Raw genomic sequence first — 503,083 nt, forward strand, 5'->3', positions numbered from 1 at the left:
GATGCAAGAAGTTCCCTATGTTTTGTTTATTACTATATTCTCTGAGTTGAGGACATTTGGCACAGAGCAGATGCTCAATAAGTAGATGTTGAAAAACTGAATTACACATTACTGAAAACTACACCTAGTATATTGGGAAACTCAAAATACGAATCATGGGATAAGGGAGAGAATAAAATTGGGAAATGGTGGGGCTTGTTTTGAAACAAAAGAAGAGTGGAAGTTTTCAGTGGGACTCTGGTGGGAGGGATCCTCCTGGAGAGGGACACAGCCAGTTCCAAAGAATGGTGACCCCTGCATGATTCCCTCACCTAAATAGTGTCCAAGAAAAGACTTCCAGCAGTTGAAGCCATTGCCTTCCTCTACATCAAGATTTCTCTCAGAACCTTGAGTTTAGACTAATTTTGGAGGCCCTTCTGAGCTTCAAATTTTATTGCCTTCCACTGAATTTTTGACAGGGACAGTATCTTTCAATTCATAATTAAAGATAGAAAGGCCTTAATTAGTATTGGCATAAGAATAGACAGATAGTCCCATGGAAAAAATTGAGAATCCACATATAAACACTTAGATTTATGGTCAGTTGATTTTTGCAAAAGTGCCAAGACAATTCAATAGGGAAAAAATAGTTTTCCAACTAATGGTGCTGAGACAACTGGACATTCACATCCAAAAGAATGAAGTTGGACCCCTACCTTAAACCAGTCTCAAAAATTAACTGAAAATGAATCATAGATCTATGTAAGTGTAAGATCTAACACTATACACTCTTAGAAGAAAATGTAGGAGTAAACCTTTATGACCTTGAGTTAGTCTATGGTTGCTTGGAGATGATACCAAAGCACAAGTGGCAAAAGAAAAAGATGTAGGCATTGGACTTCATCAAAAATAAAAACTTCTGTGCTTCAAAGGACACCATCAAGAAAGTAAAAAGAAAACCCAGAGTGGGAGAAAGTTTTGTAAATCATATATTTGATATGAAACTTATGTCCAGAGTACATAAAGAACACTTACAACTCAACACTAAAAAGACAAATAATGCAATTTGAAAATGGGCAAAGGATTTAAATAGACATTTCTCCAATGAAGATACACAAATGGCCAATAAGCCCATGAAAAGATGCTAAAAATTATTAGTTTTAGGGAAATGCAAATCTAAATCATAATGAGATCTCACCTCACACCTACCAGGATGGCTATAATCAAAAAGGACAATAACAAGGGTTAGTGAGGATGAGGAGGAATTGGAACTTTCATATGTTGCTGGTGAGAAGGTAAAATAGTGCACCCATTCTGGAAAACAGTTTGGCAGAACCTCAGATGGTTAAACACAGAGTTACCATATGACCCAGTACCAAGTATGTATCAAGAAAAATGAAAACACATGTCCACAGAAAAACTTGTACATGAATATTTAAAGTAGCATTTTGCATAATAGCCAAAAAGTAGAAACAACTCAAATGGTTATCAACTGATGAATGAATAAACAAATTGGGGTGTATCCATACAAGGAAATATTATTTGACCATTAAAAAAGGGATGAAATATTGATACATACTACAACATGAATGAGTCTTGAAAACATTATGCCTAGTGGATGAAACCAGTCATAAAAGATCACATATTATATCACTCCATTTATATGAAATGTCCAGGATGGGGAAATCAATATAGAAACAAAGTATAGATTACTGGTTGCCTAGGGCTGAGTGAAGGGTAAAGGGGATTAGGGAACTGCGGCATGGGGTTTTTCTCTAAAGGGGCAGAAGTTTCTAATATTAGATTGTCGTGATGATTGCACAACCTCTGAACTAGTAAACACCATTGAATTGTATGCTTTACAAGAGTGAGTTGTATAGTATGTGAATTATATCTCAGTTAAGCTGTTAAAAAGTGGTTTTAATTAGAAATACCTGGTTTCAGTATCCCATTCTTCCACTTACTGAGCAACCCCGACAGCTGCATGCTGCGATGCCAAGAAGGCTGAAGCATAATGCTGCCCTTGAGCACCGTAAGTCACAGTCAAGTAAAGAATGCAAGCACATTAAACAGATAAACTGAAATTCATACAAATTGCTGTGGGATTCAGGAAGGCAGAACAAGTTACCAAGCCCCAAGGTGTAAAGATATTGCAGAGCTGTGATGCTAACACTGAGATGTGGTGGGCAAATAGGAGTTTGCTAGATCAAGAAAGAGGAATGGGGATGGGAGGCCAGGCTCAGAGCGCAGATTACACAAAGTCACAAAATCACAGGAGAGCCTTGAGTGTTCTGGGGATGGCAGAGTCATTCGGCAAGAGGGTGCAGTGCCTGGGGGAGAGGTGAGAGATCAGTCAGAATGAGAAGCACAGCCAGGCTGAAGAGACCCTGATGCTGGTTTAGGAAATACCTTCTTTGCCATAGAGGAAAAGGGGAACCAGGCAAAAGAGAGATAGTCAGTTCCTCAGAAGGGTGGTAACTCTGCCAATGGAGCAGGATGGAGCTGAGCAAGGACAGCCTGGGCAGGGAGGCCTGGTCAGAGGCTCTTGCTGGAGATGACAAGAGTGGTGACACCAGGGACAGTGGTTGGCTGAGCTCAAGAAATCCTCCTGAGCCAGATGAACAAAATGTGTGGAGTGGATTGATTCAGATGAGAAAGAGGGAGGAGTCGAGATGGCACTGGGATTCCCAACCCTAGAGGCGGTGTGGCTGGAGACACCATTCATGACCAGAACCGTGCAGGTGAGAGAGCACCTTCAACCAGAGAACGTATTCGATTTTGAACACACTATGCTTCTGGTGCCTGCAGGACCTCCAGGTGGAGCGTCCAGGTGGTTGGAAATCTGTGTCTGCAGCTCAGGAGAAAGAGCTGAGCCTGCGACACAGATTTAAGGGACTTCAGTCTATAGGTGGAAACTGAAGCATCCAAGAAAAACGTATAGACTTAAAACAAAGAGGTCTAAGTGTGGGACCCACTAAAGATGTAGGCAGATTAGAAGAGCTGGTAGAGGGTATCAGCAGCGACAGGAGGAGGCCAGGAGACGGCGGTGGGGAAACCGAAAGGAGGGTTTGGAGCCATCCCTAAGGAGAGGACAGAGGAGAGGAGGGAATAAGGAGGCTTCAAACATATGGAAAGGATGGGTATTGAATTGATTCAATAAGAGGGGCTCAGGAGCTGGAGGACACTGGCCATGGTGGCTGAGCGGTTGTCACTGTGGAATGAGAAGGGTGCCTAAGGTGGATTGGGGACGTCAGAGCATCTCTGCTGTGGAATAACCCTGCCTAGTGCTGGTCTTTTTAAAATCGCACTTTGAAATTTGTATTATAAGAATCTTCAATAATAAGCATGCTGCCAAATTAAAGTGTTTTAGAGTGCTATAGGAAAAATGCCTTTGAGGGTTTACTAACCTCCCTCATGAAAAATCCAGTTCATTTTGCTAGAATAAGAATTATAACATAGATGTGAGGGTGTCCTTTTTGTTGTTGTTAACATTCACCTAACTGTCTATTTATTCCTTTTTCTGCTTTTCCTTCCTGCAAATCCCTCTGCACTTGGGGGACTGCCTTTATTGCCTTTAGGTACTCAGATGCTACCCATAGAGGTATTTTGTGTTACACAGCCACTCGTGTGGGAATAAACCACCCCACACGATATGTGCCAACATGCTTCTTGTGCTTCCTGAAGATCAATTTGGCCAACTTGCTTATGAAAATCCTCATTTCCAGGAGACTAATTAATTACAGTATTGAGATAGCATCATTTGGGGATGAAGTGAAAAAAAAAAAAGGTTCCTCATGGCCCAGTGAGGCTTAAACCCAGATTTGCTGTGTGACTGTGGGTAACTCACTGCCACTCTCTGGCCTAAGTCTCATCATCTGTAAAACTCAGTAGTTGGAAGAGAATCGGTGATTCTGGACCTCAGCTCATGACAAGCCCCTCATGGGGTTCTTGTTGCACATGTAAATTCCAGGCCCTCCCTGAGACCCACAGGGTCAGGGTCTCCGTGGAGGAGCCTGGGAAGTTGCAGGTCATCCCTGGGGGGTTTATTGGGGGTAAAAGATGGGTAATGGTGGCCATTTATTTGTATGTAGGGCACCTTAGCCTAAGGAAGAAGTGACAAAGCTGTGGCAACTCCATCTCTACGTCCCCACCTTCAGCTAACCCCACACATGCCCACTTGGGGAAACAGGTATTGGGGCAAAGGCAGAGGCTTCCCAAGTAATGAGGGGTGTTTTCTAAAGGATGCTATTATGCTTGGAAAAAACAGTGATGTCATCCAGCATTCTTCTTCCAAAGATACAGCCTGTTCTTTGGGTTTTTCAGCTCATTTAGAATGGTGTCACTCGTTAGGGTCTCCTAAAAGCTCCATTCAGAACAGCGTCTGTTAAGTGCCTGCTTAAGTGTGGCAAAGCCATTAAAAGATCAGCATAATTTCCCCTCTGTCTAAGCTTTCCTTCTCCATGGACATACGTGTCGAAGTCAGACAGTGCTGCACAACATTGAGAGAAACATAACAGACACCCCATCCAGCAAATAACTGGACTTTGAAATACTGACACTCGGAGCAGGGACTGGCACTTGTTCTGGTGTTCCGGCTTATGATGGCTGGAGCCAGTCCAGGGGCACAGGGTTCACTTCCCTGTGCAGAGATTGGATTATTTCATCCCTATCCATTCACCCTGTCTCCAAATTTGGGATTTTAAATTTGTTCATAAACATTGATGGAATTTCTATATTCCAGTTGTTGCACACTGGGAATAAAAAAAATAATAAGACACCTTACTTCCTTTTGGGAATTTTTCAATGGCACCAATTAGGAAAATGCAAGAACTTTTCACTCAGAAAATATTTGGACCTTTCTCCTGAATTTAAGAGGACCAAACTTCAAATAAGGGTGTAGATGTTTAGATTACTATCTAAAATCACTAGGACTCTAAGCCCTACCCAGGATTAGTTCAAAGCCCAAGCTTGCTTATTCCATGGAAATGGCCTTAATTGTCTTATTGTAAATTAATTGGATTTTTTTTTTTTTGTGGGTCAGATGAGTTGATCTCATTTTGACTAAAAGCCATTTTTTCCTTCTCTTCCTGTTTGTAGGAAGCAGCACAGGCCTAAGTAGATCAGCACTGTGGCTTGTATACATATGTATTGATGATGTTTCTATTTAAGGCATTTTTAAATATGAAAGATTATGGATGCAAATCTGTCAGAGTCAAATGCAAAGCTTCCCTGAGTCCTGATCAACTATTCTGACTTTAGAGATCATCTTTTAGAAACAGCTGAGTGTCCTGCATATTGGTCTCCCTGAAGATCTGCTACAGAAACAGTTAGTGAGCCAGGGGCAGAAAAAAGTGGACCTGGAATCCTCAAAGCATTTCCCAAGGAAGTACAACAAACCAACATTTTATCCCATCTAATTGTGCTCACAGCCAGAAGCTGCCTCCTGAAGACTGGATGTATTTGTTCAACGACATAATAGAAATTTTTTCCATATGTTGGCTGAACCTTTGTGGGCCTATAATTTGATTTTCTGAGATGTAATTTGGTTGTACTCACTGCCTTAATTCTAGATTTGCCTCACAGTGAGCAATAAATTGAGTCTTACCCCAGCCTTGTTCAAGTCTTTCCTAACCTCTCCAAGCTGGGTAGGATACCTCTTCTCAGAGCTACCAAAATACCCTTTGCATTTCATTATTGCTGCATTTCCCTTATCATTTTATAACTATAATTATCTTTCTTTGTCTGACTCCACTACTAGATGGTGAGCTTCTAAAGGGTAGAAGTATTATATTGTTTATCTCCTCATTGCTTGGCACGCGGCAGATGCTTAACAATGCTTTTAAATAAGTGGTTAAAAACATAGATACATGTTTGTGTAAATAAATGAGTCATGAGAGGATAAAGACATCATCAGGCACTGTGGAGTTTAGTCAGTTGTGGTGTAAAAAGTGGTTTAGATCCTATACTGCACATGGGACTCCATTTGAAAAACAGGCATACCAGCTAGATTGGTTAAAAAGAGATTCTGTGTCCCATTTTGGGCAGATGAGTTCTGGAAAAGGTAAAATCGAGGGAGGACAGGTTAGGACATAGAGTCAAATAAAGAGACATCAGGCAGGGTGAGAGATCCTTGGGCCTTTGACCCAGTGGGGTTGAAAGAGTGGGGCTGAGGCCTGTGGCCATGACATGGGGAAAGGAGGAAAAGGGGAGGGGGCCAGAGAGGTGGGGAGTCCCCTGGATTGGAGACTTCCGGTTTGCAGGCATTTGTCAGGTCAGTGGACAAGAAGCAGGTGATTATGAGTTAAGACTTCTGGACCTAGTCCAGAAGCTCCTGCTCTGGTGCCAGCAGGGTTGTCACAGCCATCCTCCCTGTGCAGCTCTTCAGCCAGGAGGAGGGCGAGTGCCTGCCATTGCCTGCCATCCTCAACAGATCTGCAAGCCACTCAATGTAATGAGAAAGCAACTTCTAAATCCTGAAATTGAGAGGCCTCAGGCAATTATTAGGGACTTCAGTCCCTGCTTTCTTTATTTTCTAATGCTGAAATTTGGCCGATTTTTTCCTTTTGCTACAGGATGAGAAATACTTGTATTAAGATGGGAATCTACACACACACATCCACACACAGGGTCCCTGATGCTAAGCTGCTTACAATGGAAACAATGATTTTGACACAGAAAGGAACCCAATCTGCAAACAACAGGCATCTGACCTTGAACAGACTGCATATGTTCTGGTCAAGTCAGAACTGGAGAAGGAAGAATGAGGTTTACTTCTTGAAAAGGAGGTGCTTCAGTGAGTGAAAACAATTCCCCAGGGAGTCCCATGAACATGGCAGGATTTTATCCAAAAACTAAATGATCAGGACCAGTTAAAGCAGAGTAGAAGAATTACTGCATTTCTCTGGGGGCGGCGTGTGCATGGCTAAGGTGTAATTTAACACAAGCCGATGTGTGTTTCCTTATTACAGGGTACGTAGTTGCTTTGCTTGATGATTGTCTGCATGCCTGTTTTAAATAAAAATTGGGAGCTTCCCTTGGCTGCAGTAGCCTGCTCAGAGGCAGTGGACTGCTGAGTGGACTTGTGGAAGGAGGTCAGATTTTAACCCTCTGGATGCCTCTCCTGCTGATCGGTTTGTTCTCAGACCCTGGTGACCTCAGATCTTGAATCATTCCTGCCACTTTTACTAATAAATATCTGACCCTGTGCGTGTTTCCGGGCATCGGGCGGTCCAGCCTATTCTCTGTTCCACTTACTGAAGGCTGCTCAGAAACCACACTGGGTTTGCTGCAGAGAGCCTTGGCTCTGACGCAGAAAAAATGGTCTTATTTCCTTACAGTTTTAATGCCAAGGCATGGGTTGGTAAAAAGAGGATTATGCCAGACCAGTGTTATTTCCTTTTGTGCTAGAGGGACAGGATATATGGTGGCAGGGCGGTGGAAGAAAGGGGGCTAGAGGGAATGGCCTACGTGAGTGTGAGTAAGGCTGTTGATTCTATTCTAAGCTGGAAGCTGAGGTACAGGCCATACTGTTAGCTCACTGAAAATTCCTGAACAGTGATTATCAGTGACTTCTTATCAACTCAAGGACATCCTTTTTATCAGTAATTTAGGTGAAGATATTTTAAGTGTTGACTAAATTTGGAGAGGGCACCCGTTTGCAAAGAGGGGATATTATCAACCCAAATATTAGGAATAGAATGCAACGTGACTTTGAGGAATCAGAAAATTTGTCTATTAAAAACAAAATTTGCTTTTAAGTTCAGTAGAGACAGATGCATGTTAAAATCTTTAGGAGTCAGAAATATAGACTTACAGGGGCATAAGACTAAAGAGTCACAAATGCAGGGCAAAGGGCTTCTACGTCAGAGTGGACCATAAACTGAGTTCACAATTTATTGTGACTCAAGGAAAAATTAAAGGGAGTATAACCATACAAGGCAAGAAATCATTTCTCCATGGTGTATGGCATTATTAGTATACAGAGTTCATTTTTTATGATCTTTAGAAAGAGCCAGTATTCTAGAGAAATATAATGACAGTGGGGATAGGAATGACAAACAGAGAAAGCACTAACTCTTCCCATTTGCACTGCTGCTGAGTCCCTGTTTTCATTTCCTTTACATGAGATTGCACCAATGAATCTTACATGTTATGTTGGAGTCCCTTCTGCAGGGTCAGACTTTACACTTTGGAACTCAGTTTCACTGAATAATGAAAAAATAGGTAAGTTGATGGGTTAAAATTAGCCACTAATTACTTGCAAAGTACTCCTCTATCAGATTCTCTCCAGCTTGTCCTACTTTTCCTCCTCCCTAGTTATTGAGATCATTTATCTTTTTTAAACAACTGCAGGATCACATCAGCCCTTTTCTTGGCCTGAAATTCAGGCTTCTTTTATATTGATTCTAGCCCATGATTTTTCTTCACGAAAATGCTAAACCATAAATAAGAGACGTAGCAAACCCAAGGTTCTCAGCCAATATTTCTGCAGTTGGATACTCCCAGAATTACCAAACTTGAGCTCAAACGAGTGGGGCAATGGAGCTGGGCTGGGTGCAGAGTGCCTCTTCTGGCCTCTGAAGGGCCCTGGACTCCTCCATCATACCTTTTATTACACTTTCATACTGTGCTTTTCCATCTCTAAGTTTATAATTCAGTGCTTCTCAAACTTCAGTGAGTATTCAGATCACCTGGGGATCTTGCTAGAATCCGGATTCTGGTTCACTTGGTTTGGGGTGGGGCCAAAGCCTCTATATTCTTGGCAGGCCCTGAGGGGAGGTCAGTCAGAGCTGCTAGTCCTTTGAGAAGCACGACAACTCCTTGATAGCTGGGAAAAGGCCTTTTGCTCTTTTTTAAGCAAAACTTTCTATTGAAGTACAACATATACACAGACATGTACACAAATCACCACAGACATATGCACAAACACTACAGATGTATTTCCAAAAAGTGAACACACTTGTGGTATCAGCCCCAGTGCAAAAATCAGAACATTGCCAAGCCCTCCAGGGGTTCCTCATGCCCCATTCAGTTACTGCTTTTCCCCAAAGTGAAATGGAATCTGACCTCTTTCTTTTGCTGTTATGTGCAATACTCTACTGAACACCTTTTCCTTTGTTCACGTGTGCATGTATTTCTCTAGGGCGGATACCAAAACCAGTCTGATTTCAATGGTAGTATGGTACGCCACAGAAACACGCGTGCTTTGTATCTATATTAGGACAGTACAATCTTTGGATGGCCTTTGTCTAAGGAATCAAAGACTGATGAATGATTGATAAATGCTGCTAAAAGTCTTACGTTGTTCTGCATTGTTTTCTGGCCAAGCTAATAAAGAATAACTTTGATCAGTGCTCCACCGATGTCTGAAGTATCTTTGTTCTTTTCATAAAGACTAAACCTAAAAACTCTGACCCTGTAATTGTTGAAGAGAAATAGGCCTGGAGTTTTGAGGAAAGATCCAGTATACTAGTATATACCAGGAGGAGTATTTTCTGAAAATGGGATAGAAAAACCTCTGTCTACATTCTGAGGGAAAATACCCCTACTGTTAATTAGGGATAAGAACTTGGCAAGGAGAGGGGCTCATAAATCAGTATTGAGTCTAAATAATTCTGATGGCAGAACTCTTCTGGGGCTTTTTCAATTGGGTAGCTGATCAGCTATTAGGATGGAGTTCTGATGCAGGTCTCTGTAATCTACAAAGGATGTGCCCGTAGTTATAGGATTGCACAGCTGGAGAAAGCAAGTTGTTTTTCTTTTTAAAACAAGATTTATGCTTTGATAATTCCATTTACAAAAGATTTACAATGGGCTCAGTGTCCCAGAATCTAATTTCACCAATATCTATAATTGTAGATATCAAAATCTTCATTGAAACCTGCTACCTAATTCTTTATGGATATGCATTTAATAAATGTCTACAGTTGGTTTTTGTATATAATTTTACTTATGACTTTGCCAGACTGCTTTTGAGGGATTCGTTTTTTTGTATGATTGGTAGTGTGTTTTTATCTCTCCTTGTTGTGATTGAAAAAGAGATGGAAGATACTTTCCTTTTTAATTCAAGCAATTTCCTGGAGATAGGACCGAATCTAAATTCCCTAAATCAGCAGCGTTGGCAGAACCACTGCAAAGTTTGATAAACCCCGTGCTCCTAAGTTAAGATGTTAGTTGGTGGGTATTTAAAAATGCATAATATTCAGAAGATCAGCAGTTGGTTCCAGACTTCTCAGGGATTAGCATGCAGATTAGTAAAAAGATACGTGTGTACATTAAAGCTTACTAATTTAGTGTTGTCAGGAAGTTGGATTAGATTATGAAAATAGTTTCTTTCATGCGCACTTGATCACAGAGAGAAGGTGCTTCTGTTACTACGTGCGACCAGAGCTCATTTACATATTAAAAAATGTCCACTGAGTGCATATTACATGTCAGGTGCCACTGCAGGCACCAAAGATGCAGAGATTCATGTAATTCCTGTTCCGACATGATTCACAGTCTACCTGGGAAGACAGACATATAAACAAACATTGGCACCTAGAGTGAGAACTTTTAAGCTGTTGTATCCTATCTGTATTATCAGCAATTAACCCAGAACCCAACATAGTGAATACTCAAATGAAGAGGTATCTCCTCTAATGCAGGAATGTTTTTAGATGATGCAATGGTGACTCAAAGGATTATTTATCAACTCAGTCTGAGGTAGAGAAGGGAGGTCAGAATCTGGAAAGTCTTTCCATAGAAGAAAAAGTGTACTGCAGGTGTGCGAGGTTGAATGATGGCCCCTCAGTGATGTCCATGTCCTAATTGCCAATATAGGGGAATATGTAAGTGGTCAAAGACCTTGAGACTGGGGGATTATCCATGTGGGCCCTATGTGATCACAAGGTCCTTATCAAAGAGGCAGGATCCGAGTCCAGAGATATGAGACAAGCACAGGTTGGAATAATGCCATGGCAAGAAAGGAGCCATAGCCTCGGGGCACAGGCAGCACGAAGAGGCTGGAAAAGGTAAGGGCGGGTTCTGCCCTTATGCCTCCAGAAGGAACCAGCCCTGTGGACTCCTTGATGGATTTCAGACCTCTTACCTCTATAACTGTAGATAATGCTTGTACTAAGTTTGTGGTGACTTGTTACAGTGGCAATAGGAAATTGATAACTGGTTCTGTCTACAGCACGCACGTTTTGGTGATTTTGATGTATGTGTAGAGGACTCTCCCAGGTCTCAGGCCTCTCAGCTTCTTGACCTTCCTTCTTTCATGATCTCTGTCCTGCTCCGTCACTCATGCCATCAGTCATGGCCCAGACTTCATTTACTAACAGTTGCGGCCACTCTTAACTTTCACTTCCCAGGCTCTCACTCTAAGCCTACTTCTGATTTTCCCAGTTCTCTCTAGTACTCTGATTCCAGTTCTCCTTCAATCCCAAGGAGCCTCCTGTCCACTGACCCTACCACCCATTCATTGTCCTTTACCCCCTGAAGCCCCCATTTCCCTCCTAACCCGATTTAGCTTTGTGGGTGATCACTGTCAATATTCCCTTGCCCACACTCTAGACTCTCTTGCCTCTCTCTCACTTGGACATATTTATTTGCCAAAATTGCATCCTGCTTGTATCCAATTTTCTGCCTCCTACTTGCCAGCATTTGGATAGCTGAATGTGATTGAAGGAATACATACAACCATGCTCTCAACCCCAAATTCCAGGTAGCCTCGTGCTGCCAGGCCTTCCTGCTGCTCAACCTCTCCCTAGGCTAATGGAACATGCTCTGTCTCCCTTCCGGCCATTTCCCTAAGCAGGAGCAATCATGAGAGAATTCGCCATGGCCCTCTCACCACCCCTACCCACTTCCCTGCATTCCCAACCATGCAAGTCTTCCACTCCTTCCGTGATGCTGGGTGAAGTGCCTGTGCTCCTGTCTCAAGCCAACTTCTCCTTTGTGGATCAGCTTCCATTCTCTCCTCTGCTCACGATTCCATGTTATCTACTTCTGGTGCACTGGTTCCTCCTATGGACCATGGAGGGTCTTTTATGAGCAGTTGACAGAGACAAAAAAGGCCATGCTAAGGTCATGGGGTCAGCTTGATTTGTGGGTGTAAGATGGAATAGACTGCTAGCCCTAGGGCTCCCCTGCAGCCCACAATGAGAGGCCCTAAAAGACAGCAAAGGAAATCCTGCCAGTAAGCAGACTGCTGGGCAGTGCCCCCAGTAAACTATTCTTGGTGATTTGCTTCACTGATTAGTCAGGAGTCTAAGTGCAGAAATATTAGAGGATTGGGGGCAAAACCATTTTGGGCATCACCCAAAGAGTGAAGATTTTGAAAGCCATTGTTAATGACCATCAGAGAACATCCACCATGGAAGAGAGACTATAACCATGCAGATAGAATGACTTAACTGGTGGTCATCAGCCAGCCCAGTGTTGGCACAATGGGCACATGAGCAGGGCAGCCATGGGGCAGGGATGAAGGCTGTGCATGAGCTAGGAGCCTGGGCTTCCACTCACTGAGGAGGGTCCACCTACTGTTTAACCTGCCAGCAACATAAACTGACCTGAGTCCCCAGTATGGTACCATCTCTCAAGGAGACCCTCTAACCATTTGGTGACAAGTTAATTACACTGGACCCTTCCTACAGAGGATTCCTACAGAGGAAGGGGCACTGATTAATCTTGACAGGAATCAATACATATTGATGGGGGTTTGTCTTTCGTGCCCACAGGGTCAGCCAGTACCACCTTCTGGGGGATTACAGTGTTTTATACACAAACACGGAATCCATAGGACACTGTATTAGTCCAAGGGACCCACTTTACAGCAAAGGACTGCAAAAGTGGACACACGACCATGGGATCAACTGGACTCTGCCACCCTAAGGGGATAGTATGGCCTTCGAAGTGGTCACTGAGGATCAGGTTTGGAGATGGTACCCTGTGAGGATGGGGCACCACCCTTCAGGTTGTAGAACATACCCAAATCAGCTACCACACATGGTGCTATGTCCCCAGAAGGAAGAATACATGGGTCTGGGAAACAATGTGGCAGTAGGAGTGGCTGTGCTTACCAACACTGTCAGTGACTATTGGGAATCTGTCCTTCCAAATCTGGATTCTTTGGGGTTAGAGATTTTGTGCCCTAGAGGGAAACCACTTCCACCAGGAGACAGAGCAATTTTTCCATTAAACATTAAGCTAGTGCAGCTGTCTGATGTCTTTATTAGACATTGGTTAGACTCTGGTTAATACTGTGTTAGGCTCCTTGTTGTAAGAAACAAGACAGGGACTCATAATCCTGGGGATATATTACACTGGGCACATAGCAGAGGTACTTGACTCTGATCATCAGGAGGAGGTGGGGCTGCTGACATACAATGGTGCCAGGGAAAAGCATGCTGGCCATCTCCAGGTCATCTCCAGAGGGATTCCCTCTGACTTCCTTGCCCAGTTTTGATTGTGAATGGACAAGTTGCCACAGTCCCCGCCTAAGCAGGGCCAGGCAGCCAGGGTCTCAGACGCGTCAGGGATGAGGGTCTATGTCTCCTGCCAAGCGAGCCAACAAGACCACAGAGATGCTAGCCAAGGGCGTGGGAATGCCCATCAGCTAGGAGAAGAGGACGATGATCTGTTGGAGCCTCAGAATCTACTGCTGCTGTGACAGAAGTTGCAGTTTTCCTGCCAATTCTCCTCTTTTAAATTTTCCAGAAAAAGTACCAGCCAGAATCCTGGAGGAACTCTTTGCGAACTTAATTGACAAAGAAAATAATCCAAGCAGCAGAAAGGGTAGACTCTGGTTAATACTGTGATATGCTGCCCAGATCTTCCCTTCAGAACGGAGATACCATTTCCCCAGTTAGATGGGAATGTTGGCAGCTGAAGGCTCTCAGCTGAGTCAGTCTTCAGGAAATGCTCTCAGTCCCTCGTCCAAGAACATACCCTCCCCAGGGCCAGGCCCCAACCAAACATTGATGGATGCAGACACAGACGTCTACTCCCTTTTGTGACAAGGTGGGACAAGACAGGTTGTGCATAGCTCCGCTCTGGCTATGGCCTGGCTCTGTGGCATCCCAGCCCAGCTTCTCCTGCTGCCCCATCCCACTTCCTTCTCTCTCTATGAGGGCTGAGTCCAATAAACTTCCTGCACACAAATCTCTTTCAAAATCTGTGTCCCAGGGGACCTGAGCTAAGAAAACTCTGTCACAAATTTACTATGATTTATGACCAGGGAGAGTTAAATAACATGAGAAACAACCTGAGCAGAGCCACCATCTGATCACTCAGGAAGGAAGTTACTCAGAGGAGCTGGATGAGTGGTGCCAGTGGACACCTAGGGTGTCGTCAGATCAGCATGACAGGTGGGAAAGACTCCCCACTGAGACCATTTCCAGGAGAGAATCAGATGGCGACAAATGAAATGAAAGGTCTGGGCAAAGAGAATAATATCAGGCAGTGTTCCAGGAGAGGAGGTATATCTGAGACATCTCGTATCATGTCTTATACCTCTTGGCTCATCTTTTTTTCTAGCCGTTGGTGTGACTGCTGGTACATGGTTAAGTGGGGCTGTCCTGCATCCTCATCAGTAAGAAGGCCACTTGCAATGTGCAGGTGCAGCCTGACAGCTCCTCCCCACAGCTGTGTCATATTTCTCTCGATTTATCTCAGTCTCTGCCTTGTGGGCTGCCCGTAGGAACCCATTCAGCCATTCTGACACCATGAGTGTGAAAACCCAGCAGGGAAGTTCATTTCTTGGGGCAGCCCTTGCCCAAGGGGGTACTCGCAGGTGGGCAACTCTGAGGCACACTTCCATGGCTCCTTCAAGGGCCAGCAGGACTGAGCCCAATGACCAGCTTAACAACACACCTTAGGATGGGTAGGTTTCTCCTCCTTCCCCATTTTACTCTTCCCAGTCTTATTCCTGTTCCTTGGCATCATTTCCCAAAAGAAATTACCTTCATGCAGACCTTTATCTTGGGCTCTGCTTTTTAGGGAAGCCCAGGTTAAAACAGCTGGAACCAGAAGCACCCCGGTTAAGAAACCTTCAGAGAGCCAGGACCTCCGACCAGTGCTAAGTGAGGTAGTGACTACTGCTGGCCTATACCAGCATCCTAACTTGACAAACTTCACCAGGGATGGACCATGGGGGATGCAAGGAACACTGGAACATTGTCTTATGCCATAGTAATGATACATGAAGGGTATGGGAACAGTGTGTATATATGGATGTGAAGTTGGCTGGGTCTTGCTAGTAGTCAGGAAAAGGAAATGACAGGCTCAGATTAATCAAACGTCAACTTAAGTCATGCTGAGAAAGTCCAAAAGCCTCCATGGTGGCATTTGCAAAGGCTCTTTTCTATACCACAGGCCCAGGATTGAATTATAAGGATGCAGAGCTACGCAGATAGTGAATGCCCAGCCTTGACAAGCCTCTTATGCCGAAGTCAGAGCCCTGAGAGAGAATGAGTGGGACCCTGTGACATGGAAAGGGGACTTTGGGGTGGATGAACTAGAGAATCTTGAGCCCCAGGGCCCCCTGAACTCTCGAGGTGGACAGGAGTTGCTCACTATCCCAGGCCAGAGGGAAGGAGCCTCTTCTCTCCTGGAGACCCTCCAAAGACCTCACTGGAGGCAGGGGCCTCATGGAGGGCATCCTCCTCCAGATCTGCCCCTGCTGTGCTTCATCGCCCCAAGATCTGGCCAGTATGTCCTGGCCGGCAAAGGGAAGGCATATCCAGGTGGATCTCGAGGGAGCTGGGTTAGGGAGGGCAGGACCTGAAGCTGAGCGGATGAGATATCATGGGTGGAGAATGTTCCATGATGAGGAGGAGTGTTCTGGCTGCCAGTCCTCATGTGAGCCAGGACCACTCCCTAGAAAGCAGACACCTTGAAGACCTGCAGAAAATGAAGTAGAGACACTGGAACTGTCTTGCAGAGAGTCGAGGAGGGGGATGGAAGGCTCAGGAGCTGGAAATGTAAGAAAGGATTAATTGTGTGACACAGAGAACCTACCTGTGTGCAGCCCAGGGACCGTGTCCTCCCTGAAGCAATAACGACAGCCAATGGGGGGCACCAGCACCTTTGAGAAGGCCAGTGATGGTTATCCTCCCCAGGGCAGAGGTAACGATAGGAGCCCCTGCCATGGATCTGGGCTCCCAGTGTCAGGGAGGGAGGGAGAACTCTGGAACAGCAGAACCCAGGTGGTAGCCCTTAGTGGACAAGGGCAAGGTGGATATAGCAGAAATAGGCATCAAGGTCAAACTCTCAAACAGGGTGCCTTCTCTCACAAATGGCTAGTGAACTCATGGCAATGGCTAATAAACAGACTGTTGTGATCCCACGGAGGCAGGACAGATGGGCAGCTAACTAGGATGTCACTTTACTTGCATAACCACAAAAAGTCAAGCTCTTGGTATGCAGACTAACATCAGTGGCAGAAGTGGAAAGTCATGACCCCTCCCCGAGCTTCCAGACCTATGGCAGGTCTCACTCCCAGGGACCACTGACTGGGGGAGAGGCTAGGTCCACCAGGGAAAGGACCCTGCAAGGCCACTAGAGGGATATAGTTATTATTTCCCTCATTCCTTCCCTAAAGGCACCTGTGGTCATATACTGGAATAAGTATATAGAGGGAAAAGGGGAATTAGCAGGCCTTCTGAGGGCCATTGGATATAAGGACTCAAAACACCATCACAATCCCCCCATTACAGCAGAAACGTATGGGGGCCAAGGGATAAGTGGGATCCTGCCCAATTCCATGTGGCAGTGGTCCAGTGAGTTTGCAGAGTCGTCTGTGCTATTGTCCCTGTCCCCCTGCATAATCTGGGTGCATATACTTATCAGCAAGCAGAATCCTTACATTGGAATTCTGATCTAGGAATAAGAAGCAAGGGCTAAGTGGAGGTTCTGACGACTGCCCTCCAGCCAAGATAGTGAATCAGAGCCAGTGATGTATCCTAATAACTGTGGAGACAGACGAAGGGATGTAGCATAGTGGCCCCTTCATTCTACCTGTATGGCCCTTGTAAAAGCAGGATGGGTCAAAGCAGGCAGTGACCAGGGCTACCCTGCCATAGCTGTTGTGCCAGGCAGTGCATCTTTTCTAGAACATATTAACACGGTCTCTCACACTTAAGGTGCAACTGTCGACATGGTGGACGTGATCTAACTGCCATCAGTAAAGGAGATAAAAAACCAATTCACTTTTAGGAGGCAGCAGGATACAGTCTTGCCACAAGGGTGTGTTAACTCTTTTTTTCTATGACATCATAGGGACTTGACCATTTTGATCGCCTGTGGAAGCAAACTGTCATGCTGACCTATTGCATTAATGATGTCATGCTCAGTTTGACTTGGAGAACAGGAATGGATGTGAACATTGGATGCCCTAATGACATGCCTGTGTCACAGGGTGGGGAATAAACACCATGAAGATTCTTGAAGGGAAGTAGACGTAGTTGCAGACAAGCTCTAATGATTTACAGCAATATTCCATGGGGTTATGAAGCTACTAGTGAGTTAAGCCCTGTTATTATTGTAATTCACCCATAATAGACAATAAAAGGAAAAGGGAAAGGTTCTGAGAACAGCTACAATAGCCTTTCATGTGTTTCCTGACGTGCCTCCTGGTTTTTAGGTACAGCCATGTATTACTGCTGCAGCTGAGAAACAAATGAATATGAGGAAACAAAACCTTAGAAATACAAATTTGTTGTTGTTGATGTTGTGCATAATTTTCTACTTGTTGACACTGCCAGGAAACCCAAATGATGTGGGTTTCTTAGAAGAAGGCAAATAGCCAACGCCATTGTCAGGAGAAACACGCAAAAAAAAAAAAGATGCATAGAACAACAGGAGTGTGTAATCAGGTGTGAATGCTAGAGTCAGCACTGGGGTGGTAGGGATCCCAGGGAAACGGCGAGCCCGAGGAAGGTGGGGAGAAGCCACAGAGCACCGAGGAAGGCAGTGCAGAATGGACCGGGCAGGTGTGCTGCGGGAGATAAAGGCCGGCAAGGGGGGAGCAGCAGGGTTGAGAAGCTGAAATGAAAGAATGGGGGAAAATCAACAAGTCCGTGACATTTATAGGACAGATGGCAAAGCCGAGTGATAACAAAAGTCCGATCTACCTCAAAAAAATTACAAATGCCTTTCCCAAACACCAAGTCAATTGTTTCTGGAAAGAAAATCACAAAATTCTCCTAAAAATTTATTTTCAAAAGTAACTTTGATCACTTCTTTTTAGAAAAATGACGCATGTTCATTTCAGATGTTCTGAAAGATACAAATTGAAAAAGAAAAAACTCCACCCATAGTTCTACCCCTTCAGAGATTAATACCATTAAAATTTTGGTGTTTACCATCCAAAGGTTTTGTGTGCATGTATTCTATTTTAATAAAAATGGGATCATGCTGTGTAAGACAGTTTCTTTTAAAAATGCATTGTTTTCATCTGTGAGAAGAACAATGACTGGCACTTCCCTTAGATCACATTCAATTTCTAAAAGGAATTCAATGGACGATAGAAAATCTCTTCTGGGATTATTATTTTATTTGAATCTTCCACATCCCCCTTTCTTCTTCTGGAGTGTGGTATTTCACTGCACCATGAAGCCAGGGCCAGGTTAGGCACAGCTTGGCTTCTTTTCCCTCTGCAGAATTCCATAGCCTCCCCCGTGTGACTTTATCAGTAGCTTGCCACCACTGACCCACATATTTACTTTATTTTTATGGAACCTTTTTTTGGAACAACAACAACAACAAAAACTGTTCTGTGATATCTTCCACCAGGTATGAAAAGTAAGTGCTGTTGTCTCAGGGGATGGCAGGACACACCCTTGGGGCCCCTCACCAGGGCTCTGCTGCAGGGGGTCTGTGGCTTCCTGCCAGTGCCTTCCCTGTGATCCTCTTCAAGACTAGAGAGAGCAGCTGAATGGAAGTTTACGAGGCCAGGTGACTAATGGGGTGTATATAATCCCTCAAAGGCAGCTTGCCTTCTCATTACCATGACAGTCTGGACAAGTTATTTAAATTCTCTGAGCCTTGGTTTCCTTTCATCAGCTAATGGGAATAATACCTATGCCATGAAATAGTGGCAAGAATTGAGTAAGACTAAAGGGGTAAAGAACAAGTGTTTCTGTAATATATGCAGAAAAGACCCTGTTATTCTGCAAACATATGCAGTCACTGAAAGAATGAGGATTTATGGGGAAAACGGGTAAGGCAGGTTGCTCAAAACTCTGCAATTTTGTAACCAAAGCACTGACAATAATAACCATCCTAATAAAAATAATATCTCACTTACAATTCTTCTAAAAAAGGAAATACTAAGTCAGTATAAGACTTGCTTTGAAGAAAAGGTGATGGCTGCTTGATGGAAGAAGGTCTGAGTAAGGGTTAGAAGCTGCCAAGGTACGGAGGTGAGGCTGAGATACACCCGGATTCAGGAAAACTTCCCAGTGAGCACTTCCAAGAAAGAGCCAAGAGGAAGAATGTGGGCACTGTGTCTAGTACTGGATTACTTCATGACTTACTGTGGTTTAAAAAAACTTTATCAGATAGTGTGCATTAAACTGTGAAGTATCAGTGTGCGTTCATTAAGCGGCAAAATGTTGATTAGCTGGGGAAAGTCACATATGAATCAAAGCAATCTCAATTATGTTGCTACCCCCCATGTACCATTCATGTATGAACTAATTTGCATTACATACATGCATACATGCTGGAGCAGAAAAGGCAATGCTTAGTGTGGCAGCTGGCTCACAGTGAATGTTCCTTAAATGACCGTGAAACCATCTTCATCATCATAGTCATCACACTCATCATCAAAATGATCATCATATACATTAATCTTCACTGATCAGGAATTCAGAATAGAGGAGGAAGTTAATACACAGGAAGGGAAAAATCCTCCTAAAGCAAGATTCTGACCCCAACCAGAGGTTTGGTGTGTATTCCTGCAAAAATAAGAACTGGTTCTAGAATGTTGGCAGTTTTGAGTTCCAGCTGAAAGGGACAAGCGAGAGTAGAACCAGATGGCTTTAGGATATCCAATTTAGCTATTTACGGTAGGGATGGGCTTATTTACTGTCCAAAATGGAGAAAATAATGAGGTGCTATGATTTTATTTTTATCAGTTGTCTCCTAAATTGGAATTATGAGTAAGGGTAAACGGAGTCTAATCCTTCTGTTTTACACAATTTTAGATTTAATATCTATTGCAAAAAGTCATGGAAGACTAGAGAGCTCGCATTTTACCAAGATTTGACCTTTACCAAAGAACCACTAATAGTGTCTCTGCTCTTGCAACAACTTTCTGTCTTGCTTCATTATTTGACTGAAATTTGTGGGAAAAGGCAATAATGATTTTAAGAATTAAAAAACAAGGACTTCACCCAAGATTGTCCTCAAATATTAATAACAGCTTCTATCTCTGAACCCACTTAGTGCCCTATTAGCTCCACTCTGCTTTAGCTGACATAAACCCTGGTCCCAGGCTGTCCTAGAGAGCCACAATAGCCCAGTTGGTGGAAGGAAAGAAAGTTGAAAGGACAAAATGTAGAATGGTGCTTGTTTTTATGAAACTGTCCCTAAATAGTGTTATACAACAGCATTATGAATTTAGACATTCAAGAACCAGGAAATTCCAGAGTTAAGGTTTTTATGTTGATCTGGCTACATAGTACGTTTAATATGGTTTATAGTATGACCTAAAAATATAAACCATAATGTGTTATGCTATTGATGCCATTCAAAGGGAAGATGGGAAGACTAAGTTATGGCTGAGAGATCAAATGAACATTGCTATGAAAGTCTTTAGAATTCCTTATGCTTCGATCATGTGTATTCCTAACGCAAATGCTTCATTACTGTATTTTTTTCTGGGTTTAGGTAGAAAGTATATCAAAAGAGAAAGTAATTATTTTGCTGTAGTTGAGTCTCTAAATTATAATTTTTTGAATCAGGAAGCCTTAAGTCAAAGTTCTTGCAAAAATCCATAAAATGTTCTATTTTGTGCTTGTTCTTCAATACATTATTTAAATCTTCATGACTTTAGATTGGCTTGATTTTTTCCCTTCCTCTATTGGGAGTACCTTCCTGCCAAGTTGGAAGTTTGTAACAATAATTTTTGAATGACATAAATGCAAAAAAATCTCAACCGCCTGGCTGCAATAGGAAAAATTATATTTCTTTCGCCATTGTATTACTGCAGGCTCGTGAAGCTATTTTTGTAAAATTATTATTTTTTTTCTGCGGGGGAAGAAAGTTTGGTACAAACATGTTGACTTAAAACACAAACTAAATTTCTCTAGGAAGGGCTTCAGTAAATGAGTGAAAGGTGGGGACTATATTATAGTCTTCAAAATGACTATTTAAAACATTTTTTGGTTTCGATTTTCACTGGCTTGAATGATTTGAGCAAGGTGACTGGTCTTTCTAAACTTCCTTTCCCAAAGTAAAATTGACTATAGTTTGTGTTATAAGCTACAGTAACTACTGTGATTTGTCTGCTCTGTAATATTTCTCAATGCCTTTTTTGGTTAGCATTTCCTGCCATTAGGAGTTCCTCTGTGGGATTTTGTTTTTCTTTTCTTTTTTTAATGCTTATTCCAAAATTGAGGAGTTTCTAATAAATGTATAATTTACTCATATTTTGTACCAAGTTTTATTTTTAATTATTAATAAGGTTTCCATCATACCTACAAAAATAGATAAAAGTAAGTTCAACATCTGGTTGTACACGGATATAATAAAGCGTTTGGTTTCATAATTCTCATATGCACAATTTTGTGACTATGATTAAAATTTTTTCTACTGAGAAATTATTTTTAACATTTTTAACCAGAATCCCATTCTAGTTTCCCAAGGTGTCAACATTTGCTTATAAACCATTTACTTTTTAAAAATTGAAGTGAAATGGGCATATCACATTATATAAGTTTCAGGTGTACATTATAATCCAACATCTGTATGCACTACAAAATGATCACAACCAAAAGTCTTGTTACCATCCAACCATCACCATACAATTGACCCCTTCATCAATTTTGACCACCCCCCAACCCCACCTCTGGTAATCTTAATCTGTTCTCTGTATCTGTGAGTTTGTTTTTGTTTTGTTGGTTCATCTGTTTTGTTTTTTTACATCCCACATATGAGTGAAATCATATGGCATTTATCTCTCTCCATCTGACTTATTTCACTTAATATAATCTGTATATATATAAAATGTGTGTATGTATATATATATATATATATATAATGTGTGTATGTGTATATATGCTTTATCCATTCATCCATTGATGGATGCTTAGGTTGTTTGCATATACTGGCTGTTGTAAATAATGCTGCAATGAATATAGGGGCGCAGATATCATTTTGAACTGGTGTTTTTTATCTTGGAGACTGAGAGGAAGCCTTATCCCTGAGGTTGGGAGCTAGAGGAATATGAAGGTGTGTGGGTGGATGGTAGGGGAGGGGAAGTGGCCATCTTCTCCATCATGAGTGGAAGCTTGTCTGCAGTAGAAAAGGACAGAATGAAGCAGGGACAGAAAGAAATGAGCAACACATAAGCTTAGGGTGGGGGATGGAGCCAGTGTGAACATGAAGAAGAGTGAAGCATTCCTTGTCCTCTTTCCAGTCCCAGAAGCCCAGGTCCTATCGGTCCAGATCAACCCCCTTGAACCTATAAACGACACGATTATCCCGAGCCTCATGAATTAGGTTATCCCCTTTTATGTGCAGCCAGTAGAACCGGGACAGATGCATTGGTTGTGGAACAATGGTGATGGTGTGCTATTGTCAGATACATTGAATGTCACCTCTGAGTAACCATTTCTTAGAAGCACAAGCCTCGGTAGTAATTCTTTTATAAAGAAATGAGAGAGAAAAAGTTTGTTGGTTTTTAGACTTCAGAAATTTAACCAGGCTATGTTAGTATTAAGATACTTTTTAAAAAGAAGCTAATGAAAATGAAATAAATATCAGAATTTCATGCTTTTGAAATTATGCATATATGGATCTGCCATGTACTAGTTTTGTTACTTTGGACAAATCTCAAGATTCCTCAAACTCCCCAAAGCTCAGTTCTCTTATCTGTAAAATGCAGAGAGTGGACTGGATGTTCTTTATATATTATTTTCAGAGCTAACATTTTAACAGCCTTATGGGGGTGGGGTAGCATAATGACTCTTTGATGGTTTTCCTTAAATGTATCAGTTTATTTAAGTTCCTAGAATTCAGGAGTTGAATCCATTCCATATCTTTATTTTAGGAAGTAGAGATGCTGAGAAAATTAGCAGTATATGACTAAACTTCATGGGGAATGGTTACTTCATAAAAGGAGAAAAATTGAAACTCTGGAACTAGGCAGAAATCTGTGAATCAAATTGTGGGCTTGTGGAGAGGGATTAGGAGGAAGACAGTACAGCCCATTATTCACGGATGTTCTCTTTTCTTCCAAAACAACATATCACTGTGGTTTCTCAATGGAGTTTCACTATGCACTCTGTGGTAACTACATTATTAATTCTTTTATATCTGGGGAAGTGGAAATAAAAGAAGAAAGCATTTTTTCCAGATTTACACAATGAGCAAGAATAAAAATCAGATTTAAAACCTTGAAGTTTAGGAGAGACTTACAGCCATGTGAAGACACTGGAGAATTAAGTGTAGAAAGTCAATGTTAGCTGAGCTTCCTTTTCTATCAACATGAGACTAAATAACTTAAAATAATTGGGGAAGAACATTACATCATCACTATTTACAAAAGAAACCATTCAAAGTACTATCTCGACTCACTTGCAACTGCTGTTGAAAATTTTAAAAAATCAAACCAGAATCACAAATGAAACTTGGTATGGTTAAGTATAAATCAGTATAATTTGTGTGAACACAATTAAAATGACAGATAAACAGTATGTCACTAAATGCATAATATAGAAGATTTTGGACAAAGGAGAGTTTATATATATTAAGTCTGAGTTTTCTGGTTTGAAAGGGATTAAGCAAACTCAGTAAAGTAAAGCCAAAGAAAACATACAGTTCATTTGTGGAGAAAATAAAAAATGTTTAAATTTCTCTTAATGATAGCATAAGGCTATAGGACAGTCAAGTCCTTGCAAGGATCAGTTCTCACATATTCAGTTAATAATATAAAACACAGTTTTTACCACTCTGCTGAGCCTGCTGGTATAATTCATAGCAGACAAAAGAAATTCATCCTTTGGCAACTTTTGGCTCACCATTCAGAGAGTCTGCTGTTTCATACATTTAATAAAACAGTGAAGCTTGATATTGCATTTCTACTGAGAAGAAAAATGCCAAGAATACACAGAGAGAAAATAAATAAGAATATGATTCTACTAGAGGGATTGAAACAAATGTGAAGACAGAGGAACATTAAAGAAGAAAAAAAGAGTTAGACTAGTTTCACATACTAAATATTTTAAATCACTGGGAATTTATTATATGTTGGCATCAATTTGGAAGATTGTATATCCATAAATCTATACACAAACAAGAGTTTTTTATATCTTAAAATAGATTACTAAAATATGCTTGGATATACCATATTGTTATGTTTAAAAACAGATTTGTACAATAATTGTGGTTACAGCAACTGTTTTGATAAACCCTAGAGTTTGGACCTGAAAACAAGGCTAGAGAGAAGGAAGAGGAAGTGGGCTGGAGGAAGGAGACTCAACAGACTGTGGCTGCAGCATATTGGGTGTTCAGTAAAATGGAATTTAGAAGGGAGCTCTGTGGGCTTCACTCCACCCTTTATATCACTCATCTATCATCTTCATATGTCTTCTCATGTCTGCCCAAAGAAAACAGTTTCATTAACTATGCTAACTGTCAGGTGCACACTCACCATCTTCTCTCAAGCTGCCTTTTTTCCTCTCACCCTTCTGCAACTAACCTGAGAAGTCCTGTGCTTCTAAGAATGCTAAATAGACAAGTTTAGTCTTTGAAACAAACCATTTCTTTTGCTGTTTGTCCCTTTGGACCTTTTGCTTCACATCTGGATATGATGACCTGTCCATGCAGAGAAGTAAAAAGATTTAAAACTCAAGTTCAGGATTCCAGTGGAAAAACACACAGTAGGCCTTTGGGCCTACTTAGGTTTGAAGCTATTCAGATTAAACTTGAGTTCTTCGCTGGAAGTTGGAACCGAAGCTCCAGCCAGTGCTATGGTACCTTGTTGTATCTCTTGACCCTATGTTTATCTAGGAAATCTTCTGAACAAGGATGGGATTTGGGTATTCCTGGCTTTCTAGCCAAATATCATCCTTAATATCACATCCTTAAGATTAGTCAGTACCCACTAGTGTGGCCTTATCTGTTGTTTACAGCTGCCATCCATTCTGGATGTTTAGTGTCCATGCCCTACTGTTTGCCATTTAGGCATTTTGATTATCATTTCTCCGATGCTCAAGAGTACATCCAACACCCCCTAAATGTGAGTTTTATATGGTAGGTGGCTAAAATGGTCACAATTGTTCATACTTCCCTGTATCCATGCCTTTAAACATGTCTTCATTCATTCAGAGGCAGTCCATTTTCCACTCTCTGACTCTTGGCTGGTCTTACAATTTTGTTTTGACCAGTGTAATGTGGCAGAAGTGATGGTGTACCAATTCTGACCCTAGGCTTTTAGAGGTTTTTTCTGTTTCTACTTGTTTGTTCTATTGGGACTCCTGCCTTGGCCATGTGAGCAAGTCCAGACTAGGCTGCTAGAGAATGTGAGACTGTGTGGACCAGAGCTGAGTCAGCTCAGTTGTCCCAGCTGAGGCTCTAGATATGTGTGACAGCCTGCCGAAGACCGACAAAACTGATCTGCATGTGGCCACAGCCACATGACTGAACACAGCAGAAAAACTGCCAAGCAGAGCCTAATCTGCTGGCTCTAGTATCATGAACTAAATAATGGTCGTATTAAGCCACTAAAATTTGAAGTGGTTTGTTATGCAACAACAGTAATTGCTAACTGGTACAATAGACTATGTATTATTCATAATAAAAAGTAGACATTTTAGTAATAAAGACAACCTTGAAAAGCAATAGAATCCTCACGGCTGGAATCTATATGAGAAGCTTTGTGGTTCCTCTACAGGGCCTATAAAATGATCCTGAAGAAAACTTTCAATTCCCACATTCTGAAATTCTGTGTTTTAATACTTTTATTCCTCTTTCATTGTAAAGGCAGATAAACATTAAAAAACATCTTGTTCTCTTCTTCCCATAACTAAAAACTCCTATACATTTGCATTAAAATATCCCAAGTTAATAAAGAAATTGGTGAGCATGGACTCAAAACAGCCAACTGGTTATATAAAGAGAGTTTAATAGAAGTGATAGATTTTGAAACACAGCATTGACCTCTGAAACACAAGGAAGTGATGGTCACATCCCTAATATCTTCCCACCACTGCTGCTGGACCTTAGACAAATTCTTTAAGTTTTTGAGTTTTAGTTTCATGATCAGTAGGTGTGATAGGCACAATAAGCCTTCTTCACTGTGAGACTTGGTATAAGCTAATCATATATTCCTTTTAAAGAGCTGGGAATTCAAATTAGATAAGATATACATACAAAGTACTAACCCAGGAGGAGATAAGTCTCTTAAGAGGAATATCAAAGTAAACCGATCACTTAAGGCACAGATATCCCCAAATAAGGTATCATTGATTAATCAGGTTAGAGCACAAATGATCAAACTAAATTAACTGTAAGATTTTACCTACTATAGAAAATTTAAACTTGTGTTTACACAGAAGCCAGAAGAGAAATATAAGTTATTAAGACTTCTGAAATAGATGTAAGAGAGTGGCACTCACAGGCTATCCAGCTAAGAGTCAGGTTTCAGACACATAGGGTTGGTTAGTCATCCATTAAATTTCAATTTTTTTGACATAAAATGAATAATTTACTTGTCCAACTACCCAATTTCATAATGTATGTTTCATGATTGTGAAATGTATATGATTTTGTATGTTTTGTAGACATAAATATTTATGCTCTGATGATTTTTAAGACCTTTGTGTATAACACACAAAATAAAATTTACCATTCTAACCATTTTAAGTGTACATTTCAGTAGGGTAAAGTATTTTCACATTATATTCTGGTGATTTTTTTAAAGAACTGATGACAGGTGAAATTTCACCAAAATGGGGATATCAGAAAAATATTTCAGAGCCTCTGCATACATGGGAGCTTCAGGCCTTGAGTTGTTTTGTCAAGAATGTGGCCGAATTGTGACTCTTTAGCAGGTGGATTATCCCTGGGAATGTTTATGCAGAGGCTGCAGGACTCTGAACTGGGGAAGATAATGATTTTTCCAGTTCAGAAATGTCAGTGCTTGCTACTTTGAATCCTGTTCATGCATTCCATAATTACTTATTCAGCTCCAAGTCTGTGCTGGCAAACTGTTAGGGACCACAGGTGCAAAGCGGGATGAGGGTAGTCTAGTGGGACCATGAGCCCACCGAGTATCTCACTATGGTTCCCTCTTATGACTTGGCTTTGTACTAGCAGACAGAACCAGTAAGCTGGTGAAGTTCCTCTTTGTTCTGCCACTATAGATGTTGGCTGGGTTGCAATTACTTACTTTCTACACCTGTTTCCTCATCTGTAGATGAAAATGGTTCCCAGTCCATAGTGTGTGTGAGGATCAAAGAAATGATGAGAGATAAGTGTTCAGGACAGACTCACCACTAAATGTTTGCTCTGACCTTTCCACTCCTTGCTGTCCCTATGGAGTGTCCCTGCGTGTACTTTTTCTTCATCCCTCTACACACCACCAGTTGTCAGAAAAAGATACATCCCTAGCATTCTCATCCTTCAGTCTGTCTCTTCTGTGTAGGGTGGTTCCTCTGTACCCACAAAAATGTGTTAGTAAGTGCTAACTACGTGCTATTTGCCCCAAGTAATAAACTTAAGAGGGGTTTTCTTGAAAGAATACTCCCACCCCCAGCTGAGACTGGTTATATCTAATAAGTATTTTAAAATATTTTTTCATTTATTATTGTGAGAAGATAAGGGAAAACAAGGTGGTGGGAAGGTAAGGGAGAACAAAAAGAGAAAGAGATGAGAGAAAGCAAGGAAAGAGCAAAGAAGGGAAGATAGACAAAGGGAAGGGGAAAGACGTAGATAAACAGAAATTGCTAGAGCTATCATGAGCTGAGATTGAAGTGAGGGTAAGGTGGAAACAGGGAGCAAGTGAGAGAAAGCTGGAGAATCATTTATATTCCCGAAAGCCACAGAGGCTGGAAGGCATCTAGCATGCTGTCTGGCATACAGTCAGTGCTCAGTATATTCATGCTGAATGAGAGAGAGTGTGAAGGAGAGCTAGTAGCCTCAGTCTGAAGTGTCATCCAGGTGCACTGTCATCATCTGATTGTTCTCTGCTGCGAATGTCATACCTTGGCCTCCTCTTCTATGACTTTCCTGTAAATGGCTAATTTGCATGTAAATCATGGTTCATAGCACCACAGCAGTTTATTATTTCACCTTCATAGGTAACCTCTAAATAGGATGGCTGCAGCAGACAGTTAAGGAAGAAATCAGTATTTGAATTTTAGTTCCAGCGCTCTATGTAATAAGAATCTATACACTAGTAGTCAGGCCAGTCTCAGCTCAGACTATATCCAGCTTGTGAAAGAAGCTCCCAACTTGACCTTAAGTCAAAACGGTGGTCCAGTTGGTGAGGCTGTTGGGCATGATGGTAAGGCAGTCAGGGAGATGGTTTAGGCAGGTGGCATTTGTGGAGAAAGTGAAGGTTCCTGCGACCAGGATTCTTAACTGGCCCTGGTCAGCTGGCTCACTACACACGTATGGGTAATACGTCGTTATTGACTCTATATAAAGAGTTTCACCCAGTGCTCTGGGCAACATGGTGGCAAAGCTGCAAGGCTGCAGGAGAGCAGAGATGAGACTGGAGTGGTGGCAGCGCCAAGGACAGAGACTGAGACAGCTGTGGGGGTAGAGAGGCTCAGAGGCAGAGACCGGCTTGCTGCATGCAGACTCATTCTGAGCAGACAGGATTCTGAGTGGACGGGATTCTAGTGATTGACCTGCCAATGTGGGAATAAAGTTGGGTATAACCTTTTCACCTGAAGAACATTCTACTGTCATTTCTTTGGTCACATTGAATACATAGTGAACTTGTCTGGACCTGAAACGCATTGGCAAGACAATTCGAAGTAGTCAGCAGGATTCATTCTTGACCAAGGAAAAGAAAAGGCTGCCCTCATTGGAGGAGTGTTTCAGTAGGCTGCACCTATGGGTTGGGACATTCGAGTGTCCCCCAGTGGGCATGTGGTACTGGGAAGAGGTGGAGGACTGGGGTCCACCCCAAGAGAAAGAAAATTTGTTGCTAACTGAAATGGTGTCACTACAAAGTGCTGTGGAAATAGTAAAGGATGTCATGATAGCCTGAGAGGGAGCAGCATGAGAAGGAGCAGGGTGAGAGGAAGCAGCATGATATTACAGCCTGCAAGGTGCCATGGGGCATGTGAAAAATGTAGTGGAGCTGTCAGCCCCAGAAATGGAGAAGCAGAGGTTTGAAGAACAGGGGGGATTGAGGCCTTGCCAAAAGGACTCAGCAGCTGTGGGTTCTTGCAGGATAGGTGCAGCCCCCTTCTCAGGTTGTGGAGCACTCCATGCTCTGCTTCTATCCTCAGGCTCAAGTACAAAAGGAAATACAGTCTGCTTCTTGAAGGAAGAATTTAAAGGGCCCTGTGAAGGTCACAAGGACACAGATGTGGGTTGGTTTGAAAAGGCAGGAGCAGAGAGAAAAAAATTTGATGACTGGAGCTGTGGCGACAACTGAGACTGGAGTAGTGGTTCTGGCCACTGAGGACAAAGCAGAAGGCAGAGATAAAGCAACAAGATCAGCCTGTGTGTCTGCAAGACTTTCTGCTGGAGAGGCTGGTTCTGCTGGAGAAATGGTTGTAAGGACCACCCATGGTTCTTTTACAATGTTCCAGCTTCGTTACACAGGGACCACTGCAGAGTATTGAGGGCACATAGATTGAGAGGCAAGAATCCTGGAGGGGTGGAATGTGAACAAAGTGAAGGTTCCTGTGGCCAGGATTCTTACCTGGCCCTGGTTGGCTAGCTCACTACACACATGTGAGCAATATGCTGCTATTGACTCTATATAAAGAGCTCTGCCCAGTGCTCTGGGTGCAACACAGTGGCAGGGCTGCGAGGCTGTGGGAGAGCAGAGCAAAGGAGATCCTGGAGAGGTGGCAGCATCAAGGACAGAGGCCCAGAGGATGGCTGTGCAGGCAGAGAGGCCCAGAGGCAGAGACTGGCTTGCTGCATACAGACTCGCTCTGAGTGAATGGGATTCTAGTGACTGACCCGCCACCTGGAAATAAAGTTGGGTATAACCCTTTCACCCCCAAAGAGCATTCTGCTGTCAATTTTCTTTGGTGACATTGAACCCATAGTGAACTTGCCCAGGGTTGAAACCCATTGGCAAGACAATTGGCAAAAGTCAGCAGGGTTCATTGTTGACCAAGGAAAAAGACAGGCTGCCCTTATGGGAGGGGTGCTTCAGAGGGCTGCCCCTGTGAATGGGGAGACAGTGCATCGTCCCCCAATGCAATGGGTATGTGGTCTGAGGTGGCTTGCCTCCTAGAGGACTGGGCCTCACCCCAGGACTGGAGGCAAGTGGAGGTGACATCTGAGGCAGTAGGGGTGGCTCTTGGTATAGTAAGCAGATCCTTTGAGAAGCAGAGTGCCCGTGAGGCAGCGGGGACTGTGGGTTGGCTGCTTCTCACAATCTTAAAAAGGTCTACAGAGGAGACCCAAGAAATGGTGGCACGAGAATGCGAGCTGCAAACTTCTGTGGATTCCCTGAGGAAGGAGATGGCATTGATACAAGAGGAGGCAGCACAAGAGCGCCAGCAGCAAGGTGCCGTTGGAGATGAGACGGCAGTGCTGCCAGGTGTTCTGAAGGAGCAAGAGGCCATCAAGGAAAAAGACAAACTCCTGAGGAAAGCACAGACAGAGGAGGCACGAGAATGTCAGCTGTGAAGCATTGAGCTGGCATTGTTGCAAGGCACTGTAGCAGAGGAGGCACTAGGGGGAGTGGAAAGGTGCCATCAACCCCAGAAATGGAGGAGCTGGGGAAGGATGAAGGGGTGGTGCCAGAGGCACAGGCCCCTCCTGTACTGTAAGCATGCCCAGTGGTTGTAAAGAAAATAAAGACCCAGCAGCTGAAAGTTCCCCAAGGAGAGGAACAGCCTCCTCCCCAGGTCGTGGAGCACTCTATGGTCTGCCCCTATACTCAGGCTGAGCCAGTGGCTGTGGAATTTAGGGGTGGATGGAATTGTTCTGTCAGGATCAAAGATGGGAGAGCTGTCTTCCCTGACAGTGCAGCCTGCCTTGAGGCAGTGATTACAAAATGCGAGGTGACATGTACAGTAGCTGCAGCAATGCGAACCCGGAAAGAAATAAGACCTGTTACTCACAGGAGGAATTTGAGGGGCCTCGTGAGGGTTATGAGGACCCAGATGTGGGTTGATTTGATACGGGCAGGAGTAGATGGAAGGAAATTAGATGGGAAGCCAAATAGGATCTTACTGGAGCTATGGCAACAGCTGAAACCAGAGCAGCAGTTCCAGCCAATAAGACCAAAGAGGCAGAGGTCAGAGACAGAGCCATGAGTCCGGCCTGTGTGTCTGCAAGCCTTTTTGCTGGAGAGGCTGGAGAACAATGTTCGAGCTTTCTTGCACAGGGACCATTGCAGAGGACTAAGGGCACATAGATTGGGAGAAGAGAATCCTGGAGCTTTCTTGCACAGGGACCATTGCAGAGGACTAAGGGCACATAGATTGGGAGAAGAGAATCCTGGAGGGGTGGAGTATGGATAAAATGAGAGTTCCTGTGCTAGGATTCTCACCTGGCTCTGGTTGACTAGGTCACTGCATACCTGTGGGCATTACATGGCTGTTACCTCTATATAAAGAGCTCCACCCAGTGCTATGGGCGCCACACAGTGGCAGGGCTGCAAGGCCGCAGGAGAGCAGAGCAGAGGCTAGAGGCCCAGAAAACGGCTGTGCGGGACAGCTGTGTGGACAGAGGGTCCTAAGGCAGAGACTGGCTTGCTGCATGCAGACTTGCTCTGAACGGACAGGATTCTAGTGATTGACCTGCCACTGTGGGAATAAAGTTGTGTATAACCATTTCACTTCAAAAACATTCTACTGTCATTTCTTTGGTCACATTGAATCCATAGTGAATTTGTCTGGGGCTGAAACCCATTGGCAAGACAGCATCAATCCCTGGTTGTTCTAATTCTAACCAGATGCCAGCAGCGATTACCCCCAGCTCCACTCCACATAGGCCTGAATGAGGCAAGCCTGGCCTTACAGTGCACAACAACCCTGACCATCAGGTAACAAGATCTGGAAACCAGACCTTTGTACACCTTGGGTCTAATAAGGCTCACAGATGCCTTGGGGAGCTCCCACCTGACCCCCATTATACCAGTCAACTTGTACATCTTTGCATCCTGGCTTTGGTTTCTGTTCTGATTCTCTGCTGAAACTGGAGTCCATTCCTTTTTGATTGAGACCTAGAAACTTTCCTGGGTTCCTGCCTATATATACTCCTCCCACCTCTTTTAGTAACATGCCTCTCTAACTGAGAAGACCAACGTCATCTGTTATCTTAGCACCCACCTGACAGTCATCACTGTCTATTCTCAGAAGTGGCTTCACCCAACACTGTTGTCTTGCCTGAAGGTTTCAGCACCAGGCAAGTTCACTATGGATTCAGTGAGACCTAGAAATGACAGTGGAATGTTCTTGGGGTAAAAGAGCTTATGCCCAGCTTTACTCTCCTAGCAGTAGGTCGGGCACTAGAATCACATCTGCATCCAGTAGTCTGCAGGTTTGTAATCCACCTCTGTCTCTGCCTCCAACCAGAGCACTGGCAGAACTCTTTATATAGTGACTCAGTCAATAATAACTCATTGTTAGCAGGTGTAGAAGCAGTAGCCTAGCAGCAGACCAATTACATCATAAGTAGTTTAGGGAAGGTAAGGATCCTGGCCATAGGAACTTCCATTTTCCCCACGCCTGTCCTGCATATTAAATCACCCACATAAGGTTTCATTTAGCTGTGCTTGGACTTGGTTATCTGTGTCTCTGTGCATTCGTTTTGGAGGGGTCTGGTTCTTTCATCCTAGCTTGCTTCCCACAGCACTGACATTGGCCTTTTCTTTTCTCCGTATTTGGAGAAACTCCCCTCCATGTGCTCTGTTCTATGAATAATCCAAAGCTTACCAGAAGGTATGATCTAATTCAACTTCTCAGGGAAATTGCTCTGCTTCATCACCTCGACTAACCAACCAGCCTCTGCCAATTAAAAGGAAATTAACAGTATTTTGAAACCTGCACTTACAATTTATATCTTTGGGGATTTGTATAGTATTGGTTGAAATCATCCACTTGTACCTTTTACTCTGATTCTGATGCAGACGAGGGGTGTGGGAAATGACTAGTGATGATTAATGAATGAGCTAATACAGTTTAATAATGGTTTTTAAAAATTGGGAATGGTTGCTCTATTACTTGTTAATGATTAGCTAATACTTTTGTAAGACAGTTAATTGCATCTTTAGTATGAAATCCAAATGAGGTCAAAGTAATAGTTTTATGACTGCCTAGATGAATTATTTTTGTGTAGAGAAAGTATTTGCTCTGCAGTTATATATAGTACCTTGCACTGTGGCTAGTTATTAAATAAATCATGAGGCAGGATGAACAAAAGGGTATGAAGATTCAGAGATGTCTTGTCAATGGGTGTCAGCCCCGGGCAAGTTCACTGTGGATTTAGTGAGACTGAAAAATGACAATGGAATGTTCTTGGGGTGGAAGGGTTTATACCTAACTTTATTCCCACAGTGGCAGGTCAATCACTAGAATCCCATCCGCTCATAGTGAGTCTGCATGCAGCAAGCCGGTGTCTGCCTCTGGGCCTCTCTGCCCCTGCAGCCATCTCAGTTTCTGTCCTCAGCGCTGCCGCCACGCCAGTCTCTGCTTTCCTGCAGACTTGCAGCCCTGCAGCCATGCCACCGTATCACCCAGAGCCCTGGACGGAGTTCTTTATATAGAGTCAATAATAATATATTGCCCACATGTGTGTAGTGAGCTAGCCAACCAGGGCCAGGTGAGAATCCTGGCCATAAAAACTTTCACTTTATCCACAAGAGAAAACTCAGCTCTGTTGCTGAAAAAAATAATCCACTAATGATCAATTGTTTATATAGGATAACAATTAGAGAAATAAGTTTCAAAGAATAGGAAAATCTTATGTTACAGTAAACAAATGCACTTAATTTCTCTCTTCTAACACCACTCCCTAACATTATTCTCTAGCTTTTATCTTGATCTGTGCCTTACTAGTTAGTATCTGAAGGAGAGTTTGAAAACAAGTTCCAAGTTTCAATACTTAGAAAGTTTTTTATATAGTTTCCTACCTTCTGCATGGATTCTTGCTTATATTTTATAATGTTGGATCCTTTCTTATTTGAGGAAAGCCCCTCTTGATATCTCAGATTTAATTTTCTTGAATTTTCATTTCCTTTATTCTCCTGAATGCCTGGAGCACTCGAGATACCATCCTATTTGTAGGTTTATGTCTTGATACTTTTTATTATTATTGTTATTAGTTTTTCATCATAAGGAGCATTGCTGACAGGGCCTTATTTCATTCTGCTTGTAAGTGCTGATGCTGTCATCCTCTGTGTCAGAGAGAGGTCACAGCATGTTCAAAAACATAATCACTGGCTCCACCACATGACTGTGGGTTTAATTAGTTCGCCATACTGGTGTGGAGGCACTGAATCTTATCACTGAATGGAGCCTGGAGAGAGCATCTGTTCTGGTCTCTTTACCTTCTGGCAGGTGGATTCCAAACTATTCATGAGAGATGGCTATTGAAATCAAATTGAAATGATCATTTTTAAGATTGTTAGACATTACAACTTCCTAATCTCTCTTTGTGTCTGATTTTGAGGTTTACCATCCTGATAATTAAGAGTTTCTCTTTTTGTCTACATGAAATACATCCTATTTTAATAAAACTGTTCTGTTTTCTGCTCTTCTTTATATGGAAAACAACTGAAAAAACTCCTGCAAGAGAATGTCTTTGTCTTGCCAATGGGTTTCAGCTCCAGGCAAGTTCACTATGGATTCAGTGAGACTGAAGAATGACAATGGAATGTTCTTGGGGTGAAAGGGTTTATTACCCAGCTTGTTCTCCCAGCGATAGGTCAAGCACTAGAATTACTTCTGCACCCAACACTCTGCAGGTCTGTAATCCTCTTTAGTCTCAGCCTCTGCACAGATCACTGGGCAGAGCTCTTTAAATAGTGACTCAGTCAATAATAGCTTATCGCTATGGCTGTAGAAGCAGTAGCCTAGCAGCAGGCCAGTTACATCATCAGGTAGTTTAGGGTCAGGTGAGGGTCCTGGCCATAGGAACCTTCACTTTATCCACAGTCTTCTATGTTTTGAGGTTACAATGAAGTCACTTTAGTTTTCCCTTTTTTTGATTAGATGATAAGCTTAGTCTAACTATTAATCAGTTAATTGATTCTAATTTCTCTTTGCTTGCAGTGAGATAGGTTAGCAGACCATTTCAGTACATAGGCTTTAGAATGAATCTCACCTAGGTGGAAATCCTGACCTTACTACCTATCGGCTTTATAACCTTGGGAATGTCACCCTCTTTCGTCCTTAGTTTTGCCATATGTAAATGTTATGGACTGAATGCCTGTCCCTCCATCCCCCACCACCAATTTGTACATTCAAATCCTAACCCTCAATGTGATGGTATTTAGAAGCAGGGAACTGGGGAGGTGATTAGGTCATGAGGGTGGGGCCCTCAAGAATGGATTAGTGCCCTTCTAGGAAGACATAAGAGCTTGCTTCCTCTCTCTGCTCTCTGCCATGTGAAGATATGATGAGAAATTGCCATCTTCAGACCAGGACATGTACCTTACAGAACTTGAACTTGGATTGCCAAGCCTCCAGAATGTGAGAAACAAATGTGTGTTGTTTAAGCCCCCCAGTCTGTGGTAATTTGCTACAGGGAATGAGCTGAGGGAAATAATAATAGTTTATGTCCTACAGAGTTGTGAAGAGGATTCAATGAATGCAAAGTCTTTAATATGGTGCTTGACAAAGAAGGAGCTCAATAAACATTAGCTGTTTCTCCCACAGCCTGAGAGCCACTGTACAAGGGCCCTACAAGTGCACTTTGTTTCCCAACCTTGATGACTTACCTGAAGTTTTTCTATTTCTAATGTCTATTTCTATTTTAATGTTTTGCTGACAAACCACCCACCTTTCTCAAAGAAAAACGTCTTTGCTACTTTATGCTTTAGGAATTTGTGGGGTATAATGTTGGGATGATAGGATGCTAGTGATACTTCCTTGGGGCCAGCTGACTGATGTACTTGTCCCCAACAAGTTCCTATAGAATGGCTGCACTATTCTCTTCTCAGGTAAAAATCCTAGCAGGCAGCTCAGCAGGGGGCCTCTTTCCTTAGGAAAGGGCCTCCTTGTTTCCCTCTTGGTTAGGAAGAGATGCTGCCTGTTGAGCCAAGTTCTCTGAGGGAGCTTTTCTGATACAGACAATGATTGAGGAGGAAGAGCCTCATCACTAAGTGCTGGTAAGTGACACAGCATTTGTACCTTCATGGAGCTCACATTTTAGTGGAGAGATTCAGGCAATAAAAAACATTCAAAGAAACAACACCCACAAGCCCCATACTTCCATGTAAACACAGCTTCTGGGAAAGCAGGATAAGTGGAAAGAGAATGGCAGGGTGCAGGGTTGCCATTTGTGGTAGCTTGTCCAGGAAAGGTATCTCTGATGAAGTGATGCCTGAGCAGAGACAAATGGAGTGGGGACAATGTGTGTGCTATGTGGATGTATGGTGGAAGAATGTTCCAGGCAGAGGGAACGGCAAATTGCAAAGACTCTGAGGCAGGAGTGTGTGTTTAACACACAGCATGAGGGATAGTGTGGTTGGGACACAGCGAGTTTGAGGGTGGGGAATGGCAGGGAGACAGTTAGGGACCCAATTGTGGAAGGCCTTGTAGGCTATGGTGTGATTTTATTTGAGGTATAATGGGAAGCAATTGGAGGGTTCTGAGCTGGGGTGTGAAGGCAGCAGTAAGCAGCGGTGAGAAGTGGGTCTAGCTATTTTGATATTCAGGCCAGCTTCTGTTCTGATTGGTTGGAGCCCATGCCATTCTGGTTATCAAATATTTTGAATTTTACCCCTGCCTTCCAGATAGACAGAATTCACTGATAGATTGGTCACAGAGAGTGAGAGAAAGTAAAGAGTTTGGTTTAATGGCAAGGAGCTGGGTAAATAAAGGTGCTATTTACTGATGGAAACCTCTAAAGAAGGATCGTGGATTATTTTGTTTTGGAGGGGGCAGGTTAAAGACTTCTGTTTTCAATGTTCTGCCTTTAAACAGGGGGCAAACAGACAGACAGATAAGTCTGTAACTCAGGGGAAAGGTTCAGATCAAAAGCATAAATTTGGGAGTTATTAGCACTTATGTATTATTCTGATTACTACTGCTGCATAACAAATGACCTCAATACTTAGCAGCTTAACTCAATCATTATATTAGGTTCATGGATGTAGTGCACCAGAAATTTGGAAAAGGCACGGTGATGAGAGCTTCTCTCCGCTCCACAATGACCTGGGCCTCAGCCAGGAAGACTTGGAGTGCTGATTGGGGCGCCCTGAGAGCTGGGAAATGGGATCCTCCAGAGGCACATTCAGTCATGGGTCTGGCCACTGATACTGCCTAGAGCTGCTGACCTGGGTTCTGCATAGGGCTCCCTTCTATGGCCTGGGCTCCCTCCCAGCATGGCAGCCTAGGGACAGGTGAACATAAAAAGTTGCAGTTCAGGGTTCTACTGGTAGCATCCCAGTGGGCAAGATGAGGCTGCATGCCCTCTTACTTTCAGCCTGGGCATTCAACAGTCACGTCTGCTGCATTCTATTTGTTACCAGTGAATCACTAAAATTGGCCTAGTTTCAAGGTGAGGAGATATAGACCCAACCTCTCAATGAGAGGAGTGTGAAAGTATTTGTGACATGTTTTTCAAACCATCATATGTAGTATTTAAATCCTTGAGACTAACTGAGATCCCCTAGAGAATGGGTGTAGATTGAACAGAGAAAAGGTTCCAAGATTTCAGCCCAGAGCACTCCAATTTTTAAAGATCAGAAAGAGGAGGAGAACCTGGCAAAGAATCTGAGATGGAGTGGCCAATGAGGCAGGAGAAAGTCAGGAGAGCGCAGAAGCAGAGTGAAGAAAAGTGTTCAGTGAAGAGGTGTGGTCAGTGCTGTTAAATACTGCTGACAGGTCAAGTGAAAGGTGGACAGAGGGTTGACCATCGACTTTGGTAACACAGAAGTCACCGGTAACCTTGGCCAGAGCAATTTCTAGAGTATGGGGACTGGATTCTTCAACTCTTGCTTCCTTGGCCGCCAGCTCCTAGGCCTTGGCTGTGATTCCTCCAATTCCACCTCAGGACTTAACTAGGCTGGGTTTGTCAACACACATGGCCATAGAGGTTTTTGCTACACGTTTCCTGCTGATGGAATCTATGAGAATGCTACCTATGTCTTCTTAATGTTCAAATTTACCAAACAGCTCTTATAGTAGACAATGTTTGATCCTAAACATACTTTTGAAAAATCCATTTATAAGAGAGCTTGTTTATGTAGCACTTCAATGAAAAATTTAAATGCAAGACTGAAAGATAGGGCAAGATGGGCAAGATTCATTGATAAGCAAGGGGAAAATACTAGTTTGTGAACCTAAGTAAGCACATTCTAGGTGAGGATGGTTTGATTGGTTGCTTTTAAATGTTTTGAGGAATTAAAAAGAACTAAATATGAAAAGGGAAGAGTAGGAACTGCTCCTATGTTAAAACCATGTCACTTCAAAATCTACCTAGTGGTTGTTCAGAGATCAAACATTTGTTTTATCAACTTTTTTATAGGTTGGGTAAAACTGCAATTGTGTTGATTACGCATATGTGAATCCTTAGCCCATTTGGGTTTACAGCTCTTCCTCACCTACTGCCCACTCTGCTCTGTATCTTGGGGAATTCTACATGCAGTCTCTCTTTCACCTGCTCGGTGTTAGGGGCAAATGGCCAGAGATTTGAGGAAAAGGGATTCTCCTCCCCTCAGTCTTGCTAGGGCAGCCTCCCCAGGAGCCCTGCATCTCCTTTGTGGTTCCCGCTCCCAGTAGGCCTGGTTTTAGCTTCCACCAGCCTGGGGTGGTAGAAGTAGCCACCGCCAAACTGTGGGTCACCTGATTGGAAAGTGTGATTCCAGTTTGTTTCCTCAGCGTTTCCATCATCTGCGTAACCATTTCCCAGAATTAAGGTTCCTCTGGTTTAAATACACAGGTGATCTCCTTTTTTCTGGTTGGACTTTGCATGTTGACTATGTATGTTTCCCTCTTTTGCCTGGATACCAATTTCTATTGCCCAATATGTGAATTAACAGTTCTATCCCACTGCTTCCTGGTTATACAACAGGAAGGAGGAAGATGGGTTTACAGAATTCTGTGGATATTTCAGACTTTGCTTGGATAATGGTTAGGACCATGGGCCCTGGCATGAGGCAGGCCTGGTGTTCAATCCCAGCTCCTGGGTCACTTGCCAGCTATGGATCATTCACAGGTTATCTGAGCTCTCCAAGCCTCAGTTTCCTCATCAATGGTATGGGGATGATTATTTTTCTACTTCACATGGTTATGGTGATTGAATAGGATAAAGCTGTCAAAGTACTCAGGACAGTACTCACACAGCGTGTCTGTAAAGGAAGCAATTGTTAGTTATATTGTCTGTTTTTTCATAACATGAGCCTTTGCATTTGGTATGACTCATGTCAGGAGCCAGACTGAAGTGAGGACAAGCATTTGCAGCTATTTTATCCTCAGAGGGCACTAAACCAAATCATTCACCTGCAGGGTCAGGGTGGGTTTGCTGTGCTGAAAGAGGATGTTCCTATACGTGAAGCCCTGCTGGCACTCACCTTGCTTTCAGCCCTGTTCTCCATTGCTGAACCTAAAGCTATTCTGGAATAAGATATAGCAAAGTAAGAGTGAGGTTGGTTGTCATTAACTGATGGATTGATTTTCCTGCTTTTCAGCCAGAATAGGGGATTGGTTGAAGAGAGCTTGCATGGAGTCAAGGCTTAATGACTCTTGTTCTGATTCTTTTCACTCTATTTTCTTGTCCTCCCCTGTCCTTTCTTTTCTGAAAGGTCAGAATAATTCCCAGCACCTCCATAAAACTTCTTCTGACAATTTCAAATAAATTGTGTTCGCGCTGGTATACATCTAATCTCCAGGCCCCCCAGCAGAATTTCATAAAGACCTCCTCCAGGTTCTTTTGCCAAAGAACACCCTGCCACGCAGCCCATGCCACTCTAGTTTTGAGAAGCACTTCTCTCACTGTGTGGCTGCTGACATTGTGCCATTCTTTGGCTTAGGACCGGTTTTATTAACAAGCATGTTCACACTTCAGCCGGAACATTTAAAATAACATCTGCACAATGTGTTTAGTGTCTAGTTAATTATTAAGTCTCTGAGTTGAATTATTGAAACAAAAATGATTGAGTTCAACCTTCTTCTCTTTGTGCCTTAAAAAAAAAAGTTCTCTCCTGTACTTTCTAAATAATATTGAAAAGATTATTAGGCAACCATCAATCCCCTGTACTGTGGGTGGTACCCAAGTGCTAACAGAATAGGCAGAAAGAGGACTGGCAGCTGGACTCCTTTTAAAAAATATCTCTGTATTTTATACTTCCATTGTTACTTAGCATTTACTGAGCCCTAACATGTTTTAAGTTCTCTTTTAAACTCTTCTTTGTATTATTTACTAGTTGGACAAGTAGATAACTTGGAGCCAGTTTCACAGCGTCAAAGCAGAAATTGCTTCTTTGCTACCCCACCTCATGGTCAAATGAAAGTGTTAGAATGTCTTGGCTTCACTATTAAAAATCGTTATTGAAGAGTATGTGTTAACCTGAAAAGATGTTCATAATATATTGCTTAGTGAAAATGGGAGGCTATAAAAGTGTCCTCTTTATGTATCATTTTTGTTAAAATGCATAGGAAAAAAGGCTTGAATAATAAACATCAAAATGTTGATTTGTATCTGTTTGGATCAAGCTTTTCTATTACTTTTATAATTAGACAACACACATGTAAAGATGTCATGGGTTGAAGTGATTGATCTTTTGTCTGAGGAAGCATCACTCATGTGTCAAGAGTACATTGGAAATAATGCTGTCCTTATTTAACCAGACAAGGGTAGACTTGGCTAGTATAGATTTCACAAAAACAATTCAATATTTTGTGAATCACAGGAGCTTGAACAATTTGTCAGTCTTCATTTTTAGACTTTATTTCTAGACCTAGTTTCTAGTTTTTCCTCAGCTTCCTATATTTATTAAGATGTAAAAATGTGCAAGTGTGGGCACTAACATAGAAAACATAACTGCCCCACTGGTGTAGGAAAGGAATATAAAGAAATTGTACTTTGGAGAAATATTATGGAGATGGCAGTTTTGAGAGGAAATGACAGAAATGCAGTGACCCAATTTAGTGATACATTTGAATGTGGGACCTTCCATGAGAAATGTATAGAAGGCCCCAAGTGCATCAGGGACCCATGTTAAATGACTTCCTTTGATGCCCATTTTCTGCACTGTGCCAGTAGACTGCGTGTGTGTGCGTGCGTCTGTGTGCGTGTATGTGCTGAGGAGAAGCACGATTGCTGACTGGTGAACCGTCCTGACTCCCGGCAGGATGAAACCCCGGTCGGTGGGAACCTTGCCTGTGTAACAGGCAGCAGCTTGACTATTCATGAGGAGAAAACGTTGTGCTCTGCGTAAGGAAACTTAGGAACGGACATGGGGAAGTGCTGTCCGCGCACACACACTCATGACTTGGATGGCAGCAAACACAAGTCTATCATTGTATTTATCATGGGAAGTGACACAAAAAGTGGTGTAATTCGACACCCGGGAAATTACTGCTGAATTTCAGGGGGCGGGTGGTGAGAGGTAAGGGGCGGTGAGCCCCGCACGCTTTCACGGACCTGTGGGAAGCTTAAAGCCGCCTGCTTCACGGGCCCCGCCATACCTGGGCCAAGCAGGTGGTGCCTGCGAGGACGAGAGGAAAGCCCGAGCCGCGACCGGCCGGAGCAGCGTCGGGTCACCGGGACCGGCGGCCTCGGCTCCGCCCCCGCGCCGCGGCCTCCCGGCCCCAGGTTCCCCGCGCTCCCCGCCGCCGCTACCCCCTCGCGCGCGCCCCGCCTGCGCTTCTCGGGCCCGGCTCGGCTCGCGAGGCCGCAGGACCCGGGGGCTCGGCCGGGCTGCGCGGCGGGCCCGTAGGGGCAGGCACGGCGGGCTCGGCGCCATATTGGATCGTCCTGGGCAGCGAGCCCGCGCCCGCGCGGAGGGCCGCGAGCCGCGCGGAGCCCAGGGCGCGAGCGCAGAGCGGGGGGCGGGGCGGCGAGGGAGGAAGGGAGGGGCCGCCCGCGGCTGCCGCAGCCTCTGGTCTCCTCACCGGCGCGCCGACCCCTCCTCCCGCGCCGCGGTCGCCTCCCTCCTCGCCGGGGAAAGATGCCCTTAGCGCAGGGCTGGGGAGACGGGGGTGAAGGAACCGCCCGCGCCGCCGCTCGTGTCCTCTGAGTCCCGGAGAGCAGCCCGCGCCAGGGCGTCGGGAGCGCGGGCGGGCGGCCGCGGCGCGGGTGAGGGGAGACCGGGCCTCGGCGCGGCCCAGCGGCGCACGGCGACCACCGACATGCAGCGGGCTCGGTTGGCCGAGTAGCCGCCGCTGCCGATCCCGGGCCGGGGCCGCCGCCGTCGTCTCTCGTTTGGCCGGCTGCCGCCAGGCCCCTGGAGACGAGGGGAGAAGATGAGTCTCCACCGGAATCCGCTGGAAACGGGACCGACTGCAGAGCCTTAGATACGAGGACCGCGGGCGGAGAAGGAGCCGCCTCGGGCCGCATTCGGGGCCGTTGGGGCCTCGCGCCTCCCGCCGCCGGAGGCCTCCGCTGGTGCGGAATCCGAGGGGCGGTGGGCAGGGTTTGCGGCAGGATTCCTGCTTTTCCCTCCCCCGATAAAGGTCCTGGTTTTTTCCTCCCTTTTTCATTTTCCTTCTTCCTGGGAAGAGAATTGCTGATGCAGATCGGACTTAAATCATTAATGGTGCAACCGGATTCGTTTCAGGATTATGTTGCACGAGTTGAATTTTGAATTAAGGCGAGGAGTTTGTTTTTCTTTTAAATAAGTGCTGACCCTTTGGCTCGCTGTCTTTTTAATTATTATTTTATTTAAATATACGACTTAATTGTATTATTCTTTTTAAGATGTATTAAAAATATTTTATGGTAACTTTCCCTCAAAATACATGTATATGTGCGAAATTGAAGACGCTTCAGTTAAGTGAGGTAACCGGTGTGCTGGATGTTTAATTCGGCGCCGGCATCGCATGACAGCTGTTTGAATAACAAGTGGTTTATTTTTAAAACCACACCTCTTAAAATTTAGGTTCAAATAATCAAAGTAAAAAACGTAATAATAATTTAAAGGAAAGTCGGCAGAAATTGAAGCAAACATGTCAGGGGAAGTGCGTTTGAGGCAGTTGGAGCAGTTCATTCTGGACGGGCCGGCTCAGACCAATGGGCAGTGCTTCAGCGTGGAAACCTTACTGGACATACTTATCTGCCTTTATGATGAATGCAGTAATTCTCCATTGAGAAGAGAGAAGAACATTCTTGAATACCTGGAATGGGGTAAGTTTGTGTTTAAGAACAAACAAACTGGGCTTTGCGGTTTAATTGCTATAGTTACTAGTAAACGCTCTTCAATTAACGAGTAAATAAATATATAAATACATACAAAATTTACTTTATGTATTTAAATACATACTGTGTGGCGAATATATTTAAAAATATATTCAATAAAAGAATAGACACCAATCGTATCTAAGCTTTTTTCCTAGTTTTTGGTAAATACTTTCCCCAAGAGTACAACCATGGTGCTCAGTTGTTGCCTTGATTTAATGTGGAATCTGTAAGGAAAAAACTATGTGTATAAGTCAGCAGTAAGAGATTGTGAATAGTTCTCTGATGGGCAAAAGTGAATTATTGCTCCCAGTTGCCTAATGCCTGGTGGTATAACACATTCAATTGAAAGGTATTTCTTAGTGGAAATGTTCCCTTCCCGGCTTTGGAAATCACTCTTGAAGTGGGAGGAGATTAAGTATCTTCAGTCAACAGGAACTTGAGTGTAATGATCCGTGGGTTTTATTTCATCTCGATATAGAACAAGCAAAGGAAACTGCTCAATACGAACTTTCCAAAAATCGCATGTTTGTAAGATAGCGAGCGTGACATTAGTAGTTAGAAAATTTTGTGATAGTTGGTGGAGCCTGGGAGCAGCTCCAGCTCTAGAGTTAGATTTACTCTGAATTTAATTCAGATTAAATTTTTGTCTTCCTTCTCCTAAATGTATATGTGATTTAGATTTTTGTCAGATTTTTGTCTTCATTCTCCTAAATGTATATGTGATTTAGAAGACCTGCTGTAGTGGAATAGGTCAGTGGTGAGAACAAGCACTCCATGTGCCCTTCAAGCTTGAAGGCTTGGCTAAGTCGTGCTTCCCATACGTTTGTACATCTAGCAGTTATGTGTTGGAAGAGGGCACATCATCACCCCGACCTATTGGTCCCTTGGCTTTGGAGGGATAGAAGCCAGAGAAGTGTTTTGTACCTTGGGAATACTAATAATTTTGGTTTGCTGGGAAGTTCTGATACAAAAATGCCCTTGTTTCCAAGCAAAGCTTTATCTTCCCGAAGTAGAAATCAGTTGGTGATTATTTTGGTTTTTTTGGACTTGAAATTTATTAAAATTCAGTTTTCCAGGTAAATCACTCATTCGAGATTGCCTACACACAATTTTATCCAATTTGCCAGTATTAGAAGTGTTGTATTAACTTGATGTTGCAAGGTTTTTAATACACATACATGTGTGTATAAATGTGAGTAGGATGATTTTTACAGACTTCAGACTCACCCTGGGAATGTAAATTCTAAACTATCTTTTAACTGACTTCTCTCTCAAGATTGAGACAGTTTTGACTTTGGTACTGGTTGTGTGAGTATATGTCTTTTATTATGTGTAGAAATAAAGCGCATGTCTTACATCCTGTGTTTCAAAAATTTAGAAATTGTTCAGTGTTTTTTTTTTGGACGATTTAGTTTGGAAGAGGTTTGGTGCTTTTAGAATTAGCGTTACAGTTCTGAATTATGGTTCTATAGTGACACTTCATGATTGTGATTGTCATTTAATATCCTTTTTCATTTGCAAATGATGGGGGAACTATTTGTATATACCAGTAGTAGATACCATTTAAAAATCATTGTAAAGGAAAAAAACATATCCTCAACTGCCTTTTGGTTAAAAAGAGTCTGCATAGTAGTTTTATGTTATGAGATATTTTGCTGTATTATCATAATAATTTATGCATATTTTCCACTAGATATGTTTCCTTGGACTTTGTTTTTTGTATTTATTTAAAAAAATCTTTGCTTTTACATATTTAATTTAAACTAAATAAACCAAAAGTCAAATAAGTATTTGGCCAGATATGTATTTTCTTTTTGTTTATATAAAATAATTTCAAACCGAGGACTTTTCATAATACAAAATAAACTTTTAGTACTATCTTCCATATATCGTCTTTTTAGAAGTCTGACATGATGTAACAAAAACATACAGTCTCTTTACTAAATTCCTGTTGTGTTTCTCAGTGCTAGAGAAAAAGAGACCAGAATTTTGGGGGGATTATTTTGTGTACTTACTTTTATGCTCATAGACTACATTTAAAAATGAAGTCAGTCAAAATTCTGTAGGCAGTTAAGGTCCATTTCACTTTATAGTGGTACAGTTAGTGTTTTGTTCATTGTAGAACCATGACAATAAGAAAACTGACAGTTCAAAGTCAGATATGTTTTTTTTTTTTTTGACAGCATTCTTTACTCTTGGTGCTGATGGTTTAAGGGAGGAAATAAGTAGAGCTCTAGAGGAAGAGGAGGGGATTAAGCCAAAGGGCAATGGAGCAAGGGGATAAGAGTGCCTTAAGGGCATAGGTCACTTTCAAATACACTATGTATTTTCCAATAATATCAAATAAGATTTGAAAGATTTTATTTTGTCTCCTTTGTTTTTTTTAATTTGTTGAAATGATTTTGGTTTCATTTATTTGATTATAAAAGAATAGCTTTGCTGTCAGTATGTAACACTATGAAAAGTTACAGTAGAGTTGTAGAAGTAATAACATCTACATTATAACATGTTTGCTAGAAATGACTAAATGAGTACATTATTAATAGAATTGGCTTTCCTCAACTTTGAAATGGGAAATTGGAATTTTAGGAAATTCTCTATCAATATACTTAAACAGTAGATTTACAATAATATTGCTCAATACAAAAGAAACATGCAAGGCTATTGGTATGTGGATAACTTTTTTGATGCTTCTTGAATCTTGGATTTTGTAACATTTCATTTAAATTGTCCTTAATTTTATACCTTATTCAGTATATATACACACATATATCTGAATGATTAATAAACTTATTACTACAGCATATCAGCAGTTACTGGTTTAAACTTATTTCATTAGAGTAGTTTTAAAGCTTATTCACATTATTTAGTGTCTGGTTCAATTAAGTGAGGTGGTGGTGGTTAGAAGGGTCTAAATCTTTTTTAGGATACTTTGTTTTTCACTTCTGTTCCTCTTTGTTAGCTTTTGCTTAGAATGTATTCATCATTTAAATTATCAAAATGTTCATTTAATACAGATGATTAAGTTTAATTAAGTCCTCAATTAGGATAATCATAAATGCCATCTGAAGTGTAGGTTGGGCACTTGTTTTCATTAACCTAGTAGTATATTCTATTCTAAGAACGATAGTGAATAAGTACAATTATTTGATCTCACACAGTATTGGCACATGGTAAAAGTATGTTCAACAAGTGGTGGCTATTATTTTTTCACTTCTCTCATATTTCTTTTTTTTAAAGAATAAATTGCTTGTGAGTGAGAACAGGGATGTCAGGATTAACAGTAAGAATTTTAGGAATTTTATTTATTTCACATAAAATGTAAGGCATTCTTTAGTATAGCAATGCAGAAACAAATAGCGTATGTTGGAAATTTTCTGAAATATCCCATGATTCCTGGGACTTGATCAGTATTATATAGTAAGCCCAGGCTGTTTTAGGGTAAAAGGCTTAACTGGATACAAATTAATATTTTATTGGACTACTCTTCAATGGCAATGAAAAATTTTCTTCCCAAATCTTTTCTCCTTTGGTATACTTATTGCCAGTATGTTGTTTTTCTAGCTCATTATTTTTCATCCTATTGGTTTTGATAGGTTTTAAAATCAGTTTACCAAGTCCAAAGAGCATTAAAAAATTATACTCGAACAGAAGATAACAAGTACATTATGTGCAGAAGAATAAGTATGGTTATACAAAAATCTTGTTTTCTTGTATTTCTTGCTGTAGATTGGGATCAAGAAGTTTGAAACTCCACTGTAGATGAAGCTAAAATATGTTCACTGTTTAACAGAAAAAGATAATAGACATAGTTCCTTTTTTCCAAAAACATGATAAAATTAGGGACGGACTGAAAAATTTAATGAAGAGAGGGAGTTTAGGTCAGGACAAGATACTTGGAAGGACAGGAGAATGGGAGAGAGGAAGGAGACAGCATGAATACCCTGTTTTCCTGTGTTGCTAGGTTGGTCAGTCCTGTGAATGATTGGGTATTTTTAATTTGGAAGAACTTAGCTGACAGAGGAATTAATTTCATTCCTTTGTATTGTCTTTGATGGCTCATTTCTTTTTCCTTTGTCATTTTTTTCTTTTCTGACTTTGGGCTCATGGATGCTGACTTCCATTGTCAGATGTACAAACTTTTTGAATATAAGGGGTAACCATATGACCTATAGACACTGGTATTAGTTTCATGTTTTCCCACTACTCCAGATGAACTCTAGAATAGATGTAGGTTAGGATTTGCTAGTTCCCTAATTTTTCTTGTCCCCTGTATCCCTTGTTACTCAAGAAGTGCCAGTGAGAATGACTTCCAAGTTTCAGTAGCTAAGACCAAGAATTGCTCAGTTGCTTTTTCTGTATCTCAATGAGTCATGTTCTTCCCATAATGATTTTTGGTTTTGAATGACCCATACATAGTATAGGTTATCCCAGACATGTGAATGCCTGTCTTTTGTTGTCACTGCATATAAAACTCCTTTCCAGATCTAGGGTATTTCCTTTTCTTCCCCATTGATGCTGATCAGAGTGCCAGAACTGCTCTTCCAAGCAAGGCACTCCACACTCCTCTCTCCAGTGTCCACTTCTTTTTCCAGTAGTAGGTGGGGAATGCCTAGTCCTCTTGGCTAATGCCCCTGCCCCCATTCTAGTGCTGCTTTGTCTGCTTCTACAAGGGAGCAGCACTTTGGCCTTCATGAGGCATGAAGACTGGTTCTCCACTTTCCAGTCTTGCTGTTTGCCCCCTCATTCTTCCTCACCTGAACTGTTTGCTTCTCTTTTGGATTAGGGCTTTACTCTAGTGCTCTCATAGTTTCAAAATGTGTTCAGGAAATCCATGGATATTAATAGGTACTTTGGGTGGGTGGGGGAGGTTTAGATGACAATAAATTTGGAAACTATTTTAAACAAAATTAAACGTTAAAAATACTGCAGGTTATCCTGGAATGTAAGTGTGTGTGTGATTGTAGAATCCTCTTTTTGTCGAGTATCTCTGGAAGATGGATGGCAACCAGCGTTCCATGGAATACTCTCTGGGAAATGCAGTATGAGGTCAAGGTGTTACTTGTATCAGGGTTAGGAAGAGACAATTTTGAGGAAAACTTTGGGATACTGGGTAGTTTGAGAAAGAATCCAAAACTGAGTGAGTAATATTTTACTTAGTGGTTATGGACTTTTAATTGTCTTCTGTATAATAGTCATGTGAACTAAAAGATAAACTTAATCATGGCGGAGTAGTGTAAGAAGGGGTTTTCCTAGTGATGTTGGTGAGCAATACATCTAGAGAAAGCACTCTATGAAGTGGAGTGAAATTTTATATAGTAATGAATCAGTGCTGTCAGACCCTGAAGTCCTTGAAGTTACTGAGAAGTTTCTATGACTTTTTCTTGCTCTAATTAAACTTGCTTTTCAAGTAGAGACATTCATAATAAATACAGAAGTTCTCACTTTATCTTTTACGTCTTCAGCTACTATAACTGTAACATATTGCAAAACTATTATCTATCTGGAATAATTGTATTACTTTGTGATATTTAAAAGGAGAATTTGGATTTATTCAATTTTAGAATCCATTATAGTGTTAGTATTGTTTTCTGAGGTTGCAACATTTTAGCTAAGCTGTTGGTTTCAGACTTTTGGACTATTGTGGGAACTTTTATTATTTATAACATTATTTATGTAAAGCTATGGATTTGAAGCCATAGCACCTATTTACAGTTGACCCTTGAACAACTTTGGTGTTAGTGGCGCTGACCCCCTGCAGTTGAAAATCCATGTATAACTTGATTTTGCAGAAACTAACTATTTGTAGCCTGCTATTGACTGGAAGACTTACCAATAACATATTAACACATGTTTTGTGTGTCGTATGTATTATATACTGTATTCTTACAATAATGTTAGTTAGAGAAAAAAATGCTATTTCAAATTGTCACAAATCTCCAAAATTCCTTCCAATGTATTTATTGAAAAAAAATTATGTATAAATAGACCCGGGCAGTTCAAACCCATGTTATTCAAGGATCAATTGGATATGTAGTGTAAAGAAACCAGGAAATGCAATACTTATATTAATCAGAAAACAGTATATATACAGTAGTCCCCCTTTATCTGTGGTTTTGATTGCCACAGTTTCACTTACCTGAGGTCAGCTGAGATCTGGAAGCAGATGATCCTCTTCCTGACTTATCTTCAGGTCAGAAGGTCAGTCAGTAAGTAGCCTCACGCTGTGTCACAATGTGTGCGTTACTCACCTCATTTCATCTCATCATGTCCACATTTTATTATCACATAATCACAAGAAGGGTGAATACAGTACAGTACGATACTTTGAGAGAGACCCCATGGTCACATAAGTTTTCTTGCAGTATGTTGTTATATACATAGGAAAAAAACATAAATTTAATGTTCAGTACTATCTGAGGTTTCAGGTGTGAAAGTTAATAAAGGGAAACCTCACTAAGTGGAATCAGGAGGCTAGAAGGAGTGACATTCTTTTCCTTTGTTGGACTTGCCTATAGTTTTGTAAAACTTGCATGTCCCAAATTGCAATTTTCTGGCATTCCCAAATAAACCCACTTTTGTTGGTGAGATAACTTTTATTTTCCACTGGGGGTCTTGGAATGTATCCCTGTGGGTCATATGGGGGACCACTGTAATTGTTGCTGTTAGCACTATGTGAGCAATTATAACTTTGTTATTACCATAAACTTCTATTCTGGGTATTAGGGCGGTAGATAATAATACTAGTGGATAATTGAAATCGATTGTTTCAAGACAAATAGCTTAGGGGGATAATTAATTAGTCTTTTTTGTCTTCTGATACACATTTATTTTACTCTAAAATTCTTCCCCATCACCCCTATTCCTTTCACCCCTAATCTAATTACACTTGAAAATACTATTTATATGAATATGTGTGAATTAGTTCAGTCCTGTGCAATCATTTAACTTTTGGTTTTATTTCAGATTCTTAAACATCACTGTAGGTTTAATGGAAAAGAAAGCCTATTTAGTTTCCTCTATTCATAGAGATAAAGCTTAATTAAATTTACTTAGAGTTTCCATGGTGAAGATCTACAAGTGGAATACCTCAACCTGAAATACTCCTGGTCCTGAACCAATATGTTAGTAAAGAATAGGGGCTTTGGGTTCAGATTGACTCCTTTGACTATTGACTGGGTGATTTAAGCAAGTTACATACCTTCTCTAAGTCTGTTCTATCATCTGTAAAAAAAAATGGACATAAAAGTAATAGTTTGTTTTTTTAAAAGTTTGAAAGTTGGTTTAGGATTTTTCCTTTTCTGGCCATCTGTAGTTGTATTTTGTCAGCTTTTTTCAATTCTGTTTTTTAAGTTTCTGTGTAGCCTTAGATAAAGAAGAACTATAATGCTATTTTTTGGTAAAGTTTAATTGAAATGCATTAATACAAGAATGTAAATAAATTTATTTCACCATTGACAAAAGTATTAATATGTTACTGATTTTCCTGGGTGACATGCAAACAGTATCTTACTCCTTCTTTTAGAATAAGATATTTTGCATTGGAACATGTTGTTATTAACTGAATTATTTTTCAGTAAATATTGAACCAGTGCCCATTCTTTTCATCACCAACAGCATATGTTATTGAAGTGGCTAGTTATATTTTATATATATTTATTTAGCTCCAATCTGTAACTCAGAAGATTAAAATAATCATGAAAAAATTTTGATGTGTGGTTCACTTAGGACTTTTTGTGGACTAAAGGTTATGTAGTACCCATAAAAACATGTTGTGGCCTGACAGTAAGTATGAAGAAAATTAGCAGTGTACACTAATATTTCCTGAACTATATTTCAAGAGTTATAAATGAATATTCTGAAAACTAAGAGTTCAGTGGACTGAATCATATAAGATTAGAAAATAGTTTTTTGGCATCCCTCTTTGTTTATTACTGAGCACATTATCATAGTAAAAGTTTTTATAAGTTCTGCTGTATAGAAACCTCTTCAACTGTTTTACCTAGAATTTGCCTAAGTCAGTTGACTTTGGAACTCTTTTTATGAGGAACAGCTGATAGAGTTTGGGAAATGCTGGTGCACCAAGAATCCATAGGCAGTGTCAGAGCCTTTAAACTTGTTATGTGATAGAAAGTGGTTACAAAGTTCTTCTGTCACACTGTGTTTTGAATATTGTCATAATTTACATCACATTCCAAAGGCAGAGGCTTAAATGACTTGCCTTTATTTTTTCCATGTTTAACATTTTTTAGCACTTCCATTAGTAATTAGTAATTGCAACCACATAGGTCTACAAAAAGCAAAGATCTGTGTTCTTGTTTCTACCTGTCTGCCTCTGAAATGAGTTCCAAATTCCATCCATCTATTCCTGAAGTAATAACTGGCCCCCAAAAAAACCACATAAAGGGACTCCATAAAAAGTCGTAATGAAGGGTTGTCAGAATCTGGGGCTCTGCTTTTCTTAGAGATGGCCAGGTTATTCCACACAAATTATTTCCTCTGTGAGTCCCACGTGCTCCTTTCACTTGGGAGGAGATCATTCTGGACTTACCGTGGATCATCAATTGAGAATAAAATCCAGAAAATCTCCACCTTTGTTTCAGACTGGTGTGAAAAACCCCATTTTTGCATAAATCAAAATATTTAGGCACACCTTAGTTAAAACTGCAACTCTTGCCTTGCTCCTGAGCAGCTGGATGTAGCTAGAGGAAAAAATCACAATCATACTGGCTGATTAAATTCATCACCACACATTTCCTATCAATACAGCATTCCTGACAATCCCAATACAGTCTCTTAGGATGGCCATTCTCCCACCCTCCAAAATTACTGTTTCTTATTTGCAGAAAGGACTTAGCATTACAGGCCTAAGGCTGTTGTTCTTGGAATCATCACCTAAAACCAGTCTGGCAATATTTATGAGGTTAGTGTGGAGCTTTGCATTGGGTATATATGTGTTTACGGACAAAGAACAGTAAGACTTGATACATGTCTTTGAATTTATATTTATTTGTGCATTTCCTGGTTTACAAAGGTGCTTCTGCTATACCTCTTAGCCATTGCAGTGGTGCAAAATTTGGGAAAGTGTCTGTCATGGCTGTGAGATGGAACAAAGCTAGTTAGATTTTACGAGGGTTTTGTGAAAGCAATGTAGTTGTCCTGCTACAGCAGGAATTCCTTAAATGTCTGGTTTCTTGGGAGTGGCTATTGCCCAAGTCGAATAGATATTATTGAAAGCATTTACTTAGAAGTATTCTGTCCTGAGATTTAAAAAATACTTGTTTGAAAAGATTAGGCAAAGCCCGCAGTGAAAAACTCAATTTTGAAATTATCTTGCTAGCTAACTATGGCCTTGCCCTGATCAAAAATCATAACTCAGAAACATTTAAAAAAAAGACTAAAAGTTCAAGTATGTGTTAAAGCTGACATATTTATGTGATATCGTAAAGCTTCTCCATACTTAATACTTTCAAAGATTTTCCTAGAGTTTTTGGTTAAAAGCAAAATATTTGCAAGTCTAGTGTGAATTCCATTTCTGCCTTTTTGCTGCATGCCTTTGTAATGTGTCACTGCATTTCTGACTGATGCATGCTAAGCTGACAGTTATTTCCAGGACTCCCTAGCTGTGTTAACATTGCTTGAGGTTGTGACTAGGTGTGATCACATTTGTTTCTTTTGTCTGTGTTTCTGTGGTAATCCTGATTAAGTATAGTGGCTCTTGGGTTATCCTAATTTTACTCAACCTCTGTGTTCATCTGGCCCAGTTGATTCATCTGTATCAAACATACCTAGATGGATTACATTCTTGAATCTTATTGACCTTATTAATCATGCTCTTGTTTCTCCATGAAATGCTAAGTAATCTGTAATGTCATTATTACATATGCCTCTAACCTGAGAAAGTTAATCCTACACATCCAGGGCCTTTGTTTAATAGAAGGACTTTTAAAAAACACAACATGATCCTTTGATCATGTCAGCATCCTACCAAGACTGCCAATAGCTTTCAGGATGACATTTAAATGGGTTGGCAGGGCATAACAGAATTTTTTTAAATTAATTAATTTTGTTGTCATTAATCTGCAATTACATAAAGAATATTATGTTTACTAGGGTCCCCTCTTCACCAAATCCCCCCCCACATACCCCATTACAGTACTGTCCATCAGCGTAGTAAGATGCTGTAGAATCACTACTTGTCTTCTCTGTGTTGCACAGCCCTTCCCGTGCCACCCCCGCCAACATTATACATGCTAATCGTAATGCCCCCTTTCTTTTTCCCCACCCTTATCTCTCCTTTCCCTTCCTTTCTCCCCAGTCCCTTTCCGTTTGGTAACTATTAGTCCATTCTTAGGTTCTATGATTCTGCTGCTGTTTTGTTCCTTCAGTCTTTCTTTGTTCCTATAGTCTTTGGGTTTGAAGTCAGTCTCTTGTAAGCAGCATAGAGATGGGTCTTGCTTTTTTATCCATTCTATTATTCTGTGTCTTTTGATTGGTGCATTCAGTCCATTTACATTTAGGGTGATTATTGAAAGATATGTACTTATTGCCATTGCAGGCTTTAGATTCGTGGTTGCCAAAGGTTCAAGGTTAGCTTCTTTAGTATCTTACTGTCTAACTTAACTTGCTTATTGAGCTATTTTAAAACACTGTCTGGTCATTCTTTATTTTTCTCCCTTCTTATTCCTCCTCCTCCGTTCTTTATATGTTGGTTGTTTTATTCTGTGCTCTTTTGTGCTTCCTTTAACTGCTTTTGTGGGTAGTTGAGCTTATTTTTTGCCTTTAGTTAGTATTTGGTTGGTCTGCTTTCTTTGCTGTGTTTTTGTTTTCTCTGGTGACATCTATTTAGTCTTAGGAGTGCTCCCATCTAGAGCAGTTCCTCTAAAATACCCTGTAGAGGTGGTTTGTGGGAGGAAATTCCCTCAACTTTTGCTTGTCTGGGAATTGTTTAATCCCTCCTTCATATTTAAATGATAATCGTTCTGGATACAGTATTCTTGGTTCAAGGCTGTTCTGTTTCATTGCATTAAATATATCATGCCATTCTCTTCTGGCCTGTAAGGTTTCTGTTGAGAAGTCTGATGATAGCCTGATGGGTTTTCCTTTGTAGGTGACCTTTTTCCTCTCTCTAGCTGCCTTTAAAACTCTCTCCTTGTCCTTGACCTTTGCCATTTTAATTATTATGTGTCTTGGTGTTGTCCTTCCTGGGTCCTTTCTGTTGGGAGTTCTGTACACTTCCATGGTCTGATCGATTATTTCCTCCTCCAGTTTGGGGAAGTTTTCAGCAATTATTTCTTCAAATACCCTTTCTATCCCTTTCTCTCTTCTTCTTCTGATACCCCTATAATGCAGATATTGTTCCTTTTGGATTGGTCACACAGTTCTCTTAATATTGTTTCATTCCTGGAGATCCTTTTATCTCTCTCTGTGTCAGCTTCTATGCGTTCCTGTTCTCTGGTTTCTATTCCATCAATGGCCTCTTGCATCTTATCCATTCTGCTTATAAATCCTTCCAGAGTTTGTTTCACTTCTGTAATCTCGCTCCGGATGTCTGTAATCTCCCTCCGGACTTCATCTCTTAGCTCTTGCATATTTCTCTGCAGCTCCATCAGCATGGTTATGAGCTTTATTTTTAATTCTTTTTCAGGAAGACTGGTTAGGTCTATCTCCTCAGGGTTTGCCTCTGTGATCTTGGTCTGTATCAGTTTCTTCTGCCTTTTCATGGCGATAGATATATTTGTGGGGAGCTGGTGCATGTGTTGGGTAAGAGAAAGTCCCTTCTTGCCAGTTTGTGGCCTTCCTCTCCTGGGAGAACAGCAGCCTATAGCGGCTTGTGCTGGGCAGCTGTGTGCAGACGGGGCTTCTGATCTCTCCCGGCCACTATGGAGTTTATTTAGCTCTGCAGTTGCTGTGGGCGTGGCCTGCCTCAGGCTGCTTCTCCAATATGGCGGAGCTGCGTTGGAGGGGGAACAGGTTGGAGGCTGTTTATCGCGGTGAGGGGCCTCCAAGCTGCGCTGTGGGGGTTCGGGTGCCCAGAGTTCCCCAGGATTCCCTGCTGCTGGGCTAGGTGTCCCGGGGCACTCCCGTCCAGCTGTGGGGTCCCTGTCCCTTTAAGACTTTCAAAAATCACTCGCTTTTCTTTGTCCCGGGTGTGCTGGCTGTGGCAAGTCTTACTGTCCTGTTTCCCTAGTTCCAGCACCCCACGTACACACTGTGTGTCTGTGCTTCGGTGCGGATGGCTAGGGCTGGGTGTTTAGCAGTCCTGGGCTCCCTCTCCCTCCTGCTCCCACTCCTCTCCTCCTGCCAGGAGCCGGGGTGAGGGGCGCTCGGGTCCCGCCAGGCTGCAGCTTGTATCTTACCCCCTTCGCAAGGTGCTGGGTTCTCGCAGGTGTGGATGTAGTCTGGCTGTTGACCTGTATCTTCTGGTCTCTCTTTTAGGGAGAGTTGTATTTGTTGTATTTTCAAAGATGTATGTGGTTTTGGGAGGAGATTTCCGCTGCTCTAGAATTTTTTTTTTTTTTTTTGTAGATAATTATTTTTTTATTGAAGGGTAGTTGACACACAGTATTACATTACATTAGTTTCAGGTGTACAACATAGTGATTCAACATTTATATACATGACAATTCTAGGTACCAGCTATCACCATACCAAGCTGCCATAACAGAATTTTTAATGATATAGTCTCTGTTGTCCTAAACTCTTTCTTCACTTAAAAGAAAATACTTAATGCTTCAACACCCAAAAAACAAATAACTCCATCAAAAAATGGGCAGAGGACCTGAACAGACACTTCTCCAAAGAAGAAATACAGATGGCCAACAGGCACATGAAAAGGTGCTCAACATTGCTACTCATCAGGGAAATGCAAATTAAAACCACAATGAGATGTCATCTCACACCAGTTAGAATGGCCACTGTCCAAAAGACAAGAAATAACAAATGCTGGAGAGGATGTAGAGAAATAGGAACCCTCCTACACTGTTGGTGGGACTGCAAATTGGGGCAACCGCTGTGGAAAGCAGTATGGAAATTCCTCAAAAAACTAACAATAGAAATACCATTTGACCCAGGAATTCCACTCCTAGGTATTTACCGGAAGAAAACAAAATCCCTGATTCAAAAAGATACATGCACCCTTATATTTATTGCCACACTGTTTGCAATAGCCAAGATAGAGAAGCAACCTAAGTGTCCATCAGTAGATGAATGGATAAAGAAGATGTGGTACATATACACAATGGAATGTTATTCAGCCATAAAAAGGAAAGAACTCCTGCCATTTGCAACAACATGGATGGATCTAGAGGGTATTATGTTTAGTGAAACAAGCCAGGCGGAGAAAGACAAGTACCAAATGATTTCACTCATCTGTGGAGTATAACAACAAAGCAAAAACAGAAGGAACAAAACAGCATTAGACTCATAGACACTGAGAAGTGACTAATGGTTACCAAGGGAAAGGGTAGTGGCTGGGGGGAGGGGAGGAAAACTGTTGAACCACTGTGTACATTTGATAAAATTAAAAAAATCATAATAATTAAAAAACTTGAAGCAATCTCAAACTTACAGAAAAATTGCATTTTCCTCTCTGAGCCATTTAGGAGTAAATTGCCTGCTTGATGCTTATCATCCCGAAATATGTTCATGTGCATTTTTTACACTCTTTTGTATAACCACAATGCAACTGTTAAAATCACTAAACGAACACTGATGCATTATTATCATCCCAATCCTTAGACCTCATTTATATTCTGTCGGTTGTCCTGATAACATCTTTCTAGCAGAAGGATTCAGTTCAGAATCACATGCTGCATGTAGATGTCATGCCTTCTAGTGTCATTTCAGTTTGGACTAGGTCTTTAGATTTTCCTCAGCTTTGATACTTTTGAAGATTGTTAGCCTGTTAGTTTACCCTAATGGGTATTTGTAGTAACCCTAAGTTTGGGTTTGTTTCCTCATAATAATAACATCTTCGGCCAGAATAACCCCATAAGCGATGCTGTGCATCCCTTTTATGAGGATAGCCTTCATCCAGCTCAGCCTGGTCCACATGACTTCTTTCCCCCATGCCTAGTTTGATCTAATATATATCTGTGTGTGTGTGTGTGTGTATGCGCCAATATATAATTTTGTGTATATTTATTTCCCACTCTTAGCTTTAAAATTCACTCTTTTGTTGTACGTCGTGTGAGTTTTGACAAATGTTAACCACTGCTATAGTCAAGATACAAGGCAGTTCCATCATTCCCCAGGTTCTATTGTGCTGCCCTATGGTACCAGACTCACTATTCATTTCAGCTGTAATCAAGTGTTGACTCTTCTACTAATTAAGACACACCTTTTCATGTATTGGTTAATTTGTTTGGAAACTTGGCTTCTGTATCCTCCCCACCCCCCACCCCAGTCTAGTGAAGAGCAGGCATTGGCATGGCAAGGGACAGTTTTTTCATGCGGATGATGTACTTACTGGGGTCTGATGTTTTTCTTAAACTTTTAGTGACAGTTTAATCTGTGTTTATGAAAAACTGGTACAAATTAAAACTTCAAAAATAGTTTTAGTTTTTGCACAATTAAAAACTCCCAATTCTTTAACTCCTTTCATTGATTTTATTTTCAAACTCTTACCTAAGTCCTGTAACTAAGGAGCTCAAAATGATACAGTAAATGGGAGATTTAGAATTCATCAGTATATTCTTTGAGCAGGTCAGTGTTTTTTTTTTCTTTAGTGATTTATAAACAGTATCTATCTTAGGAAGGTAGTTTAATACTGAAAAGCTATGTAGGGTAAATTCTATATAGTTATATTAGACAGATCCTTCTAAAGTAACACAAGGCACACACTTACTGCTCAATGTTTGTGAAATTGAACACACAACAAAAGAACTCTAACAGAGTAATAGAGACAAAATCACACAAATGATGTAAATGATTGATGTGATTATCACTTTGATGCACTAGTAAGCTACCAGATACTGTGAGAGATGTCAGAATATTTATCTCAAGTACACAATTGCTGGGTAACTTTCACCAGCCCTCAACTGTCCTCGAACCTTCTGAAATCCAAGTTGGTGCTTGTAAATGCAAATAAATGCCTCAGTTTAAATGAGATTCTTCTTGTAATGAATTTCAGCTTATCACAGAGAAAATCTTGTTGAAATATAAATAATTGAGCTATCTTTTTCATTTATGTTTTATAGCAGGGTTAAAAGAAGCTTGTTTCAGGGAGTTGCTGAGCAATAGGACTAAGTAGGTAGCTGGTGAGCTTCCTAACTATTCCTGGGTCAGGTTTTCAGATGATGAATTCATTGTTTAATTGAACATTAGGATACATATCAAAAAACACCCCAGAACAAATTATTATTACTGTGGTCAATTTTAGCATCCCTCCAAAATCCATGTGTCAAAATCTTAAATGGTATTAGAAGGTGGGCCTTTGGGAGGTGCTTAGGTCATAAGGGTGGGACCCTCATGAATGGGATTAGTGCTCTTCTGAAAGAGACTCCAGAGACCTTTCAGCCCTTTCAAAATGTGATAACGTAGCAGGAAGGTGCCAGCTAGCAACAAAGAAGCCCTCACTAGAATGCAAACATTCTGGCATCTTGATCTTGGACTTCTAGCCTCCAAACTTGTGAGAAATAAATTTCTGTTGTTTATATGCCACCCAATCTGTGGTATTTTATTATAGCAGTCCAAGGACTAAAACGATTGCGCAATACTTTGTTTCCATGCATTAGAGATTACTCTGACTGGTTTGTAGGCTACTTCTCTTGTTCAAGGTAATTTTGATTGTTTTCCAGATTGTTGGTTACACATTTTTTGGTGATTGTATACTTGAAAACTTCTGTACTTATACTTGCATTTCACCTAATTGGGAGAAAGAAAACATTAAAAACTGTAAAGCCATAGATAAAATATTTACATCTTAAATCAGTGATCATTTTTTCTTTTCCAGATTTATGCCTTTATTTAGGATTAAAAGAATTTAAAGTAGATACTAACCAGAGTACCTAGGTAGCAATATCCATAGGTTAAAATAGTTACTTAAGGTTAGGATGAAATATTTATGATAGTTTAGTATAGTTTGTTTTCATTTAAGTATGTTACTAAAAAATACTTCAACCATCCCATTTAAAGAAACAGAGAAGTAAAAGGAAATAATGTAATACAACTAGTATTTGGAAATGATAAAGGAATTTTTTCCCAGTAGTAGTAATATTTCCTTTGCAACAGTGTCTAATTTACATATCAATTCTAAAATCTACAAAGATGATCTTTGTAAGAGTATATAGTTTTGAAATATAAATTATTTAGATTTTAAAAAGCCCTAATCATTTAGTGTTGATTAACTGAGAGAGTGTAAATAGCTTAGTATTAGGATTCTGTTTAGGAAGAGGGAATGGATTCTGGGTATACCACAGTCTTCAGGACAGTTGGCATTTTGGTTTACAATTTACTCATAGCATTTTCTTTAGGATTTATTAGTGCTAAGTTTTATGGTGTTCTTTGCCTTTTCCTTGACCATCTCTAAGTAATGACTTCTCTAATATGTGGTTTTAATTTAAGGATTATGATTCATTGTTACTGTCTGGATGTTAAGTGTGTGGATTATAGACATGTATAATTAAATTTTAATTTAAAAATTGCAAACAGTCATTAAAATGATACTTTCCTCAGTCATTCTGTCTTTGGTTGGCTTCTCTCCCACCAAATTTGTTTATGGTGCTTATAAAATTTGTTTATAAGCTCATTTGGTAACCAGTATGAATTTTCTTGGGTTATTAATTATCTTTTTATGTCTGTCACACCAAGGGTTATTTCTCATTTTATCTCTAACACAAAGTATATTTTTATTGTTACTGATATCTGCAGAAGATATGGTTAGAGGGTCTGTTTAAAGTTAATTCAGTAAATATTGTGACAATAAATGTAATATATATATAATGGAGTATGAGAACAAAAAGATGAACAACATTTGGTTCCTGCCCTCAAGGAATCAGACAGAATGTAAATGTATTAAAGTAGGCATAATTGAGAGATCCGGAGTGGGGAGTGGAAAAGGGTCAGTCATGGAGGTGATTTGAGATGACCTATAAGAAGATAGTGTTTTGTGAATTAGAGATAGGACACCGCCATTGTTGATGGAAGGAAGGAATGGGGGAATATAGAGTGTGGAGGAGGCAGGAAAGCTCAAAGGCATGTGCTTGGAGCAGAGTCAGGAAATAGTGGGAAATGCAGTTGCAGTGGTGGGTTGGGGCTTTTGCAGAAGGCTTACTACATAATTTGAATTTGGCTCTGTGGAGAGCAGGAAACCATTGAATATGTATTTGTTTTAAAAGCAAGGAGATTTGGAAATTGCTTTTTACTAAAATATAAGTAACCTTAAGATTTTAGTCTTTTATTATGACAGCATGTTTTTCGAGTACCTGAATTCTTTTTTTTTTTTTTTTTAAATTTTGCTATCATTAATATACAATTACATGAGCAACATTGTGGTTACTAGATTCCCCCCATTATCAAGTCCCTACCACATACCCCATGACAATCACTGTCTGTCAGCGTAGAAAGATGCTATAGAATCACTACTTGTCTTCTCTTTGTTATACTGCCTTCCCTGTGCCCCCCCTACATTATGTGTGCTAATCATAATGCCCCCTTTTTGCCTTATCCCTCCCCACCCATCCTCCCCAGTCCCTTTCCCTTTGGTAACTGTTGGTCCATTCTTGGGTTCTGTGAGTCTGCTGCTGTTTTGTTCCTTCAGTTTTTTCTTTTTTCTTATACTCCACAGATCAGTGAAATCATTCCTGAATTCATTTTAACAAGTATTTATTGCATACCTCCTATGTGGTCGGTACCAGTTTCAGGACCAAGACAGACAGTGCCTCTGCTATCATGGAGCTTTATGTCATATTTGCGGGAGAGTCATAAAATAAGCATGTAAATAAATAGGACTATTTTAGATATCATAAGAGCTATAAGGAAAATTAAAGAGTATGACATGACTGTGTTGGGGAAGTAATTTACATTGGCTGGTCATGGGATGAAGCCCATGTTTTTGGCCTGAGCAACCAGATGAATAACATAACTAATACTTACTATTTACTCTTTTATCAGGCATTGTCTAAGCAGTTTTCTTGGATTTTCTTATTTAATCATCACAACCTTATGAAGAAGGTTGCATTATCTCTATTTTACAGGAGGGGAAACTGCTGTTTTGTTCCTTCAGTTTTTTCTTTGTTTTTATACTCCACAGATCAGTGAAATCATTCCTGAATTCATTTTAACAAATATTTATTGCATACCTCCTATGTGGTCAGTACCAGTTTCAGGACCAAGACACACAGTGCCTCTGCTATCATGGAGCTTTATGTCATATCTGTGGGAGAGTCATAAAATAAGCATGTAGATAAATAGACATATCTGTGGTCTCATAGCATGTGAAATGTGGTTTTTACAAGGGAACCTCATTAGAAACTCAACGTCCCGGGTTTTCACTGGAGCCTGGTCACATGGGTTTCCTCTGCCTAACACATAAAACATTCTGGACTCCTTGAAGGAAAGCAGGTGTTCACTATAAACCATATTGTTTACACAAATAGTTTAGGTACATTGAGCCATTTTTATCATCTGGGATTGAAAGAACACTTCCCAAATCCAAGTTCCCAGATACAAGGCAAGGATCAACTTTGCAAGCAGGTTTTTCCAAAAATTGCAGCCTTAGGCCTGTGATACTAACCCTTTCTGTACAATATTAAGTAGTAATTTTGGAGGGTAGGAGGGTGGGAGAGATTGTATTGAGATTGTCAGGAATGTCGTATTCATAGGAAATGTGTGAAGATTAATTTACTCAGCCAGTATGATTGTGATTTTTTCCTCAAGCTACATCCAGCTGCTCAGGAGCAAGGCAAGAGTTGCAGTTTTAACTAAGGTGTGCCTAAATATTTTGACTTGTGCAAAAATGGTTTTTTTCACACCAGTCTGAGACAAAGGTGGAGATTTTCTGGATTTTATTCTCAGTTGATGACCCCACAGTAAATCCTGAGTGATCTCCTCTCAAGTGAAAGCACGTGGGACTCATAGAGGATAGAATTTGTGTGGAATAACTTGGCCATCTCTAAGAAAAGCAGAGGCCCCAGATCCTGACTAACCCTTTATTACGACTTTTTGTGGAGTCCCTTTACGTGGTTTTTTTTGGGGGCTAGTTATTACTTCAGGACTTGATGGGTGGAATTTGTATCTCATTTCAGGGGTAAATAGATGGAAGCAAGAACATAGATCTTTGCTTTTTGTCGGCCTATGTGGTTATCAAGCAATACTAAAGATGTACCGTCCTCAACAGAAGTGGTTTTTAGGGTATACATTCCAAATAACTTGCCTGGGTTTTTCAGAATATATATGATTTTTAACTCACTTCCAGAGGTTATGATTCAGTTAACTCAGGATGAAGGTGAGGGTATGTTATTTTTAAAATGCTTCCCTGCTGATTCTAATATGCACCTCTGATTAAGATAACACAGTTCCAGTCTGTTGATTGTCAGCTTAATCTTTATGCATTTTGAACCCTCCATTAATAAAACTGTAGGCAGGTTATTTTGCTTCCTGTTTTTTCTAAAAACCAGAAGAATTTTGTCATTTTGGCCCATGTGTCTGGCTGGGTGGACTGAGAGCATTGTTTGCACCATTTCGTCACCTAGAGTTGTATGCCACCGAATCCCTTGGCTAGCCTGTCTAGCACTACGTGGATTTCTCATAGTTGGGGGAACTTTGGATTCTGGCAAGAGAAAAACTTAACCAAGTGTTGCCCTGAAGTTTAGGCTCAGGCACCAACTTAGTATTTCTTTAGGAATCAAAGATTAAGAGGCTTAGTACATTGTCTTCCATGCTGTTAAGCTCAGGTACTGTCCTGGGCATGATGGTGAGTAGAATTGATGGTTACCTGCTAGACCTCAGGTTTCAAGCTTCCAGACTTGATGTATGGTTGGCTGGAAAACTCCAGTATTTTAGAAGATTTTTCTGTGAGATACTGTATTCTAAATTTCAAATTAGTTATTTGCAAGTAAGTTATTAGATGATGAACTTCAGTTTTTCATTTCAAGGAGAATAAAATGTAGAAAAGGAAATAAATCATTAATAATTTTTTCAGGAAATAAAAATCCTAACACTTTTGGTTACAGACTGTTAGATATTCTATTGAATATTCATCTGACCACACCGTCATCTTATGGCAAGACAAAGCATTAATTACTGTATATTAGTTTCCTGTTATGGAAAAAGAAAAATAGTCTATGGATTGTTCATTAGTTCCTTGACACAAGCTAGTAAAGCATTTTGAAAGTAAACATATTTACAGCCCAAACATTTTCATTACAAATCAATTCTTCCTACTTGTTTCTTGGATACATTTGCATTTTTTAATGCAGAATTAAAATGCAGTAATAAGAGCTCAGCTGCTGCCATATTGTGCTAGAGAAATTCTATTGCCTTTTCCGCTCAGCTGCCATCAAAATGTTCATATTGCACGTGTGAAATATTTATGTGTAAACACTGGAAGTGATTCTGCTGTTTTCTGTACAGTTATTTTAGGGCGTCATGTAAACAACTGTTTAGTGACAGTTTAAACTCATAGGAAGTGCTGCATAGAAGCTATAAAAATAATAATTTTCAGAAAATTGTGGTTTTTCACTCTAAGAATATTAATACTGCATTCCTAGGCAATATTTTCCCATTCCCAGGCAATATTTTCTCATTGCCTCTTAAGTTTTTCTTTTTCCTTTAATCATTAGAACTCTCTTTCTGAGTGACTGATCTGATTATACCCAGAACCAGGTGGGTGGGTTCTTTCCCCTCCCTTTTTTTATTAAGGGACATGTCCTGCCCAGGGTTATTTGAGTTCCTGGCAGGGCAGAGCAGAAGTCCAGGTCTCCTGAGTCTCACTGCTGCAGGCTTCATTCTCAAATTCTCAGTTGCCTGAGTTGGAGCACTTGCAAATCCCAGCTCTGGGTGGTAGGTGGAGGGTTTTTAGAGATGTGATTGCTACCTGGGGCTGAGGGCAGGGCCTTTGGGTCACACTTCTCCTGGTTCAGTACAGACACGGAGTATCATATCCAAGCTTGTGAGCTCTCTGGGCTGCTTTCAGGGGCCCTGGGATAGTGGCTTCTGTGGGCTTTGTGTCTACTGGACCTTAGGATCTACGACAGGCGCCCTTGCCCAGAATACAAGGGTTGAGATGGGACTGGTGGCTTTTGGCTGGCTGACTGCCTCTGTGCCACAATTTGTGGGACTGGACCTGGTGATAACCCTTAAGACTGTGTTCTGAGAAGTCTTGGTATTCTCCAGGCAGGCCTGGAGTGGGAAGTAGGAACAAAAAGGAAGGGTGAGGGGCTAGGGCTCTGAACCTATCTACCCCCATCTAGTTCTGGATAAAAGCTGAGTTGTCAATCAAGAAAAAGAGTTCTAATGTTTGAAATTACTATTAAAAAATGAAAAAAAATTGACTTTCCTAGTTTGTTTTGGCCTATGTCCTCATATGGCTTAGTGTTCTCCACATTCATGTGTGTGCTGTACTGTGTGAGGGTATGGAGATCTGGAATTTGGGAAAATGTGGTGAAGGGAAGGCAGCAGACCTGGGGCTGTATTGGCTGTGGAACAGGCACTAGCAGCTGCTGATGGAGCCTTGACCACCAGTAGCAGCAAGTCTGTCCCAGGGGCCTCTAGAGGCAGTTCTGGCCATGAGAGAGTTTTCACACCATGAATTGCTGTGCTGGGATCCTTCACTGGGGGGAAGGCTAAGAAAATGATCCCCATTCCCAGCCAAAACAACCCTCCTGACATACCACAGATGATCCCTGTTAGAAAATAGACCCTCCAGTACAGTCTATTTTTAGGGTCTCATTCACTTAAACCTGAAAGTCAATTAATTAAAATCAGATTAAATTGTTTTATTAAACCATGTTAAAAGGTGTTAAAATTTCACCTTTTAAAAATGTCTACTAAAGCTCAGGATTATGTAATCTAGTGTAGTAGTCTTTAAAAAACTGAGGCATCTGTGTCCACGGTGTATGAAGACTTTCCAAGGGGCTTGTGGGTACGTACAGTTTTGTGGGAATCACATTCCAGATCTTCAACTCCTCTAAGTATTCTTATCTAAAATTCATCTGTTTGAGAGCACTCTGAAATCTTTTTCACTCCCATTTCACAGTTGCCCATCTCCCTTTATGAAATAAAGGCATACTTCTTACCTGTCTCAAATCTTGTTATGGTGCATGCTTTGGGTTGTGAAAATCTGAGTGTAAAACAAAAGGGACTGAGAAGCAGAGCTCCTGAGGGGAGGGCAAAACAAAGAGAGCCTCCGTTAAAAAAAAAAAAAGTATTTAAGCAGGTGTTTTATTTCAGTAGCTTGCAAACTAGTAGCAAAGCTCTATCCATCATCCTTTGAAAACACTGAAGCAAAATGGATGATGCTGGGATATGTAACAACATCTTCTTTTGAATTAAAAATTAAAGTGAAAATTTAAAGTAAATCTTATTTGTGCTGATCGGTTTGACAGTGAGGACTGGTTTGCCACTTAGATAATATAGTGGACATTTCTCATAAATTTTCATAAATTCCAGGTTTTTATGGACTTCTATTTAAAGCACATATGCAACAAGGGATACATTGAAAATTGCATCATTTTCAACCATTAAATCTACAATTAGATATTTAAGCTATAACTTAAGACTGTTCAAGGGCGTACATTGTTTTTCAAAATCTTAGTAGAGACAGACATGAAGAAAAATGTTTCATGACCACTGCTAAAGACTGTTATGGAAACAGGCCAGGTTTTAGAAAGTCAATCTGAGTGGCCCCAGCTTTGAGTCTTGTCCCTGGAAATACTGGCTTTAGAAGTTGACTTAAAAACTGATTAAGAGTTTTATCCAATATATCTATTCCTAGTTTTTAAAGAAGTTTTAAGTGCTTTGTTATTTTAATATAAATTGGTATGAATTTTATCATTTTGTGTTTGTTGAGATAATCATGATATAATTTTATTAATGTAATTAATATTGAAGTTTGAATATCAAATTGATCTTACATTCCGGGGGTAAACCCAATTTAGTTGTGATGTATACTTTATATTTCTGGGTTTGATTTACTAGTACTTCGATTACAATTTTTTGCACTTATATACAAGAGAGATTAGCCTATAGTTTTCTTATATTGTCTGTGAAAGGGTTTGGTATCAAGATTCTGCTGGCCTCATAGAACAGGTTGAAAATATTCCTCATGTAATGCTGGTGTCATTTCTACTTTAGGTATTTGAAAGTTTGGAAAAATTCAGTGACAAATCTCTCATCCTGGAGTTTTCTTCCTAGGAAGATTTTTAAGTAGAGATTCAATTTCTTGATTATATGTAGGATTATTAGTTTTCTGTTACTTCGTCTATCATTTGACAAATTGGGTTTTTCTAGGAATTTGCCCACTTAATTTTAAAAGTTTAATGGCATAAATTTGTTCAAAATGATTTTCTGTTTAATCTAGCATCAATAATTGTGTACATATTTTTATTTCTCATATTGCTTATTTATGTCTTGATCTCCCTTTAGAGATGTGTCAACCTTGTGAAAGAACCAATTTTTTGTAGTGCTACTCTCATCAGTATTGTTTTCTTTCATTTACTTTTATTCTTTTCCCCATCTTTTTGAGTTCTGTGATTAGGTCATTAATTCTTAGCATTTTTCTTTTCTAATACAAGTTTTAAGGCTTTAGATTTCTATATACCATTATAGATAAATCCCACATGTTCTATGTTGTCTTTATTATTTCATTTTAAATGCTTTCTAATTTCTTATTTCTGCCTTTTTTCTTTGAACTGTAAGTTGTTTAGAAGTATGTTTTAATTCCCAAGTATTTTTTAAGTCATTAAAAAAAATTTCTAATGTATTTTCATGATGGCCCAGTATTTGTTCTACATATATAAATGTTCCACGTTTTTTAAAAATAATATTTCTCTTTCACTTGTATCTGTGTCGCTCGACCCAGTTTGTTATTTAGATTGTTTTTTGTCTGCTTCACCTATTAATTACTGAGAATGTGTATGAAAGCTACCATCTTGATGGGGTATTTGCCAATTTTTCCATGTAACTGAGAATTTTGCTCATTATATACTTTGAGGCTAGATTAATTAAGTGCATGAAGTGTATAATTATTATTTTTTTCTGATGAATTGTATCTTTTATGTAATGACAATCATTATCTCTAGTGAGGATTTCTGTCCTGAAGTTCCTCCATTTTCTCTAATATAAATAATGTAGCTTTATTTTGGTTATTTACCTGGCTTAGCTTTTTCCATCTTTTTATTTTCATTCCTTCTGTATTTGTGTATTTGGATGTTTTTTGGAAAAAGCATATAATTGGATTTTTCTGTCTGTGAAATCTTTTTATATTTTAATTGTAGTGTGTAGGCCATTTATATTTATTATAAATACAGATTTATTTGGATTTATGTCTACTATTTTTTCTTTCCTTTTTAAAAAACATTTAAAAAATATTTTAATTTAGCATTTTCCCATATATTCTCACTATCTTTTTTGGATTAATTCAGTATATTTTCCTGTATCAGTTTTCATCTCTACTTGTTTGGACCACATACACTCCATTTTTCTTCCCTGAGAGGTTAACTAGTTGAAACTTCCACGTGTAAGTTATCTAAGTGTAAAGTTACTCCCAAGGATCCCCTCCTGACTGTCAGTCTCTGTCTTTTAATTGAGGGAGAGAGAATCTTTTTGAAATAGCTTGTATCAGGTGTCTGCTTCTGGATATAGCTATTGTAAGGTGTGGGGAGTGGGGAGAATTTTAGTAGAGATAAGACCACTTGGGTTCCTTTTTCTTACTTCTTCCATCCTCCTTCCCCTTACTGGCATTATGTATTACTGACTTTTATCAGCCATTTTCAGGAGATATCTGCTACAGAATTGCTGCAAACCCAAATATATCTAATCCCATAGACTTCTGTAAGACTTCTCACAAATTCATGATGGTGCTGGGGGAAGCTTCTCCTCCTCCTCCCTTTCCCCTTCTCTTTCTCCCTCCCTTCCCTTCTCCTCCCACCCCCACCATATTCCTTTCTCCCCCTCCTTCCCTTTTTTGTATATGTATTTTGAAACCTATCAAACAAGCCTCCCCTCCCCAACTGGTCATCTCTCCGTGGCTATACTGGTTCAAAAGCCTTGGGTGATTAGTATCTTTAACCTTGTTCTTTTCCTTCTTTTGCATTAGTGCTTATCTGCTTGAGATTTCATAGGACACTTCAAATGTGTCATCAGTGCTCCACAATTAGAATGAGCGGTGTCCTACCAGTTAATGGAGGTTCAGGACCATGGACAGATGTATATGTGCCCCTGCCTGTCTCACACCAGACATTTTTAGCAGTCTTAAGACATTCTTCTGAAGTCTCCACCGGTCATTATTCTTTTCACTTTAAGTTGAACTCCTCCTATTTTTATCAAGTCATCTTACAACTAAGTCTTGCCTTCTTGGAATTTTCATCTCATCTTATAAAATACTTATTTTACCAGTGCCATTGAGTTCTCCATAAAGAAACTGAGAAGTGGGTAGGTTAAGAAACATAGACAATGTTATACAGCTATTCAGTTATAGTCAGGTTTGGAACTCATGCTTTTCTGACTATGAAGACAGAGCTCCTAATTATTTGATATGCATGTTTTAAGGCTTTTTAAATGTGTGTTTTAAATTAATTTATATTTACATAAAAAATTATCTGCACATTTGCCCCATTTTCTATTTTAATGCCTGCTTTTTCTTACTGCATTGCAAGAGCTCTTTGAATTTTAGGGATAGCAGCTTTTTGATCATTATAATTACAGATATCTTCCTGTTTGTAATTTATTTTCCTTTTAAACTTAGAGTGTTTTAAAAAATGTAACTTTAAGTTGTGTTAAATCTTTCTCTTTTTGGGCTTTTGCTTTTGGCATCCTGACTGGAAAAGTCATTCCTCATCCTAAGAACATAAAAATATCCTACTCTAAAACATTTCTGGTATACATAGGTTGTTTTTTTTTTTGATAATCCACTTATATTTAAACTGATACTTTAAAAAAAAAACACATTTAAATAGCTGGTAAGGCAAGGCCCTTCATATTTTTATGTGTTTTCTTGACTGTTCTCCATTTATTGTACAGATGACCTTAGAGGCATTTTGTTAAATTTTCTTACCTCCCCCAAATGTGATTTCCCTCCCCCAAAACAGAAGTGCTTTTAAAAAAAATATAAGATGATCAAATCACTTTTTCACTTTTGTCATATTTGAAACATATGGAATAGTTTTAAAATGCCATTTTATAATAGTGATCTTGGCAGTGTAAGGGAAATAAACTTACATAGTGTCTATGTCTACTTTCTCTCTCAGATTTGTTTGCCATAAAACTGTTATGTAATATTTCCTATGAATCCATTATTTATTTATACATTGTAAGTGGTGGTGATAACTGAAGATACTTGAAAGAAGGTATGTTGATGAGATTAAATTGTAGCCATAGGAAAACTGACTAGGTAACTACCAGTATGTTTCCCATTTGTAGCACAGTGGGGTTTGAGTACTTAAAAACAGTATAGAGAAGTAAATTGGGAACTTAAATTCATTATTTTATATGTATGTTATGATTTAAGATAACAGTAAATTTCAATGATTATACTTTTCATTTCTTGAAGACTATTTGGTTGATTTTCACAACTCTTCATTATCATTTATTTCTAGCTCTTTAAGCATTGTTACCCACTTATTTCATGGTGTTTTCCAGATTGTACTATTGTTCCCTTGAGTTCTTGGGGTACTTCTAATCTTCCTGTATGTTTTGATTGCCAACTTTCTGTTTGGGTAGATTATTTCCTTCTTTGGTTTAAATTTTTTGATGGTGTACTCACTTTTGACTGGTGTACAGTTTTCTGGGTTGAGTTCTATTTCCTTTGTGTGCCTTTGCTCTGTGTGGTAGGGGCTAGATTTAATATTAATTTCTTGGTAAAGAATTTCTTTCTTTATCACATGAGCAGTGTAGATACAGACTCCAACTCTTATGTGCTTTCCCCTTATACTACCCTCAACTCCCACCCTGGGTTGCTTACTTGGACTTGGAATCAGAATTTTTGTTATTTTCTTATGTGGAGGAAGGGTCTGGGTCCTTCCTTAAATCGCGTTTTGATTCCAGTCGTCCACCTCTCTTAGGTCACCAGCAATATCTCATGTTTCTTTGTGGATATAGTAGGTCTTGTGTCCAGGACTGATGTTACCTAATAATTTTTGCAACATCTATTCCCACGTTTAAAGTTTTACCCGAACTCTTTTTCTGGCTCTTGGGGATTTCCTCTTTCTCTTCTCTTTTTTTTTGAGTTTGAATGTATATTTAAAATTTCTCATTGTCTATTTGGCATTTCTGTGTGTTGGTTGCATGGTTGTATGTTTGTGGATCTTTTTATCTTTGCTTACTAAGTGGCCAAAATCATGTATACACATATGGACTATTTTGAAACTTCTTTCAATAATAATAACTCAATTGTTAACAATTAAAAAATACCCACCTCTTAAAGATAATATTTTAGGTGCTTAAGAGTGTTTTATACTTGTGCTTAAGACACAGTTTTATACTTGCTGTCAAGTATCCGTCCTTGCCAAGAATCTTAGAAACATAACACTTATAGCTTAATTCTTTGTAGATGACAAATGATTAGTGTATGGTCATAATGTGTTTCATAATATTTTACTGTATATTAATTTAAAAGTACACATGTATTTGAAAATATGGACACGGAACCTGATAAAACTGATTAAAGCATTCATGTGGTTTCAGTAACTACCTCTTTGTCATTGCTGCCCCTCTTTCTCTTCCCTCTTTCTCTTCTGCGTGGATAATCTCTCTCCGTGCCTTAGCTTTGGTGGCTCACTCTCATGGTGCTCCTTGCAGGGTGGCATCAGCATCTGTAGTGCAAGGACATGCAAAAGGAAGGAGGAGAGAGGAAGAATGGAAGAATGGACACCCATTGGAGAAATTGGGGAGGAAAGGGAGGAAGAAGAATCCTAGGTGAAGGGAAGGGTAAAGTCTCTTGCTCCAGTACTTCTTGTTCTCTTCCAGGCTTCTCACTCCTTCAGGCTCTGTTCTTACTCCCCATCTCTCACTTTCCACTCTTTCTCTTGGTTAGTTTCTCAAGTCATGGTAGCTGTCACCAATGGCTTGCAACCAGCGGTCTGTGTTCCTACCAGGCCTGGCAAGTAGTTGTGGGAGAAGAGAGGCTGGAGGAATGGAAACTCCCAATTTAGATCTTGGGCTACAGGCAGAAGGGTGGACCTCACAAAGTGTAGCTAGCATTTCATAGTGGAACTTCAAATTCTTTTTCTTTTAGAAACATCCATTCATTTATCCATTCATTCAGTAGCGTACAGTGAACCAGGCAGTGTGCTAGGGGTTCTGATAGAAATATGTCTCTCTTCTTTCCAGTTTCAAAGAGATTGTTTCCTTTTTAAAACTTAGTATTATAGTATTTCATATTTGATTCTGTTAATTTCAGCATCTGCATTTATTTCAAAACTTTTGGGAAGACAGAGGCAAAATGTTACACTGGAAAGGCTTTGGAGCCTGGTAGATAAGTTTGAATCCTATTTGTGCCACTTATTAGCAATGTAATATTCAGCAATTTATTTTACCTTTCTGAACCTGTTTTCTTTTCTGGAAAAGGGGAATAACAGTCCTTAGTCTGAATGATAATGATAGTGAGAGATAATGTATCTTAGCATGGTGCTTGTCTTAGATAACTCAGTAAAATGGAAACAACTCTCAATAAAATAATGACCTGCTAAGATCATCACACAAAAAAGTTTGTCCTTACTACTAAATCAGTTTGTTGCTCAGAGCACTTTAAAAAATGGAGTATATTCAGACAACAATTAAAGTATTCATTATTTTAAAACATCATATTCTTGAAATTGGGCAGGTTATCATAGTTTGCATAAGATAATTACTTCTATGTTGGTGTGGCCTCCTCTGGCCAGCTGTGGCATAGTGTTGCTGTGGCTTGTTAAATAAGTCATGTACTGTCTGTAGGCCTCAAAACAAATGAGGGTTAATTATGTGTACCTTATGGAATTTGACAAATTATGTATTAGTTTAGGTGCCAATTCTGGCTAGCTATGAGTGGAAAAATGAAGTATTTACCATAAGATTCAGAGATGTTCAAGGATTTCAAGTCAGGAATGCAACCAAATGTCAGGAACCACCTGGACCCTGGAATAGAGAGCTGTCAGAACTCCTGTTCATCTTTGCTTTTCATGCATGTGCTTTGTTTTTCTCTTTCTGCAGTACTGACTTTCTCCTTTGCTTCTAACCTCCTGGTGGAATGGTTGCCTCTTTACCTGCAAGTTTGTATGTGAATTCTTGTAGCTGTCCGCAGAGAATAACTTTTCTGAGGGAAGTTTTAAGGTATTTGTTCCATAGCTTGGTCAGTTTCCACACTGACTGACTATTCTGGCCAGTGAAGTGGGACCCCACAATCTGTACTTGACCTTCCCCTGAGGATCAGAGAGATTTTCAGAGAAAGGGGAGGGAGGTGGCATAGCAGACAGCTCAGAAAGAGTGTGCCACAAGTAAAAGCACTGAACTCTATAGCATTAGAGAAAGTCAAGGTATTGGTTGTCATTAGACTTTGTGAAATGTCACTGAATAGAGCATCTGTTCAGTATAGACATGTCTATTGTCTAACAGTACATCAGACCAATTGGTGTATCACATGGTCTTGATTTTTATCAAGGGCAGTAGTGTAGTGATTATTAAATCTTTTTCAATTATTGTAATGCTTATGTTTTTTTGCAATTTGTTCTATATATCCAAAATTATTTAAATCACACTAAGTGCCTGAAATGGCCTTTTGGTGAATAAGAATTTATGATTTTACTTTTAAATATCTTTGTATAAAGCATTTTTGTTAAATACTGCTAATAAACTTTTGGCAGTAAGTTGAATATATAGCCAACTTTTTCAAATGCAGTATAGAAATAAAAGTATTTAAGTAATTGAAATTGTGAATTGTCTGGTTCTATTTTATAATTTCATTGAATTTCTGAACTCTCAGCTTTCATAACTAGGGCATCTTTTGAACTGCCCCAGGCATTGTGAATGGAGTGCTCAGTAATAATTTATATAGCCCTTAGCTTTGTTTTGATTCATTTTCTTTATACTATTTGAGTATCATGACAAGATAACTATATAACCCTGTATGGATATTTAGTAATTATTCTTCCTTTTTCATTTTTACCATAAATTTGAATAATCAGTAGGCATAATTTGCATGAAATGTCGACTCTCAGCACCCCTTTTCTGGACTTAATATTTAGCCTTGAGAGGAACTAGATTTTGGATTAATGATGCTTTTTTTTTTTTTTTTTTTGGTGATCCTGTTACATATAGAAATCAAAATCTCCTTTCAGAAGTATTGGAGATCAGTGTTGTAATTTTTTTATTATAGTTAGGTTCCCATTTTCTGTTCTAATACTGCCTGTATGTCTCAACTCACCTTATGAAACTTTTTTTTTATAAGGTTTCTTCCTTTAAAAAAAAGCTTATTTGAGATATAATTCACATGCAGACAATTCACTCAAAATGTACAGTTCAGTGGTTTTGATATTTTATCTTACTAATTTTTAAACATTTTGGTAAATATGTAAAATTAATTTTAACCATTTTATGTGTATAGTTCATTGGCATTAATTACATTCAACAGTGCTATGCAGTTATTGCTGTTATTTCTAAAACCATTAATCACCCCAGAGAGAATTCTGTAATCACTAAGCAATAACTCCCATTTCCCCTACTACATCCAGCCCCTTGTTACCTTTAATCTATTTTCTATGAGTTTGCCTCTTCTATATATTTCATGTAAGTTGAATCAAACTATTTGTTTTCCTGTGTCTGACTTATTTCACTTAGCATAATGTCTTCAAGATACATGTTGGAGCATGTGTGAGACTTGTGTTTCTTTTTAAGGTTGAAGAATATATCATTATATGTGTATACAACATTTTGGTTGTCCATTCATCTGTTGATGGACATTTGGGTTATTTCCATCATTTGGCTAGTGTGAGTAATACTGTAATGAACACTGGTGTACAGGGATCTGTTTGAACCCTTCTTTCAAATCCTTTGGGTATTTATCTAGAAATGGAATTTCTGAGTTATAATTCTTTGTTTAGCTTTTTGAGGAACTGCCAAACTGTTTTCCAAAGCAGCTGTCCCATTTTACCTTCCCACCTGCACTGTATGAGGGTGTCAATTTTTCCACATCCTCTCCAACACTTGTTATTGTCTCATATTTTATTATCAATTTATTGTTATTTGTTATAGCTATCCTATATAGAGGGTGTGAAGAGGTGTTTTAATTGTGGTTTGGTTTGCATTTCCCTAATTATTGGTTATGTTTAGCATCTTTCCATGTGTTTGTTGGCTATTGAATATATCTTTGGAGAAATGTTAATGCAACCTTTGCCCATTTTTTAATATGGTTATTTTTTGTGGTTGAATTATAGGAGTTGTTTATATGTTCTAATATTAATCCTTTGTCAGATAAATGATTTGCAAATATTTTTCCCCATTCGTTATCTATTAATGGTATTCTTTGATGTACCAAAGTTTTTAATTTTGATGAAGTCCAGTTTATCTGTTTTTTTTCTCTTTCATTGCCTTTGTCTTTGTGTCACAGCCAAGAAATCATTGCTGTTTCCAGTGTCATGAAGATCTTCCCATATGTTTCCTTCTAAGAATTTTATAGTTTCATCTTTAAAGTTTACGTCTTTGGTGTGTTTCAAATTAGTTTTTGTATATGGTATAAAGTAGGGATCCATGTTCATTCTTATGTATGTGGATATCTAGTTTTCCAGCACCATTTGTTGAAGACTGTCCTTTCCTAATGGAGTGGTCTTGGTCTTTGTCAAAATCAATTGATCATATATATGTGAAGGTTTATTTCTGGGTTCTCTATTTTATTCTAGTAGTTTATATGTCTGTCCTTATGCCAGTACCTCAATGCTTTGATTTAAAGCTATTTAGTAAGTTTTGAAGTCAACAAGTGTGAGACATTTAACTTTGTTCTTCTTTTTGAGGGTTGTTTTGGCTGTTCAGGATCTGTTGAGATTCCATATAAATTTTAGGATGGGTTTTTCTATTTCTGTAGAAAATGCCATTAGGATTTTTATAGAGATTGCATTGAATCTGTAGCATTGTCTTCAGGTAGCATTGTCATCCTGACAATATTAAGTCTTCTAATCCAAGAATATGGGGTGTCTTTCTATTTTTTTTAGATCTTCAATTTCAGCAATTTTGTCATTTTCAGTGTATAAGTCTTCTACTTCCTTTCCTACTTTATTCTTTTGATGCTATTGCAAGTGAATTTTTTAAGATGTCTTTTTTGCATGGTTATTACAAGTGTATAGAAATACAAGTAATTTTTTAAAAAGCAGTTTTATAGAGACAAAATTTCTATACCATATCATTCACCCATTTAGAGTGTACAATTTAATATTTTTACTGTATTCACGAGTTGTAAAGCAACTCGATTTTAGAACATTTTTATTATCCCCAAAAGAAAAGCATATACCCATTAGCAGCCACTCCACATTACCACTTCCCCTTAGCATTAGGCAACACTAGCCTACTCTCTATAGGTTTGTCTGTTTCATGTAAATGGAATCATGTAGGAAAGCAAGAAATACAACTGATTTTTTTATGTTGATTTTATATCCTGCAACTTTGCTATCATTTATTATCTCTAACAATTTTTTTTGCATATTCTTTAGAGTTTTCTATATATAAGAACATGTTATCTACAAACATAGTTTTACTTATTTCTTTCCCATTTGGGTGCCTTTTATTTATTTTTTTATTATTTATTTTCTCTGGCTAGAACTTCTAATATTATGACTAGAAGTGGCTGAAGCGGGCATCCTTTTCTTATCCCTAATCTTAGGGTAAGAGTTTTCAGTCTTTCTCCCATTGGCTGTAGACTTTTCATAGATAGCTTTTATCATGTTAAGAAAGTTCCCTGTATTGAATTTTTAAAAAATCATCATTGGGTGTTGAAAAAAAAGAAAGGATATTAAATTTTATCAAATTTTTTTTTACGTCATTTTGCGTGATCATGGTTATTTTTCCCGTCATTCTATCAATTTGGTATCAGTATATTTTGGAACATCCCTTTCTCCTTTTTATTCTTTATTCTGTCTCATTTCAGTATGTGAGATCAGTTCTTACATTAATGCCTTGGCTTTAATAGGATTTAAACATTTGGTGGTGTGAGCTGGAAATTCCTTAATATAGACTTCAACTTAACTATGATCAAATAGATTATTTCTGAGAAAATGAATGATCTTCCCTTCCCACTTTATTTTAGGTCTTAGTATAATTGTTAAAAAGCCTAGAGGAAGGTTTGTTTCATCAGGAAGTTTTTATCAATGTATTTTCCATGGGCATTATGAGTTAACTCTATCTACTTTGGCTAAACAGTAAGTTTGAATTTAGGTATTATTGGTTCTACCACATTTTTATTCTTCACATACTTTTCTTTCATTTGATTATTCTGTTAACTATGGAAAACATGTTTTTACTTTTTCACATTTTAGTGTTGAAATATTATTTTAAAACTTTATTTTGAAAATTTGAACAAATACTGACTTGTAAAAAAAATTCTGGCCAAAAATGAGTCAATTTTTGAGCTATTTTTATTAAAATGAATTTTTGATTCATTCATATTATAAAAGTTTTAAAATACTTCATTACATTTTTTTCTGTGAATATATATGTAAAAGAATGTATAAAACTTTTACATATAAAATATCTATAAAAGAATGTATAGTTCAAAGGATGATAATGAAATGACCATCCTGTACCCTTTCATTCAGTTTAAGAAATGGGATATTAAATGGATCTTTGAAACCCTGTGTATCTCTTTTTTCCTCCAGAGTGAATCACCACCATGAAATTTGCTTGTTTTCTTTAGAGTTTTACCACCTTTATAAGTATTCCCTATAGAATGTTATTTTGCCTGTTTTTAACTTTATGTAAATGAAATCATATGGTATGTTTTCTCTGACTTCTTTCCTAAGCAGTATGTTTTTGAGATTTATCCACATCACTTAAAATAGCTGTGATTCATTGATTTTCACTTCCATATATTACTTTATTGTGTGAATAGATGAAGATTTATTTATTCATTTCCATGTAATGGGATATTAGTTTCTGGGTTTTCATTGTTGTGGATAATGCTAGATAATACGTGCCTTTAGTTCCCATCTGCAGTAATTTCTCTAGGTGCTTTTAGGTATCTAAGGTGGTTCCCTGAATTGTAAGACACACATGCTCAATTGAAATAGTGAATGACAGACTTTAATCAAGTGTTTTTTTAAAATTTACATTCCCACTAGCAGTGGACAAGATATTCTTGCTTACACTTCATACTGCGGGCTTTTTAATTTTTGCTGGTCACCTGATGTGAAATTGTCAGGAATTTTGGTTTTAGGTGCGTTTCTTTTGATTACTAATGAGGTTGGATATCTTTTGATATATTTATGGGCCATGTGTGTTTTCTTCTCTGTGAAATACACAGGTCTCAATTGCTTCTGCTCTTAAATTGGTGGGAGATCAGTATATATATTCTGGATACTAATCCACTTTGAGTTCTATGTGTCACAATTAAATGCTCTTAGTGTCTTGTCCTTTTGGTGCCTTTTGATGAAAAAAATTCTTAATTTTACATTGTCAAATTTATTATTTTTCTTTATAATCTATACTTGATTAAAAAATAATTCTTTAACTCATAGTGTCCTATATTTGATCTTTTAAACAACCTGGAATGACTTTGTATATGGTGTGAATACTATTGCAATTGTGTTCTCCTGAAAGTGACCATTGTCTCAATATCATATATTAAACAGACCATTCTTTCCCCACCATTGCCCAGTGCCAGTACTATTATAAATCATATCTATGTATATACAGGTTTGCTTTGGGACTTTTGTTCTCTTTTTGTTCAATTTCCCTATCTTTCTGCCAACACGTACTATTTTATTACCATAGTTTTATTATAAGTCTTGGTTATTTAATAGTGCAAATCTTTTACCTTTCTCTGTTTTTTGTTTGTTTGTTTTGGTCGAAAGCATCTTGATTATTCTTGGTCATTTGTTTATCCTTGTAAATTTTAGAATTAACTTGTCAAGTTCATTAAAGCCCTGATTGGGATTTTGATTGTAATTACATTAAATTGCAGATGTCTTTGGGGGAGAATGGACTTTTTTATGATAGTAAGTCTTTCTATCTGAATACTTCTACATTTTTGAGAGTATTTAACATCTTTCAGTAAGCTTTTGTAGTATTTAAGGGCGGACACATTTTTGGTAGATTTATTGATAGGACCTCTTAAAAGTGCCATTATAAATATCCTTCCAGACAATTTTCCAAAAGTTTTTTTGCTGAGTAGAATTGATGTGACTGTTACTTCTGTGCAGGAGCGTACTTGCATCAGTTATTAATACCAATGTTGCATATTGGTTTTTATGGCATTTGCTGTGTAATCACATCACCTGCAAATAACATTTCTTCTTCCATTTCAGTCCTTGTGTTTGTTACTTTTCTTACAGTACTGATTAGACCATTATTACAGTGTCAAATAGAAATGATAGTAATTATTTTAATAGATGTCATCCTTAACTTGTTTTCAATTTTAAAGAGAATGTTTTAGCATTTTACCATTAAGTGTTATGTTTGCTGTTTTGTTGCTTGCCACTGTTGTAGCTGTCAGTTGTCAGGCTGGGAATTTCCTTTTATTTCCTACTTGTTAAAAGTGTGATTTTTAAAAATAGCATGGGTGGTGGTTTAAGTTTTTTGAATATTGTTTGTATATATTATTGAGATATTTTTCCTGTAATCTCTTTATGTGGTGAATGTTAATCTAATATTATGACAACCTTGCATTGTTGGAATAAACCCAACTTGGTCACGTTATATTATTTTGTTTGTACATTGCTTGATTAATTGGATAATTTGATGAGACTCTGTATTCATGTGTGAGATTGTAGTTTTAGTATGAGGTTAGGGTGAAATGAGTTTGGGTAGCTTTCCATCATTGCTTATTTGGAAAATCTGGTTTAATGTAGGAATTACCTCTTATGTCTGGTTGAACTTACTTGTAAAGCTGATCTGGATTGGTATTTTCTTCGTGGAAGATTTTAACTACTCATTCAACTTAGTTATTTGACAATTCGTATTTTCAATTTTTAAAAAATTAGTTACTCTTCCTAACTTGTAAGTTTTCAAATTTATTGGTATAGTTTGTGATATTCTCTTACTATCTTTAATCTTAGCAGCATCTATAGTTTTGATTTCTCATTCCCAGTATTTTTTAAAATATTTTTCTTTCTCTTGTTTTTATTATATTAGTGTTATCACTGAATCATTGGCCTTGTTGAGCCTATTATATGTTTATTTCCAAGGTAATTTATTTTTCTTTCTTATATTTTTGTTTTCTTCCTTCTACTTTGAGTTTATTCTCTTGGTCTAATGTTTTATGTTGTATGTTTAATACCTTAATTTTCAGCCTTCCTTCTTTCCCAATGTAAATATTGAGGCTTTTTTTTTCCCTAGTAAATACTCATTTAGGCTACATTCTAGAAGTTTTGATATATAGTATTTTATTATTACATAGCTCTGAATGTTTCCTAATTATCTTACTTTTTCTTTACATTGTTTTTGGGTTTCAGGGCTTATGGACTTTCCTGGTGATCTTTCTGTTATTGATTTGTGATTGCATTGACTGCACTATACTCATATAATTTGGTTTTTATGTTCACAGCACTTTGAATTTTGTTGGAGGTAGTTTTATGACTTAGCAAATTATCAAAATCTTGTAGCGTTTTAATGTATGTTTGAAAAATATACTCTCAAACTCGAAGGTGAAGTGTTTATATGTGTGCTGCTCATATATGTTGATTTTTTTTCTTTAGTCGGCTTGACTATCAATTACTGAGAGATATAGTAAAATCACCCTCTATGAAGGTGAGTTTGTTTCTTCTTTTATGTCATGTCGATTTGGCTTTACATATTTTGAGGTTATGTTATTGGGTGTACACAGTCCTGTTTAGTTTAACATTAAAATAATCGATGGCTTCTTTTAATTTCTGTTCTGCTAATGCATTTCTCTCTAATATTTCTTTTTTTTAAAAATTTTTCATTAAGGTATTATTGATATATATTCTTATGACAGTTTCACATGAAAAAACAATGTGGTTACTGCATTTACCCATATTATCAAGTCCACACTGATACCCGAATGCAGTCACTGTCCATCAGTGTAGTAAGATGCCACAGATTCACTGTTTGCCTTCTCTGTGCTACACCGTATTCCCCGTGACCCCCCACACCATGTGTACTAAACATAATACCCCTCAATCCCTATCTCCCTATCTACGGACCCGCCCTCCCACACCCCTCCCCTTCGGTAAACACTAGTTCCTTCTTGAAGTCTGTGAGTCTGCTGCTATTTTGTTCCTTGAGTTTTGCTTCGTTGTTATACTCCACAGATGAAGGAAATCATTTGCCACTTGTCTTTCTCTGCCTGGCTTATTTCACTGAGCATAATATCCTCCAGCTCCATCCATGTTGTTGCAAATGGTAGGATTTGTTTCTTTATTATGGCTAAATAGTATTCCATTATGTGTATGACCACATCTTCTTTATCCATTCATCTACTGATGTACACTTAGGTTGCTTCCATGTCTTGGGTATTGTAAATAGTGCTGCGATAAACATAGGGGTGTATATGTCTTTTTGAGTCTGAGAAGTTGTATTTGGGTAAATTCCAATGAGTGGGATTCCCGGGTCAAATGATATTTCTATTTTTAGTTTTTTGAGGAACCTCCATATTGCTTTCCACAATGGTTGAACTAGCTTACATTCCCAACAGCAGTATAGGAGTTTTCCTCTTTCTCCGCATCCTTGTCAGCATTTGTTGTTCTTAGTCTTTTCAATACGGGCCATTCTGACTGGTGTGAGTTGGTATCTCATTGTGCATTTCCCTGATGATTAGTGATGTGGAGCATCTTTTCATGTGTCTATTGGCCATCTGAATTTCTTCTTTGGAGAATTGTGTCTTCATATCCTCTGCCCATTTTTTAATCGGGTTATTTGCTTTTTGGGTGTTGAGGTGTGTGGATTTTATATATTTTGGATGTTAACCCCTTGTTGGATATGTCATTTACAAATATACTCTCCCACTGTAGGATGCCTTTTTGTTTTGTTGATGGTGTCCTTTGCTGTACAGAAACTTTTTAGTTTGATGTAGTCCCATGTGTTCATTTTTGCTTTTGTTTCCCTTGCTTGAGGAGAAGCATTCAGGAAGAAGTTGCTCATGCTTATATTCAGGAGATTTTTGCCTATGTTGTCTCCTAAAAGTTTTATGGTTTCATGACTTACATTCAGGTCTTTGATCCATTTCGAGTTTACTTTTGTGTATGGGGTTAAAAAGTAATCCAGTTTCATTCTCTTGCATGTAGCTGTCTGTCCAGTTTTGCCAACACAAGTTGTTGAAGAGGCTGTCATTTCCGCATTGTATGTCCATGGCTCCTTTATCATATATTTATTGACCATATATGGTTGGGATTATATCAGGGCTCTCTAGTCTGTTCCATTGGTCTATGATGCTGTTCTTGTGCCAGTACCAAATTGTCTTGATTACTGGAGCTTTGTAATAGACCTTGAATTTGGGGAGCATAATCTCCCCAGCTTTATTCTTCCTTCTCAGGATTGCTTTGGCTGTTCACGGTCTTTTGTGGTTCCTTATGAATTTTAGAATGATTTTCTCTAGTTCACTGAAGAATGCTGTTGGTATTTTGATAGGAATTGCAATGAATCTGTAGATTGCTTTAGGCAGGATGGCCATTTTGACAATATTAATTATTCATATCCGTGAACACGGGATGTGTTTCCATTTATTGGTATCTTTAATTTCTCTCATGAGTGTCTTGTAGTTTTCAGAGTATAGGTCTTTCACTTCCTTGGTTAGGTTTATTCCTAGGTATTTTATTCTTTTTGATGCAGTTGTGAATGGAATTGTTTTCCTGATTACTCTTTCTGCTAGTTCATTGTTAGTGTATAGAAATGCAACAAATTTCTGTGTATTAATTTTGTATCCCGCAACTTTGCTGAATTCTGATATTAGATCTAGTAGTTTTGGAGTACATTCTTTAGGGTTTTTTATGTACAATATCATGTCATCTGCAAACAGGACAGTTTAACTTCTTCCTTGCCAGTCTGGATGCTTTTTATTTCTTTGTGTTGTCTGATTGCTGTGGCTAGGACCTCCAGTACTATGTTGAATAGAAGTGGGGAGAGTGGGCATCCTTGTCTTGTTCCCAATCTTAGAGGAAAAGCTTTCAGCTTCTCGCTGTTAAGTATAATGTTGGCTGTGGGTTTGTCATGTATGGCCTTTATTATGTTGAGGTACTTGCTTTCTATACCCATTTTGTTGAGAGTTTTTATCACGAATGGATGTTGAATTATGTTGAATGCTTTTTCACCATCTATGTGGTTTTTGTCCTTTTTGTTGATGTGGTAGATGATGTTGATGGATTTTCGAATGTTGTACTATCCTTGCATCCCTGGAATAAATCCTACTTGATCATGATGGATGATCTTTTTGATGTATTTTTGAATTTGGTTTGCTAATATTTTGTTGAGTATCTTTACATCTGTGTTTATCAGGGATATTAGTCTGTAATTTTCTTTTTTTGTTGTGTCTGTGTGGTTTTGGTATTAGAGTGATGCTGGCCTCATAGAATGAGTTTGGGAGTATTTCCCTCCTCTTCTACTCTTATAGAAAACTTTAAGGAGGATCGATATTAGGTCTTCACTAAATGTTTGATAAAATTCAGCAGTGAAGCCATCTAGTCCATGAGTTTTGTTCTTAGGTAGTATTTTGATTACCAGTTCAATTTCGTTTCTGGTAATTGGTCTATTCAAATTTTCTGTTTCTTTCTGGGTCAGCCTTGGAAGGTTGTATTTTTCTAGAAAGTTGTTCATTTCTTCTGTGTTATCCAGTGTGTTACTATATAATTTTTCATAGTATTCTCTAATATTCTTTGTATTTCTGTGGTGTCCATAGTGATTCTTCCTTTCTCAATTCTGATTCTGTTTATGTGAGCAGAGTCTCTTTTTTTCTTGATAAGTCTTGCTAGGGGTATAACTATTTTGTTTATTTTCTCTAAAAACCAGCTCTTGCTTTCATTGATTCTTTCTATTGTTTTATTTTCGATTTTATTTATTTTTGCTCTAATCTTTATTATCTCCCTCCTCGTAGTGACTTTGGACCTCATTTGTTCTTTTTCTAGTTTCATTAGTTGTGAGTTGTTTAGAGTGTTCATATGGGATTTTTCTTCTTTCCTGAGGTAGGTGTGTATTGCAATATACTTTCTTTTTATCACGGCCTTCGCTGTGTCCCACAGATTTTGTGTTGTTGAATTGTTGTTATCATATGTCTGCATATATTGCTTGATCTCTGTTTATATTTGGTTATTGATCCATTGGTTGTTTAGGAGCATGTTGTGAAGCCTCCATGTGTTTGTGGGATTTTTCATTTTCTTTGCTTAATTTATTTCTAGTTTCATACCTTTGTGGTCTGAGAAACTGGTTGGTTCAATTTCAATCTTTTTGTATTTACCAAGGCTCTTTTTGTGGCCTAGTGTATGCTCTATTCTTGAAAATGTTCCATATGCACTTGAGAAGAATGTGTATTCTGCTGCTTTTGGGTGTAGAGTTCTGTAAATGTCTGTTTGGTCCATCTGTTCTAATGTGTTGTTTACTGCCTCTGTCTCTTTACTTATTTTCTGTCTGGTTGATCTGTCGTTCAGAATGAGTGGAGTGTTGAAGTCTCTAGAGTGAATGCATTGCATTCTATTTCCTCTTTTAGTTCTGCTAGTATTTGTTTCACATATATAGCTCCTGTGTTGGGTGCACAGATATTTATAATGGTATGTCTTCTTGTTGGATTGACCCCTTAATCATTATGTAATGTCCTTCTTTGTCTCTTGTGACTTTCTTTGTTTTGAAGTCTATTTTGTCTGATAGAAGTACTGCAACTCCTACTTTTTTCTCCCTATTACTTGCATGAAATATCTTTTCCTGTCCCTTCACTTTTAGTCTGTGTATGTCTTTGAGTTTACAGTGTGTCTCTTGTAGGCAGCATATAGATGGGTCTTGTTTTTTTATCCATTCAGTGACTCTGTGTGCATTCAGTCCATTTACATTTAGGGTGATTATTGATAGGTATGTACTTATTGCCATTGCAGGCTTTACATTCATGCTTACCAAAGGTTCAAGGTTAACTTCCTTACTATCTAAGAGTCTAACTTAACTCACTTAATATGCTATTAAAAACACAGTCTAAAGGTTCTTTTTTTTTCTCCTCCTTTTTCTTCCTCCTCCATTCTTTATATTTTAGGTATCATATTCTGTATTCTTTTGTTCATCTTTGATTAACTTTGGGGATAGTTGATTTAATTTTGCATTTGCTTATTAATTAACTGTTCTACTTTCTTTACTGTGGTTTTATTAGCTCTGTTGACAGCTATTAAATCTTAGGAACACCTCCATCTATAGCAGTCCCTCCAAACAGACTGTAGAGATAGTTTGTGGGAGGTAAATTCTCTCAGCTTTTGCTTTTCTGGAAATTGTTTAATTCCTCCTTCAAATTTAAATGATAATCTTGCCGGATAAAGTAATCTTGGTTCGAGGCCCTTCTGCTTCATTGCATTAAATACATCATGCCACTCCCTTCTGGCCTGTAAGATTTCTGCTGAGGAGTCTGTTGAAAGCCTGATGGGCTTTCCTTTGTATGTGATCTTATTTCTCTCTCTGGCTGCTTTTAATAGTCTGTCCTTATCCTTAATCTTTGCTATTTTAATAACTGTATGTCTTCATGTTGTCTTCCTTGGGTCCCTTGTGTTGGGAGATCTGTGCACCTCCATGGCCTGAGAGACTATCTCCTTCTCCAGATTGGGGAAGTTTTCAGCAATTACCTCCTCAAAGACTCTTTCTATCCATTTTCTCTCTCTTCTTTTGGTGCCCCTATAATGCAAATATTGTTCCGTTTGAATCAGTCGCACAGTTCTCTCAATATTCTTTAATTTTTAGAGATCCTTTTTTCTCTCTGTGCCTCAGCTTCTTTGTATTCCTCTTCTCTAATTTCTATTTCATTTATCGTCTCCACCTTATCTAATCTGCTTTTAATACCTTCCATTGTACTCTTCAGCAATTGGATCTCTGACCGAAATTCATTCTTGAACTCTTGAATATTTTTCTGTACCTCCGTGAGCATATTAATGATTTTTATTTTCAACTCCCTTTCAGGAAGATTCATGAGGTCAATGTCATTTAAATCTTTCTCAGGTGTTGCATTCATAATTTTACTTTGAACCAGGTTTCTTTGGCGTTTCATATTTGTATATGGCGCCCTCTAGTGCCCAGTAGCTTTACTCTCTGGAGCCGCTCAGGCCCTGAAGCAATGTCGGGTGTTGCAAGGGAGAGGTATTGGTGCCCGAGGGGAGGAAAGAGCTGTTTCCTGCTTCCCAGCTCCTTTGCCTGTCTCCACTGCCAGAACCAGTGGGTCATGCACACAGGTATAAGCCTCTATGCTTTGTTTTTGTAGTTTCTGTTGACGGGGCTTCCCTTTGGCTGGCCTAAGACCAGGGTAGGGTTTGCTGGTTTGCGAGCCAGGTGGGGCTTGCTGGGAGAAAGGCTCAGTAGGCAGCGTATCACGGAGGGGGTCCTTGGAGTTGTGTAGCCAGGTAGGGAGCTGGAGCACCTGGAAATAGTGAAAGCTCCCAACCTGCTGGGAAGAGTGCTCCCAGACAATTTTGTCTGCCTGTCCTTTCTCCTGAGCAGTAAGCTCTGTGCAATTCTTGCCCCTTTAGCAGCCTTCTTTCTGTTAGGAAGTGTCTCCAACTGCGCGCCTTCTTTTGTCCCAGAGCAGCTGGATATGGATCCCTGCTTTCCACAAGCGGCTGGAATCTCAGTCTCTCCAGGTATTCTGCCTGTCTTAGCTTTCCAACTCCCAATCATGAGAGTACATGAAAGCACCATGAAATGTAGGTTTGTACTCCCAGAGCAGATCTCTGGAGTTAGGTATTCAGAAGTCCCAGGCCTCCATCCCCTCCCTGCACCATTTTTCTTCCCACCAGTGAGCTGGGGTGGGGGAAGGGCTTGGGTCCCGTTGGGGCACGGCTTTGGTACATTACCCTGTTCTGTGAGGTTTATTCTTTTCTCCAGGTATATGCAGTTTGGCACAGCCCTCTTTCCTATTGCTCTTTCAGGATTAGTTGTATTAATTATATTTTCATATTATATGTGGTTTTAGGAGAGAGCCTCTGGCTCATGTCTTATGCCACCATCTTTAGTCCTCTCCCCCTCTAATATTTCTTTTGTCAATATCAGCATGGCTAATTCAGCATTTTTTCTGGGGGTGGCAGGTGAGTGGTGAACATTAGTCTCTACTTTCTTCTGAAAATTTTCATGAATTCTGGGAAGAACATACCAAAACAGAAGAAAAAACTTCACAAAATTTTTGAAAGGGTCAATAAATCTAAATATTATGTATTTGGAAAATAGTTATAAAATATGCAACCTTCTAGCAATATTCGTAAGGTAAAACAATGAAAGTCGATCCAAATATCCAATATTAGCAACTAAAATGGGATCAAACCTATCCATAGAGTTTTCAAAACAAGAGTGTTTTGTCAACTTATTCCAATAAATTTGAAAACGTCAATGCAATGTATGAATTCATAGAAACTGTGCTCAACACAGCTACCAGAGACATAGAAAACATGAAAATGATATGAAAGAAGTCACTTATTAAAACTGCACTGAAAAGACACGTGTTAGATGTTTTCACTAGCAAGTTTTACCAGACCTTATAGTCATAGTCTCCTTTTTTTGTCTTCTAAATGTTTTGTAGTTTGTTTTTCCCATTGAGATTGTTAAAAAACCTGGAATGATTTTGTTTTAGAGAATAAAAAAGGAGAGAAAGCTACTTAGCATATTTAACGAGGTTAGTTTATCATTGGTACCAAACCAGATGAAGACAGTAAAGAAAAAAAGATAATTGTAGACCAACATTGTTTATTAACACAGATGTCAAATTCCTAAATAAAATCAAAGGAAAGGAATTTCATTTGTGTATTAAAAAAATACATACAACAAAGTAAGGTTTATCTCAGTGTATGCAAAGTTAGTTCAACTTATAAAATCTTAAAGCATATTCCATGTGAAGAGAATAAAAAAAGAAAAACCAAACCTTCTCTACAGAGATTGTAATTAACAGTTTATCAGCTGTGTGTGGGGAACACCTGTTATTCACACTCCTCCAAATACTTAGTGGCTTCACATTTTTAATTTTTGGCCCATTTGTTTAATAAATAATAGATTATTCCTAGAAGTTTATTGGCATTTCTCTGATTTCTTGTAATGTGAATGTCAATTTCTGTTTATTAGCCATTTGTGTTCAACCACACTGAGAATTTTAAATGGGAGAGTAACACTTCCTGCATAATTTGTTCACTTGATGATAAGGACTGTGTTATCTTTGTATCTCTGGTATGTTGTAAAATACTTGGCATACAGTGGGTATTAAAAGATACTTCTTGAGTGCATTGAGTACGTGATGAGTAAATTTGTGAAAAAATTTGTGACAAGTTTGAAAACCTTAATATAGAATAGTTCTGCAGTGTCAAAGAAGTGGGAGTTTTGCTAGCAGGTTCCAGGAAGTAAAGAATAGGTAGGATTATTTTTGAAATTTATGCTAATACCATAGGCTCCCATAAAATTTGGATAACTGGGAAAATATTTAATTGTGATTTTGCATGATTTTATAGTACCCATTTGCTTGATGTGTTCAGGGTGTGTTGCTATTGATACTGTCATCCTTTGTGCCTTTGCAATTGATCATTTTAAGAATAATTTGCTTACCTGAAGTGTATTTTGGTTACTCTAGTTTTAAAAATAGTTTCTTTTCCTGTTTTGCAAAAAAATTACAGAGAATTGAAACTTTTAGGTAAGTAGATATTACCTAGAGGAAGGTATACACAGAATTATACTTTTAAGACCCGAACTAGATTACAAATAAACTTGCGGTTGTCTGTGATGAAATGCTGTTTTGGGGGGTATAAGGTCAAAATGAGACAAAGATGTAGAGCATATACTTTATTTGGGTTCAGATTATTTTATAGTGTTGAGGGGGGAGGGAACATAAAGTGAAGTAGAAGATACACCTAAAGAACTGCTCAATGTTACGTTGCAGGCTGTTCCCCATGATGTTTTCCAGTTCTAGTTGACAGCTAGACTAGCATGAGTCTCACACTTGTTGGATTCACATTTATTTTTAATTTCTATGTTCTAAACCAACTCTTCTTAACCAGTGATTTCTGATATGCTGGTGTAGAAGACGGGAAAGAGGGAGGCATTAGTCTTACATTACTGCCGAGTTCCTTGTGGTTCCCATATATCCCCCTACACATTTGTAAATAGTCTGTAAATAAATTTTCCTCAAATTAGGATACTTTGTTTCCTCTTGGGACCCTTACTGATACACAATACACAGTGACCACTGTGTCACATCACAATTTGTCCAGTTTAGTTTGTTCAAAACTAAGATGTGGTAATTTTATCAAAGTGTTCACTTTCGCACCTGCCAGTGTTTTACGTCTTCTTGCTCTGTATGAGCTCCTTCATTCTTCATTCAAATTGGTATGTTTCTTTGATCTTCTGTGTTGTTTGAATTTCAAATACAGATGCAATCTCTGTTTCTTTTCCTTACAGTCTAGAACACCAATGCAGAAATATCCAGTGAACTGGGCTATGCAATGTGGAATACCCCTATTTTCTAAACTAGTTATTGCTAAATACCTTCAGACCAAAGCAAGTTGTAAGGCCTGCTTTGTCTGTTTTGTTCTAATGCTCAAATACATATTTCTGATCTTGTCAGATTCTGGCTCCATAGAAGGAAGGGGAAGAGAGCTGTACCCATCTGGAATGACTTTGTAATCATTTTTGTTTGAGAATAAAGAGGGACATGAGGGGCAGAAAAGGAACAGGTCTGAATTTCTCTTAGAGGCACAGAACATATAACTGATTTTATAATTCTGTAAAAATATCAGCTTATCCCCTGTAACTAATAGGATAATGTTTGAATTTCTTGCAATAGTATTTAAGGCCATTTCCATTTTCCAGCTCATCATTTTGCATTTCTTCTCACAGTTCAACAACAATGGATTATTTACCATTATCACCCAAGTTCATTTTCTTAACTCTCTTCATTTGCTTATGTTGGTCCCTCTCCCTCAAGTGTCTACAGTGTAAATCCTGCAAAGTAGCAAAATTCTACTTAGTCTTCAAAGTTCAGTTTCTATGTATGTTACTTCCTCTGTGAAGCATTAGTGTTCATGTAAGAGAATTAGTGTTCCATTTTCCCTATGCTGAAGCACTTCATATTTATCTCTATTAGGAACTTTATCACATTTCATTATGTATGTGTGCATGCTGTCCATCTTTACTGAAGACTGAGAACGTTTTGATGCAAGGTGTACCATATTGTAAATAATACTTATTTTATTCTTCAGTGATTGTCACCATGCTTTGTGTAGCGTAGACTCTTGCTAAGGTGTGTTTAAAGGATAAATGAATGAGTGTGAAAGAAATATTAAATTATTTTATGGAAATTGCAGATGCTCTCTCTGGTACCATGAAATTTGCTTTAATTTCTGAGATCTTTGTGTTAAAATATTTATCTTGCATTGAGAGTTAGAATATCCAGAATTTTTAATATGAGAATGAACTGGTCTCGTTTGTACATCTCTACTACTTTGCATTATTTCATATGTTATTTGGTGTTCATATTCCTCACCAAAAATGTAATTCTAAGAAATAAAGGAAATAAAGTTTTCTTATGGAAATTAAATCTATTTCTTATCAACATAGTTTGATGAGATTATCAAATGCTTACTCTTAATTCTTAATCTATAATTTAAATTTTTATTTAAGAAATGCCATGATTTATATCTAATTTGCATCACATTTCATTGAGAAAGTAATTGATGTTGCTCTTTTGTTTCAGCTAAACCATTTACTTCTAAAGTGAAACAAATGCGATTACATAGAGAAGACTTTGAAATATTAAAGGTGATTGGTCGAGGAGCTTTTGGAGAGGTAAGAGGTAAAGATTTTATAGTAGGTTTACTTATTTCTTTGGGAGCTGTTTTATACAGCCTGTGAGAGAATTTAACTGAAATATTTACTTGCTGTTATATGATATTGATATAACTGATCAGAAAATACCTCACAATTTTGAATGAGATACTTCTACATGGAATTTTTTTCCAAGATACTTCTTTTTTTCATATGTCAACATAAGTTTGAGTATACGTCTGGGCTCTCTTGTTCCTTTGGTTTCTCCTTGTGTTAGTACCAAACTTTCTTAAATTACTCTGGTTTAAGAAGTCTCAATATACGGTAGTCTGTATACTCCATGTACTCCAATTTCTTCCCTCTCCTCTGTTCTTGGCCCCTTATATTTTCATATAATTTTAGAATCCGTTACTCTTAAAAATCCACACTCACACATATGCTGGAATTTTTATAAGGATTGCACTGAAACTAGAGATCTGTAGATAATTGACATTAGCAATATGAAGTCAGCCAATCCATGAACATTACATTCCACCATTTATTTAGGGCTTTATGGATTTATCTCACTAATGTTTTGTAGTTTTCATTCAATACAGACAGTTTATGCATCTTCTAGCAGATTTATTCCTGGATATATGATAGTCTTTGTTATTTCAATTAGAATGTTTTGTTAAAGTTTATTTTCTAATTATTTTTCTGCTAGAACTTAGAATAGAATTTTGTTTATTGACCTCATACTGAACAACCTTGATAATATTACTTTTACGATCATGAATTGTGTTGGATTTTAATAAAATGCTTTATCAGCATCAAGACACATGGCTTTTCTCCTGTTGTCTGTTAATGTGTTGTCTTAATGGGAATATAGTCAGTTGGCATTTAATGTAATTACACTACTTAATACTATTTACTTTTTATTTGTTTTGCCCATCCTGTATTATATTTCTCTCATTTCCTGGATTAATGGATTATTTTAAATTATTCTTTCTTCTATTAATTTCTTAGTTTCACCTTCTTTTATTGGTTCCCCTTGAGATTGACACATGTATCCTTGGTACATTTGTATTTTGCTGATTTCCGTTTACCTAACTTCTACATTTTTTTGCTCATTGCTGTTGTGTTTTTAGTTTTACACATAATTGATTGTACTGTCCCTATCAATTTAGATTTACTCATATATTTACATTTCTCTCTTGCTCTTCACATTTCACATCCTTTTTTACACTCATATAATTCCCTTAGATACCACTTTTTTTTTCTTTAGGTATAATTAATCTACAGTAACATGAGGAACATTATGTTTACTAGAATCCCCCCATCACCAAGTCTCCCCGACAAACCCCATTGTAGTCACTGTCCATCAACGTAGTAAGCTGCTGTAGAATCACTATTTTTCTTCTCTGTGTTGCACAGCCCTTCCCCGTGCCTCCCCGCACATTATACATGCTAATCATAAGGCCCCCTTTCTTTTCCCCCCCACCGCTTCTCCCTCCATTCCCACCCATCCTCCCCAGTCCCTTTCCCTTAGGTAACTGTTAGTCCATTCTTGGGTTCTGTGTTTCTGCTGTTGTTTTGTTCCTTCAGTTTTTTCTTTGTTCTTAACTCCACATATGAGAGAAATCATTTGGTATTTGTTTTTCTCCACCTGGCTTATTTCACTGAGCATAATACCCTCTAGCTCCATCCATGTTGTTGCAACTGGTAGGATTTGTTTTCTTCTTATGGTTGAATAATATTCCATTGTGTGTATGTACCACATCTTCTTTATCCATTCATCTTCTGATGGACACTTAGGTTGCTTCCATTTCTTGGCTATTGTAAATAGTGCTGCATTAAACATTGGGGTGCATATGTCTTTTTGAAACTGGGCTGCTGCATTTTTAGGGTAAATTCCTAGGAGTGGAATTCCTGGGTCAAATGGTATTTCTATTTTGAGCTTTTTGAGGAACCTCCATACTGCTTTCCACAATGGTTGAACTAGTTTACATTCCCACCAACAGTGTAGGAGGGTTCCCGTTTCTCCACAACCTTGCTAACATTTGTTGTTGTTTCTCTTTTTGATGGTGGTGATCCTTACTGGTGTGAGGTGATATCTCATTGTGGTTTTAATTTGCATTTCTCTGATAACTAGCTATGTGGAGCATCTTTTCATGTGTCTGTTGGCCATCTGAATTTCTTCTTTAGAGAACTGTCTATTCAGCTCCTCTGCCCATTTTTTAATTGGATTATTTGCTTTTTGTTTGTTGAGGTGTGTGAGCTCTTAATATATTTTGGATGTCAACCCTTTATCGGATCTGTCATTTATGAATATATTCTCCCATACTGTAGGACACCTTTTTGTTCTATTGATGATGTCCTTTGCTGTACAGAAGCTTTTCAGTTTGATATAGTCCCACTTGTTCATTTGTGCTTTTGTTTTCCTTGCCCAGGGAGATATGTTCATGAAGAAGTCTCTCATGTTTATGACAAAGAGATTTTTGCCTATGTTTTTTCCTAAGAGTTTTATGGTTTCATGACTTACATTCAGGTCTTTGATCCATTTTGAGTTTACTTTTGTATATGGGGTTAGACAATGGTCCAGTTTCATTCTCTTACATATAGCTGTGCAGTTTTGCCAGCACCATCTGTTGAAGAGACTGTCATTTTCCCATTGTATTGCCATGGTTCCTTTATCATATATTAATTGACCGTATATGTTTGGGTTAATATTTGCACTCTCTGTTCTGTTCCACTGGTCTGTGGCTCTGTTCTTGTGCCAGTACCAAATTGTCTTGATTACTGTGGCTTTGTAGTACAACTTGAAGTTGGGAAGTGAGATGCCCCCTGCTTTATTCTTCCTTCTCAGGATTGCTTTGGCTATTCGGGGTCTTTTGTGGTTCCATATGAATTTTAAAAGTATTTGTTCCAGTTCGTTGAAGAATGTTGTTGGTATTTTTATAGGCATTGCATTGAATCGTAGATTGCTCTAGGCAGGATGGCCATTTTTACAATATTAATTCTTCCTAGCCAAGATCATGGAATGAGTTTCCATTTGTTAGTGTCCTCTTTAATTTCTCTTAAAAGTGTCTTGTAGTTTTCAGGGTATAGGTCTTTCACTTCCTTGGTTAGGTTTATTCCTAGGTATTTTATTCTTTTTGATGCAATTGTGAATGAAATTGTTTTCCTGATTTCTCTTTCTGTTAATTCCTTGGTAGTATATAGGAAAGCAACAGATTTCTGTGTATTAATTTTGTATCCTGCAACTTTGCTGAATTCAGATATTAGTTCTAGTAGTTTTGGAGTGGATTCTTTAGGGTTTTTTATGTACAATATCATGTCATCTGCAAATAGTGACAGTTTGACTTCTTCTTTACCAATCTGGATGCCTTGTATTTCTTTGTTTTGTCTGATTGCTGTGGCTAGGACCTCCAGTACTATATTGAATAACAGATGGCAGAGTGGGCATCCCTGTTTTGTTCCCGATCGCAGAGGAAAAGCTTTCAGCTTCTCGCTGTTAAGTATGATGTTAGCTGTGGGTTTGTCATATATGGCCTTTATTATGTTGAGGTACTTGCCCTGTATACCCATTTTGTTGAGATTTTTTATCATGAATATATGTTGAATTTTGTCAAATCCTTTTTCAGCATCTATGGAAATGATCATGTGGTTTCTGTCCTTCTTTTTGTTGATGTGGTGGATGGTGTTGATGGATTTTTTGAATGTTGTACCATCCTTACATCCCTGAGATGAATCCCACTTGATCATGGTATATGATCCTCTTGATATATTTTTGAATTCACTTTGCTAATATTTTTTTGAGTATTTTTACATCTGTGTTCATCAGGGATATTGGTCTGGAATTTTCTTTTTTCATGTGTTCTTTGCCTGGTTTTGGTATTAGAGCGATGCTGGCTTCATAGAATGAGTTTGGAAGTATTCCCTCCTCTTCTAATTTTTGGAAAACTTTAAGGAGAATGGGTTTTATGTCTTGTCTAAATGTCTGATAAAATTCTATGGTGAATCCGTCTTGCCTGGGGGTTTTGTTCTTGGGTAGTTTTTTGATTACAGATTCAATTTCGTTGCTGGTAATTGGTCTGTTTAGATTTTCTGTTTCTTCCTTGGTCAGTCTTGTAAGGTTGTATTTTTGTGAGAAGTCCATTTCTTCTAGGTTTTCCAGCTTGTTAGCATATAGATTTTCGTAGTATTCTCTAATAATTTTTTGTATTTCTGTGGGATCTGTTGTGATTTTTCCTTTCTCGTTTCTGATTCTGTTTATGTGTGTAGATTCTCTTTTTCTCTTAACAAGTCTGGCTAAGGGCTTATCTGTTTTGTTTATTTTTTCAAAGAACCAGCTCTTGGTTTCATTGATCTTTTCTATTATTTTATTATTCTCAATTTTATTTATTTCTTCTCTGATCTTTATTATGTCTCTCCTTCTGCTGACTTTGTGCCTCATTTGTTCTTCTTTTTCCAGTTTCAATAATTGTGACTGTAGACTATTCATTTGGGAATGTTCTTCTTTAAATAGGCCTGGATTGCTGTATACTTACTTTCCTCTTAGAAATGCCTTTGCTGTGTCCCACAGACCTTGGGGCTTTATGCTGTCAGTGACATTTGTCTCCATATATTGCTTGATCTCTGTGTTAATTTGGTCATCGATCCACTGATTATTTAGAAGCATGTTGTTGTGAGCCTTTTTGTTTTCTTTGTACAATTTATTTCTAGTTTTATGCCTTTGTGATCTGAGAAGTTGGTTGGTAGAATTTTAGTCTTTTTGAATTTACTGAGGCTCTTTTTGTGGCCTAGTATGTGGTCTATTCCAGAGAATGTTCCATGTGCACTTGAGAAGAATGTGTGTCCTGCTGCATTTGGATGTAGAGTTCTGTAGGTGTCTGTTAAGTCCATCTGTTCTTGTGTGTTGTTCAGTGCCTCTGTGTCCTTACTTATTTTCTGTCCAGTGGATCTATCCTTTGTAGTGAGTGGTGTGTTGAAGTCTCCTAGAACGAATGCATTGCATTCCGTTTCCTCCTTTAATTCTGTTAGTATTTGTTTCACATATGTTGGTGCTCCTGTATTGGGTACATATATATTTGTAATGGTTATATCCTCTTGTTGGGCTGACCCCTTTATCATTATGTAATGTTCTTCTTTATCTCTTGTTACTTTCTTTGTTTTGAAGTCTTATTTTGTCTGATACCAGTACTGCTACACCTGCTTTTTTATCCCTGTTGTTTGCACGTAATATCTTTTTCCATCCCTTGAGTTTTAGTCTGTGAATGTCTTTGGGTTGAGGTGAGTCTCTTGTAAGCAGCATGTAGATGGGTCTTGCTTTTTATCCATTCTGTTACTCTGTGTCTTTTGATTGGTACTTTCAGTCTGTTCACATTTAGGGTGATTATTGAAAAATATGCACTTATTTCCATTGCTGGCTTTAGATTTGTGGTTACCAAAAGTTCAAGGTTAGCTTCTTTACTGTCTAACTGTCTAACTTAACTCACTTATTAAGCTATTATAAGCACAGTCTGATGATTCTTTATTTCTCTTCCTTCTTATTCCTCCTCCTCCATTCCTTATATGTTAGGTGTTTTATTCTGTGTTCTTTTGTGTTTCTTTTGACTGCTTTTGTGAGTGGTTGATTTAGTTTTTTGCCTTTATTTAGTATTTGGTTGGTCTGCTTTCTTTGCTGTGATTTTATTTTCTCTGGTGACATCTATTTAGCCTTAGGAGTGCTTCCATCTAGAGCAGTCCCTCTAAAATACCCTGTAGAGGTGGTTTGTGGGAGGCAAATTCCCTCAACTTTTGCTTGTCTGGGAATTGTTTAATCCCTCCTTCATATTTAAATGATAATTGTGCTGGATACAGTATTCTTGGTTCAAGGCTGTTCTGTTTCATTGCATTAAATATATCATGCCATTCTCTTCTGGCCTGTAAGGTTTCTGTTGAGAAGTCTGATGATAGCCTGATGGGTTTTCCTTTCTAGGTGACCTTTTTCTCTCTCTGGCTACCTTTAATACTCTGTCTTGGTCTTTGATCTTTGCCATTTTAATTATTATATCTCTTATTGTTGTCCTCTTTGGGTCCCTTGTGTTGGGTGTTCTGTGGGCCTCCATGGTCTGAGAGACTATTTCCTACCCAGTTTGGGGAAATTTTCAGCAATGATTTCTTCAGAGACACTTTCTGTCCCTTTTTCTCTCTCTTCTTCTTCTCGTACCCCTATAATGCAAATCTTTTTCCGTTTGTATTGGTCACACAGTTCTCTTAATATTCTTTCATTCCTGGAGATCCTTTTATCTCTCTCTGCCTCAGATTCTCTGTGTTCCTGTTCTCTGATTTCTATTCCATTAATGCCCTCTTGCACCTCATCCAGTCTGCTCTTAAATCCTTCCAGAGATTGTTTTATTTCTGTATTCTCCCCTCCAACTTTATCCTTTAACTCTTGCATATTTCTCTGAAGATCCATCAGCATGCTTACATCCTTTATTTTGAATTCTTTTTCAGGGAGATTGGTTAAGTCTGTCTCTGCAGGGCCTCTTCTCGGGGGTTGTCTATGTAATTCTGGACTGGACCAAATCCTTCTGCCTTTTCATGGTGACAGAGGTAGCTGTAGGCAGGTAGCACTTGTGTCAGCTGGGAGAACAAATCCTTTCTTGCTTGCTGGTTGCCTTACCCTTGTCTGCTGCCTGTGTCAGTTACCCGCACTCCTGGAGCAGCCTCTGCATTAAACCCCTAAGCTGCTGTGGGTGGGTCTCCATCAGGGTAGCGCAGAGCCATGCGGGGAGTGGCAGGCGTGCCAGGTGTGCTGTCCTGTGAGAGTGGCGCCCTCGGGCAGCTGTGTGCTGGCGGTGGCCTTTGGGTCTGGCCTCGGCGGCTGTGCACCGGGAGGAGTTTCTGGGCGGCTGCTGTGGGCGCGGCTGCTCTCGGGCCGCTCAGCCACTGCTGCCACCACTGTCTCGCACAGGCTGCTCTCGGACTGCTTGGATGCCGCCACCATGGGCTCACGCTGGCCTCTCCCGGGCCCCTGTGACGCCGCCACCGATGGTGCACACTGTTGCTCTCCTGCTACTGGTCCAGTGTGTCGGGGTCCACGCCAGCCGGGTGAAATGACTGGCAGACTGCTTATCACCGTGAGGGGCTTCCAAGCTGCACTGCCGCCCATGGGGTTAGGTTGCCTAGACTTCCCCGCAATTCCCAGCTGCTGGGCTTTGTGTGCCGGGACAATTTCATCCAGCTGTGAGGTCCTTGTCCCTTTAAGGCTTTCAAAAAGCACTCGCTTTTCTTTTGACCCAGGGAAGCCAGTTGTGGGGACCTGCTTGCAGGTTTTGCTTTTCTGTTTCTCTAATATCCAGCACACCGTGCACCGTGTGTCTGCACTCCTGGTGTGGATTACTAGAGCTGGTTGTGTAGCCTTCCTGGTCTGTCACTCCCTCCCCGCTCCCTTTCCTTTCTTCCCGCCAGGGAGCTGGTATGGGGGGGGTGCTCGGGTCCTGCCTGGCTTCGGCTTGTATCTTACCCGCTTTGTGTGATGCTGAGTTCTCACAGCTGTAGATGTAGCCTGGCTTTTGTACCGTATCCACTGGTTTCTCTATTAGGAATAGTTGTATTTTCAAAACTATATATATTTTTGGGAGGAGATTTCCGCTGAACTACTCACGCCACATCTTGTCTCTTCCCCCTACCATTTTCTTTTTGACTTAGAGGTTCCCTGTAGTATTTTATCAGGTCTACTGATGATAAATAATCTGCTTTTATTTGTCTGAAAATATATTTATTTTGAGATCTTAAAATATATTTTAAAAAATGCATAGCCCAGTGGATTTTTACTTTTTCATAAATTTGTGTAACCATTTTGCAGGTTAGGGTAGGCTCTCAGTGCCCCTCTGTGAATAGCCACTTTTGCATTAACTTTGCATTGAAGTTCTGACTTCCATCGCTACTGATTTATATTGTCTGCTTTTGAATTTTATATTATTGGAATTGTATAATCTAGACTCTTGTTTCTGGCTTCTTTTACTCAACACTAGGCTTGTGTGATTAATCTTTGTTTTTTATTGTGTCACAGTATTTGTTATTTGTTGATACTAGTTTTGGTGGGTATTCAAGGTGTTAACTGTTTTTGTCCATTGTTAATTATCAGTATTCTTACACAGGCCTTCTGGGAAATAAGCACTCATTTGTGTTTGATTTAAACTAGGAGTGCGACTGCTGGGTCACAGTTTATGTAATTCAGCTTTAGTAAATAGTGCTGAATAATTTCCCAAGTTGTTACCAGTTTATTCTCCCACCAACAGTGTATGAAGGTTCCAGTTGCTTCACAGCCTCCCTACTACTTGGGTCATATTGTTAACTTTAATAATTTTTTAGTACATCGGTGGTGGTATTGTGATTTGATTTTACATTTCCTGATAACTCTTAAACTTGAGCCATTTTCATATCACTTCACATAACTTTGATGTCCTTTTTCATGGAGTGCATGTTTTGGGGTTTGGGAAGTTCGAAGCAGGTGAGTAGTTTGATTTACTGGTTTATTTTGGATGCAAGTCCTGTGTTGGGAATGGGGTGTGTGTGTGTATTAAAATATCTTTCCCTCTCTGTGGCTTGGCTTTTCCCTCTCCCTCTGGATTTTTAATGTAAGGGAAGTTCTTAGTTTTAGTGAAGTCCAGTTGGTTAAATTTTCTTTATAAGTGCTTTTCTGTTCCTTTAAATAAATTTTTTCTAATCCCAATGTATGAAAGTGTTTTCTGTGTTATATAATCTTTTAAGAAAAATCTTTCACCTTCAGGTCTGTAGATCCATCTGGTATTGATTACTTTGTGTTTTCTGAGGTATAGGCCAACATTCATTTTATTCTTTGAATCTCTCCCATCATTTATTGTAAAAGACTATCTTTTCTATACTTAATGTCAAAGGAACTTTTCTAAATTAGGTGATCCTATATGTTTCCTCTTACTAATTTTTTTAGTAGTTTTCTATGTTGAAGTCTTGTTTCATTAAATTTATTTTTGAGTCTTTGGTGTTTGTTGATGAGCTTGTAAATGATGTTTTTAGAATTGCATTCTCTAACTCTGTTGCTAGGATACAAATGCAGCTGATATGTTTATATTGATCTTATGTTTAAGGACCTTGATGTATCTATAACTTAAAATTCTAGTTTATATACAAAATTTTGGATTTTTCATGTACCCAGTCATATCATGTCCAGATAATGACAGCTTTTGTGTCTTTTTTTCTAAACTTTATGCCTTCTATTTCTTTTTTCTGTATTACAATAGAGAGGATCATCCATAAAATGTTTAATTCAGTGGTAAAATTGGAATTTTTGTCTGGTTTGTGATTTCAGGGGAAAGTGTTCAGTATTTTACTATTGAGTATGAGGTTTACTACTGTTTTTTGTTTTCTAAATTGTTTATCTTTTTTTAAGTTAAGGAAGTTTTCTTTCTAATCCTGGGTCTCCTGAGAGCTTTTATCATGCATAAGACTTCTACCAAAAGCTTTTTTTTTTATATCTATATTGATATGATTTGACTTCTATAGTTGGTTAATGTGGGAATTATATTGATGAACTTTTAACTATACCAATACTGCATTACTGTAGAAATCCAATTGTTCCTTCTAAATCCTTTTAATATATAATAGAGTTCAATTTGTTAGTGTTTCTGCATTTTTTTTGTTTATGTGCATGATAAATGTTAGCCTTTAATTCATCTGTCTTATAATTTCCTTATATTTTGGCATGATATGCTTAGCACATAAAACAATTTGCAAGTATTTCCACTTTCTAAATTTTATGAAAGAGTGTGTAAGATTTGTATTCCTTCTTTAAAGTTCTGAAAGAATTCACTAGTGAAGCCATCTAGACTAGGAGTGCATTTTTTTGTCATTGTTTGTTTATATCTTTTGAGGTAAATATTATATATATTGAAATACATTAATTGTATATATACAATTCCATGAGTTTTGACAAGTGGATTCACCCTTACTAAGATACAGAACATTTCCATCATCCTGGGAAGTTCCCTTTCCTGTCAGTTCCCCATGACTTCCATCAAGTGGCAACCACTGCTCCAAATATTAACTGGATTAGTTTTGGCCATTGTACATTTCATATAAATGGAATCACACCATATGCACTCTTTTGTACAGCTGTTTTGCTCAGGATAATTTCTGTGAGATCCATCCTTGTGATCAAATGCATTAATACTTTTTATTGCTGAGTATTATACTATTTTATTAATATGCCATAACTTACCGATTTTTCTATTGAACATTTGTGTTTCTAGTTTTTTAATTGTTGGGAATAAGCCTGATATGAATATTTTTGTACAACTTTTAATGGAAATATGTGTTCATCTTTCTTGGGTAAATACCTAGGTGTGGAAATGCTATGTTAAATGGTAGGTGCATATTTAAATTTAAAAGAAACTGGCACACTTTTTCCAATTAAGTTGTACCATTCTGCATTCCTACCAGTTTCATGTTCTCATCAATATTTTTTTGCTGTTAGTTTTTAAAATTTTGGCCATTATAGTGGGTGTGTAACAGTATTTCATGGTCTTGTTGTTTGGATTTGTGTTATGTATCAACCTAATGAGAAGTCTTTGGGTGCTTTATTTACCATTCTTAATCTAATGTTGTGAAGTATATGTTCAATTATTTTGCTCACTTAAAAAATTGGAAGTATTTGTGTTTTTCATTGAGTTGTAGGAGTTCTTTATGTTTTGTATTTATAGATGTTCTTTGTCAGATATATGTTCTGTCAATATTTTCTCACAAGCTGTTTGGCTTGCCTGAAAATTTTCTAAAAATGTCTTTTGATAAGCAGAAATTAAAAATTTTGATGGTATAATTTTATAATTTTTTCCACATGGTTATTATTTTTAATGTTCTTTCTAAGAAATCCTTGTTTATATCCAGGTCACAGAGATATTCACCTATGTTTTTTTCTAAAAGCTACATAGTTTTAGCTCTTAATGTTTAGATTGGTGGTCCATTTTTAAAAACTCATGCTGATGTGAAATAGGGATCAAAGTTCATTTTTTCCAGGTGGGTATCTGATTGGTCAGCACCATTTGTTGAAAAGGCTTTTCCCTCTATTACGTCAGCACCTTTGTCAAAAAAAATCAGTTGATGATATAAGTATTCATCTGTTACTGATCTTTCTACTCTATTTCACTGATCTCTTTGTCTTTTATGACAAGAATACACTATCTTGTTTCTTGTAGCTTTAAACTATAAAGCTGAAAGTATGTGGTAAAGTCTGGGTGTAAGTCCTCCTCCTTTTTTTTCAAAATTGTTCTAGCTATTCTAGGACTTCTGCAACTTTTGCATTATTATATAAATTTTAGAATCACTGCATTAGTTTCAATAAAAACCTTCTGGTATTGAAGTTGAGTTTGCGTTCAATTTGTAGATCAGTTTGGGAGTACTGAATCTTAACAATGTTAAGTCTACTAGTTCATGAACAAGGTATTTCTCTTTGTTTTTTAAGGGCTATTTTAATATTTCTGAAGAATGTGTTGTAATTTTACTGTACAGGTCTTGATCCCATTTTGTTAAATTTCTAAGTATTTTATGTTTTTGATGCTATGATAAATGATAATACTTTTTTATATTCAAATACTATGCTACTAATGTGTGGATACACCACTGATTGTTGTATCCAACTTTATTTACTAAATTAATTCACTTTTTTTAAAAATATTTTTTTATTGTTTTGGTCACCACTTTCTTAGTATTTCTTTATAAACAGTCATATTGTCTGAGAATAGGGACAGTCTCCTTTTCACTTTCCAGACTTGCACTTCTATTTCTTTATCTTGACTTAGTGCACTAGTTTGGACCTCTAGTACAATGTTGAATAGGTGTTATGAGGGTAGACATTCTTACCTTATTCCTGAACTTAGAAAAGAGTCAGTGTTTCACTATTAAGTCTAATGTTAACTATAGGTGTTTTTATAGATTCCCTTTGTCTGATTGAAGAAACTGTCCTTTGTTGCTAGTTTGCTGACAATTAAAAAAACTTAATTATTAATGGGTGCTATATTTTGTCATATGCTTTCACTACATCTATTGAAGTAATCATAGATTTGCTCCTTTTTTGTTGTTCATAATGATAAGTTGCTTTGATTGACTTGTAAAGATGAGACTTTATTTTAGAAAAGTTTTTTAGGTTCATAGCAAAATTGAGCTGAAAGTACAGAGAGTTCCCATTGACCCCCTGTGCCTGCACATGTGCAGCCTCTCCCAAATAAACACACTGCACCAGAGAGATGACTTTGTTACAACTGATGAATCTGCAGAGCCAGATCAATATTGTTCAACATCTGTAGTTGATTTTAGGTGTCAGTCTTGGTGTTATACATTGTATGGGTTTGGATAAATGTATAATGACATGCGTCCACCATTACAATATCACACGTAATGATTTTGCTGCCTTAAAAATCTTATATATGGAGACAAATGACAACAGTGATTCAACACCATAAAATATGTGGGACGCAGCAAAAGCCATGCTAAGAGGGAAGTATATTGCAATACAGGCCTACCTCAGGAAAGAAGAACAACCTCAAGTGAACAATCTAAACTCACAATTAACAAAAATAAAAAAAAGAAGAGCAAATGAGGCCCAAAGTCAGTAGAAGGAGTGACATAATAAAGATTAGAGCAGAAATAAATAAAATCAAGAAGAATAAACCAATAGAAAGAATCAATGAGAGCAGGAGCTGGTACTTCGAGAAAATAAAATAGATAAAACCCTAGCCAGACTTATCAAGAAAAAAAGAGAGGCTACACACATAAACAGAATGAGAAATGAGAAGGGAAAAATTACTGTGGACACCACAGAAATACAAAGAATTACGGGAGAATACTATGAAAAATTATATGCTAACAAACTGGGTAACCTAGAAGAAACGGACGACTTTCTAGAAAAATACGTTCCATGGCTGACACAGGAAAAAACAGAAAATTTGAATAGACCAATTACCAGCAACAAATTGAATTGGTAATCAAAAAACTACCTAAGGAGAAAATGCCTGAACCAGATGGTTTCACTGCTGAATTTTATTGAACATTTAGTGAACACCTAATATCCATCCTCCTTAAAGTTCTCCAAAAAGTAGAAGAGGAGGGAATACTCCCAAACTCGTTCTATGAGATAGCATCACTCTAATACCAAAACCAGGCAAAGACATCACAAAAAAGGAAAATTACAGACCAATATCCCTGGTGAACACAGATGTAAAAATACTCAACAAAATATTAGCAAACCATATTCAAAAATACATTAAAAAGATCATCCATAATGATCAAGTGGGATTCATCCCAGGGATGCAAGGATGGTACAACATTCGAAAATCCATCAACATCATCTACCACATCAACAAAAAGGACAAAAACCACATGATCATCTCCGTAGAAACTGAAAAAGCATTTGACAAAATTCAACATCCATTCGTGATAAAAACTCTTAACAAAATGGGTATAGACAGCAAGTACCTCAACATAATAAAGGCCATATATGAAAAACCCACAGCCAACATTATGCTTAACAGGGAGAAGCTGAGAGCTTTTCCTCTAAGATCGGGAACAAGACAAGGATCCCCACTCTCCCCACTTTTATTCAACATAGTTCTGGAGGTACTAGCCATGGCAATCAGACAACACAAAGAAATAAAAAGCATCCAGACTGGTAAAGAAGAAGTTAAACTGTCCCTGTTTGCAGATGACATGATATTGTACATAACAAACCCTAAAGAATCCACTCCAAAACTACTAGAACTAATATCTGAATTCAGCGAAGTTGCAGGATACAAAATTAATACACAGAAATTTGTTGCATTCCTATACACTAACAATGAACTAGCAGAAAGAGTAATCAGGAAAACAATTCCATTCACAATTGCATCAAAAAGAATAAAATACCTAGGAATAAACCTAACCAAGGAAGTGAAAGACCTATACTCTGAATACTACAAGACACTCATGAGAGAAATTAAAGAAGATACCAATAAATGGAAACACATCCTATGCTCATGGATACGAATAATTAATATTGTCAAAATGGCCATCCTGCCTAAAGCAATCTACAGGTTCAATGCCATTCCTATCAAAATAATACCAACAGCATTCTTCAAGGAACTAGAGAAAATCGTTCTAAAATTCACATGGAACCACAAAAGACCCCGAATAGCCAAAGGAATCCTGAAAAGGAAGAATAAAGCAGGGGGAATTACACTCCCCGACTTCAAGGTCTACTACAAAGCCACAGTAATCAAGACAATTTGGTACTGGCAAAAGAACAGACCCATAGACCAATGGAACAGACTAGAGAGCCCTGATATAAACCCAACCATATATGGTCAATTAATATATGATAAAGGAGCCATGGACATACAATGGGGAAATGACAGCCTCTTCAACAGCTTGTGTTGGCAAAACTGGACAGCTACATGCAAAGGAATGAAACTGAATTATTGTCTAACCCCATACACAAAAGTAAACTCAAAATGGATTAAAGACTTGAATGTAGGTCATGAAACCATAAAACTCTTAGGAGAAAACACATACAAAAATCTCTTGAATATGAACATGAGCAACTTTCTCTTAAACGCATCTCCTTGGGCAAGGGAAACAAAATAAAAAATGAACAAATGGTACTACATCATGCTAAAAAGCTTCTGGACAGCTAAGGACACCATCACCAGAACAAAAAGGCATCCTGCTGTATGGGAGAATATATTACTGAATGACATATCCGATAAGGGGTTGACAGCCAAAACACATAAAGAGCTCATACACCTCAACAAACAAAAAGCAAATAATCCAGTTAAGAAATGGGCAGAGGATCTGAACAGACCCTTCTCCAAAGAAGAAATACAGATAGCCAATAGGCATATGAAAAGATGCTCCATATTGCTAATCATCTGAGAAATGCAAATTAAAACCACAGTGAGATATCACCTCACACCAGTTAGGATGGCCAACATCCAAAAGACAAACAACAACAAATGTTGGCACAGATGTGGGGAAAGGGGATCCCTCCTACACTGCTAGTGGGAATGTAAATTGGTTCAACCATTGTGGAAAGCAATATGGAGGTTCCTCAAAAAACTCAAAATAGAAATACCATTTGACCCAGGAATTCCACTCCTAAGAATTTACCCTAAGAATGCAGCAGCCAAGTTTCAAAAAGATATGTGCACCCCTATGTTTATCACAGCAGTATTTTGAGTAGCCAAGAAATGGAAGCAACCTAAGTGTCCATCAGTAGATGAATGGATAAAGAAGAAGTGGTACATATACACAATGGAATATTATTCATCCATAAGAAGAAAACAAATCCTACCATTTGCAACAACATGGATGGAGCTGGAGGGTGTTATGCTCAGTGAAATAAGCCATGTGGACAAAGAGAAGAACCAAATGATTTCATTCATCTGTGGAGTAAAGGAAAAACTGAAGGAACACAATAGCAGCCGACTCACAGAACCCAAGAATGGACTAACAGTTACCAAAGGGAAAGGAACTGGGGAGGGTGGGTGGGAAGGGAGGGATAAAGGGAATAAGGACATTACAATTAGCACACATAATGTAGGGAGAGCGTATGGGGAAGGCAGTACATCACAAAGAAGACAAGTAATGACTCTATAGCATCTTGCTGTTGAACAGTGACTAACAGGTATGTGGTGGGGATTTGATAATGGGGGGAGTCTAGTAACCAGTGTTGCTCATATGATTGTATATTAATGATACCCCCCAAAAATCTTATGTGCTCCTCCCAATGTCTAGCCACCACAGTCATTTTACTGTCTCTGTAGTTTTGTCTTTCCCAGAATGTTGTATAGTTGACATCATATAGGACTTCTTCCACATAGTAACATGCATTTAAGGTTCCTCCATGTCTTTTCATGGCTTGAGACATCATTCCTTTCTGGTGCTGAATAATATTCCATTATCTAAATATGCCACTCTTTATTCATCCATTCACCTATTGAAGGAAAGCTTTGTTGCTTTTTGCTTGGGCAGTTATGAATAAAGCTCCTATAAATATCCATGTTCAGGTTGTAGTGTGGATATAAATTTTCATTTCCTTGGGTAAATACCAAGGAGCCTGATTGCTCAATTGTATGGTAAAAGTATGTTTAGCTTTTGTAAGAAGCTGTAAGCTGTCTTCCAAAGTGGTCATACCATTTTGCATTTGCACCAGCAGTGAAGGAGAGTTGGTGCTGTTCCACATCCTAAGCAGCTATCAGAGTTGTCAGTGTTCTGAATTTTGGCCATTCTAAAGGTTGTGTAGTGGTAGCTCATGGTTTTTCCAACTTGTAGTTTCTTAGATGTTGTGGAGCATCTTTTCATATGCTTATTTGCCATCTGAACGTCTTCTTTAGTGAGATGTCATTTGAGATCTTTGGTCCATTTTTAAATAGGGTGGTTTGTTTTTGTACTGTTGAGATTTAAGAGTTCTGTGTATGTTTTGGATGACTTTTGCAAATATTTTCTCCCAGCTCTCTTCTTATTCTTTTGACAGTCTTTCCCAGAGCACAAGTTTTTATTTTAATGAAGTCCAGCTTACAATTATTCCTTTCATGGATTAGTCCTTTGGTGTTATATGACCGATTTTTCAAATATTAAACTAATCCCCAGAATAAATTCTGTTTGGTCATGACTTACTGTCTTCTTGAGATACTGCTTTACTGGGTTCCTTAATATTTTCATGTCTATATCCCCCCCCCCCACACACATATATTTTATAATACCTATGTCTAGTTTTGGCAGTAGGGTTATGCTGAACTTATAAAATGAATTGGGGAGTCCTTGCTGTTTTTGTTTTTTTAATTTATATGTGTATTTGGATCTTTTCCCCTATAAATATGTGATAGAATTACCAGTGAAACCATCTAGACTTGGATTTTCTTTATTAATCGTACTTAATTTGATAAGTACAGAGCTATTCAAATTTCCTATTTCATCTTGTGTTAGCTTCAGTAAGTTTTGCTTTTGTTGGAATTTGTCTATTTCATCCAAGTTTTCTATTTAAGTATTGTATAAAGTTGTTCATAATATCCCTTAATTACTCTTTTGATGTCTATGGAATATGAGGTGATACTCCTTCTTTCATTGCTGATATTTATAATTTATATTTTATCCCTCTTATCCTTGATGAATCATGTTAGAGGTTTTCCACTTTTATTAATTATTACTTAGGATTTGTGAATTATCTATATTTTTGTCTTTTTAACCTAAAATTTTTTTAAGTTAAAACTTTGTAAAAATCTTTATTTCCTTCCTTCTGCTTTCTGTGGACTTTATTTGCTCATCATTTTCTAGTTTGGCAAGGAAGAAACTTTGATCTTTGAATTTTTTTCCCATTCCAATCAAAGTATTAAAGCCATAAATTTCATTCTGAGCAGAATTAGGTGCATCCCATAGATTTTGATGTTATATTTTCATTGTCATTCATATAAAATACTATTTAACTTCCTTTCAGGTATCTTCTTTGGTAAGTTATTAAGCACAGCATTTACTTCTAATAATTTTTGAGCATGTGAGTTATCTTATTGTTACTGACTTCTAATTTATTTTTGTTATGGCCAGACATTATAAGCTAATCTTTCAGTACTTTTGAGGTTTATTAAATATGTTTATGGTCAAAATATGCCTTTTATGAACACTCCATGTGCACTTGAAAATAATTTTTATTCTACATTTGTTACTTGTAGTGTTTCATAAATGTCGCTTAGGTCAAAACAGTGCTGTTATTAAGATCTTCCATAATTTGCTGAATTTTGTTTCATTCTTTTGAGAGAGAGATATTAAAGTCTTCAAATGTAATTGTATGTCTATTTGTCCTCCTATAGTTTGCTGCTTATTTCATGTATTCTGAAATTCTTAATGGGGCACATTTTTTCAAATTTTTTGTGTTCCTGTCACATTGACCTTTTTATCATATGGATTGTTTCCTTTCTTGCAAGATAATATTCCTTGTTTTGTAGTATAATTTGTCTCATTAATATAGCCAGCTTTCTTACAGGTGAAGCCTTTCACTTTTTGAATTTTTTTAAAATTAGGGTTTCACATGAAAAACATTGTGGGTACTACATTCACTCATATTATCAAGTCCCACCCACACCCCATAGCAGTCACTGTCCATGAGCAAGTGCTACAGAGTAAGATGCCACAAAGTCACTACTTGTCTTCTCTGTGCTACACTGTCTTCCCCGTGCCCCTTTGCACACCATGTGTGCCAAACATAATACCCCTCAATCCCCTTCTCCCTCCCTCCTCATCCACCCTCCCTCACCCCTCTGCTTTGGTAACCATTAGTCCCTTCTTGGAGTCTGTGAGTCTGCTGCTGTTTTGTTCCTTCCATTTTGCTTTGTTGCTATAATTCACAAATGAGGGAAATCATTTGGTGCTTGTATTTCTCCACCTGGCTTATTTCACTGAACATAATACCCTCTAGTTCTATCCATGTTGTTGCAAATGGTTGAATTTGTTTTCTTCTCATGGCCGAATAATATTCCATTGTGTATATATACTACATCTTCTTTATCCATTCATCTACTGATGGACACTTATGTGGCTTCCATATCTTGGCTATTGTAAATAGTGCTGCGATAAACACAGGGGTGCAGATGTCTTTTTGAATGTGAGAACTTGTTCTCTTCAGGTAAATTCTTAGCAGTGGATTTCCTGAGTCAAATGGTATTTTTTTAAATAATTTTTTATTAACATATTATTGATGTTTACTCTTATGAGGGTTTCACATGAAAAAACAATGTGGTTACTACATTTATGCATATTTTTAAGTCCCCACCCATACCCCTTTGCAGTCACTGTCCATCAGTGTAGTAAGATGGTACATATTCACTGTTTGCCTTCTCTGTGCTACACTGCTTTCCCTGTGACCCCTCACACCATGTGTACTAAATATAATACCCCTCAATCTCCTTCTCCCTCCCTCTGCAAGTACCCTCCCACACCATTCCCCTTTGGTAACCGCTAGTCCCTTCTTGGAGTCTGTGAGTCTGCTGCTGTTTTGTTCCTTGAGTTTTGCTTTGTTGTTATACTCCACAAATGAGGGAAATCATTTGGCACTTGTCTTTCTCTGCCTGACTTATTTCACTGAGCATAGTATCCTCCAGCTCCATCCATGTTGTTGCAAATGGCAGGATGTGTTTCTTTATTATGGCTGAATAGTATTCCATTGTGTATATGTACCACAAATGTCCATTCATCTACTGATGGACACTTAGGTGGCTTCCATTTCTCGGCTATTGTAAATAGTGCTGTGATAAACATAAGGGTGCATATGTCTTTTTGAATCTGAGAAGTTTTGTTCTTTGGGTAAATTCCAAAGAGTGGGATTCCTGGGTCAAATGGTATTTCTATTTTTAGTTTTTGAGGAACCTCCATATTGCTTTCCACAATGGTTGAACTAGGTTACATTCCCCCTGGCGGTGTAGGAGGGTTCCCCTTTCCCCACATCTGTGCCAACATTTGTTGTTGTTTGTCTTTTTGATGCTGGCCATCCTTACTGGTGTGAGGTGATATCTCATTGTGGTTTTAATTTGCATTTCCCTGATGATTAGTGATGTGGAGCATCTTTTCATGTGTCTATCTGAATTTCTTCTTTGGAGAAGTGTCTGTTCATATCCTCTGCCCATTTGTTAATCGCGTATTTGCTTTTTGGGTGTTGAGGCATGTAAGTTCTTTATGTACTTTGGATGTTAACCCCTTGTTGAATATGTCATTTACAAATATATTCTCCCATACTGTAGGATGCCTTTTTGTTCTGTTGATGGTGTCCTTTGTCGTACAAAAACTTTTAGTTTGTTGTAGTCCCATGAGTTCATTTTTGTTTTTGTTTCCTTTGCTCGAGGAGATGTGTTCAGGAAGAAGTTGCTCATGCTTATATTCAGGAGATGTTTGCCTATGTTGTCTTCTAAGAGTTTTATGGTTTCATGACTTACATTCAAGTCTTTAATCTATTTTGAGTTTACTTTTGTGTATGGGGTTAAACAATAATCCAGTTTCATTCTCTTGCATGTAACTGTCCAGTTTTGCCAACACAGGCTGTTGAAGAGGCTGTCATTTTCCCATTGTATATCCATGACTCCTTTAACGTATATTAATTGACCATATATTGTTGGGTTTATATCAATGCTCTCTAGTCTGTTCCATTGGTGTATAGTTCTGTTCTTGTGCCAGTACCAAATTGTCTTGATTACTGTGGCTTTGTAGTAGAGCTTGAAGTTGGGGAGAGTAATTCCCCCTGCTTTATTCTTCCTTCTCAGGACTGCTTTGGCTATTTGGAGTCTTTTATGATTCCATATGAATTTTAGGATGATTTTCTCTAGTTCCTTGAAGAATGCTGTAGGTATTTTGATAGGAATTGCACTGAATCTGTAGATTGCTTTAGGCAGGATGGCCATTTTGACAATATTAATTCTTCTTATCCATGAGCACGGGATGTGTTTCCATTTATTGGTATCTTCTTTAATTTCTCTCATGAGTGTCTTGTAGTTTTCGGAGTATAGGTCTTTCACTTCCTTGGTTAGGTTTTTTCCTAGGTATTTTATTCTTTTTGATGCAATTGTGAATGGAATTGTTTTCCTGATTTCTCTCTCTGCTAGTTCGTTGTTAATGTATAAGAATGCCACAGATTCCTGTATATTAATTTTGTGGCCTTCAACTTTGCTGAATTCATCTGGTAGTTTTGGAGTGGATTCTTTAGGGTTTGTTATGTACAATATCATGTCATCTGCAAACAGGGACAGTTTAACTTCTTCCTTGCCAATCTGGATGCCCTTTATTTCTTTGTGTTGTCTGATTGCCGTGGCTAGGTCCTCCAGTACTATGTTGAATAGAAGGGAGAGTGGGCATCCTTGTCTTGTTCCCGATCTTAAAGGAAAAGGTTTCAGCTTCTCTCTGTTAAGTATAATGTTGGGTCCGACATATATGGCCTTTATTATGTTGAGGAACTTGCCCTCTATACCCATTTTTTGGGAATGTTTTTATCATGAATGTGTGTTGAATTTTGTCAAATGTTTTTTCAGCATCTATTGAGATGATCATGTGGTTTTTGTCCTTTTTGTTGATGTGGTGGATGATGTTGATGGATTTTTGAATATTGTACCATCTTTGCATCCCTGGAATAAATCCCACTTATCATGATGGATGATCTTTTTGATGTGTTTTTGAATTCGGTTTGCTAATATTTTGTTGAGTATTTTTACATCTATATTCATCAGGGATATTGGTCTGTAATTTTCTTTTTTTTTTGTGATGTCTTTGCCTGGTTTTGTTATTAGAGTGATGCTGGCCTCTTAGAATGAGTTTGGAAGTATTCCCTCTTCTTCTATTTTTTGGAAAACTTTAAGAATAATGGCTATTAGGTCTTAAGTAAGTGTTAAATAAAATTCAGAGGTGAAGCCATCTAGTTCAGGCATTTTGTTCTTAGGTAGTTTTTTGATTTCCAGTTCAGTTTTGTTGCTGATAATTGGTTTGTTCAGATTTTCTGTTTCTTCCTTGGTCAGCATTGGAAGGTTGTATTTTCCTAGAATGTTGTCCATTTCTTCTAGGTTATCCAGTTTGTTAGCATATAGTTTTTCATAGTATTCTCTAATAATTCTCTGTATTTCTGTGGTGTCCGCAGTGATTTTTCCTTTCTCATTTATGATTCTGTTATGTGTGTAGACTCTTTTTCTTGATAAGTCTTGCTAGGTTATTATGTATTTTGGTAATTTTTTTGAATAACCAATTTCTGCTCTCAATAATTCTTTCTATTGTTTTATTCTTCTTGATTTCATTTATTTCTGCTCTAATGTTTATTATGTCCCTCCTTCTACTGACTTTGGGCCTAATTTGTTTTTCTTTTCTAGTTTCATTAATTATGAATTTAGAGTGTTCTTATGGGATTGTTCTTCTTTTCTGAGATAGGCCTGTATTTTAGTAAACTCCCCTCTTAACGCAGTCTTTGCTGTGTCTCACAGATTTTGTGGTGTTGAATTATTGTTTTCATTTGTCTCCATATATTGCTTGATCTCTGTTTTTATTTGGTCACTGATACATTGGTTATTTAGGAGCATGTTGTGAAGCTTCCATGTGTTTGTGGAATTTTTTTTTTCTTTGTGTAATTTATTTCTAGTTTCCTACCTTTGTGTTCTGAGAAGCTGGTTGGTACAATTTCAGTCCTTCTGAATTTACTAAGGCTCTTTTTGTGGCCTAGTATATGATCTATTCTTGAAAATGTTCCATGTGCACTTGAGAAGAATATGTGTCCTACTGCTTTTGAATGGCATGCTCTGTAGATATCTATTAGGTTCCTCTGTTCTAATGTGTTGTTCAGTGCCTCTGTCTCCTTATTTTCTGTCTGTTTGATTTGTCATTTGCTGTGAGTGATGTGTTGAAGTCTCCTAAAATGAATGCATTACATTGTGTGTCCTCCTTTAATTCTGTTAGTAGTTGTTTCACAAATGTAGGTTCTCCTATGTTGGGTGCATAGATATTTAAAGTGGTTATATCCTCTTGGTTGACTGACCCCTTTATCATTATGTAATGTCCTTGTCTCTTGTTACTGTCTTTGTTTTGAAGTCTGTTTTGTCTGATAGAAGTATTGGAACTCCTGCTTTTTTCTCCCTTTTATTTGGAGAAAATATCTTTTTCCATCGCTTCACTTTTAGTCTGTGTATGTTTTTGGGTTTGAAGTGAGTCTCTTGTAGGCAGCATATAGATGGGTCCTGTTTTTTTCATCTATTTAGTGACTGTGTCTTTTGATTGGTGCATTCAAACCATTTACATTCACGGTGATTATTGATATATATGTACTTACTGTCATTGCAGGCTTGAGATTCGTGGTTACCAAAGGTTCATGGGTATCAGATTACTTTCTGATAGTAATCTAAATTCTAACTTAACTCACTTCTTTTTGCTTTTGTTCTTAAAGTGGCTCTCTTGTGGATGACATGTAGTTCGGTTTTGCATTTTATATGAATTCTGATAATCTCTGCACTTTATTTGCCATTTAGACCATGGGGCAACAAACTTTTCTGTATAGTGCCAGACAGTATTTTAGATTTCACAGTCCATATGGTTTGAATGGCATATGGTCTGCTCTATTTGTTGTGGTAAAGTAGCCTACACAATTTGTATGTGAATGGATTTTTATTTATAAAATAGGTGGTAGGCTGTATATTTGACCTGTAGGCCACAGTTTGCTGAAGCCTGGTTTAGACTATTTGTAATTAAATCTTTATATATATAGTCGATTCAGGTATATCGCTTTTTTTTCTGTTTATTTTATTACTGTTCTTCTGTTGCTCTTTCTGCCTTCTTTTTTGTTATTTGAGTAATTTTTAATGTTCTCTTTTGATTTCTTTATTGTCTCTTTTGCTAGACATCTTTTCATTATTTTCTTACTAGTTCCTTTTTTTTTTTTTTTAGATAATTATTTTTTATTGAAGGGTAGTTGACACACAGTATTACATTAGTTTCAGGTGTACAACACAGTGATTCAACATTTATATACATGATAATTCTAGGTACCAGCTATCACTATACCAAGTTGTTACAATATTTTGACTATATTCCTTATGCTATACATCACATCCCAGTTACTTATTTATTTTACAATTGGAAGTGTGTATATATATATATATATATATATATATATTTTTGTGAGGGCATCTCTCATATTTATTGATCAAATGGTTGTTAACAACAATAAAATTCTGTACAGGGGGGTCAATGCTCAATGCACAATCATTAATCCACCCCAAGCCTAATTTTCGTCAGTCTCCAATCTTCTGAAGCATAATGAACAAGTTCTTACATGGAGAACAAATTCTTACATAGTGAATAAGTTACATGGTGAACATTACAAGGGCAGTCATCACAGAAGCTTTCGGTTTTGTTTATGCATTATGAACTATAAACAGTCAGTTCAAATATGAATACTCATTTGATTTTTATACTTGATTTATATGTGGATACCACATTTCTCTCTTTATTATTATTATTTTTAATAAAATGCTGAAGTGGTAGGTAGATACAAGATAAAGGCAGAAAACATAGTTTAGTGTTGTAAGAGAGCAAATGTAGATGATCAGGTGTGTGCCTGTAGACTATGTGTTAATCCAAGCTAGACAAGGGCAATAAAACATCCACGTATGCAGAAGATTTCTCTCAGAACGGGGGGGGGGAGGTTCTAAGCCTCACCTCTGTTGATCCCCCTTTTTCTCACCTGATGGCCCCCCTGCGACTGTGCCTGTCTTAGGTTGTTCCTCCCTTGAGGAATCTTACCCGTCTCTGGCTAACCAGTCATCTTCCAGGGCCATACAGGGAAATGTTAAGTTGATAAGTGAGAGAGAAGCCTTATTGTTTGAAAAGGTTAGCTTTTTACTTCTTTGCATATTTATGCCCTGTGGCTTCTATGCCCAGCATTTGTCTTGAGGTGTCTTTACCACGTGGAAGAATTACGATACTCGGTAAATTCGATATGAGGCACGAATTCTATTTAAGGGTTGTAGTTAGGAAGGAAGAAGAAAAGCTATAGAAGTAGCAGGCGGAAGAAAACATGGGAAGATTGATTATTTCTTTGACATATCTTCTTGTAGAGTAACTTCAGCATGTATAGGTTTTAAACTACTAATTAAATTGCACACACACATTAACATAATAGAAGTACAGTTACATAATCAAAGCATACCTGTAATTACCAGCCATCTCCAGTGAAACCAAGAAAACCAGTTAGGCACCTTAGGCATTTGTGAAAACTTATCTATGATATGGTGGATATTGTCCAACTGAACTTGAAGAGTCTGAGAGAAATCAGACAAATTAAAACAGTCCATTCCTGGGGACTGTTCACATCCCATATGTTCTTTTAACAGTAAATAGTCTGTAGTTGTAAGATTTTGGAGAGCTACAGTTTGCAGTTCTCCTAATTCTTGGTTGAGTTCCAACAGTATAGATCCAGTCAAATTTGTTGTTTTACTATATGCACAGGCCAGCTTAGATATCTCCTTCTTCATTCCCATGGCAAGTCCAGGAACTGGTGGGATGAGTGCATCTACATCTGTAGCAGTGCGTGGATCTTTGTTGGGGTTTTTTGATGATCATCTTCTGGCATGAGTCTTCCCGAGAGTGCTGATGTTGGAAGTTCTTTTTCATATCATATCTTAGTTCATTTTTGGGGTATCCAAATTAGGCTTTGATCCTCTGTATAAACACAAACAGACCCTTTGCCTACACTTTTATATGCCCTTTATATCATTGTGTAGAACTCATTGGAGGTCAGCACACAGGAACTGCTTTTTTTTTTTCTTTTTTTTTTTTTTATATATCATTAATCTACACTTACATGACGAACATTTCGCGCACTAGGCCCTCCCCTACACCAGGCCCCCCCCGCCCCCCCCACAGTCACAGTCTATCAGCACGGCAAAATGCTGCAGAATCACCACTTGTCTTCTCTGTGTTGTACAGCCCTCCCCTTTCTCCCACCCCCCCATGCATGCTAATCTTAATACCCCCCTTTTTCTCCCGCCCCTTATCCCTCCCTACCCACCCATCCTCCCCAGTCCCTTTCCCTTTGGTATCTGTTAGTCCATTCTTGAGTTCTATGATTCTGCTGCTGTTTTGTTCCTTCAGTTTTTCCTTTGTTCTTATACTCCATAGATGAGTGAAATCATTTGGTATTTCTCTTTCTCTGCTTGGCTTGTTTCACTGAGCATAATACCCTCCAGCTCCATCCATGTTGCTGCAAATGGTAGGATTTGTCCTTTTCTTATGGCTGAGTAGTATTCCATTGTGTATATGTACCACCTCTTCTTTATCCATTCATCTACTGATGGACATTTAGGTTGCTTCCAATTCTTGGCTATTGTAAATAGTGCTGCGATAAACATAGAGGTGCATTGGTCTTTCTCATACTTGATAGCTGCATTCTTAGGGTAAATTCCTAGGAGTGCAATTCCTGGGTCAAATGGTAAGTCTGTTTTGAGCATTTTGATGTACCTCCATACTGCTTTCCACAATGGTTGAACTAACTTACATTCCCACCAGCAGTGTAGGAGGGTTCCCCTTTCTCCACAGCCTCGCCAACATTTGTTGTTGTTTGTCTTTTGGATGGCAGCCATCCTTACTGGTGTGAGGTGATACCTCATTGTAGTTTTAATTTGCATTTCTCTGATAATCAGCGATGTGGAGCATCTTTTCATGTGTCTGTTGGCCATCTGTATTTCTTTTTTGGAAAACCGTCTGTTCAGTTCCTCTGCCCATTTTTTAATTGGGTTATTTGTTTTTTTGTTTGTTGAGGCATGTAAGCTCTTTATATATTCTGGACATCAAGCCTTTATCGGATGTGTCATTTTCAAATATATTCTCCCATACTGTAGGGTTCCTTTTTGTTCTATTGATGGTGTCTTTTGCTGTACAGAAGCTTTTCAGCTTAATATAGTCCCACTTGTTCATTTTTGCTGTTGTTTTCCTTGCCTGGGAAGATATGTTCATGAAGAGGTCACTCATGTTTATGTCTAAGAGGTTTTTGCCTATGTTTTTTTCCAAGAGTTTAATGGTTTCATGACTTACATTCAGGTCTTTGATCCATTTTGAGTTTACTTTTGTATATGGGGTTAGACAATGGTCCAGTTTCATTCTCCTACATGTAGCTGTCCAGTTTTGCCAGCACCATCTGTTGAAGAGACTGTCATTTCGCCATTGTATATCCATGGCACCTTTATCAAATATTAATTGACCATATATGTCTGGGTTAATGTCTGGATTGTCTAGTCTGTTCCATTGGTCGGTGGTTCTGTTCTTGTGCCAGTACCAAATTTTCTTGATTACTATGGCTTTATAATAGAGCTTGAAGTTGGGAAGTGAGATCCCCCCTACTTTATTCTTCTTTCTCAGGATTGCTTTGGCTATTCGGGGTCTTTGGTGGTTCCATATGAATTTTTGAATTATTTGTTCCAGTTCATTGAAGAATGTTCCTGGTAGTTTCATAGGGATTGCATCAAATCTGTATATTGCTTTGGGCAGGATGGCCATTTTGACGATATTAATTCTTCCTAGGCACAAGCATGGGATGAGTTTCCATCTGTTAGTGTCCCCTTTAATTTCTCTTAAGAGTGACTTGTAGTTTTCAGAGTATAAGTCTTTCACTTCCTTGGTTAGGTTTATTCCTAGGTATTTTATTTTTTTTGATGCAATTGTGAATGGAGTTGTTTTCCTGATTTCTCTTTCTGTTGGTTCATTGTTAGTGTATAGGAAAGCCACAGATTTCTATGTGTTGATTTTGTTACCTGCAACTTTGCTGTATTCCGATATCAGTTCTAGTAGTTTTGGGGTGGAGTCTTTAGCGTTTTTTATGTACACTATCATGTCATCTGCAAATAGTGACAGTTTAACTTCTTCTTACCAATCTGGAGTCCTTGTGTTTTTTTGTTTTGTCTGATTGCCGTGGCTAGGACCTCCAGTACTATGTTAAATAACAGTGGGGAGAGTGGGCATCCCTGTCTAGTTCCCGATCTCAGCGGAAATGCTTTCAGCTTCTCGCTGTTCAATATAATGTTGGCTGTGGGTTTATCATAGATGGCCTTTATTATGTTGAGGTACTTGCCCTCTATTCCCATTTTGCTGAGAGTTTTTATCATGAATGGATATTGAACTTTGTCAAATGCTTTTTCAGCATCTATGGAGATGATCAAGTGGTTTTTGTCTTTCTTTTTGTTGATGTGGTTGGTGATGTTGATGGACTTTCGAATGTTGTGCCATCCTTGCATCCCTGAGATGAATCTCACTTGGTCATGGTGTACGATCCTTTTGATGTATTTTTGAATTCGGTTTGCTAATATTTTGTTGAGTATTTTTGCATCTACGTTCATCAGGGATATTGGTCTGTAGTTTTGTTTTTTGGTGGGGTCTTTGCCTGGTTTTGGTATTAGGGTGACGTTAGCTTCATAGAATGAGTTTGGGAGTATATCCTCCTCTTCTATTTTTTGGAAAACTTTAAGGAGAATGGGTACTATGTCTTCCCCGTATGTCTGATAAAATTCTGAGGTAAATCCATCTGGCCTGGGGGTTTTGTTCTTTGGTAGTTTTTTGATTACTGCTTCAATTTCGTTGCTGGTTATTGGTCTGTTTAGATTTTCTGTTTCTTTCTGGGTCAGTCTTGGAAGGTTGTATTTTTCTAGGAAGTTGTCCATTTCTCCTAGGTTTCCCAGCTTGTTAGCATATAGGTTTTCATAGTATTCTCTAATAATTCTTTGTATTTCTGTGGGGTCCGTTGTGATTTTTCCTTTCTCGTTTCTGATACTGTTGATTTGTGTTGACTCTCTTTTTCTCTTAATAAGTCTGGCTAGAGGCTTATCTATTTTGTTTATTTTCTCGAAGAACCAGCTCTTGGTTTCATTGATTTTTGCTATTGTTTTATTCTTCTCAATTTTATTTATTTCTTCTCTGATCTTTATTATGTCCCTCCTTCTGCTGACCTTAGGCCTCATTTGTTCTTCTTTTTCCAATTTCAATAATTGTGACATTAGACCATTCATTTGGGATTGTTCTTCCTTTTTAAAATATGCTTGGATTGCTATAAACTTTCCTCTTAAGACTGCTTTTGCTGTGTCCCACAGAAGTTGGGGCTTCGTGTTGTTGTTGTCGTTTGTTTCTATATATTGCTGGATCTCCATTTTGATTTGGTCATTGATCCACTGATTATTTAGGAGCGTGTTGTTAAGCCTCCATGTGTTTGTGAGCCTCTTTGCTTTCTTTGTACAGTTTATTTCTAGTTTTATGCCTTTGTGGTCTGAAAAGTTGGTTGGTAGGATTTCAATCTTTTGCAATTTTCTGAGGCTCTTTTTGTGTCCTAGTATGTGGTCTATTCTGGAGAATGTTCCATGTGCACTTGAGAAGAACGTGTATCCTGTTGCTTTTGGATGTAGAGTTCTGTAGATGTCTATTAGGACCATCTGTTCTAGTTTTTTGTTCAGTGCCTCTGTGTCCTTACTTATTTTCTGTCTGGTGGATCTGTCCTTTGGAGTGAGTGTTGTGTTGAAGTCTTCTAGAATGAATGCATTGCATTCTATTTCCTCCTTTAGTTCTTTTAATATTTTTTTCTGGTATGTTGGTGCTCCTGTATTGGGTGCATATATATTTATAATGGTTATATCCTCTTGTTGGACTGAGCCCTTTATCATTATGTAATGTCCTTCTTTGTCTTTTGTTACTTTCTTTATTTTGAAGTCTGTTTTGTCTGATACCAGAATTGCAACACCTGCTTTCTTCTCTTTGTTGTTTGCATGAAATATCTTTTTCCATCCCTTGACTTTAAGTCTGTGCATGTCTTTGGGTTTGAGGTGAGTGTCTTGTAAGCAGTATATGGATGGATTTTGCTTTTTTATCCATTCTATTACTCTGTGTCTTTTGATTGGTGCATTCAGTCCATTTACATTTAGGGTGATTATTGAAAGGTATGTCCTGATTGCCATTGCAGGCTTTAAGTTTGTGGTTACGAAAGTTTCAGGGTTAGCTTCTTTACTATATTACTGTCTAACTTAACTCGCTTGTTGAGCTATTATAAACGCGGTCTGATGATTCTTTATTTCTCTCCCTTCTTTTTCCTCCTCCTCTCTTCTTCATATGTTGGGTGTTTTGTTCTGTGGTCTTTTTAGGAGTGCTCCCATCTAGAGTAGTCCCTGTAGGATGCCCTGAATAGGTGGTTTGTGGGAGGCAAATTCCCTCAACTGTTGCTTGTCTGGGAATTGTTTAATCCCTCCTTCATATTTAAATGATATTCGTGGTGGATACAGTAGTCTTGGTTCGAGGCCCTTCTGTTTCATTGCATTAAGTATATCATGCCATTCTCTTCTGGCCTGTAGGGTTTCTGTTGAGAAGTCTGATGATAGCCTGATGGGTTTTCCTTTGTAGGTAACCTTTTTTTTACTTTCTGCTGCCTTTAATACTTTGTCCTTGTCTTTGATCTTTGCCATTTTAATTATTATGTGTCTTGGTGTTGCCCTCCTTGGATCCCTTGTCATGGGAGTTCTGTGTACCTCTGTGGTCTGAGAGGCCATTTCTTCCCCTAGTTTGGGGAAGTTTTCAGCAATTATTTCTTCAAAGACATTTTCTATCCCCTTTTCTCTCTACTTCTTCTGGAATACCTATAATTCTTATATTGTTCCTTTTTGATTGGTCACTCAGCTCTCTTAAAATTCTTTCATTCCTGGAGATCCTTTTATCTCTCTGCATCAGCTTCTCTGCGTTCCTGTTCTCTGTTTTCTAGTCCATTAATGGCCTCTTGCATCTTGTCCATTCTGTTTTGAAGTCATTCCAGAGCTTGTTTTATTTCTGTATTCTCCTTCCTTAGTTCTTGCATATTTCTCTGCAAGTCCATCAGCATGGTTATGACTTTTGTTTTGAATTCTTTTTCAGGAAGACTGGCTAAATCTATCTCCCCAGGTTCTTTCTCAGGGGAAGATGTAGCAGATGCCGAAGCTGTCTGGGTTAGTCTTGTCTGGATCATATTTTTTTGCCTTTTCATGTTGACAGGTGCTATTGACTTGTTAGCTGGGAGGGCCAAACTTTTCACTTGCTACTGGCCTTTCTTTACTGGGACAACTGCGACCCCTAGTGGCTTGTGTTGGGTAATTGCATGTAGGCTGGGTCTTTTTGTCTTGCCGGGCCGAAGTGTAGGAATTTTCATTTCTGTGGGCATTTTGCCTTAGGCTGTTTCTCTGTTTTCACAGCACCCGGAGGGGTAATGGAGTGGGGTGGGGGTGCTGTTTGGCTGTTTACCTCCGTGAGGGGTCTCAGAGATGTTTCCCAGGGGGTTAGTGCGCCCGCTTTTCCCTGTAGTTTCCAGCCACTGGGCTGTGACCTGTGTTGTTTCCCTTTAGCTGTTAAATCCCTGTCCCTTTAAGACTTTCAAAAAGCACTGGCGTTTCTTTGTCCCAGGGGCATCAGCTTCGGCACCCGCTCAGAGGTCTTGCTGCCCTGTTTCCCTGGTTTCCAGCCCTCCACGCATGCACTGTGTCTGTCCTCTGGTGCGGGTGGCTGGGGCTGGGTGTTTAGCAATCCTGGGCTCCCTCTCCCTTCCGCCGGGAGCTGGGGGGAGGTGTGCTCGGGTCCCGCCGGGCTGCGGCTTGTATCTTACCCCTCTCACCAGGCTCTCGGCTCTTGCACGTGTGGATGTAGTCAGGCTGTTATCCTGTGTCTTCTGGTCTCTCTTTTAGGATTAGTTGTATTTGTTGTATTTTCAAAAATATGTATGTTTTTGGGACGAGATTCCCACTGTCCTACTCATGCCGCCATGTTGGCTCCGCCTCTCTCACTAGTTGCTTTTTAATATGGGTCTTCTTTCCCACTCCAAGAATTTGACATCATTTAAGAAGTGATGCAATATTATATATCTCAAAAACATCATCGCCTGTTTTCTTCTTACTGATGACCTTGCTTTCTTCTTCCTTTCTGCTAGTTCATGAACTGAGGGTGTTAGCAAGTAAACTGCTCAGCCATAGAGTCAAACAAAAATGATTCAGAATGACCTGGACACACACAAACACAACTTCTGCCAAAATGTCTATGTCAATTGACATATAAGAAATGGAAAGGAATAGTTAGAAGCTCAGTTTGCAAATATGATATTTTTGTATATTTTAAAGCCCAAGGTGATAACTGAAAGCTATTGCAAATTAGAGAGATAATTCTGCAATAATTATACATATATACATCATACACATATGAACAACCAGAGTTGGAAGGTAATGGACGGAAAAAAACATATTTACAATTTCCACATCATAAAAGTGTTAATTCTCTCTTATTTAATAGATTGAATTATTATTAGATAGACTGATTGTAAAGTTTAGGGGAAAATAAGAATCAGAAAAACTCCTAAGATATGGAGCACTGACAGGCCCATTATATGCTAAAATGTGTCATAAAGCCTCAACAAACAGCACATAAATAAGTCCAGAAATGGGCCCAAATACACACAGAAATTTATTGTTTTCTAAAGGCACCTTTTCCAGTTAGTGCAAAAGAGTCTTTTAACAAGTTTTGAAGCAACTGGACAGCCAGTTGAAAGAGTCGATTTGTGACTCCAATTAAAATTCATACCATATAGCAGGACAAACAAATGGGCTGCATATTTAAGTGTAAAAAACAAGACAAAATGCAACACCAAATATCCAACAATGGGTTGAATAAACTATTGTATATCCATACAAAGGAGTGCTGCATCACTGCAATGAAGAAAATGTTCACTGTACCTCAGTGGAGAGGTCTCCAGGATACACTGTAAAGTGAATAAAGTAAGGTACAGGATAATGTATACAGCATGCTATCTTTTGTTAAAGAGGTAGAAATGTTATGATTCATACTTGTTTTTCATAAAGTAACATTGTAACATTTTACAGGGACAAGAGAGAATGGGGTACATGTAGGTGGGGGTAACATTTATAATCTGGAAACCTTTTTGTTTTTTGAAGTATGCTCTTATCCATTTTAAAAATCATTTAAAAATCCTTCCAGGTTGAGACAAATTAATCTGCAAGTTCTGTGAATCACTTAATGAAGAAGTAATTCTAAATTGAAACTTACTTAGATCATAGAAAAGAGGAACCACTGCCCAATTCATTTTATGAGGCTAGAATAACTTTAACTCTTGTTAGTAAGTCGAGTGAAGGAGGCGACATAGGAGAGAATGCATATGATTTGGTTATATCACAAAAGTCAGGCTATTAGTGGGAAGGTGTAAGTTGTGGTGAGGTGGGGGCACATGGGGAGTGTCAGGCTTGCTGCAAAGTTCTTTTTCTTGATTCCAGTTTTAGTTGTACATTGTTCACTTTATAATTGTGTTTAACTCTACATTTGCTTTTTCAATGTATGTTGTAATTTATAAATGTTATGCATTTTAAAAGAACTGTAATAATTGTGGAATGTATGTTGGTCTAACAAATTAACTTTAAAATATATAAAGTAACAAGTGATAGAATATTCATAGGGCAATTTAAGAACTTTTAACAGTTTAAGATAGAGCTTTTAACTCTCCCTTCTCAGAAATTAGCAACTTAAGCAGATAAAAAAACTAAGACTTAAAAGTGAATTCTTTTTTTTTTTAAGGTGAAACTTTTTAATGACACAGTTATTCTATTTTGTGTTAAAATGATTGGTAGAGTACAACTGATTTTTTAAATGGTAAAAACTGGTTTCTCCCGAACTAATTTCATCAGGGGATTCGATGTCAGTCAGATCTCTGCCTGGTAGGGACCACATAGTTTTGTTTTAACCAATCCTTTGGGATTTACATCTGCAGCTAGCACAGCAATTCCAGCGTTGGAATTGTTCCATCACACGATCAGACCAGGTTCACTGCAAATAAAGTTTCTGTTAAAAAAAAAAGTCATGCTATAGCAAAGAACAGAGAGGGTATGCAACACTGGAACGTTTAAAAAGATTTAGGGACCCCAGGACAAAGTGGCTTTCTTCATTGAAAGGGCTGTCTGCCATCTCTCCTCTTAACTTATTCCATTTCTAGAAATAACTGCTTAGTAAGGGGTAAGGAATATATGTGGGAATTTAACTCATTGTTAGGAATTCCATTTTCCATTCCTTTGGAAAACCTGAAGTCAGACCCTTCGGGTTCTCACTCTGTTTTGCTCTCTGGAGATGTTCTGGTTGGGGAGGGTTTGAAAGTTGGATGTAGCAGGATTGGGAGCAAGCAGGCACTATGCAAAACTGGTCTCTGTGAAAGTCCTTATTAGGAAATTGAAAGGGCTCACTGCCTTGTTAGCGGTAGGGTCAGCCCACTGAGGAGGCTGAGATATAGCCAGCATTCAGAGCTGTATTCCATGTAAGAGAGCTCTCTTTAAGCCAGAAAAGATCAACTCATGCAGTACACAAGGTTTGGCCTAGTCTAGCCTTTCAGGCTGTAAAGCACGTTAGCCACTGTCTAAACTCTTCAGTTTTTATCTGAACTAAAAAAAAAAAAAAAAAGGAATTCCCACCCCCTTTCTGACCTTAATGCACATGCCATATTAAAATCATGCAGTGTTGGCTGGAACGACAACAGTAGGCTAAAAATTTTTTTTCTAATACTGATCAGTACATGAGATTCCAACCACTATCTCAAATTTGATCACAGTAGCCATTGTCTTAGAGAATTTGAAGAAGCAGATGTCACCCTAGTCAGTTTTTTAGGCGTTGATAGCCAGTACGGAGTGGTGGTCTCCACTCTCCAGTCCAGGATGCACATAGCGTGGCCTCCCTTCGTTTCATTGCTGAAGTGTTAAACTTGGAGCTTGGACTGTAGGAGGTCTTCATACACAGGGAAGGCTCCCTCTACTGGGCCATTTTTGTAAGTATCAGCTGTGATCACTGTACTAGAAGGGATGCTGTTAGAAACTGTAGCTGACATGTTTGTTACATTTGTAGGAAGGCATATATATCCAGGTTCCCAGATTTTGCTGCATTTAGAGTCTTTCCACCTCCATCGCTGGATGGCTGAGAGCCATTGAAATGGTACTCACACTGGGGGACAGAATAGGATCTGCAGCCTATGTGGGAGTCATAATGGGGCCACCAGAGAGACTAGACCTTTCTTGGTTCAGAAATTCCAGGCTCCAGAGGGAAAGCCCTCATACAGCCATCCCCATACTATACAACAGATGAGCAGGTGTTCTGGCATCTTCCATGTTGGCATTCCCGTGATACCAGAAATGGTCTCATGGCTCCAAATGCCCAAGAACTCTGTCAGTGGTATCTTTTTAATGTTTAGACAGTTTGGCCACTGTTCCTGGATATCAAAGGTTTTTAGGCAGGTCCATTTTCTTGGCAACTGTACTCTCTGAGGCAGCTTGGGTGCTACCCAGGAAAGGGCTCAAAGAGCTCATTCTGCTCATGTCCCCATTACAGAGGCTCAACAGTTCATCTGCAGGGGTCCAAAATAGGGTCTGCTTGGGTTAGTAGGCAGCACCATCAGGCAGAAAAAGATGGCCAGGGCCACCACTCTTCGGGATCTGTCCTGAATTTACTGACCCCATGGAGTCCCGAGCCTGCAGTTGCCACATCCAATTCTGGTTCCTGGTTCCTGGAACCCATGCCAACCGCTGTTGCCACTGTTGCAAGATAAAAAATAATGGCATGATTATCTTGTGAACCTAATATATTAAGAATTCTACATCTAGCAGAGAACACACATTCTTTTCTAGCAATACAGATCATTCTTAAAATTTACCATGTTCCATGTCTCCCCGGGCAAGGAAACAAAAGCAAAAATGAACAAGTGGGACTATTTCAAACTAAAAAGCTTCTGTACAGCAAAGGAGACCATCAATAGAACAAAAAGGCATCCTACAGAATATATTCATAATTGCCATATCCGACAAGTGGTTAACATCCAAAATATATAAAGAACTTACGCACCTCAATACCCAAAAGGCAAATAACCCAATTAAAAAATGGGTAAAGTATATGAACAGACACTTCTCCAAATAAGAAATTCAGATGGCCAAGAGGCACATGAAAAGATGCTCCACATCGCTAATCATCAGAGAAATGCAAATTAAAACCACAATGAGATATCACCTCACACCAGTTAGGATGGCCACCATCCAAAAGACAAGCAACAAAAATGTTGGCGAGGATGCAGAGAAAGGGGAACCCTCCTACACTGCTGGTGGGAATGTAAATTAGTTCAGCCATTGTGGAAAGCAATATGGAGGTTCCTCAAAAAAGTAAAAATAGAAACACCATTTGACCCAGGAATTCCACTCCTACGAATTTATCCTAAGAAAACAAGTTCTCCCAGTCAAAAAAACATATGCACCCCTATGTTTATTGCAGCACTACTTACAATAGCCAAGATGTAGAGGCCACCTAAATGTCCATTGGTAGATGAATGGATAAAGAAGATGTGGTACATATATACAATGCAATATTATTCAGTCATAAGAAGAAAACAAATCCTACCATTTGCAACAATGTGGATGGAGCTAAAGGGTATTATGCTCAGTGAAAAAGCCAGGCAGAGAAATACAAGTACCAAATGATTTCCCTCATTTGTGGAATATAACAACGAAGCCAAACTGAAGGAACGAAAGAGCAGCAGACGTACAGACTCCAAGTAGGGATTAGCGGTTACCAAAAGGAGAAGGGGGTGTGGGAGGGAGGGAGAAGGGGATTAAGGGGTATTATAATCAGCGCACATAATGTAGTGGGGGGGGAGCAGGGAAGACAGTGTAGCACAGAGAAGACAAGTAGTGACTCTATAGCATCTTACTTTGCTGATGTACAGTGACTGCAATGGGGTGTGGGAGGGATTTGATAATATGGGTGAATGTAGTAACCATAGTGTTGCTCATGTATAAGATTGTGTATCAACAATACCTTAATAAAAAAAACTTACCATGTTCCAGTCCACAAAGGGTGCCTTGGTAACTTCTTCCCTCCCAAAAAAATCATCATTATGCAGAGATGGTCTCTGACCTTAATAAAATACAACTAGAAATTAACATCAGTCAGAAAGCTGAAAATGACCCATGTTTGCACACTCAAAAGCATAGATCATAGGGAAAATTAAGAAATAATTAGATATGAACAGAAATGCTGCATTTCAAAATTTATGAGGTACTTAAAGAGAGATTTATGTCTTACTACACACTTGGCAGGAAACGACATTTTGGTAACTGTGGGCTGAATTATGTCTCCTTCCTCACCTCCTCAAAAAAATTTGTATTTTGGAGTCCTAACTTCTGGTACCTCAGAATGTCATCCTATTTGGAAATGGGCTTTACATAGTCCTCTAAGTTAAAATGAGGCCATTATAGCCCTAATCTACTATTTGGTATCCTTGTAAGAAGGGAAAATTTGGACACAGGTGTGGACAGAGGGAAGATGATGTGACATGGGGGAGAAGATGACTATCTCAAGGCAAGGAGGAAGACCTGGACCAGGTCTTTTCTTCACACCCCTCAGAAGGAACCAACCCTGCTGACTTGACATCTCCTCTTGAACTTCTGGTCTCCAGAACTTTCTCCAGAGAGAAAATAAATTTCAGATGTTTAAGACATCCAGTCTATGATACTTTGTTACAGCAGTCCTAGCAAAATTATTCAGTAACTGCTGAGCCAAATGTTTATTCAGGAAGTTAGAAAAGAACCACAGAGTTAATGAGAAGCAAATAATAACAATAAGGCTAGGAATCTAAACAGAGAGTAGGTATTAATAAAATCCAAAATTTTTTCTTTAAAAGAGTTAGTGTACTTAAAAGTAGTTGGGCCATGGCACATCATTACTTCAATTTCAGAAAACATAATTTTAATACATCTATCATAAAAACTCAGAAAATAATCAGCTAAAAGAGATGATAATAGAAGATACCATTCACAATAATAAAAGCAATCACCTATCAAGGATTTAACCTGACAAATAATGTGCGAGATCTACATGGAGAAAAAATTTAAAACTCTTAATACAGTATCTGATAAAAAAAACTAAAACGCACATATACCATGTTCAAATATGGTATAACATTTGTAAAGATATCAGTTCTCTCTAAATTAACCTATAAATTCTGCGAAATGCCAATCAGAGTTCAGTGGAATTCTTTGAGCAATTTGACATACTGAATAATTTGCATGGAACTTTGCATTCTGATTATGACATACTTGCTTGTATCACACCAATTTCCAAAATTGGAAAACTCATACCTCCTGATTTCAAAACTTACTATAAAGCAGTGGTAATCAAGGTTGTGTGGTCCTGGCATAAAGATCACTTACAGGTCAATGGGATGCATTTGAAAGTTCAGAAATAAACCTATGTATATAGGTCAGTTTGACAAGGGTGCTAACCTCATTCAAGGGGATTACAAAAATAGTCTTTTCAACAAATGTTGCAGGAGGAACTAGATAGTCTCATGCAAAATAATGAAGTTGGACTCTGTTCATACCATACAGTAGTCCTCCCTTTTCTGCAGTTTCATTTTCTGTGATCTCAGTTATCTGTGGGCAACTGCCTTCCAGAGCAAACGATCCTCCTAATGAATAGTCAGAAGGCCAGTAGTAGCCTGTTGCTACATCACAATGTCTGTGTCATTCACCTCACTTCATCTCATGTCGGCATTTTGTCGTGTCATGAAGAAGGGTGAGTGTGGTATAATAAGATATTTTGGGAGAGAGAGCACACATTCACATAACTTTTATTATAGTATACTGTTGTTACTATTTTATTATTACTGTATAGGAAAAAACATCGTATATATAGGATTTGGTACTATCTGTAGTTTCAGGCATCCACTGGGGGTCTTGGAATGTATCTTCTATGGATAAAGGGGAATGAATCACTGTATATTAGAATGAACTCAAGACAGATTAGAAACTTAATTTTAAGAGCTTAAACTATTAAACTCACACAGGTTGTAAATTGCAGGTTCCATGCAAATTATTCAGTATGTCAAATTTCTCAAAAAATGTGCTTCCCAGCACATTTCAGAGCTGGGAAGAAAGAAACAAATAGTTAAAACTAAGTGCACCTGAGAATGCTAAAGGCTAAGCAAACACAGCTGGCTTTCACCCTGAAGATGTCTGCCAAACTTTGGCCACTGAATTTACAGTGTGGTAGCTGTAAAGCAGGTAGGGATGGAAATCAAAGACAAGGCAGCATACAAGGTGGATAATCTAACAGAAAGCCAAATATAAAATATCTTCAATATAAAATACCTAAAATATCTCCTAACCCTAATAAATGTACTTACAATGGTCACAAAATACAAGATCTATACACAAAAAAATCAGTTGCATTTCTATACACTAGTAAATGATAATGGTTCCATGTGTACTAGATAAGAAATGAGTATTCAGTTGTTATGTAATGTTCTGTCAATTAAGTTGAGTTTGTTAATTGTTCACATCTTTTATTCCTTACTAATTTGTCTACTTATTATTTGCTACTAAAACAGTATATTAAACTCCATGAAGTTGGTATGTCTGTCTTTTTAGTTCTGTCCATTTTTGCTCTATTACATAAAAGCTATTAATTAGGCAATACTAGTTATAATGATGTGGTATAATAAAAATATTTGGTCTTTGTCCCTAGTTCCTGGCACACAGTTCCTAGAGCCTTTGGAATCTATGGAGTTAGAAGATCGTTTTTAATGAGAAGACTGGTGGTGGGGGTTGACTGCCAGAGACTAGGCCATAACTAGAAGCTTATCACTTTCAGCCCCACCCCTAACTCCAGAGAAGGAGAGGGGGCTGGAGACTATTTTTAATGGCCAATGACTTCATCATCCATGCCTATGTAATGAAATATCCATAAAAACCCCTAAATGAAGTGGTTCTGGGAGCTCCCAGGTTGTGGAATACCAAGGTGCTGGGGAGTGGTACCCTCACAGAGGGATGCAAGCTCCTCCCCTCCCTTACCCTATCATCTCTTCCATCTAGCTCTTCCTCAGCTGTATCCTTTATAATAAACCAGTAATACTAAGTAAAGTTCCTGAGTTCTGTAAGTCCTTCCAGCAAATTACTGAACTTGAGGAGGAGGCTACAGGAACTCTAATTTATAGCTGAAAGGTCAGAAGTACTGGTGGCTTGGGACTTGCCAGTGGCATCTGAAGCAGAGGTAGTTTTGTGGGATTGAGCCCTTTAACTTGTGGGATTTCATACTTACTACAGGTGGATAGTGTCAGAATTGAACTGAATAGTTGTTTCAGTAGTTTCTCACATTTAGAAATTTCAGAAAGTTCATTGAAGGTATCTAATATTATATTATCATCAGAAATAGTTTTTAGTTTTTTTATGAGCATTAGACTCAATTTGTGTACTTTAAAAAAGTGTTACTTTCATTGTCAGAATATTAAATGTATAAATTAAAGGAGAATTGCCAGTCTTCTTCAGGATTACAATATTATTTGTAATTTAAGAGGGAAAAAACGGGCAGTTGTCTTGGCAGTGGGTTTCAGCCCAGGGCAAGTAAGTTCACTCTTAATTTGGTGAGACGAAATAATGACAGTGGAATGTTCTTGGTTGGAGTGAAAAGGTTTATGCCCACCTTTATTCTCCTGGTGACAGGTTAAGCACTAGAATCCCATCCACCTCAGGGCAAGTCTGTGTGAAGAGAGCTGTTCTCTGCCTCTGGGCCTCTCTGGTCCCACAGCCACCTCAGTCGCTGTCCCTGGTGCTGCCACCACTCCAGCCTCTGCCCTCCTGCAGCTGTGCAGCCCTGAGCCCTAGGAGGAGCTCTTTATATAGAGTCAGTAATAACGTATTGCCCACATGTGTGTAGTGGGCAAGCTGACCAGGGTCAGGTGAGAATCCTGGCCATAGGAACTTTTCTCTATAGCGGTTTTCAAAATTTGTTCATTTCTTATTATGTTATTTACTAGATATTTTTTCTTCTGTTGCTGTTGGTGGGATATTCTGTACCATTATATTTCCTTTTCTTTTTCCTGGAAAATATGAAATCGACTTATTTTTGTGTAGTAGCTCATTGATACTACTTTTGTTAACAGCTGCCTTACCAAATTACCTTGTTATTTCTGATCATTTCCTTTTCACTTATTACTTTATTCCTTTTTAAGTACACAATTGTATCTTCTTTCAAAAATGATAAAATCTGGAGTGCACACTGATGATTTCCCTATGAGCTTTGTTCTTTGAGTTCATTGATTTTGAGCTTTAACTCTATGTAATTGCCCTTACCTGTGTATTAATTTTCTTTTGCAGAGTAGTGTGGGCTGTCATTTACCCACTCTTGTCTTTCTACTTAACCCCTTTTTATTCATGCTACATTTCAGGAAGTCTTTAAAATACCTCATCACCTGATGTTACTTGTCTTATTTTCCAATGTTATGATTTTACTCCTTTAAACAATGTATTTATTCTGTCATTTAATGAGATGGAGCTTGAGAGTGAAGTAAATGAGAATCCCTGATTTGCCCTCTTAAAACAATTCCTATAAATACTAACTTAAAAAGAAAACATCAACAAAAATCAGTGTTCCTGGCTCCTGTTCTTCAGTAATTAAGTGTTCCAGACCAGTCTTCACAGCTGAGGTGCTTTTTACTACTGAAGAGTTTCTGTCCTTTGAGAACCCCAAATCTGCCCTGTTTCTGCCTCTATAAATCATTCACAATTGTCTCTGGTCCCTGCACTCCAGATCCTGGATGTTTTTGATTCTTTGATTTCTGGACTATAAGATAATTGCATCTGTGCCAAGGACATGAGGTTCTAATTACTCTCTCTTGTCTTTGCCTCTAGGTTTTAACTAGTCCATGGAGTCAGATCAGGTTCAGAGTTATTAGGACCTCCTTTTAAAAGGCATTAAGACATGAACTTAAAGCCAAACTAGGGACTTAAGTTACCTTCTCCCAAAGTAAAACCTTGGTTCCCCACTTTTGATCTCAAAATAGACTCAAGTATATTGTCTTGCCAATGGGTTTCAGCCCCAGACAAGTTCACTATGGATTCACTGAGACCAAAGAAATGACAATGGAACATTCTTGGGGTGAAAGGGTTTATACCCAACTTTATTCCCACATTGGCAGGTCAGTCACTAGAATCCTGTTCACTCAGAGCTAGTCTGCATGCAGCAAGCCGGTCTCTGCCTCTGGGCCTCTCTACACCCTAAGCCATCTCAGTCTCTGTCCTTGGCGCTGCCACCACTCCAGTCTCCTCTCTGTTCTCCTACAACCTTGCAGCCGTGCCACTGTGTCGTCGTCCAGAGCACTGGGCGGAGCTCTTTATATAGAGTCAATAATGATGTATTGCCTACACCTGTGTAGTGAGCTAGCCGACCAGGACCAGGTGAGAATCCTGGTCATAGGAACCTTCACTTTCTCCACATATATGTATCCAGCTAGCTGAACTGAGGTGTCCAGCCAGCCTTAGAAATTCATCTGCGAATGGCACAATGATGTTGAAATACGGGGTTCCAGGCCAGTTGCTAGTGGACAGGTCTTGAATCTTAATCCATTTGAGTTCATCATATGGACAGAAGTGAAGGAGAATTCCTCATCTTTGTTTTTGAATACGTGCCTCTTGACTCTGCATGCATAGAGCTTTTTTGCTTTTGAGGTAGAGTAGTTCCATTCAATACTGTCTTGTCTAAAGATTTCAGCCCTGGGCAAGTTCACTGTGGATTCAGGGAGACCAAGAAATGACAACAGAATGTTCTTGGGGTAAAAAGGTTTATACCTGGCTTTGTTCTCCTGCTGGTAGGCTGAGCACCAGAATCATGTCTACATCTAGCAGTCTGCCGGTCTGTAGTCCACCTCGGTTTTCACCCAGAGCACTGGGCAGAGCTCTTTATATAGTGACTCACTCAGTAATAACTTATTGCCTACAGGTGTAGAAACATAGGTCTAGCAGTAGGCCAATTTTATCATCAAGTAGTTTAGGATCAGGTGTGGATCCTGGCCATAGGAACTTCCATTTCCCCACAATTCCTTACCTGAACTCTAGGAAGAGAAAGGTAACAGGATAAAATCTAAAAAAAGGGAAGTAGAGCAGAGTAAATTTTCTCAGGTACTTATCTCTTTTGACACAGTTCCTCCAGATACTTTGAAATGGCTTATGCACTATATTTAAGGCTAGTATTAATATATACTATCTTTTCAGAGAGAGCAGAAGGTCCTCCTGCCTAACAAAATGTGCTTCGTCATTGCCTATTGCTTCTCTAAAATCATTGCATATGTGGAAATCAATTAAAGATTTGGTGGCAGAGTGTAATCAGTAGGACTGAGTGGGAGAAGAAGTCTGTGGGTAAATGTGCTTTAAAAATGGGAGTCAAGATGTAAGATACTTTTGATATAACCTCTGTATGACTTCTTCCTTGCACATAGACTTTTAACTATTAAATTCTTTATTTCTGTTGTGTCTTGCCAATGGATTTCAGCCCTGGGCAAGTTCACTGTGGATTCAGTGAGACTGAGGAATGACAATGGAATGTTCCTGAGGTGAAAGGGTTTATTATCCAGCTTGTTCTCCTGGCAATAGGTCGAGCACTAGAATTACATCTGCATCCAACAGTCTGCAGGTCTGTAATCCTCCTTCATCTCTGCCTCTGCCCAGAGCACTGGGCAGAGCTCTTTATATTTATATAGTGACTCAGTCAATAATAGCTTATTGTCTATGGGTGTGGAAGTAGTAGCCTAGCAGCAGACCAGGTAGTTTACATCATCAAGTAGTTCAGGTTTAGGTGAGGATCCTGACCATAGGAACCTTCACTTTATCCAGTTTGTCTTCACCAGTAGACTGAGTGAAGACAAGTATTGAATTTCATATACTATGCTTGATAATTAGAACAGTGCTTTTAAAAATAATAATTTTCCTTGTTAGAGCGTAAACACAAAAATGAAGTTCCTTTTCTTTCATGCTTCTCTGTTTTGATTAATGAAAGTAATACTTAATAATTGTGTATTATAATCCAAATGTGTTATGGTCACAGACTAATCAGCAAGAGGGAAAGGTACACAGCATTGAGATCTGTATTTTGGGGGCATTTCTTTCCAATTTTGTTTCTGTTCATAAGTAATAAAATTGGGATAGTTTTGTAAACTTTAATCTAACCAGCTTCTCCAACCGAATATTGTAAGTCTTTTCCCATGTACTGAGATATTTCTTGGTAAATAATGGCTCCATAAAAATCCATTATATGGATGTTCTTAATTTAGTTAGCAATAATGTTGAGCTAGAATGTATGCTCCATGAATATAAGGATTTTTCCTCTATCAGTTCACTGCAGTTCCCTAGCACCTACAGTACCTAGTAAATAGCAGGTGCTCAATGCATATTTGTAGAATGAATGGGTGAATTGCAGTTGTTCTGTTTTTCCCTATACTGCAAATGCTCTCCATAGCATTTTTTACATAATGGTTTCACTGCACTTCAAATGCTTTTCTAAATCATTTTTTCTTTAATAAATTTCCTGAAGAGACTGCTGTCTTGCTGGTTGAAAGGATATGGGCAAAAGAATATGAGTTCAGAGTAATTTTCTTTTTTCTATGAAATAATAATATCTATGGCTTATATTTTTGTACTATAATTTTGTAAATTTTCTGTAATTTTATAGAATCAAAGTTTTTTTTAAAGGTTCATGTATTATTTTTACTCAGGGAGCAGTTAGTGATCTTGTGATGGGAACACAGAGTTTGTGTTGGCCGATGAGGACTGTAGGTTGCTTGGGCAAAGCAGCGATGGTCTGTGTGGTCTGGTGTGCCACTCCTCTGTGGGAGGAGTCCTATCAGACGTGCCATCAGAACGATAAGAAAGGTGATGCTGGTGACAGGGGTGAGAAAGGGTTGGATGGAGAAGACAGAGACAGAGGAGTCCTGGGTTTCTCGTTCTCCAGCCCCCATGTCTCATTAATTGCTGACTTTCATATCCTTAGTATTTCTTGAATTTTCGTCCTCTCTTTTCTAGTGAGGTCCTCACCACCTTCCACTCAACCACTGCTGTCACCTTCCCATTTCTTTTACTGCTGCAGAACTGTTCTCCACAAAACTGCTAACCCAACCATGAAGACTGGTTCCCTCTTGTCCTCATTTTAAGTTCTGGTTGAAGAACACGCAGCCAACCTCCTCTGTTATTTGGGTCCCGCAGCCCCATTTCTTGCTACTCCCTGCTAGGAGACCTTTCCTGGGCAGAAAACTGCCTGTTGCCCTGAACATTTTCACCCTTCTCCCCACACAGATGTTTCTTCTGTGCCTTGCTTATGATGCCCCCACTTCCCAAAATAGCCCCTCTCTCCGGTCAGACTCCTTTGGTCCCCTTTTCCTGGGGTTCATAGTGGAAGACTCATGTGTTGGCCACCTCTTCCAAGAAACTTTAACTTAGGTTCACATCAGATAGAGCTCCCATCCCCACTCCCACCTTTCAGTTCAGTGATCTCTTCTGTGCTTTTTATAGGACTTGTTTTTACCTTCTCCATGTTGTACTGTAATTATCTGCTTAGATATGTTACCCACACTGGACTGGGAGATTTTTGAGGATGAGGCCTTTTTTATTTATCTTTGTATTCTCAGCAGTTAGCATAATGTCTGGCATATAGTAAGGTGATCAAAAGGAGCCTATTATCTTTTTTCATATGAATTAATGAGCGGTGAACTAGGCCAGTCATAGTGGGAAAGAAGAATGGGTGGGAGAGACAGATTTGGGAGTTATTTTGGGTATCAGTGATGAATTAAGTGGAAGTCATAGATGATGGAGGTATGCAACTTGAGTAAATGAGTTTTTGGCTTGTTAAATGTGAGATATTTGCTGAACTTCTAGAGAAATGATAGGTAGGCAGCTAGAAATATGGGTCTAGATACTAGGAGATGAGGATTTAGGAGCCATCAGTATGTAAGTATGAACGGGGTCATTTGGAATGGATAATGTAAATCAGGAGGAAGAGGAGTCATAAATAAGGTGGAATAGGTATCCTTCAACATTTAACAAGTTACAGAAAAAAAAAGTAGATATATTGATTGATCAGCAATGTTCAGTAATGATGACAGGTTGAAGCGGATGAGAATTAAGAACAATATATTTTATTTGGAAATTGGAAGGCCACTGTTGATCTTTGAGAGAATAGTTTAAGTGCTGTAGAGTGAAATAGAAACTAGATTGAAGTAGGTGATTGAAAGAGTCAGAGGAGCAAATAAATGATGAACAAGTGGAAAAGCCAAGCACATGCTACTCTTTAAAAATGTGCTGTATGGAGAAATGATGCCTTATCGAAAAGGGATGTGATAGCGAGGAAGGTAGGATGGTAGTAAAGGTTTTCCTTCTTGTGTGTGTGTGGATGGGAGATGGTCTTGGATAAGTTTATCCATTGATATTCAGGAGCCAGAAGAAAGAGGGCTTCAAGTTCTGAAACAAATATTTAATGGACAAGGGCAAGGAGGAAAAGAAGTGGAGGGTCTGTGATCAAGATCTCAAATGATACTGTTAGCCTTGAAAGTGTGGGGACACGTCTTCCTTGGGTTCAAAAGGAAAAGAAAAAAGATAAGTAGAAACATAGAAATATTTAGATATAGCATGAGGAAATATGAAGGACTATTTTCTATGAAGGAGGCCACCAGGCCATTAATTGTGGGGGGAAGGTGGGCAGGACAGGGATGGGCTAGGTGGTGGTGGCAGGGTGGCATGGGGTATTTTGGAAGATTGGTAAAGGATGAAGAATTAATGATGGGACTGCAGGTAGGTATTAGGACCCAGTTGAGATTGAGCTATGGAAAAAGGTAATAAAATACTTAAGTAATATATATTTTTTTTCATAAAAGGGACTGAATAAAAGGACAGAGTACTGGAGAATTACTTACCATTTTAGTATTAAGTGAGGCAGATAGTTAGGGACAGGGATATTCTACAGCCCTAACGCTTGGAAGAACTGAAGAATGGGGCACAGGGCAGGGGAGTGGTCTGTAGCAGAGAGTGGCCAGCCGTCAGTACACTGGGAGTGAGTCCCCAAAGTCAATGCGAGTACTTTATGCATGACTGATAATATTTGAGATTCAGTGTGAGAAGGTGTCTTTCTCTTTCTTTTTTGGTATATTCTTGCTCTATATATCGATTAAATTACATAAAGCAAGATTGCAGAGAACTGACTCTATTTCAACACTGAGTGAATTTTATATTGAAAAGTAGTTTTGGCTGCCTTATGAGCTTTTACTACTTACTCAGTCCTGATTGAAATATCTCTGGTGACCTTACATACCTGTAGGATTTATCAACTAATAGATTTTGAAATGCAAAGACAACCCTAAAGAGATAATTATTTCCCCCAAGATATTTTGTCTTCTATCAGGAATTTATAATAGGTAAGCAGACCTACTGCATAGGCTCACCTCTGGCATGGATATCTGATAGGAGCAGCATTTCTATCAATTATGCTTTTTCTTTAAAAAAAAAAAAGAAAATAAAAGCATAATTTATGTAACTCCTACAAGAAATGCATAAATCATGGGTAACAAGGAGCAAAATAGAATTGAAAATTAACAGCTCTATAAGTGAAGAACCCTTCTCTCTACAACTCAGTTGTCAGTTACTGCTTAACTTAACGCTGGGTTTTCCTTTTTGCTTTCAGGAAAACCTTTAACTTACGCCCTGGGTGTTGCCTGTCCACAGTTTCCTGGTGGCTCACCGCTTCTGCCTGCTCCAGCCTTGCTCCGGCAGCTTCAAGGCTTCTGGGCTTCAGAGCTTGTTGTGAAAGCTTGCTGCTTTGGCCTGCTACCCCTGCTTCAGGTGTCAAAAGCTTTTAATTAGCTTGCTTCCTCTCATTACTATAACTAGGCCCTTTGTGTCTGCATAACCTAGTTGTAGGGTCTGAAAGGAGAATAATTTTTAGCCATTCATTCTTCTTTAAAAACTCTGTACCCTGACTCTCTTGGGATTCAAGGGAGGGTAAGAGAAGTCTGCAGTGGTACTGCATGACTCATCTTTGGTTCCTGCATATGCAGGGCTAGTCTTCAGTCCGGGGGGGCACAGTATGGGCATACTGTATCTTTATAGCCAGTGTCCTGATTGGCTGATGCCCATACTGTACCAGTTTTTAAATATTTTGACCATTACTACTGTATATATAAATTGTGTCTCCACAGAGAGGGTACCTTTAGCTGTTTAACAAACTCTTTGTAGTATTTTTAGTTTGCTTGTTAAAGAGACTCAATATTTTTTCATTAAATATTTTGAGCACAAACTGATCAGTAACAGAATAGTTTGTAAAAAAACAGTGATTTCCATACTTATTAGCAGTGATCACCATTTACATGTCAATAGGTATCACGATGATAGACATGATGACTGGGAAGACACCCTCAGGGCAAGTAGACTTAGGGTAGTCAGTCCTGGTGCAGTAAAGAGCACTAGCTCTGTCATCAGATGGTGAGGGCTGTGGAACCTGCTTTAGAGTAGCATAAGCATAAATAAGGTAGTTATGCAATGTGCTTATTATCAGCTCAGTGCCAGACAGAGTAACCTTCCTATAAATAAGAGTAACTGCTATTATTTTGTTTTTACTGATAATAAGTGAGGATAGACATTATACAAGGAAGATAACAAAGAGACAGACATGAAGCAATAAATAGTGAACAATAATAACAGACAAAAGATAATAAAGGCCAAGTTGTGAATTCAGAACTTTAAAACCATACGTATTGTTAAGAGAGCAATATGAGCTGGAATAATCTGATATACTTCATAATCTTAAAATACACAATTGTGTCTCTCTTATCATAATGCCTAATCTTTATTTAGGTTTCAGTATACTTAAAGCTGAAGGTGTTGATGCCTTCCAGCTTTCTGTGTACATACACCCATATAGATTACAAATCAGTCATCATTGATTCAACAAATATCTATTGAGTACCTAATGATTCCCCAACATTTCACATAATAGTGAACAAATGAGGAAAAATAGTCCCTGCTTTGTAGAGTTTGTATTCCAGTGAGTGAGGCAAACAATAAACACATAAATAGAACATACAGTTTGTTAAACAATAGGAGCTAGAAGGAGAAGGAAGCAAAGAAATGGGATAGAAGCTGTGAAAGGGCAGGGTGACATTTCAGTGAGGGAGCGAAGAGCAAACCATGTGGCTTATGGGGGAAGACCCTTCGAGACCCAGGGAACAAGTGCACAGGCCCTGCGTTGGGCTGAAGAAGGAGACCAGTGTGCCTGGAGCAGAGTGTGCTAGGAGAGGAGTAGTATGAGGTCTGGGAGGCTGGAGGACTCCGAAAGAGATCAGAAGCCTTTGGAAGGTTTGGAGCAGAGGATCATGATCCGAGCTACGTTCAAACAATCACTGTGGCTGCTGTCTTGAGAACAGATTGTGGGCCATCAGGGCCAGAAGTAGAGAGGCTGGGTAGGACAGTCCAGGCGAGATACAATTGCAATGGATGAACCAGAGGAGGTATGGTGAATTCTGTGTATATTGAATGTAGACTAGATTTGCAGAACTGTATGGCAACTGTTTTCTTGGGTATTGAAATTCTATTTAATGTAATGTGATCATTCCTAAGTTATATGTTGTAGCCATAAATGATGATGCTTAAATTTTGTTTAAGAATTCATTTACATTTCCACTTACCAATTTTTTTTGTAGTGTTTGCAATTTTTCTAACATCATAGTGCTATTAATATGAAGTCTTTAAAGACATCTCTGTATTTGGTGTTCTAAAAAATACATCTTTGTTCTGGGATTTTGTAATCTCCCAGACTGTACTAAATCTACTGTTCATTTTGGTCAAATTAAATAAGAAAGAACATTTTAACATACTTCTCTCTTATATGTCAGTTAGCCATGGGTCTTGAAAATCTAGAACCTGTAGTTAGAATTCTAGGAGAATTCTCTTTATTTTACCTCTGCTGATATGAACCTGAAAATGACTTGTAATGCTAGAGAAGAACAAGAACAATTTTATTTTTATCGTTTCATCAGCTTCATATTCTTGTCTCATCATATCATCAATTTGATAATTCAAGAATATTTCCTGAAGTGACATTTTTATTTTATCACATTCTACCTCATTTCAGGAAAGTTTTTATGCAATTCATGAAACTTACACAGTAACTTTGGAACTGTTTTTCACACTGCAACAGCATGGTATTCCTGATCACCACATAGATTGTGGAATGGGTCTCATTTCGACTCTTACGAGCCACACTTCAGCACCTCAGTGAGTAGTGGTCATTTTGTGGCCAGAGGAGTTGGATTATTTGATGCTATCTCATTCATGGTCTGGATTTTGAATGTTCCTTACAGAAAATGTAGAAAGGTGAACAGAAGTCATATTACTTGATTTTGTAATATTTTGGTGCCTTTCTCAATGTACATATGGCACTTAAATTGAGAGGTATATATTTTTTGTGTATTTATAGAAAAATAATCAGTGTATAAACTTGAATAAACTTCTAAAAAATTGTGGATTTTTTTCTATTAAATAATATTCTTTAACAGTATTTTCAATAATATAATTTTCTATCATTTTGTGAACATCTTTCAGAGTATTTATTTCTGATATTTTACTGTTGGAAACCACACTATGGTAAATAGTATGGCTTAGTTTCTATTTGTATATATTTTCAACTGAGGATGTTTCTAGCTATCTATGTATATGTATGTGTCATAGATATAAAATTATAGAAAGTTTGAAGGTGAGATCAAAGTTTCTTATTTTGTAGTTAAAGAAATTGAAGAAATTGGAATATATGACATCTGCCACATATTAGTGGAGACTTAAACGATAGTTAAAAGATTGGGCTTTAATGTTCTTAGTGCCATGTCTAACACTTGACAATGGCTAACTAAGTGCAGGACCCTGTTGTAAGTACTTTATACTTATATTATTTTAGTCTTTACTACAATTATATAATGAAAAACCTGAATTTAGGACAGTTAAGTTACTTGCCCAGAGTTATACAGCTGATGACAGAGCCAGTGTTTAAACCCAAGTAGTCTGGCTACAGAGCCCATGCTATCACTGCTGCCCTGGCAGCCAGAGTAAATGCTAGCTTGGTGTTTGAGTCTTCAATAGATGCTATTTTTTTCCTATTGCACAGCTCTATAATCCAGAGGGGGTCTTGTTTCCAATTTTTTTTTTAATTTAGTAATTTTTTTAAGGTAATTTAGTGCTTATGCAGTTCTGTGTAGCACCCCTTTTGGGGTTTGGAGCCGCACCTCATGAGCACATTCATTAGTGTTTATTCACTGAAGCATGTTTGCCTTTACACTAAGTGAGATTCAGAAAACAAAAAACAGAAAGCTGTTATTAGCCTGATGTCAGTACATGCTGCCAGATGAATTGTGAAAGCCTTCGGATTTTAGAGTTGCTGGGAAGGAACTGTGAACCTGCAGAAAACTTTTAGAAGAGTGCATGGTGGTTAGAACACACTCAGTATGTGCTGGTGGCTGCTGGCGCCGCCTGTTGTCATCAGATACATGGATACCATAGATGCAGAGAGTTGTTGAATCATACAGTGCTGGCAATATTTTTCTCGTGTGACCTGAGGAGGGGAAATCTCAGTTGTGGAGTCTTTCATTCATTCTTTCCCAAATCAGAGTAAGAGAGGGCTTAAGTGATAGCCTTTCGTGTCTCTTTCCTGTCCTAAAGGTACGCACCCCTTTCTCAGTGCATCTGTCTGTCTGTTTGTGCTACCAATTGTGGAACATACAGTTTGAGTTTACAGAGTAGCTAAATTTGTTTTCAGCCTTCCAGAGGGCTTAGTGAAATACTGTTTCAAGTTTTTCCTTGCTCTTTATCATAGGTCCCTTTCTATATATTTTTTCCATCCTTACTGGGATACGGTTAACATATAACATTGTATAAGTTAAAGGTATACAAAGTGGTCACTTGTTACACATATGTATTGCTAAATGATACCACAATAAGGTTAATACCTTTATCACATCACATAGTTACTGCTTTTGTGTGTGTGTGTGTGTAGTGGAAACATTTAAGGATCTACTATCTTATTAGCAACTTTCAAGTATATAATGTATTACTCTTAATGGTAGTCACCATGCTATGCATCAGGTCCCCAGAACTTAATCATCTTGTAGCTGGAAGTTTGTGCGCTTTGACCAACATGTCCTCATTTCCCTACCCCTAGCCTCTAGCAACCACCATTCTACTCTGTGTTTCTATGAGTTTGGCTTTTTTAGATTCCACATATAAATGAGATCATGCAGTATTCTGTCTTTCTTTGTCTGGCTTATTTCAATGAGCATAATGTCCTCCAGGTCCATCCATGTTGTCATAAAAGTAGAATTTCTTTCTTTAATATGGCTAAACAATATTCCATTGGGTGTATATATACATTTTCTTTATCTGTTCCTCTGCTGATAGACATTTAGGTTGTTTCTATGTCTTGTACAGCCCTCTTTCTTTAAGTATGAAATCACTGGGGGGGCATTAACTGACCCATCATTTCTGCAGATATGACCATATGACCAAAGGACTACATTTGAAATTGAGATCTTTCCTCTTCCTTCTCACCAATTTAACTCATGAAAAACTGTAACCATGTCATCATGACCACTATGACAATTACCAAGAAATGTTGTAGTTTACATAGTATTATACAATGACTTTAATTATATGGTCATATTACTTTTTGTTGTTGTTGTTATCATTAATCTACAATTACATGAAGAACATTATGTTTATTAGGGTCCCCCCTTCACCAAGAGCCCCCCCCCCCAAACCCCATTACAGTCACTGTCCATCAGTGTAGTAAGATGTTGTAGAATCACTACTTGTCTTCTCTGTGTTGCACAGCCCTCCTCATGCCCACCATCTATATTATACATGCTAATTGTAATACCCCCTTTCTTTTTCCCTACCATTATCCCTCTCTACCCTCCCATTCTCCCCAGTCCCTTTCCGTTTGGTAACTGTTAGTCCATTCTTGGGTTCTGTGATTCTGTTGCTGTTTTGTTCCTTCAGTTTTTCTTTGTTCTTATATTCCACATATGAGTGAAATCATTTGGTATTTGTCTTTCTCCACCTGGCTTATTTCACTGAGCATAATACCCTCTAGCTCCATCCATGTTGTTGCAAATGGTAGAATTTGTTTTCTTCTTATGGATGAATAATATTCCATTGTGTATATGTACCACATCTTCTTTATCCATTCATCTTCTGATGGACACTTAGGTTGTTTCCATTTCTTAGCTATTGTAAATAGTGCTGTGATAAACATTGGGGTGCATCTGTCTTTTTCAAACTGGGCTGCTGCATTCTTAGGGTTCATTCCTAAAAGTGGAATTCCTGGGTCAAATGGTATTTCTATTTTGAGCTTTTTGAGGAACCTCCATACTGCTTTCCATAGTGGTCGAACTAATTTACATTCCCAACAGCAGTGTAGGAGGGTTCCCCTTTCTCCACATCCTTGCCAACATTTGTTGTTGTTTGTCTTTTGGATGGAAGCCATCCTTACTGGTGTGAGGTGATATCTCATTGTGGTTTTAATTTGCATTTCTCTGATAACTAGCTATGTGGAGCATCTTTTCATGTGTCTGTTGGTCATCTGAATTTATTCTTTGGAGAACTGTCTGTTCAGCTCCTCTGACCATTTTTTTAATTGTATTATTTGCTTTTTGTTTGTTGAGGTGCGTGAGCTCTTTATATATTTTGGATGTCAAGCCTTTATCAGATCTGTCATTTATGAATATATTCTCCCATACTCTAGGGTACCTTTTTGTTCTATTGATGGTGTCCTTTGCTGTACAGAAGCTTTTCAGCTTGATGTAGTCCCACTTGTTCATTTTTGCTTTTGTTTTCCTTTCCCAGGGAGATATGTTCATGAAGAAGTCTCTCATGTTTATGTCCAAGAGATTTTTGCCTATGTTTTTTCCTAGGAGTTTTATGGTTTCATGACTTACATTCAGGTCTTTGATCCATTTCGAATTTACTTTTGTGTATGGAGTTAGACAGTGGCCCAGTTTCATTCTCTTACATGTAGCTGTCCAGTTTTGCCAGCACCATCTGTTGAAGAGACTGTCATTTCCCCATTGTATGTCCATGGCTCCTTTATCGTATATTAATTGACCATATATGTTTCGGTTAATGTCTGGAGTCTCTAATCTGTTCCACTGGTCTGTGGCTCTGTTCTTGTGCCAGTACCAAATTGTCTTGATTACTGTGGCTTTGTAGTAGAGCTTGAAGTTGGGGAGCGAGATCCCCCCCACTTTATTCTTCCTTCTCAGGATTGCTTTGGCTATTCAGGGTCTTTGGGGTTTCCATATGAATTTTTGAACTTTTTGTGTCAGTTCATTGAAGAATGCTGTTGGTAATTTGATAAGGATTGCACCAAATCTGTATATTGCTTTGGGCAGGATGGCCATTTTGATGATATTAATTCTTCCTAGCCAAGAGCATGGGATGAGTTTCCATTTGTTAGTGTCCTCTTTAATTTCTCTTAAGAATGTCTTATAGTTTTCAGGGTATAGGTCTTTCACTTCCTTGGTTAGGTTTATTCCTAGGTGTTTTATTCTTTTTGATGCAATTGTGAGTGGAATTGTTTTCCTGATTTCTCTTTCTATTGGTTCATTGTTAGTGTATTGGAAAGCCACAGACTTGTGTGTGTTAATTCTGTATCCTGCAACTTTGCTGTATACCGATATCAGTTCTAGTAGTTTTGGGGTGGAGTCTTTAGGGGTTTTATGTACAATATCATGTCATCTGCAAAGAGTAGCAGTGTAAGTTCTTCTTTACCAATCTGGATTTCTTGTATTTATTTGTTTTGTCTAATTGCCGTGGCTAGGACCTCCAGTACTATGTTAAATAACAGTGGGGAGAGTGGGCATCCCTGTCAAGTTCCTGATCTCAGAGGGAATGCTTTCAGCTTCTCGCTGTTCAATATAATGTTGGCTGTGGGTTTATCATAGATGGCCTTTTTTATGTTGAGGTACTTGCCCTCTATACCCATTTTGTTGAGAGTTTTTATCATGAATGGATGTTGAATTTTGTCAAATGCTTTTCCAGCATCTATGGAGATGGTCATGTGGTTTTTGTCCTTTTTGTTTATGTGGTGGATGATGTTGATGGATTTTTGAATTTTATACCATCCTTGCATTCCTGGGATGAATCCCACTTGGTCATGGTGTATGATCCTTTTGATATATTTTTGAATTCGGTTTGCTAATATTTTGTTGAGTATTTTTGCAACTACGTTCATCAGTGATACTGGTCTGTAATTTTCTTTTTTGGTGGGGTCCTTGCCTGGTTTTGGTATTAGGGTGATGTTGGCTTCATAGAATGAGTTTGGGAGTATTCCCTCCTCTTCTATTTTTGGAAAACTAAGGAGAATGGGTATTATGTCTTCTCTGTATGTCTGATAAAATTCCGAGGTAAATCCATCTGGCCTGGGGGCTTAGTTCTTGGGTAGTTTTTTGATTACTGCTTCAATATCTTTGCTGGTAATTGGTTTGTTTAGATTTGTGTTTCTTCCTTGGTCAGTCTTGGAAGGTTGTATTTTTCTAGGAAGTTGTCCATTTCTTCTAGGTTTTCCAGCTTGTTAGTGTACAGGTTTTCATAGTATTCTCTAACAGTTCTTTGTATTTCTGTGGGGTCCGTCATGATTTTTCTTTCTTGTTTCTGATTCTGTTGATGTGTGTTGATTCTCTTTTTCTGTTAATAAGTTTGGCTAGAGGCTTATCTATTTTGTTTATTTTCTCAAAGAACCAGCTCTTGGTTTCATTGATTTTTTTCTGTTGTTTTATTCTTCTCAATTTTATTTATTTCTTCTCTGATCTTTATCATGTCCCTCCTTCTGCTGACTTTAGGCTTCATTTGTTCTTCTTTTTCCAATTTTGATAATTGCGACGTTAGACTATATTCATTTGGGATTGTTCTTCCTTCTTTAAGTATGCCTGGATGCTGCTATATACTTTTCCTCTTAAAACTGCTTTCGCTGTGTCCCATAGAAGTTGGGGCTTTGTGTTGTTGTTGTCATTTGTTTCCATATATTGCTTGATCTCTATTTTAATTTGGTCATTGATCCCTTGATTATTTAGAAGCATGTTGTTAAGCCTCCATGTGTTTGTAAGCCTTTTTGCTTTCTTTATACAATTTATTTCTAGTTTTATACCTTTGTGGTCTGAAAAGTTGGTTGGTAGGATTTCAATCATTTTGAATTTACTGAGGCTCTTTTTGTGGCCTAGTATGTGGTCTATTCTTGAGAATGTTCCATGTGCACTTGAGAAGAATGTATATCGTGTTGCTTTTGGATGTAGAGTTCTGTAGATGTCTATTAGGTCCATCTGTTCTTGTGTGTTGTTCAGTGCCTCTGTGTCCTTACTTATTTTCTGTCCAGTGGATCTATCCTTTGTAGTGAGTGGCGTGTTGAAGTCTTCTAAAATGAATGCATTGCATTCTATTTCCTCCTTTAGTTCTGTTAGTATTTGTTTCACATATGGTAGTGCTCCTGTTTTGGGTGCATATATATTTATAATGGTTATATCCTCTTGTTGGACTGAGCCCTTTATCATTATGTAATGTCCTTCTTTATCTCTTGTTACTTTCTTTCTTTTGAAGTCTATTTTGTCTGATGCTAGTACTGCAACATCTGCTTTTTTCTCCCTATTGTTTGCATGAAATATCTTTTTACATCCCTTGACTTTTAGTCTGTGTGTGTCTTTGGATTTGAGGTGAGTCTCTTGTAAGCAGCATGTAGATAGGTCTTGCTTTTTTATCCATTCTGTTACTCTGTGTCTTTTGATTGGTGCATTCAGTCCATTTACATTTAGGGTGATTATTGAAAGATATGTACTTATTGCCATTGCAGGCTTTAGATTCGTGTTTACCAAGGGTTCAAGGTTAGCTTCTTTAGTATCTTACTGCCTAACTTAACTTATTAAGGTATTATAGACACTGTCTGGTGATTCTTTATTTCTCTCCCTTCTTATTCCTCCTCCTCCCTTCTTTATACATTGGTTGTTTTATTCTGTGCTCTTTTGTGTTTCCTTTAACTGCTTTTGTGGGTAGTTGATTTTATTTTATGCCTTTAGTTAGTATTTGGTTGGTCTGCTTTCTTTGCTGTGTTTTTATTTTCTCTGGTGACATCTATTTAGTCTTAGGAGTGCTCCCATCTAGAGCAGTCCCTCTAAAATACCCTGTGGAGGTGGTTTGTGGGAGGCAAATTCCCTCAACTTTTGCTTCTCTGGGAATTGTTTAATCCCTCCTTCATATTTAAATGATAGTGGTGCTGGATACAGTATTCTTGGTTCAAGGCTGTTCTGTTTCATTGCATTAAATATATCATGCCATTCTCTTCTGGCCTGTAAGGTTTCTGTTGAGAAGTCTGACGATAGCTTGATGGGTTTGTCTTTGTAGGTGACCTTTTTCCTCTCTCTAGCTGCCTTTAAAACTCTGTCCTTGTTGTTGATGTTTGCCATTTTAATTATTGTGTGTCTTGGTGTTGTCCTCCTTGGGTCCCTTTTGTTGGGAGATCTGTGTAATTCCGTAGTCTGAGCGATTATTTCCTCCCCCAGTTTGGGGAAGTTTTCAGCTATTATTTCTTCAAAGACACTTTCTATCCCTTTTTCTCTCTCTTCTTCTTCTCGTACCCCTATAATGCAGATATTGTTCCTTTTGGATTGGTCACACAGTTCTCTTAATATTGTTTCATTCCTGGAGATCCTTTTATCTCTCTCTGCGTCAGCTTCTCTTTGTTCCTGTTCTCTGATTTCTATTCCATTAATGGCCTCTTGCACCTCATCCAGCCTGCTCTTAAGTCCTTCCAGAGATTGATTCATTTCTGTAATTTCCTTCTGGACTTCTTCCCTTAGCTCTTGCATATTTCTCTGAAGATCCATCAGCATGGTTATGACCTTTATTTTGAATTCTTTTTCAGTAAGATTGGTTAGGTCTATCTCCTTCTCAGGGGTTGTCTCTGTTATTTTGGTCTGAATCAAATTCTTCTGCCTTTTCATGGCAATAGAGGTAGTTGTGGGGAGCTGGTACATGTGTCAGCTGGGAGAATGTCCTTTCTTGCTAGTTTGTGGCCTTCCTCTCCTGGGAGAACAGCAACCCCCAGTGGCTTGTGCTGGGCAGCTGCGCACAGACTGGGTGTCTGATTTTTGCCTGGCCACTGTGGAAGAAGCTCTGCCGGGTTGCTGTGGGTGTGGCCACTGCCACTGTGGCAGAGTCGCGCCAGAGAGGGAACTGGTGGGAGGCTGTTTATCACCGTGAGGGGCCTCCAAGCTTCGCTGCTGTCCAGGGGCTTGCCCGGTGTTCCCCGGGATTCCCAGTTACTGGGTTGATTGTGCTGGGGCGCTTCCATCCAGCTGTGAGGCCCCTGTCCCTTTAAGATTTTCAAAGGGCACTCGCTTTTCTTTTGTCCCAGGGGTGCTGGCTGCGGGGGCCCACTCGCAGATTTTACTGTCCTGTTTCCCTAGAATCCAGCACCCCATGCACACACTGTGTCTGTGCTGTGGTGCAGATGGCTAGGGCTGGGTATTTAGCACTTCTGGGCTCCCTCTCCCTCCCTGCTCCAACTCCTCTCCTCCCGCCGGGATCCGGGGTGAGGGGCGCGCTCAGGTATGGCCAGGCTGTGGCTTGTATCTTACCCTCTTCGTGACATGCTTGGTTCTTGCAGGTGTAGATGTAGTCTGGCTGTTGTCCTGTGTCTTCTGGTCTCTCTTTTACGAATGGCTGTATTTGTTGTATTTTCAAAAATATATATAGTTTTGGGAGGAGATTTCTGCTGCTCTACTCTCGCTGCCATCTTGGCTCTGCCTCCCTTGTCATATTACTTTTATTGCAATCTAATCCAAATATATTTTATTAAGTTCCCCTGATACATACATTTGCTATTAATTTTTTTTTAATTTTGCTACGAGTTTAAACCTATTCTCTGTCCTTGGAAATATATCCCATTGAACTGTTTTAAGATATGCTGTAAATAGTTTGTATTCTGTCTGCATATTAGTGTAGCATTTGTCTTCCCCTTTCTCTACCTCAATAACAGCTTTTTGTCACCTCTTCTGTGTTTCAGTCTCAGTCCTATATCATTCCCAATGAGCTGGAAGGGCCCTTTGAGATTATCTGGTCAAACTGAAGCAGAGAAGTAGAAAAAGAAATTTAATCACTTTGCTGAGGGTGAAAATGGGGCATTAGGTATTTGTATATGACAATTTATTGATCTTTAAAATACAAATGCAGGAATATCTACTCATTTTGTTGGAAAGGAATGTGTAAACTAAACAATTTACAGAACTTTTAGCCTTAATCTTTAGAGGTGTGTGTGTCTGTGTCTGTGTGTCTGTATTGGGCATTGTAGTATAGTATGTAAAATGTGGCGTGAAAAATAGTATTTTCTGTTTATTTCATATTATTTGTTCCCCATGAAACATAATTGTTTTGGCAGCTGGCATTCCTGGTATCATTGTGTTGGAATTCAGTATACAGTATTTAAGAAGCTCTGGTTATTTCTTATTGTACATTTTGATCAATTTCTCAGTGATAGTAGATGTTGAGTTTAAATTCCAGGACAGAAAACTTGAAAAGGAGAATATAATGTACATCACCAACTAATACAGTGTTCAAAAACACAGTTATTTTTTAGACATATGTTCAATACTGTAAGTTTTCAATTGACAGTATTATTTGATTTAGAATCTTAGAATTTGAATTGCATGGAAATCATTGATAATTTTGGTATTTATTTTTTTACAGAGAGGAAAAAGGAAAATGGATGACTGAAAAAAGTATTACCATATTTTAAAAGTTGAATTTTCTTTTCTAGGTTGCTGTAGTGAAACTCAAAAATGCAGATAAAGTATTTGCCATGAAAATATTGAATAAATGGGAAATGCTGAAAAGAGCTGAGGTAATATTCTAATTATTGGAATATTTACATGATATTTTAGAAATAATTTTAGGGAACTGTAAAATTGTAGAGAGCCAATAGAGCCTTAATTATCAGTTAGTAACATTTTATCTATGATGCCTTTTTTTAAAGGCCTAAGAGACAAATTCAGCAATTCACAATTGATGTAGTTACAATAAAAATTATAATTTGTGATGCTAATTTAATATTGTCTGAAAACCAAATGGAAAACCTTGTAATGTGAGGTTTATACACTTGTTAAAAGAATGTTTGGAAACCACTTACTTTTATAGCAGATTTTTGTAATGATTGTTTTCCAATTGATATAACATGTTTATGTTATTCTGTATTTATATGTGTTCTCCAAGCAAAAGTATCTGAGGAATTTATAGGAACAGTTTAATACCCAAATATTTTCAGAGAAGATCATGAAAATGTCATGTGTGTGTGTGTGTGTGTGTGTGTGTGTGTGTGTGTGTGTGTGTACATGCCTGTGCATATATGTACATGGAGGGGGTGTTGTGGAGAGTGGGGGAGGGTGCAAATGAAACAAGATTGAACAGTAAGATAATTGTTGACGTTGGTTGATGGGCATGTTGGGCGAGGGGCTTGTTTTAGTGTTCCCTTCTGTATATGTTTGATAATAATATATAATAAATAGTTTATTTTTCATTTTTAAAAATTATTTCTTCACTAAGGAGTTTAGAATATATTAGAATCTACTAAAGTTTAATCTGTTCTGTTAAAAAAAAGTATTTGGAGCTTTATTTAGTTTAGAGTCATCAATCAAATGTTTATTAGATTCTAGCTAGAAAGTCTATAAAATTAGTTGTCCTAGTAAGATGAAGCCAGGAGGAGTCTCCTAGGCCCTGAGTGCTGTCACCAACTCTCTAGAATGTTAGCAGCAAACCAGTACTCTCCCTAAAATGAACCAAATGAATCTAATACTGTACATTTTATTAATTGAATTGACAGGTAAATTGCCCATTTGGTTTAAGTTTTAATTATTTTGGTATTTTCTCTGGTGCTGCTGTTTAATGCATGGCTTAGGAAGTTATAGTTGATCGAATAAAATTTATGCAAATAGACAAAAACTAGGGTAAATTAGGTACTTAATTAGGGTAAATTAAGTAATATTAATTGTTTTGGATGTCATGGCTATTGAATTTACCTTGTGGGAAATACATTATTAAGCATCTGCTATAGATAGAACACTGTATGGATGATTTTTCAGTGTATAGCATTAAGAAAAATCAGGTAGGTCTCTGTGTACTGGTGTGGGAAGCTGTTCAGATACATTGTTCCTTGAAAGAAACAACTTACAGAGCACTGAGATTCTCATCTGTGTAAAAGAAAAGACGGGAGATGGGATGCCACATAAATATAGTGTGTGTGTGTGTGTGTGTGTGTGTGTGTGTGATGCTTATTTAGACAGAGACATTTTCTGAGAAGTTATTCAACAGTTATTGGTGGTAACCTCTGGATACAAAAGTGGACAGTGAAGGTATGACTTTCATTTAATAGGAAAGGGCTTGACTCTGGGAGATTTTTTTAGTTTCTACTTTACCTTTCAGTTCTTGAACTTTGTGGCATAGTTGAGTTTTTAAAATAAAAATTTAAAGATGATACATTACAGAATTATAATGTATCATGTGAATTTGTTTATTTTTAGCCACACATTTCTAAGGTTCTCTAGGATATACCTTTATAATAGTAGAAATATGTTCTCAGGAAAAGCTAACAGTTTTACAAATCGATAAGAAAAAGAGAATCCATTACAGAAAATGGGCAAAGTGAGTGAACAAAGAGAAAGCTCAGATGTCCAGTAAGTGTGTGTAAAGCTATTTAGATACCTGTATCTGTCATTAGGAATATGTTAAAGGAATGGTGAGAAATAATTTCACACCCATCATATTGACAAACACTTACAAGTCAGATAATGCCAAGTGCAGTTGATAATGTGAGGAAAGGAGAGATTTCATACACTGGAGCAAAGGTACTAATTCGTATAGCACTTATGAAACAAAGCTGATTGTCTGGTATCTAGCATTTCTGCCTCTAAATGTATACCCTAGAGAAACTCCTGTACATTTGTACAGATATATTCATTGCAAGTTTGTAGTAACACAAAATTGGAAATAACCTGTATTCAAGCAGTGGCATACTATAGCAATTAAAAGGATAATAGCCATTTTTGAGCAAAAAGTGATCAAGCTGCAAAAGGATAGAAAAACTACCATTCATGGAAGTTTTCAAAACACAGAACAGTTCAGTTGATTTTGGACACATACATGTGCTATCAAAGCACATGATTGGAAGGATAGATACTAACTTCAGATAATTTATATATTGGGAGGAAGAGAGGAGAATGCAGTAGGAATGGGAAGGCTACAGCTTTTATCTTATTTTCATTAAAGATAAAAAGATAAGTAAATGTGGCAAAATGTTCACCTTTGTGTTGTCTGGATGAGAGGTTGGACCATGGTTGTTAAATGAGTGTATATCATTCTGATTTGTTTTGAACTGTAACAGTCTTTTTTTAATATAAAAAAAAGTATTTTTAAGTGTACCATTCCAGTTGTCCAGTTTCTGAGGGTACTTTTATAGCTTGACTTTTTGAAACATCATATATATAATATTGGATGAATTCTTTTTCCAGAACAGAAAGTGTAATAAATATATTAAGCAGTTGTTTGCATGATTTATTTTCTAGTTTTCCATAAAGTGTCCTCTATCTAAAAAAAAATTCTTTTTCCTTTTCAGACAGCATGTTTTCGTGAAGAAAGAGATGTGTTAGTGAATGGAGACAATAAATGGATTACAGCTTTGCATTATGCTTTCCAGGATGACAATAACTTAGTAAGACTGGTTTTTATATGTTTCTGTATCCTTGTTAATTTTTTGTTGGCAGAATTTAGCATTATTTTCAATTAAGTATTATTTAAATGTGGATGTTATTTAGAAAACCACTGAATGTCACAGAGTATAAGTTTTTTTGATATGTGATGTTTTTTTCCCCCTGGGTAATTCAGTATCTTCCCATCGGCATTTTCTATGCTTTTTAATAAGCAAGTCAAAACTAAACAGATTTTAATTCTGTGAAAGGTGCTCAGGATTTTTCTTTTCATAATTTTCCCAATAAATTTTATTTGTCATTTGCTGTTACTATTTAAAATTTTACAAATTTTTAGAGTATCCATGGGCTACTTTTAAGTCGAGCCACATTTAAATTCTAGGTGATATCTAATTTTATATTGACATCATGAAACACTTGACAGGAAAAGGTGGGAAAGAGCTTAGAAAATCAGAGTTTTAGAAGCATTGCCAATTGAAGATTGACAAGATAAACAACTAAATAGGAAAATAAGGTAAAATGTGCCATAGTTGTGTATATAACTCTTTGGCCTACAATGCAAGGCTCTCCATTTTCTGACCCCAGTTTTTATTTCAGTGTTTATTTTTTAACATATATGTGTTGAGTTCCTGCTGTGTGCCAGATACTATACCATGTACTGGTATATAAAAATTAATAAGACTTTTTTCATTTATTTGATTGGTATTTGTTGTACCTGTGCTGTGTACAAGGCACTGTTCCTTAGGATCTGTAGATTCAGTAGTGAATAAGGATCTCTTTTCTTACTGTTCTTACATTTGTGAGGGAAGCCAGACAAAAAAATTCAAAATCAAATAAATAATACTTCCAGATTATTTCAGAAAATAAAACATTTATTCAAAGGTATGAAGTCAGTGAGCACTCTTCTAAGGCAAGTGTAAGTTAGCTAAACCAAGAAGGCAAAAGAGGCGGAGGAGACTTCATGAGCAAAAGCATAGAGATTTGGAGCAGCCTGTTATGTTCTTATTGATGGGGCAAGAATAAGAGGCTTGGGTATGGGGGAGGCCCATCACATAGCATGTTATATGTTATGGTGAGGAAACTTGACTTTCACAACCATGTTTTTCAGAAACAGATTTTTTTTTGTCATGAAACCCTTGTGTGTATTTTTAAAATGACATTACATCTGAAAGCCTGGACAGTCAAGCATGTGGAACTGGAACTGCCCTGAGTGGTCCCTTAACTTCTTCCCCCCGCCTTCCCTCTTGAGTACATAGAGGTCTGTCACCGAAGAAGCTTGAAAACTGCTCTTTGAGGGCTTTAGAAGAGTTTGTGGCAGGAGAGGACCAGGCTTACCTGAGGGATGAGAGGAAGGTCTGTGAGGCTATAACCGTGTAGGGAGATGTGCAAAATGAGGCTTCCAGAGTGTCACTGTGCTGAGTGCAGGTTTTATTCTAATGTCCAGGAGGGTTTTGAGGAGAAAATGATAATCAGTTTTATGTTTTACGTAGAACATCCTGGCAGCAGTGTGAAGGATGAATTTCAGGGGCAAAACTAGAGGTGAGGAGACCACTTAGGAGACTTTTATAATGTTCAGATGACAGATAATGAGGTGAATAAAGGGGATAATGTCCTAGTGGGATGAAGAGGGAGGGATGGTTTCAGGTACTATTTAGGGAGTAAAATAATTCAAACTTTAAGTATTCAAATGGATGTCAGTGAAGGAGGGAGAATTCAGAATGATTCCCAGTTTTCTAGTGTCTGACTCATGGCATTCATTGGTTAGTAGTTGGTAAATTGAGTAGGGAAATTCAGGAGGAAGAGAAAATTTAGAGTACAGGGGAAGATGATTAGTTTAATTTGGTATGTGTTGGGTTTGAATTGTCATGTGATGATTCAATTCAATGGATAATCCATTAAATGTAGTGGGTTAGATATGTAAGTCTGGTGTTTCTGAGGGAATAGCACCACATATTTTGGAATTCTTAAAGATCAGATTTTGGCAAATAATGGCCTGCAGCTCAAATCTGGCCCACATCTCTTTTTGTACAGCTAAGAATTTTTTTTTTTTGCATTTTTTGAAGTTGAAAAAGAAATCAGAAGAAGAATATTTTGTGATGTGATTATATAAAATGAAATATCCGTGTCTAAAGTTTTTTGGAACACAGCCATGCCCACTGATTTATATACTGTTTGGCTGCTTTTGTGCTACAGTGGCAGTTGACTGGTGGTGACAGAGACTGGCACTCTTACAGAGGTAACACACAGTGTGTGTTAGTCTCATCACTTTGTAGCTGCTGCTCTGCAGACTATGAATTTCATTAACAGTTAAAGCTTGATCACATTTCAAGTATTGTACATACTGCTATACCTTGACATTTTATTTTTATTAACAGTGCATATGACTCATATTAAAATAAGGAAAGAAAAGTAGACTTCAAAAATCATGCTTTGAAGGCATAGTAGGGTGTGAATTGTTTTGTTAATGAATTAAATGGCAACATGATGTTTATTATGCAATTGTACTACAACTGTATTAATAGAATACAGTGTCTGCATTGTCATACTGAGAATTCATTATAACATTCCTGACTCACAGAAAAGAAGCAGTCAAAAAGTTGGAAAATTTAAAACAGAATATCTTACCTCTGTAGAATTTCTTCACAAAAATACAAAATGAAAATGAGGATGGAACCATAATAAGTTCCTGAATGGCTCATTTGTTAGCCAAGAAAGGACATCCATATACCAATGCTGAGTTTATTAGATCATGTTTGATGGCAGCAGCACAAGAAATATGTCCACAGAAGATAAGCTTGTCTGAGACTGTTAGCCTTTAGCAAGAATGGTTGCTCCAAGAATCATGGACATTGGGAGCAACATCAGTGGTTGATTATAAAGCCAGGGAAATTATTTGAGTGGTTTGTTTTGGCTCTTAGAAGATATTACTGATTCTGCTCAGTTGTTGTTTTTTTGAGGAGTCAATGCTGAGTGTGAAGTAACTGAGGAATTAGCTCCTATGATAATTTGCATGGAATAATTACAGTTAGTAGTATTTTCAAAGAGGTTGAGAAATTTTCTACTAATCTGGTAGAAGCCAACTTGGAATCTGCTAAGATATATTACAGGTGAGAGTGACAAAAATATTTGTGGGCAGGAAAAGGCTTATTAGTTGGACTAATTTATAAATCACATGAAAATATTAGGTGCTTTAAAGCCTGTGGATATTCATTGTCTAATTAACCAGCAGGTAGTTTGCAGAAAATATTTGACTTTATCATGTACAATTGAGCCAGTAGTGTCAATGTTGAAGTTGCTCATTCTCATGGAAATAACTATTACCATTTTCATGAATTTTTTCAGAAATCAAAGCTGAATGTCCTGACTTGCTATATATCATACAGCTATTCTGTGGTTTTGCAGTGTAGTGAATGAATTTCTCACTTGTTCTGTATTTTATTTTCCATTCCTAAGAAAATTATTTACAGAATAAAATATATTATGGAAAGCTATTTATTCACTTTGCCCTTAAGCCTGTACTAGTGTATAGTCAGGAGAGGGACAGGGCCTGGATTAGGGTGGTGGTAGTGAGTAGGGATAGAAGTAGGTAGACCCCACAGAGATTTAGTAGGAATTCAACTCAGCGAGGCCTTGGTGGTTTCATTGGCTCTTGTAGTGAAAAAAGAAAACAGAAGAGTGACTTCCCAATGCTGAGGTACTCGCTGGGATATGCTGGAGAGGAAAAGGAGCTTTTTCCTATGTGAGGTTATTAGTCTGCCTTGTCCAGTGTGCCTTGTCTCCCTAATACCAAAACCCTGTTGTAAGTATAGCTCATTTTCAGCTCATTGCTTTTCTCTTGAGAATTTTTGTTTTTGTTTTTGCCCCTTGCTCCTCCAGTTGCTGAATTCTGTGTCAGTAACAGCTAATTTACCTCTGAGGGCCAGACAGGGAAGGAATGTGAGTAGGCAAAGCCAGAGCTCTTGTTCAAGAGGTGGCAGGAGAGGGAGACTAGGAGTACTTAATGTATTATTCGTCATTGTTTATTCTGTCTCAGGGAAGTTTGTTCACAGGATAGGTTTACAACAGCACATCAGAAGGATGGAAGGGAAGGGTCCATGGGGTTCTGGGTTTGCTAAGTGGAAGAACATGGCAGTATGTAGATGAAAGTAGAAGAGAGGTGGTGACTAAAGAAGCCCGATGGCAGAAATGTTGAGATGATGATTTCCTGGCAGTTACTGGCTCAGCCCTTGGAGCCTAGTGTGGCAAGGAGAGGGCACACTGGCAAGTAAGGAAAGCCTTTCACATGCAGCCTTTCATCGCTTTCTCCTCTGGACTTTTTCTCTCTCTTTGGTACAAATTCCTGATTGGTACCTGGTAAATGTTTATTGAAGGTAAGACTTTCTGTCCATAAATGTTAGATTCCAGTTTTAATAGCCGACTTGCCTTTGCTTTTTCATTTGAAAAGTTTGTTTGCTACTGTATTCAGAGTATTTCTTTTAAAAGTAATGGATTTGGATTTATTTTCCATTTCTAGCAACATGTTTATATTAACAGAATTTTATTACATTAGTTTGTTCTCATCTTCATGACAGAGTCTGTTAAACATTAGGCCAAGTAAATATAGCAAGTAAACCATACACCAGGACTTGAAATACATTGTTTCCCTAATTTTTAAAGATCTCAAAAATGAAATTAGCTCTTTTTATTTAGCAAAAATTGCCCTTGCTTATAATGGTAATGTATAGTGATAAGAACATGAATTTCCTCAAGACTCTAACTGTAATATCAACTTGGTGATAACCCTGAAATAATATCTCCATCTGTAGTAAAATCATCTTGACTGATTCAATAACTGACATTTAAATATCTTCTAAATACCAGCTTTCATGCTAAGTGCTACGCTCTGAAGAAGGTATCATTACTGTAGTTACATAGATGAGAAAATAAAGTCTTAAAGATACTAAGTAATTTTTCAAAAGCCACTTATGACCCATAGTCAGAATGTGAATACAGCTATCTCTGACTACAAAGCCCATTTTTCCACTATGTCTAGTTTTCACTCACCTTAAAAAATACAATGCATGCATATATATGCAATCTATGTTTATGGAACAATCTAGAAAATAAGCTATGACATCATTTGTAACCTGACAGCCCTTGGGGACAATCCCTGTGAATATTTGGTATGTATTTTCCTTGTCATTTCTTTTTTGGCACACTGTAAAGGAAAACTGTTGTTTTTATTTACATTATGCAAGTATTCTCTGAACTGTCTTTGAATCTGACATTAGATGTTTGGGTTTTCCACACATCAAGCAATTCTGCAATTAACAGTGGAGTGTCCTCCAATTAAACTGGATTCTGACACTTCTACCAGGAGATAGCATCAGATTCCACGGTGAAGGGCTCAGTCCTAGAAGACTCCTCCACCACCCTGCCTCCCGGACACAAGTCCAGGTTGTTACTTGGGCTTCTGACCCACAGACTATTGAGGGTCCCACAACCCCCTCCTTGCATTCAGTTAATCTGCTAGAGCAGCTCACAGCATTCAGGATCAGCCCAATGAAGGAGATGCATGAGGCAAGGTATGAAGAAGGGCACAGAGCTTTCATGTTCTCTCAGAGCACACTACCCTCCCAGCACTACCTCCTTGTGTTTACCAACATGGGAGCTCTCTGAACTCCTTGCTTCTGGGTTTTTATGAAGGCATCATTACATAGGCTTGATTGATTAAATCATTGACCATTGATGATTGATTCAACCTCCAGCTCCTCCAGCTCCTTTCCTCTCCAAGGAGGCTAGTGGTGGGACTGAAAATTCTAACCCTCTAATCTTGGTTGGTTCTCTGGCAACCAGCCCCTATCCTTAGTTACCTAAGGGCTTTCCAAAAATCACCTCTTTAACATAAATTCTGGTGTGGTTGAAAGGGGCTTGTTACAAATAATAAAAGACACCTTTATCTGTCACTTAGGAAATTCCAAGAGTTTTTAGGAACCCTGTGCTCTGTGCCAAAAAATATGTTTGAAAATATATGTTTCTTATTATAAATCACAATATCAAAATAATATACTGTAAGAGTCCATATCTAAAATTGGTTGGCTTCTGTTTATACATTCCTAAGAAAAACCCATTTTGATATTTATACACTATTGGAAATGGGAAGAAAAACATATGGTGGGGATTACTATATTCTCTATAACAGTGATTTCTACATGCTGATCCACATGCTGATTATAGTAAAATTTTACTGATCCAAGGTGAAATAAGGAAAAGGTAATGATGATAAAGATGAATTTATTCAAGGTAAATGACTGTCTTATAGTCTGAGCTTTTAAATCATTTTTGGGGAATTAAAATGTCTGTTCTATGAAATGGTGGAACTGTGGTCTGTTGTAGGTGATGGTGATGATCTTATTTTTTCATATTGTTACTTTGCAAAATACAAAACAATGGTAATCCTGTGTTTCCCCTGCCACAGTTTTTTAAAATTTTATTTTACTGCTTTATGAAATTTAAAAGTCTTGTAATCATCTAACATAGCTTCTTGTTAATTAACAACAAAAATATCTGGCTCAGTGTTGTTTGACCTTGGGTCACATTAAACATACTATGTTTTCACCCTTACTATTAATTGAGTACATTTTACCTTTTTGTTCTTAGTACCTGGTTATGGATTATTATGTTGGTGGGGATTTGCTTACTCTGCTCAGCAAATTTGAAGATCGATTGCCTGAAGAGATGGCCCGATTTTACTTGGCTGAGATGGTGATAGCTATTGATTCAGTTCATCAACTGCATTATGTACACAGGTAAGACCCAATGAAGGAGCTGACTGCATAAATGTCAAAAGAGATGTTTTTGTAAGAAAGTGGTAATTTTGATAACTATGGAATAATTTTTTCTTTATAAACTGTTTGACAGGTGTGATTAAAAAGTTTTCCTACAAATGTGTGTTATATATTGTATACAGTTTAAAATGGAATAAAGAAAAAAAGCAGGCCTGTTTACAAACTGATTTTTACACAGGATTATTCTTAACCTGTTGACATGTTAAACATCTCTTTCTATGTAAAAAGCTTATAAAAATTTATGTGTAACAAAAATTTTAAAACATACTGGATGGCTTAAGAGACAGTCTCACATTTTAAAACAAGAGAAACAAATCATCACAGAGTTACTGGTGAATTAATCATTCAGACGAGGAAATCTTTGGGTTGTGCAAAATGTAAGGAAGAATGAAGAGATGCTGAGGAGAAGGAAGTACAGGTAGTGCCGTGTTACAGGGAAACGCAACCATTTTCTAAGACAGTGGCTAGAAAATGTTAGCTTGCATCGGAATCCCACGGAGGGCTTGCAAAAACCCAGACTGATGGGTCAGCTCCAGCGTTTCAGACCAGTAGGTGGAGGGGGCTGGGGGCTGGCCTCTCCCACGCCTCCGCAGGCCCTCCTCTTGCTGCTGCTCTCGGCCGAGCTCTCCTCCGACACAGTGCAGCCAGGTGTTCTGCTCCAGCACAGCAGTGATGGCTCCTTTTAGGTTGTGATTGGTGAGAGTAATGTCTGTGAAGAGCAGGATAGTGGAAAGGAAGAGGGATTTTCTGTTTCAGTGTATTTTTAAGGTGAGGGTATTTTCGGCTGATTGATTTAATTTAATTAGAAATGAAGTTCTAGGACATTATGAAAGGAAAAATATTTTTATTAAAAATTTTGTATTTATCAGACCTCAGTTTTGTTCTTGCTTATTCATATGCTTTTCTCTGTTCGTACCTGAGAGTCATAAATTGTGTTAAAAGTAAAAACACAACATACTTTGAAAATTGTAAAGCACAGTGCAGCGTTGTGAGTTAAGTATTACAGTCACAGGATAGTAATGTGGTTTTGAGAGTGAAAACAAAATGAGAAAACAGTTCTTTTTTGTTGCTTGGACAGTAACCCAAGATCCTAGCTGAGGACTGTCATTTACAAATACTTTAAAAATATCATTTCATTGAACATTTAAAGAATCTTTCTCTTAGACTCATGGAGTTTAGAGAAACTTTACCTAGTTCATATCTAAATTCTCACCAAAAAATGACTATTTCTGAAAATACTTTATCTAAATTAGAGATAGTAAATATGAGGCATTTGTGTTACCTTCCCTTTGGCCAGGCTTGTGACAAATATTCTTAGCTGATCCCAGGACGCTTTCTGACTGACCATATATGCAGTCTTATAATTCTCAACATGACATTCCAGGTAACAACTGTCTTTCTATATTGACATTGAAAGCTTTGTCAACACTGAGCTCTGCTTAAGTACATCTTAATTTACAAGGTATACTTACTGTTATATGAACCCTATTTATTCCATTGTTGGACAGCTCTAATATAGAATTTGACTTTATTTTAAGCTGAATTTCTTTTTCTCCTAACCATTGGTTCTAGTTATGCCTTCAGAGTCATATCATAATCTTATTGATCTTATAGCTATCATGACTCTCTTCTTTTTATTTTATTTTATTTTGGTTTCATTAATGTACAATTACATGAACAACATTAAGGTTACTTGACTCCCCCCATTATCAAGTCCCCACCACATACCCCATTACAGTCACTGTCCATCAGCATAGTAAGATGCTATAGAATCACTACTTGTCTTCTCTGTGTTATACTGCCTTCCCCGTATATCCCACCCCCACTACATTATGTGTGCTAATCGTAATACCCCTTTTCCCCCTTTATCCCTCCCTTCCCACCCATCCTCCCCAGTCCCTTTCCCTTTGGTAACTGTTAGTCCATTCTTGGGTTCTGTGAGTCTGCTGCTATTCTGTTCCTTCAGTTTTTCCTTTGTTCTTATACTCCACAGATGAGTGAAATCATTTGGTACTTGTCTTTCTCTGCCTGGCTTATTTCACTGAGCATAATACCCTCTAGCTCCATCGATGTTGTTGCAAATGGTAGGATTTGTTTTCTTCTTATGGCTGAATAATATTCCATTGTGTATATGTACCACTTCTTCTTTATCCATTCATCTACTGATGGACACTTAGGTTGCTTCCATTTCTTGGCTATTGTAAATAGTGCTGCGATAAACATAGGGGTGCATATGTCTTTTTCAAACTGGGCCCCTGCATTCTTAGGGTAAATTCCTAGGAGTGGAATTCCTGGGTCAAATGGTATTTCTATTTTGAGTTTTTTGAGGAACCTCCATACTGCTTTCCACAATGGTTGAACTAATTTACATTCCCACCAGCAGTGTAGGAGGGCTCCCCTTTCTCCACATCCTTGCCAACGTTTGTTGTTGTTTATCTTTTGGGTGGTCACCATCCTAACTGGTGTGAAGTAATATCTCATTGTGGTTTTAATTTGCATTTCTCTGATGATTAGTGACATGGAGCATCTCTTCATGTGCCTGTTGGCCATCTGAATTTATTCTTTGGAGAAGTGTTTGTTCAGATCTTCTGCCCATTTTTTGATTGGGTTATTTGCTTTTTGTTTGTTGAGGTGTGTGAGCTCTTTATATATTTTGGATGTGAACCCTTTATCGGATATGTCATTTAGTAATATATTCTCCCATACTATAGGATGCCTTTTTGTTCTACTGAAGGTGTCCTTTGCTGTACAGAAGCTTTTCAGCTTGATATAGTCCCACTTGTTCATTTTTGCTTTTCTTTCCCTTGCCCGAGGAGATATGTTCATGAAGAAGTTGCTCATGTTTATATCCAAGAGATTTTTGCCTATGTTTTTTTCTAAGAGTTTTATGGCTTCATGACTTAAATTCAGGTCTTTGATCCATTTTGATTTTACTTTTCTGTATGTCCATGGCTCCTTTATCATATTTTAATTGACCATATAAGCTTGGGTTAATTTCTGGACTCTCTATTCTGTTCCACTGGTCTATGAGTCTTTTCTTGTGCCAGTACCAAATTGTCTTGATTACTGTGGCTTTGTAGTAGAGCTTGAAGTTGGGGAGTGTAATTCCCCCTTGTTTTATTCTTCCTTCTCAGGATTGCTTTGGCTATTCGGAGTTTTTTGTGGATCCATATGAATTTTAGAACTATTAGCTCTAGTTCATTGAAGAATGCTGTTGGTATTTTGATAGGAATGGCATTGAATCTGTAGATTGCTTTAGGCAGGATGGCCATTTTGACAATATTAATTCTTTGTATCCATGAGCACGGGATGTGTTTCCATTTATTGGTATCTTCTTTAATTTCTCTCATGAGTGTCTTGTAGTTTTCAGATACCCCTTTCACTTCCTTGGTTAGGTTTATTCCTAGGTATTTTATTCTTTTTGATGCAATTGTGAATGGAATTGTTTTCCTGATTTCTCTTTCTGCTAGTTCATTGTTAGTGTATAGGAATGCAACAGATTTCTGTGTATTAATTTTGTATCCTGCAACTTTACTGAATTCAGATATTAGATCTAGTAGTTTTGGAGTGGATTCTTTAGGGTTTTTTATGTGCAATATCATGTCATCTGCAAACAGGGACAGTTTGACTTCTTCCTTACCAGTCTGGATGCCTTTTATTTCTTTATGTTGTCTGATTGCCGTGGCTAGTCCCTCCAGTACTATGTTGAATAGAAGTGGGGAGAGTGGGCATCCTTGTCTTGTTCCTGATCTTAGGTGAAAAGCTTTTAGCTTCTTGCTGTTAAGCATCATATTGGCTGTGGGTTTGTCATATATGGCTTATTATGTTGAGGTACTTGCCCTCTGTACCCATTCTGTTGAGAGTCTTTATCATGAATGGATGTTGAATTTTGTCAAATGCTTTTTCAGCATCTGTGGAGCTAATCGTGGTTTTTGTCCTTCATTTTGTTGATGTGGTGGATGGTGTTGATGGATTTTCGAATGTACCATCCTTGCATCCCTGGGATAAATCCCACTTGATCATGATGGATGATCTTTTTGATGTATTTTTGAATTTGGTTTGCTAATATTTTGTTGAGTACTTTTGCCTCTATGTTCATCAGGGATATTGGTCTGTAATTTTCTTTTTTTGTGGTGTCTTTGCCTGGTTTTGGTATTAGAGTGATGTTGGCCTCTTAGAATGAGTTTGGGAGTACTCCCTCCTCTTCTGCTTTTTCAAAAACTTTAAGGAGGTTGGATATTAGTTCTTCACTAAATGTTTGATAAAATTCAGCATTGAAACCATCTGGACCCTGAATTTTGTTCTTAGGTAGTTTTTTGATTACTGATTCAATTTCCTTGCTAGTAATCTATTCAGATTTTCTGTTTCTTTCTGGGTCAGCCTTGGAAGGTTGTATTTTTCTAGGAAGTTGTTCATTTCTCCTAGGTTATCCAGTTTGTTAGCATATAATTTTTGATAGTGTTCTCTCATAATTCTTTGTATTTCTGTGGTGTCCATAGTGATTTTCCTTTCTCATTTATGATTCTGTTTGTGTGTGTAGACTTTTTTTCTTGATTAAGTCTGGCTAGGGGTTTATCTATTTTGTTTATTTTCTCAAAGAACCAGCTCCTGCTTTCATTGATTTTTTTCTATTATTTTATTCTTCTCAAGTTAATTTATTTCTGCTTTAATCTTTATTATGTCCCTCCTTCTACTTACTTTGGTCCTCATTTGTTCTTCCTTTTCTAGTTCATTAATTGTGAGTTTAGACTTTTCAAATGGGATTGTTCTTTCTTGAAGTAGGCCTGTATTGCAGTATACTTTCCTCTTAGCACTGCCTTCACTGTGTCCCACAGATTTTGCAGTGTTGAATTTTTGTTGTCATTTGTCTCCATATATTAGTTGATCTCTGTTTTTATTTGGTCATTGATCCATTGATTATTTAGGAGTATGTTATTAAGCCTCCATGTGTTTGTGGGCTTTTTCTTTTTCTTTGTGTAATGTATTTCTAGTTTCATACCTTTGTGGTCTGAGAAGCTGCTTGGTACAATTTCAATCTTTTTGAATTTACTGAGGCTCTGTTTGTGGCCTAGTATATAATCTATTCTTGAAAATGTTCCATGTGCACTTGAGAAGAATGTGTATCCTTTTGCTTTTGGATGAAGTATTCTGTAGATGTCCATTAGGTCCATCTGTTCTAATACGTTGTTGAGTGCCTGTGTCTCTTTACTTTTTTCTGTCTGGTTGATCTGTCCTTTGGAGTGAGTGGTGTGTTGGAGTCTCCTAAAATGAATGCATTGCATTCAATTTCCCCCTTTAATTCTGTTAGTATTTGTTTCACATATGTAGGTGATCCTGTATTGGGTGCACAGATATTTATAATAGTTATATCCTCTTGCTGGACTGACCCCTTTATCATTATGTAATATCCTATTAGTTGCATGAAATATCTTTTTCCATCCCTTTACTTTCATTCTGTGTATGTCTTTGGGTTTGAAGTGAGTCTCTTGTAGGCAGCATATAGACGGGTTTTGTTTTTTTTATCCATTCAGTGACCCTATGTCTTTTGATTGGTGCAGTCAGACCATTTACATTTAGGGTGATTATTGATAGGTAAGTACTTATTGCCATTGCAGGCTTTAGATTCATGGTTACCAAAGGTTCAAGGGTAATTCCCTTACTATCTAACAGTCTAATTTAACTCACTTTGTATGCTACTATAAACACAACATGGAGGTTCTTTTTTTTTTTCCTCTTTTTTCTTCCTCCTCCATTCTTTATATGTTAGTTATCGTATTCTGTACTCTTTGTCATCCCTTGATTGACTTTAGGGGTAGTTGATTTGATTTTGCATCTGCTTAGTAATTGATTGTTCTACTTTGCTGTGGTTTTACTTCCCTTGATGACGTCTGTTTAGCCTTAGGATTACTTCCATCTGTAGCAATCCTTCCAAAATGCACTATAGAGGTGGTTTGTGGGAGGTAAATTCTCTCAGCTTTTGCTTATCTGAAAATTGTTTAAACCCTCCTTCAAATTTAAATGATAACCTTGCCGGTAGAGTATTCTTGGTTCAAGGCTCTTCTGCTTCATTGCATTAAATATATCATGCCACTCCCTCTGGCCTGTAAGGTTTCTGTTGAGAAATCTGATGATAGCCTGATGGGTTTTCCTTTGTATGTGATCCTTTTTCTCTCTCTAGCTGCCTTTATCTTTGATCTTTGCCATTTTAATTATTGTATGTCTTGATGTTGTCTTCATTGCGTCCCTTGTGTTGGGAGATCTGTGCACCTCCATGGCTTGAGAGACTATCTCCTTCTCCAGATTGGGGAGTTTTCAGCAGTTAAACTCCTCAATAACACTTTCTATCCCTTTTTCTCTCTCTTCTTCTTCTGGTACCCCTATAATGCGGATATTGTTCCCTTTGGTTTGGTCACATAGTTCTCTCAATATTCTTTCATTCTTAGAGATCCCTTTTTCTCTCTGTGCCTCAGCTTCTTTGTATTCCTCTTCTCTAATTTCTATTACATTTACCATCTCTTCTACTACATTTAATCTTCTTTTAAATCCCTCCGTTGTATATTTCATTTCAGATATGGAATTTCCTAATGATTGAATCTCCATCTTAAATTCGTCCCTGAGTTCTTGAATATTTTTCTCTACATTCATGAGCATGTTTATGATTTTTATTTTAAACTCTCTTTCAGGAAGATTGGTGAATTCAGGTTCCTTTGGCCCTTTTTCTAGGGTTTGTGAGATTTTGCTCTGTACCAGGTTCCTTTGACATTTCATAATTCTATGTGGTGCCCTCTCGTGCCCAGAAGCTCCATTCTCTGGAGCTGCTCAGCCCCTAGAGTGAGGTTGGGGGCTGTAGGGGAGCGGTGCTGGTGCCTGGGGGGAGGAAAGAGCTGTTTCCTGATTGCCAGCTGCTGTGCCTGTCTCCAGCATCAGAGCCTGTGGGCTGAGCACACGGATGTAAGCCTATGTGCTTGGCATCTCTAGCTGTTGTAGGCAGGGCCTCCCTCTGGCTGGCCTGATGCCAGCGCATTGACTGCTGGTTTCCGAGCAAGTGCTGGCAGGCCAAGAGGAAGACACAGCAGGCTGCATGTTACAGTGGGGGGCATCAGAGCTGAGTAGACAGCCAGGGGGATGGGGCACCTGAAGCTCCTCAAAGTTCCCAATCTGCTGGGCAGAGTGCGTCCAGATAACCTTGTACACCTATCCCTTCTCCTGCGCAGCCAACTCTGTGCAATCCTCACTCCTTCAGCAGCCCTCTCGCTGCTAGGAAGCCTCTCAGACTGCCTGCCTTTCCTTTATCCCAGAGCAGCCGGAAGTGCATCCCTGTTCTTCACAAATGGCCAGAATCTCAGTCTCTCAAGCACTCTGCCTATCCCAGCTCCCCAACCCCACCAACCTCCAGAGCACCACACAATGTAGGTTTGTGCTCCAAAGGAGACCTCCAGTGGTGGGTGTTCAGCAGTCTTAGGCTTCCACCTGCTCCCTGCTCCGTTTCTCTTCCTCTGCCGGTGAGCTGAGGTGGGGGAAGGGCTTGGGTCCTGCCGGATCAAGGCTTTCATACGTTACCCTGTTTTGTGAGGTCTGCTCTGTTCGTGAGGACTGTATGCAGTCTGGTGCAGCCTTCTTTCCTGTTGCTGTTTTAGGGCTAGTTGTATTAACTATATTTTCACACTGTATGTTGTTTTGGGAGGAATTCTCTGTCTCACCTCTCATGTCACCATCTTGAATCTCTCTCAAGATGTCATTTTTTTATGGCTGTGTAATATTCCCCTTTGTACATTTACCACATATTTATCCATTCATCTATACATGGGCATTTAGGTTGCCTGTACATCTTGGCTCCTGTAAATAATGCTGCACTGAACATTGAGTGCATGTATCTTTTCTAATTGGTCATTTTGTTCTCTTTTTTGGTATTCCTATTTTCAGTTTGTTGAGCAGCCTCCCTTCTGTTTTGTATAGTGGCTGTACCAATTTACATTTCCACCAACAGTATAGGAGGGTTCCCTTCTCTCCACGTCCTCTCCAACACTCATTATTTTTTGCCATTTGAGTAATGGCCATTCTGACTTGTGTGAAGTGGTATCTCATTATGGTTTTGATAGTGCATTTCCCTTATGATTTGTGATGTTGGGCATCTTTTCATGTGCCTGTTGACCATCTGTATGTATGTCTTCTTTGGAAACATGTCTATTCAGGTCCTGTGCCTATTTTTTAATCAGCTTATTTTTTTGGGGGGTATTTAGTTGTATGAGTTTTGTATATCTTTGGGGTAGTAACCTTTTTTCAGGGATCATTTGCAAATATATTCTCCCATGTAATAGATTTCCTTTTCATTTTTTTGACTGTTTCCTTTGCAGTGCAAAAGCTTTTTAGTTTAATATGGTCAATGAACTTCTTAAAATGTGAGTATCATTTTACAGTAGACTGTTTTCAGCAAGTGCTTCATTGAAGAAATGTTTGAGTTCTCTTTTTTAAATGGCATTATGCTAAACTATATGAATTTTTACTAAGTATAGCATACAGTTCTGACTTTTAAGAAGCTTCCAGAAGAAATAAGTGAAAATTAAAATAATACAAGTTAAGTAACTAGAGACAAAAATATAAGAGATTGATTTAGTCTGGATTGTGAATGTCCAAATGAATTATACAAGCAAATTACAGTGAACTCAGAGAAGTGAGTAAAGATGAAAAGATGCTGCTTATTAAAGTGTTAGTGACTACATAACTGATACATGCAGACCACTTCCTTGTTATTATATTGAGAAACCCAAGAATATTAAGGTGATAAAAATACTCATAAGAGCTATTATTATTATCTTCTACTGAGAATTACCCCAGTAGCTTCTTCCCTTTTAAAGGAGGCAGGGAAAGGATACATGCAGTGGGATGAGGAGAGAAGAGATATGGTATTGGTAGAACAGCTAATTCTGGTCAATAATCTTTGGCAAAATTAGAAACAATGAGTGGCTAATGGAGTTGAAATGGTTTAAAGATGTCAGTTCTCCTCAAATTGATCTATAGGATTAATGCAATCCTTATCAAAATCCCAGCAAGATTTTATTTTTTAGACCCAGGCATAAATAGTATGGTTGAACTAATCACCCTTAACAATCCTAACTCCTTCCCATCTCTTTGCAATAGTGATCAGGCCTCACACTAGTGGTTCCTGAACAACTGTATCTAGCTACAAATTAATATTATTTCATTTTCTGTGTTTATGACAACCCATATTGACTTTTAGCATAGTGAAAACTTTTATTTCATTTCTAATATTTAAATGTGCAATCTTATTACTTCTGTAACGTAACTACTGGAGGATTTAACTTTAATGGCAAAAGAACACAGTTATTAGGGGAGTCTGGAATAGGCTCCTGAGTACATGATTTTATAGTCCTTGAACTGTGATCCAAGAACGGCTCAACAGAGCCCAGCTGTACTGAAGTAGTTGATGGACTTCCTTCTGGGAGGGCTCTTAGGAGGAGTCCCTCCCCTCTCCACCTAACGTTCTTAGCAGTCCTGTAGCTCCAGCAGAACTTGATTTGTACACTGACTCTGGACTGCAGAAACCCTCAAAGTTCCAGGACAGAGGCCCACCTCTCTTCCTTTGGTGAAGATATTTTTTAGATAAAGACAAGCTGTCGCGCGCCCCGTCCTCGCCGGCACGAACAGCACGCAACAACAGCAGGATTCTTCTGCAGAAAGCTTTACTCTTCAGCTCTTTGTGAAACAAATGTGTCGGGCAGGACCCAGACGGGAAGAAAGGGTCTGCTTATATAGGCCTCATGCTCTACGCTGATTGGTGCTGTTGCATAGGCCTTAATTAGCATGACACTTTGGCCTGATTGGTTCATATGCTCAGACTCAATTTGCATGGGTTTTTGTTGCCCAAGTTGTTTTTCTCCCTTATGCAGGGACTTCCTCTTAAAGAGGGCGCCATTTTCAGGGTGCGGCAGGCGCGGCTACCAACATCTCCCCCTTTTTTGTTTTATAGAAACTCAGAACGGAACATGTCAGCTGAGGCGGAGATAGAGGCCTGATCTCCAGAAACATTTGATGTCCTATTTTCGGAGAGGGGTTTGTAGACATCTACCCCTATGCAATCAGGCATGTCTCTCAGAGGGGTCCAAAACCTCTTGCAGTGCATAGCCTCGCATCCTCTAGCAGACGTTGGGACCGTCTGATGCAAAGGGTCTGGACCTGTTCTTTTGACCCTCTTGCATCATGAGTTTCTTAGTGAAAGCTGCAGCTAATCGATAAGGTACCCGGGCCTGGTGCAATGCCACAAGGGCTCAGGGTGCAAGGGCTACCTCAAGCTAAAGCTGAGCTTCTTTATTGAGCATGTTGAGCCATACTTGGGGAGAGGCGCCAATATCTACCGCCATCAAGGCTTGAGCAAGGATCACTTTATCTTGCCTGTGTTGGGCACGGAGCCTGCATAACAACCAGAGTAGGAGCATGAGACCTCCAAGCATGAATACACCCATCCCAGCCATGCCCGCCCACTCTTTAACGTGGGAGAGAGCTCTGTGGAACCAGGAAGAGAGCCCTTCTGCTACGGAGATATCTAGCCGGGTGGAGTTGATGTGGGTTATTTCTCGCCGTAGCTCTTCCAACGTTCCATCAAAGTCTTGGGACCAGTTTCCTGAAAGATACTGGGACAGGCTTCGTGACAGATTAGCTGCTCGCGTAAAGTTTTCATATTGTATGCTAGTAATGCAGAGAGCGCGAAACTTTCGCTCACATCCCAATTGGGCTAACTGCCAGAGCACATCTGGTTGCTCTTCCACTAGATCTACTCGCTGATTGAGGACCATTATTCCTCCTTTCAGCTTGCCATCAAGCGTGGACTGATGGTCAAGGGCAGAGGATACTGATTCCGCAAGGTTATTGAGTTCTGTAGCTGATTTGATAGAGGTGTCTAAAGCTATGCCAGCTGCGGTGGCTGCAACTGCGGATATGGAGATTAGAAGCACTATAGCGGCTGTAGCACCGAAGTCGCGTTTCTCTCGAAACAGTGTCATGGTATTAGGTGCGTCTACTGGGACGGGGACCCAACGAGGAATACGGGCTATTAAGGCATTGGTAAAGTTAAGTGCATCCCAGCACTGAGACAGAAAACAGGAGGTATTGGAACAGGAGTTAAAACCATCGTTGGACAAGATAAACAGGAATGGGGGGGAAAGGCATACTGGAGCTGGTGGGAAGGGGAGCCTGGGGGCTCCCTGCGTAGAATTGACCGGGGAACAGAAACGAGTGGTAGGGCTTGAGGATTTCACATCAGTATAGCACTGATAGGTCATGTTGTAGCTGACGCCTTTCCCTCCACCCAAAAGGGCGGATAGTGGGGACAGGTCTGTACAAGAGCCATTAATGCCACACAGCATCCATTTGTGAAAAGGATTCCTGTTCATAGGCTGGGAGTAATTGCTATCTTTTATCAATGCTGTTCCCCAACTTCTACCTTCGGTCATATCTGGGGAGATAGTGAACCTCTGGTGTGTGTCTGCCCAAGTCACTGTAGCTGACTGGCAGTCTGTCCAGGGCCATGGTTCTCCCTCATAATCACCTAAACAGTGGGGAGCATATTTGGGTTGACGGAGGCTGGTGGTTGAGTTAAGGCCTCCGGGAGGGTCTACAAATGTTCCATTGATCCAGAGAACATTCTGGGGGATCGTTAGGTTCTCGGCCCCCCCAAGCACGATCCCCGTTATCGGATCACTGAACCAGCCATATTTTCTCTGCTTTAGGGAGATACAGTTGGTTAGATTCTTAGTGGTGAAACATAATGATCCGTCGGTTACAAAGGATCGGTTTTCTCCCAAAGGAGCTGTGTGGTGTCTTTTGCCAGGTATGGCAGATTTATGCTAGACTTGGAAGTAAAAAAACGTGGAAAAGTCGCTGCATTGAAGCGGACGGGCATGGGCTTAGGAAAGGCAGACAATATTCCCCATCTCAGTACTCCCTGAATCGGGGTTCCCAGCGACGAGAGCAGGATCAGTAGGCACAGAGAGGTCATCTCCTTTGTCCAGGACCTTCCTTGTCAGGCGCTCTGGGATCCAGAAGGGGTTTTCTTCACCCTGGGGGAAAACACATACAGCTCCCCTGGATCTTATTATAATTGGATCCGGGCCTTTCCATTGGTTAGATAATACATCCTTCCATTTCACTAGTTCCTGTGGGTCTTTTGGCCACTGATTATGGCGGTCCGCCGCTGTATGGCCTTGAGCATCCAGGTTCAAAAAATTGAGAGTGAAGAGTGCTAGGGCTATAGCTGTTTTGGGTGTGGGGGGTATGTCCTCAATTCCCCCTTTTTGTTTAATTAGATAGGATTTGAGAGTGCGGTTCGCGCGCTCCACAATCCCTTGACCCTGTGGGTTGTAAGGAAGACCAGTGATATGTTTAATTCCCATGTGATGACAAAATTGAGCAAATTTGGCAGAAGTATAGGCGGGACCATTGTCTGTTTTGAGGATTTGGGGTAACCCCCATGCGCTCCAAGCCTCAAGACAGTGGTGAATGACATGGGAAACTTTCTCTCCAGACAATGGGGAGGCAAAGATGACTCCCGAACAAGTATCCACAGATACATGTACATATTTCAGCTTCCCAAAGGAAAAAATATGTGTTACATCCATTTGCCAAACCTGTAAAGGCTTAATACCTCTAGGATTGATCCCAACATGAGGTGTGGGAAGAAAACTGCAGCAGTGTTGACAGCTAAGAACAATGTTCCTAGCTTCGGTTCTGGTTATGCTAAACCGCTTGCGCAGTGTTTCAGCAGTGACATGAAATTGTGAGTGGAATTTTGAAGCTGTGGCGACAGGGTCTAGCAGAGGGAAAGCTACGCTTCTAGTCGCAAGGTCTGCTAGCTGGTTGCCGCGGGCCATAGGCCCGGGAAGGCCCGAATGTGCTCTGATGTGGGTTATATATAAGGGTGATCGTCTATTAAGTAATTCTGATTGCAGCTGCTTGAACAGAGTGGCTACTGTGCTGGATGCTTTGATTAGCCCGGCCACTTCCAGATATTTGACTGCATTAACTACATAACAAGAATCTGACACAACATTCAAGGGTCCAGGGAAGGTTTGTAGAACCTCTAAAACTATGTGGCATTCTACTATTTGTGGAGTATTGGGCGTATAATTTTTTGTTACAATTTTGCCGTTATGGACATAGGCACCCGTACCAGTCTTGGATCCGTCTGTGTAGACTGTTTCTCCATGTGGCAACGGGGTTAGGCTAGTGATCCGAGGGAACAGTAGGGGATGATTTTTAGCAAAATTGATGAGGGGATGTTTTGGGAAATGATTATCAAAGGTTCCTGGGAAGCTATAAGCAAGTATGGCCCAATCATCATTCATAGCACATAATATTTGTATCTGCTCCATATTGTAAGGGGTTATGATTGTTGCTGGAGCTTTCCCAAAATGTGTTAATGAGTTTTTTACTCCCCTCAGAGCGAGATTGGCTATGGCAGCTGGGTAGTATTCTATCGTTCTAGCCTGAGAGGCTTGGGGATGGATCCAGATCAGTGGCCCTCGTTGCCACAAGACTGCAGTTGGCAGTCCCGGAATAGGAAGGATGCATAACTCAAAGGGTTCATTTAATTGTATCCTATTCAATTGTGCTGTCATTAAGGCCTGTTCTACCTTGTGGATGGCCTGCACTGCCTCAGGTGTAAGGGAGCGCAGAGATGTTAGTTGTGAGTCCCCTTCTAGGATTTTAAATAGCGGTTTCAATTCAGTGGTAGGTATCTTTAAAAATGGCCGCAACCAATTAATGTCCCCTAGGAGTTTCTGGAAATCATTCAAAGTTCGCAGCTGATCATGTCTTATCTCAAGCTTTTGGGGGTAAATAACATCTGTGGAAATAGTGGCTCCTAGGAATTTGCTAATACTAGATTTTTGGACCTTCTCACTGGCTATATTCAGTCCCCAAGTCTCTAGGGATTTAGTGAGCTTTACATAGGCCTCTTCTACTTCTGCTGATTGTGGGGAGCAGAGAAGGATATCATCCATATAGTGAATGATTTTTAGTTTGGGGTAGTTTTCGCGAATTGGTGCTAGCGCTTGCTGAACATACAGTTGACATATGGTGGGGCTATTTGCCATCCCTTGAGGGAGGACTTTCCACTGAAATCTGGCGTCTGGTTGCTCATGATTAATAGCTGGCAGGGTGAAAGCAAACCTTTCTCTATCTTTGGTGTTTAGGTGTATGGAGAAGAAACAATCTTTGATGTCTATTATGATTACTTTCCATTCTTTGGGTAGAGCAGAGAGAAGTGGCAGTCCTGGCTGGACAGGTCCAAATAGCCTCATTTGAGCATTTACTGCTCTCAAGTCATGAAGCAATCTCCATGATCCTGACTTTTTTCTGATTATAAATATGGGCGTATTCCATGGAGATACAGAGGGTTCTAAATGTCCTAATTGGAGCTGTTCTTGTACTAAATGGTGAGCTGCTTCTAATTTCTCAGAGGATAGGGGCCACTGAGGAACCCATATGGCCTCCTCTGTAAGCCAAGGTATGGGCATGGCGTCTTCAATGGCCCCTATGAAAAACCCAAGCCGTGACGGTCATTTTTTACTTTGGGTAGGATAGGCTCCGTGCGTCCCTGTTGGTGTTTCCCTAGCCCTTTACCAGGGATGTATCCCATATCCATCATCATGCCTTGGGCGGGGGTGGAGTATTCATTAATGAGTTTAAGGCCTAGATCACGCATAACATCTCTTCCCCAGAGGTTGACTGGTAGAGGGAGTACATAAGGGGTAACTGTGCCTTCTTGTCCCTCAGGAGCCTGCCATTTTAATGGTTTGGCACTAATGGTAGGACTGGACTCATATCCTAAACCTTGTAAAGAGTGTGAGGACTGTGTTACAGGCCATTTGGAGGGCCACCAGGTTGCAGAGATAATACTTTTATCTGCTCCAGTGTCTAGGATTCCTTCAAAACTTTTTCCCTCTATTTTAAGGGTCAATTTTGGTCTGTCCGCCAAATCTAACACTATAAAGGCTGAGTTATAATCAGAGGACCCAAAGTTCTTTTCTCCTCTCTCAGTGGTGGTGGCAGGATAATTGGCATGAAGACTAGGCAGCACTAAGAGCTGGGCTATGCGGTCTCCTGGGGATATAGGGTAGATTCCTCTGGGGGCTGAGCACATAATTTTTACTTGTCCTTCATAGTCCTGATCAATAACTCCAGGGTGGACTACAAGGCCTTTTAAAGTAGCAGAAGAGCGCCCCAAGAGCAACCCAACTGTATCTGGTGGTAAGGGGCCTTTAAAGTCTGAGGGGATGGGTTGAACTCCCATCTGTGGAGTTAACACTATTCTGGTGGTGGCACGGATGTCCAATCCCGCGGAACCTGGAGTGGCTCTCCTCGGGGGGCTTGGTTGCTCCCAAATGATACTTGTGTGCTGGTTGCCCCATATATTTGCGGGCCCTGATGGCGGGGGCCCCTCTGGGCGTTTTTTGGCAGCTCTAAGGGTTTCCCTTCTATGTCTTTAACAGATCGGCATTCATTGGCCCAATGTCTGCCTTTTTTGCACTTAGGGCATAATCCAGGGGTCTTTTGGGTTGTGTGCTCTAAAGTTGGGCCTCTACACTCTCTCTTTATATGTCCTAATTTCCCACATTGAAAACATTTAATATTTTTATTAGTAATTCTGGCTTGTTTGTGGCTTTGTAATATAGCCGCGGCTAGGCCCGCATTGGTGAGTGGTCCCCCTATTTCTCTGCAGGCTTTTAGCCAAGCAGTCATCCCCTTCTGTTTCCAGGGTGTAATCGCTTGCCTGCATTCTTTGGTACACTGCTCGAATACTAATTGCTCCACTAGGGGCATAGCTTGCTCTTGGTCCCCAAATACTCTACCCGCGGCCTCCATCATGCGAGCGACAAAATCTGAAAATGGCTCGCTCGGCCCTTGGATAATCTTTGTCAAATTGCCTGATACTTCCCCTTTGTTAGTGAGGGCTTTCCATGCCTTAGCAGCGCACGCGTTTATTTGTGCGTACACCTGTGCGGGGAAGGCGGTCTGGTTGGCCACCCACTGTCCCTGGCCTGTCAACATATCATACGACCACGCGGGTTGCCCTTCGGCAGCGTTTGCACGTGCCTGGGTCATGCTGATATCATGCCACAATGCTTTCCACTCTATATATTGTCCCATACTAGTAAGGCATGCTTTAGTCACATACTGCCAATCTGTAGGTGTCATAGCTGTCTCTGTCAACCTTTCAATCTGTGCTAAGGTGTAGTTAGCACTGACTCCGTAAGCCCGAACGGACTCTGCTAGATCTTTAACTTGTTTATGGCTCAGGGGCTGGTGGGAGCGTACCCCGTTGTCCTCAAACACAGGGAACATTTGCTTAATTGCTTGTATGGTATCTGGGTGACAGAAAGTATGTGTACCGCTCACATAAGGTGGCGGAGCAGTGGGCGATGGAGAGCACCCTGCTTTCATTTTCTCTTTGGTCTGCCTTTCAGCCTTGCTGGTTCCCTTACTTCCGCACTTCGCGGTTCTAGTTTCCTCCTCCTCTTCCGAGGACATTAGTTCATCTTCTGATTCCCTATTGGAAAGTTGGAGTTCCCTCAACTCTTCCCAGGGGTATTTGCTATTTTCTCCGAGGCGGTCGTCACCTGCTTCTCGGGGCTCTTTCGCTTTTGCCCTGGACGGGCTCTCTCCCTCACTCTGGGGCTTTTTAACTTTCGTTTTAGTGGCCCTTTTTCGGCCGCGAGCTAGCTCTGTTTCCCATTCCGTTTCTGACATACTTTCTTGGATGTCTGACAAGGCTCTCTGACCTGCTTTTATCACCTTTTCACACTTTTCATCCTGCAGGCAAGCTCTAATCAGTTTCCATAGTGGTCTAGTGCCTCCTCTCAAGTGTCCCTCTTCTTCTTCTCTATCAAGATCTTTCCCTAACTTGTCCCAGCTCGGGATGGAGAGGGACCCTGAACAGATAAACCAGGGGGCAACACGGTCTACTTCTTTTACAAATGATCCTAAAACTTTGGCAGAGACCTTCAAATTTCGCTCTTTGAGAACTGCCTGTAGTGCTGAGACTAACGATGGTGCGTTTCCCATGGTGCCTCTTTATTTACAGAGAACCATCAGCCACCACCCTTAAAAGCGCGTCTCTCGGAACTTACTTCTCCAGGCTTTCTTCTGTCCTGCAGTTCTGAATCCTCTCCAGATGTCTGAAGGGTCCTCCCTGTGCCGGTGATGTTCTGGTTCCCGGGTTTCGGCACCACTTGTCGCGCGCCCCGTCCTCGCCGGCAAGAACAGCACGCAACAACAGCAGGATTCTTCTGCAGAAAGCTTTACTCTTCAGCTCTTTGTGAAACAAATGTGTCGGGCAGGACCCAGACGGGAAGAAAGGGTCTGCTTATATAGGCCTCATGCTCTACGCTGATTGGTGCTGTTGCATAGGCCTTAATTAGCATGACACTTTGGCCTGATTGGTTCATATGCTCAGACTCAATTTGCATGGGTTTTTGTTGCCCAAGTTGTTTTTCTCCCTTATGCAGGGACTTCCTCTTAAAGAGGGCGCCATTTTCAGGGTGCGGCAGGCGCGGCTACCAACAACAAGCTTATTCCAGAGGTTATATATAGAAATGCAATGGAACTAGAGTAGCTGAAACAATTTCAAAAAAGGAGAATAAAGTAGGAGAAATTGCTCTACCTGATATTAAGATTTGCTCTTTTGCAGCCTGAAGCAAGACTTTTGGGTAATGGTGGAGGAATAAATGCACAGACCACTGGATAGTAGGGAGCCCAAACAGAGACTAGCACAGACACTCACAACTGATTTTGACATAGGTACAAAAGTATTTCAATGGAGGAGGGATAGACTACAGCAAATGATGATAGAATAATAGGAAATAAATAAGAGTTACCTAAACCTCACACAAATACAAAAAATAATTCAAAATGGATTATGAATTTAAGTATACAATGTAAAAGTTCAAAACTTGTAGAAGAAAACATCTTCTGGACCCAGGGCTTGGTAAGTTCTTAAATGTAACAAGCATGATCTCTAAAACAAAAATTAATGAAGTGGACCTCATTGTGATTAAAAACATGTGCTCTACATAAACCTTTGGTAAGATGAAAGTCAAGCTATAGAATAGGGAAAAATATTTGCACACCATATGTCTGTCAAGGTTCTTATATATATAAAATATGTAAAGAATTCTCAAAACTTATAAAAAAAAACCCTCAAACAGTCCAATTTTTAAATGATCAAAAGACATGAATAGACATTTCACCCAGGAGGAGATACAGATGGCAACAAAGCACATAAAAATATGTTCAGCATCATTAGCTATTAGAAAAATGCAAATTAAAACCAACAAAATATCAATGAGAATATAGTAGAACAGCTAAAATTTAAAAATAGTGATAATACTTAATGGTGGTGAGGATGTGGAGAAAGTAAATCTCTCATACATTGCTGGTAGGAATGTAAAATGATACAGCTACACTGAAAAACAGTTTAAGGTCTTAAAAAAATTAAATATGCACTTACCATGTGACTCAGCAATTGCATTCTTAGGAATTTATCCAGAAAATCTAAACTTATATACACAGGAAAACCTGTACATAGAATGTTCATAGCAGCTTATTTGTAAGAGCAAAATACTGATAACAGACCAGGTGTCCTTCAATGGGTGAATGGTTGAACAAACCATATATCCATACAGTGGATGCTACTCAACCATAAAAAGGAATAAACTAGTGATACATCTAACAACCTGGATGGACCTTCAGGGCATTCTGCCTCCTGAGAAGAATTAAATCTCAAAACGTTACTTGCTAGATGATTCCATGTATATAACATTGTCTTGCCAATGGATTTCAGCCCTGGGCAAGTTCACTATGGATTCAGTGAAATAGAGGAATGACAGTGGAATGTTCTTGGGGTGAAAGGGTTTATTACTCAGCTTGTTTCCCAGTGATAGGTGGAGCACTAGAATTACATCTGCATCCAACAGTCTGCAGGTCTGTAATCCTCCTTTGTCTCTGCCTCTGCCCAGAGCGCTGGGCAGAGCTCTTTATATAGTGACTCAGTAAATAATAGCTAATTACCTAGGGTATGAAAGCAGTAGCCTAGCAGCAGGCTAGTTACATCATCAATTTGTTTAGGTTTAGGTGAGGATCCTGGCCATAAGACCTTCACTTTATCCACAAACATTCTTGAAATACCAAAACTACAGATTCAGAGAAGAAATGAATGGTTTCCAAGCAACAGAGATTGGGCAAGTGTTGGGAGTGGGAGGGGATAGAAGGGCAGCATGAGGGAGTCCTATTTTCGTGGTGATAGAACAGTTGTGCATCTTGCTTGTGGGGGTAGTTTATGCCTGGTATAAAATTGCATGGAACTACACACATGCACACACACATGTTTAAAAAAAAGATGGAAGACTGAATCAGTGTACCATGGCTAATTTCCTGGCTTTGCTGTTGTGCTACAGCTATATAGGGAAACTGGGTGGAGGGAACATGCAACTCATTGTACTATTTTTGCAATTTTCTTCAAGTCCATAATCACTTCAGAATAAAAAGGTTTTAAGAAAATACTTCTCTTACTTGCTTTTCTGAAGTCTGGAAACCAAGCCAAGAGCCTCACCGTCATGTTACACCTGCAATTCATATAAATTTTGGTGAATTCTCAAGACTGTCAAATTTGCTTAGGCTCCTGGCCTGCCAGGAAGTAATTTTTCTTAACCTATAAGGCTGGGACCTGTAATGTGAGTACTTTGGTGTCATTGGCATATAGATGATAAGCAAGTCATGGAATAAGCTGAGTCCACTTGGTGAAACATGGACAGTACTGAAGATGATCCAAGGCTGAGCCCTGAGGAGCCTCCAATAGGAGCAGACAACAGAGTAAACTACAAAGAAATAGCCAAGGGTTGGGAAAATACTGAGAGCACAGACAAGGTGTCTGATGGGAAAAGTAAATTGTCATTCTCTGTATATTTTATTACATTAAGGCCTTAGCTGACACATTTCAAACAAATGTTTAATATCTTTTTTTCCTATGGATACTAGTGTCCTGGTGTTGGGAGTGGAAGTGGGGGGTCGCTATAGGATATCACTTGCTTTTATATAAGTACTGTGCTCTTTACCTTCAATTTATTGCTGTTTGAAAAGACTGAGTTTAAGAAAATATATCTGCTTCATAGTTGTGCCCAAGATGGACACATTTCAAATTTTATAAATTCATTCATTGCAAAAATATTGTTCAATCAGTACTGTTTTTCTACTATTCTAGCAACTTTCTTGGGTGAAAGACACAATAGAAGATGAGTAAATAGTCCTTCATTTTGAGAAGTTAGTTGCAGATAAGCGTAATTATAATAATAGAGAGCAATTAAATTTTAAAAAATCATGTTAAAAACAGTAAAGATTATGTACCTAAACATTGTGTAGATGAAAATTAAAAATAAATAAGTAGATGAGCAAGTGAGTCAGAAAGACCTTGGAAAAAACCTTGTCTGACAGAAATAAGATACTTCAGGAGATTGAAATAGCCTAGCTAAGGAAGGAGGGCTAAAGTAAACAGGATATACAAATGATTACTATTAAGGTTCAGAAATACTTTATCATAATGCTAAAGATGTCACTTGAATACTTAGAAAAATGCAATATAAAGGAAGTATTGTTATAAAAGCATGTATGTATTTTCCTATGCTTTTAAACAAAATGTTTTTTTTCCTGTGTTTATTGAAATACTATTTTAGCAGTTATAAAATACCTTATTGTCAATCTGTCGGCTCACATATTAGACTTTGCCATAGACGTTCTTTAATTTTCAACTTAAAGTTTGAATGTGATGAGAGCTGAGGTACACAAAACTAAATAACCTCTCTAGTTGACTTTAATATCCTGTCAGAGTTGGAAACTTCTGCCTTGAAGATTAACTAATATTGTTATATCCACATTTTATTATTATAGGCGTAATGTTTACAATAACCATGCTCTGGTACTGATGTTCTAGTGAAGTAGTAAAAAGCCAAAATGACCTAAAGAATATTGTCCTTTCAATATGGCCTCTAAATTGTTTTGGAATGCTCTTTTTTGTTCTTAATGTTGTAAATATAAAATAGGTATCATTATAAATATTAATTTTGACTTAGAGTTTTAAAGTAATTCTGTTCCTTTTAAGCCAAATGTTACTTGCTTTTGCTCAGGGACAAGGAAAATTACAGACTTTAGGAACTAATTAATGATAACTGGTATGATTCATATTCAAATTAGGAAGAAACTTGAATAATGTTCTTACAATGATGTAGAGATTTTATCTCTTCTGAACAATTCTTTCTCAGTTTTCATGGATTGTGAAAGTTGGAACTAATGTTTTGCCTGAATTTCCCTTTCACTCCCTTTATTGACAATACTTGGTGTCTGCCTTGGCTGGCTGCCACCTTATTTGCAATATGCCACTGACTCAGAGTGATTCTGAATGCTGGATGTTATTTTGCTTCATATATGAGAAAATGGAATTGCTGTTCCATTGTTCCATTTATCCATTGCATGTAACACACTGTGTTTCCAGAAGCAGACACTGAGACAAAATGGGTAATGCAAGTTGTATTAGGGATTAACACCATGGAAGGGAGTTGGAGGAAGCAGGATTAGACAGGGAGAAGTCAGGTTGCACTGCCGGCTGGAGCCTCAGCCAGCCCCACAAGGAGTTCTGAACTGTCTTGTGACCCATCAGAGTCATTCCTCTTTTAGTTGAAATGGTCAAGTATTTGTATTTCCACATCAATCAGTCAGTGGATATGGACGACCGAAAAGACATGTCTTTTGGTGAAGAGGCTCTGGGCAGCTTTGAAGGAGCTGAGAGTTGGGAGCTGTCTGCTGACACCTGAGGCAAACCCTCTGTAGGAGAAGGCAGCACATTTGTGTCTACCAGAGACCCTGATAGATGTTGACTAAGATAAAGCAACAGTCACCTTTTTGCTCAAGAGTCTGCCATTTCGGCAGGAATGGGCAGGGGCTGCTGTCTGTGATAGAGGATGAGTTGTAGTGGCTCACCTGGGGTTGGAAGATCCACTATCAAGGTAGCTCACTCACATAGCTAGCCCATCAGCTGGGAGTCCAGCCAGAGCTAGAGGTCTGGGATAAACTTAAGTGGTCTCAACAAAACTATGTATGTAAGGTGTTGGATGTGTTAATTAACTCAGTAGTGGGAGTCCTTTCACAATGTTGATGTGTATCAAATCATCACATTATATACACTTTACATGTATTGGTTTTGTCAATTATACCTCAGTAAAGCTGGAAAAAATGAAAGACAAAAAAAAAGTTATAGATTATAAGACTACATTAGGTATTTAATACTTCTTACAAATAAAAGACTATAAACAATGTGGAAAAATGAGCCCACATGCTGGGAGAAGATATTTGTAACACATGTAATGAAGTTGGAGTAAACAGAATTCCTGAAAATGAACCAGAAAACAAAAACAGCATGCACACAGTATAATGGCAAGGGATATTTTACAGAAGAGGAATCTAAGATGACCACTGATAATATGAAAAAGATTCCTAACCATATTAGTAATCATGCTGGTTAAGATGCACATCTCTCATCATAGCAATTCCACTTCTCGATGTATAGCCTGGAGAAATGTTCACATACGAGCACTAAGAGATGCTTATAAAAATATTCGTCTCAGAATTTTGTGTAATAGCAAAAACCTAAATTAATCTAAAATTGTTGGAAACAATCTAAATTCCATTACCAGAAGAATTGATAAATAAATTTGGTATATGAAAGTATTCCATATAGCAGTTAAAATTAATGAACTAGAACAATATTAATCAACATGGATAAATTTTAGAAACATAATACTAGAATAAAACCAAGTTAAAAAAGGTTCCTACACACTGTGGTATCAATTATAAAGTTTAAAGACATTCAGAAAAATACATAGTCTTATGGTTACATATATATGTACAAATAATATAAAATATGCATGGATATAGTAAACATCAAATGTGGGGCAGTGGCAGCTAACCTCTAGGTTGTGGAGTAAAGGGATAATGTCAGGAAGAGTGATGGGATTCCTAAGGGGTATCAGTGCTTCCTATAATGTCTTGGTTAAGTGTTTTCCATTTCATTAATTATAATGTTATAAATACAATTTATTTGTCTTAATAAGTTTTATAATTCCTATTTTTTAAAATAATAAAAAATTCTTGAAATTTGTAAATCCTGCTTTGTAATTCCTTTAGTCTTCTTTAAAATCTGAGAAATATGCCAGTAGCAGTTACATATAGTGACTATATAGCTTAATATTTTGAAAATAAAGAATAAAGTAGTCTAGGTAATTTCCAAAGTTCATTTCAGTTCTAAAATGTATTTCTTTGATGTTTCCAAACAACAGAAAATTTTTCTTTGGATAACTTTTCTGGCAGTTCAGGATAAATTCAAATAATCCTATACAGGTTATTGTTTTCAGTCTATCTGCCTCTCTCTATTAAGCAATCATCTATAATTTACAGGAGTAATCAAACTTTCTCTAAAGGGTCAGATAGGAAATATTTTAGACTTTGAAGGCCATGGTTTCTGTCAGAACTGCTCAGCACTGCCATTGTGGTAGGAAAGCTTCTATAGTAGATACTTGAATGGGTGTGGCTGCATGCCAGCCAATAAAACTTTGTAAGAACAGGCATCAGGCTGGATTTTGCCCATGGGTTATAATTTGGCAACCTGTGGTGTACAACACACAGAGATTACTTAAGTAATCAAGGTAGAACTATTATTATCCCCATATTACAGGTGGGAAAAGTGAGGCAGAGACCTTAAGTGGCATCATTCAGGTTAAAGGTATCCTACCATACTCCCATTAACTACATGGCAGTAGAAATTTTTTTCACATGTATAATATTCATAGAAAATTCTTTCTCCTCTGAAAGTGAATTGATAGGTTCTAATCTCTTAGTTTTTCACAATTAAAATTTTTATAGTGTGCTGAGAAACTGTTGCTAGATCTTCTTTACAAAATCATTTTAATCTACATTGATGTTCAACGTGTAGGAAGCATATTTTTCCCTCTTCAATTTCAAGGGCTAGAGGATAATATGTTTTGTGGATATCAAGTAATTATGGTTCTTCTCTGAATGCAGAAAGTACGCCTACCATAGTTACATTGGAATCTGGAAGCCTGAAGGGAAGGATATGACTTTAATTCAGCCTGAATGAAAATTACTACAGGACTTTTTATCTTCAGGAGAACACCGAAATTGCATGTGTTTAAGAAAAATTTTAATATAAATCAGAGCCAGGATTTGAACCTATTAAATAGTCAAATAGATTTCCTTAGACTGCAACTTTAAAAGACGTTGAGATTTTCAAACATGAAAGTTATCTGTCCAAGTAACTGATTATATTCATTTTTCCCAATTGAAAGTTGAATGTATCTGTTTTTTCTCAGGGACATCAAACCTGACAATATATTGATGGACATGAATGGACATATTCGGTTAGCAGATTTTGGTTCTTGCCTGAAACTGATGGAAGATGGAACGGTAAATAAAGCTGAATCTTAAATTATTTTACCTGTAGACATTTCCCTTGCTACTCATCTTGTTCATCTGTTTTAGATACCTTCTGTTTATATTACCTAACCATCCATCCATCCATCCATCCATTTGTCTGTGTTCTATGTCCATTTGTCTATCTTCTGCAAAGATATTTAGGCATATTTATTCATAATCATGCTTGTCTATAAAATCATATGTCAATTTCAACTGCTTGTATTAATGATCTTAAGATTGATACAGGAAGACTTGTATGAAACATTGTTCTTTCTTTAGCTGAACTGTTTATTGTACTTGAGATAGTTTTAGTTTCAGAGGGGTGAAGAAACTGAATTTCATATGGAGAAAGAAAATGACTCCTTCACTTTTACTTCTTTATCATCTTTCTAGTTGTCTAGTTTTCCTGGGGAACAGTGTTCAACAAATGAATGCTTTTATCAGAAAGTTCTCTAAGTTGATTCAGTTTTGTATTGCCATTTACTATAGTTCTGCTAACACTAGGCCCCTCCATTGTTTTCTTTGACTTAAAAGTTTATATGCCCCAATTTTATTCCCTGTTTTTTTGTTTTTACTTCAGTTTCCTGGCTGTATAGCAGAGATCCAAATATATATCATTTTAATTGGCAGAAACCTTATTGAAGAGCAGTTAGTATAATATATTTCAAAGGCCATGAAAGTATGACATTATTCTGAACCAGTAATTTGAGTTCTGAAAATGTATCCTAAGGATATAACATTAAAAAAAAATTATAGAGGAGACGGAGCCAACATGGCGGCGTGAGTAGGACAGTGGGAATCTCCTCCCAAAAACATATATACTTTTGAAAATACAACAAACACAACTAGCCCTAAAAGAGAGACCAGAAGATGCAGGACAGTGGCCAGACTGCAGCTACACCAGCGAGAACCCAGCGACTGGAGAAAGGGGTAAGATACAAGCCCCGGCCCGGCGGGACCCGAGCGCCCCTCCCCCCAGCTCCCGGCGGGAGAAGAGCAGGCAGAGCGGGAGGGAGACGGAGCCCAGGACTGCTGAGCACCCAGCCCCAGCCATCCGGGCCAGAGCGCAGACACAGTACGTGCCCAGGGGGCCCTGGATACTGGGGGAACAGGGAGTAAGACCTCTGAGCGGGTGCCGAAGCTGATGCCCCTGTGACAAAGAAAAACGGGGGCTTTTTGAAAGTCTTAAAGGGACAGGGACTTAACAGCTTGACGGAAAGAACCCAGGTCACAGTACAGCAGCTGGAAATTACAGGGAAAACCGGGTGCACTAACCCCCTGGGCAACAGCTCTGAGACCCCTCACGGAGGCAAACAGTCAAGCAGCCCCCCCATCCATCACCCCACCGGGCGCTGCGAAAGCAGAGAAGCAGCCTGAGACAAATTCCGCCCACAGAAAGGGAAATTTCTCCCTTCCGGCCAGGCAAGACACAAAGACCCACTCTACACGCAATTACCCAACACAAGCCACTAGGGGTCGCAGTTGTCCCAGTAAAGAAAGGCCAGTAGCAAGTGAAAATTTTGGCCCTCCCAGCTGACAGTCAATAGCACCTGTCAACATGAAAAGGCAAAAAAATATGATCCAGACAAGACTAACCCAGACAGCTTCGGCATCTGCTACATCTTCCCCTGAGAAGGAATCTGGGGAGATAGATTTAGCCAGTCTTCCTGAAAAAGAATTCAAAACAAAAGTCATAACCATGCTGATGGACTTGCAGAGAAATATGCAAGAACTAAGGAAGGAGAATTCAGAAATAAAACAAGCTCTGGAAGGACTTCAAAACAGAATGGACGAGATGCAAGAGACCATTAATGGACTAGAAAACAGAGAACAGGAACGCAGAGAAGCTGATGCAGAGAGAGATAAAAGGATATCCAGGAATGAAAGAATTTTAAGAGAGCTGAGTGATCAATCTAAAAGAAATAATATAAGAATCATAGGCATTCCAGAAGAAGTAGAGAGAGAAAAGGGGATAGAAAATGTCTTTGAAGAAATAATTGCTGAAAATTTCCCCAAACTAGGGGAAGAAATGGCCTCTCAGACCACAGAGGTACATAGAACTCCCATGACAAGGGATCCAAGGAGGGCAACACCAAGACACATAATAATTAAAATGGCAAAGATCAAAGACAAGGACAAAGTATTACAGGCAGCCAGAGAGAAAAAAAAGGTTACCTACAAAGGAAAACCCATCAGGCTATCATCAGACTTCTCAACAGAAACCCTACAGGCCAGAAGAGAATGGCATGATATACTTAATGCAATGAAACAGAAGGGCCTCCAACCAAGACTACTGTATCCAGCACGAATATCATTTAAATATGAAGGAGGGATTAAACAATTCCCAGACAAGCAAAAGTTGAGGGAATTTGCCTCCCACAAACCACCTATTCAGGGCATCCTACAGGGATTGCTCTAGATGGGAGCACTCCTAAAAAGAGCAAACAACAAAACACCCAACATATGAAGAAGGGAGGAGGAGGAATAAGAAGGGAGAGAAATAAAGAATCATCAGACTGTGTTTATAATAGCTCAACAAGCGAGTTAAGTTAGACAGTAAGATAGTAAAGAAGCTAACCCTAAACCTTTGGTAACCACAAACTTAAAGCCTGCAATGGCAATAAATTCATACCTTTCAATAATCACCCTAAATGTAAATGGACTGAATGCACCAATCAAAAGACACAGAGTAATAGAATGGATAAAAAAGCAAGATCCATCCATATGCTGCTTACAAGAGACTCACCTCAAACCCAAAGACACGCACAGACTTAAAGTCAAGGGATGGAAAAAGATATTTCAAGCAAACAACAGAGAGAAGAAAGCAGGTGTTGCAATTCTGGTATCAGACAAAACAGATTTCAAAATAAAGAAAGTAACAAAAGACAAAGAAGGACATTACATAATGATAAAGGCCTCAGTCCATCAAGAGGATATAACCATTATAAATATATATGCACCCAATACAGGAGCACCAACATACCTGAAACAAATATTAATAGAACTAAAGGAGGAAATAGAATGCAATGCATTCATTCTAGGAGACTTCAACACACCACTCACTCCAAAGGACAGATCCACCAGACAGAAAATAAGTAAGGACACAGAGGCACTGAACAACAAACACATTAGAACAGATGGACCTAATAGACATCTACAGAACTCTACATCCAAAAGCAACAGGATACACATTCTTCTCAAGTGCACATGGAACATTCTCCAGAATAGACCACATACTAGGACACAAAAAGAGCCTCAGTAAATTCCAAAAGATTGAAACCCTACCAACCAACTTTTCAGACCACAAAGGCATTAAACTAGAAATAAACTGTTCAAAGAAAGCAAAAAGGCTCACAAACACATGGAGGCTAAACAACACGCTCCTAAATAATCAATGGATCAATGACCAAATCAAAATGGAGATCCAGCAATATATGGAAACAAATGACAACAACAACACTAAGCCCCAACTTCTGTGGGACACAGCAAAAGCAGTCTTAAGAGGAAAGTATATAGCAATCCAAGCATATTTAAAAAAGGAAGAGCAATCCCAAATGAACGGTCTAATGTCACAACTATCGAAATTGGAAAAAGAAGAACAAATGAGGCCTAAGGTCAGCAGAAGGAATAAATAAAGATCAGAGAAGAAATAAATAAAATTGAGAAGAATAAAACAATAGCAAAAATCAATGAAACCAAGAGCTGGTTCTTCGAGAAAATAAACAAAATAGATAAGCCTCTAGCCAGACTTATTAAGAGGAAAAGAGAGTCAACACACATCAACAGTATCAGAAATGAGAAAGGAAAAATCACGACGGACCCCGCAGAAATACAAAGAATTATTAGAGAGTACTATGAAAACCTGTATGCTAACAAGCTGGGAAACCTAGGAGAAATGGACAACTTCCTAGAAAAATATAACCTTCCAAGACTGACCCAAAAAGAAACAGAAAATCTAAACAGACCAATTACCAGCAATGAAATTGAAGCGGTAATCAAAAAACTACCAAAGAACAAAACCCCCGGGCCAGATGGATTTACCTCGGAATTTTATCAGACATACAGGGAAGACATAATACCCATTCTCCTTAAAGTTTTCCAAGAAATAGAAGAGGAGGGGATACTCCCAAACTCATTCTATGAAGCTAACATCACCCTAATACCAAAACCAGGCAAAGACACCACCAAAAAAGAAAACTACAGACCAATATCCCTGATGAACGTAGACGCAAAAATACTCAACAAAATTTTAGCAAACCGAATTCAAAAATACATCAAAACCATCGTACACCATGACCAAGTGGGATTCATCCCAGGGATGCAAGGATGGCACAACATTCGAAAGTCCATCAACATCATCCACCACATCAACAAAAAGAAAGACAAAAACCACATGATCATCTCCATAGATGCTGAAGAAGCATTTGACAAAGTTCAACATCCATTCATGATAAAAACTCTCAGCAAAATGGGAATAGAGGGCAAGTACCTCAACATAATAAAGGCCATCTATGAAAAACCCACAGCCAACATTATATTGAATAGCGAGAAGCTGAAAGCATTTCCGCTGAGATCGGGAACTAGACAGGGATGCCCACTCTCCCCACTGTTACTTAACATAGTACTGGAGGTCCTAGCCACGGCAATCAGACAAAACAAAAAAATACAAGGAATCCAGATTGGCAAAGAAGAAGTCAAACTGTCACTATTTGCAGATGACATGATACTGTACATAAAAAACCCTAAAGACTCCACCCCAGAACTACTAGAACTGATATCGGAATACAGCAAAGTTGCAGGATACAAAATCAACACACAGAAATCTGTGGCTTTCCTATATACCAACAATGAACCAACAGAAAGAGAAATCAGGAAAACAACTCCATTCACAATTGCATCAAAAAAAATAAAATACCTAGGAATAAACCTAACCAAAGAAGTGAAAGACTTATATTCTGAAAACTACAAGTCACTCTTAAGAGAAATTAAAGGGGACAACACTAACAGATGGAAATGCATCCCATGCTCATGGCTAGGAAGAATTAATATCGTCAAAATGTCCATCCTGCCCAAAGCAATATACAGATTTGATGCAATCCCTATGAAACTACCAGCAACATTCTTCAATGAACTGGAACAAATAATTCAAAAATTCATATGGAACCACCAAAGACCCCGAATAGCCAAAGCAATCCTGAGAAAGAAGAATAAAGTAGGGGGGATCTCACTCCCCAACTTCAAGCTCTACTATAAAGCCATAGTAATCAAGACAATTTGGTACTGGCACAAGAACAGAGCCACAGACCAATGGAACAGACTAGACAATCCAGACATTAACCCAGACATATATGGTCAATTAATATTTGATAAAGGAGCCATGGACATACAATGGCGAAATGACAGTCTCTTCAACAGATGGTGCTGGCAAAACTGGACAGCTACATGTAGGAGAATGAAACTGGACCATTGTCTAACCCCATATACAAAAGTAAACTCAAAATGGATCAAAGACCTGAATGTAAGTCATGAAACCATTAAACTCTTGGAAGAAAACATAGGCACAAACCTCTTAGACATAAACATGAGTGACCTCTTCTTGAACATATCTCCCCGGGCAAGGAAAACAACAGCAAAAATGAACAAGTGGGACTATATTAAGCTGAAAAGCTTCTGTACAGCAAAAGACACCATCAATAGAACAAAAAGGAACCCTACAGTATGGGAGAATATCTTTGAAAATGACACATCCGATAAAGGCTTGACGTCCAGAATATATAAAGAGCTCACACGCCTCAACAAACAAAAAACAAATAACCCAATTAAAAAATGGGCAGAGGAACTGAACAGACAGTTCTCCAAAAAAGAAATACAGATGGCCAACAGACACATGAAAAGATGCTCCACATCGCTAATTATCAGAGAAATGTAAATTAAAACTACAATGAGGTATCACCTCACACCAGTAAGGATGGCTGCCATCCAAAAGACAAACAACAACAAATGTTGGCGAGGCTGCGGAGAAAGGGGAACCCTCCTACACTGCTGGTAGGATTGTAAATTTGTTCAACCATTGTGGAAAGCAGTATGGAGGTACATCAAAATGCTCAAAACAGACATACCATTTGACCCAGGAATTGCACTCCTAGGAATTTACCCTAAGAATGCAGCAATCAAGTATGAGAAAGACCAATGTACCCCTATGTTTATCGCAGCACTATTTACAATAGCCAAGAATTGGAAGCAACCTAAATGTCCATCGATAGATGAATGGATAAAGAAGATGTGGTACATATACACAATGGAATACTGCTCAGCCATAAGAAAAGGGCAAATCCAACCATTTGCAGCAACATGGGTGGAGCTGGAGGGTATTATGCTCAGTGAAACAAGCCAAGCAGAGAAAGAGAAATACCAAATGATTTCGCTCATCTGTGGAATATAAGAACAAAGGAAAAACTGAAGGAACAAAACAGCAACAGAATCACAGAACTCAAGAATGGACTAACAGGTACCAAAGGGAAAGGGACTGGGGAGGATGGGTGGGTAGGGAGGGATAAGGGGGGGCAGAAAAAGAGGGGTATTAAGATTAGCATCCATAGCGGGGTGGGAGAAAGGGGAGGGCTGTACAACACAGAGAAGACAAGTAGTGATTCTACAACAGTTTGCTATGCTGATGGACAGTGACTGTAAAGGAGTATATAGGGGGGACCTGGTATAGGGGATAGCCTAGTAAACAAAGTATTCGTCATGTAAGTGTAGATTAATGATAAAAAAAAAAAAGCAGTTCCTATGTGTTGACCTCTAATGAGTTCTACACAATGATATAAAGGGCATATAAAAGTGTAGGCAAAGGGTCTGTTTGTGTTTATACAGAGGATCAAAGCCTAATTTGGCTGCCCCGAAAATGAACTAAGATACGATATGAAAAAGAACTTCCAACATCAGCACTCTCGGGAAGACTCATGACAGAAGATGATCAGCAAAAAAAAAAAAAAACTCCAACAAAGATCCACGCACTGTCACAGGTGTAGATGCACTCATCCCACCAGTTCCTGGACTTGTCATGGGAATGATGAAGGAGATATCTAAGCTGGCCTGTGCATACAGTAAAACAAAAATTGGACTGGACCTATACTGTTGGAACTCAACCAAGAATTAGGAGAAGTGCAAATTGTAGCACTCCAAAATCTTACAACCACAGACTATTTATCGTTAAAAGAACATATGGGATATGAACAGTCCCCAGGAATGGGTTGTTCTAGTTTATCTGAATTCTCTCAGACTGTTTAAGTTCAGTCGGACAATATCCACCATATCATAGATAAGTTTTCACAAATGCCTAAGGTGCCTAACTGGTTTTCTTGGTTTCACTGGAGATGGCTGGTAATTACAGGTATGCTTTGTTTAGGTAACTATATTCCTATTATGTTAATGTGTGTGCACAATTTAATTAGTAGTTTAAAACCTATCCATGCTGAAGTTACTCTACAAGAAGATATGTCAAAGAAATAATCAATCTTCCCAGGTTTTCTTCTGCCTGCTACTTCTATAGCTTTTCTTCTTCCTACCTAATCACAACCTTTAAATAGAACCCGTGCCACATGTCGAATTTACCAAGTATCATAATTCTTCCAAGTGGTAAAGACACCTCAAGACAAATGCTGGGCATAGAAGCCACAGGGCATAAATATGCAAAGAAGTAAAAAGCTAACCTTTTCAAACAATAAGGCTTCTCTCTCACTTACCAACTTAACATTTCCCTGTATGGCCCCGGAAGATGACTGGTTAGCCAGAGACGGGTAAGATTCCTCAAGGGAGGAACAACCTAAGACAGGCACAGTCGCAGGGGGCCATCTGGTGAGAAAATGGGGAGCAGCAGAGGTGAGGCTTAGAACCTCCCCCCTCATGTTCTGAGAGAAATCTTCTGCATACATGGATGTTTATTGCCCTCGTCTAGCTCGGATTGACACATAGTCTACAGGCACACACCTGATCATCTACATTTGCTCTCTTAGAACACTAAACTCTGTTTTCTACCTTTATCTCGTATCTACCTACCACTTCAGCATTTTACTAAAAATAATAATGATAGAGAAATGTGGTATCCACATATAAATCAAGTTTAAAAATCAAATGAATATTCATATTTGAACTGTGTATAGTTCATAATGCATGAACAAAACCGAAAGCTTCTGTGATGACTGCCCTTGCACTGTTCACCATGTAACTTATTCACTATGTAAGAATTTGTACTCCATGTAAGAATTTGTTCGTTATGCACCAGAAGATTGGAGACTGACGAAAATTAGGCTTGGGGTGGATTAATGATTGTGCATTGAGTATTGACCCCCCTATACAGAAATTTATTGTGGTTAACAACTATTTGATCAATAAATATGAGAGATGCCCTCACAAAAAAAAAAAAAATATATATATATATATATATATATATATATATATATATATATAAACACACTTCCAATTGTAAAATAAATAAGTAGCCGGGATGTAATGTATAGCATAAGGAATATAGTCAAAATATTGTAACAACTTGGTATGGTGATACCTGGTACCTAGAATTATCATGTATATAAATGTTGAATCACTGTGTTGTACACCTGAAACTAATGTAATGCAATACTGTTGTCAACTACCCTTCAATAAAAAAATAAAAAATAAAAAATAAAATTATAACTTCTGCCTCTGGCCTTGATGGAGGGAATAATTGGTACCAAATTATCCTCCTACTGTAAACAACTATAAAACTGGGCACAATATTTGAGAGAACTGTTTTCAAGCAATGATCAACAGGTACCACCAGACTGTTGTCTCTGAGAGAAATGAATTCATGAGGTGTGCCTCATAATTTCCCAGGATTGGGACAGTTTGCTGAGTGGGATGCAGAAAGCTAGAGTTACAGCAGTTCTACAGAGCTGAGGAAGAGGTCAGAGTTGAGGTTGCAAGGCAGCTGGAATCTGCAGGGCTTGACAATGGAGAGGAGGAAGTTATATAGAGAGAGGGCTTAATGTGATCCATATGGTGGTATCTCATGAAGGTTGGACTGTATGTAGGCAGTATAAGGCCATGTGAGACTTACCAAATAGTAGAGGCTACCTATTTAAAAGTCAAACAGATTACTGGAAATCAAGCAGTGCCAGAGAAGAAACAGTGCCAAGAGATACTGAAATTTCAGCCCTGGAGAGCTAGTTAACACCATTATAAAATGAAAGACTTAAATCTGACTTTGGCATCCTAAATCCAAGTCCTGATGAGATCCTGAGTTTGAAAGTGGTTGTCCAAATAAAGGGGCTTGAGATAACTCTTAGACTATCTATAAATCTGCCCTCAGAGAGTGTAACCGTAAGCTAATCCATATTCTAGGAGATTAGTCGATATTTTAAAATCTGCTTAAATAAGAATTAATATTCTTTAGAGGAGGATAACAGAATCCATACTCTCTACAATATCTTATTAATGATGACCAGCATTCAATCAGAAATCAGTCGACCAAACAAAAAAGGGGTAGAGTAGGGTGGATTGTGATACAGTTAAAAAATAAATGTAGTCAGTAGAAACCTGGGTAGTACAAATATTAGACTTAGCAGACAGGGACTTAATGAAACCATTATGAATGTGATTGAAGAATCAAATGAAAATATTGTCTTAAAGATTGCACAAGTAAGGAATCTCAGCAGAAAAATAAATCAAATGGATCTTTTAGAACATGAAAGGTATAGTAATAGAAATAAAAAATTCATATGAGGAGGTTAACAGTATCTTAGAGATGAGAGAAGAAAGAGTCAAAGAATTTGAAGACAGGTCAATAGAGATCATCTAATCTGAAGAACAGAGAAGATTGAAGCAAAATAAATATATGCTCAGGGATTCATTTAGAATCCTAGAAAAAGAAGAGAGTAAGTTGGAGCAGAAAAATTTGTGTAATTGATGGCTCAGACTTACCAATTGTGATGAAAAACAGTTATAAGGATCTTAGCCTATTTCAAGGTTATGAAAGGAACCCACCTGACCACAATTAAATTTCTGAAAAGTAAATATGAAGATAAATCATTGAAAACAGCCAGAAGGAAAAACACTATAAATAACCTGGGAAAATGATAAGAATCACCATTGACCTCTCTTCAGAAATAATAGAATGATATCTTTAAAGTGCTGAAAGAAAAAAAAATCTGTAGATCAACACTTTAATGTCAAGCAAAAATATCCTTTAAAAATGAAGGTGAATTAAAGACATTTTTCAAATAAATGAAAGATGAGAGATTAATTCTTCCTCAGACTTGGATGCTAAAGAATGTCCTTCATGCCAGGTATCCTTCATGATAGCTTTTGGATACTTAGATCTATAGGATAAAGAATCAGATATGATAAATAAGATCTACAGGATAGAGTATATTTCTTTTTAAATTTGCATAAGAGGCATCTGACTGTTGATAGCAAAAATAACAACCTTTTAATGTGCAGTAGAAGTAAAAGATACGATAATGGCCACACAAACACTATAAAATGAGTATGTGGAATCATACTGCTTTAGGATAACTAACTGTATGTGTGAAGTATAAGGTGAGGAGTGGATAGTACCACATATGACATGAGAAGGGAGAAATAGCATGGTGGTTTTGCTGAACTGAGAAACTGTAGTTTAAAGTCAGGGAGACTGTGGTGTCATGAAGCTGTGGGCCGCAGTTCCTGAGAGGAGAGTGTGCTGGAGAATTCCTGGCGAGGGACTAGTGTTTCCCCAGAGCTGTGTGTTGTAAGCCCCTTACAGTCAAAGCTGGGGCTCCTTTCCTGGAGTCTGATGTCCACATCTCTGTGCAAATCCTGAATGCAGTAAGTACTGTTTCTGTCTAAATGCAGAAATAAAATCAATTCTGTCTGTATAGCAGAATAAAGTTTGATGTCCTGATCAGATTTATTCTGGAGATGCTTGTATATCTTCCTAATCATTCATTCTTTACTGATGATCTGTTTTCCTGGACATATACCATGTTGGTCCTCCATTTAGGAAATTATAGTAAACTTTTTTTTACTTGTTTTATTGTCATTTTATTTTTATTTTTTATCAAAGTTATCTATATATATTTTAGGAAGACTTAATCACAAAAAAACAGCATTCCTTTGTCCTAATTCTTCCCACCTCCAAGTCCTTATTTCTAGAGGCAGACACTAAGAAATCTTTTGGAACTTCTGTCCTTTGATATACTTATTTACTTATCGTATTTGTGCTAATGTCTTTGGATTATTTGGCCTTATATAGTCTATGAATTCCCTACCATGGAAGATGAGGAAGATGAGGATTTAGGTCTCTTTGCCCATCTCACTCAACCCATACACTCCCTCTGTGTCTTCCCAGTGTAATTATCACACAATCTTTCATTAAATCCTGTCAGGTTTTTTTTATCATACAAATATTGTTTGTTGAGTTGTGCCATGCAGTTCATTTTAATTATATTGCTTTTCTTGGACAACTTTTTGTTCTCTCTGGAGTAAGTTACCACTTTTCTTTGACTTAGTTTTCTATGTAACTCTCACCAATTTACCCCTAAACTCTCCAACACATATTGAATAACTTAGCAATTCCTTTTTCTCTCAGACACATTAAATAACTTGGTGGCTCCCTTTTGTCCTTTGGAGCTCTCATCCTGGAGTCCTGCATTTTCCCTTCCCAGCCAAGGCTGTCCTGTAGGCCTATGCCCAGTTCTCCTCCTAGGACTACCTTTGCTCATTATGGGTTCACTGTGTGGCTCTATTGTACTGGAAGGCTTTAGGATGCTCTGTTCATTTCCAGTGTTTTCTGGAACATTATGATTATGTGATTTTGTGTGGGTCATTATTGGTTAGCTGGGCAGCTGCCTCAGTTTTAACCTTTCCCAGGTCTTGTGACTTTCCAAGTAAGTTTCAGTTTGCTTTTTGGCTCTTACATCTGAGTTAAAAATATACCATCTTAATCACTATACCTTTATAAACAGTCAGTTTTTGTGAGGGGGTGTCCTACTATAATTCTTTTTCTTCTCTGAAGTTATTTTCTTTTATGTCTGTTAATGAAGTTTTATAATCATGTTCAGTATAAATCCATTACCTATATTTGTTACATTTGTTCCTAGACACCTTGTGGATTTTTTTCTGGCTATTATAAATGATAACTTTTTAAAATTGACAGTTTAATAATTATGTCTGTTCTTTAGGACCACAATTTATTTTTGTACATTCATCTTGAAACTAGCAAGCTTTACTGAATTTTTTTATAAATTTAAAATAACTTGTAGATTTTTCTAGATTTTCTATATAGACAGTCATATAATCCAAAGATAATGACTAGTTTGGGATTTTGTCCTTTCCAATCCTTATATATATATTTTTTCCTTATCATATAGTCAGTGACCTTCAGTATAATATTAGATAGGTGTGGCAATAGGGACCTTCTTTGCCTTTTTCCTTACTTCAATGGTGTTTTTCTGTAGTTTCAAATTAAGTATGATGTTTTCTGTAAGCTTGTGGTATATATTCTTAATCAGATTAGGGAAATTTCAGTTTCTGGTTACCAAGAGTTTATTGTTACAGTTGTTATTGTTGAAACCAAATGATTTTTCTGCATCCATTGAGATAGTATGAGAGTGCTTTTCTTTTATCTGTTAATCTGATAAATGACATAGATTGTCTAATGTTAAATCATCCATTCTTTGGATAAACATAACTTTACTATGAAGTTGTATTGATATATTTGACACAAATTGCTAGATTGGTTCTGCTATTTTATATTGAATTGTTACATGTGATTCATAGGTGAGATTGATCATATCTGAGATTACAGTATAATTTTCCTTCTCATACTGTTTTTGTCTGATTTTTGTATTTAGGTTATTTTAGCCTTATCAAATGAACAGGGGAGCTGTATCCCCTCCCCTTACCCATTTTGGCTCTAGAACAGTTTATATAATACAGGAGTTATTTGTTTCTTACATAATTGGTGAAACTCATTTTTAAATCAGATTTGCCTAGGTGAGGTTTTGCTTTTCTTCCATTCTGTTTTGTTTGTTTCCCAGGTAGATTTTATACTATTGATTTAAATTTTTTAATGGTTATAGGTCTCTTTGGTTTTCTATTTCTTCCTGAGTCAGTTTTGGTAAGTTATATTATTTTAATGAAAACTATGTATTTTATCTGATTTTTCAATTTTACTGGTGGAAAGGTGTTCAAATTGTAGCCTTCCTAGTTTTAAAATCTTTGTTATATGTGTAATTTCATCCTTTTTTTTTTTAATTCCTAATGTTTATTTGTACTTTGCTTTTCCTTCATAAGTTTGGATATAAAGCATTCTATTTCTCAGTTCTAAATATTTTCCAACTTTAGTTAGAACTCTTCTGTGGACTATTAACTGTTTAGATATGTGCCTTATAGTATCCATAGTATTATATTTACTTGTTTAACTTACAGGATAATTTTTATAAGTGTTACTTGTTTGTTTGAAAAGAATACATTCTTTCTAACTTCTGGTGCAGGTTTCTACATATGTTCGTAAGATTAAAGTGGTTAACTTCAAATTTTTATTGTCTTGCTAGTTTTATTTCTTTCTGATCTGTTACTTAAAAATCCTTATTATGAAGTTGAATTTGTTAGTTTTCCCTTGTAATCATCAGTGTTTCCACATCTTTTTTGTAGCTATGTGATTGGGTACATATTATTCACAATGCTATTCCAGGGCATTTTCTTTTATAATTATGTTAACGAGTTTTCTAAAATCTTAATAATGATTTTGGCCTTAGACTCTATTTTGACTGATATTAGTATAGCTACTTTAACTTTCTTTTAACATCTACTTGGTGTAGGTTTTCCATCCCTTTACTTCTAACTTTTCCATGTACTTATGTTTAGGTGCACCCCTTTTAAACAGATTATTGCTAACGTTTTAAAACATTTGTTCATTAAATGTTCTCTCATCCAGTGTGACAACACTGTCTTTAAATAGGTGAATTTAATCCATTTATGGGTTTCATGCTTATCAGTGTATTTCTGTTTATTTCTAGTATCTTGTGCTATTTGCTATAGTTTTGTATGTTTGCATGCATGCTTGGTGTTTCTCTTTTTGTTTTTCCGTTTTCATCCTCCCTTCTATGAGCTTTGTCAAATAATAGTTTTATTTGTTTTTCTTTACTTCTTTGGAAGTTAGAGTCTATTTTAAATATTTTAATGTTTCTCTTTAAACATTTAATGTTTCTAGTTTACCTAAAGCCTAGAGTTAATCAGTTTCTCCAAAACAATAAACTTATGTTACCTTAGGCCACATTACAAAAATCAACTCAAAATGGATCAAGGACCTAAATGTCAGAGCTAAAACTATAAAATTCTTGGAAGAAAATAGGGGGAAAGCTTTCTGAGATTGGATTTGGCAGTGATTTCTTGGTTATACACCAAACAACAGGAACAAAAGAAAAAATAGATAAATTGGATGACATCACTGTTAAACATTTCTGTGCATCAAAGGAAACAATCATCGTAGTGGAAAGTCAACCTATGGAATGAGAGAAAATAGTTGCAAATCATACATCTGATAATATGTTAATATCCAGAATGCATAAAGAGCTCCTACAACTCAATAACAAACGATTCAATTAAAACTGAACAAAAGACTTGAGAAGATACACAGATGGCCAACAAACACATGAAAATGTGTTTGACATCACTAGTTATTAGGGAAATGTAATAGCTCACACCCATTAGGATGACTACTCTAAGAAAACAGAAAATAACAAGTGTTGACAAAGATGTGGAACCCTGTGCACTGTTGGTGGGGTTGTAAAATACTGTAACTACTTTGGAAAACAGTATGGCAGCTCTTCAAAAAACTAAAAATGGAAAAATACCATCTGATCCAGCAATTCCACTTCTGTGTATATACTCCAGAGAATTGAAAGCAGGGACTCAAAAGTGTTTTTAAGGCTGAATAATATTCTGTAGTATGCATGTACCACATTTTCTTTATCAGTTCATCTGTTGATGGACACCTGGGTTGCTTATATCCCTTGACTGTTGTGAATAATGTTCTATGAACACGTGGTACATACACACTATGGAATGTTATTTGCCTTAAAAGGAAGGAAGTTCTGACACATGCTACAACATGGATGAAACTTCAAAACATTATGTTAAGTGATATAAGCCAGAGAAGGACAAATATGTTTTCACTTATATGAGGTCCCTAGAATAGTCAAATTCATTGACATAAAGTACAGTGATAGTTGTCAGGGCCTGGGGGATGGGGAAATAGGGGAATTATTGTCTAATGGGTACAGAAGTTCAGTAAATGTACTTAACGCCTCTGAACTTTGCACTTAGAATTGATTGTAATGGTATATTTGATGTTATGGGTATTTTACCACAGTTAAAAATGATAATTAAAAAGTAAATTAAAAATTAAAATAAAAAACAAGAAACAGACCGTTTTAGTCTTAATTGCTCCCTCAGTAACATGTTATTGTCTAATAGTGCTTTATAGTGTTTTAGTTCCATCTTATTTTTCAACCTTTTAAGTAGCTGTTCTTCCCCAACTGCCACCTCTCATACTCCCCCTCTTACTTCTCCTCCTCCTTGTCCTCTTCCTCCTCCTCTTTATCATTGTTTTATCCAATTAATGACAATTTGGATATATGTGAATCTTTACTAATAACTTTGCTCACAGTGCTTCTAGCATTGCATTCTTGTACCTGGGTTAAACTTCTTATTTTCTGAAGTATGTCCTTTAGTACTTCTGTTTATCTGAAAGGGTCTGTATGTGGTAGTTGACTTACTCTGTGTGTGAAAATGTCTTTATTTAACCGTCATTCCTGTAGCATAATTAGATAGGTAGGAAATATAATATTGGCAGTTATTTTGTCTCATCACTTTGAAGGTACAGTTCCATTTTTTTCCAACTGCTATATTAGTACTAATAATTCAGCTGTCAGTCTAATTTTCCTTCCTTAGTAGGTAATCTCTATATTCTTTAATGTTTTTAAGATCTATTTGCTTTTGGTGCTCTGCAGGTTAGCTACAATGTGGATAAAAGTAGATAATAAATTTTATTTATTTTTTCATATATTTTACCTTTTCACTGTGTTTTTATTTAAATGACTAGTTTTTCTTTTTAATTTTTAGGACTTGTTTTTATATTTTTCATCTCTTTTTCTTTTCTTATGCTTTTGATTTTTTTTACCATTTTTAATAGCTTTAGTCATACTTATTTCATGAAGTAGAACTGATCATTGTTAGGGGTCTAGTTGTATTGTTTGTTCAGATTTCTGACTTCTGCTCATAATGGGATATTTGTTTATTTAGTTTATGTTATTGGATTGTGAGCTTATCTTCAATGGGTATTTATGTGTGAGAATTATATGTGGCCAAGTTTCAGCATATGTCCCAGAGTACTTTTGAATTTGTTATGCCTGTCTTTCTAGGGGCACTAACCAGTACCAGTATTTTTGCCAGTTTCTTGACTTGAGAATTGGATCACAGAAGCGCCATGCAATAGAGTCCCAGACTGTGGGACTGTGACCTAAAGTTACAGACTTCTTCACATACCATCCACAAACAAGCCAGACAGAATGTTTTATCTCTTTCTACTAAGTGGCAGATTTTTATAATTCACCTTTCACTTACAATGTACTCTTTTTTTTTGGTATCATTAATCTACAATTACATGAGCAACATTATGGTTACTAAATTCCCCCCCACTATCAAGTCCCCACCATATACCCCATTACAGTCACTGTCCATCAGCATAGTAAGATGCTATAGAATCACTACTTGTCTGTGTTGTACCTCCTTCCCCATGCCCCCACCCTACATTATGTCTGCTAATTGTAACGCCCCTTTTCCCCCCTTATCCCTCCCTTCCCACCCATCCTCGCCAGTCCTTTCCCATCGGTAACTGTTAGTCCATTCTTGGGTTCTGTGAGTCTGCTGCTGTTTTGTTCCTTCAGTTTTTTCTTTGTTCTTATACTCCACAGATGAGTGAAGTCATTTGATACTTGTCTTTCTCCACCTGGCTTATTTCACTGAGCATAATACCCTCTAGCTCCATCCATGTTGTTGCAAATGGTAGGATTTGTTTTCTTCTTATGGCTGAATAATATTCCATTGTGTGTATGTACCACATCTTCCTTATCCATGCATCTACTGATGAACACTTAGGTTGCTTTCATTTCTTGCTATTGTAAATAGTACTGTGATAAACACAGGGGTGCATATGTCTCTTTTCAAACTAGGCTGCTGCATTCTTAGGATAAATTCCTAGGAGTGGAATTCCTGGGTCAAACGGTATTTCTATTTTGAGTTTTCTGAGGAACCTCCATACTACTTTCCACAATGGTTGAACTAAGTTACATTCCCACCAGCAGTGTAGGAGGGCTCCCCTTTCTCCACATCTGTGCCAACATTTGTTGTTTGTCTTTTGGATGCTGGCCATCCTAACTGGTGTGAGGTGATATCTCATTGTGTCATTGTGGTTTTAATTTGCATTTCCCTGATGATTAGTGATGAGGAGCATGTTTTCATGTGCCTGTTGGCCATATGAATTTCTTCGTTGGAGAAGTGTCTGTTCAAATCCTCTGCCCATTTTTTATAATAGGGTTATTTGCTTTTTGTTTGTTGAGGTGCGTGAGCTCTTTATATATTTTGGATGTGAACCCTTTATTGGATATGTCATTTATGAATATATTCTCCCATTCTATAGGATGCTTTTTGTTCTATTGATGGTGTCCTTTGCTGTACAGAGCTTTTCAGCCTGATGTAGTCCCACTTGTTCTTTTTTGCTTTTGTTTCCCTTACCCGGGGAGATATGTTCATGCTGAAGTTGCTCATGTTTATGTCCAAGAGATTTTTGACTATGTTTTCTTCTAAGAGTTTTATGGTTTCATGACTTACATTCAGGTCTTTGATCCATTTCGAATTTACTTTTGTGTATGGAGTTAGACAATGATCCAGTTTCATTCTCTTACATGTAGCTGTCCAGTTTTGCCAACATGAGCTGTTGAAGAGGCTGTTATTTCCCCATTGTATATCCATGGCTCCTTTATCATATATTAATTGACCATAAATTTTTTGATAATAGCTGGACTCTGTATTCTGTCCCATTGCTCTATGGGTCTTTTCTTGTGCCAGTACCAAATTGTCTTGATCACTGTGGCTTTGTAGTAGAGTTTGAAGTTGGGAAGCAAGGTCCCCCCTGCTTTATTCTTCCTTCTCAGGATTGCTTTAGCTATTCGGGGTCTTTTGTGGTTCCATCTGAATTTTAGAACCTTTTGTTCCAGTTCCTTGAAGAATGCTGTTGGCATTTTGATGGGGATTGCATTGAATCTATAGATTTCTTTAGGCAGGATAGCCATTTTGACAATATTAATTCTTCCTAGCCAAGAGCATGGGATGAGTTTCTATTTGTTAGTGTCCTTTTTAATTTCTCTTAAGAGTGTCTGGTACTTTTCAGTGTATAGGCCTTTCACTTCCTTGGTTAGGTTTATTCCTATGTATTTTATTCTTTTTGATGGATTTGTGAATGGAATTGTTTTCCTGATTTCTCTTTTTGTTAATTCGTCATTAGTGTATAGGAAAGCAACAGATTTCTGTGTATTAATTTTGTATCCTGCATCTTTGCTGAATTCAGATATTAGTTCTGGTAGTTTTGGAGTGGAGTCTTTAGGGTTTTTTATGTACAATATCATGTCATCTGCAAATAGTGACAGTTTAACTTCTTCTTTACAAATCTGGATGCCTTGTATTTCTTTGTTTGTCTGATTGCCATGGCTAGGACCTCTAGTACTATGTTGAATAACAGTGGGGAGAGTGGGCATCCCTGTCTTGTTCCCAATCTTAAAGGAAAAGCTTTCAGCTTCTCGCTGTTAAGTATGATGTTGGCTGTGGGTTTGTCATATATGGCCTTTATTATGTTGAGGTACTTGCACTCTGTACCCATTTTGTTGAGAGTTTTTATCATGAATGGATGTTGAATTTTGTCCAATGTTTTTTCAGCATCTACAGAGATGAACATGTGGTTTTTATCCTTCTTTTTGTTGATGTGGTGGATGATGTTGATGGATTTTCAAATGTTATACCATCCTTGCATCCCTGAGATGAATGCCACCTGATCATGGTGTACAATTCTCTTCATGTATTTTTGAATTCAGTTTGCTAATTTTTTGTTGAGTATTTTTGCATCTATGTTCATTGGGGATATTGGTCTGTAATTTTCTTTTTTTGTGGTGTCTTTGCCTGGTTTTGGTATTAGAGTAATGCTGGCTTCATAGAATGAGTTTGGAAGTATTCCCTCCTCTTCTATTTTTTGGAAAACTTTAAGGAGAATGGGTATTATGTCTTCTCTAAATGTCTGATCAAATTCGGCGGTGAATCCATCTGGTCTGGGGATTTTGTTCTTGGGTAGTTTTTCGATTACCGATTCAATTTCATTGCTAGTATTTGGTCTGTTTAGATTTTCTGTTTCTTCCTTGGTCAGTCTTGTAAGGTTGTATTTTTCTGGAAGTTGTCCATTTCTTCTAGGTTTTCCAGCTTGTTAGCATATAGGTTTTCATAGTATTCTCTAATAATTCTTTGTATTTCTATGGTGTCCATAGTGATTTTTCCTTTCTCATTTCTGATTCTGTTTATGTGTGTAGAAGATTCTCTTTTTCTCTAAATTAGTCTGGCTAGAGGTTTATCTATCTATTTTCTCAAGGAAACAGCACTTGGTTTCGTTGATTTTTTCCTAATGTTTTATTCTTCTTAATTGTATTTATTTCTCCTCTGTTCTTTAATAATCTCCCTTCTTCTGCTGACTTTGGGCCTCATTTGTTCTTCTTTTTCCAGTTTCAGTAATTGTGAGTTTAGACTATTCATTTGGGGTTGTTCTTCCTTCTTTAAATATGCCTGGATTGTTATATACTTTCCTCGTAGAACTGCCTTCGCTGCATCCTACTGAAGTTGGGGCATTGTGCTGTTGTCATTTGTGTCTATATATTGCTTGATCTCTATTTAATTTTAATTTGGTCATTGATCCATTGATTATTTAGGAACATGTTGTTAAGCCTCCATGTGTTTGTGAGCCTTTTTTTTTCTTTGTTCAATATATTTCAAGTTTTATACCTTTGTGATCTCAGAAGTTGGTTGCTAGAATTTCAATCTTTTTTAATTTACTGAGGCTCTTTTTGTGTTTTTGTGGCCTAGTATGTGTTCTATTATGCAAAATGTTCCATGTGCACTTGAGAGGAATGTGTATCCTGCTGCTTTTGGATGTAGAGTTCTACAGATGTCTGTTAGGTCCATCTGTTCTAGTGTGTTGTTCAGTGCCTCTGTGTCCTTACTTATTTTCTGTCTGGTTGATCTGTCCTTTGGAGTGAGTGGTGTGTTGAACTCTCCTAAAATGAATGCATTGTATTCTATTTCCTCCTTTAATTAGTATTTGTTTCACATATGTCAGTGCTCCTGTGTTGGGTGCATATATATTTATAATAGTTATATCCTCTTGCTGGAGTGACCCCGTTATCATTATGTAATGTCCTTCTTTATCTCTTGTTACTTTCTTTGTTTTGATGTCTATTTTGTCTGCTACAAGTACTGCAACACCTACTTTTTTCTCCCTATTGTTTGCATGAAATATCTTTTTCCATCCCTTCACTTTTAGTCTATGATGATTCTTTATTTCTCTCCCTTCTTATTCTTCCTCCTCCACTCTTTATATGTTAGGTGTTTTATTGTGTACTCTTTTGTGTTTCCTTTGACTGCTTTTGTGAATAGTTAGTTATTTTTTTTTGTCTTTAGTTAGTATTTCTTTGGTCTGCTTTCTTTGCTGTGATTTTATTTTCTCTGGTGACATCTATTTAGCCTTAGGAGTGCTTCCATCTAGAGCAGTCCCTTTAAAATATCCTGTAGAGGTGGTTTTTGGGAGGCAAATTCCCTCAAGTCGTGCTTGTCTGGAAATTGTTTAATCCCTCCTTCACATTTAAATGATAATCGTGCTGGATACAGTATTCTTGGTTCAAAGCCCTTCCTTTTCATTGCATTAAATATATCATGCCATCCTCTTCTGGCCTGTAAGGTTTTTTCTGAGAAGTCTGATGATAGCCTGATGGGTTTTCCTTTGTAGGTGACCTTTTTTCGCTCTGTGGCTACCTTTAATACCCTGTCCTTGTCTTTGATGTTTGCCATTTTAATTATTATATGTCTTGGTGTTGTCCTCCTTGGGTCCCATGTGTTGGGAGATCTGTGGGCTTCCATCGTCTACGAGACTATTTTCTTCCCCAGCTTGGGAAAGTTTTCAGCAATTATTTCTTCAAAGACACTTTCTATCCCCTTTTCTCTCTCTTCTTCTCCTGGTGGTTTGTGGGAGGCAAATTCCCTATAATGCAAATATTGTTCTGTCTGTATTGATCACACAGTTCTCTTAATATTCTTTCATTCCTAGAGATTGTTTTATCCCTCTCTGCCTCAGCTTCTCTGTATTACTGTTCTCTGATTTCTATTCCATTAGCAGTGTTTTGCACCTCATCCAGTCTGCTCTTAAGTCCTTCTATCAATTGTTTCATTTCTGTTATTTCCCTCCGGACTTCATCCCTTAGCTCTTGCATATTTCTCTGCACCTCATTCTGCATGGTTATGACTTTTATTTTGAATTCTTTTTCAGGAAGATTGGTTATATCTATCTTGCTAGGCCCTCTCTCTGTGGTTGTTTGAGTTATTCTTGACTGGACCACGTTCTTATGCCTTTTCATGGTGATAGAAGTGATTGCCAGCAGGTGGCGTGTGTGTCAACTGTAAGAACAAAGTCCCTTCCTGCCTGCTGGTCACCTTGCCCGTCTCCACTGCCTGTGCCAGTTACCCGCACACAGGGAGCAGTCTCTGGGTTAATATCCTGAGTAGCCGTGGGTGGGGCAGCCATCGGGATAGCCTAGGGAACTGCGGAGGTTCGCAGACGTGCCCGGTGTGTTCTCCTCCAAGAATGGCACCCCTTCATGCCTTCTGGACCTTGCCCTGGCTTCCTCTGTCTGTGCTGGGCAGCTACACGCCGCCATCACCCTCTGTGTCTGTCCCGGTTAGCTGCTCTCTGGGAAGAGACTCTGTGTGGTTGCTGTGGGTGGGACTGCTCCCCAGCTGCTCCCCAGCGGTGGCAGGTCAGCCAGTTTGCTTGCAGTGCTGGCAGCGGGATTGAACGTCAGGCTCCTTATCGCCTGCATTGCCACCCAGGGGGTTAGGGCACCTGAAGTTCCTTAGATTCCCAGCCTGCTGGGCTGAATGTACCGGGTCGATTTTGTCCACCTTTAAACCCTTGTCCCTTTAAGAGTTTTAAAGTGCTGGCTTTTCTTTTGTCCCATGGGAGCCAGCTGTGGGGACCTGCTCACAGTCTCCTTCTCAGATTTTACTTTTAAGTTTCTGTAATATCCAGTACACTATGCGATGTGTGTCTGTGCTCCTAGTGCAGATTACTAGGACTGGTTATATAGCAGTCCTGTGCTTCCACTCCTTCCCTACTCTGATTCTTTTCCTCCCACTGGTGAGCTGGGGTGGGTGGAATGCTCGGGTCCCTCCAGGTCATGGCTTTGTATCTTACCCTTTTTGTGGGATGTTGAGTTCTCACAAATGTACATGTAGCCTGGCTGTTGTACTGCATCTTATGGTCTCTCTTTTAGGAGTAGCTGTATTTGCTGTATTTTCAAAAATATATATGGTTTTGGGAGGAGATTTCCACCACCCTACTCAACGCTGCCATGTTGAGCAATCACCCCTTACAATGTACTGTTTATCGTAGAGGTTATGTTGGTCAGCCTCTCACTCGGAACCTCATGTAAGCTCAAGGTCTCTCCTTCTGTTCTTCACTTATATGTTAAAATTTAAGTACCTAGAAAATGAAAACCAGCAATTCCCCAACAACACTCCTAATGCTTATCACCCTGGCTCTCAACCATTTCTTGATTATTGGCCCCTAAGAACTTTAAAAGCTCATTTGTATGATTATAAAAGTAGTTGTTGTATTTTATCTAATATTGTTAAGAATTTGTAATGGAAGAGTTTTCAAGTTACTTAATCTCAGTATTGCCAAAGAGGAAATCTATTCTAATAATTAATTAAGAATGGTAGTGTAGTCTAGAAAATCTAGAATATTAACCATTATTTTGCCTTGAGAATGTTCATTTTTTGATGTTCTTTTAAAACATACAAAGAACCAATATTCTGCTTTGGGGCACCTTACAGGGTATGTGCCCAGGGTCTTTCTTAGCTATATCTAACTTGCCATAATTATATGCACAACTATTTACCTCTATTGGAACTTTATTTTTTGAAGGATAAGTTTTTCCCCTTTATAGATTCTTAAAAATAATAGTTAGTTTGCTGAACATAACATTTATTTCCTTAGTTTTCCATTAAGGTTTAAATGTTTTAGTATAATCTCCAGGCTGCTCATAGTTATTACCTAGGGTTTTTTTTTTTTAGGTCCTTTTATTCCTCTCCCTAACTAATTATAGAATTTTCACAGTTCAATTTTTTTTATGTACATGTTGGACAGATAATATCAATAATGAGAATGTTCTAAAATAAATATACAATTTGTTGTTAATAGCTGTGGTGGTCAAATCATGTTGTTACCCTAAATGTAGTTAATTAAGTAGCAGATTTAATAAAGTACTAAAATGTTATGAAATCTGGAGAACTGTTAGTGTGGAGATTATATAAAATTTAACCTATATGTGCAAGGTTCATGTACAAATCCAAGGATTATATGTACAAATTCAGATAGTGGCAGTTTTAGTTGTTATGAGATAACATCTATTGTGTATCTAAGTAAATGTAAACATTTTAATGTAAAAATGATTGTTTGTTTGTAATGTAGTAGATCGCTAAAAACATGTGAACTTCTTCAGGTCCAGTCCTCAGTGGCTGTTGGAACTCCAGATTATATCTCTCCTGAAATCCTTCAAGCCATGGAAGATGGAAAAGGCAGATATGGACCTGAGTGTGACTGGTGGTCTTTGGGGGTCTGTATGTATGAAATGCTTTATGGAGAAACACCATTTTATGCAGAATCTCTCGTGGAGACATATGGAAAAATCATGAATCACAAAGTTAGTATATTTTACTGTTTTTCAAATTAATGTAAATAATACATATAATAAATTTAAAGTATTTTTCTAAAAACAAGAAGCAGTCTCATTTCTAAGCTAATAAGGGACATGACAAACATGAATAACCAACATCCATAAATTATACATAAAATTATTAGTTCTCAGCTTCTGTATTTTATTAGAGATGATAATAAATAGGAAATTTAAATGGTCCCTCCAGTAAAATAACAAAGATCATAAGCAATTTACATCATTATTACAATAGTATAATATGAGTAGAGTGCATTTAAAAAATTCTCAACCTTAGTAGTAATAAATAAAAGGCAAATTAAAATAAGAATGAGATACTTTTTTCTTCCCTGGCAAAGATGAAAAGAAAAATAGTACTCTGTACTGTAAATAATTCACCAAGATGGACATTTTTAGACATTGTTGATAGTAACATAAATTGATGTAACGTTTCTGTCAGTAAGTTTCTAAGTATACACCTAGAGTATTAAAAAAATGGTTAGAAATTTTCACTGAGCAACTTCAATTCTAGGACTCTACCCTAAGGAAATATTCAGTAGAACAAATATGTAATACAAGGATACCTATTCAGTATTGTATATGGTCACAAAACACTGGAAACAATCCAGCTGCACAGCAGGTATAAATTAATAAAATAATCCATTTAGTACCAAGTGAAATATAAGTAGATTGTGCATCAAGAGAAAAGAAAGGTTTTGAATGATTGGTCTCAGAAGATCATGGGCAATTGCAAAAACTGGAATATGAACAGGAAGATCCCAAAAGTAGAGTGGCAGTCTATCCTTTACTTTGGTCTGGTGATACACTTATGATTAGCTGCTTCCCATAAATGAATACATCAGTTTTATAGAGTTGATGCTTTTCTACCTGGCTACAAAGATAACCTGCTAAATAGTTATAAAGATTTGAAAGACAGGAAATGGCAACAAAGTTGTAAATAGCACTTAAAGGATTTCAGAAAGAAATCATTGAACTGTAACATGGTTCTTCACAGAACCTGGAGCCAGACAGCTTCAGTTCAGATCCCAGCTCTGCCATTATCTAGTTGTGTTACCTTGAGTGAATGGCTTGATCTTTGTGCCTTTGTTTCTTCATCTGTAAAATTAAGCTAATGGTTGTACCTACCTGAGATGATTGCTCTGAGGATTGAGTTAAATGAGTGAAGCACTTACAGAAATATCAAGCACATGTTACATTCTTTAAAAATGTTTATTATTATTACTTTGTCATTAGTATGTGACTTCTATGACCATTATCTGTCATCTATACCCTAATGAAATATTGAATCAAACTCTTGCTATTTGTAATGAATCCTTTTAATTATGACAGCAGTTCAAAGTATTTTAGCATTTAACTTATTCTTTCTACAGCTCTTGTATGACTAAGTCACATATGAAAAGAAAACTTGTTTTAAGAAAATGATCTTGCTCATCCCTGTATCTCCCTTGGTATCAGTACTTTGTACTAATATCCACTTACTAGATATATTTTAAAGAAAATGTATTCTTAAGAAAGTAAGTGTTAACTGTCCTACTTAGTAAGTTAAATACTGATTTATATTTTGTTTCTAATATTCTGTGTTTAGGAAAGGTTTCAGTTTCCAGTTCAAGTGACTGATGTGTCTGAAAATGCCAAAGATCTTATTCGACGGCTTATTTGTAGCAGAGAACATCGACTTGGTCAAAATGGAATAGAAGACTTTAAGAAACACCCATTCTTCAGTGGAATCGATTGGGATAATATTCGAAACTGTGAAGCACCTTATATTCCAGAAGTTAGTAGCCCAACAGATACATCAAATTTTGATGTGGATGATGATTGTTTAAAGAATTCTGTAAGTATGGCAGTGTGAAGTGCTATCACTATTTTTTTTTAATGTGGTTATAAAGTAGTTTTATGGGCCATCTTGTCTGTTATCAGTCAGACAGTTATCATGGCTTCTAATATTTATTCTCTCAAAAATCAAGAAATTAAGCATTAACTGAGGTGAATGTTGTTATTCATGACAAGGAACTAAATTAAAATTAAAAGACTTACTCTTTAGATTAATTGTGCTATCAGGTTTCCTAGGAAAAGGCCACTTAGATGTGAAAAAAAAATAGACTTTGTGATGGCATAGGGAAAAAAGTTGGCAGATCTCTTCTTAAAAACCACCATGAAACTGGACAAAGTTATCAAAAACAACCATTTCAAGGGCTTGACAAATCAACCCAAGAAACTGAGAAACATTTACTCATGAAAAACTGCTGCACTTTGGTTAGAAACATTCCCTGACCCTCAGTGGGACAGTAGAACTGCTAGCGTGGAGCTGCTTATAAAAACCAGCAGCCTTCCTGCCAGACTCACTGACTTGATTCAGAGAGTTAAATCCCCACACCCAGTGGTGTTGCTACTAAGAGTAACAAACTTGGTAGGAAATGGGTGGGCAGAGAAGATCTACAGCCTTACTGGCCTGAAGTTAGCCCTGTTTCAGGGAAGTGGCAGACCGGCAGACTGCATAATATTCATCTGTTGTTAGCTTGTGAGCCATGCTAAAACAGGCCAGCCTAGCTGTCAACCAATATTCTAAACCATTAGGTTATATTAAATTCAAATTCGGGACAATGAGAACATAGAATTTTTATATTTTTGCCTTTTTAGCCTTCTCAATTTGAACTTTGTTTTTATTCAATGATATTATTTCTTTATCATTTTATTATTCACTAAGAATTCTTACATTAATTTTATATTACATTTCACTGTTCAGTAAGTACCATCAAGGCAGGTAAGAACTTCTTATGCTTTCCTCTTTGGACCACACAGGAAAGAATTAAATGGACTTTTCTCATCAGTTCTTTCTTACAAGAATTACATTTATTGTTAACAAGTTGTGAATCATTCCAAATTAAATACATGGTAGAGCTGATTCTGATTATTTGCAGTAGTTATATTTAATAACGTTGCCATGACCACTGTATTAGTGAATATGAAACCATGGCTCCTAAGGGAAATAAAGGGCTAGAATACTGTTAGCCTCTGGTCATGACAGTTTAATCAGCTGATCAATACATAACCTTGTTTTATGTGTGTTTCTGTTTAAAGACACCTTATTTAATAAATATTGTTGACTAGTTAACACTGAACTCATGGCCATCAGCACTGTAGCTCAAGCTTGAATGAAGCTTATCTAACACACATGTTTTGTAAGAAGGCACATCACAGCCTTTTTAGGAACAGTAGTTGGCACTTCAGCACTATGCTAGGTGCCATTTTAAACAGAGAAATCACCCATAAAAAGCATGAATATTCAAAAAACATGGCATACCAGACCTTGACAAGAACACTTGTTTGCAGTATGAGAGCTGAATCAAGAAGGCAGAGCATCTCCTTGTTCAGCCCCAGCTGGGAACATGTATATAGGGCAGCTCAAATTTTTCTTTGCTCTGCACATGTCTGCCAGTGACCACAAAAATACTATGAGTATTATGTGTAGTTAAAAAAAGTTTTAGGGATCAGGCACATTTGCAAATATGAAATGCATAATGACTGTACTCTCAATACCAGACTTCATCTGTAATTTCATTTTATTAGAATTTTCTAATAGCTGTGTTCATGTTCTAAATTTTATATCACCAAACATTGGTACCAAACTTATAAATGTTAGATTGACTAATCACATATTCCCTATTGCCAGTTAATATTTCTAGCCCAACCTACAGGTCATAGTATTTTCTTAACAGATATTCTTCCTCTTTTAGGAAACGATGCCCCCACCAACACACACTGCATTTTCTGGTCACCATCTGCCATTTGTTGGTTTTACATATACTAGTAACTGGTAAGTTTGAAAAGTTAACCTAATTTGGACAATTTAGAGCAGATTAAAATGAATTGAGGTTTTAAAAAATAATAATAGAGCCTTGTAAATAAAAACATTTTCTAAACAGAATAAAGCTTCTGCTGGGAAAAGTTAGACATTACGAAATGAATAATCATGTGAGAATCTTAACTCATTTTGGAGGGGAAGGGTGAGGACAGGTAGAGAGCTGAATGAAGCTTAGATTTAACTACAGACGATGGAGCAGGCATTAGAAGAGCCTGTGCTCTTGAATGAGTATTCTCTAGTTGTCATGCTTCAGAGCTCTCAGCCCATCTGCCTCAACCATCTTTTCACTGACCCTTGTTACCCTCCTTACCCGGTTTAGATTCCTTGAGAATAATTATAGTCTCTCCTGTGTGCCCCTTAACTCTTTGACTGTCTCTCATTCTGTTACACTAACAGGTTTGCTAAGTCGACATTCATTACTACAGTTCAGTTTTCTACCTATACCTGTGCAATTCAGAGTATCTAGAAAAAGTATCCAGTCATTACTAGTTTCACCTTAAGTCCATGATTACCAACCTCAAGCGCCCCTTACTGCTTGCCTAGCAAATTACTAAACTACCCAAGCCTATTCACTTGTTAAGTACTTCATACTTCTACTTTCCTCTGAAGCATCTCTCATTGTCACTCTCACCTGATTATCTTGCTTCCTCTTTCTCCAAGAGATGGAAGCAAAAAGCAACTTGTGCAGGCTTCCATTACCACGTGTGCCTCCTGCAGATCGGGACCTATCTGTCCTGTCTGGGTGAGCTGTGTGAGCTGAGGCCCACCGCCTCTGCCACCTCTTGCCTCCTCTAGTGCATTGCTCTCTCTTATATCATGTTTCCCTTTCTGTGTCACGTGTGTGATCAGATCATTCCCATCAGCTCACAACTGCAGTTTTCTCTCCCATCTTAAAGCAAAATAATGAAATCTCTCTTACTTCCACTTTCTTTACCTGCTACCAACCATTATATGTGTCCTCTCCACTTTATAGTGAAGTTACTTCAAATTGTCTATATTTTGCTCATTTTTCTGTCACTCTTCTTTCTTGGCACCGCTCTACTCAGGTTTGACTCTCATCACTTCATGCAAACTGCATTTATTGATGTCACCATGGACCTCCACCTTGCTAAATTCGGTGATCATTTCTGAGTCCTAGTCGAATTATTTGCCTGGTTTCAACTTATCATGGCTCCTTCCCATGGTAACATTCTTTTCTCTTAGCTTCCTGGGCACTTGCCTGATTTCTCCTGAGCTTTCTGGCCACTCTCATGTCTTCACTTCTGATGCCTCCTAATCTCCCTGTGTGCCATGCTCAGTCTTTTAATCTTTTTCACTTACACACTCTGTGGCACTCTACCAGATACCTGGTGATGACTCCTAAATGTGTCTCTCCAGCTGAGACCTCTCGCCTCTCTTTTACTTGAAATCTCTCTTAATCACCTACTTCATACATTTATGGCATTGTTTCTTTCATTTCTGTGACCCCGTCTGAGAGATCCTACTAAAAGATTACTCAGAACATGTCACTCTCTTGTTCAAAATCAGTGCCCCAAGTTCCCCAAGTGCAGGAGCCTCATGGCTTAACTCCAAACCCAAGTCCTTATTAAGACTCTAGATGACTGGCTCACATCATCTTTCAGACTCTTTCCTGCTGCTCTTTGCCTTGCTCACTTCACTCCTGCCTCATGAACATGCCAGGTGTACTCTTCCCAGGGATTCTTTTCTTTTTTTCCAACTGCCTAGGATGCTTTTCCCCCGTAAAATTCCGTAAAATTCCCTTGGCTGGTCCCCCTCCTGTCTTTGGATTTTATTCAGTTACTTTTTGAGTGATGACTTTCCTCACCACTTTATCTGAAGTTTTATTTCTCCCCCTAAATACTTGATTTCCCCCTTGCCTGCTTTAGTTTTCTCATTGGCGTTTAACTCTAATGTACTGAATATTTTGCTTTTTTGTCTTGTCTATTTTTGTCTCTGTTACTGGAATATAAGCTCTGTATGGGCAAGTTTTGTCTGTTCATTTCTCAATGTCCAGCACTTCAAATATTAGTATTTAAGTTGTATCAAAGACAATATTTCACTTCTGAATCCCAGATGCTGGTGAGAGGGACCATGGTTGGTGTCTCTGACTGTTTGACTTCGGTGGTCTCATTGTTTTGAACTACCAATAGCCCTTCATCAAACTTCATTTTATAGTTTTTGGTTATTAAAAGAAAGTCAAGATAGTTTGGGCAATTCATGTTTTCACTTTTAAAAGTGCTTCTAAAAGGTAATTTATGGTGATTTTACAAAAAAATACGTTTACAGTTGTTCTGGATTGTTAACTAACTAGATATTCAAATAAATCCATGTTTTAAATGAACAATTTCAAAAGGTTATCTTTTTTCTTAAACTATTTATTTCATTGTAAGGCCGTATTTTTTTTTCTTTTTTCCAGTGTTCTTTCTGATAGGAGCTGTTTAAGAGTTACTGCTGGTCCCACATCACTGGATCTTGATGTTAATGTTCAGAGGACTCTAGATAACAACTTAGCAACAGAAGCTTATGAAAGAAGAATTAAGCGCCTTGAGCAGGAAAAACTTGAACTTAGTAGAAAGCTTCAAGGTAAATTTATTTATTATTTTAAAAAATCTTTTAAAAAATTTTTATTGAAGGACATACAGTAAGATGCACAAATGTTAGTGTACAGCTGGATGTATTTTGACATGTTTACATACTCATGTAACCATCACCCAGATCAAGATATCAAACATTCTCAATAGTTTTTACCCTCACCCCTAAATATGTTTTAAAGATAGTGTTGTCCCTTTCTGAGATGGACTCAAAGTGTTAGGAACTATTTATTATAACTGGTTGTTCTATCTTGAAAATTTATTAAGTGGGAAAAAGTTGTAGAAATTCATGCCTAATATAGTATAATACCATTCATGTAAGCCCATAAAATTTCTGACTATCATATTTCCTCAATCCTTAAAAGTTCTGGCTCCTAGCAAGCTGTCATTCTATATATCATCGCTCCTGATGGAATATTTGGTGATTTAAAAATGCACATTGGCAAACCTTTTAATGTTCTGACTTTGGTCTCTTGCTTCTTCACTTTCAATGATCTTACCCTGCACGCTACTTCATCCTCTCCTGCTTGTGGTAGTAACATACATATTGAGATTACTGTATCTCAACGTCTTTATTAATTTCACTTTCAAGCAAATCTCCATAATCTCCTGCTCATGATACTCCAGTTAACTCCTTTAGTCTCTTCCATGTTTATCTTACACCCTCATTCCTCTCCGTGGTCTGAGTCATCCCCACACATAACCTCAGAGTGATAGCCCTCCTTCCCTGTATCCCCTTTGCCAGAACCCAGCTGTCTTTAAATATATTATGTTTGAAACTCTGCAGTTGAAGGTAGCTTAGAGCACATAGTGCGCTGACTAGTCCCACCTTAAATTCACAACTAATAGCTGACTACTGCTGCCCAGCAATCCTGCTTCCTTAGCTGGTTGCCCTGCCCTGTATTGCAGAATTCAGTGGTCATTTCCCAGCCCTCACCTTTTCTTTTTTTTGAGAGGGCATCTCTCATATTTATTGATCAAATAGTTGTTAAAAACCATAAAATTCTGTAGGGGACTCAGTGCACAGTCATTAATCAACCCCAAGCCTAATTCTCAACAGTCTCCAATTTTCTAAAGCATAACAAACAAGTTCTTACGTGGTGAACAAGGTATTACATAGTGAATAAGTTCTTACATGGTGAACAGTGCAAGGGCAGTCATATCACAGAAACTTTCGGTTTTGATTACACATCATGAACTATAAATAATCAAGTCAGATATGATTATTCGTTTGATTTTATACTTGATTTATATGTGAATCCCACATTTCTCCCTTATAATTATTATTATTATTATTTTTAATAAAATGCTGAAGTGGTAGGTAGATGCAAGATAAAGGTAGAAAACATAGTTTAGTGCTGTAAGAGGGCAAATGTAGATGATCAGGTCTGTGCCTATAGACTAAGTATTAATCCAAGCTAGACAAGGGCAACAAAACATCCACGGATGCATAAGATTTCTCTCAAAACAGGGGGGGTGAGGTTTTAAGCCTCTCCTCTGTTGATCCCCAATTTTTCTCCTGATGGCCCCCTGCAACTGTACCTATCTTAGGTTGTTCCTCCCTTGAGGAATCTTACCCGTCTCTGGCTAACCAGTCATCTTCCGGGGCCATACAGGGAAATGTAAAGTTGGTAAGTGAGAGAGAAGCAATATTGTTTGAAAAGGTTAGCTTTTTACTTCTTTGCAGATTTATGCCCTGTGGCTTCTATGCCCAGCATTTGTCTTGAGGTATCTTTACCACTTGGAAGAATTACGATACTTGGTAATTTTCGATATGAGGCACTAATTCTACTAAAGGGTTGTAATTAGGAAGGAAGAAGAAAAGCTATAGAAGTAGCAGACGGAAGAAAACACGGGAAGATTGATTATTTCTTTGACATATCTTCTTGTAGTGTAACATAAGCGTGTATAGGTTTTAAATTACTAAATTGTGTGCACACATTAACATAATAGGAATACAGCTACATAACCAAAGCAGACCTACAATTAGCAGCCATATCCAGTGAAACCAAGAAAACCAGTTAGGTACCCTAGCCATTTGTGAAAACTTACCAATGATATGATGGATATTGTCTAACTGAATTTGATTCGTTTGAGAAAAATCAGACAAATTAAAATAACACATTCCTGGGAACTGTTCACATCCCATATGTTCTTTTAACAATAGATAGTCTGTAGTTGCAAGATTTTGGAGCGCTGCAACTTGCACTTCTCCTAATTCTTGGTTGAGTTCCGACAGTATAGATCCAGTCAAATTTGTTGTTTTACTGTATGCACAGGCCAGCTTAGATATCTCCTTCTTCATTCCAATGGCAAGTCCAGGAACCGGTGGGATGACTGCAGCTACAACTGCAGCAGCGCCAGGATCTTTGTTGAAGTTTTTTGATGTTCATCTTCTGGAATGACTCTTCCAGAGGATGTTGATGTTGGAAGTTCTTCTTCTTATCTTATCTTAATTCGTTTTCTGGGTAGCCAAATTAGGCTTTAATCCTCTGTAGAAACACAAACAAACCCTTTGCCCACACTTTGATATGACCTTTATACCATTGGGAAGAACCTATTGGAGATCACCACACAGGAACTGCTTTTTTTTTTTTTTTTAGAGAAAGGAATATTATCAGAAAAATGTACTTCCATAGCTGATCATCTGACACCCTTTGAAAGATGAAAATTAAGGATATGTAAAGCATGCATTAATTGTTGATTTGCAGTTAGTTTTTATCCTATCGGAGTAATCCCCCTTTTCTTTCTCTCTCTCTCTTTTATTTTTTTTTGTTATCATTAATCTACAATTACATGAAGAACATTATGTTTACGAGGCTCTCCCCTATACCAAGTCCCCCCCAGAAACCCTCTTACAGTCACTGTCCATCAGCATAGCAAAATGTTGTAGAATCACTACTTGTCTTCTCTGTGTTGTACAGCTCTCCCCTTTCTGCCACCCCCCACATTATGCTTGCTAATCATAATACCCCCTTTCTTCTTCCCCCCGCTTTCCCTCCCTACCCACCCACCCTCCCCAGTCCCTTTCCCTTTGGTAATTGTTAGTCCATTCTTGGGTTCTGTGATTCTGCTGTGTTTTGTTCCCTCACTTTTTTCTTTATTCTTATACTCCACATATGAGTGAAATCATTTGGTATTTGTCTTTCTCCGCCTGCCTTATTTCACTGAGCATAATACCCTCTAGCTCCATCCATGTTGTTGCAAATGGTAGGATTTGTTTTCTTCTTATGGCTGCATAATATTCCATTGTGTATATGTACCACATCTTCTTTATCCATTCATCTACTGATGGACACTTAGGTTGCTTCCAATTCTTGGCTATTGTAAATAATGCTGCGATAAACATAGGGGTGCATCTGTCTTTTTCAAACTTGAGTGTTGCATTCTTAGGATTTTTTCCTAGGAGTGGAATTCCTGGGTGAAATGGTAAGTCTATTTTGAGCATTTTGAGGAACCTCCGTACTGCTTTCCACAATGGTTGAACTAATTTACATTCCCACCAGCAGTGTAGGAGGGCTCCCCTTTCTCCACAACCTTGCCAACATTTGTTGTTGTTTGTCTTTTGGATGGTAGCCATCCTTACTGGTGTGAGGTGATATCTCATTGTGGTTTTAATTTGCATTTCTCTGATAATTAGCGATGTGGAGCATCTTTTCATGTGTCTGTTGGCCATCTGTATTTCTTTTTTGGAGAACTGTCTGTTCAGTTCCTCTGCCCATTTTTTAATTGGATTATTTGTTTTTTGTTTGTTGAGGTGGGTGAGCTCTTTATATATTTTGGATGTCAAGCCTTTATCAGATCTGTCATTTACAAATATATTCTCTCATACTATAGGGTACCTTTTTGTTCTATTGATGGTGTCTTTTGCTGTACAGAAGCTTTTCAGCTTAATATAGTCCCACTTGTTCATTTTTGCTGTTGTTTTCCTTGCCTGGGGAGATATGTTCAAGAAGAGGTCACTCATGTTTATGTCTAAGATGTTTTTGCCTCTGTTTTTTTCTAAGAGTTTTATGGTTTCATGACTTACATTCAGGTCTTTGATCCATTTCGAATTTACTTTTGTGTATGGGGTTAGACAGTGGTCCAGTTTCATTCTCCTACATGTAGCTGTTCAGTTTTGCCAGCACCATCTGTTGAAGAGACTGTCATTTCACCATTGTTTGTCCATGGCTCCTTTATCAAATATTAATTGACCATATATGTTTGGGTTAATGTCTGGAGTCTCTAATCTGTTCCACTGGTCTTGTGCCAGTACCAAATTGTCTTGATTACTATGGCTTTGTAGTAGAGCTTAAAGTTGGGGAGTGAGATCCCCTCTACTTTATTCTTCTTTCTCAGGATTGCTTTGGCTATTCGGGGTCTTTGGTGTTTCCATATGAATTTTTGAACTAGTTGTTCCAGTTTGTTGAAGAATGTTGCTGGTAATTTGATAGGGATTGCATAAAATCTGTATATTGCTTTGGGCAGGATGGCCATTTTGACGATATTAATTCTTACTAGCCAAGAGCATGGGATGAGTTCCCATTTGTTAGTGTCCTCTTTAATTTCTCTTGAGAGTGTCTTATAGTTTTCAGGGTATAGGTCTTTCACTTCTTTGGTTAGGTTTATTCCTAGGTATTTTATTCTTTTTGATGCAGTTGTGAATGGAGTTGTTTTCCTGATTTCTCTTTCTATTGGTTCATTGTTAGTGTATAGGAAAGCCACAGATTTCTATGTGTTAATTTTGTATCCTGCAACTTTGCTGTATTCCTACATCATTTCTAGTAGTTTTGGGGTGGAGTCTTTAGGGTTTTTTATGTACAATATCATGTCATCTGCAAATAGTGACAGTTTAACTTCTTCTTTACCAATCTGGATTCCTTGTATTTCTTTGTTTTGTCTGATTGCCATGGCTAGGACCTCCAGTACTATGTTAAATAACAGTGGGGAGAGTGGGCATCCCTGTCTTGTTCCTGATCTCAGAGGAAAAGCTTTCAGCTTCTTGCTGTTCAGTGTAATGTTGGCTGTGGGTTTATCATATATGGCCTTTATTATGTTGAGGTACTTGCCCTGTATACCCATTTTGCTGAGAGTTTTTATCATGAATGGATGTTGAATTTTGTTAAATGCCTTTTCAGAATCTATGGAGATGATCATGTGGTTTTTGTCTTTCTTTTTGTTGATGTGGTGGATGATGTTGATGGATTTTCGAGTGTTGTACCATCCTTGCATCCCTGGGATGAATCCCACTTGGTCATGGTGTATGATCCTTTTGATGTATTTTTGAATTTGGTTTGCTAATATTTTATTGAGTATTTTTGCATCTACATTCATCAGGGATATTGGTCTGTAATTTTCTTTTTTGGTTGGGTCTTTGCCTGGTTTTGGTATTAGGGTGATGTTGGCTTCATAGAATGAGTTTGGGAGTATTCCCTCCTCTTCTATTTTTTGGAAAACTTTAAGGAGAATGGGTATTATGTCTTTTCTGTGTGTCTGATAAAATTCCGAGGTAAGTCCGTCCGGCCCAGGGGTTTTGTTCTTGGGTAGTTTTTTGATTACCATTTCAATTTCTGTGCTCATAATTGGTTTGTTTAACTTTTGTGTTTCATCCTTGGTCAGTCTTGGAAGGTTGTATTTTTCTAGGAAGTTGTCCATTTCTTCTAGGTTTTGCAGCTTGTTGGCATATAGGTTTTCATAGTAGTCTTTAATAGTTCTTTGTATTTCTGTGGAGTCTGTCGTTATTTTTCCATTCTCATTTCTGATTCTGTTGATTTGTGTTGATTCTCTTTTTCTCTTTATAAGTTTGGCTAGAGGCTTATCTATTTTGTTTATTTTCTCAAAGAACCAGCTCTTGGTTTCATTGATTTTTGCTATTGTTTTATTCTTCTCAGTTTTGTTTATTTCTTCTCTGATCTTTAGTATGTCCCTCCTTCTGCTGACTTCAGGCCTCATTTGTTCTTCTTTTTCCAGTTTTGATAATTGTGATGTTAGACTATTCATTTGGGATTGTTCTTCCTTCTTTAAATATGCCTGGATTGCTATATACTTTCCTCTTAAAACTGCTTTCGCTGCGTCCCACAGAAGTTGGGGCTTTGTGTTGTTGTCATTTGTTTCCATATATTCCTTGATCTCTATTTTAATTTGTTCATTGATCCATTGATTATTTAGGAGCATGTTGTTAATCCTCCATGGGTTTGTGAGCCTTTTAGTTTTCTTTGTAGAATTTATTTTAATTTTATAGCTTTGTGGTCTGAAAAGTTGGTTGGTAGAATTTCAATATTTTGAAATTTTCTGAGGCTCTTTTTGTGAGCTAGTATGTGGTGTATTCTGGAGAATGTTCCATATGTACTTGAGAAGAATGTATATCCTGTTGCTTTTGGATGTAGAGTTCTATAGATGTCTATTAGGTCCATCTGTTCTACTGTGTTTTTCAGTGCCTCCGTGTCCTTACTTATTTTCTGCCCAGTGGATGTATCCTTTGGGGTGAGTGGCGTGTTGAAGTCTCTAAAATGAATGCATTGCATTCTATTTCCCCCTTTAGTTCTGTTAGTATTTGTTTCACATATGCTGGTGCTCCTGTGTTTTGTGCATATATATTTAGAATGGTTATATCCTCTTGTTGGACTGAGCCCTTTATCATTATGTAATGTCCTTCTTTATCTCTTGTTACTTTCTTTGTTTTGAAGTCTATTTTGTCTGATATTAGTACTGCAACCCCTGCTTTCTTCTCTCTGTTGTTTGTCTGAAATATGTTTTTCCATTCCTTGACTTTTAGTCTGTACATGAGTTTGGGTTTGAGGTGAGTTTCTTGTAAGCAGTATATAGATGGGTCTTGCTTCTTTATCCATTCTATTACTCTGTGTGTTTTGATTGGTGCATTCAGTCCATTTACATTTAGGGTGACTATTGAAAGATATTTACTTATTGCCATTGCAGGCTTTAGATTTGTGATTACCAAAGGTTCAAGGTTAGCCTCTTTAGTATCTTACTGCCTAACTTAGCTCGCTTATTGAGCTGTTATATACCCTGTCTGGAGATTCTTTTCTTCTCTCCCTTCTTATTCCGCCTCCTCCATTCTTTATATTTTGGTTGTTTTATTCTGTGCTCTTTCATGTTTCCTTTAACTGCTTTTAGTGGGTAGTTGATTTTATTTTTTTGCCTTTAGTTAGTGTTTGGTTGGTCTGCTTTCTTTGCTGTGATTTTATTTTCTCTGGTGACATCTGTTTAGTTTTAGGAGTGCTCCCGTCTAGAACAGTCCCTCTAAAATACCCTGTAGAGGTGGTTTGTGGGAGGCAAATTCCCTCAACTTTTGCTTGTCTGTGAATTGTTTAATCCCTCCATCATATTTAAATGATAATCATGCTGGATACTGTATCGTTGTTTCAAGGCCCTTCTGTTTCATTGTATTAAATATATCATGCCATTCTCTTCTGGCCTGTAAGGTTTCTGTCGAGAAGTCTGATGATAGCCTGATGGGTTTTCCTTTATAGGTGACCTTTTTCTCTCTAGCTGCCTTTAAAGCTCTTTCCTTGTCCTTGATTTTTGCCATTTTAATTATTATGTGTCTTGGTGTTGTCCTCCTTGGGTCGTTTCTGTTGGGAGTTCTGTGTATTTCTGTGGTCTGTTTGATTATTTCCTCCCCTAATTCGGGGAAGTTTTCAGCAATTATTTCTTCAAAGACACTGTCTATCCCTTTTCCTCTCTCTTCTTCTTCTGGTACCCCTATAATACGGATATTGTTCCTTTTGGATTGGTCACCCAGTTCTCTTAATATTGTTTCATTCCTGGAGATCCTTTTATCTCTCTCTATGGCAGCTTCTATGCATTCCTGTTCTCCGGTGTCTGTTCCATCAATGGCGTCTTGCAGCTTATCCATTCTGCTTATAAATCCTTCCAGAGTTTGTTTCACTTCTGTAATCTCTTTCTGGGTGTCTGTAATGTGCCTCCGGACTTCATCCCTTAACTCTTGTATAGTTCTCTGCATCTCTGTCAGCATGTTTATGATTTTTATTTTGAATTCTTTTTCAGGAAGACTGGTTTGGTCTGTCTCCTTCTCGGGTGTTGACTCTGTGATCTTTGTCTGCCTGTAATTTTGCCTTTTCATGGTGATAGAGATAGTTTGCACAGCTGGCACGAGTGACGGCTTTAAGAACTTCCCTTCTTGTTGTTTTGTGGCCTTCCTCTCCTGGGAGAACAGCGACCTCTAGTGGCTTGTGCTGCGCAGCTGCGCGCAGACAGGGCTTCTGATTCTTGCCTGGCTGCTACGGAGTTTATCTCTGCTGTTGCTGTGTGCGTGGCTTGCCTCGGTCTGCTGCTCCAATATGGTGGAGCCGCGTTGGTGGGGGAGTGGCCGGGAGGCTCTTTATCTCCGTGAGGGGCCTCTGTGCTCCCTGCTGCCCAGGGGGTTGGAGTGCCCAGAGATCCTCAGATTTCCTGCTGCTGGACTAAGTGTCCCGGGACGCTTCCATCCAGTTTTGGGGTCCCTGTCCCTTTAAGACTTCCAAAAAGCACTCGCAAAAAAGAAAGCCGCTAGCTTTTCTTTGTTCCCAGGTGCCGGCCTCAGGGACCTGCTCACAGGTCTTGCTGTCCTGTTTCCCTAGTATCCAGGACCCCACACATGCACTGTGTCTGTGCTCTGGTTTGGCTGGCTGGGGCTGGGTGTTCATCAGTCCTGGGCTCCCTCTCCTTCCCTGCTCCGACTCCTCTCCTCCCGCCGGGAGCTGGGGTGAGGGGCACTCGGGTCCCGCCGGGCTGGGGCTTGTATCTTACCCCGTTTGCGAGGCGCTGGGTTCTCGCAGGTGTGGATGTGGTCTGGATGTTGTCCTGTGTCCTCTGTTCTCTATTCTAGGAAGAGTTGTCTTTGTTATATTTTCATAAATATATGTGGTTTTGGGAGATTTCCACTGCTCTACCTATGCCGCCATCTTCTCTTCTGGGTCTCTTCTAGGAGTTTTATGGCATCAGGTCTTATGTTTAAGTCTTTGATCCATTTTTAGTTAATTTTTGTGAGTAGTGTGAGATAAGGGTTTAATTTCATTGTTCTGCATTGGTTTCTCCAGTTTTCCCAGCACCTTTTGTTGACGAGACTATCCTTTCCCCACTGAGTGTTCATGGCTCTCTAGTCATTATCAGTTGATTGTATATGCTGGGATTTAATTCTGGGTTATCTATTCTGCTCCATTAAGCTATGTGTCTTTTTTGTGCTGGTACTATACTGTTTGTATTACTGTGCCTTTGTAGTATAGTTTGAAATCAGGGCACATACCTCCACCTTTGTTCTTTTTCCTAAGGATTACTTTGACTATTAAGGTCTTATGTTGCACATAAATTCTGTGGTTGTTCTGTGAAGTATGGCTTTGGTATTTTGATGGATACTGTGTTAAATCTGTAGATGGCTTTTGGTAGTAAGGACATTTTAACAATATTAATGCTTCCAATCTATGAACATGGGATGTGTTTCCATTTGTTTATGTCCTCTTTCATTTCTCTCAGCAGAGTCTTGCAGTTTTCATTGTATAGATCTTTCATTTCTTAGTTTAACTTTATTCCCGAGTATTTTATTGGTTTTGATGCTGTTTTGAATGACATAGTTTTCCTTATTTCTTTTTCAGATGTTTCTATGTAAAGGAATTCAACTGATATCTAATCCCAAAACTTTACTAAAATTGTTGATTAGCTCCAACAGTTCTTTGGCTGACTCTTTGGGATTTTGTGTATATAAAATCATATCATTAGCAGTAGTGACAGTTTTACTTGTTTCTTTCTAATCTGGATGCCTTTTCTTTCTTTCTATTGCCTAGTTGCTCTAGCTAGGACTTCCAGTCCTCAGCTGAGTGAAAGTGGTTAGTGTGGGCATCCTTGTGTTGTTCTGATTTTAAAGAAAAGCTTTCCGTTTTTCTCCATTGAGTATGTTATCTGTGGGTTTGTTGCATATGGCCTTTAACTATGTTGAGGTATATTCCTTATGTATCTACTTTGTTAAGGGTTTTTAACCTAATAGGATGCTGTATTTTGTCAAATGTTTTTCCTCCATCTATTGAGATGATCATGTGATTTTTTTTCTTTCATTATATTGATGCAGTATATTACATTTATTGATTTGTATATGTTAAACCTTCCTTGTATCCCAGGGATAAATCCTTGATAATGGAGTATAATCCTTTTAATGTGTTCCTGAATTTAGTTTGCTAATATTTTGTTGAGAATTTTTACTTCTGTGATCATTGGGGATATTGATCTATAGTTTTCTTGTCATCTTATCTGGTTTTGGTGTCAAGGTAATGCTGGCATCAAAGAATGAATTTGGAGATGTTCCCTCCTTGATATTTTGGAAGAGTTTGAGGAGGATTGATATTAATTCTTCTTTACTTGTTTGGCAGAATTCATTGGTAAGGCTGTCTAGTCCTGGGATTTTCTGTTTAGGAGGTTTTTAGTTATAGATTCAATCTCTTTACTCATTATTGGACTATTTAGATTTTCTCTTTCTTTCTAATTCAGTCTTGGTAGGTTGGGTATTTCTAGAAGTGTATGCATTTCTTCTAGGTTATGTAATTTCTTGCAAGTTATTGTTCATAGCAGTCTATTATGATCCTGTGTACTTCTGTAGAATCAGTTGTAATGTCTCCTCTTTCATTTTTAATTTTATTTATTTATGTCTTCTTTTTTTCTTACTCTAGATAAAGGTTTGTCAATTTTGTTTATCTTTTTAAAACCCAGCTCTTATTTTCATTGATCCATTCTATTGTTTTTCTAGTCTCTTTTTCATTCATTTCCACCCTCAATTCCTTATTATTTCCTTCTGCTAACTTTGGGCTTGATCTGTTCTTTTTCTAGGTCCTTGGTGTATAAAGTTAGGTTGTTTGAGGTCTTCCTAATTTTTTAAAATACGTGTTTATTGCTGTAAACTTTCCTTGCAAAACTGCTTTTCTGTATCCTACAAATTTGATATGTTGTATTTCCATTTTCTTATGTTTTGAGATGATTTTTTATTTCTCTTTCAATTTCATCTTTGACCCAGTGATTGTTCAAAGTGTGTTGTTTAGTTTCCACATATTTGTAGATCTTCTCACTTGTGTCTCGTTGATTTTTAGTTCATACCATTGTGGTCAGAAAAAATGGTTGGTATGATTTCAGTCTTCTTAAATTTGCTGAGATTTGTTTTGGGCTCTATCAAATGATTTAGCCTGGAAAATACTCCATACGTATGTGAGAACCGTGTGTATTCTGCTGTTGGATAGAATGCTCTGTATATGTCTGTTCAGTCTATTTGTTCTAAATTAAGGTTCAAATCTAGCATTTCCTTGTTGACTTTCTGTCTGGACAATGTATCCATTGCGAGCAGTGGAGTATGGAGTCCCCTACTGTTGTATTGTTGTGTATTTCTCTCTTAAGATCTGTTAGTACTTGCTAAATGTGTTTTGGTGCTCAGGTATAAGGAGGATATATATTTATAGTTGTTAAATATTCTTGATGTATTGACCCCTTTATCATTATATAATGATTGGGTGCACAATATGATATATCTTACACCCTCAATTCAATTTAACAAATAATTTATTGACCACCATGCATACAAAAATCATGATGCCATTTTCTGTGTAAGTGGTGAAGATAAATTAGAAAAGTCTCCATCCTCTGGAAGATTATAGTCCTTTGTGGAGTTTAAATATATATATAAATAATATGTTATATATAAGTAATAATATGTTATATAAGTAATAAGTTTTACAGTTTTTAATAAAGCAGTGTACAAGTAACAAATAATATAAAGCAATCAGTAATGCTTTGTACTAACAAAAATTTTGGTAAGGTAGAGACTTACTATTTGAGAACCCTCCATGAGGTAACAGAATAACTATTTAAGGACAAGGATGGCTTCATTTCTGACATAAATTGTTTCTCAAGTTTTCTTTTTTCTAGATCTTTTAATGATACCTGGGAATAAGCCTCAATATAGCTATTTTTTTTAAATACCTTGCATCTTCTGATTAGAACAGTAGGATAAATTTATAATCTCTATTTTTAACTAAATTGATGAACCAAGTCATCTGTAGGTACTCAACTTTCATACATGGAATTTTGGAGGCCAGTGCTGCTACTTATTATATATTGACATCTCTAAACCTTTCATACACCAGACTCAGTTTTTCATGCATCATCTGACATGATATTTTTGGGATAACACATATCCTCTGCTGGGATAAAAGGCAGCTGAATAGTTGACTCACTGGCAGAGTGTATCAACAGAGTTTAAAAATGAAAATCTCACATATTAAAAGGTAGATTCTTCCCTATGTGTATTATAATTTTAAAGAAATGTGAATGAGTTTTGTGATTTAATTCTAATGTATTTACATGCTTTTTGTCAATGGGTAGATGTTCAGTAGAATTATATAAGGATTCCTTTAGAAAGAAATATATTGCTATTAGTTTTCAAAACTTAAAAGTCTGGCCATATTTTACATAATTTATTTTATTCTTTTTTTTTTAAAGAGTCAACACAGACTGTCCAAGCTCTGCAGTATTCAACTGCTGATGGTCCACTAACAGCAAGCAAAGACTTAGAAATAAAAAACTTAAAAGAAGAGATTGAAAAGCTAAGGAAACAAATAAGAGGTAAATTCCTGTGATTCACTGTTAATTCAGTTCAGTAGAGTTTTTTTTAATGTTTTATTTACATGTCGTGTATTATGTGATGTGAACTATATGCTAGTGAAGGAAAAGAAAATAAGAATGGTTTCCATTCTGAAGGAGCTCACATGTTGGTCTGGGAAAAGATAAACAAATAGTTTTGCAATACATGTGAAAAGGCTGTAAGAAAAACAGGTTATCAGTACATAAAGAATACATGAGAGGAGCGTCCAACCCAGACTGAAGATAACAAAGATGACTTTCTTAGAAGACCTATTAGTTTGAGATACCCAGTTGGAATTTGTCTGGCAAAGCATATATATAAATATGGGAAACAGTGTTAGGAGTGAGGAGGACAGTATAGACAAGAGAATCACATGTATACAGACATCAAGGCATGTAAAAATTAATTTTCTTTGTAACAATTCATTTTTCAGTGTATTGCTGAGATTAATTAAAATTAATTTTGACAATTGTTGATATGCCTGTTATATCCACTCATTCATTTATTCCCTTCATTCAACAAATATTTATTGATTACCTACTATGTACCACGTATTATTTCAGCTCTTGAGAGGCAGTACTAAGCAAAGTTTAGAAAACCCTGTCCTTGCTGGGGTGGAGGGCAAACAACAGACATAAAATAGTTACTGTATGGTTTTGTAAATGGCACAGTATGTGAGAACCTGGTAAGTGCTTAAGAATAGAGCAGAATAAGGAGAATGGTTTGGAAGTGTAATATGAGGAGTTTAAAATTTTTAAGTGGTCCAGGTGTAAACCTCATTGGGAAGATGTGTGAGCAAAAAATTGAAGTAGGTAAGGGGCTTCACCATGTAGTTAATTGGGTAACATATGCTCCAAGTAGAAGGACCAACCAGTGAAAAGCCCTTAAAGTCAGAATGTACCTCATGAGTTCAAGTAAAACACAGAGGACAGCATGGCTGGAACAGAACGAGCCGGAAGGAAGAATGGAAGGCAGTGAGGTTACAGTGTAAAAGGATTGAGAGGACTTGTTGCTTGATCCATATAGTCCTACTGTTAGAAGGTCTTTTTTCTGTGAGTGCGCTGGGAACCTTTTGCAGAGTTGAGGCACCACATTATTTGAGAAAGTATAGGGAGAGAGAGAAGAAAAGTACTGTTTTAGCTAGGATCGTCAGGCCTCTCCAGAAATGCAGTTTTAGGCCAAAGTAAGTGAAGAAAAAGAAAGAATCTAATGTGGGATCTTTTATAAGAAGGACTATTTAAACTGCCATATTAATACATTGCTTATATTAAATATATATGGGAATTCTAAATTTGAGCATAATTTATACTTTTCTGTTTTTAAGTTGATTTCTTCCTAAGGAATATCTTCCTGAAAATAAGTTAGATTAGGAATGTGATAAGCAGAATTACTTACTTTGCTTTGATAATGATAAAACATTAGTGGCACTGAAGAGTTCTTTGACACTAAAAAAGCAGTGAAACACAAAATTAGCTGGGATGGTCAGTGATGATGTGTCTTCAAAGAGATAATATGAATTTGGAAAAATAATTCATAAGCCCATTTCGCTTAATTATTTGTAGGAGGGTATTTTGTTTGTTTATTCCTTGGGATTTCCTGTATTGACTATCATGCATCTGCAAATAGGCACAGTTTTATTTTGGCATTTCTGATCTGTATTTTTATTTCCTTTCCTTTTCTTACTGCACTGGCTAGAACTTACAAGCACTATGTTGAGGAGTGATGAAAACAGACATCCTGACTTTCCAATCTTAAGGGGAAAGCAGTCTTTCACCATAAAGTGTAATAGCAGCTGTTAGTTTTTTATAGATGTTCTGTATCAAGTTAGAAGTTGCCCTCTATTCCTATATTTCTAAGGGTTTTTATCATGAATGAGTGTTGGATTTTGTCAAAACATTTTTTTGCACTGATAATATAAACATGATTTTTTTAAAATTAATCTGCTAATATGGTGGATTATATTGGTTGATTTTGAAATAGTGAACCAGCCTTACATCCCTGGAACATGCACATCCCTGGTCATGGTGTATAATTATTTGTATATATTAACTGAGTTCTATCCCTAGTATTTTGTTAAAAAGAATTTTTGCATCTGTATACAAATTTACATCTGTGATTCTCCTTTTTTCGTTCTGCCTTTTTTATTTGGCATTTGTTTTGTTTGGTTTTGTTCTTTATTTTTAGATTGAGATATAATTGACATACTAGTTTTTGGAGTATGACATAATGATTCAATATTTCTGTATATTGTGAAATGATCACCATAGTAAGTCTAGGTAACATCCATCACCACACACAGTTACAAATTTTTTTTCCTGTTATGATAAATTCTGAAATCTACTCTCTTTAACAACTTCAAATTTACAATACAGTATTAACTATAGTTACCATGCTGTACATTACATTCTCAGGACTTAATTATTATATATCTGGAAGTTTATACCTGTTGACCCCCTTTATCCTTTTGACCCACCCCACATATCTGCCCCTTGCAACCACCAATCTGTTCTTTGTATCTATGAGTTCTTTTTTCTTGAGATTAGACATATAATTGAGATCATACAGTATTTGTCTTTCTCCATCTGACTTATTTCACTTAGCATAACACCCTCAAGTTCCATCCCTATTGTTGCAAATGACAAGATTTCCTTCACTTTTATTGTAGAATAATATATTCTATACTCCCCACATTTTCTTTATCCATTCATCCACTTACAGATACTTAACTTGCTTCTGTGTCTTAACTGTTGTAAATAATGCTGCAGTGAACATGGAGTGCATATATCTTTTTTTATTAAGATATCATTGATATACAATCTTATGTTCAGGTTTCACATGAGCAGCATTATGGTTACTACATTACCCCTATTATCAAGTCCCCACCACATACCCCATTAGTCACTGTCCATCAGCATAATAAGATTCTGTAGAGTCACTACTTGTCTTCTCTGTGCTATACTTCCTTTACCGTGCACCCCCCTATGTTATGTACGCTAATCATAATATCCCTTAAGCCCCTTATCCCTCCCTTCCCACCCATCCTCCGCAACCCCTTTCCCTTTGGTAACCACTAGTCCATTCTGGGTTCTGTGAGTCTCTGAGTACTATGTTGCAAATGATAGGATTTTTTTTTCTTATGGCTGAATAATATTTCATTGTGTATATGTACCACATCTTCTCTATCCATTCATCTACTGATGAACACTTAGGTTGCTTCTATGTCTTGGCTGTTGTAAATACTGCTGCGATAAACTTAAGGGTGCATATGTCTTTTTGAATCTGTGATCAAAAAGAGTGGAATTCCTGGGTCAAATAGTATTTCTATTTTTACTTTTTTGAGGAACCTCCATACTGCTTTCCATGATGGTTGAACTAATTTACATTCCCACCAGCAGTATAGGAGGGTTCCCCTTTCTCTGCATCCTCACCAGCATTTGTGATTCCTTGTCATTTGGATGTTGGCCATCCTAACTGCTGTGAGGTGATATCTCATTGTGGTTTTAATTTGCATTTCTCTGATGATCAGTGATGTGGAGCATCTTTTCATGTGCCGGTGCATGTTGGCCATCTGAATTTCTTCTTTGGAGAAGCATCTGTTCAGATCCTCTGCCCATTTTTTAATTGGGTTATTTGCTTTTTGGGTGTTGAGGCATGTGAGCTCTTTATATATTTTGGATGTCAATGCCTTATCAGTTATGTCATTTATGAATATATTCTCCCATACTGTAGGATGCCTTTTTGTTCTATTGATGTTGTCCTTTGCTGTACAGGAAGCTTTTTAGTTTGATATAGTCCCACTTGTTCATTTTTGCTTTTGTTTCCTTGCCTGGGGAGATATGTTCAAGAAGAAGTTGCTCATGTTTATGTTCAAGAGATTTTTGCCTATGTTTTCTTCTAAGAGTTTTATGGTTTCATGACTTACTTTTAGGTCTTTGATCCATTTTGAGTTTACTTTTGTGTATGGTTTTAGACAATAATCCAGTGTCATTCTCTTGCATGTAGCTGTCCAGTTTTGCCAACACCAGCTGTTGAAGAGGCTGTCATTCCCCATTGTATATCCATGGCTCCTTTATTGTATATTAATTGACCATATATGCTTGGGTTAATATCTGGACTCTGTATTCTGTTCCATTGGTCTATGGGTCTGTTCTTGTGCCAGTACCAAATATTCTTGATTACTGTGGCTTTGTAGTAGAGCTTGAAGTTGGGAAGCGAGATCCCCCCTGCTTTATTATTCCTTCTCAGGATTGCTTTGGCTATTCAGGGTCTTTTGTGATTCCATATGAATTTTAGAATGATTTGTTCCAGTTCATTCAAGAATGCTGTTGGTATTTTGATAGGGATTGCATTGAATCTGTAGATTTCTTTAGGCAGGATGGCCATTTTGATAATACTAATTCTTCCTAGCCAAGAACATGAGATGAATTTCCATTTATTAGTGTCCTCTTTAATTTCTCTTAAGAGTGTCTTGTAGTTTTCAGGGTATAGGTCTGTCACTTCCTTGGTTAGGTTTATTCCTAGGTATTTTATTCTTTTTGATGCAATTGTGAATGGAATTGTTTTCCTGATTTCACTTCCCTCTAATTTATCATTAGTGTATAGGAATGCAACAGATTTCTGTGTATTAATTATATATCCTGCAACTTTGCTGAATTCAGATATTTGTTCTAGTAGTTTTGGAGTGGATTCTTTAGGGTTTGTTATGTACAATATCATGTCATCTGCAAACAGTGACAGTTTGACTTCTTCCTTACCAATCTGGGTGCCTTTTATTTCTTTGTGTTGTCTGATCTCCATGGCTAGGCCCTCCAGTAGTGTGTCGAATAAAAGCGGGGAGAGTGGGCATCCTTGTCTTGTTCCCAATCTTAGAGGAAAAGCTTTCAGCTTTTCACTGTTAATTGTGATGTTGGCTGTGGGTTTGTCATATATGGCCTTTATTATGTTGAGGAACTTGCCCTCTATACCCATTTTGTTGAGAGTTTTTATCATGAGTGGGTGTTGAATTTTGTCAAATGCTTATTCAGCATCTATGGCGATGATCATGTGATTTTTGTCATTCTTTTTATTGATGTAGTGGATGATGTTGATGGATTTTCGACTGTTGTAGCATCCTTGCATCCCTGGGATGAATCCCACTTGATCATGATATATGATCCTCTTGATGTATTTTTTAATTTTGTTTGCCATTATTTTGTTGAGTATTTTTGCCTCTGTTCAACAGGGATATTGGTCTGTAATTTTCTTTTTTTGTGGTGTCTTTGCCTGGTTTTGGTATTAGAGTGATGCTGGCTTCATAGAATGAGTTTGGAAGTATTCTCTCCTCTACTATTTTTTGGGAAACTTTAAGGAGGATGGGTATTAGGTCTTCTCTAAATGTCTGATAAAATTCAGCGTTGAATCCATCTGGCCCAGGGGTTTTGTTCTTCAGTAGTTTTTTGGTTACTGATTTAGTTTCATTGCTGGTAATTGGTCTGGGAAGGTAGTGTTTTTCTAGAAAGTTGTCCATTTCTTCTAGGTTCTCCAAGTTGTTACATATAATTTTTCATAGTAGTCTCTAACAGTTCTTTGTATTTAGGTGGTGTCCTTAGTGATTTTCCTTTCTCATTTCTGATTCTGTTTGTGTGTGTAGATACTCTTTTTCTTGATAAAACTGGCTAGGGATTTATCTATTTTGTTTATTTTCTCAAAGAACCAGGTCTTGGTTTAATTAACTCTTTGTGTTGTTTTATTCTCAATTTTATTTATTTCTGCTCTGATCTTTCTTATGTCCCTCCTTCTGACTTTGGGCCTCATTTGTTCTTTTTCCAGTTTCAATAATTGTGAATTTAGACACTTCATTTGGTATTGTTCTTCTTTCTTTAAATAGGCCTGAATTGGTATGTACTTTCCTTTTAGAATTGCTTTTGTGGCGTCCCTCAGAATTTGAGGCATTGAGTTGTTGTTTTCATTTGACCTCCTATATTGCTTGGTCTCTGTTTTAATTTGGTCATTGATTATTTAGGAGCATGTTGTTAAGCCTCGGTGTGTTTGTGAGCCTTTTTGTTTTCTCTGTACAATTTATTTCTAGTTTCATACCATTGTGGTCTGAGAAGTTGGTTGGTACAATTTCAATTTTTTTGAATATGCTGAGGCTCTTGTTGTACCTAGTATGTGATCTCTTCTGGAAAATGTTCCATGTGCACTGGAGAAGAATGTGTATCCTGCTGCGTTTGGGTAGAGTGTTCTGTACATGTCTGTTTGGTCCATCTGTTCTAATGTGTTTTTCAGTGCCTCTGTCTCCTTACTTATTTTTTGTCTGGTTGATCTGTCTTTTGGATTGAGTGGTGTGTTGAAGTCTCCTAAAATGAATGCATTGGATTTCATTTCCCCCTTTAATTCTGTTAGTATTTGTTGTACATATTTGGGTGCTACTATATTGAGTGCATAGATATTCCTAATGGTTATATGCTCTTGTTGGACTGATCCCTTTATCATTATATAATATCTTTCTTTGTCTCTTGTTACTTTCTTTTTCTTGAAGTCTGTTTTATCTGATAGAAGTATTACAACTCTTGGTTTTTTCTTCCTATTGTTTGCATGAAATATCTTTTTCCATCCCTTCACTTTTAATCTGTGTGTGTCTGGGTTTGAAGTGAGTCCCTTGTGGGCAGCATAGAGATGGATCTTCCTTTTTTATCCATTCTGTAACTCTGTGTCTTTTGATTGATATATTCAGTCCATTTACATTTAGGGTGATTATTGATAGGTATGTACTTATTGCTTTTGTAGGCTTTGGATTCATGGTTACTCGAGGTTCAAGGGGAGCTTCTTTACTATCTAACTGTCTAACTTAACTCATTTATTATGCTATGATAAACATAATCTGAGATTCTTTTTTTCTCTCTCTCTTCTTTTTCTTCCTCTTGCACTCTTTATATGTTACGTGTTTTATTCTGTACTCTTTGTGTATTCCTTGACTGACTTTGTGGGTAACTGATTTAATTTTGCATTGGTTAGTATTTAATTGGTCTACTTCCTTTACTGTGGTTTTTTTCTCTGGTGACAGCTATTTAGTCTTAGGAGCACTTCCATCTAAAGCAGTCCCTTTAAAATACACTGTAGAGATGATTTGTGGCACGTAAATTCCCTCAACTTTTGCTTATCTGGGAATTGTTTAATCTGTCCTTCAAATTTAAATAATAATCTTGCTGTGTAGAGTATTCTCGGTTCAAGTCCCTTCTCTTTCATTGCATTGTTTATATCATGCCACTCCTTCTGGCCTGTAAGGTTTCTGAGAAGTCTGATTATAGCTTCAAGGGTTTTCCTTTGTAAGTGATATTTTTTCTTCCTCTGGCTGCTTTTAATACTCTGTCCTTGTACTTGATCTTTGCCATTTTAATTATTATATGTCTTGGTGTTGTCTTCCTTGGGTCCCTGTGTTGGGAGATCTGTGTACTTCCATGGCCTGAGAGACTATTTCCTTCCCCAGATTGGGGAAGTTTTCAGCAATTATTTCTTCAAAGACACTTTCTATCCCTTTTCTCTCTTCTTCTTCTTCTCTACCCCTATAATGCGAATATTGTTCCGTTTGGACTGGTCACACAGTTCTCTTGATATTCTTTCATTTCCAGTGATCCTTTTTTCTCTCTTTGCCTCAGCTTCTTTGTATTCCTATTCTCTAATTTCTATTCCATTTACCATCTCCTCTACCTCATCTAATCTTCTTTAAATCCCTCCATTGTTTGTTTCATTTCAGGTGCTGTATTTTTTAAGGTGTGTATCTCCCTCCTGAATTCATCCCTTAGCTCTTGAATATTTTTCCATATCTCCATTAGCATGCTTATGACTTTTATTTTGAAATCTTTTCCAGGGATATTGGTGATTTCAGTCTCACTGAGCCCTCTTTCTTGTGTTTGAGGGATTTTGGATTGAACAAGGTTCTTCTGCCTTTTCCTAATCCTATTAGATAGTGAGAAAGATTAGGTTCGTGTAGGCGGCATCGTCTAGTGCCCAGAAGCTGTGCTCTTCAGAGCTTCCCAGAACCTGGATCAATTGCAGTGGTCATAGGCAAGCCGTGCTGGTGCCTACCGTAAAGACAAACCCTTTCCTGCTTCCCAGCTGTAGTGCCTGCCTCCGGTATCAGGGCCTGTGTGCCACATGCAAGGAGCAGCCTCTATGTTAAGGCCCTAAGCTGTAATAGACAGAACTGCCCTCCGGCTGGCCTGGAGCAATGGCAGGGGTCACAGGCAAGCAGTGCCAGTGCCTGCCTGGAGGACAGAGCTCTTTCCTGCTTCCTGACTGCAGTTCCTGCCTCTGATATCAGAGCCAGTGAGCCGTGCACAGGGAGCAGCCTCTGTGTTAAGTCTTGTAGTTTCTGTAGGCAGGGCTGCTGTCTGGCTGGTCTGGAGTGATGGCGGGGGCTCTGAGTTTGCCCATAGGTGCTGGTGTGGATGAATAAGTGGCAGGCTGCTTATCGCAGTGGGGGCCTCGTGGCTGCGTTGGGGGGATGGAGCGCCTGAAGCTTCTGAAAGTTCCCAACTTGCTGGGCTGAGTGTGCCAGGACGATTTTGTTCATCTGTTCCTTCTCCTAATCCTTGCCCCTTTAGCAGCCCTCTCACTGTTGGGAAGTCTTTCAAAGCACCTGCCTTTCTTTTGTCCCAGGGCAGCCGGTTGTGGGAATGTGTTTGCAGTCTTAATCTCTGGTGTCGGTTTTCAACCCCTCTGGTCTCCAGAGCACCATGCAATATTGGTTTGTGCTCCTGGAGTAGATTTCTGGGGCCAGGTATTTAGCAGTCCTGAGTCTCTGCTCTCTCCTGGCTCTGCCTCTCTTCCTCCTGCCGGTGTGCTGGGGTGGGAGGAGTGCTTGGGTCCCACTAGGTTGTGGTTTTATTACTTTACCCTTTTCAGTGACATGTTCTTTTCGCAGATTTAGATTGGCTGGTGCAATCTTACTTCTGGTCACTCTTTTAGGAATAGTTGTATTTGCTGTATTTTCATATTATATGTGATTTGGGGAGGAGATTTCTGCCTTACTTCTCATGCCGCCATCTGTTTTCTTCCCTCACAATTATGGTGTGCATATATATCTTTTTATGTTTTCATTTCATTTGGATAAATACCCAGAAGTGGAATTGCTGGATCATATGGTAGTTCTATTTTTAACTTTTTGAGGAACCTCCATACTGTTTTCCATAGTGGCTGCACCAATTTACATTGGCACTAACAATGCACAGGGTTCTATATTCCTCATATCCTTGACCACATTGGTTAATTTCTTGTCTTTTGGATGACAGCCATTCTTATGGGTGTGAGACAGTGTCTCATTGTGGTTTTTATTTGCATTTCCCTGATAGTTAGTGATGTTGAGCACCTTTTCATGTACTTTTGGCCATCTGTTTGCATGTCCTCTTTGAAAAAATACCCATTTGGGTCCTCTGCCCATTTTTTGAGTAGGTTGTTTGTATGTTGGTGGGCTGGGGGGGTGGGGTTCATTAAATTTCATGAGTTTATGTATTTTTTTGTCTTATCCCCTAATCAGATATATGATTGCAAATATTTTCTCCCATTCCATAGGTTACTTTATAATTTTGTTCCTGGTTTCCTTGCTGAGCAGCTTTTGGTTTGATGTAGTCCCACTTGTTGATTTTGGCTTTTGGGGTCCCTTGTCTGGACTTGTGAGATCAGTGTAATGCTGGCCTTGCAAAATGATTTTGAAGGTATCCCTTCTCTTCTACTTTTTTAAAGAGTTTGAGAAGGGTTGGTCTTAATTCTTTTTTAGATATTTGGTAGGATTCACCAGTAAAGCCATCAGGTCCTGGCTTTTCTTTGTTGGGTGGTTTTTGATGACTGATTCAACATCTTTATTCATTATTGTTCTATTCAACGTTTTGTATTTCTTCATGATTCTGTTCTGGCTGGTTGTATGTTTCTAAAAGTTTATTTATTCTAGCTTACCCATTTTGTTGGTACATAACTGTTCATAACAGTCTCTTACGACCTATGTACTGCTGTGGTGTCCATTGTAATGACTCCTCTTTCATTTCTGATTTTATTCATGTGAGTCTTCTCTCCATTTTTCTCAGTCTAGGTAATTTTGTCAATTTTAGTTATTGTTTCCAAAAACCAGCTCTTAGTTTTGCACAAATTTTACACATCTTCACACTGGCATTAGCTGTTCACCATCTTTACAGTGAACTTTAAAGTGTCTAATTTTCATGAATCATAATTATGGTGTTAGTAAGCCTAACACCAAATTCAAAATTTTTTTTTTTTTAATTTTGTTGTTTTAAGCCTTAGTTTTGTCAAATAACAAAAATTCAACTGATCATATTTTAAAGATCTAATTGGCTTTATTAAACAATTCATGAATCAGGCAGCATCCCACCTAGCAAGTAGAGAGGGGAGCCCCAAGTAGTTGTATGAAATGGAAACATTTAACCAGAGGAGGGTGAAGCAAAGTTATTAGCAAAAGAAAAGAAAGAATTGTTTCAGGCAAGGTCATTTTAGCTTACAGCAAAGAGCAAGAGTCTTACTAGGTGAATTGTCTTTCGGGGATGGAGAGGACCCATGTGACAGATACCTCACTGGTGCTAACCAGAAAATTCCTGTTAGGATTATGTTTCTCTGGGAGGTTGAAACTGCAATTAACTCCCCCATTGTTGACCTGACCTAACATAAGTGACTCCATTTGGGGCCTGTGGTTTTCTTTTTGACAGTTTCAAGCATTTGCTTTTATACAAATAACAAAAGAAACATTGTCTTCTCTTTTAGAATCAAGTCACTTGGAACAGCAACTTGAAGAAGCTAAGGCTGTAAGGCGAGAGCTGGATGATGCTTTTAGACAAATCAAGGCTTATGAGAAACAAATCAGAGCATTACAACAAGAACGGGAGGAATTAAATAAGGTAAAAATATATAGATAGACTTAAAGCCTTTTCTGACTTTTTAATCAGAATGTTTAATTTGTATACTGTAAGCATTCATAATGAATTACAGTAGTATATAGTATATTTTATATGTAAAAAGCTGGCTTAAGATTTTAAGAATTATTTTGGTGTATATCATTTGGCTAATATCTAGTAGTGAAGAAACATATTCTTAAAGCTTTAGTGTTCAGAATCTTCATTTTTTTGAAAGTTAATCAGTGGACTTGAGTAATAGTGAACATTTTTGAAATAAATATTAAATAAGAGAACAGTAAAATCTGTTTAGTTTCTATGGAAAAATTAAAAATACATTTATATTTTCATTGTAGCTTGCTGATCTGAACATTTTAAAAAGATTACAATTGAAATTTTCTTTAATGCTTTAATGATTATTTTAAACGTCAGTTTATCTTTCAAAGCATAGATGAACAAACTATGAGAGCTTTGTGTAACACTTAAAGAATATTATAAACATCAACAAAATTTACTAATAGGTAAGACACTAACACAGTCCAATAGGGTAAATAATATTGAAACACTAGAGAAAAATACTTAAACTGTACTTCACCTGTGTGTATTTCACCTTTCATTAACAAATAAAAAAATGTTGGAATTAATACTTGCCGACACAAAGAAATGAGGGGTGTTGGCACAGCATATATTATATTCAGTAATGTAGTATGTAATACACTGATAATAGAGAATGAAGTCCTTCTAGGGAAGATTTATAAGTCTTACTGCAGTAAAGAAATGGTAATTAAAAATAAAATAACCTTTGGTGAGCATTTAGATATGTCAAATCACTATGTCGTACATCTGAAAACAATATATTATACATCAACTATATTTCAATTAAAAAATTGGAAAAAACAACCTTTTGCTGATGAAACTAATCAAAAGACTGACAGAGAAAGCTGTAAAGTTTAAATGGAATTAGATTAGTATATAGTTTTACTTTATTTTTGATGTAGTTTCATGCAATGTTGTGTATAGATCCATTTAAATTCATGGCCAACTTAATATTTGGAATTTATAATGTTTTGTTTGTTTTAAAAATATAGCAATATTAGTGGTGATTATGTATTTAAAGGTATGATTACTCCAAGTTAGTTAATATATTAAGGATGAGAATCTGGTATCTAGGTTTATAATAATGGGTATTTGCCCAATTTTTAATACATTTTAAAATGAAAAATCCTTGTAGTATAAAGAATTTTTTTCATTTGATATATATGACAGAATAAATATAACATTATGTAAGTTCTGACCCAAATAACAAAGGAAACACCTCTGAACTTACCATCTAACTTAAGAAATAGAATATTACTCATTTTTGGCACATCTCACACACACACACACACACACACACACACACACACGTAGAATAATTGGATCATAAGCAATGCAGATATTCTCTTTGTTATCATAATGCCAAACTGTGTCCCAATGATTGTACCAGTTTATACTCCCATCAGTAGTGTAAAGGAGTTTTGTATTTAACAATACTTCATATTACGAGACATTATTTATGGTCAGCCTAGCCTGAATTGATATTTTAGGTCTAAATGATGTTTTATTATGATCTTAATTTGCATTTATCTTATTACTAATAAGGTTGAGTATCTTTACATGTATCCGTTTATCCTTTATATTTCTTTTTTGAAGTGCCTCCTTCTATCCTTTGTATATGTTTCTGTTGGGTTGTTTGTCTTTTTCTTATTGGTTTGGAAGAATTCTAGAAAATTTCTGGACATACTAATCTTCTGTCAGATATGTTACAGATATCTCCCCCTCCCCCAGTTAGTGGCTTATCTTTTTACTTTTTGAGACCTTTTAATTAACAAAAAGTTCTTAGTTTTAATTTAGTCAAATTTATCAGTCTTTGTCTTTTTGGTTAGTGCATATGCTGGCTTATGTAAGAAATCTGAGATAAAAAAACAGTTATCCTAAATTTTTACCTTGAAGTTTTTAATTTTTATCATTCACATTTAAATTTTTAGTGCATTAGAAATTTACTTTTGTGTAGCATGTGAAATAAGGATCCAATTTCACTTTTTCCTACATGACTAACCCATTGTTCATTTACTAACTAAGCTGTCTTTTCCCCAGAGATGTACAATGTCACTTCTGTCATATATTTAAATGAACCCAAAACTGTGATGGGATTTTGATTAAAATTGCATGAAATCTATAGAACAATTTCAGGAGAATTGACATCATCACAATATTGATTCTTTAAGTTCTTACTGTCCATATTTATTAATATTATCCTAAATGCACACACAGATTTCAAAAGCAAAGCAGATTATTGTAATGTACATACAGCAAAAAATGATCACATGGCTCCCAGGTGTGCCAGTCCTTACTTCTGGAGTAATTCAAGGAGAGCTGGATAGATAAAACTGTACACATACAGAGTCTGTAGTCAGGGAGCCCTGAAAAAGTGAGTCATGGTGTTTATATAGAGGAGAGAAGCAGATGCTTCCTGCTTCCCCCCATCTCCACCCACCTTTCTGAGAGTCTCCTTGGAAACCTAAAGAGAAGGATTCAGGACCTTTTGGAGTATAAATAAATCACTCCAGTGGAAAGATAAGCCCAGAGTCTCCAGCTCTAGAAAGAGGATGTTTCCCTGGTCCAGGCTCTTACGTCCCTTCCTTCCCCTCCTTGAAATGTAAATGCGTATATCCAGAAGTTAAATCTCTTTGGATTTGTCTCAATATCTAACTTAGTCATATATAAATTACTTTACAAGGCTTGCTTTTAGCCCAGGTCCCAAGTTTCAGTAAAATTTACATAAAAAGGCTTACCTACAAAAACAAGTATTTTCTCTACAGCAACACGGACTTTTTTTTACAATTTTTTAAATTAAGGTTTTGATGATACACACTCTTATGAAGGTTTCACATGTAAAAACAATGTGGTTACTACATTCACCCATATTATCGAGTCACCGCCACCCTGCCATACTCCATTGCAGTCACTGTCCAGCAGTGTAATAAGATGCCACAGAGTCACTACTTGTTTTCTCTAGCACCACAGACTCCTTATCCACAGACACGGTATATCTCTCCATATCTTTAAAGTCTTTTAAAATAGTTTTCCATGAAATTTTATATGGGTTTTGCTTTTCCTTAAATTTCTTATTCGATTTTTTCTCATTTTAAACGATAATCTTTAAAAAATTATATTTTCTCACTGATCAACATTGCTTAACTCATATTGTAATATATTTGAGATTTTTTAAGGTTTTCTTCAAATAACAACAGTTTTGTTTATTTTTTGATTTTTGTGACTTTTCTTTCTTTCCTTATCTTGCTATATTAGCTAGGACTTCCAGTATTGAATAGAAGTGGCTCTAGCAGGAATCCCTATCTTATTCCTGATCTCAAAGAAAATGCCCTTAATATTCCACCACTAATAACTATGCTTTCTGTAAGTTTTTGGTGAATACTTTTTATCAGGTTAAGGAAGCTATTTATTATTCCATTTTTTATCCAGAATGGGTATTTAATTATTAAATGTGCTTTTCTGGACATTTAAAAAAGAAATTTCTAGAAATTTGTTAATATCTATTGATGTAATTGTATGATTATTTTTCTTTAATAAGTTGGTGTGGTAAATTACGTTTGTAGGCTTTTTCTAATGTTAAACCACTTTTGCATTTCTGGGTTAAACCTAAATTGCCCATGTGAAATGATAATATGATAGCACAGGTAACACTTATTTGGCATTCGTTTTAGTAGCACTATTTTAAGTGCTTTACACATATTAGATCATTTAATCTTTTTTAAGAGCCCTGTGATTTAGTTGTTAATATTACTATTGCACTCATTTTATAAATGGTGAGACTTGAGCACAGAGAAGTTCAGTACACCCGCTCAAGATCATAGGCCAGAAAGTGGTGGTGGTGTAATTTCAGCCTAAGGAGTCTAGATCCAAAGTTCATGCTTATCCACTTTATACACCACTGTAATTGATTTGCTAATGTCTTTTTGGATTTTTTATTTGTTTTCATCACTGAGATTGGCTTGTGATTTTTTTCTCTTTCTGGTCTTTTTTGAAATCAAAATTATACTGGTCTCATGGAATGAGTTGGGTAACATTGCTTCTTTTTTCTATTCAATAGAAAAGTTTGTGTAAGGGGAATGTTTTGTTCCTTGAAACACTGGAGGGATTGGCCTATAAAACCAGTAAAACCATCTTTACCCAGAGATTGTCTTCCCAGTGGGGGTGGGGAAAGTTTAACTATTCATTTGTTACTTTGTTATAAGACTATTCAGGTATTCTATTTCTTTAAACACTTTTGATAAATTGTATTTTGTAGAAATGTTCATTTCATAAGTTAACAATATTAGCATAAAGTTTTTCATTGTATTCTTTTATCTTTTTGAATCTCCTCTAGATGTGATTATAACCTTTTTCTTAATATTATTTGTGCATTTATTCTTGTTCCCCTGTTCAATCTCACCAATGTTTGCCTATTATTATTTTTCTCAGAGAACCAGCTCTTGACTTTGTTGATCCTTACTGTCCTCACATTTCTTTGTCATTAATTAATTTATGCGTTTACCTTTATTATTCCTCATATTGGGAGGAAGGGTTAATGTGTTGTTCTATCACTAGCTTTTCATGGGTATTTCACTAATTCAACCTTTTTTTATTTCATTTCAATATAAGTATTTCAGGCTATAAATTTCCTCCTAAGTATGCCTTTTATTGCACTCCCAAGTTTTAGTATGTATTAAACATTTTTATACTAAATTTTTTTTTTAGTTCTAAATATTTTAATATCCTTTATGGTGTCTCCTTGACTAATGAGTTACTATAGAATTTAGCCTTTTTATTTTTTATTCCTATTTTAATGGTAATATCATTAAAGAACTTGATATATTTGTTCTTTGAAATCTGCTGAGAGACTTGCTTCATGGCCTAGACTTTTCCATTTTAAAATGTTCAATATGCTTGATAGAATGTGTTCCCAGTATTGGGTACAAGCTCTTATATATGAGGCTTGTTAATTAAGCGTTTCAAATTTTTATTGTCATTATTTTTTTAACTGCTTGGTTTATCTATTAATGATTAAGAAATTCAAATTTCTCACTATGGTGATATATTTGCTGATTTTTCTATGAAGTTCTAGCAATATCTTTCTAATATATTTTTAATCATTCTTATGGAATGCACTGAGGTTTAGAGTTTCATTTCTTCCTAGTGAATTGAGTTTTATCATTGTGTGATGACATTTCCTATCCTTTATAATGCTTTTTCTATTAAAGTCTAGGTTTGTTTCTTAATTTGGCATAGCAAACTGCCTTCAACTGGAGATCTTAGCCCTTCGATATTTATCTGGTTACTAATATATATGGACATGTTTCTGTCACTTTACTTTTTGCTGTTTGTCATGCTTTTTTTATTATGCTTTGGCTCCTTTCTTGATTTAAAAATATTTTAAATGTTACTGATTTTTAAAACACATGTAACATAAAATTTACCATTATAACCATTTTTAGAGTGTAGAGTTAGTGTAAAGTACATGCATATTGATAGTCTCCAGAATTCATCTTGAAAATTTTTTCTTGATTTTTAATTGAGGTTTTTTGTTATTGTTGTTGTTGTTCCTGTTTTACTTGCTGCTTATTCTAGCAGTTCTAATAGTTACTCTTGATTTTCTCATATACATTTAATAAAGTCTAAATTTAATCTCTTAAACCAGTCCTTCCATAAAATTTTAGGACCTTTAACTCTGTCACCTGTTCCCAACTTCTGTGCTGTTTTTGACCAATATTTTAGTTAAAGCCTTTTTGTTTACTGTACAGATGAGACATTTTATAATACAATCTTACGTGTATGTTTGTTTACATTCACATTTATTTTTACCAATTTTTTAGCCCTTGATTTCCCTTTCATTAGACCTTCAAAAACCATTTTTCTTTTTCTGAAATAAATCTTTAGAGGTTCCTGTAGTGCAGATCTGATTGTTTTTTATATGAATCTCATTATTTTAGTCTCATACTTGAAAAATAATGTTTCTGGATATATAATTATAATTATTTTCTCATCTCTCTAAAAATATTTTCCTGTTTCTGTTGTTACTTCTTAAATGTCTACTCCAGTTATCTTTTTCTTTCTTTCTTTCTTTTTGAGGATGGAGACTAGGTGACTTGTCTTTTTTTTCCTCTGACTTCTTTTAAGGACTTTAATATTTATTTGGTGTTATACTTTACTTTTTTTTAGGTTTCTGGGTTTGAGTTTCTTTTTACTTTTCTTCATAAATGTAGATATTCCTATATTGGATTCATGTCATTAATTTTAACACTGGTATTTTTCATTTCTAAATATTCTATGAAGTTTTTAAATAAATCTGGTCATTTTTTAATAGTCTTTTGCCGATTTCCTTTTACTACTTCAAACATTTCAACATAGCCATTTTATGTTGGTATATGATAATTCTAATATCCAAGTACAGTTGGGGTCTATTTTTATTATTTCTGTTTTTGCTTATGGTTGTTTGTTCTTTGGGTTGTGGGGATCTATGGTGTGAGCTCACATTTGCATGCTCTTTAAAAAAACAGATTTCTAGAGGCTTTTTTCCTGGAAGAAGACTTGCATGTCCTTTTGCTGGGAGGCAGGTCCTACTGACCTGAGTCTGCTTTAGCCCCTCCAGGTTCTTCTTTAACAGGAAGTTTAGCTTTTCCTCCTTGCTTCTGGCCTAAGGGTGTGGTGGCTACATCAAGAGCAATCCTTGTTTTTATTATTCGTAATAATTCAAGTTAATTTTTTTTTAATCTCAAAAATATCCATTAAATTTCACAAAATCTTTATTTTGGCTATCATATTTTATAGTTCTATACTCTTTATTTACTTGTAGAAACTAAGATTCTAGAAGGTTAAATCATCAGTTCTTCTGCAGTTTAACATCTTAGCCTAAGGAACTGAGAGTATGAACAGGGCATCATGCTCTTAATATCTGTTCAGAAGTAGATGGTAAGATATTTCTTTTAATTTGTCTTGAGGTGAATAATTTTGGCTCTTCTTGTCTTCATGATAGCTACTTTGATGGCCACATTTGGTACTTAGATTGCAGAATTGGTAACTTATATTCTTTTTATAAAACTGTAGGAACTAGTCCAGGCTAGTGAGCGATTAAAAAACCAATCCAAAGAGCTGAAAGACGCACACTGTCAGAGGAAACTGGCCATGCAGGAATTCATGGAGATCAATGAGCGGCTAACAGAATTGCACACCCAAAAACAGAAACTTGCTCGCCATGTCCGAGATAAGGAAGAAGAGGTGGACCTGGTGATGCAAAAAGTTGAGAGCTTAAGGCAAGAACTGCGCAGAACAGAAAGAGCCAAAAAAGAGGTTAGTAGTCAGGCAAATTTTGTAGTATCCATGGGATAGTGATTAAAGTTGCTTTTTCAGACTAGTGCAATAATATATATTTCATTCTTTAATTTTTGAAAAAAGTTTTTTTTAGTTCAGTTATGTTATTTAATATGATTTCAACATTTGAGTTATGTTCCTATTACAAGGCAAATTTCCATGGGGAAAAACATTTCATTAGAAAAACAGTTATAACCATGAAATCTGCCTTTTTCATTTTATTTTAAAGCTGGAAGTTCATACAGAAACTGTAGCTGCTGAAGCATCTAAAGACAGGAAACTGCGTGAACAAAGTGAGCACTATTCTAAGCAACTGGAAAATGAATTGGAGGGACTGAAGGTATCATTTGATTTCATTTTTTTTCAAGTTTAGAATTAATTTTCCTCTCTTTAATAGTGGTGCTAGTTTATGTATTCTCTTTGGGGTAGAGTAAAAAAAGTACCTATCCTTCAAATCTAGTATTCTTAATTCTCATTCTTATGAAGTCAAACTCCTAATCATGCTGGACAGAAAGGGAAGATTATGTTCAGTGGGGAGGAAACATGGATCAAGAAAGAGTTGAAGTATTTATGAAGGGCTGCACACCTGGACAAGATGTATTGGTAATCTGCATGGGAGGCATGCTTAGATATCCAGACCCTCTGCCTTGTAGATGACTTAGGAGAGTCTCAGAGCTAGCTTTGCAGATATGAGATGATAATGGACATGGGCTAATGCATCAGCAGAAATGCTTAGCAAGGGAAATCCGTGTGCGAGCTCTAGAGTTGGACTACCTGGTTTTAACTCCTAAACTCAGCAGTTACTAGCTATGTAATGCTGAACAAAACAGTTAACATCTTTGCACCTTAATCTTCTCATCTGTAAAACCTTATCTCATTAGTTTATGTAAAGAGAACATACATATGTATGTAAGCTGACACACTGTAAGTGCTTAATGACTATTGGCTATAATAACAATATAATGTATTATTAGAGTAATAATTATACTCTGGGTATGATGTCTGCCTTTTCTTCCCTCTAATCTTTGCATATCCCATTTCCTCTGTACCGACTGCCAGCCCCCACCTCCTCCCAACTCCTTGCATAACTATATGCCTTAGTCTGATGTCTTATTCATCCAGCAAATACAGTAATCAAGTTGAATGTCATCTCAGGAAGACTGAACATTCCTTATTCTTTGCTGCTATAGATTTTTGTTAATAACTTCAGCATAGCTCTTAATTGTAATTATTTCTTTGCAAAAGTTCTCTCCACCTAAGCTGTGACCTAGCTTAGTGAAAACACAGACCATATTACCAACCTGGCATAGGACCAGATATTTGATATTTGTTGAATAAATGTGTTAAATCAATGACTGAATTATGTGGTAGGTTTGGTTAGAACTTGCTTTTGCTCTATTGAATATCAGCAATTGTGAATAAGGTTTCTCTGCTGTAAATATAAACATAAACTATAGATTTTATCTCTTTTGTTTTGGGGATTGGTTTGTTTTTTGATTCATCATGCTTGCACATTCTGTTATCTTTCCAAAATAGAGGTGTTGCTTCTATGTATGCCTAAACTTCTAGAGTAGTATTAGAGTATAGAAGTCATTATGTTACCATCTCAAAAAATTTTATTGAGTAATGGATAAGAATTATAAAGTATAAACTGAAAGAAATCTTAAGAGATGATTTGCATTTGAGGAAATTTAGACACAGAAAACTATGTACTTATAAGTGACAGAGTGCAATTTAAACCCAGCTTTTCTCTCAGTACCATTTTTCATCCAGTAGTTTGTTTTGTTTGTTTTGTTTTCCTGTAGTAAATACTGCTGTAGTAAAAACTTTAATCACTTGTATTTACTTACTGATCAAACACTCATAATATCTTGTATCATTTGTAAGTTTGGGATAATAGTGGAACTACCAAATAAATAAGTTAATGCATTTAAAATGCTTCACCCAGGGCCTGGCACAAAGTAAAGGCTCAATCAGTGTTAACTGTGATGATTATCATACTACCATTTCTATAGGATATCTTCTAAAAGTGGAATTTCTTGGTTTAAAGATATGTTCATTATTGAAACCTGTTTTGACCATTCTAAAAGGTTGTAGGAATCTTCATTCCATTAAGAATATTTTCAATAGAATTGAAGGTAGAAATAGTTAGAAAATGAAATACCCTACTTCAATAATGGATAGAACATATATAGACAGAAAATGAATAAAGATATAAAAGTCGTGAACAAGACTGTAACCAACTGGACCTAAGAGACATGTAGATCCCTCACCCAACAAGAGCAGAATATACATTCTTCTCAAGTGCACATGGTACATTCTCCAAGATAGACCAGGTGTTAGGCCATAAAACAACTCTCAATAAGTGTAAAAAGATTGAAGTCATACAAACTATCTTCTCCAGCAAAATGGAACAAACTTAGTAATCAATAACATAAGGAAAACTGGAATATTTAAAAATATGTGGAAACTAAACAAGGCACTTTAATGACCAGTGAGTCAAAGCAGAAATCACAAGGGAAATTAGAAAATACCTAGAGATGAAGCAAATGAGAACACCACGTGTGATTCTATGGAGGCACTGCTCAGAGGGATGTTTATAGCTATAAAAGTTAATACTAGTTAATTAAAAAAAGAAAGATCTCAAATCAGTAACATAACTTTTTTATCTTATGGAACTAGGAAAAGAAGAGCAAAGGAAACTCGAATAGCAAAAGGAAGGAAATAATGAAGATTAGAACAGGGTTAAATAAAATGAGATTAGAAAATTATAAGAACAATGAATGAAATCAAAAGTTGATTCTTTGAAATATCAACAAAATTGACAAAGCTTTAGCTAGACTGATAGAGAGCAAAAGAGGAAACAAATAACTAACATGAGAAATGACATCACTGTCATCAGGAAGCAAAACGATTGTAAGAGAATACCATGAACAAGTCTGTGTCTACAAAACAGATAACCTAGATGAAATGGACAAATTCTGTAAACACACAAATCACCCAGACTGACTCAGGACAAAATAGAAGATCTCAACAGACCTATAGGAAGAGAAGAGATGAAATCAGTAAGAAACCTCCTGACAAAGAAAAGTCCAGGATCAGATGGCTTTACTCATGAATTGAACCAAACATTTAAATAATTAACAGCAATCCCCCTTGAACTCTTAAAATGAATATAAGAGTAGGGAATACTTCCTAAGTCATTCTATAAGGTCAGCATTGCCCTACTATCAAAGCCATGTTAAATACATCACAAGAAAAAAAATTATAGATCAATATTCCTAATGAATATAGATGCATAAATCCTCAGCAGAACACTAGCAAACTAAATCCAAAACCATATTAAAGAGATTATACACCATGATAAAGTGGGTTTTATCCCGTGAATATAAAGGTGGTTCATTATAAGAAAATAAGTCAATGTAATACATGCATTAACAAAACCTACAGGGAAAAAAAAAAACACATGATCTTAATTGATGCATGTAAGTCATTTCACAAAACCCAACATCCTTTCATGATGAAAACTCTCAGAAAACTAGGACTAAAAGGGAACATACTCTACATGATAAAAGGCATTTATGAAAAACAATAATGGATAGAACATATATAGACAGAAAATGAATAAAGATATAAAAGTCGCGAACAAGACTTTAACCAACTGGACCTAAGAGACATGTAGAACCCTCACCCAACAAGAGCAGAATACACATTCTTCTCAAGTGCACATGGTACATTCTCCAAGATAGACCAGGTGTTAGGCCATAAAACATACTAATGGTGAATGACTGAAAACTTTCTAAGTTTAGGAATGAGACAAAGATGCCCATTTTAACCACTGCTATTTAACATTATACTGGAGGTTCTAGCCAGAGGAATTAAACAAGAAAAATAAATAAAAAACATCCAAATTGGAAAGGAAAAATCTATTCACAGGTCACATGTCCCAATATATAAAGAACCCCCAAGAATATTACAGTTCATACCTGGCATGTAAGAAGCCTAGAAGTCACCACTTCTCTCTAAGAACAAGTAAAAAGATGAATAAATTGAAAAATCAACAGCTGTTCTTAGATATATAAGAAATGTTACATCACAGGACAAACCGCTACCCCCAGATTTGGAGACACCAATAGGCAAATACTGAGAATCACAACTTACCAGAGCAGAAGCCTTTGTAGATATTAGTACCAGTGTAGGGAAACCTGAACTGTAATGGGAAAATTGCTGGAGGCTCAGTGTGGACAAAACTCCCAAGGAACTTAAGTCATCAGGTGGCCTCCCACACTTCTGTGAGTTTTACCTCTGGGAGCTCTACCAGTTTCTCCCACTTAATGTCAGAAAAATCCCCTTGTGCTAACAGGAGGGGGAACTGTTTTGAAATATGCTAGAGCATTCTTTTCTTAACAAGGTCTGCCCTCAGGAGAAACTCTTCAGCCAGAGCTTTACTTGCTGGGGTTATATTAGAGCCTGACAGACTTGAGTAAAAGGAAACACCTTACCCCAGCCTACTATAACCATCCGTCCAAACCAAGAGGGTTAAAGCTAACAAGATTGTCAGAAGTTTACAGTCCAGAGGCACAGGCTCAGAGGTATAGAGGTATATAGTCCAGAGGTGTAGTCTTAGGACTATAGAAAATGTCCTGTCCGCCCATAACTTACCATCATAACACTAAAAGTCCTAAAAACAGTTCCTTTTGCCTAGGAAATCATGTCCACCTATTAACAAAATATTGTAAGACATTCTGAAAGGCAAAAACAGAGTTGGAAGAGATAGAGCAAGCATCAGAACCAGACTCAGATATGGCAGGGATGTTGAAATTATCAGATTGGGAATTTAAAACAACCGTGATTGATATGCTAAGGACTCTAGTAAATAAAATGGACAGCATGGAAGAATAAATGGGCATTGTAAGCAGAGAGAGATGGAAATTCTAAGACAGAATCAAAAAATATAATATATGAAAAACACTGTAACAGAAATAAAGAATGTATGGGCTAATTAGTACACTGGACACAGCTGAGGACAGAATCTCTGAGCTTGAGGATATCTAAATAGAAACTGCCAAAACTGAAAATCATAGTAAAAAAAAGTCTAAATAAATAAATAAATAAAGCAGAATAGAATATCCAAGTACTGAGGAACAAGTACAAAAGTTGTAAGATATATATAATGGGAATACCAGAAGGAGAAGAAAGAGAAAGGAACAGAAATATTGAAAACAATAATACCTTAGAATTACCCCCAAATTAGTATCAGACAGCAAACTACAGATCCAAGAATCTTAGAGAACACCAAGCAGGATGAGTGCCCAAAAGATTACACCTAGACATACTATTTTCAAACTACAGAAAGTCAAAGATAATGAAAAGTCTTGAAAGAAGCCAGAGAGAAAAACACTTGTAGAGGATATAAGATAAGAATGTAATTTCTTCTCAAAACCTATGCAACAAGATGACAGTGGAGTGAAGTATTTAAAGTGTCGAGAGAAAAAAACACCAACATAAAATTTTGTAATTATCCTTTAAAACTGAAGGAGAAATGAAAACTTCCTAAACAAAAATTGAGGGAATCTTTTGACAGTAAAGCTACCATGCAAGAAATGTTAAAAGAAATGCTCTAGAGAGAAGGAAAAAGATACAGTTCAGAAACTTGGATCTAAAGGAAAGAAAGAGCATCATGGAAAGAAAAAGTGAAGGTAAGGTCAATAAAAACTTTTATTTTTCCTTAATCTAGTAGTCTGTTCAAAATAATAGCAATGTATTCAAGTATGTATATCATATACATACACACATATACATATGCTTTCTTGCTTATATAGAACTGAAATTAAAGACAGCAATTACACAAGTGATGGAAGGGAGATACTAGGATTATTTCATTTTAAGGTAGTTTCAATGTATGAAGTGGTAGAGCATTATTTGAAAGTGAACTTGGATTGTTGGCAAATGGATATTGCAAACAATAGGACAACTACAAAAAAAAGTATAACTCATAAACTCAGAGCAGAGAGAAAATAGAATCATATAAAATACTTAATTGAAACCAGGAAAGACAGAAAAGAAGTGGAAGACAAAAATAGGAACAAAGAACAAGGCAACAAAGAGAACACAGTAATTATAGAAGATATTAATCCAAAAATACCAGCAACAATTAATGGTTTAAGTACACCAATTACTAAACAGTTTGTGCCAGATTATATCAAAAAACAATATCCAACTATTTGTTGCCCAAAAACCCACTGTAAATATAGAGGCACATATAGATTAAAAGTAAATGGATGAAGAAAGATATATCATGCTAACACTAATCAGAGGAAAGTGGAATATATTAATTTCAGACTAGAATTCAGAGTAAGGAAAATTTTTAGGAGTAAAGAAGGGCATTACATAATGATAAGAGTCAGTTCTCTAAGAAGCCATAACATTACTTAATGTGCACATATTGTAATTTCTTTCAAAAATAGATGATCTCTTTTTTTCTTAATTATCCCAGCTAGAAGCTCATCAACTTTGTTGATCTTTTCACAGAATAAGCATGATTTCATTCATTTTTTTCTATTGGTTTCCTGCTTTCAATTTATTGATTTATGCTCTAATTTAATTACTTAATGTGCAGCATCAAAGTGCACGAGGAAAAAACGAATAGAACTGCAAGGAAAAATAGATAAATCTGCTATTGGATTAGAAAGTTCAACCCATTCTGAAGCTCACATTGGAAGATTCATCAGGATAGACCACATTCTTGGCCATAAAACAAACCTTAACAAATTCTTAACAAGTTTAAAAGAATAGAAAACATACATGGCTCTCACACCACAGTGGAATCAGGCTAGCTGTTAGTAACAGATAGCTGGAAAAATGCCAAAATACTTGGAAATTAAGCAACACACTTCTAACTAACACATGGATCAAAGAAAATATCTCAAGAAATTAAAAAATATTCTGAACTAAATGAAAATAATACAACTTATCAAAATGTATGGGATACAGTAAAAGCAGTGCTTACAGGGAAATTTATAGCATTGAATGCATATAGTAGAAAAGAAGAAAGGTCTAAAATTAATCATCTTAGCTTCTACCTTAGAAGTAAACAGAAGAAACGAAATAATAAAAATTAGAGCAGAAATCAATAAATTGAAAGCAAGAAACCAATAGAAAAAAATGAATGAAATCATGCTTATTCTTTGAAAAGATCAGTAAAGTTGATGAGCTTTTAGCTGGGCTAATTAAGAAAAAAAGAGATCCTTCATCTATTTTTAAGAGAAATTACATTAACAATCCTCCTGGCATTAAACTATTCTTAACATTCTAGAAATCAGTTGCTTGTAGAATTTCAATACAGCAATGGATTATAGTTGTTAACACCTTATTAACAATTTTTATTAAATTTATATTGAAATGAGTCTGTGGTTTCATTATTTGTATGCTGGTTTGGTCAGTCTTTGTTTCAGGGTTATGTTATTTTTTATATAAAGGGAGGCTTTCTTTATTTTCTCTGCTCATAGAAGTAAACTCTTGAAATCTGAAAGAATTCTCCTATAATACATTCTTTATTATATAGTAGCTTTTCAGTGCTTTATTTTACTGTTGATTTGTTTGGAGACAGTTTGTTCCACCTGAATTTTTCCACTAAAAATGTCTTTCCAATATTTTAAAATATACAGAGTTGAATTTATAAATTTAATTACTTACCTGGGCATTTGAGAAGGGAAATTACCTGTAGATAATAGCTTATATCATTTCATATCCTTTAAATTTCCTTGACACTGTAGTTCCTCCTTAAAATGTTCTATTTTCTGTAGTAAATCTTTTTGCAAAGAATATGGCTAATCTGTGTTTTATATGCTGTTCTTCCTGCTATATTTTTCACTCTTTTATTATAACATAAAAAGCAGAAAAAAAAGAAGACACTATTAATATCAGAAGTGAAAGAGGGACATCACTACACATCCCATGTACATTAAGGATAATAAATACTATGAGCAGCTGAATGCCCACAAGTTTGATAACCTAGAAATGGACCGATTCCTTGAAAGACACAAGCTGCCAAAACCCACACCAGAAGAAATAAATAATCTGAAAAGGCTTCTATTTAAGAAATTAAACCAATAATTAATAACCTTCCAGAACAATAAGCAACAGAACCAGATGTGTTCACTGGTGAATTCAACCAAACATTTAAAGAAGAAGTCACTGCAATTCTCTACAATCTCTTTCAGCAGATAGACGCAGAAGGAATACTTCCTAACTCATTCTATGACATGCATCAAACTAATTCTGAAACCCGACAAAGACATTACAAGATAAGAAAGCTACAGACCAACGTATCTCATAGACATAGATTCCAAAACCCTCAACAAATATTGAAAATATTCAAACTGAATCAACAACATATATTAAGAATTTTGCACCAGGACCAAGTGGTATTTTTATCCATTATGCAAGGCTGGCTCAGCATTTGAAAATCAATTAATTTCATGCATTACATCAACAAACCAAAAAAATAAAAGCCAGACAATAATACCCATAGATACAGAAAAGCATCTGACAGAATCCAACACCCATTCATGATTTAAAAAACAAAAAAAGCTCGATAAATCAGTAATAGCAGGAAACTTCCTCAAACCAATAAAGAATATATCTACCAAAACACCTATGACTAATATCATACTTATTGGGGAGAAATTTGACACTTACCCACTAAAATCAGGAGCAAAGCATTTCTTATCACTACCTCTCAACATTGTGCTGCATGTACTAGCTAATGCAGTAAGATACGAAAATGAAATAAAAGGTATACAGACTGGGAAGGAAGAAACTGTCTTAGTCTACAAATGACATGATCATTTATATAGAGAATTTAAAAGTTGGCAGAAGAATTCTATCAACTTTTGAGATTTAAAACGCAATATTTTTAACATTACCATCCATAGCAATGAAATACTTAGGTATAAATATAACAAAATATGCACAAGGTCTACATGGGGGAACAGCAAACTCTTAAGAAATCAAAGAAGAACTAAATAAATGGAGAGATATTCCCTGTTCATGGATAGGAAGTCCCAACATTGTCAAGATGTCAATTTTTCCTATCTTGTTCTACAGATTTAATGCAATCCCAGTCAAAATCCCAGCAGGTTCTTTTGTGGATATCAACAAACTAAACATAAAATTACAGGAACAGGCAAAAAACCCGGAATAGCCAATACAATATTGAAGGAAAAGAACAGTTGGAAGACTGACAATACCTGACTTCAAGACCTACTACAAAGCTGCAGTAATCAGTCAAGACAGTGAATATGGGCAAAAACATATACAGATAAATAATCTTGACAAGGGGCAAAGGCAATGCAATGAAGCAAAAATTATCTTTTTAGCAAGTGGTGCTGAAACAACTAGACTTCTATAAACAAACAAAGAATCTAGACACAGACCTTACATCCTTCACAAAAATTAACTCAAAGTAGGTCACAGACCTAAATGTAAAGCTGTAACACTCCTAGAAGATAACATAGGAGAAATCCTAGATAACTTTTGGTATGGTGATGACTTTATACATATAGCACCAAAGACACAACCCATGAAACAAAAATTGATATGCTAGACTTTATTGAAATAAAAGATTTCTGCTTTGCAAAAGACATTGCCGAGAGAATGAAAAGGCAAGGCACCAACTGTGAGAAAATATAGACATATCTGATAAAAGACTATTACCCAGAATATACAAAGAACTCTTAAAACTCAGTAATAACAAACAGCCCCAGGGTTGCAAAATCAACATACAGTATTTAGTTGTGTTCCTGTATGCCAACAATGAACAATTTGCAAAGAAAATTAAAAGAGTGGTTCCAGTTATAATAACAGCAAAATGAAGAACAAAATGCCTTGGAATAAATTTAACCAAAAACGTTAACAACTTGTGCCCTGAAAATTACAACATTGCTGAAAGCAATTAAAGGAGACTGAAATAAATGGAAAGATATCCCTAGTTTATGGGATAGGAAGACTTTTAATAGTTTAGATGACATGTAACCCAAAATGATAGGTTCAGTGCGATCCCTATTAAAATTCCAATAAAAATCCCTATTAAAATACAGAAGTGGAAAATACCATTCTCAAATTCATATGGAATTGCTGTGGCCCAAAATAGCCAAACAATATTGAAAAAGAAGGACAAAGTTGGAGAATTTACTCTTCCCAATTTCAAAACTTAGTATGAAGTTACAGTAGTAAAAAGAGTGTGGTACTGGCATAAGAATGGAAATGTAAACCACTGTGGTAGAAGTAAGAGTCAAGAAATGAAGTCATGCGTCTTTGGCCAAAAGGTTTTTTTACATAGGTACTAAATCCATTCAGTGAGGAAAGAATAGTCCCTTCAACTCATATGCAAGGACAACTGGATTTCGACGTGCAAATGAATGGACTCCAACTCGTACCATTAAAAAAAAAAGCTCAAAATGTATCAACAACCTAAATATAAAAGCTACAACCATAAAACTCTTGGAAGAAAAACTGTAGGGTATACCATCATATACCATCATGACCTTATCTTAGGTTTAGCAATTAATTCTTAGATAATGATACTGAAAGCATAAGCAAAAAGAAAAAATTGATAAATTTGACTTCATCAAAATAAAAACTTGTGTGCATTGCATCAAAGGACATTTTTAAGAAAGTGTAAACTAAAGAATGGAAGAAATTATTTGCAGAACAAATAATTTTTGTTCAGAAGTGGAAAAAAGGTTTTGATATCTGGAATATATAAGTAACTCCTATAATTCAATAATGTAAAAACAAACTACCCAGTCAAAAATGGACAAATAACTTGAATAGGCATTTCTCCAAAGAAGATAAATTAATAGCCAATAAATCCCCCTCATGAAAAAGTATTCAACATCATTAATCATTAAGGAAATTAAGTTAAAACCACAAGATACCACTCTATACCTACTGGGATGACAAAAATTTTTTAAAGAAGGGAAGAAAGAGTTTGATGATGTGAAATGTTGTTTGATGATGAGAAGGTAAACATAACGTTATCATATGACCCAGCAATTCACCTCCTAGGTATATACCCAAAAGAATTGTAAACAGGAACTCAAATAGATACTTGTACATCATATGACCCAGCAATTCACCTCCTAGGTATATACCCAAAAGAATTGTAAACAGGAACTCAAATAGATACTTGTACACCAGTATTGACTGAAACAGTATTACAATAACTAAAAAGTAGCAACAACCCAAGGGTTCATCAACAGATGGAGAAATAAAATGTGGCATGTACATGCAATGGAATACATAAAAAGATGAAATTGTGATACATACTCCAACAAATGTATGATTCTACTTATATGAAATATCTGAAATAGGCAAATTCATTGAGATAGAAAGTAAAATGGTGGTTAGAGCTTTGCAGGAAGGGGGAAATGGGGAGTTATTCCTTAATGGTTACAGAATTTCTCTTTGGGATGATGAAAATGTTTTGGAAATATGTAGTGACAATGGTTGTACAACATTGGGATATAACTAATACCACTGAATCGTACACTTAAAATGGTAAAATGGCAAAATTTGTTATACATATATATATATAGATATATATAGATAGATAGATAGATTACCACTTTTAAAAATAATTGACAATATACCAAAAACTATTGAATTGTACACTTTAAATTGTGAATAGTATGGTACATGAACTGTATCTCAATAAGGCTACTTTAAAAAAATACTTCTCAATTTTTGTGATTATATGCCATAGGAACTTTTTTTTTACCTTGTATTGTTTTAGTTTACCCTGTATTGTATTAGTTTGCTAGGTCTACTTTTACAGATTACCAGAAACTGGGTAGCTTATAAAACAGGAATTATGGCAGCAAGAAGTCCAAAGTCAAAGTGTTGGCAGGATTCAATACTTGAATTTTGGAGGGACATAGTTCAATTAAAACATAAATTTTCACTTAACAGTGTGACATAAGGATTTACACATTATAAATTGTCACAAACATAATATTAATGATTATAGAAGGATATCCGCTTATCCAAATTCCTATTAAATATTTATTTTTTGCTTCTATAATGTAATTACCCTGAATACCTTTATACACTGCTTTTTTGGTGCCATTTTCTTAGCACAGATATCTAGAAAGAAAATTGTCAGATCATTTTAAAGTACTTGATACATGCCACAAATCTTTGCAAGTATGAGAAGCATTTCTTGCTTTTTTAGTAAACTTTTTTTAAATCATATTTTCTCTTTGTTAATTATCTAAGTCATTTGCCCATTCAATTTTGTAGCCTTAATGTTTTTTTGATCAATTCAGATAAACTCTTTGTGTAGTAAAAATTGTACTTTTTAAAATATTTTCTGTACTTATTTCACCAGTTTATCATTTGCTCTTTAATTTTAGTTTTGTTTATCTTTCAAATTGTAGATTTGTTTTTATTTTCCTTGACATTTCTTCTACTGCTTCAAAGCATGACTTGTCCTTTTTTCAGAGTTTGCTGACTATATAATTCTGCATTTTCCTGTATATTTCTATTGGGTTTAAAAATATTTCACTATAATTCATTTAGGATTTGTTTTGCTAAATATACGTATGTATGAGAATCACTTTGTTCTTTTATTGCTAGCTGCTGGTTCCAATTTCATTAAGTAGTCACTGCCTTCCTCAGTGATCGACGATATCTTCATGTGCTGAATTAAACTACTTTGGAGTGGAGGTTGTATTACTCAGTACTTTATCAAAGATTTGTCATATATTTAATATCTGAAAACAATATTTTCCTCTTCCCCTATTTACTCTTCTTCCTTTGGTATTTTTTACCAATCTATTTTTGCCTACATAGTAGAAACATTTATACCTACCCTCCACCCCTGCACTACCTCCCACATTAAAAAAAAGGTTTTCTACTAAATTTGCAAGGAATGTAATTTGAGAAATATTGAATACATGTACATTTAATCTTTCTTGTTAAGTATTTGGTATTTTTCTACATTGTTTCATCTTCTTTTATATGTTTCGAAAAAACTTGTAGTTTTTCATATAATGCAAATTATCCGGTATATTTTTCCTCATTTGTGTGTATTCATTTCTGGTGATTTTTGTTTGAATGTTTTTGCTAATAACAATGAAATTTACTATGTTTTCTTATTGCTTATTCTACTATATACAAGTATTAGATTTGTGTTTATATGCAGTTTTACTCAACTTTGTCAATTCTAAAACTTTTCAATTGATTCATTTGCATTTTCTGGGTAAACAGTTACAGTAAATGGAAATTATAATGATTTTATCATTTTTCTTTACAACTTTCATTTCTTTTAACTATTTCACATATTACTTAGTCAGGCCATCTAAATCTAGTAAGAGACAGAATGGGAGGTACCCTTTTTGCTGTTATTATTCCTGAATGTATGTATGTACTTCTAGTGTTTCACCAGGAGGTATTATTTTGTCTGACAGCTTAGAAATGGACACTTTTTCAGCTAAGAGAATTTCTATACTCCTGTTTTGCTTTGTGTTATTATGGGACTCGAGATAGTGTTGGGACTGTCATCAGATTTTATCAGATACTTTTGGGCAGGAGTGCCTAGTGAGATCATCATATAGATTTATTTTAATTTATTAAAATAATGAAAATTTTCACATTTATTAGTAAATTTGTTAATATTACTTTCAGTACCTACAATAAAACCTATTCTTTTGTGGTAGATTGTTCTTTTTTTACATAAGGTTTAATTTTATTCATCAGCGTTTTATCTGTTTTACATCCTTATCAGTAAGTGACATGAATCTATAATTTTTTGGTGTTATCTTTGTTAGGATTTGATAGGGTAATTTTGCCTTGAAACTTATAGTACATGCAGATATCCCAACTAACATACTAAACAGAACAGCCAGCCAAAAGTGTTCCTCAGATTTAAAAAATGGAAGTGTAGTGTAGGTAAGCAGTTAGTGCTGCATGTCGGGTTAGCCATCATTTTCATGGAGATGCGTAACAGCAAAAATCCAACTGTGAAGCGGCTTTAGCCGGTTTCAGCAGAGCACTGCTTGCAGGTTGCCTCGGAAACTACTGGACAGTCTGGGTCTTGGATATGGTAGGCATTTCATAAGTAGTTTTTGAATGACTTATTAAATATTACAGTTGATACCCCAGAGACATTTCTCAGGCTCACGCTGATAACTTTGGTTTCTTTTTTTTAATTACATACCTCAAATGTGAAGAAGCCACATAGTTTGCCTTTGACTTTAAATCAGCTCTACTGTTACCGATGTTTCTGCTCTTAATAATGGCTTCAAAAAAGGACACAGTGTCCTCCAGAGCTTGAGTCTTTGTTGTCAGTAAACATAAGCCCTAGATTCTTTGTGCTTTAGAAGTTCTATTATCGATCTCCTGGGAAAATAGATAGCATATAACAAAGTAATTGACAGCTTTCAAAGTTCAGTAAAGCTTACAGTTTTAATCTCTGTATCCTTCTGTTTCCCTTTAGCCAGCACCTGGAAGACCCTTTGGACTTGACATGTTCCTTTCTCCCTTATTACTGAGAGTATATTTCATCCTTATTTCTAAAAACATGGCTTTTAACCAAATTTCTCCTCTTTAATGCCTTACCTAAATACAAAAGAGACCTGTCATTTTTTTTCTAGAGTAGATATGAAGATGTTAAACTAGACCTTTGCTCTTTCTCTCTAGACCATACAGAATTCCCCTTTTCTTTTCATATAGTTTAGCTCTACCATCCTCTCCCCAATTTAATCTTTTAAAGATATAAATGCACTTATAACCTTTTATTAGTTCCACATCAGAAACAGGATGCAGTTTGATTCAACAAAATGTGTATATATTAGGAATGTAAATGTGAAATAAATAATTATGTAAGCACCAGCAGAAATTACAGATAAATGTATAATCTTGAGTTGAAGGCTATAAAAAACAGCAATAAGGGAATATACACTGAGAAAAATATTCCCAACATATGGCAGACAAAAGGTTCACAGTCTTAATAAGAAAGTATTATTTTTATGTGATAATATACAAAAATAAAATTCAGTTATATGGACAGTCTTTTATATTTTAGAAAGAAGTTATTACTTAATATTTTATTATTCTTACAGATTAACCAATCTTCTGTTATTACTTCCATAGCAAAAACAAATTAGTTACTCACCAGGGGTATGTAGCATAGAACATCAGCAAGAGATAACCAAGCTAAAGACTGATTTGGAAAAGAAGAGTATCTTTTATGAAGAAGAATTGTCTAAAAGAGAAGGTATACATGCAAATGAAATAAAAAATCTGAAGAAAGAACTGCATGATTCAGAAGGCCAGCAACTTGCTCTCAACAAAGAAATTATGATTTTAAAGGACAAATTGGAAAAAAACAGGAGAGAGAGGTAAGAATTAAGCTGTTTACTCCTCTAATGAATATTTACCAAGTGCCTACTGTGCTAGGGATGGCAGATACAGATCAATAAACATATCCAAGTCCTTAGGGAGACCAAAGTCAAGACTAGTAAATAGAAAGTTACAATACAGCAAAATAGAAAACACATGAATTAGTACATATATGAGGAAAAGTGTAGGAGCACCTGTAACTTTGATAGAACAAAAGGTAACTTTGGTGTGTCTGGGTTTTTTGGACACAACTATTTCTAAATTAACAATGAAGAAATAAGAAATATACAGCTGTCAAAGAGTGTCCATGTGGAGATAGCAGAATGCACCAAGATCTAGAGGAAAGGGGGAGCATGGCACATTCAGAAAATGAAACTTTTATGGTGGAAGCATAAAAAGGAAGCTGAGAGACTGAGAACCAAGCTGCAAAGGAAAATAGAGGCAAGATTGCAGAGTGTGAGGGACTTGGACTTCATGTTAAGGCCATTGAAGGGAAGTGAGATTGTTTCTGGAAGATCACCTTTGCTGCTGTGTGGAGAGTGGGTTGCAGACTACAGATGGGAATCCAGCTGTGAGAGCAACTGTAGTGGGTGGGACTTATGTAGTGATAGCAGAGATGGATGGGTTGAGGATATGAAAGTTCTTCTGGGAAGTCCAAGCATGGAGAACATAGTGATCAGAAATGGGGAGCAGAAGAAATTACCAGTGGTACTCAGGTTTCTAGATTTTAGGCAACTGAATATATATATGTTATTGTCATTCTCAACTTACACTGGAGGCATAAGTATATCCAATTTGATATACTTCATTCAAACTTCATTTGATATAACGTTCATTCAACAAAAATGTTTAAAATCTACTGTGTACAAAGCACTGTGTAGGCCCTGGGAACATGACAGTGAACCGACAGCATATCTGTGTCCTTATGGAGCATCCCTTTGGTTAGGGTGAAAGACTATACAACAATGAGTAAAACATAGACTATATTAGCCAATGGTAAGTGCCAAAACAACAAATAAGGCAGAGGATGGGGCTATGAAGCATTAGGAGTGAGGATTGAATTACATACATAGTATGGCCAGGAAAAGTTATACTGAGAAGGTGACTTCTCAGTGAAGATGTAAAGTGGGGACGTCTCTGTTCAGAGGTATGAGAAGAACATTGTACACAGAAAACAAGTTTGTTAAAAAATAATGAGAAGGCAAAACTATGAAAAAGTAAGAGATTTATGGTTGCCAGGAATTGGGAGAGGGAGGGAGGAACAGGCAGAGCACAGAGGATTTTAAGGGCAGTGAAAATATTCTGTATGCTGCTATCATCATGGAAGGACTGACAGTTGGAGAGTGCACAGAGACAGCTAGAAAGAAGTCAGAGATGTAGGCTGAAAATCAGGAGAGTCAATGTACTGCTGAAGCCAAGGGAGGAACACATCTCAGGAAGGACTGGACAGCACTTGATTGGATGCTGTAACATGACAGTAATGAATTTGGAGACAATGGTGTTTTTGAATGGTGCTGGTGGCAGAAGCCAGATTTTGGTGTGGTAACAAGAAAGTGGATACAGCAGACTCTTTGAAGACTTCAAGGTGTTATGGGTGAGCAGAAAGTCAAGGAAAGTGGAAAATGAGGTGTAGGGTTTAGGGGAGAGTTTGTTTTGTTTTAGTATGGGAGAAACTTAAGCTTTCTTTGATGCTAATAGGAAAAGACAAGAATGGTTTTTCATAGAAATTTTATTCAATTCATTCATGTACATATTTTTCTGAAAGAAGGTTTCTTTGTAATTTTTCATGTTTGTTATTTGGGGTTGTTTCTGAATCAAGAAAAATTGTTAACTAAATTCACATTTTGATTATAGATAATAAAGAAAGTGGCACATTTGCTTTGATGGGTGTATGATGGGTTATTTTTTGGAACTTATCATTTAAATTATAATTTTCTTTATATTCAATGATTTATTGATGTAAGGGGTTTTTAAGATTATGTTCTTAAAATCAGCCACTATTACGTTCTTTGTTGACTTGGTAGCAATTATATGAAATTACTCAGAACTGATCCACATTGAATTTAATTTGTTTCATCAAACTGCCATAGACAAAAGCCACTTTATCTACATTTCAACTGTTTGAAAACTGATTTCCCTTTCTCCCCTAGAAGGTTTTTAAAGGGTCTGTTAGAAGTGTGTTTACCTCTAATATTTAACATTAAACATTACCTCTAAGGGCAAATAAATAAGCCTCACAGTGTTGAATTTGTTGTATTCATATGAATGTGTGTGTAGATAAGTAGGTACTTAGGTAAGAAGGAACAAGGAAAGGAAGGAAGGGCTGAGCATATTGAGAGAACTGTTGCAAATTTAATGGAGAATTTCTGGGCAATCTAGAGCTGCTATAAAGAATCATACTGTGGTCCATATGCCTCCTCTCTGCCTAACCTCCTTGTCTTTCCATACTTTATAATATATACATAACCAAATACAGTGAGCACAGTCAGGGACCTAGGACCTACAAACCACAGATGTCTTAGATTTTCAAATGAAAAATAAGGTAGATGTTATTGAAAATCTATTTGTTAATTAAAAGGAAGTGATTATAACTTAGTTTTAAGGGAAAAGATTGGGACTTGGAACAATCAAAACATAGGAGACTTTTCAAAACAAAGCATATGCTACAGTAACCAATCTGGGATACCGTTATTATATCTTCAATTCATTTTTTTCCTCTTATGTTTTTAATTGTGTTAGTCAAAGTGAAAGGGAAGAATTTGAAAATGAGTTCAAACAACAGTACGAACGAGAAAAAGTGTTGTTAACTGAGGAAAATAAAAAACTGACAAGTGAACTCGATAAGGTGAGTGATTTAATCTTATTTATAGTCATTGAGTACATGTTAAGGATTCAGCACTGTGATAGAAATCGTGGATATAATTTTGTATTTGGTGCACATTTTTGGTTTAATATTCTTCCTTATGCATACCTTCCTATACCGTACTGGCAGTTTTTCATTATATCAATCTGCACAAGATTATTCTGGAGACAGGATGTTGCTTATCTCATCTTTTCTTTGTCCCAAGTATTTTTTTAGTGTCTATTAGTTATTTCACTTCCCCATATTTTCTCTTTTCCTTCATATTCACTACTTACTCTATTATGGCAGTTTAAGTTAAGGCTGGACCCTGGCAAGAGCATGTTCATGCAAGAGCATGAACAAGTAAGTCAAACTGTAGAAGTTTTGACAATATGATGTGATAATCATGATGGAGAACTGATAATAATTAGAAATAATACCATTAGTTAGTAGGTAAGAATCCAAGAAAACCAACTCTGCCTAAACTGTGTAGCTTGAATAAAGCAAAACCATAGATTAGACTTAGAAGTGGCCAGATTTATGAACAAAATTTCAAATAAAGGATTGTTTTTCCATTTAGTATCTCAGATTTCTTGAACTGCCATCATTCTGCATTTCTTGTGTTAGCTCTTAACAAACAGCTGTAAAAATCCTAATACTAATGAGAAGTCTTAATAATTTTATTTACATTTAATGTTTGGATAATTGTGTTTTATAATGATTTCTAGGATTTTCCTCCAATAAAAGCATTGTGTTCAATTATTATTCAGTTATTCCAATAGCAGATTCAAAGATCATGACTAAATAATCATAAAAGAGAGACTCTATGTTCTATCTTGGTTTTCCACTGTGTTCCATATATCTTTTCTTATTACTTTCCCCATGATTAGCTTTCTTAACATTTTTAAAATGACTTGGCTTGTGTGGTTGAAAACTACCTGAGAAAGAACTCTGTTACTTCGTTTTGTGAAGTCTTGTAGAGCTGACATACACACTGTGGAAAGTGGCCAAATAGTAGTATAAATGGATTTTTTAAACTATGTTTGTATAAATATTATCATATAACCATTAGTTATTTCCACTAAAATAAATTTGACAATATTTGAACTTTATCCAAATGGGCCACATAGTTGTTATTTCATATGTTTGACTAATAAGACTATAAAATTAAACATCATTTCTGTCTACAAGATAGAATTTTAAGATTGTTTAAGAATTCCTTGAGGTAAGAAATATAATTGAACACTAGAAGGCCTCTTCATGTAGTTTCTAAGCCAAGTACTTAGTAAAAGATGATATTATAGTTCAAAAAAAGTTGTACTGGGAAATAATCAAATTGAATTAGATCAAATCTTATATTCACCACTTGGTTTTATTTCATTATTAACCAAAAAGGTTTGCCAAGTTTACCAAAAATACGTACTTACGGATAACTTTTAAACAATACTCTTGATTCTGGTGTGACCTGAAGGATAAAAATAAAAGCCTATCTCCTAAGTTTATAAAAATAAAACATTACCTTTCCTGGCTAAATTGAAAGATCTGGCAAAGAATATGACTAGAACTTTGAGAGCAAATTCATATGTAGCAAGTATTTAGTGACTGGTGACAAGGAAATATTTTTTCCTAGAGAAATAGGGAAGCATCTAGGGTCTCTGCTTCCATTTGAACCTCTTCTCTATTTTTGTTCCTTTCACTCAGCTTTGCTTCTCTCTCTACTTAACTCTTAGTCCACCTAACTGCACATCTTTGATGTTTCTGTTTACTCATTTTCTGGTTTGGTTTGAATTGGGTGTTTTCCTCAAGAGGCATAACCAGAGAAGCTTGGTATACCAGTTACTCCATTGGGAGCTGGCTTGAAGGGAAGGGAATTACTTCTTAACAGAATTTCTGATAGAGAAGCCGAAAAGCAGTTCTGTTCATTTCAAAATTTAAATAACTAATAGAGTCTCACATTCACATTTTTAAACTCCACAGTAAAAATTTAAAGGAAATAGAAAAAAAGTTTGATATTTTTCAGAAGTCTGTGAATTCTACTTTTTACTAAAAGACAACTTACTCTAAATAAATTAGCCAGGAAGTGAAAGTAATTGGTTTCTAGTAAAAAAAAAAAGACATATCATTTGTATCTTGTTTTTAAGTTATTATTTTACAAAAAAAGCAAAATTACAAAACAATGTGGAAAATATTCAGTGTGAAATTTACCCATGATCTTAGCACCACAAACAGCTCTTTTGATTTTATATGTTCCTTTCCCAATTTTGTTTGTGTACATGTTATATTACCTAATCACAGTCATATATACATTCTTTTTTCTAATCTGTCTTCACTTAAAATGTTATGAGGATTTTTCCACATTCTTATGTAGCTTTATAAATTATTATAAACCAGATATGTCGATGTACAAATAGTAAAACCTTTTCATTCCCAAACATGCACAATGAACTAATACATAGGTATTATTTACTTTGTGTAGATTCTCTTTGGAATTACTTTATATAAGTCACCCCTCTCAGTAGCTCTCTGAGGTATACTGTAGTGTTCTCACCATTTTATAGATGAGAAAACTGAGGCAAAAGGAGATAAGTTACTTTCTTAATCAGGAAACTAGAAAGTGAATTGAATTTGAACACAGTCTGACTCCAGAGTCCATGCTTTTTTATTCAGTAATAATGAAAAGATTAACTTTTTCTGGCAAATACTAAACAAATAGATTTAAAACTACTAGTAACTATTTAAACTCTGTGTTTCCTCCTCTTTTTGTAAATCTCCAGCTGAAACGCCAACCACAAATTAGTTGGCAGGTCTGTCAAAGACAATGGTAATTAAAAAAGGATGTGTTGCAGGAATTAGTGAGACATCTGCAAAAAACATTCTCAAAAACACCTGAGACTTCTAGCTATAACATGAAGAGATTGATGAATATCTTTTCAAAGAAAAAAATGTTTCAAAGTGGATACATTTGTCTAAAATGACCATTCACAGCTCTGGGAACTAACCAGAGGAAGACCACTACAAAATACTGCTGAGATAAATTAAGGAATACCTAACCAAATGGAGAGGAATACCATGTTAATGGCTTGGGAGACTCCATATTGATAAGATGGCAGTCTCTCCTAAGTGCTCTATAGATTCAGGGAAATCCCTGTCAGAATTCTGGTAGGCTTTTTTTTAGAATTGACAAGCTTATCCTTAAATTTATATGGGAATGCAAAAGATTTATTATAGCCAAAATATTTGGGGAGGAAAGAACAAAAGTTGGAGGATTAACACTTCAGAATTTTGAAACTTAACTGTAAATCAAGAGTATAGTACTGACATAATGGAACGGAGTAAAGAGTCCAAAAGTAACCCTCGTATTTATGGTCGGTTGATTTTCAGCAAAGTGCCAAGGAAGTTCAATGGGAGAAGGATAATCTTTTCAACAAGTGGTACTGAAGCAATTGGATATCCATATGCAAAAAAAATTAACTTAGATCCTTACCTCATACCATATACAAAAATTAGCTCAAAGTGGATCGTGAATTGAAATATAAGAGGTAATCATAAGAGAAAATCTTCACGAGTTGGCATTCATCAAACATTTCATAGATATGACATTAAAAGCAAAACCTATGAGAGAAAAATAGTGATAAATTGGACTTCATCAAAATTTAAAAATAACATTAAGAAAATGGAAACAGATGAAGAGGAAGCATTTGCAAATCACCTATCTGGTAGAAATACTTGCATATCACTTACCTGATAGAAAACCTGTTTTCAGAAGATATGAAGAATTCTTGAAACTGAATAAAAACTACAAACAATGAAAAAAATGGGGGAAAATTTGAATAGACATTTCATAAGGAAGATACATGAATAACAAATAAGTACCTAAAAAGATGCTCAATATCATTAGTTTAGGAAAATACAAGTTAAAACCATAGTAAGATACTGCTGTACACTCTCAAGAAAAAGTATAATCAGTAAGAGTGACCATACCAACTACTGGCAAGAAATTTGTAGGAATTGGAACTCATATACTGTTTGTAGGAGTGTAAGGTGGTAGACAGCTTTAGAAAATAGCTTTGAAAGTTCTTAAAAAGTATACTCTATGAAACAGGCTAGAGAGCCCAGATATAAACCCAAGTACATATGGTCAATTAATATACAATAAAGGAGCCATGGATATACAATGGGGAAATGACAGCCTCTTCAACAACTTGTGTTGGCAAAACTGCACAGCTACATACAAGAGAATGAAACTGGATTATTGTCTAACCCCATCAAAATGGATCAAAGACTTGAATGAAAGTCATGAAACCATAAAACTCTTAGAAGAAAACATAGGCAAAAATCTCTTAAATATAAACATGAGCAATTTTTTCCTGAACGCATCTCCTCGGGCAAGGGAAACAAAATAAAAAATGAACAAATGACTACATCACGCCAAGAACCTTCTGTACACCAAAGGAAACCATCAGCAGAACAAAAAGGCATCCTACAGTAAGGGAGAATATATTTGTAAATGACGTATTCAACAAGGGGTTAACATCCAAAATATATAAAGTATGCATATGCCTCAACACCCAAAAAAGCAAATAACCCTATGAAAAAAACGGGTAGAGAATATGAACAGACACTTCTCCAAAGAAGAAATTCAGATGGCCAACAGGCACATGAAAAGATGCTCCACATCACTAATTATCAGGGAAATGCAGATTAAAACTACAATGAGATATCACATCATACCAGTTAGGCTGGCCAACATAGGAAAGGCTAGGAACAACAAATGCTGGTGAGGATGCAGAGAAAGGGGAACCCTCCTATACTGCTGGTGGGAATATAAACTAGTTCAACCATTGTGGAAAGCAGTATGGTGGTTCCTCAAAAAACTCAAAATAGAAATACCATTTGACCCAGGAATTCCACTCCTAGGAATTCACCCTAAGGATGCAGGAGCCCAGTTTCAAAAAGATATATGCACCCCTATGTTTATCACAGCACTATTCACAATAGCCAAGATATGGAAGCAACCTAAGTGTCCATCAGTAGGTGAATGGATAAAGAAGATGTGGTACATATACACAATGGAATATTATTCAGCCATAAGAAGAAAACAAATCCTACCATTTGCAACAACATGGATGGAGCTAGAGGGTATTATGCTCAGTGAAATAAGCCAGGCAGAGAAAGACAAGTACCAAATGATTTCACTCATCTGTGGAGCATAATAACAAAGCAAGAACTGAAGGAACAAAACAGCAGCAGAATCACAGAACCCCAGAATGGACTAACATTTACCAAAGGGAAAGGGACTGGGGAAGGTGGGTGGGAAGGGAGGGAGAAGGGGAGTAAGGGACATTATGATTAGCACACATAACATGGGGGGGGGTGCACAGGAAAGGCAGTATAGCACAGAGAAGACAAGTTGTGACTCTATAGCATCTTACTTAGTACACTGATCGATAGTGACTGTAATGGGTATGTGGTGGGGACTTGATAATGGGGGGAATCTAGTAATCACAATGTTGCTCATGTGATTGTATATTAATGATACCAAAATAAAAAAAAAGTACAGCCTAGGGAATATAGCTAATAATAAAATAACTTTGTATGATGACAGCTGGTAACTACACTTATGTGGTGAGCATTTGGTAGTGCATATAATTGTTGAATCCCTGTGTTGTACACCTGAAACCAATATAATATTTTATATCAACTATTCTTAAATTAAAAGAAGATTAGTATCCACCAAGTGCAGGATCCTTGGTAATCTGTTCAAGCTTTTAATTATACTCATTGAAAGGCTACATTTTAGGAATAGGGGTGAAACAGAAAGAGGTGAGATTTCTCAGTGACTGAAATCCAGCTTCTAAATAATTCAATCCCTGATCTATCTTTAGTCTGCATTCCTGATGGAAGTAAAAGTAAATATTCTCTGGAGGAAGATACTATACTGAGCTTCAAATTATCTCTAAAATTTTCATTTACAATGTGTCATGCAGTAAAAAATTACCATGCATACTAGGCAGTACAATCAAATCACTGACAACCAAGAGAAAATAAATAAGAGCAAAAACAAGAAATACAAGAGCAAAAATAAGAAAAGAAAAATGAAAAAGTATAAAAAATGAAAAGTCAATATAAATAGACCCACAGGAATTCCAGCTTGGAATTTTCATAAATGAACTTTAAAATAGCTATATGATATACTCAAGGAAATAGAAAATATGATGAAGAATTTCAGCAGACAACTTGAAGTGTCAAATAGAATTTCTAGAAGTGAAAAATGAAATAACTGAAACACCCAATAGAAGATTTTAATAGCATATTGGAAAGAGCCAATGAAATGAGTAAGAAAAAACAAGTCTGACTTTTTATCCAGACTAAAGGATGAATGGAGGTTAAAAAGGTTGGAAATACATTAAAAAAGAATATGAGACAGAGGGGACATGATTGATGAAAAGGTCTTATATACAAAAATGTTTACTTTCCCTTAAGGGCAGGAAAGAGAGACTAGCAGAAGCAGTATTTGAAGAGTTAACAGCCCATAATTTTCCAAAACCTATGAGGAACGTTAAACCACAAATTCAAGAAATGCCACAAACCCCAAAGGTGGCAAATAGAAATTAAACCCCACTTAGGCACATCATAGAAAAACTGCTGAAAACCAGCAACCAAAGAAAATCCTAAAAGCAGCCAGAGAAGAAAGACACATTATATTCAAAGGAACAAAAGTTAAACTGAAGTCTGACTTCCCAGCAAAGAAAATGGAATCCAGAAAGGAATAAAAACAAAGAACAAAAAGGAATGATATCTTCAAAGTGTTGAAGGAACATAACTGCCAACCCAGAATGTTACATACAACTAAAAATATCTTCCAAAAATGAAGGCAAAAATTCAGACTATAGAAAACTGCAGGACAACCTACTTTCTTCAACAAATAAACTAGAAGAAAAACAGAAGTATTGGAGGGGAACTGGTATGGACTGAATGTTTATGTGCCTCCAAAACTCAGTTTGAAACCCAGTCCCCCAATGTGATGGCATTCAGAGGCTGCACCTCCAGGAGGTGATTAGGTCATGAAGGCAGAGCCCTCATGAGTAGGATTTTTATCCTTCAAAAGGGGCCCCCCAGGAGCATCTCACCCCTTTCACTGTGAGGACTCAACCAGGAGGCACCCTCACTGGATACTAAAGCAGCTGGCACCCTGATGTTGGACTACCCTCCTATAGAACTGTGAGAAATAACTGTCCAATCTATGGTATTATATTTTAGCAGCCTGAATGAAGACAGGAGCCTGTAAATAAGAGAGACTGAAAAGATAAAGCAACCAGTAAGCTGTGTTAACTTGTTGGTATCATGACTCAATTTAACAAACTTAAGTTATTTGGTATTTTGAGATAACTGAAATTGAACAATATAGATAATTAAGTAAACTTGTTAAATGTGTTTAAGTATGATGATAATATTATGGTTATGTGTTAGAAGAGAGATCCTGTTTTATAGAGATAAACAGAAATATGTCTGGGCAAAGTTATATGATGTCTGGTACTTGCTTTAGAATAATACAGGAGAAGAGATAAGACAGGAAGGAGTACAATGAAACCCAGTGGACACTGGGGTGAGAGTTGTTGGAGTTGGATGATGGGCTCATGGGAGTGCACTTAGCACCACACTGTCCATTTTTTAGTGTGCTTGAAATTGTTTATTAGTTTTTTTTTTTTAAAGAGGATTACATAGAGACATTTTTCAGCAAAAAACGAGAGAAGTCGTTACCAGCAGAATTGGGGAGTCCTTCAGACAAATGGAGAAAGTTCACAATGGGACCGATTCAGTGTAGCGGTCAAGGAAAAAGAAAGGCAGAATTCAGAGTGCTTGATGTTTCCAAATTCAGTGACCAGAAGGACGCAGAAGAAATTAGGAAGACAAGCATTTTTTAGTGAAGTATGGGGAGTTACCAGATCTAACAAGAGGCCTGTGAGCGTCTTAAATTCCTGTTCCTAAAAGTTACGCGTGTCTTTAAATGTCTTAATGTCTTAAAATTGCTTTTCAGCTTACCACTTTGTATGAGAACTTAAGTATGCACAACCAGCAGTTAGAAGAAGAGGTGAAGGATTTAGCAGACAAGAAAGAATCAGTTGCACATTGGGAAGCCCAAATCACAGAAATAATTCAGTGGTGAGTACTCTTTTTAAATGTGTAGTTGTCGATGATTTTGGATAGAGCCAAGTTGGTGTGAATTCCAGGAGGCTACTGACATATTCTTTTTTTAATTTTTTGCAATGAAAAATATGTTTCCTGAAAAGCATGATTTTATTACTGATCTGTGTTCATCTGTGTTTTCTATTATGTTCCTCTGTTCCCTTACTTCCCTATATATCTCATTTCAGCTCTGTTCAACAAATGTCCAATTTGAAACTCCATTTAAAATATCCCACAGCTTCACTGAAAGCTGATATTTCTAAGAAAAAATGTTACTTTCCTAGGACAGTTAATCCTTAAAAAACTGAAGAAACTCATTTACTAGCTGTAGATGAAATTTGCTAAGATGAAAATTGCTATATTTGTGATTATTTTAAGAAACAGAAAGCATAGACAAAAATTTAGAAGCTAAACATGTTGTGCTATCACCTTCTTTCATGATTAGATTGATTCACACACAGCGTTTTAAAAACCTGAAATGGTTTAGTTTTATCAACTGTTCTTTAAGCTCCTAGGATTTAATTTTGAATAATTACCTTAATAATTTTCATTTTAATTAATTCATTAAATGATTATTCTGCTATTTGTATATTTTTATGATACCTGAGGAAAGTAGAATCCAGTGAGGACTCTATTATTTTCTAATGAAAATTGGTAGCTTAACTTTTTATATTTACCTTACAACTTTTTGACTCTTAGCACACCATGGATGAAAACAACTGGTTTCTTCATATATCTACAGACCAATTGTTTGGTGGGAATTTAGTTTCTTGTGTTCTTGATTTTGTTTCTGTAGCTTTTTTTTTTCCATTTTCCTACTTAGGTCACATCAATACCCTCCTTCTTAAATAAAATCAAAAGTGAATAAACACTCTTTTTAAGTAATCTTACCCAGGTGACTCAAGTATTTTGATATTGACCTACCTGTAGAGCTCCTATGTTAACCCATCTTTGGCTCATGAATGTGTCTAGTCAATGAATAACTAAAGGAAATGCCCAAATTGTGAAAATTTGGTTGTATTCCCAATAGTAAAGTTAATGGTTCACTAATGTTTATGTCCTTGTCATCAAGCCTACATTTCTGAAGCAAAATCATCTTAATCTTTAGCCAAGTGTATAATACCAAAAATCATGACTCCTTATTTGTAACTCAATTATTACATAATCAAATTTATAATGAAGATGTCCCTGAAAATGCCTTTTTCAGAAGACAGCTATCTGGCCAAAGCCTGCAATCCTAGACCCCTAGTCTTGTCCAGAGGCTGGCATGATGGGTTCAAATGGAATAGGAAGTGGTTCTGGTAAAGGAAGGAAGCTTTAAATGTGGGCTTTCTGTAAAGGGTAACAGAAAGGTGAAATTTTTATAACACAGAACACTCATTTTATACTTTACATTTTTCACATTCAAGTAAAATATGCAGAAGAAATCAGGAATGGAATACAAGGATGTTACTTTGCATAAAAGCTATTATTTAGAAATGGATAAATATGTTAAATAAATTATTAAATACCTAATAGGTTAAAAGTAAAAGATATACTCCCTGTTCTTAGCATTCTCATTATCTGTTTGAAAGTTAACTCTGAAACACTCTGTCCAAGCTTATAAAGGTAAAGATTCTCAGGCTATTCCAGTTTTTTAGTCTACTATATCAAAAAATGAAGTAATACCCAAACAAGGTTTTAGAAACTTGATAATTATTATTTTAAATGTGTCCATTGGGCAAATTAACATTTTTAAAACAAAATAAGCACTGTTGTATAAGACGTTATTTAAGTGCATTTCTAATGGCCCTCTTACTCTGCCCCCCTCTGCCTTTTCCTGTGAAATATCACTTTCATATGAAAGAAAACCTTTTAGGGTAGAGACCTTGTTGCTCATCACTGTATTAGAGCTGGGACCTTCCTTATCATTTCACACTTTCTCTTCAAAATGATATTAAAAGAGAGGCTGAAGTTACAGGCTAGTCTATGAGGCTCATTTTTTAAACGTATCTCCTCTCAACATATTGTACTTTTCTGGTACAATAGAAGATAGAAGGGTCTGTTAAAATACAGCACTTTGCCTTCAAGTAGCTGATAATTTAACAGTTAAAAGTTTAAAAACTAATGTGACTAGAAGTAGTGATAAGTTATCAATGTAAATTACCTTATGTATTTGTATAAATACTGATTTTTCTATAGGAGTATAGAAAAGAGAATTACCTCAGACTGGGTGCTCAAGAACGTTGGGGGTAATCAACTGAACTACAATGTGTTTTCTGAAAACACTGAATTTAAAAGATCCTATACCTGGTTTGATTGCATTGGAGAATTCATGTGAAAGAATGGTAGGAAATAAGACTAATTAAGTTATCGCAGCACAATCACCTTGAATACTTAGGGTAAGGATTTGAACTTTATAAGAAAGAAGAAAGTTTTTGCAAAGGATAATAGCATTAATTAAAATGATGAATTAGGAGGTAACTTCATATTCACAGTGGTGGTCAGTATGAAATAGAGGGAGATTTGGGAAAAATTAGACAAATGGAGAAGACATAATGGAAGAAGAATCTGTAGGACTTAATTATGGTTGAAGGGCAAGCAAAGAGGAGAAACTGGTATTTCTGAAATTCTTAATTGGAGAGATTAAGAAAGTAATGGTACATTGAAGTAGGAAAGTCAAGAGAAGGAACCAACTTTGGGGAAGATATAATTAATTTTAGTTTTCTTTATTGTTTGTTGGTGAGTCTGAGGTATCCTGAGAAATCCAAGTAGAGACTTCCAATCTACTTTTGAAAAGAAGGCATGAAGGTTAGGATTAATATAAATTTGGGGATTTAATTCCTAGTAAATAAAGCCATTGAAGTTGTTGAGATCTTTTTAGGAGAAAGGAAAGAAGGGTAATGGTGAGGCAACATAATGAGAGGGAACAGCTGTGTAAACCACCCAGGAAAATGCTTTAAATAATCAGGAAAGGGTTCCAGTAATGAAACCTTTATTTCCCTTTATTTATATTCACTTACATTATTTGAAACATTCGCATTCATTAATCTTAATTTGTGTATGGTAATAGCTTATATTGATTAAAAATAGTATGTTCCAGGCATAGGCTAATTCACATGTGCTGTCATTCAGTTATCACAACAGTCCTGTAAGGTAGGTATTACTATTATTATTCCTATTTTATACATGAGGTAACAGAGAGTTAGAGGGTGTAAATGACTTACCCAAAATCACAGAGCCAGTGAGGTGCAAGCAAGGAACTGAACCCAGGTCTATTTAGCTCAAGAATCAAGTTCTTCATCATTCCACTGGGCATGTCCTAATTCCCCAATTTTATAAAGACCATATATATATATATATATATATATATATTTATATCTTCTTTGTTTTCCTAATATGCCCAAAATAATATTTAATAATATGCCTTGATGGATTATTTGAAATAACTTACAAGGAGAGGATTAGATATGCCAAAAGAACAAAACAGATCCAAATTGGCCTTCCATAGCCGAGTCATTATTTTAATAGACCATAGTATCAGCAGAACAGTTGAGGCAGAAATCAGACTTTAGAGAATAGGTAGGAGTGAGTAAAGGCTCAACACTAGAGCAACCAGAAGTTGTATAACAATAAAGGGAAAGAAAAAGGGAGTGGAGGCAGCTAGGACAGGGAATTTTTAGGGTTAGAAAAGGTCTGTACATGTTCAAAGGAACCTGTGGAAATAATGAAATGGAAAATACAGGATGTGGTAGAGAAAATAACTGTTTGTATATAGTAATAATAACTAGGGGATTGGGAATACCTTTAAATGGCTTAGCCAAAGATGAGGGACTCACCTCTAAAACTGTTTTTAAAAAATGCTAAGAGAATGGGTATGAGTAAACTTAACCAGATGGCCTAGAAGAAAAGGGCAAGAGATGGTGTTGAAGCTGGAGAACATGAGGTTTTTAAAGGTCATGGTTAGAAATAGTAAAACAGCAATGATTATTAAAAGAAATTGTGCTAGCCTGAAACCAGTGGAACCTCAAAGGCCTAAGTTTGCATCTGACCACATCTTTCTTTTCTTTTTTCCTGAACTCTTCCCACCAGTAATTATCTGTAGCTAAGAAAATAGCCATGGTTTAATCAAAAGTTGAGAATTAGTGGAAGACCACAGTGGTAATATGAATGTATTCCACATGTAAATAAAAAGCAGTTAGAAGAGACTATTTTTTATATAAAATTTCAAACAACATAAAAACAATTACAAGTTATTTGCTTTTCAAAGTTAATAAAACACGTTGAACTTCATAGGTTTCCGGAAATGTGCATAAGCCAAGATCTCTGACCTGTGGTAGATGCTAACTAGCACTAGTTGAGGCCAGCTAGCCTGGCCATTTAAATGATAGATACTACAGTTTTCTTCATCATTACTATGTAAGTCTCTTTCTTTATACTCTAAAAAAGATAACCTTCTTCCATCCCTGTTTATCCTTACTGTATATGAGCTGATTAAATGAAAAGATCGTGGTCACTGTGGTGTCCAAAGTTAGAGAACTGTAAAAAGAAACAGCCTCCCACTACACAAAATTTCTTAATATTTTCTAAAGCCATTTTTCTTTAAAAGGAAATAAAAATATATGCAGTTGGCCCTTGAACAACACAGGGGTTAGGGCTACTGAACCCCCAAGCAGTCAAAATCCATGTATAATTTTGACTCTTCCAAAACATAACTACTCATAGCCCCCAAAGCTTAACTACTCCCCCAAAATTTTCCATGTATAATTTTGACTCCCCCAAAACTCAATACTCATAGCCTACTGTCGAACAGAAGCCTCCTGATAACCTAACAATCAATAAACACGTATTTTGTATGTATTATGTACCAAATTCTTTCAATATAAGCCAGAGAAAAGAAAATGTTATTAAGAAAATCATACAGAAAATACATTTACAGTACTGTACAGTATGTATTGAATAAAGTCCACATAAAAGTGGACCCATACAGTTCAAACCCTCATTGGTCATGGTCAACTATACATACATGTTGAGCCTAAAAATATGTGGCTATCACTAGAGTGGACAACTTCTTATAATGACTTTACTGCTTCTCTGTTTAAGTTCTTTTGCTTGTCCTCCAAAACACCTTCCCATTTGAGGAAGAGAGAACCAAACTCTTAAGATACATATATATCCCACTACCCAGTGTGCACTATATATGTATACGTATACACACACACACACACACACACACACACACACACACACACACACAGAGGCATGTGTGTGTGTGTGTGTGTGTACATATATATGACTCCTCAGCAGTTCAAATTCCATAAGATGCTAAAGCAAGGCTCAAGAGTTAAACTTGTCTAATATATTAGCATCACAGATAAATATTGATTTACCTGAAGTATACTTTTCCTCATAACTATTCAATGGCCTGAATTTTATCTATGAAAATAGGCAGCCTGCAGAATGACAGTCTTCCCCAAAGAGTATTAGAGTACAGTTCTGAGCACTGCAAATTTCAACTCCTTTTTTTCCTTTTTGTGGTATTAAGCTTTCTATAGATCCATGGTTTTCATTCTTCTTGAGAATAGGAACTTCTTCTTAAATTTTCATATGCTTGGTCTTCCCCTTGTTTTGTAGGAGATAATGACAAAATGCAAACTTTCTCTTGAGAAATTATAAAACGTGGAATTTGTCTGACTGAATATAATTTCTGTCATAATAAAATCATAATAGTTGCATCAGCAAGATAATCTGAAGACAATAAATAGAAGCTCTGTTTCAATAGACTTTAATCTTTTCTCTGTTATTTTATTGACCATCTTAGAAAACAGAAGAGCTTTAATTACAATAGTACCCTTATGTTTACAGAATATTATACAATAAACTGAACTTTCTAAATATAGTGTATTTCAGTTTTAAAAAGCTTGTGTTGTTTTCTTAAGATAAATGGCATAATCCAGTTCATGAGAAACCTTAATATTCTTTAGAAGTCATGTGTATGTGTTTAATGTTAGATTAAAAGAGTATTGATTCTGTAGTTCAAGGATGAAGTTTTACTAATTTATCAGAGTAATTTGGACTTCCCTAAACATGGCCAACTTAATTTGTAGATAACTGAACAGTTCAGAAAACCTCTTCCCACTTGTTGATAGACAGTAGTACTGTGGTAGAATATCTTTAAATTTTTATTATTTTTCATTTGTTTCTTTATGATGCCTTAAAATAATATATCTCACTGGAGTTTCTATGTTTGTTTTACTTTTTACTGTATCACTGTGTTTATATATTCTAGGGTCAGTGATGAAAAAGATGCACGGGGCTATCTTCAGGCCTTGGCTTCTAAAATGACTGAAGAATTAGAAGCATTGAGAAGTTCCAGCTTGGGTACAAGAGCAACGGTAAAGCTCTGCCATTTCAGTGGAGGCTCATCACACCAGGGAAAGGCTCAGATACACTGTCATAAACATGCTCGCTTAAATTAGTTTGTTCAGGCTTTAGCTTCTTATCAGGGCTTTTATGAGATGTTAATCAGTCCAAGTCTCTCCCAGTTTAGGAAATCATAACACATAACTGCTTAACTGTAATGTGTATGGCTCAGTCATTATTGATAATAACTATAAAAAATAAACTTATTTATATGTGTGTCTACAGTTATTTCTGAATTTAATGAAAAATAATTTTTACAAGTAATGTTTCTATTCTATTGTTATTAGAGATGGTGTTTTTAAGTAGTTCCCAAATTCAATCAGATTACTAAATTTAAATGTTAAAAATAACACAGGACAGAGTTAAAAACACAGTCACGTTATTTTATAGGATATGCCCTGGAAAATGCGTCGTTTTGCAAAACTGGATATGTCAGCTAGACTGGAATTGCAGTCAGCTCTGGATGCAGAAATAAGAGCTAAACAGGCCATCCAGGAAGAGCTAAATAAAGTTAAAGCATCTAACATCATAACGGAATGGTAAGATTCATGAATACAGTCTATTAGAATAATTTCTAAGTTGGGCCAAAAGTATTTGGAGAAAAGTTACATGTTTGATTTCCTACCTCTCACTTCTTTTTTTTTAAGCAATGATGAGAAGTTAGGAAGATTTAAAAATTAATAGATGTTTTCAAGCCTTGTATGTGGTGATAGATTTTAATACACCTTTGTTTTCCTCTGACTTGTCCATGAAGTGGAGTTAATTAATAGTACTCATTAACATTCTATTATTTACTTTTCCCTTTATTTGTAAAATTTAGTTGACTCTCAAATTTTATTCTATTAAATACAAAATTCTTTCATTTTAAGGAATATCAGTATAGAAATGCCACAAATAGTCAGAAACAAAATGCAGTCATCTGAAAAGTCTGGCCTCTACCATAAATCTTTTATCAATGATGGTTCTATTGATGGTAAATTTCATAATGGTATATTTTACTTGTAACTGTTCTTTATGTTCTATTTCATATTTTAAAAAAGTATAGCCCCCACAGTCTGTGAAACAGTTAGCTAATGAATACATTCCCTCAATTATCACAACAGTAGAGCAAATTATATATAATCTGAATAAGTATATGATAAAATAAAAATCATAATTGAGTTGGCTATAAACATGACTCAAGAATAAATCGGTATAGGTGATAAATGGAGGAACAATAGAAAATTCACTGTTACAAATGAAAATACAAATAGAAAATCCATTTGGTGCTCAGGATACCATAGATTTCAAAGGCACTCAATCATGAAAAGAAAGTCTCATAAATTCAGTATTTAATGATATGAAGACTCTGTCCTTAAGCTGCAGTCATTAATGTATTGAATCAAATCAAAAGCCAGATACACAGTATGTCATTTGAATTACAAATACTTGTTATATATAAACCAGACATAAATTAAGTATGCTTCACTTAAATGTGCTAGTGTGACACTGAAAATGGAAAAAAAAATGTTTTCTGGAGAATATGAATTGATTCCAATGTAAACAGCTAACTGAATGTCATTCCGTGTGCTATTATTCAGAATAAGTATGAAGAAAAGCCTAGGACATAGGAGTTTACACATTTATTCATAAGTCAGGGCTATGAGTGAAACTGAAAATTATAAACATACTCATATATATGTTCTGCTTTCATGGTTCTCTATGAAAGAAGTCTAACAAAATTCTAAAATTGACCTTTGGTTTTATGACATTTTTTAATTTAGTTCAGGATCAACAACTTATTGTGTGAACAGCCAGATAGTAAATACCTAAGTCTTTCTGGGTTACATAGTCTCTGTCTACTCAGCTGTGCTGTCCTGGTGCAGAAGCAGCCACAGACAGTGTGTACATGAATGAGCCTGGCTGTGTACCAGTAAAACCTATTTACACAGAAGTAGATGACAGGATGGATTTGTCTTTCCTCAGTAGTTGGCAGTTCCCTGCTTTAACGTGACTTATATTTAAACCAGAGAAGTCCAACTCCATATGTGATAGCTCACTAAGAAGCAATAAAAATAATGACACTTTTCCTTTTTCTCCCTTATTTAAGTAAATTAAAAGATACTGAGAAGAAGAACTTGGAACTACTGTCAGAAATCGAACAGCTGATAAAGAACACTGAAGAGCTTAGATCTGAAAAGGGTATGAGAATGTGTTTTGCACAATCAGGACTTACTGTTCTGCTATGAATCATTTTCTTACACAAGAACCAGCTTATTGTGTAGGTGGGAGAATTGTTCACACAAGCAGTTCTGGCATTCATTTATGGAAATATGTATGTATATGTCCACACACAGCCCTTTTGCAGACTGATCTCTTGAGTCATTTTGTTTTATATAATATTCATGTTTAAAGATTTGATAGTCACAGAAAAACTCACTTTGCCATAAATTTGATTGTTTTATCCAGTGCCATGGACTATTTCACAGATAATATTTGTGTGATTAGAAAAAAATTATTATTTTATGATATACTTTATAGTACTCTCAAATGTTATACAGGGTTCACTCCCAGGGTAAAGGAAGCAATGTATGAAATAACTAAAGATTACTTTAATCCAGTCTTAAAATGGCAAGTCAGTGATGAAGAATTATTTTGAGCATTTCATTGTCTTCCGTTTTTGATTCTTAAATTGCTTACCTTGTGGGATTTCCTGGGATTTATTCTTATTTTCTTGAAAACATTACTTTAGCATTTTTCCATCAATGTGAAAAGTAACTCAGAGTGCTTGGTATCTCTATTACATGAACTTCTTAAACTTTCTTTCCATATGGAGGCATTAGGAATGTGAAGATTTAATTTAAAAATTTGGAATGTTTTCTTAATGAAGGGATCTCTTATATGCAGTTATTAGAAATTCATTTTCCTGACAAAGTCAGTATTCTGATGGGTTCTGAACTGTTAGTGGGTTTATGTTTTCCTTAGTACCTCCCTGTCACTCTTAGCCCTGTGACACACAGTGAAGTAAGCTGGTCGGTCTCTCTGTCTGCTTTTAAAATTGTGGAGGAGAAAGGGTAGTCACATAAAGGACATAACCTGAAAAAAATCATTAAGAGTAAAAAATGTTAGTATGTTTTTATTGATTGAATTTCCTAGTAAACAAGAAAGGAAGGAACCCAGAAAAAGTGAGTAAGGAACTCAGGATAGGAGAATCAAGCTGAGTTTTCATACATGAAGAGTAGAAGGAAGCCCTATTGTTTGGTGGGTAGAGGAGAAAGAATATATAAGACATGGACGACCTGTGGCCCTAAAAGCAGTTTATATAGACAAGACTAGTGCAGATGACTTATGACACACTAGGTGACTTTGGCTGCATTGTTTGTAGAATAGATCTGAACTTAAGAAAGAAAACACTTAAGTTTATCACATTGCTTTATGAAAACATGTTAACCTACTGCTTTTTATTTGTATTTTGAACATTGTAGAAAATAAAATTTCACTGTTGTAATATAATATACTATACTATTTAAATAATGTAATGTAATATTTATGTAATGAACACAAGGATTTTTTTTCTGCTTTACTTACTGTAATATCCTTGTACCTAGGCAGGGTTTGGCACATATGAGGCTCTCAATATTTACTGACCAAATGAATTTCTGAAAACATATTGCCTTAACTGGCAACTATCATATGTTATTAGAGAATAATATGAAAAGCACACAAATAAGGTGATGTCAGTTCCAAAGGTTAGGAAATCAAAAATGTGTGCTTGGTTGTTTCTACTTTTTTTCCTCCCTAGTATTTATCATTTTAGGTATATTTGAAGAACTATTTTGGAAATTATGCACTTAAAGTTAATTCCATAACCAAGAGATAATGCATGAACTTGTTTTGATTCATTTAAGAAAAACTGTGGTTTGAATTCTTCGTTCTGACAATAAAACAATACCTGAAATCAGATTGAGACCGTTACAAAATTTTTTTTCTTAAAATAATTTTACAGTTTTTCATAATTAATCAAAAGGTTTTTTTCACATTTGTTTTATCACTGCATTATTTTCTTATGAAAGTTACATTGGTCAGTGCATACTATATGTTTGATAAGAGTATTTCAAAATAGAATCTTTTTTTGATGATAACTAGCTTAGGAAAACAGACATAATCAGGGACTGATTTTTAAAATTCTCTCAAGTCTACCAAAAGATTTAGTCTGTCTTTTATAATGTGCTATATGGGAAAGAGAAATTCAAGAACTCTAGTAAGTCAAGAAACAGGTGTTTCATGGAGACTGATATAATTTAACTGTTAACTTATGTTTCAAGAAACACTGATGCATTTTAGTTTTTTTAATATGTAGAGTTGTTAACATTGATCAGCTTGAAAATATGGTAGTTTGTGAGCAGCTTTTAATAGTTTCAGACAAGAAAGGTGATCCATGAAAACGAGTTGTAATTATTCTAGTTTTAAAAAAAGTTGCTGCTGTCTTCTAGGTATAGAGCACCAAGACTCACAGCATTCTTTCTTGGCATTTTTGAATACGCCTACCGATGCTCTGGATCAATTTGAAGTAAGTATTCAACTTTGCAAATATCCTCTGCAGTCAATTTAAAACGAAATATCCTTTATGATTTAAAATTCACTTGCAATAAATCATCTATTGCATCTCACATAAGCAGACCCTAGAATCATATATAAACAAAAACATACTAAGAAAGGAATATATTATGCATTCTTATGGAAACTATAAGCACATTTGCATTTAAGAAAAATATAAGAAAGGTCTAAATATGAGAGTCATTATAATATTTAAAAGAAATTTCATCTCATCCCCTGAGAAACAGTAAGTGCAGAAAAAACCCTAACTTTTGAAATAATTTTGACACTTTTCTTTTTTTCTCCAAAGCATAGCTACCTTAGCTACCTTAAAAAACAAGTGAAAATGTCAGAGCTCACAATAGGAAATGCTGGTTCTGGTTCCAAATCAGTTCAGTTGTTTAGAAGTATACAGTAGGAATGCTTTTGTTAAAAGTATTATATAGACTGCATTAACAGATTTTAGATGATAATGAAATAGTAATTATATGACTGTCATTTTTTAGTACTTAAATTCTTTGCTAGGAAAAAAGAAATCTATGATATAAATTGTCTCAGAAAATTAAAGTTAGTGATTATATCTTTAACAAGTAATTGTAAATGCAAGGCACTGTTGTAGGTGCTGGAGATACACTAGTGACCAAATATATTAAGTTAGGCCTCAAAGAGCTTACTTTCTGGTGGGAACAGTTAGACGTAGAGATTGTATTGCTCACTTTTAGTTGTTATCTTCTAAAGTGCTTACATTGAATTTGATTATTAATGATTTGCCATGAGCTTCATTTTATTACATTTTGGGTACAGTATATGAATTACATTTCCTTCCTTTGGGAAAGGAAAAAGAATCACTCTTGAAAAAGTAATGAATTTCTATGTTTCTTGAGAAACAGTGACTGCTTTTCTCATTTATTTGTTTGAATAAATGTCATTTGCCTTTCAATTGCTTTACAAAATTTTTGATTTATTATTTGTTCTTATTAAATTGCTTCATCCATATTTTCTATTTTTTATTGCTGTATTCGTTAAATAGGATTCCTTTTCTTCTTCCTCATCTTCACTGATTGATTTTTTGGATGACGTAAGTCTTTGATTTTCAAACCAATGCATCCTTCAGTAAAAGAGATCAGTGAATTGATATGAACAATTTGCCTAGTAATGCAGTCAGTTTTAGAAATATCATACTTGATAATTTACTTGTGAGCCAAAATTTATTTTCTTATCTTGAGTATAATGAAAAGTTTATATTTATTGACATAATAAAATATGTACTTTGAAAAATGCCTTGGCCATCAGAGAATCTCTGTATTTTCTTCCCTTGCAAGAATTCTGAAGGCTGGAATGCTTATTTGATATTTTCACTATATATACATATATATATATATATATATATATGTATATGTATATACATATATATATATATGTGTGATGCTAATTTTTATTTTTCATGGTGATTTCTATTTCACATTCTCCTTTTCTTTTCAGCATTCTATTTAATTTCTGTTAGTTAAAAGTAAATCTCTGGTGGTATCAGAAAAAGTGACATGTTTTATTAAATCTTTCAGTAGGTCTTATTGTAATATAATAATTCAGTACAAATCAATTTTAAATGCTGGCAGAATTTCTCTTCTAATGTGGAAAGTGATCTTAATTAACATATGTACTATATGCACTATAAATTGACTGCATTATCATTTTTCTCTCCTAAATTAATTCTGTAGATTTAATAATTTAGAATTTCCTAATGTGTATCATTCATTCATTTCACAGAAATGCCAGACATACACTCTCTCTATTTCACATTAAATAGCACAATAATCCTCACTGTAAAGCATTTTATAGTCCTGTTGAACATTCAGTCTTCCAGAAGTTGGGGAATAAAGTGGGTTCAAATGCAAATATTGTGCATAGAACTGCTTTTAAAAAGGGGGAAATTCTTTAAATGTTTTATTTTTTTGTGTTTTGTTAAGTATAATTCTTACATACAGAAGAGTACTTAGCACAGTTTTCCACCAAAGGAAACTCTTTAACAAGATTTTTTAAATTATATTTTAAGGTGATTTTTGCTATCTTTGAAATACTTATACCAAAGTGTGCACCTTTTCATTCTAAATGGCAACTCTCCTATTATTGTTAAGACAATTAATTATTCTAGTTAATCCTACAGTGTGATAAAAAGAAAACTCTCTTGACACACAAAAGTATTTTATGTCATATCTGTATATTTTACTATGCTAAAATATTCAATATAGTATCTCCATACAGATATCATTTACTCTAAAGAGAATGAAAAGGAAATTTGAATGAATTATGTTAATTACTCTTGCCACTAAAAAGCCATTCACTTTTCTAGCACACTTTCCTCTATATTCCATTTTCTCCCACAAAAATCTGAATGTAAAAACTTAATAGTATGTTTTGGCAAATAGATTAGCTTTGCTGAACAGAAGCGTCTGCGAATGCACGCCTCAGCTGGCTGCCCCCTCGGCTCTCAGTGCCGCTGTCCTCTGCCGCTATCAGCCTAGTGAGTTTCCTGCCTTCACTTTTCCTCCAGGATTCCCCTCTGTTGCTTCACCCACTAGTACTCAGAGTATAACTCCATTCAAGCATACAACTAAATTTTAAAGTAGTACAAAGGAACTCCATTATAAAGCAAAAAGGAACTGAGTTCACAAAGGCTGCTGAATCTTTATGATTCAGGCTCCAGCCCTTCAAAGGCATATTTTTTTCCCATATTTGCTTCCTGAGGTTCTCTTCTCCCAGTTTATTGGCTAAGCACATACGTTAACTCAAATCCTGCTCTACCACCTTCTCGGTGCATGACTTGGAGCAAGTGATTTAACCTGTCCATGTCCCAGTTTGATCATCAGACAAATAGAGATAATAACAGCACTGATCTCATAAGGTTGTTTGAGAATTTAAAGAAACGACATATATAATGCCCTCAGTAAAATTGGTTATTATTTCCCTGCTCTTAAAGGCCAGTTCTCTCCCTCCCTGTGTTCTCTCTAGCGTCCTTTTCACATACATGCTTTCTTAGCTCTTCACCACTCAGCCTTCACTCACCACCAGTGTGGATCACCATACTTCCTTGAGAATCACCAAATCACATGACCATTGGAAAATGATTTTTACCTGTCAGGGCAAAGACCAGCAGTAAGCACCCATTTTACAAATTGTTTTGTATTCCTAGTTTATATTTTATGGCATAAACCTCTTGTTTCTCTTTACAGTTTATAACCAGGACTGCCCTTCCCAGACTTAACCATCCATTTCATCCTCAGAGTAGTAATAGAATGATGCTTTGAATAATGGTATCAGTCTTTGGCCTGCTTGGCTTCAGCATCCAGGATACTTAAAAAATTCAAGTTCTGTTACTTCCTTTCCCTTAGGCATTTGGATTCTTTTTCTTTTTTTAATTTTTTAGTAAGGTATGATTGATATACACTCTTATGAAGGTTTCACATGAAAAAACAATGTGATTACTACATTTACCCATATTATCAAGTCCCCACCTATACCCCAATGCAGTCACTGTCTATCAGTGCAGCAAGATGCCACAGATCCACTATGTGCCTTCTCTGTGCTACACTGTTCTCCCCGTGATCCCCTACACCATGTGTACTAAACAACACCCCTCAATCCCCTTCTCCCTCCCTCCCCACCTGCCCTCCCACACCCCTCCCCTTTGGTAACCACTAGGCATTTGGATTCTTAAGGAATAAAATCTTGATTGTACCTAAACTAGTTAGATTGTTTTGCATAATACTTACAAAATCTGTGACTATCCTCCATAGAATACATCTTCTGGTCATTCTTTTCTGTTTTCTTCTATATCACTGCTATAGAAAAAGATTATATTGAAGATCTAAAATTTGAATTGTAACTGCAACATGTAGGTACAGGAGGGAACAGGCTGGTATGAAGCAAAATTGCAGAAATCAAGTTTTCTTTGGTGTCCACACATCATTGACCTTCCCCATCTGCCCTCAGTGCCCTCGTTCTAGCTTCTGGTGCTTCAGAGCTTTACCACCAGTGCCTCCCCTCCTCCAAAATAACTTCTGTTTTTTTCCTGAACCCTCCCACACAGGCCTATTGAAACTGTAATTCCATTACTTAAAACTGTATACATAATCACTCTCCCACCTCTATAATTTTTCCTCAGTATGTTTTAACTGTTAATTCAAAATTCAAATGAATGCTAGAGTTTAACTTAGGAGAACTTAGACACTTGGGCTTTTCTACATGTAGAATCATAGACTTTTGAAGGAGAAAGGAACCTTAGGAAGTATTTATCACAGCACTGTCCCTTTAGTAAAGTGGACTGGTCGCTCTCCCACTAGTAGGAGTGAGTTTTCAGGCTTCTCAGTCTTTGGGGGAACAGGGAAGTGGTGATCCAGGGGTTGTGGATGACGTGGGGTAAGGTGTTCCCAGATAAAGTATTAAGGCAGCAGTAGCACAGACTCTAGGACCCCTTCTGCTGTGGGAATTACTCCCTCTTCTACACTCATCTTTCTTCCAGCCCCACATGTGCAGTCCCAGAATGCCATTGATTACTCCATACCAGGCCCAGCCTCCTCCTCCAGGTAGTAGACCAGGTGAGGGGTAAAGGGAAGCACAGCAGCTTGGGTTTTCCCACATCTCTTCCCTTCATCCCAATAGCAGTGATGATCTAGGCACCATCAGACTAAGCTTACAGGACTTCCCATTCTGTTCAGTTCAATTTCTTCTTTTCAAATGAACCCCCGAAATACTTGACTTTTTAAAAGTATTGCTGAGTCATATAAATTATCTATTTGCTCTTTATATTTGATAAATATATTGTCGTCTATTAAATATATGCAGGTAAGTTTTGGTTTTATTAAATTGCAGTTCTACACTCTGTTCTTAGGTCAAGTTTATAAAAATGGAAATTGCCCGTTTACCTGGCAAATGAGGGTGTACCTAAACTTGTTTTTTGGAGGTTGTCTTTTGGCTCTAGTGTACTGAGGAAAGAGTAAATCAAGGAATTAAAGCGCTCAAATAAAAAGGTCAGGCATAAAGGAATAGGGAATCCAGCTAATATTGCCTTGTTGTCTTATGTCTTGGATTTGGCTTCAGTTGAAGTCTTATTAAAATGTCGCAAAATATTTAAATTCAGTCCTGGATTCTAGCTTCCTTGGTTTTAACATCATTTTCTCCCGTAACATCTGTCATAAGCAATCACAAATCTGAGACTTGGCAGCATTGTTTTAGATGTGTCTGGGGAGTTGATCATAGGTGAGAATCAGTGTAAGATAGAACCTTAAAATGTGCATTGTAAAGATTTCTTAATCCTATGACCAAAACTTGGCCTAGGTCCTTCTGAGAAATTATGGCATTCCTAAACTTTCCTCCTTCAATTCTTGTTTTTTAAAACTACCTTCCACATGTTAAACACAGCCTGGCTTGAAACTCTCACATTTCAGAAGACTGTCATATGCAGTCCTTCACTAATTTAGGCAATATGTTATACTTATATGTATTTTATTGTATATCACATATCCAGTATATTTAGGCAGTCTAGTGGGAAAGAACCATGTCTACATAGTCTTTTACCTCTTCTTATATTATTAAATAAGACCTCTGGAATCCATTAACTGAACCTTAAAAATCTGTTAGCTAAATTATGTGTTTACAGGATAAATTCCTTTTGGTTTCTGATTGCGTGCGTACTTCTATAATCAGCCTTGAAGTTCTAGTGACAGTTTATAGGCCTAGATATAAAATACATATTTGTAAGTGATATGTGATTGCATATTAAGATAACATGCTGGTTTCCAATGTTTGCTATGAGACAAATTTTAGTGTTTACAGAAAACCAACAGAGAGGTTGTGTGTATGTGTGTGTGTGTGCCTCTAACTGTACTATCAGGAAAATGTATAATTTGTTCTTTTCTACTGAAAGCATAAAAATAGTCTGATTTCTAGGTAGACACTTTGGGAAGAACATTATCACTATAGGATTTAGTATCACTATTAGTTTTATACAGTGCCAGCTTAGAAAATATGTTGCCCTTCATATGCAAAGATAGTTTTGAGAGACATTTTTACTTATTTTTAGTATAGTGATAATGTATTTACTTCGAACTATTCATGTTTGTTTTCATGGTTTTAGCATACTCTAGACTATGGCCTAGAAGTAGGGATAGCCAAAAAATATAGCTTCTCTATGTTAAACAATATAGCACTTTTTATGTGTGGTATTATACTATGGACAATGGCAGATACTAAGAAAAATGAGACAGACCTAGACCTCAGAATGCTTATCTTATTATTAGGAAAAATAAATACATAGTTATGTAGTATGTGATTTAGAGCATGGTAAGTGCCATAAGAAGTAGTTAGGTTAAATATTGTGCAATTTCAGAAGGATTCATTCAGTATTTATTAAGAATTTTTAATTTTACTGGCATTATGCTAAGCACTATACAATATTTCCTGCCCTTGAGGATCTGAGTCTGGTGGAAAAGACAAACATCTAAATAAATAATTATGATACTACTGGGTACAATAATAAAAGATACAGACTGCATATCATGAAAGTATAAAGGAGAGATACCTAACTGAACCAGGAGAGTCCAGAAAGGCTTTCAAAACGAAATAATACAGTATGGGAGAATATATTCATAAATGACAGATCTGATAAAGGGTTGACATCCAAAATATATAAAGAGCTCATGCACCTCAACAAAAAGCTAATAATCCAATTAAAAAATGGGCAGAGGAGCTGAACAGACAGTTCTCCAAAGAAGAAATTCAGATGCCAACAGGCACATGAAAAGATGCTCCACATCGCTAATCATCAGAGAAATACAAATTAAAACCACAATGAGATATCACCTCACACCAGTATGGATCACCACCATCCAAAAGACAAACAACAACAAATGTTGGCAAGGATGTGGAGAAAGGGGAACCCTCCTACACTGCTGGTGGGAATGTAAATTAGTTCAACCATTGTGGAAAGTAGTATGTAGGTTCCTAAAAAAAACTCAAAATAGAAAAACCATTTGACCCAGGAATACCACTCCTGGGAATTTACACTAAGAATGCAGCAGCCCAGTTTGAAAAAGACATATGCACCCCTATGTTTATTGCAGCACTATTTACAATAGCCAAGAAATGGAAGCAACCTAAGTGTCCATCAGTAGATGAATGGATAAAGAAGATGTACATATACACAATAGAATATTATTCAGCCATAAGAAGAAAACAAATCCTACCATTTGTAACAACATAGATGGAGCTAGAGGGTATTATACTCAGTGAAATAAGCCAGGTGGAGAAAGACAAGTATCAAATGATTTCACACATATACGGAGTGTAAGAACAAAGAAAAATCTGAAGGAACAAAACAGCAGCAGACTCACAGAACCCAAGAATGGACTAACAGTTACCAAAAGGAAAGGGACTGGGGAGGATGGATGGGAAGGGAGGGATAAGCGGGGGCTGGGGGGGCAGGGGGGAAGAAAGGGGGCATTGTGATTAGCATGTATAATGTGGGGTGGGGCACGGGGAGGGCTGTACAACACAGAGAAGGCAAGTAGTGATTCTGTAGCATCTTACTAAGCTGATGGACAGTGACTGTAATGGGGAATGTCACGGGGCAGGGACTTGGTGATGAGGGGAGTCTAGTAAACATAATGTTCCTCATGTAATTGTAGATAAATGATACCAAAAAAAAAAATAGAAATACTACCTGAGCTGGCTCTTCACAGATGTGTAGTGTCAGCAGAATACAAGATGAGCTGCATTAGAGGAATATATTCTAGGCAGGCAGAGCATAGTTGGGGCGAGTGAGTTGGCTGAAAGCAAAAAATGATGAAGGGGGGGAGTGATAAATAAGTTTGAAGACTGGCAGGGGCCAGAATCATGATGTATTCTATGTCATAGAGCTTAGATTTAATCAGTCCCATATTGTCATAGTTATTAAAGGTTTAACATAGTTATTAAAGGTTTAACAAAGGAGAAGGTGAGCAGCTTCCTTTTGAGATGCCTTAGGGGTATACATGTGGAGATGTTCCCCAGATAGTTCTCAATGTGAGTCGGGAGCTTAAGGAGAGACGTGAACTGGAGTAGAGATCTGGGAACATGCAGTACGGTTTCCAGGAAAAAGTTCTCCCAGGGGGAGATCGTAGTGTGAGAGAAGCAGTGAGCAACAAAAGGGAAAGCTGGGAACCCTCGCCATGAGGAGAGGTTGGAGGAGCAAAGGTCAGAGGGGAGGAGGTTATGCAGCGAAGCATTTGTCACAAAAAGGACGGGAGCAAAGAGTACAGGAGGGAATGGTCCACAGCGAGATGTTTGGTACAATAGGACAAACAGGAAATCCTGATCTTATCAGCATTTCATTAGTGACCAAAACAGAAGCCAGACTATGTTGTATTGGGAAGTGAATCGAGGCAGGGAGGGACACACAGTAACCGTATACCAGTTTTGAAAAGTCTGACCAAGAAGGTTTGAATCCTAGTTGCACCACTCAGTCAGTTTTGTGACCTGTGGCAAATTAATCTGTTTACTTTGTGTGTAAAATGTGGACCATAATGCCTACCTTATGAGGTTTCTAAGAAAATTAAGAGAGTTCTTAATTAAGAGAATTAAGAGAGTACTTTGAAAAGTACCTGCATGTATTATGCACATGATAAATATTAGCTATTATTATTGTTGAGGAGGAGAGGAGAAATTGAATGTTAGGTAGAGGAAGGGTTGGAGTTGAGTTGTTTAATGTTTGCTTTTTTGGTGGTGGGACTGAGGGTGATGAAAGAGGTAATTCCTATTAAAACCCGAGGGACCATAACCAGGTTTGAACCTGAGACTTTGCATCCACTGTAATGGAAGACTGACTGGACTAAAAATCAAAAACCTGTTTAGAAATCTGCAGGCTTCTTAATCCTGGTTTGGGACATAGTGTTCAAGTCACATTCCATTCCAGTTTCCTAAAGAAATAATAGTTCCTGTTTACTAATGTGCCAGAGTTACATACAAATATAACTAATAGTCTTGAGTGATGTTTTTATCCTTATTTTTCTGAAGTCTTCTCTAACTTCCGTGGATTCGGTTTGTAAATGTCGCCCTCCAGGTCCCTCCTCAAGGGTTCCGTGCAAACTGCACAGTACGAGTCACACTGCTGATGGCATGGTATCTCTCCCACCTGACTGGAACTGCCATGCCGTCTTTATCTTTTAGGTGCCTGACACATGTGGTGAGCCCTTAGTAGGTGTTAGGGTGAATTGAATACAGGAAGTTGCCTGAGTGGAGAGGGTTTATATTTATTTATTCATGTATACTGCTGAAGTATCACAAAGCTTCAAAAACTTGAAAAATATTTTGATATAATTGTTACCTACTTATTGCTATTGTTTCTTTTTTCTAATTACTTAATTCTTTAGTATCAGAAAAGTGAAGCTCCCTCTTTTGACTGAGTCTAATATCTAGTCAGGATTGGACTATGTCGTTGAGTAACTGGTTTTGTTTTAATCCATTATCCTTAATTCTGAAGGCCTAATTAAGCTGTTATCATTTAAAGGAATCATCTTTGAAAGTGGGAGAATTTGGTAGGCAAATGTCTGAAGCAAGAATAGTTAATTAAATCCTTTATTAAATGCTTACAAGCACTAAATCAGAATTTTTAGATCCTTTTTGTTCCTGCATTTCAAGTTGCTGCTACTAGCCTTTCCAGAAAAGAAACTGGGCATCACTTGAAGGAAGGTCCAATTTTACTTTTATTGTTGCTCTTAGACCTAGTCTAAACAACTACTACTTTTTTACTGTCCTATCCTCCAGTTTTTCCTGAAACTAAATATACTTTAAATGTATCATAAAATGTGCCTTTATATGCATGTTTATATACTTTGTGTGTCAGTTCAGTAGTCGCTGAGTCATGTGTAATACTTGTAACATGCAGTATTCTCTCTTTGTTGAAGCGCTCTCCATCCTGTACTGCAGCTAGCAAAGGCAGACGTGTAAGAGACTACTGCACTTTGTGCACCATCCTGATGCCTCTACCCTACCTCTTCTCCCTCTCGCCCGTGATTGTAGAACATGCTATTTTTTGTGATGTGTTATTATGTCGTTTACTGCATGCTCTGTGCTGCTCTTGCTATCGCTACTCTGCTTTTCTGGGTTTTTTAGTTTTCTTTGTTTTTTTTTGGCTTTGGCCTCAAAGCTTAAGGAATGTTTATATAAGTTTCTGTAATGAAACTAATAAATTAGAAGGTATCTTTTATTATGGTTCAGGAAAAAAGTGATCCTAAAGTGTGCTTTCTAAAATTTATCACATACAAAAAATGAGTTTCTAAATAAGAATCTGATACAAGCAAATATGTAGAGAGATTCCTTAGATATATAATTATGTAGAAAGAAAACTTGATAATTCATATTATGCAAAAATTCCAAAAAGATTTGGGACAAGTTACAGATCTCATTGACTGATTCGATGTAAATCAGTTTTGGAGAAGTCTTTGATAGATTGTTTTTTATGTAGTTCAAAGTAATATCCCTAAATATCTTATATGTTGATTTGAGACAGTAATGTTAATAATAATATATATTCTAAGATATTTTCAAGATTTAGAAAGTATTTATAACATTTTATATGTATTGATAAGAGACTATAAACATCTCCTATGCTGAAGTTAGCTCATTGTTTCTCAGACTGAAATGAACCAGCCACTACCCTGTCTTGCAAAATTCTCATGTGTCCAGAGTGGGGATTCTCTTTGTGGAAAGGTCTCAATTTTTTCTAAACTATCCTCCACTCCCAACACCAATATACATGTGTACAGACTGCCTAGTTGAGAAGCCATAGGCTAGGGGATGTTGTTTGGTCTGGTTTTCATGTATAGTATAAAATGGTAACATTAAAAAGGAAAGCCTGTGATAGATACAAGTTTTTAACTTTGACCTGTCAGCTTCATGATTGTTGGTATTGATCAGTACCTTAAATGCAGAATTCTTAGACTTGGAAAATTCTAGTTTAGGGAATTATTTGACTAATGAAGGGGATAGGAAGTAGTAGAGTAGCCACTGCTTCCTGTTTTCTTATCTTTCTGGTGTGATGGAGGGTCAGTTGTAAAATAAACATGATTAATCCTAATATAGCACATATTTTCAAACTAATGTTTAATAATGACTAAGCAGTTCATATACCAGTGGTATGGTCAATAGAACTACAACTTTATCTGTCTTGTTAATTCATGCCGTTTATGTAAAGATTGCTGGTTCAACTGGTTTCTTAATTACTTTGACATTTGTAGAAAGTTAAAACCATTGGATATTTGGATTTATCAAATTAATCTGAGTTTATGTTAATTATATCATAGAACCTCTAATAAGGAAGACTAAAATGTATGCCCAGTTGTATTAAGTTCAAATCATCAGCCTGTGTGAACTGACTAGATTAGTTGAACTGTTTGTTTTGAATAAGGTTATAATTCAGAGAGGTTTTGTTTTCTGGTTGAATTCATTATAGATTAGTTATGTCTCACTTACCTTGCAGACTCCTAGGGGCCATAGCCACCCAGAACATTTCTATGAATCTTAAAATATGGGATAATTATTACGGGAATAGCTGTTACATGGATCCTACTCTTTAGTCTGTATCTTTATTCTGTAGGATATGACTAAGCCATACTCAACAGAGTCTATTGACTTATAATTACATATAATTTTTTTTTAATGCAGATGTGGTAAGCTTGGTAATTCACTTTCCAGGTTTCCTTCAATTTTTCCTTGGTTAAGTATCTGACAGTTGAAAAAAAAATCAGCCACTGAAAAGTGGTAATGACTGAAAGAACTGACTGAAGAATTACCAATTGTTCAGTAGTTAATAGAAACCTCTCAGTGGCATAGTGAGGCACCTCAATGGTCCACAGGAACATCAGTGGATTACAGAAGGACACACATAGATACCATTCATAACAGTGGTCTTGAATCCAATAGTGGCATACAATTTTATGTTATATACTCTGTTTTGATGCAAGCAACTATGTAATACTTTTATAAATTTAAAGCTCTTTAGGTGATATGAAAAGTCACATGAGGTCTTACTGTATGTTTACTGTATTTTTATTTTCTGTGTGCTGTAAGCCTCATTTATAATTTGAATACTTAATATCCTTTATAAGTGGTGTTATTTAAGTAAGCATAGTATAAAAAATGTTACTAATATTAATGTCTTAATATAAATGGTTATGGAAAGGTCTGTAGTGCTTTCATTAATGGTGAACCCTGTGGGTGTCTCATTTTAGATTTTTCCTTTAAGAACTTGGAGCAGAGATGATAAATAGCTAACATGGGGCCTAAGTTACTTTTATGTTTTCTTAGAACATTTGTTAATTCTCTAGAGTGGATATTCAAATCAATATATTGAAAATAAGTTCAGGAGAAATTTTCATAAAGAGTAACAAGTCACATTTTTGTAACTAATAAGATTACACTTCCAAGTCATAACTTTCAGTAATTTATGATTTGTTTTAGAATAATAAAATATTTTATCTACTGTTTTCCAAATGATACAGTATTTCTATAATACTGTTTCTTATCATAAACTCAGTTAACAAATATAATGAGATCACTAAATGTTTGAGGTTACAAAGTGTATCTGAATGCAAAAAATTGGATTACTTGCCATTTTGTTTCCAAATTGCTTAGAGCTAAAGAATAAAGATAATTGATGAGAATTGCATTTTTTGTTAACTTAGAGTTTTACATTTACCAATACGAAACAATAATTAGATGTAAGCTATTTTTTAATCTATTTCAAATTTATATCAAATCCTTATATCTTTCGCTTTAAAACCAAGTTTCTTATGAGATTGTTTTGCTCCTTGTATTTGTTAAATCTGTAATTATTTTTGGAGTAGAAAAGGCCTGTTGATATATATCAAGATGAGTACTTTGGTTGTATTTATTATTTATCAGAAGACCATTCTGTAGAGTTTGAGTTGTTCTTAATTAGTGGATCAACTAAAAATCAGATCTGATCCAGGGGGAAAAGCTTTTCTATTTTAGTCTACTACTCTAAAAACACACTTTTTGGATCATTCATTAGAGAAATTCTAAAAGATTCAGGAAACGTTATGGACTTTTTACATGACAATGTTATGCATTATGGACAATACCTCTGATATTCAGTTTTCCTGTTTTCCCCAAAAAAGTAGAGTGGTAAGTAAAAATGACATTGGAGTATAGATATTCCTAATGCTTATTCGTCAGAATAACACCTTAACATACATTTACTTAGAAAAAGGAATTAACCAAAAAATAGAAGTCACATTTACATAAAGATACTCCTTATATATTTTTCTCAGTTGATTGCAGCTTAGAAATACTGAGTGAACTTCTTACACTACTAAGTTAAGACTTTTTCCATCAGCTTTCTTTGGATCAGAATAGACTATCTAATTAATATTAGCTATTTGTTGCTTTTTGCTGTTTTCCCCTTATCATTCTTCCTGTAATCGTAAACCCAGCTATTGAATTAAGATACCTCTGCTGTTGATGTTTATCATATTTATTAGCATCTCCTGCATTATTGTTTACATTTATGCTGTTTACATTTAATGCTATAATATTTTTCATAATGAATTTTGTAATTCCCATGGTTTAAGTATAATAATAATTATATTTGTTTTAAAGGTAAAAATAACTAATATGCTATTAGTCAATTGCTTTGCTGTGGTATTTTACCTGAATCAATGCCAATCAATTATTAAGATTAATTTTAGGCTGTTTGTAAATCCTGGCATATATAGTCCTTGGGCACTCTGAAAGTTTAGTAAAATTAATTGCTTTTTTAGTGGATAGAATAAGTCATTAATTATGAATGCATTGGTGAGCAATTTAATTATAGATCAAATTAATAACATTGTGAAAATAGTAGCCCTGTTGATGATAATTAACACTTTGATAAAGAAAACATGTAAGTGCTATTGTGTTTTTCCTATTCTTAATGTTAAATCTCTTTTGAGATATTATTTACACACTGACTGAAATCCAGAAAGGAAATGACATAGTAAAATCTACTCATCTAATTAGCTATTAGCTTCATGTAGAGTCTTAAAAGACCTGAAAAAAATGTGTTCAGTTGGATATTTAAAACTTTTTTTCCCACAAGTTTATTCATCTTTACCAAACTCTGTTCCTAGTCTTTTCTTTCCTAGAATTACTTACATATTCATGGTTCTTTAAAAAGTTCAAGTATCATTGTAAGTAGCATAGTTCAACTTTTTAATGCTCAATGCCATCTCAAAATCATATTCTGATATTTTTACTTATTTTTATTTATTTTTTTTACAAAAACTAACTTGATATTGTTTAATCTCTGGGACTTAATTTTTACTTTAAGAGCATACAGCTACAGAAAGCTAGTATGGTAATTTTCATTATTCTATTGTATTAGTATTAGTATTGGGCTTTAAAAAAATTTTAATACTCTCATCTTCTGAATAACCAATGTTTCCCTCATTCAGCTAAGAAAAGAATCTTTAAACCTATTCTCATTCTTGTTGGGTTTTTTTTTTTTTCATTTTTATTGATGAGTAGAAACTTGTTAGGAGAAAGACTTATAAATGACAGTAATTCTTTAGAAGGGCCACGAGGTCTATGGTGAAAGCCTTAAGAGTTCTCTAGGAGTCACTCACTTGTGTAATCACAGATTGAATTGTTACAGTGTGTGTTGTCCTTCATCACACAGTCATAAAGTCACACTTTCATGGGGTCATGGAACATGCTGAGAAATGTTTTCAGCAAACCATGGTGCAGCAGGGAAAGCTTGACTTTCAGATTTGATGATTTTCATGATGTAAACCTGTGGTCCTCAGAGCATGTACTGTGCCGATGGCTGAAGGCAGTGTATCTTGACTCCAGTGCCACGATGTACAGTCCATAAAACAGTGTGCATGCATTCCTGTGGCTCAAAGAGCACACCTGCTTTACAGTTTCAGCCAGTACAATTGGAAACCACAATTTCTTGCCTTTCTCATTTTTGAAGAGTTGTTTGAGTAACTGGATGCAAAGATACAGAGCCACTACACTGGCTGTTCAATCCTGTTTACAGCATTTTCCTTTGCATAGGAACTTCTGAGTTTGTCTTTCAGTCAAGCTTGGGCTAAAGGCTTTTGTATGACATGTCAGAAACTTAAATTGTCTTAAATTACCCAGTTTTCTTCACATAGCAAATCAGCTACTTACACACTTCTTTAAAACTTTGAGATAGTTAACTCTTAATTTGAGTCATTTTTAAGCCCTTATTAGTGTAAAGGTATCACTACTGCCCTGCTTACCAATTCCATTTTAATTGGAACTTTCCCTGGTGGATTCATACTCAGTTTATGGAAACCAGGAGGAGGAGATTTTTAGAAAGTAAATGACATTTCTGCCTAGCCCAGGGTCATATTTCATATTAATAATTTAAATCAATTACCTTCTCCATGACTGTCCCTGAGTAAAATTGTGAACTAGGCAAAATTTGTCTTAAGAGTCACATTTTCTTCTTTCATTTACTCTCCTATTCCTGCTCAAAGTTCACTGTCAGGAAAGAAGAGAATATAACAGCCTCCATGATCACTGAATTACTCTGAGTGCTTTACTGTGGAGATGCCTCTGATACAACAAGAGTACTGAGTTTGGAATCAAAAGATGGGACTCAGGCCTGGCTCACTTGATAAGGCACACTCGTTTTGCACACTCAGCCATGATCACACAGAGCTCACGTAAAGCTGGCATGCTTCAGTTCAGTAGTTCCCAGTCTTGAAATATTGAAATACTTTCCTAGCTGATGGTAAATAGCTGCTACTCCAAGTCCTCTAGATGCCCTCCTTGAGGCCTTCCTTCTCCCCCTCTTCTCCCAAATCTGGTAACTAAAGGCTGAAGGCCTGGTTGGTGGCTGTCAGTCAGCCCCAACAAATCTTGCCATGTGGTTTGCCAGGACATCTGCCCCTGCTACCACCCTGGAGTTCCCAGGTGGGTACCAGCAGAGCCAGTCCCTACAACATTAGCTATAATCTTGATAAAGAAAAAGGAAGACATTTTCAGTACATATTTAAAATCCTTAAGCTGATTGTTCTTTTTATTGATTTGTAACTTCTGATCTAAGCATTGTTCTTGCTGTAGTACAACATATTTGAAACAAATTCCTTAACCTCCTTTTCAAATTGCCTTCATTGCCTCTCATTTTAAAAACCCAATCTTGATCATTTTGAAATCTGCCAAAGTGAATATATCATAGTTCTGTGTGCTCCATAAGATCTTTTATGCTAAATCTTAAATGCAAAGACTTTTCAGTTTATAAAAATACTTGGTGGAAAGGGTGCAGCTGGGCTGGGCATAAGTGCTGGTATTTCTCCCACTGCAAGATAAAAAAAACAGTTTTGCCTTGAGTGATAAGCCCAAAGCTAACAGGTTAGTTTCTTCTACTTTCAACTAATCCCTGGTAGAGGACCAAATTTCATTCTTATCAAGGACAAAATTATCTCTGATCTGCAGTACATCTCTCTGTTCAGGCCTCAGCGTTTATTTCTCACGTGTGATTGGTTTTGTGAAATACAGTTTTCCTGTGGAATACAGGTAAAGAGCAAACAGCCGAGACCAGTGCTCCAAGTCAGAGCTCCACAGTGAGACTCAGAGCATTTTGTTAACTACTATTCTCTTAACTATTGCTTACATTAAAGCTACTAGCAGTTATGCTTTTGTACAGTGACACATCCCTAATGTGACCATTCAAACTGAAGTTTGTTATCCTCCTTTCTCAAGAAATGCTATCATGTTCACACATTAGAGAAATTTGCTAATAGCTGCACATTGTTTAAAAGTGATTTCTTGGGTTTTTGTTTTTCCTGACTTATCTTCTTAGACTGATCCTGTTGAGAGCACACATGTATGGAATCCGAATGTCAAGTTTTACATCCAGTCAAGGTCCACATGTAGTGAAGCTGAGTCACTTAAGGTGCCTCGTGGGAGTCTTTTGCTCCTCAGCTGCTCTCCTGTGTCAGAAGAGAGGGAATTGCAGAAACAAGTGAACCTACCTCTCTTCTTTCAGTCAAATACATTGTATAATAAATCACAGTATATTGGAGATCATTACATTTGACTGACTGTGTAGATAGGACTATAAAACTTATGTAGAAAATTGTCCCACAAAACTCAACCTGAAGTAGAAAAAAAATTTAATTATAAAGGTAGTCTTTATTTTAAGTAGAGAACTGTGTGGAACAGAAGACAGTTATGTAAATGTCAGAATTATCAGATACAAACTTAAGCACATGGCAGTGTAGGTGCCATTCTCATATTTATTTCTTCTACTAAATCTAATAAGATATGACATAACTGTTACTTCCTAAGCAGAACTTAAAATTGCCACTACTGGCAACTGAAGAACTTACTCTAACTGCTAGATCAGCAATGGCATCCAACTAAATCATGCCTTTTAATAGCACAGAAACAGTGTTGTTTTTGTACCTTATGTCGATCAATGGTTTTAAACAGCCAGTTGGCCAGTTTTCTCAACAGAGATCATTTTCTCACCAAGTCAGAAGGATGCGTTACACCTCCGTAATACCCGCCTGCCTCGAGGTGCACTTCTAGTTTGCTCAGCACTGCAGTTCTGGCACAGCTCCTTGGTTTCCCACGTTATCTCCCGAGCTGTATCTAGCATTCCTGTAGAAGCAGATTGTTCAGAGTGGAAAGCTGTCTTTTCACCAGCAAAAGTGTGAATTGTAGTAAGATTCTGACTTGGTTTTTTTCAGCCCTGTGATGGGCTACCTTAGACCGGTCAAGTTGATGAGACCCTCTGCTTTTTTTTTAATCACTGTTTTAATATTTTTACTCCATACATTTTTTTAAATATTGAAATATTTCAAGCATACAAAGAATAATATAAGGACCCCACATAACCACCATTCATAGATTTAACACACATGAACATTTTATCTTTTTTTCAAGTTTATATTAGAAGAAAAATTCAAATATTTCAGACAATTGAAACACCCTTCCTTATACCATTTCCCTCTCTCCTTTCCCAGACATCTAAATACCCTGAAATTGGTGTGTATCCTCTCTTCCTTGGTTTTATGTTTTTATTCCATTTATATCCATAAACAATATGCAGTAACATTTGTTGCATTTTTAAATTTTACACAAAGATTATCTGTATGTTTTTGTAACTTCTTTCACTCAGCATTATTCTTTTGGGGTTTACTCATCCAGATACATAACCTTTTAGTTCATTTACTATAACTGTTACATATTATTTCATTGACAACTACTAACCCATTCTCCTATTGTTGGATATTTAGGTTGTTTCCAATTTTTTGTTACTACTGTCAGTACTGAAGTGAACATCCTAATAGTTACCTGTTTTGGCAAATGTTCAGTTTTTTAGCATTCATACTTAGAAGTGGGATTTCTGGGTTGTGTGATATATGCATTTTCAACTTTACCTAGCTTTTGCCAAATTATTTTCCACAGTAGTTGAATCAGTTTTCACTCCCACCAGGAGTGTGTGAGAGTTCTCCCATTTCCCACATCCTCACCAACCTTTGGTACTGTCAGACATTAACTTTTCCAAACTTAATGGGTATGTAGTAGCATTTTTATTTTAATTGGCATTTTTCTGATTTCAGGTGTTATTCAGCATCTTTTTATATGCTTATTGACTATTGGTGATTTGCCTGTTTCATGTCTTTTGTCCATTGTTCTACTGAATTGTTTTTCTAATTGCTTTGTAAGTGTTCTTTATTCTGGATACTAATGTCAACTGGCTAAGTGCAATGCAAATGTTTTCTTCCAGTTTGTGACTTATTTTTAAATATTACTTGTGGTGTCTTTGCCTTACAATACTTTTTATTTTAAAATAGCCATATTTATCAATCTTTTCCTTTATGACTTTGGTTTTTATGCCTTTTAAAACAACTCTTCCCTGTGCAGCAGTTGTAAAGATTTTCTTTCATATTTTCTGATAAAAGTTTTAAAGTTCTCCTTTTACATGTTTAGGGCCTTAATCAAACTAAAGTTTATTGTTATATTACTACTGGGAATGCAGTTCTGATCTGTTTTTCTCACATGAACAACCAACTCTCCTATATCTTCACCATTGATCTATAATGCTACCTCTGCTTTATATAAGTGTGTGTGTTCAGGGGGTCATTCTCTATTCTTTTCCATTGTTCTTTTTTAAATTCCTGCACGGACATCATGTTGTCATAGTTACAACAATAGTCCTGAAATAATTCCTAATACCTGCTATAGTCAGCCATGCCCACCCTCCTTATTCTTCTTCCCTTTCCTCTTAACCCTTTAGTTTTACATAGAGCTTGTAAGATGAGCTTGTCAAGTCCCAGGTGGGGCTTCTGATTGGAATTGTATTGAATTTATAGATTTATATGAGAACAATCGACAGCTTTGTGATATTGGGTCTTTCCATCTATGAATATGATACACATATTATTTAGATAATCTTTTACATCCTTCAATAAAGCTTCATTCTTTTCTTCATGAATGTACTCCATATTCTTTGTTAGAGTTGGTCCTAGGTACCTTTAAGTTTTTGTTGCTATGTGAGGTAGGATCTTTTTAAAATATATATTCTTATTAGGCAGGGCTGGTGTTTATGAACTCTGTTGATCTTCTGTCCAGCACCCTTGCTTAACTCCTTTTAATTCTGAAAACTTCTCTTGGACTTTCTATGTAAATTATAGTGACAATTTTGTTTGCTATGAATTGTTTTTTTGTTAACTTTTAAATAGGTCTTCAGTGTTTCTCTATTTTATCTTTCTAGATGTTAAATTATAAATTGGATTCAAAACTTTTTTCAAGCCATGTAAAAGTAAAGTAAATTTAAATTAGAACTAAACTCACAGTTAATTAGAAAACTCTAACAAGCTCAACTCAATTCCATTTTAAGGCTATAACACATGTAAAATATCCTGCTTTCAGAGGTTATATAGTAACAAAGACGAGGGACCATCCATTTTTAAAAAATATTTTAGAATATTCTATAACTATACAAAACTAGCTTTTTCCTCTTGTTTGCTTGTTGAGCATCCTAAAAAGAAGTAATTCTTTGTGTCTTTTTTATAATTTGCTAATTAAGTGATGTCTCTTTTTTTTCCACAATAACATCCAGTAAAATCATTGGTTCCTTTCATCCAAAGAAATATCTTAGATGAATAACCTATAAAATAAGAATATGGCTTGTAACTAAATTTGTACATAAGTTTTTAATTCCAATAATATTAAATAATCTAGTTCCTTTCTTTGGAAATTTATTTCTGCACAAAAATCCCACTACCAACCAACTAGTAGTGCCCTCTCTCTCTCTCTCTCTCTCTCTCTCTCTCTCTCTCTCTCTTCCTCTCTCTCTCTCTCTCTCTCCCTCTTGCTCCACCCTCTCTCCATACACACAGATCCACAGAATTGTGTTCCATATATGTAATATATATTCTGTATATGGAAGTCAAGGAGTTAAAAATCTTCTAAATGTTTTGATTACAAACCTTGCTAAAAACGTTCCCAGATACCTTTTAGAATTAATACGGCATTTTCAGATGAACTTGAAAGTTAATACCCTCATTTTATGTAAGCTATATACTATGGCTTCTTTGTTATCTTCTGTGGATTCTTTTTTCCAAATTATTTATTTTTAAATTCCCAGACTGAAGTAACTTTTGCTAATTGAATAAATATTTCATTTGTAGACATTACAGGCAGAACTTTAAATTATCAACACTGAGAATTTTAGTTTCATTGAGATATTTTTTGCCTTACTGATGTTTGATTTGGCTTTATTTACTTCAGTTTATTTCTGGTGTTGTTTGAAATAGATGAGAGTGTTTCATAACATTTATTTCCTTTTTTGCCCTGGATTCAGATTGTAGACTCTACTCCTCTTCCAGTTCACACACCAACCTTAAGGAAAAAGGGATGCCCTGGTTCAACTGGCTTTCCACCTAAGGTATTCAATCTAGTTATAAGCACAGTGTGTTCTGGGGGAAAAAAAATGAGAATGGATTTTTTTCTGCTTTTGTATTTGCTTTGATTTCTGCTGTTGGTTTCCTCAAAATAATCAGCACTGAGAAAGGTAGAGTGTATAAAGTTTGTTTTGTTTTGCTTCCATCTTCTTAAATTCAACTTTTTGAAGTCTGTTACAGTACTAGTAGTGCTTATAGGATGTATTGTAAGGAGGGCATTAAGTTGAGGCCACTTTTGGAAAAACCTAAGATTAAAGTTAATAAACCCACTGAGAAAGAGAAAGACTTGAAGCCATAAAAACTCCTAAAATTAAACATAGGCAGTAAGCTCCTTGACATCAGTATTTGCAATGATTTTTTGGATTTGACATTAAAAGCAAAGGCAAAAATAAACAAGTGAGATTACATCAGACTAAAAAGATTCACAAAAAAGAAAACCAACAATAAAATGAACAGACAATCAGCAGAATGAGAGAGAACAAGTACATGAAAAGGTGCTCAACATCAACTAATCATCAGGGAAATGCAAATCAAAACCACAATGAGCGGTCACCTCACACCTGTTAGAATAGCTATCATCCAAAAGACAAGAGACAACAAAAGTTGGGAAGGACTTGGAGAAAAGAGAACCCTTGTGCACTGGGGATGGGAATGTAAATTAGCCACTATGGAAAACCATACAGAGATTCCTCAAAAAATTAAAAATAGAGCTACCGTATAATCCAGCAATTATACTTCTGGGTACTCATTCAAAGGAAATCACTCTTTTGAAGAGGTATCTGCACCCCCATGTTCACTGCAGAATCACTTAAAATAGTGATGGCATGGGAACAACCTTAGTGTCTATCAGCAGATGAATGGATAAAGAAGAATGTGGCACATGTCCACAGTGGAATACTATATGACCATAAAAATAGGAGGAAGTCCTCCATTTTGATAATAGATGAGCTTCAAGGGCATTATACTAAATGAAATAAGTCAAAGACAAGTGCTATATGATCTCACTTAAATGGAATCTAAAAAATCCAAACTCAAAGAAACAGAGAACATATTGATGGTTGTCAGAGGCAGGGGTCAGGGGCTAGGGAAATGGATGAAGGTGGTCAAAAGGTACAAACATCTGCTTAAGAGGTAAATAAGTTCTGGGGATGAATGTAAAACATGGTGACTATACTAAACAATATTGTGTTATGTATTTGAAACTTGCTTAGAGAGGAGATCTTAAATATTCTCATCACAAGAAAATTTGTTACTATGTGAGGTGATGGATGTTATCTTATTTTGGTAATCATTTTGCAGTGTATACATGTATTGAGTCATGTTGTATACCTTCAATACAATGTCATATGTCAATTATATCTCAATAAAACTAGAAGAAAAAAATACAGAAAATACTCTTGGAGAAAGATACAAAGCCAAGAAGCCACTATGAAAGATTTGGGAAACAGGATGAACAGGTATCCTAGAGGATTTTGCTGTGGTCTCTAAAAGCAAGGACACTCCACTCTACAAAAATTGTAGAAATAGAAAATGTATATTGAGAACAATCCAGAATTGATCTAAATACAGATACAGCATGGGTGAGTGTAAGGATTGGGTGAAGTGAACATGCTTAAGTATTTGTCTTATGGGGGGAGAAATTGCAGAGACAGTATAGCATGGTAGTTACCATGGTGAATTCTCAGCCATTAGCAATTCTCCTAATTGCTACCTCAGCTCCATCATGTACTGGCTGTGTGACTTGAGTAAGTTACTTACCTTTTTCTCCTTCCATTTCCTCATCAAAAAATGAAGATAATAATAGTACCTGTCTCATTGGATTCTTTTGAATTTTAAACAAACATACTATCTGTATAGAATTTAGAACAATGCCTGACATAACAGTGTCATATAAATGTTAAATAAGTATTGAGAACTTGATAAGGAAGGTAAGCACAAATATGGATCTTAACAGGTTGAAGGGAAGACTAGCAAATAAAGGTATCTTATATCCTCAGAAGGAAATACTGTCCAATGAATGGAGGCAAGAAAGGAAAAAGAGAAGAAAGGAGAGCATTGTGACTTGATACTCTTAACTATAATAGACTGTCTCAAATCTTAGTGGCTTCAAAAGAAACCTTTTATTATGCTTATGATTTTGTGGGTATGAACTCTCAAAATGGAGAGTTCTCACTAAGAGTCACCCTTTTAGGTGTAGCCAGGGATCATCTGAGACCCCAGTTGTGGAAGGTTTAACTGGACTTGGACTGGATGTGCGAGATGGCTCACTCCCATGACAGGCAGTTGATGCAGGCTGTTGACAACTATGCAGGGTCTCTGCAGCATGCCAGTCTCAGTCCTATTACATGGCAGCTGGTTTCCTCCATTCTGAGCATACCAAGAGAACTAGGTAAAAGCTGCATGGCTTAGAACAAAGGTTTACAGAAAGGTAGAAAATATAGAGAAGTAGAAGTCACAGATATATACCATAAAATGAAGATCAAGGTGAAAAACATCAAAAGACATCAGAGAGGAAGTTGTATACTAGTAAAGAGAGTAATATATAAAAGAAGACAGAATGATCATGAATACATGTGGACCTAACAGTAAAGTCTGAGGCTGTATAAAGCAAGAACTAAGGAGCAGGGAGAGAAGCAGGTAATCTTAATATACACCTGTCAGACAAACAGGATAGCATGGGAAAATGCAAAGCAGAGGATAAAGGGTTACCATCTGCATACACCAAGAGCTTTTATAAATATAGGAATAAACTGTACAATAGTTAACTGGCCAAAAGCCAGAAATAAGCAGATGAAAAATAAAAATGACTGATAAACTGAAGAGATGCTCAAGCTTATAGAAGTTGAGGAAAAGTAAATGAAAGTAATAATAAACTTATCCCTTTACATTTGTAACATACATACCCCCATTATCAGTAGGATACTATGGCACATTATAGGTAGAAATGTGAATAAGCAATCTAAAAACACTGATTAAAAATACATGTCAGTGCATCTTCAGAATCCAGTGATTAGAGGATTCTTGATTGCAGTGGCAGCATAGATTTTGAATCTCACTGAATCTCCCCATAAAAACACACAGACCAACTGGGTAGGACAGCAAACCTAAATAACAACATACACACACAAATAAGACCTAAACAATACTACAAGAGATTTTCCCACAAAGTGAAAGGAAGAAAACACCCTTTACAAGACTTACATGGTGTTAAAAATTGTGGTAGAGAAAGTGGCGGTAAAGCGGAGGGTTTGTGGTGATCCTAAGGCCCAGAAAATCACCAAATCACAATCCTCTTCTGCTGGCCAGTCCTGAGAACAGCAGCAGAGACTGGGATAGATTTATGCATGCTCTGTTCTCAGATATCTGAGTGTAAGGGGGATGGGGCTAAGAGCACCTGACAGTGCTAGAGTTAAAGATGCTCAAGGTTAGAAAATCAGAGCACCCTTCCAGAGGCAAGCCCTACTCAAAGGAGAAGCAGCTGGCAGTAGACAAAGAATTGAGCGAGACAGGAAAGAAAGGAAAAATTCCAGATATTAAGAAGAGGGGAGGAAGATCTCAGAAAGTCTAAGGTCATTTCCTGTCATTTTATGAAAAGAATAGAAAAAGGAGTCTAGAGCCATGGAGCTAGAAAAGCAGTCCTTGATCACCCCACTCTCAGAAAAGCACAGGAAAACTCATTTCACTTAAAAATGAGAAAGTGAGATGATTACAGTCAAATCTCATACAAGGAAAGAGAATAAAGAACAGTGTTTCCTAACAAAAAATGAAAATGTGCCAGAAAGATGTATATACATGACCAAGAAAAACTACAATCAGTATTTTAAAAGAAAGCAAGAAAATGATGGAAGTTGTGAAATAACAAAAATTAGAAATAGGGAACCTCAGAAATGAATGTGTTGGAGAAAAGATGTGAAAAGAGGTGAGAGAAATTAGAAAAAAGTTAGAATTAAAATGAAATATACTTTCAGAAATATAGATTAACCTATAAGGAATCAAAAGTAAATAAGCTCAGCAGATGACCTATAAGAAACAGAAAATATAAGGAGGAAATTTTTTTTAATCAAGAAATGAGGAAAGAAGTAAGAAGGAATTGAGGAAAGTGATGGATAGAAAAAAAGGCAGGGGAAGACCAGAGTATGCTTCTTCACTCACTGAGTAATAATTCCAAGGTCATAATACCTTAAACATTAAATGTAAATTCCAACCCAAAACTGTTCTATAACAATACTGGGAAAATGAAGGGAGTAGACGATACAGCAATGCTTAATCCCTCCCCACCATAATAGGAAGTCAATAGATAATGTCTTAAATCAAGAAATAGCAGTAGAGGCTCTTTTTTTGGTCAGAAATATGGAAATAAGGAAGTGAATAAGTAAAACAGTTCAAAGAAACTGCTGCTAGGAAGGACAACTTGGGGCACAGGGGTACTTCTGCTTTCCTTATAACATTGTGATGCTACTTTATTTTTTAAACTACATATATTAATTTGATTTTAAAATTAAAAACATGCATAGAAAATGAAGGAGAATTTCTTTGTAACTGGGCAACGATGATAAGGTGAAAATATTGCTAGACTTTAATGCATCGAAATTAAGATGTCTGTACCATGAAAGCATTGTTAATAGGTGATGACAGTCTAGTAGAGAATATTGGCAAGGTTTAACACCAATTAAGGGATTAATTTCTAGAATACATAAGAAACTCCTATAACTCCATATGAAGAAGACTTGAAATCCAGTTGAAAAATTGGCAAATGAAATGATACGAATAAATGATTCACAGAAAAGGAAATACTAGTGGACAACAATATGTGAAGAAAAGTCCAACCTCATTAATAACTGGGGAAATGAAAATATAAAATAATCATTTTTTAATTATTATCACTTCATACCTACAGATTGCCAAAAATTAGGTAAGATAACACTAAGGCTGTGAAGAAACGGGCATCTTCACACTCAGCTAGAGGAAGTCTAAAGAGGTACAGCTCTGAGAGCAACCTGGCAGTAAGAGCTGACACACCACATGTCCTGGCAATCTCGGCCTTTATCCAGGTCCACCAGGCAACGGGCTGAAGACGCTTGCTGCTGCTCATGGTGGCAGGGAGCTGGGAATAGGGAAATGGCTGTTAAAGCGTGGCTGATGGGTAGCAGAACCACATTTATATAATTTAGAAACACCTCAGACTCTGATTTATAAGGACATAGACATATCCAAGGACCTGTGTAAATCATGATGGGTTGGGGAAAAATCTAGGGGTGGATCACCAAGGTTGAATGGAAAAATATAATAAGACAAAGTAAAGCTAGAGCAGGGCCTCCACTAGGCTCTGGTGATAATATTTCAGAGACTACTTACTAACTCAACTTTGTGTACCTAATGTCCCTCCCCCCAAATAAAATAAGATTTGCTTCATGTTTTTTAGAAGATGGAGAAGTGAATCTACAGTTATCTCAAAATAAAGTGTTTGTATGAGAAAGACTCCTTGTCATTGTCATTCATTAGTGGTAAAATTTTAATTACCTACAACCAGCTTTTAAGGTTTCACCAGGAGTTCTAATTGGTTCTACTTTGTTCCCCGTGTTCTATTAAAAATGTTTTATCTTTCACTGAGTAGCTTGAAGTTTGAAACAAACAAAAATGGGTAGAAGAGAACCCTTCTTTCTATCCTCCTCTTTAAATTTTAAGGGTATAATTAGTTCTTACTCCAGATTATCATTTAATCTAAAACTCTAATTTGGGGCTGTACTTTAGATGTATGCCTCTTTTACTAGACATTTTTTTCTTTCCTTCTGTTGCTGCTCCTCCAATTCCCTAGTATTACAAATCAAATACTGACCAGGAGGCAGGAAAAAGGGATCTTAAGAAGATCAGAAGCCAAGTAACCTAGAGCTTAGGACTAAATTCATGTATCAGTTAATTTGGAGAGAAAAAGAATGTTCCAGAAAGCTGAAGTCTACATTGGATCACCAGCATTAGATCAGTTAGAGCTTTAACTCCTCCTGGGTTTTCAATAAGAAATTTCAGGCTGCCATCTGTCTCTAGAATAATATGTGGATATTTTTGCCTGCTCAAGTGTCTTCCTGCTGCCATGGGAGGAAACAGATTTGTTATTGATCCCAGAAAATCAAATACATAATTTACAGTAGGGACAAGAATTTTAAGTTACTCTTTGTTCTTCCTAAGAAGGTATAAAAGCATAGTAAATGTCTATTATTTGTAAAGGTATAAATATGTAAAATTTCACTTAACTCTTTGCTAAAGAATAACTTAAGAATATATAAAATTCTTGATGTCAAAATTTGTGAGCCAAAAAAGTTAGTTTATAACTTTTCAAAGCATTTAAGAGAAGTTTATTATTATTTAACTTATTTTTAGCATAATCCAGCTCCATATTGCCTAATAAATATATTTAGTGAGGATAAATTATAGAAAGATGTGGTAAGAAATGAATTCTATTTAGAAAAAATTCCAGTAGCTGGTATGGGACACAGAGATTCACATTATGGAACTCTTTTAAATAATTAATGTGTATGTTTTTTTCAATTTGTTTTGCAGCGCAAGACTCATCAGTTTTTTGTTAAATCTTTTATGACACCCACCAAATGTCATCAGTGTACCTCTTTGATGGTGGGTTTGATAAGACAGGGCTGTTCCTGTGAAGGTAAGAACAAAATGGTAAGAAAATGTGACTTTAGAGTCCTAACATTTGCTATCTAAATTGTAATAAAAAATTTTTATTCTCTTTAAAAGGCATGTAAGTATTTGTTTTACTTTATCGTTTGCTTTTTTTTGAATAATTGGAGTAGAGACAGTAAACTGAGCACCTTGCTGCCATTTGTTGAATGTTGGTAAAACTAGGCAGGTTTCAGGGGAGCTATATTTAAATGTGTTTCATTCATCTTTGTTTCATTATTCAGGTGAATCTGTGGCCCCAAAAACCCATTAACCTATGTACAGAAGACATGAAAGTTATCCTTGAGTCTGTCATTTAATTTTAACTTGTTGAATTTATTAGTGAAATTATTCTTGGAAAGCAGACAATGCAGTATCTTTCAGAAATACTAAATATCTGTCACTATGCTTCAAAAGATATTTTATTCCTAGTATTGATAGCAGAGATTTTCCCTACCATTCACTGATTGATTGGTTCATCCATTGCATGTTCATGGCACGTCTGCTCTGTGCTCCTAGGCAGTAGGGATGCAGTGTGGCTGGGGTAAGGGACAAGGAGCCTGCCCTCGTGGAGCTCACACTTTGAGAGATGGGAGGTCAGGATCATCTGAACAGAAAACAAACTATATCTGTTTGAGCACCACTTTATTTCTCCTAAGACATCTGAAATGAAAATGATTAAATTATAACTGGATATATTGTTTGTGAATATTTTAGAAATATACTTTTTTATCAAATGAGACTTTTCCCTGTAACAATGCCTTATATATAATTTTCTGGTATATTGTATGAAAAAGAAGAAAACAATTGCCAATTCAAATTCTAACATTAGTTTCCATTTCTTAGTTCTTAGGGTTGGAAGGAACTCTGAAGGAGAGGTGGTCAGTGTCCATCCCTTTGTAGAATACACTTGCAGTTAGCCTGTTTTTGAATACTTTGAATAAGGGGAAGTGAATAGCATTTTAAGGCAATGCCTTCTATGTGTAGTTAGTTCTCACAACCAAAGTGGACAATCCAGATTACATTATCTTAACTAGTCCCTTAGATGGTTGAGTTTAGAATCAAGGAAAATGGTAAGGGTTGAAAAGTAGAGATTTGATGGGTGTGAATGTATGAAGTGATAATATAAATGCCATATTCCAGGAAACACATGTAGATTGAAACAGAACAAGTGTAAGGATAGAGCCTTGGGAATGGTTAGGGGAGGTGAAAGGTAAAAACTAGCAAAGGCATCTGGGAAAGGAATGGCTTGTATCATTGAGCAGAAGGTGTGACTAAAGCCACCAGGGGAGAGGTTTGTCATTGTTAAGCCTCGTCTCATTTGGGAACTTAGCCAGTACTCATAAATGTCATTTCATTCCAAATGGCAGGATCCTAAACAGCTACTCATGCATCAGGAATCATTTGCAATTCCTTGGTAGGGACTTCTGAGAGCTTCCCAGACTGTTGTCCATTCCAGAGTCATACCATGAAATTGCACCTATCTTTTCTTCAAACCCTTTGACTCCTACTCTGTAAAGCTGTGGGGACATATTAGACAATGGCCAGGCTTTCATAAATGTTATGATAATGTGGTTACAACTTCTAAAGATTCCTGTCATTTTTAGTTCTTTCTGGTAGATTGATATCAGAGGCAGTATAGGATAATTATTTTTATTGCTTCTACTAACCTTTGTAGATGATATTTTTGCCTATTAATAAAACAAATATATAACTTACTAGACACTCCCCTTATAAGTGAGATGTCCTGTAGAAGTTTGGATATTTTTGAGTCTGTACTAGTCCACCTTGCCTCAGTTAGCTTCGTAAAATCCATCAGTGTGTATAACCCATTTCCCCTTGTGTATGTATTTTCAAAATTATATCCTTTCAGTTCCTTTCTTATTCTTCCCCAGGTATTCTCCAGGCTCCACCCTTGGAATAGAATTGTTTGAATAGATATTCTCAGTCTGTAACTCCTCCCAATAAGCTGATTTGTCTTAAATATTTTAACCTTTAATTCTCACTTAACCAAGTCTCAGTGAAACTTTTAAGTTTGTTTTTATTTATCGTTTGTCTTAGAATCTCCAGTTCATTTTGTGAGTATCAACTAGAGGTATCAGGGCAGTATTCTTACTAGTAAGGTATGCAGGCTCTGAGCCAGGCTGCCTGGGTTTGAATCCTAGCAATGCCACTTTGGAGTCCTGTGACCCAGAGTGAGTCATATATGAATGGGAGTGATTGCACTTCTGTTAGATTGTTACATAAAAATTAAAAAACATTTAATAAAGGTTACTATTATTATTTTAGTAGTGGTTTAGGCATATTTATATTAATAATTCCTAAAATCTACCTTAATTTATACCTTTTTAATCATTTAATTCCATTTCCAAAAAGAGGGATTGGTAGTTTGCCAGATACTGCAAGGTGTCAGGTAAATTAATGTGGTTAGTGACTCTTGCAAGAAATTTCAGGGCAGATACCAAGTTGTGGTGAGAAGTGTTAGAACTCCAGATACTACTCTTTTAGGAATTCAAAGTTCAAATCAACCATTTCATTCACAAGCTTAGGTGTTTTTTTTTGTCTGTTTGCTTCTCTTGATCACTAATGTTAACACAGAATAATATTACAATAATAAAAGTATTTACTACTGCTCATTGAAATTCTTATTGGTAAGCAAATGAATTTGCTCTTCAAGTGACAACATGGCTGTTTAAAATGAAATCAGAGATAAGCATTCTTCTGACATAGTGCCTTGCACATGAGTGCTCAGTGAATTTTCTTGACTGAATTTTAATTGAACATTGTTTTGTTTTCCCCTTCAAAAGTGTGTGGATTCTCATGTCATATAACTTGTGTAAACAAAGCTCCAACTGCTTGTCCAGTTCCTCCTGAACAGACGAAAGGGCCCCTGGGTATAGATCCACAGAAGGGAATAGGAACAGCGTATGAAGGTCATGTCAGGGTAAGTGTGCTTAGGCTGGCTTTAGGCCAATCTTTTCAGGTTTTGAAGTCCTGTCGCCTTACTTAGTCCTTGACAGACATTAGGTGAATAAAATTCTTCTAATAATTTTATTTCATCCAGAGTGAAGATTTGAAAACAAAAACCTAGCCTTTACTTGGAAATAAATTCCAAAATGTCTCACAACTTTCTGTACTCTCCTCATCTTGTAATAATCTCCATAAAGGAGTCTTTGACTTGTTCTTGCTGGAGAAGTGGCATATGCTTAGGAAGTAAGAGATATTATCAAGGCATAGTCCTACTTGTAATCTTGGATAATATTTTAAATGAAAGCTGCTTTCATCTTACTACCAAATTTTAACTTTTATGCTACTTAGAAAAAATCCATGAATGTTATTTTAATGAATTATTAGTGAAAGTTAAAACAGCGCTGTTTAAAAATTTTTTGGAGTAAAGTCATTCAGTGTTTGAAAAACTCATTCTCACCTTTTCTCACATGTATTAATGATATATGTGTCCCATCTACTCCTGTACCATCCAAAGTGGCAGGCTTACAACTCATGTATTGCACACGAAGTTAAAGGGGTTCTGCTTGACATTTTAGTTTGAGCTGCTTTTGTTTGTCCGCCTAAGATCCCTAAGCCAGCTGGAGTGAAGAGAGGATGGCAGCGGGCCCTCGCTGTGGTCTGTGACTTCAAGCTCTTTCTGTATGACACTGCTGAAGGAAAAGCTTCACAGCCCAGTGTTGCAGTCACTCAGGTTATTGACATGAGGTGAGCTTCCGAAGGTGAAGTTCATATATGTATCTGTGCATGTAGGATTTAAAAAGTGTCTGATTTTTCGCCTAATTATATTGTCATGTTTGATTGAGATCTAACTTCATGTTAATTTTATAATCTGATTGCTATAGTAAGAAAATTAAAAATAGGAAGCAAGGTGTATGTGTGGAGGGACAGGTTGGTCTGAGCTAGGGCTGGAGGTCAGGGAAAAGAAGTGAGTGTTTGAATCCTAAGACAGGTTTACAGATCGCTGGGCTAATGAAGGCCTCATTTGTGGGGTTTATATCATCATCATAACCTAGAAGCTCAGCAAAATTCCAATGTGAGGAAACAAAATAAAAGTCTCAAAATCAGACAAGCTTTTAGAATACATAGTGAATTGGTAAACATTTAAATATAGCCCTCTCTTGAATGTTTCTGGTCTAGTTTTCCAGTCTCTCCCCTGCCCCTGCCAGTGTTCCCCTTTACCTCTTCTCCTAACACCAGGCATGCAACTTGAGGGTCATATTTACTCCCATGGCTTAGCTGTTGCCTCTGCATTGATGACCCCCTAACACGAATCTGCAACCTAGGTCTTTCTCTGGTGCTCAAAACTAGGTTTTCCAGCTATGGCATTTCATACCAGCATCTCACATTTTCTTCCCCATGAATATGGAATATGAAGGGACTAATGCAAGAAATTTTGGCGAGGACCCTCTGACAGAGGCCTGCGAAGGGACTAAAGATAGGAAGACAGGAAGAAGAACCAAAGATACAACTAAGATGTCAGGTCTTCAAGACCAAGAGAATGATGTCACCAATAACTAATTAAAGAAAGCATAAGGAATACATTATTGGAAAGGAAATCTGCTCTAGGTGTTGAAGGAACAGAAAAATGTTAGATGAGCTGTTGAGGGCACTTGAGGTGTATTACAGGAGACCAGAGGTTCCAGTCTGCTGGAGACTGGGGAGAACTACTAGGGTTCAGGTCCTAATTCTGCAGGTATATTTAACTGGTCTGTGACTTTAACTGTAAGCCAGTACTACAATGGGGGAAAAATCAAAACTCTTAAATTCAATTTGGATATTTTGTGCAATTAAATTTTGAGGAGTGCTTCATATGTATTGTTTGGATACACACACAAAGCCACATACAGCTGACTTTTAATGATTTACTATTTGTTTAGGGATGAAGAATTTTCTGTGAGTTCAGTCTTGGCTTCTGATGTTATTCATGCAAGTCGAAAAGATATACCCTGTATATTTAGAGTAAGTATGTGTGCTCTAGTTTGGTCGCTGAATTATTTGATATTAATGAGTTTATAGTTTGCCTGTCCATATAGATCATAAACTAGTAGAAATAAGACCAAATAGTATATTTTATGTGTTCCATATTGTCCAGTACTTGAATGTGTAGAAGTTGGTACTAAGTAAATATTTAATTAGTAAAGCATGTATATATGACTAAAATAGGTTTCCTCTTGGATAATATTTTTGAGTCACAATTCAGTTTTCAAATAAATCCTAGCACATGGAAAAATGAATTAAATGTGGTTTTAAAGTTTTTGAAAAACAGTAGATTATTTTAAAATCTCATTTAAAGAATTAATGTTTCAGTTCTATTGCTTTTTACTAACTGCTCCAAAACTTGGTGGCTTAAACCAGCAGCGTGTTGTCTGTCACCATCATGTGGGTCAGCTGTACAGTTCTTGTGTGTCAGTTCATGTGGCTTCATTCAGCTCATCTGGGGCTGAAATGTCCACAGCAACTTCATCCCACATCCGGGGCCTGACTACTGGCTGTTTGCGGGGCCACCTCAGTTCTGTGAACTCTGTCCATGTGGCCTCTAACCATTCAATGGTCTGGGCAAGCCTCTGGCTGGCTTCCAAGAAAGCAAAAGAAGTTGCCGGGCCTTTTAAAGACTAGGCCCAAAACAGGCATCATAACCCTTCTGCATTCTCTCGCTCAAGTCATGGGGTCAGCCTGGATTTAAGGGGAGAGGAAATAGACTGCACAGCTTAATAAGAATGGAATTCCATGGGAAGAATTATTGGTAGCCTCTTTGGAAGCTGTCTACCAGTGTGCAATCTTGAGTTGGAGAATTAAAACAATAGAGGTTAAAAAAGACTACTGCCCTAAGTAAATGTGTTTATGTGCTTAGTACTCATCTGTGAGCCTCCTACCTAAGGAAGGGCAGACAAGGCTGGGCTTGGTGCCTTGGTTCCCAGACCAGCAACTATTTACTCTCTTCCAGCCACCAAGGAGCCTCAGCAGGCCCACTTATCTACGGCTGATTCACATAGTGGGCTTTTATCTTCACTGATACTGAAATTACTTTTAGTAAGGAATCCATGTATATATGAGTTAAATCTATTGTGATTATAAATGCTGTTTGTATATGATAAAGCTTCATTTAAATACTGTCTCAAGTGATTGATCTTCTCTAAGATAATGTGAGTTGTTATTATAAAGTAACAGAATATAATTATTTCTGAGCATTTCTGGCTTTTTAAAACAGGTTGAGAATTAGCATGGTGTACTGCTTACAAGCTTGGACATGGAATCCCAGGCTAGTTGTGCACCCTTGGAGAAATTAATGTCTCTGCCTCCCAGTTCTTTCTTATATAAACTCAGGGTGAATGGCAATGCCTCTGTGATGAGGATGTTGAGAGGCTTAAGTGAATTAATACTTTTTAAATGCTTTGCTCTGTGCCCAGTGCTCAGGAATCATTCAATACATGTCAGTTGCTGTTGTTACAATAATATATGTAATACATTTTGTATTGGTAGTATTCTTTTACTTTATAGCAAAGAAAATAAAAATGATGTTAACATTTAGAATGGTATATGCTCCCATTTGCTTTGTCATGGATTCCAGTGCTGAAACCAGTTATTCTTCCTGTTAGGAATAACGAAACCCTGTTAAAGGTATCATTGATAAGTGCTTCCTTGTTGGCTAAGCAAACTAGCTTAAGAGTCAAACTGGCTTAAAGGGTAACTGTGTTCTAATATCATGAATACTGATTAAATTCTTCCAGGTCACAGCTTCCCAGCTCTCAGCATCTAGTAGCAAATGTTCGATCCTGATGCTGGCAGATACTGAGAACGAGAAGAGTAAGTGGGTAGGAGTGCTGAGTGAATTGCACAAGATTCTGAAGAAAAACAAATTCAGGGACCGCACAGTCTATGTTCCCAAAGAGGCTTATGACAGCACTCTACCCCTCATTAAAACAACACAGGCAGCTGCAATCATAGGTATGAATTTATCATGCTATCATACTTGTTTACTAATCCACTTTGTGAGCAGGGACTGGCTTTTGTCTAGAAATCTTCAGTGTCCAGTACAGTGTGTGTCATATCACAGATGCTCAGTAAATGTCTATTAAATGAATGAGACTGTAGTAGAGCTTTGTTTTCAGTGAACAAGTATGCTTTCTAAATACATTCTCTTCTGAAAAAGCTTAATAAAGGTTAATCTATTTTCTACTTGTGTGACTTAGAACATGTTGTTCCATTTCTTAAGTCTTAAATTTCCTATGTAAAATATAGATCTAATTGTCTTAATTAAAGTCATTGAAAAATTCAAATAAGATGGAATACATATCACAGAGTGACCTGCATATAAAATGCCCTGAAAATATGGCAACTTCTGTGTCTCAAGGTTTAAATTTTCATCATATTATTATCCAACTCTTTTGTAACTTTCCAATAAATAAAAGTTTAAAGAGTAAGGGTCAAATGCGTTTTACAACTTTCCCTCCCAAAACAAGAAATGGAACAGGACCCAGCGTGCTAACAAGGTGGGTTTTTTTTCCACATTTTATTGAATAAACATGTACTTCTTTTTATAAGTATTGATGTAAATGAATTTCTAATGGTTGTTCTATTAAGGTAATAACTATCACTATAATCTGAAAGGAAATTTATTAGTACAAATTGTTAGTGCTATTTTTAAATTATTTTATTCAGTTTTTTGCACCAAATTTCTTCATTTTCTGTTTTATTCTATTAGTTTTACATGGTTTTTACCTATTTAAAATGTTTCATGTTTATGTCTTATATAGATCATGAAAGAATAGCTTTGGGAAATGAAGAAGGGTTATTTGTTGTGCATGTCACCAAAGATGGTAAGAGGAAATTTAATTACAGTGGAGTAACTTTAAACCATATGTTGTTAGAAAATTCTAAACTCCAGATTGTGAGTTCTAAAGAGAACAAGATTTGCCCTTATTTACTCTGTAACAGTTCTATTGAACAAAGATTGCATTTCTAAAGATGGTGCATGAAAGAAAATGATTTTTCATTGTTCTATTAGTATTAAAAGTGGTAACAGTTATTAAAATGTGTTTGTTGTTGGGGGAGAGGGAACTTCCAGAGTTCCAAATTTTTTTCTAGGGAGAAATTAAACACTGGGTGAAATAAAAAGCAGCCGGTTTACTTTAGTATTCTTGAATATTGTGTTCTATCTTTATAGTAAGTTAGATTATGGGGGAAACAAGGCATTTAAACTACATTTATTTGTTATCCACAGACATACCTTCAGTGAAGTATGAGTTACTTAGTTTTTTAAATAGGTACCCCATGGTGAAGTTCCCTAGAATTTGGTGCCAGTAAAAAGGTTTTCCTTGAAGATTTGGCTTCTTTATCACACAGGGACTCTGCCTTGGTTGTCAGAAATCTCAGTGCTGAACTTAATACCTTACTACACATGAGTTAAATTATCTGTTTTCCTCTTTCTCCGTATGATTTCTGATCTGTGTATCTGTGTATCTTAAGTTGATTTAACATCCTTTTGAGTGTTACTGGGATATGATTAATAAAACATTATTTTGCATTTGATTTATTATTATATCTTTGCATAGAAATTATCAGAGTTGGTGACAACAAGAAAATTCATCAGATTGAACTCATTCCAAACGATCAGCTTGTTGCTGTGATCTCTGGACGAAATCGTCATGTACGACTTTTTGCTATGTCAGCTTTGGACGGACGAGAGACTGACTTTTATAAGCTGGCAGAAACTAAAGGGTGTCAAACCATAACTTCTGGAAAAGTGTGCCATGGAGCTCTTACATGCCTGTGTGTGGCTATGAAAAGGCAGGTCCTCTGTTATGAACTATTTCAGAGCAAGACCCGTCACAGAAAATTTAAGGAAATTCAAGTCCCTTATAATGTCCAGTGGATGGCAATCTTCAGCGAACAGCTCTGTGTGGGATTCCAGTCAGGATTTCTAAGATACCCCTTGAATGGAGAAGGAAGTCCATACAGCATGCTCCATTCAAATGACCACACCCTATCATTTATTGCACATCAGCCAGTGGATGCCATCTGTGCAGTTGAAATCTCCAGTAAAGAATATCTGCTGTGTTTTAACAGCATTGGGATATACACGGACTGCCAGGGCCGAAGATCTAGACAGCAGGAACTGATGTGGCCAGCAAATCCTTCCTCTTGTTGTAAGATTATATCACCCTTGGCTGTCTTTTCTTTCCCTTTCCTTCTGCTTCATCTCCTAGATGTATTCATTGTTAACAGCAGGTTCTTTTTTTAAGTCATCCATATGATTTTTCCTAAGAATTATATTGTTTATGTAAAGTAACCATATATAGTTAGACCTAAACTAACAGGATCAACATTAATATGTATGTAATTAAAGCCAATCTTCCTATGGAATATTTTAGGTGGGTTATTAACCCTAAATAGTTATCTTCATGTTCCCCAAAACCGTAGTGCTTATAAGCATTAATAACTCATAGGACTTATTCTGGAGAAGTATTTACTAAGTGAATCGTAACAGTATAATGTAGCATCTATTAGAAGTGGTGTTCAGTTTTACATTTTTATATAAATTGGTAGGTATTTTAAATTGCTTATTGCACTCTTTCAAGAAATAAGACATTAATATATTACCAAATACTTATATGTGCCATCTCACTGTGCAAGATAAAGCAATGAGCAGAATAGGACAATCTCTCTCTCATAGATTATAGAGTGAAATAGAAAAGACTCAGTAGAATATAGGTGCTGTGAAGGCAGAAGTACTGGGTTCTGTAAAGCTCACGGGAGGAGCATCTAATCCAAAGGTTTTGTTTTAATGCAAGATACTAAAGCATCTTTAAATGCCGAAGGGAATAGCTACCAGGGACTAGGGAAAGGTTGACTCTATAGTCAATATAGGAAAGAGAGTAAAATCCCCAAGGAAGCCAAAGGGGATAGGGTTCAGAACATCAGGGGAAAGGGTTTGGACAGGAGAAGTGGACCCTCTCCCCCTGGAACAAGACAAGGGACATGATGGGTATGAGGACAGTGGAGGTTAAAGCTTCAGTGGGAGAAAGTTTAGGAGGGCCTTGCACGCCATTACAGAAAAATCAGAAAATCAACAAGAAAAATACTTCTTATCCTACCCATCCAACTTAACTATTCTTAATGCTTTTTTCCTATTAAAATATATTCTTTTCTCAGCATCATATGTAGAATGAATGCTGTTTTGTAGCCTAGTCAGGTAACAATTCAAAGTATTACTTCTAATGAGGAATAAGAATTGGAACATCCAGCTTCTATGTATAGCTCTGCCAGTAATTTTTAACTTGTGACCTAGTGTAAGCAAATGGTTTAATTTCTCTTTGCATGTGTTACTATTTATTGGTGTTTATTCTTTCAGTAAATGGAAATTAGTCATTCCCGCTCTTCATGTAACTGTGCTGGGTGTTCTGTCATGTTCATAATGTGACTAGAAATCTTCTCTAAAGGTTTCTCTGCTTTGTAAGTTTGTTTCACTGTCAAAGCTTAACTAGTTTAGGAATCAAATATTTTGAAATGTAATGAAATTCCTTTAAAGAACTAGTATTGGGCAAGGGAATTTTACACCCTTGGTGTCCACAGAATCCTTATGTATTCTAGTGGCTATATAGTCTGCACGGTAGTATGTCAGCTTTTCATGTACAATTTATGTTCTATTCAGAATGTTTTGATATGGCCACTATATGATAACAAGAAGATTTTGTTGGGATTTCATCTACAGTTATTTAGCATAGATCTTTTATTTTATTACAGTTATTTAGCAAACATCTTAAATGTTTGCATTTAACAGGTAAAAGTAACCAGCTGGCTATTCCTTCCTTCCTCCTCCCAGGTTACAATGCACCGTATCTCTCGGTGTATAGTGAAAACGCAGTTGATATCTTCGATGTGAACTCCATGGAATGGATTCAGACTCTCCCACTCAAAAAGGTAATTTAACATTAAAATATAGGCTAATTAAGCAGACTAGTAGAGTGAAACACTAATATGACTGTTCAGCTGTTTTTCACTCATTCAGCTTTCTCTGGCATATGTAATTGATAATTTGGGACATAGCTAAGATTTTTTAAAAAGAAACAAAAACTAAGCTGGTTAAATTTATACGTAGCTCAACTCCATACTGTTTTTATTATTTTGTTTCTGTATATGAAGTATGGATTACTATCATAATGAATAATTAGAATATATCCTACAACCTAAAATATCAGTGTCATCTTCCACTTAGTTTAAGGAGCTCTGAAGGAGTATATTATCATTCTTAATTATAACTGTGTTTCAGATAATGGTAAACAATTTGTAATCCTGTGAGAACAGATTTCAGACTAGAAAAGTGATTAAACTTAGAACCAAAGCTGTGTTCAAGCATCTTATGATTGAAAAATAAAGGTTTCATATATTCCTAATAAAACAGTATTTTCCTTTGATATTTCTCTAAGATAACATAAAGAGAACTTTTACAAGTATAGAAAAACTGTTGTACAAAAGTGAAGGGTAATCGTTTCAGATGGATACACGTAGCACATATCAGTTGGTGGGCAGTTTAGAGAAATAGGTAAAAAATGACCAGGCTCATACTGACAGTGTGCCCAGTTCTAAATCATGTCTGCAGTGGAAACAGCTCTCATAAATATTACACATTTTACAAGGCAGGTGAAATACGGCCTCTGGTTTGTAGATTCAGGTTCATTACGATTAGTTCTCCATTTTATTTTCATCGTGTAAATTTTGCAATATATGTGAAAGACTGTATGACCTTTATGAAGTATAATAATCTGGTCACTCGTGAGCACACCTCCTAACTGAAGAGCCAGGACATTGCCGGCACCACTGCACCTACTCGTGCACTCTTCCACCCTCCCCCAAGAAGCCGCTGTCCTGCATGTTGGTTTATCATACCTGGCTTTTTCTTAGAATACAGGATTTCTGCATATTAAATATTCCTAAACGACACATTGTTTAGTTTTGCTTGCCTTTGAACTTTTTAAAAATACTATGTTGTGTGTCCCCTGCCTCGTTTTCTTCCTTCACACAGATTCTAAGATTCGTCCATGTTGTGATGTGTACTATATAATTTATTACTTTTCACTGCTATAAAATACTCTTTGAGTGAATGGATCACAATTCACCCATCTCTGATTAGCAGGGTTTAAATTACTTTCCCAGCTCTTTTGTTTTGTGAGCATTATGCGTTTGTCTTCTGGTGCACGTGTATGGGAATTGAAGCCACAGCCTAGGAGCAGAATTGACAGGACACAGGATGCAGGTGTTCAACTTTACAAGATATTTTTCCAAAGTAATTGTGCCAGTGGACACACCAACCAGCAGTAAATGATACTCCTACTGACCCAGTCCCCTCTAACACTTGCCATCTTGAAAATTCATAGTTTTAAATGGTTATGAAATGGGTCTTCCTGAAGCATTAATTTGCATGTCCCCAGTGAACTATGTTGTTGAGAATGTTTGTATGTTTATTAATCACTCATATTTCCTCTTCCATGAAATGCCTAGTCATGTTTTTCTCATTTTTCTGTTCAAATGGCATTTTTTTCTTACTAATTTATTTAAATTCCTGATATACGTACTCAGTAAGGGGTGTGGTAAATCTTTTTCCTGTTTGTGACCTATCTTCACTTTTATAGTGTATATCACTAAATATTTATGGTTATAAAGTAACAATAAATTGTATTAGTTTGCTGAAAATTTATTGTTACAAATTTTAATGTGGTCATTCTTATCCTTAGGCTTATCTTTTTCTCGTAGTTAAGAAACTCTTTCCTAACTCAGGGTTGTAAAGATATGACCTTTATTTTCTTTCAAAAGTTTTAAAGTTTTGCTTATTACATTTATGGCATTGATCCATTTGGAATTGATTTTTTGAGGAAGCTGTGAAGTAGGGATTCAATTTCATTTGTTCTGTATCGATAACAAGTTGCCTCATTGCCATTATTGATAACCACTCCTTTCCCCAGCCAGCGCTGTACAATTTCATCTCTGTCACATGTGCACATCTAGTTCAAATAAGATCCATAAGGTAGCTGTGTTGATATCTTCTTAGTATAACCATCTAGTCACTAATGGCTTTAAAAAGTCAAATTAAAAAATTTAAATGTGTTCCTTCTTTTCTTTTTGCCCAGAATATTGTTCCTAAAATGTTATTATTATTATTATAACTTTCTTCAAATTAGATAATTTTATACCTTTCCAGAGGGAATTGATGTTCTTGTTGATTTTCTGAAAGAGCTGTATTTTGAAGAGGAAGAATAAATAGAAAGGTCTTAATAGAGTGTTTTTTATAAATAGGGCAAAAGATTTATGATTTAATTTCTAAAGGATTCATTGAAATACTAATTCTTTTCTTTTTTTTTTTTCAGGTCCGACCCTTAAACAGTGAAGGATCATTAAATCTGTTAGGGCTGGAGACAATTAGATTAATATATTTCAAAAATAAGATGGCAGGTAAGAAAATATACGTTAATAGGATAGCTTCAAGAGAAATATCCTCTCTGACCTGCGTGCATAGAAAGTGGCAGAGCCCAGACATAAATTCAGGTGTATCTTACTCCAAAGCCCGTGATCTTGACCACTGTTGTACTCTCTCAATACATTAGGTAAACTCTTAGATTAAAAAGCCAGTCTGTTTAATCTCATATAGCTATCTATACAAGTGAAATATGTGTTTTTGACCTACCTTATTTTTCTTTGGAGTACTGAGGTTAGGAGACAAGTATAGCTGGGATATCTCCTGTACTATTAGTAAATGCATAAAACCTAACCAAAGTGTGCACCTTGAAGCTAAGACACTCATCCTGAGTTCTGATCTGGGACTTTAGAAATACATCTTCTGCTGAAGGGCTTAAAGCTTGTGAAGAGCTAATGACAACATGGGCCAAAGTGGGAGAGAGGAAAGTCACATGGGTGCCCAGAACAGGAGCTCTGGGTGTTGCAGGGGGAGAACTGTATCAGAGTAAGGTGAGCCCAGCCCAGGAGACTGTCCACATGTAATTAAAAATGTGTAGACATAATGTACCAAACAGTTAGAATGTTGCCTTTATTATAATCCTCCCTTTTATGTAATAAAATTACTCTCATTTCTTAGCAACAAATTTCTGCATAACATAGGTATTCAAAAATTTATGATCTTTTATGGTGGAGCTATTAAGGAAGAGAGATTTGTGGTATATTATTTGTTTAAAATTATAATTAAAATTGACTTAAATGTAAGTAAAAACATTGGTATCAAAAAAAATCCATTTTAAGTTTGTTGTCAGAAAGGCAATCTGCTCAAGTAATTATAATAGAAGGAGAGAGGAGCTTTCTTACTGATCGTCTACTTGGCTTGCCTTACACACCCACTTGGCTTCTTCCCATCATCTTTTCCTCACTTCAGCTTTTTGGGTGTTAAAAATTCTGAAGATTGGCTTTTCTCTTTTCCCTTATTTAGAGAATGGGATTCATCATATTGTATGACACTGTTGTCTATTTTATTCTTGGAGTACTTTCACATATTCCAGCATGTTTGGGGAGCCCTTGGCTGACAGTTTTGTTTACTTCTAGGTATTGAAATTGAGATAGACTGAGATGGGCACTGGGATGCTGGGTGTTTACGAGTATCCTTTTCTCTAAGGTCAGAGGAATAGAAACAGTGACAGATTCTTATCTTTAGTAGAGGAAGCTAGGAGGGGCACAGTGCCTTTTCCTTATGGCACTTCTTGCAGATTGAGCAGATTGGATCTTGCAAAGGAAATGTTTTATTGTGAAAAGTAATTTTAATTGTTATCATTTACATAAATAGTTTACAATTTCTGCCTGATTATTGTGCAGGTTAACAATAGGAGCTTTTTAATACCCTAGGCCATTGAAACCAATATCAGGAGGTAAAGACAGGGTAGAGATGTGGGTGGGGGGTGGCCAAAATGATAGGACACCAAGGCAACTACATTTTTTTTCTTCTGCTAAAATTGTGCCTTCTTACGTTTATAATCAAATAATGTGAAAATATGCTTTGTATGCTGTTTAATTTCAGCATGTGTCTGTTTACATATGTTCTGTCGAAAATTACTGCTTATTTACTATGATAACACACAGCCTTTAAAAATCAGAATTGAATATATTGTACAATTGCTTAACATTTGTACTGTCTTGGAGATTAATGGATAAAAATCATTTTAGTACTTTGAAGAACATCATTGTTCTTTGTATTTTTTTTATTAAGGTATAATTGATATACACTCTTATGAAGGTTTCACAAGAAAAACAATGTGGTTATTACATTCACCCTTATTATCGAGTCCCCCTTCATACCCCATTGCAGTCACTGTCCAATCAGTGTAGTAAGATGCCACAGAGTCCCTATTTGTCTTTTCTGAGCTACACTGTCTTCTCGTGACCCCACACACACCATGTATACCAATCATGATACCTCACAATCCCCTTCTCCCTCCCTCCCCACCTGCCCTCCCACACCCCTCCCCTTTGGTAACTGCTAGTCCCTTCTTGGAGTCTGTGAGTATGCTACTATTTTATTCCTTCAGTTTTGCTTCGTTATACTCCACAAATGTGGGAAATCATTTGTTATTTGTCTTTCTCTGCCTGACTTATTTCACTAAGCATAATACCCTCTAGCTCCATCCTTTGTTGCAAATGGTAGGATTTGTTTCTTTCTTATGGCTAAATAGTATTCCATTGTGCATATGTACCACATCTTCTTTATCCATTCATCTACTGATGGACTCTTAGGTTGCTTCCATATCTTGGCTATTGCAAATAGTGCTGCGATAAACATAGGGGTGCATATGTCTTTTTGAATCTGAGGAGTTGTTTACTTTGGGTAAATTCCTAAGAGTGGAATTCCCGGGTCAAATGGTATTTCTATTTTTAGTTTTTTGAGGTACGTCCATATTGCTTTCCACAATGGTTGAACTAATTTACTTTCCCACCAACAGTGTAGGAGGGTTCCCCTTTCTCCACATCCTCACCAGCATTTGTTGTTCCTAGCCTTTTCTGTGTTGGCCATCCGAACTGGTGTGAGGTGATATCTCATTGTAGTTTTAATTTGCATTTCCCTGATGACGAGCGATGTGGAACATCTTTTCATGTGCCTGTTGGCCATCTGAATTTCTTCTTTGGAGAAGTGTCTGTTCATATACTCTGCCCATTTTTTAATCAGGTTATTTACCCATTTTTTAATTGGGTATTGAGGAGTGTGAGTTCTTTATATATTTTGGATGTTAACCCCTTGTCAGATATGTCATCGCAAATATATTCTCCCATGCTGTAGGATGACTTTTTGTTCTGCTGATGGTGTCCTTTGGTGTACAGAGCTTTTTAGCATAATGTAGTCCCATTTGTTCATTTTTAATTTTGTTTCTCTTGCCCGAGGAGATGCGTTCAGGAAAAAATTGCTCATGTTTATATTCAAGAGATTTTTACCTATGTTTTCTCCTAAGAGTTTTACAGTTTCATGACTTACATTCAGGACTTTGATCCATTTTGAGTTTACTTTTGTGTATGGGGTTAGACAATAATCCAGTTTCATTCTCTTGCATGTAGCTGTTGTCCAGTTTTGCCAACACTAGTTGTTGAAGAGGCTGTCATTTCCCCATTGTATATCCATGGCTCCTTTATCGTATATTAATTGACCATATATGTTTGGATTAATGTCTGGAGTCTCTATTCTGTTCCACTGGTTTGTGGGTCTGTTCTTGTGCCAGTACCAAATTGTCAGGACTGCTTTGGCTATTCAGGGTCTTTTTTGGTTCCATATGAATTTTAGAATTATTTGCTCTAGTTCCTTGAAGAATGCTGTTGGTATTTTGATAGGGATTGCATTGAATCTGTAGATTACTTTAGGCAGGATGGCCATTTTGACAATATTAATTCTTCCTATCCCTGAGCACAGGATGTGTTTCCATTTATTGGTATCTTCTTTAATTTCTCTCATGAGTGTCTTGTAGTTTTCAGAGTATAGGTCTTTCACTTCCTTGGTTAGGTTTATTCCTAGGTATCTTTGTATTTTTTTTGACAGAAGGAGATGAATTGGTAGTTCCTGAAACATCAGATAATAGTCGGAAACAGATGGTTAGAAGTATTAACAACAAGCGGCGTTATTCCTTCAGAGTCCCAGAAGAGGAGAGGGTGCAACAGAGGAGGTAGGTATTTAATTTATACTCCCATCTATACATGCTTGGAGCATCCAAAGGACTGTTTGGTGATAACACTGTATTTGATTTGGAAGGAAAATCTGATCTCTGAACTTCTGTCAGTCATCTATGGTGTCAAAATTAGCAATAATGAATGTACTTGTCAGTGTAATTTTAACTAATACTCTCCAAGTTGTAAGTATGCCCTGGATTAAAGTACCATGTTTGATTCATTTCCCTATATGCATATGAAATAGAATTTTTAGAATGTGGACCTTCCAATAAATATCCATGCATATTACTATATTTGTTTATATATGCATACACATTACCTGTGTATATTTAAGAACTTCAAATTAACTATTCATGAGAAAACAGAAATAGGCTTATAATATTTCCAGTTACATATAAAAAATATTTCTAAGGTACTAAAATTTATTTTAAAAGACATACATAAAATGGTCAAAATTATCTATAAAATAGAATATGGCTTCTTTGAGATCTAAGTACTAAAAGAACCCTCTCTACTTTCCAGAAAAATAAAAAGATCTTTTATTTAAAATTTCAAACAAAAACTTCTAAGTAGGTTTTTAATTGAATATACTCTGTTAATTCTATCCTTATTAACATTATTTCAGTTTTTAATGAGAAAATAAAGAATGCCTAATTTTTTCCTAAAGTTATGTAGATTAATCACTGAGAAAGTGTCTAAACAGGTGTTTTATCTTACAGAGAGATGCTACGAGATCCAGAAATGAGAAATAAATTAATTTCTAACCCAACTAATTTTAACCACATAGCACACATGGGTCCAGGAGATGGAATACAGATCCTAAAAGACCTTCCCATGGTAAGAAATGAAGCAGGAACGTGAACATAAATGGAGTTAAGAGTAAGGTGGGGGAGGGGGGGAGAGTGCCTGGGTGTGTGTGTGTACACACACGTGTGTGCATGCACGTGTGCGCCCCTCTGTGCTTAAATACATGCATAGACTTTAAAGACTGTATTAGTATAATGAGGAAATGTTTAGCTCAGTATATCACAATGTGACATACCTGATGAAAAGAACATAAATTTAGACATGAGTCAAAAACCAAACATACCAAGTTCTTATTTAGTGTGATACCCTATCAGCTTCTCCCATATCTAGACTTGCTATTGTTGGTAGAACAAACTGTCAGATTTGGAGAGGATCTATACCAAGGTTCAGGACTTGGTTACCAAACCACTAAGTTTTCACTATGTTTTAGCAGTTCAGTACAGATATTTGCCCCTTTTGTTTCCTCCAGAGAACCAGGTTAGCTTGGTCATCATTAATGGTCACATCTCTCATCTAATTGTGAAATTATATCTTTTTCCTTTCCCCTGTTACAGACATGTTGCCTGGTCAGTCTCACATAAAAAAAGTACAACATAAGAAAACTTGTTTTTTTAAACAAAATGAAGATTGGATTCTTGGGCCATTGTGTTGAGATTAAGAATATTAGTGGAATTAGCTAATTATCCAGGTTCTGTTTACACTTAACATTTGAGCATCATAATACTCTCAGCAAACCATTGAAACTTTAACAGGACCCTTTGGATCAGTGGCAACAGCATCCAGATTTGTGAATCTTGACCCAAAGCTCTTTCTAAGGAAGTCTGTCTTCATTACCCTCATTACTAACTCTACCTATGATAGAGTATACGACAGACAAAGTAATAGGCAATACAGTTTAATGTGCAGTCAATTTTTTTTTTTAAAGGAAAGCTTTTAAAGGTGGCTTTCTTTTATTGCATGGGACGAACAAAAGAATTACATTCATTGGAGTCTGAGACCCTCGTGTAAATATTCTGACTAACTAGTTGCCCCTGTGTATGAATGAATGTGACATTCTTACTGTTACAGTTTTTCATCATCATCAAGACACTAATTATATGGTTATAATACTATTCCCCCCTTTAAGGAGTTCCAGTCATTCACAATAATCATATAGACTTGGGATTTTTATAGCTATTCTGGATAAATGTAAATAAAATAGGCAAAAAAGATCACAGCTAATCTTGATTAGTCATTAAAACTAAGTAAAAAAATCTAAAGCTGCACATGTTAAATATTGAACTGTTTATACTTACCTATTTCATATTTAAAAGCTATACTATTTCTTCAGCTTTTGCCTGGGAATGAAGATTTCAGATTTCTCTCCATTTTTCCCCATTATGAACATTTGTTTAAAGTCCCCAGTCCGGTTTTCCTTTATCCCCAAAAGTAAACATAATATAACCGTATAGTTCAAAGCCTCTGTCATTTTCCTTATGAAAGTTACCATGTTAGGTACAAAGCACCTTAAGAGAGAGCACTTTTTTTTATTTTGATGAACAGTTGAAATTTGAATATATTTTAGCTTATATTTGATAGATCAAATTGTTATGTAGTATTTTAATGAAACCTTTTGAAATTTAGTTAGTAAATAGTTTTTAACACCTGATATGTAGTTAGCATTTTGGAGAGAGAGAGGGATACAGATTTCAAACACTACATGTTTTATAGAACAACACATCAACAAATACAAAATGACTTCAGTAGTTAAAATTTCCTTTCACTTTTGCTTCGTTTTTTCTGGTACAAAAAAAAAGACTATAGTTTTCCTCTCATATATTCCAACAACATAAGAATTACAGAAAAATGTTTCTATTAATTCTATTACACTCCACATATTACAGTATTTTCCTTAAGGTGAAATAGTTTCAGGATGTAACAGAATATTCCTCTGTGTGGTATTCTCCTGCATCAGGTGAAAAACTAAATGTGCTTATGTTCCAGAATTCTTCAGACCTTCATACACAATAGCAGTTGCTCACTACACACCCTTCAAATAAGCATACTGAAGCAAAATGTCAAATTTCCAACATCATAAGAGCTTTTATATCCAAGCACCCCTCCTTACTCTGCTTTTTTCCCCTCACCCTCCCGCCACTTAAAAGAAATCTCTCTTTTCTTATTTAAAATAAATTATCTTTATTACTGAGCAAAATAAGTTCAGATGGCACTCCCCAAAGAGTCATTCTCCACCTGACCCCATGATGCAGGGCCTTCTGTACTGGCTGCTCATCCCCATTAGACCTCCTGATGTTTGGTGTTTGTCATCACTGATTTTGTCAGCCCATGATCGCCTTGCTGGTTCTTTTTGTCAGTAACTCAAGTGCCTTTTTGCCCTGCACGCAATGCAGTTGTTAATGCTCCTCCATTCCTTTCAAGGTTTCTTACCATAGAAGCACTTTTGCGTTCTCAGGACGAGAAGTTGGTGTAAATTTTTTAATCTGTTTCTTCACCTGTTCATGTAGATTTGCATCAAAGATTGTATGTGTCTAAATCCCTGCACTCCAAAGTCTGATTTTATTTTCATCTGACTTTCTTCCTTTCACTAGCAAGAGACGTACAATCTGGGACTGTTTCTAGGCATCCATTTAGTCACCTAACAAATATTTTTGCTATACTGTCTGCCCAAAATCATGCTTGTGTTGTAGTAGACTTGGTAAACAGCACAATAATATGCATGTCTGAAAAAAAATACTAATATGCATGTCTATACCTGTATGTGTGTGTATATATATGAGTGTATGTATACATATGTTTATTGAAAAGCCTGTGGTATTTAAATATAATCTCAGATTTTAATGTGTTGTTCCCACTGAAATGGAATTACCTATATTAAATGAACCATTTCCAAAAATTAAGATGAAATAAATTCATCTAATGTTAACATATACAAGAAGAGCTTTCAAATGCCAAAGCTACCTGTTGTCATCCACTCAAAGAGCATGTATCCCAGACATTATTCAAGTCAGTATTCCTTTCCTATGAAATACTTACAAGTTTAGAGAGTTTATTGGATGTCTTTAGAAGCTTAATTCTGTCTCCTTTGTACCAAAATGATAACTGAATATGGTTATTTGCCTCATGATGTGGAAGAGGTGATAAGGGAAAGGGTCATTTTTTTTCCCTTTTTCTCCTTACCAGATATGAACCTTTCAGTGTGTATCTTCATGAGCTAAGAGAATATAAGCAATTAATGTAAAAGAGCATGTACATCTTAGAAGTACATATTGTATTAGTTTTCCTGAGTTCTTTTTGTCAGTTACCTTTTCTCATAGTGGATGCTAATAATAAAGGACAAATTTTTTTTCAGTTGAATGCAAGAATATTTTACCTTCAGAAGATTTATTTTTAACATTCATATTTATAAAACTTTTACATAAATTATATTTATATTGTGTAATAATATAAATATATATTTATAACATTTTTCCTAGCCCTTTACCCATTCCTAAAGTTGTTAATAAAGATAAAATTTCTAACTGAAAGACCTATTAGAGCTTTAAGAAGTAATTTTGCTTCTTTAAGTCAGTTAAATTTACACCAGTAGTTTTTTTTCTTTTTAGAAATAATATCAGGAAGTACTGATTTTATGCAGATCTCTAAATTTAAAACAGTATCTTATGTAGGAGGCTTTCTGTTAAGCCTACATAATTTACCAGATTTTGTTTAACAAAGCAAGCTCATCTCAACTCACAGAACATAAATTCAGTCACCATTTTCTCCCACAACCCATTGCCCCTCTGCCTTCTAATAAACAACATAGTTCAAGAACTGAACCTTGAAAATTCCCACTAGGGAATTAGGGAGGTGACTAGATGCTGAGAGATAATCCCAAATATTCAGAAGTCATTTTGTCTGAAAAACTGGAGTCCTTGGCTCCAAAAGCTTTTTTCTTTATCTTTAGTATTACATTTCATTTTTTTTAATACACCCGAAAATTGACCTGAAGATTTCCCCGTGTTAAAAGCAGACGTGTGCTTTGGGTGTCTGTGTGGAGGTGAGTTTGGGCTGCTACGGTAAACCAGTAACTGGTATATTCCACAGTTACTCACTGTTTTTATTATAAGAAAATAAGATTAGTAAAAACAAACACATCACCCATCTATAAAGACTAGAACACAGTTTTAGGTTTCTAAAGAAATGGTTTTCGTGGCACTTCTAGTGAGGCTGGACCTATGTTTACTTGTTCTTTTAACTATTTTTTGCTTTTTCTGTCTTTATTGTTTTTGGTACAGTTTTGCCATGTTTGATTAAATCACATTTTTAAAAAAATACTGAACTAAACTCTGAAAGTCTCCTTGCATCTCTGGAAGTCCAGTTTCTACTCACTTGATGGTAATAAAAGAGAGTAATTTTTGAAGTAAATTATCTTATTTTGCAAGTCAGCTATTTAAGTAACTGGCAAAAAGATTACAAAAGTTAACTTTCTAAGGCCTAAAAGTATTTCATGAAGGGTTCAGTTCTGATGTGAGATTTCTTCTATGAGCATGTTGTCTCCATGGTCATCGCCTCATACCTCTTCTTCTTCCTGTCGTTTTGGTAGCCGGGTTTCCCTGGTCCGTCCCCTCATCATCACTGCGGTCTGATCTCCTCTCCGATCAACTTTGAGCACATCTATCACATGACTGTTAATTCTGCTGAACAGTTTCTCTCTCCTGATTCCATAAACCCTGGGTCTCCCCCGTCTCTGCGCTCTGTCCCCGGTACACCAAGCTTTATGACTCTGAGGGTATGAACAGCCAAGTCAGGTGTTAACTGACTAACCACGTGTGGATCTCATGCCTGGCTTCTGAGTAACACCGCCAAGGCGGCACATTTGTGAATGTTTCCTTTGGCCTGTTTCTCTTTCACCAAACTTCTGTTCTTTCTTCTCTTTCTTCAAGTTCTATTTGGTTTCTAATTTTGAGGAAAAAGATGAGGACTGGGGAGGATTTCAGTTTTATTTTTGAAAGAGTTGGAGGTTTTTCTGTGTTTCATGAAAGATATTCCCATCATGGTATTTTCCTTTACAGATACCATCAGAGACCCTGTGTGGGTCTTTATTCTGTTAAAACAAATGAAAAAGGGATCCCAGCATTTCTGAATTTTTTATAGCTTGTTACTCTAGAGCCAGTTGAATTCAGAGAAATGTTTTCATATGGAGTTAAGGTAAAGTCTGCAGTAGGGCCCAGCCCCAGGCTGCCTACTACAGTAAACTCCTTGAAAAGCTTAAATATCTCCAAAGTAAAAGATATAATCATATTAATGAGTAACAGGAAAAATTACAGAAAGAGGGTAATCTTACTAGTCTTTGAGTTGCTGATATGCCTTTAATTCCAACCAGGATCCAAGATGTGAAAGCTAAGTCAGAAAAAAACAAAGTGTGCCACATTCTGAGGGCTGTGGCACCTGCTGTGGGCCTTTCCACTCAGCCAGTGGCTTTGCTGTGGCATGAGAGTCGGTGGCCGTAGAGCTGAATAGCCATACTTCCATCAAGAAATAATATGTTTGCACTAACCTCAGGGGAACATTTTCTCAAGTTCGTTTTGCAGACAATAAAATATTTGGATCATATCATGCAAACCCATTTCCCAAAGTGCCTTCTGACTTAGAAAAATAGTATAGTAAAGCAGCTTTCCAATAAGAAAACTATAGGGTGAGAAGTTAATTTTTTAATTTTTGTTTGTATTAAAAAATTACTCTAAATTATGATGTTTTAAATTTCATTATCAGTGACATTACACTGCAATGTCATTTAAATATCCTACTTGACAAAATAAGTTTATGACGAAAATAAGTCTTAGTTTGCTTGGTGACAGATTTCAGGAAATGGATTCCAGAGGAATGTTACGTAAATTATTCAGTCAAATTTTTCATAAGAAAGTTGGTGGAAATGTTGCTTATCTACAGTAGAAATAGAAAACTCATCTATAAGTAGAAACACTGTCATCAGGGCAGGTTGTACCCTGAGCTTCAGCATATTTGTACATATTTGTACACGAAAAGAACTAGCAGCTTAGGTTTTATGTCTCTTTATAGTGAAGTTAAACTTCAGCTGAATGAATAATAACCATTTATAAAACTTATCTTCTATGTACCATTCTTTTATTACTTCAACATTCAGTGTTACTAAACTGGTATATTTTTACAGGCTTAATTTTTGCCATTTATTCTAGAGTAGTTTTATAGAGAAGGACAAAATCAAGGTATTTTAGGATTTATAGCAAAACAATGAAGATGTAAAGGTTGAAACTGATAGTCCTGCCTCTCTTGAGCTCTCCTTCGCTGTATTATGTGCATGTAGCTGGTGTCTTACAGAGCTGCTCCTGTTTGCGAGAATGTTGACATGCTAGCACTGACTTTGAGTTTTAAATTTTTTGTTTTCTTAAAGAAAAAAAGAATTTGCTTTAAACAAATAACATACTAAGAATTACATGGAATTTGCAAATGTGATGAATCAAAATGGTAGTGGTTGAATTTGGGACCAGCCTCCCAGTCAACTTTCACTATGTGTGATTCTTCAAAATACATGATTTGGTGTTTCCCAGGAGATATTAGCATGTGTTTTCTAGTTGCTAACTTTGGGCCTGTTAGTTGTTTTGCTGTAACTTTTTCCCAGGTCAGGTGTCAGCCCCAACACCCCTTCTTCTGGTCCGAAAAATTTGGGCCCATCAAGGAGGCCAAGTGCTTTCTAATCTCGGCCATGTTCAGACAGCTCATCCTACCACCACCTTTCTAGGTGCGTATGACTTTCAAGACACTGTATGGCCCATTTTCCTACATCGGACACAAAATCATTCGGTAATTAGATGTAAAACTTCTCAGACCAGTATTCCCAAGTTAAGTCACTTCACCCAGGCTGTGATTGTTGCAAATGTCATATTTACAGCTCATAGTACTGTCTACTCTGTGTCAGGTCGTGGGCAGCCTGGCAATCGAGGGTCACTGGCAAACAGCTCGATCAGTATCACACCAATAAAATATTGACTTGAGAGGAATGTACTTTCAATGGACTTTCCTCCCAAATGGGCTTATCTGGCCACTGAGTTATCCTAAGCAAATAAAAATTTCACACATAGTAAAAGCTTTGTTCAGTAACCTGCAAACATCCATGTAATTCTACATATCACTGTTCCTTCTAACCATGTAACTTACTGTTCCCACAACAAGCAGAACTCTTATTTGTTGGTAAGTATCACAGTGAGTATGAGGATAAGCACTTACCTTGGGTGGGGAGACTTTATCACTTTGGTCAAGATAATTTTATTTCCTGAAATTACAGTGAAAAATAGACATCTCTGCAGAAAGTCAGCTTCTCTCTGGTTGAAAAATTTTTTTCTCCTTTGTCTTTAGAACCCTCGGCCTCAGGAAAGTCGGGCAGTATTCAGTGGCTCTGTCAGTATTCCATCTATCACCAAATCCCGCCCTGAGCCTGGTCGCTCCATGAGCGCCAGCAGTGGCCTATCAGCAAGTAAGTGGACCGGCTGCCAGGAGGCATGTCCATGACAAGGTGGTGCCTGTACCTGCAAGTCCTCTGGGCTGATGCACAGTCCCTTCCCACTCAGGGAGTCTGTGTGTATTATCGGGCAGCTTCAGTGTCTCAGACCCTTTGGGGTAATGCCTAGTAAGCGTCATGCCATTGGTCATGGAGTCCTCTCATAAATAATACTCAGAAGGGCACAACAATAGAGAATAACAAGGGGTAGCTGTTGGGGTGTGAGAAGTCACATGACCTTCCTAGGAGTGAAATCAAGTTTACGTCATGTTTCATTAACTGAAAGAAGGCCATTGTGGCTACATGGTAGGTCAGGGAGTGCCAAAAAATAAAGTACAAGAGGTAGGCAAGAGTCAGATCAGACAGAGACTTGGAGACCAAGGCAGCAAGGCATTTTGTATTTTATTAAAATGCAACACAACTCACACTCCCTGATTTTAAGCTATACTACAAAGCTACAGTGACTAAACTGGTATGGTAACAAGAACAGACACAAAGATCAATGGAACAGAACAGAAAGCCCAGAAATAAATTCACGCATATATAGTCAATATGTGACAGAGGAGGCAAGAATATACAGTGGGGAAAAGATAGTCTCTTCAATAAATGATGTTGGGAAAACTGGACAGTTCCATTCAAGAGAATGAAACTGGATCACTGTCTTACACCACACACAAAAGTAAACTCGAAATGGATTAAAGACCTAAATATAAGACATGAAACCATAAAATTCTCATAAGAAAACATAAGCAAAAACTTCTTGAACATAAGCATGAGTAATTTTTTTCTTGATACATCTCCCTGGGCAAGGGAAACAAAAGCAAAAATAAACAAATGGAACTACATCAAACTAAAAAGCTTCTGTACAGCAAAGGAAACCCATCAACACAATGAAAAGCTAATCTAGAGTATGGGAGAATTATATTTGATTCAAGTGATACATCTGATAAGAGTCTAACATCCAAAATAATGTAAAGAACTGATATAATTCAACACCAGAAAAATAACCCAATTAAAAAATGGGCAGAGGATCAGAATAAATATTTTTCCAAAGAAGACACAGATGACCAACAGGCACATGAAAAGATGCTCCACATTGCTAATCATCAGGGAAATGCAAGTCAAAACCACAATGAGGTATCACCTCACACCTAGTTAGAATGCCCAAAAGACAAGAAATAAAAAGTGTTGGCAAGGATGTGGAGAAAAGGGAACCCTCTTACACTGTCAGTGAGAATGTAAATTGATGCAGCCACTATGGGAAACAGCATGGAGGTTCCTCAAAAACTAAAAAGAAATACCACATGACTCAGTAAGTCCATTTGTAGGCATTTACCCAAAGAAACCAAAATCCCTGATTTGAAAAGAGAACTGCACCCCTATGTTTATTGCCATATTATTATTTACAACAACCAAGATATGGAAGAAACCAAAGTGTCCATCGGTAGATGAATGGATAAAGAGGATGTGGGACATTTACACAATGGAGTATCATTCAGCCATAAAAAAGAAAAATCCTGCCATTTGTGACAACACGGATGAAACTAGAGGGTATTATAATCAGTGAAATAAGCCAGATGAAGAAAGACAAATACCAAATCTAAAAAACAACAACAACAAAACAGCAGTAGATCCACAGACACTGAGAAGTGACTGGTGGTTACCATGGTCGAGGGGGTATGGTGGGTGAGGTGAAAGGGATTGAAAAAAAAAACACAGAAAACTTCTAAAGAGTTTTAAGTAGGGTAGGACTGTTAACCAATTTACATTCTTAAAAGGATCCCTCCAGCTGCCAAGTGGAGAGTGGGTTACAGGGCAGAGGGGGAAGCAAGCAGTGGGAGCTGATGAGGCCAGAAGGTGTGGAGAAGACCAGAACAGGGCAGAGGAGATTGTCTCCAGGTGTGTTTTCAGAGGTAGAAACAGTAAGACCTGGACAGAGTTAGTCTGGGAAAGGGAGGGAGGGGGATGAGTTAGCGATACTCCTGGGCTTCCCTCTTGAACAGGAGTGGGCTGACATGCTGGTTCAAGAGAGGCTGGAGGGTGCACAGGCATGTGCAAAGGTCCCAAGGTAGGAAGATATTAGCATGTTTGGTTAACTGAAAGAGCTAGTACAGGTTCAAGAATATCCCCTTTTGCCTCAAAAGCACGGTAACATTCAGCATTCATCAGTAACATTTCAAGGACCCATTATATGGATGTTTCTGCTAAGGCACAGGGGGTAGATTCCTGTAGGACCAAGTACCTCATTTCAGGTGGCCACAGTCTTCATCAGCCTCTCTCTTCATCCTGACCTGCAGCATCTCTTCTTACACTTCTGTGCAGAGCCCTGAGCCGAGGGACCATGGAGGAAACGCCGTGTTGGGCTGGTGTCAGCTGCTAGCCCAGTACAACTTCAGGGGAGGAGGGAGCAGAAAGGTGTGTTAGAAGGGTCTGTTTACCTGAATAGAACCAGACCAGAAATGTAGTCTCCTTGAATTCACTGAGATCGGTGGTAGTTCCTGGATTATAAGCAGTGAGGTAGATGATCAAATGATCATTGCAGCTTCTGGTTTGAGGAAAACTGTTCTTAACCAAGGGCTACTTTTCTGCCACTCTCAAAAGGAGTGTGACGCTTAAAGACCAGAGGAAGTGTAACCTGCTTGTGCCAATGTCACTGCAGCCCCAAAATATGTCAGTTGTAAGTGGAGCAAAACCTCTCTTCACTTCCCTACCACTGATCTCAAAGAGAAACTGATTGCACTAAATCCAGTTTCACATTTAAAAGTCAGTGGTCAAAAAAAATGTACATGTGAGGCCCAATATGTGTAGGAGCCTCTGCCGCAGGCCGGGTTTCCTCCTCCACCTATTGTTCATCCGGCATTGACAGCAGCGTCCTCTCTTTGCCCCGCTGTTGTTTTTAGGCTCTGGCAGAGGAAAGGTGAATGGTGAGGCGGTGGTAACCTCTTGCTATGGAATAAATTACCCCAGAACTGAGAAGATTAAAACAACAAACGTTTATTATCCTCACCGTCTAGGACAGCCGGGGGCCTGGAAGCAGCTTGGCAGTGATTCCAGCTCAGGATTTTGCAGAAGGTGGTAGTCCCACTGCCGCGGTCTGACTGTGACTCAGAACCCTCTCCCGGTCACCCATGTGGCCGTTGGCAGGCCTCAGCTTCTTGCCAACTCAGTTGGAGGCCTTTCTGCCTGATTTGGGCCTGAGCGTCCTCGTGAAATGCCTCTAGCTTCCCCCAGAGCAAGTGACCTGCAAGTCCAAGAGATGGAAGCTGCAGTCTTTCTGTAATTTATGACATTGCAGGTAATTGCAGATAAAGAAAATACCTGAAATACAGAGCCCACCAGGCCAGGCGGGCCATCTCCCCAGGAGTGCGGTGGGAGGCCTGCCACCGTTGGCAGTACCGCAGGACAGGCTGCAGCCCCGGCTGCTTCACGCTGTCACCAGTGATCAGGTCGGGCTTCCTCAGAGTCTTGGTTCAGCTGTGTGCAGAGGTGAGAGAAAGGCCACCCCAGGGATTGTAAAGGCGCCTGCCATTTAGAGTGCCTCCGACAGCACTCCCGCGGGCTCAGGAAGAGGGATGCCTATTTGAAGTGACAAGGTCGGCAGGCAGAAGCCTCTGCAGTTTGGATCTAATGTTCAGAACCACAGAACTAGAAAATAGTGACTTACACCACAGTTTTTGTTGTGCGCACTAGATTAGGCATGGTATTGAAGATGATTTATGCCTTTAAATCGGTTATAGTCTAAGGAGACAGAAGAGCCACACCACAGAATAATATGTTCCAAAGGGACACCAGCAAGTGGGAATCCACGCGCACCCGAGGAAGGTCACGCCTAAAGCCTGGATGGAGTGCTGGGGGGTCCAGTGGTCCTTCCCCTGAGATGCATTCTGCAGTTGTCAGGAGAGCTTGTAAATGTGACATCAGAAATTCTGCTATCATTGGTCTGGGATGGGGCCCAGGCATTGGGTTTTCTGGGCTAGCATACAGAGCGTACCTCAGGCACTGGTAGCCTCTGCAGTAAGGCCATCATGGTGACAGGGAAATGTAGGCACAGTTCTGACCACAACAAAGAAGCACCTGGAAAGAAGCTTCCCAGGACCCTGGGCGGGTCTCTGCCAGGCAGGCTCCTATGCAGTGTATTGATGAAGACTTCTGTACTTCAATGGCCACTGGGTGCATATGCTTTACATATCATGTGTTGACATTTTCATTGAATTGTTAGTGTAAGAAACTAAACTGGGTTTTATTGAGCCAGCAAAAGGTTGAAACTATCATAATCTGTATCTTAAATAGTTGTACCAAAACTCAACTGCAGAAGGTGGTAGTCCCTCTTTAACTGATATCTTAATACTGAAGCTCGGCAAGATCAGAACATTTTTTAAGCACAAAGTAAAGGACAGTAGGCATGCTAATAACTTTAAAACGTTACCCTAACATTTCCAAGGATTTGGTCACCCTCTTTCTTCACTGAAGGGTACTGGCCCTTTATGTCCCCACTCTAAGAACCTCAACAGTGTGACTTTAAAGCAGCTCACCTCATCTTTGCAACTTAGGCAAACCATGTGAATGCAAATGCTTCTCTTACGTTTTGTTTTTTATGAGAATTCTCTAAAAGTTAAGTGATAGTCGTGCATCATGTGTAGCCACCTTTATTTGTGGGACCTGTGCTGCTGCACTTCCTGGTTCAGCTTGTGTGTTTGACCACCTGCTGTGCACCAGGTCCTGTGCTAGGCCTGGGGAAGCAAAGGCCATCCACCCGTGGGGAGCATGGCAGGCACACAGTAATAACACAACGCCACACATGCCGACAGAGGTGGTGACAGATGCTGGGGGGCACATGGGCGGACTTGCAGGACTGATTCTGTGGGACCTGTCCTGCCTGCAAGCAAGGCTGTCCAGAACGGCCACTCAGTGCAAATAGGGCAGCCTTGAGTGCTGCCCACTCACCTGGCATCTAGATGGTGGGACTGGAGCAGGAAGAGCTGCATGAGGTAGCTGGGCTCTGGGAGCTTGGGTGCCAAAGTGGCTGGCCTCACCACCCACCAGTGAAGGGCTCTGAGCCAAGAAGGATGACCCCAAGGCAGCAGGAGGGATGGTTTGTCCTGTTGGCAGTCTGTACACCTGCTGAAGGACCGTCCCCCTCTGCATGTATAAAGCTGTACCTGAATGATGTACTGTAGGGTCATCTGCACAGAACGGCAGCGCATTAAAGAGAGAATTCTCTGGAGGAAGCTACAGCGCGAAGTGGCAGCCCGTGCCCTCCCCGTCCGAGGGCTCACTGTCTTCGGGAGGCATGGACCAGGGGAGTGATGCGCCGGCGAGGGACTGTGACGGAGAGGTGAGTGGGGCGTGGGCAGCAGCTGTGCCGAGGGCAGGGCTCTGGAGGGCCCTGTGTCAGAGACTGTGACCTTACCGACGTAGTCCCGCCCCTTGAGCTGAGCTGCGGCAGGGGTCGCCATGCCGGCAGCGCCAAAGCCCGTCTTGTGTTGCAAACTGAAGTGTTGCCTGCTGGAGGTGTTCAGACTTCTAATAGCTTTTGTGTGAAAATGACCTACATTTCTAAAGCCCAGCAAAAGGACAATGAGCATTGGTCTTATTCTGTGCCTCTTACTCTAAGCTCAGAAGAAGGGCTTCACGCTGACAGTAGAAAAATCGTATGGTCAGAGTGGCTGAAGGGGACCCACGGGGACCTGAGCCCTCCTGCCCTCTGCTTCTTACTAATGTCTTTCTTTGGGCCTTTCAGGACTCTGATTCCCCGAGGCATTCCACCGCTTCCAACAGCTCCAACCTGAGCAGCCCGCCCAGCCCCGTGTCACCCCAGAAGACCAAGAGCCTCTCTTTGGAGAGCACTGACCGCGGGAGCTGGGACCCCTGAACTGCCTCAGTGCTCACGCCTGATGAGAGCCCTTCCCCGCTGGCTCCCCACCCTGCTCTCCTTTCCTCACCCCCTCCGCCTCTGCCTGGAAGCACAGGGCTGGCAGCAGCCCCAGGGTGGGGGTTCAGGAGTTCTGACTCTGACTCTGTGACTCTCAGATCCCGTGACCCACACCCCTCCACTTACAGCAGCAGCCGTAAAGGCACACTTCCATCCCACAGCTTAGATTCATACTGATTCCGTTCCGTACACGAGAGTGACTCTCCATGCTATTTTACACCCCTCCCTCCCCGGAAGGTAGCCTAAGTACACAGATCCCACAAATGTAAGTGATAAGAACAAGATCAGGCAGACTTTGTTTTCACTGTAGAATCTCAGTCCTGAGATACCACCTGGGGTCCTGTCGTCCCAGCGCGGCACACCCAGCTCTCACTCAGCACCTGCAGTGAATGACCGCCTGATCGGTGCCAGTAAATCCTTAGTAACTAAAACTGCGTATTTTACTACAATACAGAGTTTAAATACACAAAAGTAGTTAAATATTGAATGTATATAGTAAAAAAAAAGTATCTTGTATTCAGCAAAAGATGGATGCATATATGAGAGATCATTTAATTTAAAGAGATGTGTTGTTTTCTTGTCTGTCCTCAGACAAGTAATTTAAAGGGTAGGAAGGCCTCTGGCTGACACTTGCAGGCATTCATAGAGGGAGAGCGAGAGGAATCAGAGTTCCCTTTAGCACCAGTTCTCAAACCGGCTGAGGTCACAGTTACCCAGGAGCTTTAGAACAACTCTCAGAGACTTTGGCTTCCTTAGTTTGGAGTGTGGCCTGGCACAGACTTTTAACATGGAAAGCCTCTTCAGCAGCATGATCAAAAGGCATATTTACTTCAAGACATTTTTCTATTAGTAGAATTTGAACCACACTTCTCAATTTTTATATTTTGGTATCTTCTGCAGATGAATGTAGAAAAGCAGTTTTGCCACCTTCCAATCCCTTCCATTGAAAGGACACGTGGAATGTCATGGCTTCTGGAGGTCCATAAAAAGGCTCACGAAAGTGCTTCCTTCCTGGGCTAATCTGCTCGCTGAGTTGCCATGAGGCATCTGTCCCCCAGCTGAGCCGGCTTCCCTGGGGAGCTGTCTGTTATGACAGTGGTGTCAGCTTCCTCAGATAAGCCTGGGGGGAAAAAAGGTTTAATTACCAAATAATATAAAACCTCAAGTGCAAGAACTTGAGCAGCCTTAACCAAATATTCTCCCACACTCGGTGGAAAAGGACGCGTCCCACCCCAGCATGCAGGCAGGACAGTAGCCTGGCATGGCCTCCTTGCCTGGGCCTGAGTTTCCTCCATCAGTTGCTACATTGTGCTGTTGGTTACATTTCCTTTCAATTCCTGCTGTTTTAATTACCAAGAGGAAATGAGCTGCAGAACCAGAAATTTCTCCAGTCATTTCACCAGTTAAGCACCTAAGTAGAGAAAGAGGTAGAAATAAAAGTGACTCATTTTTAAGAGAATTTGTCTCATCTACATTTCTACATTTCTCTGAGAAATAGAAACAGGGTTTTCTGCTCTTTAAGATCCAGCTCAAAGGAAGAGCCATGCGTTGCTGATCTGAGGGCAGCGGTCGAGCCTGTGTTCCGCCTGTGTTCACACCATCCTCTGAGCCGAGGGCCTTCCCAGCCTGGCCAGAGAGCTGAGCCTTTTCCTGGTTGATGCTACTCTGAGGAGAAAGCTGCCAGGAGCAGGGAGGGAAGAAAGGATCCTGCCTGGGGATTATGTTGCAAAGGGTTACCAGGGAGAAGTGAAAGTAATAACATCTGCCTGCAGGTGTAGTTTATTTTACTTTGGGCGGGCTTAATTCACAGCACAATTCTAGTCATAATTCACTGCACAGTTCTCATCTCCTTCATCTTTAGGCCTTTGGAAAACCACTTTTGTCCACCCAGATACTGAGGGTCACACCTTGAGTTTGGTTGTTGCACGTGACCCTGGTAGCTCCTCGAAACTGGCGCTAATCAGCCCACGGCGAACCGGGCCTGACTAGTGCTGCCCCTCCTCCCTCTGCTGCCCTGGCAGGATTCGCTCTCCCACTAAGCCAATAGCTTCTAGTTTTGTCAACCAAGTGTAAACTTTTGTTTCCTGTAGATGCTGATTTTTTAAAGGATGCTTTTAGGATCAGAATACCCCCAACCTGAAGAAGCCTGGCCTCCACTGCAGTAGGTCATATGGGCAGATGAGGGAGCCGCTGAGGCTGTAGGGCCGCCAGATCACTGCACGTGTAGTAGTAGTCTGGTGGGTCACACCACAGTACGTCGTCCTACTAGCTGTAATGGAGCAGTCCCAAATATGATAGATTCTAACAGCAGGACTTTGGGAGAAACACTGGGTTTGGGGTTGGGGTTCCTAAGATAACGGTCAACCCACAGGGCTTATCCCCACTCTTCAGTAAGAGGCAGTGAGGTTCTGAAAGGAATGATTTGAAAAGGTGGGGAGTGGGTTCCAGGGAAACAGGAAAAATGATCACTCAAAGGGTCAGAAACACCGATCATGGAAAAGGCAAGGTGCTGCTGTCTGCTGTCAATCTTTCTGTGTAGAAAGTATTTTTAAAGTATATGGCAGCAGGAACTTACTTCTCTAGGAAAAGGAAAAATAGATGGAGAAGCATTTCTGGCTTAGTCTGTATGTGTTGGTATTTGGTGCTATCTATGTCCAGCCAATTTGTTGTCTACCCTTGAATTCTGACTAATCTAGCCATGTGTTTTAGGTGTATAAAATTATATATACACATAAATATTTTCCTTTTTGCCAAAAACAAAATACTTCCTCCTCGTCAAATGATCACTTTTTTAGCTCGGTGTTTGCCCACACACATGCACCCACACCAGTCCCTAAGCTTAGGAGTTTGTGTTCTTCCCCAGGGAGCTGTCTCAAGGCCACGAGGTACACTACAAAGGGCCCCATCCATTTCGTTTTCCAAGCAGTTCATATACCCAAGCTTCAGGGAAGAATCTGAAATTCCTGTTACGTTTACAGCAGTCTGTCATTCCCGGCTTTCTCTCAGCCTCTCTCTGCCTTCCATATGGTTACATTATGTAATTTTGTCACTTAATCACCACATCTACTTATGTGAAAGACCGGTTGCATTTATATGAACTCGTATCAGAAAAGAGCAGGGGGCAGACATCCCAAACCCCCCAGCTGCAGCAGGGCTGTTTGCCAGCCTTTGAAGTGGTCACACACTGCTAGGTGGGGCTTGGCAAGCTCACCACCCACTGGGCAGAGGCTGCTGCCCGAGTCCGCTGGGCACCACAGGGAAGTCTCTTGTACTGGTCTCCTGAGTTCGTAAGCACCTGATGTCTCACTGAGTCCATCTTAAACCCTTTCTTCATTACAACTATTATTCAAGTTCTCTGGGAAGACCCACTAGAGAAGAGGGCCTTGCTTCAGTTGGTGTCTGTCTCCCCTCCCAGCTCTGCCCAGCTGGCCGGCATTTCCCCACTCCTGGGGCAGCCATACACGCACGAGACCATTTCATTTATGGGGATTGACCAAAAGAAAAAATTCCATGAAAACAAAATGACCTGCCTTTTTATTTGATAGTGTGATACCATTTATAAAATGTTTAGGATTTTTTCTCATTGTAATATTATTGTACAGTTTTGCATGGCCTAGGTGTAATCATTTTTTTGTTTAGAATATAATGCTGACAAATATGTGTGTATGGAAGGGAAAAAGATAATCGCTTTGGCCTCTGATCACTCCTTTTTTCATTTTGTTTGGTTTTATGCCCTCAGTGACTTAGGGAACTTTATAAGAGATTCTCTGCTACCAAACAACGGTGTGGATTCTTTTGCACAGAAATATTTAAGGTGGGATAGTCAAAAAATGTAAAGGACTCCTTGCTACTCTTTTATGTTGGTATCACTTATTAACCAGACTTTGATGTATTGCAATAAAACAGGGAAGTGTTAGAATTGAGTACTTTGTCTTTTTTTCCCTGATTAAAAGTCTGCAGATGGAGAAAAGGTGATTGGCTGTTTTCATCATCTTTGATCCTGCTTTCTGCCAGTCCCCGCCTCAGCCAGGCTTCCCCCCATACTACAGAAGGGCATGGGGTTAGTTTAGGACTTTCTTAGTTCCTCCCACAGCTCAGTAAGAGTGTTCATTTCTCTTGGGGCTTTCAGTTCTCTTCTGCTTATACTGCCCTGGTGCCAGGCTCCACCTGAGGGCCCCTCAGGGCTCTGCTGCAGTCAGCTGGGGGGTCCTCCACCCCAGGGCCCCTCTCCGCCAGACTTCCCCCATTGTCACGTCTGTGTGAACATGGGGCCCATTGGACTGTGTCTCTTGAACTATGGCTGCAACTAGTTACTCTGAGGTAACTTCCATTCACAGGTACTGGTTTCTGCTGGACGTGCTGGTCCGTTAAAATGCATGCCCAGTTTGGGAGGCGACAATTGTGCTGTCTGTGGTTCAGAGCAAGGCTTGGCAAAAGTTCTCTGTAAGGGTGAGTGGACGGAGCTTTTGGCTGTGGGCTATCCAGCCTCTGCCCCAGCAGCCAGAAAACAGCCCTAGAGAAACAGAGTGACAGCGCAGCAGTGTTTCAAGGGAGCGTGGTTTGCCAGCCCTTGGTTTAGACTAGGGTGAGCGTGGACTGTGAGGCCAGACTGGCTTGTTCCAAATCCTGGTTCCACTGACCAATGATACTCGCCGGCCACTTAACCTCTGAGCCGAATTTCCGCCCACTTTGAGTGTTGCAGGTGTGAAGCTGTACGTACACATAATGGATCCTCTCGAAGGGCCATGAAAGCTGAGGAGGGATGGGCGTGTGGTGCTGGGCGCCAGGGCCCACCCTCCATGGTCCCCAGCAGCTGTCCCGTTGCCTGGAGCCCAGCCCAGCCCAGGTCTGTTACTCCTCAGTCCCAAAGTGCAGGAAGTAGGTCTGTCTCCCTGTAAGAACCCCCAACACCTAGAGCACCTACTTAGGATGGCTGGGGGCTCTCCATGGCATTTCGCCACCTAGTGAGCTTTTCAAGGTGTTCAATCTGTCAAGTGCCCCATTCCCAGGAATTAGGCTCCCCCCAGAAAAAGCCACTTTTCAGGAAGTGCTCCTTGGCTGCACCTGATCCTAAAGGGTTCCACCGACTCAGCAGGTGGCGCTGTGGCCCCACCGCAGAGCAGCATGGCGGGGGCCTGGGGGCTGCTGTCTCCCCCTCCCACCCCCTTTCCCTGCCGACCAATCTGGGCTGAGCCTCACACTGCCAACAGGTGCAAACCTTGCAGGCGCCTCTGGACGCAGGATGGGCAGATGTGACGCTGACCTCCTATTCCTGGCCAGCTGCCCCTTTCTGAGTGAAAGAACTGACACCAGTGCTGGGATTTACTTTTTTAATTGAAACAAATGAATCAGACAATTTACAGGAATTGTACAAAATTAACAGCCTGGACCCGAGTGACACATGCACATTCGCCTCCTTCCACAAAGGCCCTGGGCCTGGGCCTGATGGGGAGGGAAGGGTCCTGCAGACAGACTGTCCGGGCTTCTTTCCCCTCCTGCTGTTCCCAACCCTTCACAAAGGAGGCAGCTCTTTGGAAACTTATGCTTATCAAAAAAGTATATGAACCAGACACGGGGGCCTCGCTAAGTTAAAGAGCGCTTTTGGCACTGCTCAGAGTGGCACCCCTCCCAGCTCTAGATCACAGGCTGGAGGGGCAAAGCACAGAAAACACCAGTCTCATTCTAGAAACATTCACACACACCTTACACTACTCGTTCAATAAAATCCTGAATGGCTTCTCTGTCTTTGGTGGCAGGGACACGAAGGGTACGCTCTCACCTCTGACTAACAGTCACATTAGAAAAAGCCTGTTACAAAAAGAAAAAGGAGTAAAATGCCTTTTTATCTTCATCTAGTTTTCCAGAGGACGGCTAAGTAGATTTCAACAGTGGCTGGGGTTTCACTTCGTTCCTGTGCTTCTCACCCCACACCCACTTGGCGATGAACCCCATGGCTATGCACCGGGAACAGGCTCCAAGCAGTGTCCCCTTCTGTCCAGAGCCAGCCACCTCACCAGGCGAAGGAGCTCAAATGTGTCACCCAGCAGCTCCCTGCCCTGTCACCTGCACCAGGATGGGGTTTCCACAAGGGGGGGGCACCTACTGCTCCACCTGCCTCCTGCGGTAGTTGCTGTAGGCCTCCTCAAACATGGCTTTGCAGGGGAACCGGGCCTTCAGTTTGGAGCAGATGAGGAAGGAGCCCCCCATCTTCCTGTGCAGGGAGTAGGTCTCCTCGGGGGGCGGGACGAGCCGGTGCTTCAGCATGACGGGGATCAAGTTGTGGATCTTCTCTGTGGTGCTCTGGGTGCTGAAGTCAAAGGGCTCCTCAGAGGCAAAGGCCTCCCCCAGGATGAGGATGGCGTCCAAGTGGGCGTCTTCCATGGCCTGAAGAAGAGAGGAGTGGCCACAAGATGGCAGCCAGCCCGGGGCTGCCATGGGCCCCTGCACAAGCTCTTACTGAAGCTGTTTTGAAGCTGAGGAGACACAGGGTCAGGCTGGTGAGCATCCCACTTCTCAGATCAAGGAAGGTACAGGAGCATGAACTCAAACCAAGAAAACACTAATGTGTGAGACAAAGGGGAGTGGAGGGGCCTATGGCAGCATGCAGGTCGCTGAGCCATGCCTACAGGCTCAGATTCCAAGTGCTCAGGAAATGCTCTTTAGGCCACGAAGAGCAGCATACACATGCCTAGGCTGAGCCTCTGCACTCCTAACAGGACAGAAACCAAGGAGACCCAGGTCCCTCAGCTCTTCCCCAACATCAAGGACAGGTAGCACTTTCAGTGGCGCCTGCCTGGTGATGGGACACAGACTGCAGTCACTGTTAAATGGGCTGGGCCTTCACCATCCCACACAGCCTCGGCAAAGCCCCACACAGCCGCATGGATGCACCCAGTGGCCCTATCTCCATGTGGCAGAGTGAGGCCTCACAACAAGTCCCAGCCACCCCACACCCACAGCCCCAGACACCCCACCAGCACCCTGACTGCCTGAGCACGGAGACCACACAGGGCTGGCTTTTGGCCTGTGCCAAAGGTGGCCCAGCCTCTGGGGAGGCCCCTCAAGGGCGGCTCCGCCTCTGAGTCCATCCTCTACAAACTGAGGCTCTGCTTAAGTTCCAGAGGAAGCAGTGGCCACTGCCCGCCCTCCTGATATGGCAGGGTTGGCCTGTGGGACAGACGGTCAGCCTGGCATTGGAGCCTGGCAGGCTCACCTTGACCTCGTAGCCAGTGAGGAACTTCATCTCTATGGACTTCTTCAGCACGGCCTCCCTGTCCCTGTCGGCAGCAGCCCTGATGATCTGGGGAGCATGGGAGGGCACTGTGTGCGGAGCTTCCCAGGCCCAGGGAGCTGCAGAGGCCAACCACCAGCCTATCCCACTTCTGCCTGTTACTCCTCTGCAAGACCGCTGGCTAGGAGGCCCAGCCAGTGCACTGAGCCTGACAGGGCTGTAGCCTACCATGGTCACCAGGAGGGACAGAGGACAGAAGCCCAGCAATTCTGCCCCCACGCCTCAACATCCTGTCCCATCCTAAGGAAAGCACAGGCCACAACCAAGCCCCTGCCCCACACTACCTGAATGTAGAGGTCAGTGAAGGACCTGTCATATTCCCGAGTCGCCCCAAAGTCCAGAAGGGCCACCTGGGAAGGGCAACAGCACAGGGGAGTTGGTGCTGGCAGAGCACAGGGCTGGACACTGGCGCTCGGGCCTGGGCAGCCAGCTCACCTTGTGCTGCTGTGGGTCATAGAAGAAGTTGGACCAGTTGGGGTCTGTCTGCATGAAGTGGAACTCGAAGAGCTCCCGGAGGCACAGGACCAGGATGTTAGAGCAGATCTGAGTGGCAGGGAGGCCCGTCACAGCGGCGCCAGGCTGCCTGCCAGCCATGCCTGACTCTGACCCGGGAGGGGACGTGAAGCCCAGCTAGGCCCGCAGGCCCCCAGCTTCCCCGCCCAGGAGTGCCTGGGGTGCCACGGCACACACACCTCGTTCCGGATCTCCTGGCTCAGCCCCTCGGCCTGGTCCAGGGGGAAGCCAGACACCAGCTCTGTGGTCAGCACGTGGGGGCTGCAGAGCTCGTCCACAATCTCAGGCACATAGAAGAAGGGGTGGTCTTTCAGCAGCTCCCTGGTGGGGGTGGGAGGTCACATGCTGGCCACAGATCCCCTCCCTCCACTCTGGGGACACACAGGGCACTAAGGGATTGAGCAGCTGCCCCCCCCACCACGGCCACCCGCTCCCCAGAGTCCAAAGGGCCTTGAGAGCTGCCTGCCATGGCCCCTTCTGTCTCCCCAGTGATAACAGCAGGCAAGGAGCCCCCATCCCACCACTGGGCACAGGAGCCCAGCAGGAGCTACACCTGAACTTCCTGGCACAGGTGGCCTCTCGCTGATAGTCACACTCGAGGGCCAGCTCCCGCCTCAGCACGTCAATCAGGTGCTCAGGGAACAGGCCTGGAGGAGAAGAGAGCATCGAGGTGGGCTGGGGACTCCCAGAGTCCATCCCAAATGCCTGCCCTTGCCCAGCAGCCAGCCTCAGACCTTCCGGAAGCATGTTGCTCATGTTCAGCACAGCCATGAGGTTGTTGACGTCACTGTTGATGCTCTGGGCCACACCGGGGTACTGCAGGGAGCAGAGGGGTCCTGAGGGGTACATACCACCCAGACCCCACACTTCGGGTGTGCCAGTAACCCTGGGCCCATCATGACCTTGTTCAACAGCATCCACCTGCCCTTCCCAACCCCAGTCAGCCCAGCTTGGCCCAAAGCAGGCAGCACCTGGCCCTGTACCTGCCCCACCCAAACCAAACCTGTGGGCAGGTGGCTCCCCACTCAGCAGACCCTCCCGCACAGAGCTGGCCAGACGTGGGACAGAAACAGGAGACACGCGGCTTGTCCTGGGCGAGGAGGGCCCCTCAGCAGGGCCCCCACCAGCCACATACCGGGCGCCTACCTGGATCTTCATGGCCACCTCGCGGCCGCCCTTCATGCGGGCCAGGTGCACCTGCCCAATGGAGGCAGCCGCGAAGGGCCGTTCCTCGAAGTACTCCAGCTTGTCCCGCCAGTTGGGGCCCAGGTCATTGCTAAGCGTTTTCTGGGGGAGGCCGAGGAGAGGCTGTAAGTACAGCCTGGCCACCAGGGTGCCCCAAGAACCATTTCCACCCCCTCCCACAGGGCCCCGGCCGCTGCCCACATGGAGAAGGGGGCTGGGAGGACCCAGGTGCCCCAGGCACCGCCTGCCTCACCGTCATCTGTTTCAGCGGCATGAAGTCGGCGCTCTGCCTCACTCGCTCAAAAATCTTGGCCAGGTGGGGGTTGATGAAAGCGTCATCTGGAAGAAACCAGGAGAGTCAGAGCAGAGGGCTAAGCCTACAGACAGAAGGAGCACAGGAGCAGCATGGCCACCCCGGGAGGGAGGCCAAGATGCTCCTCTGCCCTCACACACTCTGGAAGCCAGGCTGAGACGCCAAGGCACAGCCTGGCGCTGCCCAGCCTCATTCCTACTCCGGGTCTGGGAGCAGTCCCCGCCAGGCACCAGCCCCCGAGGGCACAGGGAGCCCGAGTGCACACACCTGGGCGTCCGCGCCCAGCCCATCGTGCCCCTCACGCTAGTGCCCACCGGAGGGAGGCAACACGGGGCAGCCTGGGCCCCGGCTCCTTGGGCTCCCCTGACAACCTGAGAAGGTGGGCTTCTTAGAAATAACAGGTGTTGAAACAAATTTAGGAAATCAGGTGCAGTTAAAGTTAAAAATGCCCACAATCTGACCACCTGCAGAGAATGAACCTTTCCTGGGCCCTTCCCTGCACTCACAGGTCCAGCCTGCTTCCCTCACCGGCAGCTGCTCACGGCACCTCCCACGCTGTCAGGTGGCTTTCTGGAATGCCCAGCTGGCCCTACTACAAGAAGGCACATACCCTGTACAGAAGCTTCCACCCGCAGCCACTCACCTGACCGCTGCTCACTTGCTTTTGCTTGTCTGTGACTCTGGGGCGCCTTTGATGGAGCTGCTTGAGCAGAGCACCATGGCGGCCCTGCTCCTCTCATGGGACCGCACTGAGCCACCCCCCGCTCAGCCACTGCTGCCTTCCCCAGCCTCCTGCCACAGGCCGGGTGCCCCACGTCCCCAAGCATCATGCTGGAGCAGGCCTGTGAGCTGTCACAGCAGCGCGCCTCAACCAACAGGGCATGGGGGTGGCAGCAACCAGACTCTCGCCCACTTCTGAGATGCCAGGACAATCTCAATGTCTCAGAACACCCAGAAAGACACTGAGGGCTCCTACTTCAGATGCTGTATTTATATACCCTGGTGGTCAATAGCCAGGACTCAAGCAAGAGGAGCCAGTGGGCAGAAGCCCCTGGCGCCCCCTCCCGAGTGGGGCCCGCGCCTGCTGCCGCCCTGGGAGCTGCAGCCTAGCCCACTCACCCTGGATGCTCAGCATCTGGCCCAGCTTGAGCGCGGCCCCGCGCACCTTGCACAGCGTCCTCACAATGCGCTCTGCATTCGCTTCAGATAGGAAGGGGCTGGAATCCAGCACTGCCTTCTTCCCTGTGGGCAGGAGCAAGGTCACCATGGCACCATCCCTCCCTTCTCAGAGTATCTGCAGGCCTCGCCCAGCCCCCTGAGACACACAAGGGAAGAGGAGGAAGGGGGGCAGCTGGTGGAGCCCCTGGAACAGCCGGGCCGAAGCTCCTCTGCCCAGTGCAGGGGTCCAGGGAGCCTGAGGGCAGCCCAGCATCTGCCCAGTCACTCAAAGGACCTGCAGGAAGGCTGAATTCTGCTGCACCAGCCGTGGGGCCAATAGCAGCCCCTCCCTGCTTCAGTCCCCTCCTAACCTCTGGGAGGTCCTAACTTACTGCAGCTTCCCTACGCTGGGTGGGCACGCCTGCTGGGGGCCTCTGTCCCCCTGAGCTCCTCCCACACCCACCTGGCTGGGCCTCCAGCCCTGTAGCCCTGGGGCTTTTCCTGCCCACTGTTCAGATGCCCCTGAGGGCTGCTCCCGACTGTGCCTGGAACTTTCCTCAGCCTGCATCACTCCAGGCTAGGCCCTGCATTCGGGGTACTGAGCCGGGAGCCCAGAGAGGGAACAGGAGAGGTAGCTGGATTGTGACTGCCCTCTGCCCCAGGGCTGTGTCACCTGGCCCAACAGCAGGGCCGGAGTGTAGGGGACCTGAAGGCCCTGGGTCATCAGTTTGCAGGGAAAGCCCTGGAGAGAACCCTGGGGCCGCCCACATAGGGCATGTTAGGCTCACACAGGGGTCCCAGATGGAAAGAGATTTTAGCTCCACAGCCAGGGCCACTCCAGGGTGGCTGGGCTCAGAAGGGTCCCCGGATCACCCTCCTCTTCTTGGGCAGCAGCAGACTAGTCCAGGGAAAGGCAGCCCCCCCCATGCCCACTCTGCCCCAGCCCCTATGGACAGAGGATCTAGGCCTGCGTCCCTAGGGGAAAGTTGGGAGAGGGAGGGCAGCTGGGAGAGAGGGCCCTGCCCCACCCAGGAAGATTTCCTGCCAGGTGACACCCAGAGCAGGCCTGGGCTGACCGCAATGCTCTGAGTTTTGGGGACAGCACCTGGCCCTCTCGGGGTTTCCAGGCCCCTTCCCACAGCTGCCCAGTCCCGAGAGGCTAGAGCTATGTGCCCCTCCTTGTTCTCAGAACATCCTGGGGGAGCCAGGGAGTCCCAGGGGCATGATGGGCATGTCCTCCCAGGGCAGGGATTGGCCAGGCTAGTCAGCACCCTGTAGGCGGAGGGGCTCCAGAGTATACTCAGGAAGCTGGAGCCAGCATGGGGGCTTCCTGGCTCATGCCTGAGCCCAGGTCCTCCTCTCAGGCTGATGGCCCCAAGGCCCCTTGACTCCAAGCCGGGGTCACCACTTGCCGGACAAAGACAGCAGCTGTAACTTTGGAGACAGCCTCGCCTCGCCCCTGTTTGGACGAGGTGGGATGGCAAGCAGCCAGCTCCCAGGAGGCAGGCAGGCTTTGTGCTGGGGAGGGCAGTGTCTCAGCACCCACACCAAAAATACCCTTGCTAAACCCTCTCTCCAGCCCTTTCCAAAGACACACATGGTGCCCTGTGTCCCCTGAACTCAGCCTGTGCGGACAGGCTAGTGCCCTCTCTGGGAGGCCATGTGTCCTCATGAGAGGTTCTTATGGGTGAGAAGCTGCCCAGGGCCCCCCCCATCAGGACCCTGGCCCAGGCTGGCAGCCAGCGCTCCAGAAGCTGCAGTGTGGGACAGTGGGGTACCACTGGGGGTCCCCACAGAAAAGGGCAGGAGGTATCAGATACTGAATGAATTGGTGTCCCCTAACAGGGCAGGAGCAGGGGGTAACCAGCCCCAAACTTCAAATGCATTTCGAGAAATCCTCCAAGCAGACAGCTCTATCTGCCCTGCTCTTCGCAGCCGCCAGGACCACACTGGGAGAAGAGCCCCTGCACCCGCCCAGCCCACCCCTATGCTGGACAGTCTGGAGGCGCAGACGGGCACCCCTGCAGGCAGGGAGCAAGGCCCGAGCTGTCAACCCTCCTTCCCCCACCTCCCACCTCCAGGAGCTGACAGGGCAAGGAGCACCCACAGGTCTGCTCCAGGGACACCTCACCCCCAGCCCAGCAGGCCCAGCACCAGGCCTGTCCAGACCAACAGGTGAAGAGCCCCATGCAACAGGTGCAGAGCAGGGCCAGACGGAGGCTCCTATCGTCAGAGGGTGGGTGTGCAGCCACCAGAGAAGCTACAAGGGGGGGTGTGCTGGGCTGGGCCAGGACAGGGCAGAGGGGCCTCAGGGCTCACCACTCCAGGAGCCCTGTTTACAGGGAAAGCAAGGTGAACAGTGCCCCCGGAGGCCAGCATTCCCAAGAACACAGGAGGGGATGGGGGCTGACAGGCCAATCTCCTGGGGCCCACCCGTCCTGGGCAGGGCTCTGCTCACCTGAGGGGTCCTCAGAGCGGAGGCTCTTCTTGGCGACCTCGGCCAGTGCTCCGAAGCCCAGACCCACAGCCAGGCCTGCAAAGAGAAGGCTGAGGGCATGGGGCTGCCCACTGCCCCTCCACCCACAACGCACAGGTGGCCCCACACAGACACCCACCTAGGCTCCCTCGGGACCCTCACTGACACGCCGACATTTTCAAAAGGGAGGGAAAAGGTAGGAGATACACATCTGCTGTTTTCAGAGAAGAACTGGCTCAAAGTAGGTGCTTCCCATGAAAAAGCTTTGTTTCCCCCCCATGTCACTTCTGCTAATCTGCAGGCTCACTGGACAGGCTAATACACCCCCAAGATAATATACAACTGGGACCACACTGGGAGGACCCAGCAGCCACGGAATGTGGACCAGGAAGGCCAAGGATATCATGTCAACACAGGGCACCCCCTGGGAACGCAGCCACCCCCTTCAAGTCTGTGTGACGAGCCCCACTACTTGGGAATTCTTGGTTCACTACAACTGGGACACGAGGGCATAGGCACCAATATGGTTAACAAAAAGCTGTGGCTGGTGGGAGCTAGATGTGATGGCTGAGTGTCCCCAGGGAAGCCACGGGCACTCACAGGAGCTCACTGCGGGCAGAGGCCCCCATCCAGCCCCCATCTGCAGGCACTGACAGCCTCCAAGTGCAGTGGGGTACCAGGCCTCCCTCCCCGTTTAGCAATCTTCAAAATCAAATTTCATGAACAGGACTCCATGATTCCAGCTGTCCAGGAGGGGCTGGGAGCCCACAGGAGCAGCTAAGACCACATGGAAAGCCGGGGGCCCAGCTCCGGCCCATTTCCTCTACTTTACACAGGGTTCTAGCTGGCAGAAAGGCAGCAGGGCACCCACCAGCAGGGCAAGAGCATGCACATGGCCACAGTAGAGGAGACAGCGAAGATGCAGGGAAGACACCAGAGATGCCAGCTTAGCAGGCCTGGAAGAGGCAGGTCCAGGGAGTGAGGAAGCAAGGCCTGGGGATAGGGGGCAGGACCAGGAGGGGGGCAGAAAGGCCTGGGGATAGGGAGCAGGGCCAGGAGGGGGGCAGCAAGATTTGTGGGGGAAGCGGGGCAGGGCCCGGGGAGGATGGGCAACAGAGCCCTGGGAGGGCAGGGCCTGTTTAACCAGCAAGGAAAACTACACAAGTTCCTCTCTTCCAAAGTGTCCACAGTGATTATGAATTACTTTTATAAAAAATATTATTGAATTTACTGAAAGAGTTAATGAAAAATAAATTTTAAATATCAAAAAAAGATAAGCCAAGTCCTAGAACTGTTTCTGTAATGCATTTCACCACCCCCTGGGCAGCTGTGACGGCAGCGTCACAAGGCCTAAGGGGTGGTGGAGACCCACGTCCCGACAGCGAGGCGCCAGACAGCCACAGAACCATGTTTGCAGCTCACCACTTAGACCATCGCTCCTGTTCAAGATGCTCAGACCAGTGCTGCCCCAAAGAGGCAGAACACCAGCCACATACATAATTTTAGGTTTTCTAGTGGCCAAATTAGCAAGGGCAAAGAGAAGTGTGTGAAACAAATGCTCACCACATATTTTAACTTCATGCATCCAAAATACTGTCACTTCAAGAAGTACTCCATATGAAAACTATTACATTTACATTTTTTGGTACTGCGTCTTCTACCCCCAGAGCAGTTTGGACCAGCCACATGTCAACTGTGGCTGCCAGGTGGGACAGGACAGGACAGCATAAGCCAAGCTCTGGCTCTGTCGTCTGGAAACGCAGAAGGACCTCTTGCTGTGCTAGGATGAGACTCCAGGGCCTGTTTCCCTCTGACCACTCCCTGCCCAGCTGCAGAGGGCCCTGGGCACAGCACTGGGGGCCGAGGCTCTGGTTAAACATTAACTGCTCTGGGCCTGCGCCCTTATCCCTACCCAGCACACTATCTGGCTTAGCAAAGCAAGTGATAACAGGCCATGGTGACCTTCAAACTGTAGCAACCTTCAATATCTCTGTACATATAGATTTTTCTCTGCCTACATCAAGTCCAAAGACAAACCTACGGAAGAGGCAGATGGTGTCAAGGATCATGCAGCCCAGCACTTGCCAGCAGATGCTGCAGCCATGGGATGCTCCCACCATGTCCCTCCTCATGCAACCAGAGGCAGTCCCCCAGCTCCTCCTGCTGGGCCCCCTCAGTCCTCTATCAAACTGTCCTCTGGCCACTTCAAGGCTACTGGATGGGGTGAAAGCTCTCAAAGAGCGAGGACCTATCACTAAACACATCATGGAAAGAACATTCCACACAGGAGGCCTCAGGAAAAGCGCAGTGCCAGCCGCAGTGACAGGTGAAAGGCTCCCCACTGCAGCCCCAGTGCTGAAAGCAGGCCCAGCACACCTGGCAGCTGTCCCCACCCTGGGAGCCCTGGCTCTAGGGAACCAAGAAAAGACTGGACTCCAGTCCCCAGCCACTCTGCTGACAGCAACTCCCAGAACCTTGCTGAGGGGTGGGCAGGGCCCCGCCAGCTCTTCCTTCTCCCAAAACCAGGAGTGCCTAGAGGCAACTCCTAAAGACCAGGGCCTCGGCCTCAGCTCCCCGCTCCTGGTAAGGGCACGGCAGCACCCAGGCTGGCTCACCCTCAGTGTGGCCTGAGGCCTTCCAGCCTGCTTCAGTGCCTGCAGCCCTCAGGCCCGCGCGCCTCCCCACCCGGCCCGCTGGGTAGTCCTAGAGGAAAGCCAGCCACAGCACCTGCTCTGCGGCCCCACAGCCACCATCAGCAGCCTGGCCTCCATCTTCGCTGTGAGAAGGTGCCAGCCTCTTCCAAGAAAGTTCCTGACATTTCTCTCACAAACAGTTTTGTAGTCAAGAAACACAGGACAGCAGCAGACAGCAAGTTTCTCCCAGGAGGCAGGGGCTGCTGGACCAGTTCCCCTGGCTGTGGGCCCGTCTGGGTGATCTGGGAGCCCAGGCCTCAGCCCAAACCCCTGCTCCCTGAAGGCCCTCTGGAGGTCCTCAGAGCCAAGTGGGGCCGTCCCTGGAGCAGCCACTTTCTGTAAGGCTCCTTTGTAAGAAGGCTTGGTGAAAGATGCCTGAGAGCAGGAAGGAGCAAATGTTCCTTGTGGTTCTGGCTTTTCCTGGCCAGAAACCACAGGCATGTTTACAGAATGAGGCTCGAGGGAGTTTCGGTGTGGCAGAAGGGGCAAAGCGATAATAAGGGTCAAACAACCTCACTCACACAGCACCAGCCATGTGCCAGGCACTGTTCTAAGCCCTCTCATTGATTAACACACCTAACAACCTTCTCATCTGATGATAAGATAAGAAAGTCCACAAAGAAAGGCAGTGGGAAGGATATTTTTTTGCTTCAAGATGTTCTTGAATCCTTACTAATTCAGCCTACTTCCTCCACCATCACCTGCACCCTCCACTCAGCCCCCAGCCCCAGCCCCATGGGAGGAGAGGCCTTGGGAGGGCGCTGCAGCCTGCAGCCCAGGAGGAAGAGGGTGGGGACGAAGTTCCCTGGGGAGTGTCGCCCCAGGTTTTCAGACTCAGAAATGTGCAGGTGGGAGAGGGCAGGATCTCACTCAGTCCCAAGGCTGGTCGCACAACAACACAACATGGCTTTAAAGGTCCTAGCATTATCACAGGGAAAATAATCATTTTTATTACATTGAGGTAAGTCTGTAATCTCAAATTATTTTCAGGTTCACATGGAACATTTACCAAAGCACCCCCACTGGAGTCAATGGCAAAACCCCTATTTTTCATAAAGAAAAACCAAGGCAGGGCCCAAGGTCACAAGAAAGCAGAGCTGGAATTATAATCCAGACAGTGTCCTAAAACCCAGTTCTGACCTTTAATGCAATATCTGAGCCTATTTTTCCTATCATTTTTTTAATAAAATCTAATATCCACACACTACCCTGCCCACAGCCATAACATCCCACAGCCAAATTAGATTTAGGACTCCTGCCCCATCTCAGCATCAAAATGAGCCACTCATACTGGAAAACCCCTGCCTTCTACCTCCAAACAGTGAAATGTCCACTGCTGAACTTCCCAGAGAACCTTAACTCCCTGAGATGGAGGGCAATCCTTTTCCTTCCTACCCCAGTGTAAGAATGCTATAAAGTCTGTTAGCCTATTCTTCAAAAACATCTCACCCCTTGAAAGGAAGAAAGGCTAGAAGTGTTTTCTAGGAGAACAAAGTAGAGCAGTGTTACTTTAAACTCTTCAGACAATGACCCACCAGTAAGCATATATTTCATAATGGAATGAACACACATAAAGAGTATGTTTATATCTCTGAAACAAAAATATTTTTGCAATGTGTGCTGTTCTAAGAATCTATGATATTAATTCTGACCCTTTTCTATTTAATTCCATTCTATTTAATTTGGTTTTTAAAGGCTGGTCCTGACCTACTAAATTGATTTCCCACTTACTAAAGGATCATAATCCACAGTATGAAAACCTCTGAGTGAAGTAGAAGGCCCAGAGCTCACCCCTGGGGCCAGAACAGAGCGTTCTTTCCAGACCTGGCTCCTCCTGCCACCTCCAAGCCTGAAACATTAGCTGCCAATTGCTTGGACAACAATTTGGGCAGCTCTGAATCACAGCTGTGGGCAAGCATCCAACACATAGACACCGAGGATGGTTCAGAGCGTCAGGTGGCTGTCAGCAAGGGCTCAAGACACTCTGAAGGTGCAAAGCACCTATAAAAATCAGGGCTTCTCCTCACTCCAATGCAGGCTTCCTCTGGTTGCCTATATTCCCCACTCTTTCAGGGGGACCTTGTACCCTAGTTCTCTGAAGTTGTCTTTTTGTCCTTTGTGACTTCCCCTAAAGCCCTTTCTACTTAAGTGTGTCTTCCTAAGCCCATCCAAGGGGGCCCGACTTTTGCTTGCTTCACCAGGACTTCACGGGTTCCAGTAAATTCTAATTTACCATCACAGCCTTCACGCTCACCACTTTTCCCAAACATCTTCCACAACCCCCACCCTGGCAAAGACTTCCACAAGAGGATTACACCCATTAATAATAAACATTACCCAACTCACCCTCTGTGCAAAGCCCGGAAAGTGTCAAGTCTTCCGGGGAGAAAAGACCAACGGAGTGATTCTCAAATCACTATGCTAGTGGCACCCCAAAGGCTGATGTTCTATGAGGAACTGCTTGAACTGCTAACCCATTCGAGTAAAATAAAGCACTAATTTTTTGCTAAGACTCAGAGAACACTTCATGTTAGATTCTTGAGCAGCTAAGTAGCAGCAGATACCAATTTTTAAGATAGCAATCATGGAAGAAAACTTCAGAGTTGAGAAAATTCCATCGAATTAACCTAGTCATCTCTGTACATTAGGAAGACACCAGCCATCATCCAGTGTGAGAACCAGCTCCCAGAGTACCAGACCATTAGCGAACACAGCCAATCTTGAATGAGGAATAAGACGGGGTTTCCAAAAAAGCAGAGGCAGCAGAGACATGTATGCCGGACAGCATGTGGGAGGGGAGACCAACAAGCCAGCCCAAGAAAAGCAAAGGCAGGCAGGAAGAAACGCGAGACCCCGGGCAGGGAGCCCGCACGACTGCTCAGAGCGTCATGACCAATCAGACCTCTGTTACATACAGCCTTGCAAATAACCACTTGCCCAAGGCTAGTGTGTATGTGAATCAAGTTGCTAAAACTGTAACCTTCATTACTTGTGTTCTCTGGAGAACCTACGAGCACAGGAGGGTTTAAAGGACTGCATCCCAAACCTATGTTAGAGGGCGCCGTCATCCCCATTCCTCCGTCAGAACGCAGTTATCCCCGCCCCTCCGTCAGAGCGCGCCTTCGTACCCATCCGTCAGGGTGCACCGTCTGCCCCATCCCTCCGTCAGGGCGCACCGTCAGCCCCGTCCAGTCAGAGAGCGCCCTCGTCCCCGCCCCTCCGTCAGAGCGCACCGTCATCCCGTCCCTCCGCCAGGGCGCACCGTCAGCCCCGTCCAGTCAGAGCGCACCGTCGGCCCATCCCTCCGTCAGGACGCACCGTCGTCCCCGTCCCTCTGTCAGAGAGCGCCGTTGTCCCTGTCCCAGTCAGAGTGCGCCCTCTTCCTGTCCCTGTTAGAGCATGCATCGTCAGTCCCTGTTAGGGCGGGCCACTGCAAAGGGGACGGTGCTCTAAACAGAAGCATCTCGGTGAGTACATAAGCACTATGAGTACATGACATGGTATCATAAAAGCAGATACAATTGCTATAAACTTTTGCTATAAAATGACCCTTTAACTAGGACAAGAGCACAGGGGCACTGGACACACTGGCTACTCAGCAGCCAAAAATAACAAGGAAGCTCACAATTCTACAGCAGTTCAGGGCCACCGAACCTCGGCATCACTCTGCTGATGCCCTGCAGGCCTGTGGGAATCCAGCAGATGAGTCCCCAGATGGCCGCTCCCTGGGGCACAAACCACTCTGTCTAGATGCTAAACAGCTGGTGAGGAACTTTTGGCCTCAGCCCTGCAGAGGCCTCTAAAGGGCTGAGTGAGGCATCTGGGGGCAGGAGGAAGAAGCTGATGCTGCAGAAATTGCCCCCCAAGCGAGGCCTGAGAAGCACAGCCACAGCTCCCAGCATGGTGAGTGAGGCGGAGCAGAAGCCACTGCTGGATCCTACACCCAAGCAACACCCAGGAGCAGGTAATTCAAGAGCTACAACCTCTCTGGGACTCTCCTGAGTCCCCACCCTCCTACATCTCCATGCAGGCCCCATGGTGGCCCAGCTCCACTCAGCCAGGACTGGAGTGCCAGGGCTGGTGAAGGGGCACAGGGGCACACAGCCACCTTACCTCCAAAGTTGGCCAGCCGCCCAATCCTTGTAACTGGCACCTTCCGCTCCCGAGCCCGCTCACTGAGCTAGAGGGAGAGAAGAGAGCCCAGGGAATCAGCAAATGGGGACAGGACCAAACTTCAGGGGTTCATGTGCCCCCAATATCACTTTTCCACCCCCAAAGCCAGCAGCTCCCTGCCAGCATACTCCACTAAGGGGCCTCCATGTCCCTGAAAACTCAGGACCACAGGAGACCAAAGACCAGCACCCCCATGAGTGGGGACCATCTACCCAATTCCAGGGGCCCTTCTGGACGTACCACCTGCTTATACGGCTTGCTCTCAGGGCGAGCTTTGGCCTGCCGGGCCTTCTCAATATCCTCAGCCGTAAGGCCCCCCATGGGGGTCTGGTCCTGGTGGAAGAGCCTTCGCTGAAGGCCCATGGCAAAGAATGGGCCTCTGGGGTCTACAAAAAGCGTCCCTGTCACCCTGCTCAGAGGGGTGGCAGCATGGAGCCCAGCTTCTCTAAAGGGTCCGCTGGCAACATAGGCAGGAGCCAGGCCCTCACTGCAGGCGTGATCCCAGGGCGGGGGTGGCGAATGGTCAGGGGAGGAAGCTTCAGAGAAATGTGTGGAGGGTCCTGAGGCCTGAGGCTCTGAGAAGTGGAGCTCTGCTTCTGGGTCATCGAAGCTCTGGGGGTAAGGCTCCCCTTGCACATCCTGCCCCTGCAGGGAACAAAGGCCAGAGTGAGAGGAGCAGGAGGCCACCAGTAGCTCCTCCACAGGTCCATCCCTTCTGCACAGGGCAGCACACTACCACTGCTCTGCCCTCCAGCCCTCCAGGCGGGACATCACACACTCCACGGTCCATACAGGCTCCAGAGGCGAGCAGTGCCTTCCAGCCTGAAAGCTAGGAGACCAGGATTCCAGTCCTGCTTCTGTCAGGGCTCCACTCTGCGGTCCCAGGCAAGCCACACAGCCAAGCACCTGCTGGTGGTCTAGCCATGGCCAGAAAGCGACCACCGATCAGGGCAGTGAATTGCTCACCTCAATCAAGACTGAGGTGGGGGCCTCCTGGGCTTTGGGAGGGTGCACCAGGGCACAAGACAGGGGGCTGTGAGCAGTAAAGGCATGGCCAGAGACCCATGACGGGGGCAGCACAGGATGGGGACCCCACCACTGCAGGCCAGCGCCACGCAGTCAGGGCTTCTGCCAGCCAGCCATGAGTGCTTCTTTAAGGGGCTGTCACCAGACTGGTCTGACTGTCCCTAGGATGAGGGAGTCAGGGCAGACAAGGACGGGGACACACCATGTTTCTTTGTAACAGTCGCTGAGACCCAAACTTCAGCCCAGGTTCTTCTTACTTTTGAACCCTGAGTGACTAGCATAAGGTCCTGACCCCTCTGCTACTTCCTCATCTGAAAATAGGGCTCCCCACTGCAGATGGGGCCAGAGAACAGTGCTGAAGAGGCCATAATTAAAGCAGCACCAGCTCCTGAGGTAGGACCCTGGCCTGCGTTCCCTGATGGCTCCGAAATGGCTTCAGCACACACCACACTGCCCACAACTTCTGCAAACCAAGGCCTTCCCACTCTCCACTTCTTAAAACGTTATGAGATCTCTGTGGCATCTTACTACACTGATGGACAGTGACTTCAATGGGGTATAGGGGGACTTGATGATATGGGTGAATGTAGTAACCATATTGCTTTTCATGTGAAACCTTCAATGATACCTTAATAAAACAAAAAAAGATGTTATGAGATCTAAGGAGAAAAGACTTGCCCACAGGGGAGGAAAAGACTGGCTATTACCCTCGTTTCATAAATGGGCCACTGAGGCTGAAAGAACTGCAGCAACCTGGGGAAGGCCCAACAGCTGGCCAATGGCAGAGCAGGGAGCCCAAGGCCGGGCTGGCCCTGCCGGCCACTGAAGCCACCTGGCAGCTCTCTTCTTGGAGCAGAAGTAAACTGAGTTTGGATTCGATGGGCACCTCTCACTGGAGTGAGGGTGTCTGGGGCAGGGGTCCCTCCCTCTACCCCATAACTCCCGAGGCAACCACCTGGCCTGCAAGGGCCGTGACCTGTGATGTGGTTGTGAGGTCCCACAGGCAGCAAATGGGCCTCAGTGGGAGGCCTGCTAAGAATAAATTAACAAACCCTTCGAGTTGCAGGGGGTTGGTTTCTGGGGAATCTGGCCCTCCGTCCCCTCAGAGAGGCAGCACCAACCCAAGTACTCCAGCTGGGAACAGGAGCACCACGGAGGCTGTGGGGCACCACCACTCCCTTTCCTCTCTGAGGAACTATGGGGGGTGGCCTTGCCTCTTTCAGAGACCACAGGCCTGTCCAAGGGGGCAGAGGCACAGAGCGGGAGCCTGGGCAGGGGTCCCCGGCCTCTCAGGGAGGCCTGCCCAGGCCTCGGCACTCCATCCTGGGCAACCTCCCTTCCTGACTGTGTCCCAAGTGAATGTTCAGCAGGAAGGACAGGGCTCCTCAATGGAAAAGGCCGAGTGAGGCAGCCAGGGCCACAGCCCAGTCTTGGCAGAGGGGGGCCAACGGAGTCTCAGACAAGGGAGAGGTTGGGTCCTGTCACTCAATAATCACAGGACTCACATCCAACTGCTTAGTCTCAGTTTCCCTATCTGAGAAAAGGGGTAAGCATGCAGGCCTGGCCCTCCCGGGGCCACAGTAAGGCCTGGATGATATCACGGTGTGAAGACACCTTATCACCACTGGGCCCTTGGAGAGCAGGAGGGGAGGGGCTGAGAATCCTGAAACAGGCCGAGCAGAGGCCCACGGGCTGTGATGGACCCAACTGGACAGCATGCACGTCCTTTGTCCAGAAGGCCAGCCAATCACAGGACAGAAATGGAAGGAGTGAGGTGGCAGGACACCCTCTGCAGTACAACCCCCAACACGCACATGCACCCTTCCCACCCCACCAGCCCCAGGGGCACTGCAGGTCGCTGAGCAGGGCAACAGCATGGCAGGGAACCCTAGGGACAAGGCTGTCTGGACCACAGCACAAAAGGCAGTGTGAGAGATAAGAGGCAGACACTTTTTTCTTTGTGATTCATTTAATTGCCAAAGTTAAAGAGGCCTCTCTTCAGCACCACAGGCTAGACAGGGGGTGTGGCAGCTCTCCAGAGGGCCCTGCAGGATGGGCCGGGTCCCTCCCAGGCTCTGCCCCGTGCCTGACGTAGGTACTTGCTTAGTGCCAGTGAATATGGACCTAACAAGTGCTCTGGCCACACACTCCAGGGCTCCCAGCTCTGGGAAGCTCCTATAACTAAACCTGGAAGCACACGGCAGCCTCACAACCACGAGGCTCCCACCCTGGGGAGGATTTCTCCCGCTCCACACCTCTGCCCCCTTGGACGGGCCCAGTGTCTCCGGAATAGCACACACACATCCCCACCCACCACTGGCTGTCACTGAGAGCTCCCACTGGCCCCTCTCCGCCAGCCCAGTGCCTTACCTGCACCTTATCCCAGACGATGCCCATCTGCTCTGCAGCCGTGGACTGGAGGGCCCTGGCCACCAGGACGAGCTCCCCACTGAGGCCCAAGTGCTGCAGATGGGTTTCCACGGCCGCCTGAGTCAGCTTGACAAGGCCTCGGACCACCATGATGACGTCCCCCAACACGGCAGCCATCCTTCAGGGCTGGAAGACAGCAGGCAAGTAGGGGGTGCTCCACACCTCACATGGGGTATACTCACCCCACTGATGCTCCCCAGACTGGGCAGAAGCGACTGGCCATTTGTTTTTTCACTGGCCTCCCTTTCTGATCCAGGTTGGCCAGAGGAGAGAGACAAAGGCCCAGGGCTCAAGTGGCCCCCAGAGCAGAGACGCTGGGCAGAGTGAACTCCGTGGGTCAGGGCTGTGTTCCCAGCACACCTCACCTGGGCCTCACGGCCACCCTCTGACACACCCTAGCCTACAGTCCCCGGCCCGAGTGGCAGAGCCAGGCCTCAAACCCTGGTGTGCTGTTCAGCCTGGTGCTTCCCTCCAGCCCAACACTGTAGGTTGGGGAGGAGACATCACTCCCAAAGCGGCTTCCTGGAGGACCCCGGAGCCCAGACCCCAGCCCCTCAGAGGCTGCCTGTCCCCAGCCACTCCTGCTGTACCTGATGAAACCCCTGACAGACACCCACAGTCCAGGGGCAGCCAGAGCCCCCTCCCAACCCTCAGGCTCAATTTGCTAAGCCAATGTTCCCAAACAGCAGTCCAGACCACAGCGCAGCCCATTTGGAAAATACCACCCGGCACTGAAACCAGCAACAGGACCCAGATGGAAGGAAGCACCTGGGCCCACTCTGGGCAGGCCTTTCTTGTGAGGCTTGTTTCTCTCGTGTGGGAGCTCTTCTCCCATCTCAGGGTGGGGCGTGGGGGGCAGTCACAGCAGAAAGGGTGCTTCTTAATGTAGGTCAGGGTCAAGAAGCTGCAAGCTCCCCCACCCTCACCCCAGCAGTGCCTGAGGCGTGGGTGAGGGCTGCCCGTCATGTGAGGGCTGCCCATCATGCAAGGGCTTAAGGCCCACGTGGGGCTAGGATGGCCCTGTGGACATATCGGGACTGAAGAAAAATCACAATGGGAAGGAGCAGCCAGACCCTGAACAGCAGGAGGAGTGGGGACGTGCTGAGACTCAGAGGTCTGCCAGACCACCTGGGAGGAGGCTGCAGGAGGTAGCCCAGGCAGGGCGCCCGCGTGAGGCTGAGCAGGGCCAGCAGAGGGACGGCTACACGGGCACCTCCTGGGTGCCACCTTGTCCGCAGGCTGATTAGCAAAGGCAGGTGGGAACGTCAGGCAAGGGTGCTGGCAAGGACCTCTGACCCAACCCAGGACTTCTCAGGATGGCTCCGCCCGTGAGAGGAGCCCTGTCATTCCACCGAGACCTGCAGGGGTCCTAGAGTCATGGCTAGAACCCCTCCCTCACTGGAGCCTGGGGAGCTGGGATGCCCTGCGCAGCCTGCCCTCGGATAACCCTCACGTCCGTATGAGAGCAGGCGCCAGGCCCTGGACTGGGGAGCCTTACACATTCGGCTCTTCATCTCCATAAACAAGCGAGCACCTCCATCTCACAAGGAGAAAACCAAAGCCAGGGAGGTAGTAACTGGCAAAGGCAGATCAGCTCCTGAATGCAGCCCTGGGGTCTGATCTGGTCCCCCTTGCTCTGTGCCCACCACGCCACGATACCTCCCCACCCACCAACTCCAAGGCACCCCTGCAGGGAGAGGGCACCAATTGGGCATTAATGGGCCACCTGCACCTTAGTCAAAGCCAAGAAGGTTCTAGGTGACCATAACCCTGACAGAGACAGGAGATGGGAAAGGGAGCTGGCCCAGCCCACCTGGTGCCATTTCATATCCCAGGCACTGATCTGGGCTCTGTCTGGGCTTTGTGGCAGTAAACAAGGGTGAGCCCCACACACCAAATGCTAGGCATGGGAAGACAGCCCATAATCAGAGCTCAGACAGCTGCCGGTGAGGGCTCAAGAGGCTTCGCAAGGACTCCCCATCATCAGGCCCAGGGGTAGAAGCACCCGACATCAGGGACAGGCAATTTGTTCAGGACACTTGTTGGTGGCCCCAGGATCATCCACCACACCTCACTGTCCCAGGGGTCCCCGGAAACAGGCCTTCCCCTTGCTCTCCTCTAAATCCAATACAGACAAGCGAGGCAGGAGTCTCTCATAGGCCACAAGGCCTGATAATTCCAAAACCTCACCTTACCTGCTGCTATCAAATCATCCTCAGAACTTAAGACCTGTTTATTTCAGACTTTATCAGGCTTAAAACTAATTCTGCCTGAATTTCTCATCCAAGTTACCATAATGATGAACTAAAGTTTCACACCACTGATTTCTTGGCCAATCTTCCCTGGTCTACCTTGACTGGCCCACTGCCCAATGGGCACTCAGATTGGAAACCCCTTCCAGCCCTCCATGCTGCACCCCATCCTAACTCGGAGTCCAGCACCAACTTCTGGTTTCTAAGCATGTCAGCCCCGAGGTCAGGATTATACCTACTTTATAATGATGCTTTTAAGAAAAATTCACAAAAGGAAAAAAGATTGAATTGACCAAAATTTTTTTAATTTCTACATTTAGGAAATATGAGTAGTAATGGTCTTTTCTTGTATTTTCCTGAATTGCATTTTCCTAACCTTTTTAGTTCACATCTCCTACTTTCAAAATAGCAAATACGTAAGTCATCTAAAAAAGTGCACATTAAAAAGTAATTCACTATGCCTTCCTTCCTGCCTAGGCGGTCAGCTGCGCACACCCAGGAACTCCCGATGGACACCAGGTTGGGGAGGAGGATGACTAGGACCAGCTCCTAGTCCTAGGAAGGAAGGCCCCACCCACACAGAAATAACATCATGGAAAGTAGTCTTCCTGCTTACTGTGGGGCAACACTTCCTTTTCTCCAATCAACAGAAGTTACTAATAAACACAGTCTGTCATTTACTAGGTTTACAAGTAGATACAAATTTCAAAACCACAGCCTGTGCCCACAGGCCTTGACAAGTACTATTTATCTGATGTGTAGAGGCCAGACCCAGCCTCCCCACATGCTGCTCTGCTCAGGACATAGTGGCTCACACCCTAATCAACACCAGGTACTTTTCTGCAAAGCAGTATCTACCCTCCAAGGAGCAAAGGGTGGAGAGAGGGAAAACTGCCATAAGGAAGTAGCTTTCCATAACCTTTCTCGACTTCTGGTTTTCAAAACCGGTTTTCACAAATTCTGCTTCTAATGCACCAGAATCCCAGCATGACTCAGAATTCGGCCATCCCAAATTCTGCAGCCAACCCACTCCAGGAATGCACAAGAACCAGGCACTCAGCTACACAGGGAGGCATTTCCATCATGATCTTAAATAAATAAATTCAAAAGCCCCCAATACGTTAAACACACAAATTAACAATCTAATTTGAACCACACTTTCACCTCCAAGTATTAGGGCCCTCACCCAGACGTCTTCATCCTGCTGGTCCTTGAATGGGTTTTGGGGACCTCGCCTAGGAGTACAGGAGTGGAGATTCAGGCTCTCTGCCTACTTGGCAGCGTGTGCCCCACAAGGCCTGGGTGCCCACCCATTCTCCGAGGAGGAGGGGAAATCCGAGTGCCGAACGAGTACGAGTAAAGCAGTGGGAGTGGAGGAACAGACACTCACCTCTGGGGACTACTAGGTACTAGCACCAAAACAAGGGCATGTGGTCATTCCCTGAACACAGGTACACTAGCCTCTCGTCCCAGTGCTGTGGGCTAGTCCCTGCTGGTCCCAGAATGTCCTGCCCTTGGCCTCACACTCCCAGCTGCGGTGGCATGCAGGCACATCTATAATGGGCACAGGCGCCAGGAAGACAGAGGCCCATTGAGGTTGACACACAAGGTCAGGCACAGAGGAGACAGCTGACCGGCAGGACTCTCTGGGAGGCTCACCCCTTCTGGCCCTAAAGTAAACAAAGGCACTGTCTAGAGAGAAAGGGAAGTTGGAGACCACGCGGCTCATCACCCACAGGACAGAGACTGAGGAAGCAGCACCAGACAAGCTGCGGGAGGAAGTGCACAGACCCACCACATTCATGCCAGAGAACAGACTCAGGGGACCAGACCCACACAGCAGCTGGAAGTTAGCTGGGGCATGGGGAACCTTCAAATCCTGTCCCCAAGCGCCAAAACACCCAAAGTAAAGCCTACCTGGCTGGAAAATGAGCTGTGTTCTTACTAAATAAATAGAGCAGGCAGCTCTGATCTGCAGGCCCCCTAGCCTTTCCCACTCAGGACCCGCCTGGGGGAATCTCACTTGGAAGAGGGCACCCATACACACCCCAAGTCCCTTCTTCACAGCTAGATGCACCATCTGTCATTCATCTCTTCTCACCAGGTGACAGCAGCCCAGGACAGTGTGTGAACCTGCTAAGCCATGGTTCGGTCCCCTGTGATGACAAAATGCCACACAGCAGACCAGCTCCCACCTACGCAAAGCCTTGGCATCTATGTCTCTGAAGCCAGCACCCCCTCCAGTCTCTCCCCACCCTGAGCTGCCCCCAAGCCCTGGGTGGGCTGGTGCTAGGGGCCCCAAGTACACTGCTCAGAGGCCCTTTGTCTTGGGGAGTGCACCTGAAGCTCACTGAAAAGCCACCCCAACAGGCTTCATCTGGACGCCTGCCACATGCTTGCCACCCCAAAGCCCCACAGCACACCCTGGCGCCCCCTCCCTGGGTTCCCCATCCTCAGGCATGCAGCCACCACCCACTCCTCTCCAACCCTCCTCACCACCCTAGTCCACTGGATGCTGCCACCTGGGCAACCCAACAGCCCCCAACTGGCCCCCTATGCTCCTACCTGTCTATTCCTCAGACCATTCCTAGGCAGCCTGACTTCTCCGAGATTCCTAAGGGGCTGAAAGACCCAGCGCACCCCTGTCTTGCCAATGGGTTTCAGCCCCGGACAAGTTCGCTATGGATTCAGTGTGACCAAAGAAATGACAGTAAAATGTTCTTGAGGTGAAAGGGTTATACCCAACTTTATTTCCACAGTGGCAGGTCAATCACTAAAATCCCATTCACTCAGAGCGGGTCTGCATGCAGCAAGCTGGTCTCTACCTCTGGGCCAATCTGCCCAGGGCACTGCAACGACTCCAGCCTCTGCTCTCCTGCAGCCATGCCACCATGTCATCCAGAGCACTAGGCAGAGCTTTTTATATACAGTCAATAGCAACATATTGCCCACATGTGTGTAGTGAGCTAGCCGACCAGGGCCAGGTGAGAACTTTCATTTTATCCACAACCCCATATCCCTAGTCTTAGCTTACTCGTTCCCTCCACACTGACCCAGTTCCCTTGCGGGCCTCTGCCCAGGAACACAGCCGGAACATCGCCTCCCCTGGGGAGGCTGCCCCAACACTATCAACTCCAGAAGCCCATCCCAGCCCTACAGCACCCTATATCCTACTGTAGCAGGGACCAAGTTCTAATCTGCCTGTGTAACATCCTCACCTGCCCCAGGCTGTCTGCCAGAGGAGAACAAGGGCCACACCAGTCTTCCCCTCTGATCCCCAGCCTCTAGCACAGTGCCTGCCAGAGCAGGCAGGGAATAAATACTTATTCAATACTTGTGAACTCAGCTGATCTGCAAGGTTCAAGAAAGCCTGCCATTTCTGGGACTGGCTCACACCTGCTTGTACCTTTTAATCTATATACAGAATCAAAATCACCCCCAGGAGCCTGGTCTGAGGCAGGGTTCTCACACTTTACTGGTCATCAGAATCACCTGGGGGACTTGTCACAGCAGATTGCAAGGGACACCATGCCCACTTTCTGTAGGTGTGAGGTGGGGCCTGGAAACCTGCATTGTTAGCAAGCTTCAGGAGTTGCTGCCACTGCTGGTCCTGGGAACTTACCTTGAGAACACACATTCTGGAAGAAGAGGGAGAAGGAAGCTGGGGTGGACCACACTCACGGCCAGGTAGGAAGCCTAAACAGATCCTTTCCTGAGTTTTTCTTGCTATCCCCCCAGCAAAAGTCCGGCTTTGCCCTTAAGTAGAAACCTTCCACCTGTCTCGCCTGGGGGTTTTGGCCTCAGGCAAGATCACTATGGATTCAGTGAGACTGAGAAATTACAACAAAACATTCTTTGGGTAAAAGCATTTATACCCGGCTTCATTCTCACAGGGTAGGTTGAGCGCTAGTATCACGTCCACATCCAGCAGTCTGCTGGTCCCTAATCCATCTCCATCTCTGCCTCCACCCAAAGCACTGGGCAGAGCTCTTTATACAGTGACTCAGTCAATAACAGTTCATTGCTAACAGGTGTGGAAGCATTAGCCTAGCAGTAGGCCAGTTACATCAAGTAGTTCTAGGGTCAGGTGAGGATCCTGGCCATAGGAACTTCCATTTTTCCCACACACCTGTCCCTTCTTTTCCTGTTATTCCCTCAAGAAACTGAAAACAGACATCAGAAATGAATGCACTTAAATGACCCACAGAGTGATGTAGTGACCCACAGAGCCAGCCACCAAGGGACCCTCAAGATGATCCCCGCCAGCACTCTTTGCAAAGGACCGTTTAATCATCTTTGGGAGGCCCTAGGGTAGGGCTCCACAGTGGCCGTCTACCCACTCCAGCCAAGAACATCTTTTTACTTTGGGCAGGAACATTCTCAGCCTGAGTGGGCATTAAAAAGTTGCTGTACGTGCTTAAAATTTTTTTTTTTACTCTAAGACAAAAGAAACACGAGTTGACTGTTTCCTCCAAGGACTCCAAAAAATGTTATGTGTTAAGGAAAACACTCAAAGTTTTGAACCACAAATCCATGAATTTTTGTACATGTGCCCTTTGCCTTGGCCTTTAGAACCACACACCAGGGGCCAATCTCCAAAAGCTGAGGTGACTCCAAGCTTCCGCCTAGCGAGGTCCAGCCTCAGGGTCTTTCAGCAGGTTCAGAAATACACCGTCATCTGCTATCCCGCGGCTGGGAGACAAGCATTTACACAAGAGACAGGCCTCTAGATCAATCCCCGAAGCTGCACATTGCCTCCACAATGCCCCAAGCCTGAACATCTATGGAAAGCCCCCTTCCCCTTCTCCTCCCTAGGCCATCCTGCCTGTTAATGACCCCAGAATCCTACCAAACCTATCAAATTGCATTTCCTTAAAAATGGATGTGTATGATGCAATTTAATTAGTAGTTTAAAACCTACACATGCTTATGTTACACTACAAGAAGATATGTCAAAGAAATAATCAATCTTCCCATGTTTTCTTCCATTTGCTACTTCTATAGCTTTTCTTCTTCCTTCCTAATTACAACCCTTAAGTAGAATTCGTGCCTCATATCGAAATTACCGAGTATCATAATTCTTCCAAGTGGTAAAGATACCTCAAGACAGATGCTGGGCATAGAAGCCACAGGGCATAAATATGCAAAGAAGTAAAAAGCTAACCTTTTCAAACAATATTGCTTCTCTCTCACTTACCAACTTAACATTTCCCTGTATGGCCCCGGAAGATGACTGGTTAGCCAGAGACGGGTAAGATTCCTCAAGGGAGGAACAACCTAAGACAGGCACAGTCGCAGGGGGGCCATCAGGTGAGAAATTGGGGATCAACAGAGGTGAGGCGTAGAACCTCACCCCCCGTTTTGAGAGAAATCTTCTGCATCCGTGGATGTTTTGTTGCCCTTGTCTAGCTTGGATTAATACTTAGTCTATAGGCACACACCTGATCATCTACATTAGCCCTCTTACAGCACTAAACTATGTTTTCTACCTTTATCTTGCATCTACCTACCACTTCAGCATTTTATTAAAAATAATAATAATAATAAGGGAGAAATGTGGGATTCACATATAAATCAAGTATAAAAATCAAATGAATAATATTTGACCTGATTGTTTATAGTTCATGACGTGTGATCAAAACCGAAAGTTTCTGTGATGACTGCCCTTGCACTGTTCACCATGTAAGAACTTATTCACTATGTAAGAACTTGTTCACCATGTAAGAACTTGTTTGTTATGCTTCAGAAGATTGGAGACTGTTGAGAATTAGGCCTGGGGTTGATTAATGATTGTGCATTGAGTCCCCTATACAGAATTTTATTGTTGTTAACAACCATATGATCAATAAATATAAGAGATGCCCTCTCAAAAAAAAAAATGGATGTGCATGATAATTTGGCTACAAACACGTAAATCACAACACTAAGACTGGTCACATAAATGGGTCCTCAATGGCATGTTAGGCAGCCATTTAAAAGGACATCATGAAAGGCATTTACTGACAAATAAGAAAGTTTATTATATATTCCCATGTGAAAAAAAAAACAGGTTATAAAACAGTATGATTCTTCTTTTCAGAGGGGAGGAAGGAAGATGGATGGGAGCGTGGTTTCCTCTGGGTGGTGGGATGATAGAGTTTTTCCTTTCTTCATTTTCTTGATATTTTCAAAACTTTTCTGCAAAGAACCTGGGCTACTTTTATGATAGAAAATAAATTATATAAAAACAATATCAGATATCTGTTTAAAATACATAAGCAAGCACACAAATGTGTAATTTAAAGACACTGCCCCATGGCTGTGAAGTATTTGTCCTGGGCAGAATGACAGAAGGTTAGACGGTGGATCAGAATGCTATAAATAATGCCTCTCCACACCCTTGGTTAGCCACTGTCCTTCATCAGAAGACAACTGCCCTGAACAGCCCGCCAGGAAGGCAGAACGTGGCCATCTTGCTTTGGGGAAACAAGCTCAGCTGCCCTTCCCAGAAAGTGGGGAGAAAATCCACTGGATATAACATAGGCAGGCAGCAGTCTCCTGCTGGCCCCTGCGTTAAAAGACAGAATAATTAGTGGGTATTTCTCCCTCCACCAAAAAAAAATCCAGGATCCTAGCTTAGGATAATATTGTAGGTATAGTGACCACATTTTTCTGAACTAAAAGTTAAAACATGCAATGTGACTGGCATCCTTCTAGGTCAGGGGTCAGCAACCCAAGACCCTCGGTGGAACTAGCCCTGCCCTGTGTTTGTAAATGAGTCTCTACTGTAACACAGCTGCATTCCTTCCTGTTTGTGTTGACACCTCATTCATTTACATATTTTACATATGTGTGTCTAAGGCTGTTTGGGTTTTGGGTTCTTTTTTTCAGCTCAGCAGAGTTGAGTAGATGTAAGACAGACCTATGGTCCACAAAGCCTAAAATACTTACTATCTGGCCCTTTATACAAAGTTTGTCAATCCCTCTTCTAGGGCAATAGAGTAAAATATAGTCACAAATGTCTGGGAAACCTGGAAAGGCCACTGGGTTTGTACCGGGACAGCCCAGCAACACTGACAGCTCTGCTCCTGACCTCGAGATGGGCTCACCTCACCAGACAAGAGCTGCCCACCCCTGGAGGCCCCCAGCTGGAGCCCAAGGGAGGGGCTCTGGTGCCCACCTTCTCCTGGATCACCCCACACAGGGTGGTCTGAGTGCCGCTCATAGGGGTGTCAGGCCCAGGAGGTGCAGCGGGTGCCAGTTGCCGACTTCCTGTGCCCCTTCTCCCTCCTCCTGCCACTATGAAGGGCTCATAGCCACACACCTGCAGTCCCTTAACTCCCTTATAGTTTAGTGGGAAAGATACATACATGCCAAAGACAACTTACAAAATAGGGCAGGATCTGACCAGCACTGAAAGATTTAGATCAGCTGATAGGAAGGCTTAATTCCTGAGAGCTGAGAGTCCAGTTAGGGCCTGAGTAAGATGTCCTTGAATTATGTGGCCTGTTCATACATTTCAAAGTACTTCCACCTCTCTTATTGCTATTGGACATGGTAAGAACTTACACTGTAGTTTCCAGGTAGGGTAACAGGTGACAGGATGGGCCAGGAGCAGGCCTGGAGGGCCTGGCCTGCAGGGCAGAGCTGAGGCCCATGCCCAAAGCTGGCACAATGTAGACAGTGCTCTCAGGTCTGCATGGCTGACAGGTGGGGTTTCTGCGGAGGTGAAGGGCAGGGTTGCTTACCTGGGGATGGGAGTGGGGCTCGCTGGGATGCGGTGCAGGGGGGCGCTGTGCACGCAGGGATCCCCGCTCCGCCTGGCTCAGGAGCACAGGCATTGTTCTACAGACTGCTGGGAGCCACCTGAGTGTGGGTTAGCATGGTGAGCATGGATTTGGGGACAATTAACCTGGCAGCAGAGTGCAGAGTGTTAGTCCAGCCGTGAGGGGCTCGTGTATCAGAGGAGTTCCCCACATTGTCCCTCCCAAAAATACATTGTGAACACCTCCCAGCTGTTTTCTCCTAAGTGGCATGGACAATGGTAGGGAGCAGTAGAAATTTGTGCCCTGCTGGCTTCGAGGTGCTCCAAGCAGGCCGTCAGCATGCTGGCCGCCTCTCCTGATGACGTCTACACCACACGGGCCCCAGAAGAGGATGAGAGCACCCTGAGTCAAACGGGATACTGTCCCATCCAGTGCTGGGGACATAAACCAATCACAGGATCATCCACACTCATCACGTTCTTGGGGGCTCCCCAAGTCTGAACCTCATTCCAGGTGTCTGGTGGTCATAATAACAACTACATCTAAAGGTTTTGAGCACCTACTGTGTGCCATGCGTTTGGGACCCTAAGAGCTGTTTATGGCTTATCTAATGCACTCCTCTCAGATCCACTCAGATGTGGACACTGGGCACACAGGTAAGCCTCACTGACTTGCCATAGGTCAGCCAAGTCAGGATTTGAACCCAGGGCTCCTAACTGGCGAGCATCTTGACTGCTTCATCAGTATCACCCTCTGAACTAAATTTTTTAAAACGTTTTAATTAAAGAACCTTGGTGGGCTTTTAATCAGAAAATGAAGCTGCCATCCGTACCCCACGCTTGGCAGGCTGGTACTTAACAGGCCTGGTTGTGACCAGTTACCCTGCTCTCCAGGAGGAAGGGCCGCTCAGGACCCTGGGCCGGTACATTCACAGCACTGGTTCCTCCCTAGAAACTCCTGAGAGGCTGGGACTTCTCCTGCTGCTACTGTTATACCCCCCACCCACCCCCAGCCCAGGGCCCACCCTGGGGAACACACCAGGGTCTCCTAATACCATAACCTCCCCAGGGGCAGGGATGGCAGCCAGGATACCAGGACACTCCTTTGCGTGTTGTCTCCTCTGACCTTCTCGATGGTGGCCACAGTAGATTCCACTCCTGGCTCTGTTTCTTGTAAGTGATGTGACTTTGAAGAAGTTACCAAACCTCTCTATGCCTTAGTTCGTTCACCCGTACAGTGGGCATACACACAGTAGCTACCTTATAGAAATGACTGCAGTGGTACACACGGAACACTAAGCACAGAGCCTGGTATGTGAGAAACTCCCAATAAATAAAAGCAGCTACAGCCGTCACCATGTGCTGGTCTTGTGCTTCTCACAGAACAAAAGCATTGGGGAACTGCTGAGATTCCCTGGAGGGGAGTGTCACTGCCTCTGCTCAGCAAGTTCTCGTCTGCGTTAGTACAAGAGTATGTAATTTTCAACAATTCCAAGAAAAATCCCAATAGTCCAGAAGCAGCCATAGAGGGAACATGAAGTCCTCATCTTAGAAGACAACTGAGGCCCCCAAACAAACTCTTTCCTTACATGGCACGACTCCACCAGGTCATCCAAGGGCTGCAGATTCAGAACCTGGGACCCCCTGGGGGGGGCAGCCCAGAGCTCAGGGTGGATAAGCCGGCCTGGGTGGCTACCGCGGTTGGGCCTCCATACAGCAGCACTATACAACCTGTCTGCCTCTCCTCCCACCAGCGCGAATTGCCACACATAGCATGGCCTGCCTGCAAGGGCTCCTGTTAGGGCTGCAGGGGAAGCACAGGAAGGACAGGCTGATGGATGGTGGAGGGACCTGCACTGTCTCCAGGAGGCCAGCCTCAGGCCTGGGCCTTAGCTCTGCCCTGTGGACCAGGCCCTCCAGGCCTGCTCCTGGACCATCCTGTCACCAGTTTCCCCACCTGGAAACTACAGTGTTAAGTTCTTACCATGTTCAATAGCAGTAAGAGAGGTGGAAGTACTTTGAAATGTATGAACAGGTCATATATATTCAAGGACGTCCTTCTACTCAGGCCCCTTCTACTCAGGAATTAAGCCTTCCCATCAGCTGACCTAAATCTTTCAGTGCTGGTCAGATCCTGCCCTGTTTTGTAAGTTGTCTTTGGCACGTATGTGTTTTCTCCTCCACCAAACTAAAAACTCAAGGGGAGGCTCACGTCTCGACACCCCTGACTCTCCCTGCCCACTCTGACACACTGATCCTGTCCGCAGAATGACAAGTCCCACAGGACGGTGAACAAGGGCCCGGGAGCGGGGGGGTGGGGGTGCCTGGAGCTGTAGTTGAGGAGTTTCTTTTAAAGTGAAATCAGGTATTTTAAGGGTTATGTTAAAATGTGGCCAAAATATGGTGGGAGGCTGTGGGAGGCTCTGCAACAGCCACCCAGACATGTCCAAACCCTGATTCCTGGAATATGCCACCTGACGTGAGAAGGTAAATCAAAGACCTTGGGATTGGGGGATTATCCTTGTGGGTCCAATGTGATCACAGGGTCCTTATCAGAGAGGCAGGATCTGAGTCAGGTGTGAAGCAAGCAGCAGTTGGAAGGCCGCCAAGGCAAGGAAGGAGCCACAGCCGCAGGGTGCAGGCAGCACAGAGGCTGGAAAAGGCATGGCCGGATTCTCCCCTCATTCCCCCAAAAGGAACCAGCCCTGCTGACTCCTTGATTTTAGCCCAGTCAGACCCACTGCACACTTCTGACCTCCAGGACGGTAAAACAATAAATCTACGGTTTTTCAAGCCACCAAGATTTGTGGTGATTTGTTATAGCAGCAATAGAAAACTAATACAGTGGCTATTTTTAAAAAGGCAAACTACTGGGTTGGGAAGAGGGACTGTATTCTAGAATAATTTCCAAATCATTCCTCTAAAATAACTGTATTTGATCACCCTACCAACAGTACTGAATGCCAGGCAAGTGCCAGGCACTATGCTATGTGCTGGGGTATCCCCTCAGCAGCTCAAAATACATTCCTGTTCTTGATGACAGAGTCCTGCTGGCTTTCAGTATTAATTTGCCACATTATTCCATGAGTTTCTTTCCCAGGCTCAGTTCAGCACTATCCATTACCGACCATTGATTCCACGCCAGGCACTGCACAGGCTGTGGGGGCCACAATGTCCAAGCAAGAGCCCCCATCCTCAAAATGCATGCCATCAGTTTTTACACTCAATCTGTCAAAACACTCTCACTTTAGATTTACTACTGCAATGAAATGGCATTAATAACAAGAACAGCTACCACCTACTGTCCCCTTCTGTGTATGTCACTTTGTGTTACTCCTAATCCTCCCACAGCCTTGTAAGGCACTCCTGCCCTATCTGCAGAGGAGATAAAACTCAGCAAGGGGAAGAAATCGCCTCTAAATCCCAGCTGCCAGGAGATGGTCTGTCCACACCTGTCTGGCTCCAAGCTGGAGTTCTTTCCTCTGCTGCCTAGGAAGCTCAGGGAGACTCAGGTAAGAAGTCTACCCCCAGATCAGTACCATTTTTTAAAAATCAATAGTCACTCTCCAGGAGACACAGCAAAGTTCATGCTCCAAAAAGTATGTACCCTAAATTGCAGAGAATTATGAGTCATTGAAATCCTGGAGCTGGCTAGGCTCTCAAAGGACATCTGGCTAAACTGCTCCTTCCAGAAAGCTCCTCAGCACCAGCGATCTCAGCCACTAGGGGCAGGTTCTGGGCCAGTTCTATCTGAGATGAGGTGGTGCAAAGACCGTGAAGCCCCACACTGAAGGCTACCACTGGTGCACACTGGCGTCGTGCAGCTCGCTCATCTAGAACTCGGGACCAAAGAGACAACCGGGGTGTTGCGCACCAGGGAAACTTCTTGCTGTCCACAACCAGCTGACCCCACCATGCACAACCATACATCTGGCCCAGCACCCCAGCTGTAACAGGGGAAGGGTGGGGGTGGGAGAAATGGAGAAAGAGCAACTTTCAGAGAGCAGAGCCAGGCAGGTTATAGGCTTGCTTATGGGGCATAACACACTGGAGAGAGAGGTGGTGGGCCACACAGGACAAGGCACCTCTATTGTTTCCTCTCCTTTGCCCAAATCCTTGCTCATAAGAAGCAGGGAAGAAGAGGGAAAAAACAGCAGGCCTGGTCCACGAGCAGTGAGCTCCACAGGCTTGGGCAGGATACCCCGCAGACCTAACACCATTCTCAGCCCTTTGCTCACCAGGTGCTTGGGACCAAGAGCCACATATTTTTCTTACATCTCAGGAAGATGTGAGACTCTCGTGCTGGCGGTCAACAGTAACCACCTGCAGGTCACAGGGCACCTGTTCTTATCTACACCCTCCTCCAGCCAGGATCAATGCCACAGAGGAAACCCCAGGCTTGACCCCAGGCTCGGGACCTCAACCAAAAGCTGTGTGTACACGAAGGTCCCCAGGACTCTGGTGCCACTCCACAGGCAGCAGGCATACTGCCCCAGGCCCTCAGGTTCCTGGAACCCACCAGGCAGTGTGATGATGGCGGAAGGAGGGCAGACAGGGAGGCCCACACCAACCACACATGCCCTTGGCACAACCTTCTCCCCTTTGGGCTGCACCCCCTCATTTCCTATGTGTAAAATGAGGCAACTGACCCAGATGCGCTCTAGTCCCCAGAGACAAAGACACAACCATAAGAACTTCACATGTAGGATGGTGGGCACGGAGGCATGATGAGGCTCTGCAAAGGAGCTAACAGGGCGACAGATGATGCCCTCAGGGTTGCCCTGGAAGGCACTACATGAGCAGCCAGTGGGGAGCCCCAGGGCCTGCCCACCAGGGCCCGACCCTCCCAGGACACAGCCCTGGAAGACCCACCTCTCCACACCCACATGCACATACCCAGATCAGTACACATACACACTTGTGCACACACTCACACAGAGCACACTCGTGTGCTCACTTGTACACATTCACACACTCCTGGACTCACTCTTACACACTCACACATTCATATGCTTACACTTACACTCACATTTCTTACTCCCACACACATGCTCATCCTCACTCTTACACTTACATTTGTACAGATGCGCTCACACACACCTGCTCACTCTCATACTCCTACACTCTCGCACTCTTGCATGCACACTCTCAAACTCACACATGCACATGTGCATGTGTTCTTACACTCATACACTTTTACACACTCACACACTCTACAGCTGAGCTCTCTGTCCCCAAACAGGCAGTGAGCAGCAAGCACCCTCACACCCTGGCCCCATCTCAGACCACCAGTTTCTCCCGGCACTGACCAACCAGCCCCCAGGACCCTGCCCCACCTGATTTCCTTCCCTCCAATCTCTCTGTCCACCAAAACGTTCCCCTTAGGCCCACACCGTGCTCTCAGCTTTCGGACCAAATATAAAATGGCCCGTGAGTGTCACTTCTCCTTTGGCCTCATCCCTGCCAACATCTTCCAAGGAGAGCACTTCCCACCACTCTCCCTTCCCAACCGCCACCTGACCCCAGCCATCTGCCACTCACCGGGGCCACCTGGGCCACCAAGCCCACCCCAGCACCACCCTCCTCTGTGGTTCCCACTGCCCACACTCCCCCTAAACCCCCTCCTCGGCTCCTGTGGCTCACACTCAGCTCCCTCCACCAGCTCTTCTTCGTGACCTCCTGCCTAGGGGTAGCAGGGGCATGGAGTCCCCAGGCCTGGTCCTGACACCATCCCCTGGCATACTTACGCTATCCCCTGGGCTGTCCCAACCTCTCCACAGGCTGACTGCACATCCCTGCTCTCTGGCCAGGTGGGCCACCTCGACCCAGGAACCAATTCTAGAACAACACACGTCACCCCTTGAAGTCCCACAGGCACCAGTGAAGGGGAACTCGGGCTGATGGAACTGTCTTATACCTTGAGTGTGGCAATGGTTACATGACTATACACATTTGTCAAACACACACTAGGAAGGGTGAATTGAACACATGCAAATTATGCCTTGATAAAAAAGGATGGGGAAAAGGCCTACAGGCCCCTCAACCCCTCACTGACATCGCCATCTTCCCCCAGACCAGCTCCTCCTCTTCCTGGACCTTGTTTTCAGCAGTGACACAACCATCGACCCAAACACCTCCTCCCCAAACTAGAAATCTCAGCCCCCTGGCCAATCAGCCCCTTAATCTAGAAAGCCTACCTGCACAGATTTAGTCTCTTAAATCTATCCCTCATATACCACCTCCACCTGCCCACCACCTGAGCCTCAGGCCACCCTCACTGGGCTCCCTGCCATCCACCTGCCCTGCCACCTGAGGGCCTTCCCCTCCCCATGGCAACACCCACCTGCGGCCAGACCTTTGCCCCCCCTGCTCAGTTTTCCAGCTTCAAGAGCTTCCCTCTCCCATGAAAACCACACTCATCCTTCAGGCCCCAGCCTCTGGGCACAGAAAGCAGCTTCCCAGCCCTTTCCAGCACAGTCAACACGCTCCAGCCTGCTTCCCACCGCGGAGGGCTGGCTCCCCCTGTAGGTCCTGTGCAGTCAGCCAGCCCATGCTGCGTCCTCTCAGGGTCCTCCAGGCTGCAGCTGCATTTGAGTGGTGGGTGTTTGGGGAACCCTCTCTGGCCTGCACTGAACTGCCAGGTGACGGTCACCAGGAGCACTATGCCAAGCCCTCCTCACCCAGCTCACCGGTGAGGTAAATGTGGCACGAACACAAGGGGTGCAAGGCTGCTCAGCCTGACCAAAGTTTGAAAGGCCAGAGCTCCAAGGCTGCTCCAGAAATGGGGGTTTCCCCCACCAATCTGCTCTCCAGCGCAGCCCCCACTGCTCCCCCACCCTCCAGCTGACAGCACACAACCCCACCCTCAGCACTCACCCACCCCATGCCTCTCTGCTCAGGAAGCCCACCTGGACCCACACTACTCAACAGTGGTCTTTGGCCTGGTAATGTCCTCAACGAGACTTACAACAGGAGTAAGCACTTACAAATATTTAAGTGCTCAGACACATCTGAGCACTGCTGTGAAGTTTCTACTGTGTTTTGCAAAAGCACTGGCCTTCAACAAATGGGGCGGGGGGAGCTGGTCCTTCACCACAGAGGGTTTGGGAACCACTGTCCCCTCACCACCCCCCAACACCAACTCCCAACTTTTCCTGCTGAAATTCTGCTCTTCCTGAGGCCCAGCTAACATGCTTCTTCTCCAAGAAGCCTTCTCGGTTCCTATCAGCTAGAAGTGGTCTGACCCTGAGACCCCAGTCCAGACCACACAGGGCATTTAGACAGGCATCTGCACACCCCTTGCTACAATCCCCTGAAGTCAGGGACCCAGGTCTTGTTTACTGTCATATTCCCAATGCCATGCTCAAGGCGCATAATCAATACTGGCTCGACAAGGAGTAAATAACATTCCAGAGTGGGCTTTTCTTCAGGGGCACCAACCCATAGGGAACACAGGGATTTTCCAGGGTTTGGACTAAATGTACCTACCCCCTCTCCACAAGCCCAGATGAAAATGGAAAGATTTTTTAAAATAAAAGCAAGTCAAGGGTTCTCAAAACAAGAGCTAAGTGGCTACTCAACTATAACAGATTCTACATCACCCTAAAATGGCAATATGAGTGAAAAGCCCTCAGCTTTCTCATGAATCTTCTCTACATGCACACACTAACCTAAGTCACACCCAGGTATGAACAATGAAAAGAGATTTTTCAGGGTCATTTCCAACTTTAAATATTCTGTGGGCCCCTGACCTCAAAGTAAAAGGTCAGGGCTCAGGAGCCTGTAACCCCACCAACAAAGGATATGCCTGTGGACAGACTGTGGACACACACATAGGCTCCCAAAATGCAGGAGAAGCCCCCTCTCAGATCCCACCCAGCTGCATCTCACGTGGGGTCCAAGCCCTGCCTCTGGGTCAGCAGACTCCACAAAGGGCACAACTCCTGAAGGAGAAGGGCCCTTGCATCTCAGCCCACCAGCCCTCCTTTCCACTGGCTCTCCCAAGCTCCTAACTGTTATTTAGCAGGAATGCTGGAACTATTTCCAGATGCCACTGTCAGATCAAGACAACTCACCATCTAAATACTCCTGTCTAATTTTGCACACAGCTCTTCTTTCAACTGACAAAGATAACAACTCAGTGTGCGTGGCTCCTGATGGAAAATTATCCTGCCAAGTTTGGAGCTTCCCAAGAATAGACTTCTCTACACTTCTTTTTTAAAAAGGAGAAGTGAGTGACCTCCCTGTCCAGATACTCTTCTACAAGCAACACAGGACACCCAAAAGAACCCCTGAGGAATGTTAAGGAAAAATTCTAATACAGCCCCACAGGATCAATTAACAAGAAAGGGAAATGCATGGCAGGAGCCTGGATATTTGTCCCCATCCTGTGCAGTGATCAGTGGTTTTCAGCAATTCTACAGCCCCATCAGTTTGGTACTTCAGAGATTTGGGGCATCAATTCTAGGTTACACTGAAAAAAAAAAAATCTAGACTTTCTCTGTATGGAAAGAAATGGCCCACTGTCTCTGACACTGATGCTTGGATCAACTACAGAACTCTACAAATTACCCATGTGGTCCTGCTGCATCATTATACTCCTGGGTACATGTAAACATACCATAGGTGTGTTTGAAATGCAGCCAGACACTGTCTGTAGACATGCGCCACCCCTTCCCTGTCACAAGAGATGTCTGAGCAAAAAGTGAGGATGAGTAAAGCACCATTGTGGAAGTGCCACTGGTGGGTGAATAACCGAGGTGGCCTTTCTGCAGGCGTGCAGAGAGCTTAAACTTCTTTGCTATTCAGCAGACTCACAGACTCCAAGAAGGCACTAGCGGTTACAAAAGGGGAGGGGTGAGGAAGGGCGGGTGGGGAGGGAGGGAGAAGGGGATTAAAGGGCATTTTGATAACACATAATGTAGGGGGGTCACGGGGAAGGCCGCATAGCACAAAGACAAGTAGTGACTCTATAGCATCCTACTACGCTGATGGACAGTGACTGCAATGGGGTGTGGTGGGGACTTGAAAATATGGGTGAATATAGTAACCACAATGTTGCCCATGTGAGACCTTCGTAAGATTGTATATCAATGATACCTTAATAAAAAAAAAAAGCAAAAAAAAACCTTGTTTGCTATTTAAAAACTGCCCCATGGTTTCTCACATGCCTATTACCCACCCCACCCCGCCCCAGTCTTGAAAAGTCCCCAAAGACAGACACCACTAGTCTTCCATTTCTGCACTCGGGACCCCAAAGCACTGCCATGCACACTAATGCCCATGACTTGCTACCTTCCCTCTCTCCCATCCCCTGGGGGTAGAGGTGGGGTCTCCTTTAAAGCCCAATCTACAAGGCTTCCATCATTGATTTAGGGCAGGGGGCACATACCCTCTGCCTAAGCTTCTTAACTGCTCATGGCAGGTCCCAGGAGGCCTCTGGCAGCATGGGAGACTCTTTTTAGAGTCTTACCTCAGTGGTTCTCTTTTGCCCTCTAGGAGACATCTAGCACTGCAAGCATGTAATAGATAGAGGCCAGGGATGGTGCTATGAATCCTACAAAGCACAGGCCAGCCCTAGCACCACAAAGAATGATGAAGTCCAATGTCAAGTCTGAAGGTTGAGAACTCTCTCTGAGGTGATACAGGGAAGTTCTCAGACCACCTGTCTCACTTTTCTTTTAGTTCCAATGTTAGGCAGAAAATTATTACAACCCTGTACTGTGTGCACTATTTGGAAGGCTGAACAAAATGCCCCAAACCAGCGCCTTAAAGATGCTGCTCCTGTGAACCACCTAGTGCCCCTTGCCCCAGCTTTGTCTCTTCTCAGAAGTGCCCACCTGCCAGGATTATCCACCCATCCACAGCCTGAGAAATGGGAGGTTGGCATCATCGTGTGTGCTCAAATCCTTTGGCAACAGGTCAGGCCTGGCAGATCCAGCTCTTTAGTCTTCTGTCACTCACAACCAAGGCCCAAGTGAGGATGGACAACTTTTCCAATGGGCTCTAGGCCCAATCCTAGAGGAGGCTGATATCTCTCACCCAGACGGAGAGCCCCAGCACACAGACCTGCCCCTGCAGCATTCCCGGTCCCCAAAGCACTTGGTTAAACTGGCCTGGGTTTGGCAGGGCAGGTGGAGGCTAGGGAAATGCAGTTTAGGCATTTAAGCCCAAACCACTCACAAGACTCCCAGTGTTTGGGAAAGTAGGAGGAAGGGCCAAAGCAAAGAAAAAGGTTCAAAACCATCAAGAATGCCCTCTTTCACAAGTTCACCCAAATCCTGTGAAACCCAACAGTTGACTCGGTGCAAGTGACAGGTTCTGATACAAACCTGCAGCCAGAGGCAGAGAGAGCCCCTGAGACACCGTGCCATGGGGTCTAGGATTTAAAAGAACATTATCGTAAGCAAGTGAGGCAGGAAAGCTGTACTAGCGGCCCAGGGGCTCGTTCACCGCGCTGCCGGCTCCTCCGGGACCCGGCTCCGGCACGCGGCCCTCGCCCCCTCACCGAACAGGCAGGGCGAGCTGCGGTGGGCACGCGGTAGGAGCCAGGTACAAGGCTCCCGTCCCGCACCCTGAGGCCGCGCACCACGCCGCAGCCCCGCGGCCCGTGAAGCTCGCAAGGGGAAGCCGAGCTGTCGCTTGAGGCTGCACGGCGGGCCAGGGCGCGTGAAGAGCCGTGCTCAGGCCGCAGGTAGGCGGCGGTCCGGGCCTTACCCGAGCAGGAAGCCGGCTCTGCGAACCCCCTCCGCGCCGCGTCCGCGCGCCCTCAGCAGCGCTGGCCCCAGCACGCGCTCGGGATCTGTTTACCAGCCGCCCGCACCCGGACCCCGCGCCGCCCCGCCCTGCCCTGCTGGCCGCTCCCATTGGCTGCGCCTCCGCCGCTGGCCGCACGCCGCGCGGCGCGGGGCAGCATGCTCGGCCCATGCGTTCCGCCCGCAGCCAATCGGGGCCGAGGGCGGAGCTAGCTGAGCCAATGGGAGGCCTCCCCAGCTCCGGCCCCTCCCATTCCCCCGCTCCCTGCTGCCCTTTCCCCTAGTTGGGCAAGTGGGATTCAAGGCCCCGCTCTGCGGCGGCCGGCGGGGCCTGAGTGTGACATATGAGCGGACTCTTCCAGGGAGAGCTCTGTGCCTTCCCTACCGGTGCTCAGCGGTCCTCCGAGCGGTCTCGGGGCAAGCAGCGGGAGAGGCGGGCGTGCTGCGGCGAACGCGGCTGGAGGCCGGCGAGGCCCACCCCGCGCCCCGCTTCCTGTGCTTGGGCCCTGCTCCCGGGCCCCGCAGAAGGGCGCCGGGCTGTGGAGCCCGCCTCGGCACCCCGGCCCTGCCCGCACGCCCTTTATCTCGGTGAACCGGGGACTTTGTGTGGGCGCCCCCAAACGGGCTGATCCTGAGGCGCCGCGCAGGGAAGCTCCGCCGCCTCCCTGCCGGGCCAGACCCCGATCCAAGCCGCGCCTGCCCGTCCGCGATCCCAGGCTCTGGTCTGCAAGCGCTATCCGCCTTTGTTAGTGGATCCGGTGGGAAAAAGAAAATTAAGAACAATTTAGTGAATTTTCGTAAAACCTAATATTCAAGCCAAAGAACTGTCCTTTATTCTAAGTCTGTATTGTGGAATTCAGGTTAACACTTTAGAAGCTTACTTATTTTAATTTTTCACTTTGAGAAATTAAAACCGTTCTGTGTTGATGCCTGACGAGTGTGTAATACACCAGAGGTGACATGAAGGCCGGGCTCGTGCCCAACGACCGGAGGGCGGGCTCCTGGCACCATGTGCCCTGTACGCAGCCGCCTTGCTTTCTGGGCAGGCGGGTGGGGCGGGGGTTTGTTCTGTGGGAAGGGCTGCCCTGTGTGGCTTCTCTGGCCAGGAGGCCTCTGCAGGACAGCCACATACTCTTCACTGGCCAAATTCGGATGGCCCCACCGTCTTCTACACCTCAGATACAAAATCTATTTGAGGGAGAATCAAGGAAAGTAACTGCCCCAAACAGTACTGGCTAACTGGGAGACAGGCCTTCAGTAGGCAGCTGGCTCCCTTTTACCACATGGAGAAAGATGGAGCCTCTGGGCTAAGCCTTCAAAGGTTGTCCGTTGCCCCCTCCTGCACAGCAGTTTCCTCATACTGACTGCGTTCCTGGGAAGGATCAAGTCGCCCCCAAATGTGCCACCTTTCATATGGACTGTTTTGAGCCAAAGGCAACCGGGCCTCTGCAGATTCAAGAGAAACTCTTGCCCTTCCCTTAACTATCAAGAAGAAGCAGAATTGGGGGTCTTTTCCAAAGTAAGAGTTATTACCACTGATAAATTTTATCCGAGTGACCCATCTGTACTGCAGGGCAAATATCTTATTACCAAATGTCTGCTCTTATTGTCCCCTTTTATTAGATAGAATCCTTTCCTGATCATCCTACCAAAGTATAACTCATCGTGTTCTTCTAAATTGTCTTAAGGGAACTCACTATTCCCTCATCTTGCTTTATTTTTCATCCTAGTATTTTTTTATCATCTAACATGTCTACTTGTTTGTTTATCATCTGTCTCCTCCAATTGGAATATAAATTCCATGAGAGCTGAATCTTCGTTTCTTGGATTACTGCTATGTCCCCAGCACCTAGTCAGTGCAAATAGTCTGAGGCAAATAGTGTTTTATGAATACTATGGTTAAGAACATGGGCCCAGGACCCAGACTGCCTGGGTTAGAATTACAGCTCTGCTACTTATTAACTGTGTGACCCTGGGCTAGTTACTTAACCTATCTGTGCCTCAGTTTTCTCCTCTATAAAATGAGGATATAGTACCTATATCTAAGATTGTTGAGGATTCAATGAATTAATATATGTAAAGTACTTAAGATGATGCCTGTCACATAGTCACATTATATAATTTTTGTTATTTTTGCTTATTAAATGAGTGATAAACCCAACATTGTATATGTATCATGAATTTTTTCATTTATCATTGTATATGTAACAATTTTTTCCTAAATTGTTAGTACACATACACCTGAAAATGACTTCTACATTTTGAAATGAAAAAAGGACCACAACTTCTGCAATTTCATCTGACTTATTAGCTGTGGTATTTTAAGTGCTTTTAGAACATCTTGGTGCTACTAATCCATAGATACTAGGTAACTAGGACTCTCACATTTTGCCCACCAAAAATCAATTATTTTACTTTAATAATTGCATCTTTTATTTCTAAATGATGTCAAAGTATGATCTGTATTCATAATATCTGTAAAGTCAACTTAAATACTGGTTGAAATATTTCCTCTTTAACACTAAATCACAACTTTTAGACCTGGAGACAAAATCCTGAGGCACATTTGTAGAATTAAAATATTCACATTCCACATTATGTAGTAGTGCTCAATGTCAGTATTCTTTTTGATTTTGTTAAAAATAAATGCATGGAATATGTGAAACAAATACTAACAGAACTAAAGGGGGATATAGACTGCAATGCATTCATTCTAGGAGACTTCAACACACCACTCACCCCAAAGGATAGATCCACTGGGCAGAAAATAAGTAAGGACACGGAAGCACTGAACAACACAGTAGAGCAGATGGACGTAATAGACATCTATAGAACTCTATATCCAAAAGCAACAGGATATACATTCTTCTCAAGTGCACATGGAACATTCTCCAGAATAGACCACATACTAGGACACAAAAAGAGCCTCAGAAAATTCCAAAAGATTGAAATCCTACCAACCAACTTTTCAGACCACAAAGGCATAAAACTAGAAATAAACTGTACAAAGAAAGCAAAGAGGCTCACAAACACATGGAGGCTAACAACACGCTCCTAAATAATCAATGGATCAATGACCAAATCAAAATGGAGATCCAGCAATATATGGAAACAAATGACAACAACAACACTAAGCCCCAACTTCTGTGGGACACAGCAAAAGCAGTCTTAAGAGGAAAGTATATAGCAATCCATGCATATTTAAAAAAGGAAGAGCAATCCCAAATGAATGGTCTAATGTCACAATTATCGAAATTGGAAAAAGAAGAACAGATGAGGCCTAAGTTCAGCAGAAGGAGGGACATAATAAAGATCAGAGAAGAAATAAATAAAATTGAGAAGAATAAAACAATAGCAAAAATCAATGAAACCAAGAGCTGGTTCTTCGAGAAAATAAACAAAATAGATAAACCTCTAGCCAGACTTATTAAGAAGAAAAGAGAGTCAACACAAATCAACAGTATCAGAAACGAGAAAGTAAAAATCACGACGGACCCCACAGAAATACAAAGAATTATTAGAGAATACTATGAAAACCTATATGCTAACAAGCTGGGAAACCTAGGAGAAATGGACAACTTCCTAGAAAAATACAACCTTCCAAGATTGACCCAGGAAGAAACAGAAAATCTAAACAGACCAATTACCAGCAACGAAATTGAAGCAGTAATCAAAAAACTACCAAAGAACAAAACCCCCGGGCCAGATGGATTTACCTCGGAATTTTATCAGACATACAGGGAAGACATAATACCCATTCTCCTTAAAGTTTTCCAAAAAATAGAGGAGGAGGGGATACTCTCAAACTCATTCTATGAAGCTAACATCACCCTAATACCAAAACCACGCAAAGACCCCACCAAAAAAGAAAACTACAGACCAATATCCCTGATGAACGTAGATGCAAAAATACTCAACAAAATATTAGCAAACCGAATTCAAAAATACATCAAAAGGATCATACACCATGACCAAGTGGGATTCATCCCAGGGATGCAAGGATGGTACAACATTCGAAAGTCCATCAACATCATCCACCACATCAACAAAAAGAAAGACAAAAACCACATGATCACTCCATAGATGCTGAAAAAGCATTTGACAAAGTTCAACATCCATTCATGATAAAAACTCTCAGCAAAATGGGAATAGAGGGCAAGTACCTCAACATAATAAAGGCCATCTATGATAAACCCACAGCCAACATTATATTGAACAGCGAGAAGCTGAAAGCATTTCCTCTGAGATCGGGAACTAGACAGGGATGCCCACTCTCTCCACTGTTATTTAACATAGTACTGGAGGTCCTAGCCACGGCAATCAGACAAAACCAAGAAATACAAGGAATCCAGATTGGTAAAGAAGAAGTCAAACTGTCACTCTTTGCAGATGACATGATACTGTACATAAAAAACCCTAAAGACTCCACCCCAAAACTACTAGAACTGATATCGGAATACAGCAAAGTTGCAGGTTACAAAATCAACACACAGAAATCTGTGGCTTTCCTATATACTAACAATGAACCAACAGAAAGAGAAATCAGGAAAACAACTCCATTCACAATTGCATCAAAAAAAAATAAAATACCTAGGAATAAACCTAACCAAAGAAGTGAAAGACTTATACTCTGAAAACTACAAGTCACTCTTAAGAGAAATTAAAGGGGACACTAACAGATGGAAACTCATACCATGCTCTTGGCTAGGAAGAATTAATATCGTCAAAATGGCCATCCTGCCCAAAGCAATATACAGATTTGATGCAATCCCTATGAAACTACCAGCAACATTCTTCAATGAACAGGAACAAATAATTCAAAAATTCATATGGAAACACCAAAGACCCCGAATAGCCAAAGCAATCCTGAGAAAGAAGAATAAAGTAGGGGGGATCTCACTCCCCAACTTCAAGCTCTACTATAAAGCCATAGCAATCAAGACAATTTGGTACTGGCACAAGAACAGAGCCACAGACCAATGGAACAGACTAGAGAATCCAGACATTAACCCAGACATATATGGTCAATTAATATTTGATAAAGAAGCCATGGACATACAATGGGGAAATGGCAGTCTCTTCAACAGATGGTGCTGGCAAAACTGGACAGCTACATGTAGGAGAATGAAACTGGACCATTGTCTAACCCCATATACAAAAGTAAACTCAAAATGGATCAAAGACCTGAATGTAAGTCATGAAACCATTAAACTCTTGGAAGAAAACATAGGCAAAAACCTCTTAGACATAAACATGAGTGACCTCTTCTTGAACATATCTCCCCGGGCAAGGAAAACAACAGCAAAAATGAGTAAGTGGGACTATATTAAGCTGAAAACCTTCTGTACAGCAAAAGACACCATCAATAGAACAAAAAGGATCCCTACAGTATGGGAGAATATATTTGAAAATGACACATCCGATAAAGGCTTGACGTCCAGAATATATAAAGAGCTCACACGCCTCAACAAACAAAAAACAAATAACCCAATTAAAAAATGGGCAGAGGAACTGAACAGACAGTTCTCCAAAAAAGAAATACAGATGGCCAACAGACACATGAAAAGATGCTCCACTTCACTAATTATCAGAGAAATGCAAATTAAAACTACAATGAGGTATCACCTCACACCAGTAAGGATGGCTGCCATCCAAAAGACAAACAACAAGAAATGTTGGCGAGGCTGTGGAGAAAGGGGAACCCTCCTACACTGCTGGTGGGAATGTAAGTTAGTTCAACCATTGTGGAAAGCAGTATGGAGGTACATCAAAATGCTCAAAACAGACTTACCATTTGACCCAGGAATTGCACTCCTAGGAATTTACCCTAAGAATGCAGCAATCAAGTATGAGAAAGATCAGTGCACCCCTATGTTTATTGCAGCACTATTTACAATAGCCAAGAATTGGAAGCAACCTAAATGTCCATCGATAGATGAATGGATAAAGAAGATGTGGTACATATACACAATGGAATACTACTCAGCCATAAGAAAAGGGCAAATCCAACCATTTGCAGCAACATGGATGGAGCTGGAGGGTATTATGCTCAGTGAAACAAGCCAAGCGGAGAAAGAGAAATACCAAATGATTTCACTTATCTGTGGAATATAAGAACAAAGGAAAAACTGAAGGAACAAAACAGCAGCAGAATCACAGAACTCAAGAATGGACTAAAAGGTACCAAAGGGAAAGGGACTGGGGAGGATGGGTGGGTAGGGAGGCATAAGGGGTGGGGGAGAAGTAGGGGGGTATTAAGATTAGCATGCATGGGGGGGTAGGAGAAAAGGGAGGACTGTACAACACAGAGAAGGCAAGTAGTGATTCTACAACATTTTGCTATGCTGATGGACAGTGACTGTAAAGGGGTTTATAGGGGAGACCAGGTATAGGGGAGAGACTAGTAAACATAATATTCGTCATGTAAGTGTAGATTAGTGATACCAAAAACAAAACAAAACAAAACAAAAAAAGGGCAGTTCCTGTGTGGTAACCTCCAGTGAGTCCTACACAAGGGTATAAAGGGCATATAAAAGTGTAGGCAAAGGGTCTGTTTGCGTTTATACAGAAGATCAAAGCCTAATTGGGCTACCCCGAAAATGAACTAAGATACGATATGAAAGAGAACTTCCAACATCAGCACTCTCTGGAAGACTCATGCCAGAAGATGATCATCAAAAAACCCCAACAAAGATCCACGCACTGCTACAGCTGTAGATGCACTCATCCCACCAGCTCCTGAACTTGCCATGGGAATGAAGGAGATATCTAAGCTGGCCTGTGCATACAGTAAAACAACAAATTTGACTGGATCTATACTGTTGGAACTCAACCAAGAATTAGGAGAAGTGCAAATTGTAGCACTCCAAAATCTCACAACTACAGACTATTTACTGTTAATAGAACATAAGGGTTGTGAACATTCCCCAGGAATGGGTTGTTTTAATTTGATTTCTCTCAGACTGTTCAAGTTCAGTTGGACAATATCCACCATATCATAGATAAGTTTTCACAAATGCCTAAGGTGCCTAACTGGTTTTCTTGGTTTCACTGGAGATGGCTGGTAATTACAGATATTCTTTGGTTATGTAACTATACTCCTATTATGTTAATGTGTGTGCGCAATTTAAGTAGTAGCTTAAAACCTATACATGCTGAAGTTACTCTACAAGAAGATATGTCAAAGAAATAATCAATCTTCCCATGTTTTCTTCCGCCTGCTACTTCTATAGCTTTTCTTCTTCCTTCCTAATTACAACCCTTAAATAGAATTCGTGCCTCATATCAAATTTACCGAGTATCATAATTCTTCCAAGTGGTAAAGACACCTCAAGACAAATGCTGGGCATAGAAGCTACAGGGCATAAATATGCAAAGAAATAAAAAGCTAACCATTTCAAACAATAAGGCTTCTCTCTCACTTAACAACTTTACATTTCCCTGTATGGCCCCGGAAGATGACTGGTTAGCCAGAGATGGGTAAGATTCCTCAAGGGAGGAACAACCTAAGACAGGCACAGTCACAGGGGTGTCATCAGGTGAGAAATTGGGGATCAACAGAGGTGAGGCTTAGAACCTCACCCCCCCGTTCTGAGAGAAATCTTCTGCATACGTGGATGTTTTATTGCCCTTGTCTAGCTTGGATTAACACATAGTCTACAGGCACACACCTGATCATCTACATTTGCTCTCTTACAACACTAAACTATGTTTTCTACCTTTATCTTGTATCTACCTACCACTTCAGCATTTTATTAAAAATAATAATAATAAAGAGAGAAATGTGGTATCCACATATAAATCAAGTATAAAAACCAAATGAGTATTCATATTTGAACTGACTGTTTATAGTTCATAATGCATGAGCAAAACCGAAAGTTTCTGTGATGGCTGCCCTTGTACTGTTCCCTATGTAACTTATTCATTATGTAAGAATTTGTTCTCCATGTAAGAACTTGTTTGTTATGCCTCAGAAGATTGGAGACTGATGAAAATTAGGCTTGGGGTGGATTAATGATTGTGCATTGAGCATTGACTCCCCTATACAGAATTTTATTGTCATTAACAACCATTTGATCAATAAATATGAGAGATGCCCTCACAAAAAAAAAAAAAGGACAGACTTCCAATGGTAAAATAAATAAGTAACCGGGATGTAATATATAGCATAAGGAATACAGTCAAGATATTGTAACAGCTTGGTAGGTTGATAACTGGAACCTAGAATTATGTATATAAATGTTTTATCACTGTGTTGTACACTTGAAACTAATGTAATACTGTGCATCAACTACCCTTCAATAAAAAATAATTATCTAAAAAAATAAATAAATAAATGCATGGAGAGCAGCCAAGATGGTGATGTGAGTAGTTCAGCAGAAATTTACCCCAAAAAACATAATACATTTTGGAAAATACAAGAAATGCAACTATTCCTAAAAGAGAGACCAGTGGATACAGTACAACAGCCAGGCTACATCTACATCTGCAAGAACTCAGCATCACATGAAGGGGGTAAGATACAAGCTGCAGCCCGGCAGGACCCAAGTGCCCCCCCCAACCCCAGCTCCCTGGTGGGAAGAAAGGAGTCAGAGTGGGGAGGGAGTGAAAGCCCAGGACTGCTAAACCACCAGCTCAAGTAATCTGCACTGGGAGCGCAGACACATGGTGCACAGTGTGCTGGATATTAGAGAAACGGAAGGACAAAATCTGTGAGTGGGTCCCCGCAAGTGGCTCTGCTGGGACAAAAGAAAAGTGAGAGCTTAAAGGGACAGGGACCTCACAGCTGGACGGAATCGTCCCGGCACACTCAGACCAGCAGATGGGAATCCCAGGGAACTCCAGGTGACCTAACCCCCTAGGTGGCAGGGCACTTCTGAAGGCCCCCACTGCAATAAGCAGCCAGCCAGTCATTCCCACGGCCAGTGCAGACCCCAACACACTGGCCCGTAGCGTGCAAGCCAGGCAGCGGCAGCGGGAGCTGCCGAGCAAGAGGCCCATGTGAGCCAGTGGCAGCAGCAGTGGCCAAGCAAGTGGCCCGGGAGTCACCGCACCCCCAGCAGTGGCCTAGAATCTCCTTGCGGCACAAAGCCGCCCGGGCCAGACTCAAAGGCTGCTGCCAGTGCGCAACTGCCTGGCAGGGGCACTGCTCTTTCAGGAGAGCACACCCAGTGCACCTGCCACTCCCAGTAGTGCTCTGCCCTACCCTGACAGAAACCCCACCCACAGCAGCTTAGGGGATTAATCCGCAGGCTGCTCCAGGAGTGTGGGTAATAGACACAGGCAGCAGAGAAGGGCAAGGCAGCCCGCAAGCAGTAAAGGACTTTGTTCTCCCAGCTAACACATATGCTACATGCTTACAGCTACCTCTATCACCTTGAAAAGGCAGAAGAATTCAGTCCAGTCCAAAATTACACAGACAACCCCCGAGAGAGGGCCTGGGGAGAGAGATTTAGCCAATCTCCCCGAAAAAGAATTCAAAATAAAGGTCATAAGCATGCTGATGGATCTGCAGAGAAATATGCAAGAGTTTTTAAAGGATAAACTTGGGAGGGAGAATACAGAAATAAAACACTCTGGAAGGACTTAAGAGCAGACTAGATGAGGTGCAAGAGGCCGTTAATGGAATAGAAATTAGAGAACAGGAACACAGAGAAGCTGATGCAAAGAGAGACAAAAGGATCTCCAGGAATGAAAGAATATTAAGAGAACTGGGTGACCAATCCAAATGGAACAATATTCACATTAAAGGGGTACCAGAAGAAGAGAGAGAAAAAGAGATAGAAAGTGTCTTTGAGGAAATAATTGCTGAAAACTTCCCCAAACTGGGGGAGGAAATAGTCTCTCAGACCATGGAGGCCCATAGAACTCCCAACACAAGGGACCCAAGGAGGACAATACCAAGACACATAATAATAAAAATGGCAAAGATCAAAGACAAGGACAGAGTATTAAAGGCAGCCGGAAAGAGAAAAAAGGTCACCTACAAAGGAAAACCCATCAGGCTATCATCAGACTTCTCAACAGAAACCTTACAGGCCAGAAAAGAATGACATGATATATTTAATGCAATGAAACAGAAGGGCCATGAACCAAGAATACTGTATCCAGCACGATTATCATTTAAATATGAAGGAGGGAATAAACAATTCCCAGACAAGCAAAAGCTGATGGAATTTGCCTCCCACAAACCACCTCTACAGCATATTTTAGAGGGACTGCTCTAGATGGGAGCACTCCTAAGGCTAAATAGATGTCACCAGAGAAAATAAAATCACAGCAAAGAAAGCAGACCAACCAAATACTAACTAAAGGCAAAAAATAAAATAAACTACTCACAAAAGCAGTCAAAGGAAACACAAAAGAACACAGAATAAAACACCTAACATATAAAGAATGGAGGAGGAGGAATAAGAAGGGAGAGAAATAAAGAATCATCAGACTGTGTTTATAACAGTTTAATAAGTGAGTTAGACAGTTAGATAATAAAGAAGCTAACCTTGAACCTTTGGTAACCACAAATCTAAAGCCTGCAATGGCAATAAGTACATCTCTCTCAATAATCACCCTAAATGTAAACAGACTGAATGCACCAATCAAAAGACACAGAGTAATAGAATGGATAATATCCATCTATATGCTGCTTACAAGAGACTCACCTCAAACCCAAAGACATACACAGACTAAAAGTGAAGGGATGGAAAAAGATATTTCATGAAAACAATAGGGAGAAAAAAGCAGGTGTAGTAATACTGGTATCAGACAAAATAGACTTCAAAACAATGAAAGGAACAAGAGATAAAGAAGGACATTACATAATGATAAAGGGGTCAGACCAACAAGAAGATATAACCATTATAAATATATATGCACCCAATACAGGAGCACCAACATATGTGAAACAAATACTAACAGAATTAAAGGAGGAAATAGAATGCAATGCATTCATTCTAGGAGACTTCAACACACCATTCACTCCAAAGGACAGATCCACCAGACAGAAAATAAATAAGGACACAAAGGCACTGAACAACACACTAGAACAGATGGACTTAACAGACATCTACAGAACTCTACACCCAAAAGCAGCAGGATACACATTCTTCTCAAGTGCACATGGAACATTCTCCAGAGTAGACCACATACTAGGCCACAAAAAGAGCCTCAGTAAATTCAAAAAGATTGAAATTCTACCAACCAAATTATCAGACCACAAAGGCATAAAACTAGAAACAAATTGTACAAAGAAAACAAAAAGGCTCACAAACACATGGGGGCTTAACAACATGCTCCTTAATAATCAATGGATCAATGACCAAATTAAAACAGAGATCAAGCAATATATGGAGACTAATGACACCAATAGCATTAAGCCCCAACTTCTGTGGGACACAGCAAAAGCAGTTCTAAGAGGAAAGTATATAGCAATCCAGGCCTATCTAAAGAAGGAAGAACATTCTCAAATGAATAGTCTAAAGTCACAATTATTGAAACTGGAAAAAGAACAAATGAGGCCCAAAGTCAGCAGAAGGAGGGACATAATAAAGATCAGAGAAGAAATAAATAAAATTGAGAACAATAAAACAATAGAAAAAAATCAATGAAACCAAGAGCTGGTTCTTTGAGAAAATAAACAAAATAGATAAGCTCCTAGCCAGACTTTTTAAGAGAAAAAGAGAATTTACACACATCAACAGAATCAGAAATGAGAAAGGAAAAATCATGACAGACCCCACAGAAATACAAAAAATTATTAGAGAATACTATGAAAATCTATATGCTAACAAGCTGGAAAACCTAGAAGAAATGGACCACTTCCTAGAAAAATACAACCTTACAAGACTGACCAAGGAAGAAACAGAAAATCTAAACAGACCAATTACCAGCAACGAAATTGAATCAGTAATCAAAAAACTACCCAAGAACAAAACCCCTGGCCCAGATGGAGTCACCGCTGAATTTTATCAGACATACAGAGAAGACATAATACCCATTCTCCTTAAAGTTTTCCAAAAAATAGAAGAGGAGCGAATACTTCCAAACTCATTCTATGAAGCCAGCATCACTCTAATACCAAAACGAGGCAAAGACACCACCAAAACAGAAAATTACAGACCAATATCCCTGATGAACATAGGTGCAAAAATACTCAACAAAATGCAGTTGTAGCTGCATTCATCCCACTGGTTCCTGGACTTGCCATGGGAATGAAGAAGGAGATATCTAAGCTGGCCTGTGCATACAGTAAAACAACAAATTCGACTGGATCTATACTGTCGGAACTCAACCAAGACTTAGGAGAAGTGCAAGTTGCAGTGCTCCAAAATCATGCGACTATAGACTATCTACTGTTAAAAGAACATATGGGATGTGAACAGTTCCCAGGAATGTGTTGTTTTAATTTGTCTGATTTTTCTCAAACTACTCAAATTCAGTTAGACAATATCCATCATATCATTGATAAGTTTTCACAAATGCCTAGGGTACCTAACTGGTTTTCTTGGTTTCACTGAATATGGCTGGTAATTGTAGGTCTGCTTTTGTTATGTAGCTGTATTCCTATTCTGTTAATGTGTGTACACAATTTAATTAGTAGTTAGTTAAAAACCTATACATGCTTATGTTACTCTACAAGAAGATATGTCAAAGAAATAATCTTCCCATGTTTTCTTCCGTCTGCTACTTCTATAGCTTTTCTTCTTCCTTCCTAATTACAACGCTTTAGTAGAATTCATGACTCATATAGAAAATTACCGAGTATCATAATTCTTCCAAGTGGTAAAGATACCTCAAGACAAATGCTGGGTATAGAAGCCACAGGGCATAAATCTGCAAAGAAGTAAAAAGCTAACCTTTTCAAACAATATTGCTTCTCTCTCACTTACGAACTTTACATTTCTCTGTATGGCCCCGGAAGATGACTGGTTAGCCAGAGACGGGTAAGATTCCTCAAGGGAGGAACAACCTAAGACAGGCACAGTCGCAGGGGGGCCATCAGGGGAGAAATTGGGGATCAACAGAGGTGAGGCTTAGAACCTCACCCCCCCTGTTTTGAGAGAAATCCTCTGCATCCGTGGATGTTTTGTTGCCCTTGTCTAGCTTGGATTAATACTTAGTCTATAGGCACAGACCTGATCATCCACATTTGCCCTCTTACTGCACTAAATTATGTTTTCTACCTTTATCTTGCATCTACCTACCACTTCAGCATTTTTTAAAAATAATAATAATAATAATAAGGGAGAAATGTGGGATTCACATATAAATCAAGTATAAAAATCAAACGAATAATCATATCTGATTCGATTGTTTATAGTTCATGATGCGTGATCAAAACTGAAAGTTACTGTGATATGACTGCCCTTGCACTGTTCACCATGTAACAACTTATTCACTATGTAAGGACTTGTTCACCATGTAAGAACTTTTTCGTTATGCTTCAGAAGATTGGAGACTGTTGAGAATTAGGCTTGGGGTTGATTAATGATTGTGCATTGAGTCCCCTATACAGAATTTTATTGTTGTTAACAACCATTTGATCAATAAATATGAGAGATGCCCTCTCAAAAAAAAAATACTCAACAAAATATTAGCAAACCAAATTCAAAAATACATCAAGAGGATCATACACCATGATCAAATGGGATTCATCTCAGGGATGCAAGGATGGTACAACATTTGAAAATCCATCAACATCATCCACCACACCAACAAAAAGAAAGACATAAACCACATGATCATTTCCATAGATGCTGAAAATGCATTTGACAAAATTCAATATCCATTCATGATAAATCTCTCAACAAAATGGGTATAGAGGGCAAGTACCTCAACATAATAAAGGCCATATATGACAAACCCATAGCCAACATCATACTTAACAGCGAGAAACTGAAAGCTTTTCCTCTAAGATCAGGAACAAGACAGGGATGCCCACTCTCCCCACTGCTATTCAATATAGTACTGGATGTCCTAGCCATGGCAATCAGACAGAACAAAGAAATACAAGGCATCCAGATTGGTAAAGAAGAAGTCAAACTGTCAGTATTTGCAGATGACATGATATTGTACATAAAAAACCCTAAAGACTCCATTCCAAAACTACGAGAACGAATATCTGAATTCAGCAAAGTTGCAGGATACAAAATCAATACACAGAAACCTGTTGCTTTCCTATGCACTAATGACGAATTAACAGAAAGAGAAATCAGGAAAACAATTCCATTCACAATAGCATCAAAAAGAATAAAATACCTAGGAATAAACCTAACCAAGGAAGTGAAAGACCTATACCCTGAAAACTACAAGACACTCTTAAGAGAAATTAAAGAGGACACTAACAAATGGAAACTCATTCCATGCTCTTAGCTAGGAAGAATTAATATCATCAAAATGGCCATCCTGCCTAGAGCATTCTACAGATTCAATGCAATGCCTATAAAAATACCAACAACATTCTTCAATGAACTGGAACAAATAGTTTTACAATTCATATGGAACCACAAAAGACCCCAAATAGCCAAAGCAATCCAGAGAAGGAAAAATAAAGCAGGGGTATTTGCTTCACAACTTCAAGCTATACTACAAAGCCACAGTAATCAAGACAATTTGGTACTGGCACAAGAACAGAGCCACAGATCGGTGGAACAGAATAGAGAGTCCAGATATTAACCCAAACAGACATGGTCAATTAATATATGATAAAGGAGCCATGGACATACAATGGGGAAATGACAGCCTCTTCAACAGCTGGTGTTGGCTAAACTGGACAGCTACATGTAAGAGAATGAAACTGGATCATTGTGTAACCCCATACACAAAAGTAAATTCGAAATGGATCAAAGACCTGAATGTAAGTCATGAAACCATAAAACTCTTACAAAAAAACATAGGCAAAAATCTCTTGGACATAAACATGAGTGACTTCTTCATGAACATATCTCCCCGGGCAAGGGAAACCAAAGCAAAAATGAACAAATGGGACTATATCAATCTGAGAAGCTTCTGTACAGCAAAGGACACCATCTGTAGAACAAAAAGACATCTTATAGTATGGGAGAAAATATTCATAAATGACATATACGATAAGGGGTTGACATCCAAATTATATAAAGAGCTCACATACCTCAACAAACAAAAAGCAAATAATCCTATTAAAATATGGGCAGAGGAGTTGAACAGACAGTTCTCCAAAGAAATTCAGATGGCCAACAGACATATGAAAAGATGCTCCACATCGCTAGTCATCAGAGAAATGCAAATTAAAACCTCAATGAGATATCACCTCATACCAGTAAGGATCACCACCAACCAAAAGACAAACAACAACAAATGTTGGCAAGGTTGTGGAGAAAGGGGAACCCTCCTACACTGCTGCTGGGAATGTAAACTAGTTCAACCATTGTGAAAAGCAGTATGGAGGTTCCTCAAAAAGCTCAAAATAGAAATACCATTTGACCCAGGAATTCCACTTCTAGAAATTTACCCTAAGAATGCAGCAGCCCAGTTTGAAAAAAGACAGATTCCCCCCTATGTTTATTGCAGCACTATTTACAATAGCCAAGAAATGGAAGCAACCTAAGTGTCCATCAGTAGATGAATGGATAAAGAAGAGATGGTACATATTCACAATGGAATATTATTCAGCCATAAGAAGAAAATAAATCCTACCATTTGCAACAACATGGATGGAGCTAGAGGGTATTATGCTCAGTGAAATAAGGCAGGCGGAGAAAGACAAATACCAAATGATTTCACTCATATGTGGAGTATAAGAATAAAGAAAAAAGTGAGGAAACAAAACAACAGCAGAATCACAGAATCCAAGAATGGACTAACAATTACCAAAGGGAAAGGGACTGGGAAGGATGGGTGGTAAGGGAGGGATAAGGGGGACATGGAAAGAAAGGGGGCATTACGATTAGCATGTATAATGTGGTGGGGCATAGGGAGGGATGTGCAACACAGAGAAGACAAGTCGTGATTCTACAGCATCTTACTTCGCTGATGGACAGTGACTGTGACGGGGTATGTTGGGGGGACCTGATGATGGGGGGAGTCTAGTAAACAATGTTCCTCATGTAATTGTTGATCAATGCTACCAAAATAAATAAAGAAAGAAATGCATGACGTTTGTTAAATATGGCAAGGCAGACATCACTCAGGCCCATCAGAACAAGGAAAGCAGCCACTGCAATAGGATTCTGCAGTGGGAGAGAGATTGGGTTCAGCTCTGAATACAGCACCAGCAGGTGGGGGTTTATAGCCAAGAGGCAGGGTGGGGTCAGTAGATGGAAAATTACTTAGAGGAAGTCTCAGGGGAAGGAGCTTCTGGCCCAGCCGACTTAGCAGGGTTCTTGCTGAAGACAGGCCAATGGACCAGACTTAACCTGCGAGATGGTGGAGACCCTGAAAGGTTATAGAGGGTGGGCATTCTCACTCAACTGATGTAGCAGGGATCTTGCTCAAACTGGATTTTACTTGGAAGTGCACAGATGGGCCTAGGAGAAGATTTCAAGAGCATGAACCAAGTCTCGTCAAGCCAAGAATCTTTGTCAATTCCTGGGCCATTCGGGTTATAAACTAAACAACATGTGGCTAAGAATAAAGACAACTCAAAACCGTGTGATGGTGAAAACCACCAGTGCAGGAGGAGCTCTTTCAAAACGGGAAGATGCCTGAGCCACTGAGTCACGGCCTGCCACCTGCTCTCCACACACTGCCCCCATGTGCTCACCCCACAATCCCTGGGCGCTCAGAGAGCTCTGTTGTTACAAAAACAATAGTTTAATAGCTACTTTGTTCACTGAATATACAAAAGTAGAAATTAAAATAAATTCCAAGCATGTGAATTTCCCATGACACCTTCACAAACCCATGTGGAAAATGCTGAATTTTGTGATTACAGGAGGACCTTTCCCTAAAATTCCTGTTTTTAAAAACTTTTGAATATCTTAATTAATATTCCATTCTTCTATTAGGTAATATAGTCACATGACTTTTTAAAACCTGTTTTAAAAAGATTTGCAGTAAAAAGTCTCCCCCCATCTCTCTCCTACCCAGTTCCCAATCTCCACGCATACACAAGTGTGACCACTGTTAATACATTTCCTGTAGCTTTTCAAAGTCTCTTTATACATACATAATACAAGCATATACACACTTACCATTTATTTATAGTCATACTATACACTCTGTTGTTGTTTTTTCATTTAACAAAATACCTCGGAGCTCTTTCCAAATTTGTACATAGAGAAGCATACTCATTCTTTTCCAGCATTTCATTACATAGATGAGCCATAATTTATTTAAGCAGCCTCCTATTGAGTTATGCAGACTATTTCTATTTTGCTATTTCAAACAGTGCTGCAGTGAGTAATCCTGTCATTTTCAGATTGTGATTACTCAGACCTGGGCAAGGCTGGGTGGACACGCCAAGAGAGCAGTGCCGTTGTAGAGCCTGCAAGTGCCCTCAATGTGTGCAGAAGCCATCACGCATGACTCACTGGCCCAAGATTTGTCGCACACCCCCAGACACCCAAAGGTGAAAACAGATCATTTCTGGAGCACCATGGATACACCATGGCAGGCCACTGTCTGAGGAGGTCACCAGGACAGGGAAAATCCAACCCAGTCCTTCTAAGAGAATGACTTTAAGCAATTCCCAAGCCTGTTCAAGAAAGACAAGACTTATCACCATAATTAGCTGACTGCTCAATTAGAAGTGATTAAGCACATTACAGAAGCGGCTGAGCACCGCACAACTGGAGACATCCCAGCTCAGCCCCTGAGCAGTGTCTGCGGCCTCTCTCTCCATCTTCCTTAGCCTATGCTGGCAGCTGGTGTCTGCCTTCTTGATAGGGTATTATTTTTCTTTGACAGATTAATTTATTTTCAACACACTGTAGCATATGGGCACAGCTAAGTAAACCTAATCATTGGTTTAATTTTTCTATTTTTAAATTGCGATGCAATTTATGGTTCATAAGTTTTTGCAAATGAATATATCTTGGAACCAACACCATAATTAAAATACAAAACAATTTTTTTCCCTCTAGAAAGTTCCTCCAATCACCTCCCACCTCACCCCAGGCAACTGTTCTAAGCTGATTTTGTTACAGAGAAATAGCTGACCAAATGATGTGAATTGAGAAGCTGCACCCTCTGAATTGAAAAGGAATATGTACTTCATTCTCTTGTCCTTAAATTCTCAAATGTGTGAGGGAAGCCATGCTAGCTGCTGAATATATATTTTGCCTTGTTCTCCCTTGGTCACTGATTACTAAACTTTTTTTCTTAAATTAACTTAAGTGTAGTAGTTTCCAGATGTGGGCTCCAAGTTTGTAGACCAGAGAAGCAGCAGCATGCTGGAAACTGGATACTAGAGGTGCAGCCTGATTTATGTCAGTGTCCTGTACCACGTCCTCCTGAGATACACAGAGCCAGGGTTCAGAGAGCAAGGTTGTGCATGGGAGTTTAGAAAAGGGAAGGGCAGTGCCCAGGACAGAAAGAGCCCTCTGCAGTCAGGAAGAGAGATTCAGGCACGTAGGGGGCTGCGAGGGAGTTTCTGCATAAAGGTGAGGACAGACCAAGGCACACACAAGACTTCGTTTTGCCAGTTACCAAAGAGGCTGAAAGTCAATGCAAACTTTGAATAAATGGGCAAGCAGCCTGGCTCCCTCTGGGGAAATAAATCGCTCCAAAAGACTAAGAGGCAGAACCTACAAGTCTGGGTGGGGCAGAATGTCCCACCAGTTGAACTTGGGGTTTCATTTCCTATGTGCCAATGAGAGGGGTGTTAGACAGTCACCTTGATCATGGTAGAGCATTTGACAGAGTTGCCCCTATCCCAGAACCACAGGGTGCACAGGGAGGCAGGCACAGAAGGGAGCACAGACAGCTGGACTGTTGAGAGGGGTGTAGCTCAGAAATAAAGGCTCCCTACCTCCTGATGCTGTGGACTCCAGGGAAGGATGGAGGACAAGTGTTCTGCATCCACAAGGATACCCCAAGCTACCTCTCACCCGAGCCCCAGGGCGCCTGGGTGTAGGAGAGCTGGGAGCTAACTGGAGAGTGGAGCTCTGAGATCAGGGCATGGACCTGTGAGATGCACTGCCTGCCAAGCACCAAGTGATGGGGTTGTAATTGTCCTTCTTGAGGGGCCACGAACACCTGGGGACTTGAAGAGCCACCAGGTTGACTAGAGACCAGTGGTCTCTGCTTGCAGGTGAGGATCAGACTGATCTGACCCCTACCATGGACTATAAGCCTTTGGGTTTGGGGCCAATTAAGGAGTGAAGGAGCCCCATGGAAGGGATACTGAATGTCCTGCTATCAGGCAAATTAGGGATTAAGCCAGTTTTCTTTCCAGGAGAAAATAAAACACAGGATCACCTTGCACCAAACTTCGTGGGGTCATACATCCTGCGTACTCACATGTCACTGAACCCCAAGGACTCTGTACCGGGGTTAACATTTCCTGTCTGAGCAACAACTTCTAGACCTTGTGCTCCAACTAACCTGGGCTGCCACTTTTCTCCAACACTCCCCCCACCCTTGGCTGTCTGCCTCGGGGGCTCTGCTCTGCTACCTTGCCTCCAGTGTCCTCCCCTCCTACCTGTAACATTAAGATCCTACTCATTCTTTAAGTGGCTGCTCCCTGGGGCCTCTCTGACTGCCTCCACCCGCTGCAGCATCTCCTTTACTGCAGCACCCTTTGCTTTAGCATTTGCCTGTCTCTTGTTCACATGACACCTAACAATGTATTGTATTTGTCAACTTGTCTTTTTATATCTAATACACTGTAACTGCATATCTTGATATCTCCCATAGTGCCTTGTACTTAGAAGGTCTCTTAAATTTTTTTTAAAAATTACAGTTTCACCAAGGCATGGTAGACATTGGGAATGTCTTTCTAACATCTCTGTCCTCCTCCCCATTGTGCAGTCACCATCCGCATGAGTGGCATGGGCCTCACCCAGTTCATGGAGTGGCCCCTATGGTGTACACCAATCCCAATCCACTTGCCAGAGTGATAGGTTTTGGGGGTCCAATCAGAACGACGAGCAAGAGCCCCTCTTTCCCCACTAACTGTCAGGAAATTCCAAATGAGTTGTTCAGTTCCAGCTGAATCACTGTTCACCGGCGTTTTGCAACTGAAGGAAACCAGACTAAAAGGAAGATAGGGCAGAGACGGAGCCGGAGCCCTGATCAAACCACGTCAGAAGCTTGCCCTAACATTCAACTTTGCAGCTGTGTGAACCAGTAAATTCACATCCTGTTTTTATGTTCAACCCAAACACCCTAACCGGGGTATTAGGAACCCTGCACCATGGGTTCACACGTGAGCATGTACACAGACATGCACACACATGACCTGAATCTTGCTAGGGAGAGGGGAAAACACACACCTCCCATTCCTGGGGTATTTGCAACATCTGATTTTACAAAACTGCACACTTTAAAGACATGAAACTGATGTCTTGATGATTTGACTTCTGTACTAAAAATGATTTTGCAATTTCCAACTGAATTATTTTAAGACTCTGTCAGACACTCAAAACTGTTCATTGTAAATTTTTTTCCTTTTAAAAAACTAATATGTTGTTTGTGACCCCATAATAGTACTTAATTAAATCAGCTTATACCTTAATGTAAAGTTTGTATTTCCAACATTTTCCCTAGAAGAAGAAATGGGGTTCTAATAATTGGAAGGTGGTATTGGCTTTTTCTTGACTGGTTCCAGGCCTTGACCTTATTTATAACGTTAAGGTTTAAGATCTTCCAACCTGCTCGTTCACTTGCTCTCTTGGCAAGTGTCCCTGAGCCTCTTCTCTAGGTGCATGGCTCCTTGTGAGCTGCAACCACATCTTGGCCTTTTTCACGACCTGTGTCCGCCACATGCCGTGAGGAGTCTCAGAGCTTCCCTGGAGCTGGTGGACAACCCATGGAAATTTCCACAGCAGCTGCTCAGCCCCAGCTCCCCCACATGGGACCTGGCCTGCAAGTCCTACCGGCCCAAGGACACTGAGCCTGGCTCCAGGTCAGGCCCTGGGTCTATTTATGACTTTGTATCTCAGGGTTTGTGCCTTGGCACTTTTACTCAGGAAACCTCCTCCTCTCCTCACCAGTCAACACACATCCGTATCTGGAGAAGAGGAGAACAGTGGGTCAGATAAACAAACTCTTCCTCCATGGCCAGCCCATGGACCCAGTGTCTCCCTACCTTTGGCTCATTCTTGGTTTGGGACCTAAATCCTTTAATGGGAACAAAGGAAACTTCTGACACTCAGATAAAATATCTTCAAGACCACTGGTGAGCTTGTTAGTGAATTTGTTTCTCATACTCTTCCCCTCACTAGAGGAACTTGTCTGAACTTGTCTCCCTCACTCTCTCCACACATGCCCCTGAACACAGCTTACTGACAGGATTATTCAATGACCAACCCCAAGGCCTGCTGGAGCTGCTCAGGGAGCAGCTGAGCCCATGCAGACCAGGAGCACACGGTGCCCAAGGAGAGCTGAGCTTCCTGCTTCAATCTCAGCAGCTCCGCTTTCTCCTCCTGGACGGGGGACTAGGAGCCAAAGAATTTGGGAACAGAGCTGAACTCTTTCATTACACCAGGCCCTGTAGGTACAGGACATACCCTCTCTGGGCCTCTGTCCTAAGGTGTCAAATACCTGACCTACCTACTTCATTCTTAATTTTATTTATGATATTACTATTTTTTTTTTAGCAGTGGCTATGTTTATTACATAACTCAGATATCAGCTGAAGCCTGCCTAGATAAAATTGGTTCAAATGTCAATTCCATATCCAGTGGAAATCTGAAGTCCTCCCCCTAAATCTGGCCAGTTCCCAGGGGGCCAGGGCGGAAGAGGGGAGGAGGCTCCTGCCCGCAGTCACCTCTGGCCTGAGTCCCTGCAGCTGCTATCTTGCCATCTGTGCACCGTCCCTGTCCAGAGCTGTGCCAGCCCCTTCGGTGGGTGGAGGGGTTCTACACGACCCCCTCCAGTGAACCATTAGACACCCCTGTTTCTCCAGCGTTCTCTAGCCAACCCTCCTAGAGCCTTTTAACGGCTGATGGCCCCAAGGAGTGGTCCAGCTGAGTGGTTTTTCCCTCTTCTCATCTCTCCTCCTTAACTCTGTCTGTTTGCATTGCCTCCAGAATGCCCAACTCTTCTCACTGTAATATGTAGTCATTTATTTCTCTATCAATCCTTCTGCCAAACTCAGGGGTTCAAACACATCAAGGTGTGGAGCAGGAGCTTCTATTCAGCAAGAGCTACCTTTCTGATGAACCAGGCATTTGGACTGCAAAGGTTTTTTTTTCAGTCTACTAAAATCGCACTACAATTTCTAGTAAATTCTTGCCAAAATTCTTTCTTCAGGAAATGTGTGCTGAGGAATCAATGCAGATTATGGACAAAGTTATTTTGCACAAAAAAATGTTATCACTGCTTTACCTAAAATAGCAAAAAATTACACACAACCTGAAAGAGCAATAGGAGGATGGTTATGCAAATTATTAATCATGAATAGAATGAACAGCCTTTAAAACTGTTTTTAAAGACTTTAATGATATGAGAAGATACTTATGAAATACTGTCAATGAAAAAAATCAGGATGCAAATATCAAAGAACATATGCTCTCAGTGATGTGAAAAATATCAGCACAGGAAAAAGATGGAGATCTGCTAATGATAACAATAGTTACCTCCGGTGGCAGAATTATTGGTCCTTGATTCCATGTATGTGCTTGTCCTGCATTTTGCCACAATGAGCATGTATTGCTTCTACAAATAAGAAAAAAACAAACCAACAAACCTATTTTCTGGAAAAAAAAATAGGCTGGTAGAGCAGGGCAACCTGGTATGTATACAGGGCATCTTGATTTCACAAGGCATTGGACAAAGGCAACTGTGACTCAATTATTATAAATATAGATTGTTGACAATCACTGAATGACCATCCCCAATCTAGAGTTGCTCCCCATGAAGGTGTAAGCCCCTGTTCTGCTCAGTATTTTTACCTTTGTCTCAGGTAAACAACTAGAGCTGCACTGTCTAATATGGAACCCACTATCCGTGTGACTCTTTAGATTTAAATTAGAATTAAAAACAATTTAAAATCCAGCTCCCACTTGGACTAGACTCATTTCAAGTGTTCAGTGGCCACATGTGGACCCTAGTGGACGGCTTAGAGAGCATTTCCATCACCATAGAACATTTTATGGGAAAATGCTGACGTAGGGGCAATGTTTATCAGTTTCACAGAGGACACCAGGCTGGAAGAGTCAGTCTCCCAGATGATCACCACAGCCTGGCACCATGAGCCAGGTCTACCAGCTGAACTTGGACAAATGTGAGGACAGCATCCTCCATATGAGCTCCAAAATATAACTGCAGATATATAGCAGAACTGTGGGAGAAATTACTTTTGGTTGAAGACAAGCTCCTTATATATCATGGGGTAATGCAGCTCTTGAACTGAATTACTCAAGATTAGGATTCAGAACAAGAAAGTGATAGTTCTAAGCTACACTGGTCAAATCACACTGAGAGTTCAGTTTTTCCTTCCCTGGGGTTTTCAGAACTACAATTGGCTATAATAAAATTTATTAAACAGAAAAAATAATTTGCTTCACTAGGGACTGCTAATTGGTTGTAAGCAAAACACAACTGGCAACTAGGACAGAGTATTGGGGGGAAAAAAACAACACTTGTGAATAGCCCAGCTACTAGGTTTTAGTGGCTTTGTGCCTTGTTTACCAAACAATGAGTCATACAGCAATAAAAGTGGAGAGACCAGTGAGAAACTGTGTTCACATGGCACTGCTATAGAGGGGGTGGGGAGACTTACCCTTGAGCAAAAGCTGGAGGTGATCCAGTGATGTCTGAGGGTTTATAGCAATATCACCAGAGCTATGAAAAATAGCATTGTTACCAAAGTTCTTGCAGGAAAAATAATTTTGCTATTGTACATCCAAAATTTCTATCCCCTAACACTGTCTTAAAAAGAGTTCTTAGATAAGAAACTCTCTAAAAAAAATTCTTATGTTTTTTGATAATGTGTGATTTTCTAAAATGCAATTCATATTATAGTGGAATAATGGAATTGTGTTTAGTTTGACTGTTGTGTAAGTCAAGAGAAAAAGGAGTAGAATGGATAAAGGTCTAGAAACAATGGTGAACAGGATGTTAGAGCTGAAACTTTCTCCTGGGTGTGTTTGCACCCAGGAGAAAGGGGAGTGACTGGAAATGTTTCAGCTCAATACAAGGAAAGAGTTTCCAGCAGTTAGAGGTGACACAGAGGCTGCAGGAAGCAGTACAGATGGTGGGAAGGCTGGATTCCAGAGTCAGGTCAACCTGAGTTTGTATTCTGGTACTTTGTTGGGCAAGTTACTTAGCTTGCTCCCCTAAGCATAAGTTTCTTCAACCATAAAAGAAGAGACTAACTCTAAGCATTATTATAAGAATTTTATAAGTTAATACATGCCTAATGCTTGTCACAGCTCCTGGTACATGGCAAGCCCTCCATCATGTTATCTATTAGCTGTTAAGATTGCTCATGGTGATCAAGCTCCCTGCCTCCAGATACTAGCAGAGTCTGCACGATCGCGTAAGGGAGGAATCACTGGACAGATTTCTGCACTGGGTGAGGGTTAGGATGTGTTGTGCTGATACTAGTAATGTGGAAGCTAAAAGATAGGTGAGAAGATTCTGGGTCAAATCAGTTTGACAAATGCTGGAATAATCCACCTGACAGGTTTCTCTCTGATTTCTCTGAGCCTGTAATATACTACCTTGAATTTTAAACCTCCCATCATTCTTGGCCACTGAACCCTTTTTCATTGAACAACTTGAGGCAAGAGAGCTTTGAACACACTTTAGGAAAACATTGCATTAGATGACTTCTGAGATGGTTTCTGATGCTGACGTCTGAAAAAGTTGTGAATTTCAAATGTGGTAAAGTTTACAGCTACTGTTTATAGAGCACTGTGAGCCCCTGTTTAGACACCTAATGCCATATGATTCCCATAGCAACCCTAGACATCATCATCCCCTTTTTACAGTTGAGCAAAGACTCAGAGGTTAAGTAACTCATGCAAGGTCACAGAGCGTACATGTGGTGGAACTAGAAATAAAACATTGTGTGCCCCTTCAAAGCCCTGCTGTTAACCCAAGCCATATTTAGGTAAAAACTACTAATTTTTTTGTTTATCATTGGGTTGCCTGAATATGATGGTGAATATTTAGGGAAAAAAAAACCAATGTGGGGTTAGCATTATAGTAAAAAGGAAAGAACACAGTCCAGGAGCCAGGAGACTTGGGGCTTGAAGACTTGTCTTGCAAACATAGATCTTTTGGACCACTGGCTATAGGAAGTGAGGAGATTATCCATGTTAAATGACCACGAGGCTTTTCCCATTGCTAGAGATGTCCAGGAATGATGAATAATGAGGCCCTGGTTTCAGAAACTTCACACATGCCCTTTACCTCCAGCTTAAAGGGGAGGTGGAATTCCTTTGCTCGCTCTCTCGCCCTATCACTCCCCTGCACGGTGAATGGCAGCTACTTAACAGTGAGGAGTTAGGGTGCCCTTTCCTTGCAGGCAATGGTAGTAAGCACTAACACTTACAGGTTAAGCCTGAGAACCTGGAGAGCAGGCTTCTTAGCTCAGCTGAGACATCAGCATGGCATCAGGATTCACCCATTGAACATGTCAGCTGCTGCTGTGCGTCAATCTCTGGCCTGGGCCTTTTCAGCTCACCATCTGGGGCCCTCAGGGGCCTGAACCTTGTACAGGTGAGGACCTGGGTTTATCCTCTTTGCTTCTCCAGCACCACCAGCTACAGTGGCTACAGCGCCCTCAGGAATTCAGTGCTGCAGGTTCAACCGTGAAAACCTGGGCTTGAGGGTCCCACGGTGGTTCCAGGCGGAATCTGCTGCCCTCGCGTGGCCATCCTGGCTGGGAGCTAACAGAAGGGGACATTCCAGGCAAATGGAGCGGCCAGGAGGGGAAGTGGTTGAAGGACTGTTGAACTGAAAGCCCCAGATGCAAGCAGAAGCCTCCAAGGGGCAGCGGCTCTCCAGCTTTTTGGTCTCGGGCTGCCTTGACATTCATAGCAATTACCGAGGCCCCCAAATGTCTTTTGTTATTTGGGGGAATTCTATCCTATTTAGAAATTACAGCTGAGAATTTTTGAGAAATATTGATGTATCAATTTCCTTTAATAAATATTTTATGTTAATATAATAACATATATTAGTGAAAATAACTATTTTGCATAAAAAAAAGAAACCTTAATGAAGAGTAGCATCTACTTATCTTCCATAGCTTAATAGAAGACAGCTGGATCCTCCTATCTTTTGCATCCAATCCCTTGTGATGTGTCATGCAGCTTGTAGAGAACCGCAGTGCACACTCCTACAAGGAGAATGTGAAGGATATTCTACTATTACTATGAAATAGTTTTGACTTTGTGGGTCTCGGGACCCACTCTGAGAACTAACCCTGATTCAAGGTCCTCCTCCATCAGCTCAAAGGCCCGCGGCAGGGGGAGCCAGGAAGGAGTTGCCTGGTGGAGAAAGAACTCTGATGGTCCCGCCCCCCTTAGCCCCGAAGCACAGGCCTCTGGGCTGAGTGGCACACTGGGTGGCCTTTGCTCCAAGTGGAAAATTCTGCAGAAATAGATGGTAGTGCCTTCACGTTTTTTTCTTTTATCTTTAGAACAGTTGGACTGATAGGAGACAGAAAATTTGGGGAAGAATGTTGGCTGACTCTGTTTCCCCATCAGGGACAAGATTTTTCAAAATCTCTCCATGCTGAGGGAGAAAGCAGTGAGAGCAACAAAATCAGGTGCTGGTGTGGGTCTTTAGGAAGAGCCCAGGCCCTGTGACCCACCACCCATTCTCCATCATCAGGCTTCCCTTGAAGGATGGGAGAGAACCCCAGCTGACAGAGGGGACCTGCCTCCTCCTGCCTGAGAGCCCAGGGTGCACAGGCGCTCAGCGGTCTTTGTCCTTCCATGGCATGGACACTCAAGAGGCAAGATGGCTACAGGGAGGTACAGGTAGAAGGACCCAAGATTCCTCTGAGTTTCCTGTGGTCCTAGAAAGCCGCCTGCCTGTGGTCCCTACCTGTAACCTAAGATGGACACAGGAGCCAGCAGAGGGGCACAGAGGGAGAAACTGAGAAGGTCCCATCTCTGGGACAAGGCTTTGTGTTGTGCATCTCAAGGCCAGAGATTATCTCAGTCAAAATCAAAGCAGGCTAAAAGTGAGCAATTCAAAAACAGTCCGTTTACATCAAAAAGAATAAAATACTTAGGAATAAACTTAACCTAGGAGGCAAAAGACTTCTACACTGAAATCTACAAAACACTGCTGAAATAAAGAAGACACAAATAAATGGAAAAACACCCATGTTCGTGAGCTGTAAGACCTAATGCTGATGTCAGTACTGCCAGAGTGATCTACAGAATCAATGCAATTCCCATCAAAACCTCAATGGCATTTTTTGCAGAAGTAGAAAAACCATCCTGAAGTTCATATGGTATTTCAAGGGACCCCAAATAGTCAAGACAATCTTGAAAAAGAAAGGAGTTGGAGGCCTCAGACTTCCTGACTTCAACACTCACTATAAAGCTATAATAATCAAAACAGTATGGTATAGACATAAAGACAGATCAGTGGAATAGAATAGTGAGCCCAGAAATAAACCCTTGTGTACATGGTTGAATGATCTTTGACAAGGGTGTCAAGACCACTCAATGGGGAAAAGACAGACTTTTCAACAAATGGTAGTGGGAAAATTGGATGTCCATATGCAAAAAAATGAAGTTGGACACTAACCTTATACCATATACAAAAGTTAACTCAAAATGGATTACATAAGACCCCAAATATAAAACTCCTAGAAGAAAACATAGGAGAAAAGCTTCATGACATTGGACTTGGCAATTATTTATTGGATATGACACCAATGCACAGGTAATAAAAGCAAAAATAAAAATAGACAAATAGGACTTCATCATACTTAGAAAGTTCTGTGCATCATAGGAAACAATCAACAGAATGAAAGGGCAACCTACAGAATAGGAGAAAAGATATGCAATCATATATTTGCTAAGAAGCTGATAGCCAGAATATGCAAGGAACTCCTATGACTCAACAACAAAAGAACAAATAATCCAATGAAAAAATGGGCAAAAGCCTTGAACAAACATTTACCTAAAGAACATAGATATACAAATGGCTTACAAGCACATGAAAAGATGTTCAACATCACTAGTCATTAGACAAAGGCAGAAAGATACCACCTCACACCCATTAGGATGGCCACAATCAAAGATAGAAAACAGCAAGTGTTGGTGAGGAAGTGGGAGAAATTAGAACCCTCGTGCAATGTTGGTGGGAATGTAAAATGGTGTAGCCACTGTGGAAATAGTATGCAGTTTCCTCAAAAAATAGATAAACAAAGATGGAATTACCATAGGACCAGCAGTCCCACTCCTGGTATATATCCACAAGACCTGAAGGCAGGAACTTGAGGAAATATTTGCACACCCATGTTCATTGCACTATTATTCACAATAGAAAAGAGGTGGAAGCAATCCAAGTGTCCACCACCGACAGATGAATAGCTAAGGAAATGCGGTATATACACACAGAGGAATATATTCAGCCTGAAAAAGGAAATTATGACCTGTGCTGAAACATGGATGAACCTTGAGGACATTAAGGGAAATGAGCCAGACACAAAAAGGCATATACTGTGATTCCATTTACATGCGGTATTTGTCAAAATCAAAGAAATGGGGCGGGGGTGTGGGTGTGGGGGTTTAGTATGGTGGTTGCCAGGGGCTGGACGGGGAGAGGATGGGATTGTTCAGTGGGTACAGTTGCAGTGTTGAAGATGAAAGTTCTGGAGACAGGACCTACCACAGTGTGAATATGCTTGGAACTACTGGACTGTACACTTAGAAACGATTAAGATGATAGATTTTATTACTTTTTTAACCACAATTAAAAAGCCATCAAGGCAGACAGGTGCTAGTAAAGGACCACATGTGCCTCCCCACACTTCAGTCCTGCTCCAGGGAGAAGAATTTGACACATCAAACTGAGTTCACCAGTTTATTTTCTAACAGGCAAAATGGGGCTTAGGTTACAGAAAAAGTAAGACAGCTATTGTAGCAGTCACAGTTAGGTGTTCATCTAGAGACTTCTGTGCCCGCTAACAGAACTCAGATCCTTTTTCAGGTATCCAGCCCTCCCCTATGACTCAGGGTTACACTCTGACCGGCCTCAGCTGGCCACGTCAATCCCACACGCAGGGCTGGTGATTGGTTTAGGCGTGGGGCTGTGACACCATTCTGGCTGAAGAGATTCAGGGAGCAATCTGCCTGGGAACTTCTGAGCAGGATTTTCATTGAACTTAAAAAAATGACACAGTAAGGTTCATCCTCTCATCTCCTTTCCTCCTTCCCCTCTCCTCTCAGCACCTGGCTCCGTGCAGGTATAAATACCTGAGAGGAACATGGAGAGAATGAAACAGTCATCAGTGATTTCACTGAATTGTTGAATAAACCACAAACCTAGCATGGTGGTACTCCATGCCCTGAGGTGTAAGATAAAGGACTTCTGACTGAGCCAATCGGAGCCTAGATTAAGACAAGACCTACTCCAATTTAACCAGTGTTACCCTCTACTAAGGCCTCCAGGTATTTGCAGCCACAGCACCCTGATTGCCTTACGTATTTTTTCACACCAGGACACATGGCCTAAGATGAACCATCTCCTGGCTCATGGTCATCCTGGTGTCTTTCCACACCCTCCCTGCCTGATTTTAACTCCAAGATGAGAGTCCACCTTCATCCCTGTGCTGTCACTGTTCACCTCCCAGGCCAATTTCCACCTTCTTTGGAGACATAAGTTTGTGGTTCACAGTATCCCTCATGACCTCATTTTCTCAATTTACTTTGGTAACTTCAATCTCTATGCTGGTGAACCAGAAGACACACCATAACCACATACTTCCTTATGTTCTTTAGATGGACATATGGCTGCTTGAAGATATTTCCCAGTCTCCCTTTACCAACTTGTGTGCAATTTTGGGAAGTATCCTTAAGAGAGGGAAGTGCATCCCTCTCTATCCTTTCATGTTAGATGTAGTGTGGAATTGATGGCTAGAGCTTGGCAGCCAACTTGGGCCATGAGGTAAACCCACATACTGAGGACATCAAAACAAGATGGGAACAAGTAGTGATTCTACAACATTTTGCTACGCTGATGGACAGTGACTGTAAAGGGGTACATAGAGGGGACCTGGTATAGGGGAGAGCCTAGTAAACAAAATATTCGTCATGTAAGTGTAGATTAATGATAAAAAAAAAAAGCAGTTCCTGTGGGGTGACCTTCAATGAGTTCTACACAATGATATAAAGGGCATATAAAAGTGTAGGCAAAGGGTCTGTTTGTGTTTATACAGAGGATCAAAGCCTAATTTGGCTACCCTGAAAATGAACTAAGATACGATATGAAAAAGAACTTCCAACATCAGCACTCTTGGGAAGACTCCTGCCAGAAGATGATCATCAAAAAACCCCCCAACAAAGATCCACGCACTGCTACAGGTGTAGATGCACTCATCCCACCAGTTCCTGGACTTGCCATGGGAATGAAGAAGGAGATATCTAAGCTGGCCTGTGCATACAGTAAAACAACAAATTTGACTGGATCTATACTGTTGGAACTCAACCAAGAACTAGGAGAAGTGCAAATTGTAGCACTCCAAAATCTTACAACTACAGACTACTGTTAAAAGAACGTATGGGATGTGAATAGTCCCCAGGAATGGGTTGTTTTAATTTGTCTGATTTCTGTCAGACTGTTCAAGTTCAGTTGGACAATATCCACCATATCATAGATAAGTTTTCACAAATGCCTAAGGTGCCTAACTGGTTTTCTTGGTTTCACTGGAGATGGCTGGTAATTACAGGTATGCTTTGGTTACGTAACTGTACTCCTATTATGTTAATGTGTGTGCACAATTTAATTAGTAGTTTAAAACCTATACATGCTGAAGTAACTCTACAAGAAGATATGTCAAAGAAATAATCAATCTTCCCATGTTTTCTTCTGCCTGCTACTTCTATAGCTTTTCTTCTTCCTTCCTAATTACGACCCTTAAATAGAATTCGTGCCTCATATCGAATTTACTGAGTATCATAATTCTTCCAAGTGGTAAAGACACCTCAAGACAAATGCTGGGCATAGAAGCCACAGGGCATAAATATGCAAAGAAGTAAAAAGCTAACCTTTTCAAAGAATATTGCTTCTCTCTCACTTACGAACTTTACATTTCCCTGTATGGCTCTGGAAGATGACTGGTTAGCCAGAGACGGGTAAGATTCCTCAAGGGAGGAACAACCTAAGACAGGCACAGTCGCAGGGGGGTCATCAGGTCAGAAATTGGGGATCAACAGAGGTGAGGCTTAGAACCCCCCCCCCCCGTTGAGAGAAATCTTCTGCATACGTGGATGTTTTATTGCCCTTGTCTAGCTTGGATTAACACATAGTCTACAGGCACACACCTGATCATCTACATTTGCTCTCTTACAACACTAAACTATGTTTTCTGCCTTTATCTTGTATCTACCTACCACTTCAGCATTTTATTAAAAATAATAATAAAGAAATGTGGTATCCACATATAAATCAAGTATAAAAATCAAATGAGTATTCATATTTGAACTGTTTATAGTTCATAATGCATGAGCAAAACCGAAAGCTTCTGTGATGACTGCCCTTGTAATGTTCACCATGTAACTTATTCACTATGTAAGAATTTGTTCTCCATGTAAGAACTTGTTCGTTATGCTTCAGAAGATTGGAGACTGATGAAAATTAGGCTTGGGATGGATTAATGATTGTGCATTGAGCATTGACCCCCCTATACAGAATTTTATTGTTGTTAACAACCATTTGATCAATAAATATGAGAGATGCCCTCACAAAAAAAAAAAAAATACACACTTCCAATTGTAAAATAAATAAGTAACCGGGATGTAATGTATAGCATAAGGAATATAGTCAAAGTATTGTAACAACTTGGTATGGTGATAGCTGGTACCTAGAATTGTCATGTATATAAATGTTGAATCACTGTGTTGTACACCTGAAACTAATGTAATACTGTGTGTCAACTACCCTACAATAAAAAATAATTATCTAAAAAAAAACAAAAAAACAAAAAACAAGATGGGAGCCTGGCCATGAAACCATGAGCTATCATGTCCTTCCTGAGCTGCCTGTGTGCGGGAGAACAATACCACCTTGGTTAAATCACTGCTTACGTTATGGACAGTTAAGCCTAATCCTATTCTCAGGGAGTTAGGACTTCCTTCAGGTCACACAGTAATGGACAAAGCCAGGATCTGAAAGCTGGCAGTGTTGCTCCACAGGACAGGCAGGGAGGTGGTTTGCCCTGTCTCGAGGTCCTCACAGAGGCACACAGTGGAAGGGACTGCAGTCATGAGCTGCAGGGCGCAACACAGAGAGTGAACCTGTGATGGAGGAAGTGAAGGCGGCAGGAGGCGGCACAGCTCAGGAGTGGACGTGCTTCGCTGTGCCCGCATTCTCCTTCCCACGGAGTGCAGAGGGCACTTCAAAGAGGGAGAGAAAAGCTAGAGCTTGGGTTAGACTCGTTATACCAGATTTCACTCCAGGACTATCATTTTATCCAATGGATACATGTGTTGACTCCTACAGCAATTCCATGCTATTATAATTTTGTAGCTTTATACTACTTTAGGAGATCTGGCATAATTTCAGATTCACATGTCTCTGCAACTAGAGTTCCAGGAATGGGCCCTCCCCTGGAGGAGCCCCACTTTCTCTCTTCACCACCGAATGCCTCTGCTTCTGCCACGTGGTGAGGTGCTGGCATGGGACAGCATTCATACCTATGGAACAGAAGAGAGGGCCCTGCAGCCCATCCACCTGCTAATGGGAACTTGGTGTACCGCTGGAGTTGTACAAACTCAAAGGAAAGGAGGGGAGGCTCGATAGACAAGCTGGGACCACACCTTACAGATGCAGAAAAACAAAATTGGGTCCAGAATAAATATGATACATAAGGATAAATATCAAATGGATTAAAAATCTTAATCTGAAAATAAATATTTAAGCTTGCAGAAAACCTTTAGGGTACAGAAGTCTCTTAACTGGGATAGAGAAGGCAAAGGCATAAACCGTGAAGGTAAAGATTGATACGTTAACATGTGAAATTTGCTCTGGCAAAGCAAAAGACTGCTAAGGGGGAGGGCGGACAAGCCCCAGCCTGGGAAGGATATCTGAAATGCCCATAATTGACCAAAGGTTAGCATCTCTCCAGGATGTATATTTTAAGAGACCTACATATCCATAAGGAAAACGCAAATTAGCCAAATGTAAAACAGGCAAAGGATATGAACAGACAAGGAAACCAGCAGGGCCAAAACATGTGCAACGATGCTTAACCTCAGTGCAAACTGAAACCTAAAGGAGGTAACACATGCCCACTCAGCAAAAACGAAGAATCTGGTAATATCAAGATGAGTTCTTCCATAGCTAGAGAGGAGAAATCAATGCCTGGCTGTAAAGCTTCAAAGGACAGGCTGACTCTCTCCCAGGGGCTAATGCAGCTGGGGACTTCAAGTTGATGCCAGTGCTCACCGTCCACTCCAAAATCCCAGGGTCTTTAAGAATTATGCTAAATCCACCCTGCCTGTACTCTGTACATGGAACAACAAAGCCTGGATGACAGAGCACATTTGTTTACAACATGGTTTGCTGAATATCTTAAGGCCATTGTTGAGACCTACTGCTCAGAAGAACAGTCATCAAGAGTGAGGCAAGACCTTTGGCAGCAAAAAGATATGACTCATTGGAAGCTCATGTGAAGGTTAGCATTTTTTAGCAGTGTTTTTTGATGAAGGTATGTACACTGTTTTCTAGACATAATGGTACTGCACACTTAATGGACTACAGTATAGCATAAATATAACTTTTGTATGCACTGGGAAACCAAAAAATGCATGACTCGCTTTGTGATACTCACTTTATTGCAGTGGTCTGGACCCAAGCCTGTAGTATCTCTAAGGTGTGCCCGTATGGAAAAAGTGTTAAGAATTGGTGGCTGGTTATGGGGGTTGTACACATTTGCATACCAGTTCTCTGTCCTGTGCGCCACATTTGGATTTTCTATTTTCTTGTTCTCGTCTTCCCTCCTCTACTGTGCTGGGTGCCTGGTCTCCCAGCCACCCAGGGACCAAGCTTGTGGAGGCAGTTTCCTCCAGGCCTTGGTCTCCTCCTGTCCGCTGTTCCCAGCCTTCACAGGCAGTCTTCCGCGCCATCCCTCTTTCCTTCCCTCACCATCACCACTTTAATACAGGGCTTCACTGCTGCCTGAATGGCTTCCTCCCCCAGCACCCTGGTCAGGCCTTTGATGAAGACCTCTTCAAACCTAACAAATCAAAACACTTAGCAAATTTCATCTTTGGAAAGATCCTCTTCAAAGTAGTATCTTTGAAACTACTCTTCAATTACTAAATTGAAAGAGCTCCCAGTTCTTCTTCTCTCTTACCTCTTAGGAGCTTTGACCAGCAGGGACCAGTCGTCATCTAAAACCCTCCCTACTTTTGCCCTTCAGGACGGCGATGTCACCCCATCTCAGGTGGCAGCTCAGCCAGTCAGCGCTCTCCAGATCGCGGCGCCTGAGCATGGGCACGCCGCCACCACCAGGCCACATCCAGGCCCCCATCCATGCTACCCTCTGCCCTGCTACAAACAGCCCAGGGACAGGAAGCTACAGCAAACATCAGAGCAGGTAATTCTCCTTTATTCCTCTCTTGGTAATTGGCCAGCTTCACAGCACCCCCATTATTTCTGGAGTAAGGAGACAAAGCTACCAGGTTGAACTGCATACTGGGCACCGGCACTTTCTCAGTTGTCTGACAACTGTGCTTCCCAGAGGGACCAGCGGCTGGCCCAGCACTGCTTCAAGATGCTTTGGTGCTGGTCCAGAGGCATTACTGAGGTTCTCTTTGCAACCTGAGACAGGTGCAGAGGAGAAGGAAAACCGGGTGGCCTGCCCAACTCCCCATGCTGAGATGGCCACAGAACAAAAGCAAGTTCCTGATCACAGACTCTCACCTGGCCCCCACTGTGCGCTGGCTTCTGTCAAGGACAGACACTGTTCTGGGGACCACCTCGCATTGTTTCTGGCAACACTTAACAGCTACGGCCAGTGCAGGGGTCTGCTCAGCACCAGCAGCCCATGACAGCTCTGAGCCACCACCATCAGGCCTCATGCTCTCTGCATGCCTTTGCTCAAGAAACCCTCTCATAATGAATGGTTGCAGAGGGACGGGGCAGTTAGGCCTCTTCCTTCATAACTTGGCAGATGTCCTTCCTTCCGGGCCACAGCCTACGTTTTCCGAAGAGTGGCCATGAGACGCAGGGAGAGGGGTGAACACTTACAAACTGACAAAACACCAACATGCCACAGGATTCACCTCTTTACTGATAGGAATGAGCCGCTTCCAGGAGTACCTGCTGTAACAAGAACAGGACTCGGTGTCTAAAGGTAATAAAATAACAATGACATCATAGACAAAGCAGTGGGCATGTTCCTTGCGGAGAAAACCGGCTTTCTTCTCTGGCCAGAGTGACTAGGTGCTACGTGCCCTCTGAGCAGGAGCTCCTGGTCCCAAATGTGTGCACACCTTCCTTCCTGGGCCCTCAGAGCCCAAGGCGCTGAAGTGCAAGCCGGCAGCCCTCTCCATGCGCCTCCCCACATCACGGAGCCTCCTCAGCTCATCTGATCGATGTCGTTTCCCATCCGTGAGGCCGGTGCTCATGAGGGGTGGGCTACCATCTAGTGACTAAACAGCGAGCACCAAAAAGCTGGTTCTTCCTCCTCACGAAGTAAACAAAATACCTCTTTACTCTCACTTTTTAAGGAAAGAAGTATTAAAAATACATGGCACTAGAGTGTGCAACTACCTGGCTGCCTCCAGTCACCTGCCCGACAGCTCCCAGCCTGTGGGGCCCATGCCTCCCCTCAGATGCAGAGCTGGTGGGAGGCCAGGGTGTCCATGAACGGGCACACCAGGTTATCCGTGGAGAAGTAGAAGATGAGCCCGAATGTGATGGAGATGGGCAGGGCAGGTAAGGCCTTCTTGAACACGGCGAGCAGGAGGAGGGTCAGACACAAGCCCTGCAGGACACAGGTCGGGGAGGGGAGGTGAGCGCCGCAGGGTGGGGCAGGCTGGAGGGGGTGGTGTCTAGGCCCGGCTCTGGAGCCTGTCCAGGACTTGGCAGACAACAGCTGGGACGCACCATCATCTTCCCAGGTCCTCTTGGGAGCAGCAGTGAGGTGCTGAGGGCAGGGTTCCCACAGTCCTAACACCCCTCATGTGATGGGTGACCCAGAAAGCAGGCCTTCAACTGCTAGCATGGAGCTGCCTCCCCTGTGTGGCTACAGTAGTGACACATGTGACCTGGTGGCAGACACCTCCCCTTGGGGGACATATATTTATAAAGAACAGGCTCAACTGAAATGCCAGCAAGGTTCTCAGCAGCTAACACCAAGAAGCCAAGGATTCTGGGGGACCCATCCCTTAGGGAGCAGGCCCAGAGGTTGCCCACCCTGCCCCCACCCAGGCCGATGCAGGCAGTGGCCCAGGATGGGGACAGGGTACTAGGGTTACCTGCCCTATCACTGGGGAAAGCAGGGCTTCATAGACATTCCAGAGGTCCAGAGGCGGAGGAGCCTGGGGGTCCCCTACCCCAACCCTGACACCTACTGTGGGCTGGAACAACATCTCCAAAGAACCAGAACCTCAGCCTCACATGGCCCATGATGCCAGGGATCTGTGGGCAGAACACTGAGCACACACCGTTCAGGCCGCCCGCCCCCACCAAGAAGCAGCCATCATAGGATGTCTCCTGTTATGTGCATTTGGCCACATTAAGTGATTACAGGGGGTCTCCCAATTTTACTGCTGAGCTTCAAAGGGACAGGGCCTTCCCCCACCCAGGCCCCAGTGGACCTCTGGGATTCAGAAGCCCATCATGTCTGGGTGGCATGTAGAGAAAGCACACAGCCTGCAGTCAGACCCCAGAGTCCAAATCACGGCTCTCCCCCACCAGCCTTGTGCTCAACCTCCTCCCTCTCGCATCACCTCAGCAGATAATCACGCCTGCCTCCCAGCTGCTGGGAGGACGTGCCAAAGCTAGCCAAGCCCTGGCAGCAGGCCCACCTCAGGACCCCAGGACCTGGAGTTGCCCTGAGTCTTGTGGACCAGAACCTCCTGTGACCCAAGGTCTTGTCTTCACCATCTTTGTGGCAACCCCGCCCAGACCACCCAGAGACAGCGGCACCTGAAAACTCCCCAGGGGTCCTGAGCCCCCGCGGGCCCACTCACGATGAGGATGGCCACGAAGCAGGCCAGGGTGGTGTTCCAGTCCCCGCTGCCCGTGGCTGCCGCCTTGCCCACCAGCACGCTGTAGAAGATGAAGTCTCCCAGGCCCAGCTTCACACCCCCTGTGTGGGGACAGAGCAGGCATCCAAGGGGTCCACTCGGAAGCCCCAGGAAGAAGTGTGGGCAAGGCCCACCTGCTGGAGGCTGCCCGGCGTGGAGTTCCCAGCGGTCCCACTGTCCCCCTACTGCGTGGGTCTGTCAGCCCCACCCTCCCCCGGTCACACTTGAGGCTCGTCCATCGAACGCATGGCGAGCCTGCAGGTCAGAGTCCCCGTGGCCTGCCCACATGGTCTCTCCTCTGCAGGTTTCTCTGTGACCTTTGTAAACCACCTCTGGTGTGAGAAGGGGCTTCCCCTCAGCAGGGCGCCCCACCTCTAGGCCCCATCCCGCCCTCGCCCAAGGCACACGCAGACCACGGGGACACGGACACCTTACTTTCCTCCTCTCCCTCCAGCTCCTCCCCTGGGTGTCCAGGTGGTGGGGGCTCAAAGACTTCAGGGTATGAGGGCTCCCCAAAACTGTCGTAGGAGTCTTCTTCTGGGCGTCCGGGAAGGGAAGACAGCCATCATCATGTGCGGAGGGGCCAGTGAGAAACAGGAGCCCAGTCAGAGGATCCCTGGGGAACAGCTGGGGCTCTGGGCTCCCTGCCCGTGCCCCCAGCCATGCCCAGCCGCGACACAGACTCTCCCACCACAACGGGAGGGAAGGATGGGAAACGGGGCCGAGGTGGAGGGCTGAAGTCCCAGCCCCACTTAACCCCCAAGACGCGCATGTCCATGCAGGCGCTTTTCCTCGGCCCCTCCTGTCCCCACGCCTCCTGGGGAGGCCAGGCCAGGCTGAGCAGCTGCCCCAGGTACTCACCCATCTCTGGATCATAGGGGAGCTGGAGGGCTCCCTGAGAGGAGGGGTCCAGCTTGGCCATGCCCACCGTCCACACCATGGCAGCTGAGGAGACAAGAGTCAGGCCTCAGGCGGTGCTCACTGTGGGTCCGGAGAGCAGGTGGGCCAGTCTGTGCCCCCAGCTTTTGCTCCACAGTTGGGAGGCCACTGGGGAGGGGTCCGGCCTCACTGTCTCATCTCTGCCTCCTCACAAAAAATGATGATAATGTTATCAGTGAATGGTTCGGGGAACTGACTGTGTTTTTGTTTTACTGTGGTTAAAAAAAAAAACATGTAACATAGAACGCATCATCTTAACCGTCTAAGAGCGTGGCCCGGTAGTGTCACGCAGATTCACGCTGTGGTGGGTCCCGTCTCCAGAGCCTTCAACACCGAAGCCGTACCCACTGAACAGCCCCATGCCCTCCCCAGCCCCAGCAACCACTGCCTCCCATCTATGAGATTGACTCCTGTGGATTCCTCATGTAAGTGGACTCATACAATATTTGTCTTTTTGTGTCTGGCTGATTTCTTTTAGCAGAATGTCTTCAAGGTTCATCCACGTAACAGGCATCACACCTCCCTTCCTTTTTAAGACAGAATAATATCCCGTTGCATGTATGCCCAGTGCCTGGTTCATCCCCCCCGCCCACTGATGGACGTTTGGGTCCCTTGCATCTCTCGGGCTATCGTGAATAGTGCTGCTACAAACACAGGGGTGCAGCTACCTGTTCAAGACCCCGCCAAGTCTCCTGGGTTTGTGTCCAGGAGTGCGACTGCTGGACGGTGCAGTACTAATTGTGTTTTCTCTCTAGCAGGGACATGCTCTCCTGAACTCACATCCCATCTCCAACTCTCCATTTGAATGTCCAGTGAGCATCTCAACCTCAACAGGCCCCACATGCCCTCAACATGGCCTCCGATGGGCCTGTAGGTGCTCCTTCTCGTGAGTGGCCACCCTTGCTATTCTCAGGTCCTGACATCATCCTTGACCCTCTTCCACACAACCCACCCTCCAGCCACCAGTGGATCTTACCAACACCGCCCCCAGAATGTCTTTGGCACCCAGCCACATCTGCCGTGGCCCTGGGTGACCCCACCCTCCACACCCACTCCTGCTTCCATTCGGCCCCTACATTTTGGTCTCCTCTCAGCAACCTGTGTGGTCCTGTTAAAATGTAAAGCCAGGTAGATGGAGACTCTCCAATGGCATCCAGCTCACTCAGGAGGAAGAACTCGTCCTTACCGTGGCCTGGCCCTCTCCTCCCTTGCTCCCCCTGCACACCTGGTCCACACACCTCTGAGGGCCTTTGCACTTGGAATTCTGTCCCAGGTTTTCCTAACAAAGGTCTGGCCAGAAGTCAGCGTATGACAGAGGCTTCTTTGACCACCTTGTGTGAAACAGCATCGCCCCGCTGCCCTGATGTCCCTGGGTCCTTCCCTGTTCCACCTCTCCCCACAGCACTCACCTCTGTGACTTTGGCACTGTCTGCTTAGTTACTGTCTCCCCCGCCAGAGCACAGAATGGTGAGCCTCGGTCTGGGCACTGCCTCAGTCTCTCACCTGTCTCTGCTCCTCCTCAGAATGGGCCAGGAATGTGCTTTCATGCTGTGGGCCCAGCTGCTCACGATTCTCCACTACAAACTCCACTCTTCATTTGCATAGAGATTATCATGCTCTCTGTTGCCATTCCATAGGCTGTTCCCCTGCACACCCTGCAGAGAGCTGAGTGCCCAAATTTCAGGCTCTCTACTTAAACATGTTCCACCATCAACAGATGGGAGGGCACCAAAACACCAGCGCTGTGACCTGTAAGGCTGAGGCCATGTGGGTCTTGTTTCTTCTGCACCCCTAATGCCCACTATAGCACCTGGCAGAGTGGGGATCTGAGGCATCCGTGTTGAATGCATATGAAATCCAGAACCCCACCACACCAGCCCCATGTGCCTCCCTTTAGAGACTTAACTTCAACCGGCCTTGAGTTGCTGAGGAAGCCCACTGAAGCAGATGCACCCTCCTCCCCTAGCCCCTGCCAGAAGCGTCCATCTCCAAAGTCCCTTCTTGGAGCCTGCAGGGCTGTGGGTCGGTCATGTGCTCTGGGAGCACAGCCTGTACCCACCACACACCACAACAGACTGGATGGGATGGAGGAGGCATGGGGCCACTCACATGAGTATATCAGGGCAGGAAATATGGGCTCATTCCTCTCCTGGGCAGTTTCCACCAGCATTCTCAGAGGCCCTTTGGGGCACAGCACAGCCACGAGATCTGGGAAAACAGACACACAGCAAAAAAGACAATTATTCCCCAGAAGCGCTCAGACAGGGAGCCAGCGCTCTTGCCCAGAGCGGAGGATATGTGCTTCCCAGCACGAGGCTCTCAGAAAGTGCCCTGCTGTCCCAGCCTCCCAAGCCACAGGCTCCCAGCAGAGCCTCCAGAGCCCACCCCAGCTCGACCCAAGGGCAAGGTCTAAGTGACCCACCTGCTACCGAGGAACCGCAGGGGACCCCACATACCCAGAGGATGGGCCGACAGGCCTGCATTTGAGCCCAAATTCCTCATCCTCAAACAGAGGCAACAGCACCAGGATGGTGATCACAATGGCGCTAGTTAAACAGCAGCTAATATTTTGGCCCCCACACAGCTGTAACATTATTTACTGTGTCTGATCCTAGAGCCGTTCTGAGGAACAGCACTCAGTGTGCCAGGTGCCTGGCAGTGCGAATGATAAACACCACTAGTAGTAGTGACCACATCAACAGTCATGTTACAGGACCCCACGTGTTTTACAAAGGCAAACCTCTCACTAGTGGGGGACATCCAGGCTTCCTCATGGAGGCAAGGGGCTTTTCAGCATCACCACCTTTGTGAAGCAGTGGCAAGGACTTGGCCCTGGATGTCGCCCCCACCACCCTCTGCAGAAGCCCGCCTGTGTCGGCCTACCATACACAGAGATGGCGCCCAGAATGACCCACGCGGACCACTCGGGGAGGTACTTGATGAAGACCAAGGCCATGAGCGCGCTGATCATGATGAGGTAGGCCTGCTGCAGCACCAAGGGGCCCTTCCAGTGGATGCACACCATGCCCACCGCCCCGAAGTTCCAGACGGTGAGGAGGAGGGTAGGGTAGTCCATGGCCACGTTGTAGGTCTTGAGCACCTCCCTGCAGGACCACAGGCAAGACCGTGGGGTGGGAAACTCACTGGAGATGTCAGACTCGGTGAGATGTCGGTCGACACCCCTGCTCATCACCCAGCAAGTCTCAAGCTGGGTTTTTCAAGTCTCTGGCTTCAATTACTATCTCATTCCCCATTTCCATGAGCCCTACAATGGAGAACTTGGAATATTTTCTGGAACAAGGTGATGCTGGCATTTCCCCCTTGGGCTGGTTCCTGTAAACATGCGTGGGCACCCCTCGAAGCCCCTCAGCCAGGGGAAGGAAAGGTCCTCAGAAAAGCATTCTCCCCTGCCCGTCAGGCTCTCCTGGCCCCTGGGTGAGACTGATATCCCCCATCAAGGGCAGTAGAGTGGATTACTTTTCCATAAACTAGGGAAGTCCCCAGGCCCAGCTCAAAGACGAGAAGGTAAATTTTGAGGGGGTTCATAACCTGCCTTGGGTTCACAGAGAGCCTCCTCTATGACAGCACTACTTACTAGTCTTAAATCAAGAACCAAAAAAGGATGTGTGGCCTATACAGAGCTCCACTCCGTGTCCAGGCCTATGGGCAGACACCCCCGCCCTCCAAGTTCCTTCATATGCACTCCTGCCACAGGAGGGGTCCCCAGGGCCCCTGCTCACCAGCCCACTTACCCAAGGTAGATGTAGGTGAAGAGGAACAGCAACATCAGAGAGGACATGATCAGCCAGCCATGGATGAACTAGACAACAGAAACAGGCAGAATGGCACACAACCCCAAGTGACATGGCCTGGCTCTCAGGACTGGCGCCCGAGCTGCAAGACTATCATTGTTGGGCCCCTCAGGACTGTGCTGGCTTACAAGAGGGTGAAGAAATTCAGGTTCTCCCAAGGCCCCAGCAAATGTATAAAGATGAAACCCCTTTGGGTCTGAATGCCTGGACCTCTACTCAGTTGCCCAGAAAGGACAAGCACGGTGAGCCCTACACACCAGGCACACTCTGAGGGCAGTTAGGCCCTACACGCAGTGTTTCTAACAGGTACTGCCAGGGCTCTGAAGGAGAAAAACCACGAGGATAAAGTGACAGGGGCCTCAGCAGGTGCTACTTTAGAGAGGTCAGGGCAGGGCTCTCAAGCTCTTTCTCAGCTGTCACCCCAGGCAGCCTCTCCCACCTGACGGTCCCCAAACAGGCCCGCAGGAAGCTGTTCCTCTCCTCCCAGCCAAACAAGGGAGGGTTAAGGACGAGGAGGGCTGATCCTAAACCAGTCCCTTAGCAGCCGTCAGTGGCAGCCTCCCCTGAGGACACACTATGAGTCACCAGCCTGGGCCCCTGGGAACCTGGCCCACAGGGAATGAAAGCAGCGGCCGAGGCCATCCTGTGTGTGCAGCAGCCTGTGTGTGCAGCAGCCTGTGAAACACGCTGACCCTCCTCATGTCAGCCTGGGCCACTGTCATCTGCCTGAGCGTCACACAAACTGCAAGTAAACCTCAGTGAATGGGTGGCTGAGCCACTCCTTAGGTCCCCGGGCTCAGTCCCCGGACACCTGCTGACCACCCTCTGCTCCCACCACGCAGCCCTCCCTGCCCCAGGGAAGAGCTCTGCCCCATTTCTGCAGGCCACTGTTTACTGATCAGCCTTAGCTGCTGCACACTTCTGACAGCCCCTCCCATCGTCAGCCCAAGTGGCTCCTCTGCCCAACTGAGCCTCCTCAGCACTCCACCTGCTCCCCAGAGGGTGGCAGCCTGACTACAAAGAGCCATGCACACCTGCAGGAGAATCTTAAAATTCGGTCAAGCCTGGTTTACTTCCTCTTAGTCTTCAGGATTCCTTGGAAGAAAAGCCTGAAACCCAAGTCTAAAAGCTTTCGACATCTCTGGGAACAGATGGTGCCCGTGACTTGTGCCAGGGGAGGTTCAGCTCCTCTACCTCCCACGGGGCGCTCTCCCACCTGAGCCTCTGCAGCTGCACAGCCCCACCTACCCGTCTCCCAGGGCAGGGAGGCCTCAGCACAGCATCTGCTTATCCCGGCCAAAAGGGAAATGGGAAAATAAAAATAAACCTGGAAGGGAAGTGTGGGGCGAAGTGGACCTAAAATAGGACATTTGACTTCTTCAGAAGGAGAAGCAATATGAAATTAACTTTTGAACATGAGAAGTGACACCATGAACACATCAATGAGGGACTCAGTCAAATGGGATCATGTGTGAGTTTGAAAGACAGCAGTGTTGGGTGATCAAGGCACAGCGGGAGTGGTGGGAGGGAGCACAGAAAATCCAAACCCACTTGTGGAGAAGACGAACTCTGGGAGCTAAACAACAGCAACACAGGCAGGCGGCCAGGAGGGGATGGCAGGGGACGGGGGCAGGGCCAGTGCTCACCTTGTAGCAGCGGTACTTGTAGAGCACTACCAGGAAGATGGTCATGGCCACGATGACGCTGATCATGATGAGGGTGTTGAGCACAGAGTTGAGGAGGCGCTGGCCCACGGAGGGCGTGTCCTCGGTGAACGGCGTGTAGATGCTGACGGTGAAGGCAAGGCTCCAGTCTGCTCCCTGGCCCGGGTTGGGGGGCCGTGGGGAGCACCCCCTCTGCTCCAGGGCAGTGCCACCCCCACGGCCCCCCAACATCCCGGGTTCCTGGCCCCCTGACCCTGGCCTGATGATGGTGCCCAATGCACTGCAGGTAGGGGCCTGGAGATGGCCCCCCAGACACCCCCACCCCAAAGGCACTTTTCTGGTTCCTACCTCTCCACTCTGGTCCAGGGAGACCCAGCAGTTTACTGGCCACACCAGCCAGGCCTTGCTGCCCTCTCCCCCAACCCCACCCAGGTGTAGCAGCCACACAGGCCACTAATAAGCTCAGGGAGTGAGGCGCTGACCCCTCTGCCCAGCCTGGAAGTAAATGCCCCCGTGGACCTCTCAGTTCTCCTAAACCGGCTCTCCATGCTGCTGGGGGTCCAAGCAGACTATAAGCTTCCCGAGGCAGGGGCTTCTCCCTGCTCCTTTCTTTAAAAAAACTAAACAAAAACCCCTAACTAAAAAAAAAAAAGATGTTTAGAGAAGTTGCTCAGTGGTAATCACCACCAGGAGGTGAGGCCAGGGGGCAGAGGGAAGCTTCTCATTTCCCCAGGCTGCTGCTGGGCCATTACCTTCATGTGGCAGAGGCCCACAGAGGAGGTGACCTGCTGCAGTCACACAGTGGTGGGTGGCACATCGGTGCCGGCACACTGAGCTCCCGTCTGCAGTGAAGCCCTGGGTGCCTGGGTGGCAGGCACCACTCTACACCTTCTACCTGGATTAATTTGCCTAGTTCTTCCAGGAGCCCCATTATCAAACCTGTTCTACAGATGAGGAAACTGAGGCAGACAGAGGTTAGGAAAGTGCCTGGACAGGTCCCACAGCCATAAGGCAGAGGACGACCACAGTGTGGACTCTGGCGGCAACTCATGCCTGCTCCTTACCACTGCTGGAGCCACAGCCCCTGCCCGGCCCCACTCCCCAACTCACAGCTGTCCATTCTTCTCTGTGTAGAAGCGCACAGACTTGATGGTGGCCACCACCACAATCATGCACAGTGTGACGGGCACGAACAGCATGATCACGTGCTTTGCCCCATATTTGAGGGTCAGCTCTTCCTCTAGGCCCAGCGGCTGTCCAGGGACCCCACTGCAGATGTAGCGGTCCAGGTCCTCCTCGTGGTCCTCCTCACTGTCCTGGCTTCTCTGTGGGAAACCACACTGTGAGGGCCGTGGAATGGCCCTGGGGAGGGTCTGCCGATGTCACACATGGGTGTTGGGGAAATGGAAATGAGAAGTTTGAATGTCGCTTTCCAGATATAAGGACCACTCTAGGGCTGTAGTTTAGATGTAGGCCTGTTGGCATTCTAGGACATTTGAAAAGTTTCTGAGACACCTGGGGAAGATTTAGAGTTAGCAGACCACCAGAGATGCAGGAAGGGGGGCCGTGGCAGCTCCACGGCCCACACCTTACAGCTAATGGATCTGGAGCAGGTCTGAAGGGCCTTCCCCTCCCTCACTACAGGGACTCAGAATGCCATCAGTCTGTCCACATGGCCAGACTGACCTGGGAGGAGACAGGCCAGGTGATGTGGGAGGCACACACTAAACATTCCTGACCGACAAATCACAAACTAGAACAGTCAACACACACGGGGTTGTCTCTGAATTGTGAATAGGATGCTGGGAATTTGAATCACTTCGAACTTTTTGCCCAAAATCAAGCATGTAAAATCTTCAGTATCAGAACCACTGGCTTACCAGGCATTAAGCACCTGTGAGGAAATCCTGGCTACGGGAAGGTGGGGGAGTGTAAACTGGCATGTGGCAAAGGAGGGCAGGCCGCCTGCCAGATTCTGGGACAAACCGATCCACAAGAATTTCTGTCTTGGAATTGTGGCAATTCAGGGTCATTAGCTGCCTTGTTAATTAGATTACCAGCCAAAGACAAACCCACACAAAGCAAGAGCAAAAAGTGACTATTGCTTCATTGTCAGCTCTTTGCAGACAGTCCAATCTAGATTTAGATCCAACTGAGAAAGAACTGTTAACAAACAGGGATGACACAGACAATGTGCAAAAACTCTGGGATATAAAAGCCAAAGAAACTAGCAAAGGACGGGCTGCCCACTGGCCTTGAGCTGCTGGGATCTCACTAGGAGCACAGAACAAATGAGCTCAAGTTGCAGCAAAGGGGATTAAGGCTGGTTGGAAGAAAATTCCACATGGAAAGGTTTAAAGTACATACCATAGTGGGCAAAATAGAGATTGTGACTCAGGCAGATTCAGATGTTGTTTTGCCCTGATGGGGAAGGAGGCGGTACAGCCAGGTGACTCTCCCACATATATCCCCCTCTTCATAATGGTGTAATCTCCTGTCCTACAGACTAGAGATCACTTTGCGGCTTACCCTCCAGCCACGGACCAAATGTGTCCCCCAAAACTCACAGGTTGAACTATAACCCACAATGTGATGGTATTAGGAGGTGGGGTCTTTGGAAGGTAATGAGGTTTTAAGGATGGAGCCCTCACAAATGGGGTTAGTGCCCTATAAGAGACCCCAGAGAGTCCCCTTCTTCCCCCAGGCGAGGACATGTGAGAAGACATGGCCTGTGAGCCAGGAACGGGGCTCTCACCAGAACCTGGATCTCTGCCTGCACCTTTATCTGGCACTTCCCAGCCTCCAAAACAGTGAGAAATAAATGTTGTTCATAAGACCCCCATCTATGGCATTTTTGTAATAGACACCTGAATGGACTACAACACAACCCCAGCTCAACAGGCAAGTACGAGGTAGGTATGCTCACCTCTGGGCTGCTCATCTGGCCATGGAAAGCCTCTCCCCTCCTGCCCCAGCAGTTTTCGTGCTACCGTCTGTCTATCTGTTAGCCTCTGTGCTCCCCATCCCAGCACCCAGACTCATGCCCATTCCCACAGCAGCAGTCACCTGCACTAGGAAGTAAATGGGGCAGAGGCTGGGGTGCAGAAGCTCATTCAGCCTGTAGCCAAGCTAGACATCAGCAGCCTGTGAACATGCCGCCTACATGAGGCTGCCTGGATGGCAGAGCACCACAGCTGACCTTCCTCTCGCCCTCCTCCCACACCAGGGAATGGCAGGTCACCGTCCCATCCAGGAGCCCAAGGGGCCTGTTTCACGGCTCAGTCTGCTGGTGGGAACCTACCTGCCTGGTAGCCTTCTCTCTGTCCTCCAGGCCCTGCCGGCTGTCCTGGCAGGAGCGCGGTGTGGGGCTCTCAGCTGACATCAGGGACGTCCGCTCATCACACGCTTCTTCCTCACTGTCCGAGGCCATGAATGTGAGCATGGCCCTGCCTCAGGGAGTGCCTGGAAAAGGGAGCACAGGGGACCTCGTTCTGCTTTCCTGTGAGACAAAGGCAGCAGAGGACAGAGGGGGTGGGTAGTGGCAGCTTGAAGACCTGGGTTCAGGACCATCCGAGATACATGTGTCAGTGACTGCTGTGCAGCGAGAGTCCCGAGAGCAGCCACTGAGGCTGCAGCAGCCTTTCAGGGCAACGGCTGGGGAGATCCAGGCCACAAGATCAAAGTGCCCGACTAGAAAAGTCAGGGCTGCGCCAAACTGTCCGCACACTCACTCGCTCAATCAACACACGCCTGTTGAGCACCTGGAGTGTGCCAATGACCAGGCTGGGCTCTGAGGGTATGAAGAGGCATAAGAAATGCTTTTGTCCCTAAGAAAAAACCCAACAACCACCCAGTGCAACAAATCACATAATCTAGGTGTTCACCAAGAGGTGCAGAAGCACAAAGGAACTGAATCTCCAAGGTTAGGAACGTTTTCTCGAGAAGAGAGCATCTCTGATGGAGACAGATTTTTGCAGGTGAGAGGGAAGGGCAAGGGGTGTGAGGAATGCTCCAGCCAAGGCCTGGACTGCGGGGGCAGGGCTGTGCAGGTGTGACGGGTCTTCCGTACCATGCTGAGGTGTTCCGCATCTCTAAGGGACAGACGTGATGGACAGGATCAGATCTGTGTTTAGAAGCATCAGTCTGGCCAAGGGCCGAAAAAGAAGAAGGGAAGGTCACCCCCAGAGAAGGCCGTGGGAAGTGGGCAGTGCCCGGCTGGAGCAGCTGCAGGACTGATGCATGTCAGGGGTCAGAACCAAGAAAGGTTGGGGCAGGACCTACATGGGGGAGGAGCCACCAGGACCTGGGTAAGATGGGGCAGGCAGAGAAGATGGTTTCAGAGGGAAGACTGCACACTCTGTCTGGGAACCTGCTCAGCATGAATGGGTAAAGGGGGAGGCGAGCACACGTGCATGTGGTGGGCAAGTCCAGCTCAGGGCAGGAGGCCAAGGCTAAGGGACAACAGCAGGGAGGCCTGCCCCCTCTTCTGCTGTGCTGTCCCAAGGGGTGTGCATACACAGCAGCACCCTGCAGAAGCTGGCACAGCCCAAAGGGACAGGAAGAGCTTCAGACAAGCCCTGGCAGATCTGAGTGTCCCAGCTGTCCCTAGGCAGGGTCAGCTGAGGTATGGCCAGGGCCAGCTCTCCCTGTGGCTGCTGCCCAAAAACCCTCAGGGAGGTCTTCATGTCACTAGGGACCGACGGCCAGGTGTGCCCTGTGCTGAAAGCCAGTCACCCCCAGGATTTACGTGATTTTCAAATGAAGCAGGCAGGCCCCTTCCACCAAGCCAGCCAATCCTGTCCACCGGAGCAGGGCCTGTGGCTGCTGCTTATTCTGAAGACTAACCAGGCTGTGGCCTGAACTATTCCGCCGTGGACTTCAACTCCACCCCCCGTAGCAGCCACATGACGGCCTGCCTCTGCTCGCTCACTCACTGGGCCTGATGTAAGAGGCTCCCCTGTCCATCTGACAGGGATTTCAAACGAATAAGCTGCCCTTGGTTTGGGACAGATAAGACAAGGACAGGAGCAGCAGCTGTAGGAGTGAAGAAAAACCTGCCAGGAGGGGTGGGGAGGACTGTGCTGCAGTTAGGACTCAGAGGATGGACAGCTCCCACGGTCAGGATTAGATGCCTCAGGTCTCAAGGAGGGACAGGGGCATGAAGTGGGCCTCAAAGGTTAGGATTAGCTCCCCAGGCCAAGACAGAAGGAGGTGGGCATCCTGGAAGGTAACCATAAATAAATGGTGGGATGGGGGGACCTAGCAGGGCCTAATACCGAGCAGTCTGACATGGCTGAAGCATGGAGACTGGGGGTGGGGGACAGTGGAGGAGGTGGGGCTACAGAGCAGTGGGCTACCCCAGCAAGGACCGAGGACTGAGTCCAGCAGAGGGGCCAGTAAAGGTTTCTGAGTGAAGAGGGATGTGAACAGAGTGAGCTTTATATAACTTGCATGCCAGCAGGGAGGCACTCTCTGGGTGGGCCTGGGCCTCCTCCATCCTCACTGGGGTCCCCCAAGACCAGGCTCGGCCCAGGGCCACAGAAGCACGGACATGTTCCTCTGGAGGCCAGGCCTTGAACCGGCACAGTCTGCCAGACAGAGCCCCCCAGAGGGAACACAGCAGTGGGGCCTTGGGCAGATCTGGGCCTTCTACCCTCATCTGTGGTAGTGACAGACATGGTCTAATGGAGCCCGAGGAGAGCAACTGCGAGGCTTGGTCTGCAAGGTAAACCCCGACACACACCTGCTCAGACCCCTGGTCCTCCTCCTCACCCACCCTGGCTTTGGCGAGTTCATCCTTACCCAGAGAGGGGCACTGAAGCAGGCTGGCTGCATTCGCTCAGGCTGCACCATGGTCCTCCAGCCAGAGCAGCTCTGGGATGGGATAGGAAAGGGAAGGCAGACCCTTCCAGACTGTTTTCCAGCGAGTTTGTTTTGTCTGGGGTGTGAACAATGATTTAGCTATGCTCTGCGCCCCTCCCACACCTCTGGGGTGCCTGTGATGGGTCTTCACTGAAGGGAGGGCAGATCACAGGGCCCCGCATGTGACACATCACAGCTGCGGCATCGGAGCTGCACTTCCCCTGGACTCCCAGACAGCAAAGCACCAGGGAAAAGGACAGAGAGCGAGGATGCTTCTCAAAAGGAGAAAAGTTGCTACCAGGAGGGTAGGGACAGAAAAGTAGGGGACTAGGATCATAAAGGACAGTGTCCCTTCAATGTGGCGCTGCACTGCATGGAGGGAGATGTGTCAGGAAAGCACAAAACATCCGAATGTAATCCATATATGGCATCCTCACTAGAAAACACATGCTCCCTGAGCAGATTCCTTCCTTCATCCCACTTAGAAAAGCTGCATCCAAGACTCCCAGAGAAGTGGGGCATGCGGGGCTGTAGCTGAGTGTCAGGGAAGGGCTGGCCCTGGGTGTCAGAGCAAGGGCACTATAACCACAGCCCCCTGGGCCTGGTGCGCTGGGGGTGCCTCTCAGGGCTTGCAGCACCTGAGGGCAGGACTTAGGACAGGCTGGCCCCTTTCAGAAGCTAGCAGTCCAGGCCACCTGAAGGGGTGGTGGCAGAACAACGCCCGCTGAGCCCTCACTATGCACTGGTGGCAATAACCCTAGGCGCTGGGTACTGCTATTCTTCCCCATTATACAAGTGGGGAAACAGGCTTAAAACGTGAGAGGTCCAGGTTCCGTGCTCTTAAACACCCTGCCAGGCCACTGATTAAAAGGCAAATCCCTAAACTCCATTCTGAGCACAGGTTCAGGGAGCTGCATTTGAGATGGTCCCTGGTGACTGTTGTCAGATCTGCCCTGGGGCTGCCCCTGCGGGGAATCAGATGCCCAGCCTGGGCCCCAGCTCTGGAGGGCAAGTGTCCGGTTACAGTCCGCCTCCCTGTTCCCTGGGCAGGGTGCCTTACCCCTACCTTGGCACCCCACTGCTCAGCACCACTTGCTCACTGAGCTGCAGTGTGAAGGGAGGAGCAGTCCTTTCTCCTGAACACCGGGTTCTGTTCAGAGGGATAGGGGAGGCAGAGGAGCAGGACTTTTTCAGATTAGGAAAGCTCCAGGGGGAGAAGAGAGTTCCCTTGCCCCAAGCAAGCAGAGGAGCATGTGGACAAACTGGGTCTCGCACGCTGCTGGCTCAGGCTGCATAGCCTCTCTGAAGGCAGTAATTATTGAAAGCTTTAAAAACATTCATACCTTTGATCTGGAAATATTATTTCTCAGAATTTGTCCTAAGAAAGTAATAAAAGATTTAAGGACATGTTTGTAGCAGTTATTTATAATCATAAAAAAAATAAAAATGGCAGAAACGCATGGCTCTGCTTATGATACATCCATGTGATGGCACTTATTATAGACCACTAAAAGTCTGATCTCAGAGAATATTTAATAGCATGAAAAAATACAACAGGATATTAAATCTAGCAGATATAAAACTTCACATACACAATCACCTGAATTTTCTTAGAAAATGTATGTATGAAGGATTGGCAAGAAATATTACAAAACACTAGAGGTGTTTATCTCTGGGTAGTGAGACTGTGGTTGATTTTTACTTTATTTTCCTGTATTTCTTAAACCTTTCACAATAAATATGGATTCTATTTGTAGTATTTTTAAGTGATTAATTTTTTGAAGGGAAATGATGTGTGTCAACATTCAGGCAGATTTTTTGCCAACTCCTGCCTCTGCCACATCCCTCTCCCTGCACCGGGGACAGAGGGGCTCCTGAAGCCACTTCCATAGCTCCGAGGCCCCCTTATTACCTGTCTCCTGAAGAACAGAGCAGCTGGGGGCAATCCTTTGCTTTTAAGTTGGAACTGCAGCCGACGCTACTCTGAAATCCTTGGAGGGCGATGTGTGTGGATAAACAGTCTTCTTTCTAGATGTTTGTCCACATCAAGCCAGTGGCGTCAAGGACTCCCTCCAGAGGCTGACTCACAGCAGTGGGGGCGGGGCTGGGTGTCCAGTCCTACCAACCACATAGCAACTGGTGCTCCATCCTCTGAGGGAACTGCAGGAAAATGCAGACGGGCAGACGGGAGGAGGGGTGTTCAATGTATGAGACCATATTCTACAGACCCTCCCCAGAACAAAGCTCTGTGATGGAAAGTCATTTGGGACTAAGATGCAAAGCCCGATGTCCAAGAAGCCCTGTTCACTCCCATTAATCAGCTGAATGGGACTGAAATGCTGGATGAGCCAAACCAAGGGAGTTTGACCCAGAGAACTTCCCTGTCTGTGCTGGGTCAGCAGTTCCAGCAATTATTAAGGAAATTCATGTCCTGCTTTCCTTGACCTTCTTTTCATTTCAGAGAAATGTGAAGGTTTTAACCTGAAAATTTAAGGCCAATGGACCTAAACAGAAACACATTTGAAGTGCCACAATAAACACTAGTGCCTCATTAGAAAAGAATGGAAATCGCGGCTCCAAAAGCAAATTGGGAGTTACTGCACTTGCCGCAGAGGGACAGTGGGAAAGCGTCCTGCTGCAGAGAGAGGTGTGCATCCTGGGCCCTTAACTTCTCTCTTGCAGCAGGCCTCACTGAACAATGGCCCCCACTTCTGAGATGGTGGCATCAGTTTTAAACAGGCCACTTTCTATCATCACACAGCTACCTTGCAGCACTGCCAGGACCTCTGGGAAGGACCCCTGGGAAGTTCCCCTGGTCTTTCTTCACATTAGGGTAGGTTTTTCTAAGGTGCATTAATTCCTTAAGACATTTCTTGGAAATTCCCATGGCATCCCACCTGCCAGTCTCCCCAGCCCTGGGTGCTGACCATGTATTCAGCCCTGGTTGACCTCATCCATCTGTACCTCCACCTCAGCCAGCTGGTTCTCCCCAGCACAAGGAGGTGGCCTGGGCCAGAGCTGGGGCTTGAGTCCCTCAGGGAGGCTCTGAAGAACACCCCACCCTCCCAGTTAGAGGCTCCAGGGGACCCTGACTGCCCTCCTGAGGCTTGGCCCTGGCCCTAGATTGACCTCTGTCTGCTGCTGCCTGCATGGGTGTGCCTGGGACTCAGGTGAACTTTGCTCATTTCCTGAAGCAGCCTGGAAAGGGGGCAACTAGGGGGAAGTGGCAGAGGGATGCTGTGAAGGCAGTCACACAGGCATGCCTCTAACAGGTCACCTTCAAGTGGGGCCCAGAAAAGAAAATTCTTTTCTAAATAGAAGCAGCAAGCCAGCGGTCAAAAGCTGAGGCTTTGGAGACTGACTGGGTTCCTATCACCTAGCTATGTGACCTGAACCACTATTCCCTGGCTGCATGGCCTAGGACAATTTATTTAACTTCACATGGCCCGTTTTCTCTTCTGAACAAAGCAGTATAGGCATACCTAGCAAGGGTACTTATAAACATGAGAGAGAATGAATGTGTGCAGCGCCTGGCACGCAGCAGGTGTTCAATAAACAGTGGTTACAGTGAAGATGAAAAAGAGGCAGGCAGGCAGTGAGAGCGCATGTGGGAGCCTGTCGATGCCCCTCTTGGAAAGTTCTGCCTCTGCTAAACCACCAGACACACAAGTTGAGCTATCAAGTGGAGCTATCATCCAGGCCCTAGGGAGCCCTCGTGTTTCCACCTAGCCTAGCCCACAGCTGGCAATGTGAACATTTTGTCAAACCAATGTCAGAGCTGTCAAGGACCCTGCCATAGTCTGAGCCCTATTTTAGCATTAACAAAACTGTAGTCCAAGAGGACAAAAGGAACCAGAGTCCAGTGACAAAAAGCGACAGTTACAACTCAGGTATCCAAACTGCCTGCCCACTCACCACCCTAAATAGAAATACATTTGGTGTGCTCAGGGCGGCGTGTGTGTGTGTGTGTGTGTGTGTGTGTGTAGCATCACATGCTCAGGGGCCCAGGGCCATGGTCACACAGGCAGCCCATGCAGCACACCATGTGGGCCGCCTGGGTGCACACCCACACTTATATGGCATGTGCTATGGGCAGGTATGTGACTTTTCTTTAACATATAGCTTCTCCAAAACAGACAAGAGGTCACTGAATTAAAAATGCCTTGCCACTCATTCACCAGATCACCTGACACCTTAAAAAAATTCAGTGAAGTCTCTCTCCTGCCCCCACCCCACAACTCCAGCCTGGGCCCCTACTCTGGTCTCTGCTGCTCCTAACGCTTTCCATGGGGGGTGTGGCTCCCATGTGGGCATGGCATGGGGGCAGGAGTCAGAGCACTGTCTCTGTGGGGCAGTTCAAGAGGGACAGTGGGAAAGAGTCCTGCTGTATCACTGGTGAGATAAACAATGGCATATTCGAACGCTCCAGACACCCACCCGATCTGGATCCACAGATACCTAGTGAGGGGAAATTCTGAGGGCATAACATTAGCATAAAAAACAGAGGACACAATTTCATCTCCAGTTTCCTGCTTCTATTTTAGATGAATATGTGTATGAGTATGAAATGCTAACGGAAATACATGTTAACAGTGGTTTTCTCTGGGCCAAGGGCTAACGGATACTTTTAGTAAGATATTTCCTAAATATTCTAGAATGAGCCTTTTAAAAAGGCATGAAGTTTCTGGTTTAGGTTCATCAGACAGGTGAGTGAACACCCTCTCAATTTTTCTTCCCATGTGCCAGAAGACTCTTATTTTGTCAAAGATGACTGAGGAACACATTTTCCCAGGCAATAAAGAGGTTGGACAAAAATGATCTCCCTCCCCAATATCAAGTCTTTCCTGAGGACTGATTTGAAATTACTCTTTCCCCAGACTTTAATACAGCAGCCTTGCCACCTCCAGGCTTGGAGACTAACACCGATGGTAGAAGGCCTGAAGCCCACGTCAGATCCAGCCAGCTCAAGCCGAGGAGGGCCTCCCAGGCCCTGGACCACGGCAGCCTGGAGGGCATGCCAGCCTTGGAGCCCTGACCTCCCTTTCCCAGCCCTTCCCAGCAGCTGGAGTCAGGGAACAGGTGGAAATATTTGCAGAAGCATTTGTTGTCTAGCCTGTCCCCTACTAGTCAAAGCAATAGCTGGAAACCAGCCAAAGATATCTTCAGCAGAAACGTGCACGTGACCTACACACACACACACATTGCTTTGGCTTCTTTAAAAACTTTTTTTTTTCTTTGTCAGGTAGTTAATAGGGACCGCATGAAATTTCCTGCATAGTCACGTAGGGATGTGGGTAGGGGCAAATGTGAAAGCCTCCTGTATAAAACCTCATAAGATTAAGAGGACACAGCCAGCTCGGTTTAAATTCTGGTGCCCACAGACATCAAAGGCACATGGCAGGACAAACCGTTTACCCCCTCTGGAAAAGTAAAAATAACAGCCACTTTAGCGTGACTGAAGCTCAAGATAACTGTTATAACTACTGTATGAAAAGGTTTTTTACTGTATAAGACAAATTCGTGAAGTCAGTCATCGTCAATAACTTAGAGGCCAAGGTGGGTAGGAAAACCTCCCCTTTGGCAAACTGTGTGTGCCCTGTGGGACTATGAGCAGCCACAGAGGAGCCAAGGGAGTGACAGGCATGACAACCTGCACCATGCTCCGGGCACAGCTGAATGGCAGCCTCCGGCCAGGCTATTCCTTTTCTTCCTCTTTCTCACATAGGGGTGGGGCATTCATCTCCCCTATGCACCCAGTAAGATTCTAGATTTGGTGCACAAGTACTTCAACACCAAATGATAGAGAATTTTCCCTAAAAACCTGAAACAACATCCATCTCACTCTGCAGCGACATTCCTCTACATCCCCCTGTTTCCAGCCCATGTTCTAAATGCCCATTCATGCATCTAAGGCTTGAACCTGGATATACTACCCTTACCTAATGGGTGGCAGAAGTTGCAGCTCTGAGCTGGAGCCAGGACACCTGGCCCATTGGCCTGTTGGCCCAGAAAGCACAGCTGTGGACACGTTTCCCTGCTCCCACGCAGCCACATTTACACAGAGGGGAACCTGAGGCTCACACACCTGAAACAGCTTATTCAGAGCCTTTAAGTGCTGCCAAAAGTCTTAGCTGCAGGCACTGGGGGCTCAGGTTCTACAGCATGGACTATGCAGACATTAGGGCATTCAAATGGGAAGCCAAGACATGTCCTGATCAAGCTGCTCTCAGGCCAGGCTTGGCAGCCGAGGCTGTCAATTTTTAGTTAAGTTGCTCTGCAGTTGTTCTGGATGTCCACCTCAGGTTCACCATCTGCAAATGGGGATGAACTTAGTCCACCAATCAACAGTGCACACCTTAAAAAGGGAATATAGGTTAAGTCAACAGGAGCATTTCATCCATCTGCCAAAGGGCTGAGGTCTGGTCCCAGGACTAGACAGCGGACCTAGGGGCCAGGATGATGGGTTCTACGCCTGGCTCTGCTGTAGCCTACCTCGACGACCTTGGACAAAGTCACTTTAGCTCTATGGGCTGGGTTTCTTCACAGATAAAATTTGCGGTTGGGTGCTAGCTTCTGTTTCAGGTCCCTTCAGCTTCAAAGCTTTATGCTGGGAGTCTCCCCCACAGCTGTAAATGCCTCATAAAACAGCCAAACACGCTGATAACGGAATTGCCAGCTTCAGGCCACAACTGTAGTCAGGTTCCTTGCAGACGCGAGAAGACCCCAGCCGGGCGGAGCCCAGAGCCTGGGGCCGTAGGCCGGCGGCACTGGGCGCCGAGGAGGCACCAGCCGCCAAGGAAGGGCAAATGCCGGGTCCGCAAGTCTCCCGGACCCACGTGCGCTGCGCCTTTAAACGCCCTGGCATTAACTGCCCGCGCCGCGCCCACCCCTCGGACCGGATGCAGGCCCGAGGGCCGGGTTCGCTGCCCCTTCTGCCCCTGCCGACCGCAGAGGCCGGGGCCGCCTCGCAAGATCCGCAGCCCCGGGGCCGGGGGTCGCCCGGCCGGGCGGGGACGTCCGGACCGCAGAGCCCGGCTCGCGGGTCGCGGCTCCACCCCGGTCCTACGCGCTGCAGGCACAGGCCCTGGCCGCGCGACCCCATCCCCTTTGGCTCACCTGCTCAGCAGCGGCGTTCGCCAGTGTCTATGCGCCTGGCCCAGCGCCAGGCCCTCCCGGCGCCGGCGCAGACTCCGCCCCGGCCCCGCTCCGGTCTCGGGACCGTCCCCGCCCCGCCCCCGGCAGCCCGCTCTCGTCCCGCCCCTGGGCCCGCCCATTCTCCGCCCCGTGGGCGACACCACCTTCCAGTCCCAAGCCGGCCAGGTTTAGGATCCTGCGCCTGGTTGAACCTGACCCAGCACTGGGCCCTGCGCTCCGAGTGGGCCCGCGCCTGCTGTCAGGGGCGCCACGGGGCCGTAGCGCGTGGGCTTCATGGGCAGCCTCGTTGTGGTACTGCAGCCCCCGTGTCTGCGCATCCCTGGGGGTTTGCTCACCCTGATGGAGCTCTGCACCCGGTGTGAGCTAGCTCCGTGAAAATCTTCTGGTGTTTTCTAGAGCTTCCGAGCTCCAGATACAACTGAAACAGGGATGCAGTCTACCACGATAACCTGAGAATCGGCCTGCGAAGTTGTGATTCCAGGATTTGGGGTCCAGGGCATGAGTTGAGATTGTCAATAATCTGACGTTTTTTAGTAAATTCACTTAAAAATTAAGCTGAAATGCACATAACATAAAATTAACCATTTTTAAGTGTACAATCCAGTGGCAGTTAGTACACTCATAGTGCTGTGCAATCCCAGCCACCTTTATCTAGTTCCAAAACATTACATCACTCCAAAATAAAATCCTTAAACAGTTTCTTCTTATCTTCTTCAGCGCCCGGCCCTTCACACCCACCAATCTACTTATATCTCTATGGATATACCTATTCTGGGCATTTCATATAAATGCAATCATATCATATGTGCCCTTTTGTGTCTAGCTTCTTTCACTTAGCATAATGTTTTCAAGGTTCACCCACATGGTGGCATGTACTAATACTTTGATTCTATTTTAGGAATAATATTCGGTTGTATGTATATGCCACAATCTGTTTATCCGTTCATCCATTACTGGACATCTGGGCTCTTGCCACCTTTTGGCTGGCTATTGTCAGTAGTGTTACTACAAACATGCATGTAGATATATTTTAAGTACCTTTTTCAGTTCTTTTGGGTACATACCAAGGAGTTGAATTGCTTGATCATATGGAAATTTTATGTTTAACTTTTTGAGGAACTGTCAAACTGTCTTCCCCAGAGACTGAACCATTTTTATTCTCATTAGCAATGAACAGAGAGTTCCAATTTCTCCACATCTTTCAATACTTGTTTTCCATTTTTTAAAGTGCTATTATTATTATTTTATTATTATTACTGCCTTCCCAGTGGGTATGAAGGGGTACCTCATTCTGGTTTTGTTTTGTTTCTTCCTATTAACTAGTAATGTTGAGCATCTCTCATGTTATTGGTCGCTTGTTTATCTTCTTTGGAGAAATATCTGTTCAAGTTCTTTGACCATTTTTAAATTCAGCTTTTTGTTGTTGAATGATAAGAGTTCTTTATATATCCCAGATAACAGACCCTATCACATACATCATTTGCAAATATTTTTTCCTATTCTGTGGGTTGTCTTTTCACTTTCTGATAATGTTCTTTAAAAAAAACATTCCTTTAATTTTGGTGAAGTTCAGTTTATCTGTTTCTCTTTTGTTGCTTGTGTGTATGGTGTCATATCTAAGAATCTACGTTAAATCCAAAATCATGTTTTCTCTTAAGAGTTTTATGGTTTGAGCACTTATTTTTAGGTGGTTGATCCATTTTGAGTTAATTCTTGCATATGGTGTGAGAAAGGGGTCCACTTTCATTCTTTTGCATGTGGATATCCAGTTGTCCGAGCACTGTATCCAATTGTTGAACAGACTGTCTTTTCCCCATTGAATGGTCTTGGGCCCCTTGTCAAAAGTCAACTGGCCATGGACAAATGGGAAAAACCAAATATTTTTAAAAAGCTTTTTAATGCAAATTAATCCAAGTTGGAAATGGGGCAGGCCAGCATTATTGGCAGACAAGATAGTGATACAAATAGTGATCTCTGATAAAGTCGAGAAATTAATTAAAATTAACAGAATTATAAGATAATAGCTCTTAAAAAGGAAAGGACACTTAAGGATCACAAACTCCAACTCTAATTGATGCATAAACACTCTCTGCAGAATCCCTGAGAAAGGACTGACCAACAGGTTTGCTGTTTGGGGAAATTTCAGTGTTGCACTTTATTGAGAAGTCGAATTCCAGCCCCTAATGAGGAGCATAAAGACTCATAAAATGAATTAGGAAGTATATTCCCTCTTCTACTACTTTTTGGTAGAGTTTTAGAAGGATTGGTGTTAATTCTTCTTTAAAGGTTTTGTAGACGTCACCCAGAGAAGCCATCTGCTCCTGCATTTGGGGAGATTTTTAGTCACTGACTCAATCTACTCTTTGTAGGTTTGCTCAGATTTTCTATTTCTTCTTGACTCAGTTTTGGTAATTTGCATGTTTCTAGGAATTTGTCCATTTTGTCTGGGTTACCTATTTTGTTGGTGTACAATTATTCATTGTATTCTCTTATAATCTCTTGTTTTTCTGCAAGTGTCATAGTGATGCCTTGCTTTACTTTCTGATTTTACTTATTTTCTTAGTCTAGCTAGAGATTTGTCAGTTTTGTTAATTTTTTCAAAATTTTCATTTCAACTATTGTATATTTCAGCTCCAGAATTATTTCTATTTGGTTCCTTTTAATAATTTTCATTTTGTTATTGATATGCTCTGTTTACACATTGATTGTTCTCTGGCTTTAGTCCTTTGTCCAGTTCCCTTTAGCTATTTGAGCATATTTAAGACAGTTCGTATAAACTCTTTGTCTCAGCAAGTCCAGTGTCTATGCTTCCCCCAGGATGGTTTCTGTCAATTTTTTTTTCCAATGAATGAGTCATACTTTTCATTTTTGTTATATGCCTTGTAACTTTTTGTTGAAAACTGGACATTTGAATATTATGATGTGGTACATCTGGAAATCAGATATCGTCCCCCTTCACAATGTTTACAGTTATTGCTTGTTAAGGGCTGTAGCCGTCTGTTTAATGATATTCCCAAACTATTTTTGCTGACTGTATTCCTTATGATGTATAGTCACTGCTGTCTCTGTTTCGTTATCTCATTGGTCAGCCACTGACTGGACACAGACTTCCTTAGCCACCTGGAACAACAAAAACAAAAACTATAAGAAACCTCTCTTGGTCTTTCCAGATTGGCTCTGAGCTGGTCACTCCTGCTGCACTTAGCCAGACCACCTATACCTTAGCCTTTACTTCCTGCTTGTATGGAGCCCAGAGATCAGCTAAAGATGCAAGCCTAGGGTCCTCCCAGGTCCAGCCCTGGGCACATGTATTGCAGCCTGGATTCCTGGTATATGAAGTAGCCCTTCAAAGCCCTTATTCCCCCAGGGATCTTCCTCCTTTACCTCCTCCTTCCCAGGCTTCGTGGTCTGTCTGCTGCTTACCCCATCTGCCCTTCCTTGCCCCAGACAGCTGTATATGCACTGTATGTCTTTAAATGCTTTCAACAGATGCCATCTGGGAAGGTGCTGCAGTGGAGGGGGTGAAGCAAAGGTTAGTCTCTGCACCCTCCTTCAGTGAACTGCCAGCTAGGTCAAAATGCATGATGTGTCTGGGAACAAGGTCCATATTGCCCACCCTGGCCCACCCTGGCACTAGCAAGCCACACCAAGAATTCGGGCTGTTGTCCCCAAGGCTGCTGTTGAGCTGAGGAATGGGAAATAGTAGGCAGGTAAGCAAAGCTGCAGCAGTCCTTTCTTACCGAAAACCTGCAAGCTCTTTCTTCATTAATAGTCCCCTGGTTGCTCTAAGTATCTTGTTATTGGATTCCAGAGTTCCAAAAAAAAGCTGATTCTGTCACTTTTTGCCAGCTCTATGGTTGCTTAAGTAGAGGGACCAGTTCTTGGAGCTTTTTGCCATTTTCCATGATGTCACTCCTAAGCAGCCTCACTTTTATCTGGGAACTACTGATTGCAAATTTTCCTCCTTGATATTTCCCTCCATCATGGACTTCACCTCCAACCCCCATCCTTGTTTGCAAGCCTCAGTGGGGTTCTTTCCTCACTGTGCACTCTCTCCTTAGGGAGTCCAGTCATGATCAGAGCTGCCACCTCTGTGTTGACAAAACTCAAACTTTGTTCTTTCTCCAGAGACCCAGACTTGTGGATAACTGCCCATGGGCTGCTCCACTCAGAAATCTTGTGAGTGAAGCCATGTAAGTCAGTTCTGCCTAATAGCAAGGAGGTATGTCTTGTTCTTGCTGTTTGGAGTATGGAGGTGATCGCTGGAGCACAAGCAGCCATTTGGGCCATGATGACCATGAGGATAGTGAAGCAACAAAATGGAAGATGCTCTGTCTTTGATGATTGTAGAGGCACCAGCTTAGAATTGCTTTACCTCCTAGCTTTGTCTCAGGGAGGGAAAAACAACTTTTATTTTGTTTAGGCCATTGTTATTTTGTGATTGCCTCACATGCAGGTAAACCAAAGCTGTTTCATTATGAGACTTTTTCAGCCCTGTTCACCTTTCAGCAGCCCTCTCTACCTAACCTGGAAGTTTCTGCGTTGGTGCGTGGGCTGCTGTGGCCGACTGATCTTGATGATGACCTAGTTCCCTTCATGGTTCTCCTTTGAGGTGGTCACTCTCAGCTGCTTGTCACATGCTGATTAGTGAAGGCTGAGTAAGTGCCTTCCTGAACCTGGCCTCAGTTTGGGCAGAGATGTCCTCTGGTTCAAGTTTTGGTGATCAGGGGACTGTGTTTTCTTCAGAAACCAAATCTTGCCCAGGAGACAGGGTTGGGTCACGGAAACTGCATGAACTTTAGAACCATATGGCCCTGGGTTTGAAATCCGTTGCCTCCACTTCTTTGTCACATGACCCAGGGCAATTACTTAACCTCGCTGGGCCTCAGTGTTTCATCAGTGAAGGGATATAATGATATCCCTCAGAGGATCGTGGAGAGGATTAAAAAGAGAAATGGGCAAAAATGAGAGCAGCACAGCTGACACTCAGCAAATGTTAGTGGTCTTCCTCTACATCTCTCCTCTATTTGAGGTAGGCATTTTGATTTGTTTTGTTTGACATTGAAAGACAGACTGTATTACTATTCACAAATAGTCTGTACCACTCACTTCTAGGGGATCATACTTTTCTGTCCTGTTGAGCACAGGACTGGCCATATGACTTTGATCAATGTCAACAGAAAGGCTGCATGACTGGACAGAAGCTTTAAGATCCTGGGTGTGCTTCACCTGCTGTCTCATCCTTCTGCCAGGAGACCAGCTGTGTTCCAGATAGTGGCTCTCCGCTAGGCTAGACCCAGAGCTCATGTGTGAAGGACATGTCATATGAGCAATAAACAAATCTTCCTTGTTTTAAACCACTGAGACTGGGAGTTTTTTGTTACTGCAGTGTAGCCTAGTCATTTAGCATCTTACAGTCCTATGCAATATTTTCCTTTTTAAACTTTTCTAAAAGATTTATTTCCTGCAAGTATGTTTTTAGCAGTGGGTACTCTAAAAATAAGTGATTATATTTTTCTTGCTATAAAAAGGGTATATTTTATGGAAAATTTGGAAAATACAGGAAAGTAAATAGAAGAAAAGAAAAATCACCCTCTCACATTTTCATTCTTCTTTTCTGAGTATTTCTTTTGACATTTCTTAAATGAGCATAGAAATATTTTGAAGTGGGAAGCCTTGTTTCTCATGAAAAGGGAGAAATAGAAGCAGAGATGGATGCTCATAATATCAGAACTTGTCCATGGGCACAGCAGGGTGAGTCTGGAGCAGTTTCTTTGCCTCCTCTTGAGCCATGCAGAACTGCATTCCATGACATTCTGTGTTCAAATAGTCTCCCCATAGAGTTGCAAGACCCAGCCAGTCAGTCAAGCACAAAACCCAGCCATGGGCTGGGTGCCCGGGACAGAGCTGCAGGTATTGCCAGGCATGTGTGACATTGTGGACAGAGGGACACTCAGAGGACACCCTGAAGCGGCTCTTCCCTTGATAGGGCTTTGCCAGGGTCTAGGAATCGCCAGCAACTACCTGAAAGACGCTGGTCAACTGACCTACTGCCAGCACACTGCCAGCCTTTTCTGTGTGTGAGGCTAGGATGGTCTCATCTCCCCTTGGCAATGTTTGTGTTATTTTAAGAAACTCTTACGGCATCTGTGCTTACTGTTTCAGTAATTGCAGCTGGTGATTCTCAAACCTTGGGGTTCCATGACTTACTTAATGCTCTTGAAACAGAAGACTTCAGAAAGCTTTTGTTTATGTGGATTATCAATATTTACATGTGAGAAATTAAAACTGAGGAATTTGAAAAATATTAACTCATTTAAAAATGAAAACAACGGATGACATGTTAACATTTTTATGAAAAACAACTATATATTGCAAAACGAAATTTAGTGAGAAAAGTGGCACTGTTTTACATTTGTGGTAGCTGGAATAATGGCCCACAAAGACGTCCGTACCCTATTTCCCGGAATCCGTGAATGTATTACCTTAAATGGTAAAAGGGACTTTAGAGATGCGCTTCGGGTTAAGGACCTGGAGATGGGGGTTTTCCCTGGATCATCTGGGTGGGCTCAAGCACGTGAATCCTTAAAAGAGGAGAGCCTTTCCTGTCGGTGGTTGGAAGGGATGCCCTTGCTGAAGAAGAGACAGAGCGAGATGTAGTGTTCCTGGCTTTGAAGATAGAGGAAGCGACTGTGAGCCAAGGAGTGAGAGTGGCCTTGAGCTGGAAAAGACAAGGGAACAGATTCTCCACTAAGGCCTCAAAAAAGGAGCGCAGCTCTGTGACACCTTGAAGTTAGCCCAGGGAGACGCATGTCAGACTTTTGACCTACAGAACTGAGCGATAATAAATGTGGTAATTTTTTATGCAGCAGCAGAAAACTAACACAACATGTTTGCAAGTCTCCTTAATGTTTGGTTTGATAGAAGATGCTGGCTCTCCCCTTAGCTTCTGCATTCAGTCTGTTGTGATATGAGACTTTGTTTGAAGTATACAAAGAAAACTTGGCCTTTACATAGATTTAGAGTTGGAAAACATAAATTTCTTTTACTAGCCTTTTCAGATCCTTGTGGACAATTCGGATTCTACACCAAATTTAACAGTTGTCATTTCTTCAAGTTTACTTGCAGAGGGGAACCTGAAATCATGTTAATGAACTTTCATATCTGTTAGATTATAATCCATTGATCAGTTTTGTACTTTGAACAGATCTTTTACCTATGCATGATCTTGTAATGTCATGCATGTATTGATCACTTAGAAAAACATTGGTTCACTGAATTAGGTATCTTCTAAACATTGACAAATTTCATTACACAGTATAAAAAACACCCCATGTGTTAATATCACCACAAGTCTCAGCTGAAAAATCTTCAAATATTGGGAAGCTATTAAACTCACCATGGCAGATGCAAGCTCTCTAGAATTCTCATTTTCACTTGAAAGCTCAAATTTTGTCTCAAGCAACAAATCCCATTAGTTGTTTCCCTTGAATGGCAGGCTCACTTTGTTCATTTCAAGGAAATGCTTGCCAGTTTCATAAGTCTTGAGTTCTTTTAGGTCATCCACCATACTTTCAAACAAATAGGAAAAGCAGTTGGTACAGCCTGCTACCTGTCTTACTACACAGAACATTAAACAGAGTGCATGAGCAGGGGTAGTGATTGAATAAAAATAATTTTTACTGCTTTACTAAGTACATCCTCAACTGAAGATGGCATTTTAAAAACGTCACTAATTCATGGCACAGTGCCGTTCCGAGCCGTTGAGTTCTTTCCTGCTCAGGGTGCCAGTTTTACACCCATTGCTTTTGTTCCTTCAAGTGCACGTGTCAACACAGTGAAAAAGAATAATAACAAATGTATTTAAAACTATAATAACATAATTATATACAAATATATGAAAATATTATAACATTATTATGAAAACCATTTTGCCCACACATTCCCCGGGGGGTCTGCAGACCACCCCTTGAGAACCACTGATCGAAGCCATTTCATCTCAAGGTATTTCCACTTCTGCTCCATACTTCTATGACATGTAGTGGACGGACTTAGCATTTTGGTGTCCGTCTCTTTAGACCATTTCAAGGATGTGCACATCACCTCTGTCATGTTTCTAACAAGATTTATGAAATTCAAAATGCATACTTTGCAGATGACAATATTTTTCTTATAAATAGCCTGGCTTCCTCTGGGCTGCTGTCTTAGGTTCTGTGTACCACTCTACGTATGTTGGTTTATGAAGGAAAGCAGTAGCTGTCAGTTGTTCCTACTTGGGAATTACCGCGTTGAATGTGGAGGGAAAGGATGCAATGTATGTTCAAGTATTTAAACAAGGAGGCAGAGAGGGCTCTTATTCCTTGGTATCCTTTACATGTGAACCAAAACCATTCAGAGTCGATGCCCCTGAATCTGAGAAAATGAAACTGAAGAGCAACCAATCACAAACAGCCAAAGGGCTTTCCCAAATAAGGCAACTGTGGGAGCTGTGGCCAATCATAAATTTCCTTGCTTTGCTTCCTCATCTTCTCTCTAAAACCCGTCTCCTAGCAACACCATCGGCTTGGCGCTGCCCAGTTGGAATCCAGGTATGCTCAAACTCTTGAAAATTTTCACGTGCCCCTCTCTGCCTTTTAACATGTGTATGCCTGGGCAATATTTAATTATGCTTTGTCTTCCTCCACATCTAAATCATAAGTCGATGATGGACTACGGTATGCTCATCAGCATTTACTCTGGCTTTACAAGGTTCATTTCTGACAAAGCAATACATACTCATTAAAGAAAAATTAAAAATTCTAAGTAGTAAAAAGGAGAAGACTCTAATCATCCTACCTCCCAAAGATGATGCATGATAACATTTTGGTGCATTTCCTTCCAATCATTTAAAAAAATACACTATGTGGACCATTTTGCAGCCTACTTTTCCCCCCATAACACTGCATTATATTCATGTATTATTGTATAGTCTTCATAAACATGATTTGAAATAGTGTGACAATATCCCAGTGAATAGATATCACACACTGTATTTTACCATTCACTTACTGTTGCATTTTTTATATTACTTCCAGTTTTTAAAAATGTAGTGCATAGATTTCTTTTTTCTGTATTTAGAATTATTTCCTTAGGCTAAATCTGCAGAAATGATATTATTGGAGCTCTTGAAGCATACTATCAAATTGCTTTTCAAAAGACTGACCATTAAGATTTACTCCCTCACAGCAAAGCATGAGAATGTCTTTTTTCTCAACCCTGGCCATTTTTTGATATCACCATTTTTATAAATCTTTTTGCTAATTTGAAAGATTGAAAAAGCAACACCCTCTGTGTTGTTATAATTTACATTGATTATAGGAAGTATGACTCTTTTGCTGTTTGTTTACCATTTATGGTTTCTCTTTTGTGAGTAGCCTTTTGAGTCCTTTATTATGTGTGTCTTTTGGTTTCTTGATGCTTTTCTTAATAATTTATATGAACTTTTTGTGATAAAGATATCGACCCCATTTAAATATTTGCTATAAATATTTCCTGAGCCAACAAAAAGGATCACATGAAAATGGATTTACATGAGGCAGAGATCTTTCCAGTATCACATGTTGTGAATATAAATAATCAAGATGTGCATGCAGAGCACAGGGAGGTCTGAGACATCCTGGGTGCCTCCCAGGTCTGTCCTTCCTGCTCAGATGGGTGCTCTTCAGCTCAGATAGTAAGAGGTCTCTAATGAGTTCTCCACAGCACCTCATACTGAGGATTTAAGTTGTGAAACATCTCCATCTTATAACCTAGACAGTTGTCTAACTAATGTGGACGTCTCAGGTCATAAATCCATAGAGATTAGGTTTGTTTACCATAAGCAGTTCTACACCAGAGACATCATGCTGAAGGAATTTCATTAATAAGCCCTCTCCTCCTAGCAAATACCCAGTTTCCAGCATACTTAAAAGGAGACTGGGCAAGGTCCCTGGCCTTCTTTCTTTCCCTGGGAGGGCCCCCAGGAGTCAGAGGGGGAATAGTCACAGGCCAGTTGCTTTATTTCTGTCTTCCTCATTTCCCAAAGCAAATGTTTGCATTTTAATTTCTTTCTTTTATGGACTCTAGAAGTTATAAAAACGTTTATTGTACTTAAGGGGATTTTTGGTTTTGGTAATGACATAGGAGCTTATGCTAGGCTAATCCTCTTACAGACAACGGTTATAAACTCTAGACAAAGTATTTAAAAAATATAGTCTTTTAAGGCACTGGAGAACAAGCAAGAGTAGGTAAAATTGAGGGCATTTGACTCTTGAGAAAGGGAGTTGCACTGGGTGACATCTTGTTTTTGGTTCTGCAGGGGCATGACCAGGTCCTGACAGCCCGGGGTGTCAAAGGTCAGGCAGAAAGCCGGTCTAGCCACCTTCAGGCTCTCCTGGGATTCAGACTTTTCCTGGGGTACATGGCCAGGTACCAGAAGATGGAGTGTGAAGCTGGCAGAGTGGCTGGAAAATGGAGGAGGCAAGGAAAGGAGGAGCCACAGAGGGCAAGCCTCCTCTATTGGCATATAGATCCCCCTCAAATTTCAGCTGTCTTATTCTGTTCACAGAGGCAAGGGACATTTTGTAGTGATGAGAGACAATTCATCAGGAAGACAGCACCATCCTCATTGGGTATGTACTTAACAACAGAGCTTCCAAGCCCAAGAACTAAGGGAGAAATAGGAAAACCCACAATAGCGGTTGGAAAGCTTAACAGTCTTCACTCAGGAACAGAGAAAATGAGATACCCCCATTCCCCCCCCACACACCCCAGTATGGATAAAGATTTGAACCACTCTGTATGAGTTTCCTGTGGCTGCTGTAACAAATCACCACAAACATGACGGTTTAATATAGCTCAGATTTACTCTCTCAACAGTTCTGGAGGCAGAAGACTAAAACTGGTTTCACTGGCCCCAAATCCAGGTGTCAGCAGGGTGCACTCCCATGGAGGTGTATGGGAGAATCCTTCCTTGCCTTTTCCAGTTTTCCCAGGCAGAGGGGCCAGAAATGGAGTCAGTGAACCTGACTATGAAGCCTCCAGGAAAATCCCAATGGCCTGGGGTCCAGAGTGCCTCCGGGATGAGCACTTGGAGCTCTGTGCCCTTTCTGCTCACCATGCCCTCTGTAATCCCTCTGAGTGTTAACCTGCACCCTTTGTCATGTCCTTTTGCAATAAGTTGTTAAACAATGAGTAAACCATTCCCTGAACTCTGTAAGCTGTTCTAGGAAATCAATTGGCCCGGAGGATGGTTGTGGGGACCTCTGATCTCCAGCCAGTAAGTCAGAAGTTCAAGTGATGACCTGGAAATGCGATTGGCATTTGAGTGTGTGTGTGTGTGCGCGCGCGCGTGCACATGTGCACTCAGCAGGGTGGGGTTGGGGGAAGGACAGTCTTAGGGGCCTGTCTCTAGGCAGATAGTGTTAGAATTGAGTTAAATTGTAGGACACAGAGCTGGTGTCAGAACTGCTTGGTGTGGGAGTCAGAAGTGTGAGTGCAGTGGTCGAGTCAGAGCAAGGGAGGACAGAGATTTCCTTTAAAGCCACATAAGGCCATGTTCACAGGTTCCAGGAATTAGGACCCCCATGTCTCTGGGGGCCATCATTCCAGCAACCACAGTCCAGTCCTCAAAGGTTCACAACCATTCCAAACGCAAAACACACTCACCACATGCTGACATTCCCCAAGTCTCAACCTGTCATAGCACCTCAAGCCCCAAATCTTATCTAAATGTTATTAGTTCAGAAGTTCCAAATCTCATCATCTCTACTACCTAAATCAGGTGTGGGTGATATTCTGGGTATGATCCATCTGGAGGAAAATTCCTCTCCATCCCTGTAAAAGTTACCTGCTCCCCAAACACAATAGTGAGACAGGCATAGGACAGCAATTGTAGACATTTCCATTCCAAAAGGGAGAAAATGGAAAGAAAAGAGTCACCAGCCCCAAGCAATTTTGAAATCCAACTGGGCAAACTCTGTTAGGTCTCAAGACCCAGGAGTCACCCTCTGTGGTTTGAGGCCCCCTTCCCGCTCCTCAATCATCTTCCGTTTTCTTGAAGGGGAGCACGTGTTTGTAGCTGAGGAGCCCTATCAGCCTGTTTCCTGCCTGCAGGATTTGGGAGTCTCACGGCTGTTTCATTTCACCCTCTTTCCCTTTCAGTTCAAGCTGGCTGTGTTTCTGCTGACATGACATTCTCAAAAACCCTGTGTCTGTCACATGGATATAAACGAGTCTCCTGCTCTGCTTTCTCCTGGGTCCCCATCTCTGTTCTCAGCTTCTGCTCAAATGGCTGAGGGCATCCCTGAGTCACACATTCAGTCTTTTCAGCACAGGCCATACATACCCTGGCATCTGATTTCTGGATGGTGAACCCCCTTATCTGAGCATCTCTTGCAGTCCAGAGAGGCTGAGAGTTTCCCAAACCATCAAGTTTTGGCTCCTTTTTGCTTACCTGTTCTTCCCTCAACTTATCTGTTACCTTCCAAAGTTTACGCTAAGCAGCAAGAGGAAACCAGGCTTCACCTGCAACACTGTTTGGAAATCTCCTTAGCTAAATGTCCAAGTTCATGCTTACAAGTTCTGGACCCCTCGTGGCTGGAGGACACGATGTGGCTGAGCTTTCTGCTTTGCACAGTGAGGGTCCTCTTTAGCGTTCTGCTTTGCACAGTGAGGGTCCTCTTTCCTTTGAACTGTCACCAGCAGCACTGTTAACACCACACCGTTACTGGCAGTCCATCTATGATGATGCAGCTGTTCTCCAAGACAGCACAGGTCCTTGCCATCTGAGCCCTTGCAGCAGGGTCTTAACACCACATTCCTACTAACAGCCCATTCATGGCAGCTAGGCTTTTTCTATCACACTTCTTGAAACACTTGGAGCCTCTGTCGATGACCCAAACCCAAAGCCACCCTCATATTTGTAGGTGTTGGTTACAGGAGCCCCAGCGAAATCTCCTTCCAGCCTCTGTATTTGGTTCCTGTGGCCACTGTAACCAGTTAACACAAACTGGGTGTCTCACAACAACACACACTTACTCTCTTGCAGCTCCAGAGGTCGGAAGTCTAAAATCAGTTTCACCGGTTCCAGACCAAGGTGCCAGCAGGGCCACTCACTGCAGAGCCTAGGGAAGAATCCATGTCTGTGCCTTTTCCAACTTCTGAAGGGATTTCTCCTGGGGATTCCAGCTACGGTCCTTGGCTCCTGACCCTTGTCCATCTTCAGCGCTAGCAGTGCAGCATCTTCAGATTTCTCTCTGCTTCCTCATTGCATCACCTTCTCTTCTGCCTCCATAATCAAACTACCCTCTGCCCTCCTCTGATCAGTACACCTGTGATCACATTTAGGGCCCAGCCACCTGAGTAATCTGGATAACTGCCCCGCTATAAGATCCTTAATATACCTGCAAGGCTGTGTTACCATGTGTGACAGTTAATTTTATGTGTCAACTTAGCTGGGCCACTGTACACAGATATGTGGTCAAACATTATTCTAGATGTTTCTGTGAGAGTGTTTTTTTTACATGAGATTGACATTTAAATCAGTAGACGTTGAGTAAAGCAGATTATGCTCCATAGTTAGGGTGAGCTCATCCAATCAGTTGAAGCCTTCATAGAAAAAGACTGACCTCCCTGGAAGAAGAGGAAATTCTGCCAGCAGACCAGCTCTGGACTTGGCCTCAGCTTGCCCCTGGGTCTCCACCTGCCAGCCCACCCTGCAGATTTTGGATTTGCCAGGCTCTGGAATGGCATGAGTCCAATTCCCTGCAATCCTTCTCCCTCCCTTCCACTCTCTTCCTTTTTCTCCCTCTCTCCCTCTCTATATAAATTTATATACACACATACACACATCCCAGTGGTTCTCTTTCTCTGGAGAACCCTAACTAGTACATCATATAAGATAGCATTCACAGATTCCAGGGATTAGGACCTAGATTCCTCTGGAACCATTGTTCAGTCTATCATAAACACTACCAATTCTTTAGGTGCACCTGGAATATTCACCAAAATGGAACATATTCTGGGCCATAAAATAAGTCTGAATACATTTCAGTCTTACATCATATGTTCTCTTGTGACAATAGAAATGAATTAGAAGTCAATAATAAGAAAACTTGAAAAGCCTCACATATTTGGAAATTAAACAGCACCTGTGGGACAAAGAAGAAATCAGAATAATTAGGAAATATTTCAAACTGAATAAAAACAAAACATATAGAAATTTGAGGGTTGTAGCTAAAGCAGTGCTTAGAGTAAAATTTATAACATAAAATGCTTACCATGTTGGAAAAGAATATTTTAAATTAATGATCCAAATTTAACCTTAAGAATTAGAAATGCAAACTAAACCCAAAGTAAGTGATGAGAACAGAAATCAACAGAATAAAAAACAAGTGACAGAGTAAGTTAACAAATGCAAAGTTGCTTCTCTCAGAAGAGTAACAAAACTGATAAACCCCCATAGGACTGATTAATGCAAAAAGGAGAAAAAACAAACTATTAATATCACAATGAAAGACGGGATCTGTGATTTATGTCTTTTTTCTGAGAAAAAAGACAATAAATTAATATTATAAATAACTCCACACCATCAAATCTGACAACTTAAATGAAATGAGAAAACTCCTTGAAAAATCCAAATTGTCAAAACTGACACAAAAATAAGTACATAATCTAATGATCCCTTTTTATAAATATTATCTATTGCAGATACAGAATTTCTATAAAAAAATCTTCCCCCAAACAAAATTCCGGGGCCAGATGATTTCATTGGTACGTTCCATCAAACATGTAAGGAAAGAATAATGCCAATCTTACACAAACTCATTCAGAAAACAAAGGAGGAGGGAATAGTTTCCACTTTGTTCAATGACACAAGCAACAAATGTACATGACAACAACAGATGCTACTGGAAGAGAACATCACAGACCCCAATCCCTCATGAACATGGGTATGTAAATCTTTAACAAAATATCAGCAAATTGAATCCAGCAGTATATAAAAAGAGTGCAAATCTGAACGGGATTCATCCCACAGGTGCAAGGTTCATTTCGTATTGAATATCAACCTAATTCACTGTATGAACAGACCAAAAAAGAAAACTAAATGGTCATTGCAGGAGATATAGGAAAAGTGTTTGAAAAAATTCAACAGTTACTTGTAATAAAAATCTCAGAAAACTCAAAATACAAGAGAGTTTCCTCATTTTGATAAAGGCTATGAAAAACCTATAGCTAATATACTTCATGGTGAAATACTGACTGTTTTCCCCCAAGACTGGGGGAAAAAGGCAAGAATATCTGTTCTCAATTCTGTTCAGTATTGTCCTGGAGCTTCTAATGATTGCAGTCTGCCAATGAAAATAAGCAGAAGGGGTAGAGATTGCAAAGGAAGAAGCAAGACTGTATTTGCATCTGGCATAACCATCCAAGTGTCTGTGAAACAACCACTAGAACTAATAAGTGGGTTTAATAAGGTCATAGAATATAGTCAATGCACACACATTAAGTGTATTTCTATATAGACACACAGCATGCAGTTAAAAGTGAAAATTTTAAAATCCCTTTTTGATAGCATCTGAGAACATTAAATACTTAAGTAAAAAATGTATCAAAGTACATGCAAGAACTCTGCCATGAAAACCACATGACAATCATGAGGAAATTGGAGAAAACCTGAAGAAGTGGAGAAATATATCATTTTTATGGATTGGAAGATTTCAATTATCTCCAAATTTATCTATAGGTTCCATGTCACACCAACTAAAGTCTCAGTTCAATTAAAATCTTTTTGGCAGAAACTGACAAGTTGGCTAAAAATTTTAATGGAAATGTAAAGAACCTAGAATAGCCAAAACAATCTTGAAATAGAACAATTGGAGGACCAAAGAATCTGATTTCAAGACTACTATTGTGAGAAACACACTCACTGGTCCAAACTCAATAAGTGGACACGGAGACAAAGAGAACAGTGGAGCGAGGCTTTAATAACGGCCTTGCAAGATCAGGTGTCTGGTGAGCAGGCACACCTGAGGCCATTGGAGTCAAGTATTTCATTCCCTAGTACGCGAGTCCCTCCCCTGGTTCCTCATTGACTGAGTACTACAGGGTTCACATTCTTTCCTGGACGTCGCCTAAGCCAATTATATCCACACTGGGCCTTCTCTTAACATTTGTCTTAATTTAATTGGTAGGTTTAAAAACTCAAACAGATATAGCCAGGTCCTTACCAATGCCCCCACCCCCCACTCTCAGCCTGAGCAGCTTCCTAGCATATTTTACACCACGTGGCCCTTTGTTAATACCTTACTATTAAAATGTTTAAACCTCCTGGTGGGAATAAATCACATTTAGGTTTTTTGCTTTTTCTAACACTATAAAGCTATTTACTATCAGAATATGGTACCATGTTTACCATTGGCATAAAGACAGATCAATGGAACAGACTAGCCTTCACCTATAGATAATCAACTGATTTTTGACAAAGATGCCAAGGTAATTCAATAAGGAAAGACAAGTCTTTTCAACAAATGGTGTTAGAATAAATGTTTTGGAAAAAATGAACCTTGTCTTCTATCTCACAGACCTGAATGTAAATGCTAACACTATAAAATTTCTAGAAAAAAATTAGGTGATTATTTTCATGACTTTGGGATAGGGAAAGTTTTCTCAGAACAAACACATAAAACTAAACATTGTTAACTGTTTAAACATAAAATTAAAAATTGATTAATTGAACTTTTTGAAATTAAAATTTTCTGCTTATTAAAAGACAGCACTAATAAAAAGACAAATCAGATTTTTGGAAAATATTTATAAGACATATATTTGACAAAGGACTTATATCCATAATATATAAAGAACTCTTACAATTAAATAACAGATAAACTACCTGATTAAAAGTGGGGAAGCAACTTGAACAGATACTTGACAAAAGAAGATGTATGAATGGTTAAAAAAAAGGCATGGAAAGGTGCTCAACGTCATTAGTCACTAGTGAAATGCAAATTAAAACCACAGCAAGATACCATTCTCATCCTCTAGAATGACTAAAATTAAAAAGAATGACAATGCCAAATATGATGAGAATGTCAAGTAACTGGAACTCTCACACCTATAGGAGTATGAAATGATCCAATCATTTGGAAAATTACTATACATACATTATGTTGTGATTAGTAGTCCCATTCTAAATATTTATCCAAAAAAAATAATGATGTCCAGAAAAAGACTTGAACAAGAATACTCATAGCAGCTTTATTCATAATTGCAAAACAAAACTCCAGTATCTATCACCAGAATAAATAAACAAATTTTTATAGAATATTCAGCAATACAAAGTAATATACCGCTACAAGGAACAACATGAATAAATCTCAAAAATATTATAGTACAAGAAGCCAGACACAAAAGAGTACCTATTGTACCATTCCATTTACATGAAGTTTAACAATGGGCATGAAATCTATGGGATGAAATCGGAATGCTGATTTCCTATGGGTTTAGGTGGTGAAGGTTGTCAAGAGGAGGCATCTGGGAACTTTCTGGGAGATAGAATTGTTGTATGTTTTGTCAGGGTACATACATTTATCCAAACTCACTAAACTGTGAATTTAATATCTGTGTATTCACTGCATATAAAATTTAGTATATGTATTATATATAAATACATGTAACATATATTTATATTTTTATGAGCATTTGAACACCTGAAAAAGTATGTGTTACTTAAGGTGAAGGTCAAAAGCAAAAAAAAAGCATTTAACTGTTTTTTTTCTCCCCCCCTGCCTTTCCCTGGCCATTGTAAACGTAACAATACCTTAAATTATTATAAAAAGTAATTTTTAATCTTTTGTGTTGTCTTGTGTTTGGTATTTTCTTTTATGCAATCTAAGCTTAAAGAGTTTTTGCCGAGATAGAAATTCGAAAAACATATTTAGTATTTTTCTTCTTATATTTTTTTCTGTGTGTCACTATGATCCATCCAGAATTCGTTTGGAGAAGAGAATGCCTAAAAAGAGAAAAGGCTTTCTGTTTCAAGGTGTCTCTTCTGGCCAAAGAGGCAGTAGAAAAAAGTGATTCAGGGAGAGAGCTGGAAAGAGCGTCCCCCTCTCCAACAAGGGCCCTTGTCTTTTTTCTCCACAGGACCATCTTTCTCTAAGTGGCCTCATTTTCTGATTTATACAGCTTGAAATTAGCCTGTTTCCTTGAAATTAAAACCAAAGTACAGTCCTTGAAATGCTCAAAAGAAGACGAGAAGTATTACACGCCTAATAGGTGTGAACCTTTGGGAAATGATTGTTCGGTGATTGGCTGTGGTCTTTGGGCATCAGGGATGCAGAATAGGGCACAGGGGGAAGTATCAGCCGTGAGAAGAACTCGAGTCTGACCTGCAGGGTTATTTTAGTGCCAGGCTTCCTGGTATCTACACTTTATCCTCCAATAAAGGAGCAGCTGGTCTTGGCACCAGTTGAGGAGAACATTGGTGTCTCAGAGCCTGTTTCAAAGCCAGGTCCACATGGCAACCACAGTCAGCAAAAACAACATGTTCAAATACAAAAAGTAGCCAGACAGCTATTGTTGATCTCCCTTAGATCTTCCCAACACTCTACTTGAGGGCATTTAAAGTTGTGAACCCAGAGCCATCTGGATTTGTGAATGCTGCCAAATGTGATGATAAGATAAAACTGTTTGAAAAAATGGTCTACAACTCACATAGCTAAATGGCTATTATCCTCTTTATTTAATTGCTTTGAAAGTGCTCCACAGATACCTTACCTCGATACTTCTTGGATTTCTTCTGTTAAAAATGCTGACAGAATGAATCAGCATATGATCCATGAGGAGGAAATCAGCTTGGTTTTCTTAATTCACACCATGTAATTATGAATGACTTTTGGCTGCTTCCAAAAATTCTGTCTACCCCAGAAAAAATAAAGATTTGCCACCTGTGAAGATAAAAATGGAATGTGTGTAAAACACTCTCGAAAAGCTATCTGTACCCCCTGCAGCATCATTTACAATGGCAACCACGTAAGTATCCATCGATGGAAATGGGTAAAGAAGATGTGGTGAGTATATACACACTAGAATATTATTCACCCAAAAAAAAGAAGGAAGTCCTGCCATTTTCAACAACATGGATGGGCTTTGAGGACATTGTGGTCAGTGAAATAAGTCAGACAGAGAAAGATAAATACTGTATTATCTCACTTATACATGGAATCCAAACACACACACACACACACAAACACACAAATAGAACAACAACAACAACAAAAAACAAAATCAGACACAAGGAACAGATTGGCAGTTGCCAGAGTTGGGGGCTGGAGGTGGGCTGTGATGAAACAGGTGAAGGGGAGTCACAAGGTGCAGACTTCCCTTTACAAGAAAAATTAGTCCTGGGGATGTGATGTACAGCAAGGTGACTCTACTTCCAAAACTGTTGTGTATATACACACACACATATATATATACACACACACATATCATGAAATTTACTATTTTAACCTTCTTTAAGTGTACAGTTCAGTAGTATCCAGCATGCTCATATTGTTGTGTAACCATTATCACCACCCATGTCCAGACCTTTTTAAAAAATTACTAAACTTTATTGTTCAGAACAGTTTTAGGTTCCCTACAGAACTGAGTGGGAAGTGCAGAGATTTCCCATGGACCCCCTGACCCCCAAGCCCCCCATTATCCCACACCACAGTGGTGCATTTGTTACAGCTGATGAGCCCACACTGACATGTCTCCATCACCCTAAGTTCTCCTGAACCTTTTCACCTTGCAAAACTGAAACCCTGCGCCCAGTAAACACTAACTACCCACCTCTCTCCCAGCTCCTGGCAACCACCTTTCTGTCTCTACAGATTTGACTACTCTAGGGACCTCAAGTAAGTGGAATCAAACAGTACTTGTCCTTCTGTATCTGGCTTATTTCACTCAGTGTAATGTCCCCAAGGTTCTTCCATATTGTAGCAGGTGTCAAATCTCAGTCTTTTAAGACTGAATAATATTACATTAAATGTAGAGACCACATTTTGTTTGTCCATTCATCCATCGACAGACACATGGGTTGCTTCTACCTCTGGGTTATTGTGAATAATGCTGCTGTGAACATGGTTGTACAAATGTCTCTCTGTGCCCCTGCTGTCAGTTCTTTCGTGCACATACTCAGAAGTGGAGTTGCTGGATCATACGGCAATCCTATGTTTGGTGTTTTTAGGAACCGCCGTATCATTTTTGATAGCAGCTGTACTGTTTTACATTCCCACCAGCAGTGCACAGAGATCCCAGTTTCTCCATCCTCACCAACACTTGTTATAATCCTTCCTTCCTTCCTGTCTTCCTGTCTGTCTTCGCTAGTAGCCCTCCTCATGGGTTTTGTGAAGTAGCGTGCATTTTTACTTTTTAAACTTTTATTAAAAGCCTAGTGTCTTAGTCATAGTCTGATTTATTTCAAATCTTAAGTAGGCACTTTACTGTTCATCTGTATATTTTCTTTCTCAAAACATGCTTAAATCTCCCTGATTTAATGTAACTGAGTTGTTATCTTTAGATGGGATGACAGGGTAGCCAGCAGAGACCTCTGTCCTCCAAACCAGTGGCTGGAATGATTTAGCAGAAACTCCTGGTCTGGAGGCCAGTCCTCTGGCCCCTCCAGAATGTCTGCCCTGGCAGCTGTCAGCGTGGTGGTCTTGGTGCTTGGATGTGTGTACAGATTATGTGTTTTGTCTGTGAATTAGTGGTAGTAGCCTTAATCTCCCTGGGAAATAAGGAAGCGTCTAAAATCCGGTGATGGTGGAAGGTGCTTGTTATTAAGGTATTATACATTAGGGCAATGCATTCTAATGCCACGTGGAAGCCAGGAAGCACAACTGCCAGATTTTCCTCTATCCCCAGTTAGGCATCTCAAGGAGCTGGTGTTTTCCAGGATCTCAACTCCGGAGTAACTGCCTAGGCCCTTGACCAGGCCTGCGAGGCAGCCTCTCTCCCAGCAGAGGGCGCAGGGCCTCTGTGTTTAGCAATCCAGGGGAGCCCTCTTGCTCTTTTCCGGTTGGGCGGGGCCTCCGGGCTCTATTTTTAGGCCATGTTGGCTTTGGATTTTCAGGCCCAGAGATCCCACCGAGTCAGGAAACAACCTATTTCTGTGGGACCTCGGCCATGACCTGCTCAGGACATCAGGTCCCGGCTGGAAGGCTTCAGGGAATGGGGGATGGATCATTTCTCCCAGAGAACTCAAGGTGATAAAAAGAATGCCTTTGCCTCCTCCAATTCTGAGTTCTCAAATCCAAAGTAAAATTTTAACATGAAATTGTAAGGCCCAAAGAAAAACCACATTCGTCTACTTTGTGTTCCTCTGTGGTACTTCCTAAAAAGCTAAAAACTGTGTGGGAGGCACGGGAAGTCATGCCTTCTGCTTCCTCACTTGGCTGTACTACCTCCCAGTAGCATTTGGACGCTGTAAACACTTGGGCACCAGGTAACAGGGCAGACACCCAGGCTCCCAGTCGGAGGTCCCAGCTCAGTGGGCCTTGGCTGACGCCTCATTTGATTCCCAGGCAGACATCCTCAAACCACACTTGGAGAAAATAGACTTAACGTCCTGTGCAGCCACTCACTTGACCCAAGAGTTCTAATGTAAAATTTATATTCCAAGGGTGAAAGATCCATGCAGGAATTTCTTAAATTTTAGTATTTCAGTTAGATCTGCCCTGCTGAATAATCATAGTGGGCAGGCCCTCTCATCTCAGGTTCTGAAAAACAGTGCCCCTGGCAGCCCCCACCAAACCTTGCTTCCTGTGCAGAACCTCAGCCTCCTGCTGGTGAGGCCTTGTGACCCCCACCCCGACCCATGGCCACAGCCTTCTGCACAGCGTTCGTGTATTTCACGGAGCTCCTGGGAGGAATCTTCCCTCTGGGATTGAGACCCCCAAATGAGAGCCTGGCTATGCCCTCCCTCCCTAGTATCAGGGCTTCTCCCAACACCAGACTCGGGCAAACGCCCTCAGCCCAGGGAGCTCTGAGGCTGTGGCCGCTCTCCCGGCCCGGCAGCCAAAGGAGCTGCTCTGCAGGTTTTGGTGCCTCCCGCTCAGTGGTGCTTGTGATTTAAGCATCAGCCATTTCCACACCCGTGTCGGGATAGCTAGGGTTAGGACGGGCTGAACAGACACCCGTTTCAGGGAACTTGATGCAAGATGACAAGTAATAGGCAGGCAGACTCCTGGCACTTCTTAGTCTGACGCATATGGCATCTGTAAGATACACAGCAGCACAAACTTCAGGGCCCGTGAGAATGAATGGGCATGTGCACACACAATGCCTGATTTCACTCCCTGCTACCTCTAGGCTACCAGATTGCAGCACTTTCTTGCTTGATTCTCATCTGACTCCTGAGCTTCTGTTAGTAACCCTGACTATCTGCCAATGGTTTGGGATTGAGATCTCACTCAATCCAGCACCAGTTTGTAATTACTTGGGACTGAGCCCCCCAGGACTGCAGTACCAATGTCTTGGAAGACTGTTTCTGGGCTTGCCTTCTGAGAGGCACCCCCACCCCCCACCAAGCATCAACTCATTGACACAAATGGCAGCCACCAAAGACAGCTGCCTGGCAGTACACTGAGGCCCAGAGTTTCAGGGAAGGGGCTTACCCGGTGGCCTGGCCCTAAGGAATGTGGGTCACCATGGCCTGGGTTCCAGACTTCGGCCTTCCTTGCATGCTGGCCTTGAACTTGTCCATGACTCGGTGTCACTGGGACTCCAGGAGGCGCACAAGAAACTGATGCATGAAGCCCCATCACTGATGGCGGGAAACAAGGTCAGATCCACTGGCGGACCAACTCAGTAGGCGGGGCAGTGGGTGGGGGCCTTTTCTGGGCAGCCAGGCCCAGAACAAGTGTGGTGAGAGGTAGGACTCCAGTGTATATAGCAGGGGTCTCTTCTTGCGATCAGCGGGAATGCCCCCCATGATTACACCTGTTGCCAAGGCTGGAGTCTGTTCTGAGTGGTCAGTGCCTCTGTCATATTAGTTAAACAATTTGATCACCCCAAACGATAAGTACACATACCTGCTGGAACAGTCAGAATTCCTGGTAGCCTGACAGGGCTGTCTCTTCTCAGCACTGACTATAAGCTCTCGTTAGACTTCAAGGGTTATACTCGCTGGTTATTTACCAGCATCTAGCACACAGTGGGTGCTTCCTGGCACTTAATAGGTGCTCATGGTGGGGAGCTCAGCCTACCCACAGTGCTTAGATGGGCACTGCCATATCTTCCCCTGTGTTTCCCCTTCCTGGGCCTCCATGTTTGACCACCCTCCTGGTGGGACAGTCTTTCTTTGCATCACGAGGTTGTCATGGAAGGCACACTGCCTATCAGGTGACCTTGCTAACTCAACCAATTCTTACTGACCCCTGCCATATGCCGGTTTGGGGTTATGGCAGTGAATAGAGCAGCAGAGTTCCTGTCCTGCCAGAGTCAAGTGAAATGAACCAGGCATTGACCACATGAGTAGGATGGACAGGGAAGGGCCCAGGGTATGGGAGCACATGGCAGAGGGGCAGGTGGCCTCTGGAGGAAGTGCTGTCTCAGCTGGGACTTGAAGAGTTCATGGGTGAAGAGAAAGGAGGCAGGGGAGTTGAGAAGATGAGTAATTGGGGCAGAGCAAACAGTATCTAGACACAGATAGGGGAAAGAACAAGCTGTGTCGGAGCAGCGGAGAGGAGCTGAAGAGGCAGGCTGCAGGCACGTTGAGGGTTTGGGGTGTGGGGAGCCAGATGCCGGCACCTCCAGCTCCAGGGGACGTAACTGCCCAGGAGCTCCAGATGCTGAGCTCCACAGCCACCAGTGCCAATGTGTGACTTCCCGGGCTTCCAGGCAAAGCCCAAGGGCCTCAGGGACATGCCGGCAGGGCAGGCTCATGCCTGGGAGGACTAAGCCATGGCTCTGTTGACACTTCCTTAGCCACAGGGCAGTCTGGACCCTAGTACCCTTTTCTCCCTCCCTCTCCTGCCTTGCAGTCCTCCCAGCCTCCTCCAGTTTCCTCCCATGCTCCTCCCACAACTGTTTCCCAAAAAAATCATTGCACGCTTAATCCTAACTGTATCCACACCTGGGGGTGTCTGATTAACACATGGGGCTTTATCCTAAGACTAAATGGCCATCAGAGGCTTCAGATAAGGGAGTGATGTATCCTATGTATCTGGAAAAGAACAGTGTGGCCACAGAGCAGAGAATTTGATAGAAGGGGACCAGGAGTAGGAACAGAAAGGCCCCTTAGGATGCCCTCACCGTGGTGGGGATGAGATGGCTTGGATTAGGGGGAGGCAGTAGGGATTAAGAAATGTGGTTGGCTATGGGAGATGTTAAGGAAGAAAAAACAGCCCTTGGGGATGGACTGAATATCAAATGTTGGGAGGGAGGAGTTGAGGATGGCTCTGGACCCTGGCTCATTTGACAAGGGGAAGGATGCTAGGGACAGGGTTGTGTCCAGTGTGGCAGCATTTGGCCAGTAGAAGGGTGAGCTCTGTTGTTGGTACGGACAGCTTCCTGGCCTCCCCACCACCCAGGTGAAACACCCCTTGGGAATATCCACCTCTGTTTCCTTGAGTTCATGCTCACCAAACAGCCTTCTCTTTGGCCACGTAGGCATCCAGATGCCAGGCAGTCCCCTTTGGGGAGGGGCAGTGCTAATTAAAAATGAAAAAATGAATTAACTGGCATTCTAATTTATTCAACAATGTCTTGAGCCACTCTCTCCAAGTCAGTTCTGTGATACAGGCAAGAATGGAGATTGGATCCTCAGCTCACCAGAGGGACACTACTCTGCTCACAGAGGCCCTGGTGTAGACAGCCAACTTGCCCCATAGGATTTGGTAGGATGAATGATGGCCCCCACAGATGTCCATTTCCTACTCCCCAAAACCTGTGACTACATTACCTAACATGGTAAGAAAGACTCTGAAGATGTGTTAAGTTAAGCACCTTGAGATGGGGAGGTCCTACTGGATTATCTGAGTGGGGCCAATGTAATTTCAAGGGTCCTTCAAAGAGGGACAAGGAGGATCCAAGTAGTAAGATAACAGAGGCCAGATGTGGGAATGATACAGTGAGCCGCAGAATGCAGGTGATCTGGAAGCTGGAAAAGATAAGGAAACAGTCTTTGCTAGAGCCCCTAGAAGGAGCAGCAGCCTGTGTACACCTTGATTTTATCCCAGGAACACTGGTCTCAAATTTCTGAACTCCAGCAATGTGAAATAATAAATTCATGTTGTTTTAAGCCACTAAGTTTGTAGTAAGTTGTTACAGCAGTAATAGGAAACTAATACACATCCCAACTGCACTGCCTCACCTTTTCAAGAGACAACAAATAGCAAATTCAAAATAGATGAATAATATATAATGACATATAAGTATATATGTTGTATATATATAAAATGTCTATTTTCAGGCCACAGTGACAAAAAAGAGGCCCCATGTAGAGTGTTCATGTGCCATATTTGTGACTGCTTAGAATCTTTTGAATAAATACCTTTCCTGTTTTTAGATATTTATCGGGCCAGAACTACATTTCCCAGGATCCCTTGCTAGGCACAAACATTTAACCTGGGCCCACCAATCAGATGGACCTTTGTGAGAGGCAACTGGGGAGGCAATCACAGGGACTTCAGGGCAGCAGGAGGTCAGGCAGAGATATTGGAGGTGGTGTCCCATCTCACTATCAAGTGCCAATGACTCCTGCACTCAGCAGTGGTGGGAGGATGATTTGGGCATCATTCCAGACTGTAGAGCCTCTAGGCCTGATTTTCTGGCCTACCTGGAGATTCTGCAAGCCATATGATATCCTTCCATAAATCAGTTTGCTAATAACTCTTACAGTGTAGATTTTTTCATTTGCAGTTAAGAACTCTGGTTACTACATCACCTCATGGCCTGGTAGTAAGTGGCTTGTCAATTTTAGCAGCTAGAAGGTGAGCATTTGCTTTTCTAGCCAGGCAGAATTGTTTAGGAAGATTAGGAGATGGAGGCCAAGGTGTGCATGAGTTACCAATTCCAGTGGCAGAGCGCCCAGCCATCACAGAACAGTTGGTCCTCTGTGAGCCAGAGTGGCCATGGAGAGACCACGGTCCAGATACTGAGTGAGGAAAGCTCCAAACAGGTTTCTATGGGCTGCTGAAGGACCCACCGCAGTGAGGTGAGAGACTGCTAACGTATGTCTGCAGACACAGGTGAGGGAGCTGCTAGAAGCATCTTTCTGAGTCAGTTTCCCCCAGGGATAGCTAGTCACCATTTTGGGTTTGGAGAGAGTGTGTGAAGTTTCCTGGGGCTGAGCTTTCCTGCATGGGGAAGCCAGATAGGAGCCAAGCCCTGACACACATCTCACTTCCAGGAGCCTGTGCTCAGCCAGGAACACTGTCAGGATATGACAGTGACAGATGTACCTTCTTCTTTGTGTCAGCTTCAGATGAAGTCATCCTGCTGGGCTCTATCAGGACTAGTCCTTCGTATTTCTGAGTCACTTGACAATTGATAAACACTTCAGAAACCAGGGGTACTGTGTGTCTCTGTCAATAGGATTTTATATGGTGCCTTTACTCCTAAGGGTGCTGTAGAAACCTGTAATTGAGAACGTTGGCCAGAAAATTAAATGACATATAGTGGCTTCTGAGAATTAAAAAGCACAAAAGAAGGGGAAACAAATTGCCAGTGGACATTCAGAAAGACATGGGCATTTTAACTACTCAGAAATCGGATCCACATCCCTGAATGATCGGGCCCCCAGGGAATGCTGTTTGCTTTCTTGGATCTTAAAAGGGGCAAGTAAAGGGGAATGATTTTTCTCTATGGTTTCATTTGAAGAATTCTAATCCCAGGAAGATCTTTTTCCTTACAAAATATTGTTAAGGAGGGATTTTTTGATTACCATTGCTTATATCTACCCTTAGACATTTTTATTCCTTTGGCTTAAGGCTAAAACATCCTAATCCAAAGCCCTCAGAAGGGTAGAAGTTGAGATCTTGTCAATAATTAATAATTTAATGATAATCAAGCAAGTATTTGATCAGATTTTTCCCAAAACAACCCCTCAGCAGAACAATTTCCCAAGAAATGGATTTTGCCAGTTGTTTTAATTGGGCAGCAGGGGTACATGAGGACATTAATTGAGGAGCAAATTACACTTAGGGAAAAACTGGTCATTCACAGGGAGCCCTTTCTAGAGGAAAGCTAGGCTAATGTTTTGGGCACATCCTCCCTTCCTTGACGGTGTGTGTGCTTTATTCATTACACTAGGAAGTTTAGCCCCACAGAGGGTTTGTTTGGGACCTGACCCTACTTGCTAAAAGTTCAAGTAGAATTCTGATGGTCACGAAGATGACTGCCCAAGGCACCATGCAAAGCAGTGGCCCATATAAAATTGTGCTTTGCCGATATGGCTGCAATGAATTGAAGTCACCGGAGGTGTGGGTAGTGTGAACTCTGTCTGAACAATAACTTCTATTTAACGCTTGTTTCCCAAGTGCACATTCATTTAAAGAGTCTTTAGAGAAAGTATCCAGCTCCGGGTCCAGCCAACCACTTGGTGTATGTAGTGAACACTGGAGACCAAGGGCCACCCTTCCCAGTCAAGGGCTCCCTGAGTTTTGGTGTCCCTCGTACCCATAGCAACCCAACTCATTGAAGGCTGGGGTTGAGGGGACCCCTGTCCCTTCCCATTCCTGCAGCAAGTGCTTGGCTTTCCTGATGGGCATCTTGGCCAGCCTCTGCACCCCTCCAGAAAACCTAAACACGGCTACCTCCTCTGCTCACCCGAGACAGTCTCTTTCCCCAGAGCTGGGTCTCAGAGCTTGGCAGTCTTTGGGGCCATCTCCACATGGCCAGGTGGGAGGCATTTGGCAGACAGAACTCACTTACATTCATTGACCACCTCATCCCCAGGTCCTCCAAAACAACCCTTCTTGACACTCTTAGAAGCCAACTAACACTCAGAACCCAAATGTGCAAAGTTTACTCAGATCACCTGCTTTTGCAGGATACTGATTCCTGAAGTTTGGGAGGAAGACCCTGGAGCAATAAGTAAAGATCGCCAATTGGTTTTCCCTAGTGCTGGGACCAGTTTAATTCCAGGATGATCTAATATGGAGTGGCCCATAATCTTGTTGTTTGTTTCTGCTTCGAGCTGGCCCCAGCCCTTCCTGCACCCCCAGAAGCAGGATGTAGTCTCTCTTCAATAAACTATAAAGTACCAAGAATCACCTACTCCACATTCTGAAAATGATAGCCAATGTTATTAAGTACAATTACAGCAGGGGGACCAGTAACAGGAATGTGTATCCTGCTTTGCAGTGAACAAAACATCCCCTTTAGCCCTTTGCTTCCTTTCCCTCCCCGAAGGAATTTGCTATTGTTTGTAAATATAGCAAACCTCTAACACTAGCTTAATTTAATCACATTTCAAACTTAGCCTCTCTGATAATTTTTGGTAGGTCTGCTTTGATTTTTTTGGAATCAACTTTGTTGAGATATAATTTGGTATCAACTGTGTTGAGATATAATTTACATACAATAAAAGACACCTGTTTTAAGTGTACATTTCAATTATGTACATTTCAATCATGAAAACCCATGTAACCACCACCATGCTCAAGATATGAATATTTTCCATCACCCCAAAAGGGTACTCATGCCCTTTCGTGTCAAGCCACCACCCCATTCCCACCTCCCAGCAACTACCGATCTGCTTCCTGTCATAGATTGATCTTGAAGGGCTTTGACTTTAATGAGACTGTACTGTGGTCAGTAAAGTGGACTTCTAGAGGCTTCTGCTTGAAGCCTTGCAAGGGGACCACATGAGACAAGCTCAGTGTTGGAAAAATTGCAATTTGTCTGTTACCATATAAAATCTACACCTTTTTTGACTTCCTTTCTTCCATTAGTGTGGTGAATTGTTTCCAAAGATAGCACCAACAATTCCTCCCCTCCTGATGGCCACTCTCCCATCCAGAGGTGGAGTCCAGCTACCCTCCCCTTGAGCCCATACTGGCTTTGTAACTTGATTTGATAAAAGAATGGGTCAGGAACTACAATATGATAGTATCTGCTTTTGGCCTCTGGAGATTCAGCCAACATGTATAAGCTCAGACCAAACTGCTGAACGACAAATCTGCATGGACCAGGCCCAATTAGCTCCCTGGTCTTGCAGCCACCCTAGCTGAGGGGCCAAACATGTGAGTGAGGTCATCTTGTCATTCCAGCCCCAGCCAATCTCTCAGCAAAATGTAGCCACAGGAGATCTCAGCTGACTCTCAGTGGAAGAACCACCCAGCTGAGCCCAGCCAACTCACTGTATCATGAAAAATTACACATTTTCATTGTTTGAAGTCATTACATTTTGGGGTAGCTTGTTACACAGCAACAGATAGCTAAAACAATAAGGGATATTGATGGAGGGCATTGCCATTGTAAAAACACTTGCTAAAATATGGTGAAAGGGATGGACATGCAGTCTCTGTAACATTATGAAGCACTATATGATCCTTTGTTAATGCCTTGGTGCAGTTCATTAAACTTGCTTCTACCAAAGGAGCCAAAACCCAGATCACAGTGACAGTTAACAGAGACCTTATCAGGAGCTTTTGGAAATTCAGTGTGGGGGCTGGTTCAAAAGGAAAGGGCCCCCAGATTCACTTTCTTTCCTTTCCCTCTGTAGCTTTCAAAGAGAGAGTCTCACATGGCGGGAGAAGTCACAGCTGAAGAATCTGCCTCTCTAAAGATGCCTAGGACACTCTACAAGATTAAAAGCTTCTTAGGGCCAACTCTCCTTAGGAAGACACAGGTGAGAAATAATGCAGAAGTCCCCATGTTCAAGGCTTGGTATGGTCCATAACATGCAGTAGTCACTCGAAAAAGTGTTAAGTCAAGCAATTTCTGCCTGAGTTATCTGGATATTCCACAGGCACATTAAATTCCGGGAATCCGAAACTAGTGCTAAGGTACCTGCCAGACCCAGACAATCCACTTGAACAATCCTGGAGTGTCACGCATGCCCTCCAGACAAGAGAGAAGCATAGGAAATTGTTTAAAAAAAAAAAAGGAAACAATAAACTCAAATGTAATCATTTGCCCCTCCAAACCAAGATTCAATTACAGTTTCAACCTAGTCTAAGATGTGACCTTTTATAGTCAATCAGGAATTTTCTGGTCAGCGCCAATGAGGTAATGTGTCACCTGGGCTCTCTTTCTCCCCACCAAAGGATGAGGTGATTTGTGTGATGAGATCCCCTGCTCCTCCCCCAGGGGAAGGTGGTCCCACAAGAAACAATCCCTTCTCTTTTTTTGCCATTAACAGCCTGCCCCTCCCTCCTGCCTATAAAACCTTCCATTTTTGGATTCCAAACAATCCCAGAGCGTCTTTGCTTGCTAGGTGGGATGCTGCCTGCTCTTGAATGGCTTCATAAAGCCAATTAAATCTTCAAATTTACTTGGTTTAATTTTTTTTTTAACAAAATTTAATTTGAAGATGAATTGTTTGGTCTCTTGAGGACTTGGCCTCTACATACCATTTAACCATCAGATGGGGTGAACCTCACATCAGCAGAAGCTGATCGCTTGCCCTGGCTTTCCTAGAAGACCCCATCATCTTCAACCCAATTCCCAGCCTCCAGGTCATAGAAAAAAGATCTTCTCTAGCAGTAACTCATTTGAACTGGGGAGAACTCCTAATGGGATGTGTGTAAACATGTTTGAATAACCAGGTGGTAAAAACAAGGGGACCAGTGTTGCCAGATAAATGTAGGCAGTCAGCTGCTAGCAGAGACTGTTTTGAATTTGACTGTGAGCAATGAGAGCAAGAGGGCCAAATGACTTCGCCTCTGTTTTACCTCAAGTGCCCAGCAGTTGGTGAACCCCTGAGGAAGAGAACAGGGGCAGGAGGAATCTCCTGTACTGGGGTCAGGACACTTCTCCTTGACAGTTTAAATTTTCAACGTTTACCATGACTCAGTGCAAGTTTTGGGTCTTCCTGTTCCCTGTACATGCAGTGAAGTGAGTTTTCCATAGTGTCACCTCCCAGGAAACAAAGGAAGGGGAAAGAGGTGAGGATGTGGCAACCCCAGGAATCTTCCTGCGTGAAGGGCCATGGATGAGTGGCAGAGACCAGGAAGGACAGGGCACAGGCCAGTGATAAATGTGGGACCAGCACAAAGAGGCTGTCCAAAAGTCAGAATTTTCCCTTTCTAAATTGGTCTGCATCTCTTTGAATAAATCAAGGACTTGACTCCGCTTATGCAAGATCTCTTAGTTGTGTGCATATGAAATGCTTTAAGTGCCACACAAATGAAGGGTGGAGTGACTGGTTATTAGCTCTGTCTGTAACTCGAGGCTGGCCACACCCTCTGGCATCTGACTGAGTAGGAAAAAGGCCCCAGGGTGTCCTGTGCTGGGGACACCAGGTGACTGTACAGAATCCCTGCCAGCCAGGAGATCCCAGCAGGTGCAGGGCTGACGGGAAATGTGCAAGCTTGAATGACTTTCCTGCCCAGATGGAGCCTCCGGCTGAGTCACTCTTCCCAGCGCCTGGGGAATGAAGTCCCAAGTGCTCCGCTCTGTCCTTTCCTTTCCTGGTGCTTTTGCCTCCTGTAGGACAGCAAGTGAATCGTAACTAGGATCCAGAGCACACTTACCTTAATATAACATGGATTTTAATATAAACTTTCCTTTATATACTTAATATCTAACTAAGCAAAGGGTCAAATGGCAAACAGACAGTCCCCCAAAAGTAAAAACAAACGACTCGGCAGAACCAAGCTACTATTGATGGGTTTTAAAACAAAACAAGGGATGGGGTATAATCTAGGGTCAAGGACAAGACAGAGCAATCTCTACTCCTAGTACCATGACAGGTTGAGAAATGATACTGATATTCTTAATGCGATGACCTCAAAACATGGTTAGATCCTCAGACATATTCACATATAATATTATTATATTAATATTTAATTTGTATGCTGTTCCACATCCTTTTTGGAATGAAATGAGGCAATAATTATAATGTATTTTGATGGTTTTTGCAAGTACTTCCACATACATTATTCTTTGGCCAGTGAGCTGGTGGAGTTTTGAACAGGTCAGAGACAGCCTGCCTTTTTAGACTTGTTTGAATCTGTAGCAGTGTCAGGGCACCTGCCACCATCCAGGCAAGGTGGGCATGTGTGGCCTGATATGCACATGTCTTGAAGGCTTTCCTGCCTTTTGCTGACCAGGTTAGCGGATAACTTTCTGATGACATGTTAGGGAGAGCATTTTAATCTCCATGATATGTAGGAATGTGGCCTCAGTGGCTGGGGATTTTCCTTGGGCCATTATAAAGGTAAAGTTTATCTTTCGACTCTTGGTCACAAGTTACAGAAACTTGTTTAAATTGGCTCAAGTAAAAAGGAGACATTTACATCAGGATATACTGGCATCTCAAGGAACCCAAGGGCAGGACAGACAGGCAGTCTTGGGAGGGACTGGAACCAGAACAAACACATGTTCCAAATGGACGTCACACTTCTGAATCTGCAAGCAGAGAACGTCGAATCTTCCATGACTGGAAAGGGGTTGGGAAGTCTGACCTACTCAGTGGAACAGTGTGAAACAGTGTATTCCCAGCCCCAGAGGGGACATGGAGACAGTCTTGACAGTCAGAAAAAATACCCTATTATGTATAAAAATTGAATGTGTGATAAAGCTAACAAATGTAAAAAATTAATCAACAAAGGGCACTGGTAGCATTTACAAGTTCTCTTTATCTAATACACTAAAGTAAGTTCCATACTAATTAAATGGTAAACACTTTAAAGAGTAGTTTTAAAAAGTATACCATAAACCTTAAAATACCATATAATGTTAATTAAGGCTTTAATGAAAAGAAGGGAATATAACTTCTAAGCCCAGAAACCATAGGGGAAATTCATAAAGAAAGGTTGACTGGGCTTGATATCTATGGAGAGCTTATTACTGTCCATCTCTATTTTTAAGTATTTTGTCCACATTGTCTAACAAATCATCCAACCTTATGAAAATGGTATTATTGTTCTCATTTTTAAACATGGGCAAACTGAGGCAGAGAGAGGTTAAATAACTTATGCAAGATCATACAGATTTATACAGATTTATAGCTGGAACTGCCTATCTCCAGAGCTAATGCTCCAATCCTCTGTGTCATGTGGTCCCCTTTATACAAATTTGAGGAGGTTTAAAAGGGCCAAGCTCATTCATTGTTCCCTCAACATGAATTTACTGAGCTCCCACTAAGGGACCGATGCTGCTGCAGGCACTGGTCATACAGTGATGATTCAGGAGACAAGGCACCTGACCTCCTGGAGCTTATGGTCTAGACTCCGGAATCCGGAGAAGGTACAGATCATAAAAAAGCAAATGAATAAATAAACGAGAGACTTTCTGATTGTGGCCAGTACCATAAAGAAGAAAATATAGGGCTATGTGATGAGTAATGACTGAGGTGGGGGGGTCTAGCATAGATTGTGGGGTTGAAGAGGGCCAGAGGAGGGAGCCTGGCTGGTGGAGGAGGCAACAAGGCATCAGGGAACAAGAGGGACCTAGAAGGACTCAGTTCTGGGCCAGGGTGGATTGTAGTGCCCCTAAGATGAGGAAGGCTGGTAAAGGTGCAGCAGGCATGGGGAGGAAAGATCCAGGGTCCCATCCTGACATACTGTATTTGAATGGCTGTGAGACATCCAGGCTTGCCTTACAACTTATAATACATGCATAGCAAATATCACAAAGTGTTACTATCAGGTATATTGACCAGAAAAACGCACTGAACTTCCAGCAGATATGTGGGCAGAGGATGGGAAAAGACAATTTAGGAGAGGAAAATATAACCAATAAACAAACATGGGAAAATATTTGGTCTCACTGGTCATCCAGGAAATGCTACTTGAAACATTGATGAGGTGGCATATTTTTAACTACTGAATTAGAAATATCTTAAAAAGAATAACACCCAGTGGATGCAGGGCTAAATTGGTTATCTTCATTAATTGATGGTGATGTTGTAAAATAGCACAGATATATTGGAAATGAATTTGCCAAGTGTCATAAAAATTCTCATATCCTTCCACCCAGTTTTTTCACTTTGAGGATTCTATCTTTAGGCAAAGATACTGTGTGCCCATGGTATTTACCACGGGGTTATTAATAGTGAAAATTTGAAAACAAAAACAAAGCAGCCAGCAGTAGGGAAGTGGTCACGTAAATTATGTTAAATCTGCTCGGTTTGAATGTTGTGTGGCCAATCACCTATGATGGCGGGTTTACCTCAAGTAACAGGGTGGGGAAGTTCCTCCTGGTGGCCAAGTCATCCCAGTAGAAGCAGAGGAGACTGGGAGGCCATAGCCTTCTCAGTTCTCTTGCAGGGCCCAGGCCGAAGGGACCCTTGAGGCCTGGTCCTCACAGCCTGGCCACGTGAGCACCAGGAGCTGCTCTGGGACTGGCTGGAGTCTCTGAGATGCCAGAAGGTAAGCAGGGAGGAACCCACATCCTGAAAAGCCTGTGGCCCATCAGTACCTTAGGTTAGGGATTTCTGACAACTTGAATGGCTGCAGAGGCCTTTCCCTGAGGTGGAGGTAGAGCTGAACTACACTGTGCTGCTTGGGGAGGGGCCTAGTCCCTCCAAGTTTACTTTGCACGGTGCTTCATTTCTTTTACCATCTTCCACTTTGCTGGTCCTAAAGACACCTGAAGTCATCCGCACTTTAGCTACTCAGCAAGCTGTTCAAATGCATGCTGTTCAGCAGGACATCACACAATCAAGCTGCTGACACCGGTTACTAGGCAATTTCCGTGGCAACTGCTAAAGCTGGCTTGGAATGCATTCTGCAGTTGTTAGTAGTTCGCTGGAAATCAATAGTCTTCTGCGGGGGGTGGTGGGTGGTGGAGGGTGTATTCTGTTGGAGTCAAGTGACCTCCCAGTTTTTCCATTTGCATGAGGAGGGAGTTCAGCCCTGCCTCCTGGAGAGCCTTTGTTAGGACAGCCTCATGACCCCTGAGCAGTTTGGCCAAGGACACTTCAAAAATGACCCGAGGAAGTAAAATTGACCAGAGAATGTTGCCAAGAGAATCAGAGGCAGCTCAGAGAAGCACTCCATCACACCAAAGAAAACCAGGAATCTGGAGTCATTTCATGCCCCTTCCTGACTCCTTTGGAGACATGACCGTGTTGGGAGCCTCCCTAGACCCTGAGCTGACCTGGGGTGTGATGCGGGGTGGCAGCACCCCTGCCCACCCCCAGCGCCCCCTGCCCAGCACCAGCGCCGCTGCTCAGCACAAGCCTGGAAAGCCCAGAAAGCCGTGGCAGGCGAAGTGGGAACAGCAGTTAAAGGCCCGGCCTGGTGCCCTGTGACCCTTGGGCTCTGGACTCCACTGTGTTCCTGTCCCCCAGGATAGCAATGGCTGGACAGACTTCCTGGATACCCGCTCCTGCACCTCGTGCAGGGCACAGTGCAAACGCCAGTGGCCGTCCCAAACACCAAGGGGGGATTTCCCTGATTGGAGTTTTGAATACTTGGTGCGTTGCCCTGCTCTGTCCCCACTGCTCTCAAACACCCAGCATAGGCAGGCTGCAGAGACCTCTTGAGGGGAGCCAACCATCCCTGTCACCCCTACCCCCCATGCCCACTAAATGGACCCAGCAGCTCAGAAGCCAGGTCTGCAAGCCCTGCCTCCCGCCTGCCGCCTGCTGCAGATCAGACCTGGTGGCCCGCCAACCAGCAAGCTAGGGCAGCTGCTCAGCCTGAGAGGGCTGCCCAGAGTTCCCTCTTGGCCCCTTCTCAGTCAGGACACCAGGGTCTGTGGCGAGCCCAGAGCGCCCAGGAGGTGGGAGGCATGCTGGCCTGTGGTGAGCAGGCGCCTGGAGCACCCTGAAGACCAGGCCAGACCCGCATTCTCACTGTGTCTCCCAGGCACTGGTGGCTTGGCCTGCCGCAGTGCAAAGCCCCAGCCACCCTGACACCTGCCCAAAGTCACCACCGAGTCTCTGACTCACTCTGCCAGCAGCTTGGACCAGCTGTTTTTGCCCGGTTCATCTGGATTCCAGGTGGTGCCAAGTCACCAGAGGAGAATGTCTACTCATTAATAATTCAGACACCCAAGCCTCGCCCTGACTCTGTGAATCAGAATTTCCAGGCCTAGAGCCCCGAATCCCTCCAGGATCCTGATGCTCAGTGGGAGTGGGAACCCCTGCATGAGGCCAACAACATCTATTCCATATGTGGAAAAGCACTGCTCAGCTTTGAGTGGAGTTAGCAGCCAGGTTTCCTCTCCAAACAAGGGGAAAACCTAAATAAGACCCTTTCATGCAGTCATATGGGTCTGATTCCTCCTGGTGCTCATCAGGAGCACAGGTGGGGAGAGGAAAAAGCCAAGGTTTTAATTTATTTAGCAATCAGGAGCTGGGCCCTGGACAAGCCCTATTCATTCACACCCCTATGGAGTTATGCATACATGTGTAGTCATATAAAGCTTTTTAATCATGCAAAAGGAGACTGAAAGGACACCACCTAGACTTCCTATTTCTGGCTAACTGAGCAATTTCTTGTTGCTGGATGTGGTTTCCCTGCTCACCTCCTTAAGGCCCATCACAATAGAAAGCCAACATATGCAAACCTCCAGCACTGACAAGTGTCCCCTTGAGAGAGAGAATGTTCCTTCTGCTTCCCAGCCCTCAAGGGTAGCAGCACAGGAGATGAAGTGAAGCTGTTGGCGGGGGGGCAGGGGGGAGGGACGGGGGGCTTGGTGTGGCCAGCAGCAGGGCTGTGTCTATTTTGCTCATCATGCAGCCTATCTTCAGCCTGGGCACACTATCTAACACACACTGCTGCTCCCTAGGAATCTGCCAAACACATCAAGCCTCGAGCTCCTTCCCGCTTCTGTTAGCCTGGTACTACTGACCTCTTCTGCCTGGTTAGCTTCAGCTATCTGGGCCTCTGACATGAAGGGGTGTCCCACGAGGCCTGAGGAATACCTGCTTCCAGAGCTCTGCAGTCCAGTGTCCCTCAGCTGAGCTATGACAAGTGTGTGCTTCTCCCCAGCTGCAGTCACCCGCTGTCCCCTTTGCTGGGCCTCTCCTCCTTCCCTTTCCATCTGTGGCCTCAAGTCCCTCTGTTTCCCTCCCACAAATGATCCTCCCTCCTCTGCCTTCTTCCTAAGGAGAGAGTGTGTTGGCCTGCTGGGTCATTTCCCAGGCACGGATGGGGCCATGAGTCCCTTGAGGATATTCTTGGTCCTTAACCCAGTTTAACAGAGGTTGGAATTTGGGGCTAAAACACCAGCTTATATTAACTTTGAGCTCGTGGGGGTACAATAAATGATAAGCTTGTTTTCCTCATACAACTGCTGAACTAGTTAGGTGATAAAAAGGAGGGGATATGGCATGGAGATATCAAATAGTCATCTTTGTTACAGATAAAGCTGAAAGTGAAGAATGCGGCTTGTCCTGGAAACAAGGGGCCTGCCCTCTGCAGTCAGCCCGCCGGCTCTGGACCAGGGCAGCCTCTGGACTGGGAGTCAGGCGAGGCCAGCTTGCGCAGAACCCGAGGCATGGAGGCAGGCTGCCGCGTGTTCTGTCTCCCCTGGCAGGAGTCAGGGAAGCAGTGGCAAGAGCCCAGGGGGTTGTACTAATGCAGCAAGGACAGCTGGGCCTCCCTACATTTGGAAGGAAACACGGGGAGGGGGCAATCAACTTGGCAGCTCAACAAAAGTGGTGTTTTCTCTTCCTTGCTCAGCTTCCCATCCCTGGATATTTCCCTGGGAGCTTTGTGGGTAGCGTGGTGCTGGGGCTGACGCAAGACTAGACATTCCTGCGCCCTCTGTTTTGATAACCTTATAACAGTACCCAGGTCCTCATCAGGCCCAACTCCTGTCCTCATACTGCAGCTTCAGGCCTCTGTCATCACCTCCCGTCTGGTTTCCTTCAATGTGCTCCTGCCTTAGTCTGTTTGGGCTGCTGCAATAGAATTCCAGAGACCACGTGGCTTATAATGCAAATCAGAGATGTTTATTTCTCAGTTCTGGAGTGCTGGAATCCAAGGTTAGGGTGCCAGCAGGTGTCTGGTGAGGGCCTGATCCTGGCACATAGACACCATCTGGCTGTGTCCTCCAGTGGCAGAAGGGGCAGGGAGCTCTCTGGGGTCCCTTTCCTAAGGGCACTGATGCTACTCATGAAGACTTTGCCCCCATGGCCCAATCACCTCCCAAAGACCCCCACCTCCTAACACCATCACACTGGGTGTTAGATCTCAACCTGTGCACTGGGGGGGACACTGACATTCAGACCACAGCAGTTCTGCTCTGGTGTCCCTAAGCCACTTCCCCCTTGGAATCCACCTGCCACATGCAGCCCGAGTGACCTTTCTAAACACAGATCTGACCATGTGACTCTGCTTCTAAACCTGTGACTCTGCTTCAGTGGGCTCCTCACCCATTGCAAATAGAGTTCTGATCAGCATGCCCCCTGCTTGGGTAGGAGCCCAGACTTTCCAGTTGAGGGGACAATGTGAGGCAGTGTGATTTCTGGTTTGCAGGGCTGAAATTTTCTCAGTCTGGGTGACCTGAAATGTCAAATTGTGATAAAGTTCATCTGAGCTTAAATAAGAATCAGGTTCAGATTCCTTAGCTCAGCACTGACTTAGAAACCCAAATGGGGAACACTATTTTCAGTGGCTGGCTACCTGATGCAGTGCAAACAATGCATAAAGACCCTCTGGGTCTATAGCAGCAAATGCCAGCTTAGTGTCTTCTCTCCTTCAGCCTTTCTCAAATGGAGCATGGGAAGCTTGAAACCTGCTAACAGATCCGTTTCAGCTCAAGCCCTCTTCCCTCTTGGTTGAGTAGGGACCCCATAGACTTCAAGATGAAAAATCTCAATTCAAAGCATTTTGCTTTAGCTTCCACCACATGTGCTTTGCTCCCCTGTCGCTATGTCACAGCTGACATCTGTGTGCACAGAGGCTGAATTTCAACTGCATATTCACCTGAGTGGATCAAGAGGGGATGCAGGGAGGAGACCCCTGTCTCATAACGTCTCACCATTCCATGGACCAGCCAACTTGGTGGTTTTCCTCTATAGACACTCAGTTCAGCTCCCTCCTGAGCAACCGGGGGCTCGGGCTCCCTTCCCCCACCGCACCTCCCACCCCTTGCAGCAGGGCATCCAGAGGTCACCACTGTCCTCTGCCTAGTCTCCTCTGGATGTGGAAATCAGCCTGAGAAGTGTAAAATAAACTGTTTTCTGATGACAGATGGTTCTGGGGTGGAAAATAAAAGCAAGGAAAGAATAATGATACTAGTTATTCCAACTTTTTTTCATTTGGGGAAAGGTCATACATAAAACAGAAGGAAGCAAGATCTTGCCATCTAATATTTCTTCCCGGAGTACTCCAACAGAGGCTCTGTTGAGTGGTCAAGGCCTGATCTGGCTGAGTGAGATACTTACACAGTCAAGGATGAGAAAGAAAACCAACCCCAGGTCCCTGGAGGCCCTTACGACTTCTGTAGGGATGTCCTGGGGGAGGACTCAGACCCCCCAGACAGAGCAAGTGGCCAGAGCAGCTTCTTTCAGCAGGAAGTGAGCGCCAGCTGGAAGGGGTGAAGCCCACCAGTGCTCACCTCTGATGGCCAGGGAACCGTCAGCTGGTGCTCACACTTCAGCCCCTCCCTACAGCTATCAAGGCCAAGGGTCTGTCTTTGGGTCTGAGGAGATGAGCAGCTGGGTTCCACCCCAGGTCCCAGGTGAGACCCCGGGCCTGAGCAGGTGCTACAACTTGACACAAGTGAGAAGAGAGGGTGGCCAGATGGCCCCTCTGCTGTCAGCAGGGGGATAGACTTGGTTCCAGAACCCCATACCAGCTTGGCCCTTCATTTCTACATGAGGAATTCATTATCTACCTGGGTAAGTTATTGAAAGGATACGTGGGAAAAGGTACAAAAAATGCCTGGCACAGTGCCTAAATGTAGACACTTACCAAAAGGTGGTTCCTTAATAATAAAATAATAGTCTCTGCTCAAAAGTCACCTCCACAGAGAAGCCCTTCCTGGCCACCCTCCCCAAGGCATGTGCCTGTCATTATCTTGCTTGATTTTACTTCAGAGCACTTAGAGTGCTTTCATTAAATCATATATTCACTTTTCTTTGCTGGCTTTCTGTGTCTTAGTAGAACGGAAGCTCCATGAGGGACTTTGTTCATCACGTATCCTCATTGCCTAAAAGTGCACCTGGCACACGTAGATGCTCACTGCACAGTGAATAAATAGACCACAACTCCGCTCAGCAACCGACAATAAACATGACACCTGAACCGAAGCCCGTACCATGCCTCACCTGCCAGGACAACCCTTTACAGTTTTCACAGGGCTTTTACATGAAACCCACGCCTGCCCTAGTGACACGCTCTCCTGGCCCCTGACGGTGCCCAGCCCCTGCTTTTATCTGTCGCCCTGGCTGTGACACCTGCCCTGATCCAGTCACAGCAGGCTCTGGGGCTCAGTTCTCTGTCCTGGGCCTGCTGCTTGGGAAATTCACCCATGTGGCCTCCACTGTGCAAATGATGGCTGCATAATTTACAGGGTCTACTAAAATGAGAATGTGAGGCTTCTTGTTCACCATTTTATTAAGAACTTTGAGACAGTGACAGCAGAGCATTATGCAGAGCACAGGGCCCAGGTTGCTGCCCGGGAAGCTGGCCCCTCGCCCCTGAGTCCCTCCGCCCTGCGGCCTGTGTGTTAAGCCTTGTCAAACTCCCCAAAGACTGTGTCACTCTTCACACCTCCAGGGTTCCTCACCTTCTCTCCTCCTTTCCTCTGCATCACGTCCTCCTCCTTCCTCTCCAACCTCAGAGTTCCTGCATTACAACCGTGTCTGAATCCCTACTTTCTCCTCAGGGCCCTCAGCCTCCTGGTCTGTAACCCCTCACAGCCCGTGACCACTGGGCTACCTTATCTCGGTCAGATTGCTTTAAGTCCTCTGTCCACTCCTGTCTGGAGGGCAGGTCACTTTTCAGTCAGCAGTGAAATTCCAGGGACACATCTTGGGAGGAGGCAGGGTGGTGCCACAGGGACTCAGGGAGAAAGTGTGCTGATGGCAGCCCTGGCGCACACGCCCAGAAGCCTGCGACAGGCAGGTGCACACAATGACAGTGTGGGGGATGCCCTGTCCAAGAGTGGCCATCGCTTGCTTCAGTACATTTTCACCAGGACCTTCTGATTTTCAAGAGGAGCTAGAAATTCAGGTTTTAATATGAAATTCTTATTTTGAAAGCACTGTATGGACTGACTTCTTCCACAAACCTTGGTTGACAGCCCTGCATTCTGTGCTATGACCCACAGCATGTCCCCTTATGTCCCTGGGCCTTTCCCCCTCTACAAAAGGAGGGGTGAGATTATGTGATGTCTTAGGTCCCTTCTACATCAGGGTCCTCCATCTCTGCCCAGATGATGACAGGCCTTCAGGTGGTCAGGTCCTCCAGTGGGAAGAGCAGGTCCAGGCTGGGAGGCCAGGGGGTTTCAGAGCCCGTTTTGGAGAAGGAGCGAGGGTGGGAGAGATAAATTTGGGGGTTGAGTCCTTAAGGAGGATGCTTGCAGGACAAATTAATTTTAGTCAAAGGGCCTGAAGGTCAACGGACTCTGCCCTTCAGTTAGGTTTAAAGGGAATGCAAAGGCTGCTACGGGGCTACTTCCTTCTCAGCTAACAGTGGCTTCGCTGTTGCTGTTCTGGTTGAAATTCTCAGTCTACCTCCTGGCTGAGACGACCAGGTGGAGCTCATGCGCTTCCAGCCCTGTGGGTGGGGGGGTGTCCCTAGCTCTGTCTGCCCCACTGCACCCCGTCCAGGATCAGTCTGCGCTGCGGCTGGAATTGCTGCAGGAGGAATCAGCGGAGGGCATGAAATCACCCACCCAGGCAGAAGGGGCTGGTGGTTTAAAGCCTCTGGGCAGTGAGGCTACACTCCCAGGTTGCCACAAATTTCACTTTTAATCAATCAGCCTAGTTTGCACGCTTCCTAGAGAAGCCTGTGATTACGCTCCTCCATGGGAACCAGACAGGAGTCCATTAAAAGTACTGGCTCATAATGTGGGCTTCAATGGGGGGAGGGGGCGCCGAGGGTCCCTGAGCAGCATGCTAATGGATAGAAGCCAAGGACAGGGATAAATAACGCCAACAACCTTGGAATGAAAACATTCAAAGATTCCACAGTGCCTCAGCTAATGGAAATAGCTTTTGGATTACTTCATATACCTCACGTTTTTCAATTTTACCCATCACAAAAAGAGGTCTTTTAAAAATGTTTGCTTATGTTCTTGTCAGAAGAGTAGCTGAAGTTAATTTTACCTGTTTTTCATGACTGAGTTATTACTTTGAATACTGGTGATATTCTGTGATATATTGAAATGTCCTCATGAATCACTGCACTGTTTAGACCTTTTTACGGTTGCCACATTTGACCCTAGACTGCTCTGTTTTTTGAAGTCTTGTACCTAATTTAGTTCTTCTCTGATAATAAAAAAAAGTATGTGCTTACACAGGTTGAGTAAAAATTCTTCTCTTTCAATTTTTAGTTCGCTGTGGGTATCAAACACGATAATGAAGGCAGATGGAACTGCTTGTAAACTAAGTGTCAAGATGAGGAGTGAAAATCTAAGGGGCTCTACTGTGAGTGAAGTTCGGAGTATTTACAGCAGAATTTTTGTGACATTTAAGCTGCCACAAAGTCCGTTTCTCACTTATTTAATCATTCAATAAATATCTATTGAGCACCTACCAACTGCCAGGCTTTTGTAGGCACCGCAGCTACAGTAGTGACAGGAGAGCGCGCCCCTGCCCTCCCACACCGAGCTTGCTTACTAGTGGTTGGCTGTGGTCTGAAAGGTGAAACTGCTGAGCTACTGAGTTCCAGGTAGACAGAATGTGGCTGAGTGTGCCTTTTGTATGTGGTTCAGAAATGTGTTAGAACTCAGACACTGGGCTCCCAAATATTTGCAAATCCACCCTGATTTCCTCCCCACTTAGGTGCCAAAGACGCAGCCGGGAGTGGAGAAGCTCAGTTGCTTACAGAAAATGGAATCCTGTCTTTAACCACCACCACCTGTGGACAAGTACTGGGCAGGGAATGAGACAAATTTCAAAAAGGATACTTCACATTTCCCAGAGTATTCTCTCTTCCTTCCTTCCCTTCTTCCTTCCTTCCTTTCTTTTATTCATTTAGCAAAATATATTGAGTAGGTGTCAAAAGTGAGGGGCAGTCCCACTCTCACTCATCTTTCAAAGTTGAGTGCCAATGCCAGGCCCTTGGCTGAGTCCTGGGGAGAGGAAGTTGAAGAAGACTTACCTCTTACCCTGGAGGACCCGACAGTGCTGTGATAGGTGAATTGAGGTTTGCAATCTGGCGTGATGAGTACCAGGACAGAGGTGCTCTGCTATACTGTGGGAGCCAGGGACACATTGGAGCAGGATCGAGAGCAGAATGGGAAGGGCCAGGGGAGGAGACAGAGTGTCAAGGAAGACTTCCTGGAGGAGGAAGCATTGGCACTCAACTTTGAAAGATGAGTGAGAATGGGGGTGCCCTTGCTTTTGACACCTAACCGCTGAATTGGGTCCCCTTAGTCAGAGGTCCCACCTAAGAGGGGTTAGCAAAGATGGAGCCAGCTGGGGATATGGAGGGCTGAAAGAGTCACTGGAACATTTAGAGCCCCCTCATGTTCATTTCCTTCCTCACTGGCCCCCTCCAAGTCTATTTATAGGATCCTGCTAAGCCAAGTCCTTTCCTGCAACCTTTGAGAGGGACTCTTTGCCAGTGGGCACTGGGTTTGTCTATCTGTGATCTCAGGCCCCTTCACGGTGTTGTGGCCTGGTGGTTGATCAGGTGGCACTTTTCTTCACTGAGCACAAATTATGTACCTACTATGTGCCGGGCCCTGTCCTAGGCAGTGAGAACCATGTATGAGAAAAGGAGCCAGCAGTCTCAAGAGGCTGACAGCTTATTGTGTGCAATTTGGATGATCTTAAGGAAAACATGCCTTCATTCAGCTGAACCCATTTGAGGTTTCTTTTAAAAAAAGCTGTTGACTACCCTTTTTTCTTTTGCAAGATTTCTTCCCAAGAACTGTAGTGTTCCTGCTTACTTGCTAAAGTGTGCAGTGTCTTCATCAACTGTTTTCTTCCTTGCTGCTTTTGTTAAGAAAAATGAGGAAAGCACCCTTCCCTTACTCCTAATGATGCAGCAGAGAGCATGTTCAACTTGACACCATCCCACACCCTGCTGCCTCTCCCTACCCCTTCCCAAATCTACTTGGCATTTTTCCACTTTCCACCTTCAGGTTCAAAGTGAGTCTGTGTGATGCGAGAACCATGACATGGCTGGAACTCACCTCTACCATGTACCTATGACATTTGTGGTTTCATTTTTTTCAGCAGTAATACTTGGGTGTGGAGGGAAGAAATCAAGCAGATCTGAGTTTGAATCCTAGTTCTGGCATATGCCATTTATGTAACCTTGGGTGGGTCTCATAACCTCCCTGACCCTGTTTCCTCCTCTGTCAAGTTGAGCTGAACCACCAAGCCCAGTTGCTGACTTTCTCAGGTTGGACATATGCTGTTCACCACCACAGGAGCGGGAGGGTTACCATGGAAATACCCTGGAAATGAAGAAACACAGGAACTCATCCAGCATCAGGCCGCCGGTGGGATCGCTGGACATGCTGCTGACCACAGCCCTGGTTCCTGGGGCTCAGTTATCACTTCTTCCCTTCTTGTCCACCTTCCCCAGTGGGGCCAGGGTCAGGGACAACCCAGACGACTTTATCCCACGTTTTCTGGGATTTTCAGGACACGCCCAATTTCTTTTCAGATATCCTCTGCAGATATCCATACAATATTAAAATGATCAAGAAACCCAACATTACAGCATCCATCCAAGGACAGAGGTGTACCTCTCCTAGCAGGAGCTAGCCTTGTTCCAGTTGAAGTACCGAGATTTGTTTCTAGAACACTCTCTGTAGAGCTGTGAGGGCAGGGGGGTAAGGACAGAAGCGCCAGGTTGGGGCCAACACCATCTGTCTCATGGTGAAAACAGTTCTGCTCAGAGTGGTAGTGCCTGGCTTCTGGGGGTCTGCCAATGCCCTGGGCCCTGCACTTGGGGGGCAGCATGCGGATTCCTTGGCGATAACCTTCACTGACCACCTGCTGCACGTGGATCACCCAGAGGCCATTTTCTATGCACCATTTTGATCGATTTTTAAAATAATCCCAAAAGGTAGGTCTTTGTTCTGACTTTTTCAGATTGCAAGCTATCGGGCCAAATGCTGTTCCCCTAGACAGGGGCAGGCTGTTGTCAGGGCTTACTGGGCAGAAAGAAGCAGGTCTATGGGGTCAAGACAAGGCGACCTTGAGGAGCACAGGGATGTTGTCCAGGGTCCCGGGCGGCAGGAGTGCACGTGCTGGTCCCATCCCAGTGGCTACCCGACCATGACTCAGGTCTCTGCGGACGCTGCAGCTTCCCCTCCCGGCCCTGCTTGTTCTGAGTCTCCTCGCCTCCTTCTCTCTGCCTCAGGCCTCTGTTGACTCACGGGTTTCCCCGCTGTCCTGTTCCTGGCAGCCACTCTGCTGGGAGTCTCTGCAGCCTCTCTACAGTCTAGCGGGTGTGGTTGCCTGCAGGGCCTCTGCTGGCTCTCATGGGGCTGCCTCCGGTGACCAGGCTCCGAGGCCCGGTCAGTGGGGGTCACCCACTCTCAAGAAAGGGCCAGGGTGCCGGTCTCGGTGAGGAGCTGCACGGGCAACTGAGCACCACCACCCGCTCAGGTGTGGGCCTTTCTGTGGATGGGAAAATGCGCCCTGGGCAGATTCAATGCTAGTGGAGGCCAAGCAGAGATCAGCCTCAGGCCTGATGCCTCCAAAGCCTATTGCACCTCTCTGCCCCCGCTGTCTGCTCACCCATGCAAGGTTGGAGGGGAGGGGGCTACCCACTTCCTCCTGCTGTCAGCCCCGGGCCTGATCTGACCTGAGTGCCCCCACCAAAAGACACCCCCACCCTCAGCCTCCTCCCAGCAGTTGACCAAGACATGAAAGTACCCCTACTTGAGTCCCGAATGAATTAGATGGTGAGGGCCCTGCTGTCCCTGAAACCCAGTGAACCTGTGTGGGCATGACGGCTGGACGAGTCCCGGGATGGGGTGAGTGAGGCCCAGCCTTATGGCAGTGAGACTGAGAGCAAGACAAATGGAGGCCAACAGGCAAGGTGTCCCATGTGCTTGCGGGCTAGAGAGGGGCCATGTGGACTGCCAGCAGTGACAGGGGACACACAGAGCCTCCACTTCACCCTTCCATCAAGGGACCCCCCAATCAGTGGCTGATCAGGTTGCTGGGCCCCAAACTGGAACATGCGCTCAAATACACCACATTTAAACAGCGAGGCAGAAGACGTAAACTCAGGACTGCCCTGGAAAATCCAGTCCCTCTGTGGTGCTCAGGTTGGGGTGTGTGTGGTTGGGAACAACTTCATCTGCGTGCTTCAGGCAACCACAGGTGGCGGGGCCCCAGGAAGGAGGTAGCTCTTGCAGAAAAATAAGGGCCGCCCCTGTGAGAGGCGCCCTCCTCAGCCGCACCCAACCGCATCTCAGTTCCGGTGGCAAACTCATGAAGCTCAAGGGAGAAAGGACCTGCTCCCCCCACCCCCAATCCCCGTGTCTTCATCCTGTGCCCCTTTAGCTGCTGAAGTGCAGAGGGGCCCTGATTTGCTCTCTCTGCCCTGCTCATGGCCAGCACGACAGGTCCAGCTCTTCCTCCCACGTTGCAGATGAAAAAATGGAGGCCTCAGGGAAATAAGGACACTTTCCAAGATCACAGCAAATTTAGAGGCTGAACACTGTTAGCCCAGAAGTTTCTGCCACTTAAGACTCAATCTGTCAGCCCTGTCTCTTTCCAGGAAGATATTGTGCCATGTGTCCAGCACTGAGCCGGGCAGCATGGGAATTAAACAAAAGATTAAAATTCTTGTTCAAGACCTAGGTGGTCCACTTCTGGAGTTCAGCAGGGAAGTGCGGTAGGGACTGAATTCAGCCTCAGCTCTGCTCTCCAAGCTGTGTGCCCTGGTCGGGGGCTGAAGGGTTCCTTTGACAAGTTTGCACCAGAGCTGCCACTTGGACTGGTAGAGTCCCTTGGAGGTGAGATTCCTCAGCACCAGGCAAGCCAGGCAGAGTCCTCTGGTGCAGAGATGGTGGGGTACAGAGCTGCTGGGGACTGAAGCAGGCCATGGGGTTGGTGGGCGGCAGTGATCTAAGGAGAGCCTGGAGCCGGGAATGACAGCGGAGTCACCTTCTCCCCCACCAGGCCATCTCCCCACAAGAGTGGGCATTTGACTAAGGTCTGTGAACCTCCCCAGTCCCCTCCTGGAACTGCAGGCTTGGTGAGCTGAGGAGCTTTCGCCTTTGTACGCCAGCACTCCACAGCCTCTGCATAAATGACCGCGGAGTGGACGAGCACATAACATCGCTGTGAGGGGCTGACCAGCCACCACACAGGGATAAAGGGTTTTATGTCTGCTTTGATAAAGGGGTGCTATATCTGCTCCCCATTCCCCAATTTCCACTTTCTTGGTTGGTGAAATGATACAATTTACTTTTCTCTTTCTCTCCAAGGGCAGAGGGCTAGCGCAACGTTGAAAAAAGATGGGCATTCTCCTGGAATCTGTGTTCTTTCTTTTTTTCTCTTTCAGTTTCTGACCATGAAAATAAGACATGGTCATTATAGGAATTTTTTAAAGTGTAAAAACGTGTGAAGAAAATGGAAAAAAATATCACCCATGTCTTCATCATGGAAAGGCTGTCCTGGTCAGCTTGCGGGTGTATCTTCTTCAGGCCCGACATCTCTTAGGAGCAGAATAAGATTCCAAGGGCCTCAGCCGAGGACTCGCTCTGGGCTTCCTCACTTGAAGCCATTTCTCAAATTCACCAAGGAGCCATCGCCACCTGTCCCTCCCTTGGTCCTAGGGCTTTCCTGAGGTCTTGAAGGACTTCGGGGAGGCTCGAATGTCCCCTTAATAATGGAAATGATGGAATGCCTTTGGATTTGAGCTTTTCGCCTGCAGCTCGGCAGTCCAGCTTTTCTGGGCAGTATACAGGAGTTAATCTCTTGTGCTCTTCTCCTTTTCTAGCTCTTCTGAGTCCCTTCCCAGATTAATTCCATGACACTTCCAAACAGTTGAATTGACCATCAGCAGGTCACTAAAGTGAGTTACAATGTTTCTTCAAAATTGCTTTTGCCTGAAGGTTTTATATTTTTGAGTTTTCAGCATGATGTGATTTCTTCCAAGCCTCTTCTGGGACCAACTCTGCTATTTTGGAAGCTACAAAAGAAGTATAGGCAGGGATAGAAAAAGGTTTCACCTGCATACTCAATCTATACATTTGGCATCTGCAGCCCGGAGCTCTGAGGAGGATTCTGAGGCCATGTCTGAGCTCAACAGGGAAAGTGATGTGGTTGATTAGTCATGTCTGCCCCAGGAGTCGGGTGGGAGTGGACAATAGAAGCTTTTATTTCCATTCTGAATCTAAGAAGGTCTAGGCCTTCTACAGGAAAGGCAAGTTAAGATGGGTGATAGTACTGGAGAGCCCATGGGAAAGAAATCAACATGGCTGAAGGTCCTGAAAGCTAAACAACGGCTGGGCAGTGGGGAGAGGAGAGGGGAGCAGGCTCCGGACGGAGGGGAGCACTGAGGGAAGGGCCAGCACGGTGCGTTCCAGGGGACTGCAGAGAGACCAGCTCTTCAGAGTCATTATCAGACTTCAGCAGATGTGCACCCTGAATTTATTGGGTCAGTTAAATCGTATCTAGAACAGAGTAAACACGCATTTAAACATTGAAAAGTGATTACCATTTTTAGATTTGTGAAATATTTAAAAACAGAGAGGAAAAAATGAAGAATGCAATAAAAGTTTATTCTTAATTGTTTACATTTTGTCATATTTGTCTCTAGCCTCTTTAAACTTTAAAGAAATATTACTCATAAAACTTGAGTTTCTTAACCTATCACCTCATCCAAATCCCCAGAAGCAGCAGCCACCACTCTCAGAAATTTGAAGTCTATCCTTCTAGACCATTTAAAAACATTTTTACTTACCAACCTATGTACACACAGACAGTTCTTGACTTGTTTTTGTTCTTTTAGTTTCCAGAACTAATAGTAATTCTCTGCTTCTAATCAGTTCAAACCCAGCCCTCTCCTTGCTGGCCTCTTCTCCTAAGCCCTTTTCTTTAGAACCTCTTAGGGTCCTCCTGCTGCCCCCAAGAACCCCCCTTACATCCCCCTGCCCCTTGCCCTAAATAGGCAACCAGTCCTTTCTTTCAAAATGAAGTTCATACTGTTCTGTTTTCCTGTTCTCCAAGCACATGCCACGTGATTTTCCCCTTATTTTGAACTTCTCTAATACTGATATATAAAACCTGGCCTATATGATCACCCATTTTTATAGCTTGAACTGTTTCCATTGTATTAAGTATTTAGAAGAATAACAGAATGACTGAGAGGAGGAGACATTCATCATATTCCTTAGCATCCATCATATTCTCCAACACAGAGCTAGGCTTAAAGCAGGACCTCAAAACCTGCTCAATGAGTAAATAGAGCCATTCATAGGGTTTTCTATGTCAAGTGTCAGAGGCTGATAGCTGTGCCCCTTCTTCTATACTACAGAGGGGTCTTAACATGGGGCCTACAGACCACAAAGGGTTTGTCAATAGAACCATATTTCAATGTAATTGGACTCTTCTATAATCTTATGTATTTTGTTTTATTAACTTAAAAACACTACTCTGAGAAGGGGTCCATAGGCTTCACTAGAGTGCCAAAGGGGCCCATGGCACCATACATACAAAAAAAATGGCTAAAAACCCCTGTGCTCCTTATGTTCAGCTGAGCACATTGCTCCCTGTAATGGAGGGCACACTTTCGCACTTGTTCTGACAAACGTAGTGTTACAGAAATGTTTGTAATTTCCTCAGTGTTCTTAAAAAGAAGAAATATATCCTTTCTCTCTTCTTCCTTTCTGCAGGATCACAAACATAGTGGCTGGAGCTCCAGTAGCTATCTTGGGCCTTGGGAATGGAAGCCACAGAAGGCAGTGCAGCAAGATGGCAGACCTGCTTTCCTGACAGCACGGAGGACTGCACCAGCCCTCAGCTGACTGCCTCCAGACTTCTTAAGTATGAGAAGGAAATAAGTTTCTAGTTTACTTAAACTACTGCTATTCTGGGCTTCTGCTACTTGCCACCAGGCTTAAACCAAACAATTCAGCAAGGCTTTCAGAAGATAAATTGAAAATGGCATTGTTGATCTAAAGTTTTCAGAAACCATCTCTCATTTAAGAGGAAGAGTCATTTCAAACCTTGATGATGACTCTTTTTGTACCTAACCTTATATCTAGTATTTAAACAAAAGTGAATTGTGTGGGAACATATTTTATTCAGTTTCCACTATGGACAAAACTAATGAACTAGATAACTTTTTGAAGCTCTCATTTCTCAGCCACTCCTTTTAGTCTATCTTGCCCTTCCCCAAAGGGCATTTATGGGTAGCCTGGCTTTGCACCTGCCAATTCTTAATTGATGACAGTGACTCTTAAGAATGCATCTCAAGAGTTTTAAAAACCAAATTGTAAAGATTCTGCTGGTGTGTCCATTATATTATTGATGGATTCAGAATATATGTATGATACCACAACTGTCATAACACTTTTATAAAGGATGTTGCGATTACTGAAAGGTATAGAATAGCAGTGCCTGTCCTCAAAAAATACTATGTAGTTGAGGCAATATACATGAAAAGATAAGTAGCATACTGCACATGCCATAAGAACGATGCAATCAGCAAGTGATAAAGTGATTCAGGGAGGAAGCAACTTTGGTCTTTGGGAGAAGAATAGGATCATGGTAAGAGGAGGAATGCCAACTGGAAGTCTAGCTCAAGTGGCATCTCCATAAACATTTTTCTGACTCCCCTGGGTTGAACTAGCCCATTTTCCATATAGCTGTGGTCCTATATAGCTTTATGAATGCTTTTAATATCACAAAGGGTAGTGGTCACTACAGACCCTCTCATAGTCTCAATGCAGGGACATCTTCATTTTTATAAGACCCACAGCTACATGGGCTTCTAAAGTTCTAATCAAAGAATGCAATTTCCTACAAGTGTATGTACTACATCTTGAACCATCCATGTTTTCTCTAAAATTACATAAATAGATCATGTGTAGCATAGAATCATTTAAAAATACTTAGCTAAACATGAAAAAAGGACATCAAAATTCATGTCCACAATCCCACCACCCCACCACCCACAGACTAGACAACTAAGACGTGTTAGTTCACATCCTCCTACAGTCACACATACAGGATTTACTTTTTTGAGCCTGGCCCAGAAATGTGGGTATAATTTCTCTGGAAAGACTGTCCCAGTATTTGTGGCATGTAGTGGACATAAAACCTCAGAGAGTCCTGAGCATGGACCTAGAAACTGAGATGGGCAGCCAGTTGGTGAAATTAGGCAGGTCCTGATGCAGGCCTCTGGCATCAAAGACTGATAACCACTGGAGCCTCGGGGATGTTATGGAACTGCAGGGTTTGAGTGGAGAGGGTGGAGGACACCTCCTCAGAGAGCTTAAAGAATAGCTCAGCCCCAGCTTCACAGGCCAGAGGTTCCCTTGTGAAACACTACCTTGCAATTAGCTCTCTTAATTAAAAAATCATTATCGAAGTGAAATTCACACAACAAAGTTAGCTGTGTTAAAGAGAACAATTCAGTGGCATTTAGTGACTTGGGATGCTGTGCAGACCCTGTCTCTGTCTGGCTCCAGAGCGTCTCCATCCCTCCCGAGAAACACTCCAAACCCAGCAGGCAGTCACTCCTCCCAGAGCCCCTGGCAGCCACCAGTCTGTTACATCTGTATGGATCTCTCTCTGCTGAATATTTTATATAATGGAATCAAACACTATGTGACCTTTTTTGTCTGGCGTCTTTCACCTATCCTAATGTTTTCGGGTTCATCTACATTGTAATGTGTATTAGCGCTTCCTCCTTATGGCTGAAAAATATTCTACTCTATGTAACTAACACAATTGTTTATCCATTCATCTGTTTCTGGACCTTGGGCTGGTGCCTTTACTTTTAGCAAGGTCCTTGTAATAGGAAATATTTGCAGATCTAAAAATTTATACACAGGGTCTCATAGATAGGGGACAGAGGCTGATTTGGGGTTACCCTGCCCACCCACAGTTTGGGAGTGTCTACTGCACTGCATTCAGCTGCTCCTGGGGCAGTAAAGGGTAGGATGCAGAAAAACTCATTGTAATTATACCTTGAATTCCAGAATTCCAGAGGCTAGAAGTCAGATGACTGACTGGAAAGGGCTAAGAGTCAGGGCCCAATGCAGGCCACCTGACCAAATCTAGCCCCTGCCTCTTTTAAACACTTACTATTGACAATAACCACAGGGAACGACAGAGACGTGGGCAGGGGAGAGATATGTGTGTCCTGAGTACAACTGCAAGTCTGTATGTGCCCGGTGAGACTGGTACCCACAGTCAGGGAAGGCTTTTCTTGGCACAGACCCTCCATCCTCAGGTTCCTCGCCTACTGCCCTCACACCAAAGCATTTGGCTGGAAGCTCACCTCTCATCGCTGTGCACCCTGCTTCCTGAAGACCCAAGCAGGTGGCATCCTGGACATGGTGGGAGCAGGGAGGGCAGAGAACGTCTGCAATGGGCAGCAGACAGCACACGGCCTTCTCACACACACAGTGCATAGTGACGTTTGTGGAAGGAATGAATGAACAAACGAATGTGATTCAGAGCACTTTGGAATCCTATGCAACTTTTTCTGCCAGGAAACTTGTTCTTTTTACTTCAAAAACTAAAGCAAAAACCTCTACCAGGCAGTGGCTGGTGGCAGTTCAAGGCCTGTGCTTCTCAGCATCCTCAAGGAGAGGAAGGTGACAGTGAGTTAGGATAGAGGTTAGGCTGCTAGAGTGGAGACCCCAGATGGCTTAAAGAATAAACATGTTTAAATGTCTCTCCTGTACAGTTCCAGGACAGTGTTCTGGCTGGTGGGTACCTTGCTCTGCCTGGTCATTCAGAGACCTCAGTCCCCTCCAAGTCATTGCTCTGTCATCCCCAGGACGTGTCACCTGTATGCCAAAGCTTGGCTGCTGTCAGTTTCAACTGTCCAGCTGGAGAGAGCAAAAGGCATAGGGAAGGGATGCCTGCTCTCCTAAGGCCTGGCAGGAGTCACAGTGTCACTTCTGCTCATATGTCGTTGGCAAGAAGTTCATCACATAACCATACTGCCAGGGTGTCAGGTAAGTGTGGTTCAGCCATGCTCCCTGGAAGAAAGGGAGACTAAATTTTGCCTCCACCACCCTTCATAGGCTTGCAGACTGTTTCCAGAAGGTAGCATAGAAGGCTCACCTCCACTCCCAGACTGAAGGCCTCTCATTTTGGTTGGAAGCTTTTTCCTGGCCTTTCCACTCTCACATGGAAGGGAGTCAAGGATGTGATGAGCACAGACTTGCCCTTGGACAGCAGGGCCTCTCACTGGAAGGTGGAGGAGCAGGAGACCCATGGAGATGATGAGGTCACACACTAGGTGTGACACATTAGGTGGGACAAATATCCAGCCATGCATGACAGTCTCCTTGGACACTTGAAAAAGCAACCTTTAGAGGAGATGTTCAGCTTCACACTGTGGCAGTAAATGCATGGAGCTTTTAGAAAATATCCTGACAACACAAGGATTCATATAAACTTTCAAATTGACTTCAGGGAGGACACTAATGCCCCCAACACACACACACACACACACACACACACACACACACACACACACACACACACTCAGACTCTCACGATTCACATAATGCTCCACTCTCACCTGCAAGCACACACGCACTCCAGCAGTGGGGTGTGGGGGTCTGTTAACAACAGGGGAGGGACCTGTGTCGGGTGCCTGTGAAGGGCCGTGACCCAGGGCCAATGCACAGGGACAGCTGGCCCCACGAGAGCTGGTCCTCACCAAATGGCATCCATCCGAGTCACCACATCTGCAAGGAACCCTAGGCACTCCTTGCCCCTGGGCCAGAGCTGGGGGTCCCACAGTCTCACAAAGCAAGAGCTTTCTCCTGGGTGCTTCAGATGGCAGGAAACTTCAGGGAAGAAAACACATCCGCAGCCATCTTCATAATCTGGAGGCCCTCCAGACTCTCTACATCCGCCCTCCCCACCTCCGGCAGAGACATGGCTGCGCAGGCTCCTGCCCAAGCCCAGCAGCCCCCACATCCCCCCTGGGCTGTGATGAGGCCTCCAGCAACCCTGGGCACTGGACCTGGCAGCGAGCCCCTCTGACTTTGTGTCCCACAAGGTGCGGTTCCCATCTAGCCATTTTATTCTCCAGAAGCTCAGCTGCCCAGACAGTGGAAATTTTGACTCTTGTTTCCTGCAGCTTCCTGTCCATCTCATCCCTAAGAAGGGGCAATGGATTATCTCAACAGTGTCAACACGGGAGATACATTTTCATGCAAGCAGAAGCCAAAAACACCAGGCCTGGGGGGGCGGGAGGGTGGAGGGGGAGGAGAGGGAAACGAAAAGTCTGAGGCTGACATATTGCAGACCGAGAAACATCATTTGCTCCTTTCCAGCCCTGAGAAGAAAAGCTCCCTGAAAGGGTCTCTCTCCTCTTCCCTATTATGGAGATGCCGTTTGGGCTGGGAACCACTGTTCCCAATAAACAGAGGTGAGCAGCCTGGCTTTCCCTCTCTTTTCCTTTGGGAGTCATACAGGCTCTGTTTGTGGCCCCAGAAGCACTCCTTCCCCTAGATCACACTTTGTTTAAATTCACAAAACCTTGTGGGGTTTATTGCTGTTTTCAGGGCCAGTCCCATATTTGGTCTTTGGAAGAGGACATTTTCCTGATGATTTATTGCTCTCCTATTACACTGGCACAAGAGGCTGTGAGCCAGGGGATCAAAAGACGGAACAATAAGGCAAAGACCCAGGGGGAGCACATGGGCTGTTCGCCTCTGTCCTCGAATCACTGAGCACAATCACATACACGAACAGAACCGGCTCCAGGCATACTGTGTTATATTGCACTTGCCTTTATTGCTCTTTGCAGATACAGCATTTTTGACAAATGGAAGGTTTGTGGCTACGCAGCTTCAAGCAAGCCTATCAGCACCACTTTCTAATATCATTTGCTCACCTTGGGTGTCTCTGGTCACATTTAGTAATTCTCCCAATATTTCAAGCTTTTTTGTTATTGTATTCATTGTGGTGATCTGTGATCAGTGATTACGACTCACTGAAGACTCAGATGATAGCAATTTTTAGCAATAAAGTATTGTTTAATTAAGGTATATATGTTGTTTTTTAAACCTAATGGTATTGCACACTTACTACACTACAGTACAGTGTATAAACATAACTTTATGTGCTTTGGGAAGTATAAAAATTCCCTTGACTCACTTTATTGTGAGTCACTGATAGCCACTTTATTGTAGGGGTCTAGCACCAGACCCACAATATCTCTGAGGTATCCTATAGTTCTGTGATGAGAAGGGGATTTTGGAACCTTGGGGTTTGTCCTGTTAGGTGTTACTGATGTGAGGAGAGGCAAGGTGGTAATGAGTGGTCATTACCACTGTGGGATCAGGCACACTTGGGCCCAGCTCTTGTTTCCTTACCTATTGGCTGTGTGTCCCAGAAGAACTGTTTACCCTCTCTGACCCTCTGTTTCTTCACCTGCAAAACCAGACTAAGAACATTGCAGAAGGTGGGCAGCCAATGGAACATGGCCGTGTGGAGAGGCCTAGCGTGTCACTAGGGACAGGCTGGCTGAGCAGCCAGCAGAAAGCCTCCCGGGGTCACAGTTAACTTGGCAAATTCACCACAGGTCAGGCTCCATCTCACAGGCTCAGGAATCTGCTGACATTCACCATGAGGGTGCCCATTTTATCAGGGACAGACTAACACTAACCTGGCTCACAGAGACTAAGGTATAGACTGATTCAAAGTGAGAAATACCGCTCTGGGAAGAACAGTCAGAGCATTCCCTCTGCGTGGTGTGTGCTATGGGAAGTGAAAGTGTCACTGGAGTTTTGCTCCATGAACGTGGCTGAGGAATGGGGGAACTGGCTAAATTCACTAAATTAAAGGGCCTTTATCTGCTCACGCCTGTAGTCCAGCTCACAGCCCTCCATTCCCTTCACCACAGGCACCCCTAACAACTTGTGTTGCATGCTCATGGTGCACACAAGCTGGCCCCCACCCAGCATCCTTTCCCCTCCTAACAATGCTCCCATTTTTATCCAGGCATTACGCACACCCTCCATGGGCTTCAGAGAAACTAACTCCACCCCCAGCTCCTGCTCCAGACTAGATCGTGATTGGCTTACCTTAAAAAATCCACAAAAAATTCCATACTCCAAGTAAACCATCAATAGAGGCAGATACGTGACTTTATCTGACCCACTCAGGGTGTGCCTCAGAAATCTTGCTGGAAATATGGGGGCAGACTGCTCTCACTTCTTCTGGCCTCTGTAGGATGTGGATATGCCTTAAAATGGCTACAGCTGACTCGTCTCCAAGAGGAAGGACGGGCTGAGGATTAAGCTGACACACAGAGGAGGGCCAAGCTGAGGAAAGAGTGAAAAACACATCTGGAGTCCTGAGGAAGCCCTGCCGGACCTTCACTTCCTCTAGACCACTGATTTTCAATCTGGGGGGATAGGCAGTCAGTACTGTCCCTTTGGGCATTTTGGAGTCATATAGGTCTTCTCTGATGGTCAGAGTGACTGGGGATGTCACTCGTTCCTGACATTTGGCTTGCTAGTGCGGACCAAATGTTAGATGCTCTGTAAGGCATGCGCTATTCCATGTGGCAGAGGACTGTCTATCATCCTCCAAGACTTGTGTATGTCCTATCCAACATCAGTGTTGGTGAAAATCCTGCTGTTTTAGTTGGGGTTGCCCCCAAAAGCAGAGCTTGAAATGCAGGTTGTGTGTGCCTTCATTAGGAGGAGACTTCAGGAGGCAGAGAGGATGAAGTAGTTAATGTTGTGTTAATTTGATGGGCCATGGAATGCCCAGGTATTTGGTTAAACATGATTCTTGGCATGGCTGTGAAGGTGCCTCTGGATGAGATCAGCATTTGAATTCGTGGATGGAGTGAAGCAGACAGTCCTCCCCAGTGTTGGTGGGCTTCATCTAGTCTGTTGAAGGCCTGAACAGAATAAAATTGTTCTGTTTTATTGGCTGTGCCCAACCTGCTATCTGCTGACTATTTTCAAGCTGAGACATTGGTCTTCTGCTGCCTTTGGACTTGAATTCACACTGATACTTGTCCATCATCTCCCCTGCTTCTCAGACCTGTAGATGTGGATGGAATTACACCATTAGCTGTCCTGGGTTTCCAGCTTGTTGACTGACCATCTTGGGACTTCCCAGGCTCCATAATCATGTGAGCCAATTTCTTATAATAAATAATGCATCTCTCTCTCTCTCTCTCTGTGTGTGTAGATAGATAGGTATGCCCTACTTTTCAAAAGTTCACAGAACAGCACTTTGCTTTTACAAAAGACCTGCTCTGGTACCTGTTTTCACTAGTTGAAATCCAAAGAGAAAAGGCTAAAAGTGAAATTAATGCTCAGTGTTCATTTGTGCGCAGCTACAGAGGCAGGGCGCACCCTGACCAGCAAAAGCACCCCCACCAGCTACTCCCCTGGGAACCAGACTCAGCACCTCAGCAGGAGATCTGAGCTGTGGCTGTGAGCATTGGGGCTTCACCTCAATTTATTTTGTGCCTCCATTAGCAAGATGTGTCTTAAGGTATCAGAAAAGCCGAAGAGAGGGTTTTTGGATCTGGGAACCCTCAAAAATTTTTCAGATAAATGAACAATAATTACTTTTTTACTTTATGCCATTTAGGCTTACAAAAGGTTTTAAAGGAACACCCTCTTTTGGATAGCAAGGGGAAACTATATACGTATATATATTTTTTATATGCCCTAAACCCCCCAGCAGTGCTGTTTCTCTGGAGAGCCCTGACTAATATTGAGAGTGGGACAAGGGGGGAGCAAAACCTCATGGAGCTACACCCCGCTTCAAGAGTGAGAGGCAACGCATCTGCTCGTGATCCCTTGTCAGCCCAAGTATTCCAGGAGCTACACTCACCTCACCTCCTATCTGCATGTGCTGGTAAGTGAGCCCCATTGATATCCAGGGTGGGAGAAGCCCAGGGTGGAAAGCCAAGAGTCTTGGGGCATCCTTGAGGCCAGCCACTCTTTACTGGAGGCTGAAGTCTGTATGGAATTAAACACAACAGAAAAGCCAGGATAGGAACTTGGTAGGCAGACCAATGGCCCCCAAGTGTATCCACAGCCAAAGCCCCAGAATCTGTGTATATTTTCTTGTGGCAAAAGGGATCTTGCAGGTGTGATTAAGTTAAGGGTCTTGGCAGCTGCATGTAAGAGAATGAAACTGGATTATTGTCTAACTCCATACACAAAAGTAAACTTGAAATGGATCAGAGACCTGAATGTAAGTCATGAAACCATAAAACTCATAGAAGAAAATATAGGCAAAAATCTCTTGATGAACAGACATTTCTCCAAAGAAGAAATTCTTGAATATAAACATGAGCAACTTGTTCCTAAACACATCTCCTTGGGCAAGGGAAACAAAAGCAAAAATGAACAAATGGTACTACATCAAACTAAAAAGCTTCTGAACAGCAAAGGACACCATCAGCAGAACAAAAAGGCATCCTACAGTATGGGAGAATATGACTTATCTGAGGAGGGGTTAACATCCAAAATATATAAAGAACTCACACACCTCAACACCCAAAAAACAAATAACCCAATTAGAAAATGGGCAGAGGACCTGAACAGACAGTTCTCCAAAGAAGAAATTCGAATGACCAATAGGCACATGAAAAGATGCTCCACATCACTAATCATCAGGGAAATGTAAATTAAAACCACAATGAGATATCACCTCACACCAGTTAGGATGGCCAATATCCAAAAGACAAGAAACAACAAATGCTGGAGAGGATGCAGAGAAGGGGGAACCCTCCTACACTGCTGGTGGGAATGTAAATTAGTTCAACCATTGTGGAAAGCAATATAGAGTTTCCTCAAAAAACTAAAAATAGAAATACCATTTGACCCAGTAATTGTACTCCTAGGAATTTACCTGAAGAAAACAAGATCCTTGATTCAAAAAGACATTTGTACCCTTATGTTTACTGCAGCACTATTTACAATAGCCAAGATATGGAAGCAACCTAAGTGTCCATCAGCAGATGAATGGATAAATAAGAGGCGGTACATATACATGATGGAATATTATTCAGCCATGAAAAGAA

At 40.8% G+C, this 503,083-nt stretch overlaps 3 protein-coding genes across 20 annotated transcripts; 1 reads left to right on the forward strand and 2 right to left on the reverse strand.

Annotated features, from left to right (window-relative positions):
- Positions 1-42,618: 42,618 nt before the first annotated feature.
- CDC42BPA (CDC42 binding protein kinase alpha) lies at positions 42,619-346,544 on the forward strand. Of its 13 annotated transcripts, XM_057507866.1 has the most exons (40): positions 42,620-43,848; positions 91,088-91,179; positions 150,364-150,447; positions 153,211-153,306; positions 159,941-160,089; positions 184,575-184,668; positions 208,569-208,769; positions 210,385-210,633; positions 212,537-212,616; positions 215,081-215,247; positions 227,730-227,852; positions 238,621-238,754; positions 245,895-246,137; positions 246,388-246,498; positions 261,315-261,562; positions 264,303-264,408; positions 272,444-272,568; positions 278,861-278,966; positions 279,385-279,533; positions 281,084-281,175; positions 283,467-283,543; positions 284,600-284,647; positions 293,508-293,546; positions 300,437-300,529; positions 304,451-304,534; positions 311,106-311,211; positions 314,030-314,166; positions 314,797-314,936; positions 316,109-316,190; positions 317,960-318,176; positions 318,986-319,048; positions 319,784-320,377; positions 322,054-322,151; positions 324,593-324,677; positions 328,246-328,369; positions 329,093-329,210; positions 333,763-333,948; positions 336,552-336,669; positions 341,871-342,028; positions 342,434-346,544. In XM_057507866.1, the coding sequence occupies exons 1-40, from the start codon at positions 43,671-43,673 to the stop codon at positions 342,563-342,565; spliced, it is 5,526 nt and encodes a 1,841-aa protein (XP_057363849.1). In that variant the 5' UTR covers positions 42,620-43,670; the 3' UTR covers positions 342,566-346,544. The 13 variants fall into 13 exon arrangements, with proteins under 13 accessions (XP_036774302.1, XP_057363849.1, XP_036774295.1 ...); XM_036918400.2 differs by lacking the exon at positions 300,437-300,529 and having other exon boundaries at positions 42,622-43,848; XM_036918407.2 differs by lacking the exons at positions 245,895-246,137; positions 300,437-300,529 and having other exon boundaries at positions 42,619-43,848.
- Positions 346,545-347,941: 1,397 nt separating this feature from the next.
- On the reverse strand, positions 347,942-386,751 carry COQ8A (coenzyme Q8A). 2 transcript variants are annotated; one of them, XM_036918415.2, is made up of 16 exons: positions 386,596-386,703; positions 386,211-386,257; positions 365,824-366,009; positions 362,668-363,072; positions 362,368-362,434; positions 355,544-355,618; positions 353,047-353,169; positions 351,868-351,953; positions 351,576-351,716; positions 351,164-351,245; positions 350,983-351,076; positions 350,609-350,750; positions 350,352-350,459; positions 350,201-350,266; positions 349,839-349,925; positions 347,942-349,009 (listed from the first exon to the last, which is right to left on the reverse strand). In XM_036918415.2, the coding sequence occupies exons 3-16, from the start codon at positions 365,998-366,000 to the stop codon at positions 348,725-348,727; spliced, it is 1,938 nt and encodes a 645-aa protein (XP_036774310.2). In that variant the 5' UTR covers positions 366,001-366,009; positions 386,211-386,257; positions 386,596-386,703; the 3' UTR covers positions 347,942-348,724. The 2 variants fall into 2 exon arrangements, with proteins under 2 accessions (XP_036774310.2, XP_036774309.2); XM_036918414.2 differs by lacking the exon at positions 386,211-386,257 and having other exon boundaries at positions 386,596-386,751.
- A 35,428-nt stretch (positions 386,752-422,179) lies between these two features.
- PSEN2 (presenilin 2) lies at positions 422,180-443,668 on the reverse strand. 5 transcript variants are annotated; one of them, XR_005031358.2, is made up of 13 exons: positions 443,559-443,660; positions 438,355-438,602; positions 433,882-434,042; positions 431,691-431,905; positions 430,563-430,704; positions 428,857-428,924; positions 427,988-428,208; positions 427,214-427,312; positions 425,027-425,110; positions 424,601-424,702; positions 424,109-424,227; positions 422,685-422,898; positions 422,180-422,234 (listed from the first exon to the last, which is right to left on the reverse strand). XR_005031358.2 is itself a non-coding variant. In XM_036918417.2 (12 exons), exons 3-12 carry the CDS (start codon positions 434,020-434,022, stop codon positions 422,743-422,745), a joined length of 1,344 nt encoding a protein of 447 aa, XP_036774312.1. In that variant the 5' UTR covers positions 434,023-434,042; positions 438,355-438,602; positions 443,559-443,668; the 3' UTR covers positions 422,180-422,742. The 5 variants fall into 5 exon arrangements, 2 of the variants coding, with proteins under 2 accessions (XP_036774312.1, XP_036774311.1); XR_008999334.1 differs by having other exon boundaries at positions 422,180-422,595; XR_005031357.2 differs by having other exon boundaries at positions 422,180-422,598.
- Between the last annotated feature and the right edge of the window lie 59,415 nt (positions 443,669-503,083).

This window comes from Manis pentadactyla, chromosome 9, assembly GCF_030020395.1.
Source record: "Manis pentadactyla isolate mManPen7 chromosome 9, mManPen7.hap1, whole genome shotgun sequence".
Taxonomy (NCBI): Eukaryota; Metazoa; Chordata; class Mammalia; order Pholidota; family Manidae; genus Manis; species Manis pentadactyla.

Excerpts from the sequence above, each read along its gene's own strand:
- PSEN2 (XM_036918416.2), bottom strand. The coding sequence starts at position 434,022 with ATGCTCACATTCATGGCCTCGGACAGTGAGGAAGAAGCGTGTGATGAG. Across the intron at positions 427,313-427,987 it reads GGGCGCCATCTCTGTGTATG|ATCTCGTGGCTGTGCTGTGC; the intron begins GTAGGCCGACAC and ends CTGTTTTCCCAG. Across the intron at positions 424,228-424,600 it reads GCTGGAGGGAGAGGAGGAAA|GGGGTGTGAAGCTGGGCCTG; the intron begins GTAAGGTGTCCG and ends GTCCCCACACAG.
- COQ8A (XM_036918414.2), bottom strand. The coding sequence starts at position 366,000 with ATGGCTGCCGTGTTGGGGGACGTCATCATGGTGGTCCGAGGCCTTGTC. Across the intron at positions 362,435-362,667 it reads GCAAGCCGTATAAGCAGGTG|CTCAGTGAGCGGGCTCGGGA; the intron begins GTACGTCCAGAA and ends CTCTCCCTCTAG. Across the intron at positions 351,954-353,046 it reads CCAGATGCTGAGCATCCAGG|ATGACGCTTTCATCAACCCC; the intron begins GTGAGTGGGCTA and ends GGTTTCTTCCAG.
- CDC42BPA (XM_057507866.1), top strand. The coding sequence starts at position 43,671 with ATGTCAGGGGAAGTGCGTTTGAGGCAGTTGGAGCAGTTCATTCTGGAC. Across the intron at positions 324,678-328,245 it reads TTTCAAAAATAAGATGGCAG|AAGGAGATGAATTGGTAGTT; the intron begins GTAAGAAAATAT and ends TTTTTTTGACAG. Across the intron at positions 333,949-336,551 it reads CAAGCTTTATGACTCTGAGG|AACCCTCGGCCTCAGGAAAG; the intron begins GTATGAACAGCC and ends CTTTGTCTTTAG.